The 576716-nt window shown below is 38.4% G+C and overlaps 37 protein-coding genes and 1 non-coding gene across 56 annotated transcripts; 23 read left to right on the top strand and 15 right to left on the bottom strand.

Moving 5' to 3' along the window:
* Positions 1-75916: 75916 nt before the first annotated feature.
* On the bottom strand, positions 75917-88007 carry LOC126370982 (geranylgeranyl transferase type-1 subunit beta). The gene is made up of 5 exons (XM_050016166.1): positions 87640-88007; positions 87302-87429; positions 82666-82839; positions 81106-81269; positions 75917-80053 (listed from the first exon to the last, which is right to left on the bottom strand). Exons 1-5 carry the CDS (start codon positions 87744-87746, stop codon positions 79571-79573), a joined length of 1056 nt encoding a protein of 351 aa, XP_049872123.1. The 5' UTR covers positions 87747-88007; the 3' UTR covers positions 75917-79570.
* A 377-nt stretch (positions 88008-88384) lies between these two features.
* On the top strand, positions 88385-91894 carry LOC126370995 (40S ribosomal protein S6). Its single transcript, XM_050016192.1, has 6 exons — positions 88385-88478; positions 88801-89005; positions 89292-89437; positions 90261-90431; positions 90904-91050; positions 91776-91894. The coding sequence occupies exons 1-6, from the start codon at positions 88473-88475 to the stop codon at positions 91860-91862; spliced, it is 762 nt and encodes a 253-aa protein (XP_049872149.1). The 5' UTR covers positions 88385-88472; the 3' UTR covers positions 91863-91894.
* Positions 91895-92646: 752 nt separating this feature from the next.
* Positions 92647-99677, bottom strand: LOC126370945 (uncharacterized). The gene is made up of 7 exons (XM_050016083.1): positions 97259-99677; positions 96582-97084; positions 95493-96512; positions 93855-95416; positions 93577-93774; positions 93366-93449; positions 92647-93113 (listed from the first exon to the last, which is right to left on the bottom strand). Exons 1-7 carry the CDS (start codon positions 98026-98028, stop codon positions 92961-92963), a joined length of 4290 nt encoding a protein of 1429 aa, XP_049872040.1. The 5' UTR covers positions 98029-99677; the 3' UTR covers positions 92647-92960.
* Positions 99678-99928: 251 nt separating this feature from the next.
* Positions 99929-118080, top strand: LOC126370954 (ubiquitin-like modifier-activating enzyme ATG7). 6 transcript variants are annotated; one of them, XR_007566931.1, is made up of 13 exons: positions 99930-100235; positions 101101-101296; positions 102374-102808; positions 103282-103388; positions 104208-104352; positions 104938-105096; positions 105608-105796; positions 107082-107176; positions 107477-107678; positions 109857-109972; positions 111111-111396; positions 112519-113212; positions 113393-118080. XR_007566931.1 is itself a non-coding variant. In XM_050016103.1 (12 exons), the coding sequence occupies exons 1-11, from the start codon at positions 100036-100038 to the stop codon at positions 112570-112572; spliced, it is 2484 nt and encodes an 827-aa protein (XP_049872060.1). In that variant the 5' UTR covers positions 99929-100035; the 3' UTR covers positions 112573-112595; positions 114244-118080. The 6 variants fall into 6 exon arrangements, 3 of the variants coding, with proteins under 3 accessions (XP_049872060.1, XP_049872059.1, XP_049872058.1); XR_007566929.1 differs by having other exon boundaries at positions 99929-100235; positions 107082-107678; XR_007566930.1 differs by having other exon boundaries at positions 99929-100235; positions 107082-107678; positions 113389-118080.
* On the top strand, positions 115821-115951 carry LOC126371054 (small nucleolar RNA SNORA17). The gene has a single exon (XR_007566946.1). It is a non-coding gene; the product is annotated as a small nucleolar RNA SNORA17 (small nucleolar RNA).
* A 613-nt stretch (positions 118081-118693) lies between the features above and the next one.
* Positions 118694-121287, bottom strand: LOC126370989 (39S ribosomal protein L2, mitochondrial). Its single transcript, XM_050016178.1, has 6 exons — positions 120965-121287; positions 120739-120851; positions 120353-120488; positions 119630-119710; positions 119025-119156; positions 118694-118944 (listed from the first exon to the last, which is right to left on the bottom strand). Exons 1-6 carry the CDS (start codon positions 121182-121184, stop codon positions 118739-118741), a joined length of 888 nt encoding a protein of 295 aa, XP_049872135.1. The 5' UTR covers positions 121185-121287; the 3' UTR covers positions 118694-118738.
* A 2725-nt stretch (positions 121288-124012) lies between these two features.
* Positions 124013-132526, top strand: LOC126370970 (protein pygopus). The gene is made up of 3 exons (XM_050016142.1): positions 124013-124271; positions 124531-126005; positions 127869-132526. The coding sequence occupies exons 2-3, from the start codon at positions 124663-124665 to the stop codon at positions 127987-127989; spliced, it is 1464 nt and encodes a 487-aa protein (XP_049872099.1). The 5' UTR covers positions 124013-124271; positions 124531-124662; the 3' UTR covers positions 127990-132526.
* Positions 132527-133282: 756 nt separating this feature from the next.
* LOC126370979 (uncharacterized) lies at positions 133283-135445 on the bottom strand. The gene is made up of 2 exons (XM_050016156.1): positions 134635-135445; positions 133283-134508 (listed from the first exon to the last, which is right to left on the bottom strand). Exons 1-2 carry the CDS (start codon positions 135127-135129, stop codon positions 133921-133923), a joined length of 1083 nt encoding a protein of 360 aa, XP_049872113.1. The 5' UTR covers positions 135130-135445; the 3' UTR covers positions 133283-133920.
* Positions 135446-136302: 857 nt separating this feature from the next.
* Positions 136303-139797, top strand: LOC126371005 (putative odorant-binding protein A10). Its single transcript, XM_050016204.1, has 3 exons — positions 136303-136398; positions 137335-137506; positions 138291-139797. The coding sequence occupies exons 1-3, from the start codon at positions 136393-136395 to the stop codon at positions 138425-138427; spliced, it is 315 nt and encodes a 104-aa protein (XP_049872161.1). The 5' UTR covers positions 136303-136392; the 3' UTR covers positions 138428-139797.
* Positions 139798-140009: 212 nt separating this feature from the next.
* Positions 140010-152340, top strand: LOC126371003 (allergen Tha p 1). The gene is made up of 3 exons (XM_050016202.1): positions 140010-140169; positions 150977-151157; positions 152081-152340. Exons 1-3 carry the CDS (start codon positions 140164-140166, stop codon positions 152218-152220), a joined length of 327 nt encoding a protein of 108 aa, XP_049872159.1. The 5' UTR covers positions 140010-140163; the 3' UTR covers positions 152221-152340.
* Positions 152341-153522: 1182 nt separating this feature from the next.
* LOC126370943 (titin-like) lies at positions 153523-164850 on the top strand. Its single transcript, XM_050016079.1, has 5 exons — positions 153523-153950; positions 154654-154730; positions 155454-155624; positions 157556-157614; positions 157872-164850. The coding sequence occupies exons 1-5, from the start codon at positions 153775-153777 to the stop codon at positions 163728-163730; spliced, it is 6342 nt and encodes a 2113-aa protein (XP_049872036.1). The 5' UTR covers positions 153523-153774; the 3' UTR covers positions 163731-164850.
* Positions 164851-164925: 75 nt separating this feature from the next.
* On the bottom strand, positions 164926-215785 carry LOC126370957 (synaptic vesicle glycoprotein 2B-like). Of its 2 annotated transcripts, none has more exons than XM_050016108.1 (11): positions 215644-215785; positions 187381-187511; positions 186735-186794; positions 182081-182176; positions 180687-180820; positions 175896-176086; positions 174546-174694; positions 173484-173883; positions 171677-171939; positions 166310-166469; positions 164926-165759 (listed from the first exon to the last, which is right to left on the bottom strand). In XM_050016108.1, exons 2-11 carry the CDS (start codon positions 187415-187417, stop codon positions 165576-165578), a joined length of 1674 nt encoding a protein of 557 aa, XP_049872065.1. In that variant the 5' UTR covers positions 187418-187511; positions 215644-215785; the 3' UTR covers positions 164926-165575. The 2 variants fall into 2 exon arrangements, with proteins under 2 accessions (XP_049872065.1, XP_049872066.1); XM_050016109.1 differs by lacking the exon at positions 215644-215785 and adding an exon at positions 201116-201444.
* Positions 215786-234883: 19098 nt separating this feature from the next.
* Positions 234884-281496, bottom strand: LOC126371034 (histone-lysine N-methyltransferase ash1). 5 transcript variants are annotated; one of them, XM_050016231.1, is made up of 23 exons: positions 281389-281496; positions 280927-281011; positions 280492-280559; positions 279697-280239; positions 253950-254141; positions 253480-253615; positions 247023-252909; positions 246659-246852; positions 245823-245961; positions 243768-243933; positions 243116-243272; positions 242624-242724; positions 242001-242351; positions 241260-241575; positions 240779-241011; positions 240160-240259; positions 239672-239832; positions 238930-239175; positions 238236-238405; positions 237130-237232; positions 236173-236340; positions 235705-235839; positions 234884-235473 (listed from the first exon to the last, which is right to left on the bottom strand). In XM_050016231.1, the coding sequence occupies exons 3-23, from the start codon at positions 280555-280557 to the stop codon at positions 235321-235323; spliced, it is 9717 nt and encodes a 3238-aa protein (XP_049872188.1). In that variant the 5' UTR covers positions 280558-280559; positions 280927-281011; positions 281389-281496; the 3' UTR covers positions 234884-235320. The 5 variants fall into 5 exon arrangements, with proteins under 5 accessions (XP_049872188.1, XP_049872189.1, XP_049872190.1 ...); XM_050016232.1 differs by having other exon boundaries at positions 245829-245961; XM_050016233.1 differs by lacking the exons at positions 279697-280239; positions 280492-280559; positions 280927-281011; positions 281389-281496 and adding exons at positions 273984-274317; positions 275054-275305.
* Positions 281497-282848: 1352 nt separating this feature from the next.
* LOC126371036 (tRNA-uridine aminocarboxypropyltransferase 2) lies at positions 282849-284158 on the top strand. Its single transcript, XM_050016236.1, has 3 exons — positions 282849-283018; positions 283117-283287; positions 283443-284158. The coding sequence occupies exons 2-3, from the start codon at positions 283205-283207 to the stop codon at positions 284113-284115; spliced, it is 756 nt and encodes a 251-aa protein (XP_049872193.1). The 5' UTR covers positions 282849-283018; positions 283117-283204; the 3' UTR covers positions 284116-284158.
* A 909-nt stretch (positions 284159-285067) lies between these two features.
* Positions 285068-286739, top strand: LOC126371045 (40S ribosomal protein S15). Its single transcript, XM_050016252.1, has 4 exons — positions 285068-285175; positions 285329-285414; positions 285658-285880; positions 286547-286739. Exons 1-4 carry the CDS (start codon positions 285167-285169, stop codon positions 286670-286672), a joined length of 444 nt encoding a protein of 147 aa, XP_049872209.1. The 5' UTR covers positions 285068-285166; the 3' UTR covers positions 286673-286739.
* Positions 286740-295452: 8713 nt separating this feature from the next.
* On the top strand, positions 295453-361839 carry LOC126371032 (bumetanide-sensitive sodium-(potassium)-chloride cotransporter). The gene is made up of 20 exons (XM_050016228.1): positions 295453-295763; positions 313789-313919; positions 314835-315138; positions 320497-320568; positions 320935-321115; positions 321596-321855; positions 331826-331934; positions 332552-332691; positions 341299-341526; positions 341876-342107; positions 342517-342638; positions 343259-343394; positions 345462-345673; positions 346532-346773; positions 356575-356795; positions 357224-357399; positions 357999-358156; positions 358496-358638; positions 359308-359441; positions 360872-361839. Exons 2-20 carry the CDS (start codon positions 313906-313908, stop codon positions 360983-360985), a joined length of 3198 nt encoding a protein of 1065 aa, XP_049872185.1. The 5' UTR covers positions 295453-295763; positions 313789-313905; the 3' UTR covers positions 360986-361839.
* A 4738-nt stretch (positions 361840-366577) lies between these two features.
* Positions 366578-427759, bottom strand: LOC126371033 (tyrosine-protein phosphatase non-receptor type 9). Of its 2 annotated transcripts, XM_050016229.1 has the most exons (16): positions 420067-420212; positions 419472-419717; positions 417515-417736; positions 417151-417240; positions 413932-414072; positions 380227-380435; positions 377021-377130; positions 375500-375620; positions 375112-375188; positions 371703-371889; positions 371007-371170; positions 369680-369909; positions 369149-369285; positions 368499-368575; positions 367826-367983; positions 366578-367710 (listed from the first exon to the last, which is right to left on the bottom strand). In XM_050016229.1, exons 2-16 carry the CDS (start codon positions 419541-419543, stop codon positions 367639-367641), a joined length of 2067 nt encoding a protein of 688 aa, XP_049872186.1. In that variant the 5' UTR covers positions 419544-419717; positions 420067-420212; the 3' UTR covers positions 366578-367638. The 2 variants fall into 2 exon arrangements, with proteins under 2 accessions (XP_049872186.1, XP_049872187.1); XM_050016230.1 differs by lacking the exons at positions 419472-419717; positions 420067-420212 and adding an exon at positions 427675-427759.
* Positions 427760-429455: 1696 nt separating this feature from the next.
* Positions 429456-430385, top strand: LOC126371029 (probable 39S ribosomal protein L23, mitochondrial). Its single transcript, XM_050016225.1, has 3 exons — positions 429456-429627; positions 429706-429985; positions 430135-430385. Exons 1-3 carry the CDS (start codon positions 429614-429616, stop codon positions 430291-430293), a joined length of 453 nt encoding a protein of 150 aa, XP_049872182.1. The 5' UTR covers positions 429456-429613; the 3' UTR covers positions 430294-430385.
* Positions 430386-430554: 169 nt separating this feature from the next.
* LOC126371030 (uncharacterized protein CG13380) lies at positions 430555-432085 on the bottom strand. Its single transcript, XM_050016226.1, has 2 exons — positions 431669-432085; positions 430555-431362 (listed from the first exon to the last, which is right to left on the bottom strand). Exons 1-2 carry the CDS (start codon positions 431873-431875, stop codon positions 431276-431278), a joined length of 294 nt encoding a protein of 97 aa, XP_049872183.1. The 5' UTR covers positions 431876-432085; the 3' UTR covers positions 430555-431275.
* Positions 432086-433237: 1152 nt separating this feature from the next.
* LOC126371028 (mitochondrial import inner membrane translocase subunit Tim29) lies at positions 433238-435499 on the top strand. Its single transcript, XM_050016223.1, has 2 exons — positions 433238-433413; positions 434235-435499. The coding sequence occupies exon 2, from the start codon at positions 434786-434788 to the stop codon at positions 435347-435349; it is 564 nt and encodes a 187-aa protein (XP_049872180.1). The 5' UTR covers positions 433238-433413; positions 434235-434785; the 3' UTR covers positions 435350-435499.
* LOC126371022 (F-box/LRR-repeat protein 7-like) lies at positions 435486-449321 on the bottom strand. 2 transcript variants are annotated; one of them, XM_050016215.1, is made up of 13 exons: positions 449073-449321; positions 448890-449002; positions 448204-448349; positions 447197-447378; positions 446925-446986; positions 443908-444088; positions 443283-443473; positions 442994-443080; positions 442398-442902; positions 441929-442134; positions 440861-440986; positions 438911-439073; positions 435486-437258 (listed from the first exon to the last, which is right to left on the bottom strand). In XM_050016215.1, exons 1-13 carry the CDS (start codon positions 449143-449145, stop codon positions 437170-437172), a joined length of 2124 nt encoding a protein of 707 aa, XP_049872172.1. In that variant the 5' UTR covers positions 449146-449321; the 3' UTR covers positions 435486-437169. The 2 variants fall into 2 exon arrangements, with proteins under 2 accessions (XP_049872172.1, XP_049872173.1); XM_050016216.1 differs by lacking the exon at positions 435486-437258 and having other exon boundaries at positions 438917-439073; positions 441897-442134.
* Positions 449322-449422: 101 nt separating this feature from the next.
* Positions 449423-450957, top strand: LOC126371027 (2-oxoglutarate and iron-dependent oxygenase domain-containing protein 3-like). Its single transcript, XM_050016222.1, has 4 exons — positions 449423-449640; positions 449738-450170; positions 450350-450502; positions 450683-450957. The coding sequence occupies exons 1-4, from the start codon at positions 449549-449551 to the stop codon at positions 450953-450955; spliced, it is 951 nt and encodes a 316-aa protein (XP_049872179.1). The 5' UTR covers positions 449423-449548; the 3' UTR covers positions 450956-450957.
* Positions 450958-451355: 398 nt separating this feature from the next.
* On the top strand, positions 451356-455242 carry LOC126371023 (repetitive organellar protein-like). 2 transcript variants are annotated; one of them, XM_050016217.1, is made up of 3 exons: positions 451356-451583; positions 451686-451820; positions 453020-455242. In XM_050016217.1, exons 2-3 carry the CDS (start codon positions 451696-451698, stop codon positions 454695-454697), a joined length of 1803 nt encoding a protein of 600 aa, XP_049872174.1. In that variant the 5' UTR covers positions 451356-451583; positions 451686-451695; the 3' UTR covers positions 454698-455242. The 2 variants fall into 2 exon arrangements, with proteins under 2 accessions (XP_049872174.1, XP_049872175.1); XM_050016218.1 differs by having other exon boundaries at positions 451673-451820.
* On the bottom strand, positions 455236-459854 carry LOC126371025 (ubiquitin-like protein 7). 2 transcript variants are annotated; one of them, XM_050016220.1, is made up of 9 exons: positions 459721-459854; positions 459464-459635; positions 458861-459075; positions 458118-458349; positions 457735-457859; positions 457192-457330; positions 456606-456716; positions 455846-455965; positions 455236-455574 (listed from the first exon to the last, which is right to left on the bottom strand). In XM_050016220.1, the coding sequence occupies exons 2-9, from the start codon at positions 459612-459614 to the stop codon at positions 455519-455521; spliced, it is 1149 nt and encodes a 382-aa protein (XP_049872177.1). In that variant the 5' UTR covers positions 459615-459635; positions 459721-459854; the 3' UTR covers positions 455236-455518. The 2 variants fall into 2 exon arrangements, with proteins under 2 accessions (XP_049872177.1, XP_049872178.1); XM_050016221.1 differs by having other exon boundaries at positions 459464-459653; positions 459721-459795.
* A 202-nt stretch (positions 459855-460056) lies between these two features.
* On the top strand, positions 460057-463950 carry LOC126371020 (nonsense-mediated mRNA decay factor SMG5). Its single transcript, XM_050016213.1, has 4 exons — positions 460057-460319; positions 460487-462671; positions 462753-462954; positions 463039-463950. Exons 1-4 carry the CDS (start codon positions 460246-460248, stop codon positions 463479-463481), a joined length of 2904 nt encoding a protein of 967 aa, XP_049872170.1. The 5' UTR covers positions 460057-460245; the 3' UTR covers positions 463482-463950.
* A 665-nt stretch (positions 463951-464615) lies between these two features.
* LOC126371021 (protein AF-9) lies at positions 464616-468207 on the bottom strand. Its single transcript, XM_050016214.1, has 3 exons — positions 468006-468207; positions 467662-467858; positions 464616-467407 (listed from the first exon to the last, which is right to left on the bottom strand). The coding sequence occupies exons 2-3, from the start codon at positions 467843-467845 to the stop codon at positions 465333-465335; spliced, it is 2259 nt and encodes a 752-aa protein (XP_049872171.1). The 5' UTR covers positions 467846-467858; positions 468006-468207; the 3' UTR covers positions 464616-465332.
* A 238-nt stretch (positions 468208-468445) lies between these two features.
* Positions 468446-469023, top strand: LOC126371031 (39S ribosomal protein L34, mitochondrial). Its single transcript, XM_050016227.1, has 2 exons — positions 468446-468604; positions 468684-469023. Exons 1-2 carry the CDS (start codon positions 468567-468569, stop codon positions 468916-468918), a joined length of 273 nt encoding a protein of 90 aa, XP_049872184.1. The 5' UTR covers positions 468446-468566; the 3' UTR covers positions 468919-469023.
* LOC126371024 (mitochondrial outer membrane protein SLC25A46-like) lies at positions 469013-473770 on the bottom strand. Its single transcript, XM_050016219.1, has 7 exons — positions 473472-473770; positions 473258-473355; positions 472949-473127; positions 472417-472473; positions 472131-472346; positions 471711-471921; positions 469013-469654 (listed from the first exon to the last, which is right to left on the bottom strand). The coding sequence occupies exons 1-7, from the start codon at positions 473641-473643 to the stop codon at positions 469367-469369; spliced, it is 1221 nt and encodes a 406-aa protein (XP_049872176.1). The 5' UTR covers positions 473644-473770; the 3' UTR covers positions 469013-469366.
* Positions 473771-474593: 823 nt separating this feature from the next.
* Positions 474594-495205, top strand: LOC126370675 (uncharacterized). Its single transcript, XM_050015672.1, has 12 exons — positions 474594-474857; positions 474935-475086; positions 478499-478719; positions 482896-483033; positions 484355-484481; positions 487280-487385; positions 488440-488590; positions 488923-489120; positions 489314-489581; positions 490061-490170; positions 490462-490590; positions 490961-495205. The coding sequence occupies exons 1-12, from the start codon at positions 474812-474814 to the stop codon at positions 491043-491045; spliced, it is 1731 nt and encodes a 576-aa protein (XP_049871629.1). The 5' UTR covers positions 474594-474811; the 3' UTR covers positions 491046-495205.
* A 7-nt stretch (positions 495206-495212) lies between these two features.
* LOC126370763 (voltage-dependent calcium channel subunit alpha-2/delta-3-like) lies at positions 495213-515388 on the bottom strand. Its single transcript, XM_050015800.1, has 25 exons — positions 515361-515388; positions 514637-514910; positions 514151-514325; positions 513825-513956; positions 513154-513458; positions 512610-512839; positions 512033-512255; positions 511415-511555; positions 510567-510659; positions 509023-509046; positions 508271-508297; positions 507297-507377; positions 506654-506728; positions 506462-506569; positions 504878-505134; positions 503723-503880; positions 501399-501536; positions 500378-500571; positions 499526-499660; positions 498858-499130; positions 497936-498032; positions 497329-497495; positions 496652-496813; positions 495769-495906; positions 495213-495547 (listed from the first exon to the last, which is right to left on the bottom strand). Exons 1-25 carry the CDS (start codon positions 515375-515377, stop codon positions 495413-495415), a joined length of 3759 nt encoding a protein of 1252 aa, XP_049871757.1. The 5' UTR covers positions 515378-515388; the 3' UTR covers positions 495213-495412.
* Positions 515389-517331: 1943 nt separating this feature from the next.
* Positions 517332-520471, top strand: LOC126370738 (peritrophin-1-like). The gene is made up of 3 exons (XM_050015771.1): positions 517332-517484; positions 518052-518641; positions 520161-520471. Exons 1-3 carry the CDS (start codon positions 517478-517480, stop codon positions 520242-520244), a joined length of 681 nt encoding a protein of 226 aa, XP_049871728.1. The 5' UTR covers positions 517332-517477; the 3' UTR covers positions 520245-520471.
* Positions 520472-522334: 1863 nt separating this feature from the next.
* Positions 522335-529458, bottom strand: LOC126370646 (uncharacterized PE-PGRS family protein PE_PGRS54-like). The gene is made up of 2 exons (XM_050015605.1): positions 529408-529458; positions 522335-528955 (listed from the first exon to the last, which is right to left on the bottom strand). The coding sequence occupies exons 1-2, from the start codon at positions 529412-529414 to the stop codon at positions 522459-522461; spliced, it is 6504 nt and encodes a 2167-aa protein (XP_049871562.1). The 5' UTR covers positions 529415-529458; the 3' UTR covers positions 522335-522458.
* A 5845-nt stretch (positions 529459-535303) lies between these two features.
* Positions 535304-538694, top strand: LOC126370805 (uncharacterized). Its single transcript, XM_050015829.1, has 3 exons — positions 535304-535561; positions 536492-538069; positions 538581-538694. Exons 1-3 carry the CDS (start codon positions 535304-535306, stop codon positions 538692-538694), a joined length of 1950 nt encoding a protein of 649 aa, XP_049871786.1.
* A 4723-nt stretch (positions 538695-543417) lies between these two features.
* On the top strand, positions 543418-556364 carry LOC126370725 (protein ENL-like). 3 transcript variants are annotated; one of them, XM_050015749.1, is made up of 5 exons: positions 543418-543586; positions 543667-543749; positions 552808-552862; positions 553996-554182; positions 554673-556364. In XM_050015749.1, exons 2-5 carry the CDS (start codon positions 543739-543741, stop codon positions 555320-555322), a joined length of 903 nt encoding a protein of 300 aa, XP_049871706.1. In that variant the 5' UTR covers positions 543418-543586; positions 543667-543738; the 3' UTR covers positions 555323-556364. The 3 variants fall into 3 exon arrangements, with proteins under 3 accessions (XP_049871706.1, XP_049871707.1, XP_049871709.1); XM_050015750.1 differs by lacking the exon at positions 552808-552862 and having other exon boundaries at positions 543422-543586; XM_050015752.1 differs by lacking the exons at positions 543418-543586; positions 543667-543749 and adding an exon at positions 543765-544173.
* Positions 556365-556939: 575 nt separating this feature from the next.
* LOC126370761 (UPF0729 protein AAEL015238) lies at positions 556940-557677 on the top strand. Its single transcript, XM_050015798.1, has one exon. It carries the CDS (start codon positions 557163-557165, stop codon positions 557430-557432), a length of 270 nt encoding a protein of 89 aa, XP_049871755.1. The 5' UTR covers positions 556940-557162; the 3' UTR covers positions 557433-557677.
* Positions 557668-562570, bottom strand: LOC126370696 (46 kDa FK506-binding nuclear protein-like). The gene is made up of 8 exons (XM_050015706.1): positions 562384-562570; positions 561513-561740; positions 560955-561118; positions 560431-560579; positions 560028-560241; positions 559526-559702; positions 559008-559180; positions 557668-558652 (listed from the first exon to the last, which is right to left on the bottom strand). The coding sequence occupies exons 1-8, from the start codon at positions 562391-562393 to the stop codon at positions 558571-558573; spliced, it is 1197 nt and encodes a 398-aa protein (XP_049871663.1). The 5' UTR covers positions 562394-562570; the 3' UTR covers positions 557668-558570.
* Positions 562571-563078: 508 nt separating this feature from the next.
* On the top strand, positions 563079-564109 carry LOC126370759 (40S ribosomal protein S17). Its single transcript, XM_050015796.1, has 3 exons — positions 563079-563203; positions 563346-563497; positions 563839-564109. The coding sequence occupies exons 1-3, from the start codon at positions 563201-563203 to the stop codon at positions 564083-564085; spliced, it is 402 nt and encodes a 133-aa protein (XP_049871753.1). The 5' UTR covers positions 563079-563200; the 3' UTR covers positions 564086-564109.
* A 779-nt stretch (positions 564110-564888) lies between these two features.
* On the top strand, positions 564889-575738 carry LOC126370674 (ubiquitin carboxyl-terminal hydrolase 3-like). 3 transcript variants are annotated; one of them, XM_050015670.1, is made up of 10 exons: positions 564889-565135; positions 566874-567018; positions 567363-567651; positions 567995-568348; positions 568770-568915; positions 569435-569549; positions 570460-570591; positions 571526-571668; positions 572228-572374; positions 573422-575738. In XM_050015670.1, the coding sequence occupies exons 1-10, from the start codon at positions 565045-565047 to the stop codon at positions 573582-573584; spliced, it is 1725 nt and encodes a 574-aa protein (XP_049871627.1). In that variant the 5' UTR covers positions 564889-565044; the 3' UTR covers positions 573585-575738. The 3 variants fall into 3 exon arrangements, with proteins under 3 accessions (XP_049871627.1, XP_049871626.1, XP_049871628.1); XM_050015669.1 differs by having other exon boundaries at positions 572207-572374; XM_050015671.1 differs by lacking the exon at positions 564889-565135 and adding an exon at positions 565655-565804 and having other exon boundaries at positions 572207-572374.
* Positions 575739-576716: the final 978 nt, after the last annotated feature.

Raw genomic sequence — 576716 nt, 5'->3', positions numbered from 1 at the left:
CACAATAGATCAATTCCGAAAAATGCGCGCCCGAGTTTCCGTGTCGTGTAAATATTTACTTCAAGTTTACAATTTGCGAGTACAATCCATCAATGTCAGAGGCAACACCGCCCACGGGTTCCGTTAATGTAATTGTCTTAATAATTCAATTGAATTGTCGCCAACTTCTGTAAGACACCCTTATAAAGTTGTAAATGTACTGTTTTGTGTTAATTTCCAGTTTCTAATATTGCACTTATGAAAATAAACTGTTAGTACAGACATAATTGTGATAAGTTTAAGTCCGGCCAAGATAGATAGATACATAGATAAAATACTTTATTAAGCACAATGGACATAAAATACAGAGATAAGGACAACATATACAGAAAAGCACAACGGGCGGCCTTATTGCTCATGCAGCAATTTCTTCCAGGCAACCTTTGGGTATAGGAAAATTTTTGTACAAGGATAATAATAGCGGGTTAGTGCATTCTAACTAAATAAATAATTAAAAGAACTAACTGGGCCCAGTTACCCACTATCAAATTAGAAAAGGGCAAACTCGTCCCTGGGCCCAGTTTAAGACTGGGACGAGATGTCCCCTAAGCCCATAAAGTAAGTACAAGTAGCATTAGCTATTTGCGGCATATCTACAATAAGTCATGTCTAAATAAATCTCTTAATCAATTTCTTCGACATAGGAACAGTCATGAGTAATATCATGTACCCACTTTAGAACCTTGTCGCCCTATCGTATTTGACATTTATTCATATTCATATTAATTTATTGCATGTCACAAACATAAATTAAGGTGGAACATAGTAAAAAGTTACATGTGACGCCCTGCAAGGGCATGGCAATATAAAAGAGGCGACACTAGGTGCCTTATTATAATAATATTATAACATCTAACTAAATATTATTATTAAGTAATTAGGTAGGTACAAAATTATATAATACAGTTGTTTAGTGTGTCTACCGTATCACACGTGTAAAACTTAATAACAAGATTAGAAAAAAAGCAACTTAAGAAAAAAGAGATATCGAAGCATTTAAGTATTTAGTTTATCTGCAAAAAAATATTGAATGCTATAATAACATTTGCCTACAAGGAACTTTTTTAATTACTGTGAAACAGTGTAGGTTTGTCTATACTCCTAATATAGTTAGGGATATAATTATATATCTTGATGACCATGTGGTGGGGGCTGGAGGACACTAATTTTAATTTGGTGAACGGTGTTAATAACTTATTTAGGTTTCTGTTATTTCTTTTATTATTATTTTGCAGTGAGGTAAATAAGTATTTAACGAGACTTACGATTTAATTTGTTAAAAAAAATAATAATGTGACATGGTATCAAAGTGTATACATATTAGTACTCGTGACCGTACTACTTTGTTTTGTTCCTGTTTACTCCTTATCGGCTTCATATCCTGCCGAGTCTGGAACCGACGCAGTCGCCTCCTTTGTCGCTTGAAAACGTGCGCTTGAGACATTGTTTATTAAATCGTCTGTCTCACACATTCTTATTTTATTTATACAGGATGTTAGTGACGTCGTAACGAATACTAAGGGGGAATGATTCAGACCATCATTCCCATCAGTATTTGTTACGATGTCACTTACACCCTATATAAGTACATACATGTAGCTATACAAGTAGATAGGATATTAGTGACATCGTAACAAATACTGATGGGAATGATTCAGAAGTGGATTTTCCTGTCGGAAAAATCATGAAATTTTTCATTCCATACTTTTGCGATGGATTTTCCATTCGATATCAACTCTGAATCATCTTTCATAGATATCGTTACTATGTCATTATGTCACTAACACCCTGTATACTTAACAGTTTATTGTACACAAGACAGAATGTAAAGACAAATAGATTTTTTGAGCAATAAGTTTGCCTGTTGTACCTTTTAATTGCTTTATTAGTGTAATTCGTGCTCAAAATAGAATACTTGTATATAGTATTGTATTTGTATAGTATAACAAGTATTTTCTCTTAATTCCCTTCAGACTCTTAGATTATTAAAGCTTTAAAGGTCAAGTTCGTATTTCAGCCTAGACATTTTTAAGGTCAACATTCTCTGTGACCTTAAACGTCTAACCCTTATCATTAGTGATCGATTCAAATAAACACCAGTATAATAATATTGACTTTGCTTGCACATTTGGCTTGTCCATTATAGACGGCGCGGCGATACGGCTCACCACCGGTCTAACAGAAAGCTCGGTGAGGTGTGGGTACTTGATTCATCTTGCGATGGATGTACCTCTGACTATTCCAATTTGGATATTGACGTAAGCTATGATATATTTGTTATGTAAGGTACCTACTACTTCGAATATTCACTGCAAAATTCCTAAACGCAAAATTGGAATCCGACAGATAATTCCAAAATTGTTCCAATATTCCCATAGCCGAACCCTACAGAATTTATTGGCTGCAATAAAATCACGCAGCGTTTCCATAATCGAATCAAAACGAAGTTTTACTTTATACAGGGTGTAAAATATAAACTGATATTATAATTTAACGACGCTTACAAAACAAGACTAAGAAGGCGTTCAAGTTGTAAATATGTTTAATGGCTGAGTGTTTACTATTATGGCTACTTTAGACCCAGCGCTTTTACATTTAAGTACTTAATGGCCCCGATTCCTGCAGACACCTCCTAAAAACTGTTTATTTTATGATTAATGAACCTACTACTGCTCAGCCTGTATCCACTCACTGCTGCGTATACGCCTCCTCTCTTTCATGCCATCCTCTCCGGTCCTATGCAAGTCTCATCCATTGCTTTCCGGCATACCTCACAATGTCATCCGACCACCCGGCTGGTGGTCTGCCTCGATATCGCATACCATCCCTTGGCCACTATTCAGTAACACCCTTCATCCATCTGTTGTCTTCCCGTCTTGTCAAGTGTCCTGCCCATCTCCACTTAAGCCTAGCGATTCGTATACCTACATCTTCGACTTTACTGCGTTGCCGAATTTCGACGTTTGGTATACGATCTACCAGATGCCTAGTATGGCGCGTTCCATAGCCCGTTGTGCCACTCTAATCTAATCTAAATAAACGAACAATCTAGTCGAATATAATAGGCAAACGCTCAAATAATATGCAATATGCCGTCTGCTGTCAACTTAATTCTGTCGGGTTATTGGCCAATATAAATATTGGAACGGTTTTTTAAATTTCTGCCTAAAATTTACGAGTTTTCCTTTCCTTTTCGGTGGATAATAAAATGACAGGTATAACTTAAAAAAAAATAGAAGGTGTGTACTGGAATCAGCACCAATGAATACAAAAATCTTTGTGAGTTTACTTAAGTTAATACGAAAAATATACACAGAGAAAAACAAACATAAATTAACTTAACCTAAAAATAAGTAAAAGGCATAATAAGGACATAGAAAAACATTACAAAATATAAAATAAAAACATAAGCTACATAAGTTGTTTGTATTTTATTGAACCCTTAGCGCGCCCCATTTATCTAAGTATTTTATGCCATTTGCGTCAAAACTATAAAAGGTATGTCGCGTCAAAAAAGAAAATACTTTGGGACCGACTTTTCGGACAAGTACCTTATGAATCGCCGCGTGCCTCCACGGCACAATTGGAACCGGAGAACACAGAACTTTCTATGCTCAGTGATCGCGTCCTATATAGTTTAAAGCCAGGAGCTAAAATGATAAGAAAAACTGTAGTCTCGTCATATGTTAGGGTCCGTAATGTTTACTTTATTATTTAATTATTATTACATTATATAACCTAAATAACAGATGGAATAGAGTCGAGAATCTGTGTCACGACTTTATTATTTTTAATTTGGAACTGGCATATTATTTCATTTTTTTTTGTTTTGATTTCTTCTTTTTCGCACGGCAACGTTTTCCCGCCTTTTTAAAAAAGGCGGTGACGGGAATTTTGTTCGGTTGCGGGAATCTGCTATGAAGAGTTGGAAAGTTAACACTGTATGAAAATATAACATTATTCAAGAGAATTGCTGAATTGTTTGATTACGACGAGCACCTCCCCACCTGAGAGCAGTAGTGTTATCACAATAACAATCTTCCACGTCCGAAACTGGAACCGCCCAGTTACCCCTTTTTAACAGAACGATGAATAACAAAAGACGGTCACTGTGTAGACCATAATTAATCATGACGTAAGGTCACGAATTATCTGAATACTGAATCGCATTCCAATTATGTAATTGAATACTATTATTATTTATTTATTTATTTATACACAATTTACATAGTCATTACAGGCAATCCCAATTCAACTATGTAATGCAATTTTACTTAAGTAAATATTATAAACTCAAGAGTTTTACAACTAAGTCTGTGAATTTCGTTAACGAATACGTAAATAGATCGATGTCAGTATGGAGTACGGAGATAGTATTAATGGTCTTTAGTGCGCGCGCTACTGGAGCGCAGCTGCCGAGGTTAGTGCGCGCAGTGGGCACCGCAAACATTCGGGGAGGCCGTCTAGTTTTTCGAGCGTCTAATGGCACTAAAAACTGCAAAGTGGAACTCCAATTGAATACTGAATTGTGTCATAATTATATGAATACCTATAGGGTAAAAAACCCACGAATGGGCAACGGGCCCATAGCTATCTGAATATGGTAAAAATCCCACGATATTAGAACATGGGTCGAAACCCCGCGAATGACCTCCAACCGCCCCTTACAGACATCCCTGTCCACCTGAATAAATTGATATGTTCATCTGATTGCCTGATACAATCGCCACAGCGATATTACCTTCTGCCAGTTTTACTGTCTGTTGTTTAATTTGGTAATAACATTTCTGCATATCCGATTACACAAATACAGTATAACTGATAATTAGAAAAATATATAAATATTATAACACTTATTGATAATTCTTCCTGCGCATCAACAGGAAGACTGATAAAACTATTGTTTATTGTTATATCTGAAAACACACTGACATGTTTTCCTGAATCTGTTTCTAAATATTGTCTATTTTCTGTTCTCTGCTCTTAACACAATTTCATTTGTTCTCTAAACTAATGACAGCCCGCCATTGATATAAGCAACAACTTTTTTCCGGCCAGTGTTGTTAACCTACAAATCGATAGGATGCATTTTAATATCATTATGAATTTGAAATTCGAGAAGATTCCAGTTCGAGACAGTCACGATATTACTGACGCAAGTACCTGTTTCATATCTGTATAACTTTCCGAATACACATACATACATAAACTCACGCCTATTTCCCACTGGGGTAAGCAGAGAATTTGGAGTTCCATTAACTTAACTTGCCGAATGTAACTTTATAACACACCAAAAGGTTTTTTTCTAAATCATAAATGGTAGGTTTTAAATATTAAATCGTCTGACGCAGGGTAACGAGTAACACTTTTTAGTTTATTTAGGTTAAAAAAAAAACAAAGTATACATTTGTTTACGGAAATCCTTTTTCAGCTCTTTTAGCGGAGATATAACAAACCTTATCACAGATTTAAATTGGTTCAGAAGAAACTAAAGTTTTCAAATTGCTTGTTTCAAATATAACTGGGTCAGCGATATGTAATTCATTTATGAATTTAAACTCCATTGATTCGATTATAGAAGTGTCACATCAATTTATCGTAGGGTGTGTCGGGAACTGTTGAAACAAGTAACGAGGCGGGGGCGCCTAGTGATGGGATCGCACCCACAATCCAATCGGGAGCGATCGATGTCTACATCACACGCCGTCGCATAACTGCGGGTTCGAGCCACGACTTGGACAATTTGTCCTGGACAGAGACGAATTTCGATGCTATGCCTCCTTAAGGTTAAAACTCTTTTCGTGGGCCTGATAAACAGGCTAAAGACAATAAAATTGGAATCTCACTTTGATAGAGCAGTAATTATTTGGCCTGAAAAGTTTTCGTGCTGTATTTTTAAGTTATACCTGTCATTTTCTTATTCGCCGAAAGTGAAAATGACGGCGGTAATCGACAGGCAAAAAATGTATGGAACACACGTCAACTTTATGCCGAAATTTATAAAGCCCTCCCAAAATCTTATATTGGCCAATAACGCGGCAGAATTAGGTTGACAGCACACGTCAAATGGGTTTCATATCAGCGAGATGCCTATTTTATTCATCAAGGTTACTCATTAATTTACTCAATAATGTTAAAATTAACAGTTGTCAGTCATCCGTCTCTTTCCTTATCGGCGAATAAGAAAATTACGGTTATAACTTAAAATTAGGTGTCTGTAGGAATCGGGGCCTTTATGTAACTATTATTAAGTAATCTTTCATTATACTATGTAAAGTTTATAACCACCACGGACACAGTATTTTGATGTGAATTTTGTAGATTTGACGCAATTGGTTTTACCGGGTGAAAACTCCCGGCGCTCCCCATATGTCCGACCAAATAGTGAATGTTTTTCTTCACCGCTGAAGACATGATAATAATTTATGATCTAGACATGAATTCGAAAACAAATTCGGCAATCATTGGTGCCTGCGCTGGATTCAGAAACAACAAAAAACAGGTAAGTATGTTAATGAAATGTTTCTTTATAGAAACAGATCATGTTGATAATGATATTGTGTAGCAAATATAGTAATAAAGAAGTTTAATATACTTAATAATAAATAAATAAATTGTTTGTCATTAACCCTTGGACCCCCGTTTAGTATCCCAAGTCCGTCCCGTGGCGTCTCTCGCCAAGGAAGCGGCGAGACGTTTACAAATGGCAGATTACTCTGAGTTTACTAGATTCCGCCTTAGACAAATGTCGCATCCACTCGCCCACCGTAATGAATGTCACTTTGAAAGCGATATTATGCACGAATCCATCACCCAGACAATGACGTAGAGCGTGTTATGTCTTTGGCTCGAGTAGAGTAATGAATTGCTGTAATAAAGAGAAAATTATATCGATAAAATCTGACTCGGACGGGACTTGAACCCTTGGAGTTTTATCAAGCCGGGACAAACGGCTCAATGATGATAATATGCATCGAATAATTTAGAATGGACAGGAGCAAGACCCGGTGTTGTAATACTTGTAATGGTTAACACGCTCGTCCCGGCTTGACAACAGCTGCGGGTTCAAGTCCCGCCGGGACAGAAATTTTTCAATTTTTTATTTATTTATTAATTAAACAAAAAAACACTGTGTTGGAATGTTGTACTACAAAAAAATACAATACTTAAGTATTAATAATAGATATCACAAACATAAGACAAGAATAGAGGGGTGCTACAATGTCAAGTTAATAATACAATGGTGCTAATTCCTGTAAATACCATCTAATTTTATTTTAAGTTATATCTGTCCTTTTCTTATCCGCCGAAAAGGAAAGGGACGGGTAATCGACAAGCATAAAATTTATGGAACACACGTCAATTTTAAGCACAAATCTAAACCAACCGTCTAAAAATTTTACGTCAGTCAATAACCCGACACATTAATTTACTCATTCTTCCTAAAATTAAGAGCTGTGAATCATCCGTCCCTTTCCTTTTCGACGGATACGAAAATGACGGATATAACCTAAAATAAAATTAGGCGGTGTCTGCAGGAATCGGGGCCAATATAGGCATACAGGATTATTATCGTATATTTTAGAATAATTATTACGGGCATACAAATACTATAATCTCTTCTTATCGTGTGGGTTGTGAGGTGGAGTACCAACCTCATCAACCCTGGTGTCAAGATTACTATTGAGCCGCCAAAGGCCCCTGACATGGCTCATGTAACGACTACTTACTTAAGTACATCAGTAAGTAGTAACCGGAACCAACGGCTTAACGTGCCTTCCGAAGCACGGATCATCTTACTTTCGGACAATCTGGTGATCAGCCAGTAATGTGCTAACCAAACTAGGGACCACAGAGTATTTTTTGTGATATGTCCCCACCGGGAATCGAACCCGGGACCTCCGGATCGTGAGCCCAGCGCTCAACCACTAGACCACGGAGGTCGTTTAATACTATAATGTCTGCAATAGATAATAAAGTTACCCACTTGACATCACAATAATAAAAAAGAGATACAAAATTAAGTAGCAAAATCGACACTGTAGACCCCATTTATTTTGGATTGGATGTCCTTTTTGTGAGTTTCCGTAAGCACGAATGAGTGCTATAAAAATAAAAATCATTTGCTGTAATAAGTCATTATATCGATGTTTTAATTTGTAAGCCGATATGTATCACAGACACGTTCCACGGACAGTGCTGGTCCGATGCGTTGTCGCAACGCTATAATCTCAACATAACTACTAACAACGTCGGGGACATTGTTGGCATTTACGTATGTTTGTGTGGCCTCACTCTTAGTTATTTTTTTTACCTTCTCTGCTTACCTTAAGAGTAATAAATGACATACTTAATATAGAATTATACTTCAGGTGTCAACCGAAGACGATTACATATTTACTTGCAGCAGTACATGAGTATACACACACACACACACACACACACACACACACACACACACACACACACACACACACACACACACACACACACACACACATTCACACATTCACACATTCACACATTCTCTCATTCATTCATTCATTCACTTCATCACACATTTATAGTATTATGCCGCCGTTGTCGGATACGACAAGGAGGACTATATATAGTATTATAAGCCTAGAAAGAAAACTATGATCTCCCGTCTCACTCCCGCCTCGCCTAGCGGCTCATGCGTCCCCATCACGAACATGTCGTGGACATTGACTAGGGGATTACCTAAGTATGTCCTTTGTTACTCTCTACACATATTATTATATAAGACTCGTAAAAAAACTTTGCTGTTATTCATTCAAATTCCAATATACAAACAGCCATGTGCCGTATTACAATAGTACTTAACGTATTATTCACATTGATAAATAATGACATAACTCGTGCGTGCGTGTATTACGATAAATCATAAATAAATACTTAGCTTCCGAGAGAGTTTTATTTACTCTCACCGACATAGACCACAAAAGTACTTATATAAAAACAAAATCAACATTCAAGGCGTTGTCAAATAAAAGGAAGTATAAAAACACTAGCTTTTGCCCGCGACTTCGTCCGCGTGGAATGTTATAAAAGAGAGATCTTTGTGTGTGTGGGAGTGCATATCAAATTTCAAGCATCTAACTTATGCAGTTTAGATTTTTCATACAAAAGGATTTTCCCGCTAATTCCCGTTCCCGTGGGAATTCCGGGAATTCCTTTCTCAGTGCACCTCTACGGTACCTAAGCTACGTCCCTTCCAAATTTCAAGTGCCTACGTTTAGCCGTTTAGGCTGTGCGTTGATATGTCAGTCAGTCAGTTTCTCCTTTTATATATTTAGATGAAAGAAGGCTATAAAATGTTCTGCGAGGAGTTCGCAACAACTCGCTATGTTTGTATCCACCATAAGACATAACAAGTGTGAGAGTATGCAGCTTGCAATCAGTTGGAAAATTGCAGTATAGCATGGTAGTATGAATATCAGCAGGCAGATTTATTTTAACATGAATACAATTCCGTTCACAAACCGTCTCGTTTCGTAATTCATTGTGTCGATAGATGACAGTCATCAATCAAATTAATAACTGAACTCAACTGATCCGGTGTTGTACGCAATCAACGCAACCAATCAACGAATATTTTTCCGGGACGCCATTTATTCCAATTTTGTACGCCACTTTTTTTACGTATTTTTTTAAGAACGTATAGGGCATTGTGCCGAAGTTTTTCTTGTAGCTACTTTTCCTCGGCTATTCAGGCTGCAGTTATTATGTAAAAATTACTAATCAAAGTGTAACTTTGTTATCAAGTGAATAAAGATATTTTTGAGTTTGAATTGAGATATATAAAACCATGTGGAACCGTGGTAGCCCAGTTGGTAGAACGCTTGCCTCTCACTAATTGCTTGCCTAACACCAATGATTGTCGAATTTGTTTTCGAATTCATTTTGGGATCATATATTATTTTTGGATTATCACGTGCTCAGCGGTGAAGAAAAACATTGTGAGGACACCCACATTCCCAAGAAATGCATTTACGGATGTGTGTGACCTCACCTGTATTGGGCTGGTTTTCCCTTCGCAGATTGGAAGGTCAGACAGGCAGTCGCTTCTGTAAAAAACCGGACCTGTTAAAGCTTCAGGTTAGGTGCGCGGACCCTATGAGAAACGGGATAATGCTAGGGAGATAATGAATTGAAATATATAAAGAAAGTACCCACTTTAACTCGCACAGTGGGGACAAATCACTTCGTGCTCCTAGTTTGTTTAGGACATTGCAGATTGATCACCTGATTGTCCAAAAAGTAAGGTGATCCCTGCTTCGTAAGGCACTTTAAGCCGTTGGTCTCGGTTGCTACTTAATGATGTAAGTACGTAGTCGTTACATGAGTCACGTCAGGGGCCTTTGACGGCTCATTAGTAACCCTTACACCAGGGTTCGCGAGGTTGATAATTAATCCACGTTACAACCTACACGATAGAAGAAGATATGAAATTGAGGTATTCGATTCTAAACGACACAATAAGTAAATTTTGTAATGTAAGTCATCCAATTCAAAAATATTAACTTACAAATGAAACACTCACTACTCTCAATCAGCTATCTACACAGTTGCAGATCTCTCTCAAGTTATTATACATTTAATTACATAAGCAGGCACTAAAATTATACTTAAATTGACTTAAATTAAGTTAATAATGGTGCTGAATCCCGTAGACACCATCTCATTTTTTTCAAGTTATAAGTACCTACCTGTAATTTTCTTATCCGCCGAAAAAGAAAGAGACGGGTAATCAACAGGAATAAATAGAACACACGTCAATTTTAGGCAGAAATTTTAAAAAAACCTCGCAATTTTTATATTTGCCAATAACCCGACAAAATTAAGTTGACAGCATACGTCAAATGGATTGCATGCCAGCTTTATTCATTCATTTTAAAATTAACAGTTGTCAATCTTCCATCCCTTTGCTTTTCTGCGGATAAGAAAATGACGGGTATATCTTAAAATAAAATTAAGTGTTTGCAGAAATCGGGGCCACTATACAAAATAATAATGATAACTTAATCCATTTTTCTTTGAGATTTCGTTGCTGACACTCAACAGATTTCTTTTTTCATTATAATCCTTTTACGGAAAATACGATTACCCGTATACCCGGGTATCTGCCGACGAATACGTTACCGGTGCGAATGTACCGGAGTAAATTAGCCGTAACGTGTAAATTGAAACGCGGGCAATTCCGAGAGTTAACGCGACACGGGGCGCGAGCGGGCCTCCTAATGAATAAAGGGAGCAGATTTAGGGACGAACGTGCCTATACAGGTGACGAACTAAGTTTTGAGGTTTAAAGGTTCAGGGGGGTTAAAAAAGCCACATCGAAGAATTTAATTCAAAAAAGCAATATTGCGTTTTGACATTTGCGCGATAAAAAATAAGTGCGCAATAGAAACAAATGTCAAATAGCAATATTGCTTTTTTAGATTAATTGCTGTAATGTTGCTTTTTTGGGGTTTTAAAACCCGCCGTTACGAAAATCACATCTTTGACATTTACAATTGCGCCCATACTTTTTTATCCAAAAATATCAAATCCAATTTACTTTTTAGATAAATTGCTTCTATTTGGCCTTTTTTAATATTAATGGAAAAAAATATACTTTATTGCATCATAAAGAAACATTAACGAGGGTTTCATTTTCTCATGACGTGACTTATTGGACTCTCGCCCAGTACAAAATTTAAGACAATCGAAATCGACCTATAGGTATTATTTTTTACCCTTAAGCGCATAAATCACCGAGACACCATGATCACGTCGCGGACGACAGTCGCCAAGCAATTCACAATTAATGTACTGCTAGTAACTTATTTGACGACTCTTTGACAACTTTGGGACACTTTGGCAACACAGACATTTCAATATACATTGTTTGGCGACGTTGCCGGCGACGTGGCCATGGCGCGTCAGTAAGTTGTGGGCCTTAATCCGCACCGTACCGGCTACTCTAGATTTAGGTTCTATTACTCAATTATAAGTTGAATGCAGGCTCTCAGTTCGGGCGGCAAGAGGATTAATTTCATTATTCCTATTAGACATAGTTATACCTTTATCCCTATATTTTAGAGACGGGAATTTTACTTTTAATGTAGTTACTAGGTAAGTACATTGAAAGTAATTGTAACTTTGGTATCACAATATGAAACCTTAATATATTATGCAAAAAACATAATTATATTTAGAATTGTTTGGAAAAATAGTAATCAAAAGGAAACATTGTTAATACCTACCCGTTATGAAAATAAACTTGCTTTACTTGTTAGTCGACTGCATAAGATCACAAAATCTTCTTTGTCAAAATTTTATTAAGTATAAGTGTTATTAGTGATTATTTAGAAGATATTAATGCATGGTATTAACTGTCTGGGAAATGATATTAAGCTGCCAAATGACTAAATTATATTTAACAATCATGATGATGATGATGATATTTAACAATATTTTATGTTTTTGTTTCGTGTGTGCAGCTTCTTTTCCCCGGCTATTATGCTTCTGTTACTTACTAATACTAGATCTAAGTTTATTATGTTATATTTTTGTTATTATGTTATTGATATTCTTATAAGTAAGTCCGAAATAAACTATTTATTATTATTACTAGCTTTTGCCCGCGACTTCGTCCGCGTGGCGTCTTATATAAGAGAGAGATCTTTGTGTATGTGGGAGTGCATACTTATGCAGTTTAGATTTTTTCATACAATTTTTTTCCCAATAACTCCCATTTTTCAAAATACAGCCTAAAATAAACTTTATATTTACTAAGGTATGCATGCATGCTAGATTGAATCAATTGATTGAATTGATTTTTTTTAATTGATTGTTCATTGAGTTTTAATTACAGGGTCCATGTTTTAGTTCCTATGCCTATGTAACACCCCATTGTACTACATGGAATGCAATAAATAATTTAATTGAATTGAATTGAAAACATCTATCTTACGCGGTTTCGATTTTTTCATACAAATGTTTTTTTCCCGCTAACTCCCGTTTCCGTTGGAATTTTGCAATATCCTGTAGCGACTAAGCTTTAAGTTAACTAAGGTACCTGTATGCCAAATTTCAAGCGTCTAACTTAAGCGGTTTAGATTTTTCACACAAAAGGATTTTCCCGCTAATTTCCGTTCCCGTGGGAATTCCGGGAATTCCTTTCTTAGTGCACCTCTACGGTACCTAAGCTATGTCCCTTCCAAATTTCAAATGCCTACGTTTAGCCGTTCAGGCTATGCCTAAATGTTTTTTCCCGCTAACTACCTTTCCCGTGGGAATTTTGTAATATCCTGTTGCAACTAAGCTTTAAGTTTACTAAAGTACCTGCATGCCAAATTTCAAACGTCTAACTTGAGTGGTTTAGATTTTTCATACAAAAGAATTTTCCCGCTAATTCCCGTTCCCGTGGGAATTTCGGGAATTCCCTTCTTAGTGCACCTCTACGGTATCTAAGGTACCTGCGAGCCAAATTTCAAACATCTAACTTGAATGGTTTAGACTTTTCATACAAAAGGATTTTCCCGTTAATTCCCGTTCCCGTGGGAATTTCGGGAATTCCTTTCTTAGTGCACCTCCACGGTACCTAAGGTACCTGCATGTCAAATTTCAAACGTCTAACTTGAATGGTTTAGATTTTTCATACAAAAGGATTTTCCCGCTAATTCCCGTTCCCGTGGGAATTTTGGGGAATTCCTTTCTTAGTGCACCTCTACGGTATTTAAGGTACCTGCGAGCCAAATTTCAAACATCTAACTTGAATGGTTTAGATTTTTCATACAAAAGGATTTTCCCGCTAATTCCCGTTCTCGTGGGAATTTCGGGAATTCCTTTCTTAATGCACCTCTACGGTACGTAAGGTACCTGCATGACAAATTTCAAACGTCTAACTTGAGTGGTTTAGATTTTTCATACAAAAGGATATTCCCGCTAATTCCCGTTCCCGTGGGAATTTCGGGAATTCCTTTCTTAGTGCACCTCTACGGTATTTAAGGTATCTGCATGCCAAATTTCAAACGTCTAACTTGAGTGGTTTAGATTTTTCATACAAAAGGATTTTCCCGCTAATTCCCGTTCCCGTGGGAATTTCGGGAATTCCTTTCTTAGTGTTACTTCTACGGTATCTAAGGTACCTGCATGCCAAATTTCAAACGTCTAACTTGGGTGGTTTAGATTTTTCATACAAAAGGATTTCCCTTCACTACTCTGTTCCTATTGATTGTAGCGTGATGAAAAGTATACTATAACCTGTCCAGGAGTGTGAAGAATAATTGTACCAAGTTTCATTAAAATCCGTCCAGTAGTTTTTGTTTCTATAAGGGACATACAGACAGACAGACAGACAGACAGACAGACAGACAGACAGACAGACAGACAGACAGACAAAAATTTTACTGTTTGCATTTTTGGCATCAGTATCGACCACTTATCACCCCCTGATAGTTATTTTGAAAAAATATTTAATGTACAGAATTGACCTCTCTACAGATTTATTATAAGTATAGATCATTTTACAGACGTTGTGCGGAGCTGCAGTTTTAGGCGGATGAGACGTTCGTTTTGTAAAAAATTACGACTCAAATTGCAACTACTCGTATGTTACCCAAATATGAATTTGAATAAGCGGTTTTTTCCAATAATATCTAATACTGTTTTTTTTAAGTTGATTTAAAATCTTAAACGGTGCCGTTTAGAAAAGAAACTAGACTGTTAATTGAACGGCTAATTAAGCCAGTTGGGTGCGACATAAGCTTGCAACAACACACATTTAATCATAGTCATAAAAATAACAAGCATTCTAAATTTAAATTGAGCAATAAACATAAAAAAAATGTTTTGTGTTTATTTAAAACATTCGAATATTACCATAAAGTCGGAATGTACCGGTCAGTGGGAGAATTTAATAAAACCAGCAATATTTCACTTTTACATTTACATTTTGGTGTGGGATGGCCTCTACTAGTCGTTTATACACTCTGCTGCCCAAATTATGTCCCAATATTCAATATGAATTCAATTTGGAGCCTACAATGAAAAATTGATTTTAATTCCAGTGCACAAAGGTTTTTAATTGTCTTCCAACGAAATTCAATTAAAATACTATTCCGATTTAAACAATCAAAGGCACGCTGAGAACTTTTGGAACAATGAATATTAATAAATGTATAAAGAATTTATGGTAAGATTTTTCACAATAAAACAAGATTCAAATTAAACCTCAAAAATTAAAAAAAAGGTCATAATTATTATCGTTTATTGCGTATGAGGTGAGGTGAGGGTTAAAAATTCGCATTCGGCAACGCCATCGTAGAACCAATATGGAAGGGATTCTTCTATCGTGTGGGTTGTGAGGTGTATTACCAACCTCATCAACCTTGGTGTCAGGGTTACTATTGAGCCACCAAAGGCCCCTGACATGACTCATGTAACGACAACGTACTTACATCAATAAGTAGTAACCGGGACCAACGCCTTAACGTGCCTTCCGAAGCACGGATCGTCTTACTTTCGGACAATCAGGTGATCAGCCTGTAACATCCTAACCAAACTAGGGATCACAAAATGATTTTTGTGATATGTCCTCACCAGGATTCGAACCCGGTACCTTCGGATCGTAAGCCCAACGCTCAACCACTAGACCACGGAGGCCGTCAATTGAAAGGATGATAATATGGGAGCGAATGTTAGTATGGGAGCGCCATTCTGTTACCTTATTGAGATAAGCTTTGCAAGTTTACATTAAGTACATAACATAGACAGTCTATAAAGGTACGTTCCACTGCTGGGCACAGGCCTCCTCTCTTGTAACCGGAAGGGGCAAGTTACAGACTTCCAAAGCGCATTTCTCAAGTATGTGGGTTTGCTCACGATGTTTTCCTTCGCCGCTGAGCACGTACACATTTAAGATCAAAACATGAATTTGAAAATGAATTCGAAAAGCATTGGTTTAGGCCCGTGCTGGGATTATAAACTGCGAACTAAGTGCGAGTTAAGCGTTCTTCCAACTGGGGTACGACTCACACCAACACCTTTCAAATACAAATATTATACTTTATTGCACAGAACATAATTTTAACAATCACACATAACACATGGACACTGTACTACTTGGGCGGTCTTATTACTCTAGTAACGGCCTCCGTGGTCCAGTGGTTGAGCGTTGGGCTCACGATCCAGAGGTCCCGGATTCGAATCCCGGTGGGGACATATCACAAAAATCACTTTGTGATCCCTAGTTTGGTTAGGAAATTACAGGCTGATCACCTGATTGTCCAAAAAGTAAGATGATCCGTGCTGTGTGTGCACAACCCACATGATAGAAGAAGATTACTCTAGTGCAATTTCTTCCAAACAACCAGTACCTAGAAAAAAACATTTACTAGACTGAGATGCGGGCTGGTGCAACAAAAAAATACATATACAAACACGTGTATTTGCCAGAAGATGGTCACAAAATACAGAAGTTTATAAATATGTATATTATTAAGTTCAGCATGCTTGCCTTTTTTTCTTAAATAAAGTCCATTTCAATAGCTTATTTCTATAAAAATATGCTTAAGTATACATTTTTCAACGTAACATGAACTTATAAATTGGGTGTCTGTCTGGATATTTGCTCGGTAGACCATTAATCTTATCATGTAACTAGGTTAGTGCATCGCCAACTTGCAAATAATATTTCATTTTCATAACACAACACGTATAATGCTGTACAACCCTATTTTCATCTTCTTAAAACTTATATTTGTCTCTGTTGGTTTAGAAAGATGGATGTTTAGGAAGAATACAAAATTGGATAGCTTTTGTCTTACTTAAGTACCTATCTCTTCACTCTTCGTCATTTTTCCGAGTAACTTTGACTATCGTGAAAACACATAAAGGTAAATATGAAAATTCCGCTAGTAGTAGGTATATATGACAAACGTTTTTTTTCCGACCAAGTAACGCCTAAAAAGATATAGATTTTCATAAAAGGGTAGTGTCCAACTAGCCAAATCAGTAACTTTTTACTAAACTCCAAAACACACAATGATTATGGAATTTGTATGAAAACCAACCTTTGACGTCATAGAAAAACGTGACAAAATGTCAAACTTATTATTACATTTTTCAAATTAATAAAAAATAAATGAAAAACATCATAAAATTTTGCGACGGAAAATTCCACTTCGTTACGAGGCCGCTAACACCCTGTAATTTAACTTTGACCTAGGAAATTACCCAATCAATACCTATACCTTTTCATATTATACTTTCTTTTCATTACGTATTAACGCAAGCCCATTAATAGCAAGCCTGTTATGGATTTTAAAAATATTTGTATGGAATTTAAGGAAGTCCCCTCTAGCATAGAATAAGGAAGAATACTACGTATAGAACGGCAACTCTCCGTCCCTCACTAGCATCTGAGCTAGGTGTACCTCACCCCCCCCCCCCCCCCCTCGACCCCTCCAACACTTGAATCGTATGGCGTCAGATGTCACACACACAGATGCGCGTGTACGATAACGTCAATGTGTAGTGTCTGTGTAAAACGAGGCTGTTTGTGTGAAGTGTCCGGGGTGTACACACAATACACTACGCAACAATGCTTCCGATGAATGACGGGCAAATATGGTTTGCCTACATAAAATAGGTAATCCCTATTGCAGTAGTAGTAAAGTTACAAGTCATTAGAAGATGCTTTGCAGCCGCTCTCATTGGCGTCTTATGATCAACCCGTGTCTGATGATTAATATTCTAACGAGAAGTAACGACCCTGTCGATAATTGTAATAGATGGGAATTGGACCCTCGAATTGTGGCTTATAATACAGACTTTCGTGGTCCAGACGTTGAGCGTAGGGCCCAAGCTCCACAGGTCCCGGGTTCGAATCCCGGTGGAGACATCTCACAAAAAACATTTTATGATTCCTAATTTGATTAGCACATTAAAAGCTGACCACCCAATTGTCCGAAAGTAAGATGATCCGTGATACGGAAGGCACGTTAAGGCGTTGGGAATGTTCCCAAAGTGGGAATTATCCGGTTGTAATAACTCTTTAATAGAAAAGACTCTGGCTGTTTTCCTTTTTCAGACTGTTTTTTTCTTGTACTCTGGTCTTATCTGCCTATAGGTTAGGTAATAAAGCTCTTTTTACATAAGTTTTGCGTCTTTTTACTGGCGGGACCTATCCCAAACCGGGAAAATTCCCGAGAACGGCACATCACTAGTCCCGGTTACAACTTAGTGAAGTTACGAGTACGTAGTCGTTAAGCAAGGGCCTTTAGCGACTCAATAATAACCCTGATACCAAGGTTGCTAAGGTTGGTAATACACTTCACAACCCACACGATAGAAGGAGACTTTTACGTTATGTACCTAATTTTTTTGCTACAAACTTTGGAACAGACATATTATTATCATCATCATATCTCTAGCATTGTCCCGTTTTTCACAGGGTCCGCTTTCCTAACCTGAAGATTTGACAGGACCGATTTTTTACAGAAGCGACTGCCTGTCTGACCTTCCAACCCGCGAAGGGAAAACCAGCCCAATACAGGCTAGGTCACATACCTCCGAAAAAGCATTTCTCTAATGCTTTCCTACCTTACATTCATATTATACAAGCAAGTCAAAAAATACTCGTACGAAAATTCTCTCCTGGTCCCATAGGCACTGTCGCGGTTTTATATGACAAAACTCTGCGAGTAACTCGATACATGTCAGTGAAACGGGGAATTTCCCATGGCGAAGAGTAAAATAAAACTACGCAGGGATAGGTAAAACTACACCGCTTTATCCGCTGTTGCTAAGCGTATTTTTTATGTCTATGACTATAAAGCTTTTATAATAGGTATGCCCGGTGTGCGTTCTGATTTAAATAGGTTTTCATATAACTTATTATTCATATACGTTCATTTGTTTTTCTACTCCTCTACTTTAATCTGGCATTTAAATAACCAAAAAGTCTAATATAAGTACATACATAATTAAACTCTTTGAAAAAGTGTACGCTCTATGGCCTATAAAAGCATTGTTTACAAAGTGTAACTGTACTATAATGTCGCCAAAAAAGCATTGTTGTTGTGTTTTTTTTTTTTTGACCTGGAAACTGGCACCTTTACTTTGTTTGGTGCCATAGATATACTATAAAAAAAAGTATACATTTGCCGCCATTTTCCCGCGCGTTGGAAAATAAATTGGAAAATTTTTGTGTTTCGTTTAAAATTACGTCGTCGTAGAAAAAGTATTGTATGCAACGTTGTATAACTAGGTCAAAAAATGCTCGTGGCGTCTCTTATTGCGATGTTCGCCAAGGCTCACATCGCAACTCACGCCATTCGCATTTTTTGACCCTTCTTATACAACTGTTGCATAAAATACTATTATATATTCTCATTTCAATAGTACCATTTTTCTTTCTACTTATGTCATCTGTCTATTCTTGGTCTTTGCCTTTGCCCAAGGGGATAAACTAGTTAAAAAAACTAACAACAGCTGGTGAAAACTAAAATAAAAAGATTTTCTTAATGAAATTGTTGTCTTCGCTCCCCGTAAGCAGAAAAGTATCAAGGTAGTTCTTATTGGTAATATTATTACAACTTCGTTCACCTAAAGATTGCCTGGAAGATGTTGAAAGCCGACGATCGTACGGTCACGAGCATTAATATTTATACACTTTGGTACCATGTCACATTAACTTTTTTGACAAATTGAACTGCAAGTCTCACTAAAATCAAATATGTTAGTGCGACACAGTCCTAAAGTGGGTACATTATATTGCTCATGACTGTACTTCTTTTGTACCATTTTTAATGAGGATAAAAACTAGAAACTAAAATGTAGTCGTCATAAATTGCTATAAAATGTGGAGGAACGTGGAGTGTATCCCGTCTGAACTATGAGTTACGAAAAAAAATACAACCGTCAGTTTGAAAAAGGCAGTTTTTATTGAACTTAAGGATAGCTAAAAAGGCCACATCGAAGCAATTCATCTAAAAAAACAATATTGCAATTTGTCATTTGCGCATATAAAAGTAAGTGCGCAATGCAAACAAATGTCAAATAGCATTATTGCTTTCTTAGATGAATTGCTTCGATGTGGCCATTTTAACCCCCAAGTTTTCTTCTTTCCGATCTTCAGGGAATAAAAATATTAGCACTATGATTTTGCAGTTAAACGCTGCGCAAAGGGTTATAACCAAAACAATGTGTTTGTTTACTCAAATAGTATGGAGAACTGTCAAAATTTAAGAACACTCAACAGCGGCACCGATCGGAGAAATACACAATTTTAATCTCCATTGTGTTTATGTGCACTAATTTTATATTACAGTCTCCGTCTCGCTACCTTCCCAATCTCAGATTTCAATTACAATAGTATGGTTCATTTGACCCCAAAGTCGGTGCCGAGTAGGGTTTCATCTGCCCCCAAACACGGCTCAACTGGGGCTAACGAGCGTGTCGAAGCTCAAGTTGTTCTGTAAACTGCAGATTAATTCCCACAGCTGATAAGATGGGTTTGAAAGGTACCTATATTACCTATAACTACGGAGCTGTTATTGAAAACCTTTATCTGAGTGTAAATAGATACATACATACATGTGACCACGCCTACTTCCCGCTGGGGTAGGCAGAGACCACCGAATCACTTACTACGATTCTGTAACACCACCAGCTCTCATCAATGGTTTTTTTGTAAATAGGTGGAGATATATTCATGAGAAATTAGTGTTACTACATCGTCTTTAGCTGCTTATCTTCCCGGATATGTCGTAAAAACTTTAAGCGCTTTTAAATATACGTAATTCTCTCATCGCGTCTCAGACACCAGGGTTGATGAGGTTGGTAATTCACCTTACAACCCACACGATAGAAGAAGATTTTAAAATTAACAGTTATCAATCATCCGTACTTTTCCTTTTCGGCGGATAAGAAAATGACGGGTATAACTTAAAATAAGATTAGGAGGTGTCTGCAGGAATCGGGACCAATGTTGTTGAATTGTGTAAAAATTAAACGTTTTTATTATTTGTACGTCGTTTCCATATTTCGTGCGTAGGGCCGAAGCCAACACGTAGAGGCCCCTTAAGATAATTTAATCTAAGTGTGGTGTGACACCAACCGGCGATTATCCCTGTATGCACTATGGGAGTGCACCCAAAGACAATCCCCGGTTCGTGTAGGACTGTTGCATGGGAACAAAGGGAACTGGGGTATTGGGTTGAGGGTTAGTGGACCGGATACTGGAGCTATGGGGGACTATGGCGCCTGCTCGACCAATGATGGTAAACATGGATAAAATGAGCATTTGTTACTTCTAATAGTTAAGCTTTATATGCATTGCAGTCAGTATGGACGCACGTAGTAAAATACTTTAAACTGCAGTGTAATGTAATGGCAGAAAGAGTATCTAATACTTTGTGGAACTTACCCACAAAGGCAGCTCCATAACTTCTTTTAAAATTACAAGATGGCTTACAAAGTAGATTCGGGAACTCCGTTAGTCTACAAATCTCACATTAAACGGAGCCGCAATTCCAGAGCAAATTATAACCTGCAAAATGTACCTTTTACATTCTACTATCTCGCTCCGACTAATTGAAACTCCGTATGTCTAGGCGTGCCGTCTCTTTCTTACTCATAGGTTTCAGTATTTAATCTGAGCTAATTAATAGCGGTCGCTGTCAGCAATAAGTACGGATATTGAACCAAGTTAGCATATTCAACTTTATCAATTTATTATGCTCGGGTAGGGAGGCCAATTTCCTTACAATATGGAAAATATTAAAAGCTTTGATCTTCTTAAATATTCGATATACATTACATAAACTCACTTTCAACTTTTTAACCCCCAGATCTCACGTGAAAAACGTACAGCTAAATAATTACTATCTGAGTCTCACGACTAAAATGTCATGTAAATACCAAAATCCTGTTGTGTAAATACTGTTGTATTTCATTACGTAGAATGTGGATGATTGTTATCCCAAATACTCGCACCAAATACTTGGGAACCGCATTAATACCTACTTCTAAATTACAAGTAACTATCCTTACATAATCTGTCCTTACGTAACTATGTTACCTTTTCACGCATAAACCGCTAAATATGGAGATAGTTTGAGAGCTAGTAATAGGACAAGCAATGCATAAAATAAAGATTAATAATAGTTAGATTAATAAATCCGTTAAGCCGTTGGTCCCGGTTACTTACTGATGTAAGTGAGTAATCGTTACATGAGCCATATCAGGGGACTTTGGCGGCTCGTAACCCTGACACCAGGGTTGATGAACCTTGTATTCCACCTCACAACCCACACGATAGAAGAATCCCCCCTTCCATATTGGTTCTACGATGGCGGTACCGAATGCGAATATTTAACCCTCACCTCACCTGTTATACGCAAGAAATTAATAATATTTAATAAATTATGACATTTTTCTTAATTTTTGAGCTAAAATTATATAGAGTGTCTTGTTTTGTTTCGAAAATATTACCATAAATTCTTTATACATTCATTATTATTTATTGTTCCAAAAGTTCTCAGCGTGCCTTTGATTGTTTAAATCGGAATAGTATTTTAATTGAATTTCGTTGGAAGACAATCAAAAACCTTTGTGCAGTGGAATTAATATCAATTTTTCATTATAGGCTCCAAATTGAATTCGTATTGAATATTATATTATAACCCACACGATAAGAAGAAGAAGTAAGTTTAAAACCATATATAAAACGGTATCTCTTCGCCCTACACCAATTCGTACCGGGCGCCGACCACACCACTAGGTTATACACAAACTGCCTACATACGTCCCACTGCTGGGCACAGGCCTCCCCTCAATCAACCGGAGGGGGTATGGAGCATACTCCACCACGCTGCTCCACTGCGGGTTGGTGGAGGTGTTTATACGGCTAATAGCCGGGACCAACGGCTTAACGTGCCCTCCGAAGCACGAAATTATCTTACTTTTTCGGACAATCAGGTGATTCAAGCCTGAAAAGTCCTTACCAAACAAAGGACAATCTCACAAAGTGATTTCGACAATGTCACCCGGAACCCGGACCTCCAGATCGTGAGCCTAACGCTTTAACCACTAGACCACGGAGGCTGTTGCCTCTAGGTCTTACTTTAGTTTTAATGGCCGTAAGCTGCTAAAGAGTAAGGGGGAGATTGCGTGGACTGCGTCTCGCTCGCACTTACGCGTTAGATGGGCCACGGTAAGAATGAGACTTTTGTATGGAGTGTTCGGAGTGTGCCATAAGATACATAACATAACATAACAAATACTTTATTGCACAAACAGGAAAAAACAAAATACAAAACAAAAGAGAAATAGAATTAGTACAATAGGCGGCCTTATTGCTAAGTAGCAATATCTTCCAGGCAACCTATTAAGTATAGGAGATACTTTCTGGGGATGGACTTTAAGTCCAAACATACGAAGACGCGAGTGAAAAGCTAGTATATATAGTATACATACCAATCCAATTCACAATATCCATAATCTCTGCTTACCACGGCGGGAAATAGGCATGTCTTATGTATATAGATTAGAATAGAATAGAAAAAGTTTATTATAAAAGGACGCCACACACAAAAAAAAGTCAACAACATCATATTAAATTTCCACTAAAACAATTACAAAAAGCAAGACGGATGTTTGTCGAAATGACCATAAGGTGGTGGTGGATGTCCTGAGATAAAAGGGCCTCACTCAGCACAAGTCGCGGCGTGAACCACGACGCTGGTATTATGTGGACCCTGTACATATTTGTTATTTTCCTTGTATCCTTGATAGTCCTATCCAGGAAACGCGTGACTTAAATCGTAGTGTCACTATCTCGGATCCCAGCTTGGGCCCTAAACCACTGAATTTATCTTTATGAGTTTGAATTCATAAGCACATACTCATAGATAATTGAAAACACGTCATTTTCAGGATTTGTTGTGTGCCCTATTAATGATGACAGGCTCGCCCCCTATGACATTTGGTGAGGAGGGTGTACTATACACCTCTGCCTAACCCTACGGGGATACAGGCGTGGTGTTATGTTGTGTTACTTTCCAGTAAAAGCCACGTCAGCGGACGTCAGTACGAAAAAATACCTGGAAAAGTAATTTCGGACGGAGAGCTATTCATATCAATTGTGCTCGGCCTATTCATGTCAAAACGAGGCCGCACTGACACCATTAATCAGATGAAACTGTGGTCAAACGAGCAAATAATTTGCAGTGTTGTCACACTTGGACAATTTTTTTATAATTTAAAAGTAAACAGTATGTTCCATACCCCCTCCAGTTGATTGAGGGGAGGCCTGTTCCCAGCAGTGGGGTATACAGGCTTTTTTTTAGTAATACCGACATTATAACATCAAATATTTTAACATAACATAAGCTTACTATATCTTAATTGGGGTAGTCAGCGATACATCATCATCATCGGCCGTACGACGCCCACTGCTGGGCATAGGCCTCCCCCAAAGGGGTAGTCAGCGATACATCCATCGTAAATTGAACTGAGTACCCACATGTCATCGAGCTTTCTGTAGAGATACGTCATATTTTATATCACATGTTTTCTGTAAAATTATTAGCCGGCTGACGGTTCAAAGGAATACTTTAATGGTCGGAGAGACAGAAGAACGACTGGACAATGTATCCTATTTAATAAAGGCCCGTCTTAGTACGGAACCCTAGTTAAAGAAAGAATGGATTGGTTGGAGGAGAAGCTCAGGTGAAGCGTTGTTACTCAGTTCATCTTGCGATGGATGTACGGTAAGCTGCAAAAGTTTAATCAGTTTCTTGCAACGTAATAAATTAACTGGTTGCAGTTAAGACCACAGCAGTTACATGCAGCAGCAGCAGTTGCAGCAGTTGCATGCATGTTGTTGCAGTTACATGTCGTTTCTGTAATAGACCAAAAACACCTACAAAACATACATTTTATAATTATAACAACTAATGGTTCATAATTTCACCATAGTTCACAAATAATTCGCGGGGCTCAGGGACTGAACTTCTGCTCTTTGATTGTACCTCTGACTAGCCATACACATATAAACTGACACTTGTAATCTGTAATGGGATGGGATCCATAAGTACTAATAAACTCGCAACCATTTTTGATAAGAAATTATAATTGTTATATTATGCGAAATAATGATAAGAAATAGCCCATTTATGTCACCTATCCACAACAACCGACAATAGCAGCCAACAACAACAGCAACAAAAAACAACAACAGCAACAAACAACAACCAACCAACAACAACAATAATCAACAGTTTTTAATAATACCTATTCCCCATTTTTTTTCGTCTGTAATTGGTGCAAGCACTAGCACTAGCCTATAAGAAAGTTATATTAACTGTTGTGTGTTTGTACTGTTGATGTGCGTAATAAGTAAATAAATAAATTTAATCCTGGACAACCGTAGCGAGTAGCCAGCGCAATGTGCTGCAGTAATTTAAATATTTTCGTAATTTAAAAAACATTTTAAATTGGTTTCGGCGACACAATATTACACAGCGTCAATCTGAATAGACAGATTATCCTCGCAGCTGATTGGAAGCAATCATTGCACGCTCGCTCGTGTCCACTATGAATTCACCACTGAGAATAATATGCTCAGCGCTCCCCATATGCCCGGTCAAGTACTTAGTTACATTACATACATACTTACGAGTATTATCTAGTATTTTCTTTTTATTACTTTTTTTAAATTCAGTTTGTTACTTTTATGTTGATTCAATGTGTGCTTTTGTAATGTTTGTATTGCACTGATTGTGTGGCATCCTTAAATAAGTAAGTTAAATCATGTCAAAAAAGGCAATAGTGTAGTTGCCAAGTATCAAAAATTATACGTGTTATACTGTATTTTAAAAATGTACATAAATCGATAGACAAATGTGAAAACAAATACGAAGTTCGTTGAAAAATGTAATAAATAGTTACAGACACCTGCAATCAGGGTGAAAGAAATTGCAATATGAACTTAAAGAAACAAATTATTTATTATTAATACAAAACCAAGAACAATACAATAATATCAGACTCAAAACTTGTGATGTTAACAAGTGCCAATGCAAAACAAAAACCGCTATGCTAGAACGGGACGGAGCATTCCCCCACCATTGACTTTATTTCTTCCATAACATATACGTAGTTATCCAACAGATCATTCCGTTGATTGGAAATCATCATTGTGGCTGGGATTGACGCAAATACTTATCCCACCAACAAATATTTTCATATGAAATGTAGCCAAGACGAGATCATATCGATCGTAGTGTCAAAAAGTTAACAGATCTCACGTAGAGCCAAGCTACACGCTCTAACTATACAAACACTATGTTCACAAACTCGTGAGTAATGTAAAGGTTAGGGAGTCAGTGAGTGTCAAAATTAGGGGATTTTACATATCAATAAAGTATAATAGCTATTCATTTAATATGTTTAATAAGTTCATTGCTGAGAACATATCCTGAGAATTTGGTTTACATTGCATTATAACAGATAATATAATCTAAACCTGAGTTATGAGGAAACGTTTCGAGAAAAGGTAGGTACCACCACACAAGGGCAGTTGTGCTTGGTATTGCTCGTCTTGGTGAGGGCACTACCGTGCCCCCAAATTTATCGCTAACCGTAACGAAACCATGGAATCGGTTGTACGTTCAAATGTCCTATTCAGTCTCGATTACAGTGTTCGGTCGGGGTAAAAGGCCTATAATTTCCCAATTTGATACACTAATTGGGATGTTTACCCAGTCAGCCATACAAACACATAATTATAGTAAGTACCTAAGCATTTGACAGCGTTGGAGAGCTTAAAAGTATCAAAACCAATAATCATCTTCATCTTTTCTCGTGTGGATTGTGGTGTCAATAACTGATGTCAGAGTTATTAGTGAGCCGCCAAAGGAATTGAATAGACAACTACATACTTAATTTAATAGTAGCCGGGACCGACTGCTAGATGTGACCCACAATGCTCAACTACGGAGGCCTTTTTAACTTAGAATACGGCTTTGAGATTATTATTATTTATTTTTTTTTTTTTTTATCTAATTTTTTTCGAGGCTTGAGCTACTCTTGGTGGTTATGCCAGCCTCATTGTTTAGAGCGTTTTTTGAGATTATACATTTTATTCGAAGCAAAAAACTGTCTTATGCATATCATACATCTATCGCGTTACATGAGCAATGCCTTTGGCGGCTCAATAATGACTCTAACACCAGGGTCGATGAGGTTGGTAATTCACCTCACAATCCGCACGATAGAAGAAGACTATCTCATATACATCTCATTTTCAACACATAAAACCTTAGGGCAATGATATCTTTACAGTCTCATTAAAAACAATGCTCCACAAAATTTCTAACATGTGACAACATAACGAACCAAAACAAACTTGTTATTACGTCGCATATTGTGTCAGCAAGGAAGAACTCTTTAAACCAGTGAACTGGAAACTCATAAAATTTAAATTCAGTAGTTCAGAGCACTCTTCTCTGGAAGAGGACGTCTCTGGCCATCGAATCGTCTTTACGCCACCCAAGTTGGACTATTCCGACCGTTACACACCAGTCTTTATTGCAACTCGATCGCACTTTCAAGGATACTGCTTGAACAGATGAAGTTTGCTGTAAGAAATACACGTTGTATTAAGTTTTCTTCCTAGAAATGTGACTTGAAAATTTCGAGTTCGTTATCAATGAGTTCAATGTTGCTTCTACGAATTCGTAGCACCTCGTAGCACAGTCGTAACGGCGTAGCGGTGGCGTAGTTTGTAGTGCCGGTGTCAAATGTTTGCCGAACACTGTTATACATATAGTGTAAATTCTGTATTAGACAATTACAGCTCAATAAAATGTAAAATAGTGTCTTTCACTCATGATGAGTGCAAGAAAAGGTAAAAAAAATAGTTTAAAAATAAAAAGAAAAGATAAATATAGTTTTAGAAAGTGAAATTAAGTTTATGTCCGCCATAATCGACAACATTATAATAGTGCTAAACAAAATATTAGATAACATGCACCGTTAACAACCAGTCGGAGACTAAGTAGTCTATTTATTCATGTGGAGAATAACTTTTAATAATTTACACATACATACATAAACATAAACTCACGCCTGTTTTCCTTCCGGGGTAAGCAGAGACTATGAATTTCCATTTGCTTCGATCCTGACATACTTTTCTTGCTTCCACCTCATTCGTCAATCGTTTCATACACGCGCGCCGGTTCAGAATAGATCGTACTGAACCTTTAATTATTATTTTCGTGTGTGATAAATGGTTTAATGTATTAATGTCAAGAGATATCCTGGCTCAATGTATTTTATTTTAGTATACTTACCGGGTGACCGGGTTTTCAGAACAAAGTTTGGCTTTGCCAGTCACATTAGAGCGCACGAGAGAAGAGACTGAGGTTGCCGTTGTCGGATACGACTAGAAGGACTATATGACTACTTATACAAAAAAATAAGTTAAAAATCACTTTGCTTCTACGCTAAACTGGGAGCTAGTTTAAATCAAAGATCGCGACCAGCTGCTTAACCTGCTTATGTTCCCGGGGATGGCGTAAAAAATCGAAAGATGGATTGTATCCTTGCTAAAATGATGGACCATTTAATAGACAATAATCTGATCACCTGACAATATGGGCTTTATCATATTAGAATAGAATATAAATTGTTGATTTATTGAAAAGTACGATTTTTCTAAAAAACATCATTCATTCATACATTCTTTTAACATCTTTTGATATTCATCTTGGGAGTATCCAAAGTGACATGAGTTTAAGTATGTTTCTTCCAAAGATGCGTCATGTATGTAGGTATATGTATGTTTTCTTTGAAGACACCCTCACAAATAACGCTCGGGTAGATCTTTTTATTTATCTCCAAACAATAAACCATCGTAATGGCCACCCTTTCACTACTCGGAATCCCGGACAGTGTGAAGCCAAGACAACACTAGCTCTTGCCTGCCACTTCGCTTGCCAAGCATAGGTAACCGATGCTAAAAGTGTCCTTCGAACGCACGGATCATTTAATATTTTTACCAACCACGTACAAAAATTGTCAGAAGACAGGGTGTCTAAAAAGAGAACATTTATTGGATTATTTGACATTTGATTGACAATTCCTCATGTGTACCATTTTACGACTTTCCATTGGAAATGTGATGTGATGTGTATACAAATGAATTCATTTTAGAAATGAATCACGAAGCGATAATAGGAAAGTATGGTTACACCAAAAGTATCCTTTTCAGCCGCCTGCTTTCAACTGGTGTCTTTAAATCTGAGCTAAAGGCCATTACCCAGACAGACAGTCCATTACTTTTATACAACTCAGATTCCACACTAGTGGAGCGCAGTGAAGTGGATTAAGGCAGTGTGACCGCCATACTAAGAGCACATCATGAGGTTTGCAAAGTGATTGTCAATGCGTCGGTGTCTGGACGTGACTGGCTGTAGGGCCATTGTGCTCTTGCCTCTATTGTAAAAGTAAATACTTTTGACAGTTCGTGAATCAAGAACGAAAATGGCGGAAACGAAAGAAAGGAAATAAAGAAAAAATTTAATAATATTAAGTTCTGCTATTTTTGTAAAATGTATCTCTCTCTCTCTCTCTATTTAAGAGCTGCGCTCTTGTCGGTGGAGTAATCGCGATTCCTCTCTTCTTCCCGCCAAAACCTTCACCTCCCGATACGGCACAACCTGCACCTTCTCTTTTATTTGTTTCATAAATGTTCTCCTAGGTCTACTCCTTCCTCTCTTCCCTTCAATAAAAAAATGAAAACGAACGATGTAAAATGTATACTTAATCAAAAACTATGAAGCCAACAATTCATGGTAAATTGCGTTTTAAAAGAGAAACATAAAACAAAAACTTTTGTGCATCCATGTTTTCCCATTGTTCCACTTTGTAACAATGTTACGGCATTAGTCCCGTTTCACGCATTCAATATTTTAGTGATTCACATTTATTTCGACACACGAACTTGGCGTGTGTGAAACATTGTATTAGTAAGTCTACTTGGAGAATAGTATAGAATAAGGAATAATACTACGTATAGAACGGCAACTCTCCGCTCCCCACCAGCTTCTGAGCTAGGTTTACCTCATCCCCCTCGGACATAGTTTAGTCTCGAATCGTGAAGGCTGCGCGAGGACCGTTGTTTTATTTTAGTTTCAATTTAGTTTATATGTTAAATTTTTTAAATTGGACGCCTAGGTTTATGAAATTTTTATTACTACGTAAAAACTGACAAAACACTTTTTACTTTTCTATTTAACTTATTTATGAATTTTCATGCAAATTCCAAACGAATTTTGTGTTTTGACGTTTAGTAAAAAGTGTTTGATTTCCCTAGTTGGAAACAAGCTTCTTACCCGCGCCGCCGGTGCGCCTAGGCGGCGCCTATAAATATTATATTATGGTGATTGTTCATCAAAGCATGCTAATAATTTGCAATAAAATTGAATCTAGGCTAAGTGCATAATGTAAAAATAATGTGAATGCAATTAATTAGTTCAGTGATTTTTTAACTCAAGGGTATATGTATAGCCTATTATGTCAAAATAAAATTGCGTGTGTTTTGTGTGGTAAATAAAATTAAATATTAACTGATAATTATAAAAGCTTCTTTCGTAAATAGTACTTCCTGCCTAAGTAAGTAATGACCGCTAAATTAGGTAATGTAATTGGGTCGTGTACTAGGTTCAATATACATACATACATACATAAACTCACGCCCGTAATCCCAAATGGGGTGGGCAGAGCCACAAGTAATCAAAGACAACTTGCAGCCACTGTTGTAGGTTCAATATAAATTATGAAATTCTGATTACTAAATAAAGACAGATCTAAAAGTAACGAAAAACTTTTTCTATTTAAGTTATTTATGAGTTTTAATCAAGAAAACGTAATAATAAGTACGACATTTTATTACGTTTTTGTATGACGTCATAGTGTGTTTTTTCATACAAGATTCAGATTCAGATTCTTTATTTGCATTGGACATAGGTACATAAAATTGGTGTTACAGGTTTAGGTTATAGTTAGTTCTCTACGTTCCACCTACAAATAGGTATACAAATATTTAAATAAAGTTTATAATTAAATGTAAAAGCACGTATGAAAATTATAGAAAAAAATTTCATTTGAGACTAAATTAGATACTTACTTACGTACATAGCAAACTTCAGTAATAATTAGATATTGGTGAATTCTCTTACATCATATAAATATTATATATTATACATTTATCCAATAATAATAACTTTAATTTTTTTATAAATTCAATAGTAATTTCGTGTTTTGACGTTTAGTAAAAAGTAACTGATTTGACTAGTTGGAAACTACCCTATTGGCCGCCCTCCGACGTCACACACACAATTGCGCGTGTACGATAACGTCAATGTGTAGCGTCTGTGAAACGAGGTTATTTGTATGAAGTATCCGAGGTGTGATAATGGTGTACGATCATCGATGTGTATCTAACATTGGGATACTTACGAGTATAAATTATAGCATTATAATACATAATAACGTATAATACATCAACGCCTATAATGGCATGTATTATCGGTATCATCATCATCATAAACAGCCTATATACGTCCCACTGCTGGGCACAGGCCTCCCCTCAATCAACCGGAGGGGGTATGGAGCATACTCTACGCTGCTCCAATGCGGGTTGGTGAACGTGTTTTTACGGCTGATAGCCGGGACCAACGTCTTAACGTGCCCTCCGAAGCACGGCATCATCTTACTTTTTCGCACAATCAGTTGGACTTTTTCAGAATATTACTTCTACAACAGCCTCTGTGGTCTAGTGTCTACAGCGTCGGGTTCACGATCTGGATGTCAGGTTTCGATTCCCTATGTCCCAAGTCTCTCGAAAATCAGACATTTCAGGCTCAATCTCAAGGCTCAATCATTAAAGGCACGTTAAGCTACCTTAGGCCACACTAACACTCTATAATAAATATTAATATTAAAAATAAAAGATTTCAGAAGTCAGATTTTTTATAGAAACGACTTGGTTTTTTTTTGCCGAGACTTACTGTCGCAGATGGCATTAACTATTTGGCCGGACAAATAGAGAGCGCTGAGAGTCTCGCCTGGAAAAGGACTTCCTGTCTAACTTTCCAATCCGAAGGGAATACCAGCTTAATTACAGGTAAGGAATCATTCTCGTTACCTCCAAAATTGAGTCCAGAGTTTTGTCCCAAAAAAGTTGCTAAAAAAGTTAAAATAACAGGCATAGATGATTCTGAACGATGATTAATAAATAAATGAAATAAGACCAATTATTAATTCCGAGTGGAGCTTAATCACATGCATTATCGTGAATTTATTATTATGTGATGTTAATCATATTACCTTCATACACGTACCATTTTGGTCACTAAAATGACAAATAATTAATTTAAGGGAATTGGATACGAGTATCCAAAGGGAATTACAACAATTAATATATAATTGTGCTGTTACACATTTAAAGCATTTATGGTGAACTGGGTCAATAAAACTTAGAACATGTTCAGATGCTTGTCTTGTAACGAAGCATTTCGGACCAACGAGCCTTGTAGCGACATCTTGTGGTTTCTTGCGATATAACGTTGTTTTTATATTTTACCCGCAGGAAATCACAGATGGCGCTGCAGGGTTATCGATGGGCCCGAATATTTTTTGATTATTTTATTTTCTTCTAAATTATTATATTAAAATTATCTGCAACATTTATTTTTGATATATTATAATTATATTGTTTAAATTTTGGGATCAAACAAGTCGATCGATTGTTGTCGTTGATTCGGCGAATTTATGGTTTGGTAGATTTTTTCTAGTTTGGCAATATTGTGGGTTCGTGTGTCAGACTGACAGCTGGCTGAGCTGAGAGACAGGTTATGGAAAGTGGGGACGTCGCGAGAGCGCCGGAGACTCCACTGCCGTAACAATAATGTGGGCAAATTAAAAGCCACGATTTATCGGCGACATCAAGAGCCGATGTCTCGATTTAAATGAATAACTTAACCGAGATGGTGAGTCCTCGCAATTCTTCGTGCATATTTTTGCACCAACTTTGTGATAACCTCGAGGTCCTTGTTTTCAGCAACTTCACTGAAATCCCATCGCCGAAGGTCCAGTGGGTGGGTTTAGGTTTCATCCGAGCGATGCCCAACTATCCCGGATGAACCTGTAAGTTATTTTCTTTGTTTTACACTCGTGAGTTGCATTGCCACGGTGTCAGCTGAACCACATGCTAATCATTGCCATTCCTTGTTGCAGATGGGGTTTTTAAAGTTTTTAAAGTTTTAAAGTTGTCTTGTGTTTTCTTTAAGTTTTAACGTTTTAAAGTTTTAACGTTTTTGCAAGTTTTAATCTAAGAAGAAGTTTATGATTGGATCAGACTATTTCAACAAATTTTGTGAATGAAGATTCCTACTGTTTTCTTCTGCTTTTGAGAGTTATTTCAAGCTTCATTTCGGCGGAGCTTGCCTTGGTTGTTTGCACGTCGAAGCTTTCCTTTGTGCGGCGCGCATGTGGATGTGCCGCGCCTCTCCTTTTGTCAACACACCGGATAAGGCCCGGTGAAGGTCTGCGAGGTTGACCGGTGGACGTGCAGCCCGCCAGCTGCGTAACAGTTGGCCCGCTGCGCCGCCATCGTCCAGCACGCCCTGGCCTGAGCCGGCCTCAACTCATCACCTGTACGGTATTCCGGAACGCCTCAGGTAGGCCTGATAGTCGGAGGTCCTCGAGTAAGTGAGGTGACTACAAGATGGACGGAAAGATATTTTTAAAAACAGTGCTATCTTATGGTCATGTCACAGAGTGATACTTTACCTAACGGCCCACTAGTTTTCTTTGAATTCCATTCTCTAAGTAAAAGATTTTGTTTCAGTGGCGCCCTTCTTGGTGAAATTGTCGCTCTGTACAACCATTTTAGTATATAAGTGGTGTTGGCATAAACTTTAAGAAATTTTTTTGTGAAAACAGTGTATTTTTTTTTTATTATTAAAAGTGATGGGATTTTGTGTGAATTGTTTGTGTTTATGTTGCATCCTAGGTTAAGTTGTGTCTGTTTCTTAGCATAAGTAAGGTTCTAGGCCTCATACAGAGACCTAACTTAAATACTTTTTTTTGTACAATAAGTTTTAAACCCAAATTTAAGACCAAAGTGGTCCAGGGCTTATTGTCATATTTAGTAGCTACTACATTTGTGTTTTCATTATTTATTTAACCTTTTGTATAATTACAGGGTTAAAACCATATTTTGAACATTTATTTGATGCTTACTAGCAAATTTTTTTTTATGAGTATTGAGCTTTTGTTAAAATTTGGACTTAAAATAACTTACCAACAATAAAAGTTTGTTAACATATTTAATTAAAAAAACAATTTCACATTTAAAAACAATTATAATAAATTACTTTCTAGTTTTTTTTTAAATACATTTATAACAGGACATGGTTTGTAATTGGAATTTTGTGACTTAGTTTCATCATCATACTTACTGACAGTTGTGCCGCTGCTTGGCAAACATTTTGCTTATTTGTTTTTTGGAAATAATTTTATAGAACTGTCTGTCAATAACAACTTTATTGAGTAATATTTAGTAGTCAACTTGCTTTACAATCTTTATATATTACAACTTAAAAATAAACATTTACTTCATAGTAAACATAACCTAAAACAAAATTTATATAAAACACTGTTGTTTCTTTTATTGTTTTGAAAGTTAATTACAGGAATAAACTAAGAATTGATGTTGTGTAATAATAACATTTATTTGGTCTATATTTAATGAAAATATTGTACATATTCTAGAAAATAAGTTTTGGAGGCAGACGGGTACATTTTGATATAAATTTGCTTAGTTAACTTCAGAACTCTTTTCAAACTTGAAATTATAACTAAGACACAACCATGGATATCCAAACTGTTTGTTTACAATCACTGCTCCGTGATGAGTTGGTTTATGGAGTGAGTATTCGTGCTGAAGCACCAGCTGATACTGTTCTCAAAATGAAGAAGCAGCTTAGGGAGTTGATCACTGGTTTCTCTCCGGATGAAATACTGGACGATGAGCGGAAGCCACAGGCCGAATTCCCAATTATCACCGAAAAGCTGAAGGAGCTGCAGGCAAAGATTGATACTGCAGTGAAGTCTAGGGAACGTCATCGCCTTATGCGTGCTAGGGCTTTGTATAATCATCTTCATCACCGTCTTGAGCGTGTAGTATGCACGGAGTCTGTCGATAGAGACATCCAATCGAAGAAGATTGGGAATCTTAAAGCTTGAGGTCACTCATTGGAGAATTTTTCCTTTTCATGGTTAGCATTCAATAACATTTAGAAAAATTTTGGGGTTACTTGTGTCATTAGGACCTAGTAACATCCTATTTATAACAAACACATTTTTTTTATGTAGTTAAAGATTAGTCTTTTGATTTTAAAATAACTAGGTACATTTACCAATAGATGTTTTATGTTTGTTTATGTTTAATGTTTTTTTTTTAGTGTGTTTATGGTGCGCTGATAAGGCCCATACACACTTGCGTCTGCAACGCAGCGTTTTTATGAACGCCCAATATAGCGTTTCATATTTTTATGTTTTTTTTGTATAGGCGATTATAGCCAACTATTTAAGATAGTTTTCATGTTGCTCGTGACAACATTTTTTAGGCCTAATAGAAGCCATTTATTATAAAAAATTTTTAAATAGGAAACCTCATTAGGTTGACTATTTTTTTTGTTTTTCGACGGAGCGGGTAGTGACTCCTTAAATAAGCCTCTAACAACTGTTGTTTTGTTTTTTGTCTTTGTCTTTAGAATAGGGGTATCGAGTGACACTATGAGAGTCGTCAGCTCAACAGGGTTATGAATGTGGGTGACACCCAGTGAAATGGATACTGGGTGCTACTATATGAAAGAAGTGAAAGGTGATCAATGAATGGTGAAGAATAACAGGTCGGGGTAATTGTTGTGCTTAGGATTGTGCTGTTTAGATGTTGGTGTTTGTGCTTCGTTACGTTTTTTTTATGATTTGTTTTGTCGTCTCGTCTTTAGAGACAGTTTTTTTTTAAATTTAGACTGGTTGTGCGCTCCAGGCTCTATGGCTGAGGGCAGCCGTGTTTCTCACCCAGTTCGAAACCTCTCGTGGGTAGGGGGGTATTGTAACGAAGCATTTCGGACCAACGAGCCTTGTAGCGACATCTTGTGGTTTCTTGCGATATAACGTTGTTTTTATATTTTACCCGCAGGAAATCACAGATGGCGCTGCAGGGTTATCGATGGGCCCGAATATTTTTTGATTATTTTATTTTCTTCTAAATTATTATATTAAAATTATCTGCAACATTTATTTTTGATATATTATAATTATATTGTTTAAATTTTGGGATCAAACAAGTCGATCGATTGTTGTCGTTGATTCGGCGAATTTATGGTTTGGTAGATTTTTTCTAGTTTGGCAATATTGTGGGTTCGTGTGTCAGACTGACAGCTGGCTGAGCTGAGAGACAGGTTATGGAAAGTGGGGACGTCGCGAGAGCGCCGGAGACTCCACTGCCGTAACAATAATGTGGGCAAATTAAAAGCCACGATTTATCGGCGACATCAAGAGCCGATGTCTCGATTTAAATGAATAACTTAACCGAGATGGTGAGTCCTCGCAATTCTTCGTGCATATTTTTGCACCAACTTTGTGATAACCTCGAGGTCCTTGTTTTCAGCAACTTCACTGAAATCCCATCGCCGAAGGTCCAGTGGGTGGGTTTAGGTTTCATCCGAGCGATGCCCAACTATCCCGGATGAACCTGTAAGTTATTTTCTTTGTTTTACACTCGTGAGTTGCATTGCCACGGTGTCAGCTGAACCACATGCTAATCATTGCCATTCCTTGTTGCAGATGGGGTTTTTAAAGTTTTTAAAGTTTTAAAGTTGTCTTGTGTTTTCTTTAAGTTTTAACGTTTTAAAGTTTTAACGTTTTTGCAAGTTTTAATCTAAGAAGAAGTTTATGATTGGATCAGACTATTTCAACAAATTTTGTGAATGAAGATTCCTACTGTTTTCTTCTGCTTTTGAGAGTTATTTCAAGCTTCATTTCGGCGGAGCTTGCCTTGGTTGTTTGCACGTCGAAGCTTTCCTTTGTGCGGCGCGCATGTGGATGTGCCGCGCCTCTCCTTTTGTCAACACACCGGATAAGGCCCGGTGAAGGTCTGCGAGGTTGACCGGTGGACGTGCAGCCCGCCAGCTGCGTAACAGTTGGCCCGCTGCGCCGCCATCGTCCAGCACGCCCTGGCCTGAGCCGGCCTCAACTCATCACCTGTACGGTATTCCGGAACGCCTCAGGTAGGCCTGATAGTCGGAGGTCCTCGAGTAAGTGAGGTGCCTACAGGTGTACGGACAGTGTTTTTAAATATAGTGATATCCCATGGTTGTTACGGAGTGACAATTAACCTGACGGACCAAAGCGCGACCTGTCTCCCTCCATAGGGTTTTTGACCTACCTATGGTTAATGAAATTTGTAGATTTGAAAAATATACATTGTACAAATTCAAGGGAATTTTCTTTGTCTCATGCTCACCGGTCTATAACATCTAGCTGTGCCCTTCAGGTAAACACCACTTTATAAATTTCTGAAACATATCTGTATTTTCAAATCACCTTGTCTATTTTACCTAGCTTGCATAGGTAGCGAAAGATTAGTGTTTCAGTCTTCTCGGCCGTGTCGTAAAATCCGACAGAGGAATTGAGTCCTTTCTACTGACAATTGTTATGGATGACAGGCTGACCCCTTGTTACCTTCATCTTCATCATATCCATCTGGACTTCGTATCAATGGCTGTAAGTCGTCTTTGAATCAGGAGCGGATCCAGATAGATAGATAGATAAAATACTTTATTAAGCACAATGGACACAAAATACAGAGATAATGACAACATATACAGAACAGCACAACAGGCGGCTTTATTGCTCATGCAGCAATTTCTTCCAGGCAACCTTTGGGTACAGGATAATTTTGTACAAGTATAATAATAGCGAGTTAGTGCATTCTAACAAAATAAATAATTAAAATAACTACCTACCTATCCAGCTTTTATGTTGGGGGAGTCACCAGGTCGCAGACAACTCATCTCCACAGAGAATTAGATGCCTCCCATGACCCCCCTCTGGATCCGCCCATGCTTTGGTTACTTGTGCTGCTCACCCCATTAGTGATTTTGGGCGTGAGTTTATGTATGTATGTGTATTTATTTTAGAAGAATAGGGATGCAACATATAGGTAGGTATATAGTGATTATGTTTGAAACGTATACTAAAGGTAGTGTGTGTTTTATTTTCAGCTTTCAGCACACATAAAAGGGAATGGAAAGGTATGATGCATGAAAAGGAACGTTTGGAGCGAGAAATTATGAGAGAGAGAGAGAGAGAGAGAGAGAGAGAGACGGAAATAGGAAGCGGAAGTGGTATTACTTTTTTTATATATACATATTATAAGATGGCGAAATGTGAAGGTGTGTAGCGTGGGTGCGATTAAAATAAAAGACGTATTAAAGAGGAGTGTTTTAATTGAAGACGACGAAGTCCCTTCCTACATAAATACATACATTCATAAACTCACTCATATTTATTTATTTATAAAAAAGGTACACCAACAGCTTATATAATACAACATTAAATAAAATAAAATTTACATCAGGAATTAGACTGTTACTTAAGCCAATTATAGGTGCACACATCATTTGCAGTGTAAGAGAACGTAATTGTTTAGTAGATAACTAAATTATACAGATATAATTTGTATCAAAATTTAAAATACAGATAATTAAAAAAATACATAAGAAAGTAAAATATATATAATGCTGGAGGACATAAATATTTATAAATTTTATCCTTATACTGCCTAATTTTAACCTTATTTCCCACCGGGGTAAGTAAAGACTATGAAATTCCATTTGATTTGATCCTAACACACTTCTCTTGCTTACTCCACATTCATAAATCGTTTTATACACGCACGGCACCGGTTCAGAGTAGATCGTTCTGAACTTTTTCTAAGAACATTTCCAATTTGGTCAATGTACGTCCTTCTAAGTCTGCCTCTGCCTATTTACTGCTTTCGTAATCCTATTATCCTTCATCTGCTCTACATGTCCAGAATAGTCCTAGAATAGTCTAGAACTTCTGATTGGTAAGTCATGGTTTGTTGATCAATATCGTCTTGCATCGGCCTCCTAGATCCTATATCAGAAGTACCAAATACTGTGTAGCAAAAGGAAGCCTATTTGTTCTATTACTAACACTAGATTAAGTTGTTTATTGTTTGTTACTGACCTGTATGGATCATGTCCGAAATAAACACTTTTTTATAGGGTCTTATTTTAAATCTACAAAATGTGACATTTAAGAAAAAAAACTCGTTGACAGTCCAGTGATCCATATATGGGTCATGATTGACTAGCTCCATACATTCGTGACCCATACATGTGTCCCTAAGAAACAGAACATATTTATTATATACGTTTTTAACAGGACGTATAAAAATTGAAATAATATGCTGGAATTATAAGGAGTTCACAGTCCCCATACACATTTTGTATGGGGACTGTGAACGTGGTAAAAAGGAAGTAGTACCTCGCCCATTAAATGTCTTGTGCAAGTTCACTAACTAAAGGTGTGTTAAATTGTCATAACTTTACGAGTAGTTACCCTACAGTGCCACATTTTTCTGTACCCAAAAAAACTGCCTGGAATAAATTGCTACATGAGCAATAAGGCCACCTGTTGTGCCTTTCTGTACCTGTTGTCCTTATTTTTGTATCTTGTGTCCATTGTACTCAATAAAGTATTTTATCTCTCTATCTACCTACGAGGTATAACGTAGAATTCTTGCCCAGGGAAACGGGTGGAGCCATCGGTACGGCAATGCAGGACGGAAGAGGCGAGTCACAGGGACTGTAACCTGGAACCTGACAGAGGGCAGCAGTAACTGTCAGTACTATTCAGAGGCGGAGGGCAGGAGTCCTAGTACGACTTTTAAATAGACTACTCTGAGCACCATCCCACTCGCGTCAGACAGAGTACTGTGGGGCAGAAGGCAAGAGGGAAACCATTGCTCTATTTTTCCCCAAAAAAGTAGCATGGAGAATGCTACACCGACAAGAGAGTAGCTCTTAAATTAGTGATGATCTGCCTATCTACAATGTTCAAAGACTATGTAGTTTGATAAGAGCGATGCCACACGAGTACAGAATAGGTTGTAACTCCGTTGTGACGCCTAAGTACGAACACTTATTACATAATTTAACTAGCCGCTTTGACTTTAGTTGAACAGTTGACGTCGGTTCCACTGAGAGACTAATCTCTCAGTATAACAGTTCGCCTAAGCGAGTACAGCTTGAGATCCTCTGGGACCTCGACATTGAATCTGGCCGTCTCTGGCTATCTGTGCCCATCGACAGAGACATAATTGTCAATTACTGCGTGTAAACATGTAGCCATCCCATTTGATAGTATCGATTGGGCTTAAAGCCAATATCCAGTAACTGAATATACATAGATTTAGCTAACCATGCTTACCTATATTGGTTCAGTAAACGACGCTATACTTTTAAATTTGTCTTCAGGTAAATTCCGAGAGGAGTTTATCGTTAGACTTAATAAAACCAACACAGAGTCTCCGGTTGCATGCCTTAAAAACTAACTTAATCTAACAACGGTAGACCCTTTGGTCCCAGAGGCCAAAAAGGACGATCTTGCCGACTAATTAGTCATTACAATAATATCAGGCATATAAGTCGATATAATAAACACGCGTAATACATTTATCTTATCTATAGGTATTTATACTTATCTCTACAACACACGACCCAGGGACAGAAAATTTCTAGTAATCCAAGTTGCGAACGATTTCGGAAAGCAACAGTAACAGTGATAAATGATAAAACTACTACTATCCAAAGTTAAACTATCCTGTACTAAATCCAAATTTTATTTTAAATTATACCCATAATTTTCTTATCCTCCGAAAAGAAAAGGGACGGGAGATTGACAATTGTTAATTTAACGGGCGAATTATATAGGCATCTCGCTGATATGTCAACTTAATTTTGTCCGGTTATTGGTCCGGAGATATAAGATTTTGGGAGGGTTTTTTTAAATTTCTGCCTAAAATTGATACATGTGTGTTCCATACATTTTATGCTTGCCGGAAAGGGATAGGATAGGGAAGGAATATTACTTAAAATTAGATGGTGTATTATACTGGAATTGATCAGTACCATTAAGATGTTAATGCTATTTTGTGCACTGTAAAATCATTTTAAGATAATATAGTGGGTTATGATGACTTCAGTGTTTGCTTTCTCGCTCCCTCCCACATATATAAAAATTCAAAAATTATCTTCTTATATCTTTTCAAAAAGGCGATAGCCGCCGTTGAAATGTTACGTTATCTTCGATTATTATTAGCTGGCACTGTCGCGACAAGTACTGATTATCTTATCTTCTTCTTCTTCTATCGTCTGGGTACTGAGGTGGATTACCAACGTCATTAACCCTGGTGTCAGGGTTACTATTGAGCCGCCAAAGGCCCCTGACATGACTCATGTAACGACTACGTACATCAGTAAGTAGTAACCGGGACCAACGGCTTAACGTGCCTTCCAAATACGGATCGTCATACTTTCGGACAATCAGGTGATCAGCCTGTAATATCCTAACTAAACTAGGGATCACAAAGTGTATGTGTAGTATGTGTTATGTTCATCATCAATTTAAGAGCCACGCTCTTGTCGGTGTAGCATTTTCCATTCCAGTCTATCAAAGGCCAATTCCTTGACTTCCCTATAAGACACGACGTTAACCTTTTCTTTAATCTGTTCCATGTAAGCTCTTCTTGGTCTTCCCCTTCCTCTCTTTCCTTCTAGCTTTCCTTTTATGTGTGTGTGTTCTTTATGTGTTATGTTAAGTGAGACAAATATATGGGATTGACATCTCGCCGTCATCGTAATCGTTTGCAACTTGGCTAAGGCTCGAAGGCTACGTGAATTGTTTATTGTATTCATACACATTTAAACCCTTTTGAGAAAGGTAGAGCCTCAAGTTGTCAGACGACCCAATGTACGTTTTGGTACTAATTAATAGCGACTGATTACGGACCCTTAAAATATTAATTATAGTTACTTAGTTCATTTTGATATGAGGTTTCATAAAATACAAAGTGTTTGGTGGGGTTCCGTCATCTTGAAAGTTTGGTAACCCCTGACTTACTCGTATTTTGAATTTGTCAGAAAACAAAAAAGCTCATGTGAAGTAATTTATGTTTAAAAGATTAATGAGTACCTAAATGATAAAAAGCCTTGGGACAGTCTAATAGTGACAGACAAGGTATACATATAGTTAGTAACATCCAGAATGTCCAATAATTAGGGACCTTCAAGGTGGCCGTATAGATAGTAACACTCTAAGTGACCAAAAACATCGGCACAACCTGCGTGGTCAAAAAGTTGCCAACAACCTAATCGTCCACATATTTTTGAACATCTTGACTGCTTGGATACCATTGGCGCAATGAGTGTTGTCATATTAACGACGACATAATTGAGCCGAACTATTTAACATTTTGTATCGCGAATCTGGACGATTAGGTTGTTGCCTGGTCACTTAGAGTGTAACTATCTATACGGCCACCTTGAACGTCCCTAATTATTGGACATTCTGGATGTTGCTAACTATATATATACCTTGACTGTCACTAACTATTTGCTTCTGACTGAACTAAATGTGTTTCTCTAGTTATTAAATTCTTAACCTATAATGACTCAAAGACTCAAAGTCAGAGGGGGTGACCCTAGGTCTGCGTCTTACCTGGTCCAACGCCTGTCAGTGGCTGTGCAACGGGGCAATGCCGCTAGTGTAATGGGTTCGTTTGGACCAGGTCAGAATCAGAACACTTAAACGCGTAGTTGGACGTGACGAAGTTACGTATGTTTCTGATTATGTGACAGATTGTATTATTTCTAGTGTATCATTTTTAATATTATTTTAAAATCATTTATAATTTATTTATTGTTAGGTACTATAAATTACATATATGTTATTTCTTTTGTCAATTATTTAAATTTTAATAAATTACGTTTGTGAATTTTACCTATAATGTATACCTACATTGAAACCATTAAAAAAAAGATTTGTCGTTATTGTAGTTTCTTGTATTTTTTTCATAACCCTTGCGAAATAACACAGATTTAAAAATGTTACATTGACCTTCGACAAGTTTATCTATGATAATTACGTTGTATAGATTCTGATTCTGGTACTCAGTCTTCTTCTATCGTGTGGGTTGTGAGGTGAATTACCAACCTCATCAACCGTAGTGTCAGGGTTATAGGGTTATAGGGATTGAGCCGCCATAGGCCCCTGACATAGCTCTTGTAACAACTACATACTTAATAGCCGGCATCGACTTAAGGTGCCTCATCTTACTTTCGGACAATCAGGTGATCAGCCTGTAATGTTCTAACCAACCTAGGAGTCACAAAGTGATTGCAACAAATAAAATAAGTAGTATAAATATCGCCTGTCCTATTTGTATTTCTAACAAAAGCTAATAACTCGTTTCGGTTTGACTTTGCGGAAGTTTTGAACTCTGTACAAACAATACGAGTACGGGAATACACCACATGTGCCACGTGTAGGATGGACACGTCTTGATCATAGCAGAATTAAAACAGTAGGTCATTTTTATAAAAAAAAACCTCGTAAAAACCAACGGTTTGTGTCCTTTCTAACATGATGGACGATGTGCTGATCACCTGTCATCATACGGTTCATTACATACATAAATCTTAAGACACAAGTTGTCAAAAGTAGGTGCAAATTGTGAATACTTATTTGCCCTGCCCATGCCATTTGGGACTTAGTAATTTTCATTCAATTTATATTTGTTCGTGCTTACGAAAGCGCTCGCTTGAGCGCTTTCGAAACGTTCGAATTGAATAAATTTAAATTGTTTACTACGTAGTTACTAAGAGGTAACTAGTTGTTACATGAGCCATGTCAGGGAGGTCTGTGGCGGCTCAATAATAACCCTGCCACCAGGGTTAATGAGGTTGGTAATTCACCTGACAACCCACACGATAGAAGAAGAAGGTAGTTACTGGGGTGAAGCTTTTGGATATAAGTAGGTATATCCTATAGTTAATACTTGCAATATTTTTGAATTTTTTGTACACTATTTTGTGACGTGACTTATTGTAGGTTTGCCTGTGATGGCATAAACTTTGATTGAACAAATGGGGAGCGCTGAGGGATCTCAGCGCGTCTTAAAGACTAGCAAATCACCCGTTTGTACGGAGTCGACACACTGTTCTCTTTATGCTATGTCCTTAATCAGTACACGTGTTTGAAGTCAAATCTACTTGCACAATAATCACTAGCTTGGGAAACATTCAATTGAGATAGGCTGACGTATGCTATAATTATATATGATATAAAGGAGGAAGGTTGAGTCGTTCAATTATTATTATGTAGTAAGTAACTTATAATGTGATAGCAACAGAAGTCGACATGATTACTCTAGCCATAGAGGCAGCCAATCAGCTCACGACAACAAACACTTCAGAACCGCAATACCGACCCCGACAGCGCTAATCGCTATCGACCGACTAGGGTCGATTAATTCTTTCGACGCCCTGAGCCGAGGTTCGTGCCCAACTGGGCACACTCAGGCCTGTTGTCTTAAATGTTGTATTGGATGAGAGCCCTCCGCGCTCCCCATTTGTACGGCCAGATATTTAATACCATTTGCGGCAAATCTATAATACTTACACGTCAAAAAAGCTACAGAAGTCTACTAGATAGAAAACACTTACTTACTTTCATGTATTTTTACGTATTAGAGCCACAAGTAATCAGAGACAAATTGTTGATACCAAGTCAAAGATGAATGTTATGGTGACAACGGTGGTCCTTTATAAGCACCAGCTTATCGACCATAACAATTAGGTTGTTTACTAGGTTCTAATGACTAAATAAAGACAGATCTAAAACTAACGAAAAACATTTTCTTTTTTCTATTAACTTATTTATGAATTATAATTAGTGTTGTAAAGTTCATTAACATAGTAACGTATCAGTCGATCGAACGATTCGTCTCTATCTAACAGTAAGTAGATACATTCCATGCCATACAGTATTGAGTTGATTCTGTAATCAAAAATCAATCTAACTTGTGTTGTCGTATGGGACTGACGTTACTATTGCGAAACAACCCTCGTAGGTTTTCAACTTATCGAGAACAAAGTATTGAAAGTATGGAACTTTCCCGAATTGGGACAGAGATATTTTATACTACTCAGAAACCATTTATGTTTTTACAAATAATAATAAACTACTTTACTAAAATAAACATAGCATCACGCCTGTATCCCAAAAGGGATAGGCAGATGTATACACCTACTCCTCGCCAGCTATATTTAAGTTCCATATAACAGGGGGCGATCCTGTTGCCATTAACCGGACACAAATCCTAGAAACCCAGTGAAATCGATTATCTATGACCCAAACAGAAGAAGAGATAAATGAAGAAAAGAAGAGGGAAGAGAGGAAGGGATAGACCTAGGAGAACATTTATGAAACAAATTCTGCCTGCCTCGGTGGTGCAGCGCGTCGCAGATGTTCGCGGAGGCGGGCGTCGCTGCGCTGGATGCACCGATACGGCATCGTATAGCTCATTTTAGGAACGCGATGGCCCCGATTCCTGCAGACACCGCCTAATTTTATTTTAAGTTATATCCGTCATTTTCATATCCGTCGAAAAGGAAAGGGACGGATGATTCACAGCTCTTAATTTTAGGAAGAATGAGTAAATAAATGTGTCGGGTTATTGACTGATGTAAAATTTTTAGACGGTTGGTTTAGATTTGTGCTTAAAATTGACGTGTGTTCCATAAATTTTATGCTTGTCAATTACCCGTCCCTTTCCTTTTCGGCGGATAAGAAAATGACAGATATAACTTAAAATAAAATTATATGGTATTTACAGGAATTAGCACCGATGTTTATGTCGTGTAACAAGTTGGTCGCGGCCGTTTGTACACACTGTGTGGGGTTGATTGCGCATTGGACAAAGCTACTTATAGCTGTAGCCTAGTATTTAATGTTTTAATTGCATTTGTACTCTGTATTGAACCATGATTTCTGCAATAAAGACAATTTATTTATTTATTTATTTAAAGTGAAGGTGCAGGTCGTGTCGTATCAGGAGGTGAAGGTTTTGGCTGGAAAAAGAGAGGAATGGCGATTACTCCACCGACAAGAGCGCAGCTCTTAAATAAACAGAGAGATGATCCAAACATGAATCAAACTGATGAAGTCAAATTTCATGGTTTAGAGTCCGAGCTAGGATTCAAACCCGACACACTAAGATGTAAACTACTTTATTGCACACATTCACAAGACACATGGAAAACAAACAAATATATATTTTTTTTACCTGAATACCGACAACTCTCACGACGTAATGTACCTACCTAACTTAAGCTAACTAAATAAAATAGTTCGACGATAAAGAGAAGGTGCAGGTGAAGGATTTGGTTGGAAGAAGAGAGGTATGGCGATTACTCCAGCGACAAGAGCGCAGCTCTTAAATAAAGAGAGAGAAATCACTGCTAAACAACTGGCTATTCTACTATTATAAATAAACGCAACTACTGAACTATTAATTTTATAGTGTTTTTCTACCGCAAAGTTGTGTATGATTTGGCTTTATATGGACAGTTAGAATGCCGATGATGAAATACTATTTTTAAAATTTTCCCATGCACGCTTAGGTAAAAATAATATCAATTTAGGATTCCTCTATGTAGTTATGCTTATGCTTATGGTAATTAAAACACTACCATCCTTGCTTGAAACACCTAGTATTCAAACTATGAAAGGTCAACCGAAAAGTTCACAATGTAACATGCAAATGATTCGTCAACTCAGCCTCTTTGAAGTACAACAATTGTATTCGAAACTTAAATTAGATTATGCTTCCAAATTGGAATTACACCAAGTTTTGTTAACGATATCTTGTTACAAGTTACTACGGTATTAATTCATCCAGCCATGATTCCTGACAGCTGTCAAAAGTTTAGGGTGACAACAAAATTCTGTGACGAGGCTTCAGCAACGTTTATATTAGGCACGCCAGAGTATACTAACGGTACAATCACTTCTTATTAAATTAGTCCGGCGAGGTAGTGAAAGCCATGCAAGGCAAATCCACAAAAATAATTGACAGCACGCATTTATTTTGGAAACCAATACACGGACAATAAGTTGAAGATGGACAGAGAGAGAGAAACAGGTAATTTACCTGATCATGGTATATGTTATATATGAGCCGATTATATTGCTAACAAGTGTACCTAATTTCAATTTAAGGATAAATTGTAGTCTCAATTTTTGAAGAAAATCGCATGATTTTTAGAACAAACGTTTATGGTTTTCACTAGGCGACGACTTATACTTTATGCCTGTTTAGCCATAGAAAATTAGATACTACTTGTATGCAGTTACTTTTCTTCTAATTCCAGAAGGTGTAGGTAGGAAGTGTTCTGTCGAGAGGCCATCAGTTCTGGTATGGGGGTACCGAACAGTGCATAGTACCCCGCTAGCCACAGGTTAGTAGTGGAACTAGGGATCGACGATCCGCTAGTCTCATGTTGAAAGTTGTACATATGCGTTCTTCGATACTTCGATAGCGCGTTTCAAGACTGCATTATTGAATGGTGGCGCCATCTGTTTCATGTGGGCGGAACTAGCTGATCTGTTGGGATTTAGGGCTCGAATTACAGATTTCACTACTCACTTATAGATCCTTCTTTTAGTGTAATATTTCTTTCTTTTATTGTTTTGTTTCTGCTTTCTATGTGTAACACTGTCGTTTTTTTTTTTTGTTTTGTACTCTTTATTTATTTTTTAAAATTTATTGTGCGGGTACTCGCGTTTCACCGATCGGCGTGGGTTGAAAATCAGTGTTGCCCTCTGGGTAAATTTTTCACTGAACCCTGGCCTTTTTTGGTGAACTGCGGCACCCATATACCTTTATGTTTTCCAACTACTTAAATATTAATGTTAATGTGTGTATATTTTAATGTTGTAAATGTATATGTGTGTCGTAGATTTTACCTAAATAAACTTTTTTATTATTATTTTTATTATTATTATTTTCGCTCCACGCGATCTTTTGTGGCATCTGTAGCTTGCTCCAATGACATGCCGAGATTTGAGTTGAGAGGGACGCAGTAACTCTTAGTGCTTAGTAAATATTTGTATTAAAACTTTATGAAACCTTATAACTACTTGTATAAGTTTCATCTGCTCCAGTTGACGGATACTGACCGTTATTTTATATTACTGTATAAGTATATTATAGTATTCAATAAATCGAGCCAATTTTATGAAGTTGCGAAACTGCTAGTATAGATACATTGTGGTGTAACTTTGCTAGTTCGGAATAGTACCCACGGAAAATTTATGGACACGATAGTTCACTCTTTCGTGTAGTTTACAAAGTAAAGTATGTCCAATATTTCACAGACGAGGGATTTTATATCCTTATTTTAGAGAAGTAAATATAGGTACTTACATACATACTTATAGGTAGTATAGGCTTCTCCGGGAATAGTATCAGTAAAACATGTAATATAACATAGTATCTCGCCTGTATCCTGTGTACTGTAGGGGTAGGCATATGTCTATAGTATACACACCCACACCTCACATAAATCCTAAAAATCACGTGTTACTACTTATCTTTGATCTAAACCATGATAAAACTCTGTAATAACATCATCAATTTTTTTCAAATTAACAAAACAAAAATCAACCTTATCTGATTATGTATTCAATATAAAATTTTAAATCCTGAAAGCTCGTACGACGCGGAAGAATATCGGTTTGCTTTCAGCTTAAAGGAGAGTTTTGTTGTACAAAATAAAACAAATCTTTTGAACAGTAAATAGGTAGCCGATTTGAGTTTTCATTTTCTTATTTCACTTTTCTTTTAGCCTGTTCAAGTGGCAGATCTATAGGTAGTTATTAGGCTGCGTTTCCATTGAAGCGGAGCTGGGCGGAGAGGAGCGGAGATGTGCAGGAATCGACCAATGACCGTGAGGGAGAGAGTGACAGAGCGTCTTCGTTTTTCGCTCTCTCGAACGCTGTGATTAGTCAAATCCGCACATCTCCGTTCTTCTCCACCCATCTCCGCGTCAGTGGAAACCCGGCCTAAGATGATTAATTTACCAATAGATCTACTCGAGGCCTTTGCTTACCTATTGGATAATATTGTCTAGTTATATAAGATCACCGTTGCAATAAAAATTAATTGTGCGTAGTTTTGTCTTTACAAATCAAGTTGTACTCTTACACTTTTAAATATCTTCTAGTGTTTTAAAAACAAAAGATTTTCCAACTCAAATAACTTCAATCGTATTCTATTCATTATCAATGCCTGATAAGTATAATAAACGTATTTATATGTTATAGTTTCTGATTATTATGCACTCTATAGACTGTCTCATTCACAACCATATGGTTATTAACATAAGCCCTTTTTTTTTACTTATTGTAGATTTGCCGCAGATGGCATTAACTACTTGGCCGGACAAATGGGGAGCGCTGAAGGCTCTCACCCGGTACAACGTTTAAGACAACAGGCCTGAGGGTGCCCAGTTGGGCGCGAACCTCGGCTCAGGGCGTCGTCTGAGAGGGAAAATATTTGAAAGAATTAATCGACCCTAGTGGGTCGATAGCGATAAGCGCTGAATAAGGGAAATCGTCGACCACGCCGGCGGGGTCGGTATCGGGGACCTAACATAAGCTCACGGCTATATCCCAATTGGGGTAGTCACAGTATTACCCACGCCTCACCGAGCTTTTTGTTAGAACAAACGAACGTGAACGTGAACGTGATGATGATGAGCCGTATCGCCGTCAATAATGACCGAGTCAACTATGTTAGTGAAAACTGCAAATTAAATACTCGTTGGTGCAAGTCATGGAGAAAAGAAAGAAGAAGAAAGAGAGAAAGAAAGAGGAAGAAGAAGAAGTCATGGTAAAGTAGCATGGAGAGTATTCGGAAAATGCTACACCGACAAGAGCGTGGCTCTTAAATTGATGATGATGATGGTGCAAGTCAAGGTTCGAACCGGCGCCGGCGTTCCCCGTTTGAGAAGCAAACCAGTGTACGGTCACGAGCATTAATATGTATACACTTTGGTACCATATCACATTAACTTTTTTGACAAATTGTCAAATATTTTAGTGTGACAGAGTCCTAAAGTGGGTACATTATATTGCCCATGACTGTACTTACCACAGGACCGCATTGACTATCTATCTAACGTGGTTATTAGACAATCAATTGATGTACTTTATCGAATGACACCTTGCTGCATCTTACCTCTAGAGTACCGCATCGAGTTTGCGACCGACTGCAGTGCGCAGTGACACTAATTCAATAACAACACCCGGCTTGGACGCGCATCAGTGTATTACATCGGCTGCGCTTACATTTAATATTCCCGTCTGGATGTTTCTCTTACATGAATATTTTTAACTTACGTAAGTGCAATATACTCATCTGTGTTCAGTTGTTCAATGAAAACTTTAACTAAAAGAAATGTAGTAGGTACAGGTATAAATAGATAATACAGGATGTTATTCTGAATTAATATCAAGTGGAAATTTTTTGAGGAGCTCGGTGGTGGTTGAAGTAAAGCAACTTTCGCAAAGGCCGGTCATAGGATGGGTGACCACAAAAAAAAAGTTTTCAACTCGAGCTCCTCCGTGCTCTAGAAGGCACGTTAAGCCGTTGGTCCCGGCTGTATTAGCAGTCGTTAATAACCATCAATCCGCACTGGGCCCGCGTGATGGTTTAAGGCCCGATCTCCGTATCCATCCATAGGGAAGGCCCGTGCCCCAGCAGTGGGGACGTTAATGGGCTGATGATGATGGAATTTTCCGTCGCAATAGTCATGTTTTTTATGTGTTTTTTTAAATAATTTTCAATCCTATACTTTTGCGATTGAAAATTCCATTTGATATTAACTACGAATAAAGAGCTGAATCATTCCCCTTAGTATTCGTTACGATGTCACTTACACACCGTACAAGTACGTACAGGTAGCCATACAAGTACGTATGGGTATTAGTGACATCGGTACAAATACTGAGGCGAATGATTCAGACCATGATTCTGAGTTGATATAAAGTGGATTTTCCAATCGGAAAATTCTTTAATAATTTTTTAAATTATTTTCAGTTCCATACTATTGCGACGGAAAATTCTACTTGATATCAATTCAGACTCATGGTCTGTATCATCGGTCAAAGTTTTCGTTACGATGTCACTTACACCCTGTATACTTTCTAAACCTATTTAAGTACTTATTATACACGCCTAGCAAATGGAAGTGGATCGTAAAAAATATCCTATTTAAGGGGTTAATAAAGTAAATATTGCTAACAATATTATAATGAATTAAGTAGTAGTGATATTTATTTATTATAACAATTATAATTATGTGTATTATTACTATGTATTTATTTTATATGTACAAGTTTTCCCATGCTGCACTATCCCGCTATATTACATAATATTCAATATCTCCTATACTTAAAGGTTGCCTGGAAGAGATTGCTACTGAGCTATAAGGCCGCCTATTCTACTAATTCTATTTCTCTTTTGTTTTGTATTTTGTTTTTTCCTGTTTGTGCAATAAAGTATTTGTTATGTTATGTTAAGTACGAGCATTTTGTGTATCTATTTGTAGAGATAAGAGATCTCCCTCTTTTCTTAGCGTATGTTGAAGAAATAGAATCTTCAGCAATGGAAGTTCCATTGTTCCATTGCCATCGAATTCGACAATAAGATAAACAAAGATGGTAAGTAGTAGATGATGATGATGATGGTGAGTAGTAGTAGATGATGGTAGTTGCTTAGATGACTATTGTCAATTCTACGCATTTTTTTTTTGTAAGTTGGAATATTGAAATACGTAGGTATTTTCCGTCGAAACATTGTACTATTTTATGGCTGTAAATTCGTCGTCTGCCTTTCTCAATGGGAAACAAATATCACTATTTGAAGGCTAAATAAACTGGAATATCAAATATTGACATCGCTAACATAAATACATCGGAATTAACCATAGAGATTTATCCATCCCGAAACTCGTTCGGATAACATACGACTAGTAAAACAGTTTGGTATAAAGAGCGATCTATTCGTAAAACAAAGACGAATGATCGTCGTTTGTTCCGGTTTGGACCCATTAACCCCCAAGATATGGCCCTAGTCGTCTCGGACCTAATCCCCCAGTTGTTAATACCAATAAGTTGTACCCAACAATTTATTGGGGTCTGACCTCAACGGCGAATGCTTAACGACAATTGAAGCCTTGTTGTTTCCCTGCGATGTTAAATCTAACAGTTTTGGGGTTTTAATGTTGTCTGAAACTGGCCGTGTAATTTGCGTATCATTAGGGGATGAGGTATCCTTAACGAGGATTGCAGCCGGATGATTTTGTCGATTGCTAACAAAATAGCAACAACATGAATGTCAGAATGAGAATCATTTTATTCCACATATCATAGATAATTTGATAGTTTTGGTTTTCCCCGAAGGGCAAGGCAAAGGGAACTATGCCCATGCAGCAATGTCTTATGTTTTTTTTCTAGATGATGATTAATGAAATGATGAAAGGTGATGACAATGAATGATGAAACCTAGCAGACTCCTACTCCGAACCCCAAACGAATTCACTCAAAACATAATTATGCGGTACATAAACTTTCGAGTTATAAAGCAGCTTGTTGGCACGAAGCGAAAATAGATAGGTAAGTACACTTTGTTTATTGAATATTCCGATATAAATACGAACACTAACTGAAATGTTTCCCGACTAACTTAATGCGATCATTAACCACAAAACACCACATCGTATTAATTATTTAGATTATTCAGTGAAGAAAGCAACCGTCCCGTTCCCGTTCCCGCCAAAAAGTGAAGGTCAATTTAACGTTTTTGCATCTACGTCATTTCGCAAGGTTTTATGGCTGAGGAGAAGAAATGACAAGATACTGCAACAGCAACACATCTTTAAAATCAATGCAGGTTACACTACAAGTTATTACACATTGAATACCAGGTTATTTTATCATTTAGGTAATCATTAAATTGACTTTAAATTTAAATACTGTCTAGTATTTTATTGTAAAAACGTATACATAACCACAAAAAAGATGAATTTAATTTACAATTTTCATTGTTATAATAAATTATAATCATTGAAGTTATAATTTCCCTTATTATTTATCTAGTAAAGGTGAGATTGTGGCCAAAGCTATAATATAAATATAAAATCTACTACGACTTACTTACAAATTTTATTAGGAACTTCTGTTCTATTTCTGTTCTATTCTGTTCTTAGGCACACATCCCTAATATTTTGACTGTCAGGTATCTTATGTTACACAATATAACGATACCTTGGTATAACACTACGAAATATAAAAGTGGCTCTTATAAAAACGGCGAATATATAAAGGAAACCCGTTTTAATTTTACGAGTGCGTTGAATGGAAGCTTCGAAAAGGATAGCCCGTGCAAATTGTGAGCGTTCAAAGTAAACATTTTTAAGAAACTTGGATTTTTTACCGTCTAGAATTCGAGAGCTATTCGAGTGCTCCACTTGGTGAAAGAATAAATCTAAAAACTTCATTACTTACCGCGGGGCTCCCTCGCTACAGGGTAGGCGGTGATGTTTACGATTTAAAAGGTTTTCGACATAAAATATTACTGTTGGTACTCTCGCTACGGATGGGACGATGGGATCCGGAAACACACGCTGAGGCCCTGAATACAAGGGAAACTGCCTTTGTGAAGGAAAATTACGCGGTTCGCAAGATTTTTTGGACAAACTAGAGCGAACCCTGTGAAAAATAAGTCATTTATTTATTTATATTTCACGACTTTACAGTGCACAGGCGCCAATGCGCCGTGAAACTTTAAATATAAACAATAATATAATTAAACATATGAAACTTAGGTGTAAACAATATAAAAACATATTTAATTTTCATTTTCAATTTTCATGAACAGGCTGAATATCTACTAACTCCCCCATCTATGTATAATTTATTTATTACATTCAGTTATAACAATAAGTCTGGTCTTTCCAACAACTCTTTCAGGCAACATTAACACATTCACTGTGTAACTCACGTGCAATGTTATTTTTCGAAAAACACATTGAAAATGTACTTACATAGACACATCATCGTAAGAAAAAATGCGCCCCACATATGGGACATGCAGGTATGAGTTTCAAATTTATTGCCTCACATGTGGTTCATACACAGTTAACGTGTTAAAATCGGCTTTTTAAAACCTTATCACATCGGTGCGGTTAGTTGGCTATTATATTCCATAATAATCGAGGTAATATTAACATACAGTGACGCTAATAATGAAATTGAACATACAAGCGACAGTTCACTGAGCATTAAACAGACTCATCCACTCAGTTAACCAAAGCAATCAATCTGCTTACTAATTCACCTATATATCACCATCAATTTACGTGGAATTACTGTTTGACCTTGCAATTATCAGCATAAATCTAGCAAATTACAAGCCACAAATTAGTTTGATCGGATTACTAATAATGCTAATTTGGAATAACAAAGCTAATTACAAGGGGGGACGCACAATGCTGAGACTACGTCGCCCACACGTCGGGACGAGAGCGGACATTTTTCCGGACGGGACATTATTCTGGACGGGACATTTTTCCGGACGTGGTACAGACGTTTTCCGGAAATGCCAGACACATTTTACAGACGCACGGCAAAATAAATCTAGATCCGAGTGGGTTTAAAATCGCGTGTAATGCTCGCGGAGTCCGTTTAGATGACATGTGTTGATATTTGCTATCTATTTTGTAACAAATTGTTTTGACGGTCAACTTTGTGCCGGAGATCGTTTTTCATTTATTTATAACTATCAATTCACTAGACACGTTATTGAAATATTATGACCATTTAAACTATCATCATTAGAACGGGTGATTGTCCGAAAAGAAAGATGATCCGTGCTTCGGAGTGCACGTTAAGCCGTTAGTCCCGGTTACTACTTACTGATGTAAGTTAGTAGTCGTTCATGAGCCATGTCAGGAGCCTTCGGCGGCTCAATAATAACCGTGACAGCAGGGTTGGTGGGGTTGGTAATCTACCTCACAACCCACACGATAGAAGAAGATTGGAACGGGTGAATAACAAAGTTTTATCCAAAAGAAATAACAACTTATAATCTTGTGAAATCGACTTTATTTCTAACTTAATAGGTATTTTACAGGCAGTTCTTGTTCCTACCATAATGAACGGGTTATGAGCTGATCACCTGTTACCATATAACGTTTTATACATGTTAGGACTTTGCATCAAAATGGGCTGCAAATAAATCTGATTACTTTTAGCTCTGCCTACCCCGTAAGACAATACTAGCGTGAGTTTATAGACTCTTATGTAACTTTGTGAGTGTAGGTAGGTAAATATGTCAGTCTCAATTCAAACTTGCAGCATGGTAACCGTAGCCGTGATTAGGTGGTATTCACACATGCTGTAATCAGCAGGGACATAAATCAGACAGATAACATTCAGCAGCGTGGTGACAATCACAATACACCTTTGTGTCATATCGGGTAACATTGTTTGAGAGAAATGGTGTTCTATGCTAGAGCAGGAGGGGTTTAGGGTGACCAGTCCCCGTGCCATAGCACGCATAGCGCGCATAATGCGTTAAGCCGTTGGTCCCGGTTACTACTTACTGATGTAAGTAAGTAGTCGTCATGTGAGCCACGTCAGGGGCCTTTGGCGACTCAATAATAACCCTGATACCAGATGAGGCTTACTGATGTAAGTAAGTAGTCGTTATGTGAGCCATGTCAGGGGCCTTTGACCGCTCAATAGTAACCCTAACACCAGGGTTGATGAGGTTGGTACTCCACCTCACAACCCACACGATAGAAGAGAAGAGATAAATCAAATCAAATCAAATATTACTTTATTGCACAGAACTAAATTTCAACAATCAGACATAACACATGAATACAGTACAATTTGGGCGGCCTTATTGCTCTAGGGCAATTTCTTCCAGGCAACCACCAAAAGGAAACAAACATTTACAAACAACTTGGATGCGGGATGGTGCAACAAAAAATAAATACCTAAAAGTAAAACTAAAGTAAAGATAATGCGATGATTGAGCCAATAGGATTGGTTTCTTTATCGCGTAGCCGATGACGTCGACGATGAAGTTTTTTTTTTTTTTGGGGGAACGTAGCCAGGAAAGACCCTCATTGGCGTCTCAACCTTTATAAACGTTTTTCATCTGAAACATTCGAGCGCTCTCTAATTCCAGTCCGTACCCCATCTGACCATAAAATAAACAGCCAAATTACATGTTTACGGGCTGCCGTGCTCTGAGCATGTTTAAAACAACTACAAGTAAATCCACAAATACTGTAAACTAAATACAAAGTTGGAGGAAGGTTAATTTTATATCGTTCTAAAACTGTTTTTACTAAACTAATGGAAGCGTGATAGCCCTGCGGGTTTAGCACCGTAAGTGTGCGACTCTTTCTCGCCTCGACATACGTCACCCGTCACTCTCTCACAGAACTGCACAGAAAGAGACAGATGATCTCTGTCGCGGCGAGAAAGAGTCGCGTGCTTACGGGGTGCTAAGCCAGCTGTTCGGAGAATGCGTGACTTACATTATAGTGTCACGGGTTCGAATCTCGGCTCGGGCTGTAAACCTCTGAATTTGACTTTGAGAGTTTGAATTCCAGGGGGGTTTACCGACCCCGCCGGCGTGGTCGACGATTTCCCTCATTCAGCGCTTATCGCTATCGACCCACTAGGGTCGATTAATTCTTTCAAATATTTTTCCTCTCAGACGACGCCCTGAGCCGAGGTTCGCGCCCAACTGGGCACCCTCAGGCCTGTTGTCTTAAACGTTGTACCGGGTGAGAGCCTTCAGCGCTCCCCATTTGTCCAGCCAAGTAGTTAATGCCATCTGCGACAAATCTACAATAAGTCACGTCAAAAAAAAAAACAGGGGGGTTAAAATAGCCACATCGAAGCAATTCATCTAAAAAAGCTATATTGCTATTTGTAATTTTTTTGCATTGCGCACTTGCTTTTATATGCAAAAATGTCAAATTGCAATATTGCTTAGAAGAATTGCTCCGATGTGGCCATTTTAACCGCCCCAGATTTCCAGGATTTGTGCCCGGTTAATGGCATACACTCGTACAACAAACACGTGATGACAAACATGAGGTCCTCAAGGAAGTATCTGTATGTATAGTATTTAATTATAATAAGTATTATACATGGTAGATTCACGGTACACTAACCTATGTACAATACATTGGATAGGTCGACAAGTTTTTAGTTATCACCATAATAATCCAAAGCAACTATCATCTATTCTACGTATAAGTTTAGAAGATTTAGAACTAATATTGCGAGTAGGTAGTAAAAAAGTTTAGGTTTTGATGACAGACTTCACTTTTGACACTATTGACAACAAAGTACAGCTATTTACTCTTTTAACCTAGTGAAAAATTAATACAAAATTTGATGAGGGGGCGCCGGACCAGCGTGCGTGTATGAAGCGATTGATGAATGTGGACGAAGCAAGAGAAGTGTGTCAGGATCGAAGCAAATGGAATTCTATAGTCTCTGCTTACCCCGGTGGGAAATAGGCGTGAGTTTATGTATGTATGTATATATGAGGGGGCCCGACGTCATAGAATAAGGAATGATACTATGAAGTCAACTCTCAGCTTCCCACCAATGGCTAAGCTAGGTTTACCTAAACTGCAAAACATATTTTATTTCTCTATCAGAAGGCATGGGTGGGTAGCCATTCCAGCGTAACAGGGTATCGTGTAAAGATCAGTGGATGAGTGTATTGTCCGAGGCCAACATATCGACCACACGTGTGGCTAATGACCGTCGACGCGACATACCGCGAACGTTGAAAACTGCTAATACAGGGGGCTAGTGACCTTACTCACTGTACCGAACACTAAGGGCGATTATTCAGCTCATAATTCTGAATTAATATCAAGTGGAATTTGGACGTCTTATGTATGATTTGAATATGCTTTCCCTTTTTTTTATATAAATGTTGGTACTGACGAAGCCTGTGATGGATTTACGTTCTTTTTTTTTTAGTAAATATAATTTTGTTTCGCCGTACGGGTATTTATCTAGTGTAATCAAAAAGAAAAGTCAAAAATAAAAGTGTTTGGGTGTAAATCTAGTGTAAATGACACCGTAATGAAAACTATGGGGGATGATTCAGACCAGTTGATGGAATTCCTGTCCGATTCATGACAAATTTAGTTTTGTTTTATTATTTTCAGTTTTACACTCTTGTGACGGAAATTCCACTTGATATCAACTCAGAATCTTGGTCTGATTCAAGTTCAAAGTTTTTGTTACGGTGTCACTAACACTCTGTATTTATCCACTATCACGGACGCGACGCGGTTTTGCTACCTCACTTTTATACTCGTTTCAAATTAGGTACAATATAACTTGCTCTCTCATTGTTAGGACAACACGAAACAGAAATTAATTTAATGACTATTTTTTAAAAGCTGCGTGTAGACCTGGAAGAACCATTATTTTTATATTTTTTATTAAATCTGGTATCTAACCCTACAAACTTATCTTAAAAACAGAATACCAACAAGGCTACCAACATACAAACATACAGCCCAAGCAGATGACGTTATTAATATCGAAGGCCTTACTGACTAGATGGTCGGGACTATACAATATATAAAGTATATACTTTATTGCAGAAAAATAAAAGAAAAAGTCGGTAAATAGTTCCAAAAGAGACTTAACTAGGTACAAGGCAAATGGGGGCCTAAAGAATATATGGACTATGGACGATAACCGAATGTAGTTTCTCAAATAATACGGTCCCATACTTTTAAGAGGTACCACAGCTCAGTCACTTAACACTTCAATCCAGCAATGGTCCTGCGAACTATAATAAATTTCACGGTCACCCTTGAAACGGCGGCCTAAGTGAATCGTGCAGTGTAAATCTTCGCGCACGTACAAGCGAGCTGTAAACCCGAAAGGAGCGTTTATGACGGAATCACAAATGCATTTTTCGTGTCCTGAAAAAGTGCTGAAGTGGAACGCCGCCCCTCGGGGCTCCGCCGACACAGACCCGAAGGACTTACACACTGCTTTTGCGATCATGCGCGCTTTCAGTTACGTTCTCCGTGGTCCAGTGGTTGAGCGTTGGGCTCACGATCCGGAGGTCCCGGGTTCGATTCCCGGTGGGGACATTGTGGTCCCTAGTTTGGTTAGGACATTACTGGCTGATCACCAGATTGTCCGAAAGTAAGATGATCCGCGCTTCGGAAGGCACGTTAAGTCGTTGGTCCCGTTACCACTTACTGATGTAAGTAAGTAGTCGTTACATCAGCCATGTCAGGGGCCTGTGGCGGCTCAATAGTAACCCTGACACCAGAGTTGATGAGGTTGGTAAACCACCTCACGACACAACCCACACGATAGAAGAAGAAGTTACGTTCTCCCCAAACTTTAAGGTACTGCGGGTATTAAGGCCTTCCGTCTAATAAGGCATAAATTTAAAAAAAAAACCATTTAGTAAGTAATATACCTCTGCCTACCCATCGGAGATGCAGGCGTGATTCCGTTATATTATTTGATAATAAAACTCGGAATCTCTTGTCCGTCTAAAGCTGGAAGCAGACCAAAATACTGCATCGTACGCACTGTTACTTTTCAGTTTTAGGTAGGTTTATGGAACAGATGAGGTCGATTTTCGTCTTATTAATTTGAAAAATTCTGATAATGTCATCGAGTTCGGTGCGTAATGTCTTTGAATAACTGTCCGTATTTTTACAATGAATAAAACATAAACCGATTATCTCTCTTCCATGATAGTGACTATTATCTTATATGAAAGCGAAATATCATTGACTGAATCACTCACTCATCACGAAATCTCAGAAACAAAGGCAAGAAGGCTCAAATTTTGCATGGGGTTGATTTTTAAGACGTAATTCGTCCTTTAAGGGGTTGAAAATGAATTGAAACCGTGGTTAAAAGTTTGTATGAAACTTTGTCACTTTAGAAGTTACAAGGATAAGACTAGAACTCCACGCGGATTAAGTCGCGGGCGGACATAACTCTATATATAGGTCAATATCAGCCGTACGACGGCGACGCCCACTGCTGGGCATAGGCCTCCCCCAAGGATCTCCACGACGATCGGTCCTGCGCTGCCCGCATCCAGTGGCTTCCCGCTGCTGAAGTGGCAGTGGGCAGGACACATAGCGAAGAGACCGACGATCTGGTGAAGGTCGCGGGATATATAGGTATTTGATCCAAATATCAAGCAAAAATTATCTTTATACATGCCTCTGCCATACATTGTTTTAAGTTTACGCGGTTATTATCATAATTAAAGCACATAATAACGGGTTCTTACCGCGTTTAAATGGGGATATGAGACTCCCGATATTTCGACACTGTTGCAAGTGTCATCCCGTGATCATGGCACTTGCAACAGTGTCGAAATATCGGGAGTCTCATATCCCCATTTAAACGCGGTAAGAACCCGTTATTTTGTGCTTTAATTATGCCTCTGCCTTTATATTATATTTTTGAATAATTATGTACCCGAGCAATGAGAAAATAGGTAAATCTGTACAGCGCCATCTATATTTTTTGGGGAACGTAGCCTGGAAAATCCCTTATTCTTATTCCGAATGAACAAGAATTTAGATTTGCTGGCACCTTTACTCGTCCGTGTGTCCGTGACTTACCTTATTTTACCAATTTCCCACAATTGCTTTTGTATCTGCTCGTCACTTGCCAAGTTTCTTCTGTCAACACTAAAACACTTCAAATTGACAATCGAATTATCGTTACAAAATGTTTCTTCTTCTTTGAATCTGGTTTTTAGTAAGTAAGTAAATATACGTATTTTATTTTGTTTATTATTTACAGGTTTATTTATACTTATAAACAATAAAGTGATACATATAAACCTGTCATGTAATGTACCTGTCTGTCTGTGTCTGTGGTGTCCGGAAGTAATAAATGTTTCTTTCTTTCTTTCTTTCTTTCTTTCATGTATACAAAATAATTATTTAAAATTCAACACACTAACACAGTTGGTTCGACAATTATAGATGAAGATACATCTCACCATCGCGCATCATATCAAAAGTGGTGGTGATGGCGGACTTGCACCAATATTAATTTATATTAAGTGCAGTTTTCACTAACACGGTTAGGTTGGCTCCACCATTATAGACGGCAATACGGCTCACCACTTATCACTTTTGTCTAACAGAAAGCTCGGTGAGTACTTGGTTCATCTTGCCTACCCCAATTGGGACATCGTGACCTTATTTTAATAAAAATATGGCGCCGAAACACCAGTGTTTAGCCAACAACAACAACATCAATCAACAACATCAATCAACAACAACAAACAATTTAGTCAACATCAATGACAATCTACAGTGACAGTGACCTTATGTTTCTATCACTCTCACTGTTGACTATCCTAATCCTTTGCAACATAACTAAGGCCCATTGACCATTGATATTTCATAGGACTTGGAATCTTTGCAGACTGTGATCGGCTTAAGCATGTTTAAGTAAACAAAAGAAATTATGTCAATAAAGTAGGTACTTACTGTTTGTAAATAGTGAATACCATTTCACTCTCAAGATAACTAGTAGGTAAGCTGCATACAAAGACATCAGTATATCTGAAATAGTAAAAAAGTGGCATATTAGTGATTCGAAAGTCCGCTATCATGTAAGTTTCAACCCTTTTTCACCAAAATTATAACAGTTAAAACATATATTAAATTACGGGTGAATAGGCATTTTCTGGGTAAGCTCGTTCCAACGTCGATCTCTTCTTCTCCTCGTGGAAGAATGAAGTCAAGAGCAAACCCATCGTAATTTAAAAAAAAAGTAACATAATATAAAACCACGGCTGTATCCCCGTAGGGGTAAGAAGAGTTGTGTAAATAGATACACCCACATCTCGCCAGATATGTTTAAGTCCCACGTAATAGGGGTCGAGCCCACTGCCATTAACCGGGCACGTGATATCAATTATCTACGATCCAAACATGAATTCAAACTCATAAACTCGAATTCAGTGGTTTAGACCCCGAGCCGAGATTCAAACCCGAACTAAAAACTTGACATTCTAATTTAGAAAAATTAAACAGTTTCAAAGTAATTTTGACCTGTTTATCGGCTTCAAAAAGGTACTAACTGGTTTCGTTAGCGGTTATCTCTTTCGCTCTACTCACCTCCATGAGGGATTTTCTCATCCGCCGAAAAGGAAAGGGACGGATGATTGACAGATGTTAATTTTAAAATGAATGAGTGAGTTAAAGAATAACCCGGGCGAATAAAATAGGCATCCCGCAACCAAACTCAAGCAACCTGTCAGACAATATACATTTTACGAGGGTTTTTTTTTACAATTTCTGCCTAAAATTGACGTGTATTCCATAAATTGTATGCCTGTCGATTGCCCGTCCTTTTTCTTTTCGGCGGATAAGAAAATGACAGGTATAACTTAAAATAAACTTAGATGTGTACTGAATCAGCACCTATGTGTAGATAACATAACATATCATCACGCCTACATTCCCAAAGGGGTAGACAGAGATGTATAGTATATAAACCGGGTCTATATTAGAATCCATAATTGAAAATACCGAAATTGACTATACCTAAGCATTAAAATACATAATCATTGAATTTTAAAAAAATATTAGCATAAACGCAATTCTGCAACGTCGCCTCTCGGCCCTTCGGGCCTCGATGGTCACAAGCAACTTAACCCACTCGGCTATATGGTATATACAGCCTTCGTAACTTATATCAGCAGTGTCGGGGTGCCGCGGAGTTCCGTGCTCGTTTCGCTTACACCCCCCGTTACCACCATTGTTAAAATTACTTATAATATGTAAATTATGGGTTTTTCTGGTTATAGTTTATAAAATTATGTATTTTCATAATTATGCCAAGTAATTGTATATTATTTCATATTATACTTTCTAATAGTTATGTGAATAGACGTTATGGCAAGTCTGTTACGGATTTTTTTAAATAAGTAGGTGTTTTAATTAATGGAATATAAGGAACTCCCATATAAACCAACTCGACAGGTATGTGTAAATACGTGAAAGTAATACTTATTATCATTATTATTTACTTGCAGGCGGACACACACATATATCGTCATTATAAATATATTTTTAGTTAAAAAATGTATTAATAAGAGTGGACGTATTCCGATGCGTTACTGTGACTCAGGACGCAGTTGCTGGGAACGATATTTCGATAGACTTGTGTCAATATCACTCGAAGGAAACAATCCTACAGGGTTTCAGAAGAATCGTATAACCATAGCGATTGGCGTCGCCTTTGACAATGAACACGTTTTATCATCATTTAATCCATTCAGAAGATTATCTAAAACAAATAATATCAAAAACAAGGTTAAGTTAACAGCACTCACTGAGAGAAAATACCGAAACAATGCACTTTTTTATTATTTTTTGAATACTGCATCAGTATCATGCGCGCGCCAAGTGATGCCGATCAGAGAAAGAGCATTATCGAAAGATCAATGGTTCGGGAACAACAGCAGGCACAGTCCTGTACACGATCTCATAGTATTCCGTATGAGCAACCGATGGAATTTCGTTGACCCAAATGACAGAAACGACTTCAGGTATACTAACGAATTTCAGCAATACTACCACAATTACCCAAACAGAACTGTGCCAGCAGGACCTCTGCAGACTAAGCTAGCCAAACCTGGCGATTATTTGGGTAGAGATATAATGTTTGGTTCAATAGCCTTTCGAAATCATGAGCATATGTTTCAGTCATATTACGTTCAATATAAAAAATATAACCCTGAAGATAACGTGATTGTAGATTGTGACCGATGGATTCCACGGGACTGGGGGCACTTCATTTGCGTGAAAAATGTGGACAATTTTCCAGCTTTAGGGTCAAGTGCCATATTGGTATACGAAGAAATCGTTTTTGGCATCGGAAGTTTCATGCTTGAAAGGTCTGGCTTCAGTATATTCGCATTCACAGACGTAAGACCGTACCATCACCTAATATTCGAAACATGTACATATCAAGACCTACATTTGGGGAAATAGAGTGTTACATGTTTAACATAAACATAAATAGCCTAATACGTCCCACTACCCGGCACAGTCCTCCCCTCAATCAACCGGAGAAGGTATGAAGCACTACGCTGCTCCACTGCGGGTTGGTGCACGTGTTTGGGATGGTAGCCCGGGACCAACGGCTCAGCGTGCCTTCCGAAGCACGGAATCAACGTATTTTTAATTGGTGTTTCAAGCCTGCAATGTCCTCACCAAACAAAGGACAGTGTCACAAAGTGATTTCGGCAATGTCCCCATCGGGAATCAAACCCGGACCTCCAGATCTTGAGCCCAACGCTCTAACCACTAGACCATGGAGGCTGCCCGATTACTCTAGCCATAGAGGCAGCCAATCAGCTCGCGACACCAAACACTTCAGAACCCCGATACCAACCCCGCCGGCGTGGTCGACGACTTCCCTCAATAAGCGCTTATCGCTATCGACCCACTAGGGTCGATTAATTCTTTCAAATATTTTTTCCTCTCAGACGACGCCCTGAGCCGAGGTTCGCGCCTAACTGGGCACCCTCAGGCCTGTTGTCTTAAACGTTGTACCGGGTCAGCGCTCCCCATTTGTCCGGCCAAGTAGTTAATGCCATCTGCGGCAAATCTAACTAGCTATAAATAACACGCAGAGATGTGCCGTTCAAAATATTGACACTTTGGTAACACTTTGGGAACGTTCCCAGCAGTAAAAACGTAACAAGAATTTGAAAAAGCAAAGCAGCGAGTGTCCTTGAGGAGCTCGGTGGCGCAGCGGTAAACGCGCTCGGTCTGCGATTGTTGAAGTAAAGCAACTTTCGCAATGGCCGGTCATAGGACAGGTGACCACAAAAAAAAAATTTTCATCTCGAGCTCCTCCGTGCTTCGGAAGGCATGTTAAGCCGTTGGTCCCGGCTGCATTAGCTGTCGTTAATAGCCATCAATCCGCACTGGGCCCGCGTGATAGTTTAGGGCCCGTTCTCCCTATCCATCCATAGGGAAGGCCCATGCCCCAGCAGTGGGGATGTTAATAGGCTTTTTTTTAAAAAAAAAAGTTCTTTATTCACATTGTCAGCGAAATAACAATCTTAGATAACATAACATTTCATCGGCGGCTATTGCCTTTTAGAAACGATACAAGAAGAAAAAAAAAATGTGTTTGTATATACTAGCAAATGTTTATATAACAAACCTTAAGTATAACTATGCTAACTTTGGAAAGTTACATTTACAATACATCAATAAATATTTGAGAATTTTATACCAAGGAATAGGTAACAAGCAGCATTTGGGTTAATCTTTTTAATTACAAGATGTACGACAATGTAGGTAAGGCAAAAACAACATCATCCAATGCGAACAACATCCAATACGCAACCGGCCATTAATAGGCTGATGATGATGATGATGATGAGTGTCCTTACTATTAAAGAGTTTTTCCAAGGGACACATTCCCACTTTGGGACCATTCCCGGGAAAAACACATCACTAAACAAGCATTGTACAATTATGCTTACCTACTAAAATAAAATCACGAAAGAAAACATTATACAGCTGTCTGACTCATAGGTAAACAGAAGCCAGTATGACAAATTGAACCTTATAGAGTCTAGATTTTTTTGAATTATTGTTATTATAATGCAATAGTTATAATTATATATTATTGTAAAATTATTACCTACCTGCTATTGAATATGTAAAACCTATCATATAAAAACATAACATAATTATATACATAGTTATAATTATATTATTGTAAAATTATTACCTACCTGCTATTGAATATGTAAAACCTATCATAAATCTTGTTAATTCTTATTTAATATTTGGCTGTAATCTATGGGTTTTTGTGTGAAAATAAAGTTTTTTACTACTTAAGTATCTATTTTTTATTTTTATAATTACTTACATACGGGTTCTGATTCTAGCAGATACCACTTATTTTTATTAAGTTATACCTGTCACTTTCTTACTATTAATAAAATTAATTTAAACATTAACTCGGACGAATCAAATAGGCGTCTCCCTGGGGCCTGTTTTATAAAACTTACAATTGTAAATTACCATGACAATTTGGTGTTCATTACGTAGCTAATATGAAACTGCAAAATATTCGTGATCACACACTCCGCAATGTACCTCAAATTGTCATTGTAATTTACAATTGTAAGTTTTATTAAACAGGCCCCTGGAATCACATCCCGAACACTTCATACAGACAACGTCGTTTTACACAGACACCACACATTGACGTTATTGTACACGCGTGTCTGTGTGTGTGACGTCTGACGCTATACGATTCAAGTTTAAACTATGTTCAAGGGGGGTGAGGTAATTCAGACGCTGGTGGGGGGCGGAGAGTTGCCGTTCTATACGTAGTATAATTCCTTATTCCATGCTGATATGCAACGTTTGACGTGTGCTGACAACTTTATTCTGTCGGCATAACGTTAAAATGGGTTGGTAGAATGGGTTGTTTAAGATTTCTACCTTAATTTGACGTAGCATAATATAAATCCATTAGACACAGACTACCGAATAGAGTATGATACATGTATGGCTTAGTAGTCAACCCATATAACTGAATACTTCCGACGTTTTTCATTCACGCGTGTTCCATTCCCGATTGGGACATTATCGAAATCACTTTGACAGTCCTTTATTTGAATAGGATATTACAGGCTTGAATCACCTTTGAAAAAGAATGACGATTCCGTGCTTCATAAAGCAAGTTAATCTGTTGCACCCGAGCTGCTAGCTCAAAACACTTACTTATATCAAGTAGTGTCTCCATACCCCTTCTGGTTGATAGGGGGAGGCTTGTGCCCAGCTGTGGGACGTATGTTAGGCTGTTTATGTTATGTTTATGTTCAGTAAACTTACACCAAATCATGATCAGTCTACATTAGTCTGGTTGGGTAAGTACAGTTTTACACTGTTTTACATTAATTCAAATTCAAAAATATATTTATTCAGTAGGTAACATAGCTACTTTGACTCCTATTTTTTACGTAACGAACGTCTCATCCGCCTAAAACTACTGCAGCTTCTCGTAACCTGTATAGCCGAGGAAAAGAAGCTGCAAGAAAAACCTCGGCACAGGGCCCTAGACGTTTTTAAAAATAAACATAAAATATTGTTATAAGTACTTACAATTTAGTAATTTGGTTGCCTAATATCATTTCCCAGACAGTTAATCCCATGCATTCACATCTTCTATACTAATCACTAATCTTATAATAACCTTTTTTACAAAGTTTCTGTTTAATATAATAAAATAGTTTCTGTCTTAAAACTGTTCAAAGGCAAATTCTGAGTTCTACTTAATCAACTGAAGACTATACCGAGCCGAGCATGCAACGGATGCTAAACTATAATATACAAGTTCATTATTTTTTTCCTTCGTCCTAGACCATGCATTCAACGTAATTTTACAAAATTAATGACAATGGTTCATTTTGTGAAACAATGGAGTGTAATAAGATACTCTTATACAAAGTATCATTGAGGGAAGGTAGACAGAATGAGCGCGCCATCGCGTGCTTAACTTAATAAAAAAAAGTGTTTCGGGTACTGAAACAAGTCTGTAAACCAGCGGGTAGCGGATGCCTACTCAGCCCCTCTGGTTTTCAAGCGTGGTATTAAGAAGCCTAGCTACTGGCAGAAATTTCTGTTAATGTTAACAGAAATGATGAATAATGATGATGTTTCTGCTGATGTTGTGTGTGTGTTAATTTGTGTTGTTATAAATAATAATTTCTTTCTGTTGCTACCGAGGGACTGTCTCCTTTCTAATACAGGGTGTTAGTGACATCGTAACGAAAACTTTGATGGGTGATTCAGACCATGATTCTGAGTTGATATCAAGCAGAATTGTCCGTCGCAAAAGTCCGTCGTCTCTCATTCATCGCTTTATCGCTGAAATTGGGACTGATGCCTGTATAAGACTGAATGAAAGGAAAAATACTGTTTAAGTTTCCCCGGACACGTTTAAGTCCTTTAAACAAAAGTTGCGTTTTATCACCGTCTGAAACGCCTGTCCCAGCTAAGACGAACAACTAACTGTAGGTAAACTGCTATTCCTGAAGTACGTTTGCGTTATAGTTCATTTAAGCTGTGCGCTACGAAGCGCTAAAAGAAATTAGAAAAATAACTATTTTTTTTAATCACTCAAGACTGTGCTAGATACAAATAAATATTATACATATTAATTATATTTAAAAACTGGCCAGCGGGCAGTGTAGGTACCGCACTTATTTCTAAACTATGAAAATAAAAGATTTATAAAATTAAAAACGTTCTAAAGCGGATCTTGAAAGAATTCTTTGAACTATACCTACGTAGTAATACAAAATTAAACTCTTTTTCAAATCCGTTTTATTTCTAAAATATATCTTGTGTAAGTACCTACTTAAAGTTATCATACGCGGTAGAGGTGAGTGGGGTATGGTGCGCTGAAGCCAGGAGCTTTGTGTGCAAGTTGGGGCGGCGCCTCAGAAATAGTGGAGCGGATCCCTGCTCAGAATCGTATCTGGTGCAACGCATGTGGCTGCAACGCGGAAACGCAGCCAGCATTATGGGTAAATTTGCACCAGGTACGATTCGAGGCGGGCTTTTTAATTAATATAGTTTAATTTAAGTGTTAAATGTACCTCTTTTATCAACAGCCTCCGTGGTCTAATGGTTAGAGCGTTAGGCTCACGATCTGGAGGTCCGGGTTCGATTCCCGATGGGGACATTGTCGAAATCACTTTGTGAGACTGTCCTTTATTATGTATGTTTCATGAAATTAGAAGGTTAAACGAAAGGCTCTCATTGCTTACCATCAGGCGATCAGTTTGCTCATTGGCCCCTATATTATAAAAAAATATACCTAAGTAGACAGTGTATAAAAATGAAATACCTAATACGCACCTGGTACTCGTCCGAGTGCAATGTATCGCCGATTTACACATCGATTTATTCGGCGCCTGTATACAATCAAAGCATTACTGGCAAATCATGTAATTGTTCAGATAAAAACATATTTAACGTGACTACAAAAATTTCAAACTACGTACAGACTAGTACGTTTTAAACGGCACTGGCTACTAAGATTCAACTACTTACAAAAGAAACTTTTCCTTGGGGAGACGGTAAATCATTTACAATTAACTCGACGACGGAAGCGATTACGAACGCCAGTAATTACGGAGACACAAGGCCTTCGGTTGTTGAGTTGCGTTGCGCTAAAGGGGTAAACAGACTTCCGGCGAGGACGCGGTTGCCGGCGAGGACGCGGTTGTGTGCAACTGCGTTCCCGTGTCCTCGCCACATGGCGGCAAGGAGGAACACCGTTGGTTTTTAGTGGGTATACCGGGTGGCGACACCCGGGGAGTCCCACATAACCACGTCGTCCCCCCGGGCGGCGCACGCATCAACGAATAAAAAAAAGGGTAAACAGGCTTGGATATTACCTACAGTGCCCTCTGAAAACCGTTATAATGGTTACACGGACTGAAGCCCTCAGTATTATATTAGGCACTTTTTTCTATAAACAAATGCCGCATCACACATGACTAGGGGTGGTATTAATAAACTAATCTCAGCTGAGACTCCCCTCAAGATCATGCTCAAGTCCCTGTTTTTATATGAGAACTGTCACATTGACTCGACCTTGAGGGCAGCCTCAAAGCTGAGATTAGTTTATTAATACCACCCTTAGCCATTATTTTATTTAGGCCTTGCGTAAAGTATATGGTCGTAAGGCCCAAAGTCCTTTTAAAATCCAAATCCCATTGTTTAACTATTGTGTCTGGAAATCCGGGCCTTACGAGGTTAATTTATTATGTGATCAGGCATTTTGAAAAATTAATTGTTACTTACTTTCAAAATAAATGGCGTAAGGATATTGGGTGTTATCTCACTAGGACACCACGGTGGCGCCACTACGGTCGCGCTACCAATAAAATGTTTATAATAGGCTAGTTTCCAACTAGACAAATTAGTTACTAAGAATAGCTATGGAATTTATATGAAAAAGCAAGATGTTACGTCATAGAGAAACGTGACAAAATATCACAATTATTATAATAGTTTTCTTTATTAAAATTCATAAATAAGTTATAGGAGAACGAAAACGTTTTTTGTCACCTTTAGATCTGTGTTTATTTAGTAATCAGAATTTCATAATTTATCTTGGTGTCTTGTTGGTTGCGTAACAAAAAGACACCCTCGCGGCAATCGCGCCGCGCGTGGCGCGAATTTTATCGATGACTTTGACCAATAGCCGTACGACGTCTATCTACGTCTTTCGCTGCGTCTATTGGTTGAAACTCTCGATATAATTCGCGTCGCGTGCGGTACTGTTGCCGTGCAGAGCCTGATGGTGAAGTAGCGCTTGTAAAACTGCATTAAGTATAATTAGTTGGTGGTTGCATGTCAATATATTTATGAAAACATTATGTATGTGCGTAAAAATGTATCTCTCCTCCCGAGAAACTGTGAAAGGCATACTTACAATACAAGGAATAAAAATAATATTGTTGTTCAAAATTCTAGATTAAGTAAATTAAATTCATCTTTTTTGGGGTTATGTATACGTTTTTACAATAAAATACCAGATAATATTTTAAATTTGTCAGAGAACAAATTTAAAGCTCACGTGAAGCTTACTTTATGTAAAAAAAGCCTTATGAGAAGCTTATGAGAAGCAATGAAAAGCTTTATGTAAAAAAAATAAGATTAATGATTACCTAAATGATAAAAATGTCTGGTATTCAATGTGTTCCTCTAGTTATTAAATAACTTGTAATGTACCCTCATTGATTTAAAAGATGTGTTGCTGTTGCAGTTTCTTGTCATTTCTTCTCCTCAGCCATAACACCTTGCGAAATGACGTAAATTCAAAAATGTTACATTGACCTTCAACAAGTTTATCCATGATAATTACGTTGAATAAATGATTCTGATTCTGCACCACCATGTTCTAGTGAGATAGGCCCCAATGCGAAAAATATGTTTGTGGTTTTATTACTCATGCGACAAGTTACGTTCAGTGACGATAAATAAAATGCATAAATATAGGTTATGCACGTTGTCTTGGGTTTGTGTAGATCGCCACGATAAACGCAGTCGTGACCGGAAATTAGTTCGATTATAACTTTTACTACGACGATAAACTAAATACCATTTATCTGACGTAGATGGTTGATTTTGGTTTGATTTGTGGCCAGTTTTTGGTAGACAAGCAGCCGGCTGTACAGCCCCTTATTTGAATTAACATGCTATAGACATACGCTCGTCGTGTGTCGATCTGTCGCGCGAGTGGGCGTGAAATTGCTTGGCGCTTTGTCCCCAAGCCTGTCTTTAATACGATCTCAAGATATTTGCAGAACCAATTCAAGTTGAAACGTTACTATTATCTGCGATTTAGGTTTGGTTTTCATCTGACAGACATATTATAAGACATACTAATGTGTCATAAAAATCTGCGTGGATGTCGGTCTTCTAATTGTGATATTCTATTTTGTTTAAACTCTATTTTCACGCCTTTATAATTATACAAGTCTACCACTTGATAAACAGATTTACACGAAACTACAATAACATTAAGTTATAACCCGGGCGAATTAAGTAGACACAACGCCGTAAGCAACCCCTTGACGCAACGTGTTGTTAATTCGCATAGGTTATGTATACTTACACGCTGTTTGAACCACGTTTGAACTTATGATTTAATCCAGCTCATCTTACGTCCGTTAAGCCGCGTGGATCTTCCATTCATCGCTCAATTTATCCATCAAGCTAGCACATCGGCTTGGTTTCCAGATACATTAAGCCAGCTCGACGAACCGACTTAAGCGTAGTATTACTGCGAACTGCACTATCTCCGCGGCGCAGCGTGCATCCAAGATTCAAGCCAGGCTAGGCTCCAGGACGGAGTTAGGCCTCGTTTCGGGACCATAAACAAAATTAAAATTTTAAATAGGTAAGTACTAAACAGAACTGTACAACAGAACTAGTGGGAGTAATTACCATAAATAGGGTCCTGACGACCTGAGAATATGCGAGCAGATTGCGTGGACAGGGAAATAAGTGTCAAAGGTGTGAGGTCTACTCAGATGACGACTGGTAAGTAGAGACGAACGGAACCCCACCACCTAGAGTTAGACTGCCCTTAGCAGTAGGGTGAAACTCTCTTGTATAACTTTCTAAATGGTGAAAAAAATCTACAATCTTTTAAAACATGTTTTATCCACTGCAAACTTGCGATACCAATAGCTTTCCCGACGTCATAGAATAAGGAATCATACTAGGTATAGAACGGCAACTCTCCGCTCCTCACCAGCGTCTGAGATAGGTTTAAACCACTCCCCTCGAACATAGTTTAGACTTGAATCGTATGGCGCGGCGTCGGACGTCACACACAGATGCGCGTGAACGATAATCACAATGTGTAGTGTCTGTGTAAAACGAGGTTGTTTGTATGAAGTGTCCGGGGTGTGCCGACATCTTGTGAGTGATTGAGTTTTTCGCACATAAGTAATAATATCGCCATCGACATTATATAACAAGGATTTTGACGATGTGCTGGTGATCCAAGCTCACGGTTAGTCCTCGCAACCCAAGCCGTGCCTGGCTTAAACCGCTCTATCAAGGAACGCCAACACGCCGAGTACACAGATACCTAGAATTAGAAAGCTTACCAAGTTTCCCATTTAGCGAAAAGTCACGTATTCTATACACACGGTACCCGTGCTTCAATCTTCTTATATTATTTAAAGTAAGAGAGAAATAAATAAATTGTAAATAGGTAGGTAGGTATTTATGTAAATTATTCGATAAATCTTAAATCCGTTGAAAACGTAAGCAACGAGGGTCGCCGGACTGTCACCAAAATCTCGTGGGATCGTATCGTAACCGAAACTAGTTCCATTACGCATACAATCCAAGGGCCTCCAGGGAATTTTCTTACTTCCATTAATTAAACAAGAAAACAGATCGGCTAGATAAGAACGATAAATCTAAATGATGAATAGGTGAGCTCACTTGTCGGATCGGAATTGTAAATTGGATATTTGTGTCGACTTGCGGCTTCGGATCGCGAGACAGACAAAATATGCGCTCGACCGGAATACTATGGAAGATACGGACCCTGATTGTTGATTACGCCAACCTGTTCGACTTGGGTGCGATGGAAAGGTAATTTTTCTCATCAAAGAAAAATCAATCTTAATCTATCTTTTCTGTGATTTTGCCTGACTAGTTTTTGTTTTAGTGGTGTACGTATAAAGTATTGTACGTACCTACGACGCGATTCCGGTCAAGATGGTGGTGATTTTTCCAAGGTAATCTACTGCATATTAAGTGACTTCAAAAACAGATTAAGTACCTATTGATAATTAAGTACAATAGATCCACTGCCTGCAGAAAACAATGACACGCTAATAAGGTACCTTTTTCTATCGTGTGGGTTGTGAGGTGAATTACCAACCTCATCAACCCTGGTGTCAAGGTTATTATTGAGCCGCCAAAGGCCCCAGACATGGCTCATGTAAGGACTACTTACTTACATCAGTAAGTAGTAACCGAGACCAACGGTTTATGAAGCACGGATCATCTTACTTAATGTACCTACATGCTTTAAGATTAAATTAAAAAAATATAGACAAACCACTCAGGCACACAGTCAGCTTAAACATTTTCAATAGCCCTACGAAATTATAATGTAGTTGTTAAAGATCTATATCGGATCTTTTCATAAGTAGTATTACCTAATCTGTGTTTTTACCCATACGAACGAAATCGCAATGTTGTCGCAAGCACGAGGTATAAAATCCCATTTAAGTAGGTCAGAGTTAAAATTGAAGAAAAAAATGTCCGGATAGAAGAAAAACCCGGAGAAAGGTCAGAAGTTGGTCGTTATGAGGGTCGTAGAGGAAGTTTCGCGTTTTTCTTCCCGGCTCGCGGTGTTGGCGAAGTTTCCATTTTCCATTAAATCCCATTGTCCTCGTGTCAAGCTAATTGTGCGCCGCTCTCGCTACAACGTCATTAACAGTTAATAAATTCTGGTAACTTATTAAAAAGTAATTATGAAACGAATTAGTTTTCTTTCTGGCGCAAAAGGTCCTGCAGATAAGCCGAGTTTTTAAAAAGCAAACGTTTCTAAATATAAGGCCGGACGCACTTTTCACGCGACTACAAATTTGTCGCAAATCAAAAAGTAGGTATCAAATTATTATTTTGTATTATTATGAATATTGTGTTATCTTTTATCTTGTTTTGTAATTTTATTACTTACTTACCTAAATGTAAGTTACCGAACGGTGTAATGAATTAGGTAAAGTTACTAAAGTTTTTTTAATAAATTACGTTTACTATACCTTACAGGTTTACGTTTTAACAATCTTACCTGAAGAATCTTGAATCTTATCTTATTTCCATTTAGGTATCATCTTGGAGAGCCGTGGTAGCCCAGTTGGTAGAACGCTTGCTTCTCATTTTGAGGTCGCAGGTTCGAATCCAGCACAGGCCTAAACCAATGATTATCGAATTTGTTTTCGAGTTCACGTTTCGATCATAAATGATTATCACGTGCACAAGGAAGGTATGTGACCTAACCTGTATTGGGCTGGTTTTCCTTCGCGGGTTGTAAGGTCAGAAAGGCAGTCGCTTCTGTAAAAAACCGAACCTGTCAAATCTTCAGGTTAGGTAAGCGGACCCTGTGAATAACGGGATAATGCTAGAGAGATGATGATGATGACCTGAAGATGATACCTACAGTATATATAGTACGTTATTGTGAGTTCTAACCAGTAATGTGCTGGCATAAGTTAGGCGCAAAACTTATGTAAAAAAAACTTTATTACCTATCCTTTAGGCAGATAACACCAGAATACGTGAAAGAATAATTTGAAAAAGAAAAGCAGACATTGGCCCCGATTCCTGCAGACAACGCCTAATTTTATTTTAAGTTATATCCGTCATTTTCATATCCGTCGAAAAGGAAAGGGACGGATGATTCACAGCTCTTAATTTTAGGAAGAATGAGTAAATGAATGAATAACCCGGGCGAATCAAAAGGTACGTCGCTGGTATGCAATGCGTTTGACGTGCTGTCTACTTAACTGTGTCGGGTTATTGACCGATGTAAAATTTTTAGACGGTTGGTTTAGATTTGTGCTTAAAATTGACGTGTGTTCCATAAATTTTATGCTTGTCGATTACCCGTCCCTTTCCTTTACGGCGGATAAGAAAATGACAGATATAACTTAAAATAAAATTAGATGGTATTTACAGGAATTAGCACCAGTATCCTCACTATTAAAGAGTTTTAACAACGGGAACATTCGACTTTGGGAACATTCCGAGAATAGCACATGACTGGTTGTGAATTTGTGGTCCAATACCTATGGAAAACGCTTTGACAGGATATATGGGATTACATAATAAATACCTACCTATTACGGCGTTTTCCGTACTCCCGAGCTGCAAACAGGTATAGTATTTAATAAATGAAACAAACCGAATCTGCTTAAAAACTTTCATTATAACTCTGAACGTCTATACAAAACCAAATTAAATCGAAATAAATGCTTCTGCAACACAATAATTACATATACTTATATCTTACGATTCAAAATTACGACAACAATTCATAAAATCCAAAATCAAATCGAATACTGCATAACATCTCAAAAATAATGCAGAACAAAAATTAATTTACAAAAATAGTTTAAATGATTCTATGAAATGGCAAAATCATAGAATTCGATAATTTTATTCACATTTACCTATTTAAAACAGCGATATGTCCATTGAACATCCTGTGTAGATGAGTTTAGGAATTCGAGTAATAATAATTTAAATTAAGAAGGAAATAATTTAAACTAATGCGCTCACGGTGGGCTGAAATCCAGAAAAAAAACATGATGTCTGGGCAAAAACTATTATAACGGGTTTTTTCATAAGCTGATGCCTATCCGTAACGGTTGATGTAAATAGACTTCAAAATGAGTACAAACAAAGTCATTCAAAATGTATTGAGTAGGAATAAAGCACCATCGAGGCACCCACAACAAAAATACACAATTTAAAACCTTAACAGAACGTAGTAGCGAGTTGGTACAATGTAGAAACAACTTAAAGTTATTGAGGTAAAGTCCCCTTCAGAACGTCCATCACATTTTAACCACAACAATTCACAAAAGTGGAAATTGAAAATATTTTGTGCTCATTTATTAACTTTATACATTGGTCGCTTAGACTAGACCATGTCTTTACTAAACACTTATAAATTACATGGTGTTTATAGATATCGAGTGTGGACTGCGCATCCTTGCTAAAGCCACATCCACATTACAAGCGGAAAAATTGATAACCTCCTTTTTTTGAAGCCGGTTAAACTGACTAAAGGTCTTAAGCCATACTTACACGACTCTGCCTCCAACAACGCCCAAACTAAAACCGAGTTCTGGCGGTCAACTACCGAGCAATTGATATAATTCGATAACTGATGGTAGCAAGCTAGCTGACACCGAGTTATCTGGTAATTTATATAGTCAATATAAACTAAACCTATCACAAGACCACGAAGAAGGGCTTCAAGCCCTTATTTGAATGATATTTTATTAAGCTGCGGCGCGAGGCGCGATTCGAGAATATATAAAACAAACATTCATATACATATACCATTCTTCAGTAGCGAGGTTCCAAACTGAAATGTCCATGCGTAGTCCACAATCCACACCCAAATTATTATTTGTGCAAAATTTTCACAAATGCCTATCTACATGTTCTAAATGCCATCGCAGGTTTATGGCACATCGCGAGAAATCTATTGTACTATTTAACTTAAGTAATTCTTCGAAAATCGTTGTTTTAATAATATTTGACGTAATTCGGTACTGAGTACCTTTTCTTAGCACCTGTAGGTATATGCGAACCCTACTTTAAGTACTACATTAATTGCCCAGCTTATTTCAAGTACCACAACTTTCGATCAACAATACCAATTCAATAGCGACCATCGAACTAAAATACTGCAAAAAAGAATTGTCAAGGACAGTGGAACATAGAACCCCTTTTTACGAATTCGGTTTAAAATATAGCACCGTTTATTACTTCCAAATTCAAAATTTAAAAGCAAGAACGATCTACGAATATCTATAACCGATTTAATAATAATCTTATTAACCAAAGATAAAGTACAGTTAGTATAAGAAATTAAATAACACCTCATTTGTCAGTAGGGTGTGTCTGTTACCTCACTGTTGGTACTGTTGATCGATGATCACAACGCAAAGACCTAACTATCCAGACAATAGAGCACCTCCTGATTTAAGTTATATCTGTCATTTTCTTTTCCGACGAAAAGGTAATGGATGGATAATTTATTTATTTTAATTAACAACTACTCATTTCAAAATGAAGGAGTGAATAAAACAATAACCCGGACGAATCAAATATGCATCTCGTTGGTATGCAATCCGTTTGACGTGTGCTGTCAACTTATACGGCAACGTTAACATTTTGAAAGGATTTTATAGGTTCTGCTCAAAATTGACAAGAGTTAAATTTTTTAGGCTGTCAATTACCCGTCCCTTTCCTTGTCAGCGGATAAGAAAATGACAGTCAACTTAAATAAATTTAAGAGTTTTCTGGAATCAGTACAATTGTCTAGACTTTTAGTGGTATTTCTATTAGAAATATTCAGTACCTAACAAAATAAATTTTGACTTATTCTCCACAGAAAATGAAGTCAAAACGACAGATCATTAATTTAAAATTGATAATTGAATACAACCATAAGTTCATTGGTAGCAACTGCTGTAACTATACTATTTATCATTTATTTTTTACCGACTGTGGCGGAACCTAACTAGTTGACCATCTAGTTCCGCCCATAACCAACAGATGGTGCGCAAAGTATCGAATACAGTCCTGAAACGCGCAAGCGATGTTTGCACACCGCGACGCATATATACAACTTCCAACATAACACCGTTGGATCGTCGAACCCTAATCAGTAATCACAATACCAACTTGTGCCTAGAGGGGTACGGCTAAGGAAGGCTTGTTAATTTCATACCTACTTGAATAGCAAATCAACTTTGCTTTGAACATACCTAGTATTTTATAAGACTATCAACGCTATATGGCGTAATAGGGGTAATAGACTAAATCAAATATAATATAACATCACGCCCCTGTACCGCCGAAGGGGTAGGCACAGGTCTATAGTATGTACAATACATGGGTGTATTGTTCTTCTTCACCAGTTATGTTAAAAAATGTCTTAAGTTAAAAATAACTACGAAATACTCGTAAGTTAGCTGTTTACTCACTCTTCCTTAATGCATAGGCATTTACTAGATAAATTGTTTTAAAATATTTAAGCTATTATTAAGAATTGCGTGTTAGTATTTCATTAAAAAAAAATACAGTAAAAAGTAGCTAATTTAACTATTAGTCACACCCCTATTGCGACCTTCACTGGCATTTCATTGATTTTATCATGGTATAACAAAAACAGGTATGGTCAAAAGTAACAGCTAACATTTCAAGGTTAGCCCAGCTAACGTCATCACATTCTGCGTTGCCATTTCGTAAAAAAATACCCACAACTATTTTTAACTTTCAGTAAATGTGACAAGTAATAGTAATTAAATACATTAGTCAGTAATTCGCTTAATTTTCAACAATAAAATTTACGTACTTGAAATGTTTGAGATATCAATTTAATAGTAACATAGTGGTAACACTTACGTCATCAAACGGCTAGCAATGACGGCTTTTAGTAGGATTTAGCATACCTGGTTTTGTTATACCATGGATTTTATAAAGTATACAAATTAAATACAGTACCCAAATTGCGCTCCCAAACGCTACTCCGTGTAAATCTCATAAGTATAACTGAACAAATACAGTCATGAGCAATATAATGTACCCACTTTAGGACTCTGTCGCACTAACATATTTGACATTTAGTGAGACTTACAGTTCAATTTGTCAAAAAAGTTAATGTGACATGGTACCAAAGTGTATACATATTAATACTCGTGGACCGTACTTCATAACTTTAATACATATTTACAATTCACTAGATTATTTATCAAAAGACCAATATCGATATTCAAAACCCGTTTCATTTAAAAAACTTGGTACAAAAACACTTGTGGGCACTACGATTCTTTCGACCACTGATCGTGTAGTGACTTTAGGTGTTCAAACGCCCTGTTGGTTATGTTTAGGGTTGGCACAATTTCCAACAACCCGTTTTCCCCCACAAGACTTAACCCGGCCAACCCTAGGTACGTATGCATGGGATCGGTGCAGGTATCCGGCCATTTTGAAAAGCCGCCGACGACAACGTCCTGCGTTTCGTACACGTACCTTCTGTTATTGGCAAAGTTGGTCATGTGTAGTGTGTCTAAGATTTTTAGGGATGCGCCTACCCAGAAGCTGTAACAAGTGTCGACTGGTTTGTTCGGTCTGCCTTGGAAGCCGTCGACTTGGCGGAAGAGGAGCCATCGCTTCAGGCCTTCCACTTGGGTTTCAGATAGCTTGTCCAATTGGTTGGTGAGCGCGAGCGTGGCGAGGGCGCAGAATGTGGTTCCACCATGAGATTCTAGTTCTGGACATTGCGCTATACCGTAGTCGTAACCCTGTAACAAAATAGGTTCCACGTGAATATTATACTCTGCTGAACTAGGAGTAATGTAGGTGATAGTAGTGTTTCTTTCGTTTTTTCTTTTTTTTTTGCGGAATGACTGTACTTCTAATAGGCTAGCTAACCGGTCTTGTTATCTGCTTCGATCGGTTGCCGTGCGGTCGCTGTTGTAAACAATACGTAAGTAAAGTTTTTGGAAACATTATAGTTTGTGTATGCCTCCGCTGTTAATATATATTATTATACCGTTTCGGTCTTTTTTGTTTTTAATAATATTTTTTCTATTTATTTTTTATATGTTATTGCACTAAGTAATTGTAAGCGGATTATAGCGCCGACAAACCCGTGAGGGGTTTAGCGGTGTTATTTTATTGTTTTGTTAATTTTTCGTTGTATTCAGTAATAATAAAAAAAAGGTTTTTCGTAGCATACAAACACTCCATACAAAAATCGTTCTCGCCGTGTGCCGGAAGTGCGAGTGAGACAGAGAGTCCTCGCGCGCTCCCTTACTCCCTTAACAGCTTATGATCATTTAGACTAAAGTGAAAGCCAGTGGAGGGGATGTAAATCCAGCTTGGCACCGCTTAGAATTGGTTGACATCGCATGATTTTACGATGAATATATTTTTTTGTATCATACCCAGCCGTTACCACGGCTACCGCCCAGTTAGAGTGACGCTTGGCTTGACTTTCACTGTAAGGTCGCAGGTTCGAATCCAGCACGGGCTATATCTATGATTTTCGAAATCGTTTTTCCCCATTCATGTTTAGATCATAAATGATCATCATGTGCTCAGCGGTGAAGGAAAACATCGTGAGGAAACCACTTACCCGAGAAATGCGTTTCGGGGAAATGTCACCTCGCCTGTATTGGGTCTGGTTTTCCATTCGCGGATTGGAAGGTCAGACAGGCAATCGCTTCTGTAAAATCCGGACCTGTCAAATTTTCAGGTTAGGTAAGCGGACCCTGTGAAAACGGGATAACTAGGGAGACGATGATGGTGAGTTTGGATAATGATTTGATGTTTATTTTTATTTTCAACTTACGATCGACTTGATGATGTAGTCGGTGGCCTTCGTGACGTCGAAACCGGACCAGTCGTCGAGGATGTAGCTGATGCAGGCCGCGCAGTACACGAAGCGCATGTCCGACTCGCACCCCGACAGCGTGGCCGCGAAGTTGCCCTCTTCTGTTTGAAGAGCTTTCACACCTTGAAAGATGAATAACGACTATCAGTATCAATTATTTTTTAAAAATCTGTGTTCCTCGCAAACGTTACAGGTTTATTTTTTTTCATAGGTTCTTCTTCTTCTATCGTGTGAGTTATGAGGTGGTGTACCAACCTCATCAACCCTGGTGTCAGGGTTACTATAGAGCCGCCAAAAGCCCCTGACATGGCTCATGTAACGACTACCTACTTACCTTACCTTAGTAACTGGGACCAACGACTTAACGTGCTTTCCGAAGCACGGATCATCTTACTTTCAGACAATCTGGTGACCAGCCAGTAATGGCCTAACCAAACTAGGGACCACAAAGTAATTTTTGTGATATGTCTCCACCGGGAATCGAGCCCGGGACCTCCGGATCGTGAGCCTAACGCTCAACCACTGGACCACCGATGTCGTTTATTTTCATAGGTTAACAATTATACACGATATGTTAACAATGGGCGTGCGATATTTCCACATAAGTACACATTATGCACGTATTATAATATCCATATACACGTATTATCTACATAATTTAGGTTGTCGCACAACAAGATAGCATCACGCCTGTGGGCACAGGTGTATACAGGGTGTTAAGGGTGCAGGGTAATTTTTTATCCGCCGAAATTTATGGAAAACACGCCAATTTTATGCAGAAATTTAAAAAACCCTCCCATAAGTCCCAAAATGTTATATTGGCCAATAACGCGACAGAATTAAGTTGACAGCACATGTCAAACGGGTTACATATCAGCGAGATATTATATAGAGATATTCTATTCGCCTGGGTTATTCATTCATTCACTCATTCATTCTAAAATTAAAAGCCTTCCCTTTCCTTTTCGGCGGATAAGAAAATGACAGGTATAACTTAAATTAAAATTAGGTGGTGTGTCCTGGAATCAACATCAATATTTTAGTATTTTTACAGCATGTTATTACAAGATGCAATAAGTTACTAATGCGATATTAAATTATGTTATGTTATCTCACCTTCTGTTTTGTTATGGATGTGAAATGTGGACGCTAACTCAGAAAGACAGAGAGAGACTCGAGGCCTTTGAAATATGGTGTTGGAGGAGGATGGAAAGAATAAGTTGGACTGAAAGAGTTGCTAATGAGGAAGTGCTAGTAAGAGGGAAAAGAGGCAAATATTGAGAGTTATTGAGGACAGAAAAGGCAAGATGATTGAACACTTAATAAGACACGACGAATTTATTAAAAACATCATAGAAGGGAAGCAACAAGAAATGATAGGAAGGGGAAGACCAAGAAGAGCTTAGATAAGGCGAACGTCGTGTCTTATACGGAAGTGAAGGAATTGGTCTTTGACAGACAAGAATAGAGAATGCTGCACCGACAAGAGCGTGGCTCTTAAATTATTGATGATCTCACCTTCAATCAGCGCTCTCCTGTTGAGCCTGGACAGGTCGTCGCCCAGCGCCAGCAGTATACACAGCCCAGTGTAAGTCATAGCCAGGTGGCCACACCGGTAGTGGCTATTGGCGTCGTCCAGTTCTATGTTTATCGTTGAAGACCCTTGGAAGCCGCACATTGACATGTCTCCTGCTGTAATTGGGAAATGCGTTTTTTTTTTATTTAACATAAACAGCCTATATACGTCCCACTGCTAGGCATAGGCCTCCCCTCAATCAACCGGAGGGGATATGGAGCATACTCCAACACGCTGCTCCACTGCGAGTTGGTGAAGGTGTTTTTACGGCTAATAGGCGGGACCAACAGCTTAACGTGCCCTCCGAAGCACGGAATCATCTTACTTTTTCAAAAAATCAGGTGATTCAAGCCTGAAACGTCCTTACCAAACAAAGAACAGTCTCACAAAGTGATTTCGACCATGTCCCCATCGGGAATCGAACCCGGACCTCCAGATCGTGAGCCTGACGCTCTAACCACTAAACTACGGAGGCTGTTATTGTTAGTGTATGTTGTTTTATTTATTAGAATAGAATAGAAATCATTTATTTTACATATAAGTAGGTATAGGTACACAGTAGAAGTGAACATAATTATGAAACCTTAGGTATTTCTAAAACGGGACGTCAGCTCAGCAGTATATTGTGACACTCCGACATTGAGAAGTCATGTCCAAAATATTTTTTTTCCTATCTGATAATGTCCAATGGGTTCAGAAATTAGAATAGATGATATGTGTCGCCATCCCGTTGACATTTTTTAATTTTTTTTTTTTGTTTATGTACTATTTTTTTTTTAATTTGTTAAGGCGCGACATTAAAAATGGTGTGTAATGTTGTTCACGTGTTCCCTCATTTAGGTAACAGCCACAACCTGAATATTTTTTCTTCCCTGTACTGATCCAACCACTATGATTGGATACAGAGGGCGCAAGACCGCCAGCAGGCTCTGCATGGAAACCGCACCGCACGCGGCGCGTATTATATCTAGAGTTTCGATGAATAGACGCAGCGAATGCTATCCACGTGGATAGACGTCAAAATCCGCGATATAGGTAATTGGCGCCGCGGCGTAGTTGCCGTGCCGCAAGGGCTGAAGTAGAGAAGAGAAAAAAAAAGTTTATTGCAGTATCTTTTGGTACATAGTTTATACTGGGTTTGGAGCCAACTTTGAAGCATAGATATGCTTGTTTTAGGTGACTCCGTTCTTCCATAACAATTTTCGTAATTGTACCTTACACTAATTGACAAAAGAACTTAAAAAATGAAAAAAAAATGAAAAAAGAAAAAATTAGGCATTGTGTGCGTGTGTGCGTGCGTGTGTGCGTGCGTGTGTGCGTGCGTGTGTGCGTGCGTGCATGCGTGCGTGGGTGCGTGCGTGCGTGCGTGCGATCGTGTGTGTGTGTGTGCGTGTGAAGAAGAGAAGAGGAGGCCTTCAACCACAGCCACAATGATGATGACAATGATAATTCTTATCAAAAACCTATGAAGTTTTGGCATACGTGCGACATGAAGCGAGCGCAAATCAAACAACGCAATCCTTCGCAAATATCATACAACTTTACGACCACGCACTACCTATTTTTCTTATCAATTATTTTACAAAATACATTATATTACATTGTCCAACTTTTTTAAAGTTTAAACAAGGTGTATTTACAAAGTAATAAACAATGAAAAGGTACACATAATACTAGTTAACGTAGGTAGGTAAATAACAGTAGCAGTTAGAATAAATATGCCTGCCTACTAATTGACAGAGATTTAACACAATTTACACAGACAATAACACAAAAGTGAGTGACGCAACTACGTATTTCTGTAATAAAGTAATAGGGAACTAGAATCGAAGTACCTACCTACATTAAGAGGCTGTTTAATAGTATAGGTACCAACTTGGCAGTTAGTTCATGATCTGTTACTATCTTCTATCTTATGAGTTGTGAGGTGTTGGTGGATTACCAACCTCATCAGCCCTGGTGTCAAGGTTATTATTGAGCTTACGTGGCTCATGTAACGACGACTTACTTACATCAGTATTAGTAACCGGGACCAACGGCTTAGCATGCCTTCCGAAGCACAGATCATCTTTCTTTTGTACAACCACGTAATCAGCCTGTGATGTCCTAACCAAACTAGGGATCACAAAGTTATTTTTATGGTATGGTATGGACATACCATCGGGATACGAATCCGGGACCTCCCCAAGGCTCAACCACTGTGTGTGAGGGTATGTGTGTGAGGATACCCACCAACAACGTCCCAACAACCAACTACACACACATACGTGTGAGGGTATGTGTGTATGTGAGTGTGTGTGTGTGTTTGAGGGTGTGTATATGTGTAAGGGTAGATGCGTGCGCGTATGTCAGTCTGTCTGTTAGTCAAGAAGACCAAACGCGTCAAGGCATTGATATGTTAATATAGAGGAGGTAACTGTCAAGTTGAAATGGACATTGACTACTTATTTATATTATGCGATTACAAATTTATTTGCATTTGGTAAACTATTCCCCACCTATGTCGATGTATCGAAACAATTGTTTTTCAACGGCAAAGTCAGAACTGCTACTCCGGATCTCTGGGTATGCGAATCTGACGCGCACTTCACCGGCTTTTTATATAATGTTGTATTACCACAAACACCAACCAGCTTGTATGTACACCACACCCAAATATTTATTTAGTACATCAAACCAGTATTTGTGTACCTCCTCAGGTGAGACTAAGGTCAAGTCAACCCATTCCAAAACATAAAAAAGCAACAAATATACAAAAAAATAAGTTTGGGAATGACCTTTCGAGGACTTTTAGATTAGAATGGACACCACAATAGAAATAAATTAAGCAGTATAACAATACAGGTAGGTTTACAAATCTAGCAATTAAAAGTATAAGTATTAATTCTATTAATCCTGCTTTAACGCCAATTGTCTTTGGTGTAGGTCAAGAAATTACCATTTTAGGTCAGACCTAATCATTTTAGAAAAAGAAATTTTCTAAGATTATTAAATGCTCTAAATTCTACTAGAGCAGTGTCCATTCTCCAGTAAGGGCCCGTTCACACTAGCGATTTGTCTGACGATTTTTCAGCGATTTCATGGCGAAGCGAGGTCGCGGCGTACTCGCGGCGACATCGCGGCGTGCACGCGGCGACGTCGCCACGATTTATCCATCGCCACGATATCGCTGTGTGCACGCAGCGAGAACGTTGCAATTTCGTCGTGATTATTTTTAGTAGCAAACTACCCACATTTCGCTACCGTTCTGCAGTCTTTTATTTACATATTAATTCATTTCGAAAATAACATTACACACATTATTTGTGTGCACAAAATAGTCACTTTCAGCTGAACGGTTACTCCATGCGGAATCCTCCGAAATTTACGATGTTTCTGTTTTTGTTTTCGTGTTCGATTTAATCGTCTTCTAAGTAAGACAGCTAGAAATATTTCCTCGTCCGAGTCCATTTTGTGAATGAAGAAAGCCCGTAGAGCCATCTTTTATTTTTGATAAGTACAATGCAAGAAAGAAATAGGCCTAGTTTTATAAAACAAGTACTGAATTTGGTCAGGTAATTTTTGTAAATTTTCTTAAAGTAAAATAAAGACTTGTTCTTCAATCACATAACATTAGCTCAGCTTAGACTATATCCCAGTAGTCAAGAGTATGTACATCCATCGCAAGATGAACTAATCCACACCTCACTGAGCTTTCTGTTAGTTCAAGTTTGTATCTGCCAGATTTCTTTTTCCTGGCTATATCTGCAATCAGTATCTTTTTTTTCTGTTTACTATGAGCAGATTTGGTATAAGTTAAGTGTCAGGTAGAGTGTGTCCTCCAGCGAGGACAGCTACTCATAATTAGCTAATCTATGACCACTCATCCTTCTGAATCTGCCAGATTAAAAATAATCGTATAATCTTATGAGCATACTATACGGGACAAAGTATAATGTTTTGATATTCTATGATCTTCTATTTCAACAACAAACCTATTTAGTTTAGTACTAGAGCTCTTGTCCGTATAAATACTTAGACACCTGTACGTATTATCTTGTCTTACTCACGTTATTACATTACATTATGCAGTGATAAGTTAATAAGCAAGTAAATTCAACAATCTTAACGGTTTCAACCGCTTTGACATGTTTGGTAGTAGCACTCAGACTGTCAAATCGAATCTCCTTAATGAACCAGACTTGATTTCTTAGCATACCTAGCTTGCTTGACTAATATTTTTTTTTCCTAACATTTGTGGTAGCTTGTTAATTGGCATTTAATTAGTTATAGGATTTATTACTTTGTAAATATGGCCATAAACTCCCATACTAAAATAATGCAATTTGCCATATTTTTTCATGTAAAGAAACAAGTGAAAGTGGCTGGTGTCCTCAGATGTCTTATGGTTCTTTAAGTCCTAAGTTTATGATGTATGAAAGCAAAACAACTAAAAATACATTATTTACTAAAAAAATATTTTCTGCTTGCTTGATATAGAAATAATTATTTTTATGTGTAAATTTATTTTGGACACTTATAAAAGTAACAGCTGGTAGGTGGTAGGTCATAAAAGTCATAACATAATAGAAAACTTACTGTCTTTATTAGGTTGAACTTGCAGCCTGTAAATCCATTCTATTATCCTGGATCTCATATCTAGGGGAACTGATGATATTGACCCAAGTACATCCAGACCAGACACGGCAAAATATGCTATTGTTACTCTGAAAAAATTAGAAAGTACTTTGTATGACTACTGTGACCCTATCACCTTCTGGCATTCTAGTAATTCTCTTATCTAAATAACAACAAGGATTTTCCTCACTAGGTACTTGTGAGTAACAAACGAATGACCAAGTTTAATAAAAATAAAAAGTGTAACAAGTCTCGGAAGTTGTTAAAAACAGCCTCAACGTAAACATACTACCACTCACCTTGTAGTATCGTGAGACGACAGAGATGAAGGTAAAACGTTCAAAAATCTCATAAAATACTTGACATGCTGCCTGTGAGCAAGTTCTTGATTCTCTTTACTATTCATTTTGTAATTTAAAGCGGCTTACGGCAAAACAGAGGTTAAAGAAATACCAGTACTTATTGAACTATGTTTCTCTGTGTAAAACTCACTAAAAAACAGTCAGTATATTTCTGTGTAAACGTAATATGCACGGAAGATTTTTTTAATTCATTTTAGCACACGAAAATTTTGAGACAAATGTATTTTTTGCAAGAAATTCAAGCAAGAAATGAATCAATTCATGAATAAAGTGACACTTTGACGTGACATACCAGTGACAGTGACAGTTGACAGTAAGCCATGGACAAGATATAGAGATGTAAAAATGAAAATATAAAATAACTAGTAAGTACATATTGCATGTTGCAAGTATTTCATTTAAAAAAGTACTATCTCAGTTTTTTATGCATGCGGCTAATTAGAACTAATGAGAAAATGTAATACAAAATAAACCCCTACAATTTATTCGAATATAAAATAAAATGATATGAATGAACAATAATGAATGTAATTAAAAGAAATTTAAAACTAGTTCCATTCTACTTCATTGCTGCAATATGTACTTAACTTTTCATTATCTTGAACATTACAGTACACGGTTAACAATGTCTATAGTATAATATCAAATAATATGATACGTACTAGTTTCTGATAACAGCTAAGAAAAGTACACAAATATCTCTAGACTCAAACTCTACCTAGTCTCTGGTTCTTTTTCATGGCTGACGTTCAAAGGAGCAAATCGCAGTCATGAAGGTTCTTGTTTAATTTTTACTATTTTTCTAAATAATTGTGCTAAAATACTGTTCGTAGACAATTATTCATATATTAAAGTAATACACCACAGGGAGCTCTAATCCATAAGTGTTGTGATTTCTTGGAAAAAGTTAGATAAAATGGTCCTTGTTGTGGAGTGAAACTTTCATGCCGCGAATATTTTTATTGCCGTGTGTAATAAGTGACGAGTAAATGCGAAGAATTCCAAATCGTTTAAGGACGTTACTGATTTACTGAACTGTACATATATGTTTGTTTAAAAACATGATGTGTGTAAGTATAACCTCCAATTTGTTTGTAGTTGAACGTCTCGTTCCCGGCGACGGGATGCCAGAAGTTATTCGAGGTGGTGGATGAGCACAAGCTCCGCATCTTCTACGAGAAGCGGATGGGTGCGGAGGTCGAAGCCGACCAGCTAGGAGACGAATGGAAGGGGTACGTCCTCCGCGTCGCCGGTGGCAACGACAAGCAAGGTTTCCCCATGAAGCAAGGTGTTCTGACCAATAGTAAGTGTTCGTCACTCCATAGCTGATAAAAAAAAAACTTATTTTCTTAGAAATTCACTTTTCCTTTGTTTTTTATTGTTTATAAATCACCTTCCACCTAACCTATAAATTAATAATGGTTATTTCCTGTACTTTGAAGTCTTGTCTCTTCCGAAATGGTCTCTGTAAATATTGTTTACAATATTTTATTAATCTATAAAACGTGCACAAAAAATGTTTCTGAATGTAGGTTATGTAGTTATTAAAATGTATTACACATGTATTAAATGTTTAAATAAAATTACAGGCCGTGTGCGTCTGCTCATGTCAAAGGGCCACTCATGCTACAGACCCCGCCGTGACGGTGAAAGGAAGCGTAAGTCAGTCCGTGGGTGCATCGTTGATGCTAACCTGTCTGTACTGGCCCTCGTCATTGTCCGCAAAGGTGCACAGGTAAGATTTATATGTTTTTAATAGTAACTGAGGTGGATCGTTTTTGGTTATTGTGTAAAATTGATGAAATTCATGACTAAGTACATTCCCAATTGGGCTAGAGGTAAATCCGTTGCAAGATTTAACTGACCACCCATCCATTAATGTAATTCAAAAATCAACTTTGAATTGCAGAATAATGCTCTTTACCACCTTGATTAGTATGAACCCAAATATGGGATCTGACCCATATTTGGGAATGACCCAAAATGATCCACTGTAAACTTAGGTAAAATGTACAAACCCTGTTCTTACTGTTTCTCAGATCTTCACATCTGTTGAATTATATGCGGCAGGGAATAGCAACTGTTGCTTTTGGTTATTGTCTTTGTTAGCCTCGTGCCACAGAGACACTTCTAAAAGCTTCTAACAACTAAAATGAATAAATATTATGATTCTAAGAAAATATTGCATACCTAATCCTCAAAATTAATACTTTACTTAGAAATACTTAGAATTCTTATCTAGCTTATGAATAAGTTGATTGTACTGTTAAATGAAGGACCTTTTCATCCTTTCACAGTTCTCTATTCAGCACAAACTATGTCCAATCTCTCCGATACAAATCAATAATGACAATAACTTCCTTATGATTATTTTCCCTATTTAATAGTTAAATAATAAATGAGATAAAGAGGTGTTTTTTGTGAGTGTAGAATAAATTACTCCAAGAAAACTTCATGTGTGCAAAATACCAGCATGCCTACATTAAGACAAGAATGCCACATGAATTTGGTTTGAATAAAAAACATAAATGTTAATTTTTTTTTCCAATGATTTACAGGAAATCCCTGGCCTGACCGACGGCAACGTTCCCCGCCGTCTAGGTCCCAAGCGTGCGTCCAAAATCCGCAAGCTGTTCAATCTGTCTAAGGAGGATGATGTCCGTCGCTACGTAGTCAAACGCCTCCTGCCCGCTAAGGAAGGCAAGGAGAATGCCAAGCCCAGATATAAGGTGAGATCCACAACATTTTAAATATAATCATAGAATAAGGAATAATACTACATATAGAACTTCCAACTCTCTTTGTTAATTTGTCAATTGTCCCTGATTAAATATTGTTTGCTGGGTCTACCATCCTTGCAATCAGCAGCATCAGGGCATAGCAATGTCGGCGCCGAGCAGAAGATTCAGACACCATGTCTGTCTACTTTTACAGTGTGCTGTACATTTATTCTTGCCTTTTAATTTTGGGAGCATAATCTCTGTAGACTAGTTAAAGCTGCTAATATTTTAGTATTCTTATAAGCAATGTGTGATTGCCACATGTGTTGAATGTTTTGGCTTATTTGTAAAACTAGTCTATCAAAGTAACTTTAAAAAACTTATTATTTTAAGCCAAAGAAGTAAAAAATACAAAAAAAAAGTTTTGTTTGTAACAGTAGCCCCACTATTTTCTAAACACCATATTTTATTTCTTCACCAGGCCCCCAAGATCCAGAGGCTAGTGACGCCTGTGGTCCTGCAGCGTAGACGCCACCGCCTGGCGCTCAAGAAGAAGCGCATGCAGAAACGCAAGGCCTCCGAAGCCGAATACGCTAAGCTGCTCGCCCAGAGGAAGAAGGAGTCCAAGGTAAATTAGTTTACTAATTTAGTAAGATAATGGTGCCGATTCAAAACTTACACCCGTTTTCTAAGACGTAAAGTCAAACCTTCCTCGACTCAATCGTATTGTAAGACGTCGCCTCGACCTTATCTCGAGTTTACTCCAGTCAGGTTGAATGGAGGCATGTGACGTCATTATTATCGTATTTTTTGGCAGTATGATATTATGCTCGACACCAGTGAGTGAAATACCAAAATGCTAAGCTGAAGGGGAGTTGAGTGGATGAAATTTTGTTATGCAGATAAGTTTGTTATGACTGACAGGTGTAATAGTACCATTCTTCACATAGAGCTAGTTATAGAACTGACACTAAATTCACCGAATGAAGATATCATGAGGGATATGGAGCAAACACCCATATTTTGCTATGGAATTAACTATTAGCCTAGAAGCATGGAAGCTATTATATTAATAATAAGTAATCCTCTCTGCCACAATCTAGAAGTATCTTTGTTCCCCTTGTTCACTCAGCATATTACAGTAGAAATAACAGTGGATACCATATAACCATAAATTAATTGTGGTAATTTGTATTCAGCTGTAAGAATAAGGTGCTGTGTCTTACCCCTTGGTTTATTGTTGGTATGAACCAAGGTATTAAATCAGCGACATTGTTATTTTTAATTTTACTAGTTTCTAAGCAATTTACTGTTATTGTATTAAACTAAATATGATGAAACTTTGACCAACAGGTCCGCCGACAAGAAGAGATCAAACGTAGGCGTTCAGCGTCGATGCGCGACTCAAAGAGTTCCAACCAGAGTGCGCCTCAAAAGTGATGAGACTCAAATAAAAAACGTTAAAAATTAAACATTCTTTTGATTTTTATTACCCTTTCATACATAACCTGTAAATTTTAGTAAGTGTTAATTGCATTACACAAACATTACATGTTACAATACTGTAATGTTAATGAATGAATACATTACAACATATATAATTAAAGACCAGGAGAAATGAAGAGGATAGATTTACGACTATTCGTTTGCTGTAAGTACTGCCAAATTTATTAGTAGTTGATGTTTAGAATGTTACTGTAATTATAGTAGAATATAGCGCCCACAGCTCGGGGCGTTTAAATAGAAGGCTAAATCGGACAGTTCTTATCTGCGTGGGTATTCTTACGGCTATTGGTCGAAGCCCTCAGTATATAACTGACGCGGCGCGGATCCCGAGCTGCCGGCACTGTATTATGTATATGATTTGAGTGGACAGAGGGAATATTTGCACTAATACACATTGTATTCGCGTTTACAGTTCGTCCGTGTCCCAATTTGGTCGATGCGATGACCATTGAATACACCTCCATTGAGGGAGCAGGAATGACAAGCACTCACTGCCTAAACGATAAGGTATGTATCTACAATGGTAACCGTGTATGTGATGTGGTTCTTTCTTTATTAGGATCACGAGGAAAAAAAGAGTTCGGTCTTTATGCCCTAATGGAAAGAGGTAAAGACAAATATAGACGTGCAGCCTAATAATTAGTTCGAAAATTAGCTATCTCTTTCTTGCTCTAATCGCCAGTGAAGGATGGCACTATTTTTAGAGGGGTAGTTTTGTCTACCAATTGTAGTTACAATTATTTTTCGACTAAAATACCTTTCAATAAAACAACGAAATAATAAATAGATCAATTTAATATAAATACCCAACTATCCAAAATATAAATATTTAATAAATATGTTTATTACTAATAATTTATAAATAATTACAAAACTCTACATACATGCATTGGTGCTTCTTTTAAAATTTTAATACATAGGTAAGTAGGTACCTAACATTAAAAGACGCACTGAAACGATCAATTACACCACAATTTACTTGAAGAGTCAACATAGACCGTAATTTTTTAAATAGATTTCTTGTTATTCATTTTATTTATGTTTGCTTGGGGTTTTAAGCAGCCCGAGGCCAACATACCGAGCCATCACACGCAGGTAAGAAGGATTTAACTTCTTCCTTTTCTCTAAAAGGGACTTTAATAGTTTTTCTGATGTCTCATCAAATGGTCTTTGATAGTCGGACGCCTGCAAAAATAATAAAATAAATGTAACAAAAACACGTCATACTTAGATTGTTACAAATTAGCTAAAGTATGTCTAGGAAACCTATTTAGACGGCACATAACGTCTTAACACGTTATCAAATAACAAAAAAAACTCCAGAAAAACTCATTACTTTAAATAGGTGTCAAAGAACAATCTCACCACACAAATCACATTAGACAACTGTTGATACACAAAACAATAAAGGAGAATAAATAAAAATATGTGTCTTACAGTAGTTTTAGCAATCCAACACAGTTCTTCCAAAAGATTGTCCTGGTTCACTTCTGACGCTGGTATGTAAGATATTCCTTCGTACTGCACAGAAAAAAAGAAAAAATACACCACCCAAAAATACACTTCAGAACCAAAATTGTTTAAAAGTCTGCTTTCGGTCCACATAGGTAGTTGTTCATAATTATAGTGTTTTATTGCAAACATTTACCTGAGTAAGTTTAACGTTTTCTCTTTCTATCACTTCAATCTCCATATCGAGTTCAGTAGCGCGAGTAATTCTATTCACTGCGATACCCTGAAGCAGGACCGGACGGAAACGCACTAAGTTAGATGTTTCTTTCTTATTCGTCAGCAGTAGAACTAAGAGCGCTTGACGTGGTGTGATATCCTTTATCCAATTCTTCATCTGAAATATTCAGTTAATTTATTAATCTACTGTTTTTAATTTTATCCGTGAAAATACAATTAACCTTCTTAAAACCTCACCTCTCCGATACATGACAAAATTTTGTGGCCCGGGCATCCATCAAACACACTAGATAAACTCTTCGCGGAACCAAGCGCTTGGAAGAAATCATCCAAATTCACTATTTTACTCAAAGACGTACATGTACGCTCTCCAGACAGACTGGTAGTAGACTTGCACTTCTTATAAAGTTTCACATACCCTCTCTTACGAGGCTTTTCTTGGCTCTTCTTTAATGATTTATGAGAGCGAGAATTTTGTAAGCAATCAATGCTCTTGATTGGCAATGCATCATTCCGAGTAATCTTTACTCCATTTTCCAAGCAATTTTTCTTCGAAAAACGACTATAGATCGAATCTATTTCTAATTTTGAAACTGTAACGGTCACTGTTTTCTCAGTACCCTGTGTGTCTCCTATAATCATATTAACAGTGAGATTGTTGTTGTCGTATGACAAATGCATCGGATGAACGTAAGAGAAGTACGGCATACTGAAATGTATGTTAAACTTGCAATAGTCCCACATATTTTGAAGCAAACTGGTGAAGTCTCCGAGCCTAGTACTCCAGCTATTATGTCCCTTATACGTTTCGAGAGAAGTGCACGAGGACGTTTGTGCTAACTGCTGATTACTTGATTCGATTTCTTCACATTCTATTGTTCTTAATTGAATCGGGTTCATTACACAGCACATTACAGCTTTCGTGCATAATTGTGGCAAAATTTCATATTCGGAAGTAAGTTTGATTTTTCTAATTATTTCGTCTCTGGATATAGAAATCGACTTCCTTCGAATTACGTCGATCGATAAGAATCTTCCACTCATGATTGTTGTTAACACTCGCGACTGGTACAATGTTAAACGTGAAGGACATATAGCAACCCATGAATTGGTCGAATCTGCCTTTTTAAGTGAACTCTTGTTACTTACCGGGGCGACGCAATAATTGCCCGATGAACACATGTACTGGTTCGGTGGATAGTACATTCTCTGATTATTAACGATTTCCATATTTAGAGCAATATCATCTACACATGAATCGCTATCATTGCCCGGGCAAAGACTTATCAAAGGCCCTATGGAGTCACACTCGCTTATTTCAGAAATAGTCACATGAGAATCAGTGAACGATGTCTGAATAGTCAAACTGGAATCTGAGTCCATTATACTACGCATCACTTTCGGTATAACACTGCATAGTTCGGCAGGTAAAACGGCATTCAGAATTGTGGTATTGCACTTAAATATCTTTGTAAGACTGTCGGTCGTAGACAAAGGTACACAAGAAGACGACGTTGATGGCTTCACATCTACCGTAAGGTTGCTTGATTTGTCTGGCACTGCTACATCAAATTGTACCATAACGTTTGTCAGGCAATGTTTCACAGCTATTTGATTAATATTCAATGTTTTAATTTCAAATTCTGGTAGGGTATCGTCAAAACCAGGTATGGAAATCAAAGGATCGAATCCGTTTGCTACCAATTCTTTAAAGTCGGTCTGACAATCATTTTTCTCTGGTTCTTTTCTGTTCTTGTCATTCAAACTCGTTAATGTCTGCACCGCAACATCATAGAAATCTGAATAAAAAAGCGTCATATTATTTATAAAACTTATTTAAACTGCTTCAAATTGGTAATGACGTAGATTACTTACCGACACAGGTACTAGCGTCTAGTTTATTTGCAAGTTTTGCAACATTACTGTTTATGACAGCATTGTTAACGCCCTCAATCAAGGTACGTTTTCCTTCATAGCTGTAATAGGCTCCGCTCTTTATTTTTCTCATCACGTTATCAATGAAGTCGCTAGCCCATTTAGCTCTTGCCCAGGGGTGCCTTGGTCCCATAAGGTTATGACTTGATTTGATATCATTAATGCCTTTAGTCAGTGTTAAAAGTATATTTTCAGGTCTTTGAGGTAAAACTTTGGAATCTACATTAACATTTACCGTTGTCATTATGTTGTTTTCTGCATTCACAGCGATTCTTGGTGAATTATTATTTTCATTACTAATTTGCTCTTCGACATTGATGGGTTCAGTACACTGCTCCATATCATGCACTGAAGGTTTTTTATAAAGCAATTTTAACATTTTGTCTTTAAATTGCCTCATTGGTTTTGTCTTTCTAGGTGTTGTTATCGGTGTTACATTTTCATCAGGTCGTTTGGAATCGACTTTCTTTTTGGTTAATGTATCGCAGTATGTTACTTTTTTATCTTTAAGTTTTACCATAGCTACATCATTATTAACTTTTCTTAGATTGCTGGCAACAACTGGCATGGATCGCTTTGCTTGCTGTCCATTGTTTGAATACATTCTATCTTTTTGTTGCTCATTGCTTGTCTTTGTCCAATCAACCATGAACGGCCAAATATGTTCATCTAAACCATTGAATTGTGGAATCTCACCTGACACTTCTATAGATGAACTAAGCTCGTCTCTTCCTAATATCATCAATGGGAACTTAATTTGAGCAATTCTCCTCTTTATCTCAGCTGCTGTCATTTTTGGCATCGTAGCGGCACTCGGCATTGTCGTAACAAGACGTGGTTTCCTCTTTTGTAGGTCACCTCTTTTCTGAAAGGCGTTTGTGTCCTGGTTAAAAACCATTCGAGTTATTCCCTTCGAACTCCGTTCAGGAGATGAATCTTCTTGATGACTCACGTCTTTTTCTGTAATTAGATAAGAAAGAAAATCATCTGTGTTCCCTACACAACGCATACAATAAAATTAATACTTACTGGCCGAATTGTTAGCCCCAACGCCCCCAATATTAGTTAAAATTATTTGTTCAATTCTGGCAGGATGTATGAACTTATTCTTTCCATTGGAACTGGATAGGTTATCACTTTCAGATCTGAAATAATTGCTGGAATCGATTGACTCTCTGACAGTACTTGTACTTTCGGGAATCGGCTCATGTACAGCATGTGAAGTTTTATTGCCATTGTCAAATCTGTTTCTGCACATTGACTGAAACCTTTGCATTGGTTTCATACCACTCCTTGTCTTACTTTGATTTTTATCGTTCGCAATAACCACGTTCTTTGGCTTGTGGGTAACCTTAGCAAGGTTTTGGTTTTTAACCGCAGGTTTATCGCCGACTGTTGTATGCTTTTGCACTTCATTCTTATTAATAACCGTTACCCGATCATTACTGGTAGACTGTGAAACACTGTGATTGCTTTTAATTTTGAAATTCGCGACGTAAGATATTTCTTCTGTGCGTCGAGTTTCTATAAGTCTGCAAAAGGTTGGTTATGTTACATTGAATCAAACTAAAAATCTTTACAAATTATTAACGAAGATAAAAAAGTTTGAGCCGACGACACACTACGAAAACAAAATAGGTATAGTAAAATTCTCCACTTTTCTTTTTATGATTTGCGTTACCTAGTGGAGTATATTTGACACTCACCGTCTGCCTTTCCGGATATTACAGCGCCGGCTGAAGGCTTTTTTCCTTTTAGGCATCACAATATTCTCATCTGAAAGCCGCGCCGGTCCAGTAAACTGGAACTTGTTAATATTTCTAAGCACTGTCCAAACATCTTGTGCGGTAATCGAACGATTATCTTTATCCCCGGGCCTGAGGCCTGCTTTATCCACAACGGTTCTACAATCGCCATCATAAGGTTTGCTAATCAATTCAGTGGAACTAGAATCTAAATGGATATGCTTTGCATCTCGGTCGTACACTTCGAAGCCCTTGGTTCTCACTCGCATTTTTCTATTTTGGATCGGCAATTTCTTTTTAATCGTCTTTTTATCATTTTGCTCGAAATATTCAGAGTCATTCATGTCGCTCACCGTACATGACTGTGGTAAAGGAGCGGGTACATTGGGCAGAGTCAGTACAGACTTCTTGGACTTTTGTTTCTTTTTTAAAATCTTGAACTCATCAGAGCTTGCCTTATAAATGTTAGCAGCTAAAGGAAAAGACGAAAATAGTTCGTTTTTCCTGTGCACAAATCGTTTTTCAGTGATGCGTGAAAGGAGCTGGAGTTTATCGCCATTAATATAGGGTGAATTTTTCTTCTTTCTCGGTCTAACGCGTTTTGGTGCAATTTGATCGAGGTCTAAACCAGATAGCCTGACTAAACGACCCGCAATAACGTGGGCCCCCTTGTTGCGCGGCGTATTATGTGGAACACTTCTGTCGCATATTGCAAGTGTATTTATTGCCATAGCACGACAAGGGCCAGATAATTGATGTGACAAGTTTCAGCCCTGTGATAATACATGGTAGTTAGTATGTTAAACGAGGTTCTAACTTCTACGAATAAAATGTATTATCTCAACGAAATGGGGAATAGAGCCTAAGTATTTCTTTACTCACATATATAGAATAAACAACAGTACTACGAATAGAAGGGACACTCAGTCTCGTATCGCAAAGAACAGGCGGTGGTAGGTACAATGTAAAACATTTTTGAAAGTAAGTACTTACAGGAATATTTACTATAATTTCGAAATTTCTGACCAAATGGATATGCCTACATGGAATTATACGTATTGTTAATGTAAAAAATAGAATACTTTAATATCATTGTATAGTTATATGATACTTGCTTTGTAATCTGTTATTAATTACTGACATTTCTATATTTTCAAACCTTACAATTTTAAGTTTTTAATGTATTTCACAAAATACAACGTGCCAGTTACTCTTGTTTTTGGCCTCCTTCCTTAGTAAGCCTACGTAGAGTGATCTTTTGTAGTGTATGGGTTCTGAGACCGACCTCATCTACTACTGAACCAGACTATTGAGCCGCCTAAGAGCCGACGTGACTCATGTAACGACTACGTGCTTACTAAAGTAAATAGTAGGCGATTGCTTAACGTGCTCTCCGAAGCACGGATCATCTTACTTGTGGACTATCGGGTCATCAGCGTGAAAAAGATCACAATGCGATTTTTTGTGGTTAGGTCCCCACCATCCCTCGGCCGTACGACGTTTATCTACGTAGATAGCATTCCCTGCGTTTGTTGGTCGAATGAGGTCAAAGCCCTCGATATAATTCGCGCCGCGCGTGGCGCGGTTGCCGTGTTCCCGCAGGATTCGAACCCGGAACTTTAGTATAGGGAGTTTCGGGCTTTCTCAACCACTGAACTATTATTAGTCCGTGTACCGGCTAACGCGTGTCCCAGGTCCGAATTCGATTCCTGATATTGTCGAAATCATTTTGTGAGACTTTTCTTTGTTGATACAAGACCTTGCTGGCCAAATCATCTGTTCGACCGAAAAATAAAGAAAGAAAGAAACATTTATTAATAGATGAAAAGTAGATGAAACATTTATTAGTAAAAGTAGATGACTTTTTGAAGGGCTTCTTTCCGTACCTACAACGATGTTAATTCGTTAGTCTGTTTGTTACTCAAAAATCTATGTAAGTATTGTGTATTTCTTCTATAAATTCTATAATATGTACTTAGTAACATACTTATTATTATACATCAATGTCTATAATGATGTCATGCAGTGTACATTCTGGATTCAAGATAATAAAATATAAAAATATAGGGGAATTTGTGGGGGAACTCATGGTACTTATACCCTAGCTTATACCTTAAGGAACTAGCTTAACGCGATCTCACACGGAGGGATTCTAATTTCCTTGGACCTTAAATTACTAACCGGTGTCCTTTGTGTTACCGCGACCACACATTTCAATAGGTATTCGCGCATGACGCTACGGGGCTTATCTTCAACTTTATGATTGAGTGGTAACCGGTTTTAAAAAAAGGAAGTTGCAAGATAAGAAAGTAGGTATTACCCGTCTCAATGTTACATTCGTCTAAGAAGTAGAAAAGCATCTGTGCATTTATTATTGGACGTCTATTATAATTAAAATATAATAAAAATATATCGTCTCTCGAATCACTCGGCATTATGGACATGTTTACCCTTACAGGAACTGACAAAAAATACTAAAAAGCTAGAAACTCGTGTTTCCTTTCAAAGACCTTGTTCTGGATACTCCAGTAGCCCCATGTGAGATCGCACTAGATTATTGGGGATTTTGACAAATGAGTGACAAATGGTCAGTGGCAACCCTGTTTTTAATGTCATTTATTTGTCATTTGATTTGTCATAAATAAAATGTCATTTCTTTACAAAACAAAGTGTGTTGGTCTGCGTCCAGTCGATAGTTATTTAGAATATTAAAGGTATAAATAAGTTAAAAACGAATCATGGCGTCTGGAGAACATCGGGAGATCCTTCAGTACGTGCCATTTGCATCCTTCGTGCACCCTTCCTTCTGGCATACACTGACAAAGATGAAACTTGAGGTGGACAAACTTGATGAAAACACAAAGCAAATAAACGGTAGATTTTCGTTTCGCGATGATGTTGGCGCTATTTTTGAGGTAGACGGGACCTCATTTAACAAGTAAGTTCAATTTTAATCGATAATCGTTAAAAATCGTATGCATGTAGAAGTATGTAGGTTACACTATCGGAAGGTTTATAGTGCGCGTGCTCCAATCAATAACTGTTGCATTCATGTCATGTAGTATGCACTTTATATATATACCACCACCAACCAACTGTCAACTTTAACCGTTACCATAATCGCCTTTATGAGGTTTGCTACCAGTGAGATTTGTATGGATAATAGAATGATAATGGTACATTGTACTTCTCTTTTACATTGATGGTATACAATACATATCCTATCCTTTGGAATTAGACTTGGATATTTCTTCTCAATCTGCACAATGTTGTTGTAATAAACATAAGTACATAAATAAACTCATGCCTGTAATATCCAAGTAACCAGAAGACAACTTGCAGCCACTTTTGATGCTATGCAGTGGCAGCCCTAGCAAAATATTTAGGTGGTGCAAGAACTCAAAGTGGCACCCCTCAGCCCCTTAAAATACAAAATTTTTCTATCAGTTTACTGGCACTGAAATTTACCTGTTTAAATCTTTTAAAAATGTTGCCACCCAGTACAAGTTTTATGTGGCCGCAATCTAACCCGATGAAGTTAGTTTGTGGCCAGGTTACACCAGTCTTGGTTGATTTTAGTGCCCCCTAGGGCCGCCACTGATGCTATGTTTCAAATTTAAAATTTGGTTAAGATACTATTGTTGCTCATAAACATCTTTAGATTTCAACCCAGATTATGCAACAGTAATATCTTAGCTTATTGAAATTAGATATTATATTCAGATGTTGCTATAAAATATGCTAAAGCTTAGACTAAGCTGTCAGACAGATGTAAATATTTTTTGTAAACTGATAATTTGCAGAACTCCTAACAACATCAAGTTCTATCGGAACGTAACGGGCACATTAATGAACAAGAACACTATAGAAAACTTTAAGAAGATTGACAAAGCAGCCCTTTTGAACTCAGTTGGAGAAAGTATTTGGGCTAAAATTAAGAGTAAGAGTTGGGTCAAAAACCCATCACAGTTACTCAATTTTATCGTGCTATCATATGCTGTAAGTAGAAACATATTTTTAAGGTGGGTGGGATGGTAAGCAGTATGGTACATTCAATTTTTTTGTGAGCTTTAGTTTCTTTTAATAAACTGAACTGGGGCTAAAAGCACCACATTGAAGCAACTCATCTAAAAAAGCAATATTGCTATTTGACATTGCACACTTATTTTTATATGGGCTAATGTATTTTTAGATGAACTGCTTTGATGTGGCCTTTTAAACCCTTCTGATATTAAAGTTTCAACCCTAACCAGATCCCACCCTTTATTTGGTAACCTGTAATATGACTATATATTTTTTAAATCCGCCAAAGAAATCTATGCGTCTCTGCACCTTGGGGGTTGCGCAAGGGATTATGCACCCACCCCACCCCCATCCCCGCGTCCCCCTTAGCCCTAAATTCAACGGTCCATATAGGTACTAAATTTTATCTTCCTCACTTTATGGCCTTTTCAATTACCAATTGATTGTAAAAACAACAAGTGTACAACAAATTACAATAGGTTTGCATTTGACCAAAATTTCATGGCAACCCAGCAAAAGCGTATTTGTAAATTTTGGGTGTTATTGGCAGGTACACATGAAAATCACCAGGATCTTTTAATCAACATGACCTACTTTAAAATACCTGTAACAATTCTATTAAAATGATTAAATTCATAAAATCAATAAGCAATCAATCAATCAATAATTCTTTATTGCACAAAACATATACACAGGGCATATTTTAGTTATGTTGGTAACATTATATTATAATGTTACTAAATATACCGTAATAAATAAATATATATATACATACATACACATACTTATGCATATAAATACATACCTACATACAAATAGCCTATACAATATAATACATACAGTATAAGGAGAATAAAAAAACACTTCAAAGTTGTGCCTGCAGGAAAAGCTCCTTCACTCTTGCTCTGAAAGATTTTTGTTTTTTTTTTTGCAATGATTTTTATCTAGAGAGATAAAGATAAAGATTTTGTGCATAAATTTAGGTACAGTTATAGATAATAGTTACAGTTATAGTTGCAAATTACAACTTGATACTTGATTTTCTGGTTACAGGACTTGAAGAAATACCACTATTTCTACTGGTTTGCCTTCCCTTGCCCGAGCCAACCAATATTCTACTTGAAAGAGAGTGTGCACATCACAAGTGTATTCAACTACCACCACATCAATGCTATTACAGAAGGGTGGAGAGAACTTAAGAGGTCACAGAAGTCGTTCTTTGCGTTCAGAATGCGTGGTGACGAAGCAATTGTTATGACGTTGGAAGAGTGCTTTAAGTCTGGGGAAATTTATCCTCCTGTAACATATTTTGTGTTTGAGGATCCAAATGTTGATCACAGCCCTGGATGGCCGTTGAGACTCTTCCTAGCAGCACTATATGATCATTTCCCGACTATAGTCAATTATGAATTGAAAGTGCTTGGGCTGCGATGCAACATGCACGAAATAGTGAACAGCAGTCAGATCTTCACGCTCATAGTACCACCAGTAAGCAAAATTTGATCTTGATTTTGTGTATATCTTAATTTACTTTTATAGTACATATATCAGTAGTATGTAGCTACTTACACTGGGACCAATATCTGAATTTGTCTCCAGAAGATATGAATGCATGGGATTAGCTATCTGGGAACTGATATTAGACAGCCAAATGACTAATTTTATAATAGTAATTTGTTTTTTTTAATATCTAGGGCCCTGTCCCGAGGATTTAATTGCAGCTTCTTTTCCTCGGCCATACAGGTTTAAGAAGCTGCAGTAGTTTAAGGTGGATGAAACGTTTGTTATTTAAAACATTACGATTCAAAGAGTAACTATGTTACCTACTAAATGAAGATACTTTTGAATTTGACAAATAGTTACATGTGAAACAATTGTAACTACTAAATGCCGACGGTCCGTAAGGTCCGTCCTTTCAGATTAAAGCCCTGCTTGCGTCTTCACGGGATCTTTCTTTTTAGGATATAAAATCAGCTGAGTCTGCTGGTTGGGTTGGTTGGGAGAGGAATGACAAGGGTAACTTCGGCCCTAAACTCGCGAACATGTCTTCTTCTATGGACCCTAAGAGGTTAGTCATATATAGCTAACAAATAATTATACTATGTGTGGATTATATATATACGTATATAAAATGGACGAATAATCGACTGGCAAACAGTTTATGGAACACACGTCAATTTTAACACAGGCAGAAATCTTTAACATCCCTCTAAAAATTTTACATTAGCCAATAACCCGACAGAATTAAGTTGACAGCACACGTCAAACGGGTTGCATGCATACCAGCGAGATACCTGTTTGATTCGCCTGGGTTATTCATTCATTCACTTAATCATTTTAAAATTAACAATTGACAGTCATCCGTCCCTTTCTTTTTCGGCGGATAAGAACTTACTGATAGAACTTAAAATAAAATTAGATGGTATGTGCAGGAATTAACGCCAATATTATAGAAATAATAATCACAAATTTTACAAAACTAACCATCATATTATGGAAAAAAATTAAACCAAAATATCTAACTAAATCTAATCATAGGAAAAAAAACTTATAATTTTCACAATAAATATAAAATAAATAAAACTTATCGATCTGCTCACTTTTAGTTGATACCGGTGTAAACGTAACATTGGCAGAATTACCACGCGGGCCGTCCATGAATAACTTTTGCATCAGGATCGAAGCAGCGCGGGCCTCAAGCCTTAACTACTTTAACTAACCAGGACTTAACTGTAACTAACTGGGGCTTAACTTTAACTACCCAGGGCTTAACTTTAACTAACTTTAAACAAGTTCTTGTTTAAGAGAGTACATACCTACTCAGATGTTACTTTTCTAGTATATTTATGACATTCTATGTGAACTCATCAACCCTAATTACCTCCAGGTTAGCAGATACATCGGCAGATCTGAACATAAAGCTGATGAAGTGGCGTCTAGTGCCGGACATCGATGTAGACGTGATGAAAAACACCAGGTGTCTAATGCTGGGCGCTGGGACCCTCGGGTGTCATGTGGCTCGAGATTTATTAGTAAGTTTCAATTTACCACTGTGGTACACCGGCTTAAACTTCTTCTATCGTGTGGGTTGTGAGGTGGATTACCAACCTCATCAACCCTGGTGTCAAAGTTACTATTGAGCCGCCAAAGGCCCCTGACATGACTCATGTAACGACTACGTACATACATCAGTAAGTAGTAACCGGGACCAACGGCTTAATGTGCCTACCGAAGAACTGGGCATAGCCGGTTCAAATCCCGGTACTGGACTTGCACCAAAGATTTACTAAATGAAATGAAATTACTAATTTATCTTAAGTACAGTTTTCGCTAACACAGTTGGCTCGACCATTATAGACGCCGGTACGACTCACCACCTATCACGTCGGTTTAAGAGAAAGCTCGGTGAGGCGTGGGTACTTAGTTCGTCTTGTGATGGATGTACCTCTGTTAGCTATGGTTTTATAAATACGTATTATGTCAATTTTTATTACAAGAATTTGACTAAATGCGAACTTCGTTTTATCTTCCAAACTGAGCAACGCTCATTGATATTTGTATGATATACTAGCGGGCAGACATCAACATAAACTCCTAATATGTCCGTTCGCTTGCAGGCTTGGGGCTTCCGTCACTTTACGTTCATAGACAGCGGTAAGGTGTCGTTCTCAAACCCGACGCGGCAAGTCTTGTTTAACTTCCAGGACTGCCTCGCCGGCGGCACGCACAAGGCGATCGCTGCGGCTGAAAACCTTCGGCTTATACTGCCCACTGTTGTAAGTTGATTCATTCGGGGTGTTAGTGACTCAGCCCATGATTCTGAGTTGATATCAAGTGGAATTTTCCGTCGCAAATGTATGGAAAAAAACACTTAAAATTTTCATGAATTTTCCGACAGGAAAAATCCACTTAGAATCGCGGTCTGAATCATCCCCCTCAGTATTCGGTACGTATGATGTCACTAACACCCTGTGGAAAGTGAATTAGTGACTAAGATTGAGAAGGGAATGTTAAGCTGGTTTGGACACGTAGAGCGGATGAAGGACATAAAGCGAAGGTTGGTGTTAGGGCTGGCATTGGAAGACCTAGAAGGACGTACATTGACCAAATTGGAGATGTCCTTAGAAAAGGTTTAGTACGATCTACTCTGAACCGGCGTGCGTGTATGAAGCGATTGATGAATGTGGAGGAAGCAAGAGAAGTGTGTCAGGATCGAAGCAAATGGAATTCCATAGTCTCTGCTTACCCCGGTGGGAAATATGCGCGAGTTTATGTATGTTTCTACAGGTTACCAAAGGCATCCCGGCCCACATTCCAATGCCGGGCCACCCAGTAGGAGAATCACTGAAGAAAGAGACGTTAGCCCACATCACAGTTATCACTCATGCTATTGAGAGACATGACGTCATCTTCCTACTACTGGACACCAGGGAGGCGAGATGGCTGCCTGCACTTCTTGGAGCTTACTATGGGAAGGTGAGATTTTTTCGAAGCTTATTGTAAAGCGGAAGGGACAAGTCACAGGGACTGTAACCTGGAACCTGACAGAGGGCAGCAGTAATTGTCAGTACTATTTAGTGGCGGAGGACAGGAGTCCTAGTATGGCTTTATAATAGACTACTCTGGGCGCCATCCCACTTGCGTCAGACAGAGTACTGCGGGGCGGCAGGCAAGAGGGAAACCACTGCCCTATTTTTCCCTAAAAAAGTAGCATGAAAAATGCTGCACCGACAAGAGCGTGGCTCTTAAATTGATGATGATTGTAAAGCAGTGTAAAACCAAAGCCAGTCAATGTGGTGCTGTGGAACACAGGTTTGCTTCTCATGCGGGGAACGCGAACTCCGGTAACGGACTTGTGTCAGTTGGTCGACATTTTCTCCCATTTTAAGTTTAGTGTCGCGGGATTAAATTTTAATAAATAAAAATACGTAGTATTATCACTTTTAAATAGCTATATTTTATTATGATTTAATACATACTTATATATCAGAATTTCTATATAAGGTCTACAAAATAAGCGAGCTCATATAACAATAAAAACTCTTAGCAATAGATTATAAATGTTGTATACTCACATTTTATTAAAAGAACGCCAATCCAACACTTTTATAATATTCGGTGTTAACTGTCCGACAGTCGGGAAAACAAGAAGCCCGCTGTCCGGTGGCGAGCCATTTTTATAGAGTGGTGTCAACAAGCGCTTGGAGTGGGGATGACGTAAACAGCACGTGCACTGTTTCCATTTTGTTAAATCTTCGAAATACATTAATTAAATAAACAGTTGCTGACACTTGCACCAAATGAGTTATTAATTCACCTTAAGAATTGGCCCGACCATTATAGACGACAATGCGGCTCATCGCCTATCTCGTTGGTTTATTGACTAACTAAACTTTAGTCTAACAGAAAGCTCGGTGAGATATGGGTACTTAGTTCATCTTGCGATGTAGGTATCTACCTCTGACTACCTCAATTGGGATATAGTCGTGTCTTTTATGTATGTATACTTTATCGCCGTAAATGTTTATGGGCAGCACACCTTCGTTTTGACGCATTGCGCGTCAAGCGTGTTGTTTACTAACGCCGCGACACATTCGGCGTAAGCGGCATAAGCGGAGCGGGTGCGCACGCGTTGACAGACCGCCAAAAGACATACCAAGCAAAAGTGCTATTCTGTTCTGACAGCTGTCCTACGCGCTATGCTATAAGGCAACAAATAGCCAATGATGATATTTACCATATTTATTTGGCATATTTACAGATAGTGATAAACGCAGCCCTCGGCTTCGACAGTTACCTAGTGATGAGGCACGGGCTCGGTTCATTACCACAAGACACTTCGCAAGCCGCGCCGTTTCCACAAGACACATCGCAAACCGCGCCATTACTACAAGACACTTCGCAAGCCGCGCTGTTACCACAAGACACTTCGCAAGCCGCGCCGTTACCACAAGACACATCACAAGCCCCGCCGTTACCACAAGACACTTCGCAAGCCGGGCCGTTACCACAAGACACATCGCAAGCCCCGCCGTTACCACAAGACACTTCGCAAGCCGCGCCGTTACCACAAGACACTTTGCAAGCCGCGTCGTTACCACAAGACCCTTCGCAAGCCGCGCCGTTAACACAAGACCCTTCGCAAGCCGCGCCGTTACCACAAGACCCTTCGCAAGCCGCGCCGTTACCACAAAACCCTTCGCAAGCCGCGCCGTTACCACAAGATACATCGCAAGCCGCGCCGTTACCACAAGACACGTCGACAGCCGCGCCTCTAGTGGGCAACTCTGTACCGAGCATCGTGCCCGGCTCACAGCTGGGGTGCTACTTTTGCAACGACGTCACTGCTCCCGGCAATGTAAGCATATTCAATTCTCAATTATTTATTCCATTCCATGTAGTTTAATGGGGTGTTACATAGGCATAGGAACCATAACATGGACCCTGTAGGGCACAGCAACACAATACACTTCTCATCAAAAAAATCGAAACACTTCCGTTTTCATTGTTTCTGTCCGAATTTAACACAAAAAAGAATTCATACGATGAAAAAAAATACATAAATGTATAGCTGGCAGTTTGACCATTACAGTAATAAGCGAAAATTCTAAATTCAAAATTAGAATTTCATTTGTTTATCTTATAAACGAAATGAATCACTGTTTTGAGACAAATGTGTGTTTAGGGTTGGAGTACATTTAGCGTTTAAAAACTAAAAATTGGCGCCTATCCTTAAACTTTTTGTTTTTTATTTCAATACTGTGACTTTGGGACGTCTGAAAAAAGGTTTTTTTTTCTAAAACGTATGGATACTTCGCCCACAGAAGCCGCCCAAGTTGTGGCATTGCTGGATTCTGGCCTTAGTCAGCGTGTTGTGGCTGCAAGACTGCATCTAAGCCTGTCATCTGTTCATAGAGTCTATAAACGTTATCGGGAGACTGGTTTGTTCACGCGCCGTTCAGGATCTGGCAGGAATCGGGTCACTTCTGAGCGAGATGATCGATTTATTGTAACAACTTCTTTAAGAAATCGACGCCTTAACGCTTTTCAACTGCAGTAGCGGCTTCGTGTTGTACGAAGGGTGGCTGTAAGTGACTCTACAATTAGAAGAAGGTTGAAGGATCGTGGACTGGTACCGCATAAGCCAGCAAATGGGCCGAAATTAACTACAGACCATCGAAGAGCGCGCCTTAACTTTGCACGTGAGCACCTAAATTGGTCATACCTACAGTGGAGCAAAGTTCTCTTTTCTGATGAGTGTAAAATTATGCTGTATGGTAACGACGGAAGGAACAAGGTCTACAGAAGAGACGGAGAACGCTATGCACAATGCTGCATTGAAGAAAAGGTCAGCTATGGTGGCGGTTCGTGGACGGTTTGGGGAGGAATCAGCGCCGACGGTAAGACAGAGCTTGCTTTCGTGTCTGGGCCACGTCTGCCTGCACTAAACTGTCATCGGTACGTCGAAGATTGTCTCGAGCCTCATGTGATGCCCTATGCACATTTTATTGGCAACGGCTTCATATTCATGCACGACAATGCTAGGGCTCACACCGCGGGCGTCGTACGAGATTATCTTAACGAAGTCGATATCTCTATTATGGAATGGCCAGCAAGAAGCCCGGACATGAATCCCATTGAACATCTGTGGGATGAATTAAAGAGACGAATTCGAGCAAGAGATCCTGCCCCAGAAACACTTAGCCAGCTGCAAGATGCAATCCAAGAGGAATGGGACAATATACCACAGCATGTGATCGTGACTCTCATCCGATCGATAAAGAACCGTATGGAAGCAGTAATTAGAACTCGGGGAGGGAATACAAGTTATTAAATAAACGTTTTTAGCTTTTTTTTTCATTTACGTGTGTTGTTTTATCCATTTCCTTTATACTCCATACGGAATAAAAATGACTCATTTAACAAAATACGAAACCTATGAAAAATTCATTTAAATTTAGAACATTAACATTAAGATTTGATAAGCTCATATTACTCACTATTAAACGACATTTAACATTTATTCCTAAATGTACACATTTTTCTGATAATCCTGACAAAACGTAAACTTGCAAGGTGTTTCGATTTTTTTGATGAGAAGTGTATATACGTACAACACATATATATTATACGTATATATTTAACAATCATTGGTTCTGATTCCGGTACACGCCATCTAAGTATAAGTTATACCTGTCATTTTCTTATCCGCCGAAAAGGAAAAGGACAGTCAAGGGTAATCAACAGGTATAAAATTTATAAAATACAGGCAGGAAAAGAAACACTTCCAAAATGTTATATTAGCCAATAACCCGACAGAATTAAGTTGACAGCACACGTCAAACGAGATGCATATTTTATTCGCCCGGGTTATTCTTTCGTTTTAAAATTAACAGTTGTCAATCATCCGTCCCTTTCCTTTTCGGCGAACAAGAAAATGACTGGTATAACTTAAAATAAAATTAGGAGGTGTCTGCAGGAATCAGGGTCATTATCTTATATCTTGGAGTAATATAACATTGATTGCTTTTTTCAGTCCCTGAAAGACCGCACGTTAGATCAGCAGTGTACGGTTACCAGGCCTGGAGTAGCGGCCATCGCGGGAGCTCTTGCAGTCGAGTTACTAGTCGGACTACTGCAACACCCGCTAAAGTATGTTAGACCTTCGCTATTGTTATAAAAGACAAACAGACACGAGTCATGTCCGCAATTCATATAGGAGAGGGCTGAACACCCAAGACACCGGAATACAATGTGCAACCAGACTTGGTATTGAATGAATGAATGAATAAATGTTTATTTCGGATTTTAATCCATAGGTGTTAATAGGTACAAAAGAACGTAATATTAATGTTAGTAAGTAATACATAGAAACAAAAATAACAATAAAAATGAAACAGACCTGAATTCACCGACGGACCCCATATCCCGGCTTAACTGGTATAACATGGAGGTCTGTCCAGTGTTCAGACCTGTCACACAATACCTTCAGGACCACATTGGAGCTCTCGCGCAAACGCCGCATTATTGAGGCAACTCTCTTCGGCACAATTGCGTGAACGCCATCTGCGTGTGCCTCGGCAAACATGCCTGATGCGCTACAAAATTTTGGAAGACCCAGTAGAAACCTGAACGCATTGTTATTATGAATACGTAGGGCATTATAGGCCTTCTGCGTGTACTCAACCCACAGACTGCATGTATAGAATGAGTGGCAGTAATCCTTAAACAAAGTATTTTTTACATCCTGCGAGCACCTTGGGACTGCGAGCCAGCATATTGCAGCGTACCGCCAACGCTCTACGCTCCCTCTCAAAATCCATATCGTCGGTTAGATCCTCGGTCAGTACATGACCTAGGTATCTAAACTGACTCACCCTATTTAGAGCGATCCCCCTAAGTGTAACGGGAGGTATACGGTAGACGCAATCTCAAAAATTCAGTGGTCATATCCACTTTAACCACAACATTTAGGGTTAATGACCCCAAATGGCCGAAATGAATGAATGAAATGGTGGTGTCCTTTATAAAAGGTCAAAGGTTGACCAGCCCATACACTATTACAATTTGTCTATGTTTACTGTCTTTTGTAAATTTATTTGTACTCTTTTGTGTAAGTTTTTCTTACGTGTTTTGATTGTAAGTTATGTGTTATTTCGTGTTTTTGTTTTATATTTCTTGCTGTGGTGTCCCTTTATAATAAGCGTTTCTTTCTTTTCTTTCTTTCTTAATGTCACTACGTATCCCGATCACTGGTAATAACCGTTCAACTAAATACCTTACCTTACAGAGCGGACGCCCCTGCGATATGCAAACTAGCAGACGACGACAGTGCTCAAGACACCGAAGGAGTCTTAGGCCCTATCCCGCATTCCATCCGCGGCTTCCTACATTCGTATACAACTGTTTTACCGACGTGCACAAAGTTCAAACACTGCATCGCGTGTTCTGATATAGTCCTACAGAAGTATAAGGAAGAAGGAGTCGAATTCCTACTGAAGGTGTTCAATAGTGGAACCTATCTGGAGGAGATAACAGGGCTGGCTGAGCTGCAGTTGGCGGCTGAACTGACTGATGTGAGTATGGATATGTTTTTAATTATTTATCTCATCTTATGTCGTGTGCGTTGTGAGGTGGATTACCAACCCCATCAACCCTGGGGTGCTAAAATGCGCAACGTGATAAAATTTACCCACGGTCATTTTACCGATTATGATGATATAATTAAATTATGTCGTTTTGTACATTAGTGCTATATGTGAACCCAAATAAGTCATGTCGTTCTGTCAAAATACGAACAAAATCACGTGACACGCATGTTAGGGTAAAAAAACCAACTTATCGATTTCGAAATAAAAATATTGAATCGATCGATAATTTTATCACGTTGCACATGTTAGCCCTGCTGGTATCAGGGTTACTATTGAGCCGCCAAAGGCCCCTGACATGACTACTAACTTACATCAGTAAGTAGTAACCGGGACCAACGGCTTAACGTGCCTTCCGCAGCACGGATCATCTTACTTTTGGATAATCAGGTGATCAGCCTGATCGTGATGCCAACGCTCAAACCTCTGCACCACAGAGGCCGTTATCCGTCTGTTATTTATCTCATGACAAACATAATATAAATAGCCTATATACGTCCCACTGATGGGCACAGGCCCCTCATTCAATATGGTACTTGACAACCTAGTCAAATGTCAAAACGAAAGTTTTCTTTAAAGTTTGTATGGAAATACTGTCCTGTGAAGTCAATCAATAAAAGCGGTCAAAAGTTGTACAAACTGTTACTTAATTCATAAATAAAATTTGAAAATAAGTCGAAAAGTAAAATGAGATTGATTTTTGATCATCATAGACCGAAAAGGAAAGGGACGGGTAATCGACAGGCATAAAATTTATGGAAGCCCACTCAAAATGTAATATTGGCCAATAACCCGACAGAATTAAGTTGACAGCACATGTCAAATGGGTTGCATATCAACGAGATGCCTATCTTATTCGCCCGGAAATTTCATTCATTCATTCACTCATAAAATTAACAGTTGTCAATCATCTGTCCCTTTCCTTTTCGGAGAATAGGAAAATGACGGGTAAACTTAAAATAAAATTATGAGATGTCTGCAGGACTCAGGGCCATTGTGTAGTATACCTATTAGTTAACAATAAAATAATAATTATATTTTCTTTTCTAGATTGTAACACTGTCTGATGAAGACGAAGATGCCAACGCCGATGAGAACACGTAAATAAACAATTTGATTGATACGCTGTAAATCCAATGCAACATATTACTATCCAATCAAATAGTCCCGTGTCTCACAGATATAATAAATAAATATCAACTGATTGTGTGACTACTTCACACTGATTGTTAATGTAGTATAATTGTGGTCAGTCATTTGACACAAATCTGCCAAAAATCAAAATTAAACTCTTTTTATAACGTAATCAGGGACTTTCCTATCGACGTTCCCCAAACACACGATAGATGGCGTTGTTCACTTTTAACGTGAAAGTTACCTATTTTTTAATTGCTGTGGTACATAATCATTCAAAAATGCAATGTAATGGCAGAAGCATATATAAAACTAATTGTTACTTGATATTTGGATCACATTATGTATAGAATGATGTGGTTACCTATATTGCTTCTCTTTATTTTGATCAGAATAATAATGGGTGTAAGTTGTAATTGTACCTTGGTGTAATAAAAAGGGTCATCATTTATACCCAAAAACAAAGATAAAAATTGCGTATTCTGTCTGTTATCAATGAATTTAGAAGTCTAAACGAAGAAAACACTTATCAACGCCATCTGTCGTGTATTTTGGGAACGCAGATTGGAAAGTCCCCCATTGAATTTACATTTTTGTAATAATTGGGTAGGTATTTAAAAATATAAAAAAAATACTTTAGTTATTTTAATGCAATGGTTTATTCAAGTATTAAAAACTTAACTAAGCAGGTACATAAATCTATAACAGTGATTTGAGTTTACATTTTTAAAATTAATTACAAACTAAAATTCGACAGACTTTTACATTTTTGTAATAATTGGGTAGGTAGGTATTTAAAAATATAAAGAAAATACTTTAGTTATTTTAATGCAATGGTTTATTCAAGTATTAAAAACTTAACTAAGTAGGTACATAAATCTATAACAGTGATTTGAGTTTACATTTTAAAAATTAATTACAAACTAAAATTCGACAGAGTTTATTCTATAAAATCATATTAACCAGATAAAAAATATTTATTGCTTTACGTTTACGCTTTACAACTCATTACAACAAAAGATGCATTTATGTTTCTTGTCTTCGAAATTTGAAGTTTAAACTAAGAAAAAACTTAACGCCATCTATCGTGTTTTTGGGGAACGCCGTTTGGAAATTCCCTCGTTATCAAGGATAAACTTGTAGAAAGTTGATTTTACATCATTTGTTACTTTTCTAAACTTGATCTTTGACAAGGTAATCTTTAATAACACATAAGTAATAGCGTTTCAAGTGCCATGATCACAGGATGGGGTCATTCCGTGATTATGTGTTTTAGTTATGATGATAGCCGCGTAAACCTCAAACAATATCTTCTTCTTTGCGAGTCGATGGCGATTACATTAAAAAAATAATTTAATATTGATTTTTGAGAGATCTCAGTTGTCGATTTACAGAATAGGCCTGCTGGTTGCAATATGGCAATGTCCTAATTGTCTTTGCAACCAGGTCAGACCAAAAAGGCAACAATATAGAAAAGGCATAATTGTCAATTCACTGCACTGACCATGATTTTTTTTATTAAATTTGCCCCGAGACGGATCAGGCAAAAAAACATAGCCATACAGCCTGGTCAGAAATTTTACTTCATGTAATTTCCTGAAGGCCTAAGCCATTTCTTATCTTCTAGTCTTTGTCTTCAAGGCCGAAGCTGACCATAATTATTTCGGCTAGTCAAGAAAGCTTGCTGTCGGATGTTCATAGGACTGTCAATTTCTTATCAAGAACGGTTAGACTAGTATAATTTCTTTACTATAAGTTTTTTATCATGTGGGACAGAATAAATATATTATATACGAAAGGACTGTACCGCCGAGAAAAATCGTTAGTGTGAAGGCGTCCTTACAACAAGTTTATTATGTTCATTTCCTTGTTAATTACTCGTCGCATTTTAATTCAGATTATATTTTATTAGCCTTATTTAATCTTTAGTGAAGCCACAAAACCTTTTTTAAGACTTGTTAATAATATTAATATAGGCAGGTGTAGACGCAGCATTATACAATGTAATAACAATTTAATGTCAGAAATATAATATAAACTGCAGCTATTTATACTTGTATGTGATAATATATTATAATGAGTGTGCTAATTAAAACTTTAGTAGTTATTATATATATAGGGTATTAATGACATCGTAACAAATACTGAGGGGGATGATTCAGATCAGTGGCAGATGTACAAATTTGCCGCCAGTAAACTCTGAAATTCGATAGCAAGTTTAGTTCACCATCTTATTAATTACATTTATTCTGTCAATGAAAATGCAACTTCATGATTTGTGTTGTATAGTCGTCATTACATCGGCTTTTTCCCGTTATTAGTATGATTGTGAACTAGGGGATAGTTGTGTCTGTTTCTAGATTATTTTTACAGCCGACGATTTAGTGAAGTGTTAGTGTGTGTGTGTGTGTGTTTAGTGTAGTCGTTACATGAGCCATGTCACGGGCCTTTGGCGGCTCAATAATAACCCTGACACCAGGGTGATGAGGTTGGTAATTCACCTCACAACCAGGGATGTTATGGATGTGAAATTTCGGATACGTATTGGATACGGATATAAGAATGATTATTATACCGGATACGGTTACAGGTACGGATAATAAATTATTTCGGATTATCCGTTGTTTCGGATAATTTCCATTACGGATATTATTTTTTAAGGAATTTCAAAAGTAAAATAGAAATAGGTACCTAATAAAGTGGTTTTATTTATAACGACAAGTTATATAATATATGTTATGAGGACAAAGGAAGACAAAACAAACAATGCGCGCAGCTTGTGTGTCGTCATAACATGTCTCAATTGGGCTCCGCCCCTATCCGATATTATCCGAAACTTTTATTTCGGATTCGGTTACGGTTACGGATGTTTTTTTATATCGGATGTCCGATAGTTTCGGTTTCGGAGCTCCCTAACATCCCTGCTCACAACCCACACGTTAGAAGAAGAGTGAAGTGTATATTGTTGAGCTAAAAACAGCAGCATATGAGGTAAGGTAACGTTCGCCGCGGCCATGAGCGAGCTCCTCGCTGTCGGCTCGCTGGTTGGATCCACACTGGAGGTTGCTGGAGCAGCTCTTGTGTTTCGCAGTTCGCCCATCTTCACTGGGGAAGAAGGGCTGTTTGCCGGGTGGTCTCCCCCGCAGTTGCAACACGTGGCCGGTACCTCCCGGGGGCGCGGGCAGTCCTTCGCTGCGTGGCTTTCGCCACAGCGAACGCAGGCCGCCGGGCGGTGGCAGTTGTGGCTGTTGTGCCGAAACTGCTGGCAGCGGTGGCATTGAGGAGCTCCTTTGCGTCCCCTCCATGCTTCGATTTTGACACCTGCAGAGGAGGCATGCAGAGGAGCTCGGTGGTGTTATATATTGCCTGGAAGCCCAGGGTCCGCCGGATCTCCACAAAGAAGACGCAGCCCACTCTGCCCTGGATGGGACGGATGTACTGGGGGTCGAAGCCGCGGTTACGCAGCTCCTCCTCCAGTTCGGCGACGTTGGTATCCGCCTTTGATGGCCAGCTTCAAGGCGCGTTCCGCCGGGGGGGCGTAGGCGAACCAGGAGAGTTCCGTCGCTTTTTCCAAGCCGGCAAGGTAGCGCTGGTAAAGCCGGCACTCTTCGTTTGTCTTCGCCATAAAGCGTACGGCCTTCCCATACGGGCGCGCGTTGGGGACATGGCCGGGCACCTCCCGCAATTTGCGGCAGTGGTGCTGCCATTCGGGCAGTTGATCCACCACAATGGGCGGTATATTCTTGCTCGCCGGGGCGAGCGGCGGCTGGGGTCGGACGGGCTTCGGCGATGGTGTGGGCGTCGTCCGGGGGGACTGACGCGGAGGCGCATGCGGCGGCGAGTCGGGATCGTATTCAACACTACCGCGTATGATCGCGGCGGTGTTGTCTCCATGTCCAACAGGGGCATGGAGAGAGGCGAGAACGGGTTCGTGCTGCTTAACACCGCCGACGGGGTGTAGTCTCCATGTCCAGTGAGGGCATGGAGAGTGCGGTTGGCGGCGTGATCTTCGCGCCGGGTTGCGTTGGTGGCCGCTCTGGCGGCGTCGTAGCCCTCTTTTCTGCGGCTCCTGTTCCCAAAAGTCGGGGCCGTGCTTGCCCTGTTATGGCCTGGGCGCGATGTTCCTGTCCTCTTGTGCGAAGCCCAGCGGTCCGCCTGGCAGAGCACACGCTATCACTCCCTCCCCGGTGAGACCCGCTGGTGGGAGGCCGGGGGTGGGTAGGAATGATAGTGGTGGTACCGTTTGGATCCGCGGAGAATCAGGAGGGTATTTTTAGACAAAAATGTAAATTTCCTGTAAAATCATGAAAAAGCGATAAGCTTCTGTACACATTTCAGCAGCCGCAGTTGCCACTAAATTCGAAGGATGGGCAGAACAAGCCACGTAAAATACAAAAAGTGCTTGGTTTCGAATTTTTGCCTGCAAGCCATTGTGCATGCCAGACATGTTCGCGACATTATCATATGACTGTCCACGACAGTCTTCAATATTTATTTTATGCCCAATGTTTCGATTTCCGAAATGGTGACAGAAAACATTTCTGCCGCTTTATGTCCCACTGACGGCAAAAACTTGAGAAATCTTTCACACGGTTCGCCTGATTCTAAAACGTATCTAATGACAACGGTAAGCTGATCTACGTGTGCTATACTGTTGAATTGACGATTAGAGAAAAATATTTCGCCCTTCTAATCTCGTCTCCAATCTGTTTTAAGACTTTATGACCCATCAAAAGAATAAACTCGTGGCAAACGGTCTTTGATAAGTAATTGGTTCTGCCTGATCCTTGATTCCCGAATCATTCAATGTGACTGGCTAAAAAAGAATCGAATTCCGCGAACAGTTTCAAAATCATACAATAATTCCCGTTATGTGGATCACCAAATTTTTCTTTTTCCCTCTGAACGCCTCTTGAACACAGTACGCAAAAACATACCTACGTAGGTACCTAGTAGAAAATAAATATTTGAACGTTTAGTACATAGTAAGTAGTAGGACGTAAGAATACTGTGCATTACTAAAATATTAAAATTTTGTCACTTGTTTCTTTGTGTACATAATAATGATTTTTTTTTATTTCTCTAAAACAAAAACATTTTGGGGCCAAATTTGCCGCCCCCTAAAAGTTGCCTCCCTAGGCCCCAGCCTGCTGGTAAATCCGCCACTGATTCAGACCATGGTTCCGAGTTAATATTAAGTGGAATTTTCCGTTGCAAAATTCATGATTTTTTAATATTCTTTTGCGATGGAAAATTCCACTTGACATTAACTCAAAATAATGAGCTGAAACACCCCCCTCAGTATTCGTTACCATGTCACTTACACCCTGTATATTTAAGAATGACGATGTATAGGTAGTTAATTTTTTTATCTGTGTCGAATAATTTATAATAATCTCTATATATTGTTCTCTACATGATGTCGTCAAACGATAAAATGTATGTCTATAAATGAAATAAAAGTACAGTGAAAATTATTCTTTGTTTGTTCACCTAGCTAATTCCTAATAGGCTAGTTACCTACTAGTCAAATCAATTACTTTTTACTAAAACACGAAGTTACTATGGAATTTGTATGAAAAAGTTGGAAAAAGCACTCTATGACGTTATAGGAAAACGTGATAAAATATCGGACGTTTTTCTTGATTGAAATTCATAAATATGTTAAATACAAAAAAATGGTTTTCGTCAGTTTTAAATTAATTTCATAATTTATCTTTGACCTAGCAAAAAACCCAATTCAAGTGCATATCTTCATCTGTCTATCGGATATTTGTAATAAACATAAAATGAACCGTTTCGCTGACTTGTGTATAAAATAATAAAATATGTTTGTTTTCTTCTGTCCTGTGTACAATATTGCGGATTCCGTTGGAGGACTGCCGGTTCGAACCACGGAACCGGACTTGCACCAATGAGTTATTAAATTTATCTTTAGTGCAGTCTTCACTAACATAGTACCTCTGACTGCCCCAATCGGGATGCAGTTGTGATCTTCTGTGATGTCAATTATAATAATAACAAAACACTTTATTGCACAAAAAACAATACATTTACAGGAGAAACTTCAGTCGACAAAAAAAAGCAAGTATTCTACGATGAATTTATTAAATATCAAATCTATTTACAAATGCGTTCACGGAGTCATACTCATTTCAATAGCAGGTAGGGGGAAGTTTTTGCGATTGGCAATTTCTTTGACTGGCTTTGGTGGTCTGATCTTGCGCCCGTGGCGGCCGTCTTTGCGGTGCCATAGACCTGATCGGGGTCGGTTGCCCAACCACCGGTTGCGTTGCGGAGACCCAATTGGTGTATCACCATGATCCACGTTTGAAAGACGACCTGGAAGCAGTGGTAAAGTTATTTCATTATCATTTCACATTACTTACCTATTTTAATACATAATATTTTATCATACACACCTACAACAGCCACACAATGTTGATCGAAACTAAAGAGCCTCTTGGAGGGCATCTGTACAATGATCCTGTCGTCCTGTTTCCTCAGGATAGTCCCGAAAGTACCGGCGGCGTGAATGTACAGACCGCCTTGACCTAGAAATATTTAAAGGGATTATAAATATGGCTGGAGGAAAAGGAGACCTTTGCCTTGTAATGGGATGGTGCAGGCTGATTAGTAGGTTTTATCTTCTCATTTTATCTAGTCTAATTGATACCGCTGCTAGGCAAAAGCCTCCCTTTGTTCCTTCTACTGTTCTCGACTGCGCAATCTCCGGCTTATTAGAGAAGGTAAGGAAGGTTTAGGGAAGGTATCAATATTATTTATTTAAATAATATTTTAAATTTTATTTAAATAATAAGTAGACAGTTACATACATGTCTAACAGAAAGCTTGGTGAGGTGTGGTTACTTAGTTCATCTTGCGATGGACGTACCACTGACTACCCTAATTGGGATATAGTTGGGAGCTTATGTGTACATGCATGTGTAAGTTGCAGCAGTTTATGTATGTATGTAATAAGTAAATATTTTACATTTGTATAAACATTATGTAGTTCTTTAATTACCTGGTTCTTTCTCAATACAGTGGACAATAGTCCCAGTGGGCAGAGCTCCAAGTGGATATGCATCACCTTCATTAGCTCTCACTGAAAATAACAAAAACATTATCTAACATTATTTAATTTACTGCTAAATGAGTCAAACATAACACACATAACATAAACGGCCTATAACATCCCTCTGCTTGGCAGAGACCTACCTTCAAACAACTGGAAGGGTATGGAGCCTACTCCACCATGCTGCTCCGCTGTGGGTCGGTGTTTTTTTTATAGCTAATATTCGGGAACAACTGATTTCTGTTCGGTCAATCAGATGATTCAAATGTGAAATTGAATACAACAGAAGACTTACCCATTGCCTCTTATTTAACACTAAATCACACCCCGGACACTTCATACAAAAACCTCATTTTATTATCATACACATACATCTGTGTGTGTGTGTGTGTGTGTGTGTGACATCTGACGTCCATACAATTGAAGACAAATTAAGACTGAGGAGGGTGAGGTAAACCCAGCTGTGCTGTTGATGGGAATCGAAGAATTGCCAATCTATTCATTGTATTATTCTTTATTCTATGACTAAAAGCTTTGTAAAAAAAATATTTATTTCTTTTTATTTTGGTGCAATAAAGTATATTTCTATTGTATTATTATTAACCTATTTCATCCCACTGCTTTCAGGCCACTCCCAAAGAAAATTCCAATACAATAATTATAGCTATTTACCTGGTATCCTGGGCAAATACCGGGATGTCTTCAATATGTCTCCTGGTTTCATATTCTCTGTGGCCAGGATATATTTCAATTTATCACCAACTGCCACTAGTGCTACATGTGCAGTTCTGCAGCCATCTTCAATGATCTATAAGTATTTACAGTTTTACATACAACAGTTTTTAAGTAAAAAAAATAAAATAAAGAGAAGGGTGTAAATTGTATATAAAAAAAATACAATACCTACAATAACTCTTTACATAAACAATCACATACAAACAATTGGCCCAAAAGACTGTCTTATTACTAACCTTTAGATATAGCATATAATTTCAGTATATGCAGGACAGTAAATGCCAAACAAGTTGATAATTAAACATATAAATAAATATACCAACCTGAATAACTTTTTCTTCCTGAGGAGGTCCTTCTGCTGGTCCATCTCTGACCCAGCTTATCCAATGATACTTGTGTTTTATGCCTCCACCAATACCTTTCGCTGTTACTCTACCTAGAATAAACAAACAAAGCTTCATATCTGAGAAATTTAAAGCTTAAAAAAATAATTAATTGAGAAAAGGATATTAAGAATTTTATATTATGATTTTATTCGCTTAAACTAACCTGTTACAGGATCCCGTCCAGCTAGATTCGTTACTTCCAAAGGCTTCACAGTATATTCCTCTGGGAAATGTACAATACGCCTGTAACTCTTACCAAAACCTGGTTTTGGTTTCACTAGAGGAGGTTTACTGCTAAAGTTTGCAGCAGTGACTTGAATGGCTCTCCTACTAACTAACGCCGGAGTTATTGAAAGCCCCACAAATAATCTATTTAACGCCATAGCGGGTATGGCTCTTTTAATTTATTTGATTTTATTTCAATATTTGCCTGCAATACAATAGGTACCTATTAACCTAACTTTCTTAGAAAAAATAAAATGACAGTTGGCCCTCAGAACAATAACTAAAGCATAGAAGGAAGGCTAAAATAAGAATTCAGAAACTATAAACCGGCTCTCTTCTAGCTTACGACACAAACTATGAGTGAGAAAAGGACAAATGATTCGCTCTTTGCTTCATTTTTTCCGAGGTTGTCACAACATGAAATGTCATTTGGACCTATTGGACTCATTTTAACTCGGCCAAATACATAGTAACATACATAAGAAGATTTTACTTATATTTACCGAACTATTTGACACGGTCGCGTCAACTGTGTTTACGAGTGTCTTGTGTTCAGATTGTTTTAAGTGATAATTTAACAATATTTTTCCAAATAAATGGAAAGAAACTTTTATTTATATCAAATAATTGAGTGTCTCGACTGTGTGACATTATGTCTTGTGTGGTATGGGGCTGCAGCTCACATTCAGGAAGAAAAGAAAATAGCCAACAACTTCTGTCGTTTCATCGGTAAGTTTTTTGTAATTTTCTAGTGAAATGTGAACTGCTGAACAATTTTAGGAAAGTAATATGTTTTGCTGAATAGATTTGTAGCATAAAATATTTGAGATATCCATTATATTATACGTTTCATCGATGAATACGGAATTGATTTGAGGTTATGTTGATTGTCCATAGTGATGTACTAAAATTATCGATACTTTTAATTTTTAGATTTCCTGTAGACGATAACAAAGAGAAAGAATGGATAATTCGCATTAATAGACGAAATTGGATTCCAAATAAGTACAGCCGTATTTGCTCGAAACATTTTACTGCGGATTCATTTATGTGTGTTCCTAATTCAAAGTGGAGGCGTCTTCGAGACGATGCTATTCCTACATTGAACATTATAGATCAGACAGATGAAATGGTGTTTAAATTTAAATTTCAGCCTAGCCTGCATCATCTCACTGCTGGATAGATAGATAAGATATTTGTATCATGTTATCACAACACGTTTATACTATCTATCATTCAACTACATATTATTATGTACTTAATAAACTTAGTATATATACTAAGTCTGTAGTTGTTTTATGTCTAAACAATTATGAGTTGTACACGTTTTATATAAGTAAATTATTATTATCTTTGATTTCAGATATTAAATCCAAAAGTGTCGACTGGATTTACATGAAAAGGTATATCAAATAATTTTCTTTTTTTATATTTTTAACATGATATACATATATAGAGTGTATAATTCAACCAGCTGCACAATGCACTTAAATCAGATATATTTTACTTTTATTTTTATAGATTATTTTGTACATATACTATTTTAACATTATTATTAAACTTTATTTCAGTCAGTTCAAGAAGACGAGATGAAAAATTTAAAAGAAAAGCTGAACAAGTCCCGCCTCAAGATCAAACGACTTAATGAAAAAAAAAAAAAAAACAATGTGACAGGGTGTCACAAAGACAGTTTCTAAGCAAATTGACACTGTTTAGAAATTAATAAATTTGTATTTATTGTAAATATAATGTACATAATTAATAACGTGTGAAATAAATACTTGCTAATGAACAGATTTACGATCTAATTTATATTTCATTTTACCTCCTTTTCTTATTTACTCCTACTCCAACACTCCAGGTTGATACGAACTGCGCCCAATAAAGAATGTAATGAATGTTATAGATTTGTGTAAGCGACTTAGATAAATCTTGACTAAACCTTCCTTTACAAATACAAATATACTTTATTGCACACAACATACAATACTTACAAGTTTTGCACGAAAGATACAGTACACCACCTACCTACCTTTTACTTTCCCTTTCTGTTCTCTTATGAATACTTGTATGCCGTATTTTTTTAAGTATAATGCTATATCTAGTAGGTACGAGTATGGTAATCCTAGTATTGAAACAGCTTGTAGCCCTAGTAAAGACCGCCATTTTATGTTTACAGAGTGGCACGTTTTTTCTGTAGGTATTTCCAGTCCATACTCTTTTCTATGTCTATGGCGTGACCCCATCGGGTCTCTTACCGTCTGTGCGGCTTAGACCCGGCGGCGGCGGTTCCAATTTGCACGGCACGTCGATCGACACCAGTGCACGGCGGATGACATCATAAATAAATTCGAATATTACAAAATACTTACCGATGAAACGATAACAGTTGGCTATTTTCTTTCCTTCCTGAATGTGAGCTGCAGCTCCAAACTGATATAAACCAGACAATATAATCCAAAAATGGTTAGATACTTACCTATCAGAGACAGAGTCTCCTTTCATCAAGAAGAAGATAATTGCATCCTACAAAAAAATCTTGTAAAAAAAATTTATCGACATTAATTGTAAGTAAATTTAATTTTATCGACATATTACTAAAGTGAAACCCAACACTAGGCAATGAAAAACTTGTGACAACCTACGAAATTACGAAACAATTTTTGTATATGCGTCTTTGTCTAACATTACGCCGGTTCCGTAAGATAAAGTAGAGCAGAATTATAGAGTTCTGTTGCTATTTTAGCCTTCCTTCTATGCTTTAGTTATTGTTCTGAGAGTTGGCCAACAAAGTTGGGCTTTGTCTATGGAACGCTATTTTTTGTGTTGCCTGTTTATTATCGACAGCTGTCAGACTTGTTGGATAGTAACTAGTAAGGTAATAATTAGTCAGACGGTCTGGTAGATTGACCGCACAGTCTTTGCCTAAATAGAAAAAAGTTAAAAAAACAGCGCCCTCTAGTGGCAATTTTGTAATAAAAATACACCGTGAATGTGGCGTGTGTTGTTTGGAATATCGTGAGTCGTAAATAAAAATGCACTAGATGGTTAATTATTTCATGTTATAAGTGCAATGCATATGTGTTAAAACAATAATCCAACGAAGCACCTTCTGTAAATAACAAGAACTTGGCGAAAGAAGTGATTTACTTTTGTTATTTTGTCATATGTTGCACGCCTGCCTTGGGGACTGGAAGAAGACAAAAAAAAATAATCAGTTATTCCGATGCTAAATTGATAATGCTGTGAGTTTTATTTTGTTATTTCTTATTCATTTTGCATAAAGTGACTATAAGGGTGGTAATTTACTTACGCATCTGCCCCTTAAGCTATTATCGAAGGCAGGTTACAAAACTTGGTGATCATGTTGAGACTCCACCAAGCTATTACAGCTGGAGAGTCATTTAGAGGAATATATTAACAAGCAATGGCTTTACATTATTTATTAATCGACCAAAATTAAAAACAAGGAGCAATTTCTCACTCGCATTTTTTCTGTTACAGAAATAGACACAAGCAGTCTTCCGGCACTTTATTGCGCTTTCTCGTGACAATGCACGTCGCCTCATGTGTGAAGTTAATTTCTAAAGTTACTCCTCACGATGGTTATAAGAGCAGAAACTAAATAGTGTCACAATGAGTCACAATCTGGCAGGTATGCCATCATACAGGCTGCCGGGCCCAGGGTTGGGCCCCCCGGACTTCAAGCCGCCAATGGACACACCAACGCCTTCGGCACCGGCGCCTAGTAACCCAAAGAAAAGGAGAAAAACATCTAATGCTAACAATGCCTTAACCCAACAACCACCACCAACTGCGCAAGATCTGTTGCCTCCCCCATTAACTGGTTATGGCGACACTATAGTAGCTTCAAACCCTTTTGATGATTCCCCATCAACAGTGTCCCATAATGGACCTATGATGAACCAGAATGGGCCTATGATGAATCAGAATGGACCTATGGGCATGATGGGGCCTATGCATGGCATGGGTGGACCTCCAATGAGACACATGAGTCCACTTCCACATAGTATGAGTCCAATGAGCCAGCAAATGCCACCCAGAGGAGGAATAAGTCCCATGGGCAATATGAGTCCTATGGGACACATGGGTGGTATGTCGCCAATGGGGGGTCCTAACATGGGAATGAGCAACCATAGTATGGGTCCAGGAATGGGTCCTAATTCGAGATCTATGGGCAGTCCAATGAGCCCAATGAACTCTATACCAATGGGCTCACCTATGTCTTCTGGTCCTCTAGGAAGCCCTATGAATATGGGGTCAATGGCAGGAAGCCACATGAGCAACAGCCCGATGGGTCCACCTATGCACAGTCCACTTGGAGCTGGATCAATGAATGGGCCTATGAATGGACCAATGGGAGGTGGAGGCCCTGGCATGAATGTTCCTCGAATGAATGGACCAATGGGTCCCAGCTGTTCAAATGGTTCCATGGGGCCTACTAGTTCTATTATGTCTTCAAATCCAATGCAGAGTGGAGGGATGGGCCCTGGTCATTGCGGACCAATGAGACATGGAAGTCCGATGGGATCAAGTATGGGAAGTGGTCCAATGGGAGGCAATGGGCCTATGACGTCTATGGGTCCCGGTCCCCCATACAGTGGGAGTCATATGGGGCATGGGGGACCAATGGGAATGGGAGGAGGTGGATCAATGGGTATGGGGCCAGGGCCAGGAAATATGGGCAGTTGTGGACCTTTAGCTGGAATGAGTGGAATGGCGATGGGAGGGCCAGGTGGACAAGGAGTGGGCCCTATGGGGCAGGGAATGGGCATGTTTGGCCCTAAACCAATGCCTGTAAGTGCTGGCAAAGTTTACCCTCCAGATCAACCAATGGTGTTCAACCCTCAAAACCCCAATGCCCCTCCCATTTACCCCTGTGGAGTATGTCACAAAGAAGTACATGATAATGATCAAGCAATCCTGTGTGAGTCTGGGTGCAACTTTTGGTTTCATAGGTAAGTAGTTTAAAATTAAATCAATATTAATTATTATTGGTTGGAAATTTGGTGCATATTTACATAATTTAGTGATATTTAAAATTTATATATTTATATTTGAAATAGTAATAATTTTATTTGTTATCAGAATGATAAGATAATAAAGTTGTTCCAAATGTTTTGCATAACATCAATCTTACTTAAATTATGTTAATGCTGTGATATAGTTTGGTAATAGTTAAATCAGTTTTTATAATTAGCAAATGTGTCTGCATTTATAATACCTATTAAGTTCACAAATGCCAAAAATTACCTAATGGAATAACACATAATAACCCCACATTCATTCTTATGTGGTTAAGCCTGTCTTTAGTAGAGATTAGAGGATTGTATCCTGGTCTATTTTTCTAATCCCGGGATTTTGGGATTATCTACAGCTAATCTCGGGATTCCGGGTTTAACCCGGGATTGTATTGGTAATAGTAAGTGGTAACAATAATACAGTGAAACGTATCAAAATCAACTCTTTCTTTTTATTCTTTAGCTAAATCTTCAAAAAAAATTATACTTTCTCCTGATAAAATAAGCAAGAAACTAGTCACATCTGAAAATAATTTATGAAATTGATTCATAATTAGGTATCTAGTTTGTCTAGTAGTTTGTTTTTTATCTATATTACAATAAAATTTTAAAAAATTAACTACTTAAATCTTGTTTAGATACACTATCAAAAAGGCTATATGCTGTAAACATTTATGTCTATGCACAATATAAACATAACCTCTTACAGCTACAGAAAATAATACAATATATTTACTCAGACACATTAATGCATTGTTGTTTATTAATAAATTCTTTGATATCGCCAATTAATAAAAAATATATCAATATTTACATGATGAGAAGCTGATATTCTACACACTTTTACTCATTAGTTTCACGCACATTTGTATTGACTTATATAAAAAATATTATGATCCCGAAAATCCCGGGATTCCTTAAATTTAAACCCGAAAATTGCTGGACTAAAATACGACCGGGATCCCCAGATCCGGGATCTCAGGATTGAATCCTCTAGTATAGGTGCACCAACTAGCCGGAAAAGCCGGCCAATATAAGGCAAAAGCAAAATAAATTAGCTTTAAAATGTAGAAAATACTTGATATAAAAACTAAGTGAATAATCAAACCGATTTATTCGCGATACATTTGCGATGCAATAATAAGTAATGTAGGTACCTTTCACTCGACTCAGGTATCGACACAATCGCGCTACAAGTCAATGAAAAGTCGACGTATGTAATACAGCAACCTCACAGCTACCATACCCCAATGCAAGAAAGAAAGAAATGTTTATTATAAAGGGACACCACAGTAACAGATAAAAACAAAACATGTAATAAAAACAACGTACACGCGAGAGTACAAATAAATAGACAGTAAACATTAAGGCAAATTGCAGTGCAGGTTGTTGAATAAAAATAGAGATATGAAGTAGTGATGTGCCGGATTGTTAAAAATGTATATCCGCGGATACGGATACGGATCTTTATTTTCTTATTCGATTGGTGTCGGCGCCCGCGACCTTGAAACGATAGTTGACGTCTTCGCTCGCCGCAACGTCAGGCAGGACACGTTTTAACTTGCATTGCGCGGGTAGTACTTTTGTTTTGGTTATGGTAAAACAATCTGAATACAATTTTATAGTTCTTTATTTAATAATTCTACTTAATCACCTGAAAAAGATCCGTAAAAGATCCACGTGAAAAGTAACGGACACGAATACGGATACGGATTTTTCTTTTATCTCGGATATCCGCGGATACGGATACGGATATTCGGAACATCACTAATATGAAGTATGTTAATGTATAAATTGCAGAGGCTGCACAGGGCTGACGGAGCCGGCGTTCCAGTTGCTGACGGCGGAGGTGTACGCAGAGTGGGTGTGCGACAAGTGCCTGCACTCCAAGAACATCCCGCTCGTCAAGTTCAAGCCATAGCGCTGCGCACCATCGCCCCTCCTACTGCCTCCCATCTGACTCGTCTCATCACAAGTATTTATTTCACTTCATCATGGACACTATATGTGACTAAAATTATTTCGGTCAAAATCGGTATGTCGTAGTCTTACTAAGAAGGATCTCATTGCATAAATTAAGAGTATTGGCCTCACCACTCTGTGCCGGTGTAGAATGTTACAGTATTGCAGTGTTTTAGTCAACCCGCCTCCGGGCGTGATAGTGTGAGCATAAGATTGTCATCTTAATCTGTTGGATTTTGAGCTCAAAACAGAGGTGCGATAGTGTTTCACTCGAAATTAACTGTTAATATTGGTAGTTGACTCTGTATGAAATTAAAGACTTGAATGTTAGTTAAAATTATACTTCATCAGACCTTTTGGCTTGCACACGATTCGAAGTGAATGTTAGAAACATTTTAATGATGAAATGCAGACGGTCCCGTCAAGTCTAGTCTGTTATTGTCATTGTAACTTATTTATTTTTAATGTAATGTAAGGGGAGACCACGTCGAGGTGAATGTAGTGTGAAATATACATCGCACGTGTTTCTGCGTTAGGCATATCCGTTAAAGCAATTTGATGTGATTTTTTCGGTAGTTACGGCAGTATATGTAGACAAACATATAATAGCAATACGTTGGCCGCCCAGGAATCGATGCCAGCTGCGTGCCGCTTCAGTCTCTGTGCATATTGTAAATATCTCCTAGAATAAGTCTAAACACTTTCCGCCTTATAATATGGTGACCTAGTGTACGTTAGGAGTCGAGTACACAAACCCAGTGTTTTTCTTATCGCTCGTCGCCATGGTGGAGTTATGACACAAGAATCGATGTTCCACCACATTTTCCGGCTTGCTTGAATGTGCGTTGAAACGCAACAAGCTTGCCATGTATTTGCTATCGACAATATAATAGGTCTGTTAATAATATCAAGAGTCGTTGTCGCCTAATGTTCCGTCTCACGATTGCACGAACAACTATAAGTCATACCTCAACCATGCCAACGATTCTGCGATAGGACTGAGGCGATCCTTAATTTCGCTATATTGATAATAATGTACTTATTATTTCGGTGCCCTAGTTTGCATGTAACATTATGCGCGTTATTTACATGTAAATACGATGAATCCATACGCTTTGTTAAGTATAAGAGTGTTAAAATGTGTTTGTCAATTTTTTAACTTTTGGAGATTTTTTAATAATAGACAAGTAATAAGATATGTACATATTATTTAGTAGTTTTAGAGTTTTTAGAACTGAGATTATGTGAAGGACTGGCCCCAGTCATCGCGAGGTTGTGAGTTGTGACTTAATTTGTGTGAGATAGCGTGCAGCTAGGAATATTAATGTTTATAATACGCCGAGCGCCGTAGCCTGGGGCCACACAACCCACCGAATACTCGACGAGGTCTTATAAAACACCCATTATTAGCTATTAAGGCGCTACCCATAACGAACGCGCGGAGACAGTAGAGTTGAAACTAACCCAGCAGCCGTGGCATGCAAGGTGCGACGCGAAAAATAAACACCGGATTCTACCATTAGACCTGCTTGCTAAGGAAGCAGATAGTGTGAATATTCGATCATATAAATCGCTCAAAATGTATGTCTGTTGATACGCAGATACGGACGAAGATAAATTTCAAATGCCCGCGTGTTCATTATGTTGTAAGCTAGCGGTTAAACTTCCAAATGTAAAAATTAAGTAAACAATAGAATTGGGATCGAAAGACGTTATGGTATGTTCGAGTATTCGGCTGATAATCTTCTCGACTTGTTTTCTGTTCGTAAACTTTACGACCCAACCTGGGGACTTTTACAAATCATTTATGATAGTTATTTCCGTACTGGTTAAATTGAAAATGAGTTAAACTATAATTGCACAAAATTTTAACAGTTAGACGAGTAAATGAGAACAAGAAATTCGTAAATCGTTTTTGAATGGGTGTTGTCTATTGATTAATTGGTTGGCTCTTGGTTTCTGACGAAAATCTTAATATTAAGTTGTTTTCTTTAAATTAACATCGTCCATTGTTCTGTGCCATTTTTATGTATTTATGCAAAGATATTGTCACCTTTACGGTGTTGTTAACAAGCAGCTTTCCTTTTTAATACAAGCATTTCAAATAAAAATGGAGAATTATGATTTACAAATATTAATGTAACATAAACTGTTATGGTAAAGAAAATCTTGTGAAAATTTACTTTTTTTGTAGCTTACGACGACATGTCCCCTTGATGCAGAATAATAATTGAGTACCTTATACCTATGTAATATAGATGGATTTTTAACTTAGCATGTACTGTACGAGTATCTTTACTTATATAATTATGTACATTGCGTTTCACATATTTTCGTACAACTCTTACATTTACAAACACTGAAGTGTTAACAAATTAAAATTGCAAAAAATAAGCTCATCAAAAAAGGAAACATACAAATATGTAATTCGCTATTAGTTTTGTTATAAAACTTTCTTTGTAAAATGTATCAGCTAAACATATTTTTCAATTTTAAAAATTGGTATAACCTTGTTTCTTGAGATAATCGCACAAAATATTTGTTACTGGTAAACTTTAAATGATGAAACTAGAGTTCGATTCGAGCATAATATACATACATACATACATTGGCCTTATACGTCTGTTTCAGACGATTTATGATGTCATTGCCTCGAAGAAATATAATATAATACGCGATAAAATAATATACAATAAAAGCAATACATAAGGTGAATATTAGCAGCCGTGGTGTGACGGAATATTAACGGCGTATACATATTTACCTACGTGGACGCATTGCGTCGCGCCTGCCGTACTGCAGCTGTAGATATGTAATATACAATTTTGAATTTGTTACACTTGTCATTTATATTTTGAACCCTAGGTAAAATTATTTCCGGAAATCAGCATACTGTGATTGTATACAACAGGTTGGAATTAAATGTCCTTAATAAATATTAATTCAAACAGGCACAAAGGATATTTGTTTGCAATGATATATTTTTTTGTGGTCGAATAAGGTCGGCTACATTTTGGAGTCGTTTTCGTACTTCTGCGAACACTTCTATGAGGAACAACTCGCACCTTGGAAGATGGGTATTGTTCGTACTTTTTCGTACGTATAAGCACGAGTCGAATTCTTACGCATTTAAAGTGAACCAGCCTAATCGTTTCGGTCAACTCATCGACACGGAGTCGCGTTTGCTAAATCAGACAAACAACCTTTATATCTACTGCACAGTCACTTAGAAGATGTCTTACGTACTAATACGGCGTAGCCATTCAAATTCATTTCTATGAGATGGATATACAGGTGTTTTTAAGACCAAAAACCGATTCCGCGTCGATAGGTTTAAGACTTCCCTGATACCGTGTATAGTGCTTAATATTACTTTAAATACTACCACAACCGTTTCCCTATTAGTGGGAAATACAAACTTCTAATTATACATAAAGATGACTGCATTCACTGCCATTCAATCATAAGATAATAATCAAATCACTTTAGGACAAAAGTTTAACAAGTAAATATACTTCGGTATAAAACATACCTCGAAGTTTCACATCAAAATTATAGATTTAACTATTGTTTAAGTGGAGCTTTGAGGCCTTACAAGTACATTAATATTATTCCCAACTTTGTCCATAAGTGTAACATGAATATTACGCAGCAGAAATAATAAATATCTTATTGTAGTTGTAAGCAATTTCATTTTTATAAACAGATATATTTTTGATGATAGTTTATTTTATCGAGTATTTACAACTACTTTATTTATTTTTTAATTCAATTATATTTTAATACCATGACATTGTTTTAAGAGAAAATAATTGATTAATAGTCCCAGTGAAATTATGTTCTTACCTCTGTTAATAATAAAAATATTAATATATTTATTGAAGTAATTGCAATAAATCAAATCACAAGATCGCTTCGGAAAGTTGGAGTAACCAAGAGGTTGTCTAAAATATTTACTTTATATAAATCTCTTGTAAATATATTTAAAGAAATAGATCCGCAAAATAATTGATGATAAATTGTACAGTTACTTATTAAATTAGAATTTTACTTAGGATATTCAGCCATGAATGTAATGTAATGATAATTTGCGCCGTGGAACGAAATCATCACAATTAGTTCACGGGTGACTGCTGCTATTGTATATTAATTTCACCTGCTTGCCAATACGCACGCCGAAAGCAGCATTAACGTACTTAGTAATCACACAGGCCCGCTTAAGCTGCCTTATTTTTTGAAGAAATCAAGCAGATTCTTTAACAATCAAGGCGAGTTAATTAAAGTGTGATTCGAAGTACGTATCGGCATGTGCATTAGCACTCTGTAAATGTTACTTACGTGTTACATACCTACAACACATCTGTTGTGAGTGACGAAGTTGTATTTCAGAATAGTTTATGAAGTCTAATAACGACGTCAGTGGTCTTAAACTTGTGCATAGTTTATTTTGTATTATGTGAATAATAACAAGCAATAATAAAATTGTTATTGAGTAATTTTTATTCAATTTTACCCCTATAACCCACGTCTATTAATCCATTTACACATTAGTGGAAGTTGAAACATACATACATGTTGAATTCCCGCGCCTAATGTGGGTAGAGATATGTCGCCGAACAATCGCCGAAGATTATTTTTTTGCAGCCAAGCTACTCCTGACATTGGCGCCAAAATGATATTTTTTGCCATCGTGACGTAGGTAGAGAGCTACGTACGGGACGTTTAACAGAAAGAGACCGCCAAGACAATTGACAGAAAGTCACGTTAACTGAAACAAAAATAACACAGACTGTCAAAATAAAATGTTTCTAGGTTCGAGTAGTGGTGCCACTTGTTTAAACTGTTTTGTATTGAAAATATGTCGATACCCCCCGCCCTCTGACTTCATCAGCGATTGTACCAAGATGACGCAAGAGTAGTACGCGACCGACGACGACGTAACGAAACCTATTCTATGAAGTACGTAACAAATAAACCTATAAAATCCATCGAGCGAGACTCCTTTTATGCTCACAGTATAACGTGCGGTTTTGCCACCCCGTCGATCGCACTATCTCGGTTTAGCAAATGAAGGGTCTGAGTGACAGAAGAGGATAGAAGCATGTTTCGGTGCAGCCAGATTTGTTTCAACATTTAATCTCGTCCTTTAGCCTGGTCAATGCAAAGTATACACTTATCACATGATTTCTTGATTATTATGGAATCGTGGGACTTTTGACAAATAAACATACAAAAGAGATAATGAGTATCATTTTTATTGACTGTAATGTCAGTATGGCATACATTTTACCTTATTTCTATGTTACACAAGTTTTATATGCAGACTTGTTTATCTTATATTAATGTACATTTTGAATTGCATACAACAGCAAATTTACATCTATTCATAAACTTTAGAAATCATACAAAAAGTAATGTTAAATTCTGTATTGTATCAATTATAAAAATTAGTTTAATATGAATTTGGACTAATAACAAAAAAATAAGTAATTAATGTACTTAGATTGATTATAATGACTCAGCCCCCTAGCATTATCCCGTTTTATTGATTATAATGACTGTAATTTGAAAACAAATCAATATTTTGTTGTCTGTGCCCAAAGCTCAGTCATGTGATATGTTTCACTACATCTGAAACTTTTGTACTTTATATAATGAAATTTAAATATCACAAAATACTTCATAAAGTATCATCAAGTTAAAATATTTATTTACAATGCTTTATAATTTGCCATAATGAGCAATTATCAAATTAGGCGTTATTAAAATTAGAGATATGACAACACTCTCAATTATTATTTTTAGTATTTGAGTACTGCTCATTAGTACAAAGTGTGTGCTAGAAGTCTTTTTTCAAGAAAAGATCAATTCAATGTGTTTTCTCTCAAAATTAACCATAGTCAGTCCCAAAAGAAGTGAGTCCTTTGTTCTGTATAGCAAATGAAACAGCTGCATCCATAAAATCAAAATGACTGTCAATCAAAAAGTCATTGCCAATGTTATTCACTTCATAGGTACTGGGTTGCCGGTGGCCATAATTATCAAAATAATTTATTATTTCTGAATTTGACTCTTCAGGTTGCAAATTGAACTCAGTCACAGAGTCATTTGCTTCTTTATCATTATTGTATGACCAAGCCATCTGAGACTCATTATTGTCGGTTTTATTATTATTGTCATTTTCTTCTTCTGACTGTAGCGGACTACTGGTCCGTGATGGGAACACCGTGTCTGTACTTAAGACATCTTCCTTAGGGCCTTCGTCGTTGCTACTGGAACCCGATGTGTTTTGTAGCCCGTGGGCAGATATTGCCATGAGTATTCCTTCGTTCTCAATACTGTTGTCTCCTGGTAAATTGTTGATGAATTCTGCCACATCCAAAGCCAAGAACTGGTTGTCAATATCTGCAGGGAGTGGTGCTACCATCCAAGAATCCAGCACACGGTTTATTGTGTTGTCAACAAATCCTTTGGCCATCTGAAAAAATACAATTAAGGAAATAAATATTTTTTAAAACCTATCTGTCTACAATGCCTAACATTGATCCTACTACAAATTAGGAAATTTTGATTCAAAATGAATTAAATCAATTCCTATATTTACCTGTCTGGCTTGCCATCGAGCTATGCACTGATCTTCATTATAACTCTGTGTAGCCATCAAAGAAGGAGGGATTGACAGATCTCTACTAATGGTAGTCCTTGAGCTAACATATCTTGGACACTCCAGCTTTTCTGTTGACAAACTTGTACAAGGTTTCAGCAATGACTTATCAGAATCTGTGATCACAGAGTCTAAAGTGTTGAAATCCTGTTTTAGTAAGTAGTCTCCTAAAATCTCCAGATTTTGTTCAGTACTGCCCACCAGTTCGTGTTTCTCGCTTTCGTTTTGTGATGAACCGGCTGTTTCCGATTCTGAAGTTGATGTTGAAGCAAGTTTCCCATCATTTGCATCGTTTTTCAAGTGATATTTTCTGTTGCCCTTAACTTGCCACGCAAATCGTGCTTTCTTAAGTGGGCGCTCCGATCCCGTAGAGGCGTCGCCATTTTCTTGTCGCTTACATGAAGTTTCCCCAGCTGTTTCGGACATATTCATCATGAGAATCCAGAAAATAAAGATAACTCCACAAAAATTGTCATCAGTAAACAAACACTGTCACCGCTAATTACAAACATATGATTGACTTGACAAGTGGTTAATTAATAACTTATTTATTAAAATAACGTCTTAACACCAAATCTACTTAATGCACTGCACTTAAAGTTGTTTCTCTTCTATGTACACATATTTCTAATTACAATTCACTTAAAAGTTTTGAATAATTGGGACATTCGCTTCTTCTTTCGCCAAATAAGTGTACAAAGAGGAAATCCAGTAGTAGCTTTACGTTTCTATCCTTCGAAATATGTTAACTTCCTTCATCGTATTATTTAACAACTCATAAGAAAGACAGCTTATACTGATGTAGCTATGAAAGACAAGGACAACATAAAAATATGCGCATTTCGAGCGAAATGGAACGTGACATATAATTACTTGTTTATGGAAAAAGGTATTTGACTGGGTCTAGATAAAATATAAAAGAATAATCTAGAAATAAAAATCAGTGCAAAATGGTGAATATACTATCTCTTTTTTCGTTTAGACTAACTTTGGATTTTTACTATGAATTAAGGTTTAATGAGTATGACTCTTGACCGCTTTTAAGATGACGTCACACGCCAGTATTCTAAAGAAAATGTTTGTGTTGACGTTTCGTAAAAAGTATATCATTTGACTAGGTCGTCAAGTAGTCTATTGTCTATGATACTGTAACATCCGGGCGCCAAACTCAATTTTATAAAATCAATCAACATTCTAATAACAAGAGAAGATAAATAATGTAACTGAAAGGGAAGCCTAGTACACATTGTTTATATTATAAAAATTATAATTTAAACGTTGATAAGTAGAGAAATAAGGCCTTATAATGATAAAATGGACCTTATCTGTTCTATGATAATAAAATAATGTTAGTGACTGGCGGCGGGTGTTATGTGAGAAATCTAGGGTTTACCTTACTCTACAAACCCACTTATCTGACTATAAATCATTTCCCCGAAGTCATATTTTACAACGAAATCCTTGCTTTATCTAGTTAATTACTTAAGTCGTTGACTTTTCGTTCCCACGTTGACGAATTTCGTCCTAAACGCTTAACTAGCTCGTTACAAGCCCTCTATTCAATCCTAATCACCGTCAGGGGGCGACTTAACACGATGATTGTGGTCAGTTAGTCCCTATCCGTCGGGAAGGAGTCATCCGAATTTCGGTGACAGGATTTGAACTAAGTAATTCAGTGAAGTGGCAGTGTAAAATACCATGCAGGTAGGTATACCTACTTTGTAAGGCAAGTCTAGCTATTTCATTTTTCTGTCTTCTTTTCGGTATTTTTTTTTTATTTACTTTCCCATTTTTGTTAAGTTTTTATTTTTCGAAGTGTTTCTCTACAAAGGTAGGAATTTTGCATATTTATTGAGATTTAAAAACCGTTATTTAGTGTACATACGTACCTGTATTTTAACAATTGAACCATACAATTGATTTAGGTGTACCTACCTACCTAAATAAATTGTAAGTATGGTTCTAATCTCACGCATCCCCAAAGCTAGTATCTATATGACTCATTTCGTCCAAATTCGTAGTAGGTAGGTATGCACCTAATAAATGTTGGACGTAAGTATTTATTTCGTGTGACTTAATGTATATTACATACTTATTTTTTTAAATGTTACGTGACCAGTAATTACCTAGTAGGTAGGTACTTTATCTAAATTAGTTTCTAAGCGTAACTAGTTTAAACTCGTGTAGAGTACCTAATACCTACTTACCTATGGATTTCTTTGGTATATATACCATACCTAACTAGATTTGGTAAAGAGGAATAAATTTAAAAGTGTTGTGTTATTGCAACGTTAGTTAAGCGTCGTTCCCAAACCTACTCGTATATGCTTAAGATTTTCATCATCATCTCCCTAGTGTTATCCCGTTTTTTACGGGATTTGATAAGTAAGGGTAACCTAAAGTTTTGGAAGGTCCGAGATTTTTACAAAAGCAGACTGCTTAAAAAATATCAACAGACGAAAATAACCTACGTGCGAAATTATAACTTACATATGATAGCTTATAGTGATGTAGTTATGAAAGACAAGGACAAAATCAAAATATGAACATGTCATATATTCACGCTCTAATGAGGTGTGCAGAGAGAGGTGAGAAATACTCAATTACTAACTTTTTTCTTTTGTTCTTCTTTGACAACAGACAATCTTGTTATTCTGCCTCATGGTGGCATCATTGGCGTCAAGCATGGCGGGGCCGCTGATGACCGATGCTCAATTGGAGCAGACCCTGGCAGACCGGAGCACCATGCAGAGACACCTTCGATGTGCTACTGGTGAAGGACCTTGCGACCCGGTCGGCAGGAGACTTAGGAGTACGTATTTATATACTTACAAGGTGTTAGTGACACCGTACCGAATACTGAGGGGGATGATTCAGATGATGAGTTATAATTTCAAGTGGATTTTTTTTTGACCATAGACTTAGTATTTTTTCGCGCTTACTATCTCAATATTACAGTACGTAGATATCTAATACTGAAGGTTTTTACAAAAATGAATCTTTGAATACCAAAATAAATGTACTTATAGTGGGCATGCGCGTTGAACTCTTTTCCATGTAACTGTAAATTACTATACCGAAGACATCAACGCGTTACAGATATCTTTCTATAGATATCAAAATATACTTCCTATAAAAAAAATCGAAACAATTCCAAATTTTTGTTGCACAAAACACGAGTTTCAGTTAAAGTTTGTTAACCAATATAAAAACAAAAAATATATTCATTTTTTTATTCTTTACTCTTAATTTACTGATAATTCGGATATGTACAGTCATGAGCAATATCATGTATCCACTTTAGACCCTGTCGCACGATCATATTTGACATTTAATGCGACTTACGGTTTTATTTGTCAAAAAAGTTAATATGACATGGTTTCAAAGTGTATAACATATTAGTACTCATAACCGTACGTTTTATGAAAACTGTAAACAACGTTTTTCATTAAAGTTAGGTACTTAATTTAAAATCAGGTTAAACTAGATACTTACCTGGTCTATATATTGGTATCAACCTATATGTCTATTTTAGATTTAAGTCGAACTTCTCGCCTCGCTTGGTGATTAGATTTATATTTTTATTTTTTTTCCAGCTGTAGGCCCGCTAGTCCTTCGTGGGACATGCCCGCAGTGCTCGGCGCAAGAGACGTATCAGATCCGGCGCACCCTCGCCTTCATCCAGCGCAACTACCCGCGGGAGTGGGCCAAAATTGTCCGTCAATATGGCTGAATTGACAATTCCCAAACCTACTATTACACTAAAAGGATCATGAGCTGTTTTACAACGTCATAAATTATGACTCATAATAGTTTTATCTGCCTTCTTCTTGAATAAGTTCACCATACCGCCGCGCGGCACGGAGCACGCTATCGCCGTAGACGCGACAATGGAGCAGATTCGGGCAACCACCAATTAAATTTTAACATTTTTGTCTAGGAATCAATCTAGCTCTATCTCTATGAAAGACGGCACTAGTTTAAGTCCATCAAAATTTGCACCGGTATATCGCAGTGTTATCTACGTACGTAGACCTTCGGTGCTACGTCTACTGGTAGTAGCCCGTAATACCTAACTGTCATTAAAGTTGATAGCGTACCCCATGCCGCAGAGATAGGCCCGCCAAACTTTAAAATATTAATGTCATATTTTTCCGTCGTCAAGTCGAGGAATACGTATGTAATTAAAGTACTAATTAAAGCATAACGCGCGTAAGAGCATAGCTGTTTTTATCAATAGTTTTACCTACTGGATATGCATAGAATATTAATGTTTCATGATGTAACTCAACGAGATTCATCATCGATTTACATCGCAATCTTACGAAAATAATTTAAATGCGGATGCAGCTGTACTAGATTGTGAATTGAATTAAATGGATGAAAAACAAGAATATTCAATGATTTTTAAGTAGAGCACAAGTTGTATTTATCTTGTGTTTTGTACCTAAAAATCCTATATCATATATTTCCTGCCCGTGTTAACGCTTAAAATTAAATTGCAATTTTAAGCCTTATTACCATTTATTACTTACGTAGGTCACCATCACTAATTTAAAAGCCACGGTCTTGTCAGTATAGCATTCTTCATGCTACTTTTTAGGGAAAAATAGGGCAGTGGTTTCCCTCTTGCCTTCCGCCCCGCAGTAACTCTGTCTGCTCTGCAATCTGACGCGAATGCGATGGCGCCCAAACGTACTAAGACTCCTGTCCTCCGCCTCTGAATAGTAAGTACTAACAGTTACTGCTACCCTCTGTCAGGCTCCAGGCAACCTACCTAAAATCCTACGTATTTCAATCTCTTGGTGGCAAGTTATATGGTGTTATAAACAAAATACGCCCAACAGTCTAAGGAACTTTTACAAGGTAATGTGGCGCAGTGATTGTAGTTTCGGTAATCTGTTTCCTTAATCATATCCTCTTTGTCAATTTGTGACCTCAATTGACTATCAGTGTCGCCGGAGTTCAATATTTATTTAAACCTAAGCTACTAGTGATTTATACTGTTTATTAATTAGTTTAATTACTTAAATAGGTATCTAATAGTTTGCCCCTTTAAAATTAATTGTAAATATTGTGTAAGTAGATACATGCACATTATTACAGGACATTACGCCTAATTAAACAACTTTTGTATCTACAACTTCGTTTTATTTAAAAGAAAACTACCCACTTAAGGTCAAATGACGCATGCGTAACGATGGACCTTTTCTGAGTGTTATTTATGTAAGTAAGTACCTGCATAATAACAATAAAACGAATTGTAGCAATGTTCTTTTGCGCCCATCATCGTTCACGCAACGCGAAGCCTGGGAGGGGAGCGAGTGCCCAACTGGTGAGTTAAGTAAGAAGTTACAGCACACTGCGGCCCAACACTCTGTAGCCAATCGTCGAGGTGGACGCATGAGCGCTTGCGCAGAAACCGGGTCAAATTATAAACTGTGCGGAAAGTAAAAGTGTTCGAACAAGATGCAGGTGAGTGCACTGTAATGCAGTTTCTCTCTAATATTTATCTTCCTGTCGCACAGCTTTCGAGGAAAACGCTTAGATTGTACCAGCAAGGACGGTCGGTTTCGTGGTTTCAACCTAGAGTTTACCTTATTCGCAGATTCGTGTTTTAAAGTTCATACGACTTGTTGTAAAATCTGGTTTCTTAAATGTTTATTAAGGGCTGCCTGCCTGAGTTTACGCTTCAAATAATCATTTAATTTTAAGCGCCTTACTATTATCATTTATTACATACGTCAATAAAATTATGCGTTCGTAATTCACACTTGGCACAGCTATTCTCGTTATTTGTAGCCTACTTAACATAGATATTGGTGCTAATTCCTGTAAATACCATCTAATTTTATTTTAGGTTATATCTGTCATTTTCTTATCCGCCGAAAAGGAAAGGGACGGGTAATCGACAAGCATAAAATTTATGGAACACACGTCAATTTTAAGCACAAATCTAAAACAACCGTCTAAAAATTCGCCCGGGTTATTCATTTATTTACTCATTCTTCCTAAAATTAAGAGCTGTCAATCATCCGTCCCTTTCCTTTTCGGCGGATAAGAAAATGACAGGTATAACTTAAAGTAAAATTAAGAGATGTCTGCAGGAATCGGGGCCAATTATCTACTTACCTAAATGTATAATACTTAAGTACATAATTTAGCGTAAATCATCTTATACATATATGTATCGAATTACCTATACATAGTAAGGTATACTTAATCATAATAATTATGTATGTAACATCAACTATTTAGCTAAGAAAACAGATTAATCCAAAGTCTAATTTTGAAAAAGTTCAAAAAGTTTTTTCACTCTCTGTTTAAGAGCTGCGCTCTTGTCGGTGGAGTAATGGCCATTCCTCAAAAAGTTTTATTCTTTTGATAATCTACATTTCTTTTCTGTCTTTAACCTTTATCTTAAATTGTTTACGGTTAGTTAACACACGAAGTTCATAACAGTTTCAGCGTTGTTATGAAGTGTGTGAAGACACCATTATTAATTAACGTTAATTTAAGCAAAATATGGTGATGAACATCATAATCCATTCTAAGATTTCGTATCAGAAATCGTGGAAGTTGTCTTCTTTTGGCTCTACCCACTCGATTACAGACATTAACTTATATTATATGTAGTTAAAGTACCTGACCATCACACTAACGAATTCCCTCGAAAAATTACTTCGAAACAAATCTCAAGTTGCCTAAAGTGTCCTAGTTAAATTCGCATCTAGCCCATGGCCCAGTTCGATGCGTATTTTGTTTAATGTCATTTTACGTAACCGGAAAGCGGACACAAAGTTAGCACGTAACTCAAATAATGGCCGAAATTTACTTACCTAATGGCTCAGATATTCATGTTAGAGAACACAACTTGTTCCGGTCAAACAATGAATGATATCCGAGGCAAATTTACTAATAAATGAATCATGTCAAAAAACCTACTTAACTTGAGTAAAACATTAATTATGTAATTGGAATAGGTACACGCCCCAATAAAGTTGTTAATCACAGCATTCACAGCGCTCGCAACAGCAATGGGGAGCGAAATTCTGGATGAAATCGCGTAGCATCTTTTTTCAAAGCGTGCATAATTCAAACATTACAAAAAAAATAGCCCCCTTGACCGCAACCCTAGCCGTACCGCACTGTAGGTAGCTGTAGGTGAACTTAATTCAGTATTAGGCTGTGCGAGGTAATAAAAAAAAACTAAGTAATTCACATTAGATATTCAGTCTGTCAGGTAAATCCAACTCTGTATTAGCATTGGTTTTGTAAAAAAGTAAAAAACGTTCCACATAAACCTATGCAAGAGTATAGTACTTACCTATTTATAGGTGACGCTAGCGACCGCTCGCGACTTAGTCTGCGTTTGTGTTTTTATAAATTATAGCTAAAGAATAAGGATATCGTAACTATAACACGCTTTTCTGATGTTTAATGCGAAATCTCATTACAAATATTCAGTAGTTTTTGTGTGAAAGAGTAACAAATATATATAGATATATATATCAAAAACTTTCGCCTTTATAATATTTAGTATGGATAAGATAGCGATATATATCGGCTAAGTATACCTTTATTTTCTATTGTACGCACTTCAATGCAGTCGTAAATGTTAGTACCTACCGCTATTGTAGTTGTGCTTCAATAGATCGGTCTTTTGGCCTCGGGCCTTGACTATCTTTCCAAATTACACAACAGGTTTTTCCTAAGTATTTCTTTCGACACGAGAAACCGTGAACGGAAAGACAATGTTCAGTTTTCTAATGCCACGACATTTTTTTTTTTCAGAAAGTTAATTTCTTAAGTGAACCTAGTCAAAGACTTTAAATAAATGTAATATTTATCTGTATCGAACGGATTTTATGCTTAAACATATATAAACTATTTCTAGGTACTTACTAACTAATCGTTTTCTTATTAATACAAGTAGGTTAGGCATGTTAAATTACTTAGATGGATAGAAAAAAATCTGAACAAAAATAATGTGGACTTTACACCTTGCTGAACGTAAACCAGTGACATAAATATTGTCTATTTATTATTAAAATCAATTATAATGTATTTTAGAATATATCGTTTAAATTGTATACTTAAGTAGCTACCTATTTCTCTTTCGTAGGACCTAATTAGACAGGTATAGGTATTCTAAATTATAAGTTTTAAGTTTGCAAAGAACTAAACTCCTACATCTTCCTTAATTTTTGTAATTATTTAATACACTATTTTAGTATATAAGTTTTTGAAGTTGTTTGATTTCTAGAAGTACAAAACCGATTTTGAAAATTATTTCAGCAAAAGAAAGCTAAAACATTGTTCCTGAGTGCTTAATGTTATATTTAATAATCGAAGTTCACGCGTGGCCAGAGTCGCGAGCGGCAAGCTAGTCAATAATACCTAAATGTTTCAAGGATATTTATTTACATTCAGACCCGCAGCTGCATGATTTAAGGTACCTATACCTACATATACAGGGTGTTAGGGACATCATAACGAATACTAAGGGGGATGATTCAGACCATGATTCTGAGTTAATATCGAGTTGATTTTTCCGTCGCAAAATTCGTGTATTTTGTTGTGTTTTTTAAATTACTTTTGCGATGGAAAATTCCACTTGATATTTTTTTCCGTTTCATACTTTTCCGACGGAAATTCCATTTCATATTAACTCAGAATCATGGCCTGAATGACCTGAAAGTTTTCGTTACGTTGTCACTAACACCCTGTATTAACAAATTCGTCATCGTTGTAGAGTAACAAAAAAGACTTGCATTGGCTACGAAAAAAAACGGGTGAAGGGCAATAACTTGTTGTTCTACAGCATTCAAAGTAATTTTACATTCATTAAATGTGAGAATTGTCGTAGGATCCTCACGCATGTTCATCTCAAATGTGTTACATGGCCTTTCATAGCTCATGGTGAACTGTGACAAAAGAGGCAATAAAATCGAGGTTGACCTGTGGTTGAACTGAAAGCGAATTGAGAAAAGTATAGGTACTATTTTGTAGTACCTATAGAAACAACAATTTTAGGTTATTTTATTTCCTTGAATTCTAGGTATTTTCAGACGTTTAGTTAATATACCTACTTATTTCTAAATTTTCTAATATAATTGTCGATAATAATATATAGTACATATTTTATGTGGGTCAGACTTGGGATTGAGAGGGTTAAAGCGTGTGCGTCAAGCTAGCGGCCTCAAAAAAAAAATGGGCACGAAAAAATAATTTGACCATACCAAAAAATAGTACTCTTATTGAAAAAAAATAGTACCTGTTGTAAAAAAATTAGTACCATCACGGTTCTGGATTTATAGCCATGTTTTATTGCACTTGCTAGCTTGACGGTGAGCGAAATTTGGCGAGAGTTAACGACAAGGTCTTTCGCTTTGATTTAAACGCCAAAAAATAGTATCGAAATAGTACTCATCCCCTGCAAAATACCGAAAGTAGTACTTCAACGGTTCCAAAGTTATAAAGGTAGTTCTTTGATCCCGCTAGCTTGACGTTTTGAAAATACCTATTATCTGGGGAATGCTTGCATACTTCAGTTTGTAACTAATGTCAATAAACTCGTATGAAATAGTACTCCCTACCATCATAATTTGGACCTGATTCTCTTTGTAGAAATATGTCAAAAAGTCATTATAACCTATGTCATACATTTATCAAGACAAGTACAGTCGCGAACAAAATTATTACACATGGTCAAGAATGTTGTCAGATTTCAGTATTTTTCCCCATTTTTGGGTAAAAATTGGTGAAGTGCCAGGGTTGTTAGATGAAAGTAATATCATTGTTGAAACTCTTTGAGTTATTCTACAAATACTGCAAATTGTTTATTAACAAACACTTCGATCCGTAACAAATTCAACATGAAGGTATAAATTATAAAATAAAACAGCAGATTAAAAATGTATTATGATGTATTAAAATCACAGATTGTTTTCGATAAGAACTAGACCCATGCAGCCATTTTCTATTAAAATTAGTGCATATGGGTGTATGCAATAGGATTTTTTTGTAATAGCAGCACTGAAGTGCAAAGAAATGGTAGGGTAGACCTCCAAAATGGCAATACTTACGAATAAATTGTGAGGTTATGTAATTGTCTACGTGACTGTATCAACAACAAATGTATGGCATAGGTTATGATGATTTTTTAACATTTCTACAAAGAGAATCGGATCAAAATTATGATGGTAGGGAGTACTATTTCATACGAGTTTATTGACATTAGTTACATACTGAAGTATGCAAGCGTTCCCCAGATAATAGGTATTTTCAAAACGTCAAGCTAGCGGGATCAAAGAACTGCCTTTATAACTTTGGAACCGTTGAAGTACTACTTTCGGTATTTTGCAGGGGGTGAGTACTATTTCGGTACTATTTTTTGGCGTTTAAATCAAAGCGAAAGACCTTGTCGTTAACTCTCGCCAAATTTCGCTCACCGTCAAGCTAGCAAGTGCAATAAAACATGGCTATAAATCCAGAACCGTGATGGTACTAATTTTTTTACAACAGGTACTATTTTTTTCAATAAGGGTACTATTTTTTGGTATGGTCAAATTATTTTTTCGTGCCCATTTTTTTTTTGAGGCCGCTAGCTTGACGCACACGTTAAAGCGCTCTTATTTTGAAATGGGCGGGGACAAATAATTTTTAATAATAAAAGTATACCTAACAAAAACAGCGTATAAGTACAGCCACCTCTAATAACATCCGGTCCTAATACTCCTCATTACAAGCATCTTTCATCAAAACTCCAGAAAGAAATAGTTTATTTTTAGCCGCTGTATTAAGTCGATATTCGGTTGCTGGCTGGTATATTCGACTTTTGAGTTTGAATTTATATTCGGATCATAAGTTAATATTACATGGTTATTGGCTATAGGCTCGCCCCATATAACATGAGACTTTTTTTTTTCTTCTTAAACGTTGCTGGCGAGGAGTAGGTGTATTACTATGAACCTCTGCCTTGGAGATACAGGCAGGCGTAATGTTACGCACTAATCCAGATATTAGTAGTAGGTAGGTATGTGATTTTTCCGACAATTAATGCACAAGCATGCGCGGTGTCACTACTTATCCTATCACGGAAAACAGTTTTTCTTCACCGACTTACCATGAGAATCTATAATCCGTAACTTAATTGTATTGTTTCAACTTTTTATTACTATTATTAAACTATTAGGTAGGTATAGCTAGATTAAAGTGACATGTTGGAGTATTAGTTACTTTATTTTATACTAGCGACTCGCCCTGGCTTCGCTCGGGTGCAATGCTGAGGAAAAAATTAAATTATTTACGACGTCACATTAAAAACCTCAAAAATAACAGTATTTCTCCACTATTTAATGGATGTTATTATACATATAAACCTTCCTCTTGAATCACTCTATCTATTAAAAAAACCGCATCAAAATTCGTTGCGTAGTTTTAAAGATTTAAGCGTACATAGGGATATAGGGACAGAAAAAGCGACTTTGTTTTATACTAGGTATGTAGTGAAGCAGGTAGGTACATTCACATTATTTCTTATACCTACATCTAAAATTATACCTAGTAAGTATGCAACAACAGGAGATTTAGGTAAGAACAATTTGTACATTGTAGGTACCTACTTACCTATGTAGTTTTATGACTTATGACTATACTGAAATTGCAACCTCGCGTAATTGTCTAAATAGTTATTATGTAGGTACTATAGTTTGGTGTTATTTTATCTTTCAAAAATCTATATAAGTAGGTGCCTATCTACTGTTTGATACTTATGCTGAGATACGCTAATTATTACCACTATGCATAATTTGGTACGATGCGACCTACCTACTTTAAAATAGTGCTTAGGCTTAAAATGTTCGTTAAGTACTTAACTATAATTGTCCGTTAAATCAAAACTCTATCACTACACGATTTCTCGGAACGATTTCAAGGACTAAGTATATCTCAATTCCCCAACTGCCTAATCAATTCTCTATTTACACCTATTTAAAGGTACATGGAGATGAACCAAGTACCCACACCTCGGCAAGCATTTTGTTAGACTAACGTGATGGTGGTTAGTTATATCGCCGTCTACAATGGTCGAGGCAACTGTGTTAGTGAAAACTGCACTCAAGGTGTACCTTGAAATCGGCCCTCCGGCGATGTAATAAGAAGAAGGGAGGCAAGGACCGAGAATGTTTCCACTTTGAGAATGATTCCGACAGTAAAAAGGCGCGAAACTTATGTAGAACTTAATCTTTAGGCAGATAAGAGCAGAATACAAGAAACAGAAAATTGAAAAATAAAAGCAGTTAGTGTCTTTACTATTACAGGGTTTTACATTCTCACTTTGAGAACATTCCCGTAAACGGCACTACAGGCCCGATCTCGCCATTGTAATAACACCACAGCGCCCCCTGTCGGGTTCGAGAAATCGTGTAGTGTAATAGAGCCTTCAACTTCCGTTAGAAAGCTTAACAAATGTTCGAATTGTCTAAAACTACCGTTGCGTTTGTAATGAGTTATTTGTAGGTACCTCTGTAGGAAGTAGGTAACTTCACCTGAAACCAATACTTGAAACTATTTCATATGCTAATATTCCTACAAAAATAAGTGGACCAAGCAGATATATAAGATATAGAAGCAGAGGTATTTTCACTAGCTTTTTTCCCATTTGTAATCGGAACTAATAGAACCTTGACACGTCTATTTTTAAATTCGCAACAGGTGCTAGAGTTGTGACGTAAGTAATAAAAAATAGAGTTTAAATATTCATAACTAATCGATAGATTGTAAATTGCGAATCAAGGACTTAACTTGAATTAATTGAGAGGGCAACCTAAATCTTGGACAAAATTGTAATGAGCTGGAAAATTTATGCCAATGTCTTGAATGACTATTTATCGTTTCTAAGCCAAACTATCTATATCTCTATGTGGACTTACTTACCTACTTAGAAATATAAGACAGTCGAAGAAAATCTGTATTTTTCTCTTTTGAACTTATTTTCGTTTAATTATTAACAATGTTTAATTATTAACAAATTTCGTTTAATTAATACTTAATTCCATAAAAAAAATATGTACAAAGTTGTGTCGTAAAAAGTAGGTACCTACCTATTTTGACTAAGCAGTCAAATAGCCAATATAAGACGCGCAATTTATGAAAAAATTGAGATAGAGTTATCGATAGGTACAATGGTACATTCTTCTTAGACAATTACATACTTAATGCTTCTTTGCACGACGAGAGTCTTATTTATTTATTTTGCAAATCATAGCCTGTGCATATTGGTAACATAGATGAACTATGTACCCACATAAATAAGTGCCTATTGTCATTGAATAATGAAATCCTGTTCTTTAAATTTTACTATAGAAATAGGTATAAATTGTTTCTTGACCAAGATGTTGACATGTCTGTCTGTATCCTGTTTTACTTATGAAACGATACTTTAACGACATGTAAACAAAGATTTCTGGGACAGTACTTTTTCCTTGTTCGTTTTCCTCAGTTGAAACTGGTTTCATATTTCGCAAAGTCAAAATAAGGACGACCTCTGTTGTGGTGCAATAGCTAGACACCTCGAACATTAAACCAGAAATCCCGGGTTCGATTCTTGATCGCGTCAACATAAATTAACTCTTTACATTATTTCAAACATTTAAGATTTGAAATCTTGAAGGATGTTGCGTTAATTCCCCGACTTTAACCTCCTAACGCGGAGATTTCCAGACTCAATTGGATTTTAAAAGGACATCGGTTTTATGTAAAATAAAATATTTAATTGACGTACCTAATCAGGACTTTACCCACATATATTTAAGATTTATTCTACCTTAGCAAAAGTTTAATAGATAATCAGAATTGAACCGTGTTATTTGGCGAACAACTGACGATTACTCAATCTTTAGTACCCTAGGCACGTACGAACCAATGGTGTCTCCTGACCATATTATTTATAGGTATACTTGGACAAACAAATATATTACAAAAATGTAAAAAAATAAGTACCTAAGTCTAGATAGTTTCTCATATGCAGTCTTTGGTTCTACTTAAGACTAAGGGTGGCTTGCGTAAGGGTCTTTAAACATGTTTAGTGGGCCACTAAACATGTTTAAAGACCCTTACGCAAGCCACCCTAAGTCCTCAAAAAGAACAAATTTAATGTAGCTTCGGTAATTATCAGCTCTAGCTATACTTCGGTTATTGCTTCTGCTATCTATCCACCTGAAAGACAATATACATAAGGACGTACCTAAAAGTCAACCGAGAAATTTACCCCACCAACCACCACTTCGTGGTGGTCAATATAATACCTAAAGCTTATGGTTATGGTAAAGCATCATATTTTAGGTATGATTTATAAGATTTCCAACTAATTCCATTACATGTAAGTAGAGTTTTACGATCCAAACATGAATTCGAATACAAATTCGACAATCATTGGTTTAGGCCTGTGCTGGATTCGAACCTACGACATCAAAATGAGAGACAAGCGTTCTACCAACTGGGTACCACGGCTATAATAATCTCTAATCATCGGACATAATATAACTTAAGTACCAAATATGCCTGCGAGTCATTTTCAATGCGACGCCGCAGAAGACTGTACCCCTCACCGCATATCTCGTTGTAGTCTTTTGTCCTCGGAGCTCGCGGTTTGTGTGGGTCAGTCCTGTGCAATTACCAACCACTGCCTCTCATTGTTCCATTCAAACTTCTGGGAAAGGATGAGTAACGCAAGATAACGTATCCTTCACATCGTCACTCGGGTTTACTAAAGTCTGGCGCGCAAATGTTTAGGAATGGACTTTGTATCGTGCGTGTCTTTACTTAAATACCTACTGTGAGATAGAAAATAATCTAATAACTTTAGATCATAAACAGCCTAGTGACATCGTTACGTGTTAGTGACATCGTAAGGAGTACTTTTTTTTTGACGTAACTTATTGTAGATTTGCCGCAGATGGCATTAACTACTTGGCCGGACAAATGGGGAGCGCTGAAGGCTCTCACCCGACGTAAGGAGTACTGAGGGAGATGATTCAGCTCAAGATTCTGAGTTAATATCCAGTGAAATTTTCCGTCGCGTATTATTCCTTATTCTATGCTTACGCGATGGAAAATTCCACTTAATATCATTTCAGAATCATGGCCTGAATCATCCCTCAAAGTTTTCGTTACGATGTCACTAATACCCTGTAGGTATAGACTATGAGAATCGACAGCTTTACGTATTTTTTCTAAGCAAGCGAAGCCCAAGGGAGCTTGAAAAAAAGCTTACCTATTTCACAGATTAACTGACCACGCCCGACACCGTAATAGCTTAAACCTGTCGATTAGGTCCTATCAACAAACTCTATTAGGCCACATGTTTCTGAATGGTCGAGCCTGATTAGGACCTATATTTATAGGTAAGTATCTTAAGTTACGTTATTATTACTTTCGTCTGTAATGGAGGCTAGTAGGTTCTAGGCAGTTTGTAAGTTGTGTAAGTTAAGCACTATTACAGACTAAGCTAGAGTATTCTTACGTAATTAAGATCACCATAATTAAGGACTGATGTCGACACTAAAATGGTATAAGATGCCCGTTTACTTTTAGTAGAGATTATACTTACATACTACAGAAAATGGTAGGTAGGTAGGATCTTTTTTTTAAGTGACCTATTGCAGATTTGCCGCATATGTATTTAATTACTAGGCCGAACGTCTCTACAAGCATAGAATAAGGAATAATAAAAACTACGTATAGAACGGCAACTCTTCGCTCACCAATAGTTTAGACTTGAATCGTATGGCGTCAAACGTCAGACGTCACACACACAGACGCGCGTGTACGATAACGTCAATGTGTGGTGTCGGTGAAAAACGAGGTTGTTTGTATGAAGAGTCCGGGGTGTGCTACGTACGAGTGAGAACTCGCGGTACAAAATTTAGAACACGCCTGAGGATGCCCTGTTGGGCGCGAACCTCGACTCAGTGCATCATCTGAGAGAATTATCTACCTATATTTCTTGAAGGAATATATCGATCGACCACAATTGATAACTGCTTACTCAGGGGCCTGTTTCATAAAACTTACAATTGTAAATTACAACGACAATTTGGTGTTCATTACGTAGCTAATTTGAAACTGCAAAATATTTGTGATCACACACTCCGCAATGTACATCAAATTGTCTTTGTAATTTACAATTGTAAGTTTTATGAAACAGGCCCCAGGTATAGGCATTGTAGCCGACTGATACTCATAATGTCACATTCATAATGAATCTCTCTTGTTCCAGCTAACTCAGATCCTAGTCGTGTGCGCGGTGGCAGCAGTTGCTTACTCAGCAGAGACCCCAAGACCTGCGGTCTCCGACACAGCCCTGGATGACGCCCTGAACGACAAGCGGTTCATACAGAGACAGCTCAAGTGTGCGCTCGGTGAAGCGCCCTGTGACCCCATAGGAAAGCGGCTCAAAAGTCAGTACATAACAAACATTATGTAACTTAAACGGCCCATTGCTGGGCATAGGCCTTCCCACAATAACATGAACTGAGCATACTCCACCACGCACCACGCTGCTACCCTGGCGATGTATTATTTTAACAAGTATTTCATTCCAATGAGATGATACTTACTATAATCTATTATAATTTTAATTACCTTTATTTAGGGAGATTTACAGCTCAATATATACTTACCCACAATTATTGGGGTAATCAGTCATGGGGTAGTACAGCATTGCATATCATAAACTAAGTTGGTACACGTGTGTACCTACTTAGAGAATAAATAACTAGGGATTGAAAAAAAACATCCGTTCTAGATACGATTACTTGGGATGTAACGAAATCTACTTTTATGAATATGAATAGGTACTAAATAATTTGCTATTTAGCGAATGCAAAGGACACATGCTTAGTTATAGGCATGTTAAAGATAATCAAAATACCTACAGAAGGTAATCGTTTATTTTATAATAATCGTGGTATTTTATAATAATAATCCAGAGTGACGTTTTCAATAGCAATTTACACCATACCTAGTTCTACTCACACGAACGGACTCTTGTAAAACAGTCGCGTGTGCTCCCAATAGAATAATCACAATATCTCTATCTATACGTTAAATCTATCCAAACCGGAAAATGTTGACACTTGTAAAACAATTTATATACCTAGGTGCATTGTATAAAATAACATTCAAATAATATCTACACTAAAGGACGGGTGGACGTCGCGTCGTCCTACACTGGCCTCTGTCGTATGTTGTCTTAAAAATAGGTCTACGAAATATAAGTACTTAATATTTTTATTTGAATTATTACGTCACAACGACCCCATCTTTTAAAAATAATTATTAGCACTTAGATTGTTTATTGAAATATTTTTCTTATCCACAGCTCTAGCGCCTCTTGTACTTCGCGGCGCCTGCCCTCAATGCACGCCTCAAGAAACCAAACAGATCCAACGCACGTTGTCTTACGTGCAGAGGAATTTCCCGCAGCAATGGGCTAAAATAGTTCGCCAGTACGCCGGCTAGGCTAAACAACAAGTTAAGACTTTATGAAAACATGTAAAATCAGTTCAAATATAGGTAATAATGGAACTGTTATTTCTAGAACTCCAAATTCTGGCATCTAAGTTGTGTATTAAAAACTTATGGAAAAAAATCAACGGAAAAAAAAGTTGTATTATTTCACCTCGGAGCTCAAAATAGATGCCAAAGAAATATTATTGTATAAACCAATATTCAAATTACGAATTCCGTTATCCTAGTTACCAAAATAGTTTTCATTGAAAACTAATGAATTTAGAAATTAGATAAGTTGGGTCAAGAATGTGAAGAATTTTTAGGAAATTAATTTGGCTTGTAAATAGTTATTAATTTGTATGTAGGGATAATTAATAAAGCGAACCTAAATTATTGTACATTTAGTTAAGTTCTTTTAATAAAATCGTACATTACCCGATAAACACTTTTTATTTACAATAAATGTATTTTATTAACTTACCAATTTTCTCTAGATTAAGATACTATTGTATATTAAGAAAATTATAATAAACTTGATCTGGTTATGATCCAATAATACATAAGTACCTACCTAAGATTTAAAGCATAAAGTAATAAAACGGCCGACGATTTCTATCGAGGTGGGCAGAACTACAAACAAAAAGCCACTTGTCTTCTTAGCTATAAACGCTAAATAATTACGTTTATTAGGCATTGATTCGGAAAGCAATGACAATTTAAATATGTATTATTGCATTTATACCACTATATTACAAATTTCGACGAGACGAATGAAATCAAAAAATCAAGTCAAATGATTTCAATATTCGCGCGCAATTTACATTTTAACCAATCATATCACACCGAGTGCCATTTTTAAAAATATTAAATCGATGTTGCTAGGGTAATAAAATGATTAATTATATTTTAATAGTGCATAATAATTTACTTAATATTTACCACACTTTTGATTTCTGTTAGTATTGCGAATTGAAATTCGATGACATCGATACCTTATAGATAAAGCAATGATGCTGGAAAACGCAGAATAACAATACTTTGATTTTATCAAATAAATTTAAATTGTCTATGCTCAACTTTAATTCAAATGGCAACACTAACATTGCTACTTTAATGTTGGCATCTGCTGACGCTGTCTATATTATCCATATCCGGTGAGATTATGAACCTTCTTTTAAATAAATATATCTTTATTAGTAACGTTTCATAAATTTCAGTCAATTTATTTAATTATTATAAATTTTAATATTAACTGAAATAAACTAAAATTACTATTAACATGGTTTTTATTGCGATGGCAGTCTTACCAACCTAATAGCCGAAGGATAATTTCGTACGCAGTCGGTGAATTATTTACAAGTAATATTTTGCTACTGTTTTGACAAATTATAAGAGACGAAGTCTTTTGCTCCGTTTTCTAAAAGATACACTTGCGAACTGAATTGTAAATTGTGTTGCTATGCGCCCATTTACAGGGAAACTGTTATGCTAATGGACACTTGACGTATAGTGGATAGAGAATAAAATATGGTCGTGCGTTTCGCCTGACGAGATAAAGTGGTGATGTGTGATCAAACTGAAATTGTGTATTCGGACGGGGAAGTGGTATGGGTGAAGCTGGAGCGCTTGTGCTGGTGGCCAGGTGAGGTGGTGGGGCCGGAGAAGCTGCCGCCAGATGTGCTACCATCCTTTCGGAAGCCTCCAATCGCTGTAGTCAAGTTCTTCCAGGAGGATACTTTGTAAGTTTACCAATATAACCTGAAAAGTTTACATAATTCATCAGCCCTTTGTAACAGGTATGACTGGAGCACTTTGCTTCCTTTGTTCTGGAATTGTGGTGATTATATTTACATAATTATACTAACATACTGTCTTGGTTCAGTCTGGAAGCTACAAAACATGAAAAAATATTTGCTAATGAACAGTACTGTATGGGAACAAGACTCCTGACTTTGTTTGCATGATGTTATTGTACATGACCTAGGTCACTGTTGGGCAGTAGCTACAATTTACCTATATTGCCAGCCATATAACTTTCATAGTGAAAGCACTGCTATATATCTTTGATCCTCTTCTATATTCCTCTGTAGCATTTTATACCTGGTAAATGTACCAGCTAGAGTGAAAAGTTATCACTAAGTACTGCAGCGAGTCCTGTATTCATCCTGAGATGAATATGATAAACAACTTGGTAACAGGTTATTAGTCTATTGCCTAAATAGTCCTAAACCTTATATTTGTTCTTATGTGGTATTAAATTTTATGTTTAAAATTACTTTTTTCTAGCAAATTTCTAAAAAAGTTACCATCAAAACCTGAGGCAACTAAAAAGCTGTTTGATGAAAAAGTTCATCATATAGGGTTTTAGTATTGTAGTCATCATCATCGCAACCATGTTAACTTCAATAACTTATTAACATTTTTTCTTTCTTTTATTTCCAGTGAATATGTCAAGAACATAAATGCTATCTACAAATATAATTGCAGTCGGAAAAATGAATTCATCAATAAAGGACTTAGTAAGTATAATCAATTCAAACTTGTAGGTTTTTGTCATTCATGCTTTTTATTCTGAAATCTATCTGAAATTAATATAATAGAAAGAAATCAAATTTAAATACACAATAATAATAAAGTAAAGGCATATGTAAAAAACGTACATGAGATTTAGGGCAAACAGGCAGCAGATTTTCTACTAGAATAAAAAAGACAACAACAACTTCTACTTTCTCCCAAAAACATTATTAAACTTTTTACACATTGCCACCCAAGGGAGGAAATTAATGCATTCCAAGCCCTAAAAATAAAAAGAAGAGAAAACCTAGTAAATGAATGACACCTCTCTAATCTAATTCACCCCTTATAATAAAGTACTATCAGACCAATTTTTTTTTTAATTTTTAAACTTTCTACATTTTTCTCTCTTCCTCTAATCCTTTTATTCCCTGTTGGGATGTACTACATTTTTACTGTTATTTTATTTTTTATTTTGATGCCACCCAAGGGAGGAAACATTTGATATTGCTACCTACAGTTGTGCCATTAGTTACCTGATTATGATGTATGAAACCAGTCATAACAATTAAATCATATTTCAACAGTTAAATAAGTATAACTAACTTAAACTCCATCTTTACCTTCATCACTAATTATCTATAATATACTTAGCTAGCTGATCAACTGGACAGGATCTCATGTCTTCTACTTTCACCTGTATTAATTATACTAATTTTGTTTACCAGGTCTGTATCGGTCGAAACATGGCCAAATGGATAAGTTCCCAGAAGATGTTGTTAAAGCAGAAGCTGCTTGTGGAGGTGACATAGACATTCTCTGCCGGGACGAGTTTCAAGAGGTGAAGAAAGAAACCAATAAGATGCTAGGCCTCTTTGGTGAACAAACTAAGAAAGCAGGTATAGTTTAACAATATCTAGTTTTAAGGTTTCAATAGACAAAATAGGTATAGAAGCGTTCAGCCCTCGCGGCACGGCAAACGCGCCGCGGTTTGCCCTATTATATTGAGGGCTTCAACCAATAGCCGTATGACGTCTATCTACGTAGATAGCATTCGCTGCGTCTATTGGTCGAAGCCTTAAGCGCGGCGCGGTTGGCGTGTAGATCCTGCTGGAGTAGTAAGCAGAAGTATGTACGAACCAACCTGGAATTCTATGTGCGGATAAGAAATTTACAGGTATAACTTAAATAAATTAAGATGATGTGTTCAGGAAGTAGCACCAATGTTGGTGAACAAATTATGTGTTTTATTTTTATTTTTTATTATTTGGTTTGTTTGTCATATTCATGACTTCAATAATAAGTTTGGGTGCAACATATCTTCTGGTGCCTTGTAAGTCTGCCCATCATGGCCAGGTTTTACAGGCAGGACTTGTGTTCGTATGTGTATGTCTTCTCTACGTTTGTTTCTCTAAAACTCGAGAATATCTGGGCTGTTTTGGCTGATTTTGGTATTGAAATGTTTGTCGAAATCCAGGGAAGTCCTTTTAAACGGTGAGAAAGGGTGATACGAAGTTTACCAGGTGATTTGGCGGTATGACATTAGTAATATGACAGTTCTGTCTCGCCGTTGTGACGTTGTCTTTTATCGCACTAAACGTACATATTGCCACCTACCCCATCGAGCACTCCTTTCCCATGTGAAGCCGCAGAATAATTCTAGGAAAACTGTTTGTCGTGCTTCTTTGATAGGTAGCATAAGAAGCGCGTCATATTTATACCTGAGCGATTGCATACGCATTTTTGTTTAATTAGACACGACGGTAAGCTTTTCATACACTTTAAAACAGCCTTGCTGTGAGTTTGTGTACATTTATATAGGTAAATTGAAGAATTGCTTGAAGTTAATGCTTCCGAAAGATCAGACCTGTTCAAGTGTATTTGTTGGAGATTTTCTTTCCCTTTCCTGTCGCTTTTCATTTCGCTTTCGCTCCCGTAATTCTTCCAATTCCCTTTTTGTCATATGGTCCCTTTTTTCTTTTGAAGCACCTTAATCCTCTCATTTTTATAATCAAAATCTTCTTTTTTTCTCACGAAATATTTCACATTCTTGAAGCACTTTTTTTGGTGAAACCATCTCCAGAATTTATCAACAGTTTTCTAAGTTGCTTGGCCTACGTGTCACTTAACCGACAACACACAAAAACCCCTATAGTTTTAAATAGGCACGAATTTTTAAAGGTCAATCAGATTTCACACTGAGGCTGACTAATAACTGTTTTTGTAAATTAACATTTTTAACACAACTGCAACTATATACTTTAACCGACACCATTGATACGCCTTTTCAACTTTGCAAATACTTATCCCATGTCTATGTTTTAAAAATTTTGACCAAATAAAACTAAGGGAAAAGCGAAGTCTTACTATTCGGTAAGTCTATTGGGAAGGAAATTCTCAGTTGTTCAACTGATACTACTACTAATACTGGGAATAGGCGACTTTTACGAAATAACTCCTAGAAAATAGAATTTGTAAGTAAATGATTAAAATACAATATAAACTATATTTTTAAAATTTATGATGATCCGTAAATTTCTCCAAAAAGTTTAAAATTAACAGTACTGATTAATTTTCATACTTTACGCAACTGCTATATTGTCCTGCTCAATAAATGAATCTGACTTCTGATTTCTGTCCTCGGAACCGATCTCATTTTTGTAACGAGTTTTAAAAGTTATTGTTAAATTATTTATGTATACACAATGATGAAACCAATAGCTTCTAAATAAACATTTACAAAATAGTCGAATGTATTTCCATGGAATGCTCCTGTATTAATTTATTAAATACTGCCATATATGATAATAGACATAATTTTTAATTACAGGTAGAGGCAGAGGCAGATATCCAAAAGAATCTCCGAGCGTATCTACTCCTACTAGAAAGGTAATTAATATTTTTACTCACAAAAAAAAAACACGAAACACCTTGAAGTCAATATTTTGGAAGATATTATGGAACAGTTAGTATGTTGGTATGGTAGATTATTTTATAAAAAAATATATAAAATAATAGCATAGCTATAACAGACAGGATATACTTACGCAATATTTTAAATAATTTAGAAACAGCTATTAACTTATTAAGTGAGGATAATTTAAATATATTATAATATATAGTGGAATTAAATTTGCTTGTTTCAGTTCAAGGAAAAGAGCGACTACAAAGTTCACATATTGGTACAACACAGTCAACCAAAGGAACCAGTGAATCAACCCGCGGACGCCGCCTCCACACCGTCCACCAGTCGCGCGGGGTCTGATGTCACTGATGATAAACCGCCGAAGGTGGACACTCCGCCCTCGAGCTCCTCCACAACTGTAATGTCTAGTGCCGGTACCTATGCTTGTCCTTCTTGTTCATTTACCACTTCTCGACTAAATGTTTTAATCCTACATAATAAAACACATAGTGTTACGTTCACACCATATACGCCGTCGCCTGTCCGCAAAAAACCTGCAACGAAACCAATAACAAAATCTACTCCCAAAACCTCCAAACAGCCGAAGAGTCCTCGGCCCCGTAAAGAAAACTCTGAAAAAGCTCCTAAAAAGCCATCTCAGGGCAAAAAGCGTGCTGCAGAGGAAAAACCAGATGCTGATGTTAAGAAAGCCAAAACAGATGAAGAAATTAAGAGCAGTCTTTTAGCTGACTGGGACGATGATGCCGATGACGAATCTAATGATGAATCAGTTGGCTTGTTGGTTACTAGATCTCCAGAAGTACCTGCAGGTTCAGAGTCTCCAGCTGTACCAACGCCAGCGGAATTGCCGGACCCTCAGTTGTCTAGAGCGACGACGCCACCTATCGAAAAGAAAACGGAAGAGACCGCTGCTGAAAAACCAGAGTGTTCAAGTGACTCTAAATATGAATTTTGCGAGGATGAAGATTGGCCTGTGGAGGCAGATGTTGGCAGAAAAATTCCCCGTGTTAAGAATCCATCGAAACGTAAAGAAGACACGAAAAGCCTTAGCCTTGATGAAGATGAAGTGGCAAAAGAGGTTGCAGAGCTGCTTAACAAAACCGCAGTACCAGAATTACCATCAGTTCCAGAACCACTTAAAGTCGAGGAAAATTTTCCTGAACCTTCGATCGTAAAATCTCCGGACAAAAAATCAGACAATGCTGCAGAATCCAATAAATGTGAAAATACTGGTGCTGAAACAAAACCGACAAAAGCTATCTTCAAAACTAAAACGTTTTTTCGGAGCAGACATTCTAGAAGCCAAGATGCAATAGGGAAGTACGTTGCAGAACAATTAAATCCCGAAAGAATTGACTTGTTGGACAATGATATTAATGGTTCTGAAGCCGTGTCGTCTCCTGAAGCAAGAGAATCCCCTCCGATGGACCACGTGAAGGTGGCTCGTCTGGCGCCTAAAATGCAACTCAAGAAAATTAAAGCTCAATTACGAGAAAAAGAAAAAAATGTTACAGATTGGATGGAGACTGTAGAAGCTACAAAATCTGAAAATAGAGATGCTACAGATTTTCCACTAGATAATACCAATATTATATTGCCACAAAAATCTTCGCAGGATGTTATTTATCCTACACAAGAGATCAAACCTATTAATAAAGATGTAACAGATAAAATACACCACAGGGAGTCCAATAAGGTAGAAATAGATAATAACGATAAAATGAATGAAGAAGTGAATAAACAATCAAATGAAATTGATAAGGCTAGTGATTTGGTACATGTAACTTGCGATGAAAATATGGAGTTCAGCAAATCGGCACAGAGTGAAGTAAGTCCATTGGAATTGATAGAAAGTGCTGATAAACCTGGTGAAGAATTGTATGATACGCCTGAACGTAAATCATGTGTTCAAGATAATCAGAGTGAAATGGAAATTTCGATAGATGATAAAAATGAAATATCTAGTAAATATAAAAAAGCTATTAATAATAAAGAAGACATAAGTTCTGAATCCAATGCACAAATACTGGAGGATAATTCAATGAACGCTAGTCCTGAAAAAGGTAAGGTATCTTTAGATGATACCTCTAACCTCAAGCCTCAAACGGCAAGTTTGAGTAATTTTAGTACCGTTGAAGATATATGTGAGCCTAGTCCTCCAAAAACACCTAAAAAGTTAGACATGGCTCATGTTTCACCAGTAAAGTCAAGTCCCCTGAAATCGTACCAGCAGGTAATCGAACCATACATGAACGAATCAACTGCGTCAGCTGTAGATGCCTTATTAAGTGTATCCAGGGAAGCAGATAGAGTTCCCAGAATTATTGGTAGCGGGCCACCAGAAGATTTGTTTGAAGACGACAATAAGGAAGCTATGGGTACTTATGATGGTGTTAACGTAATAGTGACAGATAATGGCATTTGTAAAGATCTTGAAGCAAATCATGAAAAAACAGATGAACTTGTACAAGATTTAAATGGAATTACCAATAATGAATTTGTACACGAAATCGTCACTCAGAGCGTTGAAAGCGAAATACCTTCAAAGGGTAATGAGATGATAGTTGACAAAGAAGAAACTGCAGCCGAGACTTTGCCATCAGAGTCCGATCTCCAAATTGCCGAAACGCTTCTCAATTTGCCATCCACAGCTCTCCAAAATAAATCAAAAGACCTTCAAGAAATTGTGAGTGTACCTATGTGTATAGATAACCAGCAGTTTGAAGAAGTTACCGAAAGTATCGTAGAAACTGTAGTCGAAAATGACGTAAAATCTTATGGAGCCGATGAAATTGTAGTTAACGACGTGAATTCGGATCTTCTAATAAATAAAAATAAAAACATGAATATCCGCTACGAAACAGAACAAGAAAAAAGCGAAAATCTAAATGCTGCTCAATCTTTAGTGGAAATGTCAGAATCCATTGATCATAAATTGAATATAGCAGAGAGCAATATGTTAAATAATGACGAAACACCTAACACAATACTCAGTGCAAAACAAAATAATGGAATAGAAACTCCTTCAGTAGCACGTAAAGTCGAGTTGCCGTTGTCGAGTGATAACAACAATGACCAGTTATCAAATACTAAAATCACTAAATCTGAAATTACATCTTCTAGGTTGTTAAAGATTTTAGAAGAACCAACCAAACCGAAAGCTCCTGCAACTAAGACTACACCTATTAAGCAAACGACTCCTTTGAAACAAGTATTCGTTTCGGGAAAAGAGAAAATATTGAACTTTGATGTCGCAAAAGCATCTATAAAATCAAAATCTCAGGCACCTAAACAAAAGATAATCATACGCCGGACTGGCCCTAGCAAGAACATTATAAACAACTTGAGTGATGTAGTTGCTTCCCCAGAAAAAATCATTCTTTCTAGAACAAATGTGTCCTCACAAGATGGGTCTTCAGTACAAACTTTTACAATTCAAGGACCAGAGATAACTACTTCATCTGAAGCTAAACAAATTATTATTCAGCCTAAAATTAGAAAAGTTAACCAACCCAAGACATTGACTAAATTACAAAAAATAAAACCACAAAATTCCCTTGTGCAGTGGAATGAGACTAAAACCACGACGACTTCTAAAATATCGGTTACAGAGGAGCCAATGTTCGATATCAATTCCATGCCCGTTGTTTTATCAGATGATATTTTAACGCCCGAAAGTATTGAGAAAATGCCGATTGTTATGCCAGATGGTAATATTATAACAAACACACCAACCCCGCCCAAATTGGTCAAGACTGCAAAACCTACAATAATAGAAAATGAAAAGGTTGCTATAAGCGCATCACCGGGTAAACCTGAACCTAAGTCATTAATTATGAATACTGTTACTACTACTACAGACGCTAACAAAGTAACAACACCAAATATTCTTTCGAAATCAGCTAAATTGCGAGGCGCAAAACCTATGCTAGTCATTGACAAAACTACTGGAAAGCAGAAAATTATTATGACTAAAGCTGAGCCTACCGTTGTCAAGGAACCCAAGCCAACTCAAACTATTATACAACCAGTGCCTCAAACTGCAACCAAAACTGAAAAATTCATTATCCTTCCTACTGGTGGTTCTCCGCGTCCTGCACGAGCCCAGAAGATAGTTATTGACCCACAAACTGGAAAAGCGCACGTTTTGGTTGCGAAGGGCCAGGAAGCACCATTGAGTGGTCCTGCGGCCGATAACAAACCTGTTTCGGCCAAGCTCATACCTTCTTCATCAGATTCTAGCTCACCCGGTAACACTGTTATGATAATTACCAACGCACAAGGAGCACAGTCGAGAATAGTACTCACTCCCGAACACGAAAAATTGCTATTTCCAAATAAGCACCAACCAAATATCTCACAGTTGAAACCAATAACTCAAAGAATAACAACAAACGCATCAGCTCCCAAAACTATTGTGAACGCATCACCTGTTAAACAACCTACGAAAATTGTCCCGAAACAGAAGAGTGCCATTATTACTTCAAAGGGTCAATTAATAGTTGGAGGTCGCGTTACTTCTACAGCACAAAATATTGCGCCGATGCCTGAAATACGACCCGCCCCTAAGCCTGAAATACGAAGTGTTCCTAAAAAAATAATTGCCGCAGAACCTAAAAAACTGATGCAAGCAATACAGAAAAACGCATCGGAGCCACTCATATTTTTGCAACAAAAGTCTGGTGCGGTCATGCAGCTAACAGCCGCTCAGTTTGAACATTTACAAAGAACTGGGCAGATCGTACAAAAATCGCCAGCGCCAGCACCGGCACCTGTTCAGGAGAATAAAATTGTCGTGCAAAAGACGATTACTATACCTCCTAAAGAAATAACTGGACCTGTGTTACAGAAACAAAGGATTAGAAAGTCAGCAGTAGCGTCACCGACCCCAGCTAAAAGAGTTAAACAAGAAATACCTATCGCTCCAGCGCCGACGCCTTCGGTGCCAACAATGCCACCCTTGACCTCCCTTTCACACACTATGCAGACACACTCGATGACATCGATCGTTCCGTCTGCATCTAATACGGTTTCGGTCACAACTTCAAGTTACCCTGATTTAAATAACTTCGAAGATCTTCTACCAACGTCGGCTATAGTGAGACCCCCACCTGTAGTGGACCCTCCCGCGGTGGTAGCGCCGCAACCAGAGCCGGTGGCGCCGCCCGAGCCGGTGGCCGAGCCTCCGCCGGCGCAGCTCTCCGACGGACAACTGCTGGCAGTGCCCGGAGAGAACTTCGGAGGACCGCCGGGCTCTTTCTACCTATGTGTAGAAGATAACGGCACGTTAACCCCTATAGACAATCGTCCTCTAGTCTTGGAGAACAATCAACTCGTTCCGATGGCCATAGAAACGATGCCCGTATTTGCCCCGCAGCCCGAGCGCAGAGATATTCTAGAGGCGGCTCTTGCGAACAGTGACGTGTTCCACGCTGACGTAACACGCGACGAAGCGCCGGACTTTAGAGACCTAAACGCGAACGTGTCGGTCCATTGTCGCGTCTCCGAAACCAGTACAACTTTAAATCAACCAATAATGACGCCCGTGGAAGTTCCCACTAAAGGAGACAGCGAGCCGACGGTCCCCTCTAACTTGGAAGACGGTCTCGCAGTGATAGGCGTCACGCCACACACCGTGCCAACCTCGCTAGAACTACCGATCACGGTCACCGATCCGAGAATAGCACCTAAAACCACAGACCCCTTGAGCAGCTCCAACTACGGGACGGCGTTGCTCACGTCGCCAAACACTGATATGCCCTTCGTGACCACCGAGGAGACGGAGGTGGTCGGAGGGCCCATCTCGATGCCCCTGCTCACGGACGACGAGTCTGTAGGGAAGTCGATGCCCATACTGACGGACGATGTTGCCGAGAGGACAGTCTCGTCAGTGGAGTCGACGGTGGACTCGCCGTCGTCCATCGACGTGCGGGAGTCGGAGATGGAGGAGGGCGGGCAGTGGTCGCGGCGCCTGCTGACGCCCGGCACCGACGTATCCGACGCGTCGGAGAACTCCGCCGAGATCCCGTTGCAGCCTGCCATACAGCTCTCAGGCGATGATCTGGCCCGCAATAGCTAAATGGGGACGAGGCCCGCGCGCATCGCTTTGTTTAAAAGGTGAATTTGATGTTTTATTTATTACTAGAAATTTTCTGATGTTTACGATATTACAAACGTGCAATAGAATAAGTTTTAAACATTTTTCCCGACGTACATCAAGAATATTTTACGACATACATTAGTAGGATTTAAGAACTGGAGTAAAATCTGAAATTCAAAATTGAAATGTGAGGCGATTGTGATGATGGTGCCGTTTTATATCGGGAGTTAAGTGAAGCGGCGCGTGTGTAGTAAACGTGCGCGGACGGACAGACTGTGTAAATATATGGATAGGTAATGTCGCAGCGCAGTACGCCTTCGGTTTGGACTTCTCATTCAAACGTTTAAAATAATGCATTATGAGAAAATATTTAGAGTAAGAATTTACGACTGTAAATTTAAATTGAATTATGATATTGTTGGAACGTATATTCTGTAATATATGAAAATTTAGGTATAATAATATTTTTATATCGTCTATCAAACCTTGGGATAGTAACGTTGTGTTACGCAGACTTGTACATGGATGTTTGTGCTACTGATAGTTATATGTTACGACAGTAGTAGGGTGAGAGCTCGCGCGCTGAGCGGGCCGCGGGAATAGGCGTGGTGATTCACAAAATGGCGGCACCAAAACTGAGGCCCTCGTGCAAATTTTAATATCTTTTTTATTAAATACAATTATTTCAACAGAGGCATTATCTGTTTTTTTTATCTACATTTAAATTTGTATAAGTGTGGCATTTGACCACCAATTAGGCTTAAAGACCAGATTGAGTTAAGAATTCTTAAACTAGCTTCTTTTAATTTGGAAGTAGCGAACGAACTGATCTGAAAGATACGACAGCGGCCACAGGGATCTTATTTATGATCCCGTCATTTTGAAATCACAATTGTTGTAACTGAACGGGACTACTATAATATCATAATTACAGTTAATGTTAAGTACAATATTGTTGAAGTAACTTTAAAAGCTATGTCGAAGGCACATATTGGTTTGTTTGAGTGATCTATTAACGGAACGGAATGTAGATCAATATGAAAATTGGAGTCTTAGGAATATACTTCTATGTAGTTTTAATAAATAAAGTTTAATCAAATCTGGCTTTTATTTATAAATATTATTAGAGTTACTACGCGGCGGGCACCACATTATAAATAATGAAGAAAACAAATTTTGAGTCATTTATCGTTTATTTTATCCATGTGACATTTTATTCGCATTTTTTCTTACATCTAAAAGTTGATACCAAGTATAAGAAAACATCGAGTTAAAATTTCTGAGTCAAAATTTTGGAAATCATGCTATGTACAATTTGAGTCGGTGTGAATTTCCCTGTATATCACATGGTTTTTCTACTAACTATGAAACTACAGACTACGGTAACAATCGCTAAATTATAAATTCGTAATATGAAAATATTTGCAATATACAACAAGATTGCAATGAATGATTACTTATCCTAAAGCATTCAAGATAAGGATGAAACTCTGTTTCAGATGTTGCAATTCACAATAAAGCTTTTACAAAGTTCTAACAACCTACAACAGTCTAAATTGTTACTAGGAAATATCGCTCGTACTTTCATTTATTTTATAAATTAATAATTCATTTAAATTAAATACAAAACTATTGTACAAAATATCAACAAACTAGTTACACCAGTGGATCGTTTTGATGATGATGATTTAATAATTAATAATAATATCACGTGACGGCCCGCATAACTGGCCACACCGAGCGTGTCAACCACTCCCAACTTTTTTTGACCGCCTTTTTGGCGAGTATTTCAGTGGTCTGGTCGATGTCGGTGTTTGCGTTGTGTTACTGCAAGGCCGTCCGCGTGGTGTTGGGCAGGAAGAGGCACATTAGACCGCCGCCCGCGAGCAGTACGGCCACGATGAAGGTGGGCGCGGGACAGTACGTGTCTAACAACGCGGCTATCACCACGTTGCCGATGATGCCGCCCAGCCGAGCTGCCACCATTGATACTGCTACGCCGGTCGCTCTGAAGAATAGAAAAAATATTTATTTATTTAATATTTGGGAGATCAGCAGCATTCGCTTACTGACGAATAATTAGTAACTAGGTATTATTTTGGGGTTAAAGCGTTTTTGTATGATAATAAAGCGTTTCAGTATGACTGTAAAGTGACGTGTCTTGCGAATTGAAGAAAGTAAACATGTGTACTAAAGCATATCTGCAAACGTCCGAATGAACTAATATAATATATTTGAATATGGAAATGTCTATTGATACCGATCGATAGATAGTGGGTGTCTATCGGTCGTGGATGTACCTCTGACTATCCAATTGGGATATAGTCGTGAGCTCATATTATCTAACAAATCTAACATAGAATAAGGAATAATATTACGTATATAACGGCAACTCTCCGCTCCCCACCAGTGGCTGAGCTAGGTTTACCTCACCCCCCTCGGTCTTTAGACTACAATCGTATGGCGTCAGACGTCACACAAACAGGGGTGTACGATAACGTCAATAATTATGTAGTGTCTGTGTAAAACGAGGTATTTGTATGAAGTACAAAGTTTACCTTAAGTTGGTGGGGAAGACTTCAGTGATGAGGCAGTCGAGGGAGGCGTTACCACAGGAGATGACGGAGGAGAAGATGGCGCTGACAATCAGGTTGTTGGTCTTGTTGTACACGAAGTACATCGCGGCTGAACACGTGCCCGCCGAGAATGTCGCGAACACTGAAAAATGAGGAATTTTATGGAACAAACTCTTGCCAAGTCCCTGTAGTCCCACATATCACAAAAATCACTTTATTATCCCTATTTTGGTTAGGACATTACAGGCTGATGACCTGGTTGTCCGAAAGTAAGATGGTCCGTGCCTCGGAAGGCACATGAAGGCATTGGTCCAGGTTACTGCTTATTGATGTAAGTATTTGTTACATGAGACATGTCAGGGGCCTTTGACGGCTCACTAATAACCTTGACACCAGGTTTTATATTGGTAATCCACCTTGCAAACCGCACGATAGAACAAGACTGTGGTACACAGGCTTGCTTCTCAAACAGGGACCGCCGCCGGATAGAACCCCGGTACCGAATTTGCACAAATGAGTTATTATAAAGTGCAGTTTTCACTAACACAGTTGGCTCGACCATTATAGGCGGCGATACGGCTCACCACATATCACGTTGGTCTAACAAAAAGCTCGGTGAGGTGTGGGACTCAGTTCAACTTGCAATGGATGTACCTCTAACTGCCCCAAGTGGGATATAGCATGAGCTTAAGTTATGCAAATTCCTGTCTTTGGTCGATCATCGTCAACCCTGACACCAGCTTTAGTGAAGAGTGACTGGCGTTTCCTAACAGAAGAACTTATGATCAGAAGAATTAATTTTTACTCGTGTGCTTCCTCATCACTATTCAGGTAAGTAGGCACTTCTATTCGTTTAAGCAATAGGAAATAGGTTTAAAATTGATTAACAGCATTCATAATCATAATATCGCACCCTTAAAAATAAACTGACGTAATCCAAAAAATGCAACTTTAGGGAAAACGCCAAACACTGTACTGGAAAATTGCAGTACAACTTTCGAGATCTACTATTTTTTTAAATATTGGAAATTATCAAAATAGATTATTTGTATATTGTAATTTTCTTCATAAAGTATATAAAAACAACTAAAGTAGATTGTTAATTGATTATTTTAGTACGTTTTTTCTTTTTTTAAAGATCAGTTCGAAATTGAGTCACTTTATTGCTAAAACACTTTTTACTTCATTAGACACAATACAAATTAGGTCAATTTATTGGAAAACCATTTATTACTTTATTAGACAGAATATAAGTTAGGTCAGTTTAGTATCAAAACTACGTATAAGAACTATGTATTTTTTAAGTTCGGGACACTTTATTATTTTTGGGTAGTAGGAGATTATCGACTTAATACAAAACAACGAATAATCATTAATCAGTCTTTATTATCTCAGTCACATTTTAGTAATAATTTGTAGAAAATCTTAAAATCTAGCAACTAAACTAAAGTTTCTTCTGAAAAAGTAATATCAAAACTTAAGTTTTACTTAACTAAATAAAAAAAAAAATTGAGTATCTTCTGAAAAAGTAATATCAAAACATTTTTTTTATATGTAAATTCTTATACAAACTAGGCTTAGGCTTTTAGCTTATAACTAGTCTAAAATATTAAGAAAATAATTGGAAGAGTATGGTGGTATTAATTTTTTATTAATGAGGTCTTTGAGATCCTTCTTTTTATTGGCGCTCAGTACCAACTGTTGGGAATAGGCTTTTCCAACCTCCACGTCTTCCAGACTTCTCATCTTTTTCCTCTTATTACGAAGCGAAATTTTTTTGTATTCAGTTTCTAAGTAGGAAGTTCTGTAATATACTACAAATGGTTCGTCTTCTAAATAATTTAAACATTTTATGTCACACCAGGTAACGTGTTCCTTGTTTTCGTTTTCGTTAAAGTTATAGCCCCATTGGTACTGTAAGTCTTTTAAATCAAGAAAGAAAGTATAATCGATTTCGTGCACTTTAAAAGGAGTTCCTGTTTTCTTTGCACTTTTTATTAGAGTCGCATACTGCGATGGATTATAAATTGGACCAGATCTTAGGTTTCGCTTTACTTCTTTTTCTATCAAACTATGGGCATTATCGCCTTCGTTCTGTGTGTGGCCTTGTATCAGAAATTTGTGAGTTATTGATTTAATGTTTTGAAAGTAAATAACTGCAAAAGAGAGTAAGCTGGCTATATACTTGTTTTTATTCTGTCCTCCGCAATTATCTGAGTATAATATTACATCAACTTTTTTGTCCGTTGATTTTTCATCAACCGATTTAAGAAAATCGAACAAGCATGAACCTATTTCTATAGCCCCTCTTTTTCCTTGAGTCTCATCCCAAAAGTAACAATGCACGTTTTTATAAGCGCAATAGTCATCTCGAGTTTTGTTAGGTTGGTCAAGCTCTACCACGGTCAAGTTAAAACAATTTAATTTAGATTTGTAATAAAATGATGAGGTGTTGCCAACGGGACATTGCATGACAGCTTGAAGGTCAAAAACAGCGCAAACAGTACATTCGCCAATATTAAGTCTATCAGTCTGTTTCTCTTTTCTACAATTTTTTTTTTCTTCATGGTGAGCATCATATTTCTTCTTAAGGGCAGTGTCATTGGTAAGTTGAAATTGCAAACAAAGATCGCACTGATCCTTTTTAGGTGTGAAAAAACTTATATTGAAACGTGTTGTAAATACTTCGTAAAAAGTGCAATATTTGCCAAACGGCTTATTCTGTTCTGTTTGTTTTTTTTGAAAATCCCTGTAGATATCGGCTATAGTTCTGGATCCATCGATGTACTCGCGAGAAGTTTGCATTCTCAAGTAATGGGATTCAATTCGAGGTATTGAGTTTATGTGATCTATCATATCCTGAATTAAATCGCTGCTCGTAGTTTTGTGGTTTCGATGTTTACCACGACGGTCATCTTCCACAAAACCATGCTCATCGGTTTTATCTTTGACCGTCCGAATCATGCGGTCAGTAATATCTAACGTATTAATAAAAAATGTCTTACATACACGCAATTTGTTATTGTCAACCGTAAAATAAAACGCAGAATTACAGCCTCTGGGTTTCTCTGCATTTGTGTATCTATATTTTGCAGTGACTGGTACCATACAGGAGCGAATATACGAACGTTGAATGTTTATGTTACCTTGTGTCCAGAACCTTTGATGTATCTCTGTTCTCTGTTGTTCATTAATTTTTTCAGCGCATTTCAGTCTGCACTTTTGAGGACACGCTGGTTTCACACGACGAGCTGGCATTTCCCTTTTTGTTTTAGAACACGAAGTATAAGCTTTTCCTGTGTTTTTAGCTATCTTAGCAGCATTTTGCTTCCATTTTGACATGTTACGTTTTCGTTTCCTGCTTTTGGCACTGACATCGATAGCAGCGAACTCGGTTTCCGAGTTCTCAGTGTTTGAAGAACCATCACCTGAAGAAGAGGTACTTTCAGAAGTACTTTCTGAACTACTACTGCTTGATCTTATAAGGTATTTACGTGATTTTTTTCGTCCAGGTTCCGATTTTAGGTAAGTAGGATCATCATCACTTAAATCAGGATCGCTTTCATCTGTATTTATAGGTGAAACTCTATATTCTGGAGAACGAGAATGATTTCTTAATGTGCGCTGCGTTGGTAGTTTTTTGGAGGGTATCTTAACGGAAATGTCTAACGGCGAGCTGTCTTCTACTTCGCCAATATTTGGGCATGTATTTTCTTTATTGCCAAAATGTTCCATTGGAGTTAATATATTTTGTTTATCGGGAATTTTATTTAATATGTTATTTAAGGTTATTGACATTAAACTTGGTACTGTCGAAGAAAATTTCGTTGCGGGAACCGATCCTGTAAATTGCACTGAAGCAGAAGGCATAGATGACAGGTGACCTGAGGTAGGAGATATAGGAGAGACATTTGCATGCTTATGAGAGGTCTGTTCTTGGGGATGAGTTATTTCTGCAGGGTCACAATAAGATTTAGGCGTGTTAGTAGGAGGCGAATGCGTCGAAGATTTCAGCTCACTCATTATCAGCGGATGATCAGAGGCAAGCTTTGAAAAAACTTTTAGTGGTAAACGATCGGGTCGTAAAGCTGTTACATTCAAAGAGCATTTCATGGAGTTCCCACGTGCAGCAGGCGTTTCTTGTTTCATAGGAGTTGACGTCGTCGTATGCTTTGTAGCTAGTACTGGATCTGAGATATTTGTGTTTGATGCAGGTTGCTGGAGGTCTAAAGAAACGAGAGAAGCGGGTTCCAGTCTTTCGTCAAAGTCGGCTTTTTCAGGATAAGGAGCAATTGTTTTAGATGCGCGATGTAATGTTATGTTATTTGGTAATGGACGAAGAGGAGGAGGCTCAGGTTCGGTATTAACACTTGGTGGTGATAAGTGCATGGCTTTGAATATTTTATTCGCTCGTACAAATTTCTTCGACATCTTTTTGACTTAACCTAAAACAGAATAATAACGGACGGTAAGAGTTTGAATAAAATCAAAAAGAAGCGTAAGAATTGACACGCGTTGATAAACATATTTTTATAAAAAATTGCCACAATCAAAAAACGGCTACAAAACATAACGATATATTTTAGAAAATAACGACGCATCACTAAAAACTCCTTTATACGATTCCAAAATTTAAGACATAAAGTGACTCAAACCGATAAAGTTTCACTTTACGACTAAAACATACTTAATGAAACTTACCTTTAGTTTTTGCAATAAAGTGACGCATCTCAAAATCCGGCAGCTTAACACACGCGTGCACTCACTCACGGTCGGCGGACAACTGAATTGGTCGGTTTTGATTTGAAGCGACGAAAGTAATTTGCGACGAAATAAAGAGACCGAACTAGCGTCTCTTTTACTCACACTATGAAATACGACATTTTAATCTTGTAGGGTTATGAATTATGCTTTAAAATGTCGTTTTAATGCAAAAACACAAAAAATATAAATTTTGAGTTAAGTCAGTTTAGTTCTAAAGGTGCGATATATTCATTCTGATTCAAAATTAGCGTGAAGATTATATTATTTGTAAGGTAATTTTACAATTAAGATTACGAAGGTACATGAGTAATATCATGTACTCACTTTAGAACCCTGTGGTACTATCATATTTGACATTTAATGAGACTTATGGTTTAATTTGTGAAAAAAGTTAATGTGACATGGTTGTATACATATTAGTACATGTGACCGTACCTGCTTTGATAAATAGCCTGTATTTGGTAAATATTCAATATCACTCACTCACTCTCACTCACTCACTCACTCTTGGTGTCACTTATGATAGATTTGCCTCGGATGACATTCACAACTTGACTACACGAAGGCCATCATAACAGTTCTTACCTAAGAAGAATTTCCTTCCTAGCCTGTCCATCCCGAGCACAGCGAAGATGTTGGAAGGTATGGCAGCGGCAACAGTGATGAGTGATTCCATGAACACGTCAGAATGTATGTGAGAGTCACATTGGGCCTCTGAGGAGTGCGTGCCCTGCTGTGTGACGTATCTGGTGACCATGCAGATGTCTGCTTCGGCGTTGTCGTGGGTCCGCGACCACTCGTCGAAGCGGTTGAACATTTCAGGGAACCACATCATGAGTCCGTAGTACCTGGTGACGAGAAATGGTATATTTATACGTTGTTACAAGGGATCAAGGGCTTTCAACTCGCGTGCGTAAAAATATTTTCGACGGAAAACTTTATATCAACTCAGAATCATAGTCTGAGTCATCTCTCAAAATTTGGTTACGATGAGTTACGATGTCACTAACACCCTGTATACCTGTCTCATCTTGCAAATAACAAGTTCTAATGTGCTATGTGAAATGGGTATATGTATATTTTCGCGCGCGATTTGAAGGCGAGCGATTCAAAAGTACGGCATCAGTATTCCTTGTTTTTCGTCTCGTATACCTGAGAATAGGTTTTTTTTTAAATAACATTTTTTGTACGATTAATCGTTTTCGTCCTGCATTGACGCACTGATGGCTTCCATCTCCACCTCTGCAACCGTTAAGGTCTTCACCCATATCCCTGGGCAAGGGAAGGGGTAAGTCACAGGGACTGTAACCTAGAACCTGACAGAGGGCAGCAGTAACTGTCAGTACTATTAAGAGATAGAGGACAGGAGTCCTAGTACGGCTTTGAAATAGACTACTCTGGGTGCCATCCCACTCGCGTCAGACAGCGAATAGGGGCCAGAAGGCAAAAAAAGGGAAACCACTGCCCTATTTTTCTCTTAAAAAATAACATGGGGAATGCTACACCGACAAGAGCGTGACTCTTGACTCTCTATGATGATGAATCATTTTCCTATTCTTTTAATAAATATGTATAATAATTATTCTAAGTACAAAAAGTGGACTATCCATAGAACGTACTAAGGTTTATCTGTTTTAGTCGAAACTCATCTCTTTGTGTTCGGTTTCGGAACAATAAGTGCTAAGTCCTGTTATTGCTCGATATCAGTAAACAGTGCCTATAAAGCGGCTGCTAAATTCCGACAATGGTAGTTGCAAATCATGTTTCCGAACATGACTTTGAGCGTTTTTTTTTTAATTACCCAACATTACTTACTAGTTGTACTAGAATGGGCTGCGAATAAAAAACAACGTACAGTCATGAGCAATATCATGTATCCACTTTAGAACCCTGTCGCACTATCATATTTGACATTTAATGAGACTTACGGTTTAATTCGTGTCGTTTCTAACACGATGGACTATTAATTCATATGGGCGATAGGCTGATCACTTGTCACCATATTATCCATATTAGGACATCGTACCAAAAATGGTGGTGATGGCGGATTTGCACCAATGATTTATTAATTTATATTATTAAGTGCAGTTTTCACTGACACAGTTGACTCGACCATTATAGACGGCGATACGGCTCACCATCTATCACGTTGGTGTAACAGAAAACTCGGTGAGGTGTGAGTACTTATTTTATCTTGCAATGGATGTATTTCTGACTAATAACGTTATCAAAAGTGGTGCAAGTTGTATTCTCATGCAGAAGTATGAGAATACAACTTGCACCAAGCCCAAAATAGAAAATACACACACAAAATAGAAATTTGTGGCTCTGCCGACCCCGTTAGGGCTTACGAACGTGAGTTTATGTTTGTTTGTACCTACTATGTACTTACCCAATATGGAATGTGAAGTTGATTGTGATAGAGATCGTAGTAAACTTGAGTATAGGCGGCACGAACAGCTGTTTGCTGTGCTCAACGATGTCGCTGAGCATTCTTCGCATCTTTGACTTGGTCTCTTTGGGTTCAATTTGCTTCTCCGGTTTGGTATGTAACGGCGTGTCTACAAGTATCTGTTTGACTGGGTACTCCTCCTTGCTGCGGCCTGTGTTCATCATGTAGATTCCCTTGAAGACCTCTAAGGCTTCCTCGTGTCTGCCGGTGGATATCAAGAACTTGGGTGACTCTGGCAGTAAGAAGAGCAGCGCGGCGACGAGGAATGAAGGCAGTGACATCACCAGCAGGAAGATACGCCATGAGTTGTACACGAACCCGCCAGTCTCGCCTCCGATTTCTGAAGTAAATATAGTTTGCAACTTAGGTATACTTCTTTAATATTAATAAAACACTTTATTGGACACAAATTTACAACACATTTACAAGATAAACTTATTCTTAAGTGGGTAAAACCGGCCTTATCGCTAAGATCTCTTCCAGACAACCTTCGGCAGCGGATATAGTACACTACAGCTGCAGTGTAGCGCGCAAAAAAGTAAAATAAAATAAAAAAAATATTCATTACTTTTTCAGTACTCTTTACTGATATGGGAAATGTAGTGAGTGTGTAGCCACGCTGACAATCAAACAAAGGACAGTCTCAAAGTGATTCATACCAAGAGTAGCTGCTCGTTGTCTTCTGCCTATTAACAAGGACAACTCACCGCTACTTTTAATACGAAGTCCTATGATGGATATGACGAACCGTATGGTGATAGGTGATCAGCCCACCGCCAATGTCCCTCTCTGTTTTTACGACAACCTCGGCAAGACTTAGGTAGTTGAATGTGTTCTGTTTGTACGCTTCCTGTCCAGCATAGAAGCATTTACGTAAGTACATACAAAAACTCACGCCTATTTCCCGGTGTAAGCATGAGAGATTATGGAATTCCATTTGCTTCGATCCTGACACACTTCTCTTGTTTCCAACCAGCATTTACGTATGTAATGAGAACCAACCACTAGGTATGATGACCCAGGCGAGTCCAGCGACGAACAAGTTGCCGAGCGTCCAGAAGGCGGCCATGAAACTCAACATGGCGCCGCGCTTCTTCTTCGGCTGGAACTCGGCGAAGTACGACCAGATTACCGGACCTGAACCGCCCAACCTGGAACATAGATTCCTTGCTTATCTAGGGTAACATTCAAGCAGTTTAAGTTAGTCTGATGATTCGTATTATAAGATTTTGGTTATATGTTATGGTTATATAAAAAAGATCAGTGATAAAATCTTTTTTTTATAGATATTTAGTAAAAAAAGGTTGGTTGGTTGGTTGCCTGGAAGTGATTGCTACCTTAGCAATTTAATTATAATACTGATGTATTTTTAATGTGATTTAAGTGCAAGAAAGAGTTTTTGTATTGTAATATTTATATAATAATACAAATCGCGAGATCTCGTGATTTCAGAAAGTTAGTAAGTAATATTTGTATTCTCCTATAAAAGGCATTATCTTCGGACATATCTGTGGACAGTGAGTGGGGTGTGTCGACTTCCGACAAATAATAGCGAAGTGAGGGTAGTTTTACATCTTCACACTGTAACAAGTTAACACGGCTCAGTCGTACCGTGACCACGGTCGCAGCAGCGCGACCGAAACGTCTCGCATCGGGAAAGTAACTAATAAGGTAATTTCATTTTTTATTTTACTTCCATTATAATAATACCATACAGTCTAACGACTTGTGACTATCACTTGTTATAATATAAACGTCACCTTTGACGTCTTAAGAAAGTCAAAATTCTTAGCATTCGCTTTACGTAGCAGACATGATTGTATGTCTTGGAATAAATATGAAGAGTGGCTGCGGGTTGATTTATTTTATTGATATTTAATACCTATCCTGATATTATGTGTGGATATGTGAGGATAGTGTGATACCGAAATAACAAACCCTACGTCATCAAGTACCAAGATGGAACCAGTTTATAGTTGTCACGGATACAATAAGCCTTAAAGTTGGTGGAGCGTTTTGTGAAGAAGGCAAATAAAAAATAAGCTCACGACTTCCTAAGTGGGGTAGTCAGAGGTACATATCAAGATGAACTATGTACCCACACCTCATCGAGCTTTCTGTTACTATCGTTGTGGTTTTTATTTCTTGTCAATAAGTAATATGCCATATCTTTTGGGAAGAACGCTACACTGGTCCCACGATAGGAGGCGTTTTTGCAACTTCTCAGGCATACCACGTTCTGAAGTGGCGGTAGATTATTATTTCAGCTAACTAAACTATAATCAAGTTATTTCTCTGATGACCCTACATTGAAAACAACGATTTTTTTTAAATAATAATGTGTGTACTCACGCAGCGCCGTTGATAAATCGGAACAGCATGAAGAGCTCGTAGTTCTGGCTGAAGGAGGAGGCGACGATGGCAAGAGCGTTGATGATGGAGATGGCGATGAGGACCCGCTTGCGGCCCAGGGAGTCGGCCACCGAGCCCCACGCGTACGCGCCCACCATCATGCCGATGAAGATTATACTGTTCAGCCATCCCTGGAACAAGCAGGTAAGTTAGATTTTAGTTATTTTATTCCGTCTCTCGGTTTTACTTAGGTAGTAGGTAGAAGCGGACCCTGTGAGGAACGGCATAAGGCCGGTCACATACATTCGGAATTCCGTTTCGGAATTTCGATTCGAAATACTGTTTCGGGATTCCGTTAATATATCACACACATACGTTTATTTCCGTTCGGAATGCAATGGCAGGCATAGGCCATCATACGGAATTCCCAATCAGATTAAATTTCGAACGGAAAAAACTGTAAGTATGTGGTTGATTCATAGATGTTGTATGGATTTAATGCGTTCGATATTACGAATCGATATTTCGAATCGAAATTCCGAAACGGAATTCCGAATGTATGTGACCGGCCTAATGCTAGGGAGATGATGATGGTTTTACTTACTAGTGCACATCGGTCATACCACTTATTAGACAAACACATAACATTAGCTATCGACTATATTCCAATTGGGGTAGTGACACGTACATTCATTACAAGAACTAAGTAACCTCGCCTCACCGAGCTTTTTGTTAGATCAACGTAGTGAGCCGTATCGCCGTCTATAATGGTCGATAAAACTAAGTGAAATCAGCATTTAAGGTAAATTAATAACTCATCGACCTCCGTGGTCCAGTGGTTGAGCGTTGGCCTCACGATCCGGAGGTCCCGGGTTCGATTCCCGGTGGGGACATATCACAAAAATGACTTTGTGGTCCCTAGTTTGGTTAAGACACTCTGGCTGATCACCAGATTATCCGTAAGTAAGATGATCCGTGCTTCGGAAGGCACGTTAAGCTGTTGGTCCCAGTTATTACTTACTGATGTAAGTATGTAGTCGTTACATGAGCCATGTCAGGGGCCTTTGGCGGCTCAATAATAACCCTGACACCAGGGTGGATGAGGTTGTGGTACTCCACCACACAACCCACACGATAGAAGAAGAAGATTAACTCATCAGTGCAAGTTTGGTACCGGCATTCTAATTCGCACTCACGTGACTTTATGCTGAAGCGATTTACCGGTTTTAAGGATATGATCAGTCAAACCGTACCTATAGCTTATTTTACAAACGCATGACTCCAATTTGTATTATAACGTCATCGTTTGAGACTCAATCGTTCAATTTACGTGTCGACACTTATCTATGAATCACTGTGACGCAGGGAGGCAAAATCTCAATTTCTTTATGACCTGAAGAGTCCTATAATGATTTGATTATTCCTGCTACTAGGACTGCTGTTAGCCTGACCTCACATTCATCATCACTAATTTAAGTGCCGCGCTCTTGTCTGTGTAGCATTCTCCATGATACTTTTTAGGGTAGTGGTTTCCCTCTTGCCTTCCGCCTATTAACCTTCCTCACATTAATGGCCGTAAAATAATAATAGTAAACTTCGGAAGGCACGTTAAGCTGTAGATAACGGTTATAGGTCCAAACATCTCCACCAACGTGTAGTGAAGCAGCGTGGTGAAGTATGGTCGGTCCCCCCTCTGGTTAATTGAGTTGAGTCCTGTTCCCCACAGTGAGACTGGGATGTATATAAGCTGTTGTCTCGGCGAAGTCCAAGAATTTCTTCACAAAAAATTTGACTCCTTTCATTTTCCGTGTCATTTAGTAAAATTATTGAAATCTTCTATCATGTGTGGGTTGTGAGGTGGATTACCAATCTCAGCAACCCTGGTGTCAGGGTTATTATTGAGCCGCCAAAGGCCCATGACATGGCTCATGTAACGAATACCCACTTACATCAGTAAGTAGTAACCGGGACCAACGGCTTAACGTACCTTCCGAAGCACGGATCATCTTACTTTTGGACAATGAGGTGATTAGCTCGTAATGTCCTAACGAAACTAGGGTTCACAAAGTGATTTCTGTGATATGTCCCCACCGGGATTCGAAACTCGAGACTCGTGAGCCCAACGCTCAACCACTGGACCACAGAGGCCGTTATCGAAATAATCAAGTGACTTATTACGAGTGCTCTACAATATGGCAAAATGGTGTTCAAGTCCAAACGCTATTTTGTCAGTAAAAAAGACGACAGATTAGGAAAATTTTACCTATATGAATGGCAACCCAAATTACTCCGCTGACGCTCCTATTTATATACTAAATGCGAGTGTTGGCTTTAATAATGTCCTAGCTAAAATTACCTACCTATTCAATGCGCATAATGTCCGAAATTCCAATTTTTGCAGTGTGAAAAATCACATGACATCATGGTTTTTCTATTATACGTTTAAATATTTGCAAGTAAACCTGAAAACCGTAGCTGTTAGTTTGAATAGTGTTGTTGAATTTCTTTTCGTAGCTCTGCTTGTAGCTCTCAATAACAAGAGTAGATATTACATAAACATTGCATCACGCCTGTATCCCTAAAGGGGTAAACAGAGGTAGAGCAAGAGAGAGGGGGAGGAGGAGGTAGGGGCAAGGATAGAGGGGGGTGGAGTGTAGATATTCTTATACAAAATGTTTACGTTTTAAATTAAAAATGATAATAATTAACTACTTCTCTTCCTCTTGTTTCAATGCGAACTACGGGCGTGAATTTACGACGTAAGTAGGTGACTTGAGCACTAACAATTAGTTTTGCATTATCATTAGGCAGGTACTGGAGGAGCTCGGTGGCGCAGCGGTTAACGCGCTCGGTCTGCGATTGTTGAAGTAAAGCAACTTTCGCAAAGGCCGGTCATTGGATGGGTGACCACAAAAAAAAAAGTTTTCATTTCGAGCTCCTCCGTGCTTCGGAAGGCACGTTAAGCCGTTGGTCCTGGCTGCATTAGCAGTCGTTAATAACCATCAATCCGCACTGGGCCCGCGTGATGGTTTAAGGCCCGATCTCCCTACCCATCCATAGGGAAGGCCCGTGCCTCAGCAGTGGGGACGTTAATGGGCTGAAGATGATGATGAGGCAGGTACTGGTGCTAATTCCTGTAAATACCATCTAATTTTATTTTAAGTTATATCTGTCATTTTCTTATCCGCCGAAAAGGAAAGGGACGGGTAATCGACAAGCATAAAATTTATGGAACACACGTCAATTTTAAGCACAAATCTAAACCAACCGTCTAAAAATTTTACATCCGTCAATAACCCGACACAGTTAAGTAGACAGCACGTCAAACGGATTGCATACCAGCGACGTACCTTTTGATTCGCCCGGGTTATTCATTCATTGACTCATTCTTCCTAAAATTAAGAGCTGTGAATCATCCGCCCCTTTCCTTTTCGACGGATATGAAAATGACGGATATAACTTAAATTAAAATTAGGCGGTGTCGGCAGGAATCGGGGCCACTAAGTATGTTATTCAATGCCATTCCTCTAAATTACGAACTTGGCTCGAATGACCGTGTTAATCCTTTCAAATGTCGTTGATCGAAATTAGTAGTTGGTTATAAAACATAACTATCTATAGTTTGTAGGATGTGTTCATATAACAACTGACTTTGTACACTTTCTTTGGTAGATCATAGGGGGTTCTAAAAAGGTCACATTGAAGCAATAGGCTACTTGACAACCTAGTCAAATGAGATACTTAATAATAAAACGTCAAAACGAAAGTTTTCTTTAGAGTTTGTATGGAAATACTGTCCTGTGACGTCATCAATAAAAACTGCCAAACGTGGTACTTATTTTTACTTAATTCATTATTAAAATTCGGAAATAAGTCGATAAGTAAAATTTGATTGTGTTCAGAATTGTACTATATTTCGCCTGGCAACATCACAAACATAACTTTAAAAAAAAAATAACTTTTTGAAAATTTAGTTTTGGAACGTCTCTCTACCCCTCTCGCTTTCGTGTCGTTATAGAGGTCAGACGTGTGACCCTCGAATAATTTTTGAATCTTTCGAATCATTGTCGTAATTGCCGAAAATATTCCTAGTGCAACAGTGCCTTTAGATTGGGAAGACAATCCATCGCTCGAGTGTTTTGCCACAGTTATAGGTAACTCGGTAATCTGAGGTAAGTCGGCGAGCTGAAGGTACTGCAGGAGCCTCCCTGGCTGTTGGTTCTCGAGCCTGCGTATGTCACAGCAGGTCATCTAGGTGAGTCTTTCTCTTTTAAAGGCATTTTCTCGTCTATTGTCGTATTTTGTATGTTGCACTTTCGTATCAATTTTTTACCCAAATTTAGTATATCGCAATTTTCCCAATACAGTCCACTTTTAATATTCAGATTGATTTTTGATCATCTTAGACTGGCTTCTATTTCTAGATTAGCATTTTATAATTTATATTTCACCCAGTCAAATACCCTATTCAACTAAAAATGCAATTATGTTATTTGATATTTGTTGACATTGCGCACTTAGTTTTATATGTGCAAATATCAAATTGAAATATTGTTTTTTATATGAATTGTTTTGAATGTTTTTTTTTTTGCATTTCCGGAGGTATGTGACCTAACCTGTATTGGGCTGGTTTTCCCTTCGCGGGTTGGGAGGTCAGACAGGCAGTCGCAGCACTATCCTATGTTCTTCTCTGAGTCTGAAACTATCTCTATACCTAATCGCATTCATAACATTAGATCGCACTATATAAGCCCTCCATCGAAAAGAAGTGGATGAAGTTTGGGAACTTACTTTGGTCTGTGTGGTGAGATTTAGGTCGCACTGCGCCGAGGGCAGGATGAAGGACATGGAGATGACGTCCATCTCCTCGGAGGTGCTGACCAGCCCGCATACTGCCAGCAGCAGGTAGTGGAACCGTCCATATCCTGTACACGGGAAACATATTATGTAGAAAATGACGATTCAAATTGTAATTATGTTATTAGGTAACAAGAATAAAAATATTTTTGAGTTTAAGTTGAGTTTAAACTGGCGTGAGAATAACTCCATTCACAAATCTCATTGTTACCTCTATCTCTAGTAAGTATCGGATACTCTATCCATAACTTATCTGGCCGGTAGTGGGAACTCCATATCCTGTACACGTGGGGACACACCGGTAAACAAACTGGCGTGAGTAAGCAGGGGCGGACTTGGCTAAACGAAAAGAGGCTGTCCCTACTTGATATCCATTGCCTTATTTGCTTAAGCATTATTTTAATAGAGAGATAATCTCTTCTTCTATCGTGTGGGTTGTGAGGTGAATTACCTACCTCATCAACCCTAGTGTCAGGGTTATTATTGAGCCGCCAAAGGCCCCTGACGTGGCTCATGTAACGACTACTTACTTACATCAGTAAGTAGTAACCGGGACTAACGGCTTAACGTGCCTTCCGAAGCACGGATCATCTTACTTTTGGACAATCAGGTGATCAGCCTGTAAAGTGATTCTTGTGATATGTCCCCACCGAGATTCGAACCCGGGACCTCCGGATCGTGAGCCCAACGCTCAACCACTGGACCACGGAGGCCGTTACTGCTAGCTAGGCATCAGGCACGCGGCCCCAAGTCCTACCCTGTAAACCACGACATCATACGATGTTCTGCGAATAACTGGCGTGTTTACTAGTGCACTAAGGAACGCAACACGCTACTCATTCATAAAATTCGCGTTACAGTTTCCTCGGATCATATTTCAGATTTATTTACAAGTTCCTGTGTACGGTTTCAAGTATTATTCACCTTTGTTATGTTGTTATTATGCAATAAAATGCAGTGATCGTTTCTAGGTTAGCACGCAAAAAAGTGTACATAGCAATTATGTTATTATAAATGACCTTTTTGCGGACGGAAAGTCTGCTATGCTTTAGTTTACTTATTGGTTTAATTCGTGTCATTTTTTGTCGCCGTTTGATCGATTGTTTTCCAACTGGATTGCATGTAGCTGATTCTATTATTAAGTAATCCCTATGGGAATTGTTAGATCAGCTCCCGTAGCATGCTGCACGAATATCGCGCGCGTTGCGATAGCTAAACCATTACATTGGTTCATTTATCGCGTCGCCCGCGGTTCCTACGCGCTTTTTATTGTCTTTTAAATATGGTTTTCCTAAAGAAATCAGATAGCATTGTTGCGTGATGCTTACCAGTTAATTCGATAGCCTTTTCGAAGTCGGCCTTCTCACAGTTTCCCCCCTTTTCCGGATCGGACTTGACTGGAGACTTCAGCGACGGTACGACGCCTGGAAAAAAAGGACATTCCATTTACATTTGTTCATATACATTTATACATAAAACATAGTGATTTTTGAATATCATTGACATAAATAATATGTATACGTATATTATACATAAGTATTATGTATATGTCTATGATGATCAGAAATTTTATCTCATTTTTCTTTGACATATTATCGAATTTTAACTAGGAATTAAGTAACAATGAGTTACGACGTTTGACAACTTATTACGACGTTTATTGATGACGTCACACGACAGTACAAACAAATTCCATGGAAGATTTTCGTTTTGACGTTTACCGGTTGTCAAGTAGGTAGCTTATTAAGACCCTAGCTCGTCTTTGTACCTATACATATAGATAGAGCTATATTGTACGTAGCAGTCTAAACATAACGCTGTTTACACACAGCTAACCACCGTAAATGATTAATTTGACGTGAACACATCTTATCATCATTTCAGCTTGTCGCAACCTCTTATGTACGGTCACGAGCATTAATATGTACACACTTTGGTACCATGTCACATTAACTTTTTTGACATATTGAACTGAAAGTCTCACTAAATGTCAATTGTGTTAGTGCGACAGAGTCCTAAAGTGGGTACATTATATTGCTCATGACTGTCCTTATGTTAGAAAGAACACAAACCCTCTGTCGGACTTTACGACATGCCCGGGAAGACAATATGTAGGTATGTCACGTGTAGGAATTGGACCCTATCACCCACGAAACTGGTATAGCGTGATTAAATGACGTACCGCAAGATATTTCCAGATTAGTTATTATGACTACATTTATGAATTACTTGGGTACGAAAAACACAACTGCCTATACCGTCAGCTTGTAGTGAAATTACGTAAGTACTGCCTTTTTGCTTAATCATATTCGTGTAGGAATGGTAGGCCGAATAAAACAGAATGTAACGGTGTGTGAAAGAGACAGCGAAGAGTGAGTGGGAGAATAGAGGAGGCTAGTTTCCAACTAGTCAAATCAGTTACTTTTTACTGAACGTCGAAATTACTATCGAAATTGTATGAAGTAGCACACTGTAACGTCATAGAAAAACGCGATAAAATGTCGGACTTGTTATTACGTTTTCTAGATTAAAATTTAATCAGTTAAATAGAAAAAATGGTTTTCGTTACTTTTAGGACTGTCTTTATTTAGTAATTAGGTTTTTATAATTTATTTTGAAGCTAGTACACGACTCAATGACAGGGAAATGGCGGTCGGTTGTTTTTGAGTTGAAGATGTAAATACTGGAAAAGAAACATATTCATATATATATAATCGTTTCCATTATACCCCGTTCCACATTCGGATGTGATTTTTGTTAACAAAACCCAATAGACAAGCTAATTTCAATCTAGGTAAACATTAGGTATCAATTTTGTTTCTGGGTTCTTACCGCGTTTAAAATGGCGATATGAGACTCCCGATATTTCGACACTGTTGCAAGTGCCATGATCACGGGATGACTGATGAGATTGGAGTGGTAATTATGATAATAACCGCGTAAACTTAAAACAATGTATAATTTTTACTTGGATTGAAATTAATCAAATGAAATCGATCGGTTTTGTGAAAGAAAATCGGCGCATACTTTTGGTCAATTTGAGGGTTTACCTATAACATCTCTTTAATAGTATCAAAACCTTATTTAGTTATTTTTACTACAAGTTTACTTAATATCCCAGATTCTCAGTGTTTTATTGCGCTGAGTACTTGATCTTCTATTAGATATCATTGTATAAGCAGATAATTACGAGCGCTCTACAAATAGCACTTAAGTACTATGCTTATAAAAAAAATAGGATAGTTTGTCTATGATTTTAGAATTAGGTAATTTAAATAATGTCGGCAGCCTCACGTGCACAATTTGAAGCGTAAATAATTGTTTGTAGGGATTTTTGTACCTAAGTCTAGGTATAATGGTGGTTGACAAGGGTAGAATTCGGAAGCGCTGAATAGACTCTAATATACCTATCTTTTAGAGTTTATGTAGGAGGCTGGCTCCCCGATACCGACCCCGCCGGCGTGGTCGTCGATTTCCCTCATTCAGCGCTTATCGCTATCGACCCACTTGGGTCGATTAATTCTTTCAAATATTTTTCTTCTCAGACGACGCCCTGAGCCGAGGTTCGCGCCCAGCTGGGCACCCTCAGGCCTGTTGTCTTAAACGTTGTACCGGGTGAGAGCCTTCAGCGCTCCCCATTTGTCCGGCCAAGTAGTTAATGCCATCTGCGGCAAATCTACAATAAGTCACGTCAAAAAAAAAAGTACGAGGCTGGATACTAGATGTGGGTTCAAGTCGCGTCCGAGACAGATTTTTTATTTAATTCTCTCTTTGTGAGTTTCCCTAAGGAGCCGTGGTAGCCCAGTTGGTAGAACGCTTCACTCTCAATTTGAGGTCGCAGGTTCGAAGCCCAGCCTAACCCAATGATTTTCGAATTTTGATTTCGAATTCATGTTTGGATCATAAATGATTATCACGTGATCAGCGGTGAAGGAAAACATCGCGAGGAAACCCACATTCCCGAGAAATGTATTTCGGAGTTATGTGACCTAATCTATATTGGGCTGGTTTTCCCGTCGCGGGTTGGAAGGTCAGACAGGCAGTCGCATCTTCAGCTTAGGTAAGCGGACTCCGTGAAAATCGGGATAACGCTTGGGAGATCATGATGTGAGTTTTCCTAAAAATCCTTCATATAAGATTATATTTCTAATAACAAAATGCTCTTTGATTTACCTCCATATCAAGTTTTAAAAGTGTAAGTAAGTATAGGTACATATCTATACCTTAAGACGGAAACATAAGAAATATTTAAAACGCCTCGTTATTTCCCTGACAAGATAAATTACGCATAACATTCAACATGGTACACGCCAGACAAGCTATACGGTTGCACAATAAAACAGGAACACACAGGTACATAGGAGCCTGTAGCAATTAACATGTGTCTGGTATCTCACTCCTTGATCGTGCTAATACCTCGGCTATTTTAAATAATAAATATAGGCAGTGTGGTAACCTTTCAACTTTATTACAACGGCTGTTTACGCACACATAGTTATAATATAGGCATTGCTAAATAGGCCGCTGCCTATGCGACGAAAGCCGCGAAACGATTGATTTATTTTTTAGTTATTTTATCAGTAGGACAGGCAAAGGAAACATAGTTCACACAGCCAAGTCATATTATGTTATTTTTTCTTATAATATTCTTAATAGACCGAAACTACATCGGACGTATTTTTTTAAATCAAATTAAATAAACTAAGATCTCTTCTGTGCGCTCTTTGAGGATTATTATTTCAAATTTTCAAGACATTAATATTGCAGATTGTACAATGTAGAGCATACCGGATGGTCTGATTATTATGTACTCTAGGTTTCAAGAAAAGGGTAGATGATAGAGTCAAAGATACATTTTCAAATACTAATCTGGAAATAGAAGCTAGTTTAAGATGTTCAGAGATCAACCTAATGTTTGGTTTTGATTTACTCGTATTTACCAATTTTAATTATGAATTACGTAACAATTAGCACGACATTGACCATGTTTTTTGATGACGTTAACGTTTTGTATTCACATACAAACGCCAAATAAATAAACCTTTTTGACGTTTTGTAAATAGTATCTCATTTGTTTAAATGTTTTTTTTTGTTTTTATAGCACTTACCTGTGCTCAGGGAAACTCACTAATCGCTCGTCCCGGCTTAGCAAGAGGTGCGGGTTCAAGTCCCGTTCGAGTCAGATTTTTTTTTCGATTCAAATTTTCTCTTCATTCGTTTAAGTTGTTATCTAGTACAATTATTTTTCTCATCTGTACTAGTTTCTACTATTTCTTCAATATATAGGGAAGAAACCCCATTTTTTTGTAAATAATAGTTCTTTAGTGACCCTCAATGGGTAGGTATACAACTACCACTTTGAAGCAAGTGATGAGGTGACCGCTGCAATGACATACTCTTTGGCGATTATAAAAGAAGATATGTCATACACACACACATGTATAGTTAAGGGATGACGTTTAATGCGTGTTTGTGTGCGTAAGTTCAATATCGTTGTCTATACCAGTAGTAGCACTGCTTATGTTTATTATTGTCTCTCGGTCGTTTGTTTTGCTTCCGTTCGCAAGATAAGCACGGACCTAATTCCGCTTTGTTTGGGTGACACCGTCCACCAGTTATGCTAATTGCATCGAAAGTTATTAAGAGATAACTAGGCTATGTTTTCCTTCCGGCCAAGTAAATGTCATTTGCAAATCTCCAATATTCTCTCGCGTGTTGTTAGTTCAATGACCAACCTTCGAAGCCCTGACAAAGGTTATTATTGAGCCGCCAAAGGACATGGCTGAATCTGAATATACAATAAGTAACGTGTTGGAAAGTAAATACCTCTGGAAATGGGTATAGATTCTTCCGAATCATACGCACTGTCAGCATTTTCAGTTTTGTACGGAATTATAATCACTATCACAGAATAAATAAGATCATAAACGTGTGATGTATGAATTAAAATACGGAAGTAGGTGTTGTTGGACATAAACTTACTGAGCTCAGCAATCTTGGAACCTGGTCCGTTTAGTTGGAGGTCCCTTTTTACATCACAATCTGGAAGCGAAAGAAAGTAATAAGTAATGTTAGCAATAATTTAAGGAATTAAACACGGGCCTCAAAAGGCATGAGGCGAAAAAGCAAGTTGATGCTAAAAAGAACTAGTTCTGTTTTGACCACTGACAACAATCAAGAGACCATTGCGGTGAAATAAGATGAATTACTTCAATGTGGCCTGGGGGGTCTAAAAAGGCTACACTGTTGCAATTCAACTTAGAAAAGCAATATTGCTATTTCAAATTTGTTGTTAAGTACTTATTCATTTTATCTCGTCGCGGTAGTCGGTTGATTGTTGTCCGTGGTCAAAACAGACCTAGTTCTTTTGCGTCCAGATTTTTATCACTTAAGAGTTATTTATTGTGGCTTCGCCGTGGAAATGGACTGTCCGTTTCAGTAAAAAAAAAATTCTTCAATACGGTACAATAAATTCTTATTATTCGTCATAGGCGACATGACTCATGTAACGACTACATACTTACATCAGTTAGTAGTAATCGGGACCGACGCAACAGCTTTACGTGTCTTCAGAAGCATATATTATGTTATATCATGTAATATCTAGGAAAGGATTGTTTAGACTTACTGTGAGGTTTCTTGGGCCCGGGGTCAGTTTCTACCATCCTATGCGGGCAGGCTGCGGGGTATGGCGGCGGTCGCGTACTCTCAATATACCCTCACTGGCTTTGGGATAGCTTCCAACGGCGTGCGGCTCGTCTGCAACAATCATACACACATTCTATTTTTCTATTCTATTCATGTACACTTAATACGTAGATAATGGCCCTGATTCCTGTACCTCCTAATTTTATTTTAAGTTACACCTGTCATTTTCTTATCCGCCGAAAAGGGCAAGGACAGATGTTAATTTTAAAATGAATGAATAACCGGATAAAATAGGCATCTCGCTCATATGCAAATCGATTGACATATGCTGTCAACTCAATTCTGTCAAGTGTCAAGTGGTTTCCCTCTTGCCTTCCGCCCCGCAGTACTCTGCCGCGAGTGTGATGGCACCCAGAGTAGTCAATTTCAATTAATTCTTTATTTTTGCATTTGTCTATTCATAATTCATTAGTTCATCGATCCGCGTTCAAGGGTGTGTCCGCCTCACTAGGTATAAATGCTTTGTGATCAATCTGTAAATGTTGCTTAATTGACTATAATTGGAAACAGATTAGAGTAATCCATTTAATACCGCTTCAGCTGTGTCTACCGTAAAACGAAGATCATTTCGCAGAAGAATTGCTGTAAATATTGCACGATAGAAGATAGTTAGGTGACGTAAACGCAGTTAGTTTTACAACACCATCGTTTTGTTTGCGTATCAACCATTAGAGATGTCCTTAGAAAAGGTTTAGTACGATCTACTCTGAACCGGCGCACGTGTATTGAAGCGATTGATGAATGTGGAGGAAGCAAGAGAAGTGTGTCAGGATCGAAGCAAATGAACTTCTATAGTCTCTGCTTACCCCGTGGAGAATAGGCGTGAGTTTATATTATATATATATATATATATATATATATAGTTGTCTTTGATTACTTGTGTCTCTGCCGACCCTGTTAGGTTTTACAGGCGCGATTTTATGCATATGTGTTTAGTTTTCTTTTAATCGATTTGTATTACAAAAACTCGTTTGTTAACAAGGTGAAATATAATGACGATTTTATTTATTTTTATCATAACATCGAAACAAGTCTTTAATTTTTAAGATAGCATTTTCCTTTCTTAATATAAAAAAAATATCTTTAGTTTGCGTTGAAACACTATAGTAAAAGTGCAATAATAAAATACAGCATGTTCACGGTAGTACTATAGGCATACCATTGGACGGCCGACCACGGCCCAACGGAAAGAAAAAATAAAGTTATCCCTTGTATAAATAAACATAGCATCACGCCTGTATCCACAAAGGGGTAGACAGAGGTGTATAGCGTATACACACCCACTCGTCGCTAACAATGTATAAGTCCCATGTGATAGAAGGCGAGCCTATCCGGGCGCAAATCCTGTAAACCACGTGATATCAATAACTAAAGACAAAATAAAGGCTGGTTTCCATGCAACGTACGGTCACGAGCATTAATATATGTATACACTTTGGTACCATGTCACAGTAACTTTTTTGAAAAATTGAACTGTAAGTCTCACTAAATGTCAAATATGTTAGTGCGACAGAGTCCTAAAGTGGGTACATTATCTTGCTCATGACTGTACATATGTTATGTAACCAATCAATTTGAAGTGTTAATAAAACCCCTTTAAAATGCTTAAAACCCCTCCAATAACTGCACCTGGTTGTTTTATGCGGTACTTTTTTATTATAAAACGTTTTTTACGACGAAATGCGATTTTACGACTATGTTTCAGTGTTTTGAAAATGAAAAGTTTGCCAAAAGCCCAATGGTGAATGCGTACGGTCTAAATTCGGAACATCATACATCAATCTGTGTATCACTTACATTGAAAACATTATGGAAAATTAAACGTCGATCGTAAAAAGAATATTTGAAAACGTGCGAGGAGTTGGCAAGTAGCCTGTTGCAGGTGAATGTTAAAATATAAAAATAAAAATATTATTATACAGGGTGTTAGTAACATCGTAACGAATACTCAAAGGGATGATTCAGACCATGATTCTGAGTTAATATCAAGTGGAATTTTCCGTCGCAAAATTCATGTAATTTTTTTAGTTTTTTTTAATTATTTTCAATTCTATACTTTTGCGATGGAAAATTCCACTTGTTATTAACTCAGAATAATCAGCTGAATCACCCCTTTCAGTATTCGTTACGATGTCACTTACACCCCATACAAGTACATACAGTAGCCATACAAGTAGGTATGGGTGTTAGTGACATCGTAACGAATACTGAAGGGGATGATTCAGACCATGATTCTGAGTCGATATCAAGTGGAATTTCCTGTCGGAGAAGTCATGAAAATTTTAGAGCTTATTTAAATTATTTTCCGTTCCATACTTTTGCGTCGGAAAATTCCACTTGATATCAACTCAGAATCATGGCCTGAATCATCCCTCAAAGTTTTCGTTACGATGTCACTAACACCCTGTATATATAAGGTACCGTTGAGGAGCTCGGTGGCGCAGCGGTTAACGCGCTCGGTCTGAGATTGTTGAAGTTAAGCAACTTTCGCAAAGGCCGGTCATAGGATGGGTGACCACAAAAAAAAACAGTTTTCATCTCGAGCTCCTCCGTGCTTCGGAAGGCACGTTAAGCCGTTGATCCCAGCTGCATTAGCAGTCGTTAATAACCACCAATCCGCACTAGGCCCGCATGGTGGTTTAAGGCCCAATCTCCCTGTCCATCCATCCATAGGGGAGGCCCGTGCCGCAGTAGTGGGGACGTTAATGGGCTGGTGATGATGATATAAGGTACCTATAAGAGCCGTGGTAGCCCAGTTGATAAAACGCTTGCCTCTCGCTTTAAAGTCCCAGGTTAGAATCCAGCACAGGCCTAAACCAATGATTGTCGAATTTGTTTTCGAATTCATGTTTGGATCATAAACGATTATCACGTGCTCAGTGGTCAAGGAAAACATCGTGAGAACCCCACTTTCCCGAGAAATGCATTTTCGGAGGTATGTTACCTAACCTGTATTGGGATATGGTTTTCCCTTTGCGGATTGAAAGGTCAGAGAGGCAGTCGGTTCTGTATAAAACCGAACCTGTCAAATCTTCAGGTTAGGTAAGCGGACGGTACATTGACCCGTTTACAGGTTAGGTAAACGGGTTAATATACCTGTTTAGTTGGAACACCCAGCCGAGTTTGATTAGAAGTTCTAACATGGATGTGTTTATGATATGGTGGATTGTATGTTGTTAGGTGACCAGCCCATCATGTTGGGGTATCATTAAAACAGGGGAGTTAAATGCCACATCGAAATAATTCATCTCAAAAGCAATATGGCTATTTGACATTTGCGCATATAAAAACAAGTGCGCAATGCACATAGCAATATTGCTGTTTAAATGACCAGCTTAAAAATGTCGGCTTTTTAGCCCCCTATATGTTTATAAGTACACGCTCAAAAACAAAATTAATGTCAGTTGATCTTAAGTCCATTACTGAACAGTCATTGCGATTGCAATACCATAAAAGTGACACTTCATTGTAAATTAAAAAAGCGATTACGATAATATAATTTATAAAACAATACAAATACAAATACACTTTATTGCACCAAAATAAAAAGAAATAATTACAAAAAGTCTCTTAACTAAGTACATGGCAAATGGCGGCCTTATCGCTTAAAGCGATTTCTCAATAAGTGACAAGTGTAAGTGAAACAATAGATTTATTCAATAAGTGACAGTTTAATTAAAAATATCGATGTTTTAAATATGCAACAGGCCATTTTCATTAATTTTATATGTTTTATTTCATTTTAAAGCTATAAGAAAATAACATTTACTTAATAAGTAAGTGCTTAGTATTTTTAAAACTACAATAAAATGTATGTTTTATATATACTTACATAGTGAATAAAATTACGCATAGCTATTATAACTATTTATTTCGTTTGATTATTAGTGTTATTTTTTATTTTAGTTATTTATGTTTATGAAATACTAGTATAATGAGAATACGTCCTTACCAAAAGTCCTTTAAAGTGCAGATCTTGAAATAAGCAGGACAGAAGCACAGTAAGATATATTCAATCAAAGCAAATACGAGCCTAATGGTTCTCATAACAACTATCACCTGAACACTCAATTTTGGAATTACACAGTCTACTTGCCACGACACAACAGTCTCGAATTTTCAGTAAGGGGCAGAAAGTTATTTAGACAAATGTTGTGAGTCTCAAAAAGTCACCTACGTAGGGTTTCAAGAGGTGAATTTAAGAAGTACTTACCTAACTAACAGAGACAATGGTTTTTTTTTATTAGTTTTGATGGTTTCTTAGGTCCTAATAAACTCTATAAAAGATAAGATAATTATGACGTTTCTATTTTAAAAAAACTAACATTACAATGTGAAAACTAACATTATTATGACATTATCTTTTAAAAATCGCTGTTATGTGATGGGGTCTTTTGTAGGCAGGTGATTTTAAATATTAGACTAATATCAAATTGTCTAAAGATTGTCACGTCTATCCTATGGGTAATCTTGCGCCGAAGTGGTTTACGTTTAGGCCTGCGACAACTAACGCCGGGTTTGCTCGCGTTTCCGAGATTTACTTGACATCACAATACAATATAGACTGATCGATAAGGTGAACAAATAAATTATTCATTACCCAATAGTATCACGCAACAAAAAATAATTCATCATTTCAAGAAAATAATAGTACGTAATCAATCAATAATTTTACACTAATAGTTCAATTAATAACTCTTTTTTTAATGTAAAAACTATCGCTTGCAAAGGGTTATTTTTTGTTTTTGTGTAATAACTTGAGCATGTCGTAACAACCGACAGAGGGATTGTGTCCCTTCTAGTATGATGATCTATTATTTTGTAGGCGATAGGCTGACCAACTGTTATCATACGGTTCGTCATATCCATCATAAATATCTATGTTAATATATTTTTTTAAATGATACGTAACCTACAACGTTCGTGATGAGTTTGAATTGGGTCGTGTACTAGGTTCTAGGTATGAAATTCTGGTTACTAAATAAAGACAGATCTAAAACTAACGAAAAACCGTTTCTTTTTTCTATTTATTTATGAATTTAAATTAAGAAAATTGTAATTATAAGTCCGACATTTTATCATTCTATGACGTCAGGTTGCTTTTCATACAAATTGCATAGTAATTTCGTGTTTTGACGTTTAGTAAATAACTATAGAAATAAAATATAAAAAAAATGCTTCCAGATAATCTTGTCTAATCCTGATTATGTATTAATTATGTATGGCACGTTATTTGTATGAAGAATATTTCTTTCATAAAATTCAGAATTATTTTTTTTAAACATAATCTTACACCTATATTCTGAAAATAAAATAAATAATAATAATAATAATAATAATATTCCCAATTGGTCTCGTAAGAGGCACATCCACCGCAAGGTGAACTGAGCACTTACGCTACACGCAAACCTAATCTCTATAATTGTCGTGTTTATTATGAATTGCCCTGATTATAATATTAATTAACGATACAAGTACTATCGTGGGAACTAAGAATTTTGTATACTTTATGGTAAGAATTTAAAAATATATATACATAGGTATATGACTTATATATTTTTTTTATAAATTCTTACGACCGGGTCCAAGAAGGCGCCGTTCGAAAGGCGTACTTACTATACTTTATAATAAGTAATTTTATCTATTCCCAAAAGGCAGACTTATAAAATAGCAAAAAGAAAGGGAAATACTTATTAATTTCTAATGGTGGTTTTACAAGCACACCTTATTTATGTAAGTATTTATTAAATTTTAGGAAGATTTACAGTTGAATAGATAGCAAATAAAGTCCATTTAGATACCTATAATTACAAATTTCCACCTATAGATTTTGTTACAGTTAAAGTACGTAAGCTAGTGTTGTGACGTTCATTAGCATGGTGATGAATATGAATCAGTCTAGATTAAGAAGAAAGAAAGAAAATATTTATTCGGCAAAAATATACAATTACATATTGTTAAGTGGTAATTAACAATAGAATTATAAATAATGCCAAAACGGCTGCAGCTCAGCAAATGCCTTAGCCTAGCTGTAGCATTTGTAGATTAAGCAGGTCGACTCTTTTTTGTCTAACAATACCTACTGGGCAATTTGCGAAAACATCCCATACTTACAGAAATGCCATCACAGATTTAACTTGACGTGAGTAATTGTATATTTGATTTAGCTGGCATTCACTAGTTGGCCGGACAAAAGATGTAGATCATGTAGAATTAAAAGCTACAATGTTACAAGACAAAAGATTCTAATTCACCACAATTGATTACTTCGTCGGTAAAGTAAATTCTTATTCATCACCAGCCCATTAACGTCCCCACTGTTGGGGCACGGGCCTTCCCTATGGATGGATAGGGAGATCGGGCCTTAAACCACCACGCGGGCCTGGTGTGGATTGGTGGTTATTAATGACTGCTAATGCAGCCGGGACCAACGGCTTAACGTGCCTTCCGAAGCACGGAGGAGCTCGAGATTAAAACTTTTTTTTTGTAGTCACCCATCCTACGACCGGCCTATGCGAAAGTTGCTTAACTTCAACAATCGCAGTCCGAGCGCGTTTACCGCTGCGCCAACGAGCTACTCAAATTTAATTCTTATTTAATAATTTAATTCTTATTAGCATCGCCAAAATGAAGTTTGCACTTGTAAAAAAGGAATACTCGTATATAGTCGTAATACGAGAGTGCACAGATGAGTGAGTTTGCAACAATGGCCGGGAAACGTCCGTCAACTCTATAGCCACAGCCGCACTAGGCCGAACTAGTTTTTTCTTTATTTGTTATTTATGCAAACATACACATAAACAGCCTATATACGTCCCACTGCTGGGCACAGGCCTCCCCTCAATCAACCGGAGGGGGTATGGAGCATACTCCACTACGCTGCTCCACTGCGGGTTGGTAGAGGTGTTTTTACGGCTAATAGCCGGGACCAACGGCTTAACTTGCCCTCCGAAGCACGGAATCATCTTACTTTTTCGGACAATCAGGTGATTCAAGCCTCAAAAGTCCTTACCAAACAAAGGGCAGTCTCACAAAGTGATTTCGACAATGTCCCCATCGGGAATCGAACCCGGACCTCCAGATCGTGAGCCTAACGCTCTAACCACTAGACCACGGAGGCTGTTATACAAGAACACTTAACACCAAACAAAAAACATAGAACACATTTAGCTGCTTGTCTTCCCGGGCATGTCGTAAAAACCGACAGAGGGATTATGTCCACTAACTTGATGGGCTAATGTTATGGGCTATAGGCTGATCACTTATCACCATGAGGTTTATCATATCCAACTTACGACATCGTATCAATAGTGGCTGCAAGTTGTCTTTGATTACTCGTGGCTCTGCCCACCTCATTAAGGACTACGGGTGTGGGTTTATGTATGTAGAAGAACACATCATCGTTATCACCTTATAGTGAACATCACGAAAGCGCTTATTTGAAAAATCAATATTGGATGTGATTTTTGTTAAGAAAATCACGCAATAGATTAGTTAGTTTCCACCTAGTTTCTATATGTCAAAAATTGTGGTATCAACTTTTATCCGTAATTAAATTAATTATAAGAAATCGATGTTTTGTTGAATAAAATTACATCATAATGTGATTTTTCAAAAAGACACTAACGGGGTTTTCACTATAAGTCGTCTTATAAAAAAGTGTAACAAAAACCAAAAAGGTTTGTACGTACACATAAATCCTATTATACGTACAGTCATGACCAATATAATGTACCCACTTTAGGACTCTGTCGCACTAATATATTTGACATTTAGTGAGACTTACAGTTCAAGAAGTGTATACATATTAATGCTCGTGACCGTACACATAGTTTAGGAACTATGGTACTATGGGTACTACCTTTCCGCCCGCGACTTCGACTACTTGGAACTCGGATGTTATCGTTACCTACTGCGCTATAGCGAAATATATGTATATTAATATTATAAGGAGTATTATAAGGAGACTCTGGAACTTCCATCCTTGAAAAGCAGATGTATATTCATTTCTTGGGGCTGTTCTGTATATACGGAAATTATCATCTTAATCGATCCAGAGGTTTAGGAATAAGTAAAAAAAAACCATTTGATAAAGATTGAAGCATACCTGTCAAGACCGACAGAAAAAATGCAATGAGAAAAGTAATGAAATTTTTCGATAGGTATTTATTGGAAATTGCTTTGAAACTTTCATCAACAGACTGCAAATTTGATCAACAGCGAAAATAGAACATTTATGACGTCACTTCGTACCGGCCGATATGGTTTTTAAACTGCGCCAAACAACCACAAGTCCAACACACATTTACATAAATTATGTGCTAAAGAATTGCTAAAGAATTGTATGCAACAAAGAGTCTTAAACTAGAGTTATAGTCATAAGTATTTTTAAAACGGCACACTACCTTTGTTATTATCAATTGATTGAGTTATGTGGTTGCAATTTCTAAATATTTATTACACAAAACTACTTAGTTTAAGATTTATATTGCCAATCATTTCAAATGAGTTATGTTCTTTTCTGTGTCAAAATGGTCGAAGGCATGTCATTTTTAAATATCGGAAAATATTCGTCAATCTTCAAAGGATATTTTCGCAGTTTGCCCAGTCTGATGATAGACCTACTTGGTGTCTTAAATACTCCAAACATTTGACAATGAAAGAAGAAAAAGCACTTAGATCAAGAGAATAGAAACTTTTAGGAAAAATATATCATTTGGATTTTTCAATTTATTTGGTATTGCGTCAATCAACAACAATAAGTGCATAAAATGACTTGATAATAATGTCTTGAAACGTCAGTCGAGCCACGGACGCCATTTGTTTTTTGTTTAAAACATATTATAAATAAAATATTGTTTTGACCTAGGTATTTATCCTTGACAATAAAGCTAATCCTTTTACTTTTTATCGCTAGGAGTATTTAGTTCCGCGAGTTTCTATTTCATGAGACCTATAACATGTTATTTTAAACAAAGTATTGATATAAAAAAGGAACGTTTTCCTTACACTATTTACCTAAACAGGATCCACCTGTAAACCACTCACACCCACTTATAAAAGTATTCAATTCATAGATAATTTGAGAAAGCTTCCTAAACAAAGAAGACGCTGAACTATTTTTAAATACGATCATATTTTAACACGTGCTTTAATGTCCAATGTTATGTAGAATAAAACATCTTTAAAATCTGTGATAACCATGTTTGAAAAACGCGTGATAGTATTATAGTCACAGGTTCGAATCACTGAATTCGACTCTATGAGTTTAAATTCATGTTTGAACAATAGATGATTGATATAACGTGGTTTCTAGGATTTGTATCCCATTAACACTTTCAAAGGACAGAACGTCTAATGACGTTCCGATTCCAAGATATCATACTATCTATTATGAACCATCAATGACCCATAGTCTCTGCCCGTGAAAGAGTTAATTGCAATAGGCTCGCCTCCTATTACATGGGATGTCAAAATAGCTGGCGTGGAGTTGGTGTATTTAACTATATTTCAACTCAAATTGCCCGCAAACGTAGAAAAATTCTTACCCTTAATCACACCCCGGACACTTCATACAAAACACCTTGTTTTACACAGATACCACACATTTAAGTTATCGTACACGCGCATCTGTGTGTGTGACGTCTATCGCCCATACGGTTGAAGACTAAACTATGTCTTTGGGGGTTGAGGTAAACCTAGCTCAGCCGCTGGTGGGGAGCGGGATTTGCCGTTCTATAGGTAGTATTATTTCTTATTATATGCGTCAATATCCAGTCCATAATAGAAGCATCCATCCTACGCATGGAACTATGTATTATAGTTTTTGGTTTAGTCAAATAATGATAAATTAAATGGTATGATGGGCGTTCCATGTCTCGGTCAGGGTTAATGAGAGGCACGCAACATCGCCTGGTTGGGAGCGGCACTACATTACCACGTAAGGCTTTAAGTACTAAATCGCAGCTCTAACTTACTTGACAAAAACAGAGATTTTTGTAAACAAAGTTATATATCAAGGTTTATAAAAGTTTTATGCTTAGGTAATAGTAATTATAAATGCGTAGTATGTTGTGTGATAGGTAAATCTGTAGGTATTATTGACGTCTTTTCGAATTCGAATCTTACGAGTAGGTATGTCTCAGTCATGGAATAGAAGGAAGAGGTTCGAAGGGCCAAGTGAGCCCGAAACACGCGCATACAAACTTCAACTTTGCACTCTACTCGCCCGCAAACTTTACGAGGCACGGAGTTCTGCGATAGTATATAATTATATATCAAAAGGCCTTCTCGTGTATTTAACTTGCAGGGCAATAAATCAAATATCAAAGAGATCCCTCCTTATCACAGGAAAGCTAAAAACCTTGGTATGATAGGCTATTTATCATAAAAATACTTTTGTATGCAGTATCTTACGGTAAAGTAGCTATGGAATTTGAGAAGCAGTAGAGTTGTCGTAGTTATGTTTGCAGGAGTAGTAGTAAAAGAGAGTGGGGTTGAACCGGCGACAGCTGTTTTCATACAAAGTGCGCGTTAGGGCCTTTCCAACGTTTTTCTTCAATTCCATAGTCTCAGTACAGTCAGTGAAGCGACTTCATAGTTAGCCCTATTACAAAACGAAAACTGAACATAATCTGGGTTTAGTACAAGAGTAGAGTCCGTGCCACGAAAGAAGTCCACGGATTTTAAGGAACTAATTGACTTGAGGAGCTCGGTGGCGCAGCGGTAAACGCGCTCGGTCTGCGATTGTTGAAGTTAAGCAACTTTCGCAAAGGCCGGTCATAGGATGGGTGACCACAAAAAAAAAGTTTTCATCTCGAGCTCCTCCGTGCTTCGGAATGCACGTTAAGCCGTTGGTCCCGGCTGCGTTAGCAGTCGTTAATAACCATCAATCCGCACTTGGCCAGCGTGGTGGTTTAAGGCCCGATCTCCCTATCCATCCATAGGGAAGGCCCGTGCCCCAGCAGTGGGGACGTTAATGGGCTGGTGATGATGAATTGACTTGCCATAATAATTCTATGCAGAATTTACGACACTAGCGCCGCGGCCGCTGGAATCCCTTTCATGGCGCGAAATTAATTTTAATCCTGGAACTATCATGTGTTCATGTGTTATGTCTGATTGTTGAAATTTTAGTTTTGTGCAATAAAGTATATTTGATTTGATTTGAACTATCTTAAGTCTTCGTTTTGTGATGAGGCGGTTTGAAACTATTACCCTAACCAATAGTTAGTACCTATATCTAAATTACGCAATGACTTCTCTACTGCAATTTCCTATATACTTAAGACATTTATCAGCGTATAGTAAGAGATGAGTCCAAATTTTACTCTTCTTCTATCATGTGGGTTGTGAGGTGGATGACCAACCTCATCAACCCTGGTGGCAGGGTTACTATTGAGTCGCCAAAGACCCCTGACATAGCTCATGTAACGATTACTCACTCACATTAGTAAATAGTAAGTTCTGGGACCACCGGCTTAACGTGCGTTCCAAAGCACGTGTCATCTTATTTTCGGACAATCAGGTGATCAACCTGTAATGTCCTAATCAAACCAGGGTGAATTTTGTGATACGACCGTAATTCGAACCCGGGACCTTGGGATCGTGAGCCCAATACTTAGCCACTGGACTACGGAGACCGTCACTTTACTAATAAGGTGGAACCCATCCGTATTACTTCCGTTTACTATAGACTGTAAACAGTGAACTTGTAAACAACCACTCTAAACAGAATGACAGTTGACAGGCTGGTCGAACTGAACGCTAAATTGTTTCCACACCACACAGACATTCTACATTATGCTGAACAAAGCCTAGACTGGGCTCAATTTGGGTGACTTATTTATTTAGGTATCTATTTAGGAAAAAGAACCATCTTCCCATATACTTACACCTTACACAAAAAACAATATGTATTTATTATTATTTATTAAATCTTATTAACTTAACATAAGCTCACGTTTATCGTTTATCCCAATAGGCTAGTTTCCAACTAGTCAAATTTGTTACTTTTTACTAAACATCAAAACACGAAATTTGTATGGAATTTGTATAAAAAAGCACACTGTGACGTCATAGAAAACATGATAAAATGTCAAACTTTTACGTTTTTCTTGATTGAATAAATATAATAAATAACTTAAATAGAAAAAAAGAAAATGTCTTTCATTACATTTAAGTAGATCAGTCTTTATTTAGTAATCAGAATTTCATAATTTATCTTGAACCTAGGACACGACCCAATTGGTAGAAGAGGTATATACCTATACATCGCAAGATGAACTAAGTACCCACGCTTCACCGAGCTTTCTGTTAGACCAATATATAGGTGGTGGTTAGACCAATAGGTAGGTGGTGGTGGGAGCCGTATCGCCGTCTATAACGGTCGAGCCAATTGTTTTATCTAAAACTGCACTTAAGATAAATTAATAACTCATTGGTGCAAGTCCGGTACTGGAACTCGAACCGGGGCGATCCCTTTCCCCTTGAGGTGCAAGAAAAGATCATCTCCAATCCATTTGTCCGGCCAAGTAGAAAATCGTAACTCATCCACGTCGAAAATAAGACACTTGCTACCATAACTGCATCCAATTTGTGTTATACCTATATTTCTTTGCATAAGTATATGTTTGTCGCATGAAATTAGTTCCAAATACAGAAGTGTGATGTTTTAACAAGTGGAAGTAGGTAGGCATGAATGGTTCATTAAAGTACCGTACCTATTAATAATGCGATATTCAGTTTAATGCAAATGTAAGACAGACAATTTGGTTTATCATACATTCAAACGGTAATTGGCAAACAATATGTAAGTTTTAATTGATGTTGTGTGACTACTTGTATATTTTCCATAACCAGTAGCTATATAATGAAATTTATACTAAATTGGAAACAAGACACATAGCTGGCGAAAAATGGGTGAGCTCGATCATTTCATGAAATATTTCGTGAAATAGAATATAACTCGTTGGCCAAAAAACGTTTAACGACAAAAGCAACTAAAATGCATGATTACTTTATGATATGGCCAAACGTTGATTAAAATATCATTAAACGTTGACGTTTCAACGATATGGTCAACTTAAGTTGGCTATTTTATGAAATATAACTATTTCATGAAATGGTCGAATACATCATGAAATGATCAATTCTAAGATCTGGCCACTATTCCCCTCTGCCTACCCCTTCGGAAATACAGGCGTGATGCTACCTTATGTTTGTGTTCTGTCAAACACAAGACAAGTTTATTTCTATAATATTATTTTTGTGTATCATATGATTATGTTCATTATGTATTTTATTAATTAGGTATATGTATATTCGATCAATTAGCAGAACCTAAACATACGTATATTACACATTACTTTCATAATGAATACGTAAATACAACAGATAATTAAAAAAAATACTTGATGAACACTGGGCCGACAAGGCGAGATAAATAACCGGGTGCAGGATTTTGTAGGAAACCGCCAACAAAACCTCGAAAAACGGTTACTCAATCCCGCTTTCCTGAATTCGTGTGCAGCGAGCACTAATAAAAACATTTTAAAGTTTTCATCTATTTTCAAACGTAATAATTGTTTAAACTTTTTAAATTTAGAATGAGATATTTTGAAAAACAATACCCGAAATTTTATCCTGAAACATACCTTATTCACGAAACACTGATCCGACGTTACACCGCGAAGCTTTCACTACTTATTGCATGTTTTTCAAGATGTAACTGGCTGAAAACTTTATCGTCACAACCGATTATCTAAACTCGCGACGAGTGGTACTGTACGAGACAGTTTCACGTCACTTCCGGTCCTTAGCTTCCTCATAGGGCGCACTGAATAGTTTTTATATTTCAAAAGTTCTTATTTATTTTTTAAATTATTAATAAGTTCACAAACTTTTTCGAACGCTCGAAATTTGAATGTTGTTTTCTTAATTGGAACGGCGAAGGCGTGTGTTCTGCGTAAGGTGTAGCGCGTGTGTGGATGTGTGAAGGCACGCGCGCTAAGTTTTGCTGTTCGCGGCTCTTTGCTGGTATGCTGATGTTCCGATCAGCAGCAAACAAGCCTCCCCACCTCGTGCATTGTTGCTGACAATTATCTCGTATAAACGGCACTAATCTGCTTCCCGCTGTGAATCGCACGTTTGAGAATTTTCGACTGTATTTTGGTACATTGCAAAACGCAAACAAATACCTCTACACTCGTATTGGTTACATATTTTTTTCTAAATAGAGCCGTTACGAAGGGTACATGCTATGTAAATTCTTTTGATGCCTATTTGACAGATATTAAGTATTTAAGCAGAGAATACTTAACAACAATACAAAAACATAAATTATATATAAAATACCTCCATAAAACGCGTCACATCGAGGCAAGGTGCCCAACAAGCTGGCAGCATTGCCTCTGAACAAAACCAGACCAGACTAGAAAATAAATCAGAGAATTGAGGGAATATTTATTTCCAATAAGTAACTAATTTAGTCCATTTTCCGTAGTATATAGTTCTTAAGTACTATAGAATACATTTATATGCAAGCAACGGGTATGTTTGTAGTAGCTCTACCAGCGATATCTAGTTGATTGATGGCATCTAACCACACCTAACCCACCTAACTAAAACAAGTTGAAACTAACCGATAGCACATTATCTAGCAAACTTGGTAAAAATAACGATTCTGCAATAATGTACTACGTACTACGTCCACACTGTCTCTACGTAGTAGAGTCACATTCTTATTTGTTAATTCGTGGACGTCATCTAAATCAACAAAGTATTAAATGATTACTTACTTACATAGAAAACAACCTATATATGTCCCACTGCTGGGCACAGGCCCGCCTCGATCAATCGGAGGGGTATGAACATACTCCACCACGCTCCACTGCAAGTTGCTGGAGATGTTTGATCTAGTAACCCGGACCAACGGCTAACGTGTCTTCCGAAGTGCAGAAACTACTTACTTTTTCGGACAATCAGGTGATTCAGATTATAATGTCCTCACCAGGGAAAGAATAGTCTCACATAGTGATTTCGACAAAGTCCCTTTCCTCCAGATCATGAGCCCAACGCTTTACATACAGACCACTGAGGCTGTATGAAAAATGTTACTTAAGCAAACAATAAAAAACATCTGGGGGCACGGGAGTGCCCCCGCCAAGACGAGTAAAGCGAAGCGCAAATCGCTAGGGCATGGCCTATACCTACCTATTTTATCGAAACGTTTCGTCAATTTTGTAATCCTCATAGCTCTAGTTTGGATTATGCCAGATAAACCAAATTTGCCAAATTCACATTTTGCCTAATGTGTAGTTTGTGAATATAGGGTTTTTATAGTTAGCCCGTGTAAAGTTAGAAGCTTGGCTCTAGAGATCTGATAACTTTTTGATATTACGATCTTGGCATTTTATATGAAAATGTTTTTGTTGGGATGCATTTTCTTGACACTTGAAAATAAACAGCGTGTGTGTTCTTACTTACTGGTTATCATATCCTATTTAGGACTTCATATATTATCTAAAGTGGCTTGCAAGTTGTCTTCTGAGTACTTGTGACTCGGCCCTCTCTATTAGGGACTAAGGACGCTTAGGTATGCGAGTTTATGTTTGCATGTATAAATACTGCTTACAAAACTTAATCCTTAATGGCTTTTACTTGGCACTTAAAGTAGCTGGCTATGAGTAGGTGTACATACTATACAGCTTCGAGGATACTACACGCGACTTTGCTGTTATGTTGTTTACTTTTTCAATAAAAAGTCAATAAACAGGCAAACTGCGAATTTGACCGACACATTGATATTTTTCAATTGTTTTTGCTCTCAAGGTATTTCCCCTTGTGTCATTGGTGCTAGGCGATCATATAAATAGGATGTAAAAACTTTAAGTCAACAAAGTTGGTGTTCTGCGACATTGCAACCTCACGCCAAAACTCGCGTGTACTTGAACATCATAATTAGCAAATCACTGTTTTATCTTCTACGTTACAAAATTTTAGAATAAGGTCATTAAGTAATAGAATTTGTACATACGTTAACTCACGCCTGTTGTCCCCAATGGGGTGGGCAGAGGCACAGACAGGTATTCAAAGGAAACTTGCAACCATACATACATACATACATAAACTCACGCCCGTAATCCCTAATGGGGTGGGCAGAGCCACAAGTAATCAAAGACAACTTGCAGCCACTGTTGATACGAAGTCCAAAGATGGATATGATGAACTTGCAACCAAATTTCGAATAAAAATAATTTTAATAAAATGAATAATAAAAGCATTAAAATATAAACCAATAATTATTAAAAAAGAACCCTAAAGCGGATAATGTACATTTAAGTAGGTATTTATTCTCGTTAATGTCTTACTGCAGTTTCTTTTTGCGTTGAATGACTTCGTTAGCAATAAAATTTACATAAAACAAGAAATTGTTTGTGTTCATTTTACGAGTATGTAAAGGGTCTTTTTTCACGTACATTGCTTTAACAATTTGTTCATAAGTTCATAACACTTTTAAGTATTTAAGTACTTACTTAGGCATTTGGAGTATTTTTAGGGTTTCGAAACTCAAAAGGAAAAACGGAACCTTTATGTCAGTCCTTCTGTCTGTGAAGAAGTTTTCCTCGGAAACGCGTGGTGTTATCAAGTTGAAATTATCATCTAATACTAATGTCGGCGGTCTATTGAAGCTGTATAAAAATCAGGCTTCCAAATCAATTAAATCCGAAGATATTTAAAGTAAGTTATCAGATTAAGCCTTGTATTCATACATTTCGTCGGGGAACAAAAAATTATAGGTCTATCCCATTGACCTAGATTCATGAAATTTGACGGAGGGCCTTATAGCACAAGTAAACGAAAAATCAGAAAATTGAAAATTATTATTATTATTGAGAGCATGTTATGTGCGATATTAATGGGGCTAACGTAATTGCATTTAATGACATAAAAACCTATAGTTACTAATTTAAATTTTTACTTTATTGAACTCTCTCTCTATTTAAGAGCTGCGCTCTTGTCGGTGGAGTAACCGCCATTCCTCTCTTCTTCCCGCCAAAACCTTCACCTCCCGATACGACACGATCTGCACCTTCTCTTTTATTTTTTTCATAAATGTTATCCTAGGTCTACCCCTTCCTCTCTTCCCTTAAATTTTTCCTTCTATAATGTTTGTTATAAATGAATCGTGTCGTATCAGGTGGCCAATCATATTGAACAGAAAGGTTAATTTGTTCCGTCACAAATAATATATGTATAATATGTTTGTGATTGCAAAGTTATTTGTACTTGGTAAACTAATCGCGAGTTATTTCGATGTATGGAGACAATAGTCAACGGCAAAGTTAAGGCCTGAGAACCCTTGGTGCTTGAGTCGGACTCGCATTTGACCGATTTTTTTAATATTTGTTTGTTATATTCCAGTATAATGCACAATTTGAGTGCGCCGACGCCGACGTTCGTGCGTAAGACACAATGTCACAAGTTTGTTGAGGTCAATACAAAACAGTTCAACGCGTTCATCGTTCGATATTTGCTGCATAGAAATCATTTCTAATAGTTCAAAAAATATTAGTCTAATATAACATAAATATAAACATAACATAGCTTCACGCCTTCGAGAATATGAAAGAGGTAACGTGCATAAATATAAAAGGAAGTATATAATTTATAATTGACAAAAAACATTTCTATTTTTTATTAAAATAATAAGTACTTTGTGTAAAAGCACGTTTGTAAAGATAAATATTGTTGCGACAAGGAAAAATCATTAGGCTTACCTGCAACCGGCCATTTAATAAATTAAAAAACTAAGATTAAATAAAGTCAACGTAACGTAAAATGCACTGGTTGTCGAGAGGATAAAATATATCTGAAAATAAGAACATTTTGTTGCTAACTTGCTATTCGTTTAAGGGATAAACTAAGATTATTAAAATATTGTACAGTCATGAGCAATATCATGTACCCACTTTAGAACCCTGTCGTACTATCATATTTGTCATTTAATGAGACTTACTGTTTAATTTGTCAAAAAAGTTAATGTGACATGGTTTCAAAGTGTACATATTAGTACTTGTAACCGTACATGTTCGTTTCCACGTTATCTCACGCCGCGACATGACGCTATGGCGTACCGTAAAAATTCACGATGGATAATGGTGCATCGCGCCATGCCATTGGTATAGGTATTACATACATACATTAACTCGAGCCTATTTTCTACCAAGATAAGCAGAGACTATGGAATTCCATTTGCTTCGATCCCGACATACTTGCTTCCTCCACATTCATCAATCGTTTCATACACGCACGCCGGTTCAGAGTAGATCTTACTGAACCTTTTCTAAGGACATTTCCAATTTGGTCAATTTAAGTCTTTCTAGGTGTTCTCCTGCCTCGCTACCACCAACCTTCGCTTTATATACCGCTTTCGTAATCCTAGTATCCTTAATCCGCTCTGTGTCCAAACCAACTTAACATCATGCCCTTCTCAATCTTAGTCACTATATCGTCTTTTACACCACATCTCTCTCTTATCACTCTGTTTCTCACTCTATCACTTAATTTAATACCGCAGATGCTATGCAACGAGTGAAGGTATTCGTTATTTCATAAAGTTCATTTTTAAATTAACTGCATTTGACGATACGTCGTGTCGACGGCAATCTGCCATCGTGTCACGTTGCGATGTCGTAACGTGTTTATGTGTGATAGCCGTAAGTGACCAGGTGTCCGCGACCCTCGGTTTCTATAGCGTTGCCTAATGTCAAGGCCGTGTTTGTGACAATCTGCCTGAAACGTGCCGATAGTAGGGCACTATAATATTTGATGTTGAAACATATGTAGCTAGTTCACCTCTAGTTCACGATAAAGGGCACACTAGGCTACTTTACAACCTAATCAAATGAGATACTTTTCACGAAACGTCAAAACAAAAACAAAACAAAGTTTTGTTTGGAGTTTGTATGGAAATACTGTCCTGTGACGTCATCAAAAAAACCGGTCAAACGTCGTACTCATTGTTACTTAATTCATAAATGAAATTCGAAAATAAGTCGAAAAGCAAAATGAGATTGATTTTTTAAATCATCATCTTAGACTGGCTTCTATTTCTAGACTAGTATTTTATAATTTATCTTTGACCCAGTCCAATACCCTATTCAATTCAATTCAATTCTTTATTCATAATAAACATTAGGTACACGTCAACAAATATTTCGATGAGTACACATTATACCCTACCCCCCCTACTACCCCCTACCCCTACCCCCTACCCTACCCTACCCACCCTACCCTATACCCTACCCTACCCTACCCCCCTACCCTACCCTACCCTACCCTATACTTCTGTTTAACACCTGCTGTACTGCTGCAGTAGATCTAAGTGATCACTAATTTAAGAGCCACGCTCTGGTCGGTGCAGCATTTTCCATGCTACTTTTTAGGGAAAAATAAGGCAGTGGGTTCTTGCCTTCCGCCCCGCAGTACTCTGTCTGACGCGAGTGGGATGGCGCCCCAGAGTAAATCTAAGTACATACTTATATTATACATTGTTTTAAGTTTACGCGGTTATCATCAAGAGACTCCAGGGAGTCTCATATACATTTAAACACGGTAAGAACCCGTTATTATGTGTTTTAATCATATTTATATTTTTGTTTCTATTTGAGAATATTGTTATGACACTATATTTAACAGTTCACTGGAAATCCAACTTAATCTTGTATCCAGACAGAAAAAAAGAAAATATTCACACCTTGAACAAAACAAACATTTATGTACCACCTACGTATGTATAATATTTTGCAGATGTACCCAGTCGTTTGTCTAGACAACAATAATGCAAGTAACAAGTGTTATACTCGTAAGTGTATCATTATTTTTACAATTATTAAGAGATTATTCTTATACGAGCAACAGTATAACATGTGGGATAACAAGGCTCAGTAGAGGGAAGTGCATAGGCTGTTATAAAGACCTTACTGTCTCGTGAGTACCAGAGCGGGTCAGTCAAGGTGAAGGCTCGATTGTAGTCAAGCACAATATGTTTAGTTATGGGCTAGAAAAGTTGTCGTCAAAACCTTTTATTTTATTTAAAAAAAGTAGACTGTTATTTTCAAGCATGCTTTATCGTATCAACAATACTGTCCTAACTATCTAATGACTTAAGTACAAACAAAATTACATAGGTACTCTAGATGCTACAATGCAAAAAAAATGTTCGGTCATTTCTTTGAAGCTATTGTTTTGAACGTTCTCATGATTTTATGATTTAACCACGCATTTGGTATATCTGAAGATCATCGACGGCTTTGAAATACTATACTTAATGTTGCCGTTGAAAAAAATATATTTCAAACTCAAGGCTAGATAATTCGGATCACACAGGCCCTTTGCACTTGACATGACAAGTCACTTGTCCATTATGATGTATGAGTAGTATTAAATAAGGCATTTGGCCAGAGCTAAGGCACTTGAGACCGCCCCTTCGGGTTGTTGACATTAACCATGCGGAAACCGGCAACCAACCGGTTGGTTGACGAAGGTTGACCAAATCTCGTCAATGAGACCCACTTCACGAAGAATTCGTGCTACTTCTCTTAGTGGTTTGTTTACGTTTAGGATTTCGGATGTTCTGTTATGTAAAATAATTGAGGTTAATTGAGATTGCGAATTTTCGTTTTGAAATTGGTTCTCTAGGCAGTTAGAATCAAACAATACAATTATCTGTCAGTATTGTAATGTGTGATTGAATACCTGTTCAAAACTGTATTCCTCGTAATTAGTAGCGACCAAACATCAGTCAGGGTTCTAAGAAATGCAAATGTTATTAAAAAACAAAGCGACAAGTCTCTGGTTCGCGAATACTTTCATAGAAAGCTGGTTGCAAGCGCTTTCACTATTTTGAGGCAAGGATCTACTTATTAGTACAAGTCATTCGAACAAAATGCAGGTATGCAATCAGCTCAAAGTGTTGACAACCAACATTTTATTTTTAAACACACTTTCCATTGAGAAATTGACATCATAGCAGCATTGGCAAGCTTTTCAACTGAGAACTGACATATTTATTTGGTCACATGTTTTATTTATGTTTTAATGACTTCCGCCATGTTTGTTTTGGGTAAATGATGTGGATATCCTTAGAATGTAGAGGCAGGAAGTGACGTGACTCGTAGACGTTATCTACAAGTTGATAATTTTTCTGTTGACAATGATACTTTATTTTTAAGACGAGCAAACTTTGGCAATATCAGAGTCAGTGTCTTGTGTTTCTTACAATAATTGATTAGGACATGTTGTATATAAATCTATCATTGAAAGTTTAGCTGAGCTAAGCTACATGTACATATAAGAAAATTAAATTATTTATTTTGGCACTCGACATATTAATTTACACTATATACCTATACCTAGCTTGCATTAAATTCGGGGTAATAATGTTCCCTTTTTGCTAATATACCAAGTTTTAGCTTCCTACCCTAAAAGCTGCGAAAAGTCCCGTATAAAATTTAACTCCCTCTGTGAAGGGTTGATGGCAGATAGGGGGGAAAAAATTATGCAAGATTTTTTTATTAGTCGCATACCAATTTTTAGCTTCCTACCTTGAAAATTGCGGAATGCTCCATACAAAATTCCACCCCCCATTTTAGGGAAGTGGGAGGTTAGAAAGAGAGAAAAGTATAACTCAAGGAGCCTAATCCCGTCAATCTCAAAAGGAATCTCGACATATTATGCTTCGGGATTGATTCCGAAAAATTAGATGACGCGAGATCGGAATTGTAATCCCTAGTCTGCACTATGACAACCGACCAATTTATATAAACAAGTGTTTAAATCATGAAATGACCATTCACCAAATGATTTGTTTATTCCTGTTAATTACGGACGTGAGTTTATGTATGTATGTACGTAGTTATGTGACATGTTTGCATGTAGGTAATTGCTTGGGATTAAACGTAGTAACAGTATGAGGGGTCCAAACTGATGCAACTCATTCAATTATTTAATACTAACTACGCACCTGACGGCGTATTATAAACCCGTGTTCTTATTTATAATGTTTTTATTAGTCTTTCGTTCTAATTCCTAAACCGGTTTCATAATACATATTAAAATATATTGGGCGCCGGTACTCTCGACATAATTCGTTAATCAAACAAAGAAAAAACTTATACCAACGTCGGCACAACTATTAAAAATCTGTCCATTTTTTGTATTTATTAATAAGAAACAGGAAAATATACAAAAGACGGGTTTATACATGTATAATAAAAAAAACATAACAACACGTGACATTGTCAAGTTGACAACGTGTTAGTTGCCTATGCTTAATAATTAAGATTGAAGTATTGCCTCGATACTATTTTATCGTGATGGAGTCAAAATAACAAGATTAATGAAAAATAATTTCTTTTCAATGTAGATAGATAGATAAAATACTTTATTGAGCACAATGGACACAAAATACAGAGATAAGGACAACATATACAGAAAAGCACAACAGGCGGCCTAATGTAGGATCATCAGAGAACATATTTTTGAATTGAAAGGCGGAGGTCCGTGTTGTTCTATCTGCATGAGTGTGTTTATAACTTTATATACTCCTTCCAGTCGGTAGTAAGACCTGTGCCTAGTCATCATCGTCAGCCCATATTAACGTCCTCACTGCTGGGGCACGGGCTTTCCCTATGGATGGATAGGGAGATCGGGCCTTAAACCATCACGCGGGCCCAGTGCGGATTGATGGTTATTAACGACCGCTAATGCACCCGGGACCAACGGCTTAACGTGCCTTCCGAAGCACGGAGGAGCTCGAGATGAAAACTTTTTTTTTTTTGTGGTCACCCATCCTATGACCGGCTGAAAGTTGCTTAACTTCTACAATCGCAGACCGAGCGCGTTTACCGCTGTGCCTAGTAATGGGACTTATTTAGACTAGCCAAATTAAGTAGGTACAAAGGTTCACAGTGCTTTTTTGCTATTTTAATTATGTATTTTTATTTATATTATCTTGGATAGATAAATCAAAAACCTGTATTACGACCGATACGAGACACGAACGTTCAAATGAGGACTCACAAACATAATAACAAACAGAACAATAGCTCTTGGAAAAACATTTTTTTTTAATTGTAGTAAAAATAAAACTTTTTGTTATCATAATTATATTATTGTGTGCATTAACTAATTAAACTTCATCATTAATAATAGCTTCTTTGTGTACTTAAGTATATTTTTGAATTTACCGCGTAAATATTCTTATTAGAAAATAACTAGGCAAGTAAATATTTACTTTGATAAAAAAATTAAATAGTCAAGCGAAAGTCGTTTTTAACGTCTTGGGACTTTGAAATTAGAACCGAAGCATATCACTTGAATATATTGAAATATATATAGTTCTTGAAATATAAAAATAATGTGTGGAAATGATGGAAGCCTATGTATATAGATTATGCAGGCCAATGTTGGGTACATGAGCGGAATGATGCAGGTGATTTAATTAGATAAGTACTTAGATGGAAAAGTTTAGCTAGAGCCTTGCTTTTATTCTTATCCCGTCCGAGTTCGACTATTTCGATTTAATACGCTACTTGACAGCATAGGGCTTTTTGGCGGGAACGGGAACGGGACAGTTGCTTTCTTCATTGAATGATCTAAATAATTAATACGAAGTGGTGTTTTGTGGTTAATGATCGCATTAAGTTAGTCGGAAAACATTCGCGACAGTGTTATTATATCGGAGTATTCAATAAACAAAGTGTATCTACCTATTTTCGCTTCGTGCCAACAAGCCGCTCCATAACTCAAAAGTTTATGCGGACTTTTGAGTTAATTCGTTTGGGGTTCGGAGTAGGAGTCTACTCCGAGGGTGAGGGCTTAGGTTTCATCATCATCACCTTTCATCATTTCATTAATCATCAAGAAAAAAATACGTAAGACATGGCTGTATGGGCATTGTTCCCTTTGGCTTACCCTTCGGGGAAAACCAAAACAAAAAAAAAATTGACAACATAGTCAAAAGAGATACTTTTTACGAAACGTCAGAATGAAAGTTTTCTTTGGAATTTGTATGGAAATACTGTCTTGTGACGTCATCAATAAAGGCGGTCAAACGTCGTACTCATTGTTACTTAATTCATAAATGAAATTCGAAAATAAGTCGAAAAGTAAAATGAGATTGAGTTTTGGTCATCTTAGACTGGCTTATATTTCCAGATTAGCATTTTATAATTCATCTTTAATCCTATAGATGAATTATTTCACCGCGGAATTCTGAAAGAAAATCTGTTTCTCAGAATAATAAAATAACTGATTTGATAGGTACGTCAGTGAGTGACGTCGTCAATATTGACTATGGGTATCTTGACGTGTTATCAGCGCTATTTACCCCCTGATCCTATTTGTGGAACGACCGTGAAGAATAGTAGATAATTATTTCTATGCAGCAAATTTCAGGGGTACAGTTAGATATCGTATAGTATAATTATTAATATATATATATATTCTTTATTTCACAAATTTTTAGTTACATCGTGGCCGAGACCTCCCATTAAGTAATCCTAGGATACTTGTGGCGGGAATGTCTCGCAATTCCCAAGGGGTAGGTACAGTTAGGGGTAGGTATAATTGTAGCGTAGATTTTACTTTTGACCAATTTTGATTATATTTTCTAAATGAGTTATTCATAGTACTCATCTAGGTGTTCAGTAGAATGTGTTTTAGTATAAACCTGTCCTTACTCACCTAATGCCTCATTTTTTGAATTTTTAATACTTGGGGATTAAAATGGCCATATCGAAGCAATTCATCTCAGATAGCAATATTGCTATTTGACATTTGTTGGCATTTCGCACTTACTTTTATACGCGCAAATGTCAAAATGCAATATTGCTTTCTTAGATGAATTGCTTCGATGTGGCCCATTTTACCACATTGTCTTTATGTTAATTTCCTTTCAAAAAGGTAAATTGTAATTACCGTGATTTTAGAAAGAGAATTTATGACCTTCCTACGCGTCTATATTTATTATATTTTTATTATTAAACATTCCTCATGTTATTTACATACTTACATACATAAAGTCGCGTCTAGTTTCCACTAAACTATTTTTATTTGTATTCTTATTATAACATAACATTGCATCACGCCTGTATCCCCGAAAGGCTAGGCAGAGGTGTACAGTATACACAATTAGCTACTTGACAGTTTCGGATGAGTATTTAAAAAAATACAAACCCTTATTTTATACATTGTACCTCTCAAAATATTTTATTATCTCGAAAAATCTTTATATAAAGAAAAAACATATTTTTCTTCATTAATTTCAAATTTCGAGCGTAAACGGTTGGTCACGTGATATTTTGCCCAGTGACGTCATATTTCAATAAACTAAAACTGGCAAACAGTATAACTTGAAACTGGACAGGCCGCCCGTATTTCGGGTCTTGCAATACACATACAAAATATCGCATTCTTATTTTGTTAAAATAAAATATTTAAAAATGATCTAAATAAACAAAAACTATTGGATAATTACTGTTAAATGTATATATACTTATTACGTACACACACAAACTCACACCCGTAATACCTAATGGGATGGGCAGAGAAAGTTATCAAAGACAACTTGCAACCACTGTTGTTTGCCAAGTTAGTTTTTCTAATGCTGTTTTGAACTTCACATACCTACTTTTTATGTATTGTTTTCTTTTTTATACTAATTATTTTTTATTAACAATACGAAACTCGTATTGGGAGCTGGTGCCCTTGGTGTAGCGAGACAAACCAGTTTTGATACTTAGGTACCTATTTGATTTCAAAATCGCGTATTGACGTGGGCTTTTATATATGTCACTACATTACAATAATAACAGCAATAATAATGGACTGAAATAATAATTATAAGGTTTAGGTTGATATTATGTTAAGCCGTTGGTCCCCGTGGTCCCGGGCTACTAGCATAAATACCTCCACCAACCCGCAGTGGAGCAGCGTGTTGGAGTATGCTCCATACCCACATCGGTTGATTGAGGTGAGGCCTATGCCAGCAGTGGGACGTATATAGGCTATTTATGTTATGTTATGTAGACAGATATTAAGCGGCAAAGAATGAGGGTAGACAGATATGTCTGCCCGTAGAAAATTATGGATCTACCTACTCCACTCCAATCTCATCAGTCATCCCGTGATCATGGCACTTGCAACAGTGTCGAAATATCGGGAGTCTCATATCCCCATTTAAACGCGGTAAGAACCCGTTATTATGTGTTTTAATTATGATAATAACCGCGTAAACTTAAAACAATGTATAGACAGATATTGTTATTCAACAACAATAAATGGCAGATATCTTCTCTTCTTCTTCTATCGTGTGGATTGAGAGGTACATTACCAACCTCATCAACCCTGGTGTCAGGGTTATTATTGAGCCGCCAAAGGCCCCTGACATGGCTCATGTAACGACTACTTACTTACATCATTAAGTAGTAACCGGGACCAACGGCTTAACGTGCCTTCCGAAGCACGGATCATCTTACTTTTTGGACAATCAGGTGATCAGCCTGTAATGTCCTAACCAAACTAGGGATCACAAAGTGATTTTTGTGATATGTCCCCACCGGGATTCGAACCCAATGGCAGATATAAAAAATAACTTTGCAATGAGTGATGTCCCAGGCTACGTTCCTCAAAAACAATGTAGATGGCGTTGCACAGCTTTAACAGAATTACCTATTTTCTCATTACTCGGTTTCTTACATAATTATCAAAATACGATGTTATGGCAGAAGCATATAAGTATACAAAAATAATTGTTGCTTGATATTTGGATCACATTATGTATATTATGTTGCTACAGTTGCTTCTCTTTATCTTGATCAGAATAATGATCGGTGGAAGATGTAATTGTGCCTGGGTGTAATAAAAAGAGTTATCATTTATACCCAAAAGTAAAGATGAAAGATGCATGTCTGTTATCCATGAAATTAGAAGGTTAAACGAAAGAAAGTACGACGTAGAGGAAGACCTAAGCTGAGATGGTTGAGTGTCGTGGAGAAAGACATGGAGAGTTGCGGGTTATCCGAAGATGATGTCCAGGATAGGGCAAAGTGGAGGAAGAACAGTAGGAAAGCAGACCTCGGCGCAAGACGGCGGGATTCACGCTAGGAAGAAGAAGAAGAAGAAACGAAGGAAAATCTGTACTGCGCCATCTAGATATTGTTTTTAAGACACGTAGCGTAGCCTGGAGTCCCTCATTCTCCATTTAAAGGATCACCTAAGTACCTACACACCATTTAAGTACCCTATGTATGCAAACTTCTTACTCGTTACGTTTGTTTTATAACATATTTGCTGGCTTTTAACACTTTAAATCTTAAAAAACACTACGTCACGTTATGACCACGGGACATTCTGAGGATTCACCACTTCTGCAATATTTCGTCATGTTAACCGCGATAAGCGTATGGCCGCTAAACGCTGCTCGTCCAACCAGTTTAATAAGCGTCGTGACCCTTTTAAATTCCCTTTACATCAAAAGTAACAACCGCCATGTCAGGGATCGGAATAAATTAGCTAAGGTAAAGTGTCAAATGAGCCGTGCTTCTCCAATTATCGGGGTTTACTCACCATCCTTCAGGTGGAAACCAGCAGATGGGTTTATGGAGTCAACGAATTACTTATACGTTACTTTTATCATAGTTTTTTTTTTAAGAATATGGTCTGAATACAAGACGGGCATGCCGAACGTGTTAAACCCATTTTTTTTCTTTTGTAATTTTGAGGTCGTCTCAATGTAATTTTGTTATTTAAATTTCAAATTCTTAGGATGACGTGTTCGTGTTTTCATTAGGATGCAAATATTGTTTTTGACTGAAACCGGTACTTTAATTCTTCCTTAAAGCTTGTTGCACACAGCGGCGGCGCGGTGTGTGTTATTTATTTATTAAAGGTCACCAACAGAGATTTTGTCATAGGAGTACTTATGATTTTTTTTTCGGCGGTTTCATGAAAATCTCGCTCCCGGGCCGCGATACAGCGTCTATGTGCACTGGGAAAGGTTATAAGCCTTTTGGGGGAACCTCCAAAAAGTTTGGTTACGATCCAGACACCATACAGCAATGGTTTCTTTGCCCTAAACGACCTAAAAGCACTTGAAATGATCTAGATAAAGACTCACCGGTCGTAGTGCCTCTTCCTGCACGAAAGTCGGTTGATAGATGTTCTGCCACTGGAGTGGCTATGAACAAACCTCTTCGAGGTAAAAGTTTAACACAAGAAGTGTCTCGGAGGAACACCCGCAACGGAGTGTGAACCAGGCACTCTCACGCACCCTATATATCAAGAACACGACAAACTACAGTCAACACACAACATCCATAAGCAAATACTACGCAAAAACAGGTAAATACTATTTGCCATAGGATTTCATATGTCTCAGAGGTATAAAGTTTTCCGGAACATAATTAGATGATAAATAATGTTGTGATTTGATATCTAGAATCTATTAAATACCTTGGGATTCCTTTCTTTTTTAATTACACCTTTGTTGGGTGTCAATATTTCTTTTCTTTTTTTACGTATTTTAATTCTCTATGTTTACGTTTACATCCAATTATGGACCCATTTATAAGCCTAAAAATGGGTCGATTGTCAAGACACGACCTTAAAAAAACTCCCTTTAAATAATAGGTAATAACACGACAATAGAAAAAAACTAAGTAGGTACGTATAGAAAGAAATAAGTTCCATAAGACTGACGATATGGTCACCCTATTAGATTATAAGGCTCTACATTCCAAGTCCATAAATCAGCAGGTGTAAAGAAATTATGAGTATTTTTATGTTTTTCAAATTTTCTCGCAAAATGTTTGCCTAAAGGTGAATATTATTTGTATAGCTACCTGATAATAATGATAGATAACAGAATCCGCAGCTGAAACACTTTGCCGAGTAGATGTATGTAACACATCGTCATCTGGAAGATAACGCGACAAGATTTGAATACCACTTTTTTATTACTTCCCTAAAACTTATAAGGAGGTCCATCCAGGGTGTATAGGGTCGGCCATTGATCTCATACACCACACGAGAGAAAAATATATTTACAGACAAATAAAAAATCATTAAATAAACATGTAATTTGCATACCTATTATTATTTTACTGCAATAGTTACTTTATACAGGGTGTTAGTGACATCGTAACGAAAACTTTGAGGGATGATTCAGGCCATGATTCTGAGTTGATATCAAGTGGAATCCAGATGATAACTGATTTTGTTCTAAATGAACTTAACTTATACATTGTTTTAAGTTTACGCGGTTAATTATCATAATTAAAGCACATAATAACGGGTTCTTACCGCGTTTAACATAATATCGGGAGTCTCATATCCCCATTTAAACGCGGTAAGAACCCGTTATTATGTGCTTTAATTTTGAACTTAACTTATACCTACGTAATTTAACTTATATTAGTCGACTTCAAAAAGAAGGAGATCATCAATGTGCGTAATTTTTAATTATTTGCTAGAGAGACGACAAAGTTTGTCAAATGTTGTTCAGTTGTCCAAGCACACCAGAACAGACTCCTGTTTTTGTTTCCATTACAGTTATTGCCGCCATAAAAGACTAAAATACGCCTTATATGACGTCATTAAATGCTATGCACGGGAAAAACGTAAGTAAACATACCAACGTAACTAAAAAGTTCCAACGTCATCATCTCCCTAGCGATTTGTCGTTTTTACGCCTGAAAATTTGACAGGTCCGGTTTTTTACAGAAGTGCCTACCTGTCTGACCTTCCAACCTGGCGAAGGGAAAACTAGTCCAATACAGGTCCCTATCCCATCCCTCTACGCCTTTGAAAAGCATTTCTCGGGGATACGGGCTTCCTCGACGCATAATGGGCCATCAATGTGTATAAATGCGGAAAATAGAGCCCGCTACCACACGGGTTTCCTCGCGATGTTTTCTTTCATCGCTGAGCACGTAGTACTTAATTATTTATGTTATGACCCAAACCTGATTTACGCTCAAAATAACACAATCGAACACATGACGAAAAGAAAAGTTCCATGCTCTACCCAGTTTATTAATTATTATATTCAACGTAAAATTGTAAACGCCTTATGCGTAGTCTATTGTTCATTAACATATTATCTTCACGCCAGTATACGTAAGCAGGTATGACTTGCATATTATATATGTCGTGGCCAGATCTTAGTTGATCATTTCATGATATTGTGTTCTTCTTCTCTCGTGTGGGTTGTGAGGTGGAGTACAAACCTCATCAACCCTGGTGTTAGGGTTACTATTGAGCCGCCAAAGGCCCCTGACATGACTCATGTTACGACTTCTTACTTACATCAATAAGTAGTACCGAGACCAACGGCTTAACGTGCTTCCCGAAGCACGGATCATCTTACTTTCGGACAATCAGGTGATCAAACTAGGGATCACAAAGTATTTTTTGTGATATTTCTCCACCGGGATTCGAACCCGCGACCTCCGGATCGTCAGCATAACGCTCAACCACTGGACCACCACATAGCGGTGTCCATGCGAATAGTCGATTAATCTCTTAGGTTCAAAGTAATTTACCTTATTTATAGATAATATCGATATAGAAAATTATACAATTACATTGATTTATCGGTTATAATATCAATCAAGGTTTCAATATAATCGACACCAGCGCCACTACCGGTGGATAATGTTACAATTTTACGATATGATTGCCAACGGAGGCATTCCCATCACAAGTGTCATCTGACTACTTTTAGGGAAGCCCCTGTAACTTATTTGTTATAGATTTACAGAAATAAAACGCTTTTTTTTTATTTTTTTTTTAACGGTTAAATGTACAATGAAGTAATCATGCATTTAGTTGTTCATATCGTTAAACGATTTGTGTTTGGCCAAACTACATTATGATATGGCCAACGGGTGATATATGCTATTTCATGAAATATGACTATTTCACGTAGCGTAGCATTTTTTACATTGCGTGGAAAGTCCCTCATTTTCGAATGCTTTCTAGAACTAATTCAATTTATGTATAGCTCTACATTCGTGTTCGATAGGACGTTGCGTTTTGCTTGCATGCAAAATGTTTACAATTTAGTTCTAAAGTAAAATAAAGTTTATTCTACACTAAAATTAACTCACAAAAAGTTCGCAAATATCTGATCTAAACAAAACTGAGCAAATACGTTCGTAAAAAACACGATGATTAGGTATCGATCTGTCTTGATGTTTATCCTAAGGAAATAATGTGCTAAATATATATTAGTTCAGTCGGGATATTTTTCACTATAAATACAGCTTGGGTTATTTTTGAAATCAATGCAAGTGCAAAGAACATGTCCATGGACATGACTCCAGCCTTCGCAGCACAGCAGCGGCGGCAATGGTGCGAATCATATCAATAGCTTCGCCCAATATCTACGTATTCTATCTACGTAGATAGTATTCGCTGTGCAGACCCTACAGGGGCCTTAGCGATAAAATTGATAATAATTTGCTATTCGATGCGTAACTAATATAAAGCCGCAAAATATTTCTAATCACACACTCCGCAAAGTACATCGCATTGTCGTTGTGATTTACAATTATAAGTTTTACGAAATTCTATATTTTATTGTAATTATCATAAATTGTTGTGCCTTTCCCCCCAACTTAATAAATAAATAAATAGGCCCCTGGTCGTCTAATTATTAAAAATTGCAGATTTTCTTACTATAAGTACTTAGATGAATTTTAGGGAACTATGCAGCAAATCTGAAGCTCAAAAAACTGTTACTTTTCTTTTGTTCTTGATTTTTACCCAACTATGAAGAATCAAAGCCAATTATTTTTATAAAAACAATACAGTAATATTGTCCTATTATTGTATTGTTTTTTATGAGAATAATTCGCCTTTTCTTTAGTTGTCCTTTCTTATTTCCTTGATTTATCTGCATCGGTATTATTATTTTTTGTTCCGTAGATTGCACTTCTCTGCAAATCTTTACTTTTTTATCGATATAGTGCGTGCTCTATTTATTGCACGCTAAAGCATTTAACTGACCAATATTTTTTTAGAAGTTTATTTTTATCTTATCCTTGTCGTTACTTTTCTTGTTTGCCTTGATTGTCCTGTTTTACAGAAACTAGATCAGCTAGTTAATAATAATAAATAATAAAAAAGTTTATTTAGGTAAAACCTACGACACACATATACATTTACAATATTAAAATATACACACATTAATATTTGGAAAACATAAAGGTATGGGCAGTTTTACAGAAACGAATAATTCCAGCCCAAACGGAAAACCAGGTCCTTCGGGGTTTCCCTGGCGCTGATTTCCTTTACCTTTTAGGTAGTTTATAATAGCTTAGACCTTAAACAAATAAACTCTTACAGTTCTTACAAGATCTGTCTGACTGTGAAGTCTTTCAATAATAAGCACTTATTAATTCTTAGTTCCACAATGAGCCCGATACTTAGGGCTATTTATACAGGATGTTAGTGACATCGTAACGAATAATGAGGGGGATGATTCAGACCATGATTCTGAGTTAATATAAAGTGGAAAATTCCACTTGATAGCAACTCAGAATCATGGTCTGAATCATCCCTCAAAGTTTTCGTTTCGATCTCACTAACACTCAGTATCTATATTTATTATACGGTTCATTGTGCTCTAAGGGTGGTATTAATAAACTAATCTCAGCTTCGAGACTGCCCTGAAGATCATGTCAATGTGACAGTTCTTATATAAAAACAGGGACTTAAGCATGATGTTGAAGGCAGTCTCAACTGAGATTAGTTTATTAATAAGTATAAGGCTCATTGTGGAACTAACTTACTCCTAGTGTGCTTCGAACCTGCTTGTGACCTTAAAATGTATGTTAGACTGTTTTCAACAAAGTAAACTAAGTGTAATGCAATAGAGTTTCAATTACCCTCACCACTGTCTAGTACGAGTACGTACTTTCGACGTAGGGAAGACAATTTGACATGAGATTCTATCTTTAGCGTGAGCCGACATTGTTAGCGTGGTTGCAGCAGCACTTGTTCATCGGGCGTCAAATTGTCCGGGCGCAATTTATCAATAACGACAGTATAAAGTGTTCCGGTAGTCGCGCGATTTCGGCCATCATCGCCGCGTCCGCCCGCGCTACTCATGCGCACGCAACACCACGTCTTGTAAACAGCACGGGGAACATGCGACGCTTCTATTTTTTGCTTGTCCGTGGACTTTTAAAGCGTCAGGTAGGTCGGTTACCTACTTGAGTGTAATTTGCTGAATCTCTTCTTATCGTGTGGGTTGTGAGGTGGAATACCAACCGCATCAACCCTGGTGTCAGGGTTATTATTGAGCCGCCAAAGGCCCCTGACATGGCTCGTGTAACGATTGCTCACGTAAATAGTAACCAGGACCAACGGCTTAACATGCCTTCCGAAGCACGGATCGTCTTACTTTCAGTCAAACAGGTCTTCTTCTTGTCGTTTCGATGGCATGCAGATTTCTTCAGCCCAGTCAAACAGGTGATCAGCCTGTAATGTCCTAACCAAACTAGGGATCACAAAATGATTTTGTGATACGTCCCCACCGGGATTCGAACCCGGGACCTCCGGATCGTCAGCCTAACGCTCAACCACTGGACCACCACATAGCGGTGTCCATGCGAATAGTCGATTAATCTAATCGATAACCTCCGGATCGTGAGTCAATGCTCAACTACTGGACCACGGAGTCCGTCTTGCTGAATGATTTCCTTGGAATTTCCCAAATATCCATTCCTTCCGAATGGTGGTAGCACCTCTATCGCTAAAATATTGAGTGTCTCAGTTGGAGAGATTTACGAAAATAAATAGTGCTCCACAACTACGTTTAGTGGAGAGGCTGTGCAAATATCGTGGCTGATTTTGCAAACTGACGCGTCAGCAATATTTTGCTAAAAAAAGTGTCTTATTGACAACTAGCGACCCGCCCCATTTCTCAACTATTTAATGGATGTTATTATACATATAAACTTCCTCTTGAATCACTCTATCTATTAAAAAACCACATCAAAATCGTGTATATCAGGATCGCGGGTGTATTTCTCAGGTTAGCCTAAATATATTGCAGTTATTTGGTACCTTCTGTGTCCATACAATGATACATACATAAACTCACGCCTATTTCCCACCGGGGTAAGCAGAGACTATAGAATTCCATTTGCTTCGATCCTGACACACTTCTCTTGCCTCCTCCACACTCATCAATCGCTTCATACACGCACGCCGGTTCAGAGTAGTCGTATTGAACCTTTTCTAAGGACATCTCCAATTTGATCATCGTAAGTCCTTCTCGGTCTTCCCTGCCAGCCCTACCATCAACTTTCGCTGTATATACCGCTTTTGCAATTCTATTATCCTTCATCCGCTCAACGTGTCCATACCAACCTAACATTCCCTTCTCAATCCTAGTCACTATATCGTCTTTTACACCACATCTCTGTCTTATCACTGTTTCTCACTCTATCACTCAGATGCTACGTAAAGACCTCATTTCTACGGCATTGATCCTACTTTCATACAATGATATTTTGAATAGTAGGTACACCCGCCATCGTGATGTCAGCACCGCGGGTGTAGGTACTGTTAACCAATATATGTACCTTAGTACACTGTTTTAACTACATTTGGTACCTCTTGTGTACCTCAAGAAACAAGTATTAAACCAATAAAATACGGTATACTTTCTGAGAGACTTCAAAAAAACATTGGATTTAGGGATATAGGGACAGAAAAGCGACTTTGATTTATACTATGTAGTGATAGCAAAAGGTGCAAATCAGATTCGCCAAAAAGTTCAGATACGTCAGTTAGCGACATCGACGATATAACGGGGGTTAGGGGTTTCACACCTGTATAGTCAAAGACTCGATTTTAAAATTGTGTCATAATATTTAACAATAGGTAGGTATATAACAGGTATTCAAGTTCTATAAAATAAAATAGATAAGTTATCTATACAATTATTTACATACCCATGGAGCAAAGTCTGCGTGTCTATTGTATGTATATCTATTTCGTTTCAGTTACAAAGCGTGTGTCCTTTCGATTCAGGGGATGAATATAGATGGCGTTGTACAGATTTAACCTTAATTACCTATTTTCTTATTACTCGGGTACATAATTATTTAAAAATATAATTTAATGGCAGAAGCTTATATAAAAATAATTCATCATCATTATCATCAGCCCATAAACGTCCCCACTGCTGGGGCACGGGCCTTCCCTATGGATGGATAGGGAGATCGGGCCTTAAACCATCACACCCAGTGCGGATTGATGGTTATTAACGACTGCTAATGCAGCCGGGACCAACGGCTTAACGTGCCTTCCGAAGCACGGAGGAGCTCGAGATGAAAACTTTTTTTTATGGTCACCCATCCTATGACCGGCCTTTGCGAAAGTTGCCTAACTTCAACAATCGCGGCCCGAGCGCGTTTACCGCTGCGCCACCGAGCTCCTCAAAAATAATTATTGCTTGATATGGATCAGAGTATGTATAGAAATGTGTTACTACCTATATTGCTTTTGTTTATTTTGTACAGAATAATAAATTAGGGATCACAAAGTGATTTTTGTGGTATGTTAAAGGATTTGAACCCGGGACCTCCGGATCGTGAGCCCACCGCTCAATCCACTGGACCACGGAGGCCGTCATTCGTACCTATCTATCTTAGATGGTTCGGATTGTCTACGGATTACTTGCTGCATATTAATACTCATCATCATTGGCCTTATAGGTACGTCTGTTTCAGACGATTTATGACGTCATTGTCTCGAATAAATGCACTTACTTTCATGGCTGTGCAAGCCAATCCTAGAGCGGCAAACACTACCACACACTCTGCATATAATACTACTTACGTGATAACTGCCACTGTTTCTAACTATTACTGTTTGCATTTACATATTTGTGCATCATAAAATAGAGTAAATAATATAATCCACCGGTTACTCAGTACACTTTGATTATAATATACAATCCTTGTTATTTTCTATACAACTGTGGGAAATCGTTTCCTGAACATAGTGCTCGGTTCCGCACTCATTCTATCTACTTACTATGAATCTATATAATTAAGTACTTACAATATTTATTTTATAACAACCTATAAAATCAGCTCAAACCCGAAAATAGCTTTACTCAAAATAGGATAAAAAGTTCGTTCAAGCCTTCCGAAGTCGTTGAGGTGTGTAGAACTAGGTCGTTAATAGATTGTTTTAATTATATATACTTAAAAATTATACAATACAATAATATACTTTATTGCACACAACATACAAAATCAAGTTTTACACACATGAATCAAAGATGCAGTATAATCTGGCGGCCTTATTGTTAAACAGCAATTATTAGTTAATAATTTTATATTTTATACCTATAAATGATTTATATTCAATTATTCGAAGGGCACGTTAAGCCGTTGGTCCCGGCTATTAGCCTCCACCTCCACTAACTCGCATTGGAGCAGCCTGATGGAGTATGCTCCATGCCCCCGCCGGTTGATTGAGGGGAGGCCTGTGCCCAGCAGTGGGACGTATTTAGGCTGTTTATGTAATGTTATATAATATAATAAAAGTAATCAGGACAACTGCCTCCGTGGTCCAGTGGTTGAGCGTTGGGCTCACGATCCCAACATATCACGGACATATCACAAAATTGTGATCCCTAGTTTGGTTAGGACATTACATGCTGATCACCTGATTGTCCAAAAAGTAAGATGATCCGTGCTTCGGAAAGTACGTTAAGCCGTTGGTCCCAGTTACTACATACTGATGTAAGTAAGTAGTACAGGGGGCTTGGCGGCTCAATAACCAACCAGGGTTGATGATGTTGGTAATTCTCCTCACAACCCACACGATAGAAGAAGATCACGTTAGACTCGGAGCACTTTTAGCGACTGTATATTGCTGCTTATTTGATATTGTATTATTTAAAAAGTATTCTGTTTCCAAAGGAATTACCTTCTAAATAAAATGATTATTATTTGTTTTATGTTAGTGTAATAAATGCTGTAGCACCTACGTGAAAATTTATGGCCTCTACCTAACCTTTCCCATTGTTAGGGAAGTAGGATCTCAATTTATCTCAGTTTTTGCGATAAATAAATATAACGCAACTTCATAATTATAATGTTTCTCTGATTGGCAAAAATTTCATCTAAGTACTCTTGTTGATTATCGTAGTGTAGGGCCCCTTATAAGGACAATGACACAAGTAGGGCTAACATGCACAACGTGATAAAACTTTGTCACGGTCATTTTATCGATTTTGACGATATAACTGTCGTTTTGTCAATTGGTGCTAATATGTGAACCTAAATAAGTTATGCTTGTTCTGTCAAAATACGAACAAAATTACGTGGCACGCAATGTTAGGAAAAAAAAACAAACATATCGCCTTACTGCAGGGTTAACATGCACAACGTAATAAAATTATCGATCGATTCAATAGATTTTGTCGAACTCGATAAGTTTGTTTTTTTGCCTAACACGCGTGTCACGTAATTTTGTTCATATTTTGACAGAACGACATGACTTGTTTGGGTTCATATATAAGCATTGATCGACAAGTCCACAAAAAAACAATGTTGTGACAACATTTTATTGCTTTGCGCATGTTAGCCCTACTGATTTATTGACGTCGTATGGTTTATCAACGTCGTATGGTTTATCAACCCTTATAGTGATTTATAGACGTTATGTATTTAGATATAAAATCAACAGCCGTGGTTTAGTTGGGAGCATTTGGGCGAGCTAGAGGTCCGGGTCCGATTCTGGTCTGTGCTCAACAGTGGGATGTTAAATATAGCGCCTCGAGCCAGAAAAAAGCGACTCTAGTGAATAGCGGAAAAGTACATGACAATGAACAATCCGTTTCCGCTCTATTCTGCACACTGAGCAACGCTAAATTTAAATAAACATTCGAGATACATTCTCTTAGATTATGTTTGCGAAACCTTAAATGGATTTTCCTATTGGATGACGCCCTAAGAAAGACATGTGTATACCTACTGGACAGAACGCGTTGAGCTCCTTATCCATCTTCCCGAGCATGTGGTAAACACTGACCTAGGGATTGTTTCCTTACTATCAGTTAGACCTGGCAATGCGCCGATTACCTCTCACCATACGCTTTATCATGTCCCTCTTACCGTTGTAAGAGAAGACTGGTTGCTAAAAGCAGACTGGTCGATTCTGCTTGTAAAAGTTTTTCGTTTAGTAACGCGCATATAATTGTTATTAAGATCTAGTATTTTTAAAAGACAATATTCTTTGTAACTTCAATCAATCTACCACAGACTGACTACCTTATCGTTAAACAAATATCAATCATAATAGAGATGTCTACGTACTTAGTGTTATTAAAAAAAAATAACGTAGTAAGTACCTATATATCATACTTTAAACAACAGATCATGCATAGGTAGCACGTGAAACACATTTTTAACGTTTTTATTTACACAGCCTGATATAAGTACTTGTTTATTTAAACCAGTAAATCTATTGAGCTTTTCTAATGCACGCTACTTGATAATGTTAGTAAATAATAAATTATTTACAGCAGGAGTTACTTACGCGTGCATAATCGTTCCACAAGGGCCGAATGGAAAAATGATTCGCGGACGAAAACTTCGAAAATGCAGGAGCGCTGTGGGCGTTTTCATGCCTTGACTCCTGAAATCTACACTTCACACACTTCCCGAGACTTATACAAGATAACAAGTAAGTAATTTAAACTGTTATGAAATCTTTGTGTGATAAAATCGCAATACAACGTGCGTCGCGATGACCTATTGGAATACTTGTGGGACACAAAGCACGGCTGCGGCTTGACAACATAATAGCGCGGGATTGCGCGTCCTGCTGACGTGACCCTACATCATTTCACTTTACGAAATAATTTCATTATATTACTCATAAGTAGGCTTTAGTTGAGGAAAAGGATGTCGTGGGCGCGAATCAATCGAGGGTAACAAACTCCGTTATAAAAAACAAAACAAAAAATGCCTAAAGTAGAATCTCTGTTATTTTTTAATCGCTCAAAAAATAATAGGTAATTTCTGATTATTACATATATAAACACACAAATTATAGGTAATTACTATCACCTATTGTTATTCAATCATTAGGTAGGTACTAATTGGTTTTCTTTTTTAGGAAATTAAGTAAAACTCGTTTACGGTCGACTTTCATACGCATTTACCTAGCAATAAAATTATGAATAGATTCATGGTACATAGCAATGGTCCATAGAATAAATTAAACTGCACTGAATTACTTAAGCAAGTTTAATACCCCAAGTAGCAATCAAGAATTGTGATTAAGTCATATATGTCTAAACTTTAGCTAAAGTGAGATTTATCCAAATCAAATAGGACTTATTAGGACTTCATAAATTCATTTCCTTCTTTAATTCTATATAGTTTTCAACAAATCCTACTTTAGATAATTTAGAATACACAAAACCAAGTTAAGTATTCACAAAACTATTTAGTCTTATCTCAGCCTACTGTTAAGTCTACAAGTATTCTTTTACTTTACTCAGATTATTTGAAGGCTCACTTAACACTAAATTGATTTAGTGAAGTATCAGTTTAGTCTTGTAAAGTAAAAATTGATTGCCTAGATATACTTAAGGCAATTTTTATTATTTGTTGCTCCTATACAAGACTGTTTTATTCGTTTTTGACTACAATAAGTAAAACATAAGAAAAGTCTATTCAATGGACGATAAAATCGAAATAGAAGCAAGCAGAAAGATGGATGAAGTCCAAATAATAAAATGATCTGGTGATTTTCGAAGGCAGAATATTAAATACTTACAGAAAATTAACCTGTGATAATGCACATCCCACTGTTTTTGTTAGCGATGCGATATCTTCTTCATTGCCATCATTTTTTTATATCGATTGGTATAACACAATCATTTAATTTTGACAGTTTTTTTGTAAGTTCCTGTTTTTCAAATCCGATCCAGCGTGTGGCGGCCCAGGTACCTACGTCTCGCACAAATCTTCTCAAAAATGACTAAGCTAGTCTAACCTAATCTAAGCGCACGGCAACACTACACCATGAAAAATCGAGTTTTATAGTAAAACCTGCTAAGTTCAAATATAAAATTAGGTACCTATTAGTCTAATAATAAATAAATCCAATCAAAAACATAAATGTGAAATGAGAGCCAAGTTCAATATTATGCAATGCTTTGGTTGTTGACTTCAACGACAAAAGAAGTGAGATCTAAATGGGTGCCAAGTTCAATGGTCAGCCCTGAAATTTATTTATAAGTAACAGTATAACATATCATATCTTCTTATAACATAAATATATTGTAGCCTAAGGTCTGTCTTATTGTAGGTAAGTACATATCCTCGTAACGCGTGGGTCCTTTTAAAAGGACAAATTCAAAACTAAAAGTCGACTTTATAGATATAATACATTTGAATACCTATTAAACTCGTTTAAGATTCACGTTAAGTTAAAAAAAAAAAAAAGCCAGTAAAATGGATGTGAGTTGTGTTGTATCGTGGGCGAAAAGCTGACAACCTATCACCGCTAAACACATGTTCCAACTTGCTTACCTACCCTTAAAGTACTTGTCGAATATGGCATCAAGTGGTTTTATGATCACTTAGTGCTCTGCCTACCCCGATATAGGCGTGATTGTATGTTATGTTAAGTTAATCCACATACCTACCACAAAAAGACCGGCTGTCATGAGTTTTGATTACTTACTGATTCTTACATCTATAGTTAGGTACAGGCACTAATTAGGTAATTATGTTAAGCGTTCATAATAGAATCTAATAATTAAAAATTTGCCAGTTTATTATTTTTTCCTTTATATTCATCTAATTACCTATCTTACCAAATACCAAATTTTAACTCTCTAGGATCATCTGGAACTGGGTTAGACTTTTGATTTATAGGTCAGTCAATCAGTCAGTCAGTCAATGATAAAAATGAGGATTTTTGTACATTAATATCTAAATAACCGTTTGAGATAAGCTTATGAAATTTAGAACACTTATATGTATCTCACAAGTCTCAATATATGAGCCAAATTTGATACGTTTATGTAAAATAGTTTTTGATTTATGAGGGGGTCAAAAGTGGCTGCAAATGGTTCGTGTAATATTACACACGGTGCGGCTCGCCAGTTCTATTTCTTGAACTTGGCTTGATATGCTACCGCGTGTCTAGATACTTTTCTTTCTTCTTTCATTCTTTCTTTTAATAATTTTAAAAATGTACCTATTTTTAACTAAGCTTTATTCACAATCATAAACAAAACATATCTATTTTAAGTTTTGTGTATGGTTAAATGCATTTAAAGTGGGCATTAGATTCGATTCCTTTATTTTTTTAGCTTGATAAGGTCATCGGGAGTTACATAGATGATTCTGGCCTTTTTTAACAATAATGTTTTTGGTGGGCTTAGAAACTACCGCACACACACACACGTTAATCAAATTGCAAGGGTTCTTCGTATATACAATATTCAACGGATACTCGTAAATTTTTACAATAATCACATTGTTTCCGTTGGCAATTAGAAGCGCGGTGATCGTACCTACTTTGCGTCAGCGAACCATGTAGGTACCTATGAGAATGTATGCGCGGAGACTCATTAGCAAATTGAGTTTATGTTTGTTAGTTCCAATTGCGATAAATATTAAATAATTAAGTAAATCACATTCCTATCCAAGTAAGAACTCAGCATAACAATATTTTTTATCTTCCACGAGTCGAAAAACTTACCTCTCAAACAAACATACTTTCCATAGGTTTTAAAAGCTTGTTCGATTTTAATTGTTACTTGTTACATAGATGATTCTGGCACAAAATAAACAAACATGATTTTACGACATTACTTTACTAAATCAAAATAGAGGATCACTTTAGACATAAGAGTTTTAAGTAGGAATTCACTAAATACTTTTTGTCTTAAGTTGGTATACTCCTAGACAATTGAAGTAAAATTTATCTTAACTAGTACTTGATGAAGTGCAACTTGACTTTACTTTTCTAAACTGATTCTTACGAAATCAATTGTTTCTAAAGTCTTACTTCATTTAGAAAAATATTACTTAACGCCATTTTGCACTTACAGGAAGAAAACATGTAATATTTTTTTGACAATATTATCGTCAAAAACTGAAGTAAATTAATATATATCTCTGTTGTAGTAACAATTACTGCGTTCAGCTGTCACATATTAATACAAAATGAATTTCTCTATACTATATGTCACCATTTTTTTTATTTGCTGAATAATCAATCCAAATTTTATTATTATTTTTCTGGTATATTAAAGGCCCTTCTGTTTTTTAACACTTTCTATCGATTTTACACGAGAAACAATCATGCGTTTATAATTTCCTGTATGTGAAACGGCAGAATAACCTTTTGTTAAAACAACTTAACAAATATTTTAGACGCCATTTTCTTACAGACTTCATTTCTTGTGTTAATGTAAATGTTCGCCATTATATTCTAAAATAAAGACGCGTGAAGTAAAAATCGTTTTAGTATGACCTGAAGTTTTACTTCGTTAAGTTACAATTGACTCAGTGCAATTCAATCCTATAGTCTTAACTAAGTATTGTAGATATCTTCAAGTATACATTTTTGGTATTAAGTGATACTACAAGAATTCTAAGTTTAGAATACGCAAGAACATTGTCTTAAGTAGGGTTTAAATCTGACTTAACGTTGTCTTAAGTCTGTCTTGTATAAGAGTTAAAGTATGTGCCCACTTTTACTAAACTGTATCTTCAAGACATCTTGAGGGATATCTTGGAGACATATAAGACTTATCCAAGACAAGGGCTTGATTTAGTCTACTTGCCTTCAAGATATCTACAATTCTCTTTTAAGACAATCGGTTGCTACTTGGGACATTACTTATCTTATTTCCGAGTACCTATCAGGTACTTGGTATTTATAACTAAGTCCACTTAAACAGAAATTCTATTCAACTTATCCGTAAAATATTTAGGCAATTATATAATTTGTTTATACAAGTCCTGTGGATGTTTACAGTAGCATGTTTATTAGCTTAATGATAATGGTTCGAAGTAGAAATGAACGAAATCTGAGCGGAGGACGGACGCATTTTGTGGACAAATGACTGGCTTCCGCTCTCACTGCCACTCACAGCACAGAGACAGAAATACTTCTCTGTATTTGTAACGTAATGTAACAGTTTTATGAATATACTCGTAAATTATACAAGGACTGCAGTGCTAGACATAGTTAATCGATTAATGTACAGGAACTATAGATAAGATAGAATCCGACGTTAAACTGTAACTGCTTTGAATTGGCTATTGACAACATCTAGCTGAAAGCGAAAGTACTTACTTATTTTTTGTCATTTAACAGCAATTACTGTATCTAAGTAATAATAAAATGTACTTAGTGTTATACTTATACCCTAGTTAAGGTAGCATGATTAGAATGACAGCAAGACAGATTAGTATATCGCCTAGCGCGAAAGAGACGAGAGATATGTCACTCTAATCATGCCACGTTAAATAGGGTATAGTCTACGTAAGTAGTTATTGGCGCAGTCAATTTTGATCGACAGTAACCTACACAAGCCATATGGATGTCAGATATGTGAAGTGCCATGTAGTGGAGTGTGGAGATGCGTGCAGAGGGCATGGCATGCGGGCGGACGCTGGGCCCAATCTTCTCATTGCGAGTGACCCCAGGCCTGTTGACTCCGCTCACAGCCCCGGGGCAAATCGTAAACGTAAATTGTTATTTAAGGTCAATGTTAACCCAGACATTACTGTCCGATGGGGAGACGGCGGCAAACAAAGCACCAATTTGTCTGTAAAAATATCCGGAAACCGTCGGGGCTAGAAAAATGACTAGAAGACATGATCGATGTGTCCTGCCGCTCCACTCCTGGCGTCTACGTAGCCTCATTACAAGATGGCGGGGACGGGCCGCAGACAGAACGTGTCGTGCCCTGCCTCACGTGAACCGGTCTGAGTCAACAATGTATCATTCCAGAGAGAACGTTCTAGAAAGCTGATGTCACTCATCTCAGTAGATTACGTAGGTTATCCGCTGAACGCGCACCCGTATAAGCGACCACATTCATATAAGTACGTAATAAATTCATCCGACTGGATTGCCTCGCGAACATCTCAAAGCAATAAAGGCAATATTCACACAATGGCGGGCGCAGGTGTTATCGCGAGGTGAATGAACGAAGTACAAGAGTTTACTATAGGAAGCATGGCGCTGACACCTACAAATGACATATGGCCACATCGCAGAATTGTAGTGCAAGCGATCTCTGCGTGGGAAAGAATGTCGGCAGCCAGGGACGGAACTAGGTCACAGATTTTACGATTCGTTTATTACTCTCCTGTTTGCCCAGAGTTTGATACTGTTTCATAATTTTGCAACGAGAACCGGAGGGCATTTTTATCTGCCGTCATAAGTATCTACTGGTTTCGTATTGCGTGAGAAACTGGTCCCAAATATTCCACCTGCTGCCTACAGATATTAAGTCGCCAACTTTTGGCCAGCTTCGCATCGATTCAACAGGTTTGCTGGAAAATCTTAATTACTCTGTCCTTCGAAAGTTTTGAACGTTTAAAATTTCTCAATTACTGAATAAACTAGCTGCACGCCTGTGGAAATCGGTTTTCAATTATACGAGTAGTCTGTCTAGAGCTCGGCATAGCGTCTCCAGTTAGCGCTCGGGAATAACGTAACTTTCTACTGCGAAATTATTTTAAAAATCGTTTCATTACATCCAGACATTACTTCCTACAAACAAAATTTGCCCGCTTTATAATATCAGTTTATAATTAAGTACCCAAACAGCCTCAGTCCGTGCCGGGCTGCACGTTTCGATACATGTTTACAAACACTTTTGAAGACGTTGCATACTGACAGTTCATTCATAAAATAACGACTACTCAGCATAACACCCGCTACTACGTATTTGTTATTATGACGATTTTTGACGGGTAAGCTAAATAAAACTTTGGTTTTGATCCAAATTTTAATTTAATATTAATAAAACATGAGTTACAACAAATGGCATCTTAAACAAATACATTATAAATAGTAAAGCTGCACATTAATTATTATCTGTAACAGATACATCAGAGGCGGTGTACTTCTAGGTATCTAGATATCCCTGAATCTCTCGACAATTTTCAGTTCTACTACACACTCTAAATAATGTTATCTTCAACACATATTTAACGTGAAGATAATATCAGAGTAGCGGTGTGATAGTGAAAATTGCTCACTGTTTTTTTGTTACCGATTTTTGTATTTTCTTCGTCGATATATAGACATTATAATTTTGATCCCAAAAGGTCGATTTACAAAATGCCAGATGCAACACTATTATACCATATTTATAGCCACCAAGAAGAATCAAGACTATACTAAATAACTATTGAAACCTATTTCTTTCACTAATTAAGTACATAAATGGAATTACCTGTCGTAACTGCTCGTATGCTATTCTATTTTAACACGGATATGGTACGCTATATTAAATGACATCTTAAAACATATCCCCATGTAAGAGTAAGTAGCTATTTGCAGTGAAATACTGATGGGAGTGATCGTATAGTATGTAATACAAAAGTCAACAATATTATCAATTGCCTAAGGGTGCATCCTAGTTTACGAGCTAACAAGAAACGTGAAATCTCAGGTTGTGATCATTCAGTTGTAGTTTGTACTAGATTTTGGGATCAATCTTAAACTAAGTATTTGAACTGTGTTGTCAGTTACACTCCGTAAATGGCAAAGTGCAAAAGCATAGCAAAGACAAAAAAGTATAAATAAAGAATGCTTATGATTAACACAAAGGGTCTCGAAAAGACGATATAATAGTTAAGAAATAATGTAAAACCTAACAGTATTTTACAAATAAATTAGAAACAAAAACAACTTTGTTCTCTGTGATCACATTATCAAGGCTAGCGAGAGTGCGCACGGCTAAACGAAGCAGAGAAACATTACAGACTAACTAGATCCGTACTGTAAGCAATATATTATCATTTCGATTCAAAATAAAACAACCAACCACCTTACTCACTATGCTATGTACAACTTATGAAAATAAATGTATAAAAATAATAGAGAGATTTAGAGCATAAATAAAGGTTTGACCACAGTACATAACCTTACAGAGTAGATATTGTAAATGACCAGACCATTGAAAAGAATCTTTTTAATTCATCGAACTTATCCTAGCGGAAGATGAATAAAAAGAATTATGTACGATATTTGATTAATAATAAAACACTAATTTAAATTAATTAACAACCTCCCAAACAACACTTTTCTGTATCTAAACCTCTATTAAAACTCTTCAACATTCAACATCAGTTCGCACCAGTGGTTATTAACTATTTTATTATACTACGTACAGATACAATACTACGTAATAACATTATTATGTAAAAATATAACTATTACATACTTGTATGCTTAAATATTAATTCTAAGTATTATATGCTGCTTATCGTGTATGCTGACATGTCAACACAAACATTACACTTACATCTTAAATGTACGCCTTAAATTAAGTGCTGAGATTACATTCAAACGATGACTGTGTTAGTGAAAATTCCTGTACATATTTTAGACATAATTATTAAGTCAAAAAAGGGAAATTATGAGAGAACTAAAAAAGTAACTTCATAATGAAGTGTTCTACGTCGTAGCATTATTTTACAAAAATATTACTTTACCGTCAAAATATGATACTGTTAAGGTTCGTGTGGACTTGAACAAGCTCATTTCATTTATGTTCAAGGCGTCTTTAGAGGTCGAACAAGTTAACACACACTTGCTCTACTTTAATATTTACATAATACACACGAGATTCAAAACAAAACCTGCAGGTAGACCCATCGCAGAGTTCCTGCGGTGATATTTAGCGGAATGTTATCTACTCGTTCCATGCAAAAATATGAATACCTTTTTGTGCTTTTCAGGGTTGAACCACATCTGTCGCACTTTCTTGACCTTCTATCCTTTTTTGTTATTCAGAACTGTCATTTGCTAGAGCGAGAAAGCAAATCAACGAGGTGATAGCGTGCGGTCGCTCTCTCTTGCTCTAGCATATAACGGTTGTAACAGAAAAGGACAGAAGAATAGGAAAGTGCGATGAGGTGCCGACAGATGTGTTATCAACCGTAATACGACGATGTTCACGTCCAGCGCATATTTCACATCGCTCCATTTAGGTAGTCATCTAGTCTCAAATCGTGATGAGCACACAATGTTAAATTGTGATGGTATTTATTATTACGTGTAATAAAAAATAAAATACATTTACACAGTGGTCTATGCCGCTGTTTATCAAATCATTGTTGATGATATTTTTACTCGTATTTCTTTATTAAGATCGTATGAGTTGTTAACGTCTCTGTCGTATGAAGGTCTTCTTTTTTAGAAAATAATACTGTTCATAGTGCATTTTATTATAGTGATAAGTAGCGAAAGAGATAGCTGTGTAGAAAGGGAATGAAATTGGGTTTATCAATTATTAGAGACATTTATAAAGAAACAACATTTAGGCCATAAGCACTTTGGATGAATTGGTGCGGAAACGCATAAGCTTTACGGCTGTAAACTCGACAGCGGGCAGTGACTATGAAACAGACAGGTGTTCAATAGCCGCTAGTCGCTACCGCTCCCTTTCCGCCGTGCGCTGTCACCTAGTCTATGTGACCTTTATGCGTAACACTGAACAGCTGCACTTGTGCCACCAGGGCCGGGCTCAGCAGCCGCGGCAGGGTCAGGGCCGGCGCGGGCGGCGCGCCTGCAGCAGGTAGGAGGCGTCGAGCGCCCGCGCGGCGCCGCCGCCCGCGGCCAGCAGCCGCCGCGCGATGCCGTTGACGCGCTCCTTCTGCTGCTCGCGCCGCGCCGCCCCGGACAGCGCCGCGCCGCCCTGGCATCACAGGATCGTGTTAAGTCTACTTTTACTAATACTTCTCTATGTTGATTGTGAGATTAAGACCTTATCAACCACAAATAGTAGTAACGCCCCCTAATTCCGAACAACATTAAAAATATGCTTATTTACCAACAAAAGAATAAAAATATTCTGTTTAATTTTCACTTTGAAAAGACAAAAAATTTGAGTTTATTGATAGCACGATAAAAAAACAATAAAAATTACCTTAGAACCGTCGACTACGGCAACGGTAGACGGTTTCTTTTTGTCTTTAACGGCGGGTGTCTTCGGAGGCTTCTCTGCCGGCGCTGCGCTCTTCGCGCCGCGCCCCTTCAAGTATTCAGGTGACACCTCATGTGGCTGAAATATTACAAATAAATGTATTTTATATGATACATAATTCAGATCACGATTCTGAGTTGATGTCAAGTGGAATTTCCCATCGAAAATTTCATGACAAATTTTAGTGTTTTTTTTTATTATTATTTTCAGTTCCATATTTTTGCGACGGGAAATTCCACTTGATATTTACTCTGAATCAGCCCTCAAACATTTCGTTACGATGTCACTAACATATAAGTATATGTATGTAAGTCCACACCTATAATCCTTGATGGGGTGGACCTATCGCGTTAGAAAGGCCACAATCCCTCTGTCAGTATTACCAAGAACATTCTAGAATTTCAAACTTACAGCGTAAGTCCTAGTGATCCGAAGCCGCTGTGGGAAGTGGTCGAAGGCGTAGGACTTGGTGCAGATGGGGTACTTGGGCCGCGACACCTTGGTGAACAGCCGCGCGCCGCGGTCCACGCGCAGCTCGCAGATGTACACGTGCTGCTCCGACGCGCCCACCGGACGACCCTGTGCGGAAATCAAGATGTTGTGAGTAAATCATACACCTCCTATAACTAAAGTGGGATATTACATCTATCATTTTTATTCAAATAAAAACATTATTACTGCACTGTGATTGTTATTTATGAGTATACTTCGAAGTTTCTCCTCACATTAACAATCGCATTGCAGTAATAATAAGGTAAATTTTTCTAAACTTCGTCGGCAATAATTTTGTCTATGGGTGATCGTGGTATTTCCGCGATAAAACCACGATCAGCACACGACCCTACAAATAACGATCACAGTGCAGTAATAATAAGGTCGATTTTTGTTTGAATAAAGTCGTGATTGATGAAAAATTGGTGGGTAGATGTAATACCTCCCTAATAGACAATCAATCTCTAGAAAAGTGTCCATGGCGCATCTTGTCACAAACGACGGCGTGTAAACAACACTGTACAACCGATATTGCAAGGGAACGAACTTATACTATCTACATAACTTAATGTATACGTATTTACAACACAGTGTATGAGACATACCTAATAGTCTACCATTTATGGTCAGTCACATCTCTAGCGCGAGCTAACCATCGCGTCTGAATGTTTGGATCTTGTAATTTAATTTAATATCCTAAGTAATACTGTTCATTCAATGATATGTGTGGTTTTATTATAATTACCAGCGCTCCCTACACACAGTTCGGACGCTTTTTATAACCCAAACGATAGAAGATCTCACTAGAAACAAAAACATATTATTATTACAAGTGTGTACCCCATAAATAACATATTATGAGATTATAAGACTAACCTTGCAATAGGTGTTAAGATCCATGACCCAGCACTGCGACATGACGAGGTCGATCGGCACCGCCTCGTACAGAGGGACGCGCATCACCTCGTTGTGGAAAAACCTGAACAAACAAAAATAACAAGTTAATTACAACAGTCTTTGTCTAGGCGGCGAACGGAATTTACCAAACACATTGGGGAAAGAGCAAGGCATAGTATATGCTCGCTGTTATTAGTCGATTCTTAAACAGACAGTGCAGAAGCTCGGCTCGATACCGCTCGGCGTCACTGAGACCGCTTTACCTTGTACTAATTGGTATATCGTGGCCAGATAGATCTTAGAATTGAACATTTCTTGATATGTTCGGCCATTTCATGAAATGGTCATAATCGTTGAAATGTCAACGTTTAATGATATTTCAATCAACGTTTGGCCATATCGTTAATGCAGGCGGTGTCCATGTTACATAACATAACATAAATAGCCTATATACGTCCCACTGCTAGGCATTGGTGTCCATGTTATGTGTAATAAAAATGCGAATAGTCGATTAATTTCTCAGGTTCAAAATTAAATTTTCTTAGGTTCTAATGGATATGGAAAATTGTACAATTACACCGATTCATCGTTTGACCGTATCATGAAGTAAAGTCGCTCATTGGTGCGGGTGGAGTTAGCGTTTATACAAATAGTACTATTCTGAAAGGTGTGGGTACGGAGAAGACAACTGACAGAGATGAACAAGACAGATCTTCCATAATACCAAGTATAACCCATAGTACCAAGGACCTACAGGACCTACAGCTAGCGCCGCGGCCCGTGCTAAGCACGTGGCACCTCGTGGCACGGCATTACGCTGAGGGAGATCCTTTTTTTTTATTTTGGACGCTCTCCACATTGTGTAGATTAGGTGATTGATATATTTTTTAATTATTCGCCTTATTGTTTTTAATGTGGCGTTCAATAAGGAAATAAATGTTTTCTCATTCTTTCAGATGAACGGAGGATAATGTTGTGCTGACCCAACTTAGAGTGGTATAAGGGCAGGAGGATGATAATGGGTGCAGCAAGCCCCTGAAATGCTGGTTGGGGAATAGTTTCGAGTTGGCAATATAATGACTTACTTCCTGGTGGGCTCGTGGAACGTCTCGTGCGGGCGCAGGTAATGGTGTCCGTACACGAAGCGCTCCTGCGTGTCCTTGTCCTTCCACAGCCGCTCCACGCGGAAGATGTCCAGCTCGGACACCGGCACTGACCCGATAGTTTGGTAAGTGTGCTTGCGGACCTCGCCGTCCTGTTGATACGGACAATTGTCTGACTTAACTACCTGTTTGGAAGAAATATCAACTTTGCTGTTCGAAGCATCATTACGAACGAAACCTGAATAAGTTTTCTTTATTTTTATGTTACAATGCTTAACTCTGCAAGTCTGCAAGTTGTGTTTACCATCTTCCTTTACCCTACATACTTATGGATATTATGTAAACGTCTTTAACAGACAGAATTAAGGAATATCACCTTTTTATGGTTAATGAGGTCGGTCACTGATGTCACAACCCACACGAGAGGAGAACAAGAAGCATAAGCTTCTTCTATCGTGTGGGTTTAGTTAGCGAGGTGGCTATTATTGAGCCGCCAAAGGCCCCTGACATGGCTCATATAAAGATTACTCACATTGACGTGCCTTCCGAAGCACGGATCTTACTTTCAGACAATCAGTGATCGGCCTGTAATGTCCTAACCAAACTAGGGATTTCAAAGTTATTTGTGTGGTATGTCCCCACCGGGATTCGGTGTTTAGACGTAGCTATAACTAACCTTGGCCGGCGTGTCTTCCTTCTCCTTGCCCTTGCCGAGGTTCTTGACCTTCTTCCTCTCGGCGCGCTTGCCCCGCGGCGGCGCGGCGCCGGCGTGGCTGACGTCGGGCCGCGCCGCGTCCACGGGGATGTCCCGCAACACGTACACCGTGTCGCCCTGCCGCACCTGCAGCTCGCCGCGCATCAGCGTCAGGTAGAATTGGTGGCCTTCCTCCGTGTACTCGTCTAGAGGTATCTCGCGGTCCACCTGCAAGTTGATGGTTCATGTTATTTACGGGTCGCTTTGATTCTATACAGGGTGTTAGTGGCACCGTACGTAATATTGAGGGGGATGATTCAGTTCTTGACTCCGAGTTAATATCAAGTGGAATTTTCCGTCGCACTGTCATCGTCGTCGGTTTCAAATCATGAGCTGAGTCATACTCCTCGGTGTTCGGACACTAGTATAGAAAAAAAAATGTATTTAGATATGAAAATCTCGAGTGACAGTGACGGTAGATAAGCGCTTGGTCGGTCAGCACTGCCGGCGTTGATGTGTCAGTCAAGTTCTATTTGCGACTGTAAACTTTAGAGAACTAAAACACATAATGATGGCCGGCCCTTTTTGTACCGATCTGGGGCAGCTGTCGTGACAATAGTGCTCATACCGCGTGAGTGGCGTTTCGGCTAATGTCAGTACATTTCACGAGCACGGAATGTGTATGCTAGTGGGCCCTGTGTAAATAACGTGGTGGTGTAGTTACGGGCGAGGGCCGGCAGTGGTGGCAGTAGTGCGCGGTGTCGGCGTCGGCGTCGGCCAGCCGCACGCAGCGCGCGTGCTGCCACACGCCGCAGCCCGCGCCGCCGCACTGCACCATCAGGCCCTCTTCCACGTGCAGCCCGCAGATGCACACGATCACCTCCTCTGTCAATGGAAACATTCACTTTTAACGTAATAAAGATAAGACGCCTCGCGTCAATACGGTTGCAAATCAAGGTGTTATAATAGAAGATAGATTTTAAACGTAAACGTGCTATTTAGCTATATGTTCAAACGCGAAATTGATTTCCGTCACAGTTCCGATGTACCCTCTAAACTTTTCAATTCTAATCGTTGACAAAAATAACAAGGACTTGACAACTTTAAAGTAACAGGACTTTTGAAACATCACGACATTCAAATCCATGTATAAAAAAAATATATGGCAGTTTGAGATATCTAAAATTGCAAGTAAATAAGTAAAACACCCACCCGTCTTAGTTTTGTGCACGAATCCTGTCGGCAGAGGCTCCTCCGGGCCGAGAATCTTTGTCAAAATGTCCACGTATTCAGCCTTTGCCGTGTTGTACACCTGGAAGATACCAAAGTATAAATCTTATGTAAACCACTCTCGTAATTCCAAAGGTTCATAATCCTAAGTAAGTAAAACTTAAGTTTTGTTGAAAGGAGAAACTCGATAGTAATGTTATAAAACCCATAGCATGTCTGATACTTATTAAGTTATTACCTTTCACGCCTAATCAGCTAGCTCGATTTCAATGAAAATTGCTACCTATATTACTGTCGACAACAATAGAAATAAATCCGGGGACATCGGGTTTACTTTCAGAGACGAATGGTACAAATACAAACATACTTTATCGCACCAAAACAAAAAGAAATAATTACCAAAGACTCTTAACTAGGTACACGGCAAATGGCGGCTTTATCGCTTAAAGCGATTTCTTCCAGGCAACCATAAGGCGAGGAAAATGTAAAAAATTAAATTGAAAGTTTACGGTATGGTATAGAGCATACTTCATATAACTAGAAATAGATGTCAACCATAATGTACGTATAACATGTACATATGTATGTATGTGTGTGTTACCTTCTTGAGTTGCAGAGCAACAGATCCCAGCGTAGACATGCGGCCGTGTTCCCGCAGCACAGCATTGACTGCAGCCAACATGTCCGCGTCGAACTGCGCCGGCGACTCGTACTGCCCAGCCTCAAGGTTACTCTCTATCGCCGTCAGGTCTGGTGTTGGAATGGTGTCTTGGTTTTTGTTGCGGTCGGATTTCGTTTTGAGTAGCGGCGCGCATATAGGCTTGTCTTTTTCGTCTAGAAATTAATAATGTATTATTTTACAATGTTTTCGAATCAGTGGCATGTCAACAAGTTTTTCATTACTAGTTAGCTTACCTAGTTAGTCGTAAAAACTACGAGGAAAATAAGTACATAAAAATACTAAGCGAAGTTAAAAAGAATCAAAATGTTACTCGAAGTCTTTTTACAGTCACACAACATTTTGTAATGTAATTTATAAGTAGCGAAGTAGTTACTATTCCTGAAAAATGTTTACAACATACCTTTAGCGCCCACAACAGCAGCGTACAGCGCTTTGAACACTTTAGTCAAGCGCTCCTTCTTGCTCAACGTCGAGTCATCTTCCACGCGTACTAAAGTCTTCGCGCTGTCTCCCTTACTCGCCCTAATGTTCTGCAGTCGGTTGAGGAATAATTGTGGGTTCATGGTGTCTGGGAGCGCTAGCGGGTTGACCATGGTTACCACCGGGGTGGATGGTATGACGGGAGCGGCCACGGGCGCCGTAGACGCAGTGGGGGTCGGCGGCGCGGGCGGAGAAGGCGGCATCGAGATCGACATGCGGTCGCGGATACGACGCACCTGGAACGTTTAATGGAGGGTAAATTGAGGATATCGACCATTGGCGGAATCGAAAAAGGCTAGTAAAAATATAGTAATCAAACAAGATATGGTTCATCGACCATTACTTTTCCAAAGGTACATAACGTATAGCTGTAAAGATATTGTTATAGAATTATAAAATAAATAAGAATAAATAAGTATGTTAGTGAAAATAAAACAGTTAATTTATATCAAAATCAAACAAATAAACATACTATACTGCTTACTACTGTATTACACTACACTGTATACACTACTGTATTATACTGTATTTACTGTACTAACAAATAAATGGATCTATGCTGTCTTTAATAAATAAATAAATAACAGTGACGTGACGTTCGAATAATTGAATCATAACCGCTTAATTGTGGAAACAGCTAACAGATATGAAAACAACTCACATTCTCAAGATTCCGGAACAAGAAGCAGTGGCGTTCTTTGACAACATTCCTCTCCTTGGCAGTGAGTGGTTTCATCTGCGGTTCCTGCCATAGTTTATTGAGATGTTGCTGATACTTCAGTATGGTCATGTTCTTGATATCGCAGGCAGTGACACTCTGCTGTTCTGACTTCTTGTTGCATTTCACGGCTTTGCGAGGGCGACCTACGCGAGGTTGGTTGCCTGTAGAGCCTGCTGATTGGTTGGAAGCGTTGGAAGGCGTGCGCGAAGCCGTCTTCACGGGGAGCTTGGTGATCCTCTGCGACTTCCCGCCGATCACGCCGCGGCAGTCTTCCGAATCGCATTTGCATGGCTGTAAGATAATGTTTCGTTTTTAACATAATTATGATTATACCTGTACTTTCTGTTCTATTGTGTACAAATAAATAAATAAATACATACATTTGAGTTTTATTACACCGATACAAAATTGACCAGCGAACCAGATATACAGTAAATGGGGCAAAGTATGACAATAATGGTTACATTACAACAAAGCTAAGTCCCAAGAAAGGTACAGAAATCCACAATGTCTATACTTAATAGTATATAACTTAATAGTATATAAAGCATCTAATATAATACCTGTCCAACAGCCGGGTTGAATAGCGAGAAGTTATAGTCATAGGTCAGTTCTTCGCCGGGATCTATATCTCGCAGAGCAAATAACGCCATTCGGAATGTACCTGAAAACATAAAAGAAAAACAAAGTGCAGTCATCGCAAATATTTAAAAACTGCAGAGTTGTCATAGCAACGCGCAGATTTGCTGATCTAGTGAACAGCGATGTCTTTACTTTGTTTGAATCCAAAAACGTAAGAAACTAAACTTTTTATAGAATGCAGTCTTATGCTGTCCAAAATGAAGGAAATTTTGACTGCTATAATAATAGCGTAAGTGAAATCGCCAAAGTTACATTCATTACCTACAAACATAAGATCACGCCTATTTCCCGTTGGGGTAGGCAGGGACCATCAATTACGATCCTGATAGACTACTTTCGCTTCTTCTACTATCACCAAAGACTTCACACATGCTCGCCGGTTTAATCTTGACCAAAGTACCAGGGCAACATACCATTGGAGGTCCACTTCTGCATCTCGCAGTTGGGCCGGCAGGAGTGGTTGACGAAGCGGCCGTCGCCGCCCATGCGGTGGCCGTCGATGACCAGCCCGCCGTCCAGGTGCAGGCAGTAGTGGTGCGTGTCGCGCGCGTACCGCGTCGCCATGCGCTCCTGGTACATGCAACAACATCTTCAGTCACACATACTGGGGTAGGCATAGATATTGGTGTCTATTCGGGTGGACACAAACTTATCCTAATTTTAGATCTCAGCTCTCAGATTTTTGCTCTTTAATTAGTGCCTCATCTTCAATTATCTTCAATTAGTTCCTCCTTCACTTATAATACATGTAAGGAAGAGATGAAGTTAGATTTAGTTCTGTCAAATTAAGTTGTTGGTTGCACGAATCGACGCCATTATCTATCTTCCTAGCGTTATCCTGTTTTTGACAGGGTCCGCTTACCTAATCTGAAGATTTGACAGGTCCGGTTTTTATTACAGAAGCGATTGCCTGTCTGATCTTCGAACCCTAATAGAAATCGTTAAAACCACAGGTACAGGCAGGTAGGTTATATACCTCTGAAAACACATTTCTCAGGTATGTGGGTTTCCAGACCGGAGGCCCACTCGTGCCCAGCGATATTACATGATATAACCATTACATACCTTGAACTCCTTATCGGAGACAACCTCGCCGACGTACTCGAGTATGAAGTCGCCGGACTTGATCCTGTGCTTGGTGCGCACGCCCCACCCCTTGTTCTCCGTCATGAACTTCTCCAGCCCGGAGGCCCACTCGTGCCGCTGAATGCGTTGGTTCTTGCATTTGTCCCTGAGGGAAGAGAAGCATTTGAGATTTTATTCGTGAAACAAAAACTGCGCTTACACTGAACAGGAATCAAAACATACACAGCGGCTTGGTTATAGATAAAAAAATGCTGTTTGACTGCGCCAATTCCGATCAAGCGACATGGCGGAACATTTTTGTTATGACGTTACTTTAATATGTAAGAAATACGGCATATAATGATTGATAGTCGAACTATATTCCAACTTATCGAACTTTTATAGAAAACACTTATGCTGTCCAAGATGAAGGAAGGGAATACTACTTTCACACACATCTCCCTAGCATTATCCCGTTTTTCACAGAGTCCGCTTACCTAACCTGAAGATTTGACAGGTCCGGTTTTTTACAGAAGCGACTGCCTGTCTAACTTTCCAACCCGCGAAGGGAAAACCATCCCAATACAGGTTAGGTTAGAGGTATGTGAATACATCCGAAAATGCATTTCTCAGGAATGTGGGTTTCCTCACGATGTTTTTTTTTTCACCGCTGGGCACGTGATAATCATTTATGATCCAAACATGAATTCGAAAACTAATTCGACAATCGTTGGTTTAGGCCTGTGCTGGATTTGAACTTGCAGCCTCAAAGTGAGAGACAAGCGTTCTACCACGGCTCCACGGAATGGTTGACGTTCTACCTATACGTAGTATAATTCCTTAAGGTATTGGTTAAGGAAGGAAATACTACTATTATTGTTATATATTATTGGCAACAAGCTCGCCCCTTGGGACTTAAACATAGCTGGCGAGGATTGGTTGTATTATTACGTGATGTTACATTATTCTGATATATTTCTAATAGAACGTCACGATGTCTTTCTACTCAACCGTGTGCGATATTATTACGTTTATTCGTGTAATTATTCGGTAAACATCGATTCCGTATTTAACTTCGGCACTAAGTAGATACAACGCAGAGTAATTTCGTCGCGTAAAATTCGATTCGCGCCGCTTCGAATTGCTTTACTTCGGTGTAGTGATTAATATTAAATGTGCTGTATATACTACATTTTCAATGTAAATGCGTAGCAATTTAATGAACAATGTTTAATTATTTTTTGCAATATGCATATTAGATTGCCTCGACTAGTATTTTGCTAGTTAATGGAAAAATAAATGACAAAACACACGAAGTAGTATTTTTCTTCAGGATGAAAATATAATTCGTGCATAATTTGAATCTTTTGCCATTTTCACTTTAGACAGTGAACATAAATATATAAATACCCCACTGCACGGGCAAATAACTCCAAACTCATTTAGTTATTAGAAAACCTATGTATTAAGAACTCATCTCGTCTGTCAGGGAGAAGGCATATCTCGACAAAGAGGTCGATATCCACTACAGTACCCGTAGCATGGAGCCCGCATATCGCTCGCGACGCGATATATAAACCGACGCTATTGGCTACTTGTCTTTTTAATCCTTTATCGTGACTCGCACGATATGCGAGTGCTATGGTATTGTACTGATCCATGTACAGGCGGGCTGAAAAGGTCACATTGAAGCAATTCATCTCATTATCTCCATAGCATCCGTTAGCGTCGGTATCCGTTTTCACTGGTTACTTAACCTGAAGATTTGACAGATCCGTCTATTTACAGATCGACTGCCTGTCTGATCCTAAAATAGCAACATTGCTTTTTAAGTTTTTATATGAATAGCTTCGATGTGACCTTGTTAACCCCTCTGCCGGGTCTGCATGATAACCGCCGGCGCGAATTATATCGAGCGCTTCGACCAATAAACGATACGATTGCTATCTGCGTAGATGGACGTCAAACGGCTATTGGTCGAAGGCATAATTCGCGCCGCGCGCGACGCAGTTGTCGTGCAGAGCCTACAGATGTCTGAAGATAACATAAATATACCCGCACGGGCATAGTTGCGGCGAGCACTCGGCGAACACGAGGCGGTTGATGCAGTCCTCGTTGCAGCCCGACGCAGGCGCGCAGTTGCACGCCACACTCTCGCACTCCTCCGCTGATGGCTTCACGTCGTAGTACACGTCTGAAAATACAACAACATTTTATATTCTTCAAGCTCAAACTTTTTTTTTTAAATGATATCGTAGTACGCCCACACCCCGAACACTCCATACAAAAATCTCATTGTTACCGTATGCCGCCTAACACGTAAGTGCGAGCGAGACAGATAATCCGCCCTTTCCCTTATTCCTAAGCGGCTTGCGGCCTTTGAAGACTAAAGTAACACCCGGAGGGTTGCCGTTCTACCTCTATACGAAGTATTATTGATTATTCTGGAGTACGGCATTGTCTAATAACATACTTTTCACAAATCAACCAAACAAGTCATTCCGATGCAATTTGTACGAAAAGGTGTAAATAAAAGTGGTGAAATGTCGTTCTTCATAAAAATTACAAAAATAAAAATGTGATACTTCAACTTTATTGTACAATTCTATTTCTAACAGTAATTGACGTTTGACCCAAACTCAGTTGTCTACCTAAATTACTTCGTCGAGCTGATAAGGTCTATAACTAAGCTATCGTACAGTATCAACTAATCCAATGCTCCTGATTTGGTTAAAATGATAACAAAATTTAACGTTAAGATACTTATTCTACTTAACATAGTTTGTAACCTCATTCATTTTATGATTGATCACATAATTAAAAGATTGACATGTGATGTCAGATCGCAAACTTCTCGCCTACCAATTAGTAATAATAACGACGACACTCACTTGTGCGTATCTTCTTATAATTCCAAGATGGAACTGGTTGGTTGTAGTGCTGTTGCCACCAGATGTCGTAGGGCAGCGTAAAGTGTACCAGGCGGCGGCGCACCCAGCGCTCGCAGTATGGCGGCGGCGCCAGCAACCCTGGAGGGAACTCCGTCTGCGTTACCAAGTTCTTGCCTTTGCCCTCCGGTTTTGGACTAGAAAAAAAAAGTAATAAGATTAGAAAATAATCCACTAGTTTAAAAAGAAAGTTATCCAAAGTAAGGTATTTTTATAATTCTCTAATTATTATTTTTTTTTGTAACATCACCATCAAATAATAAATGGTAAAATACTTTTAGTAAGTCATGTAAATTCGTGTACTTACTCTTCCTTGTAATAGTCTGAGAATAGACCAGCCACCAAGAACTTCTTCCTCAGCCGTGGGTTTCTCTTAGAAACGACAGGCTTGTCTCTGTTATCGACGCTGCTCGCCGGGCTGTCGTCGCGAGACGAAGCCACGCGCTTCTTGCAGATCACATTCTTTGATATGACGTCTATGCTCTTCTCGAAGTCAATCTCCTTCTCATTCAATGGCAAAGGATCGTTCTCATCGTGGTCGCGCAGATTGTCAATTGACGGTTCTGGAGATTTGCACCCGAGTCGGCGACCCACAACAGTATCCAGCGAACTTTCCCTTGAACTTGATTGCACCTCACGGATCTTCTTATTAGCCTGGCAAGATCTAGATTTGCGTCGGGTGACAATGCTGACAGGTTTCGCTGGCTTTTCTGGAATTTCCGCTTTCTTCGGTTCTGGTTTCTTCACTCTAGACTTCGCCTCGTCGATGACATCAGAACTTCTCGTTAGTCGTCTTTCACTGGGGCACAGGACAGCGAGACTCGATTTCGGTCTTAGGACAACTTTGTTGTTCTTTTCCACATTTTTCCTTTTTGAAAGGATTTCTTCGATTTCTTGTGACGGCGACATAGCACGAGTCTTGCGTTTCAGTCTTTCCAAGTTATCCAATTTATTACCAGGTGTATCAGTCTTCAAATTCAGTAAGCTCAGAGGAATACTATCTTCTGGATCGTTGCCAAGAGAACTCGCCAGAGAAGGAATACTATCGGTTTCGCTGAGAACTTCCCACTTATTAAAGAGACTTTTGATTTCTTTTTCAGGTTTATTCTGTTTTAATTGTAACGATGGAGCTCTCAAAATTGACGCATTTGCGTTCTTTTTGTCATTAGCAGTTTCGGTATTGTTGGGTTGTTTATTGCTAGCGGTTGTTGGGATATCCTTTCCTTGCAACTTCTCCAAAGCTACCACAGTTAAGCGCGCTTGTTTAGGACAGTCATCTTTATTCAATACGACTTTAAGCTCCGGTTTCTTATTAGTTGTTCTTTCCAAGAAACTGCTCATAGCTTCACCGTCTTTTGGCACTCGATCGAAAGCAGAATTATTGTCAGTGTCAGATGTAAAGTGACTATCGGAGGTTATATTAGGCTCCAACTTCTTTTTCTTCCGCTTAATGCTTGGGAATCCTGTTCTATTAATAGCTTTGCGCCTTCTTGCCTTTTTCTTCGATGGATCAACATCCTTTTTAGGATCATTAGCATCTTTAGTTTCTGGTTTTGTAACTTTTGGTGCTACATTAATTTTCTTTGTAGGATCTGTGATAGGCAATCTCTCTGCTTGTATCTTGGGGATAAGCATCTTAGTTGGTAAGACCAGTTTACTTTCTCTTATAAGCGTGTTCGATGTCTTCTTCTTTTTCTTGTCTGTAGTGTCGTCACTTTCGTTTTCTTTTTCTTTACACAAATTTCTCTTAGGCTGGCGCAAATTGTGACCCCCAATAGTTTCTTGAAGCTTATCTGATATAACTGCAGCAATTGATTCACCTCTTTTAGGTCTGATCACTGGTTCCGGTGTTTCAGAAATGAGTGCTAACGGAATCTCCGCCTCTGGGTCTATAGGGCTTAATACTGAATTATTATTTTTACCGTCCATACCCTTTCCTTTAGACTTGCCTTTAGTGTCGCCTGAAGCATTGTTTACGCAAATTGAAGATTTGGGTATTTGATCTTCCAAGTCTACGGATGGCTCAAAGATTCCAGTAGGTTTATCCACATTAACGACCACTGTTTGTGCGACCGGTTCCGATGTTTTGGACTTTTTCGTTTCTAAGACTTTACCTTTTGAAACAGGTGATTTGATAACTGTGGCCCTAGTGCTAACTTGAGAAGTATTTTTATTTTTATCGTCTGATGATTTCACAGTATCGGTGGTGATACTTTTCTCTTTTTCTAAAATTCTTGATTCTATAGACTTGCGAATATTATTGTTTAGAAGTGTATCTAGTACTTTCGTGGCTGCACTGGGATTAATTTTCGAAACTAAGTTGCTAGTCAATCCTTCCAACCTATTTTTCTTCCGCGTCATGATTTCAGATTTTTGTGCAGGCGGAATAGAACTTTTATACAAAGTACGGGCTGACATACTTTTGAGTGGATCTAGTGGGAAATTGCTATTGGCTAATAGACTAGGTGAAGTAGTACCAGACTTGTCAGAATCCTTTGCTTCTTCATTAGAATTATTTAGATTAACATCTTTGGAAGCAGTAGATACAGAACTTGGCTTTTCTTCCGACAGTTTCTTAGACAGAGATTGCACCACCTGATCTAAACTCGAGTGCGTCGCAGCCTTATCTGCTTCTAGCCTGTGTCTTTTCTTTGGGGTTGCAATTGGAGCAGAATTCCTAAGAGGAGACGCTTTCGGTTCAGATCTTGGCGACGAAATTCTTTGGGTTTCTTGCTTTGCTGGATCAGATTTCGTATCATCTTTATTTTTAGGAAGACATTTTTCCAAATCATGAACCATTTTATGTACAGCTTTCAATTTTTCAGATGTTTCATAGATTTTCTTTGATAATTCTGATTGTTCCGAGTTTGGCAATCTTTTTGAAAGTTCATCATCTGTTGCATTCAGAGAATTGGGGGAATGAAACTTTGTAGGCGTAGAGTTATTCTCATCAATGTTAACTTGCAGAGTTTCTGCTGCAGACTTTTCACCAGGTTTTAGTTTTGGAGTAATTTCAACATTTGTATTTTTACTATCTTGAGAGCTAGATGGTTGGGCAACATTTTTATTGTTATCGCTTCCTTTTTTAGCCTTCTCATAAGTCTTAGGTTTAGGAGATTCTTGAGAAACACTGTTTTGCGTTTCCCCCATACAATCTGTTTCGGTACACAGAAACTTTTCAGGACTAGTGCTATTTTTAGAGTTTTCGTCAAATTCGGTGGTTACTAAACTGAGACTCAAAGAGTTACTAGTTGAAGAATTAATATGATAATGCCTCTTCTTGAGCGGCAGCTTGTGTTCATTGGTGTCCTTGCCACCCTTGCTTTGAGATTCAGCTAACTGTTTCTTATGCCGCCGCTTCGACGTGGGGGTGGCAATTTCTTGATTATCAGATGTCTTTCGCTTCTTGGATCCCCTTTTAGCTACTTTAGTAGGAGGAGGGCCCGGTTCAGTCTTACTCTCAACAACAGACTTTTCTACGTTTTTCGGTGAACTTCTTGGTGAACTTTGCGGTATGCTGGTCACAAACTTCGGCGCAACTTGACACAGTTTAATGAAATTTGAAATAAGATAATCCAAATCTTGACTAAACTTTTGATCCACCAAATCTATGGTTTTCGATTCTCGACAGCGGGAAACTGACCTTGACCGGTGTCTCCGCTTACTTCTGTGCCTGTGATATTTACTTTCGGTTTTAATAGTTATTCTAGATGGTCTTTCAGATGGCTTCAGGTTTATTTTAGGCGGAGCTAGTACAACTGTTCTTCTGTGTTTTTTAACATGAAAGGATGGTTTCAAGTGAGGTTTCTTGGAATTGAGGAAGACGTTCCTCGACAGCGATTTGTTTGGAATATAACTATTTTTAGCTTTCTCAAAAATACTGGGAAGCGGTTTGGAAACACTTTCTTTCCTTGAGCCGCCTAAAAGTGAACTTCCATTTTTAGACACCCGGGTCTTTGGAGATAGTGTTCGTGAGAAAGATCTATCATCTTTTCTCGGCCGTTTTGTAAGGGTAGAAATAGGCGGTGCTCCAAATTTATGTGTGAAAGAAGGTTTAAGCGCTGGCAAAGGTTTTCCGATGTAGCTGGATTTGGTTGGTGACTTTATTAATGTGTTATTGTTATTATGATTCAGTTTAAATATGTTGTAAGTCATCATAGGCCTTTGTAGACCGCTAAACACAGGTCCAGGTGCAAAAGGATCTGAAGGATTCGCTCTCAGTACATGTTTTTGGGTTAACTTCGAGAATCCAAAGTTGTATGTCGAAGCCAATGGGTATTTGGTACAGACACTGACATATTTCGGACTAGCATTCGGTTTTCGTAGATAACTATCACATTCAGAGTCACTGGAACTGTGGCCTAAAGTTAGGCTGCTGAAGGTTTTGTTCGTAAGAAGCAAGATTTCTTGATCCGATACGAAGTGCTTCTGATTTTTATAATACGATCTATCCCTCACTGATCTCGTTTTCTTTAGTTTCCTCATCCGTCGCCGCATGCTTCTGACGCTGTAGTCTGTTTTATACCCTGACTTATCGCTCTTGTACCCTGATCTATAATCGCTTTTATATCCTGAACGGTGATAATCAGTTTTATAGCCAGATCTGCAGCCACCGTAGTCGCTTTTGTAGCCTGATTCGATCAGTCTACTGCAACTTTTATATGGCTTGAATTCATGATCGCTTTTGTACCCAGACAGAATGTCCTTGTATTTTGGATTCAGGTCGATTTGCTTCCATGTAGGGTCTAAGGGATCATCCGCCGCCGCTTCGTTCTCACTCTGATGGTCTCTCCACGTACTGCTGCTAAATGATTTACTATTCTTCTTCGGTAGATTGGCAAGCTTGCTATTTAATTCTTTTCGCTTTGCGTACACTCCTGATAGAACAGACCTGTTTGATGGCAAGGACTCTTCATCGGATTCAGCGGAGTCGTATTGATTTTTATCTTTTAATGTTTTAGGTGCGCTTTTAGCAGCTTTAGTTTTGTTTTGCGGTTTCCGCCCTACTTTCTTCCTTGGAGGATAAAGAACCCTGTCAGTAGCGTATAACATTCTATCTAAGGCAGCTATATCTAACTTGTGATCGTTCTTTTTCTTTTCATATCTATTCTGTTCTTGTTTCAGTGGGACTGGTGAGGGAGCTTCAGTCTTAATTTGTTTAATTTCATTTTCTACTCTTTTCTTCTGATAATCACAATCACTGGAATCTGATTTATGTCGAGCTCTACTCCGACTTTTAGATTTTGATCTCACGCTTCGCCGTTCTCTGGTGTTATTTTCCTTTTGAACAGCTTTTCTTCCTAATCTGTTTTGAGCTTCATCAATATCGTGCCGCCGGAGAGGAGAATGCGTTGGAGAATTGTGATTAGATAGAATTCCCGAATCCGGCGAAACATTCGGTGGGTCGTTTCCATTGTGGAAGTCATTTATTACATTAACGACGGCCCTATCTTCCTTTCGAGATTCCAAGTTCTTATTTTCATTAGGTACTTTACGCGGCCGCCCTCTTTTTCTTCTGGATTCCACGACGACATTTTTAACGTCCTCTTGAGATTCAACAGAATTATTGCTAACTGTATCAAACTTTTGTGCATCTATTGGGTTTAGGGGATTCATATCTGTAGCGACTGTGAGAGGAGAATTTTTCAACAAATCATTAGCGTTGCCTAATTCTGAAGTCCCCTGTGTGATATCTAGACTCATGAAGTCATTGTTGTCGACGCAGTCCTCTAGACTCGGCGGGTTGGGTATCGTGATACCAACAGAATCTGTGACGTTGGTTATTTCCTCGAGGTCTTTGTTTATTTGTGAGAGCTCCTCAGTTTGTTGGGGGCTTAGATGTTGAGTGGCATTTAAGAAGTTAGGCGCTATGGGTGTTATTTCTGGAATAGTATTGATTTGTCCGAGGACGCAGTCGCTAATGGATCCGACGCCATCCATCGGGTTGGGGTTGAGTCCGCAGGCTAGTGACGTGCCGGCTGCGTTGATAGAGGTTAGCGGGGCGGAACTACTGAGCAGCTGTGTCTGTGCGACGAACTGTTGCAGCAGGCTGGACGCGTAGTGGGTAGTATTCTGGTGGCCGGCTTCCGAGTTGGAGCACTCGTTCTCCGAGCCGGAGGAGTCCGCCGTAGCGCGCTGTATGGCCGCCGTCACTAGCTGAGGCGTGAGCTCCATTTCACTGCTCGACCCGTCACCTGCAGATGAATAATAATTTAGCCACGTTGTCACGTTATCCTATATGCACTTTTATGGTTAACCATGTAACAATTAATAGAGAGATTAGTATATTTCGCATATCTGTTTATAACCTAAAGACCTAAAGATATTTAAAATAAGGCATATAAAATGTCGTCGTCAAATGACGATTGGCTTCTGTCACAGCCCAGACACTCCATACAAAAATCTTGTCCTTAATGTGTGACGCCTTACACCGTGCGAGCGAGCGAGACAGCTAGTCAGCGCGAGCTCCCTCCTTATTCCTTAACGGCTTAAATAGACTAAAGTACATCGGGGGTGAGGTAAATTAAACTCGCTCCAGCCTCGTATGGGACCACCCTTCTATACGTTGTATTATTATTTATTCGCTGATGCATCTATAGTCGCTTCTGTGTTAGAAACATCCTATATGCCTATAAAGTAACGATACTTCATAACTCTCCAGAATCTGACATCTGTAGCCTGTTTATCAACAATTTATACGTAAGTCATATAACTGCCGGAAAGCAGTGCAGCTGCAACCGAGTGACGTTTGCTTGATACTTTACCGTTGTCGGCGATGGATTTATCATCGTGTTCGGGCGACGTGCTGTGCACGGCGAAGGTCGAGAAATTGGGCGGCTGCGCCGGCGCGCCCGATGTTTGTTCCGGAAATAGTTCCGCCAGGTCCGCATCGTCGATGACCTACGAACATTATTTCAGTGATGATTTACGTGAAACATAACTACCATTCAGATCTCTGAAAGTTTTAAAGGGTTTGAAGGGGAAAACATTGAAGCGTTTTCACATAAAGACCTACACCTATCAAGTTGGTCTAATATAAAGCTCGGTGAGGTGTGGGTACTTAGTTCATCTTGCTACGCAATATAGTCGTGGGCTTATGTGATGTTACGTTCACATGTCGTAGCGAATACGTATTTTTTTAAGATTAACTTTCTAACTAAGGTAGACCAGTTGCAAATTAAAAGTCTCTAAGTATCACTAGCGTCATTCGCCATTCCGAAAACAGACGTGTTACCTGTAAGGGGCAAGCAGCAACAAGCGCGGCGCTGGTGTCATCGTTGGACGCATGCGCAGGCCCGCCAGCAGCGTCGGCCGAGTCCGAGTCCGACGACGATGAGGACGACGACGACGATGACGACGAGGAAGACGACGTCGACGACGACGTGCTGCTGCCGCACGCCGCGCTCTCCGCTGCCGGGGACGCGAACTAAGAAAGGACAGGCTCATTATAATTACATCGATAACAGGATAAGAACCTTTTCTGGAAATTGAAGAGTCACTTGTCTTGAGGGGGAAACATTGAACATTGTGTCAATAATAATATGTTTTTTTACTGTGTCAAAGATAAATCACATAATGCTAATCTAGAAACAGATGCCAGTCTAAGATGAACAAAAATTAATCTACTTTTACTTTTTGACTCAAGTTTCCAATTTTAATTACGAATTACGTCGTGATAACGTCACACATTTCCAAACAAATTCAATTGTTCGATATGATGTTTCGTATAAAGTTGTAAAATAACCCATTGTTAGATGATGCGCAGTTTGATTCCCAATAGGACCTCTTGTAACGCGGAAAACTAAATTAGCCAGTCAGAAGAGCATTTATTCATGGTATAAAAATTAAATAGGACCGATCGTCGTGGAGATCTTATGTGTTTGATACACATTAAAGCTGAAAGTAAAAAAAAAGAAAAAAAAACAAATATGCAAAAAAAAAAGATGAAGGAAAGGAAGAATCCTAACCACCGTCGTACGGCTGATAATGATGATAAAAATTAAAATGTACAATCATCTATATAATTTCATTACCAAAGAATGCAGGGATACGATAACAAGATAACTGAAAAGCGATACAAATGTAACAGCGTAAGGAATATTCTTCTTTTGATGATACATTTCAAGTAAAATGTTTCTCAATTTTTTAAGTAATGTAAAACATGAACTTCCGACTCCTGATAACGTAAAGATAAGAAACCTCTTCCTGCGGGAAAGTTACGTTTTTTCGTAGCTTCAGTAGGGCATACATACAATTGAACAAAGTTACTAATTAGTCGCATACCTTACAAACAAGGTTCTAGACGTTTGACTAATTGGCGGACGGTTAGCGGTAGTTTCGTCAGAGCTTCGCTTCATTTGCAAACCGCAAACTCGGTTAGAGCAGCGGTCTGATTTTAATATCCAATACCCTTAAGATTGTCCTTAATAATTTAACAAATGGCAGTGTGCAATAAATACGTCTATGCGGGCGAAACCGCAGCTATTGACCTGTATTTGATACTCGGAAAGCAGGTACTCTCGCGGTAATAGGTTTGCCAACGACGCAATACATACAAACCTAAGAATATCCAGTTAAACATGTAAATAACTTAAGACTGCATGTTACTAAACGAGTGAACGTTTTGCTTTTTCCTAATGAATCAGATGCCTGCTTGCAGTTGCATAGTTTGCTGCGGTGCGCGGCCGGCGGTCGGTCGGCGAGAGGTGCCATTAGCTAGGATTGATTTGGCGCAACCAACGTGTCGCAAGCGGGCCCTCTCTGACCGCAATACGACACACACCTTTACACTTTACTCATAACTACCATTCAGATCATACAGCTGCATAAAACTCGATGGTCGTTAAGACAGGGGTGCTACGATGTCGATACTAAAATCATCTAATTTTATTGACCGGATTTGTAATTCGAACCGATATGTTTTTTAATGGTAACTATTATCTTGCTTTTTTAGGGTAACTAGCTAGCAAGGTACCCTAATAAATTTAAAAGTGTAACAAACACTTAACAGAAAACAAGTGATACATTAGATAAACAATGTTGAGTTGAGCACCCCTAATACATTTGACATTTACATACCGGTCCAATCAATAGAGCCAAATCTGATATGTTTAAACGAGCGCCGACACAATTAGTCTAAAGTTGGCTAAATCATTGCTATACAATGTAAATAGAGCATGCATGTTTGTCCTTCCATTCCCAGATTGGCTAAAGAATGAACGCGTGGCTCACGACTCGATAACACAATGAAAGCAAGAGGTTTACAACACGGTACGACGACGCAACAACACGCTTTGTACATCACGCGGACATAATCATATTCCTCATTAAAAAAAATAATCGCTTGTTTGTCTAATTACGTACTACCAATAAATATTCCTACAAGTTTATTATCCTCCAAAATGATTAGGATCCTTTAAGGGTCCACGAGTATAAGAATCCAGGAAACGGCGTCTGTTGCTTGCTGTAGGCAGATTTTAATGATTTCCGAGAGTAGACAAAAACAACTCTATTTTCGTCTTATGAAATCATGTTACACGAAATCGTCCCTTAGCTTACAACACCGCTTAAGTCATTTTTACCAACTTTACAGGAGACGAAAAAAAATGTCTTATTTAAAATATCTGTAGATTTTTTTATTGCTACTTAATACATACTCTAGTTAGCGGTTAATAAATAATTATTTATAAGTACTTATTTTGACGATTTACTTTATTTTAACCTTTATTTTCTTCTTCATCCAATGAAATGTAAAAAACCGCCAATTTTCGACTTGAGCGGTGTTGTAAGCTAAGGGACGAAATACGTTTTGAATATTCCCTGTGATGGAAACATTAAGAGTACAGAGAACGGATTATATGGGTATTTAATGATGTATTGGAGCTATTTAGGCATTCACGTCGCGCACAATAGGTGTGTGTGGTAATAATAAGTTGACGGGTGTGTTGTTTTCGCCATTAAGTTGATTTCCGAGGGTGCTAATCAATAAGGCGGAAGGGCGAGTGTGGTCCCCTCGGCAAGGGGTTGGAGGTGTCGCGTGGCCGCGGCGTTATCACGGCTCGCATATCAAACGCGGCAACCCCACCACCAATACGACGCAGGTAGATTGCATTTTTTATTGCTGTCCTCATTAACATAGGTTGATTGCTCCTGCCGTTCGTTGCTTGTTCAAAGACGGGGTAAAAGTTCAACACTTTCTACGTTCAACGTGATACAATACTTTTCTTTTCAAAGCTTTCCTTTGACATGCACGACACTGATTAGAAATAGTATGATAAGTATAAGACATAATAATATGAGCCGCAATCAGTCATCGCTTATGAAATCATGCTAATTTCCAGAACTGCAAAAAATCGTACACGGAAACTGATGACGCATCGGGTTCAAAAATAGATCAATCGAGAGCAGATATCCGTCAGAGTGTATAGCGCGACTGCGCGACGCGAGAGTAAATCACAGTCGCCGTAGACAAATATGAAAGCTCGGTGCATTTGAATCGACAATAGGATAACGGTACGTATCTCCGCAGCGCCGACACGAATATCACATTAGCGACCTCGTGATCTGAACAGATTTATATCTGACAATCAAATAAACTACTCTTAACCCTATTATAATTCACAATTCAAATACAACACTTAGGTATGTATAAATTCGCCAAAACTTGTCAGATATTCGATCTAATATACCATCATCCGAATCTGAACTCGATGTTGTTATGATCTTAAACGTTCCGAAGCGAAAGCAGTATGAATAATACTTCATTTTACTGTAAAGGTTCAATCTATTATACATAAATGTTAAATGCCAATCTGTTTTATAATGATTTACTTTGGCTTCGATTAACCCAATAAATGACCACACTTCCGCAAATCTGGCATTTACGAACATAAATTAGAGAAACCGTTAGTAATCAGCAAATGTAGGTACTGTTAGTGACAGCATTCCCTTATACAAACTGAGCAATAGAAGTACAGTTCATTCAACATTTGTAACTAGCAATATAGATAGTAATTTAATCTTTAAACAAGCGCGTACATTAATAGCTACTATGCAGTATAAAGCAGGTTATATTGTGTGAAATGACCGGAGAGGCTAGTCGAGGTGCTCACAACTGGTAAACATTTTTTTATGAAGTGATCACTGGCCGTTCAACCTATTAGAGCATTTTCGGCTCGTGTAAGTTGCTCGTCACGTAAATACTAACGGTTATATTATTTTTAAATTGCTTCTAATTATACTCCATTTGAGTAAATACACATGGCAAAAAATATTATAGGTACGTTTATTAAAAAGATGAAAAAGAGCTTTTTAAGCTTAAAGAATAAGACAGCAATTAAGTCTAGCAAAAGTTTTCTCGCAGGTGGACAGTCGACATCATCAGACCTTAATCACACTTACAAATGACACTTTTTAACTTAAGCAAAAATGAAAAAAAAAAAACACTTAATAGGAAATACGAACGATCACGTACCTACACTACTACATCTTGCAATCGATATGATTTACTTGTAGGTTTAAAAGTACCTCAAAGATATTACGGATAACAAACATCACGATTGTAACGGGAGAGAATATCAATTATTTTGACATTTCCCTAACGACATGACAAAAACAATCTCAATCACAAATCTATTTTCGCATCAATGTCGGTAAACTGTTGACTTTAGTCTACGGAGGTCGTCGCCCCGCGCCAAATGTCGAGAACAATAAGTAAGTGGTACACTACAGAAATGATCGTGTGTCGAAGTTAGAGGCCCATCTTAAAGTATTTACAATGAACAGAAACTAGAAAGTACCACATTCGCTCCATGAATGCCATGATTGAACCGTTTCGACATTAGTGAGAGGCGCTATTGTAAGATTGTTTGTTGGTTAAACAGATACTATCTCAGTAGCTTTGGATTGGAAAACAATAAACGTGACTTGCAAAGTTAAGCCGGCGTGAATCATTTAAGGCCTAGATCGAGTCTAGAGTACACACAAACCAACAGACAATAGATATAACAACAGATAATTAATCAAGTAGGAAGCATTAAGCGATAGCATTTTATCGATCTTTACGAGTAGAAAATGATAGTTTATAATAGATAGAGGAAGTGTATAGCGTGGCGAGAGAGCGGCGAGGCCGTGAACTTGACTGTGACAGACAGTCGCGCGCCGGCGCCGAGCACGCGGTGTCAGATCGCCGCGAATGGCGAAAGGTCGTCTTCCTGCACCTCCCGCACAGATAAACTAAACAAATTATGTACAACTAAAAATAAAAAAACCTAGTCATGAAATCATTTAACAAACTGACAATTGAAAGAAACATTCAAAACATTTTTGAATACAACCTCGAAATTACGATCGGCAATTGATCGTAATTTGTATTGGAATGAAAGGGTGTATTGACTTAGAATTTCCGCAGTCAGTTATCTCTAGCTCGGAGCGAACCATTCGCGTACCTTTGCGCAGTTTGTCAGCGATGGTTTCATAACGTCCAGCATTTCTCATGGCGCGGTGGACCGGCCGGCGCGCCTCGCTACTCAGTCTCCAGAATGACCGATCAACCTTATATCGACAACTCATTTTCCCCTTTACACACGGCCGCAATAAGCTCTTAATCCCTCGCTACGTCGGCTCCTTGTACCATTTCTGCAAAGATTGATGGCAGTACGAGGCCAAACGCTCACGTAATTGGTAACGATTATTAAGAGAATTTATATTCGATAAGTTGACAAGTCGTGGCTAGAGTTAAATTCAATTTAAGACACAACTGAATTTTAATCGGGACATGTTTACGCGGTTACTCATTGCGGTTGCGAAGTTCTTTAATAATTACTTACTTGGTTATTAAAACGATAATGCCAGCTAGAGAACGGGCTCACGCAAAAGCAATAAAATACATTCTGATATGTAGGTAATACTAAACTAAATGGATCGATATGAAATTTAATGCAAATGCAAAACGTTCTCAACACTACCGAAATACCTATTCTAACACAACGCGTTCGTTTCTTATGAATAAGACATTAAGGACAGCCAAATCATTTAGTTACAAAACTGGCAAGGAGATAAAAAATGGCAATTAATATTGAACCATTGAGATTAAAGAATGGGTTTTATAGCCGTCCGGTGAATAATCGCACATGTTGGAGATATATTTTTTATCTTGTCGCGGTGCGTATAATCGCCCATTTACAAATACGGAGAGTGGTCGGGAGCGAGTATTGACGGCGACCAATGCGCTAATAGGCGTTTCGCGCCAATTTATTTTCAGTTTTAGTTTTTGTCCCCACATTTTGCTAGCACCTACGCGACATCAATAATCTAGGGTTGCAACACATTATCAGCTCGCATAATCATTACCTTATATGGTGTTATTGAAATTATATTAATCAAACAATAATAAAAAAAAAATATTTTTTTGTATTTTGGTATTAGTAAGTACCTAGTAAGACCATCGATAGGGCTGTAAATGCTGTAATAGATACCTAAAAATTAAACTAATAATTCTGAATAAAAACGAGGAAAAATTAGAGCTTGTCAACGTGGTGGTGGTCTATATATGCCGACACACTGGATGTCATAACCCGCACGTAATACCAATACGGCGTCGTATAAGTACTTGTTCCCATCAAACAAGTTTAAATATCGCCGGCAACCACCTAAGTCGTTAAAATATTAATTGGCAGCCCTGCTGGAGGAGTGCTATCCGGTGGCGGTTGATTGTACTCATCAAGGATTTCTGCACTCAAGGACGATGGCGGCTAGACGATCGCTGTCGATTCTCTTATTATTTCTACACAGACACATCTCGTTTTTGTCTCGGCCCTCATTTATATTCATGATACATATCGGCGGTTATCGCTATAAATTAAAATATTTCCACTCGTTTCTGATACGAATCTAAACAGCATTAAATTCTTAAACGTCCGTTACGGATTATTCGTTTGCATTGCATTCAGCTCTCGTCTCAACTGGGATATTTATAGGGTCCGTAATGCAGCCTTCCGCCTTTCACAATCCCGCAAATTATGTTCTGTGTTTATAGTAACAATCACGTCGCAATACAATTGATTCCGAGTTTATAGCCATTATTGTAATTGAATCTCTGTTATTACCTCTATAAGCACTAAGTCTTTCGTAATCAAATTATTGTAAGTCTAATTAATTTGTTACATTACCTAGCAGATGCTAGTGAGACATTTTCATTAAATGATATTAATTCAGCGTGCAAGATAAAGATAGAGCCAGTTTGACGAATTAGCATGATCGGATATTTGTAACCGCCAAGTGAGTTATACCATCAAGCTATTTACAATAGGATATTAAATCTAAACAAGCGAGCTCATTGGGCTAGTCAGTGATACAGACAGACAGACAGTAAATTATTTAAAGTAGTTTTTGTAAGAGTAGAGCTAAGATCGACAAAAACTATCGGCTGTGCTCGCAATGAGGGTTCACTCACCTCGATAGTTTCGAATGTGCGAACCTCATTGTCTGCTACTATTTTTTGTGGCATATGGATACTCAATTGTAAATTTTAGCTATAACAGATGGCTCTTAAAGATGTATTGAGATTAAGAACTATTAAATGGTAATTATGTTACAGAAGCCTCTGTAATTTAATTAGGACTATATTAGCTAATAATATAAGTACGATAACATACGACAACAAAGGACGAGGTCCAAACATTATGATGGTATCAAAGTAAGAACAATGAGATTACATCTGACAAGGCATCCGACGAGTCAAGGGTATATGCAAATATACATCATGTCAACAAAGAGCATTGCAGACAGGCCCCAAAAATAAAATAAGTATGACACAAGGACAAAAGGACTACCAGATGCAGCGAGTACGGAGGGCTGCGTTTCCACGGCCGATATATTTTTAACTACATAATGCTTAACTTAACGAGCTCTATCATCTTATAACTGCGTCATTAACTGGACACAAGTACTATTATCTCGCGACATTTATAAATTATGACGTCCTATTATAACTGTTTCTAGTGAACAATGAATTACGTTTTCATAGCTAACGCACAGCAGAGTTTATAACAGAGATCGAATTTAATTAACAACCCAACAAACTAATGTAATCTGAAAACGCTATATCTGATTAGTGTTTTAAATACATGAGTTCGTAAAGTCAGTTTTCAATTTAAGATAATGGACAAGTTATACAGATTTCATTATTCTCGGGTTATAATCAAAATCATAATCACTATTTTGCGTCAATATTAAAGCAACGAGATTATAGGTTTCAGCTGAGAAAAGTAACTGGAAATGTCGTGTAACGAGCGACAATGGATACCTGCCAGTATAAACGCTGAGTAAATAAGAGTAATTTGCTGTGCACTTGCATTCTCCCATATAATTCAACAAGGGACCCACGCAAAACGTCCACACCAAAATTAAGGGTAGTTAAGTGGTCGACAATAAAGAACTTTTAAAATAAATTACCAACATAAACCGCATATTACAAGACGATAAAACTTATTCAGTAATCATATCCTGAATCGAAAATAAACCAAGAAATATGCAATTGTTAACAACGATAAATGTCATGGGATCGGTTCATTCGTAATTCTTCGTAGCCTTTAGTTCAGATTTGGGTTACACAAGATTGAGCATCGTTGTAAGCGAACTACAGTTCCGACATGTTTGAAATGACTGACACGTTTACAACTCCCAACATTTAACACTGCGTTTGCTCAGAGGTATTAATTTAATGCCGTCCATCTGCTTTATGAAACACACATTTCGCGTTATTCCAGCATAAACGCGAAATTTGCGAGTTTTACTGCGGTACACGTACGCCATGCCAGCATCTTTCTAGCAGTCAGTTTAAATTAATGACGCCACCGACATTAACTAAACAAAATAAAAATATTCGACGCCGAAAGCATACCTACTGTTTTGCCAAAATACCGAAGTTCAGTAATTGGAAACAGTATTTGTAAATATTGATGACATGATAACACGTAATTTGCATAAAATACATATGCGTTAGCTTCAAGCGAAACCACGATAAAACAGTACGTTACTCATAAAGACTACATAGATACATCAGATTAAGGTACAAAATATTTTAACTATGTAAAAGTATCTATCTATAGAAATGAATATATTTGAATGTGAATTGTTTATCCTTATTTAGCAAATATTTATAACTCAATAAGAGTTTTATATGACCAATTTAAGAAATCTGACTCAGACAATATTCATATGAGCGACAATGTGATTGCTATCAATGTCAAAGTCGAGTGATTGCCGGGCACATGTGGCCATTCTGCGTGAAGGTCGTTTACACGACTCACTGGATCTCAGATGGGACGCAACAAATATGACATCATTTTATAAAACTTCAAATAAAAATCTTTAGTGGAAGGATAAAGTTGCGCATAATGAAGTGTGTAGATACATGATGTGCTAAGTGTGTCGTGTCAAGAAACCGCAAGATTAATGCAAGCCGATGCGCGTGCCGAGTAGTTCACGACGTGAAACCATGTGCTACGCGATAAACCAAGATATAACATTGTTACAAAATCATAATTTGTCTAAAGTGTTTGTAAAATAAGAAATTGTAGCGTGTTTTTACAGCGAAGCGGCTTTCTAAAGTGGCGTCACGAATCGGGATGTAGAGGAGACGGTGAACCGGAATAAAGAGATCATCTAATGGGGCTACCAAACGGGTGCGCGGAGTCAGCGGCGTTGTATAAATCACGCGGAGGCTGGAGCGCGCCTCGGCCCGCCTCGTCGCAGCGTCAAATCAATTACAACGGTTTGTTTTGATCACTCGACAATCATACGCCAATAAAAATAAATCGTTTATGCCCACTTTGAGGCCGTTTATGAAACAATACCTACCATTCTTGGTCACCACTACGTACTTATTCGATTTTATAATCTCAAAACTAATTGAATAGATTCAACGAATGTTTCACTGAGACATAAATAAGTATTTAAGATGCGTCTACTGTTACAAATCTTTCAATTTATGGTTATCTCCGAGACTGTAGTATTGTCGAGAAAAAATGGACGCACTGCCTGCGTAGGCGGACACGAGACGGCTTACCGAGGAATTAAGTAATTGAACCACTCTAAGCTTATTATTGATTCAATTACACAAAGGATATTATCGAATTAGAGCCAGTTAATCGATATGACGTCGTAAGGTGAAATAAATTTTGGAACAAAGCATAATACAGTGGAAGTCATTCGCACCAGCAGACATCGGTGCGACGTGATGTCACTCATTCGCTTTGTCATGTTGTGAGCACAAGTGGTTGCAGACGCGACCGCAATAAAAACACGACAATGTTTGTGAGCTTCAACGGAAACATTTTAATTCAGATCCTTATTCAAATTAAAATACCTATATCTCGTTAGTTGCAAAATATGTAGCATATTATTCAATGTATTCACATTTAATTTATGGATTTAATTTACTTATATGGGCCAAATTATTAGCTATTGTTAGATAGACTAGACTGCACTACGTAGAATAGGCAAAGCAAGAAATCGAGTCATAATAACTCAATCGTTTACATAGACGTCTCGATACATTTGTGTATATTTAAACAGTAACACTCTAGTCATCCTGGGGGCAGGCACCTAAGGCCAAAGACACTAACTAGTTCCGCAGAACTACTGGGAATAGAGACCCTTTACAAGTGAAGATAAATCTAAGATAATCCACGGCGCTTTAGTAAACACTTGTTGAACGAAGGGGAACATAATCTAAACATATAAGTACTTGTTGTGTTTGGTTCGTTTCGTGAAAGTAAATCATTATTTGTTGTCAATATCTGGAATATATCATAGCAGACCTCGTCTACAGCGACCGTCTCAAAACTACGGCAGCTATTATTATAATAATTATATATAATCATAGCCTAAAACTAAACGAAGGACCTTCTCAAGACTATAAATATTACCCGATTGACAATTTTATGCGATAGACCAATATCAGAAACACACCTCAAGCAATAAAATACGGGATGATGGAAGATGACATAATATGACGTGTCACAATAATAATAAAGTGGTTGGAATCTCAATAAAGCTGCAGGACTGCGGTGGACTGGTCCCGTTCGCGACGTTTACGACCCTGGGGGGAAACGGCTAACGATGCTCGTAAAATCCACGACGCTTCCTCGTTGTATGCGCACAGACTACCACAGACAGCATCATTAATATTATAAACTCATGATTTTTGTATGGAGATAGGGCAACCTACAAGCACTTCGCAATTGATGCAGTCGCACTAACTATTATAGCTGATTTTATCGTGTACCAATTAACTGTACTAAGAACATTTTAATAAGTGGTATATTTCCTGCTACTTCGAAATTCCAATTTTTGCGAGTTCTAAGAAATCTTTATCACGTTGTCTCATGCAGTTCTCGGATATATAAACGAATTATTCGAACGTATATTATTCAAATCCCTTGGTTTCGTTGAGGGTTTCTCGAATTGTTATCTTTTGGAGATTATGCAAATACAGAATTTGATTTTTTGTGGGTGCGAATGTGTCCTTATTTTGACAATTCTCAATGACAAACTTTTGGTTTTATTGTTGCGTTGGTAGTTGCAGAGGGTCGGAGGGTTCGTTCCGGGCGGTCGGACACCCGCGAGCCGCGCCGGCGCCGCACTCCGTGACTCAGAATTAGGCGCACCATTACCATACCTGCGATCACAATCTACGGATCCCGACCATACTTAATTAAGGCGTACACATTAGGGTGCGAAACGAACGGAAAACTGTGTAATAATACCTTGAGTACTTCATACACTCATACGAGCACTGTTTATTATGCCGCCGCGATCCGATTCAAGGAATAGCCATGTTTATTTGAAAAAGTCTTACAAGATAAACTGGGTCAAAAGTCGTAATATTCATTTATGTTAAGTAAACATTTCAACGTTGCCATTAGACTGCCTACACATTAATAACGGAACAGGTGATAAGGTGCGCGGAGAACTGCAGTTGCAATTCCGTATCGAATATCAAAGTTTATAGCATTACTGATTTGTTAATCATTTCTCCTGTTATAATGTATTTAGGTTTATTCCGTTTTATGAGTTCAATCTAGTTGATAAGGCAATAAACATGGGAGTTGTTGTCGGCCGGCCGCGGTCGCAGCGTCGTTAATCCGTGTAATCTCAAGGTGCAGTGGCAGTGTTCCCGGCGATGACACGATACAGCCCGCGACTTCCTTATCCGTTACGCGATACGATCTGCCTTCGAGCCATGTCTAATTTGAATAACCAACAGCCTGATAACTGCCGACCTGCATTCATTCCCAACTAAATAACTGACATCCTTGAGAATGAAAACCACTCACCGAATGATGCACTCTTTTAAAATAAAATAGGGAAGAAATTTAATGAATAATAACATTCATTTGAATTTTAAATGTTTCATTAATAATGCTGAGTGAACATAGAACTTTATACAGAGTGTTAGTGACATCGTTACGAATAGTGAGGGGGATGATTCAGACCATATGATTCTAAGTTAATATCAAGTGGAAATTCAAAATTCATGGTTTTTTGTGTTTTTCTTTTTTTAATTGTTCTCAATTCTATACTTTTGCGATGGAAAATTCTACTTGATAATAACTCAGAATAAAAAGCCGAATCATCCCCCTCAGTATTCGTTACGATGTCACTTACACCCCGTACAACTACGTACAGATAGTCATACAAGCACGTACAGGTGTTCGTGATACCGTAACGAACACTGAGGGGGATGATTCAGACCATGGTTCTGAAATGATATCAAGTGTAATTTCCTATCGGGAAATTCATGAAAATTTTATTTTTCTTTTAAATTATTTTCAGTTCCATATTTTTGCGATGGAAATTTCGCTTGATGTCAACTCAGAATCATGGCCTGAATCATCCTTCAAAGTTTTCGCTACCCTATATGTATGCAAGTTCATAATAATATATATTTGTACATACAACGAATTGGAGTGAAATGTCGAATAGTGTAAACGGCGTATCTATCCTTCTGTGAACCGGTATATCGACAGCGATACTGCCATTAATATCTGTGTAGCATTTACGTCGGAATTCTCTAGAAACTCTCCCGGGTTCCCGCGAGGTTCAGATCGTGACTGCGCGTCGCGTCGGCGCAATTTGCTTACCCATACAGTGCGGTGCGCGCCGCTCTAATCATGTGTAAAATATTGCCGAGCCTCGTCACTGCAACACGGAATCAGGACTGCACGTCAAAAGTCACAGAGAAGTGCAAGATTAATTGAACCAGATAGCCGCAGCACGATCACTGTCGCCACTCAGGGCAAACTTTTGTGCGTGATTACTTCCCCCGCACACATGCCACATAGCTGAGTGTCAACAACAACCTGGCATTTATGAGCGAGCAGGTACCGAGGCAATATGAACTACAAACAATCGAGGGCTATAAAATAACACTCAGTATAAAATGGACGTAAAATAATCGTCCACACAATTCCCATAAAAGCGTGGAGAATCGGCGAGATCAAGTTGAACGCGTGACCTCAAGTCGGCGAATAACGAGACGGCTGTTAGTATGTGAGGCGCGAGCGGAGGGCCGAGGGCCCATTAGAACAATAGTAGCGCGCAGAAGCGTGCGATCATAAAGTTACACCTACAATCAACGCGAAGCCATACGAATGCCGACCTGCCCCAACCTAGCGTGCAGCCGGCACCGACCGCTCCGGATTATAGGCTTTCACACAACTATGCCGCTCCCACAACAGTGCACATGTTTGATTACCTATGACCTTCATCTCCTATTTATTTTACTACCGAATTGCAAACGGCCCTGCTGGTTCTAAAATAATGCGGTAAATACTAAATTCTTCGTCAGCGTAGAACCACGTACAAAGTCGATAAACGTCAAACCTAAATTCACGTTTTGCCTAGAATTAAAGTAGTTCAAATACCACAAAGTCTGGCTAGACTCCAAAATTCTTAGCGAATATAAATTCAAATGCATACTTTACGTGTTAGAAAAGTGTTACTCATAAACAAGTGTAGATAAAGCACGAGCAATGCCCACTCGGTTATAAACGAGCATGTAAAATCGTTCGATAACAACCACTCGTCTGATAACAATGCTATCGCAATTTGCAATAATAGATGAGCTAACCTTGATTAAGTGTTTGTTGACAAAAGATAAAGTTATTATAATATTAGTGAGGTCTGCGGGCGAGTAGGAATGTGGTTCTGTTTATAAAGGAGGTGGAATGATTACCGTGTAATGGTAGTGGAGTGGCTTTGTTGGCGGTGTGGAAAGGGAGGGCCGAGCGAAGGCATTCCCACGCAAACAGCCGACACACGCGGATACGGCGGTTCCGATCGCCGCCCGCGCTAATTGACTAGATGCTACCACACCAAGGACGCCGCACATTGTCAAACACCGTCTCTACACCGACAACCCAATTTAAACGCAATTGAATTATTCCGTCCCGTCGACAGATACTTCTTATCTTGCATATTAAACCTAGAATGAATGTTCTTGTACCAATTATACTACATGTAACCCAAATATGTAAACAAAGGCCACAAGTGTCAATAATGTGTTACCATTAACGTCATTTAAGTTTTTATACGAACTAAAGACAACTGGACTACATCATTGGACTTCCCACCGAACAGTCTTCAATATAATTTAAATGTACCTACCGACTATTTTTTTTTAATTGTTTTTTATTTTTTTTTTATTTTTTTTCTTCGGTACCTTGACGTTGGCAGAATCATCGTTTCTAAACGATGCAGCCATAAACTTTAAAAAGTGAAGTGAAGTGAAGTGAACTAAAGACAACATTAACACGGTGCGTATTATGTTGACTGCTTCATTAGCATTGAGGTAGAGAAGCGTCGCTCGACTTCCAAAACGTTAATTATCTATCCTACAGAAGTAGTTCAAGGACGTCGGTATGTTTATATTGTTATACAAACAAAACATATCTCAGAATACTTTAAGCGTAGTTCCTTTATTCGTTTAAGACGGCGCGGTTTAACGCTTCATTATTTCCTTGATCATAAGTGACGAGACAGGAGCAGCGAGCGTGTGGGCGGCGCCGGCGCTCATCCGATGCTATCTCAACTGCCCTTCACTGCATTAATGTCGCAGCTTACCTGGACGCTACATAATATCCATTACACATACAAACAAACAATATAATCATACTTTATCACGAATTCATTCGATTAAAACTGCTATTTAAAAGTAGCAAACATTTAATAATTACCGAGAAAATCGAAACTGAGGCAGCTGCTGTTGCTATAAATACCGAATTGCCCGATCGTTAATGTTGTAATAAATACCTCGTAAAAATCAAGCTGGTCTGGGAGACGACGAGTAGCTTATGAGCAATGAACATTAATCGAGCCGGTTCAAGGTGACGCAAACGTGCTGCATAAAAACCCACTTCAACATATCAATGAAACCCTTAATATACTTCACTTTCCTGTTAAAACTTCCGACGTTATTAAATTTATGAAGATGGGCATGCTGCCCGCTTGCCAATAAGCCTGTTCTCGATTGTCGGCGGCCTTGAACGCGATCATAAAACGAAATAATTAGGGCTCGTATCATTTAACAATACGAATACGTTTGTTATAGGTGGGCTTGTGATCAAGGATCACGATATGCGCAACGCCACATGTCACGGCGGAATGTTTAATGTTAAAAACAACAAAACCGCAGAACAATGTATAAAATAAGACCTCGTCGTAGAAGTAAACAGTGGTCAATTACGGTGGTAGCGCTGGGATGTGGCGCGTTCAGAAACAATCGAAGCGGTGCGATGGGCGAGATACCGGCCCGTAATAACTCTAATGGCGAGATAAGACCGCCACCGCTTGCTACACCGAGTATCAAATGCATGTACTCTTAGTGCAGTGCGTACACTGTAATCAGATGCGGTATCTCCCTTCGGATCTATTGGTTGCCGTGTATTAGCTTCGCGGAAGTTAATGTTCCACTAATTGCTCTCCTTTTAATGCTTTTATTTGGAAATCCAAGTTAATTAGTTTTGGCTTGTGATCGAAACATTTTACACCTACGGGTAAAGCTTTTATGGGATAATTGGAGAGGCTGACGTGTAAATGTATGAGTGATTACGTCGCATCTCTGAATGCGAGTGCGCGAGTGATTATTCGTAGGTCCGCGCGGCAGGGCAGCACGGCGCGACGGGCAGCGAGACCAGTTTACGCCGACAACCATGTAAACGATTTATTCCCGAGTCTCGTTTTGCATTACCCGATCGGGAGCCAGGGCTGGATGGCGTCGCTATCACGTCACTGCCCTCAAGCGCCTCCGATCACCCGATAAAACTTTACAGCCTCTCACTCCTGCCCGCTGCAATTATGTAATTTTATTGCTATTAAAATGTATCGGTGTCAAAAATAAGGAAATACACCGTGAGAAATACTGTTATCTACCCTTCCAAGTTATGAATACCCAACGTTCATTCATGAATAGTGGGGTGATAACATGTGGCATACATTTGGATGTATTCATCGTGTGGAGTGTTATGATAGGCAGCCCTGTGAGTAGTTGACGCAGGGGCTTTATTAAACGACGCTAAACTAAGATGGCCGTTGGACCGGCTTATCCCGATTGCCGGTGCACCCTCTTGTTGCGTCAATACGCAACAATATTATACATATCTGGTTCTAGTTATTGTCGTTCTATACATTCGCGTAACATTATTACATAACTAAATTGAATATTATATAAAAACTTATTACTCGTAAACCACAATTAAATGATATTGAATAGGTATAGTTGAAAAAGACGTCGAAGTAACACTTGGTATATAATATATGTATACAAGTGACAATATATTTTATGAATTTCCAGTCTGTTTATTGCAAAATAATAATACCTAAAGAGGAGATGAATTTTGTAGGTAAAGACGACGATGACTCATTTTATAAAACAGGTACTTAAAAACAATATCTTCAAGTTGTCAGTTCTGAGACACAATATATTCTTGGAAGAAAAAACCCGGACCCCCATAAAAAGTTGTGACAAGAAATTGCCTTTGACGTTTTTGTCACAGCATTAGCCGTCTAAATTAAAGAAATAGAATAGCCTTTAGTTAATTGGCACAAGAGGACGAGCATGATTGAACGGCTTTATTATTAAAACGCCCGTATGAGGGTCGGCGAATTATTTATAAAGAGGTCGATTGAATATGAGGCGCGCCGCCAGTGCATAAAATCGATGAGACCAAGTCAAGAAGACAGACGTGTCGAATAAACTTTTCCATACAATCTCGTTGCATTCCCGACAACTTTTACTTCAAAGACACTACGCTAACATTATTTACAGCCGACATTCCGCCGCAATTCATTTACACATGCAGTAAACGGCGCGATACGCTCATCTAAACACTTGCGCTAGCTATACAAATTTTAATACACTTATTATCTGTTTGTATTATTGCAAGTGGAAACAGCGATCGGCTATTAGGCGTATTCATAGGACTAGGCAGAATGTAACCGGTTTAAATAGAGGCTCTGGAAGGCAATATCAATATGTAATGATGGACATTTTTAACAAGCGACGTTAGGCGTAGGCAGACGCGTTGCCTGCTCAGATCGGGGTGGTCCGAACGGCGACTTTTCTATTAATTTACTATGCATTAATCGATTGGGCGTTGCCAACATCAAAAAGCTATAACATTCTACATGTATAATAGTTCGTATGTACACGTACAACGATTAAGAATCCGCCGAGTCCCGCGCTTGGCATTGCGTGCTTTTTGCGGATGTCACCAAAAGGCGGCGGTGGCGAGCGACAAAGGTGTCCAACCGGTTTATGTTACCATCGCCTCGGCTTCATAAGCGCATGTGCAAATTCAACACTCGTCAAATACCACAAAATGCAATACAACCGCTATATCGTCGAGGCATTGCAGGCGCGCGCCTCACAACAAAATGTCGTGTATTACCTGTCGGCTCGCAGTATATTTATGGTTATAATATTACTGTAAAGTTACTTGATGGATCGTATCTCCCGGCTTATTCACTCGAAAGTCTTCTTAAGGAACACGCCTTATGTATTTTCAATTTTATTTAAACATCGAACGTACGCTGCGCTTAACTACGTTGTATTTAGAAATCGTCTATTGCGCACAGGTTATGTAACATGTGACATATTGGTACATGCTATGAAATTAGACGATTGTAAACAGTGTGCATATGAAGTAGCAATAATAATGTACTCGTTCGTAAACTGCTTTGAATCATCGCCAGCATTAGATGGGACTGAATGCGTTGCGTAATCGGTCATTAAAGTCGATCGCAACTGCGGGAGACCGCCGACGACATGCAATCAGACGTCGCTGCAAACAATGAATTATTGACGGAAAACATCACTTACGGATGTAATGCCACGACAATTATCTCGAATATTCGTATTTATGTAAACGATTTACCTATGACTGTTTACATTGTAACACTTTAACCCTTGTCTGACTAGTTCGATCTACAAACAACAAGTCTGTCACGTATAGCCCTAGAAAGCGCTTTATCGATCTTATAAAAGGTATTAAACTGCATTATAGTAAAGAGATTAAATATCGGTCGGAATGAGGAAAAGATGTAAATTCCTGGAGTGGTACCGTAATCTCGTTAATGCTATTAGATAGTTGAGATAGAATCTACGGGGCTAACGGCGAGGGGACATCAATCAGGATCCGCTCACTGTCACCTCGATCTCCTTCACTTCCCACTCTTACGAGTAATAAGTAGTAGCACGCAGCTATAATACAACATCATCTCCAAGGAAATATTCCTACAAACACACGCCCCTATAATATCACGTTTAAACTTATTGTAGCAAAAACTTAATTTACACCTTTAGTCACGCGTACACTATACCAGAATACAATATACTGGAAAACTACAAAAAAATACCGCGACGTATTAGTGCCAGAAACTGAATTGTAATATTAAAGAAGTTATTTCGACTGGTATTTGTATCGTTGGATTAATAATAGTTGTTTATTAACGTTACACTAAGCGCCTTATCCGCCCATATTGTAGAGTAAAATAAACAACATGGCACAAACAAAAACTTACACGCAATATTGCTCAGTAATGCGAAGTAATCATTCACTTACACCATGAAATCCACAAAAACCTCATCAAAGAATAGATCATTAGATATAATATACAAGAGACAAGTACTCGTAGGTACGTAAACATTTACAAATTAATTATTTTCGCAATGGAGATAATTGACAATCAAAACATGAACAACATTGTTCTATTGACGTGTGGCTGGAAAAAATAGCGCAAGAAATGTCAGACCTACATTTTTCTGGATTACGTCCAAACTACCGGAAAGATAGCATCCATCCATGTATGCGAGTGCATACCATGCCTAAGCACGCGAATCGGTCACGCTCGCTCGGTCACAATTTCACGGTCAAATAAACTAAGTTTGATTTGTCTATTACGTGGCACTTCATTTTGGCCAAATGAGTTCAACGAACAGACGCCAGCCACTGTTTGCACTTTGGTACAGGTGGCTTCTAGATCGGAAGGTTAAGATTTTAACAAACAAAAAAACAACATTACCGATTACTAAGTCGACAACCGTACACAAAAAACACTAGAGCAGTCTCTATGGTGCTATTACCAAGAAAATTGGGAGGCTAATAACTGCTTTAAATAAACCCTATAGTGTAAAAAGCCAATACCGTATCAATATATGACACAAACATTATGTTATTCAGTGCCTACTTGTTCTCCTTTCTAGAATTAATACCATATTCGTAAGCATGTAGCGCAAATTATCTATGATCTGTAGACGTTAACTAGGTCTGGCTCATGTATATGCTAACATGTGAATTACAAGAGGCGTTAATAGGCGACGGTGAGTCACACGTGCCTCGCTGATGCGCTTGAGCGCTCTTGTGTATTTACTATATCACTACCAGCACCTAATCTCATCATACTCGCACTTAAGCGGTTTACATAAGGATTTGGGCATGCTCGAACGAAGTCAAACAAATTACGCGTCGTAAATTGTTAGCACGTCTGTCTTTAACATCTTTCGAATTTAATTTCGGCAATTCCTTTTTTAGCGATAAGTGGGTGCAGAAAATTATGAAGGTGCAAGACAATAAATGGAACGTCTGTGCGATTCGTAATAAAGGGGTGTCGTGAACAGAGGCGAACTCAAGGGGCGCATTCACGGTTGAGTTCGGACCCTATTATACCTGGTGGTGTCTAGTGTATATAGGGTATTATGTCGCACCTGGCAGTCGTGCTGGTCGTGGTAGGAGCTGACGAGCTGGCTGACGTACTCCCACACCTCGCCGGGGGCCGTCCAAGCTGCCGTGTTCGCCGCGTGCCGCATCATGCCAACATCACACGCACCACTATCCACAACTTCACACAAATCCACGTTAACCCCACGATCACTAATCTCCAAGTCTCCACTACAAGTTTCCTGCGATAAGTACAAGCGTCTAACGCTATCCGCGTCCACCGTTGACGAGCTATTTATATTGTTTTATCCTCAATCACGCGCAACTAGGTCGCGATCCACATCACCCCACTAAAACCGAGGTAAAACACCTTTGTAGAAGCTATAAAACAATTTTATTTTAATGTTTACCTGGAATTAAAATTCTAGTCTACATTAAGAATGGACAGAAACATGCATAATTATTAAGTAAACCGTTTAGTTGATTACAAATGTTAAATAGCACTTCATAAACTTTGTTGTGCATTGCTCAAGTAGAAACCCTATAAATTTTGCAATATAACTGTTTGATTTCCAATAATGTAAATTGCATCGCATTCAAAGATTTATGTGATAAATAACGTGATTATACCGACTTAGAGACGCATCAACGAGTCGGCCTTTATTTTTCACACAGTTCCTATTATGGCATGTGAAAATGAACGGCAAAAACCATGAATGCATACCGCAGTTCTATTATTATTATGAACGGGAGCGATTAATAATAAAAGTGCACGGTCCAAAGCTCGCAGGAGTGCAGCGAGGTGTCTAATTTGCAGCGATGCGCGCAATCTCGGAACGAATCCATCGGCGACGCGCGAGCCGACTGATAACGCGCGACCTTGAGCCGCGCTAAACGAGTGATAAGGGAAATTCGGCAGCCGCGGCCCCCGCGCCCCGCCCTGCCCCGCGCTCTCACTACGCCACTTATCGCTAACACTGTTTGTTTTGCACAAAATTAGTGTCGCGGCCCATATTGTAATGCGGTGACATGATCGAGAATTAATGAACCCCTCGTCGATAACATGTCTAGATTATGGCGGCAAAATGACATGTTTACTTCATCCATTGTTATATACTTATTTATCGAAGTTTCAAAGTATTTAAATCCAGGTAAACACAGTAACGCACGGATAGAAAACTGGGTGAAAATCACTGATAGTCACGAATGTTCAACACAATATAGCCACATGTATTAATCACAATAGTTTGAGGCGACAACACTGGATGAGAGGTGTATTGGCGCGGCATGCGGCATCGTGCAGACAGAGCGCGGTATGTGCACCGCGTACGCAAGGCCGGGACGCGCGCGCGCCTCACCGCGAGCCAGCTAATGACCGGCTCGGCGCGTATTCGCGACCCCCACTCCGCCACTGTACGCGCTATCAAACCAGTTTACGTGAAAAATTTTAATTCCTCGGCGCGGGTGACGACCGGTCGCGCTTTCCTCGCGCGGCGCGCCTCCCCCGGCCGCGAGGAAAAAGCGCAGCGCCCCCGGGGCGGCCGGAAGTGCAGGCCGGCACGCGAGCCAAGCGCACCCACCGCCTTAATTAAATGCTGCACGCTGCACCTACCTAGCTACCCCTCGCTACCACCGACTACCGCTCGCGCTCGCGCCTTCCACACACCTCCAATTTACACTGTCACAACAAACATTCATTACCGCGTTCAACACCGCGCATTTCACCTACAAATGAGATGTAATTTCCTTACTGTGGAAACGATTCAGATACAGCGTCGTATGTTAAATATTTCGTAACCGACAGACAATGACATCATGATCATATATCCTACAACAGTTCGATGGATGATATATCGCAGTACATTGTGCACTATAAAGCAACGAATTAAGACGAATACCAATGGTACAGTTACATCAATGCATATTGTTTGGTCTGATTTGTATAACAAACAAGACAGTGCCAGTGCAATATGGACCACTTTGATGTTGATCTTCTTATCGGCCTCGATATCAATACCAGTACTAGAATATGAGAATATGAATAGAGACGACGGCGCAATGATACTTATGGAGTATTTAAATATGATCTAACATCACAGATCGACCACACAAGTCTATGTCTATAAAACATAAAGTTCGGTGTATTTTTATGTTTATGTATCTAAGCTATTTATGGATTCAATAGTTTGTAGATATAGATGTACTTTATTAACTACCAGTTACTTTTATTATATAATATGGAATGGAATGAAAATATTTAATATAGTTATAATAATATAACTAAACTAAACTAAACTTTGAAAACCTTATTTAAATATGGACACGCTAATACACTTCTACAATAACAAATTCAAACACTATTACTTAGGATAATATAAAATATGGACCGTTTCAAACAAAAGAAATTCGATACGTGTTAAAATGATCTCATTCTCGTAGATGAATGTAGGCATGAAACAAAAATAGCGATCTGGGCCGCGTACAAGCGTAGGTACACACAAACAATATACAGATACATGTAACTACTCTATTGCTACCAAATGATATACCTACAATTAGACAAAATAAATAAAACAGTAAACTGTAACTAAGATGAGCCTGCACAGCACGATTCAAAACTTTATGCGTTTAGCTTACCTACTGAAATGGCATTTTAACGACTGTAGAAAACTACAATTTGCAAACAGAAAACGCTTTTAAACAAAGCGCTAACTAGGTCAGAGCTTAGACAAAAACTAAGCATTATTAGAAAATAACACACTGCATTCACACACGCTAAATATAAGCAAACAATGCAGTGTAATTGGGTTGCAAATACGAACACTGGTTCGGCTTTCTCCGCATCACATAAATAATAAACATTCGATTGAGTACGCGGCAGACGCTGGCAAGAGACAATCAATCATTCTAAATACCGAATAACAGTTCTCTTTAAACGCCCACTGCGCCAACAACTACTTTCGTGAGCGATCTCTCCGTATGTAAACAATCGTGACGCTCATTTCTATTGAACGAACACAACGCCGCTCCTTGTCGCCCACCGCCTCCGGGCCGATCGACACACGTACCGATAATTGGACAAAACTACGACAAGAATAAGCGACCAATGATCCCATAAAAACATCTAAGTAACGAAAAAAATCCACGCACACAAAGCGTCTTTTGTCCGCCTCAAGGATTAAGCTATGAACACCAAAACGAGTTAATAGACTCTTATAAATAATTCAACATGACCATTAAACATACAAAACCCATAACTTCACATGATACATCTGCGTCTGCTTTGATACAATTAATAAATTATGGGGAATTATTGCTCAACAGAATGGAACCAACTCCACGTAAAGGGTGTGTGGTAAACACAAATAATAAGTAAGGGAGCGTGAAAGAAACTGGATTAGATCGACGCGGTAAAAGTTGGGGTACCTTTAAATGTAACTCATTTTATCCATGTAAGTTTCCCAACCAAAACCTGCCCGACTCGGTGATAAGGGTCACCACCGGGGACAAGTTAAATAGTGACACTTTAAGTGTTTGCGCAGTAAACTACATGCCGAAAAAGGCTTGTAATCATTTACCGCAATTTGTGATCGTTATCAATTAAGTAAAGAGCCTCGAGAGAAATTCAAGTACATAACTTTAATTCTTTTTTAGCTTACAAATTGTCCAAACAATTAACAATTTAGTTACTCACATGACGCAGCAGAAATTAATAACCTGTTGTTAATAATAATGCTTGTGCCTCCGCTGCTGGACTAGGATTAAAACACAATTCAATTTCTTTCCAGGATCGTGAAAAAGGAGGGGATGATATATTTTCCAAAACGATGGACTGTTTCTACTTTTTTCTGTATGATGGACTGGGGCTACGAAATAATAAGTTGACATCATATAGCTTGTTGTATACGTCTTAGGACTTTAATACCTTGCGGCTGCAAATGTCCTATTCAAAATGATGAATCTATAGCCTCCTGCAGCCCAGATTTCCAGACACAATAGTTAAACAATGGGGTTTGAATTTTAAAAGGTCTTTCGGCCTTAAGACCATATGGGCGATGAGCTTATAATCTGTCTTGTGTGGGGTGATATCATATCCTTAACACGAATATCAAAAATAGCTTTAGGCTGTTATTAACTTCTGGCTCTGTCCATCCCATTAGAAATTACGAGCGTGACTGTGATTCTAAGGACCTTAGAACATACATACATAACGGTCAAACACATAACCCTCCTTTTTGCTTCGCCGCAGTTGGGTAGAAACATTGTAAAACTCCTTATCCCTCTAACCTTTCTCTATCTTAAAGCGTCTATAGAACTATGTAGATCGAACAATCTACGCTCTTAGGTAGGTACTATATTATCGGAAAGTTACTAAAGTTCCCTTTCGAATCCAGTAATGGCAATATCTAAACAACATCGTGAGTACACTACTAACGCCATCTATCGCAGTAATTACGAATAAGAGAACCAAATGAAAGCAATACCTAGGAGTGAATGCCACACATGCACACATGTGTCACATGTATAGGTATTGGCTTGTTTTTTATTATGAGTGCAACCACGCGACAATCATGAATACAAGCTGCCGCATGAAAACTTTGTTTTTAAACGCGCGACAAATGGCCATTATAAATTGGTTTCGTTAGATAAGGTGGAACTAAACAAATTACCTGTATTTTTAGTGCCTCCAACAAAACACGAAATAATATTGCAAATTCGTAAAGAACAATTATTATAGATTTCATATTTCTTCTGCAGGTATAAATTCAATCATGTACTTGCGTACCTATAGTACATACCTACCTATCGTGATAATGGCCCCGATTCCTGCAGACACCGCCTAATTTTATTTTAAGTTATATCCGTCATTTTCATATCCGTCGAAAAGGAAAGGGACGGATGATTCACAGCTCTTAATTTTAGGAAGAATGAGTAAATTAATGTGTCGGGTTATTGACTGACGTAAAATTTTTAGACGGTTGGTTTAGATTTGTGCTTAAAATTGACGTGTGTTCCATAAATTTTATGCTTGTCGATTACCCGTCCCTTTCCTTTTCGGCGGATAAGAAAATGACAGATATAACTTAAAATAAAATTAGATGGTATTTACAGGAATTAGCACCAATGAAATAATAGGTAGGTATTCTAAGAACTGAAGTCTTTCTGGATACTGAAGTTTCTTCATAATTAATTTAAGTTTTCCAAGAAACATTAGTAATGTTTCGCTTGGACACAATTAGAAAAATAAGAAGTGAAAACAAATAAGTTTCCAGACGTCGAGAAACCATACCAACTCGAGCCGTCTAACAAACAACTTTTAATTAACTGAAACATGTTGAAAAATCCCTATTCATGCTTTCCTTTAAAGCAAAATTGGTATAAATTTTTTGGTTAAGAGGCCAGTAAATTAGTCTCTTACATGAAAATTATACCTATAAGTTCAGCAGGTTGTTGTCAAACTGTGGAGTATATATCGAGTTTGATCAATACATATATGTATAAATTTTTTTGTCAAAGTCACTTACACGTGAGAAGAAAGATTTTTCGCTCTCAAGGTGTGATTTCTCTTGGCAACGGAGAAGTCAATTGCTGGTTGGCAGAGCCACCATCAAATAAGGCTTTTAGTTTATACTATCTGGTTGACCAATCCCTTGTCTAAGGGATAGGTACACGAAGGCACCTATGAGGCTGGCATGATCACACAGGGTGTTCAAAGCCTCATTAAAAATAAGAATAAAAAAATTAAAAGAAGTCACTTACCTTTGTCCGCGGTCTTCCCCGTTGCCTCTTCACAGCAGCCTCGTTACCCTCATCACTCTTGGTCTTTTGCACAACTTTAACCTTTGCACTTTGCTTGTCCTTCGCCTTTGAGGCATTGTCCTTCATGCCATCACATCTATCCTCCTCACTTTCACTCTTTGTGTTTCTAGAGCTTTTAGCCTTCTGTGGTGAGCATTTTGGTGTGAGTGCTTTTGAAACCACCTTTAAGGGAATGTCATCATCACTGGAGGAGTCAGACGAACATTTGCTGCAAGACTCCGAGCTAGAGCTGCTCTCCGAGAGACGAGACTTCTTCTTAGGCCCAGCTCTTTCAGTTTTGGTTTTCGATGTGGATTCCTCAACTTTTTTCTTGACTGTTGGCTTTGCATTCTTCTTGGCAGTGACTTTCCTGGGTATGGCAGCTATTTTGAGCTTTAATCCAGTGTCACAAGAAGTGACTGAAAAGTGTGGTTTCCGAGCCGAGATCTGCTTGGCACTAGAGCACTCCCAGTCACTGCCAGTACATTCACTTGATGTGCTATTCTGTAATAAAAAAATAAACATTTAGTTTACTTTCTGCATTAAATTATACAAATCCCAAATAGTTAACAAAATTACAGTAATTACATTTGTTGAAACTACCTATCAAATAGCAAAGCAACCACTCTGCAGCCCCTTTATATCAAAGAAATTATACTGTTTTTAGGTATTCAAATAACAGCAATATTTACTTTGGAAATAGTAATAAAAAGGAATCAAAATACCAAGGAACAAATATATTATAAAAATGCTGACCTCGGAATCACTATTTGAATCAGACTCGCCACTTGAATCCTGAGATTTCGGCAACTCTGTGCTCATTTCTGAAACAAAACAAGGAAATTATGTAAGACAGCAAAAGCAACACCAAACAACAAAATAAAAACTACCAAATCTGTGTACAGAATTGTAAACAAGACATTGAAGTTAACAAGGCATGTGCATCATTGAACTTGAACTGAGCTAGTGTCCAAACAGAAACAATATGCAGATAACTGGCGGTTGTTGGCTAATGATGGTTATCTGCTCCTTGATCACACAATAATAAATCCATCTCTTGGGCTGACATAACCTTATATGCACAAAACCCGCGATATGTTTAGATACCACTTCATCAATAACTAAATCATGCCGAATTTGATCTAATAACTTCTAAAGAGATTCTAATAAATGCATCGAGTAGGTACTCACTTCAAGGTTGGTCAAGATGTTTCCAAATACAAAAGTGTAAATTCCTTCATTTCAATCACGGAGTCGGCACAAACATGGTTCCAATCTGTAAAATGCGTTAGCAGATGTTATGATGACCACTTTGTAATGTATTTAACTGTGTTATTTTGAGGAAATCTTCTATTTTTAATGAACAGTGGTTTGTTGGAATGACAGCTATGACGACACCAGTAGGACCAGTTTTGGTTCACCGCGTAGCTCTCATGGTACCGAGAAGTCGGTCTACATATATTTTACAAGTATGCGATATTATAGGAACAATAAAATTAGACAATTACATGCACAACAAAAGAATTAACGAGCTTTTTTAACGGTCTTTGAGGACATTGGCGCCAAATTGTATACGTTTACAGGAATAACAACGTTTAATTCGAGTTAGGTTATCGTATTCTATACATTCCAGGTTCACAAAATCTAAAATACCTTACAAAACGCCTTGAAAATCCTTGAAATATTATATAAATTGAGACGAAATTACTTCACAATCAGCATAACACTTGGCCTCCATGTTTACAAATCATTCGAATAAAAATTTATGGTAAAGAAGAGAAAGCGCGTGAATTTTCTTGCTTTTTCGTTTTCTCATACGGAAGATTACATATGAAAGAATGAGATGTCTAACTATTATAACATCTTCTTTATTTGATTTGCGGCGCAAAATGGCGTCACACACATGAATCTAATTATACATTATTTTTATAGATTTGCTTAATATTTCGATGTTAAAATACGTTATTTGATAGTCATTTATTTAATCATTAGTAACAGGCATATGCATACTCAAAAAAATACATTAAATGACAAAAAAGGATTCAAACTACGTCTAAACATTGATGACTGGTAGCGCCATCTTTGTTCATTTCAGAATAACTTTTGTAGCCGAATTAGGTACAGTTATACTGTGTTGACTGTGTAGGTAGTGTGAGATGGCAGTAAAGTTGAAAAGTTATTTTTTTGCAGTTATAATAAGAATGAATCCTATAGTTTTATGAACGCACCTTACCCTCATTTCTGAATTTATTTTTTACTTGGTCCTTGATTTTTTGTGTAACTTTTGGTTTAACTTAATTAACTAGTTTCATACGGGAGTTCTTTTTATTTGGATTACATATACATTCGTAAAGATCTTTGATACCAAGCCAAAAAAGCCTATCACTTTTTTGCTTTTTTGACATGAGTTGCATTGCTTCTGCAGGGTTGCCAATCGTACGAAGTTTCTCGTATAAGTCGCTGTTTGGTCGCTATAAAGCAAAGACCAAGTCCTTGCTGTAAAGAGAATAATAATAATTACTACGTTAAATCTATACTAGGTACAAAGTCCCTCATGATCATATTTCTGTAATATGATTTTGTATTGCAGGTAACATTTTATAGTACAAATGGGATTTCATGACGGCTGTAAACTCTTGGCGAGACATCCAGAGATGTCATACGTACAGCGTGTTAGTGACTTCGTAACGAAAACTTTGAGGGATGATTCAAACCATGATTCTGAGTTGATATCAAGTGGAATTTTCCGTCGAAAAAGTCTGAAAATAATAAAAAAAACTAAAAAAACATTATTTTGTGACGGTACATTCCACTTGATATTAACACAGAATTATGGTCTGAATCATCCCCCTCAGTATTCGTTACGATATGGTTACGATGTCACTAACACCCTATATATACATAGCGGTAAACACAAAACCCTCCTTCTTGCGTCGCTGCAGTCGGGTAATAAATATAAAATAATGATAATAAAAAAAGAAAACTAGGAACAAAAACAACGATACAGGACACAACATAAGAAAGAAAGTACGAGATTTTCAGCTGCCTACGGTACCTACCTCCGAGGTAAAAAGTTCTAACGGTTGGCAACCCTGGTTTTCAGAAGTCTTCTCATCTTGTCATCCCACTTCTCGTTACTTTTTTCACAGAATTCACTGCCAGCCAAGATCATGATAAAATTAAGATTTTTAAGTTAACAGTTTATAAAACATAACTTTATTATGCAAGTTTAACGGAATTAAGAATATGTAATGTTTTAACGTTAACTATATTTACAATTATTGTAAGTACTTACAAAATGGTATATAGATACATTAAAAAAATGTTTTCACTTTATGTATTTTTGCATTATTTATTTTCTTTTGCTATTGTTACTTACAGGTGCAGTAAGAAAAACGAGTTATTTAGAAGATATAGGACAGGGAGCAGTGTAAATAAAGTTGGAAATTAACATTACTTATTGAATACCATGAGTGAATTGGAGGCTTGGGAAGATTTGTCTAACATACCAGCAGATCCTCCAGTCATGCGCGATCTTTGTGCAGCATGCGAGTATGTACATCCTTAAAAAGTAGTATTATTAATTTCACTACTTTTGAATACATTTTGCATAACCTGTTCACTATTTTAGTGTCATATATTATTGCAGTGTCGGTATATATGTCCATGTACTTATGAGAATAATACGTTCTTTAATTATTTTACAGGAGACCATCAGTAGTGTGTTGGTGTTCAGCCCTGCCCGCAGAGAGGTTGACCCCCCAAAGCAATGTCATCCTCCTGCAACATCCAGCTGAAGAGAAAAGATGTCTACGCACTGCTCCTATGTTACAACTAGGACTAGCTGAAAACAAGTGCCTTATTTTTAAAGGAAAGAAATTCCCACTGCCTAAACATGAAAACTTAGAAAATATTTTACTGCAGCCCAATACAGTACTACTTTATCCTAGCAAAACTGCTGTAGACATTAGAGATTTAGAAAATAAGGACGAATCTTATAATCTTGTACTAATTGATGGTACATGGCCTCAAGCTAAAGCAATATATGCATCTAGCCCTATATTACATAAGATAAAACAAGTGAAACTGTTAACAAGTACAAGTAGCAGTTATATCATAAGGACGCAACCCACAGAAGGCTGTTTAAGTACACTAGAAACTGCTGCAGAAGCCCTTTCACAACTGGAAAATAATCCCCTATACAAGGAACAATTAGTTCAACCCTTGCACATGTTGTGCAAATATCAGTTAGAGAATGGTGCAGTAACACACCAATCAAAAGAATTCCTTATAAAAACAAAAACTTACCCTAAATTAATTGGTAAAAGATTATCAAAGCTGTTAAAGTCTACAAACGAATGTGTTCTGAATCAAAGTTAAATATTGCAATATTATAATTATTATAATAAATATTTACACGTTATACTTTTGTATCACTGCAACTTTCCTCTTTCGAAAAAAGTATATCCATACTATCTGGTAATTTTGGTTTCTATAGCGAAATTTAATTATCCCTTCGTGCTTCGGAAGGCACGTAAATTTGGTGTTGACGATATTGTCACATGTTAATGACCATATCCACATGACAACACTCTATAGTAAGGCTGCGTTTCCATTGACGCGGAGATGTGCAGGAATCGACCAATCACCGTGAGGGAGAGTGACAGAGCGCCTTCGTTTTTCGCTCTCTCGAACGCTGTGATTGGTCAAATCCGCACTTCTCCGTCCATCTCCGCGTTAGTGGAAATCCGGCCTAAAGTAGGTATGGTCCATTACTCTTTTCTATGTTTATGGGTCCATTCCATTCCCCTTCATTTGACTGAAGAAAGATCTGTCGAAAGTATACGGGCTGTTTATTTTATAATAAATTATGTTACCGCATAGTTATTAGTTCATTTAAATTCCATTCATTTTGAAAGAAAGTTCAGTAGGTGATAGATCTTCGCCACCATCGTTTAGATTATTATCTAAACAAGTAAATACCGATCATTGAAACCAAGTTACAAATTAAAAAGCAAAAAGAAATACCAAAGAGAAATACGCATTATATAGATTATAAAATATATTTCTAGGGAAGTTGACGTAGTGAAAACAATAAATACCACAACAACGCCATCTGTATTGCATTTGAGTAAGTATCAGAACATTCTAGACTAGAACAAGTTAAGTCTAGTTTTTTGCTTTAAAAAGGACTTAACGCACTGTTCTGTTCTTTTAAAATTATATGTCAAGATTGTTATTTCAGTTACAATTTAAATAAACAAATTTGTTTATAAAAGTGTTAATAAATTAGAAACCAAGTAGCAACTGCTACCAAGATAAAAAAATAGATGGCGCTGAGTTGCTTTTGTCGCTGGTATTATCGTCTGTCCTGTTCCATTCTGACAGTTCTTTTTTCTTTTCTGTTGGATCTGTCATTGAAATCGGAAACATGGCTGAGGTTCGTGAATATTTTTCACAAATAATCTGAATTTACGGTGTTAATCGTGCATATAATTGCATTTTGTGATACTGTGGTTTATTGGTGTGATGTAGTTAAAACTCGTCGTAAGTGTATTTCAGTGAAGTGACCAACTATGTTTACGTTTTGCAGGTCGACGAAACTCTCAAGAAAAAGCGTACCTTCAGGAAGTTTACCTTCCGAGGTGTCGATCTGGACCAGCTTCTGGATATGTCCAAGTGAGTAATAGTTTTCAACAACTTTATCATGCAAAGACTTAGGATATAAGCGGCAAAGTTGTCATTGTAGTTCCTGTCAAAGTTATCACTTTACCTCGTTGCATTTAAGTTTTCAGGATGTTTCACATAGTTTCTCACCATTCACCAACAGGCAAAATACTAGACTATGGTCGGAAAGTTATTTAGGATTCGTGAGCATTGTTGAAAACAGTAACCTAACCTCAAAATGTTTGTAACTTTCAGTGAGCAACTCATGGAGTTGATGCACGCCCGTGCTCGCAGGCGATTCGTCCGCGGGCTGAAGCGTAAGCCTATCGCGCTGGTGAAGAAGCTGCGCCGCGCGAAGAAGGAAGCTCCCCCCAATGAGAAGCCCGAGATCGTGAAGACCCACCTGCGTAACATGATCATCGTTCCCGAGATGGTTGGCTCCATCGTCGGCATCTACAATGGCAAGACCTTCAACCAGGTTTGTCAACTTTACCAAAATTTAGTCTTTGCAATTTCACTACAATCATTACCAGTGTTCTGTGGTAAATTTAAATATTATATGACCCTTAGTGTTTGATTCAAAAAGACTACATGCATTTCATAACTGAGTCTTGGAATTATCAACCTTCTTCAATGACTTTAATTTTATAATATTGTCTAGTACTTTTACTAAGCTTTGAAGCTTGGAATTTTCAAGCAGTCTTTTTGGCTGTTAGTAAACAGGTTGATGCATTTTGATAAAATATCAAAAAAATGTATTGTACAAATGTATCTTGTATTTAAAAAAGTATTTCTTTTAACTGAAAATATGATAAAAGCATTACTCTTTACTTGAATAAAGATTTAGGTATTAATGGAATTTAAATAACATCCATGAAAAAGTTTGTTAAATTAAGGTTTATTGCTAATGCATGCTCAAAACTTGCGGGGCAGGTATAGTCAGGACCTTACATAAAATATGTAAAGTAACCCATCAAAATTTACTAAGACTATGTTAAAGAAATATCCATTATTTCCGCCCCACCATTAAGTGTGTCAAAGCTTGGTGACCATATTTATTTTATTATACCTATTTCAGTTTATACATAAGTTAACATATTGGTAGTTTGTAATATCTGAATGTGAAAAATGTTATTGGTTGCAGGTTGAAATCAAGCCCGAGATGATTGGTCACTACTTGGGAGAGTTCTCTGTCACATACAAGCCTGTCAAGCACGGTAGGCCCGGTATTGGTGCCACCCACAGTTCCAGGTTCATCCCACTCAAGTAGAGTGGACCTTAGGCTAAGAATAATGGAAAAATTAGCACAAATGCAATAAACTTGTTTTGTGCTACCATTTGATGTTTCATTTACTCAATATTCCTAAATCTCTATACTTACACATGTATATGTATAGAAGTCAATTCCGTTAAAATCTTAGGGTTTGTCAGAGCCTTTAGTTGTGCAACTGTTCTTGCAACACTTCATTATATAATATGGCACACAGGAGAAAATCAATGTACACAAAAAGAAAGTAGTAAGCCCTTTCAGGCGCCCTGAGTATTGTAACTGCATCAAGCCAATGTGCTTTTTCTTCTACTCTTAATATACACCTCAAATTAGGTATATTATTTGAAAAAAAAAACTGGTAAGAATCATTACAAATATCCAAGTAGGTACTATCGTATTGATTACGTGAACGTGGTTACTTGTAGCTAAATTCCAACCTAATTTACCTATATCAACAGAATCGAAAATATTCTATTTTAGGGTTCTGAACCGCAAAAGAAAAAACGGAACTCTTATATCACTCGGTTGTCCATCTGGATGTCTGTCAAGACCTTTTTCTCGGAGGTATCAAGTTGAAATTAACATCCAATACTTATAGAAATATCCGAAAATCGTAAATTTGTTGATCCATTGCAAAAAAATGTTTTTGCGATTACAAACGTTTGTAATCTAATCGCGACTTATTTCGATGTAAGGAACCCTCGCGAATCGGACTCGCACTCGACCAGCTTTTTTATATCAAACGATATGGTATAAGTTAGTCCAATTTTGGACATATTTGTTAATCTGTCCAAAATTGCACTAAGTTTATAATATCTCGAAATACTCCCCGAGAGTCATATGATACCTAATACGATCTTAAATAAGTAGGTACTGATTTCTACTCTATTACAACGATAAAATGTTTAAATACGACGTAATGAATTATAATTAGCGTAAAATTCGTTAGATGCTACCAAAAGGAGTCTGCTATCAACGCTTTTCGCAAACATTAATTAAATGTCAATTAACGAGAGTGCCACCAATGAGTCTGAGACGGTATAGTATGACGGTGGGGTCAATAGAAGTGCATTACCATCAGCCCCGCACGTCATATCTGGGTGACCAGACGATACCAGTTAGCGCCGGGTTGAACCGCTGGAGGCCAACCAACACCGAACTCGCGCCCGTCAATACTTCGCTGAAAATGTTAGCTCAGCGCTACACAATCGACCCTTTTACGTCTTGACACCGCCTTACATGGAATCACAAATTATTTAACGTTTGAACACCATTCCGGTCATGGGCGTCATTTCAACTCAAATTAGCGATGACTTAAAGTAGCGTTTAGTTGGAATTTTGAGGTCGATTGGTCAGTGGGAACTCATTTAAAACTTTGTAAACATCTGATGTACTTACATTTCATTTCAAACAATATGGCGACAGGTTACCAGGGGCCTGTTTAATAAGCATTACAATCGTAAATAAAATAATACAAGTACATTTTAGTGTTCATTGCGTCACTACTATGAAGCTATAAAATATTTCTGATCAATCTATACACGCACGCCGCAGTGTACATTAAAATGTAATTGTAATTTTATTTACAATTGTAATGTTTTTTAAACAGGCCCCAGACCGTGGCCCATATGTTAGATAGATATAGATAGGTACCAATTTGCTCAGGATGTTAAACAGCTGCATGCATTCTAGGTTTTCCTTTATTCCTCCTAGTCCACTGGAGAAGTTTACTGTCCTTCCTTACTTGTTATTAATAAAGTTATACTTAAATGCGAAAGGAACTCTGTCTATGTGACTTACGTTTCACAATTTGGGATGGAGACAGTTAACTACTTAGTAGTAAGTAGTAGAGTTAGCTAGGGAGGAACATAGGATAGTTTTTATACCCCCTAAGGGGATGAAAATGAATGAACAAAATGTGCCGCGCGTGATAACGTTGATCTAACGTCCATGTAGATAAAGTCACGAACGGTAAAGCTATGCATATGTATATTAGTAACTGCTTGCTACTAATTAGTAATTTCAAGATGTTTAGGTATTGTGATCCGGGTCTGCTATTAAAGGCTAACTACTTACTCATAAAGTAAAATCTTCTTCGAAACGTAGTTAACAGATTTCGATTTAAACGTCACGATTACATTCAACTCTTTTATTTATCCATTTCACTTCCCGTCTTCAATGAATCAGTAGGTACTCACATACTACGCAATTTATGTACTTCTTCCAAGTAGGAGAATTACTCATCGCCCAATCGATAGGTAGATATATTTTCAAGGAAAGAATAATATACCTATATCTGTTCATCACTTAATATGTAATAGAAAAGGAAGAGTGTCTGTGCCTTAGATATCTAGATACAATTTTTTTTATAGGTACATCTCGTCGCCTTATAGCCTTCTTCTATCGTGTGGGTTGTGAGGTGGATTACCAACCCCATCAACCCTGAACCCTGAACTACTATTGAACCGCCAAAGGCCCCTGACATGGCTCATGTAACGCCTACATACTTACATCAGTAAGTAGTAACCGGGACCAACGGCTTAACGTGCCTTCCGAAGCACGGATCATCTTACATTCGGACAATCAGGTGATCAGCCTGTAATGTCCTAACCAAACTAGGGATCACAAAGTGATTTTCTTGATATTTCTCCATCGGGATTTGAACCCGGGACCGTGACCGGGATCGTGAGCCGAACACTCAAACCACTGGACTACGGAAACCTTATGTAGTGAAAACCTCATAAGCGCCTTTTTGAAAAATCACGATGTGATTTTTGTTAACAAAACCTCGCAATGGACACACTAGTATCAAACCAGGTAAAAAATTGTAGTTAATTTTTTATCCGGAATGAATTTGGGAAATCGAACCAGGACCTGCAGATTGTGAGCCGCTTTAACTAATAGACTACGGACCCTGACACTAGGGTTGGTGAGGATCGACTTGGCAAACCACACGTTAAAAGAAGTAAGAGGTAAGTATAATGCAATTTTTATTGCCTGTTTGTCTATGTCTATAGGTATATACTTGTTTATTGGACAAAAATTGGTAACGTAGCATATAACTGGCTTATTCCTGTAGGGTACTTAGTAGGTACCTACTTACCCTAAACCATACAATAAGGAATAATATTAAGTATAGAACGGCAACTCTCCGCTCCCCACCAGCGTCTGAGCTAGGTTTACCTCACCCCCCGTCGAACACAGTTTAGACCTAAATCGTAAGGCGTCAGATTGTCACACACACAGATGCGAGTGTACGATAATGTCAATGTGTGGTGTCTGTGTAAAATGAGGTTGTTTGTATGAAGTGACCGTGGTGTGCCTAAACTACTAAATTCCATACCATGAAAACACCTATTGCAAACGGTAGACAACTACTGAGTGACGTAGTTGGAAAAGCCAGGGGTGCCCCCGTCTTGCTGCATGAGCGGTTTTACGACTACTACTACTTATTAACCGACTTTTAAAAAAAAGAGGCTATATTTTTTGATCCGTATACGAATATGTATTTAATATTCTTGGAATTATTCGCATAATAAGTTAGTAGGCGGTCCTAGGCCTATGTTTGTCCACACATTTGTCAGGAACTACAAATCGTATTGCAAGATTTATTTTTTATTGGCATTTCATCAAGATCGGCTTAGTAGCTTTAGAGCTACGGTCCAAAAAATATTATTATTATTACAAACAATAATCTCGTTGATGTCTTTTGTATGAAGGAAGCCACAGTGTCAGTGTAGGTTCCGGTCATAAGTTTAAAACTTTTTGTTTATTTATTATAATTTATTTATATAAAGTACTGCCACATACTTTACATTAAACATTTACTTTTCTCTAATCTTAAAATTAGTTTTGAACGCCGACATCAAATATAATTTCTTACTTTTTATTTTTGCAAATTTTGAGGTCCGTTTAATTTTATTCTATTATCTTTAAACTTTTTTGACGTGAAGTCTATGATAAAAAAACTGCTGAAGCTCGAACATGTATCACATAACCAGCCTATATATGTTCCACTGCTGGGCACAGGCCTCCCCTAAATCAACCGAAGGGGGTTTGGTACAAACTCCGCTACGCTGCTCCACTAAGGGTTGGTGGAGGTGTTTTACGGCTAATAACCATTATAAACCAAAAATGCATCACGCACGACGCATTATTACTTACTAGCGACCCGCCCCGGCTTCGCTCGGGTGCAATGCTGAGAAAAAAATGAAATTATTTACGACATCACATTAAAAACGTCAAAAATAACAGTATTTCTCCACTATTTAATGGATGTTATTATACATATACACCTTCCTCTTCAATCACTATACCTATTAAAAAAAACCGCATCAAAATCCGTTGCGTAGTTTTAAAGATTTAAGCGTACATAAGGATATAGGGACAGAAAAAGGGACTTTGTTTTATACTATGTAGTACGTACGTAAAAAGATTTTTGTCTGAAATTGGTAGGTATGTACGTAACCAAAAACGGAGCGAGCGAAGCCCATAGCAAAAACTAGCATTAAAAATTTCGCTGAGCCCAAGTCCAGTTGTTGGCAGTTTCATGACTGACTTCATCACTCCGGCATGCTTCTGAAATGAGCAAGTAATTTGCGCCTCGTATTTCTTAATTAATTCTGACTTACAACCTTATTGATGTGTGCTCACGATCTAATACGCGTGCGAGTGGTTGTAACTAGGTAGGTACATTTAGGAAGGCAAATTCCAACTGCCATACTATCTGGGAGTAAAGAAAAATATAGAATAGGTGCACGTTCAGGTGGAAACCTCGTAAACGCCTATGTTGTTGGGGGGTGAGGTAAACCTAGCTCAGACGCTAGTGGGGAGTGGAGAGCTGCCGTTCTATCTATTATCTCTTATCCCGTTTCTCACAGAGTTCGCTTACCTAACCTGAAGATTTCACAAATCCGGTTTTTTACAGAAGCGGCTGCCTTTCTTACCTTCCAACCCGCAAAGGGAAAACTAGCCCAATACAGGTTATGTCACAAACGTCGGAAAATGCATTTTTCGGGAATGTGGGTCACGATGCTGCTCACGATGTTTTCCTTCACCGCTGAGCACGTGATAATCATTTATGATCCAAATATGAATTCGAAAACAAATTCGACAATCATTGGTTTAGGCCTGTGCTGGATTTGAACCTGCGGCCTCAAAGTGAGAGGCAAGCGTTCTACCAGCTACCACGGCTCCACGGAACGGTTGACGTTCTACCTATACGTAGTTTAATTCCTTATTCTATGGTTATGGTACCAATATACGATTTGTCATATCCGTATCTTATAGCTTAGATACATACTTAAGTATCATATCTTTTCCCCATTGGAATAGCCAATGCTTCCGTAGTGTACGTGCAACCTGGACACCTTCATGCGGGAGGACTTCTGGCCCAAGCGCGTGGGGTGTATCGCAGTCTCCGTGGTAGACCGCCGTGCACCACCGATACAACACAAATAGTGACGACTTTGTGTGATTGTATTTTTTTATAATGTTAAGTACGTATTTTAGGTTAAGGTATATAAGGGAGCAAGATGGCGACTCCCGGTCCGGGCATTACCTAACGCAGCATATTTCCCTCGTCATCGGGGTAACGGTGCGAGCGTGATTAGCACATTCGGTCGAGAGGTGGTAAAAGGGAGCACTTTTAATTAAGCCTATAGTTATGTACATTTGTTTCTTTTTGTTTTTAGTTTTAGTAGTCTAGTTTTAATTATCTGTAATGTTAAGATTCTCCCTATCCATCCATAGGGAAGGCCCGTGCCCCAGCAGTGGGGACGTTAATGGGCTGATGATGATGATGAATGTTAAGATTAAGAATATTTAATTCTTAAGTAAGCATGTATTTACTTTAGTAATTATAATAAACTTTGTTCTCTCTCTCTTTATTTAAGAGCTGCGCTCTTGTCGGTGGAGTAATCGCCATTACTCCATAGATAGGGCGTGTAGAACGGCGGTTGCCCCAATCGCCTTCCGTTCCCTGAAACCTTGTTACCTGATATAAATAAATAGGTAGCCAGAGACCTCAGAATTTCACTAAGTATTTATTCAGATACACTACTTTCGTCTCCTACACTCTTGTCAAAATCTTTAAGCTCCCCGGGTTAGAGTACTAACCTAACTATCAATACAGAAAAAAAGGTTCGTAAGCGCTGTATTCTGATTATTTCTGATTAACCTATGGCTTGGCCGGCCATATTAGTCACGGGAACTTATTGAGGAACGCAAAATTATCCTTGATGACAGGTGGCGTTAAGGGAAAACTTGCTACAAATTGCGTCATTATAAGGAAGATTAATATAGTTTACTTAGCGCGACATAATTTTACCTTCTCACGTCAAGGAAGGAAATACCGAAATAAATACTTGTATAAAGTAGAGATTACGTTTAGGTTCCAAACACCTCCACTAACCCGCAGTGGAGCAGCTTGGTGAAAGATGCTCCGTACCCCATCCGGTTAATGAGGCACTTTAGTAGGCTAAGTATATATTTTCCTTCGTTTGACCTTCTGATCTAATTTCATGGATAACAGACTTGTATTTGGGTATAAATGATGACCCTTTTTATTACACCCAGGCACAATTAAATCATCCACCCATTATTATTCTGATCAAAATAAAGACAAGCAATATAGGTAGGTAATTCTATACATAATGTGATCCAAATATCAAGCAACAACTATTTTTATATAATAATATGCTTCTGCCATTACACTGTATTTTACAATAATTATGTAGGTACCCCTTCTATGATGTTTTTAATAAATTCGTCGTGTATTAAATGAAATGAGGTCTTTGCGTAGCATCTGCGGTGTGAAGTTGAGTGATAGAGTGAGAAACAGTGTGATAAGACAGAGATGTGGTGTAAAAGACGATATAGTGACTAGGATTGAGAAGGGAATGTTAGGTTGGTTTGGACACGTTGAGCGGATGAAGGATAATAGAATTGCAAAAGCGGTATATAAAGCGAAAGTTGATGGTAGGGCTGGCAGAGGAAGACCGAGAAGGACTTACGATGATCAAATTGGAGATGTCCTTAGAAAAGGTTCAATACGATCTACTCTGAACCGGCGTGCGTGTATGAAGCGATTGATGAGTGTGGAGGAGGCAAGAGAAGTGTGTCAGGATCGAAGCAAATGGAATTCTATAGTCTCTGCTTACCCCGGTGGGAAATAGGCGTGAGTTTATGTATGTATGTATGTCGTCGTGTATTATTAAGTGTCCAATCATCTTGCCTCTTCTGTCCTCCATAACTCTCAATATTTGCCTCTTTTCCCTTACTCTTACTAGCACTTCCTCATTAGTAAAAGAGAGGAAGGGGAAGACCAAGAAAAGCTTACATGTAACAGATTAAAGAGAAGGTGAACGTCGTGTCTTATACGGAAGTGAAGGAATTGGTCTTTGATAGACAAGAATGGGGAATACTACACCAACAATAGCGTGGCTCTTAAATTAGTGATGATGTAGATACCCGAGTAATAAGAAAATAAGTAATTATCACATTAAAGCGTTACAACGTCATTTATATTTGTTTTGACGAACGTAGCCTGGACAGCCCCTCATTGAGAAGCGAGGCCTGCTACGCCTAGCAACAGTCAGACGTACAAGTATACGTCAGAATACAAAAGTCACTCTTTCAAAATTTTTGTTTAAAAATACAGTAAAATAAAATACTCACCTAGGCCACAGTCATCACCAGACATCAGAAGATAAATCTGCAAGCGTTTCTGAGGGTCTAATCGTAATGAATGACCGTCGACCTTCTGGGTGAGAGCCTTCAGAGCTCCCCACATGTCCGGCCAATAGCCGGCCAACAATACCTTAATAAGTCACGTCAAAAAAAAACGTCGTATTTGACTAAGATAAAATATAATGAAACGCTTTGTAATGTAATAAGTTACCAACGCGTATCTGCGGTGCAACATGACTGTTTTTTTGATGTGACTGTAGGTTTGCTTTGGCATTAACTACTTGGCCCGACAAATAGGAAGGGCTGACTCTCACCTGATAAACTACACGACTGGCTAGACCTGGCATAATAATCATAAATTTACTTACTTTTTATCCGACTGCGGGGCGTAGCAAAATGGAGGGTTATGTGTTTGACCACTAGGTATGTATGTAGATTGTTTGTATCAAACAATCCTGAGAAAGTTAGTACAGTTCTTTATGATAATGTAGGTAGGTATATGTTGTTGAGGTGTGGGTACTCCGTTCATCTTGCGATTGGTGTATCGTATGTATGTAGGTACCTATACAGAGTACTTACCAAAAAAGTAAATCAGCAAAATAAAGAAAAAAAGTAAATAATGTAATTAGTAGTGAGTGCAGTATATAACATAGTGTCGTGTAAATTTATTGTGCAAATTGTTTTTGTTTTGTTTGCCGGACAAATTGTTCCTACATAATGTTTCGATATTTTATTTTTCTAGCGACGAAATGTTTGTAGATACGTTTTATAGCAGTCATACATATAGTTCATAAAATCTACAGATTTATGCATTACTTGTAATTAATTACATACAAATACACATTTTTACTTTACAGCCGTTTCCGTTCTTGCGATCATGTAGTAAATAATTAGGTGCGGGAGTTCCTAAAAATAAATAGCCGTTAAACATTCAGCGGGGAGTGAGAGATACGTTTAACGGCGCCGGGCGCTGCTGAAACTGGCACAAATCTCGTCCTAACTAGAATGAATAATTGGAGTAATTAAAAAATACTGTTTGAGTCATTTGAGTAAGGGCGCGTGTATTTATAAGGCGTCAGCGCAGGCTTCGCGGCTCATCTCGCCTGGCCGCCACGTCGGTCGCACGCGTCACCGCCGCCGCCGCGCCGCCGCCGCCCGCCACTCGCGAAAACTAACATTCCCAAATAACACAAAATGACACACAAAAGAACCAACTACTTACACATTAATTGATGTCATTGTAATTAAAACAATATACTTAATTCAAACAATTTCCAGTGTTCAAAAGTTAGACTTAACTTTAAGTCTAGATTTTAGTGTTTTAGTGGACAGTGTTGTATTGTTATAAGTGGTTTTTGTGAAAATTTTGTAATATTGAAGGTGCTGCAAAGACAGTTAAAACGTAAGTAAAAATCGTTAATCATAATTATTAACTAAGCAACAAATTCTACGGTTAAAAGCTATTATTATTTACACAAATGTAAATAACTTCACGCTCATTTCACGAATTAAATTGGACTATTCAATAGATAAGTCAAACTCAACTTTACAATATTTTCCTGTAAGTATTTAAACAGGAGTTACGGTAAATATTTTAAGCAGACATAAAACTAAGTATTCCGAAAAGACAGAAATACCTACCTGTCTATTTTTTTTGTTAAAGTAGTGAAATTAATTAGAATTGCGCGTTGAAGGAAACTTCCTTCTGCTACGATAATCCCAAGGTGAAAATTAAGTGTTATTTCACTGCAAATAGGTGGGTAACTACCACCATCTTGTTTTCAAATAACAAATTAAAAAATAATATTAATTTAATTTCAATTTAAATATTTATTTTGAAAGTGATTACGTAACTAAATATTCTACCTCTATCTCTAGCGTCTACCTGTTGCCGTTATTAATATCAAGCCAAAACTAGTAAATAATATACGTTTGTTGTATGGGAGCCCCCTTAAGTACTTATTTTATTCATTTTTTTGATATTTGTTGTTATAGCGGCAACATAAATAAAACATCTGTGAAAATTTAAACTAAGTATCTAACTTTCGCGGTTCATGTACCTACAACCTGGTGACAGACAGACGGACGTACAGTGCGGTCTTGGTAATAGGGTTTTTTACCCTTTGGGTACGGAACCTACAAAAGGCTCTTTAAATAATATTTTCTAACATAAAACAATCGCGTAAGTAAATGGATCTTCCGATAGTCTTAAAAAGTTAACGTAGTAATATCCTCTGTTAGCATAGTGTCTATAGAGCAATATCCACTTAATGACATAGATTACCTATTATCAGCAGCCCTGAAATACAGATAACGCTAAGAACCCTCGTGTCTGGTACCTAACCACGTTAATTCATAATTTATTTGTTTCCGCTATCATGTGTATACTTGTAATCGTTCTTATAAATAAGTATACCTATCACTTACAACTGTCACTGCGAAGTCTGCAATAGATTTTTTTGACATCTGCTCTTGTCGGTGTAGCATTCTCCATGCTACTTGTTTAGGGAAAAATAGAGCAGTAATTTCCCTCTTGCCTTTCGCCCCGTAGTACTCCGTCTGACGCGAATGAGATGGCACCCAGAGTAGTCTATTTCAAAGCCGTACTAGGACTCCTGTCCTCCTGAAGCCATAGTAGTTGGTAAAACGCTTGCCTCTAACTTTGAGGTCGCAGTTTCGAATCTATACAGGCCTAAACCAATGATTATCGAATTTGTTTTCGAATTCTTGTTTGGATTATAAATGATTATCACGTATTCAGCGGTGAAGGAAAAACATCGTTAGAAAACCCACATTCCCGAGAAATGCATTTTCGGAGGTATGTAACCTTACCTGTATTGGGCTGGTTTCCCCTTCGCGGGTTGGAAGGTCAGACAGGCAGTCGCTTCTGTAAAAAACCAAACCTGTCGAAGATTTAGGTAGGCGGACTCCGTGAAAACCGGGATTTCGCTTGGGAGATGATGACTAGGACTCTTGTCCTCCGTCTCTGAATAGTACTGACAGTTACTGCTGCCCTCTGTCAGGTTCCAGGTTACAGTCTCTGTGACTCGCTTTTTCCGTCCTGCAATGCCGTACCGATGGCACCCATCTCTGCCTCTGCAACCGTTGAGGTCTTCACCCGTATCCCTGGGCTATACCCCGTAGGTCTGGGTCGTGAGTTTATATATGTTATAAATAGTGAGGTTCACATCTAACTAACCTGGTATATCCAAACAAAGGCTATGCACGCATGGTTACCTAACGACTCCCGGAGTGCCATCAATTTTGGCAAATAATTACAAGGTGGCGGTAGTTATTACATTGGCTAGAGTTACTAATTTGTTTGTCTGTATGTAACAATCGGTCGTTATTCCTAACTACTTTTTCTGTTGCTTAAGTAGGTATCAGGTTGCTTTAGGCAGTTACTTGTTTATCGTGTGGGTACATTTCCAACCCCATCAGCCCTGGTGTCAGGTTTATCATTGAGCTGCCAAAGGCCTCTGAAATAACTCATGTAACAACTACGCACTTACATCAGTGAGTAGTAACCGGGACCAACGGCTTAACGTGCCTTCCGAAGCACGGATCACTTTACTTTCGGACAATCGGGAGATCAGCCCGAAATGTCCTAACCGAACCAGGGCTCATAAAGGGATTTTTGTGATATGTCCCCGCCGGGATTCGAACCGGGGACCTCCGGATCGTGTGCCCAACACTCTACCGCTGTACCACAGAGGTAGGTACTAGTCTAAAGACAGTCGACGCTAATGAATGAGAGATGCAAGTGTAAACGGAGCATAGGGTGATGAGTGATGACATTTTAAATGTGTATCATTCATTCGTGTATTACACGTGTGTTTATAAGGGTCAATATTTATCTGATCAAGGGCTATGACGCTATGTTTTAGGAATTCCGGAATTTTCAAAATAATAATATTGCCAATATTGTCTTAGAATGAACATGATATACTTGAGTACATCGTAATATTTATAGGACTATTTTGAATGACTTGACTTCATCGAATGGACTACTTTTGATTAACAACCAAGTCAAATGAGGTATATTTTTAGAAACGTCAAAACGAAAATTTTCTTTGGAGTTCGTATGGAAATATCGGCCTGTGACGTCATAAATAAAAACAGTAAAACGTCGTACTCGTTATTACTTAAGTAATTCATAATTCATAATTTAATCCCAAAAATATGTGAAATGAATTTTTGTCTTATTATTGATATCTTTTACATTCCCTGATAAGGTGAAAAAGCCAAATCGATTTGTGCAGCTGCTCTATTTATGTGCCTTGTTATATTGTGTGATTTATTTGAAGTGGAGGAAATTAAAATCCTTACCGCGAAAATTGCCTTCGCGATTGACACTTTGACAAATAACTATACCTTACCCTACCTCATAGTCGAATGCCATACGAACTTCATCCGAGGCAAATCTCTTTGTTGTTGTCACAAAATGATGTAGGTACATATGTACATACGTACATAATATATGTACATATGTACATAATATATAACTACAGCAAAGCTTCTATTTTCGTAACGATCCATGCGTGTATCAGACTTTGAAATCAGAACTAAAGTTACTACCTGTTTTATTTACTTTATTGGAGTAAAGCACTGAAAAACGACGACAGTGACAGAACATGGCTAACCCCCAGGCATTTTCGAAACTTTCACCGCAAACGATTGACGATATATTCGGTAAAGTAAAATACTTTGACATACATTATCATATTTACCTTAAGTGAACAATTACCACCCCGTTTTGTGTTACAACACGGAAGGAAATCGATCTTGCCACAGACAAGACAACATACGCGGGTTGTGGTCACCGACACCGTACATCACGTCAGGAACGCGTGACAAAGTTTCCGTCCCATCCAGAATTTTAAATGTTCTTTCACAGCTGGAAAGTGGCTGTATGTGAGCAAAGACCATAGCCTGACAAATTCACTCTTTAAAACAAAAAAAAAAGAAAAGCGCGCGCTCTTAGTTTGCGTAGTATAGTATTACGAACATCACACTTGGCAATGATCCTTTGTTTATGAGAATTGCTCAAATTATAATTAAAATAGATCGGTTAACCGAAATCATCTTCAGGCTATCAATATTGTTTTTAAAAGCTCTTTTTGGAGGCAACGGTAAGAATTGGCTAGATGTGTTTGATCGTCGAGGTGCCAATCTACTGCATAGTCTCCATCGAAATTCTAAAAAGAAACAGATTGGTAACACCCTAACACGAATTAAAAAAGAGTGAGCAATCTGTTTTATAATAGGTACATCTGTATATAACCGCTTACCACCGGAAATACTGGAAGCAGTGTCCACCCAATCTTTTAAAAAGCTCATAAAAGAGTGGTTGTTTAAGAACACATTCTATGAATTTAATGAATTTCTTTGTGAATAATGTTTACACGCCTAATTAATGTACTTAACATCGTCTGTACCATTGACATGTTACCAATAAAGATTTGTATTTGTTCCGTAAACAACAAAACTTAGCTGTATATTTTCCGGGATATATTACAATATATCGGCGTCATTACATGACGCATCTCATTTTCAACTATAAATCTGTGTCGCCTGTCACTATGCCCGATACAAGTGGATAAGGAATCCTATGACGCCGTACGATGTGCAATGCTTCCACTAATACTCATGGAATATCTCCTGGATAACTCATACAAACAAAACCTTGTGCCAAATTATGACGGATTGACGTCGGTATTTGAATTATGTTACTTTTAATGTAGCATCTATTTATTAATCCCACTGAAACTTTAACTTCGATTTTCATGGAAAATACTGTCAAAATAATGATTCAGAATACTGGGGGGTTTAAAAGGCCAAATCGAAACAATTCATCTAAAAAAGCAATATTGCATGTAAAAGTAAGTGCGCAATGCAAACAAATGTCAAATAGCAATATTGCTTTGTTAGATGAATTGCTTTGATGTGGCAATTTTAACCCCCCTGTAGTTTCTTATAGAGTTTTTCTCCAATTTAATGACGCTACTATAAATCGTCATAGTTAGAAGACATCGATAACGCCTCGATTACCATAAAGTCTTATAAGTGATCAATCAGCCCTCATTTGCAAAATACCTGGAAGAAATTGACTTCGACATTTTTCTCCTTCAATTCGGAATTGTATCACCACAAGGAAAAAGATGAAACGGTATGATATTGATTTGAGCATCGACGCATTTTCCTTAGACAATAAACAAACGAGTTATACTTAATTTGAGGTGACCTTACAATACCTAAAAGTAATGTTTTACTTTTATATAGCCCTGTTCGGACGTTGGACTTTCAATTGTCTTTATGAGTTTCAATGTTTGGGTCAAAGTTAATTAATATCACGTGGTGTACAGGACTTCTGCCCGGTTAATGGCAATAAGCTTGCCCCCTATTATATGACTTTCTTATACATAGCTAGCGAGGACTGAGTGCTTACAGGGTGTTAGTGACATCGTAACGAATACTGAGGGGGATGATTCAAACCATGATTCTGAGTTAATATCAAGTGAAATTTTTCGTCGCAAAATTCATGATTGGTTTTTTAGTTTTTTTTTAATACTTATTTTCAATTTGCGATGGAAAATTCCACTTGATAATAACTCAGAATATTGAGCTGAATCATCCCTCTCAGTATTCGTTACGATGTCACTTACACCCTGTATACCCTCTGTCTACCCCTACGGGAATATGGGGTGATGCTATGTTATGTTTATGTTGTTTTATTATTTAGCTTCATCACGGACAAATATACCTAACATTCAATAGTCAACACGTAGGTAATGGCGGGTATATTCCGAAAGACTTCTTTCATCAGCGGTCTATTTACTTGATTAAACGACAAGGTACCTCATGGCGCACCCCGCCTACGTCACCGCTGTTGGCTGTAATACTACCTCTCATACTTATTGTAGGGATGAAACAAATGAAATATGCTACGAGATATGTGACTCTGTCAAAGTTATATTATAAAATGCCAATCTAGAAATAGAAACCAGTCTAAGATGATCAAAAATCATTTTACTTTTTACGGGTCACTATTTTATTATAATAATACAATTTGTCGCATAATCAGTTAGGGACGATACTGAAAAGTATCGGCGTCCGAAGGACGTAATATACGATCCCGACGACCTGATTACTCTAGCCATAGAGGCAGCCAATCAGCTCGCGACACTAAACACTTCAGGACGCCGATACCGACCCCGCCGGCGTGGTCGATGATTTCCCTCATTCAGCGCTTATCGCTATCGATCCACTAGGGTTGATTAATTCTTTCAAATATTTTTCCTCTCAGACGACGCCCTGAGCCGAGGTTCGCGCCCAACTGGGCATCCTCAGGTCTGTTGTCTTAAACGTTGTACCGGGTGAAAGCCTTCAGCGCTCCCCATTTGTCCGGCCAAGTAGTTAATGCCATCTGCGGCAAATCTACAATAAGTCACGTCAAAAAAAATCGCATAATCAGAAACATAAGTAACTTCGTCACGTCCCACTAGGCGTTTAAGTGTTCGTTCAAACGAACCCATTACACTAGCGGCATTGCCCCGTTGCACAAGCCACTGACAGGCGTTGGACCAAGTAAGACGAAGACCTAGGGTCACCCCACTTTTTACTTATTAATTAATTAAGTAATGACGAGTACTTACGTGTGACCGCATTTATTTATTAATAATGTCACAGGAAAGTATTTCCATACAAACTCCAAAACTTTCGTTTTGACGTTTCGTAAAAAGCATCTCATTTCACTAGGTTGGGCTTTTTGGCGGGAACGTGATCGATATGGTTGTTTTATTTAATAATCTAAAGAATTAAAACGAAATAATGTTTTGTGGTAAATAATCACATTAAGCTAGTCTGAAAACATTCGCGATAGTGTTATTATATCGGAATATTCAATAAACAAAGTGTAAGTACTTACCTACCTATTTTTGCGTCTTGCCAAGAAGCCGTTTCGTTTGACTCGAAAGTTTATGCGGACTTTTGGGTTAATTTGTTTGTGGTTCCGAGTAGAAGTCTGCTCCGAGGGTGGGCGCTTAGGTTTCATCATTCATCGTCATCACCTTGCATCATTTCATTAATCATCATCAAGAAAAAAATATATAATACTTGGCTGTATGGGCATAGTTCCCTTTGCCTTGCCCTTCGGGGAAAACCAAAACAACAAACGAGTAGTATATAGTAGGTATAGAAGAGAATTTCAGATCCTAAAAGTCGTTGGCTCGTTAGGGTAGCCAATTTTAGTACTTATAATATTTGTCCGAAGATAAATTAGGTCAACTTGTATTTTTTTGCACAAAGTATAGACTGTTTACATACATAAACTCATGCCCATAACCCTTAATAGGGTGAGCAGAGTCTCAATGTTTAGGCACATAGTTTATAGGCAGCCCATCGTTTATAATTCCATGCCGTCATATTTCGATTTCCGTGAAGAGACCGGGATGACACAGCAAACATTGTGGTTTTTATTTTGTCCTTTGCCATGCATGAAAAAATGGAACGTTGGTAAAACTTACGGTAAAACCGAAAATAAAAAAACCCGCCAAGGTCCTCACAATACGTATGACAAAAAATAATCACGTGTATTTTTTACAAATGCAAAGTTAAATGACCCCTTGAAAGCACGGGTTTATCACAAAGAACTTCGGAAACGAGTCCCTTCGAAGTTGTTCTACAAGTATTTTACATTATCATCCGACTGTCATATGGATGGCGCTGTAAAAATTTGCCTTCGTTTAACCTTCTAATCTTTTATCTTAGTTTTCGGCTATAAATGATGACTCATACAACACATCTTCCACTCATTATTATTCTGTTCTCATTAAGTTCGGCGAATTAGCCGGCAGGGCCCCTGAAAAGCCCTTCATTATTTTGCACGCAGAATCTGTATTAGATGTATTTACTTATTTTAACATGTAAAAACACAGATGTAAGTTTAAGAAAGGATGCAGGAAACGGATCTAGGACCTGGCATTCACCTTTTTTAAAACACCACGCTATATTTATAATAATTATGTGGTAGGTATGTAAGATTATTATGATTGTCATTTTGAATAGAATGACATTAAAATGTTCCCAGCGCAAAATTATAGTAGCTAAGAGCGTTACAGAGGGAATGATTGTGATCATTACATTTACCACCTATTCATATAGCGCATGCGCGAAAGATTAAATAAGTAATTCTGTTTTATAATGGATTTCATGCTTCCTCGCCATGATCGCTGCACAATGTGACAATTACTCATCCTCATATGTTTTAAAACAAAAAAAAATATGTGCATTTTTTTCAAACGAGACGAGACAAAATTGTTTTGCTTCATATAGATATAGTTTAGACAACGTTTTAAAACAACAACATTACAATGTAATGTGTAAACATTATTTTGTTAAAGTTCAACAAAACAACAGAAAAAATGAAAAGATTTCATTTTAATTCAGATGTTGTATCTAAAGCTCTAAGCACGTTTCGGTCAGCAAGGGGCTAAAATCACTTCAAATTGACATGTTTTTTTGAGACTCCGCAGCCCCATTTGTCCGGGCAAGTAGTTAATACCATTTGCGGCAAGTACATAATTGGTCACGCTGATTATATTCTCTCGTATAGTCTACACACGGAATAGAAGAAAGAGGTTGGAAGGGTCAAGTGAGCGCGAAACGCGCGCCATACAAGTATGAGCAAATAGTTCATACTTCAACTTGCCACTCCACTCGTCCCCAAACTTTACGACACACGAAGCTCCGCGATATATTGTTAAAAAACTCTGACATACATCTATATACTAGAGTTATGTTCTTTCGGAAGAAAACACAACGATTTTTTCCCGATAGATAACAGGCAATTTAACAACCGCAACTTAAGACACAAAGCAACATTATGATTACAAGTAAAAGGACAATTTCTAGTCAAGGCACATATCATTCAGCAATAAAAATATTCAATCATCTACCTATAGATATTAGAAAAGAAAATAATATACTTACAGTTTAAAAAGTGTCTTAAGAAATGGCTAATACAAAAATGTTTTTATAATCTGAAAGAATATTTTGATTGGAATAATATATTTATAATATTATATAATAAACAAGACATTGTATTGTATGATAGTATTGTATAAAATATGAATTTATGTAAACATGACAATTTGATAGTTTTTGTTTTTCTTAAATACGTAGGCTATTTGTTTGCTAGGGTTATTAATTTGCACACTAGATTGACAATAAATTAATTTTAATATTTTAATATGTAATGATACACGCCCGATTGACTATGAACTAAATTTTAATATTGTAATATTTAAGTACATACCTATGTAATGTTGCACGCACGATTGGGTTAAATTGTACCTAAGAACTGTATTTTTTCTTTTTATAAATGTAACTATGACATCTTTTTTTTTTTGGACTGTACAATTGCAATAAAACACTTTTTGATTTTTGATTTTGATATATTAATAGGTCGTTTTGTGCATTATAAAGCAGCAGCAGCCTACAGCGCAAAATACAAATATCGACTATCATGCAAAAAGATCCCTCCTTATCACAGGAAAGCTAAAAACCTTAGTATGATCGGCTATTTATAAAAAAAAATACTTTGGTATGTTGTATCTTACGAAAAGCAATGATATAATTGCAGCCTATCACATAAAAAAATACGTTGCTGTTAAAGTGGCTATGCAATTAGAGATGCAGTAGAGCTACCATAGTTTTCTGTTTGCAGGAGTAATAGTAAAAGAGAGTAGGGTTGAACCAACGACAGCGGTTCTCATACAAAATGTAATCACATAATATTCATATTCATATCTATCAAGAGTTACTATGTGTACGTTAGTTAACCTTTGGGCCTCCGCCAAGATTTCCCCGACGGCAAGCCGGAATGTTAACCCGTGTTACTGCGGTGTAACCATAATATGCTAAATATTTACCTTATGGTCAGTCCAGTCTTTGATCAAAGTGCTTGTAAAACTACAGTAGGATACGGAATGGAAACTACTTCTATTGCGAGAGCGCAGGTACGTCTTGTTACCTATGTATTGTTGCCATAAAGGTATAAGTTATCAAAATACATATACCGTCTCCTTGTCCTTGTAACGAAAACTACGTAAGCTCCTTTTTAATGATCGCAATAAACTTTCCAGGCTCATCATCATCATCAGCCCATTAACGTCCCCACTGCTGGGGCACGGGCCTTCCCTATGGATGGATAGGGAGATCGGGCCTTAAACCATCACGCGGGCCCAGTGCGGATTGATGGTTATTAACGACTGCTAATGCAGCCGGGACCAACGGCTTAACGTGCCTTCCGAAGCACGGAGGAGCTCGAGATGAAAACTTTTTTTTTGTGGTCACCCATCCTATGACCGGCCTTTGCGAAAGTTGCTTAACTTCAACAATCGCAGACCGAGCGCGTTAACCGCTGCGCCACCGAGCTACTCGGTGTAAAAAAAGTCTCAAAGTCGCAATAGACTTTCCAGGCTACGTAACATTAAATACTATAACACTAAATTCCATGACATTATATTCGTGGAAGGCATATGCCCACATGCCCATATTTTTACAGTAGCTACATGACAGGTGATAAATATGGTCAGAATGAACAAGCATTTGCAGAGAACAGTCAACATTTGTTCCAAGCGAGCCTTAAAGAGTTAGTACCTGTGTTCTTTCAAGGTTTGTTCCAAGTGCGAAGCTGTGAAGTACTAGGGACATACAACACTTGCTTTAATGGGTAATTCTTAAATAGTTTTCAGAAAACCCAAAAAAAATAAATATATATTTTTATGAGTTTTTATGATGCAAATCAAAAGTTTATGTCAAAAGCATATTTTAGATGCATATGGACAAGCTTAATACCCTCAGGAATATTAAAAAACAAGGGTAGAAAAACACGGTTGTGACATTTGTGCCTCGGTCGTGACATCACTAAACATGGCTGTGACACAATATGACATGGATGTGACTGTTTTGCATTTTTCATTGTAACTGTTGCTGTTATTTTTTTGTCATCTTAGTTTTTTGTCTCAATTGATTGGAGCGATTAGGCAGTAAGCAAACACTGAATTCCGTTCCGTCCGTTCTTTCATTGTGTATGCTTGAAAAAGTAGAATTTGGTGATACTTACTATTTTTATGCACTGTAATCTGCAATGTACCTAACCTGAATTGATGCAATAAACGTTTATTATTTATTTATTTAATTGGTTTAATCAAAAGTATTTATTTGGTAATCTTCTTTCTGATTATGAGATACTTAACTAAATCACAATAATTGAGATCGCGTCATAAAAAAAGTAAAATCCTATATTTAAAAACTGTAATGCTCTCTTATCTGCAAATGATGTGGAAACAAAAACCTTTATACTTTCGCCTACCAGTAGGGGGTTCTTGCAAAACAGAAACAACGTCTTCAGGACCTTTTTTTACTTATTGTACATTTGCCGCAGATGGCATTAACTACTTGGCCGGACAAATGGGGAGCGCTGAAGGCTCTCATCCGGTACAATGTTTTAGACAACAGGCCTGAAGGTGGCGAGGTGGGCGCGAACCTCGGCTCAGGGCGTCGTCTGAGAGTAGTTAGTAAAGTTAATCGACCCAAGTGGGTCGATAACAATAAGCGCTGTATTGAGGGAAGTCGTCCACCACGCCGGCGGGGTCAGTATCGGGGCCCTGAAGTGTTTGGTGTCGCGAGCTGATTGGCTGCCTCTATGGCTAGAGTAATCGGGTCGTCGGGATCGTATATTACGTCCTTCGGACGCCGATACTTTTCAGTACCGTCCCTAAGCGGGATGTATTCGGAAGCCGCAACTACCAGGGGATTTGGGTGGTGTGAAGCAGAATCGAAAAAACGTTTTGAAGCTAAGTTGAGCCATTGGGCAATGGTTGGCAGACCTAGGTCAATGTGCAGAACCACGGAGCTCCCGTGGCTTTCCACATGAAACGATTTTGTATTACCTGTAGACGGTGGATTTGAGAGGGACTCGCGTGAGTGAAAACTACCCCTGCATAGATCATGATCGGACGGAATTTCACCTTATTCCTAAAGGACAATTTACTACGCTTGTTAAGGAGACAATGAAGACGGCCCATTACAAATGCGCGCGATTGCGTTTGATATGGGCCTTGAAAGTAAGACGTCTATCTAAGACTACGCCGAGATATTTGACTTACTCCTTCCAATCGGCTTGCCAAACATCTTGATGACTTTAAGTTGACGGCGTGACCGTGGCGTGTTATAATAGCTCTTTGAAAAGTACACCGCTACACTTTTCTCCGGGTTTACCTCGATTCTCCATTTGCGAAACCACTTGCCCAAGGTATTGGCCGCGCGTTGGAGAATTCCAGTCGTCATAACTCGACCACGGCACGAAGAATAGATGGCTGTATCATCCGCAAATGAAGCTAAAACCAAACTGCTCTGTTGGAATAAGACTATTGGATTCGGCGTAGTCCCGTAATCTAGCAAATATGAGCCGCTCATAAATCTGCCCCATGGTATTGAGGAGACTTATGGGGCGGTAACTCGAAGGTTCGTTTTTAGGTTTCCCAGGCTTTGGTATACCAATTACAATTGCTTCTTTGACTTCTTTGACGCAGTTGCTCATGGCAACGTTGAATATTGCCGTTAGTAAACAGATGAGGGGAGCACCGAAGTTTTTAAGGACACGATTCGTGATACCGTCTGAACCAGGGGCTTTTCGGGTTTGAATTTTTTTGATGATACCTAGTACCTTTTCCTCAGTGACCTGTGGAAGAGGAGGATCGGTGCAGAAGCCCTACGCTGAACTTCAGAGTTCACCGTCAAGCGGTGCCTACGATCGATAGGGAGAGTGCTGGGCGAGCATTGGGCTTCGCGACTGTCGGCAAGGCATTCGGCTTTTTCGTCATCGTCAAAAGCGGGGGGTTGGTTAGGCCTATTGAGAGGAGGAGTAGGAACAACCGTATCCTTTTGAAGAGACCTAGACAGCTGCCAGATGGCCTGGTGGTGGGGCTCAATGCCGCTCAAAAGATTATTCCACCGATTCTGTCGCATGTCATTAATACGTTTTCTTACAGTATGCTGCAAGAGACGCAAATGACGACGACATTCCTCGGTGCGATTGAAATCATATGCGCGGGTGGCTGCGTTTTTCTCATGGATGTCGGTAGGCAGTTTCCAGCGATGGTCTTCCATCTCCAGAACCTGTGCTGAACTTTCGTTCAAAACCAACCTCACGTGATCCGTGAGGGAGTTAATAGCTATCGAGGCCTCCTCTAAGGAGGTTATTTCTACTGGGAACTTCAGGGCCAAGATCTGCAGAATCTTTGCTATTCCAGGTAAAGACCGTGTCTCCTGATATCACGCTATGATACTTCTTCTTAGTAAATTTAGTGTAGTAAGGGGGATCAGGGTTGTCGTTATTTATACTAACAATTTGACCAACAAATGTTTCTTCTTGAACTCAGTTAGTTTCCTTCCAATCCCGAAATCCACTTCCGTAACAATACCATACAACCGCCAAAAACCCCTGCCTAGTGTGGCTATGAATAATTTCCTTCCAAATATCTTGGAAGAGGCCCTTGTCCTATACTAGGATCTATATGGACTAGTAAAGTAAATACTCGTGTGTAAGCATATCAAACAATAATATAATTTATAAAAGCAACAAAACCCACAAAATTATTGAAATAAAAAAAGAATGTCACGATCGTGCATTATATGTCACAACCATGTGTTTAAAAAGTCCACGGCTGTGACATTTTTATCATTACATGGTCGTGACAATTTGAAACGTGTTCGATATAACCCAAAAGCTATCCACGACACTGCAATTCTAAGTAATTATTTTAAACTACACTGTATGACGTGCATATTACTTTTCAAACAATAGTGTAACACTGATACTTAAGTTTAAAACTCTTACACGGCGTTGACGAGTTAAGGTTGTCCTTTTTTTAAAATGTAAAAGCAGATTGATTTTATACTGGTCTCAACGCTCTTAGCCATTTGCAATACTGACAAGATGATATTGTTGCCATTCTAAAAAAACTTAGAAATGGTTGTTAATGTCATAGATTTATTTCTACCGAGTATTGCAATTTTAAAGTGTCGCACACGGTCGTGACACAAAAACTGCTCACAAAATGTATGTTGTTCAAAATCAAAAATAGTGTGCATTATTTATATATTTTGTTAAACAGTCTTATAGAACAAAGGTTCGTCTTGCATAGTTGTTGTAATATTTCGAAAAATAACATGCCACATCTTCAGAAAAAAACATTTTATCTGCAATTCTGGCAATCTCACACGACACGTTCCGTGACATTTATGACTTCTAATTTTTTTTAATATAATATCTAATAATTTTATGGCAAAAATTATATCCGGACACGATACTAGAAGTAATTACCTAAGTAAAATGATTCAGGGGTCACCGATTTTCCTAAAAAACATATACAATTCTTACAACTCACACAAAAAAACGTAAGAATAAGAATCACCCTAATAGCACGTTTAAACCTTTAAACCATATTATTATCCATGAACTAATAAACGACTGCGACAAGTACTTAAACAGTCGTAAACCAAACAAAGTTAAAGCTGATGTTAGAGTTAAATAAATACAAACTGTATTTAGTATCGTCGAGAACCATAAAAAGACAGTCAAAAATCGTGTTGCCTTATGAAACGAGTCGCTTGGCAGATCTAATAATTATTTGTCAAAATAGACTAGACTAGATTTGTATTTCGGTGGGGACAAATCACAAAAATCACTTTGTGATCTCTAGTTTGGTTAGGATATTACAGGTTGATCAACTGATTGTCCAATAGTAAGACGATTCGTGCTTCGGAAGGCACGTTAAGCCGTTGGTCCCGGTTACTACTTACTGATGTAAGTACGTAGTCGTTACATGAGTATGTCAGGGGCCTATGGCGGCTCAATAATAACCCTGACACCAGGGTTGATGGGGTTGGTAATCACCTCACAACCCACACGATAGAAGAAGATTGTTGAATAGCTTTCCGAGATCTCCGTATGCGTGGATTTCGGTCTTCTTCTTCTCTTGTGTGGGTTGTGAGGTCAATGATCGACCTTATCTTCCATGGTGTTCTGGTGTCTGGTTCAGTGAACGCGCGCGGCATGTTTTTCCCACCCCTAAAATGACAATTATCGAATTGCAAGCGTAACAGACAGACAGAGTTATTTTAGCAATTATAATTTATCAAGATGTTGCACTGTCCCGCACCAAAGTGTAATAAGTAAATGTTACCTTTCCACTGGTTGCCTGGAAGAAATTGCTGCTTAGCAATAAGGCCGCCAATTTGTACTGTATCTATCTTCAATTTGTGTAAATTTGTTTTGTATGTTGTGTGCAATAAAGTATATTTAATTTGATTTGAATATTAGTACGGATAAATCTGGTTTGTTCTACTGTGGGCACCTACCTACCAAAAACAAAAAATAAAAACCGAAATGAAGAAGAAGAAGAAGAAAAAAAGAAGATTCATTTTTTCTTAAGAATATATTCTTTAAATTACGAGTAAAACCAAATTTCATTTAACTCTTCTAGTTGGTTAATTATAAGCAAATAAACAAAATAATATACTTATGACTAATACATTTTATTTACTTACCAAACTAAACGATAAACAACACGAGAAGACATTTTCATACTAGAAAACACATTTTTACTATACTTACCCAAATAATCGCAATTTCAAAAACAAATTATTTCATAAAGCATATTTCTTTGAAACCTTGATTCTAATTTAATTTCTCATTCTAAACTGTTAAAGCATGATTTATAGATTTTCGGTTCTTACCGATTAGCTGTAGTAATCGAACTAATTTGCATGATGAGTCGGTAAGGTTTATAATTGAACAGTTGTACAAACTAGTATAGTATCTTGGAGCGAGTGACGTCACATGACGTATCGCGGACTTCTCGCAGTCTGATTCAAACCGCCCATAACTGGTGTGAGCCGCCCGCCGCCGGCGCCGGCCGCCGCGAAAGCCTCGAGGAGCTTTGTCGTGCGTCACAGTCTAGAGAGAACGGCATGCTAAATTCTGTATTTTTTTACGCGCCTAACTAACTTTAGATTTAAATTAAGTTTATCCGATGAGATTAACTACTTGGCACTTTCATACATACGCTACGGTAGCGACCGCATACAAGTGTACCTACGTAGATTGGATTTCGAATGCAAGATTACTCATATGTATACATATTATTAATTAACCGTTGTGTTGTCGTCGAATACATCTAGAAGCTAGCTATTTTATTTTTGCTATGACGAAACAAACTACACTTTCTAGTAGCTAAGGATGCAAATGTTGCCATTTACTATGTAAATATTATAAACTTGAAATTGAATTGGAAATAAAGTCTTTAAACTTAAAGATTATAACAAAAAAAATGTGTCAGTTTGCCCTTCAAAAGACATCAAAGAGATGACTTTTTATCGTGGTTAAATTAAAATGTTATTAAAGATGAATAGAATAATGATGTTTTAGATTTTATAGATAATTTTAAGTCTTAGGTACTTAGCTATTTGGCACTCGCCAAATTATTAATTTTTCGAATTAAAATAAAATAATAATAATATGTTATATTAATACGTATGTTATATGTTGTTGTTATATTAATATGTTATAATATAAATAAATATAAAAAAATAAAAAATAAATAAATATATTTTTTTAAATTAAACCGGGAAATCAATTTAAAAAAAAATATTTCTTATTCTGCCAATATTGGATACAATTTGCAATGTAAAATTGTAAACAATACAGTAACCGTTTTAGTGCCATAAATAGATATATCGTACTATATTTTGTTGTGTTGAAATAATGATTACGTGAAAAGATCTTATCTGTTGCCTAACGACAAGATTACATAAAAAAATATTTATATTCATTTCAATGGCACGGGTTCTTACTTTATTTTCCTTAAAGGTAAAGTATACATTTCTGACCGAAGATTTATACATGACCTAGTTTATGATACATGTACTTTACGCAAACAACGTATACGTACAGTCCACTAAAGGATCGAATTTGCGAGCTAAGAAAGCAAGTGATGCGTTTTATGTACCATACAAACCATCACCAATGTTAAAGTACAGTACTTATAATAAATTAAAATAAAACATTGAAATTGAAACCGGTTTTAACATTCGTTCGCTTAGAGAAAGCTAGCGTCTCTGCGCATTTGCTAGGCTTTTAGGATTTTGTGCAAAATATATAACCTAATAATAATAAAAGTTATGCAAATAATAAAAATGAATGCAGTAGATAGCCCAGTTGTGTAATTTATTGTGCGAATTGTAATAAAATAATAAAATAACCTAGTAAAATATAAAGTAAATAAAAAATTGACAAGTTATGGAACTGATTCCCACATAAATACATAAATTAACGTCTAATTCCCACTGGGATAGGCAGTAATTATGGAATTCCATTTCCACGCAATGTAAATACTTAGTATGTAGCTAAAAACATTTGTCATAAACTTTTTAAACCAAACACAACACTAAACTGAGCTTGGTAATAATAATAAGTAAGACCATAAAAGGTTATTCGTACATTTTTGATAGGTACCGTTTTCCTTATACTTTACGTTTCATTTTGACCCCAATCTGCTGTGATTTTGCCTGTTTATGACGTCACAGAGGACCTCTTTCGGGTAATAAAAATGTATGTTTTAAAAAGTTGTAGATAGTCTTTTTTAAACGGGGTTTAACTAACGGAATGTAATAGTTTTAGTAGTGGTCTGTGGTAATATGTTTATTTTAATGATACCAATACGTGTATGCTAATTCCACACGTGTGCAAAACAAGTTCCAATGGGAAATAGTTCCTTGCACTGGTACTGGTACATAATATGATTTATTAAATTTTATTATTATGAATGTCGTGTGAAAAACATTTACTAAAGTAGGATATATAACTATAAAAACTTATGTAGGTATGTACAGCGTAATTCAATTACGAGTCTGAATCCATTCGTTTTTAGGATTACGGTTAATGGCAATAGGGTCTACTCCTATTGCATGGAAGTTAAACTAAACATAGCTGGCGAGGAGTGAGTGTACGGTAAACCTCTGCCTACCCCTTCGGGGTACAGGCGTGATGGTATTTTCTTTTTGGTTACGGTTAATGAACAGTTAGTCGATCTATGTTTTACATAATAGATTAAAAATCCTTGTATAATATTATAAATTTTAAATATTGAAAAAAATAAATAGATTAAATAATTTAAAAAAACATATTTTCAAAATTTTAAAGATTCCGAATACGAAGTGTTGTGTTCACTTTTTCAAAACTTATTAATGAAACAAAAGTTATCCTATAGTTCATGTATTGTGACCTGTTTAATTTTATACAACTAAAACGTATAGATTAGTAAGTAATACTTACTTGACAAGTATTTCTTTCTTTGCAGGTTTCCGGCAAAGGAATTATGTGGTTGCAGACAACTAAAATATACCATATTACTGTTAAATTGCTCGAAGGTGTTCCGTACAAGACATCTTTCCGGTAGTACACCGACGCTGCAACCATGGAGGAGAATCGGTGAGAATCACATCATCAATACAACAACAACACTGTTGTGTAACAACGCAGTACAATTTACTTTATTTATACATCAATAGAGATTACAATAACTTACATGCAGGGTGTTAGTGGCATCGTAACGAATACTGAGGGGGATATTCAGAACATGATTCTGAGTTAATTTTAAGTGAAATTTTCCGTCGCAAACTTCATGTAAGTACAATTTTGTGTTTTTATTAATTATTTTCAATTCTATACTTTTGCGATGGAAAATTCTACTTGATATTAACTTATAATGAGCTGAATCATCTCCCTCAGTATTTGTTATGATGTCAGTTACACTCTATACAAGTACATACATACAAGTAGCCATACAAGTAGATAGGGTGTTAGTGATAACGTAACGAATACTGAGTTGATATCAAGTTGATTTTACTGTCGGAAAATTCATGAAAATTTTAGTGTTTTTTTTTTAAATTATTTTCCGTTCCATACTTTTGCGACGTTACGATGTCACTAACGCCCTGTATATAACAATATAGATAGATATCTACATAAATTAAACTAGAGTTAATGTATCTACATAAACTCACGCCCGTAGTCCATAATGAAGCAGGCAATATTACAAGTAATCACAAGAAAATTTGACACAACAACAACAGGTTTTTCAGGTTGTGAGAAACTGCAGTAGTATTAGGCAACTATGTTACCTACTGAATATAGATATTTTTGAATGTGGAATCACTTTTGAAACGAAATCAAATCAAGATGAATATAATGAACTGTATAGCTCATTTTATGATATGCGTTTTTTCATCTTTTACTCCCCTCCCCCCGTTCTTATATGCCCGGGAAATAAAAACCATTCCATGATTTTTATTCGTTCCCAACTTTGGCTTCGTTTTTTTAATAACTTATCTATTTATTTCAAAGCCAAAGGTTCACAGTATCAAGCGTGGACGGCGAGGCCAAGAAGAATGGTATTCATATGGGAGCGAGTATTATTTCGCGGCCGCTGCGCTCTTCTGCGGAGACGGTGGAGCGAGGAGTAGTTAGCAATAACCAGCAGGCTGATACGTGGCTGCATGACGCGGGCTGGAGGCGCAAGCGGTCCCTGGCCCAGCTGACCAGGGAAGCCCTGCCACGGATGGAGAACTACAGAAACTCCAAGCGAGCATTGAAAAGGCCAAGTCTCGGAGAACTACACGGTGATCATTTGATCACTGAGGAGACGAATGTAAGTAGCTTTTTAGACTTATTTAAAAATACATTTAGGTACTTATGTTAAGTGTACTTATCGGCACGGCAATGTAGGACGGAAGGGGCAAGTCACAGGGAACCGAACAGAGGGCAGCAGTAACTCAGTCAGTACTATTCAGAGGCGGAGGACAGGAGTCCTAGTACGGCTTTGAAATAGACTACTCTGGGCGTCATCCCACTCGCGTCAAACAGAGGACTGCGGGGCGGAAGGCAAGAGGAAAACCACTGCCTATTATCCCTAAAAAGTAGCATGGAGAATGCTACATCGACAAGAGTGTGGCTGTTGGATTGGTGATGGAAGTATATTTAGATATAAAGTTCAGATTATGCCCCATTTCTTCATAAATATAGCTGCGCCAAAATCATCATCAAGAATTTTAAATTTAAACTCACAACAAACCCAATATCTACTTATTTGCTATAGTCCAAGTAAGTATCATATACATACATACAGTTTCCACTGTAGAACCTCAAATATATATTTTAAAAAACGTGTTACGGCCTCTGTGGTCCAGGGGCTGAGCTATGTGCTCACGATCCAGAGGTCCCAGGTTCGATTCCCGGTGGGGACAAATCACAAAAATCACTTTGTGATCCCTAGTTTAGTTAGGACATTACAGGCTGATCACCTGATTGTCCAAAATGTAAGATGATCCGTGCTTCGGAGGGCACGTTAAGCCGTTGGTCCCGGTTACTACTTACTTACTGATGTAAGTGCGTAGTCGTTGCATGAGTCAACCCTGGTGTCCCAGGGTTGATGGGGTTGGTAATCCACTTCACAACCCACACGATAGAAGAAGAATAACGTTTTGGTTGGGATCATGGACGATGGAACTCATCAATTTTAACATTCTAAGTAACGGATATATATACGAATATTTACTACGAATATCTTATTTAAATCAGTATAATTTAAGTGGAATATAATGACTTATCCTATCAGTATTTAAAAACGATCAGCATCAGGGCACAAGAACACTTAAATTCAAGATGAGTCGCGTCCAAATTATCTTGATGTGATTTGTGTGATGTGATATAATTATCGATATACCATGGTTGAAATGTTTCCTGTGATTAAACACTCGTTAAGCGACAATTTTAATGCACCCGTACATTTGCCGAAATGTTGTTATAATACATAGTTCACAAGGTTACTTTGAACTCATGATAGTTTGTAATTGAAACACACGGAAATCTTTCCCAATCATTAAAAAAAAAACTACTTAACACATAACACAAACAGCCTATATAAGTCCCACTGCTTCACACTTGCCTCCTCTCATTCAAACGGAGGGGGTCTATCTTTCTATCTATCTATCTACTCGGCCTGTGTCCACTCACGGTTGGGTATAGGCCTCCTCTCTTTCACGCCATCCTTCCCGGTCCTGTGCAAGTCTCATCCATTGCTTTCCGGCATACACAATATCATCCGACCACCGGGCTGGTGGTCTGCCTCGATATTGCATACCATCCCTTGGCCACCATTGAGTAACAGCCTTAGTCTATCTGTTGTCTTCCCGTCTTGCCAAGTGTCCTGCCCATCTCCACTTAAGCCTAGCGATTCGTATACATACATCTTCGACTTTGGTGCGTTGCCGAATTTCGACGTTTGGTATACGATGTACCTGGTGGATGCCTAACATGGCGCGCTCCATAGCCCGTTGTGCCACTCTAATTTTATAAATGCGCTCTTTCGTGAGCGGCCATGTTTCGGCGCCATAAGTGAGTATGGGCAGCACACATTGGTTAAATACCTTGGTTTTATGAAAAATAATATATATTCGTATATTTATATTTAAAGTAACATAATTAGAATGTCATATCTGTCGTCTCTTTAGCACTAGACGACTCGTATATCCTCCTGCCGCCAATTTACGTTGTACAATTTACCTTACAGTATATTATACGAGTATATGTTCTGCTTTTGATGTGAAAATGTCGCAAAGATAACACACATCATTTGATATGTATACAGAGTGTTAGTGGCATCTAACACTCGATACTGATAACGAATACTGAGGGGATGATTCAGACCATGATTCTGAATTCTGAGTTAATATAAAGTGAAATTTTTCGTTTCAAAATTCGTGATTCTTTTTTGTGTTTCCTAAGATTATTTTCAATTCTATACTTTTGCGATGGAAAATTCCACTTGATATTAACTCAGAATAATGAGCTGAAGTATGACCCTTACTTTTTGTTACGATGCCACTTACACCCTGTATGTATATGTAGGTACCTTGAAAGATTTCGTGCTTCTTCTTATCGTGTGGGTTGTGAGGTGGAATACCACCCTCATCAACCCTGGTGTCAGGGTTATTACTGAGCCGCCAAAGGCCCCTGACATGGCTCATGTAATGACTACAAAAAGAAAAAAAAATTATACAATGTAAAGATCATGTAACGATTTCGTTATAACTATCATTACTCATTTAAAAAGTATTAGAAAATCGCATTTTTTTTTCATGTTGAGGAAATCCTCCTCATAGTGTTTTCGTTGTTTCGTTAAACTTCCGTAATTTATATCGCGACTCAATCAAGGAGAACTGTTTCAATGTCAGACCTTTATGGACTGACATTGAAAAACTACCATCATGTTTCTCTCTACAATTTCCCTTAAGTCATCCGCATTGTGTTACAAAACCTTGTACTTACGGATAATAGATATCTACATAGTTTTAAGTTTACGCTGTTGTTATCATAATTAAAACACATAATAATCCCAACTGGGCACCCTCTCAACACCACCCTGGCCTGTTGTCTTAAACGTTGTACCGGGTGAGAGCCTTCAGCGCTCCCCATTTGTCCGGCCAAGTAGTTAATGCCATCTGCGGCAAATCTACAATAAGTCACGTCAAAAAAAATAAAAATATGATAGATACATAGATATAATGCTTTATTTAGCTCAATGGACACAAAATACAGAGATAAGAACAACATATTACAGAAAAGCACAACAGGCGGCCTTATTGCTCATGCAGCAATTTCTTCCAGGCAACCTTTGGGTACAGAAGGATGACGGCTAATAATTACGCGCGCTGGTTACCGATGCGATCCGGTGTAATCCGATTACAGGTCCATATCTTAAGAAGATGATTCGTTGTTTTAGAGGACTCTGCATAGCACTTAAAGCATAACGCCAAAATGCTTCTAGAAGTGGTTCTTAGTGTAGAATAGATTTTCTAAATTGTTCGGTTGATATTTTATACACCCATTTATATATAACGGCAGAGTTGGTAGTAGATGTCCAAAATTAAGATGATCCCTGCTTCGTAAGACACGTTAAGCCGTTGGTTTTGGGTACTACTTAGATGTAAGCACGTAGTCGTTACATGAGTCATGTCTGGTCTTTGGCGGCTCAATAATACACTGACACCAGGGTTGATGAGGTTGGTAGGTAATCCACCTCACAACTCACACGATAGAAGAAGCTAGATGTGACTGTTAGTTGCAGTAAGTTACATAATACGTGTGTGTTTATTAAGTATGAAAACTATTTTGTAGCAACTATGCTGTTAAAAATATTCTTAGTTGGCAACTGGTTGCGTATTAAGACAAAACATTCGCAACTAGTTGCCAACAAAGGAGTAAAATTCTTCCTTTGCAACTGGTTGTGAAACGTGGTTCCGATGGCGACCGAAGGGGAATTAACAGGTGTGAGTGACGGCCGGTGTCCAATCATGTAGACATGTCACATATGATGATAGTTATTACCTATCTCGTCTGTGACAGATCACATTGGAGATAATAAACTTTTATGACGTACATAGTTGGTTCAGATAATGTGGCTTTAATCACGGCAGTCAAGCAGATAAATAGACTGAGGAGACACATTGTAAACTGTTAAAAATGGCACGCCTTTATACTTTTTACTACCAGACTTAGGGTTTCATTATTATAAGGTGTATAAAAATCTACACGACTTGCATCCGTACGTACGTATAGGTGGGCAGGAGTATGTTAGGATTGGGGTGTAAAGTTCCTAATGGCTGTGAGGGCTGGTTTTCTGAGGCTAAGGCCGAGATGAAAACATCCAAAAGCTTGCAAAACTCACCAAATTTAATACAGTAGTTCAATGGAGTAGAAGAAAATCGGAAGTCAAGAGACAAAATGTTGTCACAGTAATGAAAAAATAAGTTTAATGTTGGGGTTGCCAACAGTGAAGTCCCTCTCAAATCCATCGTCTCCAGTTGATATAAAAAAACGTTTGCCAACCATTGCCCAATGGCTCAAATTAGCTTCAAAACGTTTTTTCGATTCTGCTCCGCACCACCGAAATCCTGTGGTAGTTGCGACTTCCGAATACATTCCGCTTAGGGGCGCCCTGTTGGGCACCCTCAGGCTTGTCTTAAATTTTGTCCCTGGTGAGAGTTCTCAGCGCTTCCCGTTTGTCCGGCCAAGTAGTTAATGCCATCTGCGGCAAATATACAATAAGTCACGTCAAAAAAGGCTTCATTATTCTAACGAATTTTGCTGTTTGTTTAAATCATTCAAATAAGCATTAAATCAAATGAAAGAAATGACACTGCGATGCTAACAATGGTCTAATGACGATGAGTCACAAGTTCAAATACTATACTCCACGTGCGCTGATGACTGTGATGACCGTGATGATTCCCATTTCAGTGGGTACGAGTCATCACGAGGTCATTACAGCCGTCACTTCGTTTCATTGTTACTTACTTACAGAATAACTTTTATACATCCTCTCACAAATTTCACCGCGATTAGATTAGCATTTTTGTTTATTGTTTAAAAACCAGTACAATTTATCAAAGTTTCATGTTGCCCGAAGGCGTGGTTTGTTTACTGGATGCCTACTAACAATTACAAATAGTTACAATCCATTACAATTCAGGGTGTTAGTGACATCGTAACGAATGGGATGATTCGGACAATGGTTATGAGTTGATATCAAGTGAAATTTTCCGTCGCTAAATTCATATTTATATTTCGAATACTGAGGGGGATGATTCAGTTCATGATTCTGAGTTTATATCAAGTGGAACTTCTGGTCGGAAAATTCATGAATATTTTTGTTTTTTTTTTTATTATTTTCAGTGTCATACTTTTGCGACGGAAAATTCCACTTTATATCAACTCAGAATCATAGTCTGAATCATCAAAGTTTTCGTTACGATGTCACTAACACCCTGTATGTTAACAAGAATAAGAGTATTCGAGTTTTGGTTCCCGCTATTAAACAAAGCGATTCAGACGTGTGTATAACTTTTATAGGTCGGTAGGCAACCGTCAAGTAGATTATTTACTTCGGATTCAATAAAAAAATCCAAATGGTAACAAGCTCCTGGTTTATTATAACATTTTGTTACAGGACGAGAAAGAACATCAAAGGGATACAAAGTCACCGACACCCGCCGGAGGAATTAAATTAGGATGGATTCAGGTATTATTTATTTTTTATATTAGTTTTTTTACACATAATACTTAATAACTTCTTCAAACAGATCTCTCCCATATGATACGATATGACGTTGTCGTTAACACATAAGGCTTCATGGAAACTCGGAGAAGCGTAGATATAACCAACTGTAACGCGCATACTGATACTTAAGTTGTATTAAAACAGACTTAATATGCATTATGCATAGTAGGTATGCCCCTACGATAATAAAATATTTATCAAAGACCAAAAGTAACAGATGAGGTCGATTTGCATTGACTCTCGGCTCCTCGCGTATATAACAAAAAATGTCCGAATATGCTTTGACTCAACCATTTTCCTCCAAAACTTATGAATGGAAACCCCCAGGGGGTGCTGATACCATGCCTGCTAAACATCTGGGGCGTGATGCTGTTCCTGCGAATATCGTGGGTGGTGTCTCAAGCCGGGGTCGGGCTGTCCCTGGTCATCATCGCCATATCCGCCATCGTTTGCGTCATCACTACTCTGTCTATGAGCGCCATCTGCACCAATGGGGAGGTCAAAGGAGGTACGTTGTTTTAAAATAAATAATAATACAAATACTGACATACAGAAGGGTCACTCTCCGTCCCGCTGCGATACGGGATAGATTACCTCACCCCCCGTTGCGAGCCACTTTAAATAGTATAGACTATTGACTGTTTCAGGATTGAACTACATCTACCGCACGCACTTTCTATGCTTCTATACTTTTCTGTCACTCAGACGCGGAACAGAACACATATAAAGTCATAATTATTAGTAGAAAAAAGATATCATCAATTCCTTTTATACGAACAGGTGTTAGTGAAAACTTTGAGGGATGATTCTGACTACAATTCTGAGTTGCATCATCCACCTCAGTTTTGGTTACAATGTGACTAACATCCTGTATACTCACATTAAATATAAGTACTCTAAATTATTGTTCCTTGTAGTAACTGAAGTAATCTTCTTACTAATGTTTCCTTTATTCGAGAATCACATTTAAAGCATCAAAACTGTTCAGGTGGCATATACTACATAATATCAAGATCTCTGGGCCCCGAGTTCGGCGCATCAGTCGGTATAATCTTCGCATTCGCCAATGCCGTAGCAGCTAGTATGAACACTATTGGATTCTGCGAATCCCTCAACGACCTGCTCAAGTCCACCGGTGGAGGTATCGTGGACAACGGGGTCAATGACATCAGGATAGTGGGGCCTGTTGCTCTGCTCATCATGTGCGTCATATGCGCTGTCGGGATGGACTGGGAGAGTAAAGCGCAGGTTAGTTCGTTCCTTCGTATATTTTAAACACAAATAATCAAATGTAGATACAGGGAGTTAATACAGGGTGTAATGGAATTTACCGTCGCAAAATTCATGTTTTTTTAATTATTTTCAATTCTATACCTTTGCGTTCGAAAATTCCTCTTGATATTAACTCAGAATAATGAGCAGAATTATGCCTCTGGGAAAAAATCCTCTTGATATTAACTCAGAATAATGAGCGGAATTATGCCTCTCAGTATTCGTTACGATGTCACTTACACCTCATACAAGTACATACAGGTAGCCATACAAGTAGGTATGGGTATTAGTGACTCCGTAAAGAATACTGAGGCGGATGGTTCAGAAGACTATCCATATTTTCTTAAAGTATCATAAAATTAGACAATTATTCTTCATCTCGCGGTAACGTGGTATTGTCGTAAATCATGTAATTCATTGACTATACTGCTGGCTACGTTAATGTTATATACATTTTTAATTGTTTTATTTTTTGCTCTGGCTATATTGCCAGTTACTTTTCACTTACGCCACGATCTTCTTATCGTGCGGATTGTGAGGTGGAATACCAGCCTCGTCAACCCTGGTGTCAGGATTATTATTGAGCCGCCAAAGGCCCCTGACATGACTCATGTAATGACTACATACTTACATCAGTAAGTAGTTACCGGGACCAACGGCTAACGTGCCGTCCAAAGCACGGATAATCTTACTTTCGGACAATCAGGTTCATTTTTGTGATATGTTCCCACCGGGATTCGAACTCGGGGCCTCCGGATCGTGAGCCCTACGCTTAACCCCTGGACCACGGAGGCTGCCGTTACTTACGCCACAACGATGACAATGAGGATGGGGATGACGACGGAGCACGTAGGTATCTTTAACTAATGTGAATAATATCCTAATTTATTTTCAATACCTACAGTCCGCATCTAGAAATCCAACTGCATACTCTCAGACCCGTTGTCTGAAATTTGTACCGGGTAAGAGCCCTCAGCGCTCCCCATTTGTCAGGCCAAGTAGTTAATATTATCTGCGGCAAATCTTCAATAAGTCACGTCAAAAAAAAAACACATCTAGGAGTTTTTATTTACGTGGAGCTAACACCGCCTCCAACATATATCTAACCATACGTATTAAAATGGTCTTGAGCGTGTCGGCAATAAGCAGATGATGTATCTTCATTCACGAATTAGTTTCACTTATGTATTTCTTCGCGGTGAATTACATGAGTTACACTTTACATGTACCTAGTCTTTGTTCGCAATATTGTAACTACGTACTTTTCATATGCCGATATTTGTCACAGAATGACTAGTTAGTCTTGTTACTATGCTATATACTTATGACGCCCCTTGCAAAATGCAGAAATATAATCAAGATGCAGTGTTATACTGTGGTTCCAGTACGGGCCATGCCGCTCTGTAAGTGGAGGTGTCTCCCGTCGTGGCGTGGTGGAGGCGATGGTGAAAACTTCAAAATGCCAAATATATAATAATAATATATTTTTTTGGAATTCTTCAAAATTGGCTTACATAGTTAGCGCTTATGGAACGTCAAAAATTAAATTACGTATTATGTAACTAGCTGTAAAACTATCTCCCGTCGTGGCGTGGTAGTAGTGATGGTGAAGCACTTTATTTTATTGAGTTTTTAAAAAAGTTACAATTGAGTTACAATAAGTATGCGTACCTCGTCCCGCCCCGGTAGGGCAGTATTGCCTTACAAAAAAAACTTATGTGTTACCACTTATTTTAGTAAGAATCTATTGCCCGTTAATATTTTAATGTTTCCAACAGTTCCTAATGGCTATTAAGATAGGTATAGTTGACGTCACCAGATGTAGAATGACATTATATTCCTATTGACCTATTTCTCATCCATTTCTCTTCGGTTTCCTTGCATTAACAAATACCACTCCTCTTTCTTCGTCGAAGGACGTAATATACGATCCCGACTGCCCGATTATTCTAGCTATAGAGGCAGCCAATCAGCTCGCGACAACAAACACTTCAGAACCTTGATACCGATCTCGTCGGCGTGTTCGACTGTTTCCCTCATTCAGCGCTTATCGCTATCGACTCACTAGGGTCGATTAATTCTTTCACATTAGTTTCAGGCGACGCCTTGAGCCGAGGTTCGCGGCCAACAGGACACCCTCAGTCCTGTTGTCTTAAGATTTTATTGTCTTAGGATGTCTTAATAACATTAATTGATTAAAATTAATTAATGTTAAGACATCCGGGAAGTACATCTGGAGCACTGGTGATCCCGAAACACAGGCTCTGGCTTAAATCTCGGGCGCCAGTCTCCACTCGTACATACCCTTCAATTGTGCATTATTTTATGTAACCCACCTATGTACATTGTGGAGAACAAATAAAAAGATCTTTATTCTTTATTTGTATCGAGTGAGAGCCCTCACCACTTCCCATTTGTAAGGCAAAGTAGATTTATGTTACACTTACCTTATGTTAAACACGTCACGTTACGTTACGTTACGTTAAGCCTTTGGTCCCGGGCTAAGCCAAAACACCTCCACCATCCCGCAGTAGAGCAGCGTGGTGGAGTATGCTTCATACCTACTCCGCTTGATTGAGAGGACGTCTGTGTTTAGTATATACATACATACATAAATTTACGCCTATTTCCCACCGGGGTAAGCAGAGACTATAGAATTCTATTTGCTTCGATCCTGAAACACTTGTCTTGCTTCCTCTAAATTCATCAATCGCTTCATACACGCACGCCGGATTAGAGTAGATCGTATTAAACCTTTTCTAAGAACATCTCCAATTTGGTCAATGAAAGTCCTTCTAGGTCTTCCTCTTCCAGCCCTACCATCAAATTTCGCTTTATACACCGCTTAGGCAATTCTATTATCGTTCATCCGCTCTACGCGTCCAAACCAACCTAACATTCCCTTCTCAATCTTAGTCACTCTACTAGTCACTACATCGTCTTTTACACCACATCTCTGTGTTTAGTAGTGGGATGTATATAGACTATTTATGTACTTATGTTTATGTTTACGTTATGATGTTATATATTATATTGCGTCGTGGTAACGCGATCGGTTTGCTCGGCAAACGAGCCTGTAATGGCGGGCGCGCCCAATTGACCTCCAGTAATAAACAACCAACCACACACAAACATTTCTCTCTTTATGTCTACTTCGAATTATGGGAAAAAATAATATTTTTTTATTTATCCTATTTTTTGATATAAATACTAAGCGATAAGGCCGCCATTTGCCATTTACTTAGTTAAGAGTCTTTATGTAATTATTTCTTTTTCTTTTGGTGCAATAAAGTGTATTTGTATTGTTTGTATTGTATTGTAAATACTAGGCCGTCGTAATTTGAGGTCGCAGGTCGAATCCCAGCATAGGCCTAAACCATTTTCGAATTTATTTTTGGATCATAAATGATTATCACGTGCTCAGCGGTGAAGGAAAACATCGTGACGAAACCAACATTCCTGAAAAATGAATTGCGGAGGTATGTGACCTAACCTGTATTGGGCTGGTTTTCCCTTCGCGGGTTGGAAGGTCAGACAAGCAGTCGCTTCTGTAAAAAACCGGATCTGTCAAATCTTCAGGTTAGGTACGCGGACCCAGTGAAAGCGGGATAACGCTAGGAAGATGATGGACTATGCCATAAGTGTTATTTATCCGAAACATGTCCCAAAGATAGGTCAGGCAATTTTCAATCGTGTCAGACATAACATGATTTCTGTATCACATGCCAAAGATGTCCGTCTTGCATCATCATCATCAGCCGTACGACGCCCACTGCTGGGCATAGGGCTCCCCATACCCATATTCGCTTGTTGCCCGGCCAAGTAGTGAATGTCGTTCGAGTTACAACTACAATTTAAGTCCGGGCTTGCTAAGATAGCTTTAATTGTGACGTCACGTCTCTACATGAAGGTACCTACGGGATCTTCTTCTATCGTGTGGGTTATGAGGTGGATTACCAACCCTGATTTCAGGGTTATTATTGAGCCGCCATAGGCCTATGTAACGACTACATTTATTTACATCAGTAAGTAAGTAGTAACCGGGACCAACGGCTTAACGTGCCTTCCGAAGCACGGTTCATCTTACTTTTGGACAATCAGTTGATCAGCCTGTAATGTCCTAAGCAAACTAGGGATCACAAAGTGATTTTTGTGATTTGTCCCCACTGTGATTCGAACCCGGGACCTCCGGATCGCTCAATCACTATAGAGGCCGTCCTAACCTAACGGGGTGAAGCAACGAATAGAAGAAAGGTTCAAAAGGTTTGAAGGAAGATAGGTTTTTGTTCGTGTCATTATACATATGTTTATTGCACCAGCCCGTGCTCCAATGCATTAACTTCTTTCACCCTAAGGTTGCCTGGCAGAAATTGCTATTTAGCAATAAGGCCGCCTATTGTACTTATGTTTTTATTCGTATGTTTATGTCCTTTGTATATGTCGTTGTGCAATAAAGTATTATTGATTGATTGATTAATTGATTGATTGAAAGGTTGGAAGGGCCGAGTGAGCGCGAAACACGCGCCATACGTTGCTATCGTAGTTATCTGTTTGCAGGAGTAGTAGTAAAAGAGAGAAATTGAACCGGCGACAGCGGTTCTCATACAAAATACGCTTTAGAGCCTTTCCAACCTGAAAATGAAATGTTAATGAAAAATTTGTTTGTTATAAAAAATAATACAATATTTAAGGCTTAGAATACATGAAATAGGGTGGGTACTGTCATAAGCAATATAATGTACCCACTTTAGGACTCTGTCGCACTAACACATTTGATATTTAGTGGGACTTACACTTCAATTTGTCAAAAAAGTTAATGTGACATGGTACCACAGTATATGCATATTAATGCTCGTGACCGTACATATAAATATGCCCAAATGAATAGAGCAACAGAACAGAACAACCTGTTTCCTCTATTCCGTGGGGTGAAGCCACGGGTGGCATGCTACACTGTCATCATCATCACCAGCCCATTAACGTCCCCACTGCTGGGGCACGGGCCTTCCCTACGGATGGATAGGGATATCGGGCCTTAAACCATCACGCGGGCGCAGTGCGGATTGATGGTTATTAATGACTGCTAATGCAGCCGGCACCAACGGCTTAACGTGCCTTCCGAAGCACGGAGGAGCTCGAGATGAAAACTTTTTTTTGTGGTCACCCATCCTATGACCGGCCTTTGCGAAAGTTGCTTAACTTCAACAATCGCAGGCCGAACGCGTTTACCGCTGCGCCACCGAGCTCCTCTGCTACACTGTAGTTACATCAAATTACAGTTTGTTACTGTGAGGAATATTATTTTAATGCGTAGGTTGTCATACATACACACGTCGCCGTGAAATAATAGCAATTAGCGCCGCTGCCTGGACATCTTTACTTGATTACTCTATTACGTGACTTGCTGAAGAGTAGTTATTATGGAGGCAGATTAAAGAGCATTTTTTTAATCTAATCCTATCACTTACGTTGTCATACGAGTACATACTTACAATTATAAAAGAGCAGATCCAACATGCAGCCATCTAGACGTTCTAAGACTAATTATGTTGAGTTGTTTAGTGACAATTTCAACTGCAATCCGTCTTAGGACTGACATTAAAAGTGGCTGTATTTTGTCTTCTGGGGCACTATTGCTATTTGACATTTGTTTGCATTGCGCACTTACTTTTATATGCGCAAACGTCAAATTGCAATATTGCTTTTTTATATGAATTCCTTCGATGTGGCCTTTTTAACCCCCCTGACTACTTATGGCTCTGCCTTTTCTATTATTATGGGTGTTTATGTAGCGTCGTTCGTAATATTATGTACTTACCCACATTTAGAACCCTTTCGCATTAAGATATTTAATATTTATTGAGAATTACAGTTCAATTTGTCAAAAAAGTTTATGAGACATGGTACTAAAGTGGGTAAATATAATTCTCGTGTCCGTATCCATACAGTATATCACGCCTATTTCCCGTTGGAGTACGCAGAGTGAGGTGTGGGTGCTTAGTTCATTTGCGATGGATTACCCCAATTGGGTTATAGTTATGAGCTTATGTTATGTTATTAATCTAATCTAGATAATCTAGCCCGATAAACTACATACTTACTTACTTAAGTATATAAAACTGTACGCCCAACCGACTTTGACAGTCAAGTAGGTAAGTGCAAACAAATCGTCTGCGCGGTATATACAGGGAAAAAAAAGTAGTTACACTAGTTATTTCCACTAACTATTTGGGTGAATCTCAAAATTTCAAGTTTGGTGGCGAAATTTCATATTATTTTTTCGTGAAAAATTGGGTTCCGACATGAAAAAGATCCAAAAGGATCCTCGGTTCCGACATGAAAAAGGAATTTTTCAATTCCCAATTTTCCCAATTTCCCCAATTTTTCACGAAAAAATTATATGAAAGTCGCCACCAAACTTGACACATTTTGAGATTCACCCATTTTAGTCATTAAGAAGTACTTTATTTCTCTTTTCTCATATTCAAAATGTGTAGAGGATGCTGTTAGTGCCGTGTTGTGGAAATAAACTATGATTAAGCTATCATACTGCGCAGATATTCTGAATGGTACTCGTAGATAGAATCACTCGAGTGCACCTCAGTTATCGTAACACGTGAGTTAGTTGCACTGCCGGTGTATTTTGGGATGCACGTTTCTAGCCCACAAGGCTGCTTTTCCACCAGAGCTGTGCGAGGTATCTAAGCGGTGTGCGAAGAAAAATCCACCAATAGAATCACTTCATTTTCCTAGATTCGCTCAGCTCAGCTCTGGTGGAAAAGGGTTTAGCGAAGCGAGGTCATTCTACATACAAAACAAGCGAGAAATGTGTGCGAAGGATGTATGCGACGGATGTGTTGCGAGGAATGTTTCGCAACGCACCCTCGCACCGCACATTTGCGCATTTTGACAGCTCCGCTACACTTCATCGTACGAGACATTAGGACCCCGAGACCGACCCCGCCGTCGACGATTTCCCTTATTCAGCGCTTATCGCTATCGACCCACTAGGGTCGATTAATTCTTTCAAATATTTTTCCTCTAAGACGACGCCCTGAGACGAGGTTCGCGCCCAACTGGGCACCCTCAGGCCTGTTGTCTTAAACGTTGTACCGGGTAAGAGCCTTCAGCGCTCCCCATTTGTCCGGCCAAGTAGTTAATGCCATCTGCGGCAAATCTACAATAAGTCACGTCAAAAAAAAATCGTACGAGACATTTACATCGCACAGCTCTGGTGGAAAAGCAGCCTACACTACAATGTACACTGCTACTTCCATATAGCGATGTTACTATACCTTATTCAATTTGTTTATGGGCTTTAAGGTGAAAATAGAAACAGTGTATAAAGGAAATACACAAAATTTACTCAAAATGTCGTAGACAAAATATTTTTAATCTAAAAATCGTTATACGCTGCAGGAGTTTTTAACAAATCTGTTAGGTACTAATTAATAAATTTGCGTACAATTTTTAATTTAATCATTATTATTTTTCTATTTTCATTATGTATTAAATTTTAAGTTTAGTAAACCTACTTGTGTTGATTATGTTGTGTTGTAGTACCCTTGCAGGGTTCCTGTTTGTACTTTCCTCTACTTTTAAGGCCTCTGTAATAACATCAGACACAATCTCACGCCTATTTCCCACCGGGGTAAGCAGAACACCAAAACACCATGAACACCTTGAATGGGATAAATATCTTATCTTAAAATATGAATGGAATAGGCACATAGCATGAAGCGTCTACGTTCCTCCCACTCACGGTAGGTTTTCGCATCAAGTTCACGAGTCACAATATATAAAGAGAAAAATTTGAGAATTTTTTGTAAATTTTTGTCTGGGCGCTGATTGATAACACGTTTTAATGTTACTGAGCATTCCTTTCTGATCACTTGATGTTAAAACCGATTTTAAGACCTGAAACAGAAAATCTACTGAGAGTATTAATCTAGTAGTAAAATCAAATCAAATATACTTGATTGCACATAAACAAAACATACAAACATTCATTTTTTTTCATTTAGCAACTTATTGCTCGGAAGCAATTCTTTCAGTCTTCAATCAGTTTTAAAAAAATTGGATGTTAACCACAGGTAATATTATAATAATCAGTTAGGTTACTACCAGACGCGATAAGCATCTATAGGATAGCGGGATAGCCAGTGCAAAATAAAAGTATTAAATAGTATAAGTACCTACATAAAGTATACTTATTAAAAGCATTACATAGAGGACAGTAGACGAAAATAAAATTATTTCACACTAAGGAAGCTTACATACCTATCCTATAACTAGCTCTTATACCTATCGGGTACATACAGATGCCAATAACCTAAGACCAGATTTCCTTTGAGAGAGTTGTGCAGCTGCCAAGCTTAGGGCTGTTTGAGTTGCAAATCTCCTGTTTACATGCACTTCAGATCATTTCAGAAATGAATGAAAGATGACGTGTTACGTATTCCTGTAACAGTTTGTCATTTTCATTTCTGTTAACGGAATACATGAGACATTATTTTGTTAGACAGTTATTTTGTCTAATATGCATTATAAGTATCGTGTCTATTATATCTGTCGTAATAGTGGGGTGTCAGAAGGGTGGGCGTTAGAAGACAATAATGGCCATCATTAGTATCACAATTATTTTATTTAGTTCCACATAGTTCTTGTATCACGATTAGATAAAGTCACAGCATAAGGTCGTAAGGCCCAGATGCCTTTTAAAATCCAAAATCCCATTGTTTAACTATTGTGTCTGGAAATCCGGGCTTTACGAGGATATGGTTCACACGTCTACGTGTAACGGTTACACAGTCTCTCGTAATCTAGCGCGCCTAAGGACGTTAGCGCGAAGGGGCCCTCCACCACCCACGGTTCCTATATTCGTACCGAATCATCAGGACATGTGAACGTACTTGCTAGGTGCTCTTTTCCGATCACACTTGCTTGACGTCCCTACAAGTTATAGGTGAGCGACTATACCACTCCACGTTCCGATCGTAATTATTCGACACGTCCGTTCATGACGAAGGTTCGCGGTAGACTGCCCGACTAGAACGGCAGTGCACGTCCGCTCGACACGACGACTCTGTAGTGACTCCTCAACTTCACTCAGCTCTGACCGTACGCCATCTGCCGTCGGAGCGTTGCAACTTCATGACGGAAGTGATGTAACTTCATTTTATTTTCCGATTTGATCAATTTCTCTTCTTAATTCATAGCTAACGCCGACATATCTATGTATGTATAGGTATCGAAGGACATAGCTCTAAAAGGTCCTACCAAAAACATTCCAGAAGCGGGATTGTTTCACGTGTTCACATCATATCAATCATCAATATACAGGGTGTTAGTGACATCGTAACGAATACTAAGGGAGATGATTCAGGCCATGATTCTAAGTTAATATCAAGTGGAATTTTCCGTCAAAAATTCATGTTTTTTTAGTTAAGTAAGTATTTTATTTTTAATTCTATACTCTTGCCATACAAGTAGGTATGGATGTTAGTGACACCGTAACGAATACTGAGGGGGATTCAAACCATGATTCTGAGTTGATATCAAGTGGAATATCCTGTCGGAAAATTCAATGAAATTTCTAGTGTTTTTTATTATTATTTTCATTTCCGACAGGAAATTTCACTTGGTATTAACTCAGAATCATGGCCTGAATCATCCCTCAATGTTTTCGTTACGATATCACTAAAACCCTGTATACGTACTTTATCGCACAGAACTTCATTTTACACACACACACACACACACACACATAGAAATATATGTGTGTGTACACATAGAAATCTTAATACGGTATAATTCCTTTTTATTATTTTTTTTATCTCCCGCTTCTCTGCTCAAATGCTCCTGATATCCCCTGACTCTGTGTCTAATTTCGATGTGATGTACCTCTGACGTACCAATGTACTACTGTATTATTTTTGTCCATCAGAATTTCCTGATCGCCATTATAGTGGGAGCTATGGTGGACTTCGTGGTCGGAACCATCATGGGACCGAAAGACGTTGGGGAAATTGCTAAAGGATTCGTGGGTCTGAGCTGTAAGTACTACACTAAGTATATAAGAAGGAACATGAACCTAATGTTGTATATATATATATATATATATATATATATGCACTAACCCGCCATTATTATACTTGTACAAAATTTTCCTGTACCCAAAGGTTGCCTGGAAGAAATTGCTGCATGAGCAATAAGGCCGCCTGTTGTGCTTTTCTGTATGTGTTGTCCTTATCTCTGTGTTTTGTGTCCATTGTGCTCAATAAAGTATTTTATCTATCTATCTATATTTTTACATTCTTATTATTTAACAAGCTTAACCCTTTGTCAGCTGAAGATGGTTAGAAGCAACCTATTTTCTACTGCGTTGTTCCAATTATTTATTACTTATTGTAGATTTGCCGCAGATGGCATTAACTACTTGGCCGGACAAATGGGGTCAAATGGGGTCACAAAAAAAAATAAGTAACGTCAAAAAAAGGTCATAAATGCATTGAAGCGCGTTATGTTGTAGATGTCTCGCGTTAAGGGAGCACACTAGCGCGGTGATTTTTGTGATATGTCCCCGCCGGGATTCGAACCCGGGATTTCCGGATTGTGACCCCAACGCTTAACCACTGGACCACTGATGCCCTTAGCTAATCACTCATTTCAGCGACAACTCTCGCGTCGAACTTCAAGCCGGACTTCAGGTTCAGCGAGAACGTGAACCAGGACTTCTTCAGCGTGTTCGCCATCTTCTTCCCATCCGTCACCGGCATCCAGGCCGGCGCTAACATCTCCGGAGACCTCAAGGTATGTGAAGTATTGTCTTCAGATCTCTTGTAGCTCTAACCAGCCTTAGAATTACGTCAGAGATTACGTACTCATGTATATTTATGTAGGTATCCGTACTAGAAATAATACTCTGCCGATATCGGTTACTACGGTGCATGACCGCTACTGGGGCCCTACCGGTTAAGACGAAGCCGATTATATCTATCTACTCAGCCTGTATCCACCCACTGCTGGGTATAGGCGTCCTCTCTTTCACGCCATCCTTTCCGGTCCTGTGCAAGTGAAATCGAACATTGATTTGATTCTGTCGTACCGCGTAACCAGCCAAGGTGGCGATCCCCGATTCGTGACGTCATATGAAGTTCGGCAAGCCTATTAACGAATGATTTTAGTACTTTTGTCAATTCATCGGATTTCGTAGTTGATGGACTCTTTCTACTTCATCGTGTGCCCTTTGATGTCTGTAGTAGCCAATATCGTGTGTGATGTGAATATGCACGAACACTGGCAACATCAAATCACACTGTCTACTTGTAAAAAATGGCCGTTTGGCTGTCTAGCCTTATTATAACACGGGGGTTTCCTACTTGAGTCCAAAAATTATTTGACCGGTTTTTATTCCACCGAATACCATTGATTGAATGATTAATAGATGATGTCTTATTTCTACGAATCCTTAATTACGTATGACAACTGACCGAAAAGGAAATCCCCGGTGCACATTTTATCCACGTAACATACAAGCGACAAGTCGTAATATAATTAAAAACATTGTACATAAAGTAAGTATAGCTTAGGACTTCGCTGGACTAGAAGCAAAAATCGTTCAAAAATTACGTATATACATATACATATGTATGGTTGTGACATCGTGGAGTGACGTCAGACCCTCAATTAACGCGGGTGTGGCACAACTCTGCTTCTTCAGTATCTTTCCCTTACACTGCATCAATGCCCTTATTCCCAGTAGTCTTACCGAGTAGTCTTACCAGTTGAACTACTGGGAATTTCCTTTCCAATAGACTTACTGAATAGTAAGACTTCGCTATTCCCATTAGTTTTACTACTTATAAAATTAAAATTAAATTAAATTCTTTATTCAAGTTACTAGGACTCATAATGTGTTAATAACAAAACTTATATGCTAGGTTAGTAGAACAAGGAAATATAATTAAATACGGGAGAGTTGAGCCGCGATTCACCGCCTATAGCACAGCAGCGAGACATGTACGTACACACAGTCCAACCTGCTAGCCAACATCGCCAGGACGCTGCTGGAACTAGCCCGTATCCTGCGCACCAGGGACGCGCATCTTTTGCACATTGTGGCGTAGAAGCAATCAACGCGCGCTTCAGCGAACATCCCTGACGCGCTACAAAAACGAGGCAACCCCAACCGCACCCTGAATGCGTTGTTGTATTGCACGCGGAGAGCATTATATGTTTTTCTTATGTCAAAATTTTTAAAACATAGACTTAGTAATTGATAGACAGTAACTTTATTAAATCTAAGAGATTTTTTTCCAAATGACAGATACGATTCACGTTCAGAGGATGAGGACGTTCAAATATACGAGTAGGACTATTGAGAATTTTGTTTTGCTGGTAAATCTACTGGGTACAAATTTTCCAGTGGTCCTACCAGTAAGTCTATTGAGAAGGAAATTCCCAGTAATTCAACTGGTAAGACTACTCGGTAAGACTACTGGGAATAGGGGCATCAATGTCTACTAGTACAATATAACTTTCCAAATAAACAATTAGTCAGTTTCCTACCATTCGTAAAAAAACAATGTCGTCCTTACTTTATGTCCTCTAGAGGGCGCCACATTGAATTTAGCATGACTTCACATAGCTTATAATCACCGGACAATCAAGACGCTTCTAGTGACACTTTTTCTTCATTTGTTCATTTCATTTCTTCATTTGTTAAATTCTGACAGGTGGTTTAGAAGTTACGTTGGAACAGATGTTGATGGGTGAATCTCAAAATTTCAAGTTTGGTGGCGAAATTTCATATTATTTTTTCGTGAAAAATTGGGTTCCGACATGAAGAAGATCCAAAAGGAAGGACATGAAAAAGGAATTTTTCAATTCCCAATTTTCCCAATTTCCCCAATTTTTCACGAAAAAATTATATGACAGTTCGCCACCAAACTTGACACATTTTGATATTCACCCTGATACACCCATACGTACATACAACATACCTACCCCCCCTTTTTTCGTCGCCACAGTCGTGTACTCATCCCAAAACTGACGCACTTATGTTTGGTAGTGGTAGTGGTGTTGGATGATTCAGTAACACTGTGTTCCTTGAAAAAAAAATATGATGTAATTACTGTACAGTGACTGGGTTACCTTCACATCTGTTGAAATCGTCAGAAAGAGACAGTACTTACATGATCCCTCGTCAACCTGGTCCTCGTCCTCCTCGTCCTCCTCGTCCTCGTCGTCCTTGTCGGCTCGGGGTGATGATAATAATAATAATAAAAAAGTTTATTCAGGTAAAATCATAATAAAATGTGATGTGGTGGCGAACTGTCATATATTTTTTTCGTGAAAAACATCATGATAAACACCATAGAAAAAAATAATACAATACTTTATTGCACCAAAATAAAAGGAAATATTTACAAAAGACTCTTAACTAAGTACATGGCAAATGGCGGCCTTATCGCTTAAAGCGATTTCTTCCAGACAAACATAACGCGAGGAAATACGTAAAAAAAATCAAAAGATAAAATATACTTGCTAAAGTATTTCTTTTTCTGACTAAAAGTAGATAAATGAACGTCTTTATCAAGTAGTTTGTATCGTTGTATATTTACGTTATTTCCCGTTATAAAACAATTTGCAACATTCTGAGAAGTTTATAGCAATAACAAAACGTAAAGTAAATAATGAAAATTGTACGTGTAAAGATAGAATGCAGTGGGTGGGTTGGTAGCAGATCTTATTACTGTAGTGCAAACTCTATTACGAACATTATAACGTGGGTACGTTAAAACGTAAACAAGCTAGGCAATTCCTTTGAAGACATTTCTAATGTAGGTAGGTACTCTGATGTTACTGGCCGATGAATATTTGAATTTGTATTTTTAATTCTTTTGATAGACGTCGTTTGTTTTGCGGTTTCGAACGGCCGATTGAGAAGCAAGCCCCACAGTTACTTCTAAAAGTGACTTTTCTCTTCTAAAAATGAGAAACTTTTGGAGTTAAAAAAAACATTCTCGAAATTTGTAACATTGCTATAAGCATAACTTACCTACGTAAAAAGCGCTCTACATTTTCGCTACCAAATAGCTAGCTACTTATTTTACTTAATATCACCAAATTATGTACCTATTGACAATTTTACTTCGGAGGACTTATTAGGTAGTATTTTCAAGTGATTATATTATTGATTGCAATATAATAAGTGCCATGTTTACCTGACGGGTGGTACACGTGTAGACGTGCCATGGCCTCAACACGTGGCGCATCCAGCAGAGATTGTGGAACGCCACGAGTATTACTCGTGGCACTTCAATACATCATAATGTGATCGACATCAGAGGTAGAAAGGTGGCAAATGAATAGGTATTCTGTTTGTTAGGTTTCTTCTTTTATAGTGTGAAAACTGGTTACATGGAACTTAAACATAGCTCGCGAAGAGTGGGTGTATGTTATATAATAGATCTCTGCCTTTTTGTGAATACGATTTATTCAAGCGTTTTAATTTTAAAAAGTAGGGGCGTACCTATGTGTCACCAATAATATACTTACCTAGATATATATGCATATACGTTGTTGATGTAATTGTGAATGCCGTGTATACCTGTAAATGGGGCACATATACAAAAATTAACTTAAAACTTGAATTTTATAACTTTACAATATGTGTACGGTCACGAGCATTAATATACACTTTGCTACCATGTCACATTAAATTTTTTGACAAATTGAACTGTAAGTCTCACTAAATGTCAAGTATGTTAGTGCGACAGAGTCCTAAAGTGGGTACATTATATTGCTCATGACTGTACCTATTTAAATAAATAAACGTATAATAATAAAGGCTCATTTTTTTAAAGGGAATATGAGTCCAAACAGTAAAAGGTGAAGACGATTGAGACGATCACACACAAAGGGTGAAAATTATTATACACTTTACAGTCTGAAAGTGAGTCAATTGTTTAGGTAACAATGACACGCTATAGAAACGTCATTAACATTAAATGTTTCGCATTCGTGCTTGAAAAAATACGCACTCCTCTATTCTATTTCCCGCGGAGCCGACCGCGCAATGACGTCACTACCTACGCCCCAGGAAAACAATCCACAGTGAATCACCGAGCTCACCCTGAACTCTCGTGACGATATTTCACTCGGACCCAATCACAAAGTCAAACTCACAACAAACGCGCAATCGAATGTACTTATAGATGACACATATCATTTGATTTATCATTTCTTCCAGCTATCAATTCGCGGAAGTCAAACAGTTTAGGCAATAGTCGTTTGCAAATTGGTTGGCGCTAGTTCTGGGATAGAAAGAACTGGAATCAAACTAGAACGCAACACCCAGCGGCGAGTCAATTTGTTTAACCCCTAAATATTCGGAATGTTATTAGGGCGGCTGGGGGCAACAAAACACATCAACTCATTGAAGCCAATTGAAGTCGTAAGTATTTATTGGTGACTCATTTCTATTCCCGTTCCGATTTGCGAGCGAGAAACTGAGTGCATCGCCAAGGTTTTCTGAGAAAGGAGATCGATGACAGTAGGGCTTGCTGGCTTTAACACGTGTCGGAGGTTCAAACGTGATTATCTCGGGCTGTTGGAGATGTTGGCAAGGTAATTGGGGTCGTGTACTAGGTTCAAAATAAATTATGAAATTTTGATTAAGTACTTATTTATTTATTTATTAAGTACTAATCTATACTTATAATAAATCTGTAGAGAGGTCAATTCTGTACATTAAATATTTTTTCAAAATAACTATCAGGGGGTGATAAGTGATCGATACTGATGCCAAAAATGCAATCAGTAAAATTTTTGTCTGTCTGTCTGTCTGTCTGTCTGTCTGTCTGTCTGTCTGTCTGTCTGTCTGTATGTTCCTTATAGAAACAAAAACTACTGGACGGATTTTAATGAAACTTGGTACAATTATTCTTCACACTCCTGGACAGGTCATAGTATACTTTTCATCACGCTACAATCAATAGGAGCAGAGTAGTGAAGGGAAATCCTTTTGTATGAAAAATCTAAACCACTCAAGTTAGACGTTTGAAATTTGGCACGCAGGTACCTTAGATACCGTAGAGGTGCACTAAGAAAGGAATTCCCGAAATTCTTACGGGAACGGGAATTAGCGGGAAAATCCTTTTGTATGAAAAATCTAAACCACTCAAGTTAGACTTTTGAAATTTGGCATGCAGGTACCTTAGATAACGTAGAGGTGCACTAAGAAAGGAATTCCCGAAATTCCCACGGGAACGGGAATTAGCGGAAAAATATTTTTGTATGAAAAATCTAAACCATTCAAGTTAGACGTTTGAAATTTGTCATGCAGGTACCTTAGATACCGTAGAGGTGTACTAAGAAAGGAATTCCCGAAATTCCCACGGGAACGGGAATTAGCGGGAAAATCCTTTTGTATGAAAAATCTAAACCACTCAAGTTAGACGTTTGAAATTTGGCATGCAGGTACCATAGGTACCGTAGAGGTGCACTAAGAAAGGAATTCCCAAAATTCTCACGGGAACGGGAATTAGCGGGAAATACCTTTTGTATGAAAAATCTAAACCACTCAAGTTAGACGTTTGAAATTTGTCATGCAGGTACCTTAGGTACCGCGGAGGTGCACTAAGAAAGGAATTCCCGAAATTCCCACGGGAACGGGAATTAACGGGAAAATCCTTTTGTATGAAAAATCTAAACCATTCAAGTAAGATGTTTAAAATTTGGCACGCAGGTACCTTAGACACCGTAGAGGTGTACTAAGAAAGGAATTCCCGAAATTCCCACGGGAACGGGAATTAGCGGGAAAATCCTTTTGTATGAAAAATCTAAACCACTCAAGTTAGACGTTTGAAATTTGGCATGCAGGTACTTTAGTAAACTTAAAGCTTAGTTGCAACAGGATATTACAAAATTCCCACGGGAACGGTAGTTAGCGGGAAAAAACATTTGTATGAAAAAATCAAATCTAAATAAAAGGAGAAACTGACTGACTCAGTGACTGACATATCAACGCATAGCCTGAACGGCTAAATGTAGGCATTTGAAATTTGGAAGGGACATAGCTTAGGTACCGTAGAGGTGCACTAAGAACGGAATTCCCGGAATTCCCACGGGAACGGAAATTAGTGGGAAAATCCTTTTGTATGAAAAATCTAAATCGCTTAAGTTAGACGCTTGAAATTTGGCATGCAGGTACCTTAGTTAACTTAAACCTTAGTTGCAACAGGATATTGCAAAATTCCCACGGAAACGGGAGTTAGCGGGAAAAAAACATTTGTATGAAAAAATCGAAACCGCGTAAGATAGATGTTTTCAATTCAATTCAATTAAATTATTTATTGCATTCCATGTAGTACAATGGGGTGTTACATAGGCATAGGAACTAAAACATGGACCCTGTAGGGCACAGCAACGTTGAAGGGAAGAGAGGAAGTGTGTATTAAAATTAAAACTCAATGAACAATCAATTAAAAAAAAATCAATCCAATCAATTGATTCAATCTAGCATGCATGCATACCTTAGTAAATATAAAGTTTATTTTTGGCTGTATTTTGAAAAATGGGAGTTATTGGGAAAAAAATTGTATGAAAAAATCTAATCTGCATAAGTTAGATGCTTGAAATTTGATATGCACGCCACACACACAAAGATCTCTCTCTTATATAACACGCCACGCGGACGAAGTCGCGGGCAAAAGCTAGTATAATATAAAACACTAACAACTAAGACAATTACTAAAATTAAGACTTTATATATAATGACAATTACAATGTACATAGCATCTACAAATTAGTAATTAAATTAACAAAGCAGTCTCTAGTCTATTTACCCTTAACTGACAAATATGAATAAAATATGAAATGAAAATAGAGGGTTAAAAACTGAAGCCCGACAAACTGTTAGGTATCCTACAAGATTTTACTTCGGCAATAAATAAAATAAAAATAAAAAGATTATGAATTTACTTATTACGATATAGTTTAGGATTAGGACTTAATTCAGGACATTTCTCTTAAAATTTGACTGAGTGTCATGGAACACATCAAGGTTTTCAGCGCGAACATTGGCGAAAAATAGTTTCTATTGTAATTGTATTACTAAATAAAGACAGGTCTAAAACGAACGAAAAACATTTTCTTTTTTCTATTTGATTTATTTATGAATTTTTATCAAGAAATACGTAATAATAAGTCCGAATTTTATCACGTTTTTCTATGACGTCACAGTGTACTTTTTCATACAAACTCGTTAGTAATTTCGTGTATTAACGTTTAGTAAAAAGTAACTGATTTGACTAGTTGGAAACCAGCCTATTACTATAATGGACACGTGTTGTTTGACTGTCCCACCAATCAATTAAAAGCTCATTTCAGCGCCCACTCCAATATATAGGTACCTACTCTATCGGTATTTATTAACTTTTGCTAAAAATAACATTAAAGAGGTTCCCTACATAATTGAAAACAGCATAACTTCAGCGCAGTTTCGTAATCAAACATTTCACTGGAGTTAAAGGGTTTTCTGTGTATTTATAGAACTTTGTTTATTTTCTGGAGCTACGCAACTCTCATAAATTTACGTTTATAGTAGATACCTAGATCTAGCACTATTTCTTGTCGTGTGGGTTAAGAGGTGGATTATCAACCTAGCAACCCTGGTGTCAAGGTTATTATTCCACTATTGGTGCCATAGTCAACAACCAAGTACTTTTCTGTGCAAAAAAATAATACTCGTGTGGTAACAGGTTACTACATAGGGTAGTATTCCCATGCTGCACTATCCCGCTATCACCATCAGCCGTATGACGCCCACTGCTGGGCATAGGCCTCCCCCAAGGATCTCCACGACGATCGGTCGGATCCCGCTATATTATATAATATTCAATATCTCCTATACTTATAGGTTGCCTGGAAGAGATTGCTACTTAGCAATAAGGCCGCCTATTGTACTGATTCTATTTCTCTTTTGTTTTGTATTTTGTTTTTTCCTGTTTGTGCAATAAAGTATTTGTTATGTTATGTTAGCAGCTGATCGACTAAGGTTGCTAAGGGGTTTGGTTGGTCAACCGTATCATATGCCTTTTGTTGTGCTACATGAAGAGATGAATAATAAGATGATATATATTACTTAATCGGTCTTTACGAAACGCTCGGGATAAATCTACCATCTTTTCTTTACTTCAGAAGAGAAATCACAAAGGCATAGAGAAACGTTTTCTAAAAACTGTGAACATAGTGAATTGTAATTGTATTTTTTTTTTCAAAATCTATCTTTTTTAACGTGTAACAAGTTTCTATAAAACGTCTTATTAATGACTCTACCGACCCTATAATAATAACGTGACCCAACGTATTTATGTAACATTTTACTACAAATTTCCAATCAATTCCTCCTAGGACCCAGCATCAGCGATCCCGAAAGGCACGCTGCTAGCCCTCCTGATCTCCATGGTGAGCTACGCCCTGATGGTGCTCTTGTCCGGCGCCGCAGCCCTGCGGGACGCGTCGGGGAACATCACCGACCTGATCATCACCAACGGCTCCGTCAACTACGACTATATTGCTGCCAGTTGCACCAACGGTACTCAAATCAACTGCGAGTACGGGCTGCATACCAGCTACTCTGTAAGTGCTATGGTTATTTTATTTTGCCTTATTTACGATATACTTACTTACCAGAGATAATAGAATACTATTAAGGGAGTATACCCAGGAATCGCGGAGGTCCGTGTTGCTCTATGCCAGAGATATACAAAGGTATATATGTACTTACCCAAAAACAACAAAGTATGGAACTTACCAACTAAACTGTGGATCTACCAAATGTCAATCACAAAGCTACCATGTGGACTGTTCCCTTTCATTGGACTTTTCTTTTTCTTAACTTGGTTGATCGGTATCAATTCAGAGGAATCAATCAACAAACAACCTGAGCTACCAAACCTTTATCTCAAGTTAGAACTCTTTGGACCAGGTAATGCAGCTGATGTCAGCGTGGGGTCCGTTCATCTACGGCGGGTGCTGGGCGGCCACGCTATCGACAGCTCTCACTAACCTGCTATCAGTACCTCGCCTCATCCAAGCACTCGGCGTGGACCGCATCTACCCTGGCCTCATCTTCTTCTCCAAGCCCTACGGCCGCCATGGAGAACCTTACAGAGGATACGTTCTTACCTTCTTCGTCTCGCTCATGTTTCTGCTTATTGGTAAGTCTGATACGCTGGCCAACCTGCTGGTATTGGCAGCTATTTGACATTTGTTACTTACTTATATGCGCAATTGTCAAATTGTAATATTGTTTTTTAAATGATTTGCTTCAATAGCCTTTATAGAGGTGACAGGTGATCAATCCATCACTCGCATATCCTCCTAAGGCCGTGATTTCCAGACACTGTTCATTTATGACTTTATAATGGTTAAAAAGGACCCAATTCCTCTGACCGTTTTTGCAATACGCTCGGGAAAATAAACAGCTGAATTCGTTCTATGTTTTTGTTCACTTATAGTTCAGCACATATCATTAATACTAACGTACCTAATACTGCATATCTATTATGCACATAACTATGCTTCTCTATGAGCCAGCTGCATCACTAACGCTTGTTTCGTCCACAGCGGACCTGAACACGATCGCGCCGCTGATATCCAACTTCTACCTGGCGTCGTACGCGCTCATCAACTTCTGCACATTCCACGCCGCGCTCGTCAGACCGCTGGGCTGGCGGCCCACCTTCCGGGTGGGTAACTCTTACCTATTATCGCACTTCGGACTCTTCATACAAAACACCTCGTTTTATATAGACGCGCATCTGTGTGCGTCCATACGATTGACGACTAAAGTCTTCTTCTATCGTGTGGGTTGTGAGGTGAATTAACCTCATCAACCCTGGTGTCAGGGTTATTATTGAGCCACCAAAGGCCCCTGACACGGCTCATCTAACGACTACTTACTTACATGAGTAAGTAGTAACCGAGACCAACGGCTTAACGTAGCTTCCGAAGCACGGATCATCTCACTTTCGGACAATCAGATGATGAGCCTGTAGTGTCCTAATCAAACTAACGAACGAAGACGAAGTGAATTTTGTGATATGTCCCCACCGGGATTAGAACTCGGGACCTCCGGATCGTGAGCCCAACGCTCAACCACTGGACCACGGAGGCCGAAAACTAAAGTAAGACCGAGGGGGGCGAGTCTAGCTTAGCCGTTAGTGGGGGAGCGCAGAGTTGTCGTTTGTACGGCCGTAGTTAGTTAATAGTTAATGCCATTTGCTGACTGGCTTTAGGCGTAGGACTGTGTGGTCCCGCTTTAGTAAATAATGTATTTATTTCTTAAATTCCGTATGTATGCTTGTAGTACTACAACGTGTGGTTGTCTCTGGCCGGGTTCCTGATGTGCGTGGCCATCATGCTGCTCATCAGCTGGGTCATGTCCCTTGTCACCTTCGCCATCTTCTTCACGCTCTACCTCATCGTGCACTACAGGAAACCTGGTCAGTATATCCAAGTGTTTTTTTTAGCTTTTCTATAAGTCATCATCATTAATTTAAGAGCGACGTTCTTGTCGATGTAGCATTTTCCATCCTACTTTTTAGGGAAAAATAGGGCAGTGGTTTCTCTCTAGCCTTCCGCCCCGCAGTACACTGTCTGACGCGAGTGGCGCCCAGAGTGGTCTATTTCAAAGCCGTACTAAGACTCCTGAATAGTACTGACAGATACTGCTGCCCTCTGTCTTTAAAACCATTACCGATTAACTTTGTCTGTTAAGCATTTTTGCAATGGTTATTTCGAAGATATTAAATCGAATACATACGTAACATTTAAACTAAAACAAACTTTATGTATTGCATGTAGAACACAATACGTAATACTCCCGCAAATCAAGTGAAATATTTCCACGGGTAGTTGAAGTGTCTGAGAATAGCCACTGTTGACTCAAGCTCACTCCACGGATTGCATCACGCCATTCATATTCGATCGTATTACTAGATTCCACATACACTCTTGTTTGTGTATGAACCCGTTTCCCGATTAGTCTAACACTAGCGACTCCATCATGCTTCGCTCAGAGCCGACAAGATTTATGAGTAGGAACGCGAAAGTCTGTATTGCCCGTTTTGTTATTGTCATTTTTATTGGGAATGCTTGATGAAACCATCAAGCATTGAGCTTAAACAAGCTCATTTTTTTTAAACTAAGTAAGTAAATTTATACTCTTAGACAAAAAACCCGCTATTCTCGAGATTAGCGCCTTGGTCCTCATAAGGCCCGCATTTCCAGACTGTGTTTTTGGATTTTAAAAGACACCTGGGCCTTATCGTCGATGACTTCGCTAACTGACGTATCTGAAAATGTTAGCGAATCGGATTTGCACCCTTTGCAAAAAAAGACACAAATTATTTTAGGAAAAACTTGCAGATACGTCAGTTACTTCAGTTAGCAAAGTCACCCGCGTTAGGTTGTTGTTTAAATTCGCCTTATATAAGGCAGGCAAAGATCTGAGGACCATACAGCCTTGACTTTAGAAATTTAATATTCGAAAATCACGATCACAATAGGCCTAAGCCTTGTTAGGACCGTGACATACGTAAGGACTACTCATACCGATTTCCTCCATATGCCGGGAATATCGCCATGAGTCATACCTACGCAATTGAAAATCTTGATTTATATCACAAACAAAATATTTTCGCTAAACCGTAAAAGCATTCGAAGTAATCTTTTAAAACACCGATTTCATCGCATCGATGATTATTAATTTATTTACTTACAAACTCAAGGATGCGATGCGAGAAATTATTGTTTATGAGTTCAAAATAATATCGATTATAAATAAGTTGAACGGAATACCACGAAATTAAATGTTTTTGCTTTAACGTCGGTAAACTAGGTAGGTATACCTATGTTAAAGTATGAATAGCCAAGAATATATATACTCTACAGTTTGGTAGATGGCATTATAGACATACAAACATCATCATTTTACATCTTTTTCCTTCCTAATATATAACAGATATACAAATGGCAAAATAATGGGCAGTAACAGCTTTGAACCGATTTGAATATTATGCTGAAAGATATACTTACAGGTGACATCGTAACGTATACTGAAGGGATGATTTAGACCCTGATTCTGAGTTGATATCAAGTGGATTTTCCTATAGGAAAATTTATGTACTTAAATTTTTTCAAACTTGAAACTAAGTGTTTCTTAAATTATTTTCAGTCCCATACTTTTGCGACGGAAAATTCCACTTGATATCAACTTAGAATCATGGTCTGAATCATCCCTCAAAGTTTTCGTTACAACGTCACTAACACCCTATAGAAAATATAGGCCAAGTACATCAAGGTAGGTGCGGTAGCAAATGCCGATATGATATGAAAGCTCATAAATAGTACTGTTATTTATAATGTAAGATTGCTTGCATACAAGTAAGTAGGTAATTTTCTTTGGCCTGACAATACGACATAATATGTAAGTAATCCTATTTTGTCGTAATTTATGTACTCGTAATCCTTCGTACTCTTATTAACATATTTATCATGTGTCACCACAGATGTGAACTGGGGTAGCAGCACACAGGCCCAGATGTACAAGACGGCGCTCTCCAGTGCTCACAACCTAGCCCGCACGGGCGAACACGTGAAGAACTACTGGCCACAGCTGCTGGTACTGACAGGAAGACCACAGGCTCGCCCGGCGCTGGTCGACCTGGGGAACCTCATCACTAAAGCTGGTTCTCTTATGATGGTTGGGGATATCTCGCCGGTAAGTGCACAATACAAATTTCTCGCTCGTAAGTCTTCATAGATAAGTACAATAATACAGTAGTAAAATATCTTATTGCTGACACAAACCATGATACAGAAACTAAAATAAATTATTATTGTGTAAGAACCTGTATAGAAGTGACGAACCACAAAAGAATCTACTTATTACCTATAATTTCGGCGGTCAACGTAGGACCCCGATACCGACCCCGCCGGCGTGATCGACGATTTCAGTCAATCAGCGCTTATCGCTATCCACCCACTAGGGTCGATCAATTCTTTCAAATATTTTCCCTCTCAGACGATGCCCTGAGCGGAGGTTCGCGCCCAACTGGGCACCCTCAGGCCTGTTGTCTTAAACGTTGTACCGGGTGAGAGCCTTCAGCGTTCCCCATTTGTCCGGCAAAGTAGTTTAATGCCATCTGCGGAAAATCTACAATAAGTCACTTCAAAATTACTTAATCAAAATTAATCAACTTAAAGTAGGTCAGGTAGGTATATATACTTCCAGCAGGGTCTACAAGACAAACGCGTCGCGCGCGGCACGAATTATATCAAGGGCTTTGACCAATAAACGCAGCGAATGCTATCTACGAAGCCGTCGATATAATTCGCGCTTGGTTTTCTTTTTGTACCGTCTTACTATTACATCGATAGGTATTACTATGGTAGTTGTTGTTTGAATCTGTTGCCTCGAGACCCTTTCTATACTAATTACCTTCCATTCAATTAATTTTTTACCGACTTCAAAAAAGGAGGTTCTCAATTCGACCGTATATTTTTTTTGTTTGTTCGGGGATAACTTTGTCGTTTATGAACCGATTTTGATAATTCTTTCTTTGTTCTTTATTCCCAGACGAAGCTTTCCTACAAGGAGCGAGCATCCCGAGCGCGCGCTTGCGACGAGTGGCTGCGCGAGCGGAAGGTGAGGGCGTTCTACTCGAGCGTGTCGGGGTTTAACTTCGAGCTCGGCGCGCGCGCACTGGTGCAGGCCAGCGGCGTGGGCAGGCTCGCGCCCAACGTGCTGCTCATGGGGTACAAGGCTGACTGGACCACCGCGCCGCCCAACGATCTCGTCTCTTACTTCAATGTTTTGCAGTAAGTCATTATTACCCTATACCTACCTACTACCTACGACACCCACCCACCCCCCTACACCTACACCAGTGTTGCCAGACGTCCCGATTCTGGCGGGACGTCCCAATTTTTAAATCAAAATTTAATGTCGCTTTTCGGGAATAACTCGACGACGAATAAGACTCAACTATTTAACAATAGGGTAAATCTGAGTAAAAATATCATATTTTTATTAAAATACATTTTGTATGAATGTTTTTGCTATCTATTGTCACGTAAACGTAATTTGAACACAAATTAAAAGATAAATATTTTTTTTTTATTATATACGTTTTTCTTACCAAGTCCCGCTTTCGACGAAAGAATCCCGCTTTTTTCACTGTTAAAGTTCCAAAATCCCGACTTGGCAAAAAAAAAACTGGCAACGCTGACCTACAACTACCTACCTTTATACCTACTTTAAAAAACACTAACAGTTGGCTCGACCATTATACACGGCGATACACCAGGCATCATCTATCACGTTGGTCTAACAGAAAGCTCGGTGAGGTGTGGGTACTTATTTCATCTTGCGAAGCATGTATCTGTGACTACCCCAATTGGAACACAGTCGTCAGCTTATGATAAACTTTCGTTTTTATAACATAAGAAGTGTAAAAAGTTATCGCTACAGAAAAAACGATTACTTACCTATTTAATTTAGCAGATTAAATTACAGGTGACAAATACTAAAGCATCTTATTATACTTAATGATGATTCTTTATAGATCAATAACATCGTTACACTTACCTATTACATCAATCATCTGAGTTGAGAACAGTTAAGGTCGATTGTATCTTAGTAATATACTCAGCAATTATCGCTCGTGATTGTCATCACAACATAACATTGCATCACGCCCGTAACCCCTAAGGGGTGGGCAGAGGTACTGTATGGTAAATATATGAACTGTATGGGCCGCTAGCCACATACACACTTTACTGCTTGTTGATTGTAGAGATGAATGATAACTCACTGATACTAAAATAGTTCCTTTTATTCGTAAGTACAGTAATATAATTGATACGTAATTAATGCTATATGATAGAGTGATATGAGTACACGCGGAATGCTTGCTAAATGCGGACTGACGTGTAATGACCTAATTATTACAAAACGTGACAAAAGTGCTGAAAGTGCAATGTGCGGCTGTAGACCGTACATATTCCCGGGCGAGAGAGTCGGGAGATGAAAATGCTGAAATGATGAAAATGATAATGCTTACAAAAATTATACTTAATGCTAACTTATAAATTTCACTCAATTATAATTCATGTCTTATCTGTACTCATAAATTAAATTCAATTTATACTGTCACTGAACTCTGTTCTTCTTAAATCAGGTGACGTAGCTCTGTCCTTCTTCTTTGTACTGCTAAAGATATTAGTCAAACTTGTTAGCTCGATGTGCCCCCTTGGTGAATGATTTGTTGCGTCCCTACGAGACGTCGACTGTCGGGGCACTGGTGTGGGCTCACAGCGGGGGTGAGGCTCGGTAACCGACTGTAGGTTGGTGCTCCGGCGACGACGGATGCACCGGTATAAGTATATCACTAACCCCAATATGCTTCCAAACATTAAGACGTAAATAGCTGTATATTGGTGTATGTCGTGATGTGATATGCTGTTGATAGGGAAATTTTGCGACTTCATATCATCAATCTGCTCCTTGATTTGTTGCAAAGACTTGCTGTGATCACTAATGTTAATCTTTATTTCTGGTACTGAAAAATTCATAATGTAATTGATTGGTGGTATTTCATAATATGCTTCTATGTTTGATGTCGTTTTCATTTCGGAATATCTTTGTTTATGTGAATAGACTGTAAAGTCTTCCCCCTTGATGACGCAGTCGGGTTCCAGTGCTATGACCCCGGCCTTATGGTTGGCTATTTGCATTGCTGTAATTTGATTCTCGCACATGATCCTAAGTGCACACTTCTCGCAACAATAATAAAGATATGTATTTATGTTATTCAATTCTATCCAATTGTTGCGGCACTCTGTGGGACTTGACCGGCACTTGCTTGTATTCTGATCCATGATACACAGATTCTTTTCCGATTTCAGATGATAAATTGGCTTTTTAGAGTGACATAAACGAGTATAATCGTCATACTTTGTACATTGCTGTATATCACTAGACGTCATTGTTATGTAAGTATCCTTATGTAAATTGATTGCTATGAAATCTGATACCGGCTCGACGGTGATTGTTCCATTCTCGACCTTCTGTGGTATTGATATAAGGTTGTACAGCTCATAATTTTCTCTGTTTATCAATGGTATTCTTATTTCAAAAAGAAGATATTGTTCCGTGATTCTCGCTTTCACTTTCAATAAATGATAAATTTGCTTGACTCCTATCTGTATGTTCTCGATTGGTAGGGACAAATCACGTGCTAATTGCCCTGATATGATATTTAATTGATCTCGTAATTGCTTAGGTGAAAGCAGGTGAATGTTGAACATTCCATGATGGATATCTGTTATCGTATCGATAAGTGTATCTTGAATAGATTTTAATTTTGTCAGCATATTTGTTGCTATGATGGTAGACAGTGCTAGTTCGGTCATAATTTCTTGTTCTTGTAAACTCTTGCTCAAATCATTTGTTGCTTTTGCTAATGTGTTCAGATGCTGATTAATGATTTTATGCTGTCTGTCTATTGCTTCTTCAGTTCTTTTCAATAAATTATACTCTGCTTCTACGACTGATGTCTGATTCTTCCACAAAACTGCTAAATGATTTTGATTTTCTCTAATGAGATCTATATCCTTCTCGTATTGGTCAGCAAATCTTTGATCCAACACTCCGAATAGGCTGTTAGCGACATATCCTACGCCGTCAATAAGACCTCGTCGTGTTCGCGGGCGATCTTCGAGATGCTGGCTCAATAACATGTTGTTATAGTACTCCAACTCATCGTGAGAGTGACGCAGTTGAAGGAGGATGATGTTACATAGCGTTTGTTTTTGCTGTTTTTCACAGATGCTGTTTATTTGCTTTAAATATTTGTCAAACGTCGTTGATCCCTCCCAATAGGGATTCATATCGTAATATACGATGAGTTTCCATTCATCGCGTATAAATTGCATATTTGACATTCGATCGAAATAAATTGGTTTATTTATTTCTGTCATGGTATACGATGGTTTCGTTGCATAAACAGATGTTATAATCACGATAAATGTAATAATTGTTGATATTGCGGTTGATATAAAATTTGCTTTCTTCCTGATGCTCCTTTTTGATTGCATTTCTTTTCTTTGTTGCTTCTCTTCTTTTGTTTGTTTGTTTTTATTAATTTTTTTGTTGTTTTGCGAAGCCTGCTCTTCTGCTAACTCTGGGTTCGTTGTCAATACTGCTAACTTAATCACTGGTCGTTTGATGTAACCGCTCTTTGTTTTTAGAGTAACTACCCGTACAAACCCATCGACTCCGGGGTGTAGCTCGGTAACTCGTCCTAGTGCCCATCTTCCGGCAGGTAGGTTCGGCTCGTGAATGATAACGACGTCATTAATCCTGATGTTTTCTTGTGGTCTCTGCCACTTGTTTCTTGCTGAGAGTTTTGCTAGATACTCAGACTGCCACCTCTTCCATATATCTTGATTAATCTTTTGGAGCCTGTGCCATCTTGTTCTTTCGTCTTCTTCTGTGTCCAGGATAGTTAATATTGGACCGCTGTTAAGGAAATGCGACGGTGTTAGATAATCAATATCATCGGGATCTTCACTGATCGCACAAAGTGGGCGGCTGTTTAGACAGGCTTCGAGTTGGGTGAGTAAAGTGCTATATTCTTCGAAAGTGAGTTTTTGCTCTCCCACCACACGTCGAAGATGATGTTTGAGGCTTTTAACACTTGCTTCCCATAGGCCACCTGCACTCGGAAAGGCTGGGCAGTTGAAATGCCAGTTTATTCCCAACATATTGATTTCATCGTGAAACTCCTCGTTGAATATTTGTTGCAAATGTTCTAATTCCTGCTGTAACGCTCTGTTGGCGCCAACGAAGTTCTTGCCGTTATCGCTGTAGATATGATGAGGCTTTCCACGGCGTGATGACATTCGTTTTAAGGCGGACAAAAATGCTGCTGTGCTCATGTCAGATACTAATTCGAAATGCACAGCTTTAGTGGCCATACATACGAATACTGCTATGTATCCTTTGCTTGTTTTGCTTCCACGCCCTTTGTTCATTTTTACATCGACGTACCCGGTGAAGTCTACGCCTGTATGATAAAAAGGTCTAGTCGGATTGACCCTCGATTCAGGTAAGTCACCCATAATTTGCTGTTGTTTGTTTGCTTTATGTTTTTTGCACGTTGTACATGTATGTAATCGAGATTTCACGACTCTACACCCACCTAATATCCAGTATTGTTGTCTGATATACGAGAGTGTAATCCGAGCTCCCGCGTGAAACGATCGCCGGTGCGCGTCATCGATGATAAGATCGGTTAGGCGGCTGCTGCGTGGAATGATAATCGGGTGTTTCATATTTTCATTTATGTTTGCATGTTTAAGTCTGCCTCCAACCCTCAAAAGTCCTTCCTTATCAAGGAAAGGGTTGAGGCATAAAATCTTGCTTTTATTGTGGATTTGCTTCGCTGATAATAGATTGTCAATTTCCTCCATAAATTTTGTATGCTGTACATATTTGATTAACATATGTCTTGCTGTTGCTAACTCAGTCGCAATTAAGTAACTTGAATGCTCACGGTGACGTTGTGTGAAACGTAACACCCATGCTAGTACGCGTACGGCACGCGTCATACTGCTATGCTTGCTCAGTATGAGTTGTATGACATCATCTTCGTGAGTTTCTCGTACTGTGACGTAACTTTGTTTTGATTTGCGCACCTCTTGACTCGTGACGTACAATTGTTTATCTGCTCCATTTTGCTCGTCAAACTTAGGCAGGAAACTAGGCCCAGTCCACCACAATGGATGAGACCTTAATTGTTCTGCTGTTATACCCCGACTAGCACAATCAGCTGGGTTGTCAGCTGATTTTACGTAGTCCCAGCTATCTGCTGCCATGACCTCTTTTATTTGCTTCACTCTGTTCGCTACGAATGGTGTCCATCGGTTCGTGTCTCCTTGTATCCAGCCGAGAACTGCTGTCGAATCACTCCATCCGAATACTTTGATTTGATGTCCTGCTAACGCTTGTTGTATCTTTTTGATTAATAGTGATAGTAAATGTGCTCCACTTAGCTCTAGCCGAGGCAAAGTAAGCTTTTTGTTTTCGGGGACAAGTCTTGTTTTCGCAGCGACGAGTGTTATTTTGCTGCCGATTTTACAATACACCACACATGCGTATGCTTTTTTCGAAGCGTCGCAAAAGCCATGTAACTGTATGATATCATGTTCACTGCTGCTATACCATCGTTGTATTCTGATATTATTGATATTTTGTAGATCTGCTCGTATTTTTTCCCATTCGGCTCTGACGTCATTAGGAAGCTGGTCATCCCAATTTATATCTGCTAGCCAAACTTTCTTAAACAAAAGTTTTAATTTTGCTGTAATCGGAGAAAGCCACCCGAGGGGATCAAATATTTTTGAGATATCTGATAATAACGATCGCTTTGTTTGCTTTTCAACAGGTGTAGTTGTGTCTACCTTTAATTGGAATGAGAATTGATCTTCCTTTGGATGCCATTTAAGTCCGAGCGTTTTGGTTGATTCTGCTTGTTTGAAATCGAATGCTGATTGATCTGCAACTGCTGTGTTGACGTTCTCAAGTAATTGTGTGCTGTTGGATGACCATTTACGTAAATTGAAACCACCCGACTTTAATAAGTGAACCAAATCTGCTTGTAACTGTTTCGCAGATGCTAATGTAAAGCTCCCACTCACCAGGTCATCCATGTAAAACTCTTCTTGAAGGGCTGTAGCGGCTCTGCTTTTTGAATACTTATAACCCTCGTCCATAGCCAACTGTTTTAAAGTCATCATGGCTAAGAATGGTGCTGCTTTCATGCCATATGTGACTGTCGTGAGCTGGTATTCACGAAGTAGTTGATTCGGAGCACTCCTCCATAGTATTCTTTGATAATGTTGATGCTCTGTGCTGCAAAGTATCTGCCGATACATTTTTTCAATATCGGCCGTATAAGCGTACTCATATTGCCTCCATTGTAAGATCAAAAGCATGAGGTCTTGCTGTAAATTCGGGCCTCTTTTCATGAGATCATTTAAAGTGTGCCCGGACGATGTTTTTGCCGATGCATTAAAAACTACGCGCAAAGCTGTAGTAGTAGAATCGGCGCGTTGCACGCTATGGTGAGGTAGGTAATAACTCGGTGTCGCATTGCTAGTACATTCAACCATATGATTTAATGACTGATATTCTTGTATAAATTGTTTATATGCTTGCGCTAATTCCTGCTGTTTGTTAAATTTTCTTTCTAATTGTCGAAATTGTGCTAAGGCCATTGGTTTTGATGTGCCCAATTTTGCTTCGAAATCTTGTGCAAATGGTATTTCGACAATGTAACGGCCTTCTTCGTTGCGTTTAGTTGTATTTTTGTAGTGCTGTAGACATTCTAAATCCTCTTGTGACATATTAGAATTTTCCACAATGTCTTCAGTTGTCCAGAACTTTCGTAATTCGTCAATGTTATTAATCACAACATTGCACTGCAATGTTTGCACGTTTCCGCATAAAATCCAGCCTAAACGTGTTTGCTGCGCGACTGGTTGCGATTTTTCGTGTCTGATGATACCTTCTTGGATGATATTTGAATACACTTCCGCTCCAAGCAAAATGTCAACTGGGCGGCTTATTTGAAAGTCTGGATCAGCCAAGGCAATATTATCTAAAAATGTCCATGATAACGGCTTCTTAAATGATGTGTTTGGTAAATTGTTAATTAAATTGCGCATGATATACACATCGGTATTAAATGTGTAATCCCCTTGCATTGCTTGACACGCGACATGCATAACGCCTTTGCAATTATTTCCTTGTGCTCCGACACCGAATACGACACCTTTGCATCGCTCACGCGGTAATTGCAACATTTGGGCTGCTTTTTCTGTGATAAGGGATACTTGTGATCCTTGGTCAATAAGTGCTCGTAAAGTTATCAAAGAACCATCGAATGATTTTGTTTTAATGAGTGCTGTTGCTAACAGAGTTTCTGATAGATCTTCTTGAGACACATGACTGTTGTTTCCTTTCCTGTTTTCGGAGCCGACGTTCGGAACCATGTGTTTGCTCGTTGATGCATATGCGTCGTGTAGCAACGTATTATGATCGCCGTTGCACACGCGGCACCTTTTTTCCGAATAACATTCTTTGTTATGTTCGTATAAACAATTTTTACATAAATTGTATTTCGTAACTGCTTTCCGTTTTGCTTCAGGATGTAATTCGAGAAATGCTTTACACCAATATAATTTGTGATCTTCGTCACAATGTGGACATTTATATGATGTTTGATTCGATTTTGTAAATGAATTAGAATAAGTTTTATAATTCATATTTTGTTTCGTGTTGAATGTTTTGTACGTTTGATGTTTTTTGTTTGTTTGTTGTTCTTGATGATTTGTCTTTGCTAATTCTGGTTTACGACGAGATGATTCCCATGATACGAATTTGCTCTCTAAAAAGTCTAGAAATTGCGCAATGCTCGGTAACTCACGTGGCTCCTCTAACGAGTCTAAGTAGTCATTGTGAGTTTCTGCATCCAATTTCTGCGACAACAGGTACACTAGTATCGGGTCCCACGACGAAATATCTACACTTAGATTTTTGATGGCGTTTAGACATTCTTTTGTAGTGTCGTGGAGCTTCTTCACTGATGCAGATGATAAATGCTGAGTGATGGGCACGCTGAGTAATGTACTGAGATGAGATGAGAAAATCAACTTTTTGTTATTAAACCTGTGATTGAGTATATCCCAGGCAGTAGCATAGTTGTCGGTGCTGATTGCTAAGTGCTGAATGAGTTTCTCAGCTTCTCCTTTCACTTTACTCTTGAGAAACTGCATCTTCTGCGCATTCGAAAGAGATGTGTTTGAATGTATTGTCTCAACAAACAAGTCTTTAAATGACGTCCAATGCTGGTAGCTGCCGCTGAAAATCGGAATTTCAATCCTAGGCGTCGTGGTTTCTCTGTGTGATGCTGACCACATCTTTGTGTTAATTTTTGCTTTCATGCCACTGTACATCAGTTCACATGTGTTGTAAGATGTTTCATATTGCTCATCCTTTTCATCGAGGTAGCTATCAAGCTCCCAATGAAGTGAATCTACTGCTAGCCATCGAGCTTCTAACGCTTTTAAAGAATCTTCATATTGCCACTTCTCTTTGATAGCTTCGATATCTATAGTTGACGCAGTTCTTTCAAATGCTTTAAAGTTGCTCCTTTGCTTACGCATCATCTCGTCAGTTTTGCTATTTATACCGACATTTGCTGTTTTCGGTAAATTAAGGGTTAAAATGGAAGTCCCCTGTTTTGTTTTGGTCTGGTCGTTGTCGCTTGATAAGTTCGACGAAGTGCCAGCTTTGGGGGTCGATTCAAACATGAGAACGGGTGGTCTTAATGCTGGTGTCGACGGTTGCTTTTCTTTAGTTAAGTAATCCATAAAATGTTCCCTAGTAACGGTATAAAACTGTTTGGTTTCCTCGAAAGACTTATCTGTAAAATAGCGATGTCCACGGTCTCCGTGCTCGCTCAATTGCTCGTGGTTGGTTTGATATTCTCTCCAATAGTTGTCCAAATCTGCAACTCTCTTCTGGATTCTTTCAGGTGTTTTCCTTTCTGCTGAATCCTTTTTAAAGTTGACTAATTGTTGGTTCATTGCTTGCATAAGCTGATATTGTTTTTGTATAAACTCCTCCATGATAAAAGGATTTGAAATACTCTTGCTAATGTTCTGTTGCTGTTATGGTGCTGCTTGTTTTTGCTAAATTGCTTGTTTAATGCTATGCTTGCTAATGTTGAATGTTTTTGCTTCTAGTACTTGCTTGTTTGATATTGCTGTTTGTCTGGTGTTCTTTGTCCTCTGTACCACATATGCGCCTTCTCAATCGAGTTGGTGAGACCCGCTTGTGGGAGGCCAACTCAACCGATTCGCTGCCGCACAAAGACACACTTAAACACCATCCGGCTCGAAGGACCAAAAAGATGTATGGGCCGCTAGCCACATACACACTTTACTGCTTGTTGATTGTAGAGATGAATGATAACTCACTGATACTAAAATAGTTCCTTTTATTCGTAAGTACAGTAATATAATTGATACGTAATTAATGCTATATGATAGAGTGATATGAGTACACGCGGAATGCTTGCTAAATGCGGACTGACGTGTAATGACCTAATTATTACAAAACGTGACAAAAGTGCTGAAAGTGCAATGTGCGGCTGTAGACCGTACATGAACCCATTTCTCGCCAGTTATGTTTAAGTCCCATAGAAGGCGAGCCTATTGCCATTGACCGGGCACAAATCCTGGAAAACCATGTGATATCAATTCATTATCTATGATCCAATCATGAATTCAAACTCAAAGTTGGATTCAGTGGTTTAGAGCCCGAGTCGGGATTCAAACCCGTGACAATACGTAAGTCACTCGTTCTCCAAACAGGGCTACTACACCTCCACTGCCTAGAAGAAGCTAACATGTAAGTTCTTACACGTTGTCGTAGAGTTGATGAGGTTGTTAATTCACCTCACAACCCACACGACAGAAGACGATTACATGTTAGCTCTTTCTTGTCATTTTGCCTTACCAAGAGCTCTAAAGTGACTTTGTACTCCACAGCGCGGCATTCGAGAACCGTCTAGCAGTAGCTATACTGCGCGTATCAGGGGGTCTGGACTACAGCCTGGTGGTGTCAGAGGAGGGCGTAGTGTCAGGACTGACTGCAACGTCCAGTGGGAGTGGGGACCTCCGAGTCAGGTCCCCGCATATCATGCACGCGGACTCGGACCTTGATATCAGGTCACCTGACTCGCAAGTTGCCAGTAGACACAATCTTACCAGTAAGTAATGTAAAAGATATAATTAATTCTTTAGATTAGTAGTTACCTAAATTTACCTAACCTAACTACGTATAAGATTAAAGACATATCTCAGGTGAAGTACTGAATGCAGTCCCTATTATATTATTATAAATGCGAATGTAACTCTGTCTGTCTGTTACGCTTTCACGCCACAACTACAAAACTGATTTTGATGCAATTTGGTACAGAAATAGATTAGACAATGGGAAAGCTTTTATATTATTGGGTGGAATAAAAAATCCGCGCGCGATAATCGAAATCCAGGCGCATAAGTAGTAACTTTTATTATTTTGCACTGTCTGTGCCCTGCTTATTTACTTAAATATATCAGATCACCAGAAATTACTACCTTAGCAATTATGCCGCCTTTTGTGTAATAAAGAATTGTGTTTTGTACGTTTGAACAGATTTGATCGGCCTAACGACGTCGCGCTCGTTCACGATATCGGAGTGCAACAGCAAGGAGAAGAAGAAGGAGAAGAAGCCGCTGGATATCGCGCGCCAGATCGTCTACAAGACCTCTACCGGCATCGAGCTCTCCAAGGACCAGCTCTCACAGATGACTATCTTCCAGAGGAACCAGGTAACATTCACACCTTCCTTATTGAGTCAAATTAATAATAGTAATAATAAAAATAGATAGAAAAGAATCGATCGGCCTAATCTCGGCTGATACGTCACTACGCTAATGAACGTCACGACACTGGCTTCTCTAATTTGACAGATCTAATTAGTGCCGGGTGCCCTCAGCGCTCCCAGTTTGTCCGGCCAAGTAGTTAATGCGGCAAATCTACAATAAGTCTATAAAAAAGCCAGAAAAAGCAACTGCCTTAAGGTGATGCGTTTCAGTCAAAAATTGACGATTCAAAGTGTAACTATGTTACCTACTGAATAAAGATATTTTTGAATTTTGAATTTGAATTTTGAATTTTGAAGTCAGCTAGGTAACGTTGCGTCAATAGATGGCGTTACTTCTGAAGCTTCCGTATTTTTTCCATTTATTCGTTTAGTGTTGAGTTCTGACCCTATGAAATGTTAGTTGGCGGAATCTTCCATACATTATCTTTAAATTAAGCCACAATTTTGAAGTATTTACGTATCTACCTCGACGCCCTCGACACGGGAACCAAGGACGCTGCAACATTTAAGTTAGTATTCTGAGACATCTCGTGGATTTCCCAGGAGGCAGGCACAATAGACGTGTGGTGGCTGTACGACGACGGCGGGCTGACGATCCTGATGCCGTACATCATCTCGCAGAGGTCGGCGTGGGCAAAGTGCAAGCTCAGGATCTTCGCGCTCGCCAACCGGCGGCATGAGATGGAGCTTGAGGAGAGGAAGTAAGTGGCTAACACCCATAGATTTTAACTCGAACCTTTCTCGACTCTGTTGACCTCGAACTCAGTTCAAAAGCTTCAGCTTAGACGGCGCTTCAACTTTAACTCGAATGTACTCCAGTGAGGTATGACGTCATTGTTTCCTCAAATCCTCAAAGTATCCTTAAAGTCCCCAAATCGAGGATTACCAAAATACTCAGCTGAGGCCGAGTCGAGTGGAGGAAATTTCGTGTGACCATCTTAGAATATGGGTGCAAGACAATGTTGATATTGATAGCTCCTGTATCCGTCCCACCCACGTTAGTCACCTAACAATCGACTCTAGCGACCAATACGTTGCAGCATGGCCAACCTGTTGGGCAAGTTCCGGATCGACTACTCGTCGCTGACGATGGTTCAGGACATCACGGAGGCGCCGCAAGACGACACCAAGAAACTCTTCGAGGACCTCACCAAGAAGTTCACTGACGAGAACGCTAATGAAGGTACTATTCAGTCATTTTTATCGTGTATTTTTTGTAATATTTTTATTATGCGGACATTAAGCTACCCTCCTCATAGCGCGATTTATCATATTGCACCTACGAATAAATAATAAGTATTGCACCGATAAACAATATCCTGCGATATCGCATCAATCGCGTCGTGCGGTGAGGATGATCGTTAAGCAACCACGTTCCTCTACGTACACCGCATAAGCTGCGTCTAATGGTTTTGCAGTGATGGTTTAGGCCGGGTTTCCACGGACGCGGAGATGGGCGGAGAAGAGTGGAGATGTGCGGATTTGATCAATCACAGCGTTCGATAGAGCGATAACGAAGACGCTCTGTCACTTTCTCCCTCGCGGTGATTGGTCGCTTCCTGCACATCTCCACTCATCTCCGCACAGCTCCGCGTCAATGAAAACACAGCCTTAGCACGTCAGCGTGTGCTATGCTAGAAGCTAGAGGTCCTGTGTTGCTCTATGACCACGAGTTTTGAACTGAGCGGTTCCTTTCACCAATGGTGATTTATTGGAACACAACTAAAAATACGTATAATCATACATAATTACCACCAAAGAAGAGTATCCTAATGTACCACATTGTACTTACAAATAGTTTTTTGACGAAAATTTTACATTGACCTTTAAATAAATGGTTTTTATTTTTCAGAATGCCGCATCAATGAAACTGAGATGCTGACACTGGCAGGCAAGACGAACAGACAGCTGCGTCTACGCGAGTTGTTACTAGAAAACTCCAAGGACGCGAGGCTTGTTGTCATGTCGCTGCCCATGCCGAGAAAGGTAATCGAATCAAAGTCGACATACTTAATTATCAAAAAATTGCAGCGGGCTTAGCACCGTAAGCGTGCGACTCTTTCTCGCCTCGACATACGTCACCCGTCACTCTCTCACAGTACTGCACAGAAAGAGACAGGTGATCTCTGTCACGGCGAGAAAGAGTCGCGTGCTTACGGTGCTAAGCCCGCAGTTGTCACTAATATACTTGGTCCAGACCATTATATAGACGGCGTTGAACCAACAGGTCCAACAGGAAGCTCGGTACTTTGTTCGTCTGGCGATGGATGTACCTCTGACTACCCCAATTGGGATGTAGTCGTGAGCTTGTTGTTATTATCAAAAAATATATAAGCTCATCGAAGGAAAACCTAGTTACACAATATTTCACTTTTATAAGCTGATATTTCATAAATGGTTGTTAAGAATACACAACAATTATATAATCATAATATATATATGATTATATAATATATATAACTAAAAAAATACATGATTTTTGCGACGGAAAATTCCACTTGATGTCAACTCAGAATCATGGTCTGAATCATCCCTCAAAGTTTTCGTTACGATGTCCTAACGTGGTACCTTCACTGCCGCCATCACGGTTCATCATACCCATCATAGAATTACTTAAGTAAGCACTAAGTGTGGCTGTAGGTAGTCTGCCTACCCCGTAGAAGTCATATTTTCCGGCGTAGAGCTCCGTAATGAGGGTTACAGGCATGAGTTATCTATAATTTTGAATCTTAACACAATAGGTGCTCCTTCGAGCCGGATATTTTTTTACATTAAATAGTTTTAAGGGCGTTTTCGCACTTCTCCGATTCTTATTCGATCCGAGTCCGATAAACGACGGATCCGAATTGGCCGTAGAACTATTTGAATGGTAGCTTGCTCACCACATCTATCTGATGGTAGTTTTTAATATCCGTCATTCGCAGTCTCGGATCGGATGTAAGTAGTGCGAAAACGCCCTAAGCATGTTCTATTGTAATTAGTGATGTACTTACCGTTCTTGAAAATGTTTCCAAAATACGAATGTTCCTGATGTAAAAACTCTTTAATAGTAAGAACACCGGCTGCTTCTTTTTTCAAATTGTTCTTTCTTGTACTCTGATCCCATCTGCCTACAGGCATAGAATGAGGAATGACTATGTACAGAATGGCAACTCTCCGCTCCCCAGCGACTGAGGTAGGTTTACCTTACCCCTCAGACATAGTTTAGTCCTTCAATCGTATGGCAGACGTCACACACACAGATGCGCGTGTACGATAATGTGATTGTGTAGGGTCTGTGTGAAGTGTCTGGGGTATGCTATAGGCTAGGTAATAAAGCTCTTTTTGCCTTTTTACCGCCGGGAATTTTCCCAAAGTACGTAAGTAGTACAACGGCATATCTATCATTAACAGTAAAGCAACGATGTTGTCCCCAGGGGTCGGTGTCCGCGCCGCTGTACATGGCCTGGCTGGAGGTGCTGAGTCGAGACCTGCCGCCCGTGCTCTTCGTCCGGGGAAACCAAACCTCTGTACTCACCTTCTACTCCTAAACTACGCGAGCCACGTTCCGATGGACCTTGTAGGATAATTATGAACGAATGTTACTTTTTTTAAGACCCGGTTTTCTATTGGGCCTTACGACCAAATTATCATTTTATAAGGGCATCTGCAATAAATTATTTGTTTCACATAAACTATGGTCTGGCACCAGATAACCGTGTGGCTCTATGGGCAACTGTTTCGACAATGCACAAATAATGTTTTTAAATATAATTTGTACTAAGTATGTACAACGTTTAAAAGAAAACTCGGAAAGTACTTATAATACCTGTGCAGCAATTTTTATTTATTTATGTAAATCAATAATAATAAAAGTCGATCAAACTTAATTTCACAAAGAACCAAAGTACAGTTTTAGCATAATTTATAATTTATTAAGATAAGTTAGACTTATAAGTAACAAAGTTGCGTAGAATAAGTTAGCTAATTATTTAATAATATTAAAAGCTCTCAATTTTAAGGACTAATAATGAGTGTCACACGAAACAAGTTTTTTTAATTATTTTTAAACAAAAGTATATACTTTTTAAACAGTTTCCCTGTTATTTTAAATAGTGACTAAATGTAACAAATTCGTAAGTATATCTAATTAAAAATATTCAACGAAAGTATTATTGGTTATTCTATGCTCCAATTGTATGACAGTAGTGCACAACCATTTTTTATAATAAAACGTGATATTATTTTTGATACGTTATTAATTTATATGCCTCCGATAGACATTAAGATTTATTGTAAGAATTAATAATATACGCAATTATAAGCTGTTTTGAAACGATTTTGTAATTGTAAGCAATCTAGACGAATGAAAAGTTATTTTTCTGAATAAAATAATTGTTCTTTATTTTTTTTATTCTTTTTTTTACCTATTATGTTTTCCTTTTCAAGACTATTTTATTTATATTTATGTACTTAATGAAACTCTTGTTTACGGTGTAAATAATTTTCGCTTTCACTGCTCTTTAAAATATAGTTTTATATTAAAAAACTCGGTAGTTATCACGCTGTTTAGCTATGTCATCCAGTTCCATACTTGATTCTGAAGAGATGTCTGTGAATGTGTGTACTCCGGCAGTGATAAGCGGGACATGAATATACGTAGGACACGTACTACGTTCGTACATGGTAGCCATTTATAAATCATATATTGAGACTATTGAATTAAATAAATAGAAATATAAAAAAGAAATATCAGACTCCGAAAGCACGTTTAGTGGAGTACTGGCTACTCCAGTGCCTCAGTTTAAAGCCTGAAATCTCAGGGTTTTCCATTGGATATACTCGTCGAATCTCGTTACACGTTCTGAAATCTAGACAATTCTTTAGAACGATTGCACAACACAAAATCTATCTACTAGCCTTCGCTGTAGTGTGAAGGTACTATAGATTCCTTAGTACAGCCATACTACATACAGTTACAGCCAATATAATGATTAATTTCTCCTCGGTCCAGTTAAGTTGATTGGATAGCAGGACGAAAGCAGTTTTGACTGGCTCGCAATCGGTTTCAGTCGCCACTGTACCTTTAAATGGTTTTAATTACTGTCGATTACTTCGTGGAACACAATCGCATATCATTCGATTAGAAACAGTCACAAAATTTTACGAAAATCGACAGCAACATTTGTGCGCGCATTTGCAAGTTTATTGTTTCATGTAGGGGCCCTAGCTAATAAAACAATGGTACAATGATATTAGGTAGGCACAAAAAATAACCTTCGTATCCTAATACTAACGTCTGCTATTTGACCTATCAGATAGCAGACGGGTATACAGTAACAGCACTTGTCCAAATAGAAGCAATGACGTCAAAAAAGAAAATAAAGAAGTGGCGTAATTATACTGACAACATTTTAAATGTAGTTTATCCTAGATTCATTTCATTATTTTCTTTTTTCGTAACGAATAAGTGTTTTTAAAATACTCATTTTTAAAATATTTAACAATAAAACAACAAAATGTATATATTACAACTTTCTTTTTATTTCACACATAGTTCACAAGGGTTTTAATTTAGTTTAAAAACAGAAAATAATTAAAATATTTACAGGTATAAGAATCAACAGCTTCAGATTAACAATTTCCTTACTAATAAAGAGAATCTTGTTACGTTAAATTGTTGTAATTTAAGATTCTGTATAATTGCAAGTCCTACGGCGGGAACGAGTGTTCAAATTACAAGCATATATTACTGACTGGATGATTATACAGGACGACTTAATTACATTGAAATCCCCGCGAATCGTTCTCAATCAAATAAATATGTCGATTTGTCTTTTCTACAACTTATTGGAAGATCACGGTTCACGGGAAAGTCAACAAAATGCAATGTTTTTGTGGAAGGAAACTAAGCAGATAATAAATCAATTTACTAATGCGATATGTAAGTTTCGTGATAGGACGGCGATTCGAAATATAGGTATTCTGTGAGTAGATATGTTGAATTCAAAATAAATATTTTCCCTATTACTTCTCTATAACATTTCATTAAAATGGTTTTAGCTTTGAACATTGTATAAAGGAATTAGTGCTTACCACAATTTATATGTAATTAATTTGTAATGGCAAAACTAAAAATAAGATTAGTCACTTCATAAAGCAATATATCCTTTGTAAATCTTTCGCGCCATTGAATTCATATTTTGTGCAACAACTTGCTTCGGTATATTTGCTCCATAGTGCAGACAGATTTTTCATGTTTTTTATCAATTTGGAAACATCAAAATAAATGTAAAGAAACAGTGGAAGAAATATCCCGGAGCAGATCAACCAGAAAATATTGTTAAATGCTAAACTGATGAAAGGTTGAAACAGAACTTGTTTCATGCAAGATTTTATAAATAGTTTACATTACTGCAACATTGAATCTTATCATGGCTGGTGCAAGACCAATATCATCATTATTACCACCTGCATTAAGAGAATTATGTGAGAATTAGGAATTAAAATCTTTTTCCCGATTTTTTAATCCGGATATAATAGTGATGTATCAAACAATGCGTCAATAGCTTTTATTAATCCTCCTAAAGAGGCCTTGACACCACTGGAGGTTCGATTAATAACAGCAGGTAAATCCAAGGAGCACTGTGTGTTTTTGCGGCAAGTGTCTTACAGCCATTATGGGCAGAAGAAGAAATGAGTCTTGTGCAAGCAGTTAAGGTATACCTGGAAATACCTGGATATTTCTTTGGACCAAAATCTATCACAGATAATATAATTTCAAATTAATTAAGACAATAATCGTATGACCTGCAGTTAAAAAATTTAGACTCCGGAACAGAAGGTGTTGAGGAGATCAACAGGATGGCGGAAGCCGATGAATTGGGGGAATTAACAAGAGTTCCAGAAATCAGTTATAATAGAGATTTGCTGGAAGGATTGATGTTCTCAGTCTTACTGTTGATGGGAAAAATCTCTTAGAAAACTCTACATAAGTTTGGTTCCAAGACTGAAGAATAAGTTCATTATTTGTGGTCCAAAGAACCATTTTTTCGAGTAATCCAATCTGGTGCAAAATATTATGGAAGCCTAGAATGTCTATCAAAGATTGCATTGAACTTGTTATCATACACAGAGATGGGACACATTAAGATTATATTTGAGCACATAATAGCAAACTGCTCTGGACAAATGACACTTACAAGGTGATAAACTGTAAACTCAAGAAAGTTCTAGAGTTTAGAAGAGCCATAAGGGGCGAATTCCTGAAGCAGATGGACCATTTATAAAACTTCTATACTCACCCAATGAAACACGTGTGATGCACAGACAGATTCCCATTAATCATTGAGGCTGCACTGTTGCTGCTTTCCAGAAGGCATCATTCAAGAATTAACAAGGAGCTATTAATAGATTCATCTAAGCGAGTTAGATCTACAGTTAAAAAATACCTGAAATAATGAACCAAGTAGTGTTAACACTGAAACTGCAAGCTATTTTTAGGTTCAATACGGATATACCATCTGTAACAGAGATAACAGAGAAATGCGTGTGATTAATGTTATCCATTAATTGATTGACAATAACAGAATCGCACGTTTCCATCAATAATCTGTTGACTGATTGAACTCCAATCCACAAATCCTATATAAGCTGATTAGGAAGATTAATTGAGAGAGTGAGACTAGTATATAGAGGTTGTATTACTTCATCGATGCATATTAACATTACTCAGTCTATCTATAATATAATTATTTTGTATAATTCGTAGCGATGTCTAGAAGTTCTTCAGTGCATAGCGTATACTGGACATCAAGTTAACCTGTTGCACAAACAGACACGGCGGGTGCAGCTATATACGATCAATCTAATACAATGGTATAAAGGGCGAATGTGTGTGTAATGCTCCCAGCGAATACGTGTATGTCTCTGCAACAGACCTTAACAATTATAAAAATGTGAAACACGCCACAATGTGACGTCCGTATACACAACAGGACCCTTCGTCTGATTCGATCGACAACCAGAGTTTCACTTTCGTAATATTTAGTACCTTCCGAGTAGTGTAATAAAAATAATAGTACCTTTACAGTTAAACAAAAAACTTGAATTAATTTCCAGCAGGACCCTCCGTGGTTTGAAGGTCTTCGGACCATTGGTGTATATCCCTGTATAGCGGTGCATTAGTACCTTCAGATTATCTTCGTTTTCTTTTAAAACAAATATTAGTTTATAAGAAATAAATCTACAAAATTTTTATACTGCCAGCAGGACCCTTTTTTGTTTTGGTGCTTTCAGTCCAGACATTCATATTTCCTAGCAGCAGTATATTAGTACTTTTCAAAAAAATATCGCTTAATTAAAAAAAAATGTATTAAAAAGTAATAAGACTGATTCTTTATCAGAGAAAATATTCTAACACTTTTATTTATGTGATGCAACCAATGAAATAAAAATCAGTTTTCATGTTATATTAGGTAGGTATGTAGTTTGATATCGTCAAAAAGGAAAACACAATGAAAATTATAACAAAAAATAAATTATATTTACAAAAATTTACATTAGGAATTATCAATCAAAATTACAATTACCAATCAAAATTACAATTACCAATAGAAATTATCAATCAAACGTTGTTCAGCGTGGGTTAATAAAGATCATAGTAGATCATTGGTTGCATCACATAAATAAAAGTGTTAGAATATTTTCTCTGATAAAGAATCAGTCTTATTACTTTTTAATACATTTTTTTTTAATTAAGCGATATTTTTTTGAAAAGTACTAATATACTGCTGCTAGGAAATATGAATGTCTGGACTGAAAGCACCAAAACAAAAAAGGGTCCTGCTGGCAGTATAAAAATTTTGTAGATTTATTTCTTATAAACTAATATTTGTTTTAAAAGAAAACGAAGATAATCTGAAGGTACTAATGCACCGCTATACAGGGATATACACCAATGGTCCGAAGACCTTCAAACCACGGAGGGTCCTGCTGGAAATTAATTCAAGTTTTTTGTTTAACTGTAAAGGTACTATTATTTTTCTTACACTACTCGGAAGGTACTAAATATTACGAAAGTGAAACTCTGGTTGTCGATCGAATCAGACGAAGGGTCCTGTTGTGTATACGGACATCACAATGTGTATGAGTGAAACGTTCAAATGATCCGCGAATAACGTAACCTACCAGCACCTCCTTATAAAACTTGTATCAAACCATCGACACTTCTGTGTATACATTTAATTTCATTCCATAATAAAATGGGCATATATTTTACTGAAATAAAATATAAACATAACTACATAAATTACAGACAAAAACTTCACACAGCCATACTTCTTACATAAATAAATAATAAAATTCTAAATTTATGGAAATATTTTTTGGTTACAAAAGATTTTTTTAATATGCAAAATAAATACTCGAATCACGAGGTTTCCTTCCAAGGACTGATTTATATAAATTTCAGTTCTTATTCATGCTAAAGGAACGTTCATTTTCATATGATTTCCATTTTAATCATTCACTAGGACTTATTCTAGGGAATTGTTATGTATAGTCCGCGACGGCTTTGAAATATTCAAACCGTCAGAACTAAATTTCATTAGGGTACAGTTCAAAGTCGCCGCGGGGTGTGGTGTAATTTCTTCTAGTTTGGCCGAATAGCGCTATAACACATGGGCACGTTCCTCACTGCACCGAGTTGGGGTACACACTAGTATACAGGTCCGCGGGCGACGCTGGCACTATACTAATGAACACATGTCGTGTGCGACGTTCAGTGTCTCGGCAAGTTCGCGCGGGAATTGTTCCGTATACTAACGACGCTATGACACGCATGTTCACGCTCCGGTGTTGGGACTGCACTGCTCTGGCGCTTACAAGCTGACACTACTTCCTTCTGAACATTCGACGCTCTCCCTTTATTCTCAAGAATATTACGTAAGCTGTTTACGGACGGGACATTCTCCGTTCCATAAATCTAAATTATCTTCTTGTTACTTCGAAAGAACATCAAATATTTTCTTTTGGACGTCCGACATTTACGTTATTGAACTCTTTTAAAACAGCATGTACTAATCTTTATGGACATAGACCGTCGTCTTTTAATTAGTAATCAGTCGAGAGCACCGTCCATTGCATATCGCTCTCAGTGTGCGTGTGCCTAGAGCAGGCGGCAGGCGGGGTTGCGCGCCAGTCTTCATTCCGACTCGTCATCGTTGTCCGCGTCGAAGCCCGTCAAGTCCGCCGAGTCCAAGTACCCGTTCATTACCTGCAATTTGTAGCATAATCGATATAATTTGCATTTATTACATCAACAGACTCCATAGCACAGTGGGTGATCTCTCTCGCCGTTAAGTATAGTGTGTGGGCAACCCGCTACGTACCGCGTACTCGAGGATGGCGAGGTGGCAGAACACGTACTGGTCGGGCATCTGTATGGAGTGCGCCCGCTGCGCGCGGATGCGCTCCACGGTGCCGCGCACGTCCACCACGCCCTCGGCCGCCAGCCGCGCCGCGCACGTGTCCAGCGTCAGGAACGTGCCTGCACTCAACATTCACTTATAATAACCACGGGAACTCTCCGCCGGCACCAATTCGTATCGGGCGCCGAGCTATATTTATCTGGGTCTTATTTTAGTCCAAATGGCAGTAAGCCGCTAAGAAGGGGGAATACGCGCGGACCGTCTGTCTCACTCGTAAGGAATGCAATTTGTGTGTGGAGTCCGGGGCGTGTTCGCGCACCGGTTGCACTTCGAACGCGTACACTGGATATGATTTGTTCGTCATAGACTAGTATTCGTCCTAACATTTGCAACGAGCCTATCCCGAAAGTATATTTCTTATATCTTATAATATTATATTATTATTATCTTGAGGGTGCTAATATTGGAATATTGCCAATGTTGAAAAAGTTTACCGTAAACACGCAAATTACACCAATCTCCCATAGAAGTAGACACGAGAGCATGGACTTCCACTATGAATGTAGAACACGTAAGTTATTTCAAGACTACAGAAGTATGTGTAAATAGGATGTATTAAATTAAATTATCTTACCAGTTCGTCCGATGCCTGCAGAACAGTGTACAACGATCGGAGGTCCCATACTGTGTCCCGCCCACGAGTCTCCCAGCCTGAAACGTAACATTACAAACGTAAGCAAAACGCGAAGAGTATGTTCTGAACATCATTGTTGTCCCCTTCTCGACTAGGAGATCAAACAAATTACTCAAAACTTTATTGTACGTTACTCTGCTTGGCCACGGGCAAGATTTATCGCAGGTGACAGGGTGGCCCAAAAACATGAGAACAGAAAAAAAATATTTTTTTACTTATGACAGTGGGTTCCTGCGATGAACCATGATAAGGCAATCCGTGCTAACATTGGACTGAGATCATCAGTAAATTAGTTATTTTAATGAAGGCTTCTGTTAAATAATCTTGTGTAGCATGAGTGTGAGTGTATGGTAATAAGTGTGAATGTATAGTAGAGAGCGTGAGTGTATAGTAGTGAGCGTGAGTGTATGGTAGTAAGCGTGAGTGTATTGTAGTGAGCGTGAGTGTATGGTAGTGAGTGTGAGTGTATGGTAGTGAGCGTAAGTGTTTGGTAGTAAGCGTGAGTGTATGGTAGTGAGCGAGAGTGTATGGTAGTGAGCGAGAGTGTATGGTAGTGAGCGTGAGTGTATGGTAGTAGTGTGAGCACTGACTGCTGGCGCGCGTCGTGCTGCGCGCGCCGCACTCGCTGCCGGAAGCGCAGCACGGGCGTGGCGCGGCCGCCGCCCGGCACGCCGTAGTCCGGCCACCGCGTGTACTGCCCGTGCCAGATGCGCCGCGACTGCTCCGTCTGCAACCAACGCCGTATTGTCACTATACATACAACATACATAAACAGCCTATATACGTCCTACTGCTGGGCACAGGCCTCCCCTCAATCAACCGGAGGGGGTATGGAGCATACTCCACCACGCTGCTCCAATGCGGGTTGGTGGAGGTGTTTTTACGGCTAATAGCCGGGACCAACGGCTTAACGTGCCCTCCGAAGCACGGAATCATCTTAATTCTTATTGGCACTATACTTAATACCATTTCAAATACTTTAAGGTCTGCACAGATTAAGAGCAAGTGCGACACGAGAAGGAGGCCAGTACGCTCTACGGTCTAAGCTCGCATAGTAATGAGGTATCTAGTTAATGCGAGTCCGCACGAGTTACACGACATACATTGAAGATTACACTCACCCTCACGTCCGTCAAGACAAGGTGGGAGATGGTATAATCGTCCTCAGTGTCGACAGCCTCAGTAGTGACCGCGAAGCCCCCGTACACGGCCGTCGACCCAACGGTGAGCGGCCAGTACTGCCCGCACTTAACGCGGCCGCGCTCCACCGCGCGCGTTGTCATCACAATCACCACGGTTCCTTGTTCCCACACCATGCGCCAGAAGTCGCCAAACGTTTTTGGAAGGGGACCTGGAAATATGCAAGTGAATTTGTTAGCAAACAATAAAATAAGCCCAAATGTACTTATATTATTAATATTGTTTTAATTTTTAACCAAAGGCGTGACGGAAAAACATGGCTCACGAAACGACTTCGAACTGACAACAGCGGGCTCTGAAGCTGCTAATGCCATTTACGGTGGATGGACATCGTGCGGCGTGGTTACAGTGGCGCGAGGACAGAAAAAAATTGTAGTTGTTGATATCGATAAAAAACTATGCAGTGTCGGAAACGGTCAGTCATCACCGAATTTAGTAATTTAATTACGGGATCTTCCGTGCTTTGGAGAGAGGGACATTTATAAAAGTATCAAAATCTGTAGCTAAGCAATATAAAGAGTTTTCATTTAGCATAGTATAATTCGTAAATGTCTTTGGCATGTTGCGAAATTATTTCCATACATAACCGAAACCTTTAGATGTTTATAAATAACCAGACTTGCCAGTGGCGTAATGCCAACACGTTACTAATACGTCACTTCGAGGGAAACCCACATAATTTAATTTCTGTGAATTTTGTTCGCATCCCAAATTATTCCACATTTGTATTAACGCCGACGAATTCATAGTTATTGACGGAGTTAATAACTGTTTCTCAGAATCAACAGGCCGAAATATTCTTTGACATTTTTATTTTTGGAATCTAATACTGGATATTAATTAAATTACTTTTCCACGAAACCCACAATTAAAACCCGTAGGTAGAGAATTTTACAGTAAATACTGATTTCTTGTTTTATTCCATTGTTTTAGAAAGTAAATAAACAAGTATTATTAAATAAGCAATCATCTTCTCTCTTTGTTGTTACCGACAGGCGTATTAGAAGCAATTTTAATTGAACCATGTTTGAATGAGAAGATTCAAAAGTCTTAAAACGGTATTGAAATACTATTCTCATATTTAATTATGATAATAACCGCGTAATCCTCAAAAAATGTACCCGGCATAGGGTATTGTATTCGGTAGGCATTTCCCCTAGTAAAAAACTCTTAAAAACGTATCGTCCGTTTTGTGAAAGCCAAGTCTCATACAGTATTTCAGTATTAATACATTTTAAAATGGCCTACCTTGTGTGCAAATGAAGGCATTCTTCTGTTTGTATCCGTCGACGTAGTTGGCGTTGATGTAGTCTGTGGTGGGGTCGTCGGGGTCCGTCTGAGACAGCAGCACGCGCGAGTGGTCGTAGCAGAGTACATCCGTGTACCTGTTCTTGGCTAGGTTACTTGGCAATCTGCAATTGAGAAAGTATTTCATATTAATCAGTTCAGTTGTGTTCGACTCGATGTGTAGGTTTTTATTATTGTATTTCTTTAACGAAATATTTTATACATGTCTAAGCCGTTCTGCAGAGATAAGATATCCTATCCATGGCACGGGAATCCCATCGCGCGTGGCGCGATTATACGTGGACAAACGTCGTATGACATTTTTATATCTCCACCAACCCGCAGTGGAGCAGCGTGGTGGAGTATGCTCCATACCCTCTCCCGTTGATTGAGGGGAGGCCTGTGCCCAGCAGTGGGACGTATATAGGCTGTTTATGTATGTTGTAAACGTCGTATGGTGAACCAATTCTTACTCTATTATATCTGAAGAATACACAGTACAGCCTATTATAGTATGTGCGGCAGAAATTTCCGCTCAACATTCGGCCTGCACGGCCATGGAAAAACTTCATAATTTAAAAATAATTGTGCCGTGCAGGTGTGGCGCTGAAGCAGACGTGTCGGCAAGGCTGTGCTGGTATTGCTGGTGTATCTCACTTGGCGTGGTGGAAGGTGCCAGCGGGCGGGCGGGCGCGCAGCTCCTCGTACTCCAGCAGCAGGCCGCGGCGCTGCAGCTGGCGCACGCGGGCCAGCAGCGCGGCCGGCGCCAGCCCCGCGCCGCCGCCGCCGCACTCCTCGTCCGACAGCCCGGGCGACGCCTCGCCGCTCGACCACGTGCCGCGCGCTGCCGGGCCACACAACATCATGTAGCTATCCGACTGTACTGTCGGCTAATTACAAGTAAGGGCAACGCTGCCTTGCAGTCGATCCGTTTTAGCGAGCCCGCACCCTTAACCCCTTAAACGCCGGAACGCGGATCTCGACCAGACACAATGTAAAATCTATTGTGTCTGGTATCTCGGCATATGAGAGGTTAAGACCCTCATTAATCCGTGCGGTGGCGGCACGCGGCGCAAAGCAATCGAGTATTTTAAGATCTGAACATAATGCAATCAGACAAGTCTTAATGCAATTAAAACGGCACAGAACGCGATATTTCAATTAACCAGAGCTTTGTGAGAAAAGTAAGAGTCCTTTTTGCCATTCGTCATTCACTAACTGTGATAGACCCGCGCAAATTCTCGGCTTTATGAGGGTAAGTTACTATTCCGATGTTACTAGGATCGCGATAAACAAAACGTGAACCGACACACACTCACTCCCCCTGGCATTATCCGCCGTTGCATCTACCAACAGATTACAACGGAGCTATTTTGTACCATAATCGCAATGAGACAGACGTCTTCAGATGACCCCAGTACCGAGATATAAGCTGCTTATAATTTTATGCAAATTCTATTACGGTATTAAAACCGAATGTAAATAACGACAGAAACCCGACAGTCATATCCTTTCTGGGTAAACCCCCAAACATTCAGCCTCAAAAGGTTCTCTGAGCAAAACAAATTATTTATGGCCCCACAAGTACTTAATTTAAGTAGGTAACAAGCGAACGTGGGTGGATGTGGTACACCAATACTTTACTTTTCATACACCCACAACTTTTCAGATTGTCAAAACCAACCTACCCCACCCAGAAATTGTGTACCGCCACACCCACATTCAGGGATTAAAAATAGAACTCAATTATAATATAATCGTATATATTGAAACTGACATAAGGACACGTATATTTATAATTATGAGTGTGTTTCACAAACTTCTATGAACTCGTAGCGGAGCAGCGTACTGAAGTACATACTACAGTTTTTGTTTGAAGAGGGACCGCATATAGGAGTCTAGGACATATAAAATATAATTGCTTCATTTTTATACAGGGAGTTAGTGACATCGTAACGAATACTAAGGGGGATGATTCAAACCAAGCCAATCCAATGTCAAGTGGAATTTTCCGTCGCAAAATTCACGATTTTTTTATTTTTTTTAAATTATTTTCAATTCTATACTTTTACGACGGAAAATTCCACAGGATATTAACTCAGAATATTCAGCTGAATCACCCCCCTCAATATTTGTTACGATGTCACTTACACCCCATACAAGTACATACAGGTAGCCATACAACTACGGATGGGTGTTAGTGACACCGTAACGAATACTGAAGGGGATGATTCAGATCATGATTCTGAATCGATATCAAGTGGAATTTCCTGTCGGAAAAGTCATGATAATTTTTGTATTTTTTTTAAATTATTTTCAGTTCTATACTTTTACGATGGAAAATTTTCGATTCTACTTGACATCAAGTCAGAATCATCGTCTGAATGACCCCTTCATGTTTTCGTTACAATGTCAATAACACCCTGTATGTACAAGCCTCGTATTCACTACAGGAAAAATCTCCCGCGACACGTGTCGTCAGTATTATACTGTAAATATCAGAATCCAATGAGATTGATGATGATTCTAAGTAAACATTACATTTTAAAGTGTAAGCCGTTTATAAGTTTCAGTATTATTCATTAAGCCGGACGATAAGTAGCTAATACTTGTAAAGGGAAATAAGAGAACAATTTTCTTTTTCGTAATTATCTTTCCACGTGCAAAAGTAGATAATAGTGAGGAAAGATAAGATTTAAATAATCGGCTTCTACTCTTAACTATTGTTGTGAAGCATCTATTGCCATCGTTATATGTTTATACTATATAGTTTAACATAACAACTCTTTAAAAACAAGTGCCTGTTATATTTTGATAAACGTTTAAGCCATGGTATCTCAATACTAGGTACTTTCATCATCGGAGTACAGAGTACATTTCACTACGTTGTTGGTTGCTTAGTTACTCTATTACGGATTGTTAGAGAGAAACAAATAAGGACAGTTCTCAAATGTATTTTAAACCCGGTATACCTCCTGGCATGGTTTCTGTTTAATCACTAAATACAAAAGGTCAATAATTCCTAGTCTCTACCAATTAATTACTGAAAATACTTCGTGCTAAAATTAGAAGGTCTATTTCAAACTCCTCCTGTACCTTTAGAAATATTATAAAGACCCTCTATTCAATACGTTTTGCTTGGACTAACTTTTAATTTAATGTTATTGTTTAGGATGTTCGTAAACGAGTTTTAGGACTTTAGTAACAGCCGGAAATAAATTCCAGGGAACAACAATAATTTATCGTTGGAAAACGTGCCAATTCGGCTATACAATAGCTCTGTAAGTAAACTTTGACATTTAAAACTCATATTTACTCCCACGCTGTTTATACACGTACGATGTCTGAAGCAAGAACCGATTACTTACGTAATCCGAGATGTACCTATGAATATTATTATCGTTTAAAGTAAATGTCTAATACAAATGGCAAGTAAGCCACCACTAACCGTATAGTAGGATCGCTACTATAACACACTGCACCGTTAAAAACATTAATATTTTGTACCATTTTCTTGATGCAAACATAACGTTTCAATCGTCAGCGTATTGCGAGAGCCGATAATAAACTTAACAGTTTTATACGTAGTCGCGACGGAAACAAATCGAAAAGAATTTTACGACTCTATACGTCTCGAATTGTGGCTCCGAGGCAAGCGGCGAAGGAAATGAAACCAAGACGCACATAACAGTTTATAAACAAGCCGCGGATGTATTGTATAAGCTTCGTTCACACACACAAATCGCTCATCTCGCAGCCTCTACGTCAATAAGCAGGAATCACCTCGATTACCCAAACATTGGCCCATTCACAACATTGGGAATAATTAACAATTGCAATCAATAAACATACCCTCGCCTCTATTCTTATCACAACTCATGTAAAATTGTAATAAAATAAATATATCATAACGTCAAAATGACAAAAAAATAACAAAATGTCACATGTCAGTTATAAAAAAAAACATTTAGAATTATTATAACATAAAACCTCTGGGGAAATAAAAAAAGTTGTATCGATGTTCTGCGCATAAATAGAAGTGGTATTACAATAGAATATGACTTACTGCTTATATCTAGGTCATCCTCGTCCCCTGAGTTTATGTGCCTGCCTTTCATGTCGCCATTGTACCCGTGTGTATGCCTGGAAAGATTTTTTATTAAAAGTATTAAAGGTATTCTGGGTCGAGCTAAATTGCTAGTAATAGCGTTCCATTTTTTGCGAATTTCTATTATATATTCTTGCATAAAAGCCGGCCTAGGTCTCGGTCTGGAAAACAAGTATCTTGAAATGCTGCTAAAGACATGTTACTACAAGAGTTTAGAAGATAAAAATGGCTTATCGCCTGTCTCCATACACCATACATATGTCAAAAGCGGCTGCAAGTTGTTTTTAGTTAATTTGTGGCTAGCATATTAGAGGTGTGGGTTTATGCATGTGTATGTATTGTATACCTAAGCGGGCTGGGGTCGCGGGTGTAGGGCGGGTCCCCGCTGATGTGCATGTCTGTGCTGGGCTCGTGTCGCGTCGCGCGGTCGCTGGTCATGTCACACGCGCCCTCGCGCTCGATTATACCTGCACACAAAAAAACATTCCTTATTATATTGGTTTTCAAAACAAAAAGCTAGAATAACAGCAAAAGATAGATACAGTTTTACTTTTTACTAAACGTCAAAACACGAAATTACTACGGAATTTGTACGTAAAAGCACGCTGTGACGTCATAGGAATACGTGATAAAATGTCGGACTTATTGTTACGTTTTTCTTGACTAACATTCATAAATAAGTTAAATAGAAAAAAATAAAATCAGAATTTCATAATGTATCTTGAACCTAATTTGTCTTGTCGCAACTATAAATCTAGTGTAATAAACATTTTGGTTAGGGGTTATTCAATTTGAGGACTACTTTAACCTAGTACAAAGAGTATAATTATTATTGCCTTCACTGACGTAAAATGGAGCCAAGTGGGGTAGCCTTTGGCGGCGTAATAATAATCCTGACACCAGAGTTCACACACCCACACACACACAAATACATACATGTATGTATATCATAAACTCACGTCTATTTCCCACCGAGGTAAGCAGAGACTGGAATTCTATTTGCTTTCATCCTGACACACTTCTCTTGCGTCATCCACATTCATCAATTGTTTCATACACGCACGCCGGTTCAGGGTAGACAACCAACACAATAAAATAAAAAGTACCGGCGTAATTTGTGTACGAATAGTAATAATAGTAACGAATAGTAATAGTAGTAATAATTAAACGAATATTTTATTCCAGAGGACAATGGCCCCGATTCCTGCAGACATCTCTTAATTTTACTTTAAGTTATACCTGTCATTTTCTTATACGCCGAAAAGGAAAGGGACGGATGATTGACAGCTCTTAATTTTAGGAAGAATGAGTAAATAAATGAATAACCCGGGCGAATTTTTAGACGGTTGTTTTAGATTTGTGCTTAAAATTGACGTGTGTTCCATAAATTTTATGCTTGTCGATTACCCGTCCCTTTCCTTTTCGGCGGATAAGAAAATGACAGATATAACCTAAAATAAAATTAGATGGTGTTTACAGGAATTAGCACCAATGGTGTCGAATGTGGCGGTCAAAACGTTTTGCTTATTACGCGAGAATGCTGCAGAAGTAACAAAAATGTTTGGACAGTATAGAGACACCACATACACATACATACATAAACTCACGCCATTTTCCCACCGGGGTTAAGCAGAGTATGGAATTAAATTCACACACACACACACACATATATATATGCGATACGGCTCACCACCTATTACGTTGGTCTAACAGGAAGCTCGGTGAGGTGTGGGTACTTAGTTTATATGGCAACGGATGTACCTCTTCACTACCCGAATTGGGATATAGTCGTGAACTTATGTTGCACACCATTCACACAACTTACACACACCACACAGCATTGACCATTCACCATTGCGAGACTCACCATTTTGCTTAACAGGTGGTATGTGGTTGCTGATTACATATTCGTCGATGACTCCTTCTAGCTTGGCGTTCTGTAGGTTGTTAGTGTAGCAAGTCCGGCAGTGCTCCAACCTGGAACCAAACACAGAAAATAAAATAAAATATAAGCATACAGTTACCACGTCAGCAAAATTTCGATCAACACTATGCCGACAGATCATTTTCGCGAACGTGGAAGACATCGATAAAACACTAAATCGACTAACTTTATCTCGACTGAATGCTATCCCAATATACAGAGGATCGACAGAATATAACCATATATTATATTTGTTTATCTAAATTTAAACGCTCTTTTTTCATCAACCTAATCCGTATTTAGCGTTTATTAGAAAACATTACAGAAAAAATATAAAGATATCTTAAGACTAGTAAATGAAACCTTATCGCTCTTCCAAACAACCTTTAGTTTAAGAAATTCCTAGTTTGCCAGCCAAACCTGTCGCTGAGTATTTATTTAATAGTACGCGTGAACAAGAGCAGCCATAAATATCATGACCACCGGGACATTTGGGACTGGAATGACGAAAATTTTAAGTATGCTAATATCATTTAATTAAATTAAATTAAATATTTTTACTTGATGAAAAAAGTATTAATATTATATGACGCGTTTTTTGTGACGATTGTAATAAACTAAAAAAGTGACTCACTACCCAGAACTCTAGCTCACATCACCTATACTCTATGAACTAAAACATGTCCCGGCGTATCGAGACGTATGGCAGCTCTAGCTAAAACTAAATACCACATAAACACAGCCATTTTGAAGTACGTTACAACAAAACTAACTAAACGTGTTTTATTACAAATATATTGATAAGCTTATCGCTATCACAGCAAATGTATACACGATTGTTGCATTATTTAAGATGATTACAAGAACGATTGTGTCAAGTGCAATGTGCGATATGGAAGTTCATATTTTTATGACAGTATCACGTCCGATAGACTGATACAATTGCATGTGCAATATTCCGTCAGAAGCCAACGTTTCAAAACTGAAGAAGGAGTATTTACTTATGTTATCGAGCGAAATCAAAAATGACCAACTCAATATTAGTGTTTAATAAAGAGTAAAATAACAAAAATTATAATAATATAAAACTTCTTACTTTACACCCTTTTGTCACGGGAATTTTAACGATTCTGACGATATAATTATGTCGATATGTTATATATAAATATGATATAGGTTGATATGTGAACCCAAATAAGTCATGTCTCGTTCGATAATTTTATCACGTTCGCATGTTAGCCCTGTTGGAGTAGCAGGGCCAGTGGGCCAGGACCCGCGGCACAGCAATAGCACCGATATACGCTACGACCAATATACGCAGCGAATGCTATCTTTGTGGATGAGCGTCATACGGCTATTGGTTATATCGAGATCCTCGATATAGCTCGAGCCGTGTCCGTAAAACTGTTTAAGCAATATCCCATAAAAACGCATGTAGGTATTGTGAACTTCCTCAGCTATATTATAGCTACGAAGGTCAAACGTACCCGGGGGAAATCTTACGATGCGATGTAACTCGAAACGAATTTAATCAGGCACGGGAGGTTGTGAATAACGCGGCCATTGCCAAGCGGGGGGTTGGAATTAAACGCAGATAAACAGCGCGATGGGCAATATCACCAGGTGGAGACCGTTTGGAGAACGGTTAGCTTTTTGATTTCTCTCATATGTATTCATGGCAGAGGAAATGTGAAAAGTGCGTGCCTTTCTAATGAGAGTACTTTATTTATTGAACCAGCCTTTAGAGGCCTAAGGACACTGCAACCGTAATAACGTACGTGAACGTACATAGAAAGTTGTATTAAATTGGTCGTCAAAAATAGAGCCACGTTTAATTATCTATAACGGGTTAGGTGAAAGTGCTTGTCCTATTTAGTTAGACTGGCTTCGATAATCGATCACCACTTATGCACACGTTTATTATCATATCGTTTCCTTTTTAAACTGTACAGGATACAGGCACAATTTACTAAACTGCTTTATCCTATTTTAAAAACAAATTATTCCACTTAATCGATGGTTAAGAAACTATGAATTATGTTGTACTTACTCGTATCAATGTTTATAGGAATGTATGCACTTTCCAAAGTGGAAGAGTTAATTAATCGCGACTAATTTCAATTTCGAACTCGCGTGAGCGGTGCCTGCAGACCGGATGCAATCGTCGGTGGTTATTGGCGACCGTGACCCGACGCTCATCTACCCAGGGCAATTCTAATTTCCTCCATTCGCATCTGTCGTACATTCATTTTAACCTACTACACTCTACTGAACATGAACGCTTTAAGATTTCAGAATGATGGTTTTTTTCCCTGTTCCTCTTGAAAAGAGGGGACAAGCATTTAGTGTACCGCACCTAATAAGGCGTCAAATTAAGCCTGAAAGGGAGAAGTCGAAAAGCCTTTCTTTCCCATTTCATTCAAGTTGTCCAAAGATCATCAGTTCAGGTCGGGTCGTCATTTATCACGTTCCGGGAAACGCTCTGCAGTATTGAGTGTATATTTCGAACAGTTATTACAATATTCTCGGAATTTCGCCGAATATATCCACTGGCGGATAAAATAATCTACCAAGACTAAGAAACTAAGTTTAGGAATGAAATTCTTTCTGTACAAAATTTGTGTATAGTCGCATTAAACCATGAAATCAGTATGTATTGCATCAAGAATCACCTATACCGTTACAATCCCCCTAAACCGTCCGTCCGTCCCCCCCCCTCAGTCTCCTTTCTAAACTTAATTCGACATGTTTTCCTTTAATCAACAAGCCCGGTCCAAGAATACTCAATACTCCCAACAGATCATTGATTTTAGTTTGGAAGTCGATAATGACGTCGTTTATTTTGCACAAATCCGTTGAAGAGATTCTATTTAGCCAATGAGTCACGTTTCTTCGAACGTTCATCTTCTTGGATTTTGAGCACTTATTGTTAGCTGATGAACGGTTAATCATTTCTTGTGAAGGGTGTCTGCAAATGTACTTTTCGTGGTAATTCAAGATAACAGAGAACTAAACTACGCACAAAAACAAAGAAGCATAGTCTTGCAAACAGGAAAGGTCATAAGATGGTAGTAGTTATGAACGCGGTATAGTTGGCTAGTGAGATTATCATCAGCTGATTTCTCTCGTAGCTTGAATGAGTGTCTCACCAGGCGGCGTGGTCGGTGTCGAGCTGGCCGCCCAGCTGTCGCGGCAGCGAGGCGCGCGGCACGTGCACGCCCAGCTGCGGCGCGCTCACTGTGTGCACGCGCTCCCGCAACTTCTCCCGCACGAACAACCGCAGGATTCGGAATGGCGCCTTGAACCACAGTGGCGCTGTCACTATCAGCACTTTCTTTAATTTGGCCGGGTATCCGCCCTGTAACAATACAAATTGTTTGTTATTATTTTGGTCAACAAATAAAATTATCTCAAAAACATGCAAGATACACTAAATATGCGTAACACACAACTTTGCATGTATAAACAGGAAGTATACAATTAAGTTACACAATACATCTGTAAGGTCAACCTGTGAACATATTTAAAGGGACTACCTCAATTTGTCACCTGACGCGAGCCCTTTACACGTTCCATATGTGTTCTAACAGGCGATTCACGGAGGCCCGGTAATTTGAGCCGCTCTCCTTTGTCATTAATTACTCCCATCCCAGTTTATCGCCTGACACATACTAAAGTTTCTAGACTTCTCTAATGTGACATCAATTTCAATCGCAGTATACGTATCTACTATTAATCGTTACCCAATGACCTAACGAACTAAAACACGAAGAGGTATTTCAACATTTCGTTCAACATAAAAACGTAGCAATTACCTACAACTTGCTGTTCCAAATAGGGGCGAGGAATGTTATTCAACTTTTTTGTGACTGGCTTGAAACAATCGATTAGTCGGTATGAGTATAAAAGTCGAGAAAATTGGGAAGTTTTTGGAGAAATTGTGGAACAAACGCGAGGTTTGTTGCGTGGAGTGGCAGCGGTCACGCACGGCGTAATCTCTAAGTATTCTACTCGTGCGTGTCGCTTTGTATACGGCGAAGAAAAACGCAGCCACAAGCTTTAGTCAGCCCAGGCCTACATCATCGCCCCCTGCCCGCAATATTTAACCCCAACCTTATACTTACAAACCCGCTAAACCTTCGGTAAACACACGAGATTGATGCTTCCTTGTTAACCTTTAAATTCAAAACAAACATACTGAAATAACTTTAAATGTCTTATATTTACTCCATTCTGACGAGGTAGGGATAAGCAAAATAACTTACAGCTTCTGAATTCAGTTAAATTTTGTACTAAAACACGTTGGCTATTTGTGATTATAAGAAGATTAGAACTTCTAAGAGAGATACAGCCAGAAGCAAGCTAATCAAAGCCTTGTCCATTTATCCCCAAGGTAATTCAAAACCTTTAAACGTAAATTCGTGATGTAAACTCACTGTACTATACAACCACGGTAACATAGTTTTTATCGCATAAGCTGTGCCTAACGACCGGTCGATATTGGTGTCATTTTCCACACAAACGGTACACAAAGTCGTCTTCATTTTGTCCGAAACGATGTTTCCATGACAGCACATAGACTATTTACATACCTAACACGTCTTGCGAAAGAATTTCAGAACGTTTATTTTCCTATAGCGAAAATCTTTCAATAATCGGCAAGTGCTACACAACATTCAATAAACCAAATCTACACAAACAGATCCACCAAGAGTTTCTGTCATGGGAAGTAACTGTATTGAATTAAGTGCATCTCAACTTTATTTTGTACATAACAGAAGCTCCTTTAACTTGTCAAAACCACTTATACTACATTACCTGCTCTCATAAATTGTCTTGAAGCGAGATAATGAGTTTCATACAGACATGGTGAAAATATTATTGATTGCGATACTCTATTATTTATTACCTACTGTTCTTTTTAATGATACAGTTTACAACGAATAACTAACTGTCACTGCCTAACAATAATTGAAAATAGACCTAACAATGGATAAACCGACATGCGCCAAAATCGTAAAAGCCAAGCGTAGTAACGACCTTCATGATCATCTTGTTGGTATCGTTTCAAAATGCAAATATAAAGAAATGGTGGCTTTAATTAGTACATTTCAGTCATCAACGAGCGTAATGAGAATGGCATTAGATAATCAAATTGTACATCCCCGTGCCATTAGCCAGGTAAGCGTCACGGCATAGCATAACAATCTACTTGCCAAGAATATAAAACGGTTGCGAAACGGCATACTAGGTATTTTCCCTTCATTAAACTGGCGGACTATTAGGGAGGCGATAAAAGATGTCTGAGCAGCAGGAAGTGTTCCCGCTAGAAGCAAGTATCGTAAGGTCGGAACACTGCTGCTGTGTCGCAACTACGAACTTTTCCACTACGTTGCGTGCCAATGCAACTCGATTTATCAGTAACGCAATCAAGTTTAAAGATTGATATTGATAAGTGAATAATTCTCTTCAGAGTAATAATTAATAGCTACGATTCCAGGATCAGATACAATAAAAAAGATGTGAAGCAATTCATTTAGTTTGAAACTAATTTCTTCGAACCTTTAGGGCCCAGCGACAAACTTGATAATAAATCCGCATTACGGGCCCAAGCGGGAGTTAGCCTTATAAATATTCACGGTCAGAGCGCCTGCAAGCGTTCGAGGGTAAAATGAGCTCTTCTTTTACGACGGCATGACACGAAAATCTGGGATGAGGGGCTTCCTCCGTCACTGTCAAGGTTTTTGTTCTGGTACACTTCAAATGCAAACGAAACCCACCAGAATGATAATTTAGACCGTATTTCAGTTAGGCAGCATTAGTTTATAGGAACAATCCGCACCTAGAGTATTTAATTTACTTACCAAAATCTTTAGGAGCAACGTGCTTAGTTTCGACGGCTGTTCGTTCAGTAATCGAGAACTTATGACAAAGAAATATTATATTTCGGCATAAATTCAAGCTTGGAACGAACTTAACTGATCTTCTTAAGTTGTAATAGAAAACCGTACCTCCACGTTTCTTTTTCGCAACAGAAAACCCGGCCCTTTTTTACCCAACAGCTCCAGAAGAAGGGTTATGTTTTTTTACGGATTTTATTATATTTTACTGTAGGATCACGCTTTGCTTTGCCCTGCAAATTATATCAGTGGTTCAGAAAATGTATACCGAATGCCCGTTTACTTTTCGGGGGTTTTCGCTATAAAAACTCTAGTTTACTATTCCGTATTGCAGAAAGCAGGACCGAAAAACAAGCAAGTTGAAGTGAACTAGTTTCCTATTCCGAACTAGACGAAAAGTGAAGTTAGATTCAAATGATTTCGGGTAGACTGATTGAATGTAGAAGTCTACGAAGGTTTCTTTCATAATAAATTTATTAAGGTGAAGTGAAATAAGTCTGCCTTTCAGGTGCGAAGCTCTAGCCGTATTTCCCAACCTACGTCATTTCATCAGGGTTCTTACATAAAACCTATTCTTATATTTTATACAAAGCCACCTACACGAGTTATGAAAACAAATTATTTCCAATACCTACAGCGATTTCTGACCAAAATGTTATTATAGGTGCCATTTTAACTTTGCTCATCTTGAATAAATAAGCCCTTTCTTTAATAAACAACCTTTTCTCTACTCTATATTCGCGTAGGTATGAATGGAATATTCTTATATGAAACGTGGATAAAGTCGGAGTCGGGTCCATGGAAATGAGGAAGTTCAAAAGGAAAGAAAGCTGAAAATTATAATGAATATATGCGCTTCATTACGTAATCCACATAAACCCGTATATGAAATGTTCCAAGGCATTATGAGTCATTTAGGTCAAGTGAACATAATGGTAACATCGAGGTTGTGGCCCTAACAAGACGATAATGACAGAAACACAATGACACAACTGCTATAACTTTGTCTTTGTTATTATTGCACATACATGGAAAAATCCAAGTTGGAATTTACTAGAAGCGTCGGAGTACACAAAATCAAGAGCAAATTAAATAAAAAATGTTAAAGAGTTGCAAAGGTCAGCGCCGAATGGCCCTAATCAATTTTACTGCGTAGACAGCCCGACGTTTTATTAGTATAACACACGCACACAGAATAAATATACGTAATAATTGTGGGCATGAGACAGTTTTATGGGCTTTTAGTAAAGTATATATCTGTGCAATTAGATGATCGTCCTTTTCTCTATTATCAAATTATTACGGTCTGTTTGGCGAAAGACAAGAAACTAGACCTCGCAGCGAGGATTTAGATAATCCTTATACAAAGCCGACAGCCGTGGACGCAATTATGGCAAAAGTAGGCGGTTACTATTATATAGGGTGTTAGTGACATCGTAACGAATTCTCAGGAGGATGATTCTGAGTTAATATCAAGTGTAATTTTTCCTCGCAAAATTCATGATGTTTTTAGGTTTTTTTATTTTATTCAATTCTATACTTTTGCGATGACAAATTCCACTTGATATTAACTCAGAATCATCCCCCTGAGTATTCGTTACGATGTCACTAACACCCTATATATACTTCTTATTTACAACAAAATTAAAATCTGAAGATATTCACTTCAAGGAAAACCACAATTTACTGAAGCCAACGATATTTCTTTACAACCCTAAATGGATACCTAGTGGCTAAAAGCATTTCAACTTGAAGTATGATCCGTAGTAGTTCGACACGATGACTTTATTCATTTAGATTCATGATTATTATCATAAGAGAATAAAACAAAATGACTAAGCATGAAAATTATAAAAATGAGTTGATAAAAAGACACCTAGAATTTGTTTGAACAAATCTAAGTTTGGTAAACAAATTACAATGTCGTGACGGTCACGAAAGTTGGAACAAAGATCAAAACATTCAAAGTAAGCATGGGGTGCGGGTGCGGTCGCAACGCAGGCTCGTGAAAGTTGAGAACACTAGGGGTGAGAGGTCAACGACCTTGGTTTTAGGCTCCCTTCTACTCATGAAAGCATTATACCTGACTCTCACTACCCACGTTTTACGATCACTTTCCTTAGAAAATATTTCTAAACAAAGCCTCCTTCACGATTAAAGTTACGACGTGACAATCCTCTTTCACTGTCATAAACAAGCGTCAACTTCCAAAACTATTCTAACGCACCATTGAGTTTCGCATCACAAAATGTTTACAAAGAGGAGCTGCTGACAAATATCCGACCCTATCCATCATATTCAGTTATTTATTGACCAAAGTAGAGCCATAATATGTTTTATTTGTGAGGTAATAAACACATGACTTATATAGACGAGAGGGGTTAAATCTGCGTGAGTAGAAGCAGTCGACAGCAGACAAGTGCATTGGCCCGGGTCTTCCGCCTTGTCCGCCGTCTAGACAACCCCCGATGACGTCAAACCAGTCTACTGCCTTTGCACTAATACCTCAAACTCCACCAATAAGAGGCCGTAGAGATGCAGAGGTTAAATGGCGTTGAACTGAATTATTAGTTTCCATTTATTTAAGCCAAGCTTCTCGTTTACTTCGACAGGATTTCAGAGTTCACAAATGTTTTCAATACTAAATTCAATGCCATTTCGAGAAATTGGAAATTAGTTTAGTTATCCAACTTTCTTTCTTGAGAGAAAATGTATTGGAAATACGGTCTGGCAGTGATTTACTCGTAGTTAACCATCAGCGCACAGTTGTCTGGCTTCTATTATGAGTCAAGGGGAAGCGAGCACCCTCTGTCAAACGCACGCACGCCGCTCAACCATTCGAGCTGAATGTAGATCTGTTAGTAAGGTAAGAAATATACCTATTTCAAAACACTCCTCCATTTGTCAAAATATTGACTGACCATATTTTACTGAAATTTAAATAAAAGACTAAACAGCGTTAATTACACACTGAGCCTTTGTTTCGCACATTGTTGAAAACCGCTGAATTAACTAAAGTCTATAAAGTTCAACAATGACTTGTCGTCTGCTGCAAGCAAGCCACAAACAAAATTTATTCAAACAGGCATGAATTCAGGATTTTCGTTACTCAAGGGATCGCTCAGTTGTTGTACTTTTGACTTGATGGGATGAAAGCTAATACGGGGCTAAATCCCGATCGACTCAAGTATGTGAAATCCTGGAAATTGGAAAAAACGAAGCCGTGTTTGTTAGCATGTAGATGCAAAGTGTCGAAACTTTTACCCCAATCAGACAACGAATAACTCGCTGCCTAACATTCGTGACTATATAGGGATTAGAAGAAGAAGAACATTTGTGAAGCGATTCGCCATCTGTTTCAAAGATATGGTAACGAATTTTGATTTCATCTCGTTGTGAATTTTGTACAGCTAAGTACTACACATTGTCTTCTCAGAGAAATAGGGCGAGAGCTATGTTGGTGCTGGTGAGATAAACCAGTCTTTGACACAGCGTCAGCTCTCGACCCGACGCCTCTGAGGAACACTTCACCACTTGTTGACTCTCCTGAACAGTATCGTGGCCTGTATAAAGTGTCCAACTTACACAGTCCGTTCTAATGTAACTGAAAAGGGTTTCTGCGAAATAATTTATTTGAACGCCAAGGTAACTTAAGATTTATAAAAATTGCTGGGCAACCGAAATATTCTTGAAAGTTGATGGCCATAATGTCTTTGTCAGGAGTCAATCTGCTTGGTGGATTCCTGAATAGGTACTTCGTCGGAACCATTTCCACGTCTACGAAAAGAAGGGGTCGGGCATCGAGAAAATATTGTTCATCGAGAAAACTTTGACAAATACATTTTCACAAAAGCAACACAATTACATTGCGAAAGGGGAATCGATACTCGTATATTCGTGGAAGTTCAACAATTTACAACCCTTGACGTAAGCCAGTTCTGAGTATAGGTACAAAGACCCATTATTGAATTCTGAGTAAGTACTTATAAAAAGTATTGACGAATGCATAAATAGAGGTACTAGTAATAAAGAAATAATGTCTCTAGCAATTCATTCATAATGAAAACTACTCAAAAATTGTGTAAATGCTAGGTATATCATGTTACAATTCCGTGTTACAATGTCCTTCTTTTTACAGGTCTTGTTTTTCCACACCGTCACATTAATTAAGCTAAAACCCAAGATTGTGCGACCACAGCAATTACATCGTTAAGAGCTAACCAGCTGTGGGAAACAGGTACACTGGCGCAAATAGGTAATGCTACAACAGAGTGGTACACGTACATTACTTCAATAAAATCCAAGAGACTTTCTTAAGACAATTATTGTTGTTTTGTTTCGAGCGTGTTTCAAAGTAAGTACGTGAAAGCTTACAAGTTTAAGGAGCTGAACAAACCCAATATCCTGAAGCACACCACAAAACTTTTTATATCACCTTATTTTTATTCATGCCGATTACTCCTCTTAATGTTTTCCTTATCTGTTGAGCGACTGTTAGTCGTATCAATTTATAACCGAAATTCAAGAGATATAGGGCCACTATGAGTTCAATTGAAGCCTGCCCCTGAATCTACCCCAGTAACAGGTGAAAAAGTAGGGTATCGCAATTTCGCGCAAGGGTTGCACTTTAACTGCCAGTATTCATTCAGCGGCACCCCGCGGGGTGAGGTAACGACGTTTTTTCGCGAACATTCCCTGGAATAGCCCCGCGCCCGACCCAGCATCAAGCCATTCAAGGAAACCACTTTCCCACTAATGTTTGTCGTCTCGCGCTTTAATGTTCTCGCCGACTACGAAAGTTCTTTACAATGTGAATTACTTGTAGATCTTATCGCCCCACGCTACTTCACACAAACTTAGTTCGCATCTACATAATGTTCGTATCTCTTCTTATCCCAGTATCAACGGTATACATAGGTAATTCATAATAATTTCAATATGGGATCTTTGACACCGAACAGATTATTTGTTTCTTTGAAATCGCGCATTAGATACAGGAAGGAAAAGGGAATTTATATTTGTATCAATTTACATTTCTATATATTTCTTACAAAATATTTTATCTGATATTATTACTCTTTAAAGTGCAATAACGTATTTTCCCGTGACTATTTATACGACTACAATATACGTTATTGTGATGTTAATGATTTGTACCCAGTTAATGGCAATACGCTCGCTCCTATTACATGGGACTTAAACAAAGCTAACAAGGAATGGGTGTACGTAAAATACACGTCTGCCTACCCCTTCGGGGATACAGGCGTGTGATACTATGTTATGTTACATTATTAATTTGCAGTGAAGCTACATTCAGGTTCGCGTGGCTGCACTTCATTCGAAGCAGAGTGCTACTATGAAAGCATCAAAGGGTCAAAGGAACTGTCCTTCTCCATACAAGTGTAGAAAATGATCTCGCATTCAGCGTGGAAATGAGAAGCTTGTGTATGAGGACCGTATGACTACGGAATGTTGTTGACAACGCGTCGCGTCGGCTCATATCATGTTCGTGGTAGACGTGACAGATTTAGCCTCACCGCAATAACAAAACGTTCTTCGAAATCCTATTTTCAAGTGACTACAATTAAGGTTTGACCTCTTTCGTCCGAATGACACTCGAAACCACCTGATAAAGGAAAACAATTTCACCCCACTTTCTCAAGATAAACGAGTATCTTTCAGGCCTTTCGCCTCATCGCATTCTTTACCGACGCAATTTGTTTAATGTTTCGCCATTAAGATTAGATTTTTAGGATTGTTTACTGATAACTCTTTAAGACGGTTTTTTACGTTCTCGACAAAGTTTTATGATTATTAATTGAAGACTTAGTTTTAAAGTAAAGATGGGAAATATAGCTTTAAAACGACTCGATGTCACCGCTGATGTCGTGTCGAAGTTGACGGAGCGTTTTCGCAAACAGGCGCTGTCACCGCAGCTGGCCACGCGCCAACAGTAAATAACAATCATCGACTCTACTATGATACTTCTTTCTAATAATATGAAATGTTTTCCGAAAAATGCAAAATACAAATGTTCAGGGCCTCCGCGATACAGGCTTCCCTAGTGCAGGGTCCGCCAGTAATGTATGATACATGTTTAATTTTTGGGTATGTTAAATAAACATATACTATTCTAACTTTCCATACATCTCAAACAAAGTTAAAGTAGGGTAAGTTGACACTTGACACACGAGTGTTTGCGATATGTGTCAACTTCAACGACTTAAAAGTTGGAAATTCAATCACAACTTTGCCGAATCGGAAATACTATCTGCTGAACAACAAATTGAGTTTAGGTATATAAATATTTGCAGAAACAAAGAAAAATAAACAAATGCAAAGATAGAAACAGAATAATACAAAACGAGATACCTATGTCTGTAGAAGAAATTAAATGCAGGAGACTGAGATTCTTGTTACTTGTATTAAGTACTTACTGCAAAGCTACCTAATACTTTGGCGGAGCTACTTTGTAGTCAAGACACGATTAGGAAAACAAAATTCTATATTTTCCGACGTACTCTCAGACTGACGACTTAGCGAAGCAAAGCTATCCAAATTACATGGAATGATTACTCATTACTTGCCCCATTACTCTGGGATTTCAACTCGAAAAGCTAAATTATCTCTTTCCTAATTATAAATTGCCAATTTCCCTTAAATGATTATTGAGAAGATGGCCTATTTCTAAATGACTAGTGTTTTGTGTCAACAATAACTCATAATAAATGTCTACATAAGCTTTGCTTTGGTAGAAATACTATTTATATTAATTGAAACGCGACTGTTTTCATTGAGATTAGAATACGTTGCAGGAATGTTTGCGATACAATTCTATTTTGTTTGATATACTTACCGTACATACAGGCAACTAAAACAATAGGATTGGCCCACATATCGAGTGCATTTGGCTAGCGTGCGCTTTCATCGTTCGACCGGTATAATGAGATCGGGGCATTCATGGGTGCGCGCTGCGTTCCGCACGGGGCGCGCACCCAGGCGCGCGGTCGTACCGCCGCATGCTGCTTATGCAAGCCTCGTGGCTCGTGCTATCATGCTAACGAACGCGACACGCCCACCGCAAACTTGCTCTATTTCATGCCCTACATAAGCTATGAGCCAATCATTAGCTTCACGTCAGAAAATGTTTTAAACATTTTAATTATACTGGATCACCTCGTGTTATACGAAATTACGACGCGAAATTGGATTTCCTTTAAATCCTGTGATCCACTTTTAAGACCAGGAGAATACGTAAAACGTGCTCAACCTACTTCTATGGCACAAGCACTCAGACAAGTCTGATACGATCGCTATTATGAGCGAGTAATGTTAATTTCAATAAAATACTGATTGTGCTCTATTGGATCAATATCGGAGGCCAAGGCCATGTCGTCATAAAATCGGAATTTGCAACTTTGTGTGCCGATGTATTATTCTCTTTAAAGCGTAAAGTATTAATGGGCTTATTTTGTGTTTTATGCGGGCTCCATTAATCACTGGAGCTGGAGCACGTCGCGTCGCATTCCAACGCGGAAGCAGAGCAGCGTTTTGGTTAATTGACCGCTTGCTTGTCGCCTTCTATCGGCGCACCATGTCATTAATTTTATTGCTCTTTTACATCTACTTATTGAAACATCAATCGATAATCTTGCGGAAGTTTGCACAGGGAAATAAGGTACATAAATTGGCGTTTGATTGGTGAACTCACCGTACGTCCTGTCGCCGGAGGACGCCTACGACGCTCAGTCAAGCATGAGTAAGCTGAACTAATAACTAGGTTTAATCCGCAAGGTATCAAGGTAACAAATGTGTCTTTATACTGTCTCAAAATATGAGCAGCTGTAAAAGGTATTTTGTCGTTTATTTTATCAGTCCCTTGCCGCGGGTTTGCTCTACATGAATTTGCATGCATTGACATTCTGTGGAACGTCCATGAACTCTATTTGTTATCTATAGACTTGTATTACACTAAGACGTTGTTGTGGGGACATGCTTAGACTCGCGTATCTAGCTGCTTGAAGATTTTAACGTGTTGAATTTTTACAATACAATACAATACAAAAACTCTTTATTGCACTTAAATCACATAAAAAAATAATTAAAATAGTATTATAATTAAATTTTGTAGTACAACAGGCGGCCTTATTAATAATAATAAGGCCGCGTTTTTTAATAATTTTAGCTAGGTTTTTTTTAATGTTTTCTAGAGTTTTAAAATTTCATCTTATTGTTCCGCAGCACGTAGCAACTATGGGGATGTATTTAGACTTCAACGTGGCGTACTTTTTAATCCAATCATATTCTCTCGGGGTTCGCAAGTTCATACTCGTAATTATAATGAATGTTCGTTCAGTTGGAAATTCCAGCTGCGATTAGTGTACATAAATAGTAATTGAACTAAAATCACATCGATTATTTCTAATGAGCTAGATAGAGCTACCAATTTTGAAAAAGCAGAACTGTTTAGTTTTTCCACCGCGTTCAATAAATCTACAATGTTAGAGATTCATGACATTCACAGGATTAGAAGCAGTAGTATCTTTAGAATCGGAGTGAAGACAACGTCGCTAACGCTTCGATGCAATCGGTAGCAGTCTAATATTTGCGGAAGTCAAATACCGGCGGCTTCCGGCGGCGTTCGCTTCGTGGATCGGAATTTGTCTTCGAACTGCAACTCGTTTACCTATACTATACCGTATGATACTTGTTTACAAAGGCTTCCGTCTCTTGTTTAGAGGCTTTGTGTGTGTGTCGAAAAGTACGTAAGTAATCACATGTTTTGATGCCACTTGGAGCTTAGTATCATAATTATATAAAGGCTATTCAGTTAAAATACAATTGAGACGATTGAAAAGTTAAAAAAAACTTCTTATTTACACCTGGTGTTCGAACTCGTCGACCAAACAGCTGTTTATATTTCTGAGACAGACAAATCGTCGCTTGCTCATCACTGCACACGGGGGATTAGAAAACGCAGGCGCAATGCACACCTGGCTCTGCCGGGAATAGCCGCGACAGCTGCGCGCGCGCCCTTTTTCCCAACTCCCCGTTTTTATTGTACCTTTGTACTGCAGCGTACTTCATTTGTATGCGGTCGTCGGCTCAAACTCCAACATAATACCAACTTGACGCAATTTGGCCGAATTCCACACCGAACTGGAACGACGTTGCGCAATGGGAGATGATCGCTTTGCTAGCAATGTTCCGAGTAAGAAAGTACATTAAATATGCTCTTTAGTCTGGATTTTATAGATCTTTTTGTAAGGAATCCTGGATTTACTTATGAATTTATTGTGCTTTATAGATACAAGGCTTTTTAAGATATTCTAATAAACTACTATAAAAGTTTATCTCTTTTAGCGGCATATCAAAATAGTTTCTTTACTGGTGTATTTTTGAGTGCTTTCTCTGGCTATATGCCGAGGGTAAATCATGTCAAACTACAAACTTTAGTTTTCGAATATCCAGCCAAGTCGGCCAAGTTTAGGAACATTCAGCAACGCAGAGCCCAAGTTACGTCAATTGCAAAATTAGTTTACGACGGTGACCTGTCGGGAAATTTGCAGCTTTTGCAAATAACGCTCCTAGTTCCTCCCGAGCATGTTGAGCAACGCGCCCACTTTGATATATTAAATGCTGAAGTTGGTCAGTATAGTGATATCGCACAATAAATTGTCAACGACATTAATTTTTATTAATTTTCATTAACTTACAAATCGAAAGCTATCAGTATTCGTCGTTGAGCTTCAGATTTAATATAGCCAATCAGTAATACAGATTCGTCCCCTGTCTGCATTTGATGGCGAGTCTTTGTTGGTGCAGTCGCGACGCGTCGCAGCCGGCAACCGGGCGACAGGGACACCATGCCTGACCTACATCACGAGGGTGTCTGGGACATCGCCAACTCGCGAACACTCACTCTCCGCACACTGCGGACGTTCTTTTAAACCACTGACCTCGATTATTTTTTAAAAACGTCTAGGCAACATGTCTCCAGCCTATTTAAATTTGAAATGAACCCCAACACCATTGACGCGAGGGTTTAGCGTTAACGGCTTAGTACCCAACGTTAATAGCAAACCAAATAGAGCTAACGGCCGCTTTAGCTAAGTCTCTGTTTGACTAACTACACTGCGGGCTGATGTGAATTAGCATTGATCTGCCCCGAGCGAACTCCCGGCTTAGCTGAAATAATAACATTATGTCTGACCAGTAATTTTAAATTTGCTTATTTTTTAATTATCTATAGTGACTAAATCCAAGCGAGTGATATTTAAGTAAATGTATCATTCCTTGCTACTGCTTCCCACTAACGACGTTAAATTTTATGGTCACGTGTTTGGCGCTTTTTTATTAGAACTTTTTTATCAATGGTCGTTACGGTACTTAAAAAGATGTTGAGATACCGATCGTAAAATCAGCTAAGTACATTAACTTACTCATAGTGCTTTGCGGCGCAAAGGAGCGTCGCTCACCCATTGTTTGTGACGTGATTTGAAATTCAAATGGTTATATCGACGAATGTCTACCAAGTTTATTTGCTGATGTTCGTGAACACTTTCCGTCCACATCCACGCTACGTTGTTATGAAAATCACTTATTCCGGATCGTTGCGCTTGATTTTTTGTGAGTACCTGTGTAAATATTACACGATATTTCACTCTGTGATCCCTTGTCCGGTGCACGCTGTATAATATTGTTATTTTGCGTAGGCGCTCTGTTCACGCGAGTTAAAAATAGTTGGCAATTCCGATCCGTACAGATTTTTATATTGTGGTCGTGGTATCCACCAGGTGTGAGGCGATATTATTGGATTCCGATCATTGTTTTCTTTAGCTGTAGATATCTGATCCGGTTATCTCGTTATGTATACTTCGGTTTGTTTTGAATGTGTCAGAAAATTGTAGTCTGTAAATACTCGTTGAAAGTAATTATTGTATTGTCGAAGACGCATAGTGCGTATAAATAATAGATACGTACGACATTAGTTTTTATCGTGTTTACGAGATATGATTAAGTACCAGCGCTGACAAACATGAGACGCAGAGTTCCAGCACAGTATTGGAATATTGCCAAAATTGATAAAATATATGAAATGAAATTCGACATCATCGTAATGAACAAAATAACCGAACGAGTAAATAATATATCATTCGTATCTCGTATCAGCCGTGGCCGTCTTTGATGTTCAGTTTAATGAACGCCACAATGGCACATGTTTCGAGAATCGAGATCGTTTAGTACACAAAACATTGCGATATACTAGAGGGTTGCGTGTCGATAGTCGCAAGCGTGGAGTAATGCGCACGCATGTACCTACAGAGCACCACACTGTGCCACCATAATCTTTTATGTCACTAGAACGAGAGTCTGCTCTACTGTGCGGGTCGCCGTACGGACATGTATTGTCGTGATAAGGATTATTTATGCATCGGGTACGCTCGGCCCTTGCTGCATTATAGTTGACGATATGCTCCGGTGCCTGATGATACGAAAAAATATACCGTCTTTGTCAAGGTAATCTTGTAAATGCCGCGCTTTTAAAATACCGTTGGAAAAATAGATTCACGTGCACGCAGGTAAATCGCGTTATCTTTGCTATCGCGTTAAGCCTCCATAGTCTAGTGGTGAGAGTTGAGCTCACGATCTAGAGACCCGGGTTCGATTTCCGATGGGTACATTGTTGAAATCACTTTGTAAGTCTGTACTTGATTGATCATTGGACATGGACATTCCAAGCTTAAATTACCTGATTGTTGGGTATTAGTCGTAAAAACACCATCAATCCGCACTGGAGAAGCGTGGTAGAGTATGCTCTATACCCCCTCCAGTTGATTAAGAGGAGGTTTGTGCTCAGCAGTGGACCTATATAGGCAGTTTCTTTTATGTAATAGGTACCTAACTTGTATTTCTGCTTGCAATGTATTTTTTTTGTATAAAAACATATTTTCATAATTTGTTGTCTCGGAATTATTAATAAAATGTCAACTTCAAAGGTTGTTCCACCTGTATATAATATCCGCGTTCCTATTACGGTACGTATAAACACAATAAAAAACGAATTAAGTACCTATTTCAGTTGTTTATTCAGGATCTAACTCAAAACTCTTTGACTTTCGCTTTCTGTTTTAGTATCAATTTGAATTCTATAAATTAAATATAAACTGTACTTACAATCGTATAGTTAGTTTCATCGTACGTACTTTCAAGTATTGGTTTAGTTACCACTTCATACATGCTAAATTACAAATTGGCGTTATAACGGAAAGGTCAATTGTTTGACAAAGTTGATTAATGCTACACGTGGGCTTGCGGAGCACCTCGTATTATAAAGGTCGCCGAGCACCGCTCCGGGTAAAAATAGAAATACATTTTTATTATAACCACTCGAGTGCACTCTTCGACGTTTAAATTGCACAAGTTCAATGCTTCCAGGTATTTTCGATAAAATACTTCAAAGGTCGCTTTAAAGGTGTAAGTTCACAAGCGGTAGAATAGAAATTCTGAATTCTAATCATTTTGCAAAGTGCTCATGAAGGTATCACTCGCGGTGAGAAATAGGATTATCATCCCGAAAAAATGGGAAAGGACCAGACATAAAGAGACCTCGTGATTTAACAACGATGGTTTCTGTCCCATCACATTTATGAAACTTTATACTAAATACGCTCCTTCCAACTACAAAGGAATAAGTATTACATGCAAACGCAGCGTCGTATTACCACAGGGAAACCTTTGTAATTGTTAAGAGTATGGACGAGGTTGTAAAGTTATCCCGAGCAAGTAAGTATCTAGAGCACGAAGATGTTCCGAGCTAAGCAAACACTGCGTCAACCAAGTATGCGCAGAATGTACCCAGAACCAGGTAAATATTCTTACCCACAGCTTGAAAATACCTGTTTCAAACACCCAACCCTTATAACCCAAGTTTTTATGGAAATTTCGTTTATAATACCAGAAACAATTAAATTTAATGTCTAAATTATCCGTTAAACTCTTACTATGTTTGCAAACTAGTCAATTCCATAGAAGTTTCGCCAAAATTGCTGTGGTATCGCAGGCTGAATCTCAACTTTATGCATAAGCTGTTAGATAATGTGGAGTTGAACTTTAAACTTCTCCTATCTTGCTTGCATTTATATTAAATCGCTTCTGTAGCGCCCAGAGAAGATGTACTGTGAATAATGTGTCACGATACTTTGGTTGAAAAAGTAGAGAAAGAAATAAATTGCAGAATCTAATATTATATAATTTCACTTTCTACTTTTGGAACCAAAAGTATCGTGACATATAATTACAATCACAGTACATCTTCTGATCTTCACATTGGATTAAGTAAATACCAATGGTGCAGAAAATTCGTAATGCCTACACGAGTAACTTGTTACTGAGTGACGTCACATCTACTGCAGGCGATTTCCCGAGAAAAGTTAATTAAAACCCGCCCACACGTTACACGAAGCACATTGCAGATGCTATTTTAGAAAGCAAAGGCGAATTCACTGTAAATCTGACACATACATATTATATGTTTTGTATTTTTTCATGTGCGGACGAAAGCTTGGATTGATACAATACAAAACAATTGATATGTTTAGCGAACAGTTTTATATGTATAAAATAAACACATGTATTCATTCATAATCCCTCGCAAGTATTTCTAGTTCGATAGGCAGAGCCACGAGGAGTTCGAATCAACTTGTAGCTTAGTTTCATCTAAACGTGTTTTATTTTCGCGATAGACTTGGAGATAACTTCTTGGCCTTCTTGCCGAAAGTCTTACACAAGTGGAACTAATTGTAAATGTCGGTTCACGGCAGTTTTGGCGTGCAACGTGCAATTCTACATATGGCGGCGGAAGCGGAGGTAGCGGGGCCTGATGACGTCACGACGCGACCTTCCCGGATATTAATCATCCCGACCGAAACCTAGCGGTAGCGCAAGCGACTCTGCCTAATTGAGAACTAAGCGCTGACACGATACATTTTTAAATTAGCCATGTAATCAGTTGCGCTAGCGATGCTTTTTAATTAGCGCCAGGTAACGATCGATCGCGGTGATTTGTTTTACTTATTTGAAACAGATACTCTTTAACCACTTGCACAGCAACAAACGAATATTAATGTAAGTCCTAGTAGAGTAAATTCAGCGGTCTTACATGTCATATGGGTGATTTATAAGGATAACCTTTTGCTAATATGAAATGTGACATAAAATAAAACATACTGCGTGTGCCAATAGCGCCAAGACACTGTCATTACCAACCGAGTTCTTATTTCTATGATCTATGGTACCAACCGCAACCCAGCGATGACCGCACATCGCGACTCCTCCGCCTAATTGAAAACTAAGCGCTACCTACGCTGATCGTCTTTAGTAATACTAACCGTGACTGTCCGTGACCGATATCAGTGCTTTCTACTGAACCCCTGATGTCAAGAGGGTGCTTGATGTTTGACGAATGAATAAGGTTCTTACGGCGTTAAAATCAGGTGTATGAGACTTCCGATATTTCAGTCATCCCGTGATTATGAGACTTGCAACAGTGTTGAAATATCGGGAATCTCATATCCCTGATTTGAAGGCGAAAAGAACAAGGTATTATCTGTTTTAATTATGATAATAACCGCGTAAACCGCAAACAATGTAAAATTAATAAGTTACCTATATCACAAAATGCGATCTAAAGGTCGCCTATTAAAGCAATTATAAATTTTATTATATAAATTTTAATCTCAAACATAATTTACGTCGTGTTAATTTGCTGGACCTTTTTATTATATGCAAATGATATGCTCGTACACTATAACTGCTAATTCATCAATTCATTATTTAAGACGCAAAATATAATCGCTCTACCTCTTTAACATCTAGGTAAGTGTGTCAGTTTTGTGCGACCTAAAAGTATACCTATTGGAAAAACTATCGCGTAAATGTCAATTTTCATTCCCAAATGTATTTCGATAAATCCGTTTCATCCCATCGGATATCAGGGTGTTATCCAAGTTGAACGACATGTTTGCTAAAACTTTTCAAGCGTTTTCTTTTACAACTATAACTTTTTGGGTATATTTGTCAATTACAAAGTTTATTGTCGATACAATCCACAATTAACCTGATGGAATATCACCAACCGGCGCTTTCCTTATAATAATAATACGGCGCAGTCCCTATTGTGACATTTTCTGAGTAAAATCAATTAATTAGCCGACGTGTTAACGTAGTTTGTAACTTAACAGTGAAGAATTAATATTAATTATCACATTGTAGAGGTGAGACGGTCATATTATTTGCAAGCTCATAATGGATTTGTGGATACACAGGAATACCTTCCTGCCGCACAAAGGAAGGTAAACAAGCTGTGATATTTGTAGACAGGAAAATACGATGAAAGTCAGTGCTGCTACATGATAGGGGACAATAGAGACAAATCTGTCGCATATTCGCAATCAATGTATTTTTATTACCTACTTATTTATTTACAATGTGACTATTGAGTACTATCTATCTACCCTTATAGTACATTATGTTCTGTAGAACATTCCCTATAAAAACGAGATGATATATGATCGTCCTAACAGAAGACTTCTTCTCCGTCACATGATACCCCACATCATGCCACGCGAGGAGCAATTTGGCTTTCGAGCCGAGCACTCCACGACCCTTCAACTGTCAAGGGTGCTGCACGATCTGACGGCGGGCCTCAACAAGAGGGAGACCACCGTAGCAGTATTCCTTGACATGGAGAAGGCGTTCGACCGCGTATGGCATCCGGGCTTGGTGTACAAGCTGTCCACGTCTACGACTCCACGGCGAGTCGTTAAGACTGTGGCCACCTTCTTAGAGAACAGGCGCTTCCAGGTGGCAGTGGAAGGCGCCCTCTCTCAAGTCCGTTCGATCGCTGCGGGAGTTCCCCAGGGTAGCTGCCTATCTCCGGTTTGCTACTCCAGGTACACAGACGACATCCCTGTGGAGGGAGGCTCCAAGTTGGCGCTGTACGCCGACGACGCTGCCTTCTTCTCGACGTCCTTGAATCTCAAGCACGCCGCGAAGAAGATGCAGCGTACACTGGATGCCCTCCCTGCTTGGCTGGCAAAGTGGAGATTGTCGGTGAACGTGGGTAAAACCCAAGCGATCACCGTGGGGCGTGGTCGGCTGGATCCCCCGAACTTGACGCTGCATGGGGAGGAGATTGGGTGGTCCAACCAGGCTAAATACCTGGGCGTGACCATAGACCGACACCTCACCATGGCCCAGCACGCGAAGAATGTGGTCGGACAGGCAGGGGCTGCCACTGCTCTGCTCCGGCCCATTCTCCGATCGAGTCTCCCGCTGCGCATGAAGCTCGGCGTGTATAAGGCGTACATCAGGTCACGGCTTACCTATGCCGCCCCCGCGTGGTACGCATTGGTCTCAGAGACCAATCGCCAAAGACTGCGGGCCCAGCAGTCCAAGGCGTTGCGTATCATCGTGGACGCGCCGAGATTCGTCCGCAACGAGGTTATTCGGAGGGACCTTAAAGTCGAGACCTTGGATGACTTCATCTCCAAGCTCTCGACCAGGATGTTCGCGCGCGCGGACGAGTCAGATTTCGAGCACCTTCGAAATCTGGCTCCGTACCACGCGCGCCCACCGGATTGGAAACCGTATCCTCGCGAGCTAGTTGAGGTGGAAGAGCTCGACGAGGATGCGGCCCCAACACTGGACTGACCAAGACCGCCGGCTCGAGGACAGCCATCACTGTCTGATGGCTTCGACCTCGCCGGCGGCCCACCGGATTGACTCACCGGATTGACCTCTTCTGTTGTTTTTATGGGTTCTATCCCCTCTTTCTTCGTCTTTCTTTTTCTTAACTTGTATTATAGTTTATGTATGTGTATTTATATTAACTTTATCTACTTATATCTATATGTCTTTTTCTCCCCATAAAAACAACAAAGTCTCAAATAGAACACCCGCCGGCTTGAGCCGGTCCGAACACTCGGACCCGAGCTCGCCGGCTCACACCTCGGACTAGAGAAGAAATGTGCCGCCTGGCTGGAAGTCGCTCACCGGGCCTCCCTCAACAGGGTCTCACCCAGTGGGCTGACTCGCCGGCGGCACCACCGGAATCGACAGGGCTTACGGAGGGGCGAATCTCGCCCGCCGTAGCCCGCCCCCGTGCCCCGCCCGTATTTGCGGGCGGCGAGAGCCGCTTCACCAGGGGGGCAATGCCCCGAAGGTGTCCCCCCGTCGCGGGCTGCGCCCGCGACGAGACGACAACCTGACGATCGTCCTAACAGAAAAGAAAACCTCTCCAAGAACGAAGTCACTCTAAAGTACTCCAAGCAAAGTGTCAGGAGGTGCAGTCTTGATGGTAAATTATTTCAGGCCGTTTCATTACTCCTATATAAATATTTTTTTAAACAAGTACACATACGCAAAAATGTTTTAAGTCACTAATAAATAATACTGCGTCCCACTTATATCATTGTAAATGTAAACCAACCTATAAATGTAACCTTACAATTCATAATAAACAAATAAATAAAGAAGACAAACAGGTCGAGTGGGAAAATACGTTTCATGAGTAATTAAGTAATTACCCCCAAAGAACTCTCCAACAAAATTACTTTGAATAACTTCTGAATTTTTTTGTCAAATATAATAATCGCAGAGACCATCAAGTGATTGCGACGAAAAACGTTTTAATGACAGAATGGAAATAAATTGCAACAGTAAAATGCGGAATAACGACGTATTTTTTTTTGTTTGTGCGCAATAAAAGTGTTTGTTTTGATATATGTGCAATCTGAAGCTACGTTCCAAATTGACTGTGCCATGGAAACAATAAAGTATCGAAACGAAGTCTTGCTGTTAAATAAAAGGGTAAATAGAGCGTTGCTCACTATTCGTATTTTACACTAATATGTATTTATTTTGCACGCTACGTTTTGCTTCTGCACAAGGTTGAACGAATACTTCTTTCTGAGGAAGGATCTCAGGATTATATTATAATTATTATAGCAGGTGACAAAAACGGTTATTAAGTTGGGCCCACGCGTCCATTACGTCATGGAATGTATAGCGTGCTGAAAGAGGCGCTTTATTGTCTACAAGAACAGCATGACTTGTAAAAATTTTGACGACGGACATCTGTCGGTAGAGGGCTTGCCTGTTGTGCAACAGGTTCAGGTTCGATTCTTAAGCTTGGAAAACATTTATTTAAAAATAAGGTATTTGTTCATTGTATCCTACTTACGAGTGTCTTTGAACGGATATATGTTACCTGTCAGTGTGGGTTGTTTTGCGTGCTGTCACATACCTATTTCTTTTTTTTTGTTAAGAGCTTTTTTTCAAAGCCGGACACTGAACACCTACCTGTAATTGTGTACGGATGTTGTTTACTATGACTGAGATTACTGCGCATTGCCGCGGTCCGTGACTCACAGACACGTGATCACGTTTCAAGGTGAGCGTCAACATCGCGGGTGTAAAAACATCTCGAGAACGAGACAACGAACACCCATCAATGAACACATGATATTTAAATTATAGGTAGGTACTCGTATGATTACATTTATGAGTTGATGCTTGGGTATTAGTCCAGTGTATTACATTACTGGGTAAAGTTTTGTAAGCGACAAACATGTGCTGTTTACTCGATAATATAAACCTACTACCAACCCGTACCGGCGGCATGATGGAGTGTTCCAATACTTGTCCGGTGTAAAACCTATAAATGTCTAAAAAATCTCGAAGGAACGTGCGATATTAAGAAGCACGCTTCCGTAGGTTTACCCTTGAGACCCTACACGTGTTTCCTGAGTGGCGCTAAACGAGGCACATTCCGGGGTAGCTTTGGCCGTGCCTCCAGGCCATTCCGCTGAACGAAGATAGAAGCCTTCCTAAGAAAAGGATCTGGGGAGTTGTTCTATTTATAAAGCTTATTTAGTTCGGAATCATTGGTATTTTTATCCTTAAAAGTTTCAAGAGGGAGGGAATAACAAATATCCTGTATATGCCAATAACTGTATAATAACTTACCTCGACATACTGTCTTCTCTCTGGCTTTTCACTTTAAAATGCAGAGTAATTAAAGCATTTTACTAGGTAAGCGTGTTACAGCTACGACACTTTCCATCACGTGATATTGAGATCAAACGACGATATCGTTGATCCAAAGTCGATAGAAACAAATAAGAATATACTTTCACCAATAACGTAGAGTAAACTATAGCTCCAATATACAATAAAAAGAAGCAAGTGTCCATAAACATCACCAAAGGATAACGTGGAACAACCGATACATCAATCATCACTACATCAATGAACACACAATGTTGAAATAATGGCTTATAAGTGGTCAGACACGATAACATTAAACTGATGTAATGGTAAATAATGGATTTGTCGAATTTGTTGTGATTCTGGTCGGGCTGTTTGTCAATAAGTTACCATATCAAATATGTGTATAGCCGTATATATTCTACAATGTAGTCCCGCGCGTGTAACAGCTATGTTGGCATATAAGATATCCTGTAAGAGACGAAGTCCAACTTGTTTGTTCTGTGTGTGCGATAACGATTCGAAAAGCTGGTTTCTGCACAGAAGCAGCTGTACACCGGACCAAAAGAAAGCCTCTAGCGCTCCAACCAAGTGGTATGCCTTTGAAGTAAACCCAAAAATCAGAACCTTGTATTACATATAAATATAAAGAGGTCTACATACTAGTTTATGAGTGGATCTTGCCAATATTGTAAAATAAGCATAATGTTTATATTTATATCGCTGCCAATGATGCGCAACTTTTCTGTTAAGAACTTATTGTCTAAGAAAATAAATAATAACAATGAATTAAATACATTTCTAATGGTTAAATGGAAGATACCACGGACTGTTGCAAATTAAACATAATTAGAATATTTACATTGAAAAGACTTGTTTTTATTACAACGTAACTTGAGTTCATTCAAGTAAATAGCGAGGAGATGACGCATTTACAAAACGTACGTTATACAAATATATTATATATTTGATATAAATATAGATATTATAATATCTACCTATAGTGATACGTATTAACAGTATCACGCATATTAGCTATATCTGTGATAACAGTGATTTCTAATCTATGTTTACTTATTATACATACCTCGAAAACAGTAAAATTAGTAGTTAGTAGTAAATTATTTACATTTATCAAGTGCTACAATGTAGAAGAATGCCCGGGTTAACTACATTCCCATGACAGAACAGGCTTCAAAAATATTGTAATGTCAATATTGCCTCCACAAGCATGAACAGATTCGTTTCAGTGGAAATAGAAATCAATATAAATATTGGACTCATACAAACAGTAACTAATATTCAGACTATTTAGAGTAAATAATAAAACCGTGGTAAAAACGGCTACCGTCATACATAAGAGTAACCAAAAGTAAAGGATTCGCGGAGCAATTCCAAGTACGTTATTGTTTATTTTAATAATTGCTATTTATATGATGGCTTACAAAAAACTAACTTGCAAACATTAGTATCTCCGTAGCAGTCGTTATATTGCGTCGTGGTTCGCTTAAAATAATATTTTCGCATTTTGATAAAAGACGTGATATCATACTTCGTCTTCAGTGTTTTGTTTGTTTCAAGTAGATAACTTGAAGTCTGACTATGATTTAAGAGCCATTTAACTCTTGACATTTGACTTTGACTACACTTGGCATTTGTGATATTTTATTGTCTGCAAATAAAACACGCGATGTGCCAATCCGGCTGCCCACTCACTTGCAAATAGATGTAAATAAAATCGTAAGAGCTATCAAACGACAGTCAAGATAAAAGTAGCAATGGAACTAGTTTGACGGGACGTTTAACTAGAATGGGCAATTATAATGGGTAATAAACAATTCGGAGGCGCGCACGCGACCTCTGAGGTACCGTGACCTTGATCTCCGAGACTGGTCGCGCCCACATTGCCTCCGATAACAGAACACAAGCCGACAATCATCACACCCGAGGGGGGACATTTATATGAACAAGGGTCTTAAGTGGTATATTATGCGAGATATAATATATTCAATGAAAACATCGAGCATTATAATATCTCTTTTAGAATATAACTTGTATATAAGCGTTACTAGTGGTCAACAAGTTCATATCGTTCTCGATTCGTCATTACACCGGTTAGCGCGATTAAATCATTCTGACACGGAAGAAACATTATCAATTACGTTTCAACCACACGGAAGGTTTTAAAAACACGTAGATAAACATGGAAATATATATAGTAGCAGTAATATACATATATGAATATGAGTACTGTGAAACGGAACCACGGTTTGCATGCCGGACGGAAGCGCGAGGTTCTTATATAACCCTAAACATTGACCTAGTGTGGTTTCAAGTCTTCCTTTTGTGTTCGTATTTTATTGAACCGATTTGTTTCATAAAAGAAATTGTAGTTCACAGCTAAGAAACATTCTTTTCGAAGAAACAAGAAGCGTTCTTGCTTTTGTGGAGTAGTTGACGCGGCACGTGGCCTCGACTTCGAGCGATCTAAGGCCAAGGGCAAAAGGCTGCTCCGACAATGCACTGCATTATACCTACCTAGCAAGTAGTCATGTCTTTGTATCGTATCGATTGCACAATGTTGCACCTCTCTACCGACTTTTGTTGAGGTTGGGGAAATACAAATTATCTTTTTCCTTCGAAAGATGTTTATCTGTGCGATCATTAATTACCCGGCCTCGGGACCAGAAGAGGGGAACATTGAATCATAGGATTTCGGACGCGGAAATACTCAATGGTAAAGAAAATTATGAATTATTTGTTGGGGACCTGTTACACGCGCCTACTGAAACCTTAAGTTTTTATCCGCACTCCAAAGTTAAAAAACGTTTAGTTATAATAAATACGATGATATCATTTTAGTAGCTAGCCATAAAACTTCGAGGCTTATGAAAAATCGGTAGAAAATTTCCAAGAAGCTTATTCGCCGAATATGGCTGTGTGATTTCAAGGCTTGATTATATTAGCCGCATGCTGTAATTAAGTATATTCAACAGAAGTTATTTATGTAAAGCACTTTTCATGCTTAATGAAATAAGAGTTGCAACGCTATCGTAGGTTTAAGTTACAAACAAAAGTAACATTACATTTCATTGCGGTATAAATATCTTGTCTGCACGTGTCAATCCTACGCGGAGTATTCGTGAAAAGATTCTAGAACCCTTAATAGGTATTTAGAAACTAGTTATTTATACAAAGATATTTAGAAACGCTACGTAGAAAAAATAAGTACATTTTTTTCTTTGCAAATAAATGTTTAGGTGTATTATTACTGATAATAAACACATTTTTATTTTCATTTAATTTCCAATTAGACGTGGAAAATTCTGTGTCAATGTTTATGGCTTAAACTTTCCGTTGCCTTGAAACAAAATCAAGTAGTTACCCAATAATGGTCTATTAAAGTGTAGCTTTTATTGCTTGAGCGAAGGATTGCCAAATGCGCGGTGTTATCCAATTAGCGATGTACCCGACCAAGTGATGACGTAGAGTTTCCGCCCCGGCGGCGCTGACACCAGCTATCAACCATCGATTGATGGCTCTGATAACAAGACGCAATATTATTACACCCAACAATATCCCTCAGCCCTCTATACAGCTTTCATTTCGCCCACAAATCCCGAACAACGATATCCATTTAAACGACCGCACACTCTGATATTTTTAGCGTGACTAAGCCCCAATCAATTATTTTGCGAGTAGGTATATTAATTTGAACCAAACAAAACATTTTCTGGTGATATATTATCTAAAATAAAAAGCCATCCACAAACAAAAATAAAACTTTTATGCCATTTATGATTAGATAATTTCGGGGAGTATATTTTTAAGACTATCTAAAAACATTTTTAAATATCGAGTAAAATATTCAGAAAGCTTGAATAGTCTACCGCGGGCACTGCCTCCGGGGTTTGTTTAAATCTTTTATCTTCCATTTGGTTAACTTCGCAAATTGCCCATGGATTGAATAAGCTATTGTTGTCACGTAATGAAACTTATTACACGGCATTATGTCAGGTATCCGGAGACGTTTCCCACAAGGCACAATGGAGTCGTGTCGATGTTCAGGGCCGCAGTTTACAACGTGTTTCCTACCGCTTCCTCCTACATCCTGTTTTACATAAACACCACGATACCATTTAATTTAGTACACCCAAAAGCATCCGACCGGTGTTTATTTACAATCGTGAGTTCTTTTTAGTTTTGTATTTCGTTTTTCACCTACTGTAAATGACATATATGTGGGAATCTACGCTACATTAACTCTACTGCCATAAAAAAACGTTGAGAACTACTAAAATTACATGCAATAGCTGAGTTAATACCACGTACTCATTAAGTTCGGCCATTAACGCAAATGTAGGATAACCATTTACTCGAAGACGTTTACGACAAGTTGGTTACAATTCAAATTTTAAGCTTTACGGCAAGCTAGAGGTTGCATCAAGATCACCAGGAAATTGATACTATAAACGAACAACAACAAAAGTCGCTCCAAACTATTTAAAAAATATATCTTCAGCACGGCTACGTTTATTTGAGTAACTTTCTTAGCTGACCTACATTTACAGAACATTTTGTAGAACTCTATTTCTGTTTAAATGCAACGTTCGTTTTGAAACAATAAACATCACAGAGATTTGTATGTTTTTGTCTAAAAACAATCATAAAAAAACATTATGTTATCTAATTGGGGGAGAGTTAGTTAAGAAATAGGTCAATGGGCAGTGTTATAACACTTTACCTGCGATAAGCAATGACAATCCTGCAATCGGCTCAGCTGATATCGATCCGATGTTGCTCCACAAACAAAGCAGTTACAACCGAGCCAGTGGCTCTTACGATCCACTGCACTTCTAGCACTCTCCTAATAAACTAACACTAGGCACCGGGCACTGCAACACTCAGCGACATCAACACCCAATAATAGCACTGATATGCCACCTGTTTGCGGGTCCGGCCGGCGGAGGCGAAGCTGAGGTAACGGGATCAATGTGATGCAAGAACAATGTTTGTCGATAAGATACGCGTATTATTTGTAATGCACTCGAGAATTCGCTATCGGCGTAAATTGTGCGCACAGTGACGCCCGAACGACACAGACGTGCGGTGCGGTAGCGGGCACGATCTCGACTGACTGACGTAGGTGCGAGGTAGAAGGGAGAGCGGTCGGGCGGGCGGCCCCGGCTACGGCCCGCTACGACCCGCAGCCGCCCACTGCGCTACGGTAAAACGAAGCTACGAGTTTTCACACCCTGTGTAGCTGAAAGGAAAAGCTATCGCTCAAAACGTCGCTCTAATTCAAATGCCCGCATTTCGCTGTTTCAAATTTATTATGACTCGGGTTTAATATGAATGTTTGATTACGCAATAACATTAAAATGTCGTAATATCTTTATCATTTAATAACCTATATCTTTTTCTGTCCCACGGGTCATTGTTTCAAAGCAATTACAGAAATAAAGGACCATTCGGAAAATGTTAGAAGAATTTCGTTCTTATAGAATACCTAATTAAGCGTTTTATGAGTTGAGGTTATTTTCCATTCTCGACTCGTCAAGTGATAACGGCGACTAAATAAAGACAGACCGAGGCGGAAAAGCTCTTGATCCTTTTTTACCTTTAGTAGTCATCATCTCCCTAGAATTATCCCGTTTTTCACAGGGACCGCTTACCTAACCTGAAGATTTGACAGGTCCGGTTTTTTACAGAAGCGATTGCCTGTCTGACCTCCCAACCCGCGAAGGCATAACCAGCCCAATACAGGTCAGGTCACATACCTCCGAAAATGCATTTCGCGGGAATGTGGGTTTCCTCACGATGTTTTCCCTTTAGTAATAGAAGACTGAAATAGTCTAGCAATTATAACTGAAAAGACAGAACAATTTTACTTTTACATTGAATTTCGCGTTCTGAATAACTCTTCGACGTAAAAATAAAAGCGTTGATGTGTGGAAAATTAAATGCACTCCCAGTTTTCCGAACTGTTTCAGAATGGAATGGTGCGGAATGGAATACTAACGAATTCGCAGTATTGGTTTAAAATTCATGGTATATTTAAGAAAGGTAAACGTAACAGTGTTCGTTTTATTTCCAACTATATTTCTTGTAAATAAATTATTTCTTATAAGTTTTTTCGATGACACATTAACTAATTAATTACCTGTCTTTCGAAATTAACTTTCAAATTCTAACAGCACTAATTAAATCGAATTAACGGAATCATTATTTAAGTGCGGAAATATTAACTAAAAGTGTTGACTTTCATTTATAGTGTTGGCTTATAAGGCGGATTTTCTGACTCAACTTTGCGGAGAACTGACTGCGAATCGTTTGTCACTTAAAAATGGGATGGCTTTCAAAATTACACACGACACCTGTGAAAGGATAAAGGGTTTTGTCCGCTGAAACACAAGTCTTCGTACTCGTACAAGTAAAGGCAAATGTGGGTTCAAAGCTTACATATTCTTTGATACAAGTTTACGAGGATACTTAGTGTACTTTGATGGTTCCGTGTTTGTGAATGGAACTATTCTGATGTTTATTAACCCGTTCTGCGCCAATCACGACTATTATGTCTCATAAATTAGCGCTCTATTTGTATACACGGGCCAGGTTCTCGACATTTAGCGCCTATTTTGCGTGAAAATACTGTGTGACTAATATGAGACTCACACTCACAATACTTGCGTATTTATTTTACTTTTTTCATTTACCGCGACGAGCTCGTAGCGCTAAATGGGCAAATGGCCGGATGGTAGAGCAAGAAAAGTTACGATGTATGCGCCGAGCATTTCAATTCTGTAATACCGACTGAGTACTTACTAATAACAGTTATATCCTAAATATGAAAAGGTCTGACTTCGGTTGTTTGGATATTTCGAAAAGACATCTGCCATACAGTTTTCCAACAGTTCCTGAATTCTAATTGAACGAAAAGTGGAAATTACATAATGCTGTCCCAATTTTCATTCGATAGGCTTGTTATCGAAACTTTGAATTGAACAACAAAAACATGATCCGAAAATGTCTCATCGTGGATCTACATTTAATGGTGATTAATTGTAGCCAAAATCCGTTTCGACCCAACTAACGCTGTTTGATTATCATGAAGTTTAGATGGGCATTTTGCATTGTGTTGTTGGGCTCTCATCAAAATTAATGAGTAGCGAGGAGCTCTGCCATGAAGAGTTTCAAAGTGCTAAGTGGTTGAATGTTCCACTGCTCTCGCTCACCTAGACACTAACTGCTTTATAATCAAATTCTTATGCGCAACTCCTACGTCGTTTTCGGAAAGGATTTGTTTATTTAAAATTAGAACGATACGCAGATTTTAAACTAAGTACATATAGACTACAGTTCAAGTAAACTATTGTTACTGTATATTGAAAGGTTGGTTGGTTACCAAGCCAACAGCCATCACTTTGTTTATGACTGAAATAAGACGTTGCTAACCCAAACGTATAGCCTAGCCTTTATAGATCTACGTCACTCAACAATGGATATTCTTTTTAAACTATCGATATACATAGCTATTGTTTATTACTGCATTGTAATGTTGGACTGGCACGAGATAAATCTAGATGATGTCACATAACGACCGGCCTAGACCTACTTCTATTAATGTGTGGGGAAAGTTTATTAACATTAATGAATTCCATTATGGCTTTTAGTAACATTGACATACAAATTTAGGCATGATTGTTTACGAAATTAATGAATTGAATCACTACAAGTGATTTGATTGTCTCCATTTGATTCGTTTAAAGTATGAAAAGAGGCATATGATATCGTTACAACTACGGGAAAGTACCAACAAAAATGGTGCAAAATTAAAAAGGCTTGAACCCAGCAGTACGACGATCAGGTTGAGCAACGAGTTATCTGAAAATACATTATGACCAATTTTGATACTGTTGTCTAAATTGTATCCTTATGTAATTATGAAGGTTCATCGCCTGGATTACGTCACGTTAGGTTAGACGTAATGTAATTCTTCCGGTCATCGCACACTTAACGCCTCAAGGATCAATCGAAGCCTGGGGCTCAGAATAAAACAATTAGGTAATTATAATATGGACCTTAATTTGAGTTGTATACTTCAACTTTGTTGCAATCTTATTATAAGTTGAATAAGTCAGTTTTCATCGTGAAATGAACTGCATCCATACTAATATCATTATTATATGCTAATATTATAAATTATCAAGTGCATGTGTGTGTGTCTGTATGTTGTCAGCCTTTCACTACAAAAAAATGGAGCGACGAATTGACGTGATTTTTTTAAGTAGAGATAGTTGAAATGATGGAAAGTGACGCAGGCTATTTTTATCTCTTTCTAACCCCCCACTTCCTAAAATGGGGGCTGTAAGTTTGTATGGAGCATTACGCAATATTCAAGGTAGAAAGCTAAAAATTGCTGACTATTTGTGACTAACACAATAATCGTGCATCATTTTTTGGAAATCAGCCCGCAACCCCTTTAAAGAGGGAGTGCAATTTTATATGGGACTTTTGGCAGTTTTCAGGGAAAGGGGCGTCATGTTACCCGAATTTAACGCGAGCGAAGCCACGGGCAATAAGAATAAGTTAACTCTTGGAAGTGTAATATTCAGGCGATTTGGTGCTAGTGGTAGTGGGCTCTATTTTCCGCATTTAGATACATGGATGGCTCATTATGCATTATGCGATTGATGCTGTAATATAAAATACTGAAATTCTATCTATAAATTAAAATAAAGACAAATTATAGAATATTAAAATAATATACATACTTAATCTCATGTTTTAATCTAAGATAGGAGGACGAGAGGTAATGGTGAACCGTATGGTGACGAGTGATTGGCCCTTCGCCCATACACATACATAAATTCACGCGTATTTCCTATGATATAATTATACATGCCCTAACACCTGCACTATTGAAGACCTGTACGAAGCCACTGACAATGCCGTAAGCGTGGCCAATTATTGGTCAGCAAAAATTTAGCTTCGATCGCCATCGACTCGCAAAGAAGAAGAAGAGAAGATTATACATAATTACATATATACATATATCTTCATTTGCTTCGATCCTGACACACTTTACTTGCTTCCTCCACATTCATCAATCGTTTCATACACACCCATATATAGGTAAGTAAAATAAAATATAGTACGAAATATTAAACCTAACTGTTGTCCGTAAAGGCGGATTCGTGCGGCGCGGTATCTCATGTCAAAATTAATAAAGAGCCGTGTTAGTTGTCGAGAGTTCCGAGTTGGTGAACGTCGGTGAAGTTGGCGGTTGGCGAGCACTAGTAGGGTTGCCAGGTTTTAAACTATTACAAAGCTTCTAGTTTAGGCTACACTTTAGGCATTTGTTATCCCTACCTATATGAAAACACAGCGATTTAGGCTTATACTAGGTGTGTTCTAAATATAAACTAGTTTAAGACCACACTGTTCAAATATTCATGAGTATAGGAAACTGTGATACCATCTTTATTGTGAATAAATGATTATCAATTATTATTATGAATTAATTATTATGGCTACAAGACACACATAAAACACCATCTTGGTTTACCTTACATAAAACTCCAAACATGACACGATCCCACACACAGATACCTATATACATTTCATTGATTAAAATTACATATATGTAATTCCAATACAGGAAATTACATAAAATATACTATACAATCACAAAGGGTGACACGGAAACCTCTGGTTCCCCTATCTGCAAGTCAGCTAATAAGAAACTCCTCAGACCAACTCATATGGCCAAACTAACGTGCGGAACTTACACTTTTCCGTACACCTCTAGAAAAATGGTACCTACTCAAGTTCGAGAATGTGTTCGTACGGTATTATCTGTGTGAACCAAGGCTTGAATAAACGAAAATATATCGCTTACAAGGGCTAGCAGTATGACTTCATACCTTCAAATTGCGATATCTTAACATGATACTGCTATTTTCCGGGACAGAAAAATAAAGGTAAATAAATGTACCGGTACCATTACCATTAATGAATGGTAGTTTTTTTATACCGGTACGATAACCGCAATTCTCAACCGTTATGGCTCTACCTTTAAATCAAATCCGTACCGTAATTTTATTAACAGAAGCGTGATTACAGCAGGACTTAAAAACGGTAAAGCTATAAGATTTTATAGCTTTACCGTCTTTAAGTCCTGCTGTGAACTTAAGAAGTATAATAGCGTAAAGTTAAGTGAAAATACCGTGCTTGCTGGAAACTGAAGCTGTTACATAACAAAACATAATCAGCCTTATACGTCCCACTGCTGGGCACAGGTCTCTCCTCAATTCACCGAAGGGAGATATGAAGCATACTAAATTGTCTGAGCAATAAGACATAAGGAACAGAATATTCATCTTAACTACTACACATACACATATTCCGGCTTCAGCGGATTACTTAATTTATAAATTAAACACCCCCAGTTCCTAGGATTTCTCTAATAAAGTTAAGTCAAGTTTTCCAAAATTTAACCTTGTGCGGTTTGCGGCCCCTTTAGATAACGGCTTTACTTGGATAACGCGAGTAAACCTACACCCGAGGCAAACATTCGTTACGTAGTCAGATTTAGCTTCGTGAAAACTTGCAGGCGATTTTGACAATCTAAGGCCGGTTGTACTAGGGTACTTTGGACGCTTTCGTATGAAATCGATTCGTGCATACGAACACGCCGGGACACTCCCAACCTTCTATGTACTATGGGAGTGCGCACACCGGCACGTGTACAAACAAGCACGATTCGAATTTGAACGAAAATGCATACAAAGTGCGATCAGCCAAACGCGATTATTATATTACCCTGTCCATCGGGCGACAAGGTCAGGGTGGTTACCATGGTTACTCCCCACCAACTCGCTCGAGATCGTGGTTACCATAGTTACGCCCCGCCGATTTGCTAATAGACTACACGATCTGATCGGCAAACCCGTCCTTGACGCATCTAGCATGGTAGACAGGGGAATGTAATAACCGCTTAAAGGGCTCAGACTGCTGTTGATAATCAACGACGACCAGTCGATGATTATTCGTCCACAAGTAGTGGTAGAAAGTACAGTAGTAGGATTTTATTTAATCCGAACCCCGCAATCGCCTTTCCTTGATAACAACCACAAATGCTAAAATGAGATCACGATGGATGACTCGAGATAACTTGACGCACCTTAACACACACGTACCTCACAATAAACTAGACTTTTAATTCCCAGCCGACCCGATAACTTCAACAGACGAACTAATTCAAAAAAATACTCACTTCAATCAACCGAGCTTGAAATTTTCACTCTCCGTTATTTTGGAATGTATTTCTGGGTACTTTTTTTCGTCTCAGTCGATGTTGTACTCAGCATCATCATATTCCTTTCTCTACATCGTATACCTCGAATCCGCTGTTTTCAAAACTATCAAGCTTTCAACCATCATTAATCAGTTCCTTTTTACCTGAATCATAGGATAAAGAATAATACTACGTATCTATAGAGGAGACACCTCCACCCCGCACCAATGCGAGCCAAGGCTACAAGAAAAATCCAAACTCGTTTATTTTCTATACATAATGTCAAACGTAATTGCATAACAATAATCCACAGTCAAAGCTGAAGTGGCAGTGGGCAGGACACATAGCGAGGAGAACCGATGGCCGATGGGGCGGAAAGGTTCTAGAATGGCGACCACGTGTTGGACGACGCTCAGTGTGTAGGCCCGCTACAAGGTGGACCGACGATCTGGTGAAGGTCGCGGGAAGCAACTGGATGCGGGCAGCGCAGGACCGATCGTCGTGGAGATCTTTGGAGGAGGCCTATGCCCAGCAGTGGGCGTCGTACGGCTGATGATGATGAATCCACAGTCAGTGAAATCAGAAAAATCAGAAAAAGTACGTACCTTGAGCATGGTGAGTATCTTCTGCGAGAGCTCGTAGTCGAAGTTGGTGTACTTGGAATCAGTCATGTCGTATATGAAGACCAGCCCGGCGCGCTGAGTCTCCACCGACTGCAGAGCCACGTCCAATTGGTACACCACTCCCTGTGCGAACAAAATATTTAATATATTTCTGAATACCCGCACCACACCCTAGACACTTCATACGTTCTACACAGACACTACACATTGACGTCATCGTACACGCGCATCTATGTGTGACGTCTGACGCCATACGATTAAAGACTTAAGTAAGAATGGAGGGTAAGGTGTTTACTAGCTCAGCCGCTGGTGGAGAGCGGAGAGTGGCCGTTCTATACATAGTATTATTCCTTATTCTATGCCCACACAATACGATAAATGGAGTAACTCGCTACGCGATAGGAAACCATTTCTATTGGCTCATTTATTGCGTCGCGATAAGTGGGTGCCGTACGTCTACAGGACATGTTAAAATGGCTAACCATTCGTCGCCGATGAAAATTATTTTGCGAAAAATTGTTTACTACCAAGGGTATTGAAAAAGTGAACGTCTGACACAAATACGTAAAATATTCTAAGGTTCAAGGGCATGAGCTTGATTTAGTTAAGAACTGCTAAAGAAAGTTGTTAAAGACTCATTTCCATAAAAAAAAACTTCCACCAATTTGATAAACTGAACCATTCGATTTTCTGTAACGCAGAAAGTAATTCCGTTCCAATAATCTAATCTCCGAACTGGTTTCCTCAACCGCACTGTCGCGGAAATTAATAAAATAGCATCTTAAGCACTGCCAACATTGTGAGATAAAAACAAACAAAAGACAGAATGAACTAAAAGACCTAACTACATGGAATAATGACATTGAACTTCAAAAGCCGCTTTGGCATCGATATCCAAAGATACTCTGATGATCTGCATATTAATAGGTTAAATCGCCTAAATACATCATCATCACTAATTTACGAGTCTCGCTCTTGTCGGTGTAGCATTCTTCATGCTAGTTTTAAGGGAAAAATAGAGCAGTGGTTTCCCTCTTGCCTTCCGCCCCGCAGTATTCTGTCTGACGCGAGTGGGATAGCGCCCATAGTATATTTCAAAGCCGTACTGGGACTCCTAAATACATGACACCTAATTAAAAATACATTTCGCATTTCCTATTCATTTCGTGAGTGTCTAACTGTTACTTACTTAATTCAAATCCGTAAAAGATATTATTAACAAACCAGACATTTTCATGCAAAAGACCCGAACATTCTATAGGTCTTAACGATAAGCAGAGAGACGTTAGTTTTTTTTAATAAATAATACTTAAATACGATGCGTCAGCTGGAGATATCCTTCACAACACATATTTGTACATTGTGCAATAACGTTGCATTGTCAGTGTTGTATGGAAACAGATAAAATCGCGTGCAATATGGACCGCCAATGATATGGCCTTCGGATGCCCATTGGTTGTGTCGATATTATCATTATGTACACCATAACCTTACATTTGTATGGGCTATTACAATAGGCGGATCTCATTTTCTATTTTTGAATAGATTTGTGCGCAATGTTTTGTTTATACGACTTTAGGTGCAAACATGGGGCGTGGATTTTTAGACTTATACCGCCCATATACATTACAAAGATTCAAGTAGTTTCCCTCGTGTATCAGTGAGTAAGGTGCCTACTCCACTGCGCTTCGCGTACGAAGGTGGAGAAACACCCAGAGCCGGTCAATTTAGATTTTGTTTTCTTTGTATCTTCCTTGTGTATATTTTATTGTGTACAAATAAATAAATAATAAAATACGTATCGGAAGCATGTTATATTAATAAATAAGACAAACTAAAACCCGACTACGGAAAAATTACGCTTAAAAGGTATGAAACAAGAAAATAGGTATACAGGGTTAGTGAATTCGTCACGAATACTGAAGGCGATGATTCAGACCAAGATTCTGAGTTGATATCAAATGGGATTTCCTCTAGGAAAATTCATTAAATATTTTTTTTTTAATTATTTTCAGTTCCATACTTTTGAGACGGAAAATACCACTTGATATCAACTCGAAATCATGGTCTGAAATATCCCACAAAATTTTCTTTACGATGTCACATGTTAGGACAAATTGCATACATCCACGGCTATCTTGTAAACTACACTATTCGGAAAAATTTCAGAGAAATATACTTATTTTCTTATTGTATACCTTTTAGAGCGTCATTTTTCCGTAATCGGGTTTTAGTTGTTCGTGTCATAAAGAGATTTTAACATGTGTTAACACGTTCACAGTCCCCATACAAAGTTTTTTTTCGACCCGGTAAGTCCAACTTAGATAATGTCGAATTCGTATGTTATTATATGTAACTACAACGTATAAGAAGTTTCATTTCCGATAAATCATTTTTCCTTTCAGTTTTCAGCAGTTTTTCCCGTGACCCACATGTGGGGGCACGGACTTATGAGGAGGAAATAATGTGACCCCACGGACTTGGGAGTAAATTTTTTATTTTACTTTGCGAGTAGTTCAACAATTATTATAATTCCCACACTTATCTGAGACTCGAAACAGTTGTTGTTTTGATTCCGATATAGTACGTTCACTTTTGCGCATAAAATGTCTATTTTACCGGATAGGGATATCCAGAGGATTCTGGAAGATAGTGACGCTGAAAGCATCATATCAGATATTGAAACTGTTGTATGAAAATGAAGATATTGAAGACAAATTATAAACTCGCGGAATTTTGATATAAATAAATATTTTTTTTTAATAAAATAACGTTTTTATTTTACTCTGTAGAAAATAATTCATATTTCCCGCACGAAAAACAAAATGTGGATTGTTTTTTTTTTCATCCTATGACTTCATCCTTTGCTGATAAGTCCAGTAAATTACATAAACGTACTCCTAAGTCCAAGCCCGAAAACGTAGTTCGAAGTTATATGAACCCCGTGACCCACACGTGGGGGCACGGACTTGCCATCATATTTTGTGGTGCCCCCACGTTGGGGGCACTGGACTGGCAACGTGTTAACTTGTAACATACACAGACACAGAAGTAATAAGGGTAAGCCCCTGTAGCATGCTGGCTGCATATCGCATATAAATACCTACAATTCCATTGGCTCTTTTATCGCGTTGCACGCGGTGTACGGGTGATTATGTTACGGCTACGGGTGTTTAAATATTTGTGTCAACCTGTAATTACCTGTAGCGTGGTTTGATGTGTAGTCAGGGAAGGAAAATGCTTGTTGGCTGTGAAGACTGCGATCGCGGCACCCGTCGCGTCTCGACTTGGCTGCAAGTTGAAATAAAACCGCAATATTTACAAAAATGTAACATTCACAAAAAAAAACTTTTAAGCTTAACATTTATAAAGGGTGAAATCTGGAAAAAATACCAACATTATAATTATTTTTTTTGTAATTTGCGAATCATTTCTTTACGGGACATACATTGCTGCTTATCAACCTGGCCACATCATAACATTCAATTGCTTTTTTTTTTTCATTTTTTGTTCCATAGGAACATGAATTTTATCTAAAAGCCTAGAAATTTGTGGATTAACTTACCAATATAGTGAACTTCCCAGTCTCAAGCTCAGACTTCAGGGGCTCTTCGAAGGGCTCGAACTTGTTGAGTCCTTCTCTCCGGCGCGTGGCTTCATGCTGCCGCCAGAGCGCATGCGCACGGGCCACGTCGAACTTGCGCGCGAGCAGAAACTTGATCGCCGTCGCGCGCGACACGCATGTCGCGCCCGCCTCGCTCAGTGCGTCCAGAAACGCCTTTGTTGCCTGCAAGTAAGATTATACTGTACTTAGAACGTACTTTTTATTGTTCCACTCGTTTTAAAAGCTTTTGTATAAAGGTTTCGGCCGCATGTTTTGGAATGTATTAACCTGACCCTTTTGTTAAGCAGACCCTAAGTCGATTCCACATGTCTCTCTCTACAAATCTTAATAGCAAAACAATATTAACATAAGCTCACGACTGTAACCCAATTGGGTAGTCAGAGGTACATCCAGCGCAAGATGATCTAAGTACACACACATCACTGAGCTTTCTGTTAGACCCAACGTGATAGGTGGTGGTATCGTTAGAGCATAGTACATAAACCGGCTATACATCCCGCTACACCTCCTTCATTTCTTCGTGTGGGTAATGAAGTTATTGACCGACCTCATCAAGCCTGGTGTCCCCACAGCTAGGCACAGGAAGTGGAATCAACTGAGCATAATGTTATGTCAATGTATTCCTGACAGATCGATTCTAAAAAGTGTCAAAATTATGCTCTTATAGTACATTTGACTTATTTAATTTACTTAATAACTTCGACTAAAACATAAAACCCTTCATCAAGTAAAAGGGAAAACCGCAGTAGTTTCCTAGTTCATAGCCGGACAAATAGATACATTATATACATATGAATATATAAATAATGTATTTCGCGTTGCTAGGCAATGTTACTAAAGAGTCGTAGGTTTCTGAGCCTCTCCGTATAAAATACTGGGGCATTCACTCCCAACTTATAAGCGATGAATAAATCAAAATTTATAAGCATATTGAATACGTCACTAGTATATAATGACGATGACTAAGTATATCAAAGAAAACAAACGTTTGTGGAATGAATAAGGAAAAAATATAGAATCTCTGGAATACGATCCAGTTAACACGATCATTAGGTAAAGAATTTCAAACGCCTAATAATCAGTCAAATTTAGTTCGAAATATACCTAGATCAAGATTACTTATTTATTTTATTTCTAGAACTTACAGATTAATTATACATTAAATGAACTTAGATACAACATGACACGATGCTATTGCTGAACAGAAAAGAAAACAAGAGAATAGAATATACGGCTAGAACAGTGTACAAAAATAATAGCTTTTCATAGAAATCGAAAACTTCAAGGTTAGTTCAAATTCTAAAAACAGGCACTATAGTGCCAGCTACATGGTCACACTTGGACAATTAAACGCAGCGCAATGCAACTTGCACTCTTGGCTATAAAATATTTATCATTCCATCAATTAGGAAGCATCAAATTTTCCGCAATTCTGCTAGTAAACAACCCGTAAGTAATTTAAACCAAAAAAAATGCTCAATTATGTGGCTATTAATTTAAAAAAATACAGTAGAGGAAATGTTTATCTACCTGAATCCCATCCATCTACTGTAATTAACTCATTAGTTACCCAAAATAAGCCGGTCACACAGGTGGATGGGTATAATATTATGGTAATTCATTAATTTATTTAATAAAGTACTGCCACATGGTTTACCTCACAACATTTAATTTCACAATTGAACCTTACATAACTTTTTTTTTATAAAAAATCTTTTTTTGTGGACTAATATCGACGTAAGTATTATATTTTTATAAGCTTTCATGAAGACACGAATGTACAACCAGGGTTGATAAGGTGGGTGATTTATCTCACAACCCATACGAGAACAGAAAAAGGAGAAGTACAACAATGTGAAAATATTTTTATGTCAAATAAACTTTAATGTATAAGTACCCGTAGTAACTTGAGTAGATTCCGAAAGAAGGCGATTTCCATCTTCAACAAGAGCTCTGGATCCATCTCCATCGTGGGTCACTTAGTTATTACGCACGGTTTATTTTATTACTAAACACCTGATTTCACCATTTCGTCACACTTTCATCGAGCCAATCAACCGGAGGCGTAGGAGTCGCGATGAATCCTAACGAACGATTTCGACGACTTAACGCGTATTCACACCGTGACCCGTACCGCTTTTCACTGTAAATTATAATAATGACCTTTACTAGGCGGTTGTCTGAGGAAAAATAACACTTGGTAATGTGAGTCGAGTGCGTGGGGCGGAGCTGGCTGCCTGCATACGTCGCCGATGCAAATATACGGCGGGAGACGCGCGGTGGGCTAATTCTTCCGGGATGTGTTTCCTGCGCCCGCACATTAGTATGAGCGGGCACGCACTGTTACGGGCTCGGGCCCCAAAGCAGGTTCATTTTCATCAAATCGATCCGCCACACAACACCGTCCGTCAATTTTATTGAATGAATGAATGAATGAAATATTTATTTCAGATATTTATTATTATTATTTTTTTTTTTTTTTTTTTTATTACCTCCTTAACCAATGAGATGACTCAACAAACACCTTTCTATTACCAGAACGTCTTCTTCACTTTTTTCGTCTCATTACAGAGTTTATCCACTTAACTAGGCAGTCTGTTTTCTTGATTCGTTATAGCGTGTTTTACACTTGTACATAAATGGAGTCCATTGGAAGTGTCTTCTCACGTTTAAATGGTGTTGACAAAAAATGAATGCTCCCTGTGATTGAACTCCACAGACTGTAAGGTTACGTCATGACATGAGTGGTAACGAGAATACCAATCCAGTGCCTCCCACACAATGAAATATTACGTTAGGTATAAGGAAGGTCCTTCGATAGGCGTGTAAATATGTATTATAATTACATTAATGACTAACGTGCTCGGTTAACCAATAACCAGCAAGTTAGTCGATAAAAAGTAGGCTGTACCACTAAGTAGAGCGCAATACTCGAAATACACCGGTAGTTACTAGATACGTAATAAGTAGAAGTAATAAAATCCTTTGCGTATCTCTAAAGGCTACGTTTACTACCTATGAAACTTCACAGATTTATTGTACGATAAATATGTACAGAGTACTGTGGGGCAAGAGGGAAACCACTGCTCTATTTTTCCCTATAAAGTAGCATGGAGAATGCTACACCGACAAGAGCGTGATTCTTAAATTAGTGATGAAATATGTACAGTACAAATAAAAAAATAAATCGACTTCTAAAAATTTAAATCTCTTTTCCAATATTTATTTACTTATGCTCAAACCATTACTAATGATATTTATAAACTATTAAAATAACTCTATAATATAGTCGAAACGAAATGCAAGAATATATTTTAAGGTTTTTGACCACAAGCAAACTACTAAACCGACTTTATGAAACTTGCACCTTTACCTAGGTTGAATGACGTTTAATCCAATAAAATAATAATTTCAATACAATTTGCAGTTTCTGAGAAATGCGTGGACATACATAAATATACCTGTGAAACGCACACGTGTTTAGAACCCCACGTACTATAGACTAATATACAGGATGTTAGTGACATCGTAACGAAAACTTTAAGGGTGGAGTTGATATCAAGTGGAATTTTTCGTCGCAAAAGTATGGAACGGAAAATAATTTAAAAACACATTAAAATTATCATGAATTTTCCGACAGGAAATTCCACTATATCTACTCCGAATCATGGTCTTAATAATCCCCCTCAGTATTCGTTACGGTGTCACTAACACCCATACCTACTAGTATGGCTACCTTATATACTTTGAAAGGAGCGTATGTGACATCGTAACGAATACAGAGGGGAATGATTCAACTGATTATTCTGAATTAATATCAAGTGTAATTTTTCCTCGCAAAAGTATAGAATTGAAAATAATTAAAAAAAACTAAAAAATCATGAATTTTGCGACGGAAAATTCCACTTGATATTAACTCAGAATCATGGTCTGAATCATCTCCCTGAGTATAAAGTTAAGTTACGATGTCACTAACACCCTGTATACAAATATTGCGCAATTTCCACAATATTACATACATAGGGGTCAAAAGTAAAGATGTTCAATGTAAGGTCTAAGATAAAAAATACCTAAACAAAACATGTTCCAGATTGCTTATGTTCCCGCCCCAAGGAGAGTACTTAGTAATGAATGAATCGTGTATTGTCATGCCTAACGAAACCGTTTTTCACAGGCGACAAGTACCTAACCTAAGTTTATAGTCTCGGAACAGAAAATACAAATAATGATTGCTAATAATAATAATGATGGCTAGTTTTTGCTCTGCCAACCCTAAGCGCGTAAGTTTATGTAATGTTCATTTAAGAAAAAAAATGTTATAGTAATAAAGTACTTATTTATATGGAATATTGGAAGAAATCCGAGAACACAATTTCCTTGATTTTTGTGGCGACAGTTTCTGCGAACACAACCCTCACCTTCAACCGCGCCCACTTCTCGATAACTCAATTAGTATTAAATTACCAGAGCATAACATTAATTTTGCGTTGGTTTACCGTTTCCTGATAAAGCGTAATAACGAGAGACGTCAATATTGATTGTTGAAAATGATGTCTTGATAATTTTGAAAATATACCATGTAAAGCCAAGCCCGTAGTCCCCAACGCGGCAGGACAAGTCGAAAATCATCAGAAGTCTTCTTGCGGTCACTTTTAGTGTATTATATATGTGCACTCTGTAATGTGATAGGTGGTTTGCGTTTCGACTATAACGTGACACTTTCTTTAGTCGGGTTTCTTCGACATGTCCATGATAATAAGAAAGTTTTTATGTTTAAGCTAGCTCATAAAACCGAAACAAACGTATATAGTCTAACCAAATTGTATAGCAAGTAAATATTATTACGAGCTTTAGCGTTAATGCGATGACTCTACTTTTACATTGATCAACGATTTATGCCTGTCATCTCGCAAATTAATGGTCGCAAGAGTTGATGTAAAAATAACTCTTTCACAAACGCAATTAACTCATTACATAAATAAAAAACATACTTGCAATACTCCGATCTCAAAAGCTGATGAAACGAAAAGCGATGTTTTTTATAAAGATACGTGCAAATTCGGATCTATCGAATACAATACTACCATATTATTAATTATTATTTCAATACAACTAAACAAATGCAAAACGTCACTGTATTACGTAAACAAACGCACAACAAAGGTTCAAAAATATTACATCACGTGTGTATTTAAATCTATAATCATTGTAATAGGCTGTATTACGACGCTATTCTTTTATCGCGAATGCAAAAACGTACGCCTAAACAAAACGATCACACGCACGATCGCGCGAAGGCGCCTCAGAAGTGCAACTGTCAAGACCACGAAAGCATAAAACAAACAGACGGGAGTAATGAATGGATCGAAGTGGCTGACTGCTTCAAACAAGCCAATGACGTCAAACACAACCACACAGACAAATCATTAAATGATTTTGAAACAATTGCAGAAGAAGTCACAAATTATTTTCTTATTTATGATTCTACCCACATAAGTAGCGATTACGGACGTGAGCCCATGAACATTTGCTTTGTGTCCAAGTGATGTATCATACAAAAAGTTCATGTACCTTGCTAAGCATCGACATGATATTGAGAGCGAAACCAGGAAGAGCATGCTTCACAAAAACTGGAGCGAAGAGTGAAAATGAATGAATGCTTCTTGTAGTGGTGAAATTCAAAGACCATTGTTTGTAGATGGCTGTTGTTTTTCCGCATCATAACAAAGGTTCAAACGACAAGTTCAACGGATCGAAGGTTTATTTTCTAATGATTGTGATTCCGTTTTCTTCTATAATGTTCAAAAAATAATTAAATAAATTGAATCATTCTAAAAGCTAATAGGGGGCATACCTTATGGACCATGAAAAGGTTTATAGCAATTTAAATATATACAGACATGTTAAACCTTTACTTGGATATTTTTGGCAGGAACGAGACTCCCAACAAAGTGACTTGTTAGTATTGCTCCTTTGAAAACGAATTTTACTGCCTCGAGTCCATCGAGGCAAAGCACCAAATTCCAGTGAAGTTACAAGGGGAAGCTATGCCCGTTACAGGGACGTTTGCTCGAAACTCCTTGACAGAAAAAAAAGACTAATCGTAAAAGGACGATGACACATGCAGCAAACAACGGCGAGGAGGTTTGCAAGACAAGCGATGAGTAATTAAGTATCGAAGCCAGATTCGTGAGTGTTTCGCCATGGGCCGGCGACGCCCCCGGAGACGATCGTCGAACTCCGGCGCACGTGGGCAGATTGCGAGCGAACTGCGTAGGCGCCTCTTGTCTCATTATGCCATAACACTCACTAATAAACTGCCTTGGTACAAACGCACAGACTTTCTACAATTAGTGCGAATGACCCGATGAGATGTCAGTCTTACCACTATTTAAAATACAATTTATAGGTACTAGACTACTAGAAAATTACCATTTTCTTACAGATAACTATTTATACTATCTTATCATGACACGACAATGCCACAAAACGTATTCACGACATTCCATAAACGATTTTAATCTTCATTTCCCAGTAGGTACATAATATGTGAATGACTGTGTTTTCACAGTCATCCAACACATAAATATAGTAATTTTTAACTAGTAAGAAATATTGAAAACCCGATAATACTGCAGCTGTCATTCGAAGGTAGAGAAAATGTGCTAAAAGCGCAATTAGCCTGTTTATTCGCCTTTCAGTGCACACCTACTTATGTTACAATAGATGACGTAACGCATAATTCTCGGAAACCAAGTGTCCCGACCTACTCACTCTCATTAGTTCTCAGAAACACTCTTCCCTATAAACACCTGAGCCTAGATTACTAACGAGAAATATAAAAAACTACTATAAAACGCAATACGAGAGGGTATGTGTATGACGCACGCGTGATACTCGTATAGCCTGTGGGAGGGACAGGCTGCTAAAAATGCATACTAATAAATAATTGGCAGTTTTGTAATCAGTGTCACATGTTACAAAAAATGGATTGATATTTTTATTGGATAACTTTTTACATCATAACGCCACGAGCATTTCTTCATAGATAAAGTTTAACTTGGGATAGAATGTCTAAATTAAGCATTTGCGCATTCAAAAAGGATCCCATTTCGCATGACACATGTAACTGTGTTCCTAGTTTCATTTTAAACTAGATTAAGAAGGCACATAACATTGTCCACTTATTTTCATTTGCTGAACGAATATGGGTACTTATTCCTAATCTAATGCAAACACTACAAGTTATCCTATGACTATCATTGCAAAATTAAGGAATAATAGGCATCTATCTATATAATGATATAGGAAAGCAAGGATAAGATTTTAAACCTGATGTGGTTTTATATATAAACAATATTGTTGTCGCAATAGTAATAATAAAAAAAATAAAAATAAATAGTCGTTGATAGGATATTAATCAAAAGACCTAAACGCGCTTTTAAGATTGAAGAGAAAATACCTAGTCCAAAACGAGTTAAATGAAAGAAAGCGAGAGACACCTTTGCCTTACATTTAGTAGGCTAATAACAAGTTATAAAATTACAGAATAATCGCCGCGATTAGATGCACATTGCACGGTTTGACGATAACGGTCGGCCTACGACCGTAGACCGGACTTGGTTCAAAGAACGTAGCGCGGCAGGCGGCGCGGGGCACGCAGGGCTGCGCCGCAGCCCGTTAGGGACAGGCCACGCTCCCGTGGACACGTTGTCAGTTGTCACATTTCGCTAACGACCGTGTAAACACCGTCACATTCCGCTGACGGCAACCCGACCTGCTTTAACCCAAATTCAGCCATTCACACCTCGCCGCAATTTAATACGCGGCTTAACAATTACACTTTTAAACGCGAAAAGTGTTTCATTCTTGGACAACGGACTTCACGATGAAAACTGCTATTCACGTCAGAAAAGATGTGATCGTGGAATTGAATTTCTTAATCGTTTTTTATTACGCATGACGGAATGTCCCGCCGACATTTACAACGAAAACGGTAACATTTGTTTAAACAAACCATTTATGGATATAGACGCGAGGATAACATGCCAAACAAAAGCCGCGAGTGTAGAGGAAGTGCCCACTCTACAACTTGTGCTGCTTCCGGAAATGAATGCTATAGTCCCTAAGGGGAAGTATATTTCCTCTTGCACCCCCCTTTTACTGCCACACGATAATAATGTAAACGTGAAATATATTATGCTTGCTTATAGAATTACTGAGCTGGAAGATAAAGCTCTCGAATGAAATTAAACAATTGAATAAAATTGTATTGGTAAAATTGAATAAACGCAGTACTTGAGACAACTCTTAAGTAAATCAGCGCCTCTTTCGTACTGATATTGCGAAATTAAAAAATCAAAAGCAAATTCAATTAAGCTAAAGTGCACACAATTGAGTACAGAGAACACTCTATCATATCGAATCGGGGAGCGTCCGGCCTCTCTCTGTCAGTCACACTTTAACCGCAGATTTATTGCCCTGATTTCCGTTCCCACTCTCATTCATACGGTCGTAGTATATCTGCACTTTTACAAGTAGCCAGAGTTATCGGCGTGGATTTTCAGCGGAAGTGCTGCAAATACAGCTAGAGGCTCGCGCCAGTGCAACAACGTGCTAAATTTATACCCGGCAAGTAAACAATCAACCACGTGGCGCAGTGGAAACTTTATTGACCGAACTACTGCAGCAGATTCCGAACACATCTACTTCTAATAACAGATCATACTCAGCGCTAAATGTTACCTACTCCGAACACAATTGGATTATACATACTCCTAATAGTGATGAAAGAGTAAGATGAACTTACACGACAAGGATGCTGCGTGCCGCCATATCGGCCGGCGGACAATCAATAGCCGTGCTATTTTGGAATTGATAGATAAATTTATATTTTACATAGAACATGCAGATAGGCGAAAGGGATGCTGCATTGCCGTCGAATTGTTCCACAATCAATAACCATTTTAATTGAGAGTTCCAGAAACTAAATTATGAGATAGTTTTATATGAAGTCTCCATAACCATACTATGATAATCAAACGAAGAACATGACTATTGGATTTGATTTAAAACAACAATATTTTTACCTATAGTTAGAGCAAATGCTTCAATTAATTAAAACAAGTAGTGAAAAGTAAGTATGTAGGTACATGCTTACTATGTAGCATTCTACATGCAGTGCTTTTATATAATTTCTGATAGCTCTTAAAGATATTGAAAGGTACATTTTCCTAAGTGTTCCAAACATTCCAGATAACGAAATTTAAGTAGATACCTATCTACTCATACTCTAAAATAACATACCTAACAGTAGATAGACTTAGCAATATAATGCAGCCATAATACATCAAGAGTAATGTTACATTATGACTGTCTCCAGTCATTTGATATGCAAATACAAACTATAATTTTAATATAGGTACACCTACACAAAATGTATACCTACCTATTATGCATAATGTAATGTTGCTCAGACAGTCAGACATAGGTTGTGGTGTTATGATCTATGTTGTGTGTGGCATAGATTTTAAGTATACTAGGAAACTAATAAATTAAATAAACTAGGAATATGTTTTATTAAATTCTTACGAACCTATCTGTATTAATATTAAGAATTAATATAAAGACTACAACAATAATTCCAATAGTAAAGCTTGTTCCCGTAAAGTAAAGCGAGTTCCGATAGAAACGCAACAAAAAACCAGTAGAGACAAAATAAGTAGGTCCGACACTCGAAACGGAAACTATAAAGAGCCACATCATGCTTGCTTAGCCGAGATATGATTCCGTTCCCTCAATGGAATCTACGTAGCTACATACAATATATGTCCACAGAAATGCAATTTCTTGCTTAAAACTTATAATAGAACTCATTATTGTCAAAATAATATGATTTATAAAAGTAGACTCGAAGAAATCAAAACAAACATTGATGACATGGTAAACGACGCATGTAAAGAACTTCATGTGGAACTTTTACACAAAGGTATATGAATATGAGCGCTGAGCATTAAGAACAAGATGGTTATCAACGGAAATTTGTACAAATATATGTTTCATTTAAGGTAAAAGTATATTAATTATTCAAAAATACTCACAAGCTCTTGATCGGGTGACAGAGCCACCGCCATCTTTATAACAATTAACAAACTGACAGTTGGTTAGTGTGGTGTGGCCGTTTTGATATATTCAGTGTTACCATTATCTCTTTTAATCATAAAACCACCACAAATCGTCTAAAAAATTGGAAAAAAACTGTGTTTATAGAATCCATTATTAATGTATAGTTGTAATTATGTTACTAGATTAACACCAGGATTGTATGTGGTGTCGCGTGAACGTTATCTAATTTTTAATCAGAATAAATCAGAGAACTTTAAAAAAAAACCAGAGCCGTTCCTTTCCAAAAAAAATATTAACAGAATGATAATGACAGGTGTATAATCATGGGCGGTTATCTTCATACATATCATTCTCACATTATAACTATGGTTGCTCATATTGAAGATGACAGATCCACCCGCCCCTCCTTCTTACTTCTTTCCTATTTCGCCTGCTATGCCAGAGTGCAAAGACCAGTCGCCATCTTGTTCGACATGACATTTTCAAAGTTCCTCCACAACATTTAACTACGTAACTTATCCTCTCAATTTTTGTAGCTGTATTATCTAACTTTCACCATGTACCATGACCATAAGTGTAGTGTCGTGAGTTGTGATAGTAGATGAAAGGACGTATTTTTTTATAGATTTCCAAAATCTGAGATAGAACTCTAAAAATGGGTAGAGTGTGCATTGGTTCTGAAAGATTGCGAAGTGTCCTGAGCTTATGAAAGCAGAAAAGGTTTTTCTCATCGCCACGCGTGAAATCTCGGCTCCGCGTAGACGCCTATCTAATTTTTTTTTGTGCTAATGAGTCACTACTGATATAAGGCTTACACCACGACGCCGATGGAACTAGTAAGTACCCTCAGAGTTATTTAAAATAATGTATCACATTATTTTATTCTTATTCTATTCTTATTCTACATTATTTATTATTAAGTGGCTATTCTATTAACAATTGATGCTCTGTTTGTTGTTCTGTTCAGATAAGTTGGTCTGTTTGGGACAGTTGCTAGTGAAAAGAACAGTGGCAGAAGTCTGAGCATGCAACTCACTGAAACATTACTTTTCAGAAAATGTCTCTCATGAGCACAATTATTGTAAGAGGAGACTGCATGAAGACCCTTCCTACAGCAAAGTTGAAGTTCTAGAGAAACATACAAGAGTCGAAAGTGGTAAGTTTACACATCTTAAATCAATGAATATGTATGATGTCCAGTTACGGGCAATTATTTCGATATTGTTTTACTTTTCATATTTATCTACAGATAGAACACAAAAAAAATCGCCCTCGATAGAATGGACTAGGTATGGATGTGGCGTAGTAGGATGTTTATTTGTTTCTGTCGATTTAGAGCTTTTGTGAGGATATTATTTTGTGTTTCTTATTTCAGATGCACCCATTTACTCCACTCCTCGACGCCCTAGAAGAAGAAGGCGTGTGATTGTCACGAAAAAATCTCTGACATTAATTTGTGCAAGAATTTACCCTGAGTACATGAGATCCAGAAAACAAACTATTAAAAAAAAAAATATTTTTAATAAATAGGACTACCTATTTTCAAATTCCCTTTCCAAATTAAAATAATTAGATTTATCACGAAGGTGAAAAGGGGAGGCGATTTAGGCTAAAAAAGGCTAAAATTGCTACCACCCAAAACTACAAACTTCCAAGGCAAATTCAATTTAAAAAAATAAGAGCTGTCATGTTCTATAAGAGCAGTTTCCACAGAGCAATTTTTTTACTATGGAACATTTCCGTCTGATGCGTAGCATCTCTACTTGGTCTGTGTGTATAATGTTGTGATGTGAGTGAGGTAATGAGGTTATGAAATATTTTTCATCACTTATCTTATTTTTCTCGTTGTATATTTTTTATTAGCGTCATTGTTTCAAGTTTGGATCCTTTGAATTACTGCTGTACTCATCCGAAATGTCTACACGCTGGTAAGCAGGGCATTATCAACTGTAAATATTTGTACCGTTCTCCCTTTATACTTAATTTAATATATTTTTATATAATAGGTATCCCATATATCAAAAGGGTAATCCACAACTCAGAGTATTTTTGCCCAATTTCTGGATGAAACTCGTACGCCCTCTTCCTAAACAATTACCAAATATAGTCAACTTCCAATGTTCAATGGAAATGACAAAGTACGACGTGAAAAACTACTTGCAAAAGATTTATAACGTACCGGTAGTGGAGGTACGAACCAGGATCACAATGGGTAAATTCAGAAAAGATGTTGGAAAAGGGTATGTTGTTAAAGATGATGACATAAAATATGCCTTTGTAACTTTGGTGAGTACTTTTCTTTTTATATATTATTCTTAACTTTATTTAAAAAAAAAACAATAGTGTGAAGTTATAAATAAAGATATAAAAAGTGTGGAGCTTTTAGTAAAATTATACATTTATCATAGTCAACATTCAAAATATTTTCTTTACAGCCAAAGGACATGAAATTTGAATTCCCAGACATTGTTGACAAAGCGAAGGAAAATAAGGAAGAGAATGAGAAATCTTTAGAAGACGCAAAGAAAACATTCAAAGCATACATTGATCGCAATAAAGATAGACCTGATGTCCCCAGTTGGTTCTCCATTTAGTTCAGAAATAATTTGTGTAGATAATTATAGTATAATTTAAACATGTTAAATACTTTATAAGCAGGCAAACCAATAAACATTACAAAATACTAGTCCCTTGTTCTAATTTTATAATATCCCATGACCAATATTGATTACTAGAAAAATCAATCAGTTGTTGTGGAAATTCAAGAAGGTTCATGCCATACCTTCATGGCATAATTTTGTTGATATGCACATTTTAAGAGATTTACCGAAATGTCCATTAAAAAAGATAACCCATTTATCAGTTTGCTATCAAGCTTTATTTTCGTAGAAAGTAGTAAAGATAAAAATAAAACATTTAATTACTTTTATCATATTAATTTTGTGACATGAATTGGCACAGACTTCAAATATTATTAGGGTAGAAAGTTTAATATCACAAGATAATAAGACATGAAACAAGTTTTTTCATAAAAACCTTCATGTTTCTTAAAACATAACTGGAAGAAGTCAATATCTTTTGCATTTTATAACAAGTCACTGGTGGATTTTAGAACAATGTACCTTTCATTAATTTTGCTCAACAAATAATGTACTTAGAATAGAATTTCAGTATGAAACAAAAGTTTTTATCATAAAAGCTTTTCTTCATGTATTCCATACTATTACATCAATGTGTTATTGCAAAAATAGTACTTATTAAACATAGTGATTCAATATGTAGGTGCTTACACACATAGTTTATGGTACACTACCTATACATATTAAAATTACAAATGAATAGAAAACTTAGAGACAATGACCTTCGAAATAATATTTTGTTTTCATTAAAGTTCTTAAACAAATTCTCATAAAAATCACCTTACCACCAAACTATTCTAACTACATGAATATCAACTTAATAGGAAATTAAATGCTCATTAAAATAGGAATGTCTGACATTGCCTCAACAAAATTTAAAAAATCTTCAATAATAACAAAAACAAATCAAATTGAAATTCAGAATTCCACACACATTTTAAACAAAATTGGGCACATTATATTCATCCAAAAATGCAGGAGAATGGCAGCGAGGGCACTCTGCAATGTCCAGCAAAAATGTCACCTGAAACAAAGTTTAACTATTATACCTATCATATACATTATTATTATTACAAGTTTGTATAAGAGGACAGGAATGTCTCTCAAGTAATTAGAGATGCTGTATGGGGTGTCCCTCAGATGTGCCTCTGCCTGATGTATGAAGGTTTGGCCCCTGTCTCCCCCCTGTGATACCTATATAACACATTATTGATATTGGGTATTTATGGTGTCAGAGGATTGCTTGTGCTGTTATTTCAAATAGATTATAAAAAGTTAGAGCATTTACATATCTATGATTACAATCTGAAGGTAGACTTGAAAAACTTACCCTTGGGTGCAGGTCGCACTTCAAGCGAATACGGCCGTTGCAGTAGAAGCCACAAGCTCGACAGAATACAATTTTCTTTTGTCTACTGCATGAGCACTTCTTCAAGTATGCGTCAACAATTTCAGGAACACCACGACCGACGCGGTTTGGCGCCTTTAACGCTTTGCCTGCCGCTGCTGCGACGACCGGTGTAGTCTTAGTCTCCATGCTTTTAAATATTCACTCCCCAGAGAAACAAACAACAGTCTCTTTACACTTTTAGATCCCAATATCTAGAAATATTTCGCTGACACAAGGCAAGTCGACTTCTTCGAGTTTGGCGGTTTAACAGGCGATTAAGTATGAAAAAAAAAAGAAATGAGAGAGATATTTCGAAGCAAACATGTAGGTACCTATACGATACTATACGTAGTACGAAGTCGCAGTTCGCACGAATACCGCCCTATGATTTTTTTAGTCGATATTTATATCTTGTTTCGCCAACAAGGAGATTCAAAGCGTTGAAAGGAGAAAGACTATGTTTTTTTACTTTTTTATGACTGATTTAAAGACTCAAACACACGAGCAATTGTCACTGTAATGATTGATCGATAGACTATGAACGCACCGATTCGCACTCGATTTTTTAATTTTTTTAGATTTAATTAAAAATAATAAACCTTAAAGTTTTCCATGACGCATAAGGTGAAAGGACATTTTATGTAATAAATTACTTCCTCCGCAAATAATTCCGGATATATTTCTTCTGTCGTATGTCCGGATTATTATTGAGAAGCCAAAGGTTCCTGGTACAGCTCATTTTATTCATCTTACTTTACTTAAGTCTATCAGTTGATTCAGCCTAAGTACGATGTCCAAACCTCTTCCTTTGCCCACTTGTCTGATACCGTATTTTTATTTATGTATTCCCATCGGGAAACCGATCCCGTACTCTAAATGACTACTAGACCACTTACGCCCATGATCCTAAATGGGGCAGGCAGAGCGGTAAGTACCTAATGAAACGACAAACTACAGTCATGTAGGTATGATACGAAGTCCTAAAATGGACATATGATGAACCGTATACTTCATACCTAAATGCTAAATGTAGATATGTAAAGTCACAGACGATCAGCCTATCGTCCTTATAATCCGTCATGTTGTAGTAAACACAATCCCTTATTTTCTTAGTTGGTACTTAAATAACTGCACTATCGCAGTATTCTTTTAACATGTACATTATATCGCGTTGCTCTAAAGCAGACAGTGCTACTAGCACTCGTAGTTTAGATATGACAGTGTACGTAACCATACCTACATTGCGTGACCAAACTACTCAGCTCCACGCGCAGTGTCAGTAAGATTACTATCTAGAAACAGTTGAAAAATGTTGTTTAGTTGCCGCATAACTCCGTAATAAGCTGATAATTACTAAGATGAGGCCCTGGTTTAGGTCCTCGCGTATGGTCTGACACGTAATTAATTTTATCATCGTTATTATTGCATTTTTATCTTGTCTATCGCACAGGAAGCTGTTGTATTGTTTGTCAAAGGTTTCCGTCGACATGCAACGGAGTGGTTATAAAGATCGGGATCGTGCTGGTGGCGTCAATGAGCAGTGACCGGTCAAGATGAAACACTCGTTTTGTTTAACGGTCTTTGTCGTGTGCGCTGTGGTGGGGTACGGGCTAGTAGCAGCCGCGCCACCATCGTCCTCTGCTATTGCCGGAGCCACTCATGAAAATCTGGAGCCACTAAGACGAGTAAGTGTTGTTAACCGCCTGGTACTATTTTGTACCATTTACTTAGAAAAGAAATGATTTCCTTGAACATAAGGGCAATAGGCAGAATGTTGCTTAAAATCCTGCACATATAGTAGCAAAGTCTTATAGTCTTGTAGCAAAGTCTTATACTGTTCTTTTTCTATCGTGGTGGGTTGTGAGATGGATTACCAACCTCATCAACAACTGGTGTCAGGGCTATTGAGTCGCCAAAAGCCCCTGACATGGCTCATGTAACGACTACCTACTGACAGTAACCGGGATCAACGACTTAACGTGCCTTCCAAAGCACGGATCATCTTACTTTCGGACAATCGTCCGGTGATCTGCCTGTAAGTAACATCATAACTAAACTAGGGATCACAAAGTATTTTTTGTGGTATGTCCCCACAGGAATTCGAACCCGGGAACTCCGGATCGTGAGCCCAACGCTCAACCACTGGACTGCGGTGGTCGTTAATGGGATACTGTTTAAAGTGTGTAGTACTCGTATGGTTACAATGGTAACCTGTACCACGATACTGTACAAAATTGAAATATCTTTGGACATTAACGTTGCAATGACACTCTGTCTACCCCAAAGGGATTACATAATATGTGACTTCATTCGACTGATAGTAATAGGTTTACGTAGATAGGTAGGAAATTCAGTGAAAACATAAACTATATTTGAACTCGACATATCGCTACACTTGGTATTTTGGGTAGGTACAGATTTTATTGAATTTTGACTTTTTCACATAATTTTGTAAGGTGGGATGAACGCGGTTCCTCTCCTGTATACTTATAAATTGTATGTGTAGGTTGCGAGACAAATGCCTCAACCACCTCCACCTCCCGAAGGAATGCCGCCGCCGCCACCACCGCCGCCTGAAATGACAATGCCACAAGGAATGAATTTTGTTCGAAAGAGGCGTGAAGCCAAGGGTGGAGGTTCAATGCCAACAAGAAAAGGTTAAAGTGCCTCGATGTCAACGCAATGGAATAACGAAAATGGACTTTGTTTAACTACTATCGATTTCACAGATCTGTGTATAAATTAGATTTAATAAATTATGTAGCAAGCATACACTGTTTTAATCATAGGCATTATAGAGTAAAACAGGCCTCCGGATATAATAACCTCGGTTATCTTTTTGAGAAATGGCTGTACCTAATATTGAATCTTTGCCTTATCCTACCTGAAGTAATGAAAATGTCACTACTACTACTTGACATGACATTTGTATATTAGATTAGATTTTTACATTCGACCGAAAAATGAAGATCCTTTTTATTAATTTCCAATAGTAGATAGATTACTATACATTCAATAAGTTTAATTCGGTATTAGTTTTGAAATACATATATAATAATGTTGCGAAGTTTAGCAAAAACCTCAGCTAGAGTTCCCAACCTAGGAAGCAAAGTAAAATTCCCTGCAAGACTAAAAGGGACAATTGTTGAAAAATGGGCAGATTACTGGAAAAATCTGTTCATTGACTACAAACAAATGCTGATAGATTTACGCAATGATATTCAAGATGAGCCCAAGAAAGCATTTAAGTGGACTGTAGGATTGGGGATGCTGTATCTGCTTGGCAAGAATAACCCTGATGAACTGGACTTTAAAGACAACTTGAAAAGAATCGGCAACGACATCGTTATGGTTAGTGAACCTTGTCAGAATCCAAAATCCATAGAACACTTAAGATTTCTTGAAACTTGTTACAATGCTGGAGTTATTCATTACAGTAACCTCGGAATAGCTTCAATTATGTATACTTCAGAACTGAATGATAGTTGCGACTTGTACAAATCTCAGTGCAAATACCTACAGCCATCTTACTTTAGTTTTCCATCGAGAATTGTTGATGTTGGCTTCATGGGTCGTTGGTGGAACATTTATATAAAGACAAGTAATTATGATGTTAATTAAAGCTTTGGACATAAATAATTAACTTTTATTGTATAATGTAGTAGAGGATCCTATTAAATATTGTTGAGAATCAAGAGTCCTTGTTACTACATGCAGGCTTTAGTCAAATGTTGCAGATATGAAATAAAAATGTATATTTGTTGAAGAGAATGTTGTATTTCCTTTCTTACTAATAATGTCAAAACAATTAAATGTATAAAAACTAAGAACTTCTCACAAATCATCTCATGCACATGGTTTATCCTAAAATGCAAATCTAAAAACATAAATCACCACTAAGTGAACCCTGAAAATATATATCCTTCTACAAATATTTTATTATTGAACACCTCAAGATATTGCAAACTGCAGGTGTAAACAAAAAATAAACAGTGTAGCCCCTTTTTATTGTAAGAGGACTAATCGATACAGCCCGCATGCTTTCCACTTAGCTCTAGAATAAAATAAAACAAACAAACACAAATAAATTTAGTAAATTAAATATGTGTCAATTCTCTCCCTGTGGCTATATTCTTGACATTGTTTTATAAATCACAACACCTCACAGAAAAGCATGTAAGCTGTAGAAAACAAACAAATAAGACTGTAAGACACTAAAATATGTTTAATTTTTTCTTTTTCACTAGACATTAATTAACTAGCTATGTTTTTCCAATGAACAAAAAGATAACTTCTCATTCATAGTAAATTAAACATGTTTTTCTACTCTACATTAAAAAAAATCTTAAAAAATATAAATAAGTCACTGATTTTCAACAATGTGATTAAAACAAAATCTTCCTTTAGTAAAAGAAATAAAAATCACCACTTTGATTACAATGCATTACATCCTTAAAAAGGGAACATATAATAAAATTACAGTAATGTAATAAAAATATCTGAAAAAGGGTTCGAAACACAAAAACCTTGGTGTCGAAATAAGTGAAAATAATTTATATCCCATTTGTATAACTAAAAAGAGTTTTATGTAGGGACAACAAACAAACACTACTTTCTTGTTAAATAAATATTACATTTAAATGAAGTACTGTGCCTTGGAACAAAAAAAATGGTATGAATGATTTATCTGAACATAGGATATTGCACTGTTAAAAACTAGTTGATATATAAAATGACAAGTGGTTACTATTGTATCTATGGACTCTTATTGTTAACACTTGAAAAAACAAGTAATCAGTTACTAATTGGTTATCACAGTACTGGAGCAGCGCGGCGTGGTGGCTGCGGTATATAATATGTATGTATATATTTATGATATGAGGCGATGCTTACAGGCGACATGGTGTAACAATATAACTTTGATTCTGGCAGTTTTGTAATTTTAAATTTGTTATTATTACTATACAGTTTAAACCAACGTGTTCCTCGAAAAATTAAGTTACATACATGAACAATTTATATCTATCACAATGTTTCAGACTTTGCTTACAGTTACGACACGAACATTAAATATTTTATATATATATAGAAAGATAAACGAGAGTAAAAGCAAGTATATAGGACAAGTTAACACGGCATTATGCTCAATCACAGATATACAATCATTATATAGATTTTATTGCAAGCAATAATATGATCAACAAAAAATTTAACTAGAATAGAACACATGAGAACTATGCTAGATAATAAGATAAAAAACAGGGTTCTTGAGTATGCAATTAGATTCTATTGCATGCAAGAATTCTTAAATAAAAAAAGGTAAAGGACAAAAGTGACTAATTCTTCTGAGAAGAAATAAAAATGCTTGAACTAAGGAAACAAAAAAGTCATATAAAATGAGTTGCGCGTGCGGTGCGAAGTGCGGCGCGGCGTGTGCGGCGCTACAACAGGATGATGTCGGGGCCGTGCAGCCCGTATGCATAGAAACCTTCGTAGTCATCCAGGTCGTCGTCCAGGAACAGCTCGTCATCTGTTTCACCAATAATTACAATTTTATGTAAGGTATTTTTTTATATTTTTAAATGAAACATTATTCTATTAAGGAATAAGAAGCTAATTTGAATATTTTTGCTTTTCATGCAGTTGTTGGCTGAATGACGTTAATACCTTTGCCTTTGCTTAGTTTATATTATAATATTGACATTTCGTTAGGGTATTGTGCCCAAACTGTGGGCGGTCCCTAAGATTACTTAGGCCCAATAAGATAGATACAAATAACATTTTGTTATTTTTTGTTTCTTTAATTAAGTTTTTATAGTTTATGGTTCTAATAAACATGATGAGGGTTAGTAATCTTCATTATTATCGAAGTTATTTCATTAAGTTTGTTAACCATACATTTGTAGGACTCCACACCCTAGCAATGAACAACACGGGGGGGGAGCAGCCATACGCAGGTGTTCCCCTATGCGAACCTATATGTCCCCAGGACAGGTAGTTTTATAAAAACTAGTTGCAGTCGGCCTGCCCGCTAGACTGAATCTAGGTGCGTAGCTGATACGACGTCCTTGAAAAATGTCTTATTGTTCGGTATTTAGTACTAAAAAGGATTTGGCTAGTCGAGTTTATTTAAAATAAGGCGTTGGCTCCATACTTTAGTAGTATTATATCACATTATTATTTATTACCATTTCATTCTCGTAAAACTTAAAAATATAATTTATAACCATCCTGTTGTTTACGGATTTGTTGATCAATAATATCAATTATGCTTCATACATTATGCGGATTAGTCAAGCGACTATGAGCGATTATTTGTAGTTGTCATGGAGATCATAGTTGTCACTTTCATCGAATGCTAGTGATTTACCGATTTGTCGATGCTATCGATAGAAATGTCAAAGACAAAGGAGTCTACATATTGTTGCCTTATAGTAAAACTACGAAAGCGCCACTTATTAAAACATTCGGATATGATTTTTTGAATAAAACATCGCAATAGACAAGCTTGTTACAAGCCAAGTCAAGATTTGTGGTCCCAATTTTTAGTTTAATTATGTATGCCATATTACAATTACTTCCTCAATTTTACCCATCATTTCATCAATAATATTTCCTCCACTCCATTTTTGCCAATTTTATAACTATCTTTATTATCATATTTTAAACCTGATTTACCTGAACGAATTGTTGAATTTATCGATTTTCTTTTATCGACAATTGGTACAACCACAATGTGACGTCTCACACCTTCCCGCCCCGCGAAAAGTGGCAGAAAATGTTGTATTGCCAACATAGAGCAACACGGACCACCGTGGACCGGAGGGGAGTAGCCATGGCTAATCTAGAAATAGTCTAAAATGATCAATATGAGTTTGTATTCTTATACAAACGCCATTTAGTCCAGTCGAGTTCACAGAATAGAAGAAATATCTATTCTGTGGTAGAGGGTTTCAGTTCTTATTTCGCAGTGTATATGACATTATGTGTGTAGTGTGTGTGACTTTCCCAGAAAAAATCGAGAAATAATGCTATGGCTACTTTTAAATTGCGACCGGTCTCATACGTCAACTCGTATTAATTGTTTCTTTGTTCGTGTACTCTTTATTGCTTTTAAAATACGAAGGAAAATTATACATATATCTAATGCATTGTGAACACATGTGCGGACAATCAAGTTACCTGGTCCGAGGAAGTCGTCCATGTCCTCGTGGTCGTAGAGGTCGTCCATGGAGTCTTCCGAGCTGTCGTCGAAGATGCGGTCGACGAAGTCCGGCCGCAGGTGCGGGTTGCTGCGGTCATCCGACACGTCGACTGTTAGCAGCTTGTGACGAGGGAACTCCGCCTGTACATGGAGAACATACATATTTATTTAAAAGAAGTATATTTTGTTTGAAAAGAACAGAAAAAGCCCATACAAACCATCTACAATGTATACTCCATACCCTCTCCGGTTAATTAAGAGGAAGCCTGTGTCCGAAGTATTCGTAAAGGTTGATTATGTATATTATGTGATAATGGAATGTTGTAATGTGAAAGACGTAGTAAAGAGAATTGAGAAATATACTGTAGTTACTCTAGATCTGAGGGTATAGTGTCAACTTTAAAGTGTGCGTCAAGCTAGCGGCCTCAAAAAAAAATGGGCACGAAAAAATAATTTGACCATACCAAAAAATAGTACTCTTATTGAAAAAAATAGTACCTGTTGTAAAAAAAATAGTACCATCACGGTTCTGGATTTATAGCCATGCTTTATTGCACTTGCTAGCTTGACGGTGAGCGAAATTTGGCGAGAGTTAACGACAAGGTCTTTCGCTTTGATTTAAACGCCAAAAAATAGTACCGAAATAGTACTCACCCCCTGCAAAATACCGAAAGTAGTACTTCAACGGTTCCAAAGTTATAAAGGCAGTTCTTTGATCCCGCTAGCTTGACGTTTTGAAAATACCTATTATCTGGGGAATGCTTGCATACTTCAGTATGTAACTAATGTCAATAAACTCGTATGAAATAGTACTCCCTACCATCATAATTTGGATCTGATTCTCTTTGTAGAAATATGTCAAAAAGTCATTATAACCTATGTCATACATTTATCACGACAAGTACAGTCAAGAATGTTGTCAGATTTTAGTATTTTTCCCCATTTTTGGGTAAAAATTGGTGAAGTGCCAGGGTTGTCAGATGAAAGTAATATCATTGTTGAAACTCTTTGAGTTATTCTACAAATACTGCAAATTGTTTATTAACAAACACTTCGATCCGTAACAAAGGTATAAATTATAAAATAAAACAGCAGATTAAAAATGTATTATGATGTATTAAAATTACAGATTGTTTTCGATAAGAACTAGACCCATGCAGCCATTTTCTATTAAAATTAGTGCATATGGGTGTATGCAATAGGAATTTTTTGTAATAGCAGCACTCTGAAGTGCAAAGAAATGGTAGGGTAGACCTCCAAAATGGCAATACTTACGAATAAATTGTGAGGTTATGTAATTGTCTACGTGACTGTATCAACAACAAATGTATGGCATAGGTTATGATGATTTTTTAACATTTCTACAAAGAGAATCGGATCAAAATTATGATGGTAGGGAGTACTATTTCATACGAGTTTATTGACATTAGTTACATACTGAAGTATGCAAGCGTTCCCCAGATAATAGGTATTTTCAAAACGTCAAGCTAGCGGGATCAAAGAACTGCCTTTATAACTTTGGAACCGTTGAAGTACTACTTTCGGTATTTTGCAGGGGGTGAGTACTATTTCGGTACTATTTTTTGGCGTTTAAATCAAAGCGAAAGACCTTGTCGTTAACTCTCGCCAAATTTCGCTCACCGTCAAGCTAGCAAGTGCAATAAAACATGGCTATAAATCCAGAACCGTGATGGTACTATTTTTTTTACAACAGGTACTATTTTTTTCAATAAGAGTACTATTTTTTGGTATGGTCAAATTATTTTTTCGTGCCCATTTTTTTTTTGAGGCCGCTAGCTTGACGCACACAACTTTAAAAAAATGATGATATATTTGGGCGAAGTGCAGATAACTTGTTACCTGTTTATCATTATCTGCCTCGAGAGTATAAGATAGTATGTATAGTATAGCCGATGTGTGTGGCGTACCTGGTGCGTGGCGGCGAGCGTGGCGGCCAGCCGCAGCAGCAGCGGCCGCGGCTGCAGCTGCAGCGCGCGCACCGCCGCCGCCACCACCTCCTCCGACACCGCGTCGCAGCCGCATACGTCCACCTCCTGTAAAATAAACAATTTTAAATCTAACAAAAAAGCCGGTCAAGGCGAGTTGGACTCACATACCGAAGGTTTCGAGGTTTTGATTTAGCTTAGCTTTGTTGCCGTGCGCCGTAAGCCCGCGTCCGATAGCGCCGCCAGGCGCGCCACGTGCAGGCTGGCGCTGTGAGCCCGCGCTGGCTAAGTAACTGCAGCCGGGGGGGGGGGGGGGGGGGGGGGGGCGCTGGCACGTACCTGCAGCCGGAGGGGCGGGCGCTGGCACGTACCTGCAGCCGGGGGGGCGGGCGCTGGCACGTACCTGCAGCCGGGGGGGCGGGCGCTGGCACGTACCTGCAGCCGGGGGGGCGGGCGCTGGCACGTACCTGCAGCCGGGGGGGCGGGCGCTGGCACGTACCTGCAGCCGGGGGGGCGGGCGCTGGCACGTACCTGCAGCCGGGGGGGCGGGCGCTGGCACGTACCTGCAGCCGGGGGGGGGGGGGGGGGCGCTGGCACGTACCTGCAGCCGGGGGGGCGGGCGCTGGCACGTACCTGCAGCCGGGGGGGGGGGGCGCTGGCACGTACCTGCAGCCGGGGGGGCGGGCGCTGGCACGTACCTGCAGCGGGGGGGGCGGGCGCTGGCACGTACCTGCAGCTGGGGGGGCGGGCGCTGGCACGTACCTGCAGCTGGGGGGGCGGGCGCTGGCACGTACCTGCAGCTGGGGGGGCGGGCGCTGGCACGTACCTGCCGCTGGGGGGGCGGGCGCTGGCACGTACCTGCAGCTGGGGGGGCGGGCGCTGGCACGTACCGGCAGCTGGGGGGGCGGGCGCTGGCACGTACCTGCAGCCGGGGGGGCGGGCGCTGGCACGTACCTGCAGCTGGGGGGGCGGGCGCTGGCACGTACCTGCAGCTGGGGGGGCGGGCGCTGGCACGTACCTGCAGCTGGGGGGGCGGGCGCTGGCACGTACCTGCAGCTGGTGGCAGGCGGCGATGGCGGCGGCCAGCGGCGCGGCGCTGAGCGCGGGGCTGCCCCGGGCCGTGAGCGCGCGCAGCTGCGGCAGACGCCGCGCCGCGGCCGCGCCCACGTCGCTGAGCGCCGCCAGGTACGACACGTCCAGCCGCCGCAGCGCCGCGCAGCCACGACACACCGCCGCGATGCCCTCGTCGCCCACACCTGCACCACACGCCACCGTTTAAACGCTACGGTAACGGAAGTGTCGGATACGATACAATATTGTTACCGGACTCCGATCTGATAAATACCGTAACAGTATCGGATTCGACATTTTTATGATGTTCATGTTATAAAATTAAACAGGCTTCTATCCGACGATACACCCTTATATTGAATATCCGATCACAATAATTGGTCAATGGTTTATCTTATTGTATGTACTATCACTTGGCAACAACCCAAACCCGTCACATATATGTTACCTGCGTGCGGGAAAGTCTTTTTGGAGTTACAACTGGACACGTTGAGACTCTGAAGCTTGGAGCACGACTGAGCGACTTGTTTCAGCACTGCATTAGTTATATGGATATTTCTGCTCAGATTCAATATTTTTAGTTCAGTTAGGACCGCGAGGGATTCGCAGAAGGCGTCAATGCTTTGCGGGGTGACGCAGCCGTCGACTGAAGTGTATTCACTGAGCGATAATTCTTCCAATTTGGGGAGTTTTGATATGATGAACGGAATGATCTTCCACATGGTGACGGGGCAGACGTCTAGTCTGAGGGTCGTGATGGTTGGTAGGCTCTCCACGGCTGCACAGAGGACGGTCCCTTGCAGGCTGTAGCAGTTGTAGAACGAGAGGGAAGTGAGCTTCTGAGGACTGGAACCCGTGAGGAACAAACCCGTCACGTGCGTGTTGTTGGCGACAGTCAGACTCTCTATGCCCGAGTCGTTCTTTACTAGGTGTACCAAACTTGTATCCGTGAGCTGAAACAAATGCATTATTTTATTCATAAGCTTAATTGTATGAACTATATTTCGGTAATATTATAGTATTTGTAGTAATTGAATAATTTACCTTATTGCACGAAACAAACGAAAGACTTTTCAGTTGTTTGCAGCCGTAAATAAGAGGGTTCCAGTTTTTGGTGTGCATGCCAACAACCTGCAATACAAAAGAAAAGAAGATAAGTTATGGTAAGTGCCAAGGGTGTCAAAATAACAAGGGCTTGCAATCATTTTGTGTGAAAAAATAACACTGGGTAAGTGTGACATCGTAAGGCCAGATAGAAGGAAATTTTCTTAATAAATTTTAAGCGGAGATCACTGGTGGTGAATGTGGATTTATGTATGACGTATGAGCAGACCTTGAGCTCCTCGAGGTCGGGGCAGAACTTGCCGACGGAGTGTGCGGTGCGGTCGTTGAGCGCGGACCAGTGGTGGTCGATGTGCAGCCGCAGTAGTGCTCCGCCCAGCCGTTGCAGCACGCGCCGTAGCACCGCCGTCGTCAGAGTCACACCCGTGTGCTGCCACCACGACGTCTTGAATACGCGGATGCCTGCACACCACGTTACACCGCGTCATACAAACTAAAACCGCACTAGGCAAAAGTAACCTACACTTTGGAGTAACTGTTCATGCACAATGACCAACTCTCACTCAGTCGTACCACCACCAAAGTACCTGGAAGTACAGAGTGCTACCAAAGTACTTGGAAGGCTGGAATGTTTCTGTATGTGAATGCACGAGACGAATTCCATTACGAAAACCCTGTCGAATACACGACCGGATTCTTAATAGACTTTACATTTACGTCAAAATGAAGACACAGTTTAATTTTAATGCAATGCAAAGTGGCCAGCTGGGAAATGAAACATGGATGTCCTCTTGGATTTAATGATGAGAGAATTATATGAGCATAGCAACATACTTATTAATAAGAATATTCAAAACCGCTTTAGATAGCCTAAAAAGAATTGAGCCGACACTCACTCTGAAGATATTCCTGCACCATGTTTTGCCAGGCCTTGCTGGTGCGCTCCGAGCGGATGAGATCTCTGATGGGGACGTAGGTAAGCACGTGCGTCAGGCAGTCACGGTTGAGAATGTCCAGGATATTGTAGCATTGCTCATCTGCCTGTGGCTCCAGCTCCTGGCTCGGTGACGAGCTAGACTGGAAATAAAAAGTATGGTTTTCACTCTAAGGTCGCAAATGACTTGACGACAGCGGGTAGCAGCCGGGTGGTGGGGAATACAGGGTTATCATGTCCGGTAAGTCGCGGATTATCAGCGGACTGCCCTTAAAGTCTCCTACAAATATAAGACTTTGATATCAGTTTTCTTCATATTGTATTTATTAATCAATAGAATAAAATATGTATTGTCTTATCGCTCCGATTCCGCACCGCTCTCTGCTGTTTTCAATTTTGCGGCCTAAAACGTAAGACCAACAATTAAGTCTGGGGTGACTATTTAACACTTTTAGCACTAGAATATATTTAGATCAAAAAGCGTTATTTCGATTCTGAATTGAATATTATGCATTATAACTACTTTTTTTTTCAGATCAGATCAGATTTAAGGTGTGGCAATCTCAGAACATTAGAAGGCATAGACATGAACAATATAAAGTGTCAATGTTAAAAACTTATTATGTACAAGATAAGCCATGAATGAAGGAATAAGACGAGTGGAGGAGGATATGTTATGCCGACTCCAATTAAGGTTAAATAAGGAGGGTGATGATGTAGAAGATTAGCACGGAATAGACGGAAGAGGTTGGAAGGGCGAAGCGAGCGCGAAACGCGGGCTATACAAGTATGAGCAAATAGTTCACACTTCAACTTTGCACTCCAACTTTATGGCGCACGGATCTCCGCGAATAATACACTTCTCATCAAAAAAATCGAAACACCTTGCAAGTTTACGTTTTGTCAGGATTATCAGAAAAATGTGTACATTTAGGAATAAATGTTAAATGTCGTTTAATAGTGAGTAATATGAGCTTATCAAATCTTAATGTTAATGTTCTAAATTTAAATGAATTTTTCATAGGTTTCGTATTTTGTTAAATGAGTCATTTTTATTCCGTATGGAGTATAAAGGAAATGGATAAAACAACACACGTAAATGAAAAAAAAAGCTAAAAAACGTTTATTTAATAACTTGTATTCCCTCCCCGAGCTCTAATTACTGCTTCCATACGGTTCTTCATGGATCGGATGAGAGTCACGATCACATGCTGTGGTATATTGTCCCATTCCTCTTGGATTGCATCTTGCAGTTGGCTAAGTGTTTCTGGGGCAGGATCTCTTGCTCGAATTCGTCTCTTTAATTCATCCCACAGATGTTCAATGGGATTCATGTCCGGGCTTCTTGCTGGCCATTCCATAATAGAGATATCGACTTCGTTAAGATAATCTCGTACGACGCCCGCGGTGTGAGCCCTAGCATTGTCGTGCATGAATATGAAGCCGTTGCCAATAAAATGTGCATAGGGCATCACATGAGGCTCGAGACACTCTTCGACGTACCGATGACAGTTTAGTGCAGGCAGACGTGGCCCAGACACGAAAGCAAGCTCTGTCTTACCGTCGGCGCTGATTCCTCCCCAAACCGTCCACGAACCGCCACCATAGCTGACCTTTTCTTCAATGCAGCATTGTGCATAGCGTTCTCCGTCTCTTCTGTAGACCTTGTTCCTTCCGTCGTTACCATACAGCATAATTTTACACTCATCAGAAAAGAGAACTTTGCTCCACTGTAGGTATGACCAATTAAGGTGCTCACGTGCAAAGTTAAGGCGCGCTCTTCGATGGTCTGCAGTTAATTTCGGCCCATTTGCTGGCTTATGCGGTACCAGTCCACGATCCTTCAACCTTCTTCTAATTGTAGAGTCACTTACAGCCACCCTTCGTACAACACGAAGCCGCTGCTGCAGTTGAAAAGCGTTAAGGCGTCGATTTCTTAAAGAAGTTGTTACAATAAATCGATCATCTCGCTCAGAAGTGACCCGATTCCTGCCAGATCCTGAACGGCGCGTGAACAAACCAGTCTCCCGATAACGTTTATAGACTCTATGAACAGATGACAGGCTTAGATGCAGTCTTGCAGCCACAACACGCTGACTAAGGCCAGAATCCAGCAATGCCACAACTTGGGCGGCTTCTGTGGGCGAAGTATCCATACGTTTTAGAAAAAAAACCTTTTTTCAGACGTCCCAAAGTCACAGTATTGAAATAAAAAACAAAAAGTTTAAGGATAGGCGCCAATTTTTAGTTTTTAAACGCTAAATGTACTCCAACCCTAAACACACATTTGTCTCAAAACAGTGATTCATTTCGTTTATAAGATAAACAAATGAAATTCTAATTTTGAATTTAGAATTTTCGCTTATTACTGTAATGGCCAAACTGCCAGCTATACATTTATGTATTTTTTTTCATCGTATGAATTCTTTTTTGTGTTAAATTCGGACAGAAACAATGAAAACGGAAGTGTTTCGATTTTTTTGATGAGAAGTGTATATTAAAAGGTCGTCTTGTGTATTACAACCTGCAGGGCAATAAGTCAAATATACTATCAAGCAAGGAGATCCCTCCTTATCACAGTAAAGCTAAAAGGCGTAGTATGATCAGCTATTTATCAAAAAAATATATTTTGTATGCAGTATCTTACGAAAAGTAATGATAAAATTGCAGCCTATCACATAAAATATACATTGTTAGTAAAGTGGCTATAGAATTTGAGAAGCAATAAAGCTATTGTAGTTATCTGTGTACAGGAGTAGTAGTAAAAGGGAGTAGGGTTGAAGCGGCGACAGCCTGTTAGGGCCTTTCCACCCACTTTCTTCTATTCCGTGGAGATAAGCCAATCATGTTTGTACAGCACAATAAAGGCTTATGTAAAGTGTGAGGGTTGTACCTACTAAAATGATGGAAAGAAACGAAAAAGGGAATGTTAAATTATTTACTTACTTTTTTGCATAAAAATCAGGAAATATTACTCACAGTAGTCTGTTCATTTGGCTCAGAACTCGTTTCTCCATTGTCTGAAGATGTTTCAGGAATTGCTGCAAAAACAATCCAATGTGAATAAGTGTCTTATTCGGATTCGCGCGTGAAGTTTGGTTTTCCTTGCGAATCAAGACCCTATGTCTGTTTCTGAGTTTCCATCTATCCTGTGCCAATTTTCACACAGGAAAAGACAAATACACAGAGTTATTCTCGCAATTATAATATTTGTATGCATATTGTATAGATATTGAATATGTGTTAGTTACCTTCAGGGTTATTGGACTGCTCAGCGTGCGGTGTGGGGGCGGCGTCGCTATGCCTCTGCCCGCGCGGCTTCCAGCGCACGCGGCCGTCGGCGTCCTCCGCCGGTTGGTGCCAGCTATCCGCGGGAGATATCCTCAGATTGCGCCCGCGGAGCATCTTCTCGTGGATAGGAGCTTGCAGCGCTCTAACAATGAAAAATAAAAAGTAGTACTTGAATGGGCTATGCCTAGTTTGGTGTTCGTTTCAGACTCCTGTTTCCCAGGAATTCTCAGTATTCGGAAAAAACAAAGCTTTCAAATCTTTTATTTTTCTTTGCATCACCAATGCATTTTTTTTAAATAAGGAAACCAAGCCTTCTGCTACTCATTTATGAGCATAGACCTTTGCCAGTGGGACCTTCCTCCTATGGTTCCTTTTTTATTGTTATGAGTTTTTGTTTTTGTGGGTAATATATATAATACATGCTGATGCAGCCCGCTGCGCGCACGCAGGCGCACCGCCACACGCTGATATTACGTGTCTGTGCTCTTCTCAACCTCGTTCTCGCGTCCGCACCACATTGCGACTTGTTTGAGAGTGCGATTGGATGTTTGTTGAGTGAATGTGCAAAAGCATTTGAAAAATTGATGCCTGTCAGTAGCATAAGTTAAATAATTTTTATTTTATTGTTATGTATTGTCTCATTATTATTAATTGAATTGTTTTGTTATTATTTTGTGTATCGTTCCTTTATTGTTGTTCAATTTATCATTATAATATTGTAAATTTGTTTTAGGCCCATAAGAATCTTGTTTGTAATGCAATGGTTTATACTGTAATGTTGCAAATGTCTATATATAAATAAATACATATAGAATAACTTTCAACATTTACATTTTTATACAAATTATTTAAATACGAAACATTGGTATATGGTGAACATGCTTAACATTTATAATGCTACTGACTGACACACTTTACAATACAGTAGCTTAATAATTATTTGCCTTTGATGAATGATACAACTTACTTGTGGGCATCAGCAGGGTTGCTATAGGTGACAAATGCGTAAGTGGGTGTGGGTGTCTTGTTAGGCCCCTTGTCTCCCATACGAAGCCAGCAGCTCTTAATAAACCCATACTGGGCAAACACTCCAAACAGCTCTGTGCGGGTTGTCTGAAACACACCACAATTTATTATAATACTTTTCACATTATAGTCAGTGTAATTTTTCTTGTATGCCATTTTTATGACATTTAATTACATGGTCAAATGAATTTGATTATTATTATTTGAAATTTAGATTTTTTAGATAACAATAACAAAAAGAGGGCAGAAACTAAAATTATTAGAACTGGTGATTTACAAAAGATATAATTTGTTGTTTTTTCAGTTAAAACAATATTTTGGCTTTGTACAACACTACAATCCTATCTTCAATAAGATTCTTATTAGAATTTTGTGCACACCACAGCACAGAAAAGGGTTAGACAAATTAAATATCCAAGTACAAAAGGAAATATAAAGATAAGGTATTACGACTCTAAAGGGGATACACCTGGTGTAAGACAACACTAAGGCCAATAATAACCATGTGAGACTCTGTCATATGACTTTCTCCAATATTTGAACTTATTGAATGCCGAAAAACCAATAAAAAAGCCGAACAGCATAACAAATAATAGTAAATGTGAAGGTGACCCTCATTTTTCTTACCTTCGGTGGTAAATTCGACACATACAACTTCCTAATGGGTATGCCATCTTCTGTGTGAGTGGGTACACTTCTCAGACCATAATGTGCGACTTCAAGGTTCGAACTGATTGTAGCTGAAACCAATCCATCGTTCAGGCTTTGCACGTACAGGACATGTAATATGACGTGATAAATGATACATACAGATCTCTCGACGAACAACTTGAAACAATAATTCAGGATTGAGAAATCTCACGTCATCGCCGTCGAAATACATGGCGCAGCGAATTCTTCCAGTCAGCAGCTGAAACTTTCTACGCCAATTGCGACTAAAATTCGAGCATGGTATCGTTTTATTGCGAAAAACACAGATAATTTAGAGAAATACTCAAAATAAAATTGATAATCGCAAATGCAGTCAACATACAACGGTCGAGATACTTTTTTATAATGTTGCCAATATAAAAAAACTTCAGAAAAGAACTGTCAATCAAGCTCAAGCTCAACCACGCTATAATCCGCTATATATCATTCATTCATTCTTCTGTTTGGTTTATGTCCGTGGAATGGAGTATTTCAAAAAACTTTATCTTTTCCTTGTGTACATTAGACAGAAAAACATTCAATTTTAGTAAAATCAATAAAATCGAAGCCGGAGTTTCATAAAATAAATTATAAGTATGTCTGATGTAAAGAAACGAAAGAATGTAAGCGCTACCGTTGATAAAAATGGTGATAAATCTGCATCAGAAGCTAAAATCCATGACAAGCCGTGAGTAATGTTATGACTTTAGTTTTGTAATGATTTTTTGATATCGTTTTCTATGAATACCTATGTATCCAAACTGGACAAATATATTTAATTTCAGAGCTACATCTGACAACAAACTAATGTTGAGGGTCCTCTCGCGTATTGTGGTTATTACCTCTCTATTGATAGTCGTATATTTTTCAACAAAAGAAGAAAATATTAAACCTTTCGCTAGGCAGTCTGATATACTGCCTGGCAAAGGCCAAATCGTGGAGTGTTCTACCTCATACTTAAGGGAAGTTGAACGATATGAGGGCTGCTATCCTAAGGATTGTAAAAGATATGTGACTGATCAAGTTATATCAGTGAGAGAAGCTGAAGATCTGCTAGAAATGGCTAAAAAAGGATTTAAAGTAGGCGGATCTGCAGGAGGCGCTTCTATACTGGACCTTCACAGCGGCGCACTTTCTAAGGGTACCCACTACATCAATATATATAAAAATGAAGACACCAAGAACTTGTTTACTGAAAATGATTTTAATATTTACAGAGTAAGTAAATGATAAGTATTTGCCTACAATTTAAAGCATTTAAAAATGTATATTTTTTCTTGGAATGTAACATATAAATGCGTTCTACAGCTATGTTCAATGAACTGATAAGAAACTTATTAACTTAAAAAGTGAATTGATTCATGTTGAAGGCTATATTTTACTTTGATTGATTTCAGGTTGTTAAAGAAAAAATCAGATATGCCGTAGGACACCACTTTGGTATTAGCCCAAATAAAATATACCTGACCCACACCACATTCTTCTCTGAGCTGACTGCTAAGAAAGCTGCAGGCATTCATGATGAATATTGGCATCCACATGTTGATAAGGTGAATCATAATTTGATTTAATTGTTCCTTTGAAATTAAATTATTGATCTATCTGATAATGGTAATAGCTATTTTGACTAATAGGTAGCTATGAACAATTTTTTGCTCTGGATAAAACATTTTCCTGTTAGGTATATCTAGCTAAGAATAAAATAACAATATAATTTTAATAAATTACAGGAAACCTACCCACATTTCCACTACACCACTTTGCTGTATCTAGGAGATTATAATATTGACTTTAAGGGAGGAAGATTTGTCTTCATTGATGAAAAATTCAACCGTACTGTTGAGCCAAGGAAAGGTCGGCTTAGTATGTTTACCAGTGGTGCTGAAAATCGTCATTATGTAGAGAAAGTTTCGTCTGGTATTAGATATGCTATAACTGTATCATTTACCTGTGATAAAAATCATGCCATAGAAGATCCTAGTATTAATAAATATTTAAATTAAAATGCTTATTTTTATTTCCATTATTACTAAAATCGTATTTGTAGAGGATAGAGTTTTACTAGTTTTGAATCGGTATACATTCATCTGTGCATAAAATTTGTATTGAGAAATATGATTTATAGTACCTACCTATAAAACTTAAACATAAATTTAATGTAAGTGATGTCAATCATAAACTACAAGTTCAATAAATACTAAGTCATTCATTCTCAATATATCAAGGTCATTGAACTGAAAATGTGAATAGGTTGATAAAAATATAGCTATTTTACTCGAACTTCCTATAGAATTCTTTAGTATGAGTGAGGCAGTTATGTTCATCCAAGACTGTTTTTGTCGCTCATTCTCTGAGGCTCATTCAATACAAAATTCCATTCACTCATTTCGCCATTTCGCGGATTTTCTTCATCGATTTGTTTGTGGTCGGTCGGTCGCTCGCTGCTCCCTTTCGCTAATCAATCAAACAAAACAAAACATAATCGCTGCTGTGACGTTGTCTCGCTATACAAAAACAAAATACAAAACATGTCGCAGATTCATATTTTTTGAAAAGTTAAAATTCTCGTGTAACTGGACTGCCAATATAAAATTAGATTCATAAATTTTTTGTTGCAAGTATTGCCCTAAGGTAAGTACGTTTTGCGTGTTATTTTTTGTAGTTCGATCGAATATATTCTTCATGGAAATCTTATGAAAATGCTTTAAATATATGAAAAGGAAATTGTTGCAGAACTTTTTAAATGGACGGGGCTGCGGTAGAGCATAGTGATTCGGATTCAGGAGAGAGTTGGACTCTGCTGGAGAGTAGTCCGGCGTACGCGGATGATGCCCCGGAGTTTGCGGAACATCCTGCCTGTAACGAGGGGTAAGATCCTTATAACTCGTCCCTATAAGTTCCCGGACTTTAATCCCAGTTCTGGTTGATTGACTCCTGCCTGACATGTTTACTTGCTTATAAGTACCCATAACACAATAGTAGACAGGCCAGGACAAACTTGACCTTGACTCGCCTTCATGATGTAACGGGCTTGTGTAACAATATTATCATACTTACATTAATTCATATTTACATTAAATAATACCCACAGCCACAGCCTTTACTTAACTTTCCATTCTTATCAGTAATAAAAAATAACTGATAAGTGGGATTTTAAAACAGCCTTGGTGATTTTCTCTGAAGTTGTTACTTCCATTCAAACTTTACTTGAGCATCTTTGCTTCAGTATTATTTGATTTAAAATAATACTTAAATTCATATAATTTACTGCCTTGCTAAATCCTTATCTTAACAAATAGATAAAATACCAGAAAGAAAACTGCAAAATCTTCATTACTTTAGCCCTCTTCTTGTCTAAAATTTGCAGTTTAGGTAGGTACTTACTGATATTTTATGGAAAAAACTTTACTATGCATGAAAGTAGAAATGTTAATGTGTATTTGCATACCTACTTGGATCTTACTTTGTGTTCTGCATTAGGTATATAAACTTGTTTGGAATTGTGCCAAATGTAGAGCAGTGAATGACCTGTGCTTTTTCTTTGTTCCTTTTATGCAGATGTTTGGGAAGTTAATATTGGCTTTGTTTAGGGAAATTGGAAAAATATCATTATAATAATATTTGGTAGCTATTATTAATTTACATACCAAACAGTTAAAGTTAAATGTTGTTTGAGAGAGATATCATTAAACACATAAAACACGACATTCACCTAGTTCTTGATACAACCTGTTTGTTTGACATACATCTGTGACATCCGAATGATGCAACAATTTATAGTTCAGTAGACCTTCTGATAAAACTAGGACACATCCATCAAGAAAAGTTGGAAGTGATAATGTTATCTATCATACATAATATTTTGAAATTAGACACTAGCTAATCTTGTGTTATCTATTATATCTGTGCTATTAATATTGTGTTTTTTTAATAATGTACCTAATACTTAAGTGCACAAATGTATATTATCATTTCACCACCACATAATATTTAGCAAAATCCATGAATGATGGATAAGTAAGATAATAAGCCAATGTTATTAAATAACATGTTGTTTGTTGTGATAGGTATGTAGCTGAGAATACTGATAAAGATGAAGATACTGATGGAATATCAATCATTAGTGACAGTGACCCTGAATCTACAACACCTTGTGAGCTGAGCTATGACAAATGTTTGCTTGAAGAAAACCGTCCAACAGAACCTCAAATATCAGAATTTGTTTCGTTGAACCCTCTCCCTACCAATAACTATGATGATCATGAATCTGTAAGGGATGATGAGGATTTTCTTGGAGATAATAATGGCAAACTTAAAACATATGTACACAGAAGAAATAAGAGGCTCAGCACTGTCCTCAACATCATTGTACTGGGGAGCGTTATTACCGCCGCCGGGGTCGCCATCGGCCACATGTGGGGTGCCAGAAATGACTGTTCCATGAACACCACTCCCTCAGTTAACAAAATCCTCTCAAACCTCTACAAACTCCAAGAGGAAAACGCATATTTGCGCAACAAGATAAAGGAGCTTACATTTGTTAATAACATGCAAATGCAACAACGTAAGGCTAACTCTGACAAAACACCATACAAGCAAAATAAATGCAAAAAAGTATTTGAGGAATCTTTAACGAACAGGAATGCAGAAAAGCTTACGAAATGCGTCGATAACGAAATCAACGAAAAGTCACTCGAGAGTCACATGATAGAGCACGAATATGAAAAGGAATTACTTGGTGACATTGATAAACTAAAAAATATATATCAACAGAATAAAAGTTGGCTAGATGAGGAAATTGCTAAAAGATTGAAAAATGAGGAACAGTATATTAAAAAATTTAAGAATCATTTAAAATCTCCAAAGTCAATTAGGATCAATGAAGAACAGAAATCTTTAAAAGATCCAAATGTGAAGCGGCAATTACAATTAGATTCACCAACTACAGAAAGTATTATAAATGTGACAGAACCTTTGGTTCAGCCAATGCAAGTAGTTGAAATTGTGACAGACAGTATACCTGAAAAGAGGATCACTTATGCAGATTCATTGAAATCTGGCCATAAAGTGGTGAAGAGGGATATTGATGAATTAAATAATGACAACAAGGTCAAAGAGCGTATCCGGAAGAAAAAGCCTCTGAAAGAATATGATACGATTTCAGAGGACTCTCTGACTGATGATGAACTGAAGAAAGATGACAGGTATGTTGCTCACAAGCACAAAGTAGAGAGGAAGAAGAATGATCGACATAAGATACACAAGAAACAGAAGAGAAGGAATAAATATGAACAATGGGAAATGAAGGGAGGCTATATGAAGGATTATGATGACTTTTCTGTGCCGTCGTCCCATGAAAACGAATATGTTTTGAAAAATCCAGATAAAAATTTCTTAAGTAGAGACTTTGAACAACACCATTATATTAATCAATTCTCCGAGCCAGTTGATGCTAAAAAACCTTCTGAAGGTGAGGAGAATGAAAAAGTAAAGACCGAAAATCGTACCTCCAAGCGTGACAAGAATAATAAAGAGAAAGATTTGAACTGGTATGACAAGCGAGCTGCACTGAGAACTGAAGCACGGAAGAAGCTGGAACAGGAGTTGTTCGGGGAAACCACACCTAACAATGCACAGTGGTACTTCCGTCGCATGCAGAGACGCGAGCAATGCAGAGTTAAAGGTGACAACAGCACCTATAAGAGACTTTCCAAACGTATTATGAACTACAAGACAAAACATTAGAATGTAAATCATAAGTTATTGGAATGTGTCATATTTGGATTATTGAAAGAAATTGTTAAATGTAGCAACAATGTTCTTAGGGATGTAGAATGATTGAAGTGATTCTTAGAGATGATGTGAGACAGATGGTTAAACCGTGTTCACTGCACACATACATGTAATGGAGTTAAGTGTTTTGGAAACAATATCAGTGTTATAGATATAAGCTTCAGGTGCTTAGCACTCACAGCTTGACCCTCTATTTTGTACAAAATTTAAGTAACTAAGATCTAACTATATATACTTTTGGATTTTATGCTATTGTATTTCATATTATTATTAACTTTTTCAGGCCAATAGCTAGTCTAAATATGCTGCACCTTGATAACTCGTTCTGGCGATACCAGCGAGAATTATAAGTACTATGCCAGTGCAGTGTGCTATTGATGTTGGTATTTTGTTTATCTCTCTACTCTAACTGCCTTGAGAGGTTACATGAAGTCAGAAGATGGTTGTTAGAGGCAGGCATTGAAGTGATTGAGGGTAAATCCAAACCACCTTGTATTTAAGATACATTTATTTTTACGACTTGTATTATTTATTTACACTTGCCCTTATGGATTCTCGCATCCAGTGATATTTTTTAGTTCTATGCAATATATTTTCTAAATTTTAAGTATTAATAAATTCAATGGAAAATAGAAAATGTTTTATTTTACGATAATAATTTATTTTCCATCTATGCTCAAGTAGACATAGTAACAATCCGATATTGACAATTGGAGCAGGATTATGTTTAGGGACAGTTATCATTGGACACTGCAATCGAAACTTGAACTAATTTAGTCATCACCAATTGCTCCACTGAACACCAGGTTGATGGCTGCATTCACATCGCCTGAAACAAATGGAAAGTTAGTATTATTAGGGCTTCAAGTACGATACAACTACGATAGTACTGAAAACATACATACATACATAAACTTACGCCCGTAATCCCTAATGGGGTGGGCAGAAAACAATGTAGTGTGAATAAGTAGCGGCACGCTCAAGCAATTCGTTCTGGAATGTTTCGTTACTTTTTGTGTTTCGACACCCTAAAAATTGACACAAAGTACAGCAAAATCAAAATATCTTAGTTATTTTTACTGAGAAGGTTTAGGTATTACCTGAACAGATGAGCAGCGCACGCACATTGAGAGCGTCGTCCAGCAGGCCCATCTCGTGCATGTGTTGCAGCTGAGTGGAGAAATCCTCGTCGCGCGCCGCAGGGCTCTCCGACGACGACGCTGAAAACATTTGTTTATGAATACAATGGCCCTGATTCCTGCAGACACCTCCTAATTTTAAGTTATACTTTCAACTTTATGGCAACCTGTCGTCATAGAGAAGAGACATGTCATTTTCTTATCCACCAAAAAGGACAGACGGTTTATTGACAGTTATTAAAGTTTAGAAAATTAATAAGTGAATGAATGAATAACCCGGGCGAATCAAATAGGCATCTCGCTGATATACAAACCGAATGAAGTGTGTTGTCAACTTAATTGTTTCTGGTTATTGGTCAATATAAAATTTTGAGAGGGTTGTTTAAATTTAAATCAATATAAAAAAAAAACAAATGAAGTACTCTACACGACTAAATACCTAGCTAAATATAAAAAAAATGTTTACAAAATCTCAATGACTGAGATTGACTGCTTGAAGTAAGAAGTTTTGTATGCTGTAGGCACTTGTTATTGTAGGGTCTAACGACTTTAATATCAAGCTGCATGCAAGTGATCTTCTGATGCTTCGTGGGTTTACACACCACAATCAGGTTAACGGGCGTGAGTAAACCATATGTAAATGATCAATAACATCATGCTTTAGCCGAGTGCGTATCTTATCGTATGCTGTGAAAGGTTACCACCTGCGTGTGTTACTTACCAGCAGTACTCTGCGCCATGGGAGTGCCAGCGGGTCGCGCACCCGCTTGGCCCATAGCTTCCGATATGGCGTCACTGAACATCTCTGGTGTGATCAACGATCTACCAGCTCCTGTAACGCGAACACAACTTGAGTGAGAACAGTTCTTAAGATATTATTTACAGTTTTAAAGTTCGATATCTTTATTTTTGTTAGTCTTCATTACATTAGGCGACCTTCTGTGTAAACTTGCTGGTAGGTTTCATGTGTAAAGACGTGGCTTATCTTATTACTGGCCTATCCTGTTCCGACTTCGTAACGAGTCATACTTAGGTAGGAAAGTTACACATACTTAGATAGTGTAGGTAGGAATGCCTTCTAGTTCTGCTCTCGTGTAGATTGTGGGGTTAAAGACTAACCTCACCAGCCAGGTCAGGCCGTGTTATCGAGCCGCCGAGTGCCAGAGGGGGGTCTATTTTATGCATTTAGACTGTTACCTTTTGCGTTAGGACGTTGTATAGGGCAGGTGGTGCCAGAACATTACATTTGTTGTTGTCTCTTCCACACTAGGGTATACTCTATCTTTCCGTCGTGTTGTGCTAGTTACCTGCGGGCTGCGAGGCGGCACGTTGCGGGACGGTGGCCTGCAGCAGGCGCAGCAGGCTGTCCTGCGCGCTGGCGCTGCCGCTACCCGAACCCGACCCGCTGGAGCCGCGGCTCGACGTCGACACCGCTTCGGTTGCTGCCTGTTATACGCATTTACTTTTAACGAAACGTCAAAACTGAGTAACATGCATAAACATGGTCAGACATCGAGCAGTGTACCCAGACCGATGCGTCAAGGTCACAATGAGATTGGGACAAACGACGCTATTAGACAAGATCGTGGATACCATGGTTAGTTACATCACACCATTTTGCTATTGAAGACTACACGATCCTGATCGACGCGACCTCGACGCAACGGGCAGGATAGATTGGGAAATGTAATAAATAACCACTGTAATAACATTTCGTAAATATATCAAATAGAAAAATGAGATTGCTGTTTTAACCATTAGATCTGGATCCCTGCTTAGTCAAACACCCCCCTTGCGCCACACTCAGCGCAAAGGAGTATAGATTGTGTGTTGGAAAAAGGAAAGTATACCTGTAACGCAAGTGCGAGCTGTTCCTGCGTGATGGGGGTCCTCTCGCCCTCCTCGCTCTCCTCTTCTTCGGCTTCCTCATCGTCGGATAGCGCCTCCAGCGAGTACGCGAACCCGGACGTGGGGACTGCGGTACATGAAGACAGTTAACACAATGAAGAGGTGTGAATAGCAACAAGCCGACATATTTGAACGCAGAATTTTGTAGTTTTCACAATAAGCATGAAATATTATTTTTACTCTACGTCAAGTCTTCAATACGTGCCCTTCCTTTTTATTAAGTTTTATACTATCCCTTTATGCTAAGTTTCAATTCTCTTGACATTCAATGTACAATACATAAATTACAGTAATGTTAAATTGTACATGTAGAGAAACAAAGTACCATTATCGCTAGCAGTGTTAGTGTTGGACCGTGAGAACACGAGCCGGGTGAGGTGTCGCAGCGCGTGGGGCAGGTCGGGGTGCGCCGCCGCCCCGCGCCGCATCGTGTGTATGTTGGCCCCGAGCGCCGCCAGCAGCTCCACCTCATGCAGGATTGACAGTGTCACACAGTCCTCGTTCAGCGATGGCGCGTGCTCAAGTATCTCTGACATAGCTGACTCGTCATTTAGGAGCTGGAAACACGTTTTATAAATTGAACTTACTAAATCATACAAAGTTACTGATTAATAGAGATACGCCAAATATTCGGTTGGTATTTGCCACCAAAACTAAATATTCGGTATTCGGTTCATTAGGCGGTTTACTAGGTAAACCTTATGCCATATCCTCTATCTTCATTTTCAGCAGATATTGTGGTCAAAGGCAAACCTATGATTTAACAAAAAAAATATGATGTATTGTTGGTTAATCACTTCCTCAGGATGGTTTCAGCAAAACTGCAGATACTATAAAAGACTTACTGATTATGAAGGCTGAGTAACATTTTATTTCATCAAAGTTTTAGAATGTTAAAAATAAGAATAACTAAAAAAAGTTTTAGAAGTTTTAATTTAGTTAAAAATCTTTTAGCAACATCAACTAGTAACTAATAAGAGTAAAACAGAATAAAAACGGAGCCTTAAGATTTTAAATCACAGTAAGACCAACTAGGAAACCTAATAAATTGTTAAAAATATCTTGTACCTGCATTGCCCGGGTCCAACCAGGGGCGTTGGGAGTGCACCCAAGTGTACGGAGAGAGGCGTTCAACTGCTGAAGATCAGCTTCTGAGAAAGGGGCCGGTGCTGGAACCGATGCTTGCACCTTCTTCTTGACTACATGGATCATCTCACCACTTTTTACTCCACTGTCCTGCAGTGTAGCTTCATCTCTCAAAATTTTGCCATGATGAATTAGTTCTGCAAATAATGGTAGTAATTATTATTTATTAATGAATATAGGCATATGAGAAGAGGTACTTTCTAAGTTAGCATGTACCATTCTTCATTCTCTCACTTACCATCAAGTGAGACTGTGGATACATACTTACCAATCTGCTCTGAAAAAATAATTCAACACCCTACAATGGAGCAGCATGATGGATACCACATGCTTACTTCCACAGTAGTGAAATGTACTTTCTATTTACTTTTATTGTTATATAATATATGTATATGCCTAAATCACTAACAGACCTTATAAACATACTAATGTTTTATAATAAAAACTGTCTTTTCAGGTAAAAAAACTTAATATACCAGTAAAAGGACACGTATAATAACGATATATTCTAAGAATGGCAGTTACCCAGTGACGCAGAAGGGAGGTTTGTCTTCTTTCCAGCTTCAGTTTTTAGACTGTCTACAGTGTGATCTAGAGTGAAGTTTTCCAACTTGTGTCGTTCTATGGGGCCAGGCTTTACTTTGATACCCAGGAAAATGCACGGTTGACTCTCCATTGTTCACGACGATACGTAAGACTGCAAAACAATGAATAACTAGGTAAACATAGGCAGAACTCGAAGAAAATATATAGCAAGCGCCGGAGCATTAATAAACACTTACATAATAGTTTTTAGAAGAATATAAAACCTGAGTTAGTTTATTTAAAACTGCTGTTTATATATATTTAAGTTAAATTGTGGACTCATCCACAACAAACAAGAATTTGTTTCTGTCAATCAATCAGCCCTCCGTCAAGTCACTATTTTGTTTGTCATTATTTAGTCTGTGGTTTAGGTTGATGGACCGTTGAGAAAAATATATTTTAGTCTATGGAAGGTAAGTATGACTGAGACAGCCATATATCGTTTATTCCTTTTCTGACATGTCTGGTTTCTTGTCAGATGCTCTTAGACGGTAATGATAAGAATATTAATAAAAAGTCAAAAAAGTTTATTATTTAGTTTATGATCGTAATGTCGTCGTCCATCTGTCATTGCTTCACACGCAGAAATTTCTTGATTTTTTATCTAATGTGAAAAATGGTGCTATGGAAATGAACGGTTGGAGATATTATGCAAACATCAAGAGGACATCTGAACCTTTTTTGAAATCTACATCTTGACGAGTGGGTAAAATGACTTGAAAATGAAGAACGGATGCGATGAAACTTTGGAGGCTAAAATTGCTGAACAGGGCGAACGCGCTAGAAAACTTTATCGGTAAAGTTATACATTTCATATTATTTGTATTTTAATAGCGGCAAAAGGTCAGAGGTTTTCATACTATTCGATACTGCTCTTTAAACACAAGCTAAAAGGTCAAAGGAGACAGAGCTAAGAAGTAAACATGATTTATGCGTAGTTGTGACATATTTTTATCGTTTCAGATATGTGAATGACGTCGCGAGGCGCGTCGGCGAAGCCACCGTAGCCTGTCGCTCGGTATCAGATCTCTTTTCCACCATGTTAGAGGTCCAGCGGCAAAAACTAAGGGACAACTGTGAAAAACTTATCTTCCTGGACCCTGTAAATCACGGAAAGAAATCGCTGGAGTTGCTGTGGAGGAAGGTATATTATGATACTGTAACAGCAGCAAAAAAGCTTCAAGAATCAAACCTGGACATTTATTTGTTCACACATATTGTGGGTGGCATAGGCCATTTCCATCACTTAATTACAAGGATACAGTCTGAGATGAAAGTGCAATACAAAGAATTGGACTACATCATTTTACCAGATGATGAAGAAAATGAAGTAACCAGAACACCTTCTGAAAATGAACTGCAGTTTGGTCGATCTGCTTTGCATTCTTGTTTGATTTACCTCGGAGACCTCAGTCGATACCAAGCAGAGATATTTCATATGTTTGATGCCTCTATTGCAGCCCGTTATTATCTCCAAGCTGCACATATTGATATGTCTTCTGGAATGCCATATAACCAGCTTGGAAACCTGTACCTTGATAAAAATTACAACCTTGATTCTGTATGTTACTATATTCACTGTCTTAGTTGTGTTTCACCATTCGAGGGTGCTATGGGAAATTTAACTAAAATATTTGAAAAGAATACCCAGTTTAATGAAGCCTCTTCTGGACCTGAATCACTAACCCAGGGTGAGCACATCCAGAATACTGTTGCAAACTTTCTCTCCTTAATAGAAATTTGGTATCTAAGTAAAAATGACACCAATATTCCACAGAGGTGTAATGTTATTGCTCAGGAGCTTAAAATTGCAATGGATTTTACAATGAATCCTCTGCCAGACATTAATAAGAACTATGAAGAGTATTCCCAAGCTATTGAGGAAGAAAGCATTAATCCCTCTTACCTGAATGGTAATCTCATACACAAAATAGTACAGATTTGTCTATTTACCATTGCAAAATTGAATGAAATAGATGAACAGAAAGCATTTGCTTGTAAAGCCTTTACATTAGCGCTGCTGTCACAGTTGTTACAAAAACTACTTAAACAACTAGAATCTTTGGGACTCAAGAATCCTGCCCATAACTATAAACCAAGGACAAGATCTTTATGCGAGTCAGAATCAGAAAAGCCAGAAGAAATAACAAATGGCAACTCCTCTCCAACTGCCAACATTATTCCTAATGGAAATGAATCACATGAGGATGGAAACATGTTGGCAGAAGACCAAGTTGATGAAGATACAAAAAAAATTGCAAATGGTGATGCAAAGACAGCTAAGAAAGTCCTCGCGAAAAGGCGACGAAGGCGCAGACTCGCTTCTTCAGAGAGCTCTGACATGAGTGATGCAGACACTGAGAGCAGTGAGGTTGAAACAGAGGAAACCTGCTCAGATGAGGAAGACTTATCAGAGTCCAGCTACCAATCTGAAGAAGACACTAAAAGTGATGGGTCATTCTATGATTGTTCTGATACAGAAGAAATTAAAGACAAAGTCAATGGTGCAGCTATTGAAAATTTAAAGGAAGATAAAAAAACTGCAACAAATAATTCTAACAACCATGAAAATGTATCAGCTACTATTTTAACTGGATTTGAATTAAATGAAAATGAAATTAAACAATTTCTTCTCGGCGACAATATTCTGCCAAGCATCAAGCTACTTCAAGATTGGATTCTCACAGAGAAAGATTTGATTTTATCTTGTGGTGACAGTGGAGAATCATTATTTCAATGTGTGGTGGATTTATTGAACATTTTCACATATCACTTCAACTCTAAAAACAATGAAATAAAGGATTGTAGCATTCTGCAATATGTCAAAGGATTAACAAAGAAATTAAAACTTGAATATAAAACCATCCCTCTGCCCGAAGACGTCAACTTACGCGGCACCAACATTTGCAAGTTCGATAAGGATGCTGCAGAATGGCAGATCCTAGACAGATACAAACCATCTGTCTATGAAGAAAACATTATTAGAATATTATATTTCATTGAATTTGGAAATCAAATCGCCAAGATCATACCGAGGATTCGATATAATAGAAGTATGAAAATATTCTTCTTGAAGAAGATACCAGTCCCGAAATTGAACACCAAAATCAACCACAAAAGAAGCAGGGAATGGCACAACTCAAAGAAAGTATGTAATTGTACTATTTTATTTTTATTTTGAAATGATTTCGTCAACAATGAGTGTAACCAGGTGATAATGTGCGTGCAGACGGAGGGTGGCGAGGCGGGGCTGCTGCGGCGCCTGGGCCGGCTGTGGCTGGCGGCGCGCGTGCGCGAGCTGGAGCGCTGCGGCCGCGCCGCCGCCGCGCCCGCGCTGCTGGCGCTGGACGCCGCCGCGCTGCACGCCCACCTGCGCCGCGTCAAGCAGCTCGTGCGCACCAACAACTTCATCCTCCTCGTGCCCACAGTTGGTAAGATTTATGCGATGGATGCTCTCGCTTGCCCCTTAACTCGTCCATATTGCATATTTTCTGATTGATGTTTGTTTGTTTCAGTATTACAAGAATTGGACGACCTGAAACGAGAACGGAGCACTGCTCGCGACGCCATACGTTGGCTGGAGATACAGTTGAAGAGCGGATCGCGCTTCCTGCGCGCGCAGCGCCCCGGGCAGTCGAAGCCGCTGCCTTTACTTAAATACCCCCGCAAAGCCCCTCCGCACGTACACAATTTCATACAGATACTGGAATTCTGTAATCACTTCATAGCGGATGAGAAACACACGCAGGGCGGTAACGGCGACCCCGACAACTCGCTGCAGGGCAAGTCGGCACCGCTGCTCATCCTGCTGGTGGGCGACGAGCCCGGCCGCGACGAGCAATACAAGGAGTTTAGCCTGATGGGCGCGGCGCACGCGGCGGGCATATCCGTCGAGTACATCTGCGACTTCTACACCAAGTGGCGGCAGACCCTTCACAAGAGCGGCAAGAAAAGGTGAAAGTGTTTACCACATGCATCGGGTCCTGGCTATAGCGAAGGGAACGACACGAACTCCCTTCGTACTCAACGATGGAATGGATCATCTGTTTCAGAAATGAATATACGTACGCTGATCCTACCGCGAGCGTAAAAAGCATAAAATAAAGTAATCTTAATAAGTTGCTTATAAAATGATAACACGGGTTTAAGGCTCTCGGAAGGCCTGTTTTCTTTGGATATTATCATCTTTTATCCCAAATACTATGTTTAGTATTAACAATCATTTATCATTACCATGCTTTAGTCAACATGATAAGTACCTCATATAAGACATGGTATCTCCATGTAATTGGCAATTTCATAGCATCGTTCACATTTTAGTTCATCCAATATCCATTTCATGTAAAGGGTGTTGAGTAATATTTCGGTCGTTTAAGTTTGGTTTCTTTGTTTTCATATGTCATTGGAATAAATATATGTTCTCATCATTAGTGTGTTTTTAATTAAATCTCAAGGCCCTTATCTTCCTGGCTATGGTGAAGCGTGTGCGAGTCTCGCACGTGTATTCGTGTGACCGCGGAGCGTTAATGTGCACAGACGTCAATGACATACGTGCCTATCGGCAGTTTCTAACAATCCTGCATTTCCTCTCATTAGCACAATTACTCGATACTGTTTGGCTAACTTCAAATACTACGTAGTATCAATGTGCAAAATAGGTACATAGATTAGTAATCAATAAGCTAGCACACATGCTCAAACGTCTCTTATGGAAAGATACATACATACTCAAAATATGCAGAATGCGAAACATCTGCACTGCACACTGGGTCATCGCTGGTAGGTACTAGCCTCCGCGTGTAAGGTCGAAATCAACTTTCTACGAAATTAGCATTTATATTTTTTGAAGCATTTTAATTAACCAGAACTTTAATCTAAAATTTTAGAGTTTGAAAGTAGCCTTTCCTGGGAAAACATGTTTTTTTTTTATCGCTTCAGCCCGCAACAAGCACCCCTTAGCCTTACGTATTGTCAAGATAATTTGAAGGCCAATTCCCCCTATTCCCAATAATCTTACCAGTTGAACTACTGGGAATTTCCTTCCCTCACAGATTTTGCAGGTCAACATTAAGTTAAAATAAAAGATAAATAGTAGCATACACTCTCTATTTATTTCCTAAAAATACCAGATAAATAAAAATAAGTTAATTTAACAAACGTTTTTGTACAGATTTAGATCAAAACAGCTGAAATGAGCATCGACAAATGTAAATCGACTTACCAAAATTCCGAAAATCAAAATGTATTTTATTAACATCACAACTCAAACTTACCTAAAATAGTGATGTAGTTTACAATACATATCTTAAGCTTATAAAACAGCTTAAAACTAATAATATGCAATATTGCAATGCTGATTTACAAAATAAACCTAAATAGTTAAAAAGTGCACTTATACAATATTTTATCATGGTACAAAGCCCAATATTTTAAAATCTAACATTATACAATGTTATTAAAATGCTGTCCCCTTGACCTCCCATGTAAGGGAGCAAATTAAACCTCTGAGTTATTTAACTTAGATTAATGGATCAATATAGTAATGTACAAAATATACATTAGTTTAACAATCTTTCAACAGTCTTATAGCTTTATAATATTCCTATACAATATTGCACTTAGAACTCAAGTGGCGAGTGTGAATTATAATAAACGTTTACACAGCTCTCACAAGACTGTTAAACAACAACAGCTACAGGCAAAGTAGGGCACTTAACTTTACACATGCCATAGCCGGGTAATAACAAATTATACAACTGTTTCAGTCACATTCACGTATCTATCTATATACACGCCGACACGTCGTCGACTAGCAGCCTACAAGTTGTATAAGTTGCTGCACTGTAGACCGGTCTAGTAAACATAGGTCGAAGTCAAACGTCTGCGTCGTCACCTCGTACCGCCCGGTCTCCGCTATCAAGTTTACAACCCTCTCGAGATCTTCATTATTTTTGATCATCATGATCCGCTGCTGTAAGCCGCGCAGCTGCACCATGTAGTCGGGAGAGATATCACCGGGTTCTGCGTCTTCGCCCAAGCTACTAGACACGCCATTGTCCTGTACTTTAGTTTCTGAAGACATTATAGAGCTGCCACTAGTTTCGCCACGCTCATTATCATTGTTAGAAGGACCACCTTCAGTTTTAGCAATTTTTCTTTCTGAATTTTCTTCTTCAGCCGCTTTTCGTTTGCGTCGTTTTTCTTCTCTTTTGGATGACTTGTCCTTATGTTTTTTCGATTTTTCCTTCTGCTGCGGGGGCGGGTCCGCCGCGGGCTCCGGTTCCGGCTCAGGCTCGGGTTCTACCTCTGGCTCCAGCTCTGGCTCAGGCTCTGGCTCTGGCGAAGGTTCGCGCTTCACTGGCTCTGGTGATGGATTCTCGATCTTTACTTTGACATCTTCTTCTTCTGCAATCATTGAACTTTCAGAATCTGATTGACTACTGTTAATATCTTCAGCACCAACATGAGACTTATTAACAAGACCACTTTTTGAGCTGCACTGGGAACCTGTGTCAATAGAAATAGGAGATGCCGGTTCAGGTACTGGCCTTTCTTTAGGAACAGGTGTTGGCCTTCGCTCAATAATTTCAGGTTTTTCTTGAGGAACTTCTCTTTTCTCATGTTTGTGTTTCTTTTCTTTACTTGATTCCTTGTTTTTCTCTCGAGATTCATCACGTTTTTTATCTTTTTTCTTGTGTTTATGCTTTCTCTCTGAATCACCTTTCTCCTTTTTGTGGCTCTCAGAGCGCTCTTCATTTTCTGGTGGTGGAGTTTTTCGCAGATTTTCAATAGAAAATTTATTTGTGTTCTTTTCTGGCTTTGGCAGCTTTTCTTTAACAGATGGTGAATCTTTGACTGATTCTTTTTCTTTTGGGACTTCCCTAGGTTTAGGTATTTCTTTTGGAATTTCTTTTGGTGGTTCTTTAGGAGACTCTTTTAACTTATGTGCTTCCTTTTTGTGTTCTTTCTTCTCTTTTCTCTCTTTTTCTCTGTCATGGCTCTTCTTTTCTTTTTTCTTTTTTTCTTTTACATCTTTCTCTACCTTTACTTCAGGCGGCTTTTCTTCTAGTTTTGGTTTCTTTTGTTCAAAAGTTTCAGAATTATGTTTTGGTTTATATTCCTCTTTGATGCTGGAAGCACTGCTTGATCGAGGAGGTGGGCTTGCTGGTCGTCGATTTGGACTAACGCACCGCTTTTTAACAGCTTCTGGAGGTGGAGATGGAGGCCTCTCATTAGGTCTTTTGTTGGATTTCTCTTTGATTTTTTCTGGTTCCTTGCTATGACTTTTCGGTTTTTCTGATTTTACCCTATCTTTTTCTTCTTTTACTTTTATCTTTTCCTGTTTTGCTTCTTTATGCTCGTGTTTTGATTTTTTGTCAGAACTTGACCTCTCTTTATCCTTCTTATCAGATTTTGCTGCAGATACACTCTTCTCCATTTTTTTTGGGTCTGGTGAAATTTTAGGAGGTTTCTGAATGGGTGCTCCAAATAAAGTTTCAAAGCAGCTGGTTCTGTGTGGAATTTCTTCTTTATGCTCCTTGGATTTGTGTTTCTTTGTGTTTTCTGAAGACAACTTGGGTTTGCCAACTAACAGTTGTTTATCTTCAGTGAACGAGTCTCTGCTCCTACTTTCCTGGTCTGGATTTGTATAAAATGCATTATTGCTAATTAGGATACCTCCTCCTTTCAACAACTTTTTTCTAAACTCTTCATTTGGGTTTTGAAAAATGTATCTGTCTTTGAGAAAGCCACTTTGTTGTAATGTAAAATCATAAGAAAACTTTATTTTCTTAGGTTCATCTTTATTTTTCAAATATATTTCAATTGGAAAAACAAACCCGGCATAACCGGATTCCTTTATGGAAAATGGTGGCTCCTTCACAACTGCAAAAAAAATATTAAAACATTTGATAAAATGTCTAAAATTACACATGTTTACTTAATGATTATATTTCTAGGTATGTTTTATAGAATCCATATAATTATGGCACTCAAACCAAATGGTATTATTTAGCAGCATGGTATTTTTAAAGCACACCATTTAAATATTTGCAACTAATTTGCAGCTAATTTTGATGAAAGTGTTATAGCAAATATTTATAAATTAATGAAAAACAATCTCAATTAAAGAGTTTTACCTCTTCTTGGTTTGGGGAATGTTTCATGTAGGTGGAAGACAACCTTATCCACGAAGTGGCTAATATCAGCGCCTTCCTGTCCTCGCACAAATACCTCCCAGTCATGAGTGAATCCCTCTGGAGTTTTCTTAGATCTCAAAGAGGCTTCATGACCGATTTCGAAATTTACTTTTATGGCAGACATTCTTAGTCTGAAACTGTAAACAAAAGTGACACATTAATTACCACATTAATAGAGCACCGAATTATTGTCGCCAACAAAAATAAAACTTTATAATTAATAGGAATAGGAATACGATACCTAGTGGATGTTTACAATTTAAGTATGAAAATAAATAACTCACATTTTATTATAACAATTCCCTCACCGAACATACAACACTAATTACAACTTGTGATGAAAAATGTTAATCAATCTGTGGTCTGAAATGTAATACAAATGACCAAAATAATCTTTTAGCGCCCTTGTTATTTTGGTCCGCCATATTATTTCAATTTTTCATCGACAGTCGACAGATAAAAACAATGTTGCCATTTTATGGTTGTTGACGCACGAAACGACGTCACGTCGTCAAGCTCCATGCAACTTTGTTCTACGTAGGTGTCTTTGGTTCGTTTTCGTTTGTTGGATGGATGGGGATGATGGACCATCCAACCAATACCCAACCAACCACGTCACATGTTGCATGCATTAGTAAAGCCAAACCATTGAAAAAGGATTTTACTTAGAGAAAGGACCGATTCTTCCTCCAATGGATTTTATTAAACTTGATCTTAGTCTGTCCCTTAAATGGGCCCAAGGAAAAAAAATAAACTTGACAGTGACACATAACCTCTTCAATTATTATTATTTTTTCAATTACTTAATTTGGAAGAAGTTATAGGTATTCTAATTTAAAAAAGATATGTCGGGGTTAATGTCAGCTGCTTTACAGCCACTTAGGTAAGTTAAAAATACAACAATTTTCTTTATGATTGGGAGTCGATTTACTAAATTGCAATTAACTTTTAATAAATTGCAGGTTTCTACGCCAAGGGCTGCACACTATAACTCAGGTGTCCACTAGCAATAGTCTGGTGAAACCAGATAACTGTTTGCTATCGTCTATTAGAACCAAAGTACGTTGTTACTTCCCTCGGCCGAACGAGGTAAAGAGAGTTCGTCGTCATGGCTGGGAGACTAGAATGTCTACACCCAATGGACGCAAAATTATAATGCGACGGTTACTCAAAGGGCGACATGTCTTATCACATTAGAATTTAATAATTATAATTTGGCACTCAAGAAGTTGGTTAAAACAGAATAATACTAAGTAGAATTATGTATATTACAGAAATAAAATAAAATTGCTGAAGACCAAACTTTTATTTTCATTTGAACAACCAGATTTTTTTGTTTCTAACCAGCTTACACATCTATCAAAGCTATCCAGTTATACTTAAATCTAGTTTTTACAAAAAGTAACAAAAAAAAAAAACAAAGCTGCTAGTCTGATACCACATCCACATTGTACCAGTACTGTACCAAAGTTTTGTTAATTACTAATCAAATTTATGACAATATCTATCTAAATGATTCTAATAAAATCAAAGTTTATATAAATTCTGATAATGTTTTATTAAATTCTATATCAAAAAAATCTCAATGGCGACTTACATGTTGCACATTACACTTACAATAAAATTTTACAGGCATTATTTATCTCTAATTGAACAGGTACTTTTGTTGTGAGTGTACAGACTCATCTGAGTTTGTTGGTGACTTGGCTGGTTTTAGTAGATTGGAGACTTCTGACACAACCATAGTTGTTAATTTGATGATGGCCAGGTGAGCCGCTAGCTGCAACACAAGGGCCCCAAAACCTTTGTACAAACCAGCCACACCTTCTCTAGCTATGGTTGTGTTGTAACAGTCCATGAATCCCTCATAACCAGTTAGGATTGGTGTCACTGATGTTCCTGTGTCTAGATTGTCAATAATTGTTCTTGTACCCTGAAAAATCATAATCATTTCAAATTCAGCAAACATTCACATCCTATGTTTGTCCATATTCATGAGATGACTGATGAGAATGTTTATGGAACAGCTATAGCTATATTCATTATTTTATTTTAATGTGATGTAACAGTACATCAACATACTCTACCATCAAGTATAGGTAAATATGCTACCTATACTGATGACCTAACTTAAGGTGTCACCTTGAACCGTGTCTAACTGAAACTCCTGTGTACATTAAGACTTTCAAAATAATATTATAATGAAAAATACACTTCTCATCAAAAAAATCGAAACACCTTGCAAGTTTACGTTTTGTCAGGATTATCAGAAAAATGTGTACATTTAGGAATAAATGTTAAATGTCGTTTAATAATGAGTAATATGAGCTTATCAAATCTTAATGTTAATGTTCTAAATTTAAATGAATTTTTCATAGGTTTCGTATTTTGTTAAATGAGTCATTTTTATTCCGTATGGAGTATAAAGGAAATGGATAAAACAACACACGTAAATGAAAAAAAAAAGCTAAAAAACGTTTATTTAATAACTTGTATTCCCTCCCCGAGCTCTAATTACTGCTTCCATACGGTTCTTCATCGATCGGATGAGAGTCACGATCACATGCTGTGGTATATTGTCTCATTCCTCTTGGATTGCATCTTGCAGCTGGCTAAGTGTTTCTGGGGCAGGATCTCTTGCTCGAATTCGTCTCTTTAATTCATCCCACAGATGTTCAATGGGATTCATGTCCGGGCTTCTTGCTGGCCATTCCATAATAGAGATATCGACTTCGTTAAGATAATCTCGTACGACGCCCGCGGTGTGAGCCCTAGCATTGTCGTGCATGAATATGAAGCCGTTGCCAATAAAATGTGCATAGGGCATCACATGAGGCTCGAGACACTCTTCGACGTACCGATGACAGTTTAGTGCAGGCAGACGTGGCCCAGACACGAAAGCAAGCTCTGTCTTACCGTCGGCGCTGATTCCTCCCCAAACCGTCCACGAACCGCCACCATAGCTGACCTTTTCTTCAATGCAGCATTGTGCATAGCGTTCTCCGTCTCTTCTGTAGACCTTGTTCCTTCCGTCGTTACCATACAGCATAATTTTACACTCATCAGAAAAGAGAACTTTGCTCCACTGTAGGTATGACCAATTTAGGTGCTCACGTGCAAAGTTAAGGCGCGCTCTTCGATGGTCTGCAGTTAATTTCGGCCCATTTGCTGGCTTATGCGGTACCAGTCCACGATCCTTCAACCTTCTTCTAATTGTAGAGTCACTTACAGCCACACTTCGTACAACACGAAGCCGCTGCTGCAGTTGAAAAGCGTTAAGGCGTCGATTTCTTAAAGAAGTTGTTACAATAAATCGATCATCTCGCTCAGAAGTGACCCGATTCCTGCCAGATCCTGAACGGCGCGTGAACAAACCAGTCTCCCGATAACGTTTATAGACTATGAACAGATGACAGGCTTAGATGCAGTCTTGCAGCCACAACACGCTGACTAAGGCCAGAATCCAGCAATGCCACAACTTGGGCGGCTTCTGTGGGCGAAGTATCCATACGTTTTAGAAAAAAAACCTTTTTTCAGACGTCCCAAAGTCACAGTATTGAAATAAAAAACAAAAAGTTTAAGGATAGGCGCCAATTTTTAGTTTTTAAACGCTAAATGTACTCCAACCCTAAACACACATTTGTCTCAAAACAGTGATTAATTTCATTTATAAGATAAACAAATGAAATTCTAATTTTGAATTTAGAATTTTCGCTTATTACTGTAATGGCCAAACTGCCAGCTATACATTTATGTATTTTTTTTCATCGTATGAATTCTTTTTTGTGTTAAATTCGGACAGAAACAATGAAAACGGAAGTGTTTCGATTTTTTTGATGAGAAGTGTATAATATTAATTTTCTACACTTATGATCTCTCCCATGCAAGTTTAACTGGAAAGCATCACTTTTGATTAGACTACTCTACTGAAGGGTTTTCTGTTTTCGTAGCAATCACTTGTGTGAATTATTTGTTCAAATGCCTCTTACCTGAATGTGAAGCCTGTGGATGATAGTTTCTACAGGGTAGAAAAGTATTTCCATGGTGATGAAGGAGAAAATACCAGCTTTCAGGTTAATGTCCTCTATCAGAGGGTTTTGGGATTGTTTGCTGTAACTCATGTTGAATGAATCACTCAACTCATGCCGATGCCTCTGTTGGAACCGTAGTATTCGGACTGTTATACTCCTTAGAGTTATACTGAAAGGTAAAAACTTATGTTATAATAAATATACACAGCTTTACATTTAGATTGTAAAAAAGTCTTGTCAATTATGTTAAATAAACTAGAGCCCAGACTTCCAATTAATTTGATGAGAATTTACAGTAGTGGGATCCCATAGGCTAGAGTAGATAATTAAAGACCCAACACATAAAACATTTTTGTGCCTTGTATATTACTAACTTACTGAGCAATGTATTTGGTGACACCAAGTGCAGCAGTAGGCAGTACAATTGCCCAAATTGGCAACATTCGTCCTCTGCTTGGTGTTCCCCATTCCAGGATACGAACAAAACCTTCCCTGAACACATCTAGAAGTGCTGGTTTGTCACTGGCTATGTCACTCTGTACTGTTTCTACTAAACTGGCAGAATAAAATGGTGTGATGATTGCCAGACTGACACTGAAATTAAACACTGTTTATAGAAATTGTAATTAAATATATAAATACCAATAAAAGTAATTGGAATTACCATTTTAATGTTATGTGCTGGAGGAATTGTAAAACCGAATTACATTTTCCTACGTCCCTGTTGAAATAAAAATATAGACATTAGAAATACTTCATTTGACCTTGCCATACATCGCATAACATTATATGTTAATTCAATACCTACTCTCTAGACTCTAGGGAATAAAGATCTATATAGGTTTTCATTTAAAAAGTGCTTTCTGTGTCTTACTTCTCCCTTATAGGGATTAAACACCTGTTTTATCAAATCAAATACCTATCCTTTTATGTGCACACAAACAAAAATTTTACAATTATTGTGATTTAAAAACTTTAAAGTTATAATAATTCAAAAATGTTATTTTTGATATATGATTTTGTAGTAGATATTTATATATTTATTATGTTTATTTTATGGAGTCATGAAGGCTCCACCAACAAGAGCGCAGCTCTTAAATAAAGAGAGAGAGTAGATATTTATTTTAGATTGCAGGAATACATTTCCCTTTTCTTTCTGAATCCCTAATTTATTTAAATATGTAAGAAATACCAACTTGGGCCATCCAGTAGCTTTTGTGACCACATCTTCAACAGCCAGACTAAGTCCTTTCACAATACAAGTGGAGCCGATGCCTTTCCACAGTGTAGTGACATCCTGTCTCCGGTGAAGTCTAGCCACCACAGGCAGAAGTGTGTATGGAACTATATGATAGTTTCTTAAACTGTTGTGGACCTGTAAATGGCAAGCACTTCAAATGATAAAAGAATTATTTTCAATTTGTTTACATGGAAATATGTTGATATTTATTTACATAGAAAATCTGAAATGGAACATACTTAAAAAAGTATTTAGACAAACACACCTGACATTGCCTGCGGAGGACAATAAAAGGATGACTGAGCAAATTCTCCGTAATAAGACTAGCCACACTTATTGCCGTCGTCACGTAAGCATTATTATCTGCAACAGGACATTACTGCAGCTGTAATTGCTTGGACAAAGGTGTTTGAGATTACAAACAGTGGGTTCATTAATTCCTTTGTCTGATTCATGTAATATATAGTAAAATGCGCTACCTTCATCGGGAATATCGTCCATTACCAGTGGAGGACCCTGGTATTCCTCGGTTACAGGTGTATGATATCCGTAAATCTGCTGATAGCGGGTATCGTACAAATCATTCGTTTCTCTATTAGGATCTAAACCAAAAGGTCTGTTGTATCCAGTAAAATCCCCAAAGCCAGCCATTATAAACAAAATTTAAATGTATTTGCTACTACTACCACATTCTCCACAAAATTATTATTTGAAATAAAAAATGATAAAAAATCCACAGAACGAATTACGAATGATTGAATTGCTTTCTTTAGTCTTTCTTTGCAGCTGTCAAAGATATCTAATTCTTTTGACGTGATGGCAACCAATAAGAAAGAAGGGTGTATTCTGTATATACAAAACAACCAATAGAAAGATAACAATAATTACATGCAGAACATTCTTATTGAAAATCCAAGGAAAATCCTGAAAATAGTTTTCATTCACGTTCGGATAGTGCAATGAAAAGTTAGGAAAAATATTTTTTTTACTTTTCGCATCATATTACAAACGAAATTATAGTAATTTTTTGAAATTATGTTAAGTTTTTTAACCGACTTCAAAAAGGAGAAGAGAGAGACGCGTATGTACTTTTATTTTCTTTAGTGTATTCGAATATTTGACAATTTGACAATGCTTGACATTTGTTTGACAGTGGTGAGGCTTTTTAGCGGGAAACGGGAACGGGACAGTTGCTTTCTTCATTGAATAATCTAAATAATTAATACGAAGTGGTGTTTTGTGGTTAATGATCGCATTAAGTTAGTCGGAAGACATTCGCGAGTGTTATTACATTGGAGTATTCAATAAACAAAGTGTATCTGCCTATTTTCGCTTCGTGCTAGGAAGCCGCTTCATAGCTCAAAAGTTTATGCGGACTTTTGAGTTAATTCGTTTGGGGTTCGGAGTAGGAGTCTACTCCGAGGGTGGGGGCTTAGGTTTCATCATCATCATTCATCACCTTTCACCATTTCATTAATCATCAAGAAAAAAAATACGTCAGACATGGCTGTATGGGCATAGTTCCCTTTGCCTTACCCTTCGGGGAAAACCAAACCAAAAAAAAAAAAATTGACAGTGGTGAGTTTGACAAGTGACGACGGTCGAAGGTGGACGGAGGCGGCGGACGGACAGGCGCAAACAAAAATCGCGGAGCAAATAGCCAAGACGCATGATCATTTCAGTTTCTATCTGTCCCTATCCTTTGTGAAGAATTCAGTCAGTCAGCGAATGAATATCGATTATAAAATAGAACATAAGATCGCTATCCTTTAAAAATGAGGCATAGAATTTTAGTTAATGTTTGAGTTAAGTGAGAAAAATGTTAGGCGGGGTTGTGTTATGTTTATTGACTTTATGGTTTTATAGTGAGTATTGTTATTGAAGTGTAGTGCTAGTGCTTGGGGAGGGTGGTGATGATACAGGCTGTACGTGGTTGTTGCAGGTGTTTCTGGTCAGGGGGAGTGCACAGACCTCCGCGGGCGGTTGATATCGCACGGGCTGCACTATGTGCCCGGGCCCGACACTTGTACCCTCTGTGTCTGTGACAATGGGCTGCCGAAAGTCTGCAAGGCGGTCCTATGCTCCCCTCCACAGGTGAGGTTACCTTATTACTTTACTTTTTACTTGAATTAAAATTTATTGTAATTATTATCCTTTGGTTCCGTTAACCAATGGCGTAATTTTCAGTGGAAATTATAGCCACGTTTGGGTATTATTTCTTAAAGATGACATGATACCCGTATAATCCCTCATTAATTAATTTTCAAGAAAAATAGATTAACAATTTTACAATATACCTAGGTAAATAAATATTTTTTTGTGGTTTTATATATGAAAATGATTAATTGTTTATTGTTGAATTACAGCTTTGTTAATTATTTGAATTATGTTTTAAATCTATTTAATTCAAGTAGTTGCTAGTTTGGGTACAATGTTGTAAATAATACCCAAATGTGACTATAATTTTCACTGAAAATTATAGTCACATTTGGGTATTATTTCTTAAAGATGACATGATACCCGTATAATCCCTCATTAATTAATTTTAAAGAAAAATAGATTAACAATTTTACAATATACCTAGGTAAATAAATATTTTTTGTGGTTTTATATATGAAAATGATTGTTTATTGTTGAATTATAGCTTTGTTAATTATTTGAATTATGTTTTAAATCTATTTAATTCAAGGAGTTGCTGGTTTGGGTACAATGTTGTAAAGGAGGAAAACTTGATTATAGTTAGAAGTCTAATCAGGTTGCATTAACAATTGCACAGTAATACAATTTCCTGTTCAATCATAATTACAATAATCAACTATTAGGCAACAATTACCTATAACTTCTATTAATATTAAATATAATTAACATTACTATGACATTTTTAATAAATGTATTGTGAATTTACAGAAACAAACATCAATAAAGACAACAACAATCTTATGTGAATACTATTGTTCATAACTAACATAGGTATCTACTTACTATAAAATACGCAAAAAAAAAACTAAATACTAAAACGGCCACATCAAAACATTTCACCTAAAAGCAATATTGCGATTTGGCATTTGTTTGCATTGCACACTTACTAAATGTAAGTGCAAATGTCAAACTGCAATATTGCTTTTTTAGATAAATTGCTTTGATGAAGGCCTTTTAACCCCATTGTTCCCAAAAAATAAAGGATAAATATTATTTTTTTATTTTACTCATAGGGTTTTATTTTAGATATAAGAGATTGGTTTCTAGAACATAAATCATTCTCACAGGTATTCTAAAGGTACTGCAGCATTAAGTTAAAAGTTGTTAAACATGTTTTTCAGAAAATGTTATAAAAAAACTGATGGCTCTCTTCTATACTTATTTTTCAGTTATCCTCTGGTATTTATTTATATCCTACTAAGGCCGAGATTTTCAAACACAATATTTAAATAATGGGATTTGGATTTTAAACATTCGGCTTACAACTGGGTTCTCATTTTTTAGAATCAGTCCTTATGACGAAATATTTGTAGCAATATTGGTTACAAGGTTAAAAATTAGGTATCGCGCTATTTACCAGCTCCTTTTTATCTATATAAGAAACTAATCACTACCATTCCAGTAGATTCACTTGACAGTTTGATTAAAATACCATAATAATGTTATTGATGTGGATTACAAGTGGATTACTTGAGGATTACACTAATCCCTGTCAGTCATCCGAGTTAAATCAAAGATTAACACATAAAATGAAGATAAGCACATGTCACCTCACATATGTTGGTTTGCAGTTATGATAAGTATATATATAAGTTTTAAGGATTTGTAATAACTTAAAAGTGGATAATAGGATTTAAAAGATAAGTAAATATTCTTGGTCCTGTTATTAAAACTAGACACTTTTATTTCTTTTTTCACATCTTGTTGAAAGATTCTGATAATGATATTGATGTCTGTTGTGTTTGTTTGTTGCTTTTTGTCTGTTTTATTGAGTACAAATAAATAAATAAAGATTGGAATTAAGAAAAGTACAGGAAAGCAGACAAAACTAAACACTTCTCTCTTTCAATATCATGCCTTTGTGAGAGAGAGAGAGAGAAATAGATAGAGAGATAGAGACAGAGTGTTGAAAGTTTCAAATGCATGTCTATTGTCTAGTGTGCATTATCAATTATTAAAGATGTCATACCTACCTGCTGCCCCTTCAATTGACCTTACATTTGATTGAATCAGACTATCTTCCGCTTGTGCATGTCTAATGATGTTATTGTGATTGTTTCTTTTTACAAACTATGAATAATACCTATACTCGGTAGGCACTCTAATATAATATAATTTAAATCCTTATCTTCGACCTCATTAGATGGCGCGACATTTTCGGTGTTATATCATTTTATTTACAAAATTCACAGTAAATAATGATTCTCACAAATTACAAATTAACTCCCGTCACATCCGAAATTATTCATTATTTACGTGAAAAATGTTATGAGGTTGACTAAAACAAATTTTAATATGACAAATTAAACTCGGTAAATAACTTTCATGCAAACATAGTCGCGGACATTCGCTGATACTTGCGCGCTAGTCACGTACTTAACCACCTGTCTATAAGTATATTAAGCCTTGACTTCTTTAAATATTCGAGAGCCTATGTTCTGTGGACTTCTTTTCGTTTTGAGACCTAGTACTTGTTTATAAATGTAACATTGAATTTATTCAGATATTTGCACCGAACTAGACGCCACTGATCTCTGCTCTCTGCTATAGATATAATATACTTAAATGTACAACTTCCAATCGTCTTAACTAGTATGTACTATATTAAAAGGATATTCAAAGATAATTATTATGTACAAACTCTAACGCTTAAAACAAAAATTTGCAATCAAATCAATGTTTACTCATACGGAAGTATGCTTTAGGTATGCGTAGACAGCATACGCAGCGCGTCTGTTATTTGTCGCCTCGCGTGTGCCGTGCAGCGGGGAAGGAGTCCTGGGGCTTAGTCAAATAGAAAACTTTTCGATCGGCCGAATCGGTATCTTATATGTCCGAATTGAATCAACACCTTATGTCCAAAACGATGCGTACCTCCGATTCGTCACGACTCACGCCAGTTAATTCGTCTAATCGAAACATTTGTAACTTGCCTTGGTTTTTCCAGCCAACATCTAGGTACAAAAGCAATACGAACTCTACCGTAACTATCGGCCTCTGTGATCCAGTGGTGGAGCGTTGGGTTCATTATCCGGAGGTCCCGAGTTAGAATCCCGGTGGGGACATATCACAAAATACGCTTTGTGATCATTGGTTTGGTTAGGACATTGCAGGCTGGTCAACTGATTGTCCGAAAGTAAGATGATCGGTGCTTCGGAAGACTTACTGACCTATGTATGTAGTCGTTGCATAAGTCTAGTCAAGGGCCTTTGGCGGCTCAATAAAATAACCCACGTTGGTAATCCACCTCACTACTCACACGATAGAAGAAGACTAACGGTAGTAATTATTTTCTTATATCTACCAGGACTGCCGGTCATTCCGCGTGGGCAACACCTGCTGCGAGTTCATCTGTTTGGACGACGTGGTGAAGCCGGCGGAAGGCGCCGAGGCGAACGTGCGCGTGGCAGCGGGCGGGGCCGCGGCCGTGGTCCTACTTACCGTCGCGCTGGTAGTCTACCGCGTGCGCAAGCAGAAGAGACGGCGGCCGCCTCATACCGATGACCAGCGGAGCTTGACTAGTATCGGGTGAGTGGTTTGTTCTCTTTGAGAGGCCTAATAGAGAAGGCAACCCGCGTCATGTTGTGAGGTGTAGAGACTAAAGTGCGCGTGGCGTCAGAAGTGGTTGCTACTGCATATTGTAACTGCCTATAGTCACCTAACATTAATGACCAGCGGAGCTTGACCTTGCGGGTGAGTAGTTTGTACTATTCGAGGGGTCTAACAGAGATGGCGACTTACGCTGTGAGCTTATCTACCTGAACCAAAGGCGGCGTATGCGTATAGTTTTCTCAATTTGTATAAAAATAATTCACTCTCAATTTTGTAGATTTAGGGACCATTTAAGTAGGTAATAATAATTGTTTGTGTACCATGTTTTCCCTCTTAGCATAACTGTGTCTGTCTCAATAAGCTCTAAATTGCATATGTAAGCACTTTTTGGGCACTCGATGTCTATAGATATGTAATGCATTATTTACTTATTTGTATAAATGACTGTGCCAAAATAAATAAAAAAAAGAGAAAAGGTGATGCCGTCATACTGATGGATGACCAGCGGAGCTTGAGAAATCTGTTGTTGAGTAGTTTGTTATACTTAAGGGCTCTAACAGCGTTGGTTGTGGTCGTTGCGTATCAAGATCGTTGCTAATATAACTTCGTCCATCTGTGAGACCTTGGGGGTTAAAAAGGCCACATCGAAGCAATTCATCTAAAAAGCAATATTGCTATTTGACATTTGTGTGCATTGCGCACTTACTTTTATATGCGCAAATGTCAAATAGCAATATTGCTTTAGATGAATTGCTTCGATGTGGCCTTTTTAACCCCCCTTACCTAGGTGGTACGATTCAGGTACGCACCTATTCATATCACATATTTTGTTACTTTATGAAGATGAACGCCTGACTTACATCGTGATGTCGCTGGTTCGAATCTCGGCTGGGGCTCTAAACCACTGAATTCAACTTAGGTTGGATTTCATATTTGGATCATAGACTAGGTTAAGGCAATAGGCTCGGCCCCTATTACACGGTGACTTAAACATACCTGACGAGGCGAGGTATAAACCTTAATAACCTTATAAAAATTATATGTATAAATAAGTACAATTATAGTAGTTTTGGTTACCTAATGCTAAAATTAAGCGGAAAAAGAAACCTATTGTTTCCGTAAATAGCAAATCGTCATCATATACCAGATCTAGTCTACTAACCACTATTGTATGAAATTGCGTCAGTCAGATATTTTTGGGTAGGTCGCACATAACATAATGAAGTCATCATAGTACTCTTTAGGGCAGCTAACGAACATATCTAATAAAATTCAATGGCAATACTATAATATAAATAATTATATTATTTGTTATAAAGTATAAGTATTAGGCTTATTGAACAGGAAACATTTATTCGGAACAGGAAATCATTAATCGTGTTTACTTTGAGCGTGACCGCTAACAGGAAGTATGGTGATCCAAATAGGTAGCCGGTAAACACATCGATGACATTGATTCTTCTTTACAAAAGCGAACAACATAGTTAAATATTATGATTTTGTATGGATTGCTGTAGACTAGGTAACGCGGACAGACCCGTCGGTGTGGTCCATGATTTCTCTTCATTATTTATTTTTTGACGTGACTTATTGTAGATTGCCGCAGATGGCATTAACTACTTGGCCGGACAAATAGGGAGCACTGAAGGCTCTCACCTGGTACAAAATTTAAGACAATAGGCCTGAGGGTGTCCAGTTGGGCGCGAACCTCGGCTCAGGGCGTCGTCTGAGAGGACATTTGAAAGAACTACCTAATAGCTGCCACTAGGCTCGATTTATTCTTTCAAATATAATCCTCTAAGCCGAAGTTCACGCTCAACTGGGCACTCAGGCCTGTTGTCTTTTAAATTTTGTGCTGGTGAGAGTCCTCAGTGCTTCTCATTTGTCCGGCTAAATAGTAAAACTACATTAAGTCCCGTCATAAAAAAGCAACACGGAACGACTAGTGTTGACACGTTGACAGTGCACTATACTCTTCAAAATACGGAAGTTTGATATCTTACGTTCTAACGTAAGTTTTCTGAAACATAAATGGGTCGTTCTTCTTTTTTATCGACAATGATATGTCCTTCGTTCTGATCAGTTATATGTTTTAGAATTTTATTTAATCGTTCCATTGTCCAAAAACATAGTTATCTTATAATACTCGAAATACTAGCAAAATACTAATCAGTTCCTCGACTCGAGACGCTTGATTGTTTTTCACAGAATTCAGTGACAGAGTGGTAAATCGAAATGCTGTCTCCGATGAAAAGGGCCACTTGTCACAACATGGAATGCCCTGCTTAGTAAAGTATGCTACCAAGATACCTCTATAGATACATCTATACATAATATGATGTTTTAAAATGTTTATTGCCGTTATAATTTTAAAGATGTTAAATCCGTTAAAAAAGAATTGTCGAACGAACGAAAGAAGAACGACCCAAATAACGATTAAACATATGCTATACAATGCACAATTGCATCATACCCTAAAATATAACAAGTAATTGAATCCCATTTGCCATGATTTGTTACTCGCCTATTCAGACTATTTCCTTATTACGTGCAGTTGTATAACTTAGTTGTATAACGCTTGTCTTTAGTATGCTTGTGTTATAGTGACATTGAGGACGTAATAAATGAGTAAATAAAACCAAACTATTGCAGCGAAGGTCGCCTTAGAGTGAACTAATTGTGTCGGAACACTGCGGGTCGTTTAATGGATGCGAATTAGTTTCTTTAATTGCATTACACTACGCTACAAAGTTTAATTGGGCTTGTTTACTGCAACCACAATGTAAGTTTTGCAGTTGGAAACCTCTTGGATTGGAAGTCTCTTGGATATAAAATACACAATACTTTATTCCACATTATAACACAGGAATATATATTAAACAAACGTACAAAATGCGGCTTTATTTCTTATTGATATCTATTTTGAAAGGTGTTGATTACTTATTTAAAAAATCTTTCAAGAATAATAAATACACATAAAATAACCTAACTAAACGATTTGTAGGAAACAGTAATAGCTGAGTGGATTACACGTTAGATTTAGGTAAAGCTTTCTTATAGGTAAAATTACGCCTGTCAGTAATACAACTTATCAAGGACTTATCGGTAAGCAAAGTTTAATATTTACACAGTTTATGTTTATCGTGGGCGCGCATTCCGTGAAAAATATCGCCACTAAATTGTTTCCAGCAATAAACACCTCCTATAAACACTCACCTTAAGTGCATGAGCATAGAGCTTCGTTTCCAAAATAGAAAAGCAGTAAAGTTGTATTTTGGTTTCTAGAAATAAATCAATATTATGCGTCAGCACTTTGGTGGTTGTTTTTGATACTCAGGGCTATATGTGGGTCATTCTAGATTACGGTATTGACATACTAATGGCATGGTGAGTTGAGTAATAATGTTAGTATGTACGGTCATGAGCATTAAAATGTACTTTAGTACCATGGCACATTAACTTCTTTGAGAAATTGAATGTGAACTGTAATGTATGTTTCACTGAACGTCAAATATGTTAAAGCGACAGGGTACTAAAGTGAGTACATGATTGCTTATGATTGTACCAGTGTCCATCGGTTTGTTCTGATACCGGACATTTTCTAGATTTTGCCCAAGAGTGCAAGTTCAAGTATTTTATAAGTAAATAGACCGGAATGTAGACGCATTCCCCTGTGAGGTCCCTTTTTTCACACCTAATGATCATCTTGTGCAAGTTGTAAATTAGTAAACTCGATTACTAACCTCACTTACCTCGCTGTTGGTTACTATTGAGCCCCCAAAGGCCTATGTTATACCTGATGTTCACTGAAAGTTATTGTAGCCGGAACCATGGTACAATAAAACGAGGTATGCTCAACGGAACCAACAGCTTAACGTGCCTTCAAGCTAACTAATCATATTAGTTACTTTTCTTAATAAAGTGACCATGAAATTTGAATGACAAAACACACTGTGATGTCATAGAAAATCGTGTTAAAATATAGGACTAATTACGTTTTTCGAGATTAAAATTTATAAATAAGTTAAATGGAAAAAAAAGAAAATGTTTTTCGTTAGTTTTACAGTCTTTATTTAGTAGTCAGAATTTCATAATTCATCTTTAATCTGGAACACAACCCAATTACATTAAAATAAAAATGTTTAACTTCAGATACATCAGCGGCAGTATGGGCTACATGGGCGGCACGTGCGAGACCGCGCTGGCGGCGTGGAAGCCCCCGGGCAACTATCTGCCGCGGGGCGAAGCACCCCCGCCTTACGACGAGGCGTGCCGGCAGGAGGCCACCAGGTCAGTCAGACTCTGTTATTAAGTGCATGTCAATTGCTTCAATCCTGGCGAGATGGTAAAATAATAAACAATGTGATTAACCGCTTATCTTTCCAGGCATTTCGTGTACAGAGTTATGGTGTGTTTTCTATAGGTTTTCTACCATAATCGATTATACGATGACCTATCACTGACACCTGTCCTGTGTCCCTATTATTGTATTATATTATAATCTCTTTCTTTTATATTATATTATCTTTTTTTTATTATCTTTTTCGTTTTTTTTAACCTCTTGTATACCTTCCGGGATACAGGCGTGTTATGTGTGTCTTCATACCAACGTCCGTGACGCATTTCGATCCAGAAACGAAAGCTAATAATACTCTTTTGAAAACTGACATCATTTCATTATCAAACACGAAATCGCAACTTTTAATAAAATATGTATTGTTGAAATATTTCACATCGCCGACTTTAAGAAATCGATCATTGTTCTTACGAACAATTTTGAATATTCTGTTGTATAAGAAAAACAGTAATTGTAGGATTACTTACATACAGTGATACGAATGAAGTACATATATATACTATCTATATGTAGCATGTTGTAGAATTAATTGACTAAAAGACAATGATATATTTAATTGTGCTTTTGTGAAAAATATCATCTCTTTAATTTACGACGAGGAAGATTGAGGAATCTCGTATGTAGGAGTAGGAGGTTTTATTCGTATGTTTATGTCCTTTATATATGTTGTTGTGCAATAAAGTATTATTGATTGATTGATTGAATCTCTAATATCGTTTGAAACTTGAATCATAACTATTATTTTTATCTTGAGGTTTCAGTCACTTAAAACTTACAACAGCATCTGAGGTCTAGTGGTAAGCCTTAAGCTCACGATCCAAAGGCCCCGGGCTCGAATCCCGGTGGGGAAATATCACAAAAATTACTTTGTGATCCCTAGTTTGCTTAGGACATTACAGGCTCATCATCTGATTGCTCGAAAGTAAAATGATCCGTGCTTTCCGAAGCCGTTGGACCCGTTGGACATGAGCCATGTCAGGGGCCTGTGTCGGCTCAATAATTATCCTGACATCAGGGTTGATGAGGTTGGTATTCCACCATACAACCCACACGATAGAAGAAGTCACTTAAAAATAAATCTGACACACTTGAATTAACCGAAAAATGGCGGTTTTAAGTTGGTCCTTCAAAGTAAAATGAAAGACATAAAAAATGCGTAGGAACAGGAATAAGCGATACTGGTAAAAACTTTAACGTTACTAAGTAGGTTAAAAGTGAAATACTCAAGAAAACGTATTGTTATGTCTGTAACAGCCGAGCAGTGAACGAGCCAACGTTCCACCGCACGTACCCCGCCACGGTGGAGACCCTCGCGCGTCCGGACGACCCCATGCAGTGCTCCGGACACAGCTATGCCAACATCCCCCGCCCGATGCAGCAGGTTGGTAGCACTGACATTGATGTTGCTATTTGAGAAAACACAGGAACTTTACAATTTTATCGCATAAAAAGCAGAGCCCTATTAGTACTATGGGAGCGCGTACACCAGGGGGGTTAAAATATCCACGTCGAAGCTATTCATCTAAGAAAGCAATATTGCAATTTGATATTTGTTTGTATTGCGCACTTACTTTGATATGCGCAAATGTCAAATTGCAATATTGCTTTCTTTGATAAATTGCTTCGATGTGGCCATTTTAAATCCCCCAGATGTGAGTTGTTCGCTGATCAGTGAGGAATCGGATTCGTCAGTAACAACTGAGCAGCGAACGTGCCGAAGTTGTTGCCTCGCCAATGGATAAAAAAATAAGCTTTTCGCGTCTGCCATACTACGGCTACAGATTCTAAAAGCTACGCGTGATGCCCAACAATAACAGAAAATATAAAAAAGAAATCTGTTTCATTTACTTTTATTTTCCTCTTCATTTAAACACTTATAAATTACTCCTTTTTCTCTTTTGATATATTTTAGTTGTCTTTTATGTTCTGTATTTTCCTTTTCTTTTTTCGAAGGCAGACTGACGCTTAATTATAAGATGGTCCTGTGTGGTACCGGGAAAGAATAGTACCACTCCGGTATCCTGAGGAAGTCGTAAGAGGCGACTGAGGGACATAAGAGACCGTTTATTGCACCGGATAAGTCATCGATAAACTACTGCGATTGCTCCTCTTCATTTGGTGGAGACAGAAACAAATCTACTGAGACGGTGGAGGCTACTGCCCAATATTTTGGGCACACTTCGAAAAGAACCGACTCCGGTGTCGAATGGTGTCTAAATTCGAAATTAGTTAAGTAAGTTTGCAATGCTTTAGTCGCATTTTAATGCATGTACAGGTTTTCATTGTGCTTTGAAATTAAGCATAACTTATGTGTAAACTTCATCATTTGTCATCTTCACAAACTCAATCATGAAAGGCACGATTGTAAAAAAAAAACAATAACAGACTTATACGTTCATAGCTATAAAATTTTTTTTTAAGCCACAATCTTTTAAGATCGCTGTGGCCTTCATCTCAGTACTCACAACTTTTACACACATAATCCTTCTTCACGAAATTTAGGAGTATGAGTCTGATTGTGAATGGTAGAATAAGGAATAGTGTGGTATATACAGGGTGTTAGTGACATCGTAACGAAAACTTTGAGGGATAATTCAGGCCATGATTCTGAGTTGATTATCAAGTAGAAATTTCCGTCGCAAAAGAATGGATCGGAAAATATTAAAAAAAAAAAACAAAAAATTTCATGAATTTTTGTCAGGAAATTCCACTTGATATTAACTCAGAATCTTGGTCTGAACCATCCCGCTCAGTATTCGTTACGGTGTCACTAACACCCATACCTGCTTGTATGGCTAACCGTATGTACTTGTATGGGGTGTAAGTGTCATCGTAACGAATACTGAGAGGGATGATTCGTCTGATTATTCTGAGTTAATATCAAGTGGAATTTTCCATCGCAAATGTATAGAATTGAAAATAATTTAAAAAAACTAAAAAAAATCATGAATTTTGCGACGGAAAATTCCACTCGATATTAACCCAGAATCATGGTCTGAATCATCCCCCTGAGTATTCGTTACGATGTCACTAACACCCTGTATGTATGAAGGAGTGTTGTAGTGTGAAAGGAAATAGGAATGCTTAGATGATTCAGACACGTGGATAGAATTAATGTAAGGTGACTTACGAAAAAGATTTGTGGCGAGGGTGTAAGTGGTAGTGACAGAAGAGGAACGCCCAAGCGTACACTCATGAGCAACATCATGTAACCACTTTATAACCCTGTCGCACGATCATATTTGACATTTATTGAGACTTACGGTTCAATTTGTCAAAAAAGTTAATGTGACATGGTTTCAAAGGTATACATATTAGTACTCGTGACCGTACATACCGCGATTTCATCCAGGATGTTTTAAAGAAAGGCCTGGTCAAGAGTACCCTAAACTGGCGAACATGCATAAAGACTGATGAGAGTGGAAGAAGCGTATACGGTGTCAGGACCGTAGTAAGTTTCATGTTTCAAATTCCATGGTCACTGCCTACCTCGTGGCGTGATGATTTGATATGTAAGTACGAAATCTAGGGATAAGCTCGCCTATGCTTTATCTAACGATAAATTATAATGTAAATTTCCTTTGTATTTTAAACCAATAAAGAGTATACAACATGATGATGTATCTAACATGATGGACTAATGTTATGGGCGATAGGCTGATCCCTTATCACCATAAGGTTAAGGTTAAGTAATTTCTAAATAATTTGTACGCGTATGTAATGTATGTCTATCTATATAATATTATACGTTGAAAGTCTCTCTTGTCACGTAGGTCAGCTGGAAGAAATCTCTTTGTTTAGAGATAAGCTTGCCTGTACTATCTGTTTTCTTTGTGTGTTTCTTGTCTGTTTCATTGTGTACAAATAAATAAATAAATAAGGTTCATCATATCCAGCTTACGACATCGTATCAACAGTGGCTGCAAGTTGTCTTTGATTACTTGTGGCTCTGCCCACCCCACTAGGGATTACGGGCGTGAGTTTATGTATGTATGTATGTAAAGAGTATACAAACAAACAAATCTAGGCCTTGAGGATATTTGTGTCCCACGCTGAACACAGGTCTTAATCGAATGGCGATACTGACCATGCTTCACTCCGCTCTAATGCCGATTAGTGGAGATAAGTATTTTATTATTTAATAGATTTGGTAAATATGATAATATGTGTTCGTGGTAGATGGCGAACCCGCAGGGTTGCTACAACGCGCCGCTGCTGCAGCCGGTACACCCGCCGGAGCCGCGCGAACCCAGCTCTATGCCGCACCATCCCCTCGCTGCCAACAGTAAGTTTGTTAACTCATTTCATACTGCAATTTTTTGTATAGTGTCTTCGTATCAAAGACTTTGACGTTTTAAACTTTGAAGGTCCTTAGCCGGGGCCTTTGATGGTCTTATATCAGACCTTCATGCGCGGCGTCAAACGCGGGTGTAGATGGTTAGCGCCTTCGTTTTCGTGCTTTGCGGGGTTTCACAATCGGTTTGCCGCGAAGAATTTGGATTCTTCGCGGAGAGTTTATACACAATTTGCATAGACTGTATAGCTGTAGTCTCTTTATGATTACCACTTAAAAATAATTTTATCTGAATAGGCACTGTGGTCGTGTGGTACACCGGTTTGCTTCTCAATAGGGGAGCGCGGGTTCGAAACCCGGTAGCCGACTTGCATCAAAGATTAATTTATCTCAAGTGAAAGTTGTCACTCAGTTGGCTCGATCATTTTAAACGGCGATACGGCTCACCACCTGTCACGTTGGTCTTACAGAAAGTTCGGTGAGATATGGTTACTTAGTTCTTGCGATGGATGTAACTCTACTACCCCAATGAGCTACCCCATTCTGAGCTACGTGTCCCACACATTTAACGTGAAAATTCCCTATTTTGTCATTTCTCGGGTACATCATTATTCAAAAATATAATATAAGTATTGCTTGATATTTTTATTAGAATAATATTGGGTGGAAGATGTGTTGTGCATCTTGTGGGTATAAATATACCCAAAAACAAAGATAAAAGACGCATATATTTGTTATCCATTAAATTAGAAGATTACACGAAGGCAACATTGTACAGTCATGAGCAATATAATGTGCACTTTAGGACTCTGTCGCATTAACATATTTGACATTTAGTGAGACTTATAAGTAGTTCAATTTGTCAAAAAAGTTAATGTGACATGGTACCAAAGTGTATACTACATATTAATGCTCGCCACCACAGCACACAGCGCCATCTATATTTTTTTGGGAAACGTAAGTAGCCTGGATAATCCTTCATTGGGATATGGTCGTGACCTTATGTTATGTTACAATCAATGATGTGCCTGTTGTGTTGGTTCAGTGGTGGGGTTCCCGAGCGCGGTCCGTCTGACGGGCTCGCTGGGCGCCATCAGCCACCGCGCGCTGTCCGTGCTGCAGCGCGAGCCGGAGCCCGAGCGGCCGCACAACGTGCCCGGCTTCTACACCAACACTGCCTCCATGCACACCTCGCTGTCAGTACAACGCTTGTTTTTTATATCAGTTTTTCTACCAGACCCTACGACAAGTTGACACTATTTAAACTGTAAATTTTATGACGGGGTACCTCATCTACCGAATACCTTATAAACTTTTTGTTTGGGAGGAACCACATTTGGCAGGTCCTATCCAATGCTTTTTATGCTTTCATTTCCTAGAGCGAGAGAGAGCGACCGCACGCTATCGCCTTGTTGATTATGCAGCGTGCATAGCTCTAGAAGTAACAGAAAAGGATGGAAACAAAGGAAAATGCGATGAGGTGCTGACAGATGTGGTTCAACCCCTAAATTGCGTCTACCCTTTACAGCCACCGCACGATCCCGCGCATCTCAACGGCCATCGACACGACGTTGCTCGACACAGCAATGTCGGGCTTTAGCCGCACCGACCGCACGCTCCACGGCGAGATACGGCGCTCGTTCCATAAGCCCAGCGACGCGCGCCACCTCGCGGACACGGGCCGCAGCATGCCGCGCAACCTCAACATCGTCACCGCCGCCGACACGTCAGTATACCATGGGCTATACGACACTAGATCCACATCCATCAGAAACTCAGTCCATATGTACTGTTCGACCCACCGTTTTGTTCAAAGATGCTTTCACGACCACAAATAGCAAAGTATCAGCAGAACTTAAGAATGTAAACTTATATTTCGACAGTGTACAACAATAATAAAACTAGTGTTTCCTTTGCAGGTGTAACATCCGCGTGAGTGCATCAGGCGTAAGCTCGGGTGGCGGGCGCGAGGAGCCGGAAGGCAGCGATACACCAGCGCCGGCACCACCACAAACTCAGCCCGCAACACAACATGCATCGCAGCACGCGTCACAACACGCATCGCACGCAACACAGCACGCATCGCACGCGACACAACACGCGCCGCACCCCACTCCGCGTGCACACGTGGCGGCGCCGCCCCCCGCCGCACCCGCTGCGCAGATCCTACCGCTTACTGTTGATAAGGTACGTCCACGTCTTTCTTTATTACAATGTTCTTATTTTTAATACTTTAGATGATGACTATAAGGTCTTGCCGTATGAAACTAGTTGACTAGCTAATTCCATCCATAAATCAGAGATGGCGCTTATCTTGTAACGCAGATGGCCTAAAATGCGCTAACGAAGTTAGTACAGCGCGGCGCGCATGTACAACTTCCATTGTATTACCGTTGGATCGTCGATCCTTCAACACAGATAAATGGAAATCACAATATATCTACTCCGTAATACACACTATAAAAGAAACTAATATACACAAGAAAGGAATTTCTAAACGGCATGTTGAATGTTTTACAAGTATACTTTAAATTTACATTTAAAAAATCTTGACTGTCATTTACACTAATTCCATAGAAAACAATAACTTACAATTTGTTTGCATAGTTTTTCACTGTTATAGACAGATTTTTTTAACATTTTAATGAATAATGTTTCTATTTCAGCCATCGTGCGTGTGTAGCTACGAGGGCTCGAGTGCTAGCGGCGCGGGCGGTGAAGACGCTGACGACTATCGCAGCGAATGTGAGAACTGCAAGGCTACCAGCAACTCTAGGTATATCTACTTATACGACTAGTAAAGAAACTGAAAAAAGATTTAGAACGAGAGCACCCATTTACTATATTTTATTGTTTTTTCGTGACACCACTTTATCTTTCTTAATTGGAATTGATATTTCAGTTCCGATTTCGGTTCCGAAACTTTTACACGAAAGCAAATTGGAGGCCCAAACCCAATAGCGGCGGCGCAACATTTCCGATAAAACACCTCCGAAGCATTTGTAGTAGACATATGTAAATGTACGAATAAAATAAAATTTACGAAAAACGTGTTGTGTGTGTGCAGGTGGGCCGTGGAGGCGGGCTGGCGCGGTGCCGAGGAGGCGGGCACGCAGACGCTGCAGCGCCGCGCGCCGCCGCCCGCGCCCCCTCCGCCCGCCACCGCCACGTTGCCGCAGCCCGTCACCAAGCAGGCGTGAGTACACACACCATGCCACCCACACACCCCTCACACTACATATAGCGCCCCGCCCGCAACCGCCACGCTGCCGCTGCCCGTCACCAAGCAGGCGTGAGTACACACACCATGCCACCCACACACCCCCACATCCCGGGGGGTAAGGTGGGCAACTGATATGAATTAGCGCGGGGCGGGGAGTTACTATTCTATACGTAGTATTATCTTTTATTCTACGCCCATAGTGTACCACTATCGTCGCACTAATGCCAGTTTCGTTTAGACCGCGTTTTTGATAAAATATCGACTCGTATGTACTCTTGGTCTATGACGACCAATGTCCGTGTTCCGAAAGTAGAAGCTTACACATAACTTGTTATCGTTACAGTCGCACGATTATGGGCCCGCCATCGAACTGGGAGAATTGGTTCAATACCATCCCCGACTCTGACACCGAATCTGAAGAGGAGTAGTCACGTTCTCAACTATCGTAAGCAGTATTTATTCAGTTACGTTCGTGTTGCCAGAGAGATAAGTACGAGTATTGCACTTCGTGGCTGAGATCATCTGTTTTCTTGTGCTATCTGTCAGTTATATACGAATACTTAATGTACCCGGGTGTTTATATCCTTTGAAGTTGAGGCCTATGTCTTTACTGTGTTATTGATTCAGAACAATATTGGAATCGGGACTTCTTAAGCCAGAAACATCTTTGTTTTCCTCACCATAAAGTAGGTTCATGTAAACTTTGTAACTTACTTTTATTGCGCTAAAACCGAAGTGCAATAAAGTTTTCACATCCTCATTATAAAGTTTAGCGCATAGAAATAGATGAGATCAGTCGAATCGACATCTGACAGAGAAAATCGTACTCTCTATTAGAAGTAATTAATTATCCTCTAAAATGTGTTCTATGAAATGTTGGAACAGACAGTATTTTGCTTGAATTGTATTCATGTACCCACCTATTTTCTGTCTTTTTCAATTATCTGTATTATTCTGTACAATGTTTTGCGTGATTGTGCTAAATGTCTCTTAAAGTAAGACGTATCTATGTAAGCTGAGAGTTCATCTAAATTATCTTATGAAATAACAGCTAGAAGAGTCTAGGAATTTACCAGAAGCGATCGAGTGAGTTTAATGCGAACCGTGTGACTTTCATTCTTATGACTTTGCCATAAAGTTGTTTATGGCTGGCGCTAGTTGATACTGCTAAGTTTGTAGTCTTCTTTTTACCTTTAAGGGACGTTTTTCTTTATAACGGTCTTAGTTGTAAGATAAGAAGCAGTTACAAACCATTGCGAAACAACTTTTTAAAATGGTAAGAGAGACACAGAACATTCCAGTTTTCGATTTTGAACCGCGTGATATTTTGAAACATACATCACAAATGATATTATAATTAAGCACAATTATTTTTTTATTGCACATTAAATGTGTTCTGTAATTGTTATATTTATAGTTTATAATTTTATACTTATTTAACAGACAAGTTGCGCTCTATTGAGTTTATTTATGCATTATGTACCAAAGAATAAGTTCGTTACTTTGTATGTTGATTTTTCGCTTTTTTATATTTATATATTGATTTATTTCAGTTAAGTCGAAATTAACGTTATTGTCTGAAAACACAAAAACAAAAAAAATAGTTTAACGAGTAATTTAATTAATTATAGATAGTAGGTTAATGAAATCAGATTTTAATATAATGTTAAAAATGATATTGCTGTCTTTGGTGATATTTATAAAATTGGTGTTAAATTTATCCTGTTCAGATATCAAAGCTCTCTAGTTTGAATAAATTGTCATTCTTAGATTGTAAATAGAACGGTGCCAAATCGGGAACTAAATACAAGGAACTTTCGAAAAGGCGATCGAATTCTATTTTTAGATTAGATAGGTTACTGTGTATTTAAAAATAAATAGTATTTACTGAGAAGAAGTGAAAGCTGGCAACGATGTTAAAGATGTAGCGAAAATGTGGAGAACTACACCCACTTCAATTACGTAGAATGAATGAAAACGGAATGGTATGAATTTGGTTATAAAATTGAGAGAGACTTAGGTATGCTTTGTTCATACGTGCCGAGTAAAACTGCGAGACAGTGCACTAGCCCGAATCGACACCTGACACGCGTGCTAAGTGCTAATTACACAGAAAGGTCGATTGTTCTTAGACAAGCGAATACTTGGCCGAGTGCACCATCTAACCGGTTTACATAGCACAAGTGAACTAGATGTTATTGGAAAATCCTAAAACATTTTAGGTCTCGCGTTCAACGGCACGATAGACATGATAGCTTCAGAAAAGGTATCAAGGTTCAATCGAGTACAAGAAGATCGCCAAAGTTGAAGCTCAAAATAAATATTTTTAAATAGTGTAGCGCCAGGATTTCAATAAAGCATTTGAATATTGTAGATATGATAATCTATTTTTGTCTAAAATATAAATGAATAAAGTACTCGTGTTGATATGGTAGTTGCGACAGTGCAAGTTTTTAATGTCTACTGATCAAGGGGGTTTTTTGACAATATTTGATACGAGGACTAAAATGAATCTCTCAAATCACCATTTGCGTTCGGAGACCATTATGATAAGTTAGCACGCGTTAAGCGTCTGGATATTTTTTAAGTGATATGTATTCGTTAAACTTTTATTCTTCAAATCGGAAGGTTGTAATCTTTGCTATCTGGACAATTATTTATCATTTTAAATTCCCTTAAGTAGTAGGCCACAAAAAACTTGCAGTGACGCAATGATTTAAAATTATAGAAAATAAAGTACAGAACGTTTCTGAATTCCGTCAAAGACGAAAATATTACGTAGAAGAACTTGTTCGTTCCTTATCATCGTTGAAATTCGTTCCCTCGGACAGTTCCGGATGAAATAGCATATAATAGTCTGAATTTCAGGGTTGTAATGTATTACGTGTAAATGTAAAAGTAGAAACACCTTGCTATCACGCTATGGCACGCGACGGATGGTCACTTTACTCGGCAATTTAATAATGTTTAAATACGAAAATAATGCTGGTATATACGTCTTATAGCCTCCTATACATTATTACGTGTGAATCCATGGAAACGTCAAGACCTGTCGAAAAACCGCATAGGTACTCTCCATTCTTGAGAAAATAATGACTAATGTTGCCTAATGATTAGGAGGATTAAATTTAATACTAAAATTGCTCAGATTCGCGTCATGTGTCGTTGTGTTTTGGTGAGATGTCGTGAGTTGTAGTGTTAACAGTGTTTATCAAGGCGCGTTGCGGACGTATTGACCCATTCACAAGTATATAGTCGCCTTCCAGTGGAAACCACGTAAGCGCCTTTATAAAATATCACGTTCTGAAGTTATTTTCTTCAACAAAACCTTCATTGAATTACATTCATTCATAAAAAAAATATGGTGTCAATTTTTATATTGAAACTATTGCGAGGTTTTGTAAATAGAAATCAGATCCGAATGTGATTTTTCACAAAGATGATTGCGTGGTTTTTCGCTAAAAGGCGACGATCTGCGTAATGAAATAAAATGGTTGTATGTAAGAAAAACATGAAGTGTGTAGTAAGTATTCAGTGGATACGACAATATGTTCCGTTCCGCAAGTGTAGGTATTTGTATGAATGAACGAAATGTGTGTGGCCTATCTTCATTTACATGCAATTTTGATTCCTTATTGCACAAATTAATGAAATCTTCTCAACTGTTTAATGTTTATCTTATAATACTTAATTTCATTTTATTGTTGGAAAGTGCCGCTAAGATGCTAATGTCAACCAAATATTTAATAATGTTCGCTAGTCAAAATTGTTAAAATTTCACACATAATGTTGCAACATTTTGAAAGTTAATTTAACTATGAATTTGCTGTTTAACATTTCTTATATTTCAACCTCCATTTATGGATCGTTATCAGTACGCTTTTATTATTGTTAATATTTTTATTTATAACATTCCAAGTATTTGCAGGTTACAGTTTTATTGTATGTTAAGGCAAAGCAAAGCTTCGACGATACAACCTTTGGACTCCTAATAATAGATCTGTCAACACATCTGACAAATGGTCAGATATAAGATGCAGCGTACAAAGTTTGACCAATCGCGGCCGCTTCCGTGACCTTCCGATGTGTTTAACATCTTGAGCCAATTAGAACGAAGCGTCCCGCTTTTCATACCCCCTTTCCTCAGCTAACTGTCAGAATTGGGTAGTTTCCTAGGTCGAACATAAATTATGAAACTCTGATTACTAAATAAAGACAGATCTAAAGGTGACAAAAAACGTTTTCTTTTTTCTATTAAAATTATTAATGTATTTTAATAAAGAAAAATGTAATAATAAGTACGACATTTTGTCACGTTTTAGTATGACGTCCCAGGTTGCTTTTTCATACAAATTCCGTAGTAATTTCGGGTTTTGACGTTTAGTAAAAAGTAACTGATTTGACTAGTTGGAAACTACCCTATGAATTTTGTACGAAACATCAACATTAGGCGTTTTTTTGGTTGTATTGTCGATGGTATAAGGCGAAGTGACGTTGGTCTTGTGATCCGCAAGTAGAGACGAGCAGTATTATGGACATTTCCGAACCAAATACAAATACATTAAATTAAACGAATTAAGGAAATGTGTAGCTGAGTTTTATTGAAACAACCCCTTTAATAACTTTCGTAGTGTTTTAATGCTTAACTTCACACACTTGAAACTCTTGCGCTTACTTCGAATTGGAATTAAAGATAAATAGGAACTTTTTACTTTCGGCACTTTTAAGCTTAATTCTTTTAATTAGCAAATAAATGTAAAATACATGAGTGTCTGTACATTAGCACAGTCATAATTTAATGAAAGTTCCCTATAATATTATAAAAAATAAAACTAGTTAACAAGAGAAACCGATCCAAAGAATTGATGGTGGAGTGGTCTGCCTCTTCAGGGTCTGGTAGCCAAGGCCCGCATTGCCGGTAGCCAACCTCCTGCAAATAATAATAAGATTTACAAACAGGGGAGTTAAAATTAACCTAAGGTAGCAATATTGCAATTTGCGCATATAAAAGTAAGTGCGCAATGCAAACAAATGTCAAATAGCAATATTGCTTTCTTAGATGAATTGCTTCGATGTGGCCATTTCAACCCCCCAGATCATTTAAGAAACATTATATAACAGCGCTTGGCTCGGCTCAAGGCGGCATCGAACCTGTGAGTAGTTGTGTGGGTAGCAGGCGGTGTGCGGCGCGCGCACGGGCAGCGGCACTTGATTGCGCCAGCACGCCAGCCGGGCCGCAGACAGCTGGTCGCCCCACTGGTCCGCGCCTAGCGACGTCCGCATGTCCACCTACACAGGGTTTTAGTTGTACTATCGAACTATTCAACATCGCGCCCTTTCATTTGTTTGTCATTTCGATAGCGCGTGAGCAAACATGTCCGCAGTGCGATTGCCTTTGCGGTGGTCGGAAACCAATGGCTACTTGATTTTCGATGATCCGATCGCTGTCGTAAGATCGCGATGTCGATCTTGGTCGGATGAGTATTAATTGAAGATTGTTGGAGGTCATGTCGAACGACAAAGGTCTACACGGAAATAACCGTGTGTTACGACATGGCCCGGCCACGGTGCCAAAATAGGCCGTGGTAATGCCTCTAAGCTGTACGGATGCGTACTTTTCTGTACTCAAAAGGGAAAAATATGTACCGCAGTATTTCACCAGTTATAGAATATTTTTTGTGGCCGGGCTACAGCGTATGCAACCCAGCCCGGCCACGCTTCTATCTGAACAATCGAGAACCGGAGAGGAAATATGATAGGCCACCCGATACGACACGATTCATTTATTACAAACATTATAGAAGGAAAAATTGAAGGGAAGAAAGGAAGGGGTAGACCTAGGAGAACATTTATGAAACAAATAAAGATAAGGCGCAGGTCGTGTCGTTTCGGGAGGTGAAGGTTTTGGCGGGAAGAAGAGAGGAATGGTGATTACTCCACCGACAAGAGCGCAGCTCTTAAATAGAGAGAGAGAGAGAGAGAGAGAGAGAGAGAGAGAATAGGTAGTATAAGCTCATTCAATTAGGTACGTTACCGGTTCATTTATGAGAGGATCAGGGACGGGTCGCCCCGAGTACGGGCACAGGTTGAAGATTGCGAGGAGCACTAGATTCGTCTCCGGCACCACCACTCCCACCATAGGCCACGTGCAGTTGTTGGGCGGCTGCTTCAACGTCGCTAACGCTTTCGGAGTTCGCTGAAACCAAGAACCAGGCAGTAAAAGCCAGTAAGTAGTCCTTGTCATTGTTGCTTTCCTCTTAAGGTAATCGGGAGAAAGAACACAATTTATCTTTAATTCTTTTCCTTTTTTTAAATTGTTAATGGTTCTGTTTTTGTAATGAAGTGTGTTGTAGTGGTATTCATATTCTGTGGCTCTTGAGTTGCTTATTATTAGGTATTTTGTGTGTGCTATTTATATAAGTAGGTATATAATATGTTAAGTTATGTACATATAGGTTAGGTATATATATTTGTATGTATGTTATATATTTATTTGCATGTATTTATTAGTAAGTTGTACTTATAGTTTGTACCCGCAATCATTAAATTTTTTACATTTTTCCTCACCTTATGGTTGTCTGGAAGAAATCGCTTTAAGCGATAAGGCCGCCATTTGCCATGTACTTAGTTAAGAGTCTTTTTGTAATTATTTCTTTTTATTTTGGTGCAATGAAGTGTATTTGTATTGTATTGCATTGTAACACAAATTACCTGTAACTCGTACAAAGCTCGCGATCGGTCGCAGGCTGTGAATCGTGTCCTGTTTACCAAAACGCGCTCGTCGTACAGTCTTTCGTATTTTTCCCGTTGGTAGTCCTTCCAGAGTCGTCGTCGCCGCTTCTCTTTCTCGAACTCTGTATCTGCTGACACCAACCCTCCTAGAAGCAACAGACATTAATCACAAGTCATAGAGTGCCCGGGATCGGCCGCAGGTTGTGGATCGTATCCTGTTCACTAGAATCCGATCGTAGTATAATTGCTTGTAATTCTCCGCTCATAGTCGTTACGTAATCTTCTGCGTCTCTTCTCTTTTTCCAACAACGTGTCGTCTGCAGCTCACAAACAGCTCCCATATAAGAAGCTAGATACAGCTCCCCAAATTCAAGTGAGCTTTGAATGATGAATGGGAGCGTCAGCTGTAGCTGGGTATGCCTGAGTCAAGGAATTTAATTTTGTTTTATGATTTTAATTACGTGATAGGTACGCCTCATATTTAAAACATCATTCAGAATATATTTTTGTAACTAACGGAAGGTTCTGTTAATTTCTTCTTTTGAAGGTAACTGAACGAAATTAGGTACGCCGTGGCAAAACTTACCCGAGCTGACCAGTGCAAGAAGTGCTAATAATTCTTTTGTTACAAAGAGGACTACGCTGACAGTTCGCCAGATTGATGTAATTATGGATGGTATCATCTGAAATATTAAGGACATGTATTAGAACAAAGCATATAACGAACACTAATACTCGTACCAGGTAGAAAATTAAATCGAAGAAAATTTGACTCGGACGGGACTTGTAGCCGCAGCAGCCGCCGCAGCAGGGACGAGCGTGTAAACCATTACATCACCGAAGGCATTCGAGTCAGATTTTTTTGTTTTAAGTACTTTTTTATTTTTATTTATTTATTTTGAGGAAGACTTACGGCCATATACATTTTCTAACATAATAACCAGACAATAACTAAAGGCTAATTACAAGTCTCCACCTAATAGTGGCTAAGTTATTTACCCTTTTACAATTATAAAAATCAAGAATTAAGTAAGTAGGTAGGTTAAAGCAGGTTAAGTAAGGTAGATACAAACATTTGACGTTCTCAAACTAGGGCTGATAAGTCACTTGTGTCTCAAAGAAAGTTTTCGCAATTTTAAAAAGTACGTAAGTAATTTTCTCATTGTGAATTTTCCTAAGCACGAGTGAGTGCTATAAAAACAAAAATCCTTACTAGGTAGGTACGTACACGTACTTATAAGCTGCACGAGTGTAATTTCGCACCGATTCGTGCTGTCTGACATCACCTCGATTCAGGTGTGAAGTGAAGTGGACCTCATATTAATCCGTAAGACGTAAGAACCGCGCGCTGGACTGTCTGTCTACCTCGCACGCATAGGGTAATGCGGCACATAATGCGCGTGTACAAAGACTACTTACATCTGTGTAATGTCTGTATGAGAATGAGACTTTTGCACGGAGTGTCCGGGCTTTCTAAATGTTAGAAATCGGATAAACATCGGTCTTACTTTTGTAGCAGATTCAAAGATGTCTTCAAATTCAGGCGGGAAGCACACGCCTTGGTAGTCGTGTATCCAGTGTAGCTTGAAGACTTGTGCTTCAAGCAGGATCCTCATGGCGAGCGGGTGTGTCCGCGCCAGGTGTTCCCGGGCGGGGTCCTCCGGCGAGACGGAGTCCTCGTCGCGAGGGTGCCCCGCCACGATCCAGCCGCCCTCGTCTATCAGCACGCATGTCCAGTCCTCGCCGTCACAACGTGGCTCGCAGTCGTCTTCATCTGTACACTTAAATAAAAATATGCGGGTGATAGGTATTTGTTGTGTAAAGAGAGAAATCATTGCAATTGGTTTATGTTAAGCACATACACTAGTATGGCGTCGGGCTCTAGGTATATACTTATACCTGATACTATAACTATGCATACGTAACAGAAGGTATCTTATATATTATTGTACTTATTTCTTTAGCATTCGCAAAATTTTCACACGTTCAGGTAACTATGTATAACTATGTATATAGTATTACCTTTCTTTTGGGGTTGATTGCAAATGTTTTTCATTAATTATGTGATTAATGAAATGACGTTATATTAAGTTTCAGGCAGTTGTGTTAGTTACATTCTCTCATAGAAATTGAGGCAAAACACTTCTTGTCCTATTCTGGCAGGTATTGTACTCACAGGTCGGTTGGTAGTAAGTCGCAGTATGTCCTCGAGGTGCAGCGGGTGGAAGTGGTACCCGGCGACGCCGATCATGCCTTTGTTTCCGTATCCGAGTGTGCGCGCTGCAGTCAGCCACGTGTCTCGTATTGTGAACTGTAACATATACATAAAAACATACATAAATCGCCTAAACAACAACACCACGCTGCTCCACTGCGGGTTGATGGAGGTGTTTACGGCTAAAGTGTTTAACGTGCCCTCCGCAACACTGCATCATTTACTTTTTCAGATAGTCAGGTGATTCAAGCCTGAAATGTCCTTACAAAACAAAGGGCAGTCTTACAAAGTGATTTTGACAATGTCCCCAATGTCGGGAATCGAACCCGGACCACTAGTATATATCGTGGGCCCAACGCTGTGTTCGTAACTGATTTATAAGAAAACATAATTCGACGTTTGAAAACATGTGGCATCATATCATCATATCATCATCATCATCAGCCCATTAACGTCCCCACTGCTGGGGCACGGGCCTTCCCTATGGATGGATAGGGAGATCGGGCCTTAAACCATCACGCGGGCCCAGTGCGGATTGATGGTTATTAACGACTGCTAATGCAGCCGGGACCAACGGCTTAACGTGCCTTCCGAAGCACGGAGGAGCTCGAGATGAAAACTTTTTTTTATGGTCACCCATCCTTTGACCGGCCTTTGCGAAAGTTGCTTAACTTCAACAATCGCAGACCGAGCGCGTTTACCGCTGCGCCACGCCACCGAGCTCCACGGTAGATATACATATAATGTACCTATACGTATATTATGTATGTATGTATATGTACTTATATGTTTGTGGAAGAAGAAATAACTTACACTTGGCGGTTTAACGTCACTGTATCGCATCTTGCGTATGGGCGTGACGGGCGCGTGGATGACGAGCGTGTCAGGAGTGGCCACGGCTCGCTTGTACCATACCTCGGAGGGCCCGCGAGGCCACTCGCTGCCGGCGGGGGGGTCCGCGTGTGCTGACGCCATGTGGTACTGCTGCCAACGGGTTAGGCCGCTCTCTGTGAAGGTACAAAGTTTTTGGATAAAGAACAAATCGTGGCTGACTTTTCAAACTGACGTATTTGCAATTTTTTGCTAAAATAGTTTATCCTATTGACAATAGCAAAAGGTGCAAATCAGATTCGCCAAAAATTTCAGATACGTTAGCGGCGTCAGCGACGAAATTCACAGAAGTAGGTAAGTGGTTATGGTTCTCATGACACGCTAATACAGACAGCGATACTGGACAGGATAGTGTATTTACTTATATTAATGTTTTTTTTTAAATTACTTATTTTAAATTACTTTACTGGAAAATTCCACTTAATATTAACTTAGAATAATGAGCCGAATCATCTTGCTTAGTTTTCGTTACGATATCACTTACACCCGGTATAATTACGCAAAGCCATACAAGCCATACGATTCTGAGGTAATATCAAATGAAATTTTCTGTCAGAAAATTTATTTATTATTTTCAGTTCCATACTTTTACGACGGAAATTTCCACTTGATGTCAACTTAGAGTCTTAGAATCATGGTCTGAATCGCCCCTTAAAGTTTTCGTTACGATGTCGCTTACACCCAGTATGCAAGGTATACAGAAGCACCTTTTGTTTGTTAATGATGATGATCCTGGTACCTATCGTCATAAGATTAACGCACGTAGTCTCTTGACCATCACTCACACAAACACACGCTCAAACTCACACTGACTCAGAGGCACCTGTACACACTGATAACCACTTATATACCAACTCACACACGCGCATACAGCAGAGGTATCACTAAGAGTTGATAAGGATTTTGAGGGCTATGATAACGTAGTGTAGATGACGAGACTGACCGCTAGCAAAGAATGCGGTGACGGACCCCAGCTCGCAGGCGCGACACTCGCGGCCCAGGTCAGGGTCTTCGTGCTCCTCCGCCCACTGCTCCGTGGATATAGCTTCCTTGCACAGTCGAGCCATCAGCTCCTCGTTACCTGTATACCAAAGGAGACCGTAGGTGCTATGCTAGTTGAATTGAGTCGCGATAACACCCGAGAAAGTAAGCTTGATGATCTTTGACGCGAAGGGACAGGTTGGAGTACGCACAAGACCGCAAAATGTAACAAAGAAAGTCCTTTTCCCAGCAGTGGGATCTTTTAGATTTGATCAGATGAGATCATGGAATGAAGAAGAAGAAAAAGAAGAAAGAGGTTGGAAAGACCCTACCGCTCATTTTGAATTTAGAATCGCTGTCACCGGTTCAACCCCACTCTCTTTCTGCAAACAGATAACTACGATAGCTCTATACCGCTTCTCAAATTCCATAGCCACTTTACAGGCAATGTACTCGTATATTTTGTATGCAAGGCTGCAATTTTATCATTACTTTTCGTAAGATACTGCAAACAAACGTATTTTTTTGATAAATAGCCGATCACACTAAGGTTTTTAGCTTTCCTGTGATAAGGAGGGATCTCCTAGCATAATAGTCGATATTTGTTTTTTTTTTGCCCTGCAGGTTATAATACACAAGACGACCTTTTAATATAATATCGCGGAACTCCGTGGGTCGTACAGTTTGCGGACGAGTGGACTACAAAGTTGAAGTATGAACTATTTACCCATACTTGTGTGCCGTGCGTTTCGCGCTCACTTTTTTAATCTTTCCAACATCTTTCTTCTATTCCGTGGATGAGATGCTTTTATTGGAAACGTTTTGGATTGGAAAGTAGCTATAAATTAGCAAGTACTGATACAAAAATCTATGTGGATAGAAACAATGCCTATCAATCATATTTAATAACTTATTTTCGTGTTTAATTTATTTTTTTGTTTTCATTATTGAATTCTTTATAAACCAGCCATGGTACATTACATACGATGGAAAGTACTACTCTCTAACCGAGTAGATATGTACCTAGATCAAGAGATATACTTAGAGAGAAATTGATATTACATAAGTATCAATAAAGTTAGTATCAATTCTATCTCTCCTAATACGAGTAATACAAGGCGTATACAATAATGACTTACAGTAATGTACACATTGTATCAAGACAAATACTGTAGCTAGTATGTACTCGGTATTAAGATAGCGATAGAATCGTGATTAATTGTTGTAAGTACGTACATATTTACATAAGTTAATGATTGTAATCTATACTGAGATGGACAGAGCCACAAACATCAATAAAATTTGCATTAAAGATTTTAATGTTCCATCATAGCCAACAATAACCCTTGTGCCTTAACATGTATGTAAGTACATCATAAATTAGACAATACAGGGTGTTAGTGACATCGTAACGAAAACTTTGAGGGATGATTCAGGCCATGATTCTTAGTTGATATCAAGTGGAATTTTCCGTCGCAAAAGTATGAAACGGAAAATAATTTAAAAAAACATAAAAAAACATAAATTTTCCGACAGGAAATTCCATTTAATATCAACTCAGAATCATGGTCTGAATCATCCCCCTCAGTATTCGTTACGGTGTCACTAACACCCTGTATACTTAATAGCGGGATTTCGGTTATAGACCATTCGGTTCGATCGGCAAAAGGTATGCTAATGTACAATTACCTACTATGACTTTATCTTAAAAAAAAATGACATCGCTATTTTAATAGCCACACCCATGTCGGTGTAGCATTCTCCATTCTTGTCTATCAAAGGCTAATTCTTTAACTTCCTTATAATACACGACGTTCACCTTCTCTTTCTCGATGGCGCACGAGGACGAGGCGCGACTAGGAGCTCGGTGGCGCAGCGGTAGACGCGCTCGGTCTGCGATTGTTGAAGTTAAGCAACTTTCGCAAAGGCCGGTCATAGGATTGGTGACCACAAAAAAAAAAAGTTTTCATCTCGAGCTCCTCCGTGCTTCGGAAGGCACGTTAAGCCGTTGGTCCCGACTGCATTAGCAGTCGTTAATAACCATCAATCCGCACTGGGCCCGCGTGATGGTTTAAGGCCCGAACTCCCTATCCATCCATAGGGAAGGCCCGTGCCCCAGCAGTGGGGCCTTTAATCTGTTCCAAGAAAGTTCTTCTTAAAAAAAATTCACCACCAAAATACGTAAAATGGCATTTTCTTTTGAAACTTTTACGAAAAGCCATGAATCATAATTTTCAAATAACCTCTACTAAGGTAGAGTAAAAAGTAATAAATGTATCGACTAACATAGATAAGTTTTCTCGAAAATTGTGGGTTGGAAGGGCGAGAAGCGGTGGTACAAGTTCTGCATTTTGAAATCGCGTTCTTCGCTGCGCCGGCGCACGAAGTGTCGGACTTCAAACTCTGGTTCGTCGAACTGTTGATCCACGTGCTTACAATACAACCTGTAAACAAGCTCGCATTATTATCAACTATAAAATCACAGTCAGACACAAAAATAAAAAATCTTCGTCGTATTACGAAAAGTTATCGTTGGAAAATTATAATCGTGACAAAACAACATGACGAAATCATTTGGAATACTCGTGGGTCTTGGGAGCGTGATGGTCTATTTGACGGAACGTGGCTTACATAGTAAGGTCACAGGTTCGAATTTTACGTCGGGCTTTAAACCATTGAGTTTTTTTTTTAGGGTGAGTTGGTGGTAGGGCTGCCAGAAGAAGACCTAGTACATTGACCAAATTGGAGATGTCCTTAGAAAAGGTTTAGTACGATCTACTCTGAACCAGCGTGCGTGTGTGAACCGATTGATGACCGAAACAAATGGAATTCCATAGTCTCTGTTTACCCCGATGGGAAATAGGCGTGAATTTATTGTACGTGGGACTCTCTCCTTCTTAAAAGGTGGATAGAGCTCACCGGTGGAAGGGATAGAGGTTTCAATACAAAGTAAATGTGTCGTGGGCATCCATTTAATTTTTTTTTATTAAGAGATTATTTTATTTTTATTCATAAGAGCACATTTTCTTTTATTTGTCACTTAAAATTACGAATAAATTAAAACATTTCAAATTATTACACAAACACTAGTCAGTCTAAAATACCGCCCCCTCTCGTACCTGGTTCAAAGGTGCCTATTATACTGGCCGCGTTACCGCGCACTATTGCCAAGGAAACCTGTTGAACCAGGAACGAGCTGGCGCGGGGGTCACTACCGCGGTCCCTCAAGCGCCTCCCCAATACACGAATAAAATTCTTGGCCGCCGAGCACCACACACCCGAAGTCTCGCCGGCAAAAGGGACAAAATCAAATACTTACAAAGTTATTTGTATTCTTTAGACTCTGTCCGAAATAAATGATTTTTAATTTTATTTTCTAACAAGCATGGAATAAAATGTGTAAATAAGATATTGCTAGGACAATAATGACTGCGTACTTACCAGTCCGGATGCACCGAGAGTTCTGAGCCGAATGATTGGTTGGCTTTGGCAGCTAGCTCCATGGTGAAGGAACCGTCAGGGACTGCGTGGCGTTTGTTGTACTTCGGCAGTACCACGACGACTGTGTAGTGGTTCTGTACCCTCTTCCAGTGGTACTCTCTGTGCTCCAGGATCGCTCTCATCCCATGCTCAAAGATATACTTACTGTACATAACCCTACTGCCTTTACTATGCTGAATCACCAAAGCATTCCGAAACTACAAAGAGATAAACAACAATTGTGATAAAGGGATTATAAGCGGATTTCAAGTTTAATCACTAAAATCACAGAATCTAATTTTAATTAGTACTTATTTCAAGTAAATACAATCGAATGGATTAGTTAGCTTATTACCTACTGAAATTTTATATTTAAGTATGTACGTACATAATATTAATGTTTATCTATACTTTCAGTTTTATTACAGTCACTTCTGTAGAAAAACGGACCTGTCAAAATTTTCGGTTTAGGTAAGCGGACCCTGTGAAAACGGGATAAAGCTGTATAAGTAAGTAATATAGTAGGAGAGTGGACCGTAGCAAACCCTACGTCATCTACGTCGACTACTTACCACGATGAAAATCACTCCAGTCAATACTTTGGATGACCTGATTCATAAAAATACATGGTGGCCCTCAGCCTGGAGCATTTCCTAGTCGGCCTAATTGTATATCAGTTAAGTAGTCATCTTAGGGAGATGATATTAAATCTACTTTCGCGTGGATTTACTTTAAATGTGCAAATAGAAGAACTCTAAAACATTTTGATTGTATTGCATCGATGTATAATATATAATGTTAATATAGTATGTAAATTCATATGTCAACATTTTATCTGATTTACGATATAGCGTGATTTATTGGCAATTCGCGGAATTTATATTTTAGTTAGGATTTATTGATATGTACCTACATTGATATATACTTATAATTGATTATAATCATCTCCCCATGCCATCTGCATTGCCCTTGGCAAACTTGTTTGCATTGGAATTCGACCTTTGTCGTTGCCTTCGTGGGTAAAAGATTCGCTAATCTAGCAGAAAACCCATGCACATGGCATGGAACGGCATGCAGTCAGGTACTAAAACACGAAGTACTTACTTAATTTTTATTATCCTGACATAGTTAGATATTGGCCCCGATTCCTGCAGACATCTCCTAATTTTATTTTAAGTTACAGCCGTAGTTTATTCGCCGAAAAGGAATGGGACGGATGATTGACAACTGTTAATTTTAGAATGAAAGAACAACCCGGGCGAATAAAATAGGCATCTCGCTCATTATATGCAATCCGTTTGACGTGTGCTGACCGCTTAATTCTGTCGGGTTATTTTTAAATTTCCGCCTAAAATTGACGTGTGTTCCGTAAATTTTATGCCTGTCGAGTACCCGTCCGTTTCTTATTCGGCGGATAAGAAAATGACAGGTACTTAAGTATTATAACTTAAAATGAAATTAGACGGTGTGTACCGGAATCAGCTCCATTGTAAAATAAATCATTTTTTTATAAAAATAGCCAAATTACTAGTATTTGATAATCACCTCAAGCCACTCTGCTGAATAATTCCTCGGAGGTAGATCAATGCCGGGCTGCTCCAGGTCTAATATGTCAACAGTGCGATAACCGGGCTTCAAGATATCTCCGTCGAACTGTGAAATCAAAAACATAGTACAACCCAAAGTACCTCTACATAATAATACGCATAAAGATTTTATTTGTTACAAAAAGCTTACAGTGGGCTTAATATTCTCGTGAAGAACAATGTTGCCCCGGTGGTCGACGATGAACAGGGATCCACCTGCTCCCAACTGGAATCACAATATCTATCTATAACTTAGTTTGGTGAATTGCGTGCAAATATGTTTGCGAGAGTTGAGCTTTAGTGACTATATAGAGGAAGGGTCTCAACAAATTAAAACACTAAATACAAAATTTAGTAGAAAATTGCACCCATCCGGAGAAAAGGTGCCCGTCAAGCTGGCGCGTTCTCGCATTGTTCCCGCACTTTGAGTGTATTTTTTTTATGGGTGATAGGCAAGCATTTGACCACAATCTCACCTTGGGGGTTAAAAAAGCCACATTGAAAAAAAAAAAATCTAAAAAGCAATATTGCAAATTGACATTTGTGCATATAAAAGTAAGTGCTGATGGTAAGAGAATATGTAAAAAAATTCAAAAGTGTCGTAATAATAGCATATTTAAGTGCAAGAAATTACTTTTATATTTGCTAATATTAATATTATGATGTTCAATTAACATAATTTTGAGTAAGTACTTATATCTTCTTTCGTTATCATGGACACTCAATATATCGTTTGAAAAAGATAAATTCAGGCTAATATCACATTGGATTGTATATTAAATTATTAAACTTACCTGATAATAAGGTAGCATTAACTTCAAGTGGTCTATCGGTATGTCGACGCCGGCTACACCCAACAACCGGTTAACGGGGTACTGGCAATATAAATATTTAAATATAATTAATTATCCAGCTATACAATAAACTATATTATATACGCAATTTCGGGGAGCCGTGGTAGAACGCTTGCGTTTCACTTTGAGGGCGTGCTTCGGAAGGCACGTTAAGCTGTTGGCCCCGGTTACTATTTACTGATGTAAGTGAGTAATCGTTACATGAGCCATGTCAGGGGCCTTTGGCGGCTCAGTAATAACCCTGACACCAGGGTTGATGAGGTTGGTATTCCACCTCACAACCCACACGATAAGAAGAAGAAGACTTTGAGGTCGAGGGTTCGAATCCAGCACAGGCCTGAACCAATGATTGTCGAATTTGTTTTCGAATTCATGTTTGGATCATAAATGATTATCACGTGCTCAGCGGTGAAGGAAAAACATCGTGAGGAAACCCACATTCTCGAGAAAATGCATTTTCGGAGGTATGTGACCTAACCTGTATTGGGCTGGTTTTCCCTTCGCGGGTTGGAAGGTCAGACAGGCAGTCGCTTCTGTAAAAACTGGACCTGTCACAATCTTCAGGTTAGGTAAGGGGACCCTGTTAAAAACGGAATAATGCTAGGTGACGATGATGATATAAGTACGGGTTTATATTTAGATTTATCCATCATCGTCATCATTGGCCTTATACGTCTGTTTCAGACGATTTATGACGTCATTGCCTCGAAGAAAAATCGCGCTTACCTCAATTATGGTTACGAGAGAAAAAAAAAAGATCATGGATGATAGAGTTTATCATAGAACTTCCTTATCAAGCGTATGTTGTGTCATCTAATACTTTTAATTGCATTTACTGTTTTCCGATAGTTAGACAAATAAATAAAGTATAGGGAAAAAACAATTTTAAATGAGTAATATTATATGATCATTACCGTTCTTGTAGAATTCCTTTGCTTTTCCTGCAATAATAGATAACAGAGATAGCGTGAAAATGGAATAACAATAGGTAAAGTGAGTTTGTTATAGGGGATTTGTTGTATCTATATCATAAACTTATAAGTAATACCTACCTACAACAGCATTCATTAATAGCGACAATGTAATTGTTATCGGGATTTCCCTTATTACTAGATATAATTATTTTCAATTTCGACGCTGTTATGGACAAATATAAAAAATTGATCCCGATTTAATTTGCTCACCGTCTCAACTATCTACGTTAACCGTACGTTTAAGCAAACCTAAATCAATTATTTTTAAACGCTACGAAGCGACGCCGTAACGGCGTTACGGTGTGAGCTAGCGGAGGAAGTAGAGTTGGTTGTTAAACCATTTGGCGCTTGGCGTAGCACTTCTACGGAACTACATCGAGTCATGATTTTAAATTTCTTATAAAATTTTTACTCTTATCATATTATGAGCAGATAATAGAATGTGACGTGTCTCTTCTATTAAATTAAATTTCTAAGAAATAGGTAGGTTATGAATTTCATCATCATTTGCTAGTAGGAAAACAAATGAAATGATTAATTGAAAATGCAATAAATTCTCAATTGTGCAAAGATAAGGAAATCTTTTACCACTACAACGGCAGTCTGAATCATAGTTTTGGATTGTTTTATCATGTAATACTTACTTAAGTAAGTACTTAAAGATTGTGACGTCATTCACAACATTAACTTACCTCCGCGAGCACGATTGTTATGTTCTGTAAAGAAAGAAAAAAAATTAGATATTAAGTTAAAATTAGGTCTCTTCTTGTCGTGTGGCTTGTGACGTGGAATACCAGCCTCAAAAACCCTGGTATCAGGATTATGATTGAGCCGCCAAAGGCCTCTAACACGGCTCATGTAACGACTACTCAACGTGCCTTCCGAAGCACGGATCATCTTACTTTCGGACAATCAGGTGATCAGCCTTTAATGTCCTAACCAAAGTGATAAAATTAGATATATCATACAGTTTCTTAAACTATGAATTAAACAGTCTTATGTAGGTACGTAATAATTGCATAAAAACAACCACCCAAAATTTTATTTCGGGCACATTTTTTTTTTGCGAGATACTTAGGTAAGTAAGTATATAATGATTTTGCGCTCAAAGCTCAAAGAAAACTACTTAGGTCACTGATAGGTATACCATAAAACAAATTCGCTAAGAAGTTTTTCTTTAAAAAACGGTCCGACCCGTGTTGTATTTACGTATAAGTAAGTATGTTAAGTTATGTAGATAGTATAAAAGTTCATTCCCTCAAATTGAGATGTTATGGCTGTTCAAATAAAGTATAATATCGGTTATACAGTATCGTTACACGCCGTCTCTTGTGACGAAATGCGCCGCGGACACTTTTTTACAGAGATTATTTATTATTTATTTATTTATTAGATTAGTTGTTTATTTGTTAAACGAGGTCTATGACTTAGGTACATGCAGTCCCAAATCCCCTGGTAGTTGCGGCTTCCGAATACATCCCGCTTAGGGACGGTACTGAAAAGTATCGGCGTTCGAAGGACGTAAAATACGATCCCGACGACCCGATTACTCTAGCCATAGAGGCGGCCAATCAGCTCGCGACACCAAACACTTCAGGACCCCGTTACCGACCCCGCCGCTGCGGTCGACGATTTCCCTCATTCAGCGCTTATCGCTATCGACCCACTAGAGTCGATTAATTCTTTCAAATATTTTTCCTCTTAGACGACGCCCTGAGCTGAGTTTCGCGCCCAACTGGGCATCCTCAGGCCTGTTGTCTTAAACGTTGTTCCTGGTGAGAGCCTTCAGCGCTCCCCATTTGTCCGGCCAAGTAGTTAATGCCATCTGCGGCAAATCTACAATAAGTCACGACAAAAAAAAACGGTACATACAGTATTGAAACAACGATGTTTTCATCATCATCATCATCAGCCCATTAACGTCCCCACTGCTGGGGCACGGGCCTTCCCTATGGATGGATAGGGAGATCGGGCCTTAAACCATTACGCGGACCCAGTGTGGATTGATGGTTATTAACGACTGCTAATGCAGCCGGGACCAACGGCTTAACGTGCCTTCCGAAGCCCGGAAGAGCTCGAAATGAAAACTTTTTTTTTGTGGTCACCCATCCTATGACCGGCCTTTGCGAAAGTTGCTTAACTTCAACAATCGCAGACCGAGCGCGTTAACCGCTGCGCCACCGAGCTCCTCATGATTTTCATACTACTATTTAAAAATTATGTTATTTTATTATACCTCAATTGTCGTATGTTCGAACACAGGCACTGATACACTTATTTGATATTTGTATTTTAAATCTTCACCTTCGTAGTAATGTCCATAGATATCCTGAAAACGATAAATTGGATTTTAATGAACATATTACACAGTGACGAATATTTCATACATATTGATAGATTGCCGCCTGCGCAAAGTGATAAGAAAGATCTTGTATCAATAATTGGAATGTTGATTAAAAATCACTGACTTTTACTTACTTCATTATCATATGACATACATAAACAGTACATCCCACTGCTGGGCACAAGCCTTCCCTCGACCAACCGGAGGGGGTATGGAGTATACTCCACCACGCTGCTCCACTACGGGTTGGCATCAACTGCTTAACGTCCTCTCCGAAGCATATAATCATCTCACTTTTCGGACAATCAGGTGATTCAAGCCTGCAGATGATGATGTGTCTGGCCGACGATAACTATTTGCCCTCTATCGTCGCCCTAGGCTAGGAGTCGAAGTGGTCGCCATGGCCGAAATCGGTCGGAGAGATCATCATCATCATCAGCAAGCCTGCAATGTCCTTACCAAACAAAGGACAGTTTCAGAAAATGATTTCGACAATGTTCCCATCGGGAATCGAACCCGGATTTCCAGATCGTGATCCTGACGTTCTAACCACTAGACCACGGTGGCTGTTACTAAACTTACGTCATACTTATTTTAAATATAAGTATAAAGGTAAATACGTCGGATGAAAATAAAGTAAGTTTAAGTAAATAGAGAGATATAAATCACTTTGCGTAGCTGGCAGTCGATGAGCTCATCTATGAAACATCTCAATATCATTAGTATTTTTTAAAACTTACGAGGCTCTGCTGATGCATGTAGTCTTTGTAATACTGTTCTGCGGAGAGGAAACTCTCCTTGTTGCGCCTGAGTTGTTTGTAGCGGTACGCTTGTTCCATGTTCTCCTTCTGTCGCCAATAGAACTCGCCTCTTCTTGGGTCCTACCAACAAGTCATAAAAATCATCGCTATCTTTAATGTGAGTAATATTACGTTTTACGTCATAATTTTTTAAACATTTTTTGGTGCCAAATACTAGCGACGAAAATTGTTTTGGAGATAAACAAGGAGATAGACAAGCTTTTTAGATATTAATTTACTGACTCACTTCTTTTTATTTACTTACCCAAATAGTAAAACCTTTGAACTATGAATGCTGGTAATATTTCCTAGATTAGGTTGGCTTACGTAGCCAATAGTAACATGCTTATCACTTGAAAGTATAAATGCGGAAAATGGACTGTATGAAATTCATCCTAAATCCTTCCAGACGCTCAGAAATGTCGAAATTTGTTTGCATTGCGCACTTACTTTTATATGCGCAAATGTCAAATTGCAATATTGCTTTTTTAGATGAATTGCTTCGATATGGACTTTTTAACCTCCCCATATCATATTTTTTTAGACCCGAATCGTTACCTCAACATGGGCGTACAAATCGCTGAAGACTCTTGGTCGATGTTTGCGTTGATGCACGAGCGGTCTCTCCAGAACCCTCAGAATCTGCATGACTTGCTCCGTGACGTCGTAATCGGTGACCAGCTCTGAGAAGTATCCGTCGCTGGTGCAGCTCAGCCATTCGCCGTACAGCCGGGAACGATCTCGCAAGCCCCATACGTCGTGGAGCCACACCACAAATAGCCTACGAAGAGAAATGAGTACATTGTAATGGGGTAATAGTTAGCCCGGTTGGGAAGAATTGGTTTATTACTTTCAGGGACACAAAGGTTATAGACGATGTTCCCATTCCAAGTGTCGTACTATTATGAAATAGATAGCTAAGCTAAGATAAGCTAGATCCAAAGACAGAGTTGAATAATTTGTAGCTTGAGTGGACAAACCCTCGGTACAGGTACGCACCTCACTCAGGACGACATAGTTAGATAAATGGAAGAATATAATGTAATGTAGGTGATTTATGCATGGTATATTTTGCATGGAACCTTCTTTTCTTTCGTTCCGTAGTTATACGACAGTGTACAAAATATGTACTAACCTGATGTCTCCTTCTGGATTTAATTTCCTCATGATGTCGGTAAAGTTTTCTTCGATAGTGTCAGACAGAACCACTATAGCTTGCTGGCAAGATTTAGGTCTATCTGTCCGCAGTTGCTGCTGCTTCAATAGCGTCACAGACACGTCGAGTGCCTCAGCGATTCGCGACACATTGTTGAACTTTAGCGCCGTCATTGTAGCCATTATCGCAGCTGTATTGACGTAGTTGGCCTGAGAAAAATCCAATAAATTACCTCTGATGGAACACTGTGTAAAGTATTTTATAGTAGTTGTTGGTAACGTTATGTTATAATCATATGGTAGTCTTTATTGTACGATTAAGATATTTTGTGCTATCGCCAAAGAAGAGAGCTTAAATAATAATTTTTCTGTTCCATACTTTTGCGACGGAAAATTCCACTTGATATCAACTCAGAATCATGGTCTGAATCAATCCCCTAAGTATTCTTTACGATGTCACTAACACCCTGTATACTACTACTGTTCGAAGAACTTACTGATGTTATCACCGATTTTGTACTTACGGGAACAAGCATATCGTGGAAGCAGTAGATAGGAGACTGCGTGTAATATCTCATTCGCAATACGTTGACTTGGTCATCGTCGCTTAGGGCATTCAGCAGCGTTTGGGTGAATTTAAGGGCGTGGACTTTATTCGTGGAGTTGACCATGGACCCCGAGTTGTCGAAGAGGATGAGGATGTCCCGGGGGGCTCCGGTGGCGGCCACGTACCAGGGGCGGAGTCTGCAGTCGTACACGTCTGCCGGGCCTTCCTCGTCTTCGTCATCCGAGCCGAGCTTCAGTTGGAACATTGACTCCCAAGAAGCCGCTGTTGGAGTTAAGTGTATTTATGGATAGGATGTTGTCGGAATAATAATAAATTAACTAGTAACTAGTCTTATGGCAAATATATCAAAATCGTAACCAGCAGGTACATCCAAAAGATTTTTCGTGCAGTTAAAGTTTTGTTGGAACTGTATGCTATTTGCAAACAATTAAGTATTTAGCTAATAAAATATACAAAAAATCTGATTATGACGTACTTATAGTTTATTAGAGACTATCATGCTGGTTTAACAGAAAGCTCGAGGAGATGGGGGTATTTAGTTCATCTTGCGATGGATGTACTTCTGACTACCCCAATTGGGATAATATAGTCGTGAGCTTATGTTATGTTATAGTTTATTACACTCACCGGGATAGTGTCTCAGAAACCCCTTGGCACTACAGAAATATTGGAAGTCCGTCATCGCGTCTTGGGCGTAGTTGTGGCGAAATGTATGTAGCAGCTCTTCTGACCAGTACATGTGTTCAAGTATGCGGGGATCTGGGGGACGATACTCATTTATAGTTGCAGCCATTGGGTACATAGGTAAAATGTAATCAAGTACAGTCAGTGCATAAATCAGCGTGGTGGATTTGGCATCCTCCATATCCCCTCCGGTTGATTGAGGGAAGGCCTGTGCCAAGCAGCGGGACGTATATAGGTTATTTATGATTCTGGTATTATTAAAGTCTCACCGCAATCGAAGACCTCGGACGCCACCTTGGCGCTGGTGATATCGAGCTCAACCTCGGCGCCGCGGCCGAAGTGAGACAAGTTCTTGAGCACCACCCTTCGGGAGCTGCTGCAGTTGTTGATGATCTCCCACTCGCTGTCTGGCTTCTTCGGCACTTTCTTCAGCTCACCCAGGTTCTAAGATATGAACATTTTTTAGAATCTAGTCATTTAAGCTAGACTTATTTAAACAAATTCGTAGTCAACATGCCTTTTATGCGTTCTAACAATATTATGATCAAATATGTAACCTGAACGGCAGGGATTGGAGCCGTGTATAAAGGCACAAACACAAACACAAACAAACACACACAGGTGCTCCAAAGTCGTCGCGACTTTATCCAAGATGGCCGACATGTCCCGAGTGTCTATTTTTATGTGGTCAACATCTTTAGCAGGAAATCTTTACGTAGGCTATACCTATCAATCAACCTCCTGAAAATACTCACAATACTATTATCAAAGATGTAATCTGAAGGCGCACGGATCGGACCCGAGCCTTTAGAGGCGAGCTCCTCGGCCGCGCGTCCGATAGCCTCAGCGGCCTCTGCGCGTCTTTGGAGGAGGTCTTCCAGAGCTGCGGCGACCTTGTCCACGATCGCTGACCCGTCCCGAGTCTCTATCTTGATGTCCGCGAAGTTCTTCAGCAGGAACTCTCTACGGACCACCTGCCTCTCCACATCACGCAGCTTGGCTGATATATCTTCCGCCCATTCTTGGATTCTGATAAGAGCGAGTTGTTTATTATTTTAGATACGGTTAAGTGAAAACTGAGGAAAGTGTAAACTTTAGAACTAAGTTAATGTTGTTTTAAGTTTACGCGATTATTATCATAATTAAAGCACGCGGTAAGAACCCGTTACTATGTGCTTTAATTAAGTTAATGTTGTCGCATTTTACCAATTATAAAGTCTCACTAATAAGTGTCAAAGGGTATAACAGAGGCAGGGTTTTGCCAATTATTGAGATAAAGTTTATCAAGAGATTAGGCAGGATGTGAAAGCCCGCATCGGATACCATAATAATGCAACACAAAAGGTGGGTGGGTTTGTTCAGACATAGTGGCAGATAAGAGATGAAAATAATGATGATGATACAGCAGTATCAACCATAAAATATTGATTAGATAAGGTATAAGCGATGTGTATCGTTTGTACGTGTGTACGAACTTACAGGCTAGGTTTGATCATCTTGGAAACAATTTTCTTCTTGATAGGTATATCTATTTTATCCGGTACTTTCATGACGTTAGTAGTTTTATGAATGAGCGTATTGTTGTCGTATTTTTCATCTGGAATGTATGGCGGCTCTGTCGTCGTGGTCGTCGTTTTGACTCCAAACGGTTTAATGACCGTTAAAAATTTATGTTTTGTACCCTCTACGGCTTTCACAGGTGTTTTACCTTTATCACAATTTGCGAAGCAAATAAATATTGTAATCACAATATGTTTGTACTTCATCTTCATCATGGGTTTGATATTCACATTTAATCTTGTTTAACACAGAAGAGCACTTAATATTTTTAATAATTTCATTATCATCTTTCTATTAGGTACGTACTTAGGAATTTGTTAACTTCACGAGGGTTAAACTTATTTATTGGTCGTATTTTTTTAACATGTCGATCGAGTACAATTACGCTGTAAGATACAATAACAATTGAACTATTTTTCCTACGTCGTCACTTTTATTTCTTAAACCTTAAGAATTGCTGGTTTTTTTTGTACTTAAAGCAGTCGCTATGGAGTAGTGTACTGTGGGGATAGTGGAAGGAGACTGGATGCGGATCGGCAGAGGCGGCGGGCGCGACTCCATGGCGCCGGGACGCCTCTCCGCCGCTCAATGGACGGGGGTTGTTCCCCATTGAATCAATCTTATGCTGGCGAACAGCGACATGTACAACTTTTCGATGAGTAATATAGGTAAGTATTCTAATTTAATATTTATCAACAAAAATACATAACGATCGCCAACTTTTTCCGGTAAGGGTTTTTTAAACGATGTCTGATTGTTAAGAATGCAAAGTACTGCCTGTTGATAAAAATCACTGTCACTGTATTTGGATAGTTTCCTTGAAATAAACAAGGGAAGCAATAAGTAACACGCAAGCAAGCAGGTGTAGTGTGTGTGTGTGTGTGTGTGTGAATGAGTGTAGCAAGGTGTAGATGTGTAGGTGTATGATGTGATTTGGCTCTATCTCCCGGCGCATTATCTGTAAAAAAATTAACAGGGGGCAAGGCTTATTTTAATCACAACTGAATCGTTATATCGCTCGCAGTAGGAACAGGCCCAACGGGGCCATTCCGCTCATCGACCTACTTCACTACAACATCGCTAGTATGCCAAATATAAATAGAGACACTATTCAAAAGAAAATAAGGACCATAACATCCTTTACGATGTTAAATTTCTGAAACAAAAACAATGCATCGAGTTTTCACAATAGGTAAAGTTATCGTATTAAATAAATATCTCTGTAGGTATTTATTGTTGTGGTACAGGTACATACGAGTATAAATATGTATGGTATCTATGCATGTAAACATATAAGTTTATTTGTAATTTGATTGATGAAAGGAATTTTTCTGAATAAAGTTGTTTGTTTTGTCTGTTTTGGTGCGTGTACAAGAGAAGTGTGTCAGGATCGAAGCAAATCCAATTATCTGCTACCCCGGTGGAATTTTGGCGTGAATTTATGTACTTATATATATATATATATATATATATATATATATATATATATATATATATATATATATATATATATATATGTTTCATCTCATTGTCTATGTATGTGTGTTTATTTATTTAATTCATACTTACATAATAAATGGTTTCGGCTAAACAAGGAAATATCACGTTGGTCTAACAGAAAGCTCTGTGAGCCGTGGATGAATCTTGTGATGGATTTACTCTGAGCTTGTGTTATGTGAGTTTATGCTGTAGTATTATTCCTTATTCTATGTTTATGTGTTAAATGGTTTTGATTTCAAATGTTGCGTGCCTACCATGATGACATTATGAGTAAGTATGTAAGTATTAATATATTTTCAATTATCTTCAAGAGCGAGTACCTTTCCAAGAAGTTATCAACCACGTTATAATTCTTATCTTATTAAAGGTGACGTGTATAGCAGCCTATCAACAATTACGGCAGTAGTGCCTAATACATTGATAGAATTGTTTTATCTACGTATAATACTCTAGATTCCAGAAGTAGATATAATAAGAAGGACTATAAAACATATCTGAAAGTTGAAATTGGCGTTCATTGTGACCATAAGGACGACATGCAAGGTTAGTCTTGTCAACTTTATTTACTTAATTATCCCCTTGGCTTCTTCAATCCAGCACTAATTATTACTACTCGGGGGTTAAAAAGGCCACATTGAAGCAATTCATCGATGTGGCTTTTATTTATTTATTGAGGAAAGCTAACAGCACGGAACCTTAAATAAATACGTACAAACATGAGCTAGAATGAGGCCAATTACAAGCTTCCACATATAGAACCTAATTAAATCAAAAGAGAGTTAGGTATACTTACAAAATTAAATAATGAAATTAAATACTCGCTGCTGAGATTACCAATATCAAATTAGTTGCTGTTGGTAAATTTCGATATAAGATGTTTTTTGATGGTCATCACTGCAGAGTCGATTGACAAGCCCCCCGTAGTGAAATTGATCAACAAATTATTGCTAATTTAAATTAATTTTCGTCTTTAGATACTTATTATCTAAAACCCAAAAAAGTCAATAGTACTTAAAATTAAATTATTGTTTTCAGTAAGGACCTGCCGAAAAGACTGCGTTAATTATATATTAATCGGAAAATAATTTAAAATTCATATTGTATTTGTAGGTTTTATTGCCGTATTGCTGCTCGTAGCGGCCGTTGCCGCTGAGAACCAATGTCCTGCTGAACAGCAGCAGAACTGGAACATTGAAATGTTGTTGCGGCACGAGGACTGTGACAAATTCTACAAGTGCACCTTCGGCGAGCCCATCGAACAGTCTTGCCCGTCTGGCCTCCAATTTAACCTGAAAAACTGGCAGTGCGACTGGCCCTACAACGTTGACTGTTCAGGCAGGAACGACCCTTTAAACCCTGTTCCGACCCCTGAACCGACCACTACTGCGGCACCAAGCATTAAACCGAACACTACTGCACAGCCTGTAACTACTACTGAGGCAACGACCACTGCTGCGTCTGAAACTAACACTACAACTACTGCTGCACCAATTACAGCTGAACCTACTACTGCTGCTCCTGAATCTGAGGAAAATGGCAGCGAAGATTCGGAATTCCTTGAGAACGGTTGTCCAGTAGATCCACACGTCCACTGGCTGCTGCCAAATGAGGAAGACTGCAATAAGTTCTACTACTGCGTTTGGGGCGAGCTGGTCCCACGCGAGTGCCCCAGTACTCTGCACTTCAATAGGGTGATCCAGGTGAGACATACTTTTTTAATAATCTCAAGCTTGCTGCATACAAAGCGGCACCGGGAACACATAGGGACGGGTGTCAAAGAGGGACTTTCCAGGCTATGTTCCTCAGAAACAATATAGATGGCGCTGTACATATTTTCTTTTATTTAACCTTTAATTTCATGGATAACAGATATCCAACTAGTCAATTCAGTTACTTTTTACTTAACGTCAAAACACAAAATTTGTATGAAATACCACAGTGTGACGTCATAGAAAAACGTGATAAAATGTCGAACTTATTATTAAGTACGTTTTTCTTGATTGAAATTCAGTAAATAAGTTAAATAGAAAAAAGAAACTGTTTTTCGTTAGTTCTAGATCTGTCTTTATTTAGTAATCGGATCTTGAACGTAGTACACGGCCCAATTACATCTTCTTTCCATTATTATTCTGATTTAAATTAAGAAAGGCAGTATAAGTGTGATTCTATACACAATGTGATCCAAATATCAAGCAGCAATGATTTTTATATATTCTTCTGCCATTACATTGTATTTTGAAATAATTATGTACTCACCCGAGTAATGAGAAAATAGGTAATTATCACGATAAAGCTGTACAACGCCATCTATATTGTTTTTGGTGAACGTAGAAAACTCCCTCATTACTTTTGTAAGTAAATACAGAAATATGATCTAGCGCGTCGCCGTTTCCTTGTACCATGCAAGCTGTGGCCGTAACATACAGGATGTTAGTGACATCGTAACCAATACTGAGGGAGATGATTTAGACCATGATCCTGAGTTAATATTAAGTGGAATTTTCCGTTGTAAATTTCCTGGCTTTTTATGTTTGTTTTTATTAAGTAAGTAAGTACTTATTTTCAATTCTAGACTTTTGCGATAGAAAATTCCACCTGATATTAACTCAGAATAATGAGCCCCCGTACAAGTAGGTACAATACATACAAGGACACAATAACGAATACTTACTGAGGAGGATGATTCAGACCATCTGAGTTGATATCGAGTGGAATTTCCGGTTCTATACTTTTGCATCGGAAAATTCTATTTAATATCAACTCAGAATCATGTGATCGGAATGATGATAGTGATTGTTTGGCGGGTAGCTCAAAGTTTTTGTTACGATTTCAGTAAATAACTTATCGTTGGCTTCATTTTAATTTTCTCTACTTGTCACCTTATTATACATATATTATGTAAGTTCTTACATTATTAGTGCCACATAAGCGCTTTTAAAATCGCATTCTGGTGTGACTGTTTTTAACAAAACCTCGTAAAAGACAAGCTAGTTTTAGTACGAATAAAAATGTGAGTTTAAATTTTTACCCGCATTGAAATTAATTGAAAGAAATTTCGAAAATTAATCGAAAAAAGAGGTTTCGTTGAAGAAAATCACTTCAGAAAGTGGTTTTTCAAATAGGCGCTTACGTGGTTTCGACGATACCTACCTATGCCACTGTCTTGGTATTTAATGAGTCAAAATTAAACATTGTTGTAATCGTCGTCGTTGTTTCCAGGTATGTGACTGGCCCGCCGACGCTGGCTGCGTTGTCTCCGCCAACAAACACTCCGGAGCCCGAGCACAGTTCTTCCCCAAATAACACTAGAATAATATCCTAAACTAGGCGTTACCCGCGACTCCGTTTGCGTAAACCTGGGCTAGTAAAGATACAATATGCTGTTCTAGTCTATAAATGCAAACGTGACGTGCGATCAAATCCCGAATATTATGTGATAAATTACTAAAGACTAGATTACCATGTAAAAACTCGTGGTATAAAGACAATACCTCTTAAAAACTGTAAATAAATTATAATTCCTATAAGTATATGTTCTATTTCCTTTTTCCTTATTTACTTACCTACTAGAAAACGTAAAATGCATTCACCTGTTTATCATCCTAGACATAGTAGCTGGCAGTGAGATGGTGTGGTTACCATAATCATAATCATTTATTTGCAATAAAAATGGTATTAGTTTGCAGTTGGTCAGCATTTCACATACCAGATAGAGGCGAGACGATTATGTTGCTGTCAACATTATCACCTCCCACTTCCGGTCGCTGTGCCTCTAGGGCACTATTCTCTAGGGCATATTCTCAGGGTAGAACCTCATCAGCGATCTTCTGGTGGTAGGATCACCGGATGTTAAATTAGATACGTAGGTACTATTACAATAATAAGTACCGCGGCCGCGGCGCCACTGTTGCACATTCTGTAGAATTATTATGACTTGTCAATTAGTTTCATTAAAATCTGTGGACTTCTTTCATGGCGAGGACTATTAATATTTTATAACAAAAAGACGCTCAATGCTCGCCCAGCATTCTCCCTTTCGATCGAAGGCGCCTCTCGACGGTGAACTCTGAACTTCATCGTAAAGCCTCTGTACCTCCCACGGATTCTGCTCTTCCGCAGGTTACTGAGGAAGAGGTACTAGGTATCAGCAAAAGATTTCATACTCTAAAAGCCCCTGGCTCAGTAGCTATCACAACTCGTGTCCTTAAAAACTTCGGTGCTCCCCTGATCTGCTTACTAACGTTAATATTTAACGTCGCCATGCTATGAACAACTACATCTTTCCACAGCTGAGGAAAGAAGCAATTATTTTATAATTGGTATAAAAGCCTGGAAAAACGAGCCTTCGAGTTACCGCCCCATAAGTCTCCTGTACACCATCGGAAAGATTTATGAGCGGATCATATTTGCTAGAATACGGGACTATGTCTAATCCAAAAGTTTTATTCTCTCGAACCAGTTTGGTATTAAAACCAGACTTTATTTTTGACGTGACTTATTGTACATTTGGCGCAAATGGCATTAACTATTTGGCCGGAGGCTGGAATCAGACACTCCTGCGTTCAACAAGTGCGCCGTATTGTTGAACATATTCTAGTAGACTGAAACTACAAAATGCCTGTCGCTACGGGAGCGCTCTTCTTCAATGTAGCGAAAGCTTTCGATTGCATGAGCGCATTATCTTGTGCTCTTAGCCTGTCGCAGAGTCCGTATTGGTGTAATGCGTCCTGTTTAATTGGAAGCTGTTAACTGTAAAAATCATGGAACGTAGTAAGTATTAGTATTTTTCTAGATAAAGAAAGACCGAAAAGAAGTATAAACCCGAGTCGTTTTAAGTGCGATCCACGCTGACTGCAGTGACTACGCCGAGTGCGCGGTACAACTTGCTGAGCACACTTCTATTTGCGATTTGCGATACCTTACCGACATTAGTGGTGCATCTACTGGTACCACGTTATTTGCGAAAAACGACTTGTTCTACGTCTTTAATCGCAGTAAGTAATTATATAAATTCAAATAAGTAGGTATAATAGGCTTCTGCTAAGAGCATCTAAGAAGATTAAACAACTTTGGTATGTTTTGTAGTAGCACTATTATGTAGGATAATGTTTGTTAAGTTTGATAAGAATTATCACAGAATTTACGTATTATCTTTAAGTACTTAAACTTTTTACATTTATCAGAACTATAATAGGATTGTTGACTACGGTTCAACTAGTGCAACCGGTCCGTGGAGTGTTTAAGAGTGGTGAGAAGGGTAAGCATATAAAAATATAAGTAAGTAAGTAAGTAAATCATGCTACTTAAATGTGTCATACGGTATGATAGATAGGGTTTAAGAATTTTGATACTACTCGTAAAATGGTTAGAGTAATTAAATAATACATCAGAGATTGAATAGAAAAAGGTATATTATTTGTCGAATAGAATATGTTACAATTTTACAATAAAATTTATTAGTGATTTATTCATCATAAATACATATTACAAATATGAATTAATAAGTACCTAAAGAAATTACAAGTTTCTGAGACGTTGACGTCCTTCCAAGTGCTTGTTAAAGGATGTTGCATGTGTCGTTGTTCTGTCTCCGCAGTTCACGTTCTCTTGCCAGAAGCATCGCTGCCTGGAGAGGTCATACAGCAGTGTCGTACCGCAGCGGTACACCACAGGCTGGCTGTTAGTGCACAAGTAGTATCTGTTACAATCCTCATGAGGATACGTTTTGCCCGCAGAGCCTTCAAGGGCGCACATTGCTACAGCGTAATCATAACTAGAAAGCTCTTTCTCTTCTTCCTCGACTTCAGTCATAGCTCCAGGTACGACCCTTTCGCCGCAGTCCACTGACTCGGGCCAGTCACATATAATTTTATTTGGGTTATATAAAAGACCACTGGGACAGTCAAGAGTCACGTTGGTACCTCCTAAACAGATATAAAATTGGTGACAATTTTCGTGCGCGACCAAAGTTCCTTCGGAACCAGGTCCAGAACAAATAGCTGATGCTTCATTAGGGTTGCAATTGCATGTGCCAGAGTCTCCGTTACCAGAGTCGCCGTCGCCAGAATCGCCGTTACCAGAATCTCCGTTGCCAGACTCGCCATTGCCATTATCATCTTTGTTGTCTTCTTCGCTTTCATTGTCAATAATGATCCTGTCTCCACAATCAACGGTGTCAGGCCAGTCACATACGTCCTTAGCGGGATTGAATAGGAGACCAGCTGGGCACCTCTGTGGCGTTGGTACACCATTATCGCATTTGTAGAACTTGTTGCACTGTTCATTGGCGACTAATACGCCGTCAGATCCCTTCTTTGCGCAAATATTCCCGGCCTCACTTGGATCACAATTGCCAGCACCGTTGCCTCCGTTGTCTGAACCACCGTTGCCGGAATCTCCGTTGTCCGAATCTCCGTTGCCAGAGTCGCCGTTATCCCCATTGTCAGAACCACCATCTCCAGGAGCGATTCTGTCGCCACAGTCGACATTGTTGGGCCAGTCACATTGTTCACTATACGGATTATACAGAAGGCCGCTTGGGCAGGTCATAACAACATTTTTACCTCCAACACATACGTAGAACTGATTGCAGTTTTCGTTAGCGACGAATACTCCTTCCGCTTTAAGGTTTGAACAGATAGATGCAGCTTCACCGGGATTGCAATTGCAGGTGCCAGATCCGCCGTCGCCAGAGTCTCCGTTGCCAGAGTCTCCGTTGCCAGAACCTCCGTTGCCAGAACCTCCGTTGCCAGAATTTCCGTTGCCAGAGTCGCCGTTATCCCCATTGTCAGAACCACCATCTCCGGGAGCGATTCTATCGCCACAGATGACATTTTTGGGCCAGTCACATTGTTCACTATACGGATTATACAGAAGGCCGCTTGGGCAGGTCATAACAACATTTTTACCTCCAACACATACGTAGAACTGATTGCAGTTTTCGTTAGCGACGAATACTCCTTCCGCTTTTAGGTTTGAGCAGATAGATGCAGCTTCACCGGGATTGCAGTTGCAGGTGCCAGATCCGCCGTTGCCAGAGTCTCCGTTGCCAGAGTCTCCGTTGCCAGAACCTCCGTTTCCAGAATCTCCGTTGCCAGAGTCGCCATTGCCATTATCACCGTTGTTGTCTTCTTCGCTTTCATTGTCAGTAATGATCCTGTCTCCACAATCAACGTTGTCAGGCCAGTCACATACGTCCTTAGCGGGATTGAAGAGGAGACCAGCTGGGCACCTCTGTGGCGTTGGTACACCATTATCGCATTTGTAGAACTTGTTACACTGTTCATTGGCGATTAATACACCGTCAGATCCCTTATTTGCGCAAATATTCCCGGCCTCACTTGGATCACAATTGCCAGCACCGTTGCCTCCGTTGTCTGAACCACCATTGCCGGAATCTCCGTTGCCAGAACCTCCGTTTTCAGAATCTCCGTTGCCAGAGTCGCCATTGTCATTATCACCGTTGTGGTCTTCTTCGCTTTCATTGTCAATAATGATCCTGTCTCCACAATCAACCTTGTCAGGCCAGTCACATACGTCCTTAGCGGGATTGAATAGGAGACCAGCTGGGCACCTCTGTGGCGTTGGTACACCATTATCGCATTTGTAGAACTTGTTGCACTGTTCATTGGCGACTAATACGCCGTCAGATCCCTTCTTTGCGCAAATATTCCCGGCCTCACTTGGATCACAATTGCCAGCACCGTTGCCTCCGTTGTCTGAACCACCATTGCCAGAATCTCCGTTGCCGGAATCTCCATTGCCAGAGTCGCCGTTATCACCATTGTCAGAACCACCATCTCCGGGAGCGATTCTGTCGCCACAGTCAACATTATCAGGCCAGTCACATTGTTCACTATACGGATTATACAGAAGGCCGCTTGGGCAGGTCATAACAACATTTTTACCTCCAACACATACGTAGAACTGATTGCAGTTTTCGTTAGCGACGAATACTCCTTCCGCTTTAAGGTTTGAACAGATAGATGCAGCTTCACCGGGATTGCAGTTGCAGGTGCCAGATCCGCCGTTGCCAGAGTCTCCGATGCCAGAATCTCCGTTGCCAGAACCTCCGTTTCCAGAATCTCCGTTGCCAGAGTCACCATTGCCGTTATCACCGTTGTTGTCTTCTTCGCTTTCATTGTCAGTAATGATCCTGTCTCCACAATCAACGTTGTCAGGCCAGTCACATACGTCCTTAGCGGGATTGAAGAGGAGACCAGATGGGCACCTCTGTGGCGTTGGTACACCATTATCGCATTTGTAGAACTTGTTGCACTGTTCATTGGCGATTAATACACCGTCAGATCCCTTATTTGCGCAAATATTCCCGGCCTCACTTGGATCACAATTGCCAGCACCGTTGCCTCCGTTGTCTGAACCACTGTTGCCAGAATCTCCGTTGCCAGAACCACCGTTTCCAGAATCTCCGTTGCCAGAGTCGCCATTGCCATTATCACCGTTGTTGTCTTCTTCGCTTTCATTGTCAATAATGATCCTGTCTCCACAATCAACGTTGTCAGGCCAGTCACATACGTCCTTAGCGGGATTGAAGAGGAGACCAGCTGGGCACCTCTGTGGCGTTGGTACACCATTATCGCATTTGTAGAACTTGTTGCACTGTTCATTGGCGACTAATACGCCGTCAGATCCCTTCTTTGCGCAAATATTCCCGGCCTCACTTGGATCACAATTGCCAGCACCGTTGCCTCCGTTGTCTGAACCACCGTTGCCGGAATCTCCGTTGTCCGAATCTCCGTTGCCAGAGTCGCCGTTATCACCACTGTCAGAACCACCATCTCCGGGAGCGATTCTGTCGCCACAGTCAACATTATCAGGCCAGTCACATTTTTCACTATACGGATTATACAGAAGGCCGCTTGGGCAGGTCATAACAACATTTTTACCTCCAACACATACGTAGAACTGATTGCAGTTTTTGTTAGCGACGAATACTCCTTCCGCTTTAAGGTTTGAACAGATAGATGCAGCTTCACCGGGATTGCAGTTGCAGGTGCCAGATCCGCCGTTGCCAGAGTCTCCGTTGCCAGAATCTCCGTTGCCAGAACCTCCGTTTCCAGAATCTCCGTTGCCAGAGTCACCATTGCCGTTATCACCGTTGTTGTCTTCTTCGCTTTCATTGTCAGTAATGATCCTGTCTCCACAATCAACGTTGTCAGGCCAGTCACATACGTCCTTAGCGGGATTGAAGAGGAGACCAGATGGGCACCTCTGTGGCGTTGGTACACCATTATCGCATTTGTAGAACTTGTTGCACTGTTCATTGGCGATTAATACACCGTCAGATCCCTTATTTGCGCAAATATTCCCGGCCTCACTTGGATCACAATTGCCAGCACCGTTGCCTCCGTTGTCTGAACCACTGTTGCCAGAATCTCCGTTGCCAGAACCACCGTTTCCAGAATCTCCGTTGCCAGAGTCGCCATTGCCATTATCACCGTTGTTGTCTTCTTCGCTTTCATTGTCAATAATGATCCTGTCTCCACAATCAACGTTGTCAGGCCAGTCACATACGTCCTTAGCGGGATTGAAGAGGAGACCAGCTGGGCACCTCTGTGGCGTTGGTACACCATTATCGCATTTGTAGAACTTGTTGCACTGTTCATTGGCGACTAATACGCCGTCAGATCCCTTCTTTGCGCATATATTCTCGGCCTCACTTGGATCACAATTGCCAGCACCGTTGCCTCCGTTGTCTGAACCACCATTGCCGGAATCTCCGTTGCCGGAATCTCCGTTGCCAGAGTCGCCGTTATCACCACTGTCAGAACCACCATCTCCGGGAGCGATTCTGTCGCCACAGTCAACATTATCAGGCCAGTCACATTTTTCACTATACGGATTATACAGAAGGCCGCTTGGGCAGGTCATAACAACATTTTTACCTCCAACACATACGTAGAACTGATTGCAGTTTTCGTTAGCGACGAATACTCCTTCCGCTTTTAGGTTTGAACAGATAGATGCAGCTTCACCGGGATTGCAGTTGCAGGTGCCAGATCCGCCGTTGCCAGAGTCTCCATTGCCGGAACCACCGTTGTCAGAGTCTCCGTTTCCGGAACCACCGCTGCCAGAATCACCGTTACCACTGTTGTCTTCTTCGCTTTCATTGTCTGTAATGATCCTGTCTCCACAATCAACGTTGTCAGGCCAGTCACAGACATCCTTAGCTGGATTGAACAGCAGACCAGTTGGGCAACTTTGTGGCACTGGTACGCCATTATCGCATTTATAGAACTTGTTGCATCGTTCATTGGCGACTAATACACCGTTAGAGCCTTCCTTTGAGCAAATATTCCCAGCTTCACTGGGATCACAATTGCCAGCGCCGTTGCCTCCGTTGCCAGAGTCACCATTGCCAGAACCACCATTGTCAGAACCACCATTGCCAGAGTCTCCGTTTCCGGAACCTCCGTTGCCAGAATCACCGTTACCACTGTTGTCTTCTTCGCTTTCATTGCCTATAATGATCCTGTCTCCACAATCAACGTTGTCAGGCCAGTCACAGACATCCTTAGCTGGATTGAACAGCAGACCAGCTGGGCAACTTTGTGGCACTGGTACGCCATTATCGCATTTATAGAACTTGTTGCATCGTTCATTGGCGACTAATACACCGTTAGAGCCTTCCTTCGAGCAAATATTCGCAGCTTCACTGGGATCACAATTGCCAGCGCCGTTGCTTCCGTTGCCTGAGTCACCATTGCCAGAACCACCATTGCCAGAGTCTCCGTTGCCGGAACCTCCGTTGCCAGAATCACCGTTACCACTGTTGTCTTCTTCGCTTTCATTGCCTATAATGATCCTGTCTCCACAATCAACGTTGTCAGGCCAGTCACAGACATCCTTAGCTGGATTGAACAGCAGACCAGCTGGGCAACTTTGTGGCACTGGTACGCCATTATCGCATTCATAGAACTTGTTGCATCGTTCATTGGCGACTAATACACCGTTAGAGCCTTCCTTTGAGCAAATATTCCCAGCTTCACTGGGATCACAATTGCCAGCGCCGTTGCCTCCGTTGCCTGAGTCACCATTGCCAGAACCACCATTGTCAGAACCACCATTGCCAGAGTCTCCGTTCCCGGAATCTCCGTTGCCAGAATCACCGTTACCACTGTTGTCTTCTTCGCTTTCATTGCCTGTAATGATCCTGTCTCCACAATCAACGTTGTCAGGCCAGTCACAGACATCCTTAGCTGGATTGAACAGCAGACCAGCTGGGCAACTTTGTGGCACTGGTACGCCATTATCGCATTTATAGAACTTGTTGCATCGTTCATTGGCGACTAATACACCGTTAGAGCCTTCCTTCGAGCAAATATTCCCAGCTTCACTGGGATCACAATTGCCAGCGCCGTTGCCTGTGTCACCATTCGCTCCGTTACCTGTGTCACCATTGTCAGACCCGTTACCACTGTTGTCAGGAACTATGCGATCTTCGCATTCGACAGAACACGCACAATCACAGTACCCTGCAGTAGGGTTGTAAAGCAAGGTTCCGGGACATGTATATGTTATTAGATGCCCTCCTTCACATTTGTAAAATTTGTTACATTCGTTATGGGGTAGAAGTGCGTCTTTGGAGTCTTCTGGCGCACATATAGATGGTGTCTCTTCACCGTCTTCGTCGCATTCAGGAACTATTCTTGCGCCGCATTCGACGCTTGCCGGCCAGTCACAGATCTCGAGAGATGGGTTGTACTGGAGGTCTCCATAGCAACTCATTGCTATTGGTTTTCCATTCCAGCACTGATAGAACTGGTTGCAGTGTTCGTGGGCGATCAAGATGCTGTTGGATCCTGGCGCCGCGCATATCATCGGAGCTTGCTTTGGATCGGAGTAGTCAACAGCATTGTAATGCTTGATGTTTCTGTTGCAGTTCGGATAAAATCCGGAATCAACTGTGATATCTATCGGACATCCGTTGCTATTTAGCCGCACTACTTCCGCTTCAGCTAGCGCTAAAGCGCAGATAAGTGCAAATATTTTTCCTGTAACAACATTACAAAATACATTTTTATTTTCGTTTTTACATTAGTGGGATTTTTTAAATAAGTAGCTCATGTTTATTTCAACTCATGCTGAGTTAGTTTCTTAATGTTTACAAGCGATATCTCAACTTGGATATTCCTATCGTGGAATATCAAGTATGGCTGCTAGTTGTGTGTTGTTGGCTTTTGGCACTGCCCATCGCGATATTCCGATACCACGAGAGAGGGCGTGAGTTGTGTGTTTCGGCGGATTTTCTGTCGAAACTGAAACTACCTCGAAACCGAAACTTGCCGAAATCGAAAGTTTTGTCGGGCACTACCGCATACACGCTCTAAATACTAACTTACTAACACTTAACTTTTAATTGGGTGTGTTTAATCCACATTTAATCGCACTAATTAACTAAAAGTGGTCGATATCCACAAATTAGTTTATTAATTAACCCACTTACCTCTCATCACATATATTCGTGTATTGTAAGCACTGCACCGAAACTAATGTCCACTTGGCAGATAGCTCATAATTTATACGTTTCCTATTGTTTTTCATCGATTATCTACCCGATTAAACTACCTGTGTATCAGATTATTAGGAAAGTCAATTAACTATGAAGTCAGATTTTAATCAGGATATGAATAAACATTTTTATATGCAACTACTTATATGCAGGCATGTTGATGACACGACGATAAAACATTTCCACCACTTATAGGTATATCCCGTTCGTGTATAAATGAAATATGTATACATACACATGTATTATAATATATATATTATATGTATAATATTTGAATGCTTAATTTAATTATACCTACTTATAACTGCAACAACTTCTTTTTCTATTTACTTATTTATGAATGTAAGTGTCACATTTTGTCACATTTTTCTATGACGTCACAGTTTTATTTTTTGACGTTTCGTGTTTTGACGTTTAGTAGCGCTCGCAGCGCCATCTCGCCTAGAGCATGCGTTATTTTACGAAGTTTAACCTAGTAAGTATAACAGCACAATACACCACAACATCAACATCTTTGCAAAAGATCTCCTAGCTGTAAGTTAACTGTAAGTGTTTTAAAATATAATTTATTATTTTTTAAGCGAACTCCACTCCCACAGACAAACCGAGGAATTTGTTTTGTGGAATTATTTTTAATGAAAAAAATATTAAAATAAACATACTTTTTTACTTATTATATACTTACATCAAAACATTTTAATCATGAGCACGTGAGTTTTTCAACCGCTATTCTGAGAATTCTGACGCGCGACTTACACACTTTCTCCATTATAACAATAAAATGTCTAGGGTGTTAAAATACATCCTTGCTGCTTATGATCCCGGAATAAAATGTGATACATACAGAGCTGCAGACCGCTACACAGTGCTCCGCCCCCGGCACACATGTCCAGCTTTCCTGGCTTTGTATGCTAAGGAGTGAGCATTGATTTCTCAGTGCTTTTCCAAGACGTAGAACATGTTAGATAAATCATTTATTTGGTCTACAGTCACACATGCATACAATACAAATCAGCAACAATACACACCACATACAAAATGTTTAACACACGCCGTGATGTATGTGTGATGCAGCAGCGCAAAACGGTCATAGCTCAGCGCAAATATTTGCCCTTTCGAGCAAATCGCTGATTTTCAGTTCATGTACAGCTGCTTATCAAAATCAGAAATTTCAATTTTAACGTAGGATCAATAGACAATACTAGTACTTACCGTGCATCATTTTTCTGAGTTTATAAGATACCATAGCAAATGTTTTATTGCAGTACAATAGGGTATTTTTGCTAGGTACCAATCGCTTTCAGGGAACGTTTGAGTAAGTATAGGAGATATTTAAAATTATATGATATAGCGGTATATGTATGTATGTATGTGTCATTTCTTAATAAGTGTGAACATTTTCGAATATATGAAAAGCAGATTTACATACAGTTTTTACCATAGATGTATTAATCAAAACTCGCTCGACATAAAAGTAAAATAAAGAGAACGCACTAACGCACCGTACATTAACGCGACGTCAAACCACTCACCGTAGCGAGAATCGACGTTCGGGGACTCGCTCTTAACGCTATAATTGAATAATTATTACACGGATGTTTCGCTTCTATGTTCTTCTTAGTTCATATCACTGGTTTATTAAGTGCATCCCATGCAAAACCGAGCAGAAAAGCTTAAAAGTCTCCTTCTTCTGTCATGTGAGATCTAAGGCTAATGCTCGGCCTTGCCAACCCTGGTGTCAGTATCATTAATAAGCCGCTCTGAAATGGTCCTGCAATTACCTACTTAGCTAAGTACCTTTTTAAAAGCTCGGTGAAGCGTGGGTACTCAGTTTACTTAGCGAGATGCAATAGATGTACAGTCATGAGCAATATAATGTACCCACTTTAGGACTCTGTCGCACTAACATATTTGACATTTAGTGAGACTTACAGTTAAATTTGTCAAAAAAGTTAATGTGACATGGTACCAAAGTGTATAGATACTGTACATCTGAGTAGGTACTCCAATTGCGAATATAGTTGTGAGCTTATGTTATATGCCTTCTGAAGCACGCAACTACTTCTTATTTTATGCTGCTCATGATTCCGGACTCGTAGGTATACATTCCAGCTTTTTTATGTGTCCGTTGATAGGCTTAGAAGTACAGTAAAAAAAATAGTATGTTTGACGTTTACGCGGTTATTATCATAATTAAAACACATGGTTACCGGGAGTCTCATATCCCAGATTAACGGGGTAAGAACCCGGTATTATGTGTTTTAATTATAAAATGGTAAGTTGGTAACATTTTTAGGACACCTTGTGAAGTTGTGAAATATATCTACAGATAGGTTACCCACCTACTTAGCTCGCCAATGCTCGACGTACGTGGTTACGTCAAGCATTGGCGATATCAAAACACGTATCTAGGTAGATAGCTAATAATATACAGCTATCAATCATATTCAACTAATTTTCAGTGAATGAATAAAAATTATGGGTTCTGTAGATAAACAATGGAAAATGATACTGATTGTCTGAAGTTTATGATATTTTTGTTTTACTTACTTATATTTACATATTGGTGTTGATTCCAGCAGATTGATTGACTGATTTCATTTTAAATTATAAGCACCTTGTATTTTCTTGTCCACCAATAAGGTACAGATAGGTGTTAATTTTGAAATAAATGAAACAATAACCTGGAAAGGCAATAATCCCACAAATAGCCAGATACTTACGAAGCATTTCATTGAAAGCCATAGTCTATCAAGGGAAGAAAATGTCCCAGTACCAACGAGGCCGCGAGTGTGCAATTTGAATCCTGAGGCCCCGAGGCGAAGCCGAAGGCCTTAATTCTCACGAGTTGGGTTTAGCCCAAGCGATACATAGTGTTATACTTATATACTTACTACACTTACGAGGAAAATAGGTAACATAATATTATAATAAGTATTATATACCTGATTATTTTCATACTGAAAATTCATAAACAAGGGAGCGTAAATAATGTGATTTTCATGTTACGCCTTTGCGCAAGCATGGTGTGTGGTTCTCAGAATAGCAAATTTCTTGGTAAGTAGCTATGCCTCTTTCGCACTAGGCTGTACGGGCCTTTGGCGGCTCAATAATAACCCCGACACCAGGGCTGATGAGGTTGGTATTCCACGTCTCAATCCACACGAAGAACAATAAGAAGAGGTTAAGAAGACTAGGCTGTAGGCACTCTATATTTCTGTTCTGTGCCTTACGCACTATACTAAAGCGGAAGAACAATAATAAGTACTTACTACTTAACTATAGATTTTCTTATTGGTTCTCGAAATTAAATTAGAGATAAAAAACCTTTTACCTAAATAGATGTTATCTATCTATCTTCTTGACTGATGCATTATCTGAAGATCAGATTATATGCTATCTATCGCCGAAAGTAATTATAAATATATATACGAATACTTAATTTAATGTAACGGAAAACCATATCTATACTGATAAGGTTCCCGCCCGCATACCTTGCACTTTTTCTGGCAACTGTATTACTTACTTATATAAATAAATCAGTTTAAGTAGGTATATAAAATGTTTGATTATACAAACGATCTGGGTGGATTAAATGCTACCTGACTTTAGATTATTACATACAGAGACGGACTGAGGCGCGGGTTTGTTATCTGAGACGAATTATATTTTTATTTCTATTCTAACTGAAAGGACACAATATAGGCAAGATGAAAGAGTCAAAAATAAATTACAAAATGCCCCTAGAAATAGGAGCCAGTCTAAGATGATCAAAAATCTCATTTTATGATTTATTTGCGAATTGAGTACGACTGTGAGCTATGTATATTATGATGTGGAGTGTTTTACTATATGAATGAATAACAAATACTTAGCTTGAGAGAGATTTTTATTGTATTTTCACCAACAAGAACAAGATGTAAGCGAGAAAACAAAACCACGATACCAACGTTGTCAAAAAAGAAGAAATATTAAAAAAAAACATGTAAAGAGACTATAAAATCTGCGAAGAGTTCGCAACAACGACCATAGAGCAATATAGGCCTCCGGAGGATAGAGTACGGCGTTTGACCGCGTTTATTCACGATGTCATTCGTGTGTATTTCTGTACAAATTCCATTGTATCGTTTTGACGTGTCGCACTCCGGCCGAGTAGTTAAATGCATCTGTTAAAAAAAGATGTTTCATCGTGTAAAAAAAGACGTTTCATAATTATAAATTGTCTCGCTCCCCAGCCCGTTGCGTGTCCCTCTTTCCCAGCAAAGTGTGTGCAGCAAACTTAATCCATTGCGCTCTATATTTGTCCAGAAGTAAATGCAGCATAGAAACAAAATACCTTCATTACCTGTCAGCGCAACCAACAACCTTCGTTACCTGTAAACTCTGCTAATGCCCTACGAAATATGCTGGAACATACTATTCAACCAATCATACTACTTGCGCTGATAATTTAGATTTAAAATTGTATTCAACAAAATTATGTTTTCTTACTTTTTTAGACATAATTTGGAGTTGGTTTATTTTTTTAATTATACTTTTTTATGTTAAACTCGAGTAGGTAACACTAAAAATATGATTACGTCAGTAACCAGGTACCTAACTACGTTACCGTAATAATCGAAATGAACAGACCTTAATCTCACATCCGTCCCCCAACTTTTTTTTTGACGTGACTAAGTATTTGGTTTATTATGTAGTATTCGGTGTTCGTACGAGTGCATTCGAGGAGGTATCTTATTAATAAGACACAAGATAATACACATTGCCGCACTAAATCACAATGTTAATCACCTATCAAGTGACGTAAAGCCATATACAATCGATAGATTATTGTTTAACCGCATCATACGCGTATACGCGGTGCAATGTATTGTTTTTAAAATCCGCTAGATGTCGCTGTACCGATTACTACATTTTCTGCATCGCGGTGTCAAGATTTACCGGCAATATTATGACCTTCCGTTTCCATTGTTTTTTTTTGTACCATTTGTAAGAAATACACGCTAATAAGACATTGCGGTTGTATTATTTTTGGGATCAGCTTGTTCATTGGTCCTTCGAGCCGGATGTATACGGCCCATAGGATTTTTTGACGGCTTGTGTCCACACGGCGGCGCCGACACAGTGACGGTTTGTTGCTGATGGTGTCTTCATCCCTGGCGGGAAGGAGCTGAGGAAGCAAACTACAGGAGGACCAGCATCATCAACCGAGGATCACCAGTGCGCTGAAGTGGACATTGGATGCGGTATCAAAGTGACAACTTTTATTAGTGTGAGTGAGTGACATAAAACTGTGAGTACATTTTACCTTTTATAACGTAGTGAATCAATCAAGAAATAACTTAGTGCAATTTATCGTAAAATTTGGAACTTAGAAAAAATTCAGTTAACTTTGCATGGACTTAGAATAATTTACAAAAAAACGACGAGACGGGGAATCCATGCCCGATTTTACATAGACTGTGAACGTTCTTCAAACACTTAGAAAATTTGGATGATAAAATTTGTGGACTTGTAATATTTTTCAATACTGAAAGTTTACTTACTCCGGAACTTGTGTGCTGTGGTGTGAAACAAACGATTCTTATAGAAAACATATTTTTTAAACATAACTAAGATGGAGTCACGTATCTGTGTTCAAAGCGACCTATTTGACAGAATAAAAAAGGCTAGATCAAACTTTAAAAAATCACCGAAAGAGCGACTAATTTCACAGTCGTATCTTAAGACGAGATTAGAGACTTTGAACGAACTATGGAGCCAATTTACTTTAACACACACCCAACTTGTACAGGATTCGGATAGAGAGGAACTAAAGGCTTCCGAGTATATGACGTCTGATGCTTACCAAAACTGTGAGGAGTTATACACGGAGTACAAATATGAGCTGAGGGAAAGAATTGCTGTTCTTGAAGGAAAAGCGGATGGCTGTAAACAAAAACAGTCTGGTCAGAGTGTCACTGCGAAAGAACAGAGTTTGAAGTTGCCCAAAATATCCATACCTTCGTTCTCAGGAAAGTACGCCGAATGGACAAGTTTCAAAGACCTATTTGTATCTTTAGTGGACAATAACAAGGCACTAGAGGACGTACAAAAGTTACACTATTTAAAGAGCCTTCTGACTGGTGAAGCCGAACAACTTTTGCGTCATATACCAATTACAAATGAAAATTATGAACAGTGTTGGAAACAATTAAAAGAGAGATATGACAATAAACGTTACCTGTCAAACTGTATTTTGAAGAAGTTCATGAGTCAGAAAAACATTACAGTAGAGTCTGCAGCAGCACTAAGAGAACTATTGGACAACACAAACGAATGTCTTCATGCGTTAAATAATCTAGGCATAGATGTAAGCACATGGGATGTAATCGTAATTTATATTCTTTGTTTAAAGTTGGACAATGAATCTAGGAAGCAATGGGAATTAAAAATCAGTGAGTCTACTAATGACTTACCCACACTTAAGACATTCAAAACTTTTTTGAATGTAAGATCTCGCGCCCTAGAATTCATGGATCCAAAGCTGTCAAGAAACACTGTACCTCAAAAACAAAATGTTACTCAAATGAATCCAAAAGTTCATCATGTCACCACTACATTAACTTGTGTTTATTGTACCGAAAACCATCGTCTGTTCAATTGTAAAAAGTTTGCGAAAGACGATACTGATGTTCGACGTAATTTCGTGCAATCCAACAATTTATGTTTCAATTGTTTAACTCTTGGTCACTCTGCTTTTTCATGCCGTCAATCCACTAGGTGTCGTATATGCAAAAAGAAACATCACTCACTGCTGCACCCCAAAAACGAAGTTCACTCAACTGATTCTTCTGCGTCAGCTGAGAACGGTGTTGTAGTAGCAACATCGTCAGTGTCAGACACACCGCAAGAAGCTACAAACCAAGTCACAACTTGTTTTGCGACTACAAGCGAGCAAGTATTACTCGCTACAGCATTAGTTAATGCTAAAGACAAAACGAATAGTTTTGTTACTCTGAGATGCTTGGTCGATCAGGGATCTCAAGCATCACTCATCACGGAATCTGCCGTACAACTTCTCGGGCTAAAGAAAGTACAACACAAAAGTTGTATCATGGGATTGGGAAGTGAACAGGATCACTCTATTGCCTCCAAAGCGAGGGTTTCTCTTCAGATCCAGTCACTTCACAATAACTTTAGTTGTAGCATTCAAGCATTTGTGCTGCCCAAGCTCACCTCAGTTCTCCCTGAAAAAAAGGTCGTGATTGAGTTATGGTCCGAGTTTGCAGATATTACTTTGGCAGATCCGTCGTTTGGGAATCCAAATAAAATTGATTTGCTCCTCGGAGCAGACGTATACGGCCAGATTTTAATGGAAGGTATAATCAAGGGTCCACCCGGTGCACCAGTTGCCCAAAATACCAAACTGGGTTGGATTCTATCTGGACCTATACAAACATCCAAGTCGTCAGCCAGTACCATCAGGTGCAATCACGTTCACTACAGCAATGACAACGATTTCCTGAAGAAGTTTTGGGAGTTGGAGTCAGATCCAGTAGTTGCTGATGCTAAACCTGCATTCAGTGAAGAAGAAGAAAGATGTGAACAGATATTTACAGCAACTACCAAAAGAGACAGAGCTGGGCGCTATATTGTTAGTTTACCATTCAAAACCGAAGATCCTCGTTGTAAAGATGGCGATACAAAAGCTATAGCCCAAAAAAGATTTCATCAGCTTGAGAAGAGACTCGCCAACGATAGTAATCTGAAACAACAGTACACGAATGTTATAAACGAATACCTCGAATTGGGACACATGGAGATCATACCCGAAGATCAGCGTAATAAACCAGAAGTTGTTTACTTACCTCACCATCCTGTAGTACGGGAGGACAAAGATACCACCAAACTCCGTGTTGTCTTCGATGCTTCGTCGCGTGGGTCCAATGGCGTGTCGTTGAACGACGACTTATTGGTTGGTCCAACTCTTCAAAATGATCTACGTCATATCATCATGCGTTGGCGTGATTATCCTATCTGCTTAGTAGCAGATATCGTCAAGATGTATCGACAGATACTTGTAGATCACAAAGACGTCGACTTCCAACGCCTTCTGTGGCGTAAACATCCCAATGAAGAAATTCAACATCTAAGATTATTGCGGGTTACCTTCGGCACAGCTTCGGCGCCATACTTGGCAGTTCGAAGTCTACATCAACTGGCATATGACGATGGTAAAGATTATCCGTTGGCTACTGGAAGAGTTCTAAAGGAATTCTACATGGATGATCTAATGACGGGTTGCAAATCTGTAGAAGAAGGAAGACAAATTTATACAGAACTGACAGAATTAATGAAGGGAGGAGGATTAGAACTTCAAAAATGGAGTAGTAATAATGAGGAATTATTAAAAGAAATAAACATGGAAGATCAAACAATCAAAGGGAAACTAAAACTAGATACGGTGATGAAAATACTGGGACTTACCTGGAACCGACGAACCGACGAGTTTGAGTACGCAGTGCAGCTTCCACCCCTGAAGACACCTGTAACTAAAAGAAGAGTGTTATCGGATATATCACGGTTGTTTGATCCTCTTGGATGGTTAGCGCCAGTAATAATCTCAGCCAAGATTTTCATACAGAAATTGTGGCTATCGGGAATTGAGTGGGATGATGAGCTTCCACCTCAATTACTGAAGGACTGGTTAACTTACCGAAATAACTTGAATCAACTTACCACCTTTAGACTTCCACGATGGATCCATACTAGCGACGATGATATTGTTCGCGAACTGCACGGATTTAGCGACGCATCTAATGATGCCTATGCTGCGGTTGTCTTTTTACGAGTTGTAGATAATTATGGCCACGTACATGTCACACTGATCACTTCGAAAACCAAAGTGGCCCCAATTAAGCAAATATCGATTCCAAGATTGGAATTGTGTGGAGCAGTCCTGTTAACGCGGTTGCTAATTGAAGTTGCCAAGGTAATGGGATTGGATAAATCACAAGCTCGCGCTTGGACGGACTCGTCTGTAGTTCTTGCCTGGCTGAACAGTCGACCCAACAGATGGAAGACTTATGTTGCAAACCGTGTGTCTGAAATTGTAACATCATTAGATCCTGGACAGTGGTCACATGTATCGACGAAAGATAATCCTGCAGATTGCGCGTCCCGTGGGTCAAAAGATCTTGAAGGTGAAACACTATGGAGAGAAGGTCCATCCTGGCTGAAAGAAAAGGAAATCAAGTATAAAAAGGGAGTTGTGAAAGAAACACAATTGGAAGCAAAGGAAAGTAAGGTTTGTTTAGTAAATACTTACACCAGTGAAGATAAAAATTCACTTGAAGAGCTCGTAGAAAGGTGCTCATCATTTAGAAAACTCATCCGTGTTGTGGCTCTCTGCAAAAGATTTGGAAAATTAATTAGAAAAGAAAAGGTTAGTCCTTGGGTAGAAAGTTTAGAAATTCAAGAAAGTTTAAAGATATGTATAAAGATAAATCAAGATAAATACTTCCACGAAGAGCTGCAAAACCTGAAAGAAAAAAGAAACATTAGTAAAAAAAGTATACTTACCTCGTTGAATCCTTTCGTTGACGAAGACGGAATCTTGAGAGTCGGCGGCAGGCTGATGCATGCTCAAATCAGTGAAGAGATGAAGCATCCCGTAGTTATCCCGAAGAAATCTCATTTCACTGATTTGCTTGTCGCTAATGCTCATGAAAGGACTTTGCATGGCGGTCCCCAGTTGATGCTTAACTATTTACGTACCAAGTTTTGGATAGTTGGAGCGAAACAGTTGGTCAAAACTTATGTTAAGAAATGCATCCACTGTATTCGTTATTCTGCTCGCGTTAAGCATCAGCTCATGGGACAACTGCCATCATCAAGGGTTACTGTTTGTCGACCTTTCTTCAAGAGTGGGGTTGACTATGCAGGACCCATCCAGATTAGAACTTCCAAAGGACGAGGTAACCGCTCTTATAAAGGATATATATGCCTCTTCATATGTATGACCACGCGTGCCATTCACCTGGAGCTTGTAAGCGACCTAACAGTGCAAGGCTTCATGGCCGCCTTTAGACGTTTTGTTGCTCGCCGTGGTCACTGTGCAGAGCTATGGAGCGACAATGGCACAAACTTTGTGGGTTCTGCACGCGAATTAAAATCGCTGTTCAATGAGGAGAAGTCGAGTTTGGCCACGGAGATTGCCTCAATACTTGCCAACAACAACACCAACTGGCATTTCATTCCGCCCCGCGCTCCAAACTTTGGAGGATTATGGGAGGCCGGCGTGAAATCCACCAAATATCACCTCAAGCGTGTAATCGGCAATTCCACCTTGACCTTCGAAGAACTGACAACCATTTTGTCTCAAATTGAGGCTTGCCTTAACTCGAGACCGATATCAAAAATTAGTGAAACGCCAGGTGATCCGGCTCCACTCACACCAGGCCATTTTCTAGTTGGAGAACCTCTGGTGTTGGCGCCAGATGTTAGCTATCAGGACTCTAATATTAGTAGTCTCCGAAGGTGGCAACTTACCCAGAGAATGACACAGGACTTTTGGCGACGCTGGTCGCGTGAATACCTAACCCAATTTCACCATCGCTACAAGTGGAATCATAAAAGTCCTGATGAACCACAAATTGGAGATATAGTATTAGTCATGGAAGATGATTTGCCGCCTTCTAAGTGGTTGTACGGAATAATAATTGAGAAACATGCTGGATTGGACGGAATTACGCGAGTAGTTTCTCTGAGAAGCAAGGGGCACCTTTTTAAACGACCCGTTTCAAAACTGTGCTTTTTGCCTGTCACTTGATAGTTAAGTTCTTATGTTTTATCTTTATCTAGTTACCTAAGTGTTGGATGCAACTAAATGTTTTAACATTGTTTTATATTATTGGAATTGTTTTATGTTTGTTTTTAGAATTAGTGAAAAATTCACTATTTTACGTTCTGTTTTATTTAGTAATAACATTGTCCACATTGTTAGTAAACTCTATATTGTTCTTTATATTATTTATGAAGGTCATAATCTTTCTCACCAAGTAATTAGTGACTTTGTGGTGTTTTCATGTTTTAAAGTTTTTTATGGTGGGCGGAATTAAGGAAAATTTATGATTTGTCCTTGGTGGGCGGAATGTTTAACCGCATCATACGCGTATACGCGGTGCAATGTATTGTTTTTAAAATCCGCTAGATGTCGCTGTACCGATTACTACATTTTCTGCATCGCGGTGTCAAGATTTACCGGCAATATTATGACCTTCCGTTTCCATTGTTTTTTTTTTGTACCATTTGTAAGAAATACACGCTAATAAGACATTGCGGTTGTATTATTTTTGGGATCAGCTTGTTCAATTATTGATTTTTATTTGTGCTGCGATGAAGGTTGGGCCTTTAATCTGGTTTCCGCCCCGGTCATAGCACGACTACTGCACTGGTTAAGATTTCCGATGATATTCGGCTAGGAATGGAGAATCAGCAGCTGACTGTGTTGACGCTGCTGCATTTCAGCAACGCGTTTAATACGGTTGACCATGATATTCTACTGGTGATGCTGTATTCTCTTAACATATCTCCGGCAGTTGTTGATTGGCTTCGTAGCTACCTGTATGGGTGCCGGCAGCGCATACGTGTTGAAGAAACCTTTTCTACGTGGTGTGACACTTCTGCTGGTGTTCTGAAGGGTGGCGTGTTATCTCCACTCCTATTCTCTATTTTCATTAATTCTATCACTCTTCCACTCTCTTCTTCCTATCATTTGTATGCGACGATTTACAAATATACACACAGTCTCCTAAATAATCTCCCGGATGCAATTGAGAGAACCAACAGGGACCTCAAGTGCATTTCTGAATGGAGTCGCTGTCATGGGCTAAAAGTCAATCCGACTAAGACCCAGACAATAATCATCAGTAGTCACTGATATATATCGCGAATTGACCTTGCTACACTTCCTCCTATACTCTTCGGGGTCCATGTTCCCTACAATGATACAGTGAAGAATCTGGGGGTTGTGTTTGATGGGTACTTATCGTGGAAGCAACAGGTGGCCGAGGTCAGTAGGAGGGTGTTTGCTGCGTACAGTTCACTGAAACATCTTAAAACCTTTTGCCTACCAGAACCAAAATCAGTTTGGCACAGACACTGCTACTACCTATACTGGATGATGCAGACGTCTCTTATCCCGATTTCAATCAATCAATCAATCAATAATACTTTATTGCACAACAACATATACAAAGGACATAAACATACGAATAAAACATAAGCAAAAAAGGCGGCCTTATTGCTAAACAGCAATTTCTTCCAGGCAACCTTGTGTGCGCGATTTGTCAGTGGAACTCTTGAACAAGCTTGAGCGACTGTAGAATCTTTGTATTAGGTTTATTTTCGGCCTGCGTAAGTTTGACCATGTTTCTGACTACCGCTCTCAACTTAAATGGCTGCCTATTCACCGTCGGCGAGACTGTCACATCCTCTCCCTCCTGTACTCAGTCCTCTCTCTTCCCAATACTCCTTTCTACCTTAAGTACCGATTCGTTCTCCACTCCTCAACATTCGACCGCAACCTTCGGTCTCTAACAACCTTTCCCTTCAACTCCCGTCCCATTCCTCTAATTTCTATGATAAGTCGTTTACGGTGCGATCTATCCGGCTATGGAATGTGCTACCTACCCAGGCGGGCATCAACGCTGGAGTCCTTTAAAGGACAAGTAAAGGCGCACTTTCTGTAATAGTCATATATGTATGGGATATATATACATGTATGCCAATATTTATATGTACATATATTAATTTTATATATTTATGTGTAATATAAATGGTTAAATGTACTCATTTTATGTAGGTAGTTCTTTTAATTATTTATTTTGTTAGAATGCACTAACCCGCTATCATTATATTTGTACAAAATGTTTCCTGTACCCAAAGGTTGCCTGGAAGAAGTTGCTGCATGAGCAATAAGGCCGCCTGTTGTGCTTTTCTGTATATGTTGTCCTTATGTCTGTATTTTGTGTCCGTTGTGCTCAATAAAGTATTTTTTATCTATCTATCTATCTATGCATAAAACCCGTAATATGTAGATATTTTTTTAAAAGAGTTACCATCATCGTACCACCATAATATTAGTGGTTTTGGGTCAACCCCTAGAAGTAACGAGCCTGGACAACATCGCTGATATATCTTATGTTAAATTATATTTAACAATGGCCCCGATTCCTGCAGACATCTCTTAATTTTACTTTAAGTTATACCTGTCATTTTCCTATCCGCCGAAAAGGAAAGGGACGGATGATTGACAGCTCTTAATTTTAGGAAGAATGAGTAAATTAATGTGTCGGGTTATTGACTGACGTAAAATTTTTAGACGGTTGGTTTAGATTTGTGCTTAAAATTGACGTGTGTTCCATAAATTTTATGCTTGTCGATTACCCGTCCCTTTCCTTTTCGGCGGATAAGAAAATGACAGATATAACCTAAAATAAAATTAGATGGTATTTACAGGAATTAGCACCAGTATGTAGATTAATCAGATAAGTAACGAGGTGAAGTAAGATCCCGACTCTTTCACATCATAGTTAGTGTTAGAATATATCCGTTAAGGTGAGTAGCCTGTTAATAAATGTATAGCAAATGTTACAGCCACATTATTGCTTTATTTTTTGTAAGGGTACATTTCTGATTCTGAATGTCTAAGTACATTTTTCTTCAATATCCTGCAAGAAATATCTAACATAGATATTGAAGTTTTTAGCTGAGATTTCTCCCAGATAACTTCTGTATGTTTACAAAGTAACGTTTGGAGATGTGTGATGAATAACGATCGATGTATAATTAGCACGATGCTGTGGAACGGAACGTGTGTGCGCCCACGGCACACGTCACAGCGGGCGACGGCGGCGGCGGCGCGGCGGAGGCAGGCGCACTCCCACTCCGCGGCTGTGCTGTACGTCACTCCCCCGCCGCCGCCGCCCCGCCGGCAGTGTGAGTCAGTGCCGCCCGCGCCGAGCCCGCGCCGTCACCGCCGTCGCCGCGCGACCATGCCGCGACACTGATTCCCGCCCAAACTCCAACACCCCGTCTTCATGATAAACAAACCCACAACACGGCACAAGTGAGCTCATCCTACCGACCCGCCTATTTGCGCAAGTGTTTGACAATACCGACTCATATGACCTCGGTGCCCTGTTGCAGATGTCACCCGTCACCGCACGAGCAGCGGCGGTTTTATCACATCTTAGAAAATGACTGAAGGTCCTCTCCGACATGAGAAGCCGGTGAGTGCTCCTATAGATTGGTGCGCGGGAGATATGGCGAGCGGGCAGCGCGCGCGCCGACCGTGACAGGAATGTCTGCGCATAGATAGAAAACACAAGTTGCATGTGTGAGGTCACAGTTACAGCTGGACTGCCACCTGAGCCGTGCTACTGCCTAGCATAGCGGCCGGCGCCGGCGCCGCTTCCTTTACGTTAACCATTCAAGTGCTCCTCTACTTACACACGTCGGTCGTGAACGGTGGCCTCATATTTTCCTTATCAACGTTATCAATGCCTATCTTGTGTACCTACAGTTATAGAAATTACTATTCAAATTTAAAATACAAAACCGTTTAATTAGGTGCCTACTTATAAATAATATGCTTGTTGGAACTAAGTAGTCAATAGATAAATTAGTGAAAAACTTTGATGTAAACAAATTTGGGTAGGTGACCTTCGTGTTTGGAGAAAATGTTGTGTTGTTACATGCATGGTGTTGGTGTGTCGTGGTCGCGCGCGTACCAAATATAACTGGTTCTTAACTGGACAAACGTGAAGTGATTTATCGACCACATTCCCGGCAATGACTTTCCAGGCTACATTCTTCAAAAACAATATAGAGCGCGCTGTAAAGATTTTCCTTCGTTTAACCTTCTAACTTCAGGGATAGCAGACATAATGCATCTTTCATCTCTGTGTTTTTAAGTATAAATGATGACCCTTATTATTACATCCAGGCACAATTACATCTTCCACCCATTATTAATCTGATCAAAATAAAGGGAAGCAATAGGTATCTAGATAGCAACATAATTATTTTCTATACATAATGTGATCCAAACATGACGCAACAAATTATTTTTATTACATTTTTATGTTTCTGCAATTACGTTGTATTTTTGAAGAAAATAAATAATTATCACGTTAAATACTTAAATCTCGACAGCGCCATCTATATTATTTTGGAAATTATATTCTGGAAACTCCCTCATTACCATAGTGTCCCCATTTGGCCATTCATAACTTTGTAATCAACTGCATAATATTAGAATACAATGTTCTACCTATCCGTCTACTACGTTATACATATTTTTTTTAAGGAAAAATAATCGAAACCACGTGTAGATTTATTTTTTTTAACATTTAGGTAGGTATGTATGTATTTTCAATAATGATGAAAAACGGCCTCTGTGGTCCAGTGGTTGAGCGTTGAACTCACGATCCGGAGGTCCCGGGTTCGAATCCCGGTGGGGACATATCACAAAAATCATCTTTGTCATCCCCAGTTTGATTAGGACATTACAGGCTGATCACCTAATTGTCTGAAAGTAAGATAATCCGTGCTTTGGAAGGCACGTTAAGTCGTTGATCCCGGTTACTGTCAGTAAGTAGTCGTTACATGAGCCATGTCAGGGGCCTGTGGCGGCTCAATAATAACCCTGACACCAGGGTTGATGAGGTTGGAAATTCACCTCACAACCCACACGATAGAAGAAGAAGTCTCCTTATCAGTTATACACGTGAATACTCGTATATCATTTACCAATTTATTATCAATTGACAGATAACAGTAATAGCATACACAAATATTCTATGTATATGTTATGTGGATGTTAGGATTAGTTTTATGTACTTTGAATCTTAATTACAAATCCACGAACTTTAATGGATTGTGTTTATCGCAGTTAATCAATTTACGTAGTTACCGAAAATGTTAGATTAATTAAAATTAACGATAAGCCGATGTAGACACTAAATTGTTGATTTGGTAATGCTCATTAAAAATACAATTTTATTGCCGGCTATATGATACCTAGTAGGCGAGGATAATATGCAATTTTGCGAATTTACTCGAATTCGTGTCGACTATGTGATGACGCCGATGTTTGGTCACGGTTTGTGATTGCTACACTTCTGTGTGTTTTATCGTCAGTAACTTGTGATTATCGGGTCATAACACTATCAAAAAAGGATAATTTTATAAGTAGTAAATATTCTAAGTAACATATTCAAATAAAATTGATAAGTGCCAACAATGCAGACCGCCTTATCTTCAGCTTATGAGCTTGGGTTCAAGGTACGATTGTATTCGAGTTTCTTTATTAATGTTTCATAATGTTTTATACAATGGTTTTGCATGATTGGAGCAATTTATTAAAACATTTTAATATTATTGTTGATTTTGTTATTCTAGATCTTTGTTATGTATAACGTTTTAACACTTACACATTCGTTATTTCGGGTTCGATTGCCGAGGTGACGCTAAAGTTGAAGTATTTTTAAAAACTTTTTACTTATTAAACTGTTTATTGTACACATTAATTAAATTAACGACAAAAAATAACAAAAATAGGTACAAAAGGTGGACTTATCTGTAAAAGAGATATCTTCTAGCTAACCCCGCGTGTTGTGAGAGGTCAATAAAAGTGGAAAGGCACAAAGTGTATAAAAAAACCATGGTATACAAATATATGGTATATAAATAAACACAAATGTAAAAATATATATTTAAATATACAATAATATATCATCATCATCATCATCAGCCCATTAACGTCCCCACTGCTGGGGCACGGGCCTTCCCTATGGATGGATAGGTTACAATAATATATACTTATATACTTTTACATGCAACAAGTTTTGATATTATGTTTTGCGTTATTATTCAGTATGTAAGTACATAGTATAAGCAAATTATAATTACACACTTGGTTACGAGGAAATATATTATGTAACTATAATAAGTGAATTAGCAGTATTAGCACCGTGATTGTACGCTTGTGTGGCACAGTTTGCAATACGGTATGCTAATCATTAGCACAGCAGCTAATGCACTCAATATTGGAAATTGCTATGTATTTAGGTATATAGTCACCACCTTGCCATGGCCCTCTATTGGTAGGTACTTATAGCGTTTGACAGTGGATTGGTGGAGGCATCGAGAGTAGCAGTTGGCAATGTTTTTTTTTTTAAATATTTTTATTTTACAACAATAAACATAATCTTGAGTAAGTATCATAACAACGTGAACTTGAATAACTAATGTACACACAAAGGCAAACACTATTAGTAGTAATAGGAATTATCTAGTTTAAATTACACCAAAACAACAAATTCCATATTATTATTTTATTATATTTATTTAATTATTTATTACATAGATTTGAAGCTCTCTTTATTTTTAAACGTAGACAGTAAACGCGTTGAAGTCTTTTGTATGGAGCAAATGAAACTTTGAGAATTTATATTAAATCAATCAATAATTAATTCTTTATAACACAAAAAAATATAACCCAGCACATGTACAGACGAATAAAATAAACACAATAGGGTAGGTTTATTACTTACGTTTTCGTATCATACAACCAAATAGTACGAGTACTTATATTGAAACTAGTAGCAATACACATTTGACGTGACTTATTGTAGATTTGCCGATTAACTACTTGGCCGAACTAATGGGGAGCGCTGAGGGCTCTCACCCAGAACAAAATTTAAGACAACAGGCCTAAGGATGCCCAGTAGCAGTATTATTAAAGAAAAAATACTTAGCTATACTTAGGTACTTACTTATCTGAAAAATAAACAAACAATTCGCACTTTCTTGCGAAATATTTGTGTCAGGATTTTATTTACTGACTTATTTATAAAAACAGTTTTACTACTGCATTAACGAAACAATCCAATGCGAAGATGAGTTTATTTTATAATCAGAATCCTAGACTAAACACTCGATGGCCCAGTTAGGAATCGAATTCCGATTCATTGGCACAGCAAACTGGTCCATAGTAGTAAATAACTGCTTTAAATTCTGCCTCTACTTCCGCATACCTAGGCATACATTACAACAAGGCCTGCCCCTGTGTTAGGGAGTTTTGTGTCGGAAGTATTTCGGCTAGAAACAAAAAAATCTCGCCAAAGCGTGAAGGTCTCATAGACTTTACGAACTGTGTTTGCGATGAACAGTCAACCTTGGCTTTAGAACACTAGAGTTTAGAATCATTAAATGCTCATTTATTCATGACTATCTATAGGTACATCGTTTACTTTACCGGTTGGCTTTATTAAAATCATTAAATCATTTGTAATCGTTCTGTAATAAATTAAGTCGTGGACATAAATATGTTAATACAATATACTTATCATCATCATATTAGCGTTAATCCATTTTTCACAGGGTCCGCTAACCTCTGAAGATTTGACAGGTCCGGTTTCATAGAGCAACACGGACCTTTGGTCCGGTTTATTATAGTTTTCCTGTCAGACCTTCCAACCCGAAGAGAAAACCAGCCCTATAGAGGCAACACACACGATATGTACTTATAACAGTTACAAATACAATAGAAATAAGTACAAATATACTTTATTGCACAAAAAAATATACGGTCGAATTGAGAACCTCCTCCTTTTTTGAAGTCGGTAAAAATAAATAATTACAAAAGACTATTTTTTAACTAGGTACATGGCAAATGGCGGCTGTGAGATGTGGGTCGAGTTTGGATGAGGAGCAGGTGGACTTCATGAAAACACTTGTTCAGGACATTATTTATTACACGTTAACAATATGTGTTTTCAGTACATGTTGAGACGCGAAGTGTAGTGTTGCCATAAGACAAATATACAACAGCGGCATTATCGCTTAAAGCGATTTCTTCCAGACAACCATAAGGCGAGGAAAAAATTAAAAATTCATATTGAAAGATTGCGGGTACAAACAAAAAGTAGTTGTACCTATATTGTTGTTATACCTATATACTTGTAGATAGATAGATATCTTAACTATCAAACCAGAGGTCCTTATTCCCTCAATTTTTTGGGTTCGATGTTTCTCCATTGACTACGGACGTACCTACAATACAATACAATACAATACAAATACACTTTATTGCACCAAACTAAAAATAAATAATTACAAAAAGTCTCTTAATTAAGTACATGGCAAATGGCGGCCTAATGGTACCTACATAGTGTTATACCTTATTTCATGCCATATATGGATATGATTATAGTGGAAGCCGTGGTCCGTTATAAGTATACAGACAACAACCCATTTCCGTTATAGGATCCTCATGTATGCAATTCAGGAGCGGATCCAGCTTTTATGTCAGGCGGGGAGGGTTAACCAGGGGCCTGTTTAATAAAACTTACAATTGTAAATTACAACGACAATTTGGTGTTCATTACGTATCTAATATGAAACTGTGAAGTATTCGTGATCACACACTCCGCAATGTACATCAAATTGTCATTGTAATTGACAGTTTTATTAAACAGGCCTCAGGTCGTAGACAACCTATCACCGTAGAGAATTAGATAAAATTACCATAGTGTCCATTTGGCAATAAATGTAATTTCCTGTTATATTAATTGTTTAAATGCTAAAATACATAAATGAATTCAACTTATGTACAAGTACTGTTGTGACGTCAGATAGAAATGAACGTGCGCGTATATGTTATTTGATATACTTATTTAAATAAATGTTATTATATAGTTCCTTATATTACTGCTCCCTGCACATAGAGACGTCACTGCGAGCAGGCCGCGGAGAGGTACTTGGTGGTGTTCTGTGTGACACGTGCATACAAACTCAAAAACTTAACAGTCTGGAACACTTCCAGATTCCTCCTCTGTAAGCAGCAAGCCTTACCTTTTCAAATTGTACTACCCTATGTATGTGTGTATGTATGTATGTATATATAGTATGTATGTGTACCCTGGGTTGATGGGGTTGGTAATCCACCTCACAACCCACACGAAGCAGACCTATGTACTTAACTGCATAATAATATCTGTTAACTAGATAACATTATATGTTAATAGAAATAGGAATTCTGTAGCGCTTACTCTATGTACCTAACTACCTAAGTAATAAAGTTTTTCTTAAGAATCAGTCAACAAATATGAAAAGGACGTACACCCACAACTAGCCATCTAAAAATAGTTCAAAAGACTTACTGCAAAGCACAACAAACACATAGATAGGAATCGCTATGACGTAAAACACGTTAACATATCATCATGCGCAACACAGGCTGTTAGTGACATCGTAACGAAAACTTTGAGGGATGATTCAGGCCATGATTCTGAGTTGATATCAAGTGGAATTTCGATCGCAAAAGTATAGAATTGAAAACAATTAAAAAACAACAAAAATATCATGAATTTTGCGACGGAAAATTCCACTTGATTTTAACTCAGAATCATCCCCCTCACTATTCGTTACAATGTCACTAACACCCAGTGTAGGTATGAAAAATCGACCTTGTGTTCCATCTGTACAGACTGGCTGGTTGAAACCTTTCCACTTTCCATAAATAAATAAAAAAGAAAATAAAATATTTACGACATTTTATTTCTGACGTTTATTGTCAATTTTCTGATCCCCGTAAACTGTTATAGAAACAATAAAAGTTTCCAGTGTTCTAAATTGTGTGTTTATTCGCGTCCATTTTAACTTTCTTGCATTTGTAAACAGAATTGAGGTTTGTGTGTTTTATTTATTTTAACTTACAATAGGTACTTACTTAGTTTTTTATATATCTTAAGGTCGTAAGGCCCAGATGCCTTTTAAAATCCAAATCCTAATGTTTAACTATTGTGTCTGGAAATCCGGGCGTTAGGGTGCTACCAGACCAATCGATCGATCATCGATCGATCATCGATCGACGGCATCGATCAACGTCGATCGAAGTTGATCGACTGGTCTGGTAACTTTAATTGATCGACAGATACTGTTCGATTAAGCAATCGATCGATTGCCGGGCGATGACAATAATCGATCCGTCGTCGGTCTGGTAGAAACTACCGATCGACGTCGACTATTCCATTCTACCATCGATCGATGGTCGATCGAAACAATTAGCCTATAAAATCTTCTGAAAAAAATATGTAAGTACACGCGTAAAATACAATGTTGTCTGCAAAAGATTACGTGATATGTGACCGAAGAGATAAGCAAGTTTATTTAAAGAATAGTCAGTTAGATAAAAAAAAGTCATTGTATAACAAGTGCGAGTTTTAGATTGACGTGGATGCCCCTCGGTCGCCGCGGATAATTCACGGCCAAGGCTGTTACGTCATCGGCGCGCGCGCCGCTCGCGATCAAATAAAGATTTTTGGCACACTATTTACTACAATACATAAATTTATTAGCTGCCTGGAATAAATTGCTGCATGAACAATAAGGCCTGTTTTGCCTTTCTGTACCAATTTGTTGTCTTTATTTCTGTATTTTGAGTCCGTTGTGCATATTTATCTTATATGTTTAAAAACATACGTCCTTAATGGGGTGGGCAGAGCGACAAGTAATGAGAAAACAATTTGCAGCTACTTTTGATATGGAGTTCTAAGATGGGTATTAATTACATGACGAACCAGTAGGGTTTATGTGCGCTACATGATAAAATTTTGTCACGGTCATTTTTATACATTCTGACGATATAATTGTCGTTTTGTCGATTGGTGCTAATATGTTAACCCAAATAAGTCATGTCGTTCTGTTAAAATACTTACTTACAAACAAAATCACGTGTCACGCATCTTAGGGAAAAAACAAACATCGATTTCGACAAAATTTATTGAACGATCGATAATATTATCACGTTGCGCATGTTATCGGTCCTTAATCATGTCCATCATGATGGAAAGAACACAAACCCGTCAGTTATTAATCTCTACAACGATTAAGTAATCAAGGTCGATACACTCATCACCTTTGTACTTACCTACTACTTACTAATTACTCCCTCGGTATCTATCATACATAAACCACTTCCATTAGTTTAAAAGACACGCTTAATACATATTTAATATCCTCGTAATGTTATTGAGTTACGTACTTACCTAAATGGAATATATTTTTTTTTCTTTCCCCTACATCTGGTACGGAGCGACACATTGTAAGCTGAATTGGCCTAACATTGACGTCATTATGCAGTGTCTGAGAAAAACTCAAATACTTAATTACGAAGTAGCTATCGGTAGTTTGTTTAGTAAAATTCTTCGTATTTTAAATAATGGAATGTGTCAAAATTTGTTCCACCACCTCTCCGTATAGTTCATACCGTCTATGTGTAAGTGACTAACATAATGCAGGCATGTAATATGTTAGGTTAAGCCAGTGGGGGCCCTAGCAAAATATTAAGGTGGTGCGAGGCCTCAAAGTGGCACCCCTCAGCCCCTTATAATAAAAAATGTCGTCTGAGGCACCCGGTATGAGCAATCTAAACCGATGAAGTAGTAGTTTGCGGCCACGGTGAACCAGTCTTGGTTGATTTTGGTGCCCACCCCTATTTCGGCGCCCGGTGCGGTGGCACACCTCGGGATTGTATTTGGGTGCACTCCCATAGTGCATACAGGGATAATCGCCGGTTGGTGTCACACCACATTTAGATTAAATCGTCTTAAGGGACCTCTACGTGTTGGCTTCGGCCCCACGCACGCCTTCCAAAAGCCCGGGACTCCATAGGCCCGGAATATGGAAACGACATACAAAAAATAATAATTAAATTAAAAAATATTTTCCCATAATTCGGGAATTTTTCGGGTGTTTATTTTTGTGGAGGAAGCAAGAGAAGTGTGTCAGGATCGAAGTAAATGGAATTCTATAGTCTCTGCTTACCCCGGTGGTAAATAGGCGTGAGTTTATGTATGTATGTATGTTTATTTTCCCACATTTTCTTTCCCGATATTTTTTCTTTCCCACCTATTTTTTTTCTTTCCCTGCCCATCACTCACTACACGTACCGCTAGGGTCGCCACTGGGTTAAGTGCAAATTAGTTGTTACCTCAGATGTAGTGTTATTTCTTATTCTATGCCTATGGGCAAGTAGTAGGTACATCTTGAAAAAATTAACTATCTATTTGGGCGTTGAGGTGGATACCGTGTCACCGTCCGGTTCATCATATTATTATCTGTCTTGTCGTATGAATATCAGTGGTGGCGAGGTATCCTATTTTGGCTCTGTCTACTCCGATAGAGATTTTATTTACTTAAATCATCCCCCCTAGTATTATCCCGTTTTTCACAGCGTCCCCGTACCTAACCTGACGATTTGACAGGTCCGGTTTTTTACAGAAGCGACTGCCTGTCTGAACTTCCAACCCGCGAAGGGAAAACCAGCCCGATACAGGTATGTGTCTACACTCAGCGGGATCCCCTGTCTGGGAGACATAAGAGTGATGCAGAGAATTAGATCTGAATTTGTTCTACTGAATTATCCTGAAAACAGAATTTGTTCCGTTAAAAAAACGGAAATACAAAGTTTTCTAACCGACCTCCAGCCAGCGGGATATTTCCCAAATTTCAGTCTGATGAAGTATAAATTGGTATTAACTTTTAGATCTGTATTTATTCTGTTCAACAAAACAAAAAAACTACTTCTGACGTCCTTACTTCAGCTACAATCAAGCTGCAATGAAACCTCCAGTCAGCGGACTTTTTCTCTCACAGCTTCAATTTGTACCTGATAGGTACATAGATTTTTTTTATATTCTACTCACATAATATCTTTCAAATTCTATACTTCTTAATTTAAGCACTAGATGTACGAATAGGTAATTTAAGTGAAATTATAGTCGTGAATAGGTTATTTTTTATTATTTTAGTGTAAAAGTTACAAAAGAATGTCATTGAGAGAAAAAGTCCGCTGACTGGAGGTTTCATTGCAGCTTGATTGTAGCTGAAGTAAGGATGTCAGAAGTGTTTTTTTTGTTTTGTTGAACAGAATAAATACAGATCTAAAAGTTAATACCAATTTATACTTCATCAGACTTAACTTTGGGAAATATCCCGCTGGCTGGAGGTCGGTTAGAAAACTTTGTATTTCCGTTTTTTTAACGGAACAAATTCTGTTTTCAGCATAATTCAGTAGAACAAATCCAGATCTAATTCTCTGCATCACTCTTATGTCTCCCAGACAGGGGATCCCGCTGAGTGTAGACACATGATACAGGTTAGCTCACATATCTCCGAAACTGCATGTCTTGGAAATGTGGGTTTCCTCACGATGTTTTCCTTCACCGCTGAGCACGTGATAATCATTTATGATCCAAAATTCGAAACAAATTAAGATATTTTATTTACTTACTTAAATATCTTTATTTAGTAGGTACTTAATCTGAAGCTTTAAGTCAATAAGTAGTAAGTACGGCTTTTTATAGAAGCGACTGTTTTAAACCCTGTGATGGAATTGAACCTTCGCCCTCAATGAGTGTCAAGCGTTATGTGTATGTATGTAATAATGTGTTGCTTGTAATGTCGTAGATGTGTGTGCGCGTGTGGCTGGAGGTGGGTCACGCGTGCGAGCCGCGGCGGTCGGCGCTGGGCCGCGCGCTGGCGCTGGACTGGCGCGTGTGGGTGCGCGGTGTGCGCGGCGCGGATATAAGCTCCTTCGTGCACAAGGTCGTCTTCTACCTGCACCCCGCCAGCGCCTTCGTCTACCCCAAGAGAGGTCAGTCTTGTCTCTGCAACTGTATTCAACCTAAATCAATTTTAGTTCATAATGTTGATAAGAAGTTAAAGACACAACCGAGTGAGAGTGCTTTCAAATAAACAAAAACCGTGAGGTGAGTGAGCCCGCCCCGCCGGCACGTGTACTTAATTTGCAATACCAGTCCCACACGGCATCAGCACCTCTAGAGAGCTGTGCGCGCTGTAACAGCGAGTCGTTAAACTGGTCAAATCGAGTGGATCGAAACTAGTTTTTGTGAAGTTAATTATTTAATTCATTATTTTCTTTCCGACCGCCGGCGGTAAGCGTGCCTCGCGTAGGTACAGCTCCACAGTAAACATGCTCATTATCGTTATCTGTCACGGCAGATAGCCTCGTCGGCAAGCAAAGTATACTTAGTTTCGTCTACGAGACTTATCTCGAGTAGGAACGATATTACATTTAGGTATGTGTAATTGTCGCCTGAACGCTCGCGTGTCGCTCTTTCCAGTGATCCAGGAGCCGCCGTACGAAATCCAAGAGTCCGGGTGCGCGTCGATCGAGATACCGATCCACGTGTACCTGAAGCACAGCAGCCGGCCGCGCCGCATCCGGTTGCGCTACAGCCTGCGGGCCGAGAGCGCCGCACGCAGCGCGTCCGAGTCGCGCTGCGTGTACTACGACGTGGAGAACCCCTCGGAGCCGCTGTGGCGCGCGCTGCTGTGCGCGGGCGGCGAGGTGGTGGCGCGCACGGCCAACCACGCGGCGCCGCCCGCACGCGGGCCCGCACTCGTCGTGCTGCTGGCAGACGCCGACGACCAGCCGCGCGATATGAAGCCCAGCATGTACAAGTTCGCTGCGCCCCTGGAGGCGGCTCCGCGGCCCACCGGCAAGCGCGGCCGGCCGCCGCTCGACGAGCTGTGCGCCAAGTGCGGCGAGGCGGCCGGCGCCGACTTCCGCAAGCAGCTGCGCGCGGCCGCAATGACGGGGGATGAGATCGCGCGCGTGCAGCGGCTGTACGCGGCCTTCTCCAGTTACGAGAAGTCGGGCGAGGCGCTGCCACTGCCGCCGCTGTCGGACCCCATCTACCGCGTGCCGGAGCTGCCGCGCTCGCTGCGCGCCGCTCTGACCAGCGTGGAGGCCGACCTCGCCATGCAGTGACCGACCGACGAGCGTCCCTTATCAGTGCTAGTGATTTCATGGTGCCATGTGAGACTGATTGCATTGAATGCAATGGTGTTCATAAAAATAAAATAACACTTACCTATACCTACTACTCTTATTTCTTTGGTAAATGGTAATCGTTTGTAAGTCGTACGTATAAGTAGGTATCTTTACTTTTGTTTTTGAATGATAAAGATTTAAACTATATCTAATTATCTATTACTAATTATTTATTTGATTATTGTTCAAGTACACGCGCTGTGAGTGAGATCTCAGAAAAGTTAATTATTAGATAATATGTTTAATGAAGTAAGCGGCTATTTTTGCTCATAAATATAGTTACCTTTATACCTAACTTATAAGTAAATACTTATTTTATATGACGTATTTATTTTATAAAAGAATTTAGATTATACTCCGTTGTGATTGCTATGAGTGATTGAATTGTTTGATCACGATTACTGCTCCCGAAATATAGAATACTGTATGAGATATTACTTATTGGGTTTGATATTTGTGTTCGCTTTCTAAGGTAATAAAATAACTAGATCATTGAGAGATTATCCTAGATACCTTACATGCTATTTATTGTAGGTGATTAAATGTTTATTATTTTTAAATGATTATTTAGATATAGCTAGGTTAATAAAAAACAATCCATTGTTTTACGGGTGCTATCTCGTATAGTGTGTGAACACTGTGAACCAAGTGATTGTGTAAGTCAATTTGCCTAGGCAATCCAAAGACGAAGTGTTTGATTCGATTCCAATTACGGAATGTCGACGTGATAGGACATACCTACAAGGTGTGGCGAAATAGCCACTTATACTTACTAACTGTTGTATGTATTGTACCTATATCCAGGTGTTATAAAGGTCGAAATCCTCTGGTCTGATTTACAGGGTAACTACTAGACTACGTATATTTCACCTAGTGGAAGTCTAAAAGCATAATCATAATTGTTACGTAATAGTTAAGAAGAAATGGTTAATTTTTGTTAACTCGTTGTTTTTATAAAAAAATATCAGTGTTTTCCATGCGCGCGTCTTTTATTTAACCCCAATCAAAGAACAGTCGTAAGTCGTAAAGATAAGAGAACAATAAATTAGTAAGTAGGTATTATCTAAATCGTAAAGTAGGTACTTATATTGAACAAGAGAGTTGATGATTATATGACTACGCTGAGCGGTAGCTGATATCTACGAGGAAAGCACGCGGGGCGGAATATGGCAGCGCGGTAACTGGTTGAAAATTTTTCTCTTATGCTATCCTTGGCAGCTTGGCAGCAGTGAACTGGTCCAGGGGTAAGAAAATTCGACATTTAACTTCATTGAAGCAAAGAGTAAAAGAATACATTGAAGGAACGCAAGACCTCGAGTTTAATTGGGTCTTGATGACTATCTGGTCCTATGTAATGGAGCCGGTAGGTAGACCTAATGTTGTTGATTGTGGTCGTTCAATATGCTTTCTGAAATCTCAGAAGAGACAGAAACTTAGGCACATGCTTTATACTTAAAAGTTATAATCGCACTATTAACATCAGACGTGGCTGTTCGGCCTAAAGGTTCTTTGCCTTTGCAACGTAAAAAAATTAAAAAGCGTTGTTGTCAAAACCAAAACCAAAGTCAAAACCACCTGATTGACAAAGTTTGACAGTCAAAATATTCGAGAATTTATCTTCGATTCTTCGTGATTTGCATTTACACGCAACCAAGGACTCGTTCTATTTTTTTTCCGTAAATTTAGTTGTATTGAACTGCAGTCAGTAATTGTAATAGTAAAGCTGACTTGGAATAATTGCCTCTAGTCACAGTTCCGGAAGTTGTTGCAGAACAAAATGGTTTGTGTTCCATGTTTCATCATTCCAGTGCTATTGTTTTTGTGGCATAAGTTCATTCAGCCTTATGTGTTGCGGTTCTGGAACCCGTGGGCGGTGAAGGATGCTGACGGGAACGTCGTCAAGACAGAGTTCCCGTTCAAATGTGAAGGAGGCGTGTGCGCCTTCGCAAAGAAACCAGTTGATATCAAAGACACTAACGATACAGCAGCAAACAAGGATTCCCTCAATGAAAACAATACTCCGGATAAAAGATTGAAAGCTGAGTGATATAATTATACTCATTTAATTTCTTGGACAAAATATTACTTTTTTGTGATATTACAATTATTTGACGCATTTATGTTCCTTGTAAGTTGTATTTTAATAAAATGTTTAAATATTGTTCATTGAAAGAAACTAATTTTGGTTTCCAACTGTTAAATATGTTGGGAAGTTTATTAATGCAAGTGGTAGACAGTTATGTAAGGATGTGGTATAAAATGTATGTTTAAATAAAACAATATTTGATGAAATCCTGCATTTTATTTCACTAGTAAAAGAAATCCATTAAAATACTGCTTTGTGCAGAGCAATTGTTGAGTGTACTGGATACTTACGCCATTTAAGCTAAGTGTCTATTTAAAATATGGATAATTCTCGGGATATTTCACAATTTAAAAAGCAGGATTACAAATTGGGAAAGGGTAACGCCATTTGCTGCCTTAGTTAAAAAAATAGATATTTAAATGAGAATTATTACTATCTATGCTAATGGAAGTATTACATTACTGACTTTAAATGAAGTGTGCAATACAAACTTATAATAATAGTCGGATCTGTCCATGTGAAAGAATATATAATAGGAAATTGATTATTTGTCTAGCATGTCAATTTCATTATATAAATTCTGACACTGTTTGAAAGATACATCTAATTATTACTAAAATGTTGGGGCCAGTTACTGTTTGATGTGAGCAACCTTGTGCATGTGATCAATAAAATGATTATTGTGTAAGTATGGCTCACGAAGATGGCAACCTATAGTAAGCACAACTATATTTCAAAAGAAATAATCCAGATACCTGCATCAAACAGCAGATAGCCTATCTACTGATGCTACAATATTGAACTATAATTTTGGCATAATCTAAATTTAAACACCTGTATGATGCATGTCAGAAACTAATTATGTCCACTTTTAGCGCTTAAACCTAACTTACTTATTATAATTGGAATATGATGCATCTGCAATGGCGCCTGAAAATAGCATAAAAATAATGCAGGTCATTTAATTTAATATTGATTTCAGATGCATCATATTCATAGTAACTATAACAGACTTGACTGCATTCAATGGCAACCATTCAATAATTCAAAATCAACAAATGTCCATGACACACAAATACAATCTTACAACTTTAACCCCTCATTTAACATTCTTGAGCTCCACTTCAAATACTAAAGTCGAATTGGGCGGGATGACTGGTGGCGAACCCTTGGCTCCGTACCTGTACAACAAATACATGACAATTAATAAAAGCCAAAACATAAAGAGAGTGAAGATATTTCAAATGTCACGCCACAGTAGCACGATTAGACGCGATGCGACAAATACATCATATAATATACTGTCATATAGTCAATAGGTTGTTTCCATCATGCATGGATGCTCCCGCGCATGTTTCGGCATTAACAACAGGTGTGTCATAAAGTCACTTACCAAAGTCACATAATATGTTACACAGAATGTTAGTGACATCGTAACAAATACCGAGGGATGATTCAGCTTTGCGATGGAAAATTCCACTTGTTATCAACTAAGTCCTCCAGACATAAAAAAACAAACATCTAACGGACACTCACGCCATGGCGGGTGGGCAGACGATCTTCCTCTTGCCTCCTACTTTCATGCCGGTGATGCCAACGTCCCAACCGCTGATCACTTCCTTCGCGCCCAGCCGGAACTTGAAGCCCGGCCCCTTCAGGCAGTTGTCGAACATCTTGTTGTTCTGCTTCAGGCGGCCTTCGTAGTACACCTGTAATTATAAGAATAGGTTACTTAGGTTAGGTTACTTTATGAGGCTTTGTACTGCACGACAGTGGTGGCGTCAGCAACTGTGAAACAAGTGTGAGCGTCATGGCGCCACTACCAACTCCGCATTACACCTTCAGGGTTCTGGATATAGTCTACAAAGCCTAGAACTGCGTGCATAATAGACTATAATGGGCAAAATAGAACCCACTAACTGCAGAATACCTACACACTTTGTATTTGTATGGAGTAAAAACAAAAAGGCGTTGGCGTACTATCACAAACTCCTGTTCCTTATTGCTGTGTGTACCAACGACAGACAGTATGCATTACTTATGAGAATACTAACCATTACAGTCTTGCCAGGCTTGGCGGCGGGGCCGTTGCCAACCTTCACATCCTCAATGAACACTCCGCCACTGAGTGACTTCTTCTCCTTCTTGTCTCCTGCTTCTTCCTTTGCTTCTTTCTTCTCTTGCTTCTTCTTCTCTGCTTTCTGCTGCTGGCCATCCTGTTGTTTTTCCTTCTGTAAACATCAATAATAGTAGTTAAATCGAAGCTGTTCAAATCAATCATTCATGATGAACCATTATATGGGTGACAGGGTAAACGACATGGCACCAAGAAATTCCATCTTATCTTCGTACTTGGAGACAAGTGGCAAATTTTGATTGCTTCTGGCTTAGCACATGCCATTAGTAAATATAAAAATCAAATTCCGGTAAAACATAGCCTTGAGGATAGCAGTTCCTGGACTGCTTCTCTAAATAAATGAAAAAGCCATAAATTATCTGATAAAGTCTTTCATGTTGATGGTAGATCTTTGTGCAGTGAAAAAAATGTATACAGACCTTGCCCTTGTCAACACCGTTGACTTGAGGGACTTCCTTGCCCTCCTTGGCGAGTCGCTTCTTCAGGCGCCGCCGGGCGTTCTTGCTCAGCTTGGACAGATCCAGTTCCTCCTTGCTCGTGTCCACTGTGGTCTCAGCCTCCTCTTCTGATGAGTCCTCCTCGGCCTCAGCTTCCTCTTCCTCATCATCATCTTCATCTTCATCATCATCATCACTGGAAAAGATTTTGTCAATTTATAAGAAGAGTTTATCTTCATACAATCAATCATTGGATTAACAAAGCCATCGCCATCATAGGCATTTACATCTAGATCAGATGATTTATACAGCGTTTCAGCATTCCATTATATTTATCCATTGTAAATCAGATGCATTATAATTGTAAAATTAGTTCTAGTCTCACCTATCAACTTCACCAGAGGTGTTCACTTTGAAGGACTCGTCATTCTCGTCGGTGTCAACGTCATCTCCATCCAGCAGCTTCTGCAGCTGGTCCTCTTCATCAGAATCTTCGTCTGAGCTGTCTGCAGCAGCCACTGCTTTTTTGTCCTTCTGTTAACATTCGATTTAACAGAGCTATAGTAATTTCCTTATAGGGTGAGTTCCACATACTTCTTTTCACCTTTACATGAACATTTTGAAACCAGATTGTTACTTTGCAGACTATAGTTATTCATGTATTTTTATTAATTAATACATAATCCCTAATGGTTTGGACAGAACCCCAAGTAAGGAAAGACCATTTGCAGCCACTATTGATACAAACTCCAAAGATGGATGTGATGAACCTTATGGTGACAACGGATCAGCCTATGGCCCATAACAAATGTCCATCATGTTAGATAGGACACAATCCTTCTGTCAGATCAACAAAAAACAAATAGAATCTCAAACAAAATATATAAAAGGAAAAACATAATAACCAACCTTAGGTTTCTTAGCAGAGACATCATTGCTGTTCTCTAGTTTCCTCTTGCCCTTGGCTGGGACAAGTGCTGGCATTTCCTCATCCTCTTCTTCTTCCTCAAGGTCTGACGTCTCCTCCTCAAACTCAGGGTCCAGGTAGCCAGTCAAATGAATGTTGCATTTACCTTTGGCACCAAACATGAGTTTTTAAATGTTAAAATGATTGTGTTAATTTACAAGCAAGCACATGTACATTTTTTATCTATCATTTATAGGAATTATATTTAGGAGGAATTATATTGTAATTTAATAATACACAAATGCTCAAATAGTAACTTATTTTGTCTTAATTGTTTTTAAGAGCAGTCTACCAAATATTAAATAAATTTTCACCCATATGGAGATTATACCATTAGCATTAGTTATGTAGTTATTGAAATAAATACTTCTTTATATTATATTTTTATATAGCATACAGCTTAAATTGACTGAATTTGCTTTATGAAAACTCAGCTAAGAAATCCTTTCTTTTTTAAGGCAATTACGCAGGTAATAAATGAGTAAATGTAATAAGCTAACCATTGGTGAGGAAGGAGATGGAGTTGCCAGACTTAAAGTACAAGTCTAGAGGCACCTGCACACACTTTTGCTTTTGAAGTGTGCACACAAGGAAGTTCTTGCCGTCAACCACCACCATGACTTGGCATGGGTCATTGTCACCGGTCGAGATATCCATCGCCGCTTGAGAGATGTGGAATGGCTTCTCCACCACTTGTGTGTACCGCTTGTTTGGTTCCATAATAAGTCCTGTAATTATTTGTAATAGATAAATGTGTGGTTAGTTCCTGATCTTTGTAAGAAACTAAAGAATTCTAACATGACCCATGCTGCTTGATTTTGTATTGTTGGCATAGTTGGGAGATTATAATTTTTAGGCCTGGGATTGTTGTACTTGCTGTTGAGTTGCTGTCTCATGGATCACTCTCAATTATATTCACATTCACGTAAATAATAGTATAAAAGAGTAATAATGAGCTAAAAATAAGAATATGTAGGAACTAATTGGGGACTTCCATTTGAAGACCTTGACATTCTAAACATAAGGTAAAGTATAGCAGTAAATATTCCCTGGGCGCACGTGAACCTTTCATAGGAAAGGAACCTTAATGGTACTTATATGTATACATAGATCGAAGAATTCGCATGGATAAGTCCCGCCCGGCTTGAGCTGCGTACAAGAGCTGCGGGTTCAAGTCCCGTCCGAGTCAGAACTTTTTCGATTGATTTTTCCCTAAGCACGAGTGTGAGACTCTAAAAACATAAACTCTTTATAGTATCTTGCATGTGCAATGCTTTACAAAAACAATTTAAATAATATAAAATCAGCAGTGGGTAACACGTGGTGACGGTTATGCCGGGTACCTAACATAAAATATCAAGAAATTCTTACCCCAAAACATTTTGAATGTGTTTTATATGCTGCGGTTACACAAGGAACAATAAACTAATAACAGGGTCCTGTTTTATAATGTATTATCGACTTTCTTTGTCGATGAACGTTATAGACACAACGTGGAGAAAAGACCGCGCGGCAAAAATCAACCTCGAAACCAAACCAACCAAACCAAAATGGGGAAATTCATAGACTATAGAGTGAAGGAATGACATTTGTTTCTATGTTGCCATTGTGTACACGAGCACGATATGTTGGTTGGAATGTTGGGTTGATGGATGGGACAGAAAAATTCATATAAAAATAAATAAAATCAGAATTTAGCAAATAAAAAATAATGTAAAGTATGATACAGTTTACATATTTGAAACTACGTACGAATTTAATTTGAAATCGTAGAAGTCAAAATAAGTCCTACGAATGCAATGAAGTAGAATAAAATAACTTATGAACGAAGAATGAAGACTTCTTTTAAAGACTGCACACACACTTCAAACAATCAAACAAGAATTTAATATTATGTCTAGTTTATTGAGTCTCCACCAACCCGCATTGGAGCAGCGTGGTGGAGTATGCTCCATACCTCCTCCGGTTGGTTGAGGGGAGGCCTGTACCCAGCAGTGGGACGTATAGACTGTTTATGACGTTTATGATGATTGAGCCGCCAATGGTCGGGTGGGTACGTCATATTATCTTGTTCTTGTCGGTCGGCAATATTTAAAATGGCAATATCCAACATTTTTAAAAATAATATTGAACCATAAACTGAAGATTCTTTTCTGTCAACTGTCAATAGGCGAAAGTTGCTCCAACCATGGTAATTTTGATAAAATTAAATAAATCCTTGATAATCTTAGCAATCTCCAATAATTGTGATAAAAAAGTGATCTGCAACATACAATGGACGTGTTTCTGAGACATGACATGTATATTTACTTTATAATCCCTTCAACTTCCAGGGTCGTGTCAGGACTAAGACCGTCAAGAAGGCGGCTAAGATCATCATTGAGAAATACTACACTCGGTTGACTTTAGATTTCGACACAAACAAGAGGATATGTGAGGAAATTGCTATCATTCCAACTAAGCCTCTTCGCAATAAGATTGCTGGGTAAGTTTTGTTTACAGTTATGTTTTGGTGCTTCCTTTACTAACTTAGGGTTACCTTTTTGTTATGGAAGCCAATGTGGTGACAAGTCTGCAGAATTAGAGCGAGTTGTTGTTTAAGTGGTTCCATTATTTTGCATTTTTTTACTTAGTTTATTTTATAACCTTACAATCATTTGTCATAGACTCTATGTTCATCCTGTTTGAATATGCTTTAACATGTTTATAATTCCCTTATTCAGTCAAACTTCTTATCCAAGCATTTCAAAAGAACAAAAGTAATACTTTAGTGTTGAAAATCTTCCAAGAACCGGAGATGTCAATATGCTAACCTTAAATTTTTAGGTTCGCTACCCACTTGATGAGGCGTCTGCGGCACTCGCAAGTCCGCGGTATCTCTATCAAGCTACAGGAAGAGGAGCGTGAGAGACGCGACAACTACGTGCCTGAGGTGTCCGCCCTAGAGCATGACATCATTGAAGTGGACCCTGACACCAAGGACATGTTGAAGATGCTCGACTTCAACAACATCAATGGCCTCCAGCTGACGCAGCCTGCTACACAAGGAGGCTATGGTGGCAGACGTAATTAAGGATAATAAACTTATAAAAAATTACTTTTTGTTGTATGATTTGTCAATCCTTCAGATAATGAGCCAAGCAAGCAGCATAGATAGATAGATATAGCCTTTATTATGGACTTAATAATATTAAAAAAGAAAAAAAGATGTGTTTAATTGTGCTCTTCGTCCATTTGTCTTTTGACAAAGGCCTCCTCCAGCTCTTTCCACTTATCCCTGTCTCATAGAACAAGCAGCATAGAACTATGAAAATATCCCAAGATTTGCAGCTGTATTCTTCCCTAGTGTGGGTTGTGAGGTCAATGACCAATCTCATCAAACTTTGTTTTAACTATTGAGCTGCCAATGGACCATGACCTGGCTCATGTAACAACTACATACTAATACTATATAAATAGACGCCGGGAGAGACTGCTTTCATAGCTTAGAAATAGGAATGTTTTGATCAGGGAGTATAGAATAAGGTTTGATTCCGAGTTCCTATAACTGCTTTCTTTTTTGAAGTCGGTAAAAATATATTTTTCTTTTTGCCAAGCTATTGGCTAAGATCGTAAGGCCATGCTGCCTAAATAAAAAAAAAAAGTTTATAACTTCGGATACACATTTAGATAAATCATACGCCTGTATGTACAAGTACCTACTCTTGCGTGTACTTATATTTAGTTATTTTCTTCGAAATTTGACTAAACTAATATAACATTTGTATCAATTTCTCTTAACAACTTCGATTTTTTTTTTCGATTTTTTTTAATTAATATGTTAGTTACTTTGTGTCTGTGATGTGTATCCGAACATCATAATTGTTTTCGATTGCTTGCTCTCTCCAATCCAATCCAATCTCGCTCAAGTCAAGTTGAAAATTATGTCTGTCGCTCGTTTTCTGGGCTGGAGGTAGCTGTGCTAAATTACTATTTTACTTCTATGAGTAATCCGCTATTTTAATTATCGATAGGGTATACGTAGCATGAAGAATGGAATGTTCACATTTGTTAGATAACGTCAAGGCGGATGGCGTTCTCGTCACTGCGGACTCGACGATCACAAAGAACTTCAGTTGTTCAGGTAATAGACTGATTTGTTTTATGAAATAACACCTAGTGGGTTTCATGTGACGGACGACTGTAAATAGTCGCCACATAGCATTTCGTAATGGGAGGTTAGATTTAGAAAATCAATACAGCGAACTTTAATAATCAGCTGTTCGAGGGGAGCGGGAGGGGCGCGGCATGGGTGACCGTGACTCGGTGTCGAGAACTGACGCGTTGCGTTAAAATTAATGCTAAACCACATCATAGTGGTGGACTATTTTAGGCTGAACGTCTTAGGGCTGCGGCGTGGCGAAAGCAAACGTTTCGGGTCTCTGATGCCGCTCTCATCACTGCTCCGTCGTGAGCACGAATCGCATACTACACCAAATAAAATGAGTCACAACAAATCACGCCATACATAATACGCAATACGCATCCTGCAATAATACACTACTAGCTAGCATGCCAGATTAGCAGTCCACCTATCAGATTGGGTAGAATTAGGTAAAACTTTATCAAATCATGTGTTGAGATAAGATTTGCACCAGACTTTACCTAGAGGACATCCCTCTGACTTATCACTTTCAAACCATTTCAGTACTTATTCATTTTACTTCAATGTGCTAAAATTCAACACCTACCTACTTCATTTACATAACTACAGTATTATAATAGTGCAAATTTCCTGTTGTGGCAAAAAGATGTATGTATTATAATGTAAACACATCAATAAAACATATACACAAGTTATTTTGAGCTTGCCTAGTGAGTGAGATCAAATTCAATGTGTTATATTTTGTTACTTTAAAATGTTATAGGTACCTGTTGTGTAAATATAAAATGAATATTCTAATAGAAGGGATGACTATGAATCAATATTACATAAGAAAAAATTTAAATAAGATAGATGACTATATTCAGATACCTACCCACTTACCTACATGAATAAATTCCTACCCTTAATAGATACCTACCATTTATTACTTTATGAATAACTTATTTCGTCTTATCATTAATCATTATACACCAATGATTGGTATATTCCTATAAAAAGCTGAGTGAAATGCGGGTACTTAATCATCAATAATCCAATTGAGAATAAAGTTGTGACTTGGTTACGATAAGAAGATAAGTGTGAGAGTTAAATTTTACATACATATACAACAGTTCTAGATAGTTATAGTTGTAGTATAAGTAAAAGAAAATTAGACCCATTGCCTACTGTGAAGAAGTTAAAAACATTATGTAAGTTTGTAATAGACAGTCACAGTCAGTATTTATGTATGGTATTTGTATTAACTATATGGGGCTGGCCAAATAATATTGTCCAGATGAATGGAGCAAATGCATTAACACATGGTACCCACATGGTAAAAGAAGCATAGGAAGACCATTTCAGTGCTGGGAGGGTGAAATTGTCAATTACCAGCAGAATCTGGATGAGAGTAGCTCTATGCTAAGAGGAGTGAAAAAGTTTGGGGGAGTCCTTTGCTAATGGGCTTACAGATTGATTTTTTAAAATTTATTTTTCATTCTTTTTTTACTTCAAATTAATAACAAGAAAAAGATAATAAAAAAGTTTATTTAGGTAAAACCTACGACACACATTTACAACATTAAAATATAGTTAGACACATTAATATTTACTTAGTCGGAAAACATAAAGGTATATGGGTGCCGCAGCTCACCAAAAAAGGCGGCAACACTGATTTTTTTAAATGTGCCATAATGCCAAATTTGAAAATAATAAATAATATTTTGTATTGTTGTAGAATGTGGCACGAAGGAACAGAACTGGCTGTGCCTGCAGTGCGGCGCAGTTCACTGCGGCCGCTACGTGAACGGACATGCCAAGCTGCACGCCGAGCAAGTTGGCCACCAGCTCTGCATCAGTTGTGACGTCTTCTCGGTTTACTGGTGATTATAATCCTTCTATTGTGTGGGGGTTGATGATCGACCACACCATAACATTTATAACAAATACTTTTATTACAAACATACAGAATGAAGAGAATTTTTTTCCAGTAAATCAAGTCAATTGTTTTTAAAAAATCAAGCCTGTTTTTGCGTTTGGGTGAAAATTAATGAGTACTTAAACATAATTACACTGCCCAGTTAATCAGTGGTCTATTTCTTTTTTAAAATCGTATATATTTTGTATCTAAAATTAACCAATAATAATTGTTATTACCTCATAGATAAAACCTGACTTAAATATATTTCTTAACTTCCTTTTCATTCTTCAATGTTTTTGTTTTCAGCTACAAATGCGACGATTATGTTTCAAACGATACGGAAAATCAAGCAATAGATAAAGTAAGGCAAAGTATTATGAGTGTTAGCAAAATTGAGAAAGAGAATAATATAGAACAAAATGACAACAGTAAAGATGGTAGTGAGTCAAACTTGGAAAGTAATGAGCAACCTGCATCACCCAGCAATAATGGCACAGATGCCCCTGATGAAACTCCTACCAGTTCCTGTGCCGAGGTGCCTGTCACAACTAGTACAATGGATATTACTGGTAGTAAACCTTCAAAAAGTGCTAAGGTAATTGAATTTTGCTTATTAGTTTGTATCCAATGAGGATGACGCATTATGTAGTTATATCTATTTAAAATGCACTCCTTTCTGTTACACTCAAAATTCCTCTTCAGATTTCAATATTGCTTGTAACATCCGTAGGTCAAAGTTTACCTTAATCGAAAATCTAACCATTTAGCATTCTTAGGAATTGTTTAACAAATTATAAGCTTGTCTACCCCACCGGTTGATTGAGGGGAGGCCTGTGCCCAGCAGTGGGACGTATATAGTTTATGAAGCTTGTCTATACATATAGTATGACTTGTTTGATATATGAGCAATATATTTATATGCCGATATTAATTTTCAGACTCCAGAAGAGCCAGCTCGTAGTTTAAGACCCCGCTCCCGCAAGCGATCTCATTCAGAAGACAGTAGTTCTACAGAAAATAGCAACAGTTCTTTACAACCCGTCAAAAAGAAAACCTCACCTTGCAATGGCAAGACACAGAGAGAAAAGAAAATTGTAGGATTAAAAAATTTAGGCAATACGTGTTTTATGAACGCAGTTCTGCAAAGTTTGAATAATATTCAAGAGTTCAGCTGTTATTTTAGTCAGTTGCCTTCGTTAGAGGTGAAGACGAATGGCCGGAAGGTGTATCATTCGAGGAGCTATACGAGACAGGAGGTGAATGAAGTTGTAATGGCTGAAGAGTTAAGGAAGGTCCGTTGTATTTTTTTTGTAATTTGGCATTGGAAACGAAAGCTGAGCGCATAAATATTTACTTTATAACGCTAAAAGACTAATTACGACAACCTACAAGTTACAGAACACTAGAAACAGGCAAACCATGACAGAGATAAAAAAGGTTAAAATAAAATTAAATTATGTCTTTATTAATAAAATGTGTCTGTTGGATATGGGGGTTACATTTTTTTTATTTGAAATGTAGTTGTATAATATACATTATTTTTTAATTCAGTTGAACGATAGATTCTTACGTTATTTTGTGCGCCTATGTTTAGCTGGAGTGAGAGGTAGAGGACGAATTCCCTATTCCAAGTGTCATATCATATGGATACAAGGTCAATGATCCATATCCTTGAAATTTTTAACTTATTTTTATGTTGCGTGTTTTCGGCAGGTGCTAATAAACCTGAACAGCGGGTGCGGCGGCAAGGGCGCCATCTCGCCGGAGTATTTGTTCCACGTGATCTGGAAGGTGGTGCCGCGCTTCCGCGGGTACCAGCAGCAGGACGCGCATGAGTTCTTGCGATACATGCTCGACAGGTAACATGTTTGAATGCGATTACATACATACCCAAAACTTATATTTATTAGTTATTTGGAATATATATTAACTTCACCACAGATTACAGAAACAAGGAAGGTATGCTTTCAGCACCAAATTACTCGAGTTCGCGTGTTGCCTGTTAACTCCGAGTCCTTCCAGCGAAATATTTATCTATAACACACTCTGGACACTCCATACTTAAAATTCATTGTTACGATGCGCCGCTTAACGCGTAAGTGCGAGCGAGACACAGTCCGCAAGCCTCCCCTTCCTCTTTCAATTTTTCGCGGTACTGTGCGTACTCCGGCCAGTGCCTCCGGCAAGCGTCCAAGTCGTCACGCCATCTCTTTTGAGGACAAAAGTTCAGACGCTAAGTGCCAAAGGGCGATTGAGCGTAGGGTTAAAAGAATTGATCGAAATAGTACATTACGTTCAAAAACTGGATTCACTGATTTGGGATGTATGCCGCCAGAGCGGGTAATATAGTATTGATTGTTTGTTGGTGGCGGACGCAGGCTGCACACGGAGCTGCTGCAGCTGGTGCCGCTGGAGCGCGAGGCGGGCGCGCTGCCGCGGGCGAGGTCCGCCTCCATCGTCACGGCCGTGTTCGGCGGCACGCTGCAGAGCGAGGTACCCTTTTTTTTGACGTAACTTTTGTAAATTTACAGCAAATTGCATTAACTACTTGGCCGAAAAAGCGAGGTACCACCCACACTCACTGCACTAACAACCCCGCTTACTAACTGCCAAGGAGACCATTTCTAAGTAGGTTGTCTAAAGGAGATGCGCTTCTACCGATACAGCTCCTCTTACCCACTTTAGTGTACAAATGTCGTGTAGATAAAATGTGTGCAATATACAACTCATCAAAAAAACTTCGACATTTTGTTCAACAAAACACGAGTTTCGTTAAATTTTAAATTTGAATTTAGGAATTAGAACCTTGTTTTAATATCCTTACGACACATAAACTTGCGAGGTATTTCGATTTTTTTGATGAGAAGCGTAGATCCCTCCTCGATAAATACGTAATAAACAATAGTATGGTATATGGTAACATAGGATAACAGAAATCACGATTTTTGATTTTGATTTGAACAAAAGCAGTTAATTATATTGATCGGAAGTACATGGTCGTTACAACGCGGCCGAAACGCCAGATAAACAAATTGGTGGCCCCGATTCCTGCAGACACCTCCTAATTTTGTTTTAAGTTATATTCGTCATTTTCTTATCCGCCGTAATGGAAAGGGACGGATGATTGACAACTGTTAATTTTGAAATGAATGAGCGAATGAATAAATAACCCAGGTTAATAAAATAGACATCTCGCTGATATACATCCCGTTTAGCGTGTGGTGTGATCTTAATTCTGTCGGGTTATTGGCCAATATGAATTCGAAAACAAATTCGAAAATCATTGGTTTAGGCTCGTGATGGTTTTCGAACTTGTTGTTGTGGAACATTGAGAGTCGAGCGTTCTTGCGATTGGGCTACCACGGCTTTAGACAGTTTATCAGTGCGATGACTTGTTTCGCAGGTGCGGTGCTTGGCGTGTGGTACGGAGAGCAAGAAGTTCGACCCGTTCCTGGACCTGTCCCTGGAGCTGCCGGACGCTGGGCGTCACGACGAGCCCGTGCCGCTCACGGACTGCCTCGAGAGCTTTGTGCAGGTTGGCTGATAGATCTTCTTCTTTCGTGTATGTTGTGAGGTGAATTACCAACCTCATCAACCCTGGTGTTAGGGTTATTATTTAGCCACCAAAGGCCCCTGACGTGGCTCATGTAACGACTACTTACTTACATCAGTAAGTAGTAACCGGGACCAACGGATTACCGTGCCTTCCGAAGCACGGATCATCTTACGGACAATCAGGTAATTAGCCTGTAATCTCCAAAACAAACTAGGCATCACAAAGTGATTTTTGTCATATGTCCTTTCGGGATACGTACCAGGGACCTCCGGATCGTGAGCGCAACGCTCAACCACTGGACCACGGACGCCAAGGTTGATGGATAGGAACAGTTTTTGATGTGTTACTGGCCGTCGGTTACAGTAACACATCAAAAACTTTAGCCCAGTTGGTAGAACGCTTGCCTCTCACTTTGAGGACGCAGGTTCGAATCCAGCACAGGTCTAAACTAATGATTGTTGAATTTGTTTTCCAATTCATATTTGGATCACAAATGATTATTATGCGCTCAGTGGTGAAGGAAAACATCGTGGGGAAACCCACATTCCCGAGAAATGCATTTTCGGAGGTATGTGACCTAATCTGTATTGGGCTGGTTTTCCTTTGACGGATAGGAAGGTCAGAAAGGTAGTCGCTTCTGTAAAAAATCGGACCTGTCAAATCTTCAGGTTAGATAATGTGAATAGGATAATTTTTTTCATATTCTATTTACCTATGTACTGCTAGAGAGAAAATAATCGATTGCACGAAAACAATCGCTAATGAACGTCACAATACTAGCTAATGTACTTTGACAGTTCTAATTCTTTCCGCGCATTGAGACGATTGTAAAATGTTATTTTATTGAAGTATAATCAATAATTGTACTGAACTGGTCGTTCTGTTTAATACTATGTTTTTTTTTATTATCCAGATCGAGGAGCTAGCGGACACGGAACGTTACTTCTGCAGCAGTTGTAAGTGCAAGCAGAAGTCGACCAAGCAGTTTTGGATCAGGCGGCTGCCTAACGTGCTCTGCTTGCATCTCAAGCGGTTCCGGTGGCATAACAACTACAGGTTGGTTCGCTTATGCGCTATAGAACAATAAATAAAAGCTTAACACAAATGGCATCACGCCTATTTCCCCAAAAGGGTAGGCAGAGGTGTAAAGTATACATTTATATGTAGCTTAGTATGTTCCATATTTCATATCGCAGTCGCAGGAATCGACTGAGACAGTAAGTCTTGACTGCCATGTTAGAGGACCTCTGGCAGTTTGACATTCGTTCAGGTTCCTTTTATTTTCTGTTTTATTATTATCGAAGAAAAATACAAGTGCATTTTAAATGTATTTTTCACGTTGGTTTAACAGACAGCTCTGTCAGGTGTGGGTTCTTAGATGTACCTCTACCCCAATTGGGATATAGTCGTGAGCTAATGTTATGTTATTTTTCATCGCAGGTTGTCATAAGACAACCTTGACGAAACTTGTCACAGCAATAGACATTGCGATAGTGATGTATTATCTTGTCAACTCAGTGCATTTTAGTGTAGCATTAGAGCTATATTCTATCCAGTAGTGTTGTTCAAGACAGTCTCCTAACCAGTTTAAAAGTATGAACACGTTTTATTGCAGGAACAAGGTTGACACGAGTATATCGTTCCCCCTAACTGCGCTGGACATGTCTGGCTTCGTGCCGCACAACGTGCCGGACACGAGGCGCTCCGGGCTGGGGAACTACTTGTACGACCTCGCCGCCGTCATCGTGCACCATGGCTCCGGGTATGTCTATACAAGTCTTACAATGGCCCCGATTCCTGCAGACACCTCCTAATTTTACTTTCAGTTATACCTATCATCTTCTTATCCGCCGAAAAGGAAAGGGACGGATGATTGACAGCTCTTTTTAGAAAGAATGAGTAAATGAATGAATAAACCGGGCGAATCAAAAAGGTGTCTCGCTGGTGTGTAAACCGTTTGACGTGTGCTGTCATCTTAATTCTGTCGGGTTATTGGCCAATGTAAAATTTTTAGACGGTTGTTTTAGATTTGTGATTAAAATTGACGTGTGTTCCATAAATTTTATGCTTGTCGATTACCCGTCCCTTTCCTTTTTGGCGGATAAGAAAATGACAGATATAACTTAAAATAAAATTAGATGGTATTTACAGGAATTAGCACTATCGCATGCTAAAATAACATCCAAAAGGGTTTAAAAGGACCACATTGAAAACTTTTGCAATTGGACTTTTGCGCATAATAATATAATAATTATGTAAGTGCTCAATGTCAACAAATGTCAGATAGTAATAAAGCTTCAATGTGTGTGCTAGATGAATTTTCAGATCACCATTAACGAGGCGGTCTGTTTATAAAAACCGCCTGGAAAAATTACGTTATATGATTATAGGATGTAATAAAGATAATCTTGACTATCAATTATTATTATTATTGATTAACAACAGTGGCTGCAAGTTGTCTTTGATTGTTTGTGGCTCTGCCCACCCCATTAGGGATTACGGGCGTGAGTTTATGTTATGTTATGACTATCAATTAAATGTTTATGAAAATCAAAGAAAATAAACGATAATTTTATATACCTATTACACATCGTCACCATGCCATCAGATAAAATAGTAGTCATATGCTTGACTATCTTCCATATAAAAAAAAATATTACTGGGATGGTATTTGAATCGGCAGCTCCAGTCGAACCGGGTCGAGCTTGTCAACCAGTAACACCACCTCACCCACTCGTTTTGTCCATGCTTTTTCGATATATATCGTCATTATTTTTCTTGAAATTGTAATGTTTATTTGTTTCGGTAGCGCGGCGTCGGGGCACTACACAGCGTACGCGATCAACGAGGAGCAGTGGTTCCACTTCAACGACCAGACGGTCCGCGCGACCCACGCGGAGGCCGTGGCGTCGTGCAAGCCGTACATCCTGTTCTACATCCGCCGCGAGCTGGCGCTGCCCGCCGCCTCGTGACGCCGCCGCCGCCGCCGGCCCCACTGACACGCCGCCTCTACATCTGCACTGTGGCTTTCTCCTACGCTAACGTTCTGGGTGGATCTCCTCCACAGCTACAACATGCGAGCGAGCGAGAGAGAAGACACTCTGGCGCTCTCTCCCTTGCGGTGATTGGTCGACACGTCTCCGTTCGTCTCCTTTCTTCTGTTGTGGAGACCCACATCCGTCACCACGCATGTAAGGCGGTAAAAAAATAATCTAAAATGCATTTAACATTTCACCGACCCGGTAATACGAGTGCTGACAAGCGCTATAATTTTTTGCCGACTTCTATTTGTCGTTGTGGAGTTTCGTATCGAATAAGGCCTTGTAATGGGGCTCAGACGTGGGCGCAAAGTTAGTGAATTCGGTCGTTGTCTATGGTCACGTGTGTCGTAGAGTAAGATGGAGAAAAATGCTCCGAGGCAAATGATTTGATCTCGAAAATAAATAGCTCGTGTTATCGTCTACTTAAATGAAAATAAGGGAAAATAAAAGCGAGACGAGATTTTTCGAGATAAATTACAAGTCTTAAAGTTAGGTTAGAGATTTTGACGGTACTTCATGAGAGGGCCATAGGCAAAGTCAAGTCCGAGACGAGAATGAGAGTGAGTGTCCATTGAGGGCATAGGGACATCCATGGCAACAAAGTTGATCTGGAACTGTTATATAGCACGATTACCTCTGTTTTAAATATTTGTCAATGTCTTTATAAATAATTATATTACTGTAGTTGCCTTAACAATTGAAGCCCTAGTTGAACTGAAGTCCCGAGGCCCTGGAACCGTTTGAGTATGTGAGATTTTTGAATTATGATATAAGATTTCGTACGGCAATGTTAAGGCGGCCCTAGACGTCCCTACAAGGCATGGCATACGTGGCTGTTACAGCAAGACAATATCTCTTGATCGCTTTTGTAAACTGACACATCTATGACGTGTAGGGCCGTGTTATAAAATTGTCCGTATGGGAAATTGATAAAAGTATGCCTTTTAAATTAATGGCCAGTTTTTCGTATATTTGCGTGGAATATCTAATAGAAAATTTGTGATAATATTGCTGTATTTAATTGAGCTGCAATGTTTCGGCTACTTCGAAAATCATGTAAAGGATAATTTACGATCTACGTGATACACCTAATTAATGTTTTAAGTATTTCAGGATATTTTATGTCTAGACCTTTTTTTAACGTGAACAATATTACAATAGCATTCCTAGGTTTAATTGAGCTGGTCTCGCTAATCTCCTGTACCTAATTTTGCTTTATTCTATATATTTTAAGTATACTTCATACATAATTACAATATTACCGTGTAGTCAACGTATTGGGAATCGGAATTTTATCTGTGCCTATTTTTTATTTCGTTTTCTGACCAAAGATTCTGAGACAGGCAACGAAAATCTTGTTCATTTCTAGAATTAATATTTTTCGAGCATTATAAAATTACGACGTAAGAGTCGGGTCTTAAACAGATAAGTTGTAGGGATAACGATGAATACTCATATAGATAGTTTATGCAGTTGTTGACAAATAAATATATTACCGATTTTGAGCTTAAAGTAACTATTCTACAAATGCATGATGAACTCGATTTATGATATACTACAAATATTTATGAAGTGTGATATTATATTATTGTCTTTTCAACTGATAACGGTGTGGCATACGTTGATGCATTTTACGACAATTCATATGGTTAATAGGCTTGGATACTAGCTCGCTCATACGGCCATTGACAGAAATATGTATGTATGAAACATATAGATCGTTCAGGTCTGATACGTGCAAATTACATTTCAACCTTTCAGTTGTTCATACATATTTGTTCCGCCGACCACCCGATAACGAAGGTACAGGTTCTTTGCATGGTATTTTACATTCCTGACAAATATCTTATGGGTTAATGAAATATTATTTTTTTTCATAACATGATGTGCATTATGAGACTATTTGTGTTTAAACATAATGTGATAGTATAGAAAACTTGTGTACATATAGAATGCTGATGATTTAATTGTGTCGTGAACTTCTCTTTTGCAAAGTACCTAAGCAGGTTTATTTTATGTAAGTACTTCAATTACTGGAAGTTGATAGTGATTGAATTTAATAAATTCGCCAATTGAAAAGAATTATTGCGTTGTTTTATTTTATTATTTACAACATTGAAAGAACTTGGTTACGCGTCTGAACCACGAGTGTCCGCCTTGTTCAGACTGTGTGTTTATAGACAGGTGTAGGGAGGGTATACTGTCGGTGACGGGCAGGTAGGCGGTCCACTCGGCCGGCTTCAACAGCGCCATGTTCCTGATCCAGAGCGCGTCGCTGGCGCTGTCCCCGCGGGCGCTCACTGGTTTCCGTATATTACTGTCTTCTATCAACTTGTCTTCATATATCCAATCGCTAGTTTCAAGCTTTTCCAGTGGGTCAGTAATATTGGTACCACTGACCAGTTTACTGCTAAGTTGAATGCGTGGTTTCGTCATTCTGTATTTCTTGTGATCGCCTCTGTCCTCCGGAGTGCTCCTGTTAGACTCGACAATGGTAATTTCATTACCATTATCTATTGCTGAAAGATAACATTTGATCGATCTATTTGATCGTCTAGCGGAGTCTACGATGATGTTTCCCGTTTGTTCAACGACTGTCTGTCGTGAATGGTTGCTGGCGCTTGGAATGTTCTCGTCAGTCATGGAGGGTTCCAGGTCTTGAGTTTCCATATTACTGTCCCCGCCACCTGTAGGTTTTTCATTACTTTCTTCCTGAGAATTCACTTCCTTCACAGTTGGGAGGTAATTTGTGAGGTCTGATCGCAGAGTAATTGGACTGCATTTTCTGATCCATCGCCGTTTCTCCCTCGGCGACAAAGCCATCCAGTTCACTATGCTAGTTGACTTATCTACTCTGTTAGGATTGTCTTCAGAAGGAGTAACGCGCTCACTCAAGAACCAGTTATTATGTTTTAAACCTAGCATTTCTCGCGAACATTTTATCGCTGCATCTGTTTGATTTGAAGATGACAATTTTCTTGGTTCTGTCACTTCTGTGAGCGTTGGGAGCGTTGGTGTCCCAGGTATGTGCAATCTAGGAACATGCGGCGGTGGTATAGGTGT

The sequence above is a fragment of the Pectinophora gossypiella genome, chromosome 11, assembly GCF_024362695.1.
Source record: "Pectinophora gossypiella chromosome 11, ilPecGoss1.1, whole genome shotgun sequence".
Classification (NCBI taxonomy): domain Eukaryota; kingdom Metazoa; phylum Arthropoda; class Insecta; order Lepidoptera; family Gelechiidae; genus Pectinophora; species Pectinophora gossypiella.
This window is presented reverse-complemented; position numbering and strand designations above follow the sequence as displayed.

Coding starts and splice junctions, on each gene's coding strand:
- LOC126370982 (XM_050016166.1), bottom strand. CDS start 87,746: ATGAATAGTAAAGAGAATCAAGAACTTGCTCACAGGCAGCATGTCAAG. Junction 81,270..82,665: donor CAGGAGAGCGCTGATTGAAG/GTGAGATCATCA, acceptor TCATCTTTCAAG/GTGTGAAAGCTCTTCAAACA. Junction 80,054..81,105: donor ACTACATCATCAAGTCGATC/GTAAGTTGAAAA, acceptor ATTTTGTTACAG/GGTTACGACTACGGTATAGC.
- LOC126370995 (XM_050016192.1), top strand. Junction 89,006..89,291: donor GCAAGGTGTTCTGACCAATA/GTAAGTGTTCGT, acceptor ATAAAATTACAG/GCCGTGTGCGTCTGCTCATG. Junction 89,438..90,260: donor TTGTCCGCAAAGGTGCACAG/GTAAGATTTATA, acceptor AATGATTTACAG/GAAATCCCTGGCCTGACCGA.
- LOC126370945 (XM_050016083.1), bottom strand. CDS start 98,028: ATGGCAATAAATACACTTGCAATATGCGACAGAAGTGTTCCACATAAT. Junction 95,417..95,492: donor AGACGCTAGTACCTGTGTCG/GTAAGTAATCTA, acceptor TTTTTTATTCAG/ATTTCTATGATGTTGCGGTG. Junction 93,114..93,365: donor GTTGGATTGCTAAAACTACT/GTAAGACACATA, acceptor TTATTTTTGCAG/GCGTCCGACTATCAAAGACC.
- LOC126370954 (XM_050016103.1), top strand. CDS start 100,036: ATGGCGTCTGGAGAACATCGGGAGATCCTTCAGTACGTGCCATTTGCA. Junction 100,236..101,100: donor GACGGGACCTCATTTAACAA/GTAAGTTCAATT, acceptor GATAATTTGCAG/AACTCCTAACAACATCAAGT. Junction 102,809..103,281: donor TCACGCTCATAGTACCACCA/GTAAGCAAAATT, acceptor CTTTCTTTTTAG/GATATAAAATCAGCTGAGTC.
- LOC126370989 (XM_050016178.1), bottom strand. CDS start 121,184: ATGGCGTTAAATAGATTATTTGTGGGGCTTTCAATAACTCCGGCGTTA. Junction 119,711..120,352: donor GTATTTGCCCAGGATACCAG/GTAAATAGCTAT, acceptor TGTTATTTTCAG/TGAGAGCTAATGAAGGTGAT. Junction 118,945..119,024: donor ACATTGTGTGGCTGTTGTAG/GTGTGTATGATA, acceptor CACTGCTTCCAG/GTCGTCTTTCAAACGTGGAT.
- LOC126370970 (XM_050016142.1), top strand. CDS start 124,663: ATGAGTCACAATCTGGCAGGTATGCCATCATACAGGCTGCCGGGCCCA. Junction 126,006..127,868: donor TGCAACTTTTGGTTTCATAG/GTAAGTAGTTTA, acceptor TATAAATTGCAG/AGGCTGCACAGGGCTGACGG.
- LOC126370979 (XM_050016156.1), bottom strand. CDS start 135,129: ATGATGAATATGTCCGAAACAGCTGGGGAAACTTCATGTAAGCGACAA. Junction 134,509..134,634: donor CTCGATGGCAAGCCAGACAG/GTAAATATAGGA, acceptor GTATTTTTTCAG/ATGGCCAAAGGATTTGTTGA.
- LOC126371005 (XM_050016204.1), top strand. Junction 137,507..138,290: donor GGTCGGCAGGAGACTTAGGA/GTACGTATTTAT, acceptor TTTTTTTTCCAG/CTGTAGGCCCGCTAGTCCTT.
- LOC126371003 (XM_050016202.1), top strand. Junction 151,158..152,080: donor CATAGGAAAGCGGCTCAAAA/GTCAGTACATAA, acceptor TCTTATCCACAG/CTCTAGCGCCTCTTGTACTT.
- LOC126370943 (XM_050016079.1), top strand. CDS start 153,775: ATGTGTGATCAAACTGAAATTGTGTATTCGGACGGGGAAGTGGTATGG. Junction 154,731..155,453: donor ATTCATCAATAAAGGACTTA/GTAAGTATAATC, acceptor TTTGTTTACCAG/GTCTGTATCGGTCGAAACAT. Junction 157,615..157,871: donor TATCTACTCCTACTAGAAAG/GTAATTAATATT, acceptor TGCTTGTTTCAG/TTCAAGGAAAAGAGCGACTA.
- LOC126370957 (XM_050016108.1), bottom strand. CDS start 187,417: ATGGTAGAAACTGACCCCGGGCCCAAGAAACCTCACA. Junction 176,087..180,686: donor ATCTCACCACACAGACCAAA/GTAAGTTCCCAA, acceptor TGCTTGTTCCAG/GGATGGCTGAACAGTATAAT. Junction 174,695..175,895: donor CGATTTATCAACGGCGCTGC/GTGAGTACACAC, acceptor TCTATGTTCCAG/GTTGGGCGGTTCAGGTCCGG.
- LOC126371034 (XM_050016231.1), bottom strand. CDS start 280,557: ATGAGCACAGAGTTGCCGAAATCTCAGGATTCAAGTGGCGAGTCTGAT. Junction 243,273..243,767: donor TCTCCGATAAGGAGTTCAAG/GTATGTAATGGT, acceptor TGCATGTACCAG/GAGCGCATGGCGACGCGGTA. Junction 235,840..236,172: donor GGATCACTAGGACTTACGCT/GTAAGTTTGAAA, acceptor GTAATATTTCAG/CCACATGAGGTGTCACCTGA.
- LOC126371036 (XM_050016236.1), top strand. CDS start 283,205: ATGAGTGAATTGGAGGCTTGGGAAGATTTGTCTAACATACCAGCAGAT. Junction 283,288..283,442: donor GATCTTTGTGCAGCATGCGA/GTATGTACATCC, acceptor ATTATTTTACAG/GAGACCATCAGTAGTGTGTT.
- LOC126371045 (XM_050016252.1), top strand. Junction 285,415..285,657: donor CAGCTTCTGGATATGTCCAA/GTGAGTAATAGT, acceptor TGTAACTTTCAG/TGAGCAACTCATGGAGTTGA. Junction 285,881..286,546: donor ATGGCAAGACCTTCAACCAG/GTTTGTCAACTT, acceptor TATTGGTTGCAG/GTTGAAATCAAGCCCGAGAT.
- LOC126371032 (XM_050016228.1), top strand. Junction 341,527..341,875: donor GGCTGCATACCAGCTACTCT/GTAAGTGCTATG, acceptor TCTTTGGACCAG/GTAATGCAGCTGATGTCAGC. Junction 343,395..345,461: donor CGTGCACTACAGGAAACCTG/GTCAGTATATCC, acceptor GTGTCACCACAG/ATGTGAACTGGGGTAGCAGC.
- LOC126371033 (XM_050016229.1), bottom strand. CDS start 419,543: ATGGAGATGGATCCAGAGCTCTTGTTGAAGATGGAAATCGCCTTCTTT. Junction 375,189..375,499: donor CGCGACCCCAGCCCGCTTAG/GTATACAATACA, acceptor AAATCTTTCCAG/GCATACACACGGGTACAATG. Junction 371,171..371,702: donor GGCACCTTCCACCACGCCAA/GTGAGATACACC, acceptor TCTCAATTGCAG/ATTGCCAAGTAACCTAGCCA.
- LOC126371029 (XM_050016225.1), top strand. Junction 429,986..430,134: donor AATATGCCTTTGTAACTTTG/GTGAGTACTTTT, acceptor TTTTCTTTACAG/CCAAAGGACATGAAATTTGA.
- LOC126371030 (XM_050016226.1), bottom strand. CDS start 431,875: ATGGAGACTAAGACTACACCGGTCGTCGCAGCAGCGGCAGGCAAAGCG. Junction 431,363..431,668: donor AGTGCGACCTGCACCCAAGG/GTAAGTTTTTCA, acceptor ACTTTGTTTCAG/GTGACATTTTTGCTGGACAT.
- LOC126371028 (XM_050016223.1), top strand. CDS start 434,786: ATGTTGCGAAGTTTAGCAAAAACCTCAGCTAGAGTTCCCAACCTAGGA.
- LOC126371022 (XM_050016215.1), bottom strand. CDS start 449,145: ATGTATTTCGACGGCGATGACGTGAGATTTCTCAATCCTGAATTATTG. Junction 439,074..440,860: donor CGCTCGCCGCCACGCACCAG/GTACGCCACACA, acceptor CTCCATGTACAG/GCGGAGTTCCCTCGTCACAA. Junction 437,259..438,910: donor GGACGACTTCCTCGGACCAG/GTAACTTGATTG, acceptor TTGGTGAAACAG/ATGACGAGCTGTTCCTGGAC.
- LOC126371027 (XM_050016222.1), top strand. CDS start 449,549: ATGTCTGATGTAAAGAAACGAAAGAATGTAAGCGCTACCGTTGATAAA. Junction 449,641..449,737: donor GCTAAAATCCATGACAAGCC/GTGAGTAATGTT, acceptor ATTTAATTTCAG/AGCTACATCTGACAACAAAC. Junction 450,171..450,349: donor ATGATTTTAATATTTACAGA/GTAAGTAAATGA, acceptor GATTGATTTCAG/GTTGTTAAAGAAAAAATCAG.
- LOC126371023 (XM_050016217.1), top strand. CDS start 451,696: ATGGACGGGGCTGCGGTAGAGCATAGTGATTCGGATTCAGGAGAGAGT. Junction 451,821..453,019: donor CATCCTGCCTGTAACGAGGG/GTAAGATCCTTA, acceptor TTGTTGTGATAG/GTATGTAGCTGAGAATACTG.
- LOC126371025 (XM_050016220.1), bottom strand. CDS start 459,614: ATGGAGAGTCAACCGTGCATTTTCCTGGGTATCAAAGTAAAGCCTGGC. Junction 459,076..459,463: donor CCTCCCTTCTGCGTCACTGG/GTAACTGCCATT, acceptor CATTATTTGCAG/AACTAATTCATCATGGCAAA. Junction 457,860..458,117: donor TAACACTGCTAGCGATAATG/GTACTTTGTTTC, acceptor CATGTACCGCAG/TCCCCACGTCCGGGTTCGCG.
- LOC126371020 (XM_050016213.1), top strand. CDS start 460,246: ATGAAGAACGGATGCGATGAAACTTTGGAGGCTAAAATTGCTGAACAG. Junction 462,672..462,752: donor AATGGCACAACTCAAAGAAA/GTATGTAATTGT, acceptor ATGTGCGTGCAG/ACGGAGGGTGGCGAGGCGGG. Junction 462,955..463,038: donor CCTCCTCGTGCCCACAGTTG/GTAAGATTTATG, acceptor TGTTTGTTTCAG/TATTACAAGAATTGGACGAC.
- LOC126371021 (XM_050016214.1), bottom strand. CDS start 467,845: ATGTCTGCCATAAAAGTAAATTTCGAAATCGGTCATGAAGCCTCTTTG. Junction 467,408..467,661: donor ATTCCCCAAACCAAGAAGAG/GTAAAACTCTTT, acceptor TTTTTTTTGCAG/TTGTGAAGGAGCCACCATTT.
- LOC126371031 (XM_050016227.1), top strand. CDS start 468,567: ATGTCGGGGTTAATGTCAGCTGCTTTACAGCCACTTAG. Junction 468,605..468,683: donor GCTGCTTTACAGCCACTTAG/GTAAGTTAAAAA, acceptor AATAAATTGCAG/GTTTCTACGCCAAGGGCTGC.
- LOC126371024 (XM_050016219.1), bottom strand. CDS start 473,643: ATGGCTGGCTTTGGGGATTTTACTGGATACAACAGACCTTTTGGTTTA. Junction 473,128..473,257: donor TCCTCCGCAGGCAATGTCAG/GTGTGTTTGTCT, acceptor TGCCATTTACAG/GTCCACAACAGTTTAAGAAA. Junction 472,347..472,416: donor CAGCACATAACATTAAAATG/GTAATTCCAATT, acceptor GTTTAATTTCAG/TGTCAGTCTGGCAATCATCA.
- LOC126370675 (XM_050015672.1), top strand. CDS start 474,812: ATGTTAGGCGGGGTTGTGTTATGTTTATTGACTTTATGGTTTTATA. Junction 474,858..474,934: donor ATTGACTTTATGGTTTTATA/GTGAGTATTGTT, acceptor TGGTTGTTGCAG/GTGTTTCTGGTCAGGGGGAG. Junction 488,591..488,922: donor GCCTCCATGCACACCTCGCT/GTCAGTACAACG, acceptor TACCCTTTACAG/CCACCGCACGATCCCGCGCA.
- LOC126370763 (XM_050015800.1), bottom strand. Junction 511,556..512,032: donor ATTTGTACGCCCATGTTGAG/GTAACGATTCGG, acceptor ACTTGTTGGTAG/GACCCAAGAAGAGGCGAGTT. Junction 507,378..508,270: donor AAAGGAATTCTACAAGAACG/GTAATGATCATA, acceptor TTATATTGCCAG/TACCCCGTTAACCGGTTGTT.
- LOC126370738 (XM_050015771.1), top strand. Junction 518,642..520,160: donor ACTTCAATAGGGTGATCCAG/GTGAGACATACT, acceptor CGTTGTTTCCAG/GTATGTGACTGGCCCGCCGA.
- LOC126370805 (XM_050015829.1), top strand. CDS start 535,304: ATGACGTCTGATGCTTACCAAAACTGTGAGGAGTTATACACGGAGTAC. Junction 535,562..536,491: donor ATAACAAGGCACTAGAGGAC/GTACAAAAGTTA, acceptor TTGGTCGATCAG/GGATCTCAAGCATCACTCAT. Junction 538,070..538,580: donor CTCTTGGATGGTTAGCGCCA/GTAATAATCTCA, acceptor TAACATCATTAG/ATCCTGGACAGTGGTCACAT.
- LOC126370725 (XM_050015749.1), top strand. Junction 552,863..553,995: donor GGAAAACCAGCCCGATACAG/GTATGTGTCTAC, acceptor GTAATGTCGTAG/ATGTGTGTGCGCGTGTGGCT. Junction 554,183..554,672: donor CTTCGTCTACCCCAAGAGAG/GTCAGTCTTGTC, acceptor CGCTCTTTCCAG/TGATCCAGGAGCCGCCGTAC.
- LOC126370761 (XM_050015798.1), top strand. CDS start 557,163: ATGGTTTGTGTTCCATGTTTCATCATTCCAGTGCTATTGTTTTTGTGG.
- LOC126370696 (XM_050015706.1), bottom strand. Junction 560,580..560,954: donor TCTCTGCTAAGAAACCTAAG/GTTGGTTATTAT, acceptor GAATGTTAACAG/AAGGACAAAAAAGCAGTGGC. Junction 559,703..560,027: donor ACGGTGTTGACAAGGGCAAG/GTCTGTATACAT, acceptor TGATGTTTACAG/AAGGAAAAACAACAGGATGG.
- LOC126370759 (XM_050015796.1), top strand. Junction 563,498..563,838: donor CTTCGCAATAAGATTGCTGG/GTAAGTTTTGTT, acceptor TTAAATTTTTAG/GTTCGCTACCCACTTGATGA.
- LOC126370674 (XM_050015669.1), top strand. CDS start 565,045: ATGGAATGTTCACATTTGTTAGATAACGTCAAGGCGGATGGCGTTCTC. Junction 567,019..567,362: donor GACGTCTTCTCGGTTTACTG/GTGATTATAATC, acceptor TTTTGTTTTCAG/CTACAAATGCGACGATTATG. Junction 569,550..570,459: donor GCGGCACGCTGCAGAGCGAG/GTACCCTTTTTT, acceptor CTTGTTTCGCAG/GTGCGGTGCTTGGCGTGTGG.